The 542,087-nt window shown below is 38.6% G+C and overlaps 1 protein-coding gene across 1 annotated transcript; it reads right to left on the minus strand.

Annotated features, from left to right (window-relative positions):
* Positions 1-1,788: 1,788 nt before the first annotated feature.
* CPQ (carboxypeptidase Q) lies at positions 1,789-414,818 on the minus strand (the record flags this gene model as incomplete). Its single annotated transcript, XM_080693957.1, has 7 exons — positions 414,362-414,818; positions 369,252-369,459; positions 317,079-317,286; positions 229,205-229,316; positions 171,741-171,832; positions 128,429-128,630; positions 1,789-1,952 (listed from the first exon to the last, which is right to left on the minus strand). Exons 1-7 carry the CDS (start codon positions 414,792-414,794, stop codon positions 1,789-1,791), a joined length of 1,419 nt encoding a protein of 472 aa, XP_080550083.1. The 5' UTR covers positions 414,795-414,818.
* Between the last annotated feature and the right edge of the window lie 127,269 nt (positions 414,819-542,087).

Consider the following 542,087-nt stretch of genomic DNA (forward strand, 5'->3'; position numbering starts at 1 on the left):
CACATATGCTGGAGAAAAGACAGCCTTTTCAACAAGTGATGCTGGGAGAACTGGCTAACCATTTGTAAAAAGATGAATCTAAACCCCTATATCTAGCCAAACACAGGAATCAACTCAAGATGGATCAAAGACTTAGAAATTAGACCTGAGACTGTGAAGCTAGTAGAGGAAAGCATAGGTTCAACACTACAACATATTGGCACAGGCAGTAACTTTCTCAGCAAAACCTCCAAAGCTCAGGAAATTAAAGCAAGAATAAACAAGTGGGATAGCATCAAACTAAAAAGTTTCTTCTCATCAAAGGAAACTATCAATAACCTAAAGAGGAAGCCTACAGAATGGGAAAGAATCTTTACCATCCGCCATTCTGATAGGGGGCTAATATCCAGAATATACAAAGAGCTCAAAAGACTCTACACTAGCAAAACAAACAACCCAATCAAGAAATGGGCTAATGAACTAAATAGACACTTCACAAAAGAAGAGATACAAAGGGTCAATGGATACATGAAAAGATGTTCTTCATCACTGGCCATCAGGGAGATGCAAATCAAAACTACACTGAGATTCCATCTAACCCCAGTCAGAGTGGCAAGCTTAAAGAAATCAAACAACAACAAATGCTGGCAAGGATGTGGGGAAAGAGGAACTCTTTTACACTGTTGGTGGGAATGCAAACTAGTTCAACCACTATGGAGATCTGTGTGGAGATTCCTAAGAAAGGTGGGAATAGATCCACCATATGATCCAGCTATACCACTCCTAGGCATCTTTCCAAAGGGGTTGAATTCAGAGAAATACAGCAACATATGCATACCTATGTTCATAGCAGCACAATTTGTAATAGCAAAAATATGGAACCAGCCCAGATCACCATCAACAGATGAATGGATAGCAAAACTGTGGGAAATACAAACAATGGAATTCTATTCAGCCATAAAAAAGAACAAAATTATATCATTTGCAAGCAGATGGAAAGCCCTGGAGAACATTATGTTAAGTGAGATCAGCCAAGCACAGAAGGAGAAGATGCATATGTTTCCTCTAATATGCCCAAACTAGGAAACACAAAGGATACCAGTGGGACTCCAGATATTAGAGGGGAAATACTAGCTAAGTTTGAATGGAAAGATAGGAGAGGAGGAAGGCCGATCTTGATTAATGAGGGTCTACATCTGAACATGTGTAAAATTATGAATAAGACATGGTTAACCTGGACAACCATTGGTGGGAGGGGGGAAGGGAAAATGGGGACGGGGGGGGAGAGGGCACCAAATATAGTTTAAATGTATACTACTTATGTTCAATTAAAAAATTGTTAAAAAAATAAAAATAAATAAAAATAAAATAAAATAAAAATAATATAATTATAAAATGTACAAATTAAAACCAATTAAGCTGTTACTAAAATTGTATAGTATTTCTCTACTCTTTCAATAAACAACACGAGCCACAAATTGATCTCATGATATTTAGTTTAATGTCTATCAATGAATACATAAGAGATAGTGATCTTCAAAGATTTATTCAGTGTTTATTTTCAAAGTGGAAGTGATATTTTTAAAATGTGGTATAAAGAAATGCCCTTATTGTGACCCTCACCATATGTTGATTCTCTGTGATGGAGGGGAGTATTTCTTATTCTAAAAATGACGTGGAAAGTATCAAGAAAGAAGTGTTCTGAAGATGAATCAGCTGATGTTGTTCTACGTAGAGGGATGTCCCGAGGCTGCAGACCTGGGATTCCTGGGGAGAAAGGATGGAAGGGCCTTTTCTTGCTTGCTCTTCTTAGGACCTGGGCAGCATTTCTTCCATGTCTGCAATAACATAGGAGACCACAGCCCAGATGGCAGCGGCAACATTCATCTGCTTCGGTTCCATAATAGTCATGGTGTCTCCATGGGAGTGATGGAAGGAGAAGTATTTATATACGTCATCTAGTAGACTGGCTCCTGGGGAGAAAAGAGGAAAAATTCTGAGTGGGGCGTTTTAACAGACACTGCTGAATAATTGCTCAGAAGCCATTGCTACCCTTACTCCTTCCCTTCTGCCTGTTCTTATTATATATATCACCTGCAAAGGCAAAATGATTACTTTCCCAGCCTTTTCCTGTTGCAAGAAAGGGCCACATAATGACATTTTTGACTATGAATGGGGAGAGAGTTGCAGGCTATGGGAGAGTTCAGAAAAGCCTTTACTTTGCTTGCAAAGAAGTTGGGAAAGTAATGCCACAATAAAATTAGATGATAAATTCATATTTATAAAAAAAAAAGACAACATCTTCTTTGTGTCTGTAAGAATGCAAGTTATGTACCCTCCAGGATAGTAAAGAAAGTGAACACTCGTCTGCCCCAGGTTTCCTTCTTAAATCACTCATTTACTTCCAGCAGCCCTAGAATCCTCAGCAGCCTCCTAGGGCATCAGCAGGAGCCTCTGCCCCACTTAAAGGCTTTCTTCTCACTGCTCACTGTTTTAGCCTTGACTCAGAGCCTCAGGGAAAGTTTCTGTCTTACTCATTCTTGAAAACGTACTAGGTCCATCTCGTGGATTCTAGTAGCAGTTCTTTAGCCTCTGACAGCTTGAGTGATTGTTTTGTTGTGAAATACACCATACATCCAGAAGATTGCAGAGAACGTAAATGTCTATGACTAAGAGTAACAATATAAAAAGTACATGTATGTCCATCATTCGACACAAGAATGATGTTTCCAGTACTCTTAAAGGCCAAATTTTTTAGGTTTCTTTACTGCTTTTTAATTTTTTTAAAATTTTTTATTGGTGCATTTTAGTCATACATCTTAATGGAGTATAAGATGGTGGAGGCATACATGCACACATTACTCATTCAGCCCTTCCCCAATTCTCTCCCCATTGCCTCCCCCTCCCTCTTTATGTTTGTCTTAGTGATTGACTTTAATATGTTGGTTAATGTACATCATGAACATTAGGAAATTTCCCTCTTCCCCTCTCCCATCCCCTCAGGGCACCTTATTTGCTCATCTATAGTATCCCCTTTGTCTAGAGTTCCTCTATGGCCCATTTTCTCCCTAAGTTTCACATATTAGAAAGAGCATCTGATTTCTTATTTTTTGTGACTGACTAATCTCACTTAGCATAATGTTCTCCAGTTCCATCCTTTTCCCTGTAAATGACATAATTGTGTTTTTCTTTGTGGCTGAGTAAAATTCCATTGTGTACATATCCCACAGTTTTGTAATCCATTAATCTGTCCATCTGTTGATGGACATCTTGGCTGATTCCATAGTTTGGCAAATATGAATTGTACAGGTATGAACATAGATAAACAAGCATTAGTTTGCTGGTTTGGTTTCCTTTCTTTGGGTTAGATACCCAGAAGTGGTATTGCTGGATCATATGGTAGGTTCATTCCCATTCTTCTGAGGATCCTCCATACTGTTTTCCAAAGTGGTTGCACTAATTTGCAGTCCCACCAACAATGTTTTAGAGTTCTCACTTGTCTATATTCTTGCCAGCATTTGTTGTTGTTTGTGTTTTGAATGATTGCCATTCTAGTTGGAGTTAGGGGAAATCTCAGGGTAGTTTTGATTTACATCTCTCTGATTGCTAATGATGTTAAGCATTTTTTCATACAGTTATTGGCAATTTGAATTTCTTCTTTCATGAAGTGTCTAATTCTCTTGTCCATTTTTATTGGTTATTGGTTTTCTTAGTGCTGAGTTTCTTGAGTTCTCTGTATAATCTAGATATTAGTCCTCTGTTGTAGGAGTAGGTAGCAAAAATCTCCCATTCTGTTGGTTATAGGTTGAAGTTCTTGATAGTTTTCTTTGCTGTACAGAAGCTCTTCGGTTTCATGCAATCCCACATATTGATTCGCCTTTTAGTTTGTTGTGCCTTTGGGGTCTTGTTGAGAGAGGTTTTATCTGTGCCTGTGTATTGCAGTGTTGGACCTATACCCTCTTCAAGGAGCCTCAAGGTCTCTGGTATAATTTCCAAGTCTTTGATACATCTTGAATTAAGTCTTGTGCAGGGTGAGAAAGTGGGATTTTCTGCATATGGTTAGCCAGTTTTGCCATCATGATTTGTTGAACAGGCTATCTTTTTCCAGTGTATGTTTTTGGCCCTTTTGTCAAAAATCAATTGGCTGTAATTGTTTGGATTTGTTTCTGAGTCTTCTATTCAGCTCCATTGGTCTATGTATCTGTTTTTGTGCCAGTACCATGCTGTTTTTATTACTATGGCTTTGTAGTATAGTTTAAAGTCAGGTATTGTGATTCCTCCTGCATGGTTTTTGTTGCTGACAGCTATTTTGGCTATTCTGAGTTTTTTGTTGTTCCAAATGAATTTATGGACTAATTTTTCTACATATGTAAGGAATAACTTTGGTAATTTAATGAGTATTGTGTTGACTCTGTAGATCACTTTTGGAAGTATGGCCATTTTGATGATATTTATTCTGTTTATCCATGAACATGGAAGATCTTTACATCTTCTAAGGTCTTCTTCAATTTTTTTTCAATGTTTTATAATTTTTTTGTAGAGGTCTTTTACCTCCTTCACTAAGTTTATTCCTAAATATTTTATTTTATTTTATTTTTAATTTATTTTTTATTGGTGCAATGTATTCATACATCATAGTGGTATAAAGAAAATACTTTTGTAGACATACATGCACATCTCGCCCAGTTAGCCCCTACCACGATCCCCACCCCATTCCCTCCCCATCCCTCCTTCCCACGCTTGGCTTACTGGTTGACATCTAGTATTAGAGCAATTTATACAATATTAACATTGATAATCTCACATAACAGTTTCATTTGTCTGGTACCAAACTTTTGATGACTTAAAGATAACATTTCAATATTTCTTTTTGCTTTCTTTCTTACCAGAGAATATTTTTTTTCTTTTTTTTTTTTAGGTGAAACTATCATACATTTATTTATTTATTTTTCAGAAAAAATCTATCCTGATATGGAATATGGACTCTAGATACCCAAAACAGTCTCAAAGAAGAACAAAGCTAGAAGATGTATATTTTCTGATTTCAAACCATATAAAGCTACAATAATTGAAACAGTGTAGTACTGTTCTAAAGGCAGATATATAAACCATTGGAGCTAAATAAAAGCCTAGAGATAAATTCTTCCATACATTGTCAAGTTATTTTTGACAAGGTTTCCATGAACTTTTGGTGGAGGAAATACTAGTCTTTTAACTAAATATTGTTGAAAAATAATAATAAATGAAAAAGAATAAAATTGGACCCTTACCTAACACATATACAAATATTAACTCAAAATAGATAAAAGACCTAAATATAAATCTTAATACTATAAGCTTTTAGAAGAAAATCTGGGTCATAAAACCTCACAACATTGGAATTGGAAGTGATTTCTTGGATATGATTTCAATGGCACAGGCAACAAAAGAGTAAATAAACTCCCTAAAAAATAAAAAAATATTGTATATCCAAAGACAATGTAAACAGAGTTAAAAGTTACTGATCCTCTTCCAAGAGTTCCTCCTATGACCCATTTCTCCCTAACTCTCACATATTAGGGAAAGCATCTGATTTCTTATTTTTTGTGCCTGACTAATCTCACTTAGCATAATGTCCTCCAGTTCCATCCATTTCCCTGAAAATGATGTAATTGAGTTTTTTTTGATGGCTGAGTAAAATTCCATTGTGTACATATCCCATAGTTTTGTAATCCATTCATCTGTTGATGGACATCTTGGCTGGTTCCATAGTTTGGCTATGGTGAATTGTGCAGCTATGAACATAGATACACATGCATTAGTTTGGTAGTTTGGTTTCTTTTCTTTTGGGTAGATACCCAACAGTGGTATTGCTGAATCAAATGGAAGATTTGTTCCCATTCTTCTGAGGATTCTCCATACTGTTTTCCAAAGTGGTTGCACTAATTTGCAATCCCACCAACAATGTCTTAGAGTTCCCACTTCTCCACATCCTCGCCAGCATCTGTTGTTGTTTGTGTTTTGAATGATGGCCATTCTAGTTGGAGTTAGGTGAAATCTCAGGGTAGTTTTGATTTGCATCTCTCTGATTGCCAGTGATGTTGAGCATTTTTTCATGCATTTATTGGCCATTTGAATTTCTTCTTTTGTGAAGTGTCTATTTAGTTCATTTGCCCATTTTGTTATTGGATGCTTTGTTTTCTTAGTGTTGAGTTTCTTGAGTTCTCTGTATATTCTAGATATTAGTCCTCTATCAGTGGTGTAGGTGGCAAAAATCTTCTCCCATTCTGTTGGCTCTCGATTGAGGTTCTTGATAGTTTCCTTTGCTGAACAGAAGCTCTTCAGTTTCATGCAATCCCATGTATTGATTCTCCTTTTAATTTGTTGTGCCTTTGGGGTCTTGTTGAGGAAATGTTTGTCTGTGCCTATGTGTTGTAGTGTTGGACCTATGCCCTCTTCAAGGAGCTTCAAGGTCTCTGGTTTAATTTCCAAGTCTTTGATCCATCGTGAGTTGACTTTTGTACAGGGTGAAAAAGTGGGATTAACATCCAATTTTCTGCATATGGTTAACCAGTTTTGCCAGCACCATTTGTTGAAGAGGCTATCTTTTTTCCAGTGTATGTTTTTGGCCCCTTTGTCAAAAATCAATTGGCTGAAAGTGTTTGGACTTGTTTCTGGGTCTTCTATTCTGCTCCATTGGTCTATATATCTGTTCTTTTGCCAGTACCATGCTGTTTTTATTACAATGGCTTTGTAGTATAGTTTAAAGTCAGGTATTGTGATTCCTCCTGCGTGGTTTTTGTTGCTGAGAACTACCTTGGCTATTCTGGGATTTTTGTTATTCCAGATAAAATTAAGGACTGATTTTTCTATGTCTGTGAGGAATGATCTTGGTAGTTTAATGGGCATTGCATTAAATCTGTAGATCACTTTTGGGAGGATGGCCATTTTAATGATATTAATTCTGCCAATCCATGAACATGGAAGGTCTTTCCATCTTCTAAGATCTTCGATTTCTTTTTTCAGTGTTTTATAATTTTCTTTGTAGAGATCTTTTACTTCCTTGGTCAAGTTTATTCCTAGGTATTTTATTTTTTTGTGGGAGATCCTGAGTGGAAGTGTTTTCTGAATTTCTTTTTCAGTGGATTTATGGTTGGTGTACAGGAAAGGTTCTGATTTTTTAAGATTGATTTTGTATCCAGATACCTTGCTGAATTTGTTGATCAGTTCTATAAGCCTTTTGGTTGAGTTTGTTGGGTTTTCTAAATATAGTATCATGTCATCTGCAAATAGTGAAAGCTTAAGTTCTTCTTTTCCTATTTGTACTCCTTTGATTTCCTTTTCTTGCCTTATTGCTCTGGCTAGAGTCTCTAGTACTATATTGAAGAGAAGTGGTGATAGTGGACATCCTTGTCTCGTTCCAGTTTTTAGGGGAAATTCTTGAAGTTTTTCCCCATTTAATATGATGTTGGCAGTAGGCTTATTGTAGATTGCCTTAATAATGTTGAGATATGTTCCTTCTATTCCAATTCTCTGCAGTGTTTTTATCATAAATGGATGTTGAATTTTATCAAATGCTTTTTCAGCATCTATTGAGATGATCATGTGGTTTTTGTCTTTGATTCTGTTTATATGATGAATTACATGGATTGTTTTTCGTATATTGAACCAGCCTTGCATCCCTGGGATGAACCCTACCTGGTCATGGTGAATGATTTTCTTGATGTGGTTTTGAATGCGTGTTGCTAGTATTTTGTTTAATAGTTTTGCATCCAAGTTCATCAGAGATATGGGCCTGTAGTTTTCCTTCCTTGAACTGTCTTTATTCGGTTTTGGTATTAGTGTGATGTTGGCTTCATAGAATGTATTTGGGAGAGTCCCGGTTTTTTCTATTTCCCGAAATAGTTTGAGTAGTATTGGGATTAGTTCTCCTATAAAGGTTTTATAGAATTCACTTGGGAAACCATCTGGTCCTGGGCTTTTCTTTGATGGTAAGCTCTTTATTGCTATTTCAATCTCTTTGATTGTTATTGGTTGGTTTAAGTGTTCTATATCTTCTTGACTCAGTTTAGGAAGGTTGTATTTATCTAGGAAGTTGTCGATTTCCTCCAGATTTTCCATTTTGTTGGAGTATAGTTTTTCAAAGTAGTTTCTGATAATCCTCTGGATTTCTATGCTGTCAGTAGTAATGTCTCCTTTTTCATCCCTTATCTTCATAATTTGGGTTGATTCTCTCTTTTTTTTAGTTAGGTTGGCTAGTGGTTTATCAATCTTGTTAATTTTTTCAAGAAACCAGCTTTTGGTTTTGTTGATTTTCTGTATTGTTTTTTATTCTCTATTTCATTAATTTCTGCTCTAATTTTAATAATTTCCCGTCTTCTGCTGGCTTTGGGGTTCAATTGTTCCTGCTTTTCAAGGGCTTTGAGGTGTGTCATAAGGCTATTTATTTGAAGATTTTCTGTTTTTCTTATGTGAGCACTCAGTGCTATAAATTTTCCTCTTAATACTGCCTTCAAAGTGTCCCAGAGGTTTTGATATGTTGTTTCTTTATTTTCATTTGTTTCTAGAAATTTCTTGATTTCACCTCTTACATCTTCTATGACCCATTCTTCATTCAGAAGTGTGGTGTTCAGTCTCCACATGTTTATGTTGTTTCTCTGGGTCTTCTTATAGTTGATTTCTAGTTTCATTCCATTATGGTCTGAAATGACACAGGGAAGTATGTAACATTTTTTAAATTTGCTAGTGCTCATTTTGTGTCCCAGGATGTGATCTATTTTGGAGAAGGTTCCATGAGCTGCTGAGAAAAATGTAAACTCTGCTGTAGTTGGGTGAAATATTCTATATGTGTCCAAAAGGTCCATTTGGTTAATGGTGTTCTTTAGTTCTGAGACATCTTTACTGACCCTTTGTCTGGAAGATCGGTCTAGTATTGTGAGAGGTGTGTTGAAGTCTCCCAGTATTATTGTGTTGGGATTTATGTGTGGCTTCATGTCACAAAGAGTTTGATTTATGAAAGTAGCTGCCCCTATGTTTGGGGCATAGATGTTGATTATTGTTATTTCCTCTTGCTGGACTATTCCTTTTACCAGTAAAATGTGACCTTCTTTGTCTCTTCTAATAAGTTTGGGTTTGAAGTCTAACTTGTCTGATATCATAGTTGCTACTCGTGCTTGTCTTCGAGTACCATTAGCATGGATTACCTTGCTCCAGCCCTTTACCTTGAATTTGTTCCTATCTTTACTTGTGAGGTGTGTTTCTTGTAAGCAGCAGATGGATGGATTCTGGCTTTTAATCCATTTTGCCACTTTATGTCTTTTTATTGGGGAGTTGAGGCCGTTTACATTCAGTGTGATTATAGAGAGATAATTTTTAATTCCCAACATGTTAAGATCTTATTTCTGTTTGAGATACTGTTTATTCTTCTTTGCTTAGTTGTCTGCTGGATGGGAATTCTTGTTTCTTTGGTTCTGGCGTGAATTACCCATTTCCTCTTTGTAGTTAATCTCCTTGAGTATTTTCTCTAGCGCTGGTTTTGAAGACATAAATTCCTTCAGTTGCTGTTTGTCATGGAAGCTTCTTATTTCCCCATCTAATTTGATGGATAGTTTTTCTGGGTAGAAAATTTTTGGCTGGAAGTTGTTTTCTTTCAGAGTTTGGAATATGTTACTCCAAGCCCTTCTGGCTTTCATAACTTGGTTTGGGAAGTCTGGAGTGATTCTAATTGGTTTGCCTCTGTATGTCACATGGCCTTTTGTTTTTGTTGCCTTTAAGATTCTCTCCTTGGCTTCCACATTAGTCATTTTGACAATTATGTGGCATGGGGATCCTCTTCTCTGATCCTGTCTAAAGGGAGTTCTATAAGTTTCCTGGACCTGTGTATCGACCTCTTGCTCTATGTTTGGAAAATTTTCTGCTATTACTTCCTTGAAGAGATTGTTGATCCCTTTGGTTTCACCTTCTTTTCCCTCCTCTATTCCAATTATTCTTAGGTTAGCTCTCGAAATGGGCCCATATTTCTTCAATGTCAGATTCCTGCTGTCGGGTTTTTTTTTCTAAATTAGAAACTATGCATTCATTTTTAGAATGATCATCTTCAAGAAGCGAGATTCTATTCTCCATGTGGTCTAATCTGTTGTTTATACTTTGAATTGAGGCCTTTACTTCATTAATTGCATCCTTTATCTCTTTTTGACTCTCTCTAAATTCTTTTCGAAAGTCCTCTATTATTTCTAAAGTTATTTTCCTAATTTGATCTTCTAGAGATCTTTGGGTTTCTGTGTTATCAGATTCTGATGTTGTGGTGTTGTTGGCATTCACTGCTCCATTGTTATTTCTCTTTCCCATGATTTTGGAAGTTTGTGCCTTCTCTGGGTTCTTCCCTGAGTCACTACGAGTTCACTTAAGATGCTCCGGATCTCTAGTCTATGGTATCTCAGTCACCACTACTCCTTTACTGTGTTGTATCACAAAGTCTCAGACCCAGGGAGTCAATCAAGGCTGCTTAGGCCGTGGGGGGTGCCAAGTTGGGCGTTCTCCAGTGGGGAGTTGTGACTATGGTATGATATCTCTGCCACTGCCACTCCCCCACTGGGCTGCACTGCTAAAATCTCCGACCCAGGGAGACTATCTGCGCAAGTCCCTGGGAGTGCAGTACTGGGATTTCTCCCCTAGGGGCCGCAATTTGACTCATGGTTGTTGAGTGTGCTGATGGAGCTGTAGTGAACTCGGTGGATTCGCTGCTGCCGCCACTGGCAATATGGCACCACTGCCACGCCCTCGGCCGTGATGCGGCGTATTTCTTCTCTGGTTTTGAACTCTGCTCTGAGTCCTTGCCAGTTGTGCTGCGCCCAGCCCTTGGGAGCTTTAGATGTTCCCTGCACCAAAAAAACTGCTGACTGCCGCCCGGCTGTTCAGCACCTGCTTACCTCGGCTCGCTGTCCACCCCTCCTCTCAGGCGCCTGGTGGCTGGTTGAGTGGGTTGGTCTAGGGCCGTCCGGTGAACTCGCCGCTGCCGCCAGCAGTAAGACGCTGCTTCTGCATCCTAGGTCAAGAGGCCAGAGTACCTCCTCTCTGGATTTGAGCTCTTTTTTGAGTCTCCCTCCTCTCTGGAGACTGGTGTTGCTAGGGGAGATGTAGGCCGCGCCGCTCCGGCCGCTCTGCGCCGCGGCTCTGGCTGCTCCGCACCACAGTTCTGGCCGCTCTGGCTGCTCCGGCCGCTCTGCACCGCGGCTCTGGCTGCTCTGCACCGTGGGTCTGGCCACTCCGGCCGCTCCGGCCGTTCCGCGATGCGGCTCTGGCTGCTCCGGCTGTTCTGGCCGCTCCGCTCAGCTGTTCTGGCCACTCTGCTCCGGCTGCTCCGGCCGCTCCACTCCGCGGCTCCGGCCACTCCGCGCCGCTGCTCCAGCCAATCCGCGCTGCAGCTCTGACTGCTCCGGCTGTTCTGGCCGCTCCGCTCGGCTGCTCTGGCCGCTCTGCTCAGCTGCTCGGAACCGCGACTCCAGCTGCTCTGTACCGCGGGTCTGGCCACTCTGGCCGCTCTGGCCGTTCCGCGCCGCGGCTCTGGCTGCTCCGGCTGCTCAGGCCGCTCCACTCCGCGGCCAATATTTTATTTTTTTGTGGGATATACTAAGTGTAAGTGTTTTCTGGATTTCTTTCTTGGTGAATTTATGGTTGGTACACAGAAAAGCTTCCAATTTTTTAAGATTAATTTTGTATCCATACACCACACTGAATTTGTCGATCAGTTCTATAAGCCTAAAAGGCCAATTTTTGATAACAACTTTCCATTGTAGATTCTTTTTTTCTGCAGAAATATTCACAATATTCTGTCTTTCTTGTATGCTATTCACACATTGTTTTTTAAATAGCTTTAACACACACACACACAAACACACACACAAAAACACACACTTCAACTGTAACATTTTCAGTTCTTAAAACATATATTTCAGGTATATTTCTGCATCTTGCTTTCTTTACTCAATCATATATAAGATTTTTCTGTTATCATATATAGCTGTAGATTTTTCATTTTCTCTTTTGTTTTGTTTTGCTATCTATTTTTTGTTGTCTTTATTTATTTTATCTTGTTGTCTTTTTTATCTTATCTTTATTTTCCTAATGTTGGGCATTCAGTTTTACACTGTTATATGCTTTCAACATTATCAAGGGTCAAAATGTGGAAGCAGAATTCCTGGGCTGCAGACCATGAATGTGTTTGATTTACCAGGAAGTTCCAAAATATTTTCCTTTTTCATCTATATTTCTACTGTCAGTATATGAGTATTTCTCTTATTTCACATCCTCTCTAGTATTTGGTATTGTCAAAGTAACTTTTGCTCATCTGGTGAGTGTAATATGTTGCTTCGTTATTTATTTATTTATTTATTTATTTATTTATTTATTTATTTATTTGGTGGTACTGGGGTTCCTGGAAGCCCTTCTACCTCTTGTCTACATTCCCATACCTATTTTATACTTTTTATTTAGAAACAGGGTCTCTTAAGCTAGCGCGGCTGGCTTCGAACCTGTGCAATCCTCCTGTCTCCGCCTCCCAAGCATGGGGATTACAAGTGTGTGCCACCACACTCGGCTTCATTATTATTTTTAAATTATTAATGAAAATGAACATATGTTCTTATATAATTGTTTTGGTTATACTTTATTTTGTGAAATGCCTGTTCATACCATTTGCCTATATTTCATTTGATGTATCTGCTTCTTAATGATTTGTGGGATTTCTTGGTTTGTTCCAGTATAAATCTTCTTTTGGTATTGTTTTCAAGTTCATAGTTCATCTTCTTCCCCTATTTTCTCTGGTGTGTGTTTTGATGAATAAGTGTTCTTCTTTTCATTATAGTTGAACTTTTCTTTATGATCTGTACATGTCTTATTTAGGAAATGTTTCTACCTTTAATGTCATAAAGATATTCTACTTTATATTGAAAAATTTAGGTTTTAATTTCATTTTTAAGATATCCATCTACCTGGAAATAGAATAAATTCTTGTGTAGGATGGAGGTAGGCATCTATTTTTATTTTTCAGTTGTTAAGGAACATTTATCAACCAGTTTACTCTCTTTCCCCATTAATCTGCAATATCAATTTTTCCATATATAGAGTTTTCATATATGCGATTGCTTGTTTTGGGCTTTGCTTGTTGATCATGGTCACAACACAGCCCTATCTTAATAGCTGCTACTTTCTAATCCTGGACATTTGGCGAGGCAAATTCCTACAACTTCTTTTCCTTCAGGAATGTTTCAACTAATCTTAACCACTGTTCTTTCAGATAAATTTCAAAATCATCTTATAATTCTGTACATTTTGGGGGTAGGTTGACCAGAATTATATTAATCTTTATATCAATTAAAGGAGAATCTTATATATTCTTATTATATTATATTCTTATTCATAAAAGTGGTATGTCAATGTGCATTTCAATTTATTTAGGTTTTCCATTACAACTTTAAAATTTCAAAGTGCAACTTTGCCTACTTTTTGATAGTTTTTTTCTTTGATGGATTATACCTTTTGTTATTGCTATAAATTGTACACTTTTAGAAAACTGCCTTTTCTGTTTGTGGCTATCTGGTTTTGTTGTTTTGTTTTGTTTTGTTGGTGGTACTGGGGTTCCTGGAAGCCCTTCTACCTCCGGGCTACACTCCCAGACCTAGTTTATACTTTTTTTATTTTTTGGAAATAGAGTCTCTTAAGCCAGCGCTGCTGGCTTTAAACCTATGCAATCCCCCTGTCTCTGCCTCCCAAGTGCGGCGATTACAAGAGTATGTCACCACACCCAGCCGCTATCCAGTTTTAGTAGAAAGGATATATCTGATTTATAAAACGGAGTTACTTCTTTGACTACATTCTGAAATAGCTTGGGTAAGATTAGAGTTATTTATTTCCTGGTTATTTTATAGAAACTTTTACAAAACTATCCAAGTCTGATGCTTTTTTTTAATACAGTAACAACTTTAAGGAATTATTCAATTTACTTAATAGTTTTTAGGCTTCTTGAATTAATGTTGAAAATTACATTTTGGTAGGAATTCATGAGTTTTGCCCAAATATTCAAAATAATCATCAAAAGTTGTCAGTGATATCCTGTGTTTACTTTTGATAGTGTCTGCCGATCTGTAGGGATGTCCTATAGGGATGTCCTCTTCTTCATTCCTGACAAGGCTGATCGATACCTTTTATTTTTTTGGTCCTTCATTAATGTCAGCAGCTTGTCATTTTGTTGGTCTTTAAATTAAAAAAATGACAACTCGGAACTTTGGGGAATACTTTCTATTATAAGTAGTTTTTCTTTCATTAATCCCTGCTCTGAGATTTATTATTTCCCTTCTTTGGGTTTACTTTTCTTTTTCTACTTCTCAAGTTGGTGAGTGTGTGTGTGTGTGTGTGTGTGTGTGTGTGTGTGTGTGTGAAAGAGGAGAGAGAGAGAGAGAGAGAGAGAGAGAGAGAGAGAGAGAGAGAGAGAGAGAGAGAACACCGGGGATTGAACCCATATATGGGCCACACACAGCCCTTTAAATTTGTTTTGTTTTAAAATAGATTCTCATTAGGTGTCTTGATGGGGTGTGTCCATACAGCGCCTAAGGAGATGCAGCCTCCCTCGGCCTGAGCGGCCTGCGGGTTAAGGCAAAACTTTAAGTAAAGTGATTCAGCAGAAAAGGGGCTAAGATGGCAGCTGGAGGAAGCTAGGAAGGCTTGGTTTCCCCATTCACTATGGGTGGGGAGACTGAGCGGTTTTTCCCTTTCTACCTTTAAAGGAGGTTCCGCACACATGAATGGCTCATGTACTGGCCTGGGATTGGCCGTGAACTACGCGCTAGTAATCTTTATTCTGATAGGCTAGGCTGTTTCCCATGGGAATTCCCCTCATGGTTTTGTGCTATATATAGGACTGCTTGGAGAGAAATAAATGAGATCTTGCTTGACTTGACTCCTGGCTCGTGGATGTGTGTTCGAGTCGTCGGTACTCATCATCTCACCAAGCCCCGCTGCTGTTGGACTGGATTAACGACAGTGTCTGAGATTCTCATAGCATTGTTGAGGCTGTCCTCAAACCAGCAATCCTCTTGTCTCAGCCTCCTAAGCACTGGGATTTTTTTTCTTTGCAGACTTCCTTTGTCTCTAGCATAAGCAATAAGGCTATATTCTTCCTCTTATCATCACTTTAGCTTTCCCATCAGTTTTAATTGGTATTTTCATGATTTTTCATATATACTAATATACTTACATTCACATAAGTGTGTGTGAAAGTAAGTATATATACTTACTAATTTAGTTTGACTTTTTTGACTCGTGAGTTAGAATATGTGTTTTTTTTTTTCAAATAATTTTCAAAACCACAGTTTCCTCAGTTACTTTTCATTATCAACCTCTAATTTAACTGCTAGACAATGTGTGCTCTTTGAAACAGGCTCTTTGAATTTTGTTGAGCTTTGCTCCATGGCCTATTATATTACCTCTTCTCATAAACGCCCCAGGTGCACTACCTGAAGAGAACGGGCTTTCAGTGTTCTGTGTATGTCCATTAGACCAAGCTCATTAATTGTGTTCTTCAAACCTTTTAACCCCTTATTGGCTAATTGTTTATTCAATCTATCTATTTTAGGAGAGATGTGTGAAAATATCTCTCTGATTTTTTAATGTGTTTCCTTTTCTTGTAGTCCTAGCATTTTCCTTTTTACCATATGCCAAAGTTATGTTATTAGGGGCACATAAATTTAGAATCCTTTCTTCCTGGTAAATTGAAATTTTATGAATGTGCAGCCATCCTCTTCATATGTTGTGATGCTTTTCATACTGAAGTCTAGCTCTTCCTATTAGTCACTACTAATAGTCACTCCTGCCACACCTGCTTCACGTTTGTTGAGTGTTATCCTAGTGTGTCTTCTCCATTGTTTTACTTACAGTTTTTCTATATCCTGGTTTTTAGGTGGTTCTATTATAAATACTCTTATAAATCTCTTATAAATACTTTCAATGTCTAGTCTAAAACTCTTTGATTTTTTTAGCTGAAGAGTATAACCCATTTATACAGATTATTACTAAATTAAATTTATTTATGACATTTTAGTTTTCACTTTCTTTATCATGTTTTCTAGGTTTCATTTTTCTCTTTCTTTCTTGCCTCCTTGGGGTTAAATTTTCCTCCCTATTTTCATATGCTCCCCACCCCACCACATACTAGTTAGACATTCTATTTCAATTCTGTCAGTGGAGACTTTAAAAATTGTGGGCCACATATTTATTTTGATAAGCCTAAACTTATATAAAGACATCAGGGTTCCATGTTTTGCACCCATATTAGATGAACTCACTGCTCTTTTAAACCTATGCTCTAGGCAAACAAGGATTGGCAAAAAAACAAAACAAAAAAACCAAAACACCATGTTTCTGGGCCTTCTTACCTCTGTAGATTCTCACTTTATTATTTCTTGCTTCTGAGAAATTCCCTTACTCTGCTTTTTGATAAACCATGCCTTATAAAAGACAATCGTTGTTTTATCCAATAATTATTTAGGGAGGAGGAGAGATGTTTCCATGGACAGCTGGTAATCACACTGCCAGGGTTCTCTCTTTTCTTTTTGTCCTGGAGGTTGAACACTGTCATTATCACTGAGACCCCCACTGCCCAAGGATGCCCCCAAAGTTTCCTTACCTATTTCTCAAGGACCTGCTCTGGAGTAGAGTTTGATTTTCCTTTTTGTTCATTCATGTCCCACACTGAGTTTGGCCATACCACTCTTAAACACAACACAAGCCAGCAAGGCAAGAAAAGAAACACAAAAGAAAGCTTGACTATTCCCCTGAAAATTAATGGCTCCCATGCTTACTGGCAAACATCCTCTAAAAAGTGTGTTAAGCTGACAATGTCTTTCAAACCCTTGACCCATGCTTAGGAGGCTTCTTCCTGTGCAGTGATTTTTCTTTTTACGCTAATAAAGCATGCTTTCTGTCACTTCATAGCTCACAGAGTGGGATCTCATTATCATTCAGCCTGATGACACAAAGCCTTCAATGACCAAGCTGAAGCTGAAGTCCATAAATGTTCTGAAGGTTCAGTCCAGTTCTCCTGGACACTATTAGAATCCCTACGATATTCTAGGTGGTGAGCTAAGACCTGAGGCAGATATAAAGACAAATAGACACAATCTCTGTTCTCAAAAAGCTTCAATTCCTTTGATGTTATGTACCCATATAAAATTAAAATATCAATGCCAGTCTCAATATCATGTACAGGGAAGGGGAGAGAGTGGAGACGAAGCCAGGAGGAAGCTCACCAAGTGCTGTGTGCAGGTATATCCCTATCACTCTGAACTTCATTATGATTTATGACTACAATGCACCAAGAAAGGTATATTTAACAATAACAACAAACAAATAAAACGTATGCAACAGAAGCAGAGAAAATGCATACACAGTAACAAAACAGAATGCATAGTGCCACAACAAAAGGTCAAAGAAATGGTGGACAGCTCATGTTATTGCATGGCCTCCTTGACTCCTACATTGTGTCTCTGTGCTGTGTGCTGTCCACACTGTTCTTATCATAATTTTCACCATCATTTATTATAATTGTTTGTTTCATGTTTCACCCACTATCTTGTAAGCTACCCAAGGGCAGGGCTTCTGTTTTTATCCACATAATGTCACCAATGCCTATGACATAGTACTAAACAGAAAATGCAAAAGATGCAAGTCAATTTTCCAAAATAATGAATGAAATAAGTAGATTTTTATAAGCATATTGGGCCTGGAGAGTGCTGTATTTACCAGAGTCCTTGTAGGAAACAGATAGGACATTCCAAGAAGGTAATTTAGAGGTATTTTTTTTTTTTAGTGTAGTGTGTGTTTGTGTATGTGTGTGATACTGAGAATTGAACCCAGACCTTGCACATGCTAGGCAAGTGCCCTACCACTGAGCTACATCCCCAGCTCTTTTTAAATTTTATTTTGAGATGAGGGTCTGTCTTGCTAAATTGTCTAGTCTGGCCTGGAATTTGGGATTCTCCTGCCTCAGACTCCCATGTAGCTGGGATTAAAGGCTGTCACCACCATGCGTGGCATTAACTTGGAGAATTTAATGGAAGAATTCTCTACAAAGAATGGTCAGGAACAAATTAACCCATAATGGATACTGAATCACCCCAGAGATAACAACAATGAAAAGCCACTACCACCCACGGCTTAAAAAACACAGAGAAGGCCCAAGCAATTATCTGAACCCAGGGAGAACAGCTGTGGCTGCAGTTACAGAGGTACAGAGAGGAGCTGTGGTTGTTTATAGAAGTATTCAGGGACTCAGTCTCCTGATAGTGCCCCCCCCCCAGTAATCTACTGGGTCCCCCTTGGCCAAGCTCAGTATGAGGCAGAGGGAAAGGGTGACTCATTAATGAAGTTCATAAAAGTTCATCTCTGGAGCACAATATAGGGTGGAAGAAAATGAGGAATGCTATGGAGTGGCAAAAGAAAATATTGGCACAAATACTGAGAAAGCCAATAGACAGATATGGCTTCAGATAGTCCAGGTGAGTGGAATATGCTTGTATTCCAATTTGAGTGATGTGGTATAAACCTGGGCTAATTATTGGCAGATGAAGGTGAATTATTGGAGTCAAAAAGAGTCAAAAAGTTTCACGGACTGTAAGTCATTGAGGGCGGATGGAGTGTGGATTGGTATTGTGGAGATCAGGACACAGGAAGGAACATTTAATTCCAACAGAACAGGGCTGTTTTCCTTACATTCATAGCTTCTACAGACACCATATGGATATGGAAGGTTTTAAATGTAAAGCAGAAAATACACTGAATATCATTCATAAATGTGGAGTCACAGGCAGCCAAGTGTGGGAAGGTGGGGTGACTTATAATTGTACTGTAGAGAGATGCCCCAGAAACACATGGGGGAGGAATGGAGTGGAGCACCATGGAGGTGAGGAGACAGCTAGGGAAGAGGGACAGCCGGGGACAGGTGGCAAGGACCAGAGTCAGATGATAGTTTGTCCTCTGAAATTCTCAGGAAGGCAAATAGATAAGGATAACCACCCTTCCCCGTGGGGAGGCTAGACATTCATTTTAAATATGGAAACTTCTTCATGCCACGAGCTTAAAGCACACCCAGGACTGACAGATCTGTTTGCTTACTCTGGTAGTAGCTGGAAGCATTTTAACAGAAACTGTGGCATTTTACAATCAGTTGAAGCCGATGGGGAGCCCACACTCTCTAGACCCCAGAGAGCAGCCAGTGAATGTCGAATTTATGCACAAATTAAGGGCAGAGTCAAAAAGTTTCACGGAATGTAAGTCACTGAGAGCGGACGGAGTGTAGATTGGTATTGTGGACATCAGGACACAGGAAGGAACATTTAATTCCAGCAGAGTTTGGCTCACTCGGGGCTGTTTTCCTTACACTCATAGCGTCTTACAGACACTGCATGGTGGCCAACAGAAAAGGATTCCAAATTCCATATTGAAAAAATAGAGGCAAGAAATATTTGTGTATGTCCCCTTCGGGACACCAAAATTCTCCTTCTGTCTCTGACTGGCTGCCAGACGGGTGGGTGTTTGGCTGACTCCCTTTGAAACTCATGACTTAAAGGAAGGCATTTCCTCAGTGCTCCTCTAAGTTCCCATGGACATTCTACAAAACTAAAACAACTTCAGGATATCGGATCCCAGCATCCCACCCGTGGGGATGCTGATAAGCACCGAGGCTGTGAGGGTGGCCTGCTGATCGCCTGGCAGCTTTGTCTCTGCAATTCTGAGGAGCCATCTTATCAGTGACAGCTCCTGAGCTGAAGACCAGCACTGGGGGAGCTCCTGCATTTCAATTTCTAAGAGCACCTGACATGGCAGGGTTGGGGAATGTTAACTATCCCCAGGGATAAATTGTGTAGTATCTTTTGACAGGTATATGAGCTCTGAACAGGGAATCATGAAATACTTTTTCAGAAATAGAAAGCTGATAGGAGCCTGCTCTGAAGGCCAATATTCTTCCCTAGAAACAAAGTACATAGTTAGGAAATTGTTTCCAAGGGACATTGGGATATAGGGGTGAGAAGACATACCCTTCAGTATGCTGGCCAAGGAGAAGGGAGATATGGCTGAGAGATCATGGGTTTTAGAGATGGATAGGCCTGTGTTCAAATTTATACTCTTCTACTTAATGGGTGACTTTAAAAGACCACACAGGGCAATTTGACGTTAGTTTCCTCAATCATGAAAAATGACTAATGATACCCTGCTTCCAAGGTGCCTGTCAAGATCAGGTATCAAATTAATTCTTTATTGTAGCTGAGATACCTTCACAAGAATGACCCAAAATATACACAATAGCATCAGTAATTAAATACAACTTGAAAAACTGGGCTTGATGGTGTATGCCTGTAATTCCAGTACTTGGGAGGCTGAGACAGGAGGATGGCAGGTTCAAGGACAGCCTCGGCAAGTTGGTGCGACCCTGTTTCAAAGTAAAAATAAAAAGGGCTAGGGGTTTAGCTTGGAGATAGAATGCTCCTGGGTTTAATTCCTAGTACCATATAACTTGGAAGATTTAAAATTTTAATTTAAAAAATCCAAGTTTTGATGATTATTCTTAAAAAAAAGAACAGTTAGGCTGGGAGGTCTATTCTGTGTGACCCTGCCTTGACCCTGATTTGGATTATTTTCTCTCTTTCTCCTTCCCCTGCCCCTTCTTTCTCTCCCTCTATGAGTCTTTCTCGTAAACACTCATCTCATCTCCCAGAAAATATTTTCCAGCTCTATGACTGACTGGGTAATGACCAGCCAAAGAATAGTGTAAGAGCTACCCAAGCTGCCCCATACTGTTCAAAACCTTTACAGGGAGAGTACAACAATGACTGGGTCAGTGCAGGATATCCAGTAATTCCTGAAGGGAAGGGAGGGCAAATATACAATGAATCACATAGCTCCTTTCTGTATGCTGACTCTCACTCATCTATAATCAGTGGACTTTCATGAAGGAAAATTGTGTGCTATGAAAAATATCTTGAAAGATATTTGAAAGCTTTGAAAGTTGATATTAAAGTCTGCTAAATTTTTTTTTAGGTACTGAGGACTGAACCCAGGGTCATTCTATCTCCAAGCTTTATCCACAGCCCTATTTTTTTATTCTTTATTTTGAAACAGGATCTCATTAAGTTATGGAGTGTCTCACTAAGTAGCTAAGGCTGTCCGCGAACCTGTGATCCTCCTGTCTCAGCCTCCCAAGTACTGAAATTACAAGTGTGTGCCATCACACCAGCAGTAAGTCTGCTATTTTAGTGGGTACGCTGGCTGCTATGTTACATGGATGCGCTCACAGTGAGCAGCTGTGGAAAATCCTTTTCTCTTTATAAACAGATCTTGAGTGGTCTGGGGCATGTGGTTTAATTGTAATGGAATGTATTACAGATATTCCCCTGATCATAATAATTATGGAATGAGAAAAGAATGTTACATTCTTAACATATTCCCTGCAAGAAAATGTAGTCTCCCTAGAATCCATAAAATGCTAAAAATACATTTAGAACTTAATTAAAATTATTTTTTTCTAGCAACACGATCAAGTAATAAAAAACATTACCAAAACAATTAGCAAATCAATTCATGGAATTTACAGACATTTAATCTCTCTTTTCAAGGGGGCAGTTTAATCCCTGCTAAATTTTATTGAAAATTGAAAAAGTAGTAGTTAATTAATAGCTTCCTAACCCATAGCTCCCCAGGAGAGAAAACAATTCAAGGGAGGGAAGAAAAAAGATAGGAAAATAAAGGGCAGGACAGGAGAGTGTAGGAACAAAAAAGATCCCCAGTCAGAACTCCAATGAAAGCATTATAATTTTAGTTTTTAAACTCTCGACTTCCCCCAAACCTCCAAGCTTCTACCAAAAAGAAAAAAAGAAAAAGAAAAAACAACAAAAAAAGAAAGAACAAAATCAGAAAAAAATTAAAAAGAAACAAAAAAAGAAAGAATGAAATCAGAAATCGGATGTTCCACTAAGCCTATGTGACTTCCATGTCTTCAGAGTGCTTGGATCAGCTGCCAGGACCAATACACCCAGAGGTCAGAGGGCACCAGAACTGTGTGACGAGGAGTCTTCTTTCTATAAAGTTGAAGAGCTGCTTGGCAGCAGTAAGATTAGCAGGACCAGTACTAGTAAGAGTCGATCAGTACTACATGAAGGCAATGCGGTAGACTTTGTATATGGGAATAACAAGAATAATGTTTTCTTTTTGTTAAACAAGTGATTCGTGTATGCCTAGAGCTCTTTGGATATTGTTTTTTTAGTTCTCCCAATGACACTTTGAGGAAGTGATTATCATGTGTCATTGAGAGATGTGGCAAGTCAGTTTCTGTCGCTTGTGTAAAGCCTGTGTACAGCAGTCGGTAGTAAGGCCAGGATGCAAACTCAGGCAGTGCTGAGTTGTGGTGCTCCTTACCAAAAACATGTAAACATTCGTGTATATAGATAAACTGACATCCAAACACTCTACTCAGTATGTTCCCTATACCTTTCACTGTTAAGATAATTATACCTTGAATACAAAGCAAAAAGGTAGGAAGGTAGCACATTATTTCAATGTGATTCAGGGCCCAAGCCCACTCAAAGGGTTTTAGGAGAATTTATTTATTTTGACCTACTGCTTATTATTAAGAGTTTCAGACTTTGTAAAGTTGCATGTTAATTTATAAATGCCTAGAAAAAATTAAAATGATTTGTCCCACAAAATAAATAATCCTGAAGGTTACAATTCATTGGCCTCTATGACATCAATCAGTTTTTAATCATTTATTAAATTGTATAAGCTTAGATTTTCAAAGGCTCTTTCAACTGGCATTAACATCTTACTAATTTCTACATTAGTCAACGAACTGAATAAAATCTCTGGCGTGTGTTCAGTTTATATTTGCACTAAAGACATGATTTTACCTCTCAGAAAATGTTACTTTTCTACCACCCACTTATAAAGCTTAAAAGAACAAGCAAATTTATAATGTTTCTTTGCAAAAGTGAATCACAAAGTCCCCCTCTATGATTTTATCCTAATAAGTAAGAGCACTGAACAGAGTGGTCACCAAAATAATGACTTGTCTTTTACTTAGAAAGTTATGGCCTCCTTGTATATAGTGGATGGTCTCCCATGGATGAGGGGGATTGGGAGAAAATAAATAAGTACACAGAGATATATGTAGAAAGAGGAGAGAGAGGATAGACACAAATATATATATATATATATATATATATATATATATCACATATGTGCTTGTGTGTGTACAAAACTTCCCTCTTCTTCAATACTTGTCCACCCTCGAATACCCTTTTTTTTCTCCCTTAATCTGTCTTACACCATCCACATGACTCTAGGCTCCTTGTCTTTGAGCTTATAGTTTTCTGTGTGTCTGTACATCATGACACATTTAGTTATAGACTAAATTAGTTACTATTCTCTCTTTTGTTTTATAACTCAGTATTGGCACTTATTTTGATGGGGTGTTTTGAATTGTACTCATGTTTATGTATTAGTCCCAATTTACTGTTTTCTGTTTTGTCCAGACAGATTTGATTTCCACTCTTCCTTCCTGGCCTGATGTTAACACAGTTCTTCGCCTACCTGAGCCAGTGTGGCTCCTCAGAAAGGCCTTTCTGCAGTTCTCCCCATACCTGGGAAATGATGCCAGAGCACACTGTGTAAATACACAGTGTATATTCAGGTCTGAAAAGACTAGAGATTGTTTTGAGGATGACATTTATAAGGAAATCTTTATAATCATCATGTTTTTATATAACTATGTTCAGTGGAAAATTTTAAAAATATGGTTACAAATGCAAGGAGGTTACAAAGCCACTGTGTAGTGGAAGGCAGGTTTTAGCAGATGTGACATTTGAACTTGTCCTTCTTCCTCCATCTTTGTATCCCCACCTCTTGTTGGCAAATAGAAATAAGGGAAGTAGACATGTGGGAAGTGTAACATGGATAAGTTTTTGACCTGATTCTCATTTTGAATATGGGCAATTCAATGAGGTCATTTGGTAGTATTATAAAAGTACACAGGTGATATGGAGCTGGCATCTCAATTTTGTCAGTCACAGTGAAACAATTATGCTATTGGAGGCCAACTGGCTACTGGTCAGTAAAATAAGAATGGTCACAAAGGAGAATTTCTGAACCCCTGATTAGTGATCTTTACTTCCACATGGCAAACCTGATAGTGGATTGGAAAAGCCATGGTTTAGTATTAAGCATTTAGGCATATAATCTGTAGGGGGAAAGAGATCTTGGCCTTTATAAGATGAAGCCTGTGTTGACGATTCTCTACAATATTTAAAAGTAAAAATAAAGTTGTAGGTAAGGAGAAAAGGGTATTTTATCTATTCAAAGAAACTTTGAAAAAATATACTGATGATCTAAAAGGCTGCATTCCTGTGAGATTAAAGAGAATATCTTGCTCTGAATAGGGAACTAAGTGGATATAAGACAAAGAGTAAAAGCAACAGGTATTTCTCTATACTTGAGGAATGATAGTATTTGAAATTGGAATAAGTCTTGAGAACTTGTCAAGGCCCTCTACTTATAAAATGCAACGAATCTCCATTACCCTAACAAGAAGCAGGGCAAGCTAAAATTGTCTTCTTAAAGGGCTCCAGTATAAATTCACAGTGATTAAGTTATACTGAGTTACAAAGAGAAATGACATTATTTAGGAGAGGTGCCTAGCCATCCACAAAATGTCTCAGGGGCTATTTTCAGAGAAAGAGTTACGATTTGGATGGACAAAGCATCTTGAACTAAAATGGGATTTTTTTCATTTCTGAATACCACCATGTCAAGGTCACAAGAATCTGTACCATAGATAATAGAAGAAAAACAGAGGACAGCTTTACTCCTAAAAACTTCTTATCTTAATGGCTGCATGAAAATATAGTAAAACTTAAATACTAGTGAAAATAATATACATCATGTTCAGGAAAATGAGGATGGTGCCATAAAAATTGATTAGAGGCAGATCAAACCAGTGAAGAAAATTGATCTGGGTTGAGAACCTTTGGGTCCTGTCTAGTGTATATTTTTGCTTGTAGATAGATTCATCCAAAATAAGTATGTCTATGCCTTTGTGTAAGGCAGTTGGTTACAAAAAGCTGACAAACTACTTAGTTAATGTTTTTGAAGCACATGTGAGGTTTCCCTCACATCCACTTCAGAGGAAAGAATTACAAGGACAGAAACATGGTGAATAATCTTTTGTCTCAAACTGTAATTCTTAAAAATAGAACAAAGTTAGATGATGACAATGGTGAAAAATAAGGTAAGTGTTGTCTTGGTGATCCTAACACTCCTTCCATTTATTTATGCAAAGAGTCTTTTTCTTTCTTGGTCATCTGGCAGCTTCCCATTTGGTACCAAAATGCAGACCCTTTAACTAAATAATAAAGAAATGTATTTTTATGCCAAACCTTCTAGAATATAACCTTCTAAAAATCATTATGCAGCCCTGGAATAAATGAGCTAAACATGAAAAGCTTTGTGAATTCCAAAACAAAGGAGAACAAATGTGTGAGAAGGATCCTGGGAAATGAATATGCTTTTAATGCAAATACATTTCACTTAAAGCAAAATGTTGGTTCAAGGAATATCCATTAAACACCACTGCCCACGAAAAGATCCTGCCCATGGCGAAGTTCTTATAGAGAATCTACAAAGCTGAGATGCAAATTTAACATCTAAATGTAACTAAATTTCCAATGTTATTTATGGTTGACCCTCATTAATGCAGTTTTTCGGACAATCCTTGTAATGAAGAAACAGTGGTTATTCTCAGTAACCACCCAAAATATAATTATAATGCAGTTGATTAAATATTTCTGTGATGAGATAGAGTGCAGTTTACAATGTGTGTGTGTGTGTGTGTGTGTGTGTGTGTGTGTGTGTATGTGTGTGTGTTTTCCCCAAAGACTGATAATGATAAAGGAAGCTAATACTATTTTGTGGGGTAACAAGCTGATCTATCATTTATACTCACACTTCAGGATGATGGGGTAAACAGTGCTTAAGATTTGCTGCTGCAGACCCTGAAACTGTCTCCACTGCTACGTTTATAAATAACACCAGGAGTCCAAGTGTTTCACCTCCTGAGTCATTTTTCTCTACAGCCTTTAGAATTCTTGACAAAAGGTGGAAAGTGTACTGTCCTTCACTAACTAATTAAACCGGCAAGAAGACCTCATTATGGGAGACATGGAACATGAAGCATGAATTATTTCTTGTTTAATTCCATACAGCTGAGGAATAATCTCCCAGCTGCTAGGGGTAGGTTAAATGACGGTGCAGAATGATCACAGTATTAACCTTTCGCTCATTGTACGTAGGCAGGCGGTCGCCAGCAGATTTGTTCAAATATGACTTGCATAGATGGCTTGGGGAAAAGAGACAAGATTCACTTGACTGACATCTGTTGATCGCCTAATAAAGTGCCAAGTCCCTTCTAGGTCCTGGGGAAGCAATGGTGAGACAAACTTTTCAGGTGCCTGTCCTCATGGAAGGTGAAATCTAGTGGCATGCTTCTCTGTGGAAATGGGGCTGACAAGGAAATCAAAGAGCACATCTAGAAATGCCTGAGACTCAAAAGATGAAACAAAAAAAAAAAAAGAAGAGAAAAAAAAGAGCCTGCTTTCCCATGCTCCTGGTTTTAACACAGTAGCAGTTGCAGTAACTACTATGTGTGTAAGTGAAAATGGATGGCACAAGCTGTTTCACCGTGAGCCTAGTCCAGAAACAGGGTGCAGCAGGTCTCTACTTTTAGTCTCTGGAGTAAAAAAAATATGGGTTAGTGATGGAAAAGTGCCAAAATAATAATCATAATTATAGTTTATTATTATTTAAAAATTTGTATTGGTGCATGAGCTTTTAGAATTAGCTCATCATTTTTTACAATAAAGTTTTTTGGAATTTGAATTGATCTTAATTCAGTACAAGACGGTGGAGGCATGCATGCACACATCACCCAATTAGCCCTTACCAATTCCTGCCCAATTCCCTCCTCCTCCCTCCTTCTCATATAATTATAGCTAAGACTTACTAAGTACTTTCTATGAGCCATGGTTAGTACTAAACACTTAACATGCATTATCATATCACATATTCACAGTGATTCTATAATTATTATTATCCTCATTTTACAGATGAGTAAACTTTGGCCTAAAGGTAATAATGATGATTATAAGCAAAGGAGTTTGGCAAGAGGGTCTGTAGGCCTTTCTACCATGTGCTGAGTTTATATTCTTCTGGTTAAGGGCGAAAGCTGCAGGTGAGGGAAGTCTGGGCCTCCCAGAGAGACTAGCCCTGTTGAAGATCTTCTGCCCACATCATTATCCGTCTTTTGTTTCCAGGGAACTTCTGGAATAGATCTGGGATTTAAAATTTTATTATATAGATAGATTTCATAGATTTCATGTCTAATTTGTACACTTCCACAGTTACATACTGTCCTTGCTTATAATAGACATCGGATCAAGGCTGCTGGTTTAGGGTGAACCCCACTCTGCCTATGGTTCCTGGATGGTCATAACGAGTTCCTCTCCTCCTAGTTTTCAGGATTATTTCTCTGTCTAGAGAAATATCTCATATCTTTGGAAGTCTGCTTTTTGCACAAATCAGGGCTGATAGAACACTTCTTGGTCCAATCATCATCCAAGGTTTAAATCACTTCATTAAAATTAAACACAAAATATTTATGTGTTCTATTCGACATCCTCTACAATGAGGCCTTCTCACCAGTTTAACTAGTGACTTCCCTGGTAAATGGTGGTTAGCCTTCTCTTGAACACCTCCAATGATAGGAAACTCAGTACTTTCCACAGTAGCTCATCCCGGTTGCTCTCCAGGAATGCATTCATCCAACATCAATTACATCCTTAAAATGAGCTGGGGGGGGGGGGCTTAAGCAAGAGATTGTGACATTTATACCAAGCTCCTGCCCCAGAAGAGGATCTAATAGGAAAGCTAGGACGTGTACACCAAAAGATGGAATATGGCACAAAGTTCTGTAAGAACTCAGGAGACAGGTAAATTTCAACTGTGATGCTCAGTCAGATCCAGATAACCAATGTGTATTTCCTAATCCTCTGATTAAATAAAAGGATTCATAGCACTGCAAAACCTTGGGAAAGAACAAGATAATGATAAGTGCTAACATTACTTTCATTATTAATGACAAAATGACTACCTTTATTTTCTATGTAATTTTCATACAATAAAATATACTTGTTTAAAGTGTATCTTTGACAAGTTTGGACAAACATATACACCTGGGTAACTACCACAGTCAAGATTTCATCATTCCCATCATTCCTAAAAGTTCTTTCATGGCCTGTTTTAGTCTATTCCTTCCTTCCCCAACCTCAGAGAGCCATTGATCTGTTTATTATAACTGTTAATTTGATTTACCTCTCCTAGAATTTCACATGCATGAAATTAAACAATATGCAATCTCTTGTGTTTGGCTTCTCTTCTCAGCTTGATGATATGGGAATTCATCTGTATTGTTGCATAGATTGTTGCTATTTTAGTGAGTATATAGCAATGTCTCATCTTGGCTTTAATTTGAATTTCTATGATGACTAATGATGTCAGGCACCTTCTTGTATACTTAATTGGGCATGCATCTATCTTTGTGAAGTGGTTGTTAAAATAGTTTGCCCACTTTCATTGAGTTGTCTTAATTGTAAGAGTTATAAGTCTTTTGTCAGAGCAATATATTGGATTTTCTCACCTGTGCTTTTTCCTTTCATTTTCTTAATGATATTTTCCAAAGAATGAAAGCTTTTAATTTTGATGAAGTCCAATTAATCAAAACTTTTTCAGGTTAATACTTTTAGTTATGTGTCTTAGAAGTTTTTGCCTAACTTAAGGTCAAAAGATTGATCTTATATCTTCTAGAGTAGTCATAGTTTTTTACATTTAGATCATGATGTATTTTGAATTAGTTTTTGTGTGTGGTGTGAGGTAAGGGTTAAGGTTCATTTTATTCCATAAGGTTATCTGTTTTAGGATTATTTGTTGTAAAAGCTATTCTGTCCTCATTGAATAACTTTATACTTTTGTAAACACTTAAGTGATAATAAGTATATGACTCAATTCTATTCCATTGATCAATATATTTTTATGGCACACTACTGTGATTATTGTACATGGATAGAGTTTTCAAAATCTTATAAAATAAGGTAGAGTAAGTTGACAAATTTTCTTCTTTTTCAAGATTATTTTGGTTATTCTAAAGCCATAACATTTAGCTGGGTGTGGTTGTGCACGCTTATAATTCCAGCATTTGGGATGCTGAGCCTGGAGGATTGCAGCCCAAGGACAGCCTCAGCTACTTAGTGAGGCCCTCTGCAACTCAGTGAGACCCTGTTTCAAAATAAAGAATAAAACAATTGGCCAGGGGGTGTAGCTTGGAGGTCAAATGCCTCTGGGTTCCATCCCCAGACCCACAAAAATAAAATAAAATAAAATAAAATAAAACCATAACATTATCACATAGATTTCAGAATTAGCTCATCATTTTTGACAATAAAGTTTCTTGGAATTTGAATTGGAACTGCATGATATTATGGATCTACTTGGGAAGAATTAACACCTTAATAATATTGAACCTTCCTATCAATAATTAGCATAAATCTCTATATTTATTTAGGTCTCCTTTAAGTTCTCTTAAATATTTTATAATTTTTAGTACACAGATATTGTAAGAATTTTTTAAAATTTATTCTTGAATATTTTATGTTCTTTGATGCTCTTTTTAAGAATTTTATTTGCTAGTTGTTGTATATAGAATTCCACTGATTTTTATATATAGTGATCTTACTAAATTTACTTGTTAGTTCCACTAGCATATTTCTGTAGTCTTAAAGTTTTCTGTGTAAATATATAATCTCATTTATTTATAAAAAATAATTTTACTTTTTACTTTCCAATCTGTACCTTTTTATTTTTTTCTTGCTTAACTGCTCTAAGTAGAACCTGCAGTATAATGTTAAATTGAAGTCATAAGAATAGAAACCCTTGTCTTAGTTCTCATTTTGGTAGAAAATCATTTGAAATTTCATATTTAAGCTGTAGATTTTTCTTCTAAAGATTGAACCCAGGGACATTATAACTCTGAGCCAAACCCTAAGCCCCTTTAAAAAAAATTATATATATATATATATATACACACACACACACACGCGCGCGTGCACACACACACACACACACACACATACACACATTTTTTTTGTGTGTGTGTGGTACTGGGGTTCATGGAAGCCCTTCTAACTCTGGGCTACACTCCCAAACCTATTTTTACATTTTTTTAAATTTGGAAACAGGGTCTCCTAAGCCAGCGCACACGGCTGGCTTCGAACCTGTGTGATCCTCCTGTCTTCGCCTCCCAAGCATGGGGATTACAAGCGTGTGCCACCATGCCTGGCTAAACTATAGATTTTTTATAGCTACATTTTATCAGATTGAAGAAGCTCCCAGTATCCTTAACTTTCCAAGATGTTTTTTTTTATTATTATTAAGAGTTAAATTTATTAAATGTTTTCTGTGTATCTCCTGAATTTGTCATTTTTAAATTTTTTAGTGTAGTAAATTACATTGATTGATTTTAAAATATTTAACTAACCTTCTAAGTTCTAACCTTCTAGATTCTAGAACTAACCTTCTAAATTATAAGGTTAATGCCATATGGGTATAATGTTTTATCCTTTTTACATATTGATGAATTTGATTTGCTAATACTTTATTAAATATTTTTGTATCTATGTCCATGAAGGTCTGTAGTTTTCTTATACCTTTGTCTATTTTGGTATCAGTATAACATTTGCTTCATAAAATGCTTGGAGATTATTTACCTCATCCCCTGTTTTCTTCACACTGTTGTGTAATATTGTTATCATTTATCCCTTAAAAGTTTGATAGAATTAACTAGGAAACTACCTGAAACTGCAGTTTTCTTTGAGTGGAAGTTTTTAATTATGAATTCAATTACTTTAGTTTATAGGACTAGTTAGGTTTTTTATTTTTCTTTTGAATCAGTATTAGTAATTTGCAACTTTGCTCATGTCATTGGTCATTGTATTTATTGGTATATATGTGTTTCCTAATATCCTCTTAATGAAAAATATAGTAATGTGCCCCATTTAACACCTGATATTGGCAATTTGTAACTTTTCTTTTTCTTGATCAGTCTGATAGCTTATTAATTTATGAACTTTTTCCTCTGTGGATGATAGTTTTAATTAATTGATTTTTTCTAATGTTTATTGTTTTCTTTCTTTAATTTTTTTATTGGTGCATTGTATTTATACATCATAGTGGGATAAAAAACTTGTGTAGACATATAAGCACATGTTTATTGTTTTCTATTTCAATGATTTCCACTGCTTCTGACTGATTGCCTTCTACTTACTTTGAATTAATGTATTTTTTATCTTCTTAATATGGAAGCCAGATCATTGGTTTTAGACTTTTTTTTCTTTCTAATATATCCATTTAAAACTGTATCCTTCTGTCTTAACTCTGCTGTCTCTTTAGCCCACATATTCTGATATATTGTTGCTTTTTATATTTTATTTTATTTTTAGGTGAATAATATTGAAAATGGCATACATCCACCTTTCCCTTTCCCCCCCTTCTAACAATGAGTGTCCAGGTTGACCATGGTATATCCACACTTATAAACATATTCGAATGTAGCTCCTCCATTAACCTCAGCCTTCTTCCTCTCCACCTCTTCCTTTCTAGCTTTGCTGAGGTTTCTCTTCCATTATCTGAAGTCCCTCTGGTATCCCCAATACTCCCTAGTTTGTGCATATTAGAGAAAACATATGCCCCTTCTCTTTCTATGCTTGGCTGATCTCATTTAACATAATGTTCTCCAGGTCTTTCAATCTTGCAAATGACATGATTTTGTTCTTCTTTATTGCTAAGTAGAATTCCATTGTGTGTATTTCCCATAGTTTTGCAATCCATTTATCTGTTGATGAAGACATAGGTTGTTTTCACATTTTGGCTATTACGAATTGTGCTGCTATGAACATGGGCATGCATATGTTACTGTAGTTCTCTGATTTAAACCCTTTCAACAAATGGTGCTGGGAGAACTGGCTATTCATTTGTAGAAAGATGAAACTAAATATTTATCTCTTACCATGCACAAGAATCAACTCAAGATAAATCAAAGACTTTGAAATTAAACCAGAGACTGTGAAGTTATTAGAGGAGGGCATAGGCTCAACACTCCAACATATAGGCACAGCCAGTGACTTTCTCAACAAGACCTCAAAAGTGCAGGAAATTAAAGCAGGAATTAACAACCGGGATGGCATCAAACTAAAAAGCCTCTGCTCATCAAAGGAAACCATAAAGAACCTAAAGAGAAAGCCTACAAAATGGGAGAAGATCTTTACCAGCTACCACTTTGATAGACAGCTAATATTAAGAATATACAAAGAGCTCAAAAGTCTCTACATTAGCAAAACAAATAACCCAATCAAGAAATGGGCAGGACTTCCTGGAAGATGGTGACTGAGAAAAGCAGTGTATATGAGTCCTGCTAACAATCGATCTCCATTGCCACAAAATCAGCACTTTTCAATAGCCAGAAAACACCATCAGCAGAGAAATAAAAACTGTAAATACAAGGGACAGAGAAAAAGAAGGCTAGAAGAACAACCAGAGACCAGAAAAGAAACCAGCCCACATTGCGGCGGCGAAGCCACGCTGGCATCTTGCCTCGTAGCACCAAGCTCCAGAGAAGAAAGGGACTCAGAACGGAGCTTAACACCAGAAAAGAAATACACCAGCCTCACAGCCGAGGGCGTGGTAGCAGTGCCATATTGCCAGCAGCGGTGGCAAGTTCACTGTGCCCGTGACAGCTCCAGATCAATCAACAACCTACCAGGCTCCAGAGAAAAAAGGTAAACAAGAAGCTGAAGTGAGCAGCTGTGGATCATTCGGGAGTAATTCAGCAGTTTATTCAGTGCAAAGAATGTCTAAAACTCCCAGTAGCCAAGCTCAGCACACCCTCAAGGGACTCAGAAGGGAGTTCAAAACCAGAAAAGAAATATGCCAGCCTCACACAGGCAAGGGTGTGGCAGCAGCGCCATAATGCAGGAGGCTGCAGCGAGTTCACCATGCTCACAACAGTTCCAGATCAGTGCACTCAATAACTGTAAGTGAAATTGTGACTCTGAAAGGAGAAGTACCAGTAGTGCACCATCAGGGACTTGCATAGCTTTGATAATCTCTCTGGGTCTGAGATTTTGCAGTCCAACCCAGTAGTGGTGGCAGAGATACCATACCCTAGTCACAGCTCCCTGTGGGAAAACACCCAGCCTGGTACCACCATGGTCTCGCGCAGGCTCGATTAACTCGCTGGGTCTGAGACTTTGCGATACAACCCAGTAAAGGAGTAGTGGTGACTGAGATGACCACAGACTCGAGATCCAGAACATCCTAAGTGAAGTTGTTGTGACCCAGTGAACCCAGAGAAGGCATAAACTTCTGAAATCATGGGAAAGAGGAATAACAATGGAGCAATGAACACCCACAACCCCAAAACATTAAAACCTGATAACACAGAAATTCAGAGATCTCCAGAAGATCAAATCAGGAATATAACTGTACAAATAATACAGGACCTTCGAAAAGCATTGAGAGAGAGTTTAAAAGAATTAAAGGATGTAATCATTGAAGTAAAAGCCTCAATTCAAAGTATAAACAATAGATTAGACCACATGGAGAATAGAATCTTGTTCCTAGAAGATGATCACTCCAAAAACGAATGCATAGTTTATAATTTAGAAAAAAATATCTAACAGCAGGAATTTGACATTGAAAAAATATGGACCCATTTTAAGAGAGAGCTAACCTAAGAATAATTGGAATAGAGGATGGAAAAGAAGGTGAAACTAAAGGGATTAATAATCTCTTCAAGGAAGTAATTGCAGAAAAAATTTCAAACATAGAACAAGAGGTTGATACACAGGTCCAGAAAACTTATAGAACTCCCTTTAGACAGGATCAGAGAAGAGGTTCCCTATGCCACAATATTGTCAAAATGACCAATGTGGAAGCCAAGGAGAGAATCTTAAAGGCAACAAAAACAAAAGGTCAAGTGACATTCAGAGGCAAACCAATTCAAATCACTCCAGACTTCCCAAACCAAGTCATAAAAGCCAGAAGGGCTTGGAGTAACATATTCCAAACTCTGAAAGAAAACAACTTCCAGCCAAAACTTCCCTACCCAGAAAAACTATCTATCAAATTAGGTGGGGAAATAAGAAGCTTCCATGACAAACGGAAACTGAAGAAATTTATATCTTCAAAACCAGCGCTACAGAAAATACTCAAGGAGATTAACTACAAAGAAGAAAGAGGTAATACACACCAGAACCAAAGAAACAATATTTTCCATCCAGCAGACAACTAAACAAAGGAAATTAAACAGTATCTCAAACAGAAATAAAATCTTAACATGTTAGTTAGTATTAAAAATTATTTCCCTATAATCATACTGAATGTAAATGGTCTCAACTCCCCAATTTAAAAAACCATAAAGTGGCAAAATGGATTAAAAACCAGAATCTAGTCATCTGCTGCTGACAAGAAACACACCTTGCAAGTAAAGATAGGAACAAACCCAAGGTAAAGGGCTGGAGCAAAGTAATCCATGCTAACGGAACTCAAAGGCAAGCAGGAGTAGCAACTATAATATCAGATAAGTTAGACTTCAAACCCAAACTTATTAGAAGAGACAAAGAAGGTCATATTTTGCTGGTAAAAGAAATAATCCAGTGAGAGGAAATAACAATAATCATCATCTATGCCCCAAACATAGGTGCAGTTACTTTCATAAATCAAACTCTTTGTGACATGAAGTCACACATAAATCCCAATACAATAATAATGGGAGACTTCAACACACCTCTCACAACATTAGACCAATATTCCAGATAAAAGGTCAGTAAAGATGCCTCAGAACTAAAGAATACCATTAATCAAATGAACCTGTTGGACACATATAGAATATTTTACCAACAACAGCAGAGTTTACACTTTTCTCAGCTGCTCACGGAACCTTCTCCAAAATAGATCACATCCTGGGACACAAAATGAACACTAGCAAATTCAAAAACTGTTACATACTTCCCTGTGTCATTTCAGATCATAATGGAATGAAACTAGAAATCAACTACAAGAAGACCCAGAGAAACAACATAAACATGTGGAGGCTGAACACCACACTTCTGAATGAAGAATGGGTCAAAGAAGATGTAATAGGTGAAGTCAAGAAATTTCTAGAAACAAATGAAAATAAAAATACAACATATCAAAACCCCTGGGACACTTTGAAGGCAGTATTAAGAAGAAAATTTATAGCACTGAGTGCTCACATAAGAAAAACAGAAAAACTTCAAATAAATAACCTACTGACACACCTCAAAGCCCTTGAAAAGCAGGAACAATCTAACCCCAAAGCCAGTAAAAGACAGGAAATTATTAAAATTAGAGCAGAAATGAACAAAATAGAGAATTAAAAAAACAATACAGAAAATCAACAAAACCAAAAGCTGGTTTTTTGAAAAAAAATTTAACAAGATAGATAAAACACTAGCCAACCTAACTAAAAATAAAGAGAGAATCAACACAATTATGAAGAGATGAAAAAGGAGACATTACTACTGACAGTGTAGAAATCCAGAGGATTATCAGAAATTACTTTGAAAAACTATACTCCAACAAAATGGAAAATCTGGCAGAAATTGACAACTTCCTAGATAAATACAACTTTCCTAAACTGAATCAAGAAGATATAGAACACTTAAACCAACCAATAACAATCAAAGAGATTGAAACAGCAATAAAGAGCTTACCACCAAAGAAAAGCCCAGGACCAAATGGCTTTCCAAGTGAATTCTATAAAACCTTTATAGAAGAGCTAACCCCAATACTCCTCAACTATTTCACAAAATAGAAAAAAGTGGGACTCTCCCAAATACATTTTATGAAGCCAACATCACACTAATACCCAAACCGAATAAAGACAGTTCAAAGAAGGAAAACTACAGGCCTATATCTCTGATGAACTTGGATGCAAAACTATTAAACAAAATACTAGAAACACTCATTCAAAACCACATCAAGAAAATTATGCACCATGACCAGGTAGGGTTCATCCCAGGGATGCAAGGCTGGTTCAACATAAAAAAATCAATCCATGTAATTCATCATATAAACAGAATCAATGACAAAAATCACATGATCATTTCAATAGATGCTGAAAAAGCATTTGATAAAATTCAACATCCATTTATGATAAAAACACTGCAGAGAATTGGAATAGAAGGAACATATCTCAACATTATTAAGGCAACCTACAATAAACCCACTGCCAACATCTTATTAAATGGGGGAAAACTTCAAGAATTCCCCCTAAAAACAGGAATGAGACAAGGATGTCCATTATCACCACTTCTCTTCAATATAATACTAGAGACTCTAGCCAGAGCAATAAGGCAAGAAAAGGAAATCAAAGGAGTAGAAATAGGAAAAGAAGGGCTCAAACTTTCACTATTTACAGATGACATGATACTATATTTAGAAAACACAACAAACTCAACCAAAAGGCTTATAGAACTGATTAACAAAGTCAGCAAAGTATCTGGATATAAAATAAATCTTAAAAAATCAGAAGCTTTCCTATACACCAACCATGAATCCACTGAAAAAGAAATTCAGAAAACACTTATACTCAGGATCTCCCACAAAAAATAAAATAATTAGGAATAAATTTGACCAAGGAAGGAAAAGATCTCTACAAAGAAAATTATAAAATATTGAAAAAAGAAATTGAAGATCTTAGAAGATGGAAAAATCTTCCATGTTCATGGATTGGCATAATAAATATCATTAAAATGGCCAAACTTCCCAAAGTTATCTACATATTAAACGCAATGTCCATTAAATTACCAAGATCATTCCTCACATAGAAAAATCAGTCCTTAAATTAATTTGGAATAACAAAAAGCCCAGAATAGCCAAAGTATTTTTTAGCAACAAAAACCATGCAGGAGGAATCACAATACCTGACTTTAAACTATACTACAAAGCCATTGTAATAAAAACAGCATGGTACTGGCACAAAAACAGATACATAGACCAATGGAGCAGAGTAGAAGACTCAGAAAGAAGGACACACACTTTCAGCCAATTGATTTTTGACAAAGGGACCAAAAAATACCCTGGAAAAAAGATAGTCTCTTCAACAAATGGTGTTGGCAACACTGGTTAACCATATGCAGAATATTGGAAATTAATCCCACTTTCTCACCCTGTGCAAGAGTCAATTCAAGATGGATCAAAGACTTGGAAATCAAACCAGAGACCTTGAAGAGGGCATAGGTCCATCACTGCAACACATAGGCACAGACAAACACTTTCTCAACAAGACCCCAAAGGCACAACAAATTAAAAGGTGAATCAATACATGGGATTGCATGAAACTGAAGAGCTTCTGTGCAGCAAAGGAAACTATCAAGAACCTCAATAGAGAGCCAACAGAATGGAAGAAGATTTTTGCCACCTACCCCTCCAATACAGAACTAATATCTAGAATATACAGAGAACTCAAGAAACTCAACACTAAAAAAACAAACCATCCAATAACAAAATGGGCAAGCGAACTAAATAGACACTTCACAAAAGAAGAAAATCAAATGGCCAATAAATGCACGAAGAAATACTCAACATCATTAGCAATCAGAGAGATGCAAATCAAAACTACCCTGAGATTTCACCTAACTCCAACTACAATGGCAATCATTCAAAACACAAACAACAACAGATGCTGGTGAGGATGTGGAGAAGTGGGAACTCTAAAACATTGTTGGTGGGATTGCAAATTAGTGCCACCACTTTGGAAAACAGTATAGAGAATCCTCAGAAGAATGGGAAAAAATCTACCATTTGATGCAGCAATACCATTTTTGGTATCAACCCAAAAGAAAAGAAACCAAACTATCAAACTAATCCATGTGTATCTATATTCATAGCTGTACAATTCACCATAGCCAAACTATGGAACCAGCCAAGATGTCCATCAACAGATGAATGGATTACAAAACTAGGAGATATGTACACGATGGAATTTTACTCAGTCATTAAAAAAAACTCAATTACATCATTTTCAGGGAAATGGATGGAACTGGCGGACATTATACTAAGTGAGATTAGTCAGTCACAAAAAATAAGAAATCAGATGCTTTCCCTAATATGTGAAAGCTAAGGAGAAATGGGTCATAGGAGGAACTCTAGATGTAAAAGGAAATCCTATAGAGGAGCAAACCGGACAGAAATTCTCTAAAATACGCAACGTACTTAAACATATTGAAGTTAACCACTAAGGCAAGCAAGGGAAGGAGGGATGGGGAGGGAATGGGGTGGAAATTGGGTAGGGGTTAAAATGGTCATATGTACATGTATGTACACACAAGTTTTTTTTTATCTCAATATGATTTATGAATATAATGCACCAATAAAAATTTTAAAAAAAGAAATGGGCAACTGAATTGAATAGACACTTCACAAAAGAAGTGTGAATGGCCAATAGATATATGAAAAAATGTTCTACATCATTAGCCATAAGGGAGATGCAAATCAAAACTATGCTCAAATTCCATCTAACCCCAATCAGAGTGGCAAACATAAATAAATCAAATAAGAACAAATGCTGGTGAGAATGTGGGGAAAGAGGGACTCTTTTACACTGTTGGTGGGAGTGCAAATTGTTCAGCCACTATGGAAATCAGTGTGAAGATTCCTCAGAAAACTGGGAATGGTAAACTGGGCATGGTGGCACATGCTTGTAATCCCAGCATTCATTCTAGAGGCTGAAACTGGAGGATCGTGGTTCGCGGACAGCCTCAGCTACTTAGTGAGGCTCTCTGCAACTTAGTGAGACCCTGTTTCAAAATAAAGAATAAAAAATATGGCAGGGGGATGTAGCTTGGAGGTCGAATGCTTCTGGGTTCTATCCCCAGATCCGCAAAAAAAAAAAAAAAGAAAGAAAGAAAGAAAGAAAGAAAGAAAGAAAGAAAGAAAGAAAAGAGAAAAGAAAACTGGGAATGGATCCACCATATGATATGGCTATCCCATTTCTGGGCATATTGTTGCTTTTGTTTTAAAATGTTTCAGCTGCGTAAGGTGGTGTATGTTTGTAATCCTGAGTCAGGAGGATCACAGGTTCGCAGCCAGTCTCAACTACTTAGCCAATCTGCAACTTAGTGAGACCCTGTTTCTAAATAAAAATTAAAAATCAAACTGGGGATATAGCTCAGAAGTAGAATGTCTTTGGGTTCAATCACCAGTAACTACTCACCCCCATACACAAGTATCAGAATAACTTTACTTTTTCATGGTTTCTTCTTTGGCCAGAAGTGTGTCATTTAATTTCATATATTTGGGGGTTTTCTTTATATTTTAGTGATTTTACTTCTTATTTGTTTCCGTGGTGGTCAGTGAACATCAAATAATTTCAATCCCTTTAAATGTTTTGAGACTGCTTTTGTGACCCAGCATGTTGTTTATTGTGGAGAACGCTCTACATGCATTTAAGAAGACTGCTCATCCTGGGATTGTTGAATACAGTGTTTTATAAGATCAATTTTATCAAATTGGTTGAGAGTGTTTGAATCTTTTTGAGAAAACAATGTAAGAATCCTCAAGTAAAACTCCAAATTTTCTTATTCTTTCAGTTCTGTCAGGTTTTCTTCATGTTTTTTTGAAGCTCTGCAATTGGTTACATTCTTATTTAAGATTGCTGTGTCTATGATAAATAGGTTATTTTTATCAATATAAAATACTCATCCTTATCTCTAATACTATTCTTTATGTTGAAGCCTATTTTATGAGATAGTACAGTTGTGGTAACCTTTATATATATTCAAAATTTTATTATGTATCTTTTTCATCCATTTACTTCTAACCCAATGGTGTCTTTGCATATAAAATGTGAGTTTTTTTGGTAAATAGCATCTACTTGGATCGTACTTTTTAATTCAGTTTTATAATAATGTATATCTTAATTTAGGTGTTTAGTTCATTTATGTTAACATAATTATCAATATGATTTAATTTCAGCCTACCTCATTGATATAGTCTTTCTTCTTCTATTTCTTTCTTCCCTTTTTCTCTTTTAAAATATTTATTTAATAATTTAGGTCCCCTTCTCCTCCTCCTCCTCCTCCTCCTCCTCCTCCTCCTCCTCCTCCTCCTCCTCCTTCTTCTTCTTCTTCTTCTTCTTCTTCTTCTGGTGGTACTGGGGTTCCTGGAAACCCTTCTCCGGGCTATACCCAGACCTATTTTTTATATTTTTTTATTTGGAAACAGGCTTTCTTAAACCAGTGAGGGTCTTCGAACCTGTGATAGCCTACTGTCTCCACCTCCTAAGCACGGGGATTACAAGCGTGCACCACCACGCTGGGCTAGGAGGATTTTCTAAACTCCATTTCATTTTATTTTTGACTTATTAATTACACACTTATATTTTAGTGGTTTCTCTAGAATTTACAGTATTTGTTTTAACTTATGACAGACTTTATTAAATATTATCATTTCACATATTTAAGAATCTTCCATTTATTATCCCATGCTGTTACCATATATTTTATTTTCTCAGATTTATAAACTCCACATAGATCATTATTTTTTGTTTTAAACAGTCAGCCATTTTTAAAAGATATTTTAAAAAGATTTTTTATAGCCAAGCATGGCAGTGCACACTTGTAATCCCAGTACTTGGGAGGCTAAAATAGGAGGATCTCAGGTTCAAGAACAGCAAATAGTGAGACTCTCATCAACCTAGCAAGATCCTGTTTCCAAATAAGAAATAAAGTCAGGTTTGGGGTGTAGCTCAAAGGTAGAATGCCTCTGGGTTTAATTCCCAGTACCCATAAAGCCCTTTTATACTTACATATTTACAAATTCCCTCCTCCTCCTCCTCCTCCTCCTCCTCCTCCTCCTCCTCCTCCTCCTCCTTCTTCTTCTTCTTCTTCTTCTTCTTCTTCTCTCTCTCTCTCTCTCTCTCTCTCTCTCTCTCTTCTGATCTGAGTTTCTATTTGGCATTAACTTTCTTTGTTATTTCTTGAATTTTAGGTCTTTTAGTGAAGAATTTGTTCACCAAATTTTGTTTGTCCATAAAATTATAATTTTATCCTCACTTTTGAGGGATTTTTTGCTGTTTATTTTAGACTGTCAGGTTTTAATTCAAGCACTTTAAAGATGTCATTGGCTGTTTCTATAAGACATTACATTTTTCTTAAAAAAAAAAAAAAACCAAACCAAACAAAAACTAAACCACCACTACTACCAACACCAACAAAAATCCATTACCCCTCTTTCTCTCTCTTCATACTGGGAATTGAACCCATGGGCATTATATCCCCTAGATCCACCTCAGCCATTTTATATTTTTATTTTTTATTTGTCTTGAAACAGGGTTTTTTAGGAGCTGAAAGTCTCACTAAGCTGCTGCGAGTCTCTCTAAGGTGCTAAGACTGGTCTTGAACTTCTGATCCTCCTGGATCAGCCTTCCAAGTGCTGGGGTTACAGGCATGTGCCACCATGCCCAGCTATCTTTTTCTCTTTTATGTACTGTGTTTCTTCTCTTTGGATGCTATTAAGATATTTCTTCATTGCTGTTTTCAAGCCATTTAATTATAATGATTTTCTTGTTGGTTCTGCTTGGGTTTTATTAAACTTCTTGAATATGTGTACTTCTAGTTCTTACTACATTTGGAAAAACAGCCATTAATTACTCTTTTTCTGCCACCATTTTGCCATTTTCTGGGACTTCATTTACACATATGTTATACTACTTGAGGTTGTCCCACAGGTTACTGAGACAAAGTTTCTTTTAATTATGATTTTCTTTTTTCCCCCCTTGGTCTTCAATTTGAATTGCTTCTATTAATATGTGTTTAAGTTCACCAATCTTACTCAACTCCATCTGCTGAACCCAATGAATGAATTTTAAAATTTCATATATTGTATTCATATATTATATTCTTCATTTATAAAGTTCCATTTGATCTTTCATAGTTTCTATTTTTCTCATTATGTTTTTTTATTTCATTTAAAGTCTTAATGCATTAATATGCTAATATATAATTAATTATATGTAAAGGTGTAATAATGCATATATTATATTAGCTTTTTATATTCCTTGGATGCCAGTTTCGTTGTCTTTATCATTTCTGGGTCTGCTTCTTTTGACTATTTTGCTTCTGGGTCACATTTTCTTGCTTATTCACATGTCTAGTAATTTTTGGTTAGATGTTCAATATAAATTTTATATTGCTGGATGTCTAATTTTTTTTGTCTTAAGGAGTGTTGAATATTATTTTGGCAGTAATAGGTGTAGTTAATCTATTCAAAGCTTGCTTTTAAGTTTTTCGAGGGTGAGTCTAACACAGTGTTTATCAAGTTTAGCACTACTATTAAAGCGAGCCCCTCTGGAGTCTCTGTTGAAAGTACTGCACGTTCAACAAATTCCTTCTACTTTAGCTGATCAGAACTTAATTTTTTACCAGGCTTGTGGGCTCTGGGATTTGTTCAGACTCTGGATTCCTAATAGCTGTTCTTTGCTGAATCTTGTGGAATTTTGCCCGGAGCGTGCTCATTTTGGAATTCAGCTAAAGATCCAAGGGATCTGTATGCAGGTTTCAGAAGCTCTTTTTCTGTGCAACTCTGTCTGAACTCTGATATACAAAACATAACTATCTCAAATTCCCTTAATTCTCATTTCTGCCTCAGTAATTTAACAGGCCCACTATTCTCTGTTTGGGTTTCTACCCTCTGTTCCATGCACAAAATGTGATACCAGGAAGAAAACTGGGGGAATCATAGAATTCATCGTGTGCGTGCATGCGTGCGTGCGTGCGTGCGTGCGTGCGTGTTACTAGCGATTGAACTCAGGGGCATTCTACCTTCTAGTTAGACTCCAGCTCTATTTTATTTTTATTTTAAAACAAGGTCTTGCTAGGTTGGTGAGTCCCACTACCTGCTGAGGCTGTCCACAAATCTTCAATCTTCCTGTCTCAGCCTCCTACTAGTACTGGGATTACAGGCCTGTGCCACCATGCCCGGAACAGAAGTCACCTTTTGTCTCCTTTATCTGAAGGGTCATAGTCTTCACCTTCCTGCTGTCCAGTGTATAAAATTAGTTGTTAGTTGTTTGATGTGATTTGTCCAGTTTTTTTATTTATTTTATTTTAAAGACAAAGGACAAACTCAGTGCCTGGTCTTCTCTTATGGCCGGAGGCAGAAATTCTTATTAGCTTTTTAATAATAGAAAATATGTCATATATAGCTCTTGTTTCTGCATTTCAGTACCTGACAGTTGCTTTACTTGTCAACATGGTACTGTGGTTAACAGCACAAATTAGAAAGCCAGTTTTGCAGGACCCAAATCCTGATCTGAATATGCTTGTGACAGGGCTACAATATTTTACTTCTCTGAGCCTTAGTTTCCAATCTGTAATATAGGAATGATAAGTAATAGTACCTACCTTTTAGATTTGAGTATTAGCAAGCCAATGAATTAGAGTACTGCTTGGTATTTTACATGGTGGTATCGTTAATAAGGTTATTACTAATCATCCAAAGGCCAGTTAGCTTGTTCCCATATGAGTGATCTTTCAAATTTTTTTTGGGGGGGGGAGATAACCAGATAATCAGAGAAAGATAATTATGCATATAACCACAGCAAGTTAGTCAACAAAAATCATATAATACTGTTTCACATAGTATATTATCATATAATATTGACATTTTGAAGAATTCTGTACCCCATCTCTCCCAGACAATCATAAATACTGAGTAACATTAAGCTCCTAGACTGAGAACAAAAAACTTTTGATATGAGCCACATCTTAATATCTAAGAGGATTATAAGTGTGTCTTGTTCTTTATCTTTCCATCCAGTTTAGCAATGAAAAAGCATATGTGTATTGAATTTCTAACAATGAGATTTTATTGGAACTGCATTAGTGGCGATAGATCAGTAAAAAAAAAAAACATGGTAGTGAATTGGCTTGTAAAGTGAAGAATCCTTTTATAGAGCAGACGATTACCCACTAATTTATCTGTGCCATAAATCTAGAGTTGAGTATGCAGGGTCTATAAATGGATTGTTTGCAGGGAATGTTACTTCCAAAGACCAGGCTTAGCCTTTTTACATGACTGCTTTCAGCCACATAAAAAGCTGGTCCTTTAGGAATATTCTCCTGGAAGGCTTGAGGGGACCCATGGAAAAGAGGAGGCCCCATATTTACATATGTGAGGCACAGGTTTGCTAATTGTTTGTGTATGTGTTTAGCCAGCCAGGACAGTAGTCATGCATTCAAGAATCAAATATAAGTTAGAGCCAGGTATGGTGGCACATGTTTGTAATCCCAGTATTGGGAGGCTGAGACAAGAGGATTTCAGGTTCTCAGCCAGCCTCAGCTACTTAGTGAGGCCCCCATAACTTAGTGAGGCCCTGTTTCAAAATAAAAAGAAATAGGACCAGGGGTGTAGCTAAGAGGTAGAGTGTCCCTGCGTTCCATCCCCAGTGCCTCAACATTATATATATGTATATATATATATATGTATATATATATGTATATATACATATATATACATATATATATGTATATATATATATGAATTAAAGTTTTAACATAAAACGTATATTTGGCATTTGCTCTGCAAACCACCCATGTGCTGCCAACCAGCATGTGGTTCTTTTGTCTTGAAAGTAGTCTTCTTTCATGTGTCTAGAAGGTCCCTCTGTTTGCATCTAACTAAAATGGTCAGCTGCCAGGTGGCCTCAGCAGAGATATAGCCATGATGTGAAGTTCATGTCTTGTAAATGTTTAATGACAGTTTTGGAGGATAAAGGGATAAAGAAGCAATTAAAACTTGTACTCCTGACTGGATACTGTGATTAAATTAGATTATTATGCAGTAGTTTAGCTTTTGATGTAGTACCAGGGAGTGGGGGTCTGTATACTGGTGACTGATCTAAGTAATCTCCCACTGATGTACAAGAGAGAATTAGTATCAGAGAATAACACACCAGTCATCATTTCTGAGTCACCTAACACCATCCAACTTAGGCAGAATACTTTGAATTTAAGTAATATTACCTTCAGAAAGGGTCAATGTTTCTGTTTTCTTATCTGTTTTCATACTATTTCTGTGAGGAGAGAAGTGGCTGTCTTTGTATTCCCTTCTTTTTACAGTAAAAGAAAAATCAGAGAGAAAAATCATTTGCTTGAGATCAAGTAATGATATCTAACCTAAAAGAATCGTGGACCTTGGATTAACAATCTTGCAAATTTTCTGATAGATTAGGATCAGCGAAGTATTTTCATAAGAACCAGATGGGTTCTTATACAAGCTCTATTGCAAGGTAACAACTCTGTTGTTACAACATGAAAGCAATTGTGGGCAATATGTAAATGTGAATGAATAGGCATGTTTTGGTTATAAATATTCCTATTATATATAGTGTATGTGTGTATACTCTATAGTATATATCTATATAAGCATATATGTATGTGTATGTGTAATACATATACATGTATACTTTATTTTTTACAGGCAATGGGCCAGAAAGCCCATGGGCCATACTTTACCAATCCTTGTACTAAATTATAACTCCTGCTAAATGTTCCCCTAAGTTGTAACTCTCTTATATGACAGCAGAATGTGATCTTCCTACCTTATCACCTGATCTTCATGAGAAGCCTGCTAAGTAGGCCCTTAATGACTCTCCATTCTTGTGTGTGTCTGTGTGTGTGTGTGGGGGGGGTGCTGGGGATGGAACTCAGAGGTTTTCTACCTTTGGCCTACACTCCCAGACCTATTTTGTATTTTATTTGGAAACAGGGTCTCACTAAGTTGCTGAGAGCCTCACCAAGAAGCTGAGGCTGGCTTCGAACTTGTGCGATCCTCCTGTCTCAGCCTCCCAAGCATGGGATCCCCATTCTTTATATGAGGAGACTAAGAGGTTAATGCACCTGGTTAGGGCTACTTGGTTACAGAAGAGATGTGGACACTACAGCACTATTCTGACTTCTCATATTTCTCTTCTGCTAGATGTTCCATGGGAAATTCTTATCTATACTTCATTTTCACATGACAAAACCCCAGTAGTGTCTTATCTGGGATTAGTCAATATTATTATTATTATTATTATTATTATTATTATTATTATTATTATTTTGGCACTGTAGATTGAACCCAAGGCTCAATATGTATACTAAGCACATACTCTACCACTGAGCTATGCACCCACCCCTTTGAATATCTAAATTTCAAGTCTCAATTAAAATTATAAAATCTATATTGGCAGACTGCAGTACTTTTTGCTTAATTTCATTCTATAATTTAGTTCAAATCTAACATTTTCTACCATAGTACTTGTCTCCTCCAGTCCAGAGAACATGTGAATCACAAGGAAAACAAATTGACAGGACTTCTAGGTTTTAACTAGCACCTTAAAATGAGTAGGTACTAATCTTCCTAGTTTCTAGGGTCTCTTAGCTTTATCAGCAGGGCTACCCATCATCCTGGTTTGCCTGTGGCTGAGGGGATTCCTGGAATACAGAACACTGAGTGCTAAAACCAGAAAAGTTCCAGGCAAACTTAGATGACTTGATCTCCTCAATTGCTGGATAACTTTAGTTGAATGAATTGGCCACTGCCCCAAAGCTCTGCATCCTTAGAGGTGGTGAGGCTCATCTAAAATGGGAACTGGGAATGGGGAAAAAGACCCACAGGTTTGTCCAGTTTCCTAGCAACACTTGAGCATAAGAGGACCTCATAACTTTGCAGAAAACCAGAGCCAACTATATTAAAATATCACAATGTATTGATATCATCTATCTATCTACAACTATAAAGTAGTCTGAATAATCGGTGCTACATTTCCCACTCATGGTGAAAGTCCTTTTTATCTATCATCTGACCCATGAGGATATTCAGCTTCAACATAACAGTAGGCACCTGAAGAGGCTTAGCTAAAGTCAGTCCTTGACATGGAGAACTGTCCTCCAGTTCCCGGACTGAACAGACATCCCGCTGTGAGCACAGAATCCACAGCATGCTAGCAGGTACCAGGAGGGAGTGTCAGGTTTCCAGATTTTGTATCTAAGGTCAAAGGCCAAATGACACCTTTTTGAGATCTGTCTTCGGCCTCCTGTCATATCTACTTGCCTCTAATAAACTTGTTTTGCAAATCTGGGCTGGATAAAAAGACCTGTTCTGGATTTTCCAACTTTGGGAGAAGTTTATGCTGCTCCCATTAGAATCCATGTTCTTTAAAAGTTCCCTTTTTCCTCATAATGTTCCTGCCAAGGGATTTCATTTAGATCACAGGTCAATCACTATCCCTGCCCGGCGGAATGTCAAAAGAAAACACTAAAAAGGTTCACACAGTCCAGCAGTGGAACAGTTGCTTGTGTTTTAACTAGTTGAGCATTAAGAATCACAAATGACCAAAAATTTTGGAAAAAGCAATGTGAAGGGGTTTTCCTATAGAAACACTCACCACTGAAAGTCTTACTCTAATTTTCAGTTACAGCTGGTGACTGTTTATTCAAGACCTTAGTTGGAAGAATTCAGTTTAAATATGCATCAATGAATTCTGTTGCCATTACAGGCTGGCCAAAGTCAGTAATGAGCTTGGCTGGCTCTTATTACAGAGTCTGAATTAGCATCTGCAAGGAATGCTCTCCCTGGCTGACTGTCTGAAGGAATTCAGACATCTAACTTAATTAGGGATACATATAGGCCCTCTCCACTTCCTCCAAGGCCATGTATAACCTGTAATTCTTAAGACCTGACTTTTTCCACCCATAATTTTTGCTTTGGCCTTCATTTTTTCTATTTCCTTTTTTGATCCCATTACTCAAGTCAATATAATTTCTTTTTCTGTCTCATTTCTTCTCTTCTGTATTTTCCTTGACCCCTTCTCCCTTTCCAATTTATCTCCTGTCAACTGCACTCATTTTTCTTTGTTATTTCACTCTCTCCTTTTAAGTGTCCTTGTCTTTATTACCTATTTTTCCTTCCTTCTTTTGCAACCTGTGCTTTGTTTCCCATTTGGAATTTCTTTAAGCATTTCAAAAGCCAATTGTAACCATGTTGCTTTATTTTTAATAAACTCTATTTTTAAAGTAGAAACTCCATTTCCTTAGTGTGCTACAGCAGTGGTAAAGACATAAATTAACTAGAACTGGCTCAGATGGGGAACAGAAAGCCAATTTGCAGCTCTGTGCTGGAATGAATATGAAGCAGGTGGTGCAGGGTATGAATATGTACCTGCATCCAGCTTAGCACACACTGTCCCAACCAGTGACATACAGCCTGCCCATACTCAAAGAAAATCAGTTTATCCTCCCTTGAATGCCAAGTGAAGGCTATCTATGTAAGGTACTGATCAAATATTTGCAGAACAATTTGTAAAATGCCATAGAACCTTTTGAAATGGCCATCAAGTCCACTTTAAGCAACCTTAGTACCTGGGTCAGCTTAGGATATTCCTGCTGGGTGACTGATGTCTATTTGTGGGTGGAAGTGCTCCAGTGTATTCTCCAGATCCCCAAACATTATGCTAACATAAAATCTGAGTAACATGGGTCCATTGCTAGAGTGAAATTGCTTCTGGTTGATAAGCCTGCAATAGCTTCCCTGAGTTTTCAGCAGGCTCAGACTTGCACCTGCCAATATAGCTTTTGATTACAAAACACAACAGTTGGGCAGTGCAGGTAGCAATAATTATCTCAGTAATTAAAGCCTGTCATGCACTGTATACTAGAGGCCTTGAGCTCTGTGTAAACAGAAGAGGCACCCAGAGTACCTTTAGAGTACTTGGTCTCTTCTAGTGAGTAAGACACTAATCAGCTCTTCCTGAAACAATAAAAAGGCAGATTGCCTCTTCTTTCATACCTCCTTCCTCCCCTTTCTGGTTCAGCAAATTTCAGTTGTGTTGCAGAACAGAAAAGAAAAGGAGAAAGCTGTAACCAAGGACTGCAGATGGAAACTGTCCAGGAAGAAATCCAATTTCTGTATTGTGCTCTGTGCATTTCAAAATGGAAATGCAACACTCATTAAATTGCCCATTAAGCAAACAATACAGGGAAACAAGATGGGGCTTAGGAAGCTGGGAGGGAGGAGAAGAGGCAGGTCAGAGAGAGGAAATGAAATGAGGGCATTGTTTTTAAAGGAGACTACAAAATGTTCAACCAGAGAAAAGAAAATTCCTGCGTAGATTTCACTGAAGGATGAAGAAGTACATTTTGATATGGCTGACTGGCAATAACATCTCTATTGCAGCCACATACAACTCTGCTGGTGTCTGACGAGACAGGGGTGAGTCTAGGTAAAGAGATGACATCCATGCAGTAAGTTTAATGCATTAGGATGAGGGATGACTAGCTACTTGATATAGTGACTTGGTGTGGAGAAATATATTAGATCTGTGAGAGTAAACATGGTTACCTAGTAGTCAAAAAAACACATACAGAGAAGGAAGAAGTAAAACACTGAATACTTATTGTGTGTCCAGTACTTCCACATATTGTCTCATTTAATGCATGGAATGTACAAGTTCTGTGGGTATCATTCATAGGTGAGAAGAAAAGAAGAAAAGACTTCATTCAGAGATGAGCAAAAAAGGCCCAAGAAAATATAAAAATAGTGCAGGCTCACTGAGCTGCTCAACAATATAGCCACAATTTGAGGACAAATCTTACATGGCTCCCCTCTGCCATGCTGCAGAGGACACTGTCCACAAAGGAAGTTAGCACTTATTGATCACCAACATGTGCCAATTGCTTTGGAACACATGCTCATATTCTTCATATCTTATAATTTCAGCTCCACCAACAAGCAAATGATTTAACAAATAGTATGGGGACCCTTTCAAAGGACAACTCAAATTTCCACCACTGTAGTCACACAGATTTGGTGCCTGGATTGGGAGTATTATGTAATTACTAGAATTTGCACCTCTCCCAAAAAGGGAACTATCATTTGAAAACTAGAGGGCAAACTCTGGAAAAAAAAAAAAAAAGAGTAGGGATCTGAAAGAGACTTCTTGGCTGTGATTCATGGCATCACTTTTATGATGAAAACTCTGCTACCCATGCAGGGCTTATTATTTTATTATTTTATTTTTATTTTTTGTAGTACTAGGGATGGAACCAAGGGGAAGTTTACCTCCAAGCTGCACCCCTGGTCTTATTTTTTATTTATTTGGAAACAGGGTCTCACTGAGTTGCAAAGGGCCTCAATAAGTAGCTGAGGCTGTCCGTAAACTTCGAGCCTTCTGTCTCAGCCTCCCAAATGCTGTGATTACAAGCATGTGCCACCATGCCTGGCTTTCCAAGCAGGGTTTAGCAATACAAACACTAAGTGTTTCTACAGATGAAACAGACTAAGCCCTTATGACAAGTCACAACAGCACAAGACCATGGCCTTCAGTATTTTTTAGCAACTCAAATGTGGAGCCATCAAATAAATTCTTTTTCTTAATTTTAGGCTTTAAGAGATGATTAGGAATGACATGTATTGAGCACTGGTCTAAATGAGAGGTAAGTGTGATTATCTCCACTTGAGGTAGAAAGATTAGGTGACTTGTGCAAGGATGGAGGTTAGCTCTAGAACCTGTCCACTATGCAGCCTCTACCACTTGACACTAAACTATCTCTTTGAAAACTGAGGATTCAGCCCACTCTCATATAATTTTGTCATTATGAAGAGTTTACCTCACTAAACTTTGTACGTATGTTCTCATTATTTGTTATATATCCTACAGTTGCTTCTTGCTACAGATTTCATTTATTCATACTTTTGCTTCATTTCAAACTATATTAAAGTCCTTTTCATGTTGTTCTTGTCTTAAGAAAATGCATTTTTTCTACCTTAAACTCCTCTTTAGAAATTTTCTTTCTCCCTTTAGAGCCAAAACTCTTGTTTCTTTATTTGTTGAAATAAATTTTCTCCATTTTTTCATTTCTTTCCCACATTTCAACTTATTTTTACCTTCACTGTTCCCATGAAATTGTATTTACAACCTTACCTCTCTGGCTTCTAAATCTGCTGGGTATAAAAGCATCTCTCTGGACACTGGATTTGCTTGACCATCTGTCTTTCTTGAAAGATTCTCCCCTTTGCCCCACTCAGGGGAATAACATCTCCTGCCTGCTCCTTCCCAGTCTCCTCTACAGGCTTCTCATCAGCTGCCTGTTTCTAGTCTCTTTAGGTCCCTCACTTCTCTTCAGCTGTCTGACCTACTCCTGGGATAGCATTACTATCAAACTATGATTTAAGTCATGATTTATGACTCAACTAGTCCAAACCTCTCCTGAGGGGTGTGTGTGTGTGTGTGTGTGTGTGTGTGTGTGTGTGTGTGTATATATATATATATATATATATATATATATATATATATATATTAAACCGCCTAAAGTATGGCTGGTCCTGCTCTCAGACCTGAAGCTCTGGGTCTTCCCTACCTCTGTGAAAGCACTTCTTTTGTCCCAGAGGGCAGAGGCCAGAAGCTGTGACTCATCCTTTCCCCTCTCTTCTCCTGTGACAACCCATCTTCTCTATCTGTACTACTACTCCCTAGCTGAAGCTATCACCATTTCTTGCCCACTTTCCTGCCTGCTCCAAGCTAGTTGCTCAATCACTCTCAAGGCTAATGTCAATGGAACCTCTCAAAACACAAAGGGATCCTCTCATTCCCCTACTTAGGTTTCTCAATTGCTCACCTTGCTATAAGAAGTCCCTACTCAGAACTTTAATGAAAGACCCATTATGGCCGGGTGTGGTGGCATACGCTTGTAATCCCCACCCTTGATAGGTTGAGACAGGAGGATCATATAGGTTCAAAGCCAGCCTCAGCTTCTTAGTGAGGCTCTCAGCAACTTAGTGAGACCCTGTTTCCAAATAAAGTATAAAATAGGGCTGGGAGTATAGTCCAGAGGTAGAAAAAGCCCCTGGGTTCCACCTCCAGTACCATACACACACAACCCCCCCCCCAAAAAAAAAAGAGAAAGACCTGTTAGGGTAAAACTAATGTTCTTTGATTTATGATGAGGTTATGGCTTTTTAAAGCTATTTATTTTAATTTTTTAAAAATTTTTACTTGTACATTGTAGTCATACATCTTAAAGAGATAAAAGACTTATGGAGACATACATGCACACATCACCCAATTGACCCATACCCGATCCTCACCCCATTCCCTCCTCATCCCTCCTTCCCATGCTTGGCTTAGTGGTTGACTTTGATATGTTTGTTTAAGTACATCATGTGCTTTAGAGAGTTTCCCTTTCCCTACCTCCCATCCCCTCAGTTAGTTTACCTTATTTGCTCCTCTATAGGATCTCCTTCTTCATCTATAGTCCCTCCTGTTACCCATTTCTCCCTAGCTTTTGCATATTAGGGAAAGCATCTGATTTCTTCTTTTTTGTGACTGACTAATCTCACTTAGCATAATGTCCTCCAGTTCCATCCATTTCCCTGTAAATGATGTAATTGTGTTTTTCTTTATGGCTGAGTAAAATTCCATTGTGTACATATCCCACAGTTTTGTAATCCATTCATCTGTTGATGGACATCTTGGCTGGTTCCATAGTTTGTCAATGGTGAATCGTGCAGCTACGAACATAGATATGCATGCATTAGTTTGGTAGTTTGGTTTCCTTTCTTTTGGGTAGATACCCAGAAGTGGTATTGCTGGATCAAATGGTAAGTTTGTTCCCATTCTTCTGAGGATTCTCCATACTGTTTTCCAAAGTGGTTTTACAAATTTGTAATCCCACCAACAATGTTTTAGAGTTCCCACTTCTCCACATCCTCACCAGCATCTGTTGTTGTTTGTGTTTTGAATGATTGCCATTGTAGTTGGAGTTAGGTAAAATCTCAGGGTAGTTTTGATTTGCATCCCTCTTATTGCCAAAGATGTTGAGCATTTTTATGCATTTATTAGCCATTTGAATTTCTTCTTCAGTGAAGTTTATATTTAGTTCACTTGCCAATTTTTTGATTGGGTTATTTGTTTTCTTAGTGTTGAGTTTCTTGAGTTCTCTGTATATTCTAGATATTAGTCCTTTATCGGAGGGGTAGGTGGCAAAAATCTTCTCCCATTCTGTTGGCTCTCTGTTGAGGTTCTTGACAGTTTCCTTTGCTGCACAGAAGCTCTTCAGTTTCATGAAATCCCATGTATTGATTCGCCTTTTAGTTTGTTGTGCCTTTGGGGTCTTGTTGAGAAAGTTTTTATCTGTGCCTATGTATTGCAGTGTTGGACCTATGCCCTCTTCAAGGAGCTTCAAGGTCTCTGGGTTGATTTTCAAGTCTTTGATCCATCTTGAATTGACTCTTGTTCAGGGTGAGAAAGTAGGATTTATTTCCATTTTTCTGGCATATGGTCAACCAGTTTTGGCAACATGATTTGTTAAAGAGGCTATCTTTTTTCCAGTGTATGTTTTTGGCCCCTTTGTCAAAAATCAATTGGTTGTAGGTGTGTGGCTTTGTTTCTGAGTCTATTCTGCTCCACTGATCTATGTATCTGTTTTTGTCTTGAGAAAGTCATGGTAAATTGGGAATATCATTAGTGGGAAACACATTGAAAACATCTAACCTACTGAACACTGTAAAGCATGGGCTGTTTGATTATGTGATGGTGTGGCTGGTCATGTGATGCCATAACTGATTGGGAGCTGAAGCTTGCTGCTGGGGAGAGAGAGAGAGAGAGAGAGAGAGAGAGAGAGAGAGAGAGAGAGAGAGAGAGAGAATATGAGGATATCAGACTGCATATTGATAGCCTGGGAAGAGATCAAAAGTATTTGAAGGATGGTTTCTATTGAATGTGTATTATTTTAACACCATTATAAAGTAGAGAAATTGTTAAGTCAAGGACAGTCTATCTCCTTGCTTGTCTTTTCAGTTTTATCTTCATCTCTCTTTCTTGCATTCTGCTTTCCAAACACACCAAACTTCCTTCATGCCTTACTGTGCCATGTTCTTATGGTGTCTGGTCTTTTCACATATGTCCTCTGTTGAAGCATGTCTCTTCTCATGTCTCTCAATCGACCTCTAGGGAACTCCTACAAGAGTATAGGTCAGATCTTCTTTGAGGCCTTCAGACCTTCTGAGCCTGGACTGAGCATCCCCATATCCCGTGTGCTTGCACTAAGATGGTGGTCAGGACACTGTTCTGTAGTTGTTTGTTTGTGCACCTATATCTCCTAGTATAACATAAGTCCTAGAAACAGGCTTTGATTCTACTGTGGTAGGACTTCCAACTCCTACCAGTGTCTAGCAAAAAGAAAGTGTTGAATATTCTTTAATGAATAAACATATTTTTAGGGAACATGAAGTAGAGAGAGAGAGTAGAATAGCACAAACAGAAAAATAAGGAAGCAGGGGAAGGAGACATTCCTAGGTATTACAGTTCCAATTTTCCAAGTTAAAAATGAAGAATTTTCTTGAGATCAGTGTAGATAATAAGAGTTGAAAAAGAAGACTGTGTTTTCTGGGAGTCTTTTAGGAAGATGTTCGGGGTATCTATCTGGAACATTTGAGGGAATAGGTAAGACACGGGTTTGTTTTGAGAGTAAGAGAGAACAAGAAAATGGAAAACCTGGATGATGTGTAAACTCCTATCTCTCTAGTCTTGTTTGAGATATCTGCCAAATTTCAGCTGTATGTTCTTGTGTCTCCTCTGAGCAATGAGCAGCCTCTACTGCTGGCATGAGGTGGGGTCCTATTTCCCAATATCTTGCACACGGCTGAGAACCAAGTGCTCTAATATGTGCTTTTGAATGCAACCCACGCTTTCCACTGGCTGCTGAGTGATGAAACAGGATTTGAAGGAATTTATTGCTTCAAGATGATAATAGGAGGCAGACAGTGCTGGCTAGAAGTGGAGTGGCTCTTTTTGAGCAAAGGACATCAAAAGAGAATCTGCACAGCAGCTGGCCTTCTGAGTCAAGGCCATGAGCATCTGTGGCACCTCGTCATTTAGGGAACTCTCTTCTGCCCTGGAACACCCCTGATAATCTAGAAGCCCTGAAAACTGGGATGAGGGCTATTATCTCATCCTGGGAAGGTTATAATCATTCATCAGACAGAAAACAGTACTGAAAGGTGAAGTAGTTGGGAAACTTTCAGAGATATTGGCATTTGTGCCAGGCCTTGAAGATGTATTTACTGGGAGGATATAGGAAAGGTATTCCAAGAAAGAATCTCCCTATCCTTTGGGAAACAGCACAGAGGAGGATACAGACAAGATACATCCAAGGAATGATGATTAGTCCAGCATGGTTGGGGAGACAAGCTCCAGTCTCAGAATATTGGAAGTTAAGACAGGACAAAAATACCCTGCAGTGTTGCACAGGTAAGATCAATGGCTCATTTACCCTGCTTCAAAAGGCTGCAAATAGCTATTTTTTATGTTGGAAAAGAAATTCAATAATTTGTATCACTTGCTGCTATGAATCTGATAAAAAGCCTTTCCTGAAGACTGTAACAAATGGCCACAGGAGCCCTGCATTCAAGCTGCAATATTGTAATACACTGCCTGGTGAGGCAGATCATATTGATTTCCTTGGGCCACTGGGCTGTCTGTGTGGATTCCCCAGCCCCTGGTGCTTCCTGGAGCTCCAGTTCCCTCTGCTTTGTGCAGACTGAGCAGGCACTGGCTGTAAGGAAGGCTGGACTACAGGTGAGCAACCATGAAGGAGGCCCTGCTTCAGGAACTCATGTGGAGAGAGGGATGTCAAAGACAGGCGTGGGTCAGGACATACAAGTAGGAGATGGACATGGGGCAACTGGAGCCTGCTCATGCTGCTGGTAGGAATGAAAAGAATGAAAATAGGTAAAAGACACTTAAAAAAAACCAGCTTGATTTTTTAGAAAGTCAAACTTACATCTGTCCTCTCACTCAGCAATCCCACTCTGTTATGGTATGGATCTGGAATGCTGCTCCCCCTCCTCAAAAAAAAAAAAAAAAGCTCATATGTTGAAAACATGGTCCCCAATGCAATAAGGTTAAGAGGTGGGATTTTTTGGTAAAGATTGGATGGTGAGTTTGTAACCTCATCAGTGGGTTAATTAACATCAGTTGATTACCTCCCTCAGTAAGACCTCCAAAGCTCAGGAAATAGAAATGAGAATCAATTTGATGGATTAATGATCTGAATAATTTCTTAAAAATAAATGGTAACTATAGGTGAGTGGGGCATGGCTATAAAAGTTAGGTTACTAGCAACTCTCTCTCGCTCTGTCTCAAGCATGAGGTGAACAGCTTTTGTCTGTCATACCTTGTCACCATGATCTTCCTGCCTTGCAGCCAGATGACAAGGGCTGAACCTCTAAAACCATGAACCAAAATAAACCTTTTCTCCTCTGAGTTGTTCTTGTCAGGTCTTTTAGACACAGAAACACAAGGCTGATTAACACACACTTCTAGATATTTTCTCAAGAAATAAAGCACATGTCCACAAAACCTTGTATCAGAATATACATTGTAGCTTTATGCAAAAAATGCCAAAAAGAGTTAAATGTGTATTTAGCAGGAGAGTGAATAAACAAATTATTGTATGCATCTACAATGCAATAGTACTCAGCAATAAAAAACAAGCTACTGATAAATATAATAACATGAATGAATCTTAAAAACAGGGTGTAGAAATGAAGAAAAATGACATAATACCCTGGTATGATTCCACTGACAAGAAGTCCAAGCATGGGAAGAATTAATCCTGGCAATGAAAGTCAGAACAACGTTGTCTGTAGGTGAGGCTGGGGCTGACTGGAGAATAGAATGAGAAAGCTTTCTGGGGTGTTGGAAATGTTGTGTCTTGATCTGGGTAGTGGTCACACAGGTTTACTAAAATTTATCAAGCGGGGCGCACTTGATTATATGCTAATTGTATCTCAGTAAAAAATTAAAATAGGAGTTGTATAAAAGGACAGCATGGCTTCCTAGAAGTGCTACTTTGAGTAGAATTCATGGACAGCAATTATTTAAAAGTCCTTGAGGAAAGGCAACCAAAGGAATTAAACAGGGAGATAAGAGGCAGAGAACCAGGAAAGCTGTGGGGCTCAGTAAGAGGTATTCAGAGAATGGGGAGCTAGGCCAGAAAGGGAGGCAGGGGTCATAATAGTGGATGCAGAAGCCAAAGGCACTGATTACATATTTCATTGAATTTGCTAAAAGAAGGAAAATAGAATAATAATAATAATTTAGGGGGACTAAAAAAAAACCTATAAAAGTTTAAAAACAGCAACAAAAAAGAAGAAATTATTTTGATCATTTTCACCATAAACATATAAGAAATGTTTGAAGAAATAATAATGCTCTAATAATAAATAACAATGATTTGAATATTGCACAATATATAATTTTGTTGAAATATCACATGGCATCCCATAAATATGCACAATATTTATGTAGAAGATTATAAGTATACCCAAATTTCTCAACCTATATGAGTCAAATCAAGATGGACAAAAGACCAAAAATCAAACCAGAGACTCTGCAATTACTAGAGCAAGACATAGGACCACTCTCCAACATGTAGATATTGTTAGAAACTTCTTCAAAAAGATCCTCAAAGCTGAGGAAATAAAAGAGGGGATTGATCAATGGGATGACATGAAATTAAAGGGCAACAACAACAACAACAACAAAAAACAAGAGTCTAAAAAGAGAGCCTACAGATGGAGGAAAATCTTTGCCAGCTATTTCTCTGATAGAGGACTAATATCTATACAAAGCAAAGAACTTAAAAACTTAACAATAAAAATCAAATAAACCAATCAAAAATTGGCAGTTGAAACTTCCCAAAGAAGAAATAAGAATGGCCAATAAATATATAAATATGTTCAAAGTCACTAACAATTAAAGAAATGCAAATAAAAATACACTGAGATTACTTCTAACTCCAGTTAAAATGGCAATTATCATGAATATGCATAATAATAAATACTAGTGAGGATATGGGGAAATAGGAATGCTTGTACACTATTGGTGAGATTGAAAATTAGTACAGCCACTGTGAAAGTCAGTTGGGATGTTCCTTTGAAGACTGGGTATGGAACCTCCATATGACTCAGCTATACCACTCCTGGGTATTTACCAAAGGAATTGAAGTCAGAATATTACAGTGATACATGAATATCCATGTATATAGCAACACAATAACGCACAACAGCTGAAATATGGAACCAGCTTAGGTGGTCTGCAACAGATGAATGGGTTTTGAAAGTGTGGTATATACGCACAATGAAATTTCACACAGCCATAAAGAAGAACAAAATCAGTAATTTGCAAGGAAATGGGTGGAACTAGGTAATATTATGCTCAGAAAGCAAAGGGTCATGTTTTCACTCATATGTAGAAGTTAAAAAGAAACTGGGGAAAAAAAAAAAGAAGCTTCAGCTAATTGAGGAGAGATACCAGTAGAATACTGGAAAAAGATTTGGGGAGGGAGGAGGAGGAGAGGGAGGAGACCTGATGAATGAATCAGTTCAAAGAATCCTCCACATTCATGGAGCTATCAATATAAATTTCAATATTATGCATTGGGAAAGGAGGGAGTGGGTAGGAGATGAAGGGAAATGCACCAGATGCTATGCGCATGTATTTTTCTATCACATTAAGCCTCAATATGATATATGCTTAAAATACATCAATAAAAGTATAAAAGTAAAATAAAATGTTAACATTTTAAATGTAGGAAAAATGATATTTGTATGTTGCATGGGTAGCATTACTGAGGGTTCAGTGTGGAAAAGAGGAGGCCATTTGTAGAGCAAGGTTCTGGTAGACCCAGATGCTTTGTCATTAGAAAAAAGGAGGGAGACACTGATTCTCCTTTGTCAGGGAAGAAGAGGGAGGACTGAGTGAAGCTGTGAAGGATGGCAGAAAAGAAAATCAGGAGAGCTCATGGAGAAGATCATGATGGGTATTCTCCAATATCTCAGTATGGCAGGAGGGAAGACCTTTAGTGAAAGTGGAAAAAACCTGGGTTCTGAGAAGCATAAAGAGGATTAAGAGCACAATACTCTAGAGAATATGAGGGGGAGTTGCCTGAGATAGATGAAAGATTCTGCATGTCATGTGGTATAGATGGAAAGTGGAAGTGATGGCTAAGGTGGGGGACTAGAAAGCTTTGAGGAATGAAAGTCTACAGTGACTACTGAGAACACAGATGGAATGGGTCATGGTTGGAGGCAGGGTGAAGCAGAGCAGGGTCAGGGCTTCAGAAGTTAAGAAGAGGAGCAGGCTTGGAAGGCACAAGAAAGTTGGTAAGTATAAGGCAATGTTGATTGCCTAAGGGAAGTTTAAGGGCTCAAACCATCTGCAGGAGAACAGCTCTGAGTGATGAGGGGTTACAAGGCTTGCTGGTGGTAGGTTGAATAGTGGTGATCTTCAGCACTGGAAGCTGGCATCACCAAAGGAGATGGAAGAAGTTGCAAATGGAGGGCAACTGAGACAAATGCCAAGGTTCTTGAGAAAATGTGGCAAGGGATCCACACTTAGTAAGTTTCTTTTTCTTCTACATTATTGGCTCTATTTAACTGGATGCCCATTGCCCAGTGGTGAACATCTGCTCAGTAAGTGAACACCTGTTTAATGATAAACACCTTCTCTATGGGTGAGAACTTGCTCTATGGATGAGCATCTGTTCTATGGGGAGCACCTTCTCTATGAGAAGAAAACCTGCTCAATGGACGAGCACGTACACTACAAATGAACACCTGCCTAATGATAGGCACCTTCTCTATGGGTAAGTACCTGCTCTATGGATGAGCATCTGCTCCATGGGGACCATCTGCTTTATGGGTGAGCACCTACCCTGAATGAGCGCCAACCCAATAATAAGCACTTTCTCTATGGGAGTGAACACCTGCCCAATGATAAGCACCTTCTCTAAGAGTAAACACTTGCTCTGTGGGGAGCACCTGCTCTATGAGTGGGTATCTGTCCTATGGATGAGTATCTGCTGAGCCAAGGAGAAGTACTCACACAAAGATAATTCCCCATACTCTCTAGATTTTATCTGGGCACTCTTCCCCCTGAATACTCTACTCAGTTGGTCCCAGTCCTTTACAGGGATATGTAATAGTCCTCTTCTCTAGATCCATCTTCCCCAGGGTAGACCATGATGCTAAATTATACACTCATGGATTATGAAATATTCAAGGGATATCATTTGTGGGACTGTGGATAGAGCTTGAACATAGAGGCTAGAGAGTCTCCACAGAAGCACAAAAGTCCCCAACAGTATAAGACAGATCTGGCATTTGGAAGGGAAGGGTGCCATGCCACTGAGTTAAAGCACAGAATTCTAAAGTCCAAGAATTCTAATATGAATTTGTTTTTTCAAGGCCCTTATTAAGAGTTGTTTGTTGACATAATGGAAAGAACATATTTATGAAATAACATATTTAGTTTGCTAGCTTGAGGTATAACTTTTACATATTTATGAATATCATATGTAGGTCTTCATTTTCCCCCAGGTCCCACAAATGTTAGGGGTGCACCACCTATTAATCCTTTATAAAAAATTATTCTTTAAAGCAAAAATCCACCTAAGAATGGCTTATGGTAGGTAGCTCCACTCCCTCCCCTCCTGTTCTCTCTTAAAGCCTTTTGATCTTTGCCATCTATTAAAACTGCAGCTGTCAAGGCCACCAATAACTCACTTTGCTAAACCCAATGATTAGCTCTCAACCTCATTTCACTTGACCTTCCAGCAGCCCGCTACGCAGGAACCACTCTCTCTTCCCTCATATACATTCACTTAGCTTCTAGGATTCTACCATCCTTGGTTTTCTTCCTACCACACTAGCTTCTGTTTCTCAGCTCTCTGCTGATTTTCTTCTTAGTGATGGAATTTCCTGGATGCTCTCCTTGCACATACCCTTTTCTCTACACTCCTCACTCCCTTGTAATCCAGTTGGCCTGGGGATATGTAGCTCATGATTTTCAAATGATTTGTCCAGCCCACACCTCTTTCTTAGCCTCAAACTCTTTACTGACATCTCCACTGGGATGTCTCACAGGCATCTTAAACTTACACATGTCCCAAGCTGAACTCCCATTTTCCTTTCTGAGCCTGTTTCAGTCACAGCCATTCACATGTCAGTGTATGTCAACTCTGTCTTCCAATTGCTTAGCCATAGCCTTAGAACTCTTTTGGAGTCATATTTTACTTTTCAAATCTTTCAGGAAATCATATTGGCTCTACATTAAAAATATACCTGAAATGTGACCACTGCCATTGCTACCACACCGTGGTCCAAGTTCCAATTATCTTTTGACTATACCAATAGCTTTCCCATGGGTCTTTTACTGTATTATTGATACAGAAACAAACAGAATACCATTTCAATATGACTGGTCATGTCACTCTTAAAACCCTGAAATGATTCTCTATTTTACCCAGAATTTTATAAGCTATTACAATATTTGCATTCCTACATTCTCTAGACCCTGTCCCTCTCCCATCTCCTCTCTTACCATTCCCTCCCTTGCTCACTCAGCCCCAGTCACACTTGTCTCCTTTCAACAAATTCTTGCAGCATGTCTTAGCCTGTTTCTTTGACTGTTTAGTCTATCTGTCTTTCAGTTATCTAATCGTCTCCTTCAAGTCTCCAAATCTCATCTCAGGAAGGCTTATCCTGACCACCCTATTTAATATACAACCTGTCTCCACCCACCCCAGCACTTCTATACTTTTCTCATTTCCATAGCATTTATTATCTTCTAATATTCCATAGTTTATATATTTATTAGCTGTTTTTCCCATAGAACTTTAGCTGTTTTTCCCAACAGAACTTTCTGGGATGATGGTGATTTTTCATATTGCACTGTTTAATACAGTGACAATCAGCTACATGTGGCTACTGAGCACTTGAAGTTTGGCTGATACAGATAAAAATCTGAATTTTTAATTGTAGTCAATTTCAATTAACTTAAATTTATGTTTTAATTAGCCTTGGTGACACATGCCAGTAATCCCAGTATCGGAAAGGATCTGAAAGGCTGAGACAGGAGGATCACAGGCTTGCAGCCAGCCTCAGCTACTTAGTGAAACCTTCTGAAACTTAGTGAGACCCTGTTTCAAAATAGAGAATTAAAAAATAGGGCTGGGGATGTAGTTCAGGAGGTAGAATACCCTGGGTTTAATCCTCCCCCAAATTTACATTTTAATTGAAATAGCCACATGAGGCTTAGTGGCTGCCATATCAAGAACAGCTCCTGACTCAGTGGCATGAGAGAGAATAGAGAACTCTGATACATGCCCCAAGGTGTGGTAAGCATCTGGTAGAGTGTTTGATACATATTAGGTGTTCTAAAATGAGTTTATAAACGTATGCTCAAAGCCGGACGTGGTGGCACACGCTTGTAATCCCTGAGCTTGGGAGGCTGAGACAGAAGGATCACACGGGTGCAAAGCCAGCCTCAGCTACTTAGTGAGGCTTTCAGCAACTTAGTGAGACCCTGTTTCCAAATAAAATATAAAAAAGGTCTGGAAGTATAGCCCGGAGGTAGAAAGCCTCTGGGTTCCACTCCCAGTACCACCAAGAAAAAAAATGTATGCTCAAAATTCAAGGCCAATCTTCCCAAGGCCTTTCAGTCCATCACTGGAAAAAATAAGGTGAGAATATGTTAGGAACAGGTCCAGGAGTATGGGCAGAGTCTGTAAACATACCTGTAAGGAAGCACAGGGCCCCATCTTTGGTTTATAAACACATTTACCCACACATATAAATTAAAGAAATAAACTGTCTACACAGAACCCAAACCCTCCAATCTCTGCCAATATGTGACCCAGTAGGTTCATTTGTGGCCATCATCAGAATGCAGAGCAGGCACTTTCCACAGTTATGGCTTGATAGAGGGGGCTTATTGTTAATCTATAAAGTATTGTATCCTCCAGATGGTGAGGAAGATGAGGGCACGTTTCAGAATTCAGAGATGAAGAGGTGGAGGTTACAGAATACAATGTTTCATGCAACTGAATTCTAAAATCCATGAAGAACTGCCAAACAGCTATAGAGATTCAATTTTTACAGAAGACATCATGTAGAAAATTTAAAAACTAATAAAATGGTTGATATTTTTGATAGCTATTCAAGACAAAATATAAAATCAATCTTATAATAATAAATCAAAAGTTTCAAAGTATAATGATCCATAAGACCAATGTTTTCAGTTGCACTAAGATACAGAAGAATTTATAAGTGCTTTAATAAACTTTATAATACTAAGGATTATGGAATATTCTGCTCATATTATCCGTTTGATTCCTTATGTTTCTTGTGAAAGTACCTGATTGTTAAGTCTGTAATTTTCCTCAAAATAATTCAACATATATTTGCAAGCCAATGTTTATAGTGGCACTATTTACAATAGCCAAAAGGAGAAAACAAAGCAAATCCCCATTGACTGATAAATAAACAAAATGTAGCATATGCAGGCAATGAAATATTATTCACCCTTAAAAACAATGAAATTCTGACACATACTTTAACAAAGATGAGCCCTGAAGACATTGTGCAAAGTAAAATCAAGTAGTTACAACAAGACAAATACTAAATAGTTTCACCTACATGAACATATGTGGTAAGAGTAGTCAAATTCATAGAAACAGAAAGTAGAATGGTGGTTTCTAAAGGGTAAGTGAAAAAAGAAATTGAGAAGTGTGTGATTATTTAATGGGTACAGAATTTCAAATTTTGGGTTGGGAAGATGAAAAGTTCTGTAGATGGAAGGTGGTAATGAAAAATAATACCAATGTAGTTAGTTCCATAAAACAGTACTCTTAAAAATGATAAATTTTAGTAATGTATATTTTACCACAATTTCAATAAAACCCCAAGCTTTAGGATGTATGGTGTGATATGTGGTTACTACTAAGGTATAATCTGAAACTATCAGCATGTTAATCAAGAGACAATGCAAGGGTGATCTTTCCAATTACCTATCCTAGGCTTGTCTTATTTACATTAAACCTACAAACATTGCCTTGCTAATTAACATATTGAAAATCAGGAATGCATTTAAAAAAATTTTTATTGGTGCATTGTAGCCATACATATTAATGGGGTACAAGATGGTGTAGGCATACATGCACACAGCACCCAATTAGCCCTTACTCAGTTCCCACCCCATTCCATTCCCCTCCCTCCTTCTCATGTTTGGCTTAGAGATTGACATTGATATGTTTGTTCATGTGAATCATGTGCATTAGAGAATTTCCCTCTTCCCCCTCCCATCCTCTCAGGTCACCTTATTTGCTCATTCATAGTATTTCTTTTTTTGTATAGAGTTCCTCCTGTGACCCATTTTCTCCCTAGCTTTTGCATATTAGGGAGAACATCCAATTTATTATTTTCTTGTGACTAACTAATCTCACTTAGTATAATGTTCTCCAGTTTCCCTGTACATAATATAATTGTGTTTTTCTTTATGGCTGAGTAAAATTCCATTGTGTACATAGATCATAGTTTTGTAATCCATTCATCTGTTGATGGACATCTTGGCTGGTTCCATAGTTTGGCAATGGTGAATTGAAGTAGTTCTCAGAAACAAAAATCATGCAGGAGGAATCACAATACCCTACTTTAAACTATACTACAAAGCCATAGTAATAAAAACAACATGGTACAGGCACAAAAACAGGACATAGACCAAAGGAATAGAATAGAAGACTCAGAAAAAAATCTGCACACTTACAGCCAATTGATTTTTTGACAAAGTGGTCAAAAACATACACTGGAAAAAAGATAGCCTGTTCAACAAATGGTGTTGGCAAAACTGGTTAGCCATATGTAGAAAAATGGAAATAAACCCCACTTTCTCACCCTGCACAAGAGTCAATTCAAGATGGATCAAAGATTTGGAAATTAGACCAGAGACCTTGAGGTTCCTTGAAGAGGGCATAGGTCCAACACTGCAACCTATAGACAGAGGTAAAAACTTTCTCAACAAAAATGCATTTTGCCGATAAAACCAGTAGTTTGTTATTTAGCCTGGTAAATGTTAAAAGGGCTCTCATTATATGTGGGTGCTCAGAAATATTTTAGAGCCACTCCCCATACATGCTTCACAAAGACATGGAACTCATTCTTATAGTCTTTACTTTCAGAGCTAAAGGCCTTGGCTAAATCTTTAAAGGATCTTATGCACAACCAGGATCACTGGGGGATCTTAGATCCTTGATGTTATCATTGGTTAAGGTGGTTGAATTTTGTTCTGGGAATCTTTGCAATAGTGAATATTTTGTGTAAGTTGGGAGCCAGAGCACCACAAATTGTAGAGCTGGAACATGTTCAAGTTTATGAAACATGTCATAAACTCTCTATGTGTTAACTTGCTAATAAATGTTTATTCAATGGATGTTTCATATGTGACAGTATTTGTCTGAAATTTCTGTTCATTACCATCTCACAGTAAAGTTGTCAGTTGAGCAAGCAACCCCTGCCTCAATAATCCCTCAAAGAATGCCATGACTAGGTTATTTTTTTTAAAAGAATTTGAGTCATACACAACCAGATCAGATAAAGTTCAGTTTGTGATCACCAGCATAGAAGTCAGAGAGAGAAACCAAGAGAATCAGATTATGGGTCTCAGGATCCACACTAAGATGGTTTAGGTATCCTATTCCATCCTTGTAGAGATAAACATTGGGGTTCAGAGATGTTGAATGATCCTCTTAAGTACAAACTAAATTTATAAGCAGAAATGAAAAGGAAGCCTTTAATCTCATTTTTTAAAAGATACTAGTAATTGTGCAAGTAATACATACCAGGAATATATACCACTAGGTGCTTTAATGCATGATTGATAATTTTTACAAATATTCCTATGAGTTGAGTGCTATGGTCCTTACTATTTGGAAGAACCAAGTCAGAGAGGTCATCCAGCAGCTGCTGTGAGTGCCTCATGCACACTCTGTGGCACTCAGCATTCCTCACAAGATGTCCACTGTTCTAAGACAACACTTTTCTGGGGCTTTCTTGACCTACCCAAGAGTGGCTGGAAGTACTGGATATGGTGTCCCTGGACTCATTCCTCAGCCAAGGGTGAAAGCTCCCTCTTTGTAACTGAGACACATCTGATGTGTTTTCTACACTGTCTCCTAGATCCCAGAGGCCACTCAGGTACATCGGAGCAACCCGCTTCCTTCCATTCTCTCACTCATTCTGTCACTTCCTGTCAGTGCTTCCTGGGATCACCTTTCAGATAAACTACCTGCTTCAAATCCTTCTCTCAGGAATTTTTTTTTGGGGGGAATACATCAGGGCAATCATGGAATTCTCTCCAGGCAATTCAGCCAGCCAACAGGTTGCAGTGTAGAATGTGAACCCAGATGTATCTACTATTTTGCTGTATTCAATTACACTTTCCTTACTGGGAAAGTAGAGATAAAAAAGAGGGGGGAGGAGAGAATGGAGAACACAGAAACAATTTTTGCTTTTTCTAAATGATTTGTTTGATTGGCTTCTCAAGTCCTCCGATCCTCAGAATTTACATTCACCATTCTGTATTATAGCAATATGGAACATATTATCTTAGTAACATTAAAAATAAAACCTGAATCTTCAATGTAGTAAGTTGAATAATGGCCCCCAAAGATGTATACATTCCAGAGCCTACAAGTGTTACTCTATTCTTGTTTGGCAAAGAGGACTTTATAAGTGTTATTATATCACAGATTTTGAGTTGGGATTATCCCAAGTCATCTGGGTGATTCTAATGTAGTCACAAGTATCTGTATAATAGGGACCTAGAAGGAGTCAGGGAAGAACACAATGTAATGATGAAAGCAGAGACTGAACTGGTATACTTTGAAGATGGAGGAAGGGTCCACAGGCACAGAAGCTGGGGAAGGGAAGGAAGTATACTCTCTGTGTGGACTCTCCAGAAGGAACCATCCCAATATTTTAATGTTAACCCAGTGAAACAGATTTTTAAATTTTGAGCTCTAGAACCAACTATAAAAAAAAATAATCTGCATTGCTTTAAGCCATTACATTTGTGGCAATCAGTTGCAGGAAACAGTGGCAACAGAAAACTACCACAGTCAATTAAATATTAGCAGTGATAATGGACATATTTGTTCAGTCCTTACAATGTCTACACTTGGTGCTGCCTGTTCGTGTGGGCTATCTGGTTCAATCTTCCCAGCAACTATTTTAATCTCATTTTATAGATGAAAAAACTTGGATTTAGATATGCTAAGACCTAGCCTTAAATCATACAGTTAACATCTGAACTCAGGCCTTTGGTACCCCCAGCCATGTTTCTCATTAAAATACTAGAATACAAATCCTTGAAATTGTGAGTAAAAGGAGTTAAGTGGAAGAACACTTATTGCCAGCATTGCAAAATAGCCCGCCTTCAATTATGTGCTGAGTAGAGAGAAAAAGCAATGTATACAATGGACCTGTTGCACATACATCCCTATGGTCCTCTACCTCCCCACCACAGAGCCTCTTCCTTGTTCTCTGGAAAAGGTCAGCTCAGCCCTGGCTGGACAGAGATCATTTAGGAATTAGGTGTTCTAATTTCTAAGATCTTTTAGCTTCCAGCTCTGTAGGAATTAAGCTCACCAGCGATTCCCTCAGCAGCTATCTTAGAAATCAGAAATGGCTTTGCAAATGCAGAAAGAAGCACAGCCCTTTCACTTTTTTTCAGTTTGAGGTCATTTTCATTTTTAAAACTAAAAAAAAGCTCAACAGATTATACAGATTTTAAAGTGGAGCAGGATTTTTATCACTATACCACACTGAATGTTCTTCCAAGGAAGCAAATAGAATTTCTAAACCTGTTTTCCTCTGATTAGCACCAGACATAAGATGAGCAAGCAAGAGAGGAAGACAGAGAGACTCACTGAAAGACAAATTACAAAAAACCAAATGAACAAAGAAAGCAACATAGGAGAAGGATGGTTAAGACAATATTTTCATACACATCCTACATTTATGTATTATTAATCATTGGCACATGTATATAGGCCATTGGCAGTGATAAGAGGATTTTCTTTGAGTCTTACTTTATTCAGGCTAATAAATAGATTTCATTTTGCCTATATCAAACCTGATCTATTGGTATTAGGCACCTAGAGCTTTATATCTCAGAGACATAATGCTAAGATTAAGACTCAGTTGGGAAAAAATGTGATCCATTAGTGATGCTTGTTCTGGGCCCAGAAGAGGAGATTTGTAGGATTGCTGTGTATTTCCTGAAAATGCCCAGAAAACGCAATTAATTACCAGAGCATATTGCCCATATTTATTTTAAGACAATACAGTCATCTCCAAAACTATCTCTACTCTATGAATATGCAGTTTCTATCTTTGCTTCTTCTATAGTTTTATGTGACAGCCAGAAAATACTACTTTATGCTTTTAGAAATAACTCAGAAACATTGACTTCAGTTTGAGAATTTAATTTGAAGCTTAAATCAATGTTTGTCAAGTTCTCTGAAGATGAGGAATATTATATATGCCAAGAATCATTAAAAATAATAAAGCTTTGTCTAACATTCTTTAACAATACAAGTGTGATTAAGTATTATTCTAATAAAGTTCCTTAACTGACTCAGTGAATGAATAGATCTTTACTTCCCACATAATGACTTTATGAAATGAATGTATACAATTCATAATAATTTAAATTAATTGTACCAATTTTATTATGAACTCATTTGTAATGTTTATTCAATCTTTAAATAATTATTTCACTTGTCCTATTTTAAAATTACCTAATAAACAATAAATCACTATATTTTATTTTATTTCATTTTATTTGTGGCACTGGGGATTGAACCCAGGACAATCTACCTCTGAACCATACCCCAGGGTATCACTAAGTTGCAGAGTTTCTTGCTCAGTTTCTGCCACTTGCCACAAATCTGTGATCTTCCTGTCTTAGCCTCACAAGTACTGGGATTATAGACATGCAACACCGTGTCTGGCCTACATTTTATTTTTACCTATTTCTTCCCAGTTGCACATGCTGGGGCCCTTCCCACTTTAAGGAAACCACCAGAATCAAAAGGCCAATAAGAATATGATTTCCATCAACAATAACAATAATACCATCTTTAAAAATAGCTCTTCAAGCTCCTAACTTTTCACCTATAATATCTTCCTGATTTTATTTAATATATGCTCTATGTATTTTCCCAGATTATAGATATTTAATAAACCTAACAGAAGTTATTGATCTATTTATTGAATCAAGGACAGAGCTAGGACCAATTTAGATGACCCCCGTTCCCCACACCTGGCCTGCTGGTCTGTAGTCCACCATGTGGCTCCTTTGACCAGCATCAAGCCTTTTCAACTGCACCACGCTCATTCCATGCTCTATTCCTTCCCTCATCTTTCCTCCTGGCCTGGTTTGCCCTCTCCTCTTTCCTTTACAACTCTTTCTGGCTCTGATCAACTCTACCACTTTCACAAAGGCTTCATTATTCTTGCTGAACCTCTTCTAGTCTTATAATGTTAATGCTTGATAATATATTTCTCTGTACTGTTTGATCTCCATTCATTCAACAAGTAATTCTTGAGGATTCTGTCATCTGCCAGGTACTACTTCAGGCATTAGGGATTCAGCAGTGAATACAGGTGCTTTTCAAAGAACTTATATTCCAGTTGGGACTCCCACTTCTAGTGTTCCTGTCTAGATTTTAAGCTCCTTGACAACAGTAATCACACTTGTCTTTTCTCTATGAAGGAACAACATAATTTTGCTGTTGTACAGCTTATTGCTGAATCAATAAAGTAGTTGTCTTGGTGGTATAGGTCCACAGCTAGCTGCTATCAGGGGATTAGACAAGTAAACATACTTGAAATACCAGCTCACTCCATTCTTCCATAATATTTAAACACAAGGTAATCTATGTTGCTGTTTAGTAAGATACTTTAAGAATTCCCTAGGAGGTCAATGAATTATGAGGAGGAGCTACTTGGAGATTAGTTTCTTGTATGTGCTAAAGCAATACCCAAAATACCTATTTCTCAGAGATGTACCAGAGAGATCCTAACATATATGAAACAACATTGTAAGAGGTTTTGAATTATCATTCTCATTAAAATATTTTTTAATCTTTCTCCCCTTTAGGACAATTAGAGCTGTTTTTTCAGGTGTGGTGAGAATCCAATACTAGGAGAAAGAACTTACTCAGAAAAATAAATTTTCAGAATTTTTACTGTAACTGAAATGAACAAGAGTAGAGTTGAAACTACCAAAACAAAACACCTGTTTCCTCCAAGTCTGATAGAGAGTAGAGTTTTGGAACTTTTCCAGAAAATTCACCTTGGGAAATTTGGCATCTTGAAGAAATACATCTGGTTGCTTTGTTAAATTAAACATATTTACCATGTCCAAATTTGTTTATCCCGTAGAAATGCTTTTTATTTTTTATTTTTTTTTTGTTGTTTTGCATGAATTCACTTTATTTTTTTTTTGCATTTTTATGAAATATTTATTTAATTAATTTCTTTTTTTTTATATAACAATTTTTTTATTGAACATAAATAGTATACATTTACACTATATTTGGTGCCCTCCCCCCCCGCCCACATTTCCCTCCCCACACACACCAATGGTTGTCCAGGTTAACCATGTCTTATTCATAATTTTACACATGTTCAAGTGTAGACCCTTATTAATCGAGACCGGCCTTCCTCCTCTCCTATCTTACCATCCAAACTTAGCTAGTATTTCCCCTTCAATATCTGGAGTCCCTCTGGTATTCTTTGTGTTTCCTAGTTTGGGCATATTAGAGGAAACATATGTATCTTCTTCTTCTGTGCTTGGCTGATCTCACTTAACATAATGTTCTCCAGGGCTTTCCATCTTCTTTCAAATGATATAATTTTGTTCTTCTTTATGGCTGAATAGAATTCCATTGTGTGTATTTCCCATAGTTTTGCTATCCATTCATCTGTTGATGGTGATCTGGGTTGGTTCCATATTTTGGCTATTACAAATTGTGCTGCTATGAACATAGGTATGCATATGTTGCTGTAGTTCTCTGAATTCAACTCCTTTGGAAAGATACCCAGGAGTGGTATAGCTGGGTCATATGGTGGATCTATTCCCACCTTTCTTAGGAATCTCCACACAGATCTCCATAGTGGTTGAACTAGTTTACATTCCCACCAACAGTGTAAAAGAGTTCCTCTTTCCCCACATCCTCGCCAGCATTTGTTGTTATTTGATTTCTTTATGCTTGCTACTCTGACTGGGGTTAGATGGAATCTCAGTGTAGTTTTGATTTGCATCTCCCTGATGGCCAGTGATGAAGAACATCTTTTCATGTATCTATTAGCCCTTTGTGTCTCTTCTTTTGTGAAGTGTCTATTTAGTTCATTTGCCCATTTCTTGATTGGGTTGTTTGTTTTGCTAGTGTAGAGTCTTTTGAGCTCTTTGTATACTCTGGATATTAGCCCCCTATCAGAATGGTGGCTGGTAAAGATCCTTTCCCATTCTGTAGGCTTCCTCTTTAGGTTATTGATAGTTTCCTTTGATGAGAAGAAACTTTTTAGTTTGATGTTATCCCACTTGTTTATTCTTGCTTTAATTTCCTGAGCTTTGGAGGTTTTGTTGAGAAAGTTACTGCCTGTGCCAATATGTTGTAGTGTTGAACCTATGCTTTCCTCTACTAGCTTCACAGTCTCAGGTCTAATTTCTAAGTCTTTGATCCATCTTGAGTTGATTCCTGTGTTTGGTGAGATATAGGGGTTTAGATTCATCTTTTTACAAATGGTTAGCCAGTTCTCCCAGCACCACTTGTTGAAAAGCCTGTCTTTTCTCCAGCGTATGTGTTTGGCCCCTTTGTCAAAGATTAATTGACTAAAGATGTGTGGGTTTGTTTCTGTATCTTCTATTCTAATCCACTGGTCAGTATATCTGTTTTTGTGCCAGTACCATGCTGTTTTTACTACTATTGCTCTATAGTATAGTTTGAAGTCTGGGATTGTAATGCCTCCTGCGTGTTTCTTGTTATTGAGAATTGCTTTGGCTATTCTAGGTCTTTTCTTTCTCCATATGAAATTCATGATTGATTTTTCTAGGTCTCTGAAGAATGTCACTGGTATTTTAATGGGAATTGCATTGAACCTATAGATCAGTTTTGGCAGAATGGCCATTTTGATGATATTTATTCTGCCTATCCATGAGCACGGGAGATCTTTCCATCTTCCAAGGTCTTCTTCAATTTCTTTCTTTAATGTTTTATAGTTTTTGTTGTAGAGGTCTTTTACATCTTGGGTTAGGTTTATTCCTAGGTATTTTATTGGTTTTGAGGTTATAGTGAATGGAATTGTTGTTTTTATTTCTTTCATTGTGGATTCGTTGTTGGCATAAAGAAAAGCCACTGATTTCTTTAGGTTGATTTTGTAACCTGCGACTTTGCTGAATTTGTCAATCAGGTCCAGAAGTCTTTTGGTTGAGTTCTTTGGGTCTTCCAGATAAAGGATCATGTCATCTGCGAATAAGGATAATTTTAATTCCTCTCTTCCTATGTGAATTCCTTTGATTTCCTTCTCTTGTCTGATTGCTGCAGCAAGAGTCTCAAGGACTATATTGAAAAGGAGTGGTGATAGTGGGCATCCTTGTCTTGTTCCTGACTGTAGCGGAAATTCTTGCAGTTTTTCCCCATTCAATATAATGTTGGCTTTGGGTTTGCAGTATATTGCCTTAATGATGTTGAAGTACTTTCCTTCTATCCCAATTTTTTGCAGTGTTTTTAACATAAATGGGTGTTGGATTTTGTCGAATGCTTTTTCAGCATCTATTGCTATGATGATGTGGTTTTTGTTCTTGGTTCTATTTATGTGGTGAATAACATGTATTGATTTGCGTATGTTGAACCAGCCTTGTTTTTCTGGGATGAAACCGACTTGGTCATGATGTATTATTTTCTTGATATAGTTTTGAATGCGTATAGCTAGTATTTTGTTTAGAATTTTTGCGTCTATGTTCATTAAGGATATTGGTCTGTAGTTTTCCTTTCTTGAGGTATCTTTATTTGGTTTGGGGATTAATGTGATACTGGCCTCATAGAAGGAATTTGGAAGAGTTCCATCTCTTTCAATTTCCCGGAACATGTTATGCAGTATTGGTATTAGTTGTTCACTGAAGGTTTTGTAGAATTCAGCTGGGAACCCATCTGGGCCTGGGCTTTTCTTTGGTGGAAGAATTTTTATTGCCATTTCTATTTCTTTGGTTGTTATTGGTTGGTTTAGGCTTGCTATGTCCTCTTGGCTAAGTGTAGGAAGGTTAACTGTGCTTAGAAATCTATCAATTTCTTCCAGGTTTTCAAGTCTATTGGAGTATAAATTTTTAAAGTAGTTTCTAATAATATTTTGAATTTCTTCACTATCTGTGGTGATATCTTCTTTTTCATTTCTAATTTTGATAATTTGAGTTGATTCTCTTTTTCTTTTGGTTAGGTTGGCCAGGGGTTTATCAATTCTATTAATCTTTTCAAAGAACCAACTTTTTGTTTTATTGATTCTCTGAATTGTTTTTTTGTTCTCTATTTCATTTATTTCTGCTCTAATTTTGATGATTTCTTGCCTTCTGCTGGCTTTGGGAATAGACTGTTGCAGAATTTCTAGATCCTTGAGCTGTGTCATTAGGATCTTTACTTGGTGGTTCTCCGTCCTTTTTATGTGGGCACTCAATGCAATAAACTTTCCTCTTAGTACTGCCTTCATGGTGTCCCATAGGTTTTGGTAGGTTGTGTCTCTGTTTTCGTTTGTTTCCATAAATTTCTTTATTTCTTCCCTAATTTCTGCTCTTACCCATTCGTCATTCAATAGTGTATCATTCATTCTCCATGAATTTGAATACTTTCTTTCGAGTTTCCTGTTGTTGATTTCTACTTTTATTCCGTTGTGGTCTGAAAAGATGCAAGGAATTATATTACATTTTTTGAATTTGCTGGTATTTTCTTTGTGTCCCAGGATGTGATCAATTTTGGAGAAGGTTCCATGGGCTGCTGAGAAGAAAGTGTATTCTGTAGTTCCTGGTTGAAATACTCTGAAAATGTCTATTAGGTCCATTTGGTTTATGGTTTCCCTTAGTTCTAAAACGTCTTTACTCATCTTTTGCCTTGAAGATCGATCCAGTGGTGTGAGAGGCGTATTAAAGTCTCCCAGAATTATTGTATTTGGGTCTACTTGGGATCTTATGTCCAGAAGGGTTTGTTTTACAAATGTGGTTGCACCCATATTTGGGGCATAAATATTTACTATCATTATATCTTCTTGGTATAGTGTTCCTTTTAGTAAAAGGAGGTGCCCTGATTTGTCTCTTTTGATGTGTTTTAGTTTAAAGTCTGTTTTGTCGGATATTAGGGTTGCTACCCCTGCTCTTTTTTGGTCACTGGTGGCATGGTATATCTTTTTCCATCCTTTCACCTTCAGCCTGTGAATGTCTTTGGCTGTGAGGTGTGTTTCTTGCAGACAGCATATATTTGGATTATGTTTCCTAATCCACATTGCCAATCTATGTCTTTTGATTGGTGAGTTAAGTCCTTTGACATTAAGAGATATTATTGATATATGATTTTTGTTTTCTGCCATTTTGTGTTCTGTCTACTCTTGGGTGGTGTGATCATTCTTCTTTACTTAAGTGGCCCACTTATTAACTTCCTCTCTTCTCTGATTCTGAAGTCTGCTTCTTTTTTCTTCCTTATGGTTTATTTCTTTAAGAATTTTCTCTAGTGTTGGCTTTGAATTCATGAATTTTTTGAGATTCTGTTTATCGTGAAAGACTTTGGATTCACCATTGATCTTGAATAGTAGTTTTGCTGGGTAGATGAGCCTTGGTTGGAAGTTATTTTCTTCCAGGGTCTGAATCACATCATACCAGTCTCTCCTAGCATTCATGACCTGGGTTGTATAGTCTGGGGTGATTCTTATTGTTTTGCCTCTATATGTCACCCGTCCTTTTGTTCTCGCTGCTTTTAAGATTCCTTCCTTGGCCTCTATATTGGTCATTTTGGTTATTATGTGGCGTGGAGTGGTCTTTCTTTGGTCCTGTCTCAGTGGAGTTCTGTATGCCTCCTGGACTTGAAGATCGAAGTCTCTTTCCAAATTTGGAAAATTCTCTGAGATTATTTCCTTGAAGATATTACAGATGCCCTTGGTCTGTACCTCTATCCCTTCCTCAATGCCTATTATCCGTAGATTAGGGCGCTTCATATTATCCCATAATTGCTGGATGTTTAGGTTTTGTTGCTGTAAAGATTTCTGTATATCGCTGACTGTGTTTTCGGTTTGGGATGTACTGTCTTCTAATATTGATATTCTGTTTTCCATTTCATCTAATCTTCCAGAGTTTCTTTCAATTGCTGTCTTCATTTCACTTATTGCCTCTTTCATCTCATTCCAGACCTCTTTCTGATTCTTTTTTAGTGTTTCTAATTCACCTTTAACCTCCTCTATACTTGTTTTGAATCCTTTCATCATATTGAACAACAAGATTCTGAACTCCCCTTCTTGCATTTCTAGTAGGTCAGTATTCGTGATTTCTGCTGTCTCTTCGTAATTCCTGGTTCTCATATTTGTAGCGTTCTCTGTCCTATTTTTCTGGTTTCTACCCATCGTTCGTGAGTATTATGCTTAGTCAAATCTTAATATTAGGAGTTGGGGTATCGGCTAGTCAGCAGAGCCTTTCCAGTGTTGAGGGTGGGTGATGTGGGAGGAGCTGGGGTGATTAGTAAAGGAGTCAGATTAGGTAGAGGATATGTTTAGGTTGAGAAAGACTTTGAGTATCGTAAGGTGAAATCTTGCTAGGAATGAGAGAGAGTTAACTACTAGGACTCTTGTCGTTCGTGGAGTAATTATGAATGTAAGAGATACTTAGAGTATTAGACCAGGAGGTATATTATGTGGAAAAGTTTTGGGGGGGAAAAGTATGTAGGGTTAGTGTGGGAAGGTTTGTAAATAGGGGTGATGGAAGGAGCAGACAGACACAAAAAAAGAATAGAAAAAAAATCCACACAAGATACCAAGACTATTATGTAATCCTAGAAAAAGGGAGGAAGACCAATCAAAGGAGGAGAATGAAAATAAAGGAAGGAAAGAGGAAGAAAGAGGACAAAAGAACAAGAATAAAATAAAAGGAGCTAGCAGCTGTGTGAAATAAAAAAATAAGGCAAACTATCCAATATATATATATATAAAAAAACAACATGTGAAAGTAAGAGAAGTATGGGGTGAAAGAAAAAAAAATAACACAGCAATAACCATACCAAAACAAAAGCACTGTAAAAGCAATATAAAACAAAACATCCACATTAAAAGTAAAATAAACAGTCCTCCTTATTTACGCATATGGGGTCAGGCCTATATAATATGTGCGTATGTGATTGTTTTAGTAACTTTCAGAATACCATCCAATGTCTCTTAGTTTTCTTTGTACTCTATTTTTTTATCTTCTTAGGTCACTCTGGGTGTTTGAACACCTTCTCTCCTTTAGCTGCTTTAGGTTTATGTGTCCGGATGTCTGGTTTCACTGTTATTTGATTCTATACAATTCACAGGTTCTGCGAAATTCTAACCTGTGGTCAGTACCTCTGCACTCACCACCCTAGACTCCAGCCTGTGCTTCCCTACGACACGGGTGGAGCATGAACAAGGTATAATTAGAACCTCCCCCTGAGGTCCTGTGCAGATATTGTGGCCCGATGGATTTTCCTGTGTCTCTGGAAATTCCAGCTGGGTTAGCCGGTGTGGTCCCAAGATGTACCCTGGGCAAATGGGTGCTGGTTCCTGGGTGCCCACGCTTGCTGCCGGAGCTCTGCCTATTCCAAGGGTGCAGGCTGGGTGTGCTGCTTTTACTGGAACCAGGAGTGAGTGGATGCAGCTGTCTGTTGCTGCTGGTATGCTCTTCCAAGGTGTATTGAGCTGAGTTCTCGTTCTCGCTTAGAATTAAGCCTCTGGCTAGCAGGAGGGTGGGAACACCCAGCGGTGGGCCAGGAGTGCAGGATAGGTGCTCAAGGATCCAGTGCGTGGTGCCCAGTAAAGGCCTCTGCCTCCCGCGGGACGTAGAAACTGGGGGTGCCCCAAGGAGATTTCCAGTTTACACAGGGCTTTCGCAGCCTTGAAGGCAGTCTCTGGCAAGGTGGCGGGGGGGGGGGGGGAGCTAGACACCCAGGTAGGCTCCAATTTAGTGGAGAGAGTTGGACAGGCAATGACTGCTAGCAGGGAACCGGTGCACCGACAAGGTGCGCAGAGGGGAGTGCTCGGGTCTGAGGCTTGGGCGTGCTGGGGGGTTGGAGTGCAGCGCACGCTAGGGTCCGCACTTCCCGTTGCCCGCAGGTACCTGTCTTTCTTGGTCCAGGATTCGTGGGAGTCTCTATGCTGTTGTGATCCAGTCGCTGGTGGGCACACAAAATTCTGACGTGGGAGCTGCTCGCTGTTTTCAGTCCCGGATTATCTTGCTGCGGGACTATCGGGGCTATCAGGCAGGCAGCTCCACGGGCCCGCGAAAGCAGCCCGCAGCCGCCGATCAGCGTTTGCAGCTGGTCCAGTGTCCGGGTCTATGTTCTTCTTCTTCTTCAAGTTCAGAGTTCCCCCGAGGTACCAGGATTTGTTTTGGTTCCTGGTATGTATTTTTTTTTGTTGATTAAGACACAGCTTTCTAAGTATCTGAAGTTTTATTTGCTTCAGCTACTGAGGAGTACTGTGTCCCTCAGTCGCCATTTTGAAAAAGTAGAAATGCTTTTTAGATTTAAATTATTTTTATTTGTCTCTATCTTATCTATCTACACACACACACACACACACACACACACACACACACACACCTCTGATTTTTATAAAATTTAGTTTGTGTGTCCCCTTGGTAGAATCCTAGGATATCAATGGTTGTTTCTGGGATCCAATTTGCTTTGCATAAATCCTCTTTCCTGTATGGGAAGACATGTGAAGGGGAACTTGGGAATTTGCTCATTCTTCTAGTTACTGGATAACCTTCTTCCTCTAAAAGCATATGAATGGTAGTATGCACCACTGTGACCCGTAGGACAACCAGACCCACTCAGAGGTATAAGAGTTCACTTTGTGCAAGGCACATCAGTTAATTTGTGTCATGTTTTAGGATATAATCTAAAGAGAATTTTGGTAATATAAGCAGAAGTAAGATGCTGGGTTATGCTATTTAGACTTCTATCTCAAAATTATTTCTAAGGATTTTGGAAGGAGGCTTTTCCAAACAGAGTATCTTCTGGAGGAAACAGAAAGGCTTCTGAAGAAAGTTGCTGTCTAGAGCTATTCTGGAAAGAGGACTATGTTCTCTCTCTGAAGGGACCAGCAGAAGCTAGAGAGGGGGGGGGAGGGAGGGAGGGAGAGTGAGAGAGTGAGAGAGGGAGAGAGGGAGGGAGGGAGGGAGGGAGGGAGGGAGGGAGGAGAGAGAGAGAGAGAGAGAGAGAGAGAGAGAGAGAGAGAGAGAGAGAGAAGCAGAATGATGTTAGGCCATGCCATGGTAGGAGATTCACCCACTAGACTCATCATCTGAAGGGTAAAGATTGTCTTCATCATTATTGATTCCCTGACCTACATCAGTACTTAGCTCAAGGTAACACCTCAATTACTGTTTTTTAACTGAACTAAATGAGTAGCAGCTACAGAAACCCATGATCAAAGAAAAATGGAGAGCATAATTTGGAAATACCTCATCACTTCTATACCCCTAGTTCTCTATATCAAGGTATTATTAGGCCCTCTTTATCTGAAAGGAAGAAGACTACGAAGCTTTCAAAATAATCATAATAACTAGACTAATAACGAGTATGAAGGCTATGATAGAAACAACATATGCTCACAAAATAATTTTATTTTTCCCTTGGAAACACAGAAAAATGATATTGCCTGATTCCCTTGCTCGTAGATAAAACATAAAACTTGTTTTGGCCCATACAATATAGGCAGAGATCATGTTTCCTACTTCCAGGACTGGTTCTGAAAACCTTGGAAACATCTACTATTTCTCCCCCAGGCCCCTGCTTGTGTGGTTGAGTAGATAAAGAAGATCCAGTGGAGAACTTCAAGGTGCTGAGGCCTTAAGGCACAGTAGGGCCTGCAAATGGAAGAAGTCTGGGTGCCTGGACAAGTGTGTGGGAGACAGTATATCCTCCCAAGTAATCCCACAGACTGATACCCTGTGAAAAAACCAAGGGCTAAATGTTTTAAGCCACTGAGATGACTTAGTTGTAATGTAGTTGTCAATACTGCTTACACTATTTTACTTTTGTGTTCGTATAGGGGGACTTGAACCCTTTATTCCTGACAGAATATAGGATTAAAAAATAGGGGTTACAATCACATACGTCTTTTCATTTGTGAATCAGAAATATAATTTCTTAAGTATCTTCTGTATGTAAAGCATAAAAAAGATAAAGAAGGAAAGAAGAAAGGAAGCCAGACATTTAAAAATGATTCTTTGTGTACTCATAAACTAAAAAGAAGAGTGTAAGGTTGACTTATTCATCAAGAAGCCATGTCAGTTGCCATTACCAGTTGTAGGTTGTCTTTGATTATTAGCTATCTTCCTTAAGTAAATACATCCATCAAATATTTCTGTGCTTAAAAAAATAAGAGACTACCATAGACAAACTATGGAACTAGCCAAGATGTCCATCAACAGATGAATGGATAACAAAACTGTGGGATATGTACACAATGGAATTTTACTCAGCCATAAAGAAAAACACAATTACATCATTTACAGGGAAATGGATGGAACTGGAGGACATTATGCTAAGTGAGATTAGTCAATCACAAAAAATAAGAAATCAGATGCTTTCCCTAATATGCGAAAGCTAAGGAGAAATGGGTCATAGGAGGAACTCTAGATGAAAAAGGAAATCCTATAGAGGAGCAAACAAGACAACCTAACTGTGGGGATGGGAGGGAGAAAGAAGGAAACTCTCTAAATTACACAATGTATTTATTTATATCATAGTCAACCACTAAGCCAAGCATAGGAGGGAGGATCGTATAGGGAGAGAGTGGGGTGGGGACTGGGGATGGCTGGGTGATGTGTGCATGTATGTCTACACAAGTTTTTTTTTTTTTACCCCATTATGATGTATAAATAAAATGCACCCATAAAATTTTTTTAAAAAGAAAATAAAAGGATAAACTGATCAAAGAAAAGTATTTGCCATCTTCAGAGAAGGAAAAGAGTGAAATTCACTGAATCAGGAGTAGCACAAGCAGCAGGGCATGGTGGCTCACACTTGTAATCCCAGCATAGGGAGGCTGAGACCAGAGGATCATGGTTTGGGTACAGCCTCAGCTACTTAGTGAGGCTCTCGACAACTTTGTGAGACTTTGTTTCAAAATAAAGAATAAAAAATAGGGCAGGGGTGTAGCTTGGAGGTCGAATGCTCCTGGGCTCCATCCCCAGAACCTCAAAAAAAAAAAAAAAAAAAAGAAAGAAAGAAAAGAAAAGAAAAAGAAAAAGAAGAGAAGAGAAAAGAAAAAAAGAGACTTCTGGGAAGATGGCAACCAAGAAAAGCGGGGCTTAAGAGCCCCGCTAACAACCAATCTCTATTACCAGAAAATCAGCGCCTTTCATAGCCAGAAAACACCATTGCCAAAGAAACAAAAAAATGTAATTACAAGGGACAGAGAAAAAGAGGGCTGGAAAAACGGGACACCAGAAAGAAACCAGACTGCAGTGCTTCGGCCAGAGCCACGGCACGGAATGACAGGCGTCATCTTTCCTTGCAGCACCAGCCTCAGAGAGGAGGGGGAATCAGAACGGAGCTCAGAGCCACAGAGGAGATATGCCGGTCTCACGGCCAAGGATGCGGCAGCAGCGCCTTACTGCCGGCGGCAGCGGCGAGTTCACCAGACGGCTACGGCTACAGACCAATGCACTCAACAGCCCACCAGGCTCCAGATAGAAGTGGTGGACAGCGAGCCAAGGTGAGCTGCTGCAGAACAGCTGGGCGGGATTCGGCAGATTTTTCCACGCAGGGAGCATCTAAAGCTCCCAATGGCTGGGCTCAGCACACCCTTCAGGGACTCAGAGCGGAGCTCAAAACCAGAGAAGAAATACGCCAGCCTCATGGCCGAGGGCGTGGCACCGGCGCCATATTGCCACTGGCGGCAGCAGCAGCGAATTCACCAAGTCCACTACAGCTCCATCTGCGTATTCAACAACAGTGAGTCAAATTGCGGGCCCCAGAGGAGAAATCCCAGTACTGTACTCCCAGGGACTTGAACCAGTGGAGGAGTGGCAGTGGCAGAGATATCACACCATAGGAGAACGCCCAACCTGGCGCCTCCCCCCCCCCCCATAGTCTAAAGCAGCCTCTATTGACTCCCTGGGTCTGAGACTCGTTGATACAACACAGTAAAGGAGTAGTGGGGTCTGAGATACCACAGACTCAAGATCCAGAGCACCTTAAGTGAAGTCATAGTGACCCAAGGGAAGAACCCAGAGAAGGCACAAACTTCCGAAATCATGAGAAAGAGGAATAACACTGGAGCAATGAATGCCCACAACCCCACAACATCAGAACCCGATAAAATAGAAATTCAGAGATTTCTAGAAGATCAAATCAGGAAAATAACTGTAGAAATAATAGAAGTGTTTCAAAAAGAATTGAGAGAGAGCCAAAAAGAGATAAAGGATGCAATTAACGAAGTAAAAACCTCAATTCAAGTACAAACAACCGATTAGACCACTTGGAGAATAGAATCTTGCTCTTAGAAGATCAATCCAAAAATGAATGCATAGTTTCTAATCTAGAAAAAAATATCCGACAGCAGGAATCTGACATTGAAGAAATATGGGCACATTTTAAGAGAGCTAACCTAAGAATAATTGGAATAGAGGAGGGAAAAGAAGGTGATACCAAAGGGATCAACAATCTCTTCAAGGAAGTAATAGCAGAAAATTTTCCAAACATACAGCAAGAGGTCAATACACAGGTAAAGGAAACGTATAGAACTCCCTTTAGACAGGATCGGAGAAGAGGATCCCCAAGCCACATAATTGTCAAAATGACCAATTTGAAAGCCAAGCAGAGAATCTTAAAGGCAACAAAAACAAAGGGCCAAGTGACATTCAGAGGCAAAACAATTAGAATCACTCCAGACTTCCCAAACCAAGTTATGAGAGCCAGAAGGGCTTGGAGTAACATATTCCCAATTTTGAAAGAAAACAACTTCCAGCCAAAAATTTCCTACCCAGCAAAACTTTCTATCAAATTAGATGGGGAAATAAGAAGCTTCCATGACAAATAGAAACTGAAGGAATTTATGTCTTCAAAACCAGCGCTAGAGAAAATACTCAAAGAGATTAACTACAAAGAAGAAATAGGTAACACACACCAGAACCAGAGAAAGAAGATTTTCCATCCAACAGACAACTAAGATTGGTTATCTGTGGAGATTCATTATTTATGTTGGTCTTTGACCTATCTCTAAATTGTATTGTTTGCTTTTAGTGTTGCTAATTTTTAGGATTTCTAGTTGGAATATTAATATACCTTCAGATATCGCATTTGGAAATATTTTATCCCATTCTATCAGTAACTTTTAACTCTGTTTATATTTTCTTTAGATATACAATATTTTTTTATTTTTTAGGGAGTCTGTATACTCTTTTGTTGCCTGTGCCATTGAAATCATATCCAAGAAATCACTGCCAATTTCAATGTTGTGAGGTTTTATGACCCAGATTTTCTTCTAAAAGTTTATAGTCTTAAGATTTATATTTAGGTCTTTTATCTATTTTGAGTTAATATTTGTATATGGGATTATGTAAGGGTCCAATTTTATTCTTTTCCATGTAATTATTATTTTTCAACAATATTTAGTTAAAAGATTATTATTTCCTCCACCAAATGTTTGTGGAAACCATGTCAAAAATAACTTGACCATATATGGAAGAACTTATCTCTAGGCTTTTATTTAATTCCAATGGTTTATATATCTGCCTTTATAACAGTACTACACTGTTTTAATTATTGTAGCTTTATATGGTTTGAAATCAGAAAATATATATCTTCTAGCTTTGTTCTTTTTCAAGATCGTTTTGGGTATCTAGAGTCCATATTACATATTAGGATAGATTTTTTTCTGAAAAATAAATATATAAATATGATAGTTTCACCTAAAAAAAAAAGAAAAAATATTCTCTGGTAAGAAAGAAAGCAAAAAGAAATATTTAAATGTTTTCTTTAAGTTATCAAAAGCTTGGTATCAGATAAATGAAACTGTTATGTGAGATTATCATTTTTAATTTTGGATAAATTGCTATAATACTAGATGTCAACCACTAAGCCAAGCATGGGAAGGAGGGATGGGGAGGGAATGGGGTGGGGATCGGGTGGGGGCTGACTGGGCAATGTGTGCCTGTATGTCTACAAAAGTTTGTTTGTATCCCACTGTGATGTATGAATACAGTGCACAAATAAAAAAAAAGAGAAAAGAAAAAAGAAAAAGAAAAAAAATAAAAAAAGAATAGTGCAACTCTTACAGTTTTTTTTTCACTTAGAAATAACATTTCACTATTTCTTTTTGCTTTCTTTCTTACCAGAGGATTTTTTTTTCTTTTTTTTTAAGGTAAAACTATCGTACATTTTTTTTTTTAGAAAAACTATATCCTAACATGAAATATGAACTCTAAATACCCAAAACAATCTCCAAAAAGAACAAAGCTTGAAGATGTACATTTTCTGATTTCAAACCTTATAGAGCTACAATAATTAAAATAGTGTAGTACTGCCATAAAGGCAGATATATAAACCAGTGGAGTAAAATAAAAAGCCTAGAAATAAATTCTTCTATATATGGTTAAGTTATTTTGACAAAGTTTCCAAGAACATTTGGTGAAGGAAATGATAGTCTTTTCACTAAATATTGTTGAAAAATAATAATTACATAAAAAAGAATAAAATTGGAACCTTACCTAATACCATATACATATATTAACTCAAAATAGATAAAAGACCTAAATGTAAATCTTAAGACTATAAAATTTTAGGCGAAAACCTGGGTCATAACACTTCACAGCATTAAAATTGGCAGTGATTTCTTGGATATGATTTCAAAGGCACAGGCAACAAAAGAATAAACAAACTTCCTAATAAAGAAAAAAATATTGTACATCCAAAGACAATGTAAACAGAGTTAAAAGTTACTGATAGAATGGGATAAAATATTTCCAAATGCTATATCTGAAGGTATATTAATATTCCAAATAGAGATCCTAAAAATTAGCACAATAAAAGCAAACAATACAATTTAGAAATACAATTTAGAAATAGGTAAAAGACTAAAATAAATAATGAATCTCCAATGATTTTGACCTATAAACACGTGAATATATTCTTCTTTGCTTAGCTGTCTGCTGGATGAAAATTCTTGTTTCTTTGGTTCTGGAGTGTATTACCTATTTCTTCTTTGCAGTTAATCTCCTTGAGTATTTTCTCTAGCGCTGGTTTTGAAGACATAAATTCCTTCAGTTTCTGTTTGTCATGGAAGCTTCTTATTTCCCCATCTAATTTGATAGAAAGTTTTGCTGGGTAGGAAATTTTTGGCTGGAAGTTGTTTTCTTTCAGAGTTTGGAATATGTTACTCCAAGCCCTTCTGGCTCTCATGACTTGGTTTGGGAAGTCTGGAGTGATTCTAATTGTTTTGCCTCTGAATGTCACTTGGCCCTTTGTTTTTGTTGCCTTTAAGATTCTCTGCTTGGCTTTCAAATTGGTCATTTTGACAATTATGTGGCGTGGGGATCTTCTTCTCTGATCCTGTCTAAAGGGAGTTCTATAAGTTTCCTGGACCTGTGTATTGACCTCTTGCTCTATGTTTGGAAAATTTTCTGCTATTATTTCTTTGAAGAGATTATTAATCCCTTTGGTTTCACCTTCTTTTCCCTCCTCTATTCCAATTATTCTTAAGTTAGCTCTCTTAAAATGTGCCTATATTTCTTCAATGTCAGATTCCTGCTGTCTGATTTTTTTTTTCTAAGTTAGAAATTATTTAATCATTTTTGAAATGATCATCTTCTAGGAATGAGATTCTATTCTCCATGTGGTCTAATCTGTTGTTTATACTTTGAATTGAGGCCTTTACCTCAATGATTGCTTCCTTTATTTTTTTTTAGACTCTCTAAATTCTTTTAAAGTCCTGTATTATTTCTACAGTTACATTCCTGATTTGATCTTCTGGAGATCTCTGAATTTCTGTGTTATCAGGTTCTGAGAATATGGGGTTGTGGGCATTCATTGGTCTATTATTGTTCCTCTTTCCCATGATTTCAGAATTTTGTGCCTTCCCTGGGTCACTACAACTTCACTTAGTGTGCTCTGTATCTTGAGTCTGTTGTAATCTCAGCCGCCCCTACTTCTTTACTGGGTTGTATCACAAAGTCTCATACCCAGGAAGTTAATAGAGTCTGCACGAGACCATTGGGGTGTCGGGCTGGGTGGTTTCCCACAAGGAAATGTTAGCAATTATTGCTGCTGTGGTATCTCTGCCACTGCTATTCCTTCACTGGGTTGGACTGCAAAATATCTGACCCAAGGAGATTATCAAAGCTGTGCAAGTCCCTGGGAGTGCAGGACAGAGATTTCTCCTTTAGAGGCCACAATTTCACTCATGGTTATTGTGCGTGCAGATCTGGAACTGTGGCAGGGTGCGGTGAACTCGCTGTCACTGCTGGCAATATGGCGTCGCTGCCATGCCCTCAGCCTTGAGGCTGGCGTATTTCTTTTCTGGTTTTGAGCTCTGTTCTGAGTCCCTGGAAGGCATGATGAGCTTGGTCACTGGGAGTTTTAGACATTCTTTGTCCTGAAAGAACAGCTGAATTACACCCAAATGATCCGTAGCTGCTCACTTCAGCTCCTTGTTTACCTTTCCTCTGTGGAGCCTGGTGCTGTGAGGAAAGATGGCACCAGCACAGCTCTGCTGCCACATTGTGGGCTTGATTTCTGGTCTCTGGTTGTTCTCCTAGTCTTTTTCTTTCTCTGTCCCTTGTGTTTACATTTTTTATTTCTCTGCTGATGGTGTTTTCTGGCTATGAAATGCACTGGTTTTGTGGCACCAGAGATCAAGTTTTAGCAGGACTCGTAAATTCTGCTTTTCTTGGTTGCCATCTTCCCAGGAGTTCTCCCTTACAGTTTTTTAAAGAAGCATTGGCAACCTTTTCAAGATGAGAACCAAAACGTGTTCAAATACTAGGTCCCAGATTGGTGCTGCCCTACCTTGGTGTTTTAAGATACCATTCAAAAGGCTCAATCTATTGCCTTAGAAGTGGATGTGGATAGGAGGCACCAACTAAAATAGGAATGTACTTAATTTCTAGGAGGAAAGCATATATCAGAACTTCCCTAGGCCTCACTTTTTTGCTGCTACAGAGGTCTGCACAACAGCCACCAAGAAATCCCGAGTCTTGAGGGATGACACTCACTTCTTCCTTTCTCAGTAAGCAGAAAGATTCTACCAAAGACTCTTGCTTTGTTTTAATTATGCCATAAAGCAAGGTAATAAGAGGTCAGTGTTCTATTCCCTACAAATTCCCTACAAATACCTGTGATTCCACACACTCTTTGTTCCTCTGCCATCTTTATCCAGTAGAACAAAACTGCTCAGGCACCTATCAAATGCTACCTCCTCCAGAGAGACTGTAGAGCACTGGAAAGGGATTGTGGGAGGAGAGAGGTGTGGAGAGGAAAACAGACCAAGTACTGTGTGCATGTGTGAATGTATTACCATGAATCTCACTATGTTGTGTAATTACAATGCACCAACAAAAATTAATGTAAAAATGCTACCTTCTCCAAAATGACTTTCATGAGAGTTCCTCAACCAGTTTAAACTTTCTCTCTTGTCAATTTTCAAAGCACGTGTAAGTTTTAGCATTCAAAACATTTTGCCTAGTTATATATGCTCATATTCTATTTCCCTTTCTAGGAAGTGAACTTGAGGGAAGAACTGTGTTTTATTCAAGTGATAAATTTAATACAAAAAGTATATTTTAATGATATTTTTTAAAATGCCATCTTATGCTGTTGCTCTTAAAGTTAGTATTAGAACATGGATAATATTTTCTTATTTTTTGGTCTCTGGAGTACTATTTCATGTGTTGAAATCTTGGTTTCACCACTCATAAACTGTGTGAATTCATCAAGGTATATATCTCTCTCAGCTTTCATTTATTCACACATTAAATGATATTAGTAATAAGATTATAATGGAAGATATTTAGGAAGTCTCTAGCACATAGAATTCAATAAATGTAGTCATTGTCATCATGGCCATCGCTATCATCATCATCATCATCACCATTATTCCCAAACCACAATCATTTCACTAGAAAATTGTACAGGATTTTTGTTATTTTAAAAGGAAATAAAAAACCTCAAATGGCATTAGAGTCAAGAAAAGCAATGTGAGAAAAGCAATATTCAGAGCTTGGTAGCAAGAGAAGTTAGGAACCAATCACAACACAGTATGATTAATGCTATGTTTTAGATTTACTATGAAGACACAGACAGAAAACTATAGGAAGGTATAATCACAAAACAGCAGCAATAATTGCTAACATTTTCTAATGATCTAAATATATGTTAAGAAGCTATTGCATGAGCCTTGTAAGATAGTTAAAAATTAGTTAGGGGGATGAGGAAGAAAGACTATGAGAAACACAAGAGTCAGAATATAAAATGAAGAATTGTGAAATAATTTGGTGTCTATAAGAAACTTCCAAGAGGATGCTGTATGGCAATAGCAAAGTTCACACAGAAAACTGGTAAAAGATGAGGCTGGGAAATTTGGCAGGTATGGCATGCTTCTGGTTTTGCTTTGAAAGCATTGGGAAACTACATATTAGGAAGATAACTGCAGCAATAAAATCATGAGAATTGTGAGCGCTTTAACTAAAGAAACAGCACAATAGACAGAGGACAGAAGCTAAATTTGTGAGGGTACAATTGGCACATCTTGGGGATTGACTGAATGGAGATGGCTGAATGAGGAATAGAGGTCTAAATGAGTATCAAGCTTTTGGGTTTGAGTGATTCAGACAATAATTTGTGATTCTAAAAGTTAGAGTTGAAGTAAGGGTGTGATAAAAGTTGAACTTTGGGCATTCTGAGTTTAAGTACCTGTAGGACATCAAGTGCTAATATGTGCTATTAGGGTCATAATACTTGGAGATACAGATTCAGGAATCCATAGAGTCACACTCAGGAATGGTGTGCTGAATAAGAGTCCAAGGATGATTCCTTACCAACACTTAATGGTCAGGGGGTAAAGAGAGGATTAAAAAAAGGAATGAGAAGAAGAGAGATGCAAAATCTGGGAAAAGAAGTATACAGATGCTTCTTAACTTATGGTGGGGTTATGTTTCAATCAAGCCATTGTGAGTTGAAAATACCATAAGCCTGAAGTGCATTTAGCATATCTCACCTAGCAAACATCACAGCTTAGCAATCCAGTACACTGTAGTGTGTCCATTGTTTGCCCTCATGATCCTTGGCTGACTGAGAACTGCTGCTCCCTGACAATGCCCAGTATTGTGAGAGTATACTGGGACCACATAGGTCTAGTTCAGGAAAATGTCAAAACTCAAAATTAGAAGGGTAATTTCTACTTAATGTTTATCACTTGTGTACTATCACACAAAGTTAAAAAATTCTGTAATTCAAAAAGCTAGATGAATAATTACAAATCATTGTAAGTTGAGGACTATCTGTAAAGAGTTTCAAGGTATGGGTGGTGGTCAATTGTATGAGTGCTCAGAAAAATCAAGGAGGAAAATAACTAGAATGGGCCTATTTGCTTTGGTTACAAGGAGGACCTTTGAGACTGTAGAAGATCTTGGAGGGCCTAGAGTCTCAGCAGATGTTCCAGGTGGAATTTAGACTGTGGTGGGAGGAGGAATTGGTGAGAAGAGGAAAAACTTAGCTGCAAGAAGGAGAGTAAGCTAAAAGGTCACTCAGTCAAGTGAAGCAATTTGTATGCATTTTTTTAATGGAAAAGTCCTGAATATTTTATATTTTGAAGAAAGAACTATAGTGAAGGGAGAAACTTGATTATGTATGATAGAAATAAATGCCAGTTTAAAGTATTTGTGTGCATGGAAGAAACAGGATCCAAAACATAGACAAGAGAGACACAGCCTATTGTACCTGAAAGGGAGAGTAGGAATGGAATGGGGAGGGACTGATTCTTGCTGAGCAAGGGGGAAGTGGAGGGCAGGAGAACATTGACAGTGGTGATGGTTTGGGTGGGGAGTTGATTGAGAGGATATGCAGCAGAATTTCAAGGCCTCATTGAGGGCCAAGTTAAGACTGGAGGCCATGACTTTGCAGTGGCACCAAGGTAGTGTGTATGTGACTTTCCCAAGCAGTCCTTGGCTGGATGATGTGAGTGGGGCAGAAAAAACAGATGAGGGAATTGGTTCAAGATGTCTGGACCTCTGGGGGGAAAGCTCATGGCATGAAGTATTCAGTGATTTCTTCAGCCTGAGATTTCATTACGGGCTCAAACAATTTGCAAACCTGCAAATCATCTGAGATTTTTCCCAAAGCTGTGTTGAATACTAATTCATCTAGATAGACAGTGTAACCTGAAAGGGAATTGGAGCCTTTAAACTCAATTCTCTCTTGACACTTGAGAAATGAGTGGAGAATTATGTGTCCAATTCTTAGTCCTTTGAGAATGAAACACAAAAGTGTTTTATGAGTTATTGGAGAATCTTGTTCTCAAAATGGTCATGAAAGAAAGAAAGAAAAAGGAAGGAGTTTTCAGATGACAGGAGGATGGGTTCATCAAGGACATTCCCTGCCCTTGTGACACTGCAGACTGTATGGGACTCCTACAATGAGCACTAATTGGGTGGATTTAAGATACCACAAAACAGACTCTAATATCTTCATTCTGATCTCATTGGTGCCAGAGATTGGCTATTGGTTATGAAAGAATTTTAGGTTTAAAGTAGAAGTAAAAGAAATATCTGGAAGACTTCTAGGAAGATGGTATTTGAGGGAAGCAGCACATGCCAGTCCTGCTGACACCTGATCTCCATTGCCTTAAAAACATTATACAAAAGCCAGAATATGCCATACCCAGAAAAATGACACAATAAATACAAGGTGGCAGAAAAAAATGTTAGAAGACTGATCCAAGCAGAAAAGAAACACATCTGCCTTGCAGTTGCAGGAGCCACAGTGGCACCATCATGCCTCACAGCATCCGACTCCAGAGAGGAACAGGAAAACAACCAAGGACTGAAGAAAGTGGCTACAGATTATCAGAATTGTAAACCATCAGTTCCTCCTGCACAAACACAAGCTACAACTTTCAGTAGTGGCAGCTGAGCTCACCATGCCCTCCAGAGATCCAGAGAGGCACTCAACTATACCAGAAACCCATCTGCCTTGTGGCTGCAGGAGCTTTGACAATGCCATCTTGCCTCACTGTATCCAACTCCAAGGACAAACAGGAAAACAACCAAGGACCTGAAGTAAGCAGCTGAGATCATCAGAATTGTAAGCTATCAGTTCCTCCGGCGCAAACACTGGCTAAAACTTACAGCAGTGGCAGCCAAGCTCACCACACCTTCAGAGATACAGACTGGTGCTCAAGAACACCTTAAGTGAAGCATGTGGAAGAATGCCCAGCACAGCGACCCTAGGGACTTGCATAGCTGCGATAAACTCCCTGGGTCTGAGACTTTGCAGTTCAACAGGGAGAAGGTGGGGATGGAGTCTACTGTTGTACATAGCAGAGGCTCAGGCAGACATCAGTGGAAAGTGTGGGGAGAAACCTGTGCTTAACGCTAGATCCAACTAGTAGGATCTCCAGGGTGACCACAGACCACCCAATTATGGTGAACAGGGAGAAGTCAGAACAGCCCACCAATATCTGTGGAGGACAGAGACTCTAACACTGAGTTTGGTCTCAGAGGCATCTGCCACCTATGGAGGCAGAGAGAGACTGAGAGTCCACATCTGTGGAAAGTGTAGAGGGTGACCTGCGCTTAACACTAGACCCAGCCCTTTTGATGCTGGCCATCTGCATAGACTGAGAAAGATTCAGAGAACCAGGTTTGCAGCAGGAAAGGTGCTGGCAATCAGTGTCTGCACAGGGAGGGAGAACAGTGGTCCAATATGCTGAATATTCATATATTTTTAGAGTTGCATTAATTTGTTGTTGGTGTTGTTTTGTTTTGTTTTTGTTCTTATGTGTGTGTATGCATGTGTGTATATATGCTTGTTTGTTTACTCTCTTCCCAACCCCTCTCCCAAGCTTCTTTCCTTGTAATACCTCTCTCCTATCTCTACCCCCTTTCTTTTTTTAATTTTTTTCTCTTCTCTTTTCTCTTCCTTGTCTTGCATTAAATACACTTCATATCACTATATGAAAAACTCCACATTGGTTACTAGAATACTACTACACATTTACTGTCTCTAATCTCTACTATTTACTATCTTACCAAATTCATACGCTCATTCCATTTGATCCTATCTGAGGCTTTACCCTATTCTTACATTTATGACTTAAATTCCTTCCTCACTCAGCCTTCATTGTTGAATACAATATAACTTGCCCTTGGGTATACCAGCTGACACCTAGAGACTGAGAGAAATCTATCAGAAACAACAGATACAAACTTCTGAAATCATGAGGTGGAATAACAAGACAGCAATGAGTGTAGAAATCCAGAGGAGTATTAGAAACTACTTAAAAAAAAAACTATACTCCAACAAAATGGAAAATCTGGAAGAAACTGACAATGTTCTAGATAAATACAATCTTCCTAACCTGAGTCAAGAACATAGAAAATTTAAACCAACCAATAGCAATCAAATAGATTGAAACAGCAGTAAAGAACCTTGCATAAAAAAAAAAGCCCAGGACCAGATGGTTTCCCAAGTGAATTTTATAAAACCTTTATTGAAGAACTAATCCCAATATTCCTCAATCTATTTTGTGAAATAGAAAAATAATGAATTCTCCCAAACACATTCTATGAAACCAACATCACATTAATACCAAAACCAAATAAAGACAGCTCAAGGAAAGAAAACTACAGGTCTATATCTTTGATAAACAAAATACTAGCAACTTGAATTCAAACCCACACCAAGAAAATCATACACCATGATCAGATAGGCTTCATCCCAGGGATGCAAAGCTGGTGCAATATACTAAAAGCAATCCTGGTAATTTATCACATAAACAGAAACAAAGACAAAAATCATATGATCATTTCAATAGATGCCAAAAAAGCATTTGAAAAAAAATCCAACATCCATTTATGCTAAAAGTACTGCAGAGAATCAGAATAAAAGGAACATACCTCAACATCATAAAAGCAATCTACAATAAGCCCATAGCCAACCAACATCATATTAAATGGGGAAAAACTTGAGAATTTCCCCTAAAAACAGGAACAAGACAAGGATGTCCATTATCACCACTTCTCTTCAATATAGTACTTGAGACCATAGCCAGAGAAATAAGGCAAGAAAAGGAAATCAAAGGAATACAAATAGGAAAAGAACTCAAACTTTCACTATTTGCAGATGACATGATACTATACTTAGAAGACCCAATAAACTCAAACAAAAGGCTTATAGAAATGATCAACAAATTAGGCAAAGAATCTGGATAGAAAATCAATCTTAAAAAATCAGAAACTTTCCTTTATGCCAACCATAAATCCACTGAGAAAGAAATTCAATTAAGATTTCCCACAAAAAATAAAATACTAAGGAGGTAAAAGATCTCTACAAAGAAAATTATAAAACATTGAAAAAAGAAATTGAAGAACTTAGAAGATGGAAAGATCTTCCATATTCATGAATATGCAGAATAAATATAAAAATGACCATACTTTCAAAAGTGAAACAACATGATACTGGCACAGAAACAAATACATCAACCAATGGAGCAAAATAGAGGACTCAGAAACAAATCTACAAACAGCCAATTGATTTTTAATAAAGGGGCCAAAAACATACACTGGAGAAAAGATAGCCTCTGCAACAAATGATGTTGGCAAAACTGGTTAACCATATGCCAGAAAAATGGAAATAAATCCCACTTTCTTACCCCGCTCAAGAGTCAATTCATGATAGATCAAAGACTTAGAAATTAGATCAGAGACCTTAAGGTTCCTTGAAGAGGGCATAGATCCAACAGCACAACACATAGGCAGAGGTAAAATTTTTTTCAACAAGAGCCTAAAGGCACAAGAAACTAAAAGGCGATCAATATGTGGGGTTACATTAAAATGAAGAGCTTCTGTACAGCAAAGGGAGCTATCAAGAACCTCAACAGAAAGCCAACAGAATGGGAGATTTTTGCAACCTACTTCTCTGATAGAGGACTAATATCTAGAATATACAGAGAACTTAAGAAACTCAGCACTAAGAAAAGAAATAACCCAATTAAAAAAATCGGCAAGGGAACTAAATAAATACTTCATGAAAGAAGAAATTTAGAGGCAGGCTGGCAGCACATGCTTGTAATCCCCGGGCTTGGGAGGCGGAGACGGGAGGATCGCTCAGGTTCGAATCTAGTCGCACTGGCTTAAGAGACCCTGTTTCCAAATAAAAATATAAAATAGGTCTGGGAGTGTATCCTGGAAGTAGGACGGCTTCCAAGAACCCCAGTACCACCAGAAGAAGAAAGAAGAAGAAGAAGAAGAAGAAGAAGAAGAAGAAGAAGAAGAAGAAGGAGGAGGAGGAGGAGGAGGAGGAGGAGGAGGAGGAGGAGGAGGAGGGGGAAGAAATTTAGATGGCCAATAAATTTATGAAAAATGCTCAACATCATTAGCAATCAGGGAAATGAAAATCAAAACTACCCTGAGATTTCACCTAAATCCAACTAGAATGATAATCATTCAAAACACAAACAACAACAAATACTGGCAAGGATCTGGAGGAGTGGGAACTCTATTACATTGTTGGTTGGATTGAAAATTAGTGCAACCACTTTGGAAAACAATATGGAGGATCCTCAGAAGAATGGGAACAAACTTCCCATATGATCCAGCAATAACATTTCTAGGTATCTATCCAAAAGAATTGAAACCAAACTACCAAAATAATACATGCATATCTATGTTCATAGCTGCACAATTCACCATTGCTAAACTATGGCACCAGCCAAGATGTCCATCAACAGATTAATGGATTATGAAACTATGGGATATGTACACATTGGAATTCTACTCAGCCATAAAGAACACAATTATGTTATTTATGGGAATGTGGGTGGAACTAGAGGGCATTATGCTAAGTGAGACCAGCCAATCACAAAAAATAAGAGTTTGTATGCTCTCCCTAATATGTAAAAGCTAGGGAGAAAATAGGTCATAGGAGGAATTCTACATGAAGAGATACTAAAGATACTGTAGATGAGCAATTGAGGTAACCTAACTGAGGGGATTGGAGGGAGGAACAGAGCAATTCTCTAATGCACATGATATATTTTAACAAAAATATTAATGTCAATCACTAAGCCAAACATGAGAAGGAGGGAAGGGGAGGGAATGTGGCCGGAATTGTGTAAGGGTGAATTGGGTGATGTGTGCATGTATATCTCCACTATCTGTACTCCATTAAGATGTATGATTACAATGCACGAATTAAAAAAACTTTAAAAAGAAGTAGTTGGAAAATGATTTTTCTGGAAGAGTTGGGACTCTGGTAATTCAACCTTTGGGAGACCTTGTCCCTACAAAAAACACAGGAAGGAAGGGGGTCACGATCCTTCCTGTCTGGGTAATAAGCATGGGGCTTGAGTTCGATCTCCATAGCCACCTCTGACATTTGTGTCACCTCTGGGTCCTTTCCCATATTTCTAGAGGAAGCTTCTCTTTTTGTTGTGTGATTCTGTTGAAATCCCTTTTGAAAAACAAAGGTATCCCCTCAAGCCTCGACTCCATTCTATGTTTCTATGAAAACAGACATTTTATTGTTTCTAAACCTTATGATTGTGAGGATAACCACAGAGGACTGCATATTCTGACAGATTTCAAAGTTAGCAGGTGTTAAAACTAGATGCTGCACACAGTTTTCTACATCAAATTGCACATATTTCCCCTCGTTATGAAGTAAGGAAATCCTTTGGAAACACTAGCTGCTTTTTAATTTTAGCAGTCCATAATTTCAGTACTATGTATCAAAAAGGTATAATAGGTACATATGTAAGTACATATATACAAATATAAACAAAAGGATGGTAGAATTTTGTGCTTTGTAGGTTACTGGTTCTAGAAGTAATCAGGATTATAGTTTCTTCAAGGGTTATGAGAAACTCAGATGAACCTGTATGTTCTTTCTTTCAAATATTTCTGAATCTCTCTCTCTCTCTCTCTCTCTCTCTCTCTCTCTCTCTCTCTCTCTCTGATGTTGGCAACTATTTGATTCCTTTCTTTCTTCCTTATAATTTCTCTACTGACCCACAGCTTAATGAGATCATTCCCACTCTATGGTTCCTAAATTCTCAAAAGTTCCCAATGCATATGTTTCTAAATGCAGGTGACATGTATTTGGTGAGATCAATTAATCATAAATGAATAATGCCAAGATTAAACATTAATTTTTAAATAGCACCTAAACAAAAAGAATTTAAAACATTTACCAAGAAAAATCCCATTCTTCCCTAAAACTGATTTTATGCTACAAGGACATTTGATCTAAAAAGAGAAGAATGTAAGCCCCTGGTCTCGGGGACTGGCCTGACATTCACAGGTAGATGTAGGTATTGTTAGGAAAGCCCTGCAGGACACATCCCTAATCTCATGGAGCACCAGAATGAGATAAGGTCACTCTGTAGTTGTGACAGAGCAAATCAAAACAAGCCACTTCAGGCCAGGATCGGAGCCTGCTGCGAGGCAAGGCTGGTGCCGGGGCCTCCGAGGCTGGGATCAAAGCCTGCCGAGGGGTTAGGGCGACGCTGGGGCCAACAGCCGGTATCGGAGCCTGCCATGAGGCAAGGTCATTACTGGGGCCTCCGAGGCCGGAATTGGAGCCTGCCAAGGGGTTAGGCTGATGCCGGGGCCAGCGGCCAGCATCAGAGCCTGCCGTGAGGCAAGACTGGTGCTGGGGCCTCCGAGGCCAGGATTGGAGCCTGCTGAGGGGTTAGGCCTGTGCCAGGGCCAGCGGCCAGCATGGGAGCCTTCCATGAGGCAAGGCCACTACTGAGGCCTCCGAAGCTGGGATCGAAGCCTGCCGAGGGGTTAGGCCGGTGCTGGGGCCAGTGAGGCCAGTGAGGCCAGCATCGGAGCCTGCCGTGAGGCAAGGCCAGTGCTGGGGCCTCCGAGGCCGGGATCGGAGCCTGCCGAGGGTTTAGGTCAGTGCTGGGGCCAGCGAGACTGGGATCAGAACCTGCTGTGAGGCAAGGCCGGTGCTGGTGCCTCCGAGGCCGGGATCGGAGCCTGCCGAAGGGTTAGGCCGGTGCCGGGGCCAATGGCCGGCATCGGAGCCTGCCGTGAGGCAAGGCCGCTATTGGGGCCTCCAAGGATGGGGTTGAAGCCTGCCGAAGGGTTAGACCAGTGCCGGGGCCAGCAGCTGACATTGGAGCCTTCCATGAGGCAAGGCCACTACTGAGGTCTCTGAGGCCGGGATCGGAGCCTGCCTTTAGGCTAGGTCGGTGCTGGGGCCACCAAGCCTGGGATCGGAGCCAGCTGAGGGGTTAGGCTGGTGTCGGGGCCAGTGATACCAGAATTGGGGCCTCCCATGAGGCAAGGCCACTGCTTGAGCCAGCGAGGTCTGGATCAGTCCACCGGGGAGCCAGGCCACTACTGGGGCCGTAAAGAGTGGGATCGGTACTTGCAACATGGCATGCACAGAGAAATATCGCAGAAAATAAAAACCAGATGCTTCCCCTAATCAGCAAAAACTAGGAGGAAAGGGGCAACAGGAAGAGGTGGAGCTATAGAAAGGGCCCTATAGTGAAGCAACTAAGGTGACCAATCAGAGGGTATGGAATAGGGGAGGATGGAGCCTCTTTAAGATGCAGAAGGTACATAAACAAATGTATCAAAGTTAATCACCAAACAAGCATGGGATGGAGGGAGGGGAAGGGAATGGGATGGGGGCTGGATGAGGGCTAATTGGATGATGTGTGCTTGTTTATCCTCCCAAGTCTTGTATTCCAATGTGATATATGATTACAATGCACCAATAAAAAATAAATTAGACAAAGGGCTGAGTATAGCTCCAAGGTGAAATACCCCTGGGTTCAATCCCCAGTACAAAAACAAACAAATGAACAGGCAGTCATAAATATCCTAAAAATGGTAGAGTCTTAATAAATGTTTTGTAAAATTAAACACATTAATCAAATTCAAGATACACACACACACACACACACACACACACACACACACACATATATATATATATATATATATATATATATATATATATATATAACAAAACAAGCCACTTCATGATTTTATGTAAGCTCCAAAAACACTAAGTTACTGTGCAAACCACCCAAATACTAAACCTCCTTCCGGAGTCATATGAGTGACTGGCCCTTCCTTACCCCAGTGCAGCATTATCCTTCATCCAGTCTGCCCTTCTTACAGAGGCAGTTTACATAGACTCCCAGTCTTAGAATCATCTCTGGTTCCTGATAGCACCAATCTCAAACAAACTCCTGTTTCCTTGGACCCTTTCTCGAACCTCCTCTACTAAATCCCCAAAGTCCTTTCTTACAGCCTTTTACTGAGCTGCCTCAGGACTCCTGTGGTGTACATCCTCCCTCCCTGCACTGTGTGGCAAGTCCAACTTGTTCAACCACAGGCACATTCATTCTTGGTCTTAGACAAAGCAGAGATTAAAGGCACATGCTGTTCTGATGTGAAAGAGCACCATAGTGTTCTGGGAGGATGAGGGGGTACAATAATGAGCAACGAGGTTTCTCCAGGCTGAGAAAGGGTGCTTCCTGGCACAGATTCTAATTTCCAGGAGCCTCTTAAGAACTTTCCCTACTCAGCTCCTTCTGTGAGGTCTTGAACATAGGCTCCCACACACTGACTCATTACTGAGGAGGGAGGGTTTTGTGGTTGAACCTGATTTTTTATCCCACACACTATCTCAGGCTACCTCAGTAGCTAGTTGTTATTTTCAGTGAGTCAAGTATGATTGACTTCCTAGGTTCTGAGTATGGGAAATGTAAGATTCCAAGAAAATCCTAGACCTTTAGCCTGGCATCTCTATATCCTTATAGAAATGAATTAAGACAGGATAAAGGTAAAGAAAAAAGTTAAGAGGAAAGCTTCCAAGGAAGTGGGTTGACAAATTGTTATTTATTTATTTATTTATTTATTTATTTATTTATTTATTTGGTGGTACTGGGAGTGGAACCCAGAGGCTTTCTACCTCTGGACTATACTCCCAGATCTATTTTATAATTTATTTGGAAACAGGGTCTCACTAAGTTGCTGAGAGCCTCACTAAGTAGCTGAGGCTGGCTTCGAAACTGTGTGATCCTCCTGTCTCAGCCTCCCAAGCACAGGGATTACAAACGTGTACCACCACGCCTGGTGAGAAACTGTTATCCAAAACTGAGGAAAATTATTATAAAACAGAAAGAAAGAAAGAAAGAAAGAAAGAAAGAAAGAAAGAAAGAAAGAAAGAGGAAGAACAGAAAGAAAAAAGAAAGAAAGAAAGAAAGAAAGAAAGAAAGAAAGAAAGAAAGAAAGGAAGAAAGAAAGAAAGAAAGAAAGGAAAAAAGAAAGGATGGATGCTGGGCAGGGTAGTGCACCTGTGATCCCAGTACTTGGGAGGCAGAGACAGGAGGATTTCAAGTTCAGCAATTTAAGTGAGGTCCCTAGCAACTTAGCAAGATCCTGTTTTCAAATAATAAAATCGGGTTGGATATGTAGTGTGGAGGTAAAATGTCCCTGGGCTCAATCCCCAACAACGTGCACATGCACATGTGCACGTGCCAACACACACACACACATACACACACATACACACACACACACACACACACACACGCACGCACGTGCACACACACACACAAAGGAAAAGAAAGATACTGGGTTTTCTGTTGGTATCTGGCTTCTGAAAAAATCTGTTACTTATATAACTACACCTCCATGAGAAATCAGCTTATTTTTACAAGTTGTGCCTCAGCTTTTGTCAGAGCCTTGGCATTGTGTGGGTAGGATGATCATCTCCACTCACACACCGGAAAGTGAGTCGTGGTAATAAGTTGCACAACATTGCTAGATCATCAGCCAGAGGCCCTGGAACTCTCCCAGGTCTACCTACTCAAGAGCACTCTCAGCGTCTTCTGAATCGCTGTTCTCATGAGTAGCTTCATTGTTGGCCTTTGGTCCTGAACCTGATAACTTATATAAACCTGGAAAAACACTGCTTAGGTCATGTAATTCTTAGGTGGTTACAATAGGTCATTTCTGCTTAAGGAAATGAATAAGGATTTAGTGCCCATCTTACTCCTCAAAGATAGTTTACAGATGCCCTGCATCTTAATAATCAGGGAAATATAAAAAAATATTCCAACTCCCACTCAAGACTTATTACATGAGTATTTGGAAAATGGAGCTCAGAAATCTGCATTTGTAACAGGTTTTTGTAATGGGAGATTCTTAAGTAAATCATTTAAATGCTACTGGTCTAGGGGGAAGAATTTCCAAAAGGTTTCTTGAAATTAAAGAAAGGATAAACACTCCCATCCATTTGTCTTGAGTTCAGTACACATATGGGGTAGAAGTGGTGGCAAATGTTTAAATTAGGAGTAACCAATCAAAATTTCAAGGGAGTCTCTTAGTTTTCATTAACTACAAAATAAACTAATCTCAAGGATAAAGATGCCCCCAAATATTTTTTAGACTCTCTTGCAAAAAAGCTGCTTCTCTTATATCGATAAGAGAGAAAAACCTATGTGCTAATCGCCGATGAAAAGTAATCAGCAGATTATGCTGATGTTGGCAGAATCTGTGTCTTGATCTTGATTTAAAGGGCAGACTGCAGATGATACCTTCATCTTTAGAGTAGCTGCCAGGCCTGTGCTTTTTAAGAAAGATGTGAAGACACAGTAGGGGTAAATAGAGACTATGCAATTTTCTTAATAGCAATGGCTTCCCAAGCATTTTTGCAGTGGTAATAGTATAATTTTTTAATAGAGGGGCCACCTATAAAATTTATTTTAAGCATGGCTTGGACTTCCAATTTTATAGCTGAGCTACATGCACTCTTATTTCTCCTCCTCCTCCTGTATATGTACTAGTTTTAATTGAGCTGTTCTTTTAAGCTACCTATGGCTGAAATTAATCGAGTTTGTTAAAAAAAATATGCTATAAACAAGTCTATTACCCTAAAGTAGCATTTTTTTGCCACAGATTCCGAAAGCAAAAATCTCCCACAAACTGATAAAGGCCAATTAAGAGAAAGAGGTTCCCACCATAGCAGAGTATCTAAGAGAACCATTAGTCACCAGCCACTCTAGCATTTAAATCTCAATTATTCTCATTTTCACTGTTGAAATGGATAAGTTTCAGTTCTTCAACAATTGAATAACATTTGAAAACTCATAGTGAAATCACACATGCTGGTTTTTAAAAAGCCATTCTAGGTTATACAGTCTATAATAAGGTAAGCAATTTGTGTAAAATTTCTTTCTAAGAAAGCCTCATTTGAGACTTGAATGTAGTATACAGAACCAAACAGCATGTACTAAATGAAGCCAATGAACCTTTTTCCCAAATGGTCATCTTGAACACAGATGTTTAAAATCTGCCACAGATACATAAATAAAGGCCTACAGCTATTTATAAAATTAAAATTCCATTGATTGAAAATCATTTACATGTTTACTCCACGACCAACTTGACAACTAGTTTGATTAAATTAATTACCACTGCTTTCATCAAAATCATTTTTTCTTCACCATTAGTATTTTTAGGGCAAATACAAATTCTGAAATATGTCAAAAAGTACATTCTATTTTAAAAATATTACAAAGAAATATGGAGAAGAGTAACTCGTTCTCTTTTCTCTTTGCTTTTAACTTTGTTTTGAATGCAAAATGTCCAATAATGGGAAGTCAAATATTCCTTGATAACCAAAAATATTTCCAATATTATTATCTTTATAAACTGTTCTTGTATATTTCCAGAACAAAATAGGTAGAAATATTTCAATTTGATTAAGTACTCTAAATGTATAACTTCTTTTTAAAGCCAGATACTATAAATAGGCATTTTAAAACCAGGTACAGACTATGAATATAAAATATCTCATTTAGCAATAACCTTTTGTTTTTTGTGAGATCTTTTCAAATTAATCTTTCAACACTCTTATTGAGAAAGCCCAGTTCTTGTCAGTTCTCAGATTTAATGACAGCTTTTTGCATTTGTGATATTGAGAATTAGAACAAGGTAATGAATACACAAACTTGGCTAATTTCGCTTACCATCAGTCCGCAAAATGAATGCAACTGGGTTCCTAATGGAGAAGCTTTTTAAATTTAAAATTCCATTTTGGATTTCTTAATTTACTATTCAAGATGTAATGCTAATTACCATTATAACAAAAATTAAAATAAAGATCAGAGCTTACCACTCTTTGGGCTGGTGATGACTGGCTGAGGAGGAACTGCTTTGGGGGGATACTGTGACCCCAGAAGTCAAACCCAGAAAAGGTGTCTCAGATGAGGCATGAAGCAGCTGCCTGCTGAAACTACTAAAAAAGGAGCCACAGGTTGTCTTGATTCTCCTTTAGTTTTTCACAGTGCAAGGCCATTTCTTCTGTCCCATGTAATTTGCAGCCATTATCATAGATATTAGATCTGGAAAGACTTGGCAGGTCACCTAATTCCCCAGACCTTCACACAGAATGCCCCTGTTGAATATTTATGAGGAAGTCATTAACAGATGCCTGTGGAAGCCAGCCTATTAGCCATCTTGGTCACTTACGATGACCTGGGTGGTAAGGGGGTGTAAGCAACATCAAAGAGCCTTAAAATGTGACCATAAGTGGAAAAATAAATAACCAAGAGATGTGATATTCTAGACATTTGACCAACTGTCATGTAAGAAGGTTTATGGAAAGCTTTTCATAAAATTGCATTCTTTGTAGCTTGGGGATCAGTTGAAAGGACTCTTAAAGATACCTGGAGGTGGCTTTTCTTCATTTTATATAGGAATACAAGCTCTTACGTCAGATATGCATCACATTTCAAATGCCAAACTGAATAATTCTTGAGTTAAGTAGCATAAATATAACTAGTATGAGGCACTCAGTACAGTACATACTGGGCCAACATACGGCAACTTGCTTAGTACCCCTCCAGGACAAATGTGAGCTTTATGATGTGTTAAGGTGGCTACAAAGCAGAAAATAGAAGAGCCAGCATTATTTGATATATGGGATCATTTAGACACCAAGTCAGATATGCATGGATTTCTGTGGGTGAGGCTAGGTGTGTATCTTTAGTGAATCAGGCTACATTAATTGCAAGGCCTATATATCTAAAAAGCTATACTAGCCGGGTGTGGTGACACACACTTGTAATCCCCGTGCTTGGGAGGTAGAGACAGGAGGATCGGAAGCCAGCCTCGCTGCTTTAAGAGACCTGTTTCCAAATAAAAATATATATAAAAAAATAGGTGTCTGGGAGTGTAGCCCAGAGGTAGAAGGGTTTCCAGGAACCCCAGTACCATCAAAAATAAATAAACAAATAAGTAAATAAATAAATATAAAGCTATACTGTTTTCAACATAATCCCAGGGGCATAAAGACAACAGAAAAGAAAAACAGACTTTGCAATCAGTGGATTTCTGATTTGATCACCTCAAAGTACTTAGCTAACTGCCTCTAGCCAGTGTTGGCCTCAGTCTCCTCATCTAGGAAATAAAACCAGAAATTTCTACTCATATAAACGCTAAGAGAAGTAGGTAAAAAAATGTATAATAATGTATGTTGTACACTGCAAGTCTTTAATACATCTTAGCTTCCATTTCTCCTCTGAGCATTTTATAGTTCATTTAAATGTCCATTTTTAGAAGAAAAACTAGGTATATAGCAAAAATGTTATTGCAGGTAAATTTTATAGCCCTAAATACAGTCAAATTTTCAAAATATTTCCAACTCATTGAATAGTAGAGCAGGCTTTTAAAGTGTCAAGCAATTAAAATTGCTTCCTTCACATATCCTTGAGTTTTATAGCAAACCAGTGCAAAAATTAATGCTGGAGAAGAAGCACATTCAGGCCTCCATTTTTTCCTCCCCATTTGAAGGACATGGTAGCCTAGAATTCCATAGCCTCCTTGATTCTGTAGAAATCTCAAAAAAAAAAGATGCTCCTTTTCAATAAGCACTAAAGAATTTGTAGGTCACTTCCTTTTTTCTTCAGTATGGTGGTAATTCATTTAGATATTAAGGATAATTAAGCATTACAACACACTTGATATTTAAAAATTAAGAAACATCATTAACCATCATGGATGAAAACATTATTATCTTTAACCTCAGTCTCAACTTCTTTTTCTCCTAGTTATTCTCTCAGCCATTAAATAATTCCTTTGGGTAGCTCTTCTAGAATTCATTTAATTATTCAAAATATTAATAAGAGATCCTCATAATTTCCAAAAGCAGTACTTCTCTTGATTGAAAAAAATAATATTCTTATGGTCATGCACACCTAATATTAAGCATTTGGATAAAAATGAGGGAAATGTTCAATATTCTGAATATTGTCAAATATTCCAGGTGTTAGGATTAGAAAGAAAATTAGATGAAATACCTGGATCAATGACTTGTAGATTCAGCTCCACTCTTTGAGTTATTTGATATCCTGGATAATATGGCTAATGGAATAAAAAAATGCTATTGGCTTACTGGTCAGTAAAAGATCCAAAAGAAAAGGTATAGCTCCAGACAAATCTCCAATTACATAATTACATGCTATATTATATTTAGAAATCTGACCTGAAGCTTGACATGCAAATATGAAACCAGAACTAAGTGGTATTAAAAAAGAAAAAATATCTATGAGGAGCCAAGAAATATTCTACTAACAATGCTAACAAAAACAAAATATAATACATAAATAAAAACAGCAAGTAATAAAAAGGTTTCTGGAGAGTAGAAAAAATATTTTTGCTCTACCTGTGTTGTTCTTTGGTTACACACACACACAACCACACACACACACACACACACACACACACACACACAAACACACACTAAGGGAAAACAGAAGGAATGGCTAACTCCTTTACAAGGCACATAAACACATTCTCAGGCAATATTAAACTCTAGGGTTCCAGGATAGTTAAAAAGCACACACTTTGTAAATGACCCCAAGGGCCTGTGAACCAAGGCACAGGAGACAGATGCCATGATATGAACGGCATGTATGGACCTCTCTATAATCGTCACCAGATGTGGCATTCCAAAAGCCAGGAAACACAGCTCAAACTTAGTGTAGGCTTTCTGTTGACTTACAGGGCTAGAGTCTCAGAAAAATGAAGCTTTGATGAATAAGGCATCCTGCTTAATTGTGCTAAACTGTTTAGTTCAAATTTTCATAAATAGGTTCAATAGTTGAAAAATAGGAAACATTTTTCCTGATTCTTTTAAGAAAAAAAATTGAGACAGGAAAGGAGGAAAGAGAGAAGCAAAAAGATTTTGTTGCCATGGGATACCTAAACTGTATAAATCACACATTTGCGTGGCTATATTAGTAGAAATTGAAATAAAATTTGTTCTAAAACCAGAAGTTAAAAAAATTAAAAAAAGCATTCCTTTGTTTCAAAGATATTCTCACCAATTTCCTAGTTGCTCCCTATATTTGAGTGATGTCAATATACTGGTCTTTCAACAATTTAAAATATCTACATGACCTGTATTTCTGTTTATTTGATATAGGTAGTTTCATGCTATTTCCTTTTTAGCTCCTAAAAAATAGAGGTTCTTAAGTAGACTCATCCCATTACTCAAAATGCTCCTGTTTTTACATGGAAAGTAACTTTTACTTTTGGAGCAATATAGACCTTTTGATTATAGAGTTTTAACACTAAGAGAGGCTTATAAAGATAACTATTCCATTTCCAGGTCAGAGAAGATGTATACTATATGTTTCTTTTATATAAGTACCATCTTAATATCACTGTTTGGGATGAGGCTTTTTGCCACTAGACAATACTAATCAGTTTCTCATATATAACGTAGAACTTGTTGTCTGTGGGAGTCAGGCAGAGTGCTATTCCAGGTCTGTGGCCATATGCTCTTGTGTATTCACTCATACAATTCCCTACTGCCCTTATCAACTCATAATCAATTTACTTTAGCTGAATAGGAACTATAAAGAGACTCCAAAATCCTCTGGCATCCTCTGAAAGAGAAGAGCTAGTGATGTCAGTGGTAAATGGCTCTTCTTCTTTGCTTCCTTCTCTGAAGTGTTGCACCACATTGTGGTGAAGTGAGTCGGGTTGCTTCCCTAAGTGAGGCCAGAAAAATAGCAGGTGGTTTACAGTGAACACCAGCAGTTCCAGTACTCTGTTCTAACTACAGAGTAAGTGGACTCAAGGCCCAAAGGTCAGGGAATACTAATTCTTGTGCATTTTTTGAAATGCTTCATAGAATAATCAACTATATGCCCAGTCATGCTCTCTACTGGCTCTAAATGTGTAAGAGCATGCTCACAGCAAGGCCTCTTCAATAAATTTTTAAATATAAAATTACCCAACAAACCCTGAAAAACCACTTACTGAATGTCAACTGTGTAGAGTGTAATTGGCTTGCAAATACATTACCACGTATCAAGGAAATTCAGTTCTCACAATGGCCCTGTGAAATATTGCCCTCATCCATAGACCAGCAAACAGAAGCTTCAGGAAATTAAACAACTTATTCAAAGCACACTGCTAGATTTGCCCCATTAAACTACTCCAGTGCTAGAATTTGTGAAGCCAGATCCAATCCTAGCCTTAAATTCCTTTTTGAAAAATTATTTATTTATATGATTTATATATTTATTTATATGATGGAATTATACATCATATTGGGGTATAGAGTGATAGAAGCACACATGCACACAACTCTTGGAGCGTTTTCCTCCAAGTCCTGGCCCCTCTCTACCTCTCCCCTGCCCCATACACATATTGAGATTGGGATTGGGATATTTGTATACATATGTAGTATTCCTTCAACTGTTACACTCTTTATCTTTGTCCCCCCTCCCTTCCCTAAACCCCTCAATCACTACATTGGCCTGTCTGATCTTCTTCATGATGTTACCCTTATTTCTGAATGTCTTGCTAGCTTCCATGTGGAAGAGAAAACATACACCTATTTGTTTTGGGGGGACTGGCTAATCTTGCTCAGCATAATATTATAGAGTTCCATTCATTTTCCTGCACATGACATGATTTTGTTATTTTTTATGGTTGAGTAAAATTGCATTGTGTATATTATATACCATAGTTTTGTGATACAGGCATCTCTTGATGGACACCTAGGCTGGTTCCAATAATTTGGCTATTATAAATTGTACTGCTATGAACATGGATGTGCAAATATTGCCATAATATTCTGATTTCAATTCCTCTGGAAAGATGCTCAAGAGCACCATTGCTGAATCATATGGTAATTTCATTCCCAGTCTTTGGTGAAACTTCTACATTGATCTTCATACTGGATGTACTAGTTTGCAGTTCCACCAATAATGTCTTAGAATTCCTATTTCCTTGCATCCTCACCAGCATTTATTATTGCTTGCATTTTTGATGATTGCCATTCTAACTAGAGTTAGACAGACTCTCAGCATGATTTTGATTTGCATTTCCCTGATTGCTAACGATGTTGAAATTTTTTTCATTTGTATTTCTTCCTCTAGTTCAATTTCCTGCTTCTTATTGGGTTATTTTGTGTTTTTCTCATTTTTGCTTTAGGTCATCTGAGTTATCTGAGTTGTATGTATTTCTGTCACTCAGGACTAAAGAAATCTAGACTAACATGAGCATTTTATTTTAATAACTAAAATAATAACAGTGGCTTATTCAGTGTTAACTTTGTGCCAAAAATTTTACTTAGATTTTCCTTTACTAAAAATATAATCTCATGAAGTATTATTATCAGTATTTTTATTTTGAAAGAAATTGAGGTTCCAAGAGGTTAAATGACTTTAGTAAGTTTACAATAGCTAGAAAGTAGTAGAGTAAGACATTGAAACCACATCTGCATGGCTCCTTAGTTCAGGCTCTTAATGCCTAAGATATTCTACACTTCAGTAGTTCTCAATCCTGGCTGTGTTCAGAATCAGTTGGGTTGCTTCTGACACCAGGTATGTTCAGGCCCAATCTCTAATATCTTCACCAATGTGAAAAACATGGGGTGTTGTTCACATAGATGAAAGTGGAGTTCAGCTCCCTGAGGATGAAGTACTGGTGGGATGAATAGGTTTTCCGTAAATGGTGCTCCCTAGACTTGCACAAGTGCTGTGGCCCTGTAGACAGATCAATTAAATCTGAACCTTTGGGACTGGGGCCCTGGCACTGAGACATTTGTAAAAGTTCTCCAGGTGAGTTGAAACTACAGCAAAGGGTGTGAACCACAGTTATAATTCAAACACATATCACGAGTTTACAACAGCACAAAATTAAAATTTTAAGCTTACAGGAACCATTGAAGATATTATGCCAAGTAACTACAATCATAAAGTATCTCAAATATCATCTGTGAGGAAGGAAGTCTGGGCAATGGCTCTATTTTTTATACTGCATTTTGTGGTATAATTCTAAGATGTTAAAATGATATCTGTCTAGTAAATATGACACCAACAGCAATGAACTAGTTCTGCAAAAAATAATATGAATTAAAAAATATGCCCTAGCTGGGTATGGTGGTGTACACTTGTAATCCCAGTACTTGATGTGGTGAGACAGGTGGACTGTAGGCTCGAAGAAAGCCTTAGCAAGTTAGTGAGACTCTCATCAACCTAGTGAGACCCTATTTCCAAATTAAAAATAAAATAGGGCTGAGGGGGTAGAATTCTCCTGAGTTCAATCTCAAGTGCCACAAAAGAAAAAAAAAAGATGTATCAAGAAACATTTTTTAGACCTCAAAAACAGAATAATTTTGAATACTGATGAAGTCAATGCCATATTTCTATATTAGGTTCTGTTCTCTTGCCTGCCAAGAAGAAGTGAAAGAGAGAAGAGAAGAGAAGAGAAGAGAAGAGAAGAGAAGAGAAGAGAAGAGAAGAGAAGAGAAGAGAAGGGGGGAGGTAAGGGAAGAGAAAAAAGGGAGAAAAAACAGAAAGAAGGAAATACTAAGAATACTGAGGACACACTTTATATTTAGACTTATTATGGGCAACATATCACTCCTATTTCAAAAGATCCATAATCAATACATTTCATAGAGCTCAACTGTATTTGACTTATACATTATGAACTGGAAGTATAAATAAGACAGCAAATGTCAGAAGGAAAAGTCTAGTTATTAATAATTATATAATCTCACTTTATAAAAATGGGATAATAGTAAGATTTAATTGCTATGTTAGAAATTCCCATGAGGGGAATATCCAAGAATACCTGGCTAAGTGGTCATCTTTGAACTTTAATATTGAGCATAGGTATTATCTTAAAGTATCAAGATTGCCCCAAATAGTCTTTTGTATATAGTTGATATATAATTCATTTCTGTCCTAAAATGCCCTTACTCAATATGAACTTAATATTTACCAAAAATTTCTTTTATTGTGATGTTTTTCTATAATCCCATAATTATTAATTTTAGCAGAACACTTATAAGACTATGAAATGTCATAGTATGCTAAGACTTGTCATCTTAAAAGATTCCACAAACAGATTGTACCCAAGTATCAGATGTTATTAGCTGATATCTAAGAATTTCAGTACATCCTCTGCCAATCACAGTACAATGCTTTGTGGGACTACTCCATATATCTCAAATGGAAAGCTTAGTTTGGTAAAACTGCTAATAACAAAACATAAAAGAAAATGTGACTTTATTAACAAATTGCCAGAAGCATGCAGCCAAAAAGTGAGATATGTAGATCATGTAGCTGGCTCCTGAAATGAGTCCCTCAAGGGAAGAGGATCTGGAATAAGATAGAGCATTCCCAGTGGTTGGGATTGAGTCTCATCATATCTTTCTTTCATTCAAAACCTTCAAAAGTCTCTGACTGCTCTAAATTCTCAGATTGCCATTCAGACCCCAACTGGGATCTGAGTATATGTAACTATTTTAGTTTTATCTTTGACTACTTCTCTATATTAATATAAACTTTGGCCAAACCTACCATTTTCAAAATCCATTATATTTTCTTACCTATAGATTTCTGCATACCCACCTTTTTCAGCATGAAATATATTCTCTCTCCACCAAACAGAATCCTTTTATTTTCTTATAATCAGGTAGAACACCATCTCTTTTCTTCAGATTAATACCTCTCTTATCTTAACTATTGCACTTTGTTGTTCTGGTGTCTAAACTCAACATTAACTAATTAAAGATAGGAACTGTATCTTACATAAGATATTGGAGTAAAACAGATCTTATGTTAGTTATGACTTTCCTACTTTATGCCCTTGTGACTTTGAACAAAGGAAACTCCTTGAGCCCTAATGGCTGCATCTGAATATTGGTTACAGAATAATGTGGTATACTTCAAACTGTTCTTATAAAATTATATGAGATAATGTAAGTAAAACATCTATCATGATAGTTGGCACCCAGTGGATAACTTTCTCTCCCATAATGATTCCTATTTGTGATCTCTTTTTCAATTTATAAAAAATTCAAAAAAAGCATGGACATACTTTAGAAATCATCAGTTTCAGATATTAATAAAAAAGAAAAAAGATGGAAGTGCTATCACATCCAAAATAATAAACATCATAGGTTAACAGAAAAAGTATATCTTTAATACATATAAAACATACAGAACCAAATTATTTTCAATAGTTATACTGTTGATGACTTCATTGTATTATTTTTCTGTGACTAATTTAGGACAAAACAAAGAAGTGATTATGTTCTTCCTTTGTAAACCCTGATTTTTTGGCAAGGAAAAAGGAGATTAAGATGTAGTATCAGAACTTCTGGAATGATGGTGACTGAGGGAAGCAGCACATATCAGTCCTTCTGACATTCAATCTCTATCACCTTGACAAGAGAAAGAAACCAGCATAAAACTGAACAGAGCACCAAGAATTGAAAAGTGGCAGAAACAAAGCTAGAAGGCAGAACAGAGGGCAAAAAAATACCCTGCCTACCCTACCTACCTCTATTTGTGGCTGCAGTAGTGCCATATTGCCTCATTATTCTGGATTGCCTCCAGAGACTTCAGCAAAAAAAAAAAAAAAAAAAAAGCCAAAGACTTGAAACAAATTAAGCAGCTGCAGCTCATTTGAATTGTAAGTGGTCGGCTCTTCCTGTCATAGATCCCGGCTATGACCTACAGTAGTTGTGGCTGAGCTCACTGTGCCCTCCAGAGATCTAGAACCACACTCAACAGCACTGTTAGTGAACTAGCCATCCCCATCCCTGAAGGACACCACCCAATGTGACTGCAGGGACTCACACAGCAAGAGATAGGCTCTCAGAGTCTAAGACTTTTCAACTCATTCTGGTGAAGGTGAGGGTGGAGTCTGCTGCTGGACACAGCAGAGGTATGGATTAGCAGGCAGCCTCCAGGGCCAATCAAGCAAAAAGGCCTAAAGTCCCCAGGGCTTAAAGCCCTAGTAGAGACTCTAGAGATTGCCACAGACCACCCAATTGTGGTGGCCAGGGAGAAGTTAGACCAACTCAGCCCTTTCTGTGAAGAATGCTGACTCCTACGTATACACTGGGTCTGTTCCCAGTGGCACCCACTGCCTATGCAGGTGGGGAGAGATGCAGGCTCAGGGTGTGTGAAAAACATGGAGACCTGCACTTAACACTGGATCCAGCTCCAGTGATACCTGTTGCATATGTAGACTGAACAAGTCTCTAAGACAAGTCCTTTTTGAGAGTTTGGAGAGCCCTGCTTGTAGTGAGAAAGGTGCTGGTGGCACTTAGCACCTGCACAGAGAAAGACACCAGTCCAGGTTTTCACTCACCAAAAAGTGAGGTTATAAATTGCCATCATTACTATAAGTTACAGAGCATATCAGAGTACATGGAAAATGCTTGAGAACCTATTATAGACTGTGAATTTTAAATGGCTGAAAGAATCCACACAGACACAGGATGATGTCAGAGATTAAATTTGCCCAGTTTCATTTATTTGTAGGGTTATATTACTTTGTTTCTGTTTTAATTTGTATCTGTTTTACTTTGTGGGTTTTTTTTTTGGTATTTTTGTGTATGTATGGGCTTGTTTGTTTGCTCTCTTCCCCACCCATTTCACAAGCTTCTTCCCTCATTCATATCTACTCCCTTCTCTGTGTCCCTTTTATTATTTTCTTTCCTTTGTCTTATGTTAAATTCACTTTATATCACTATACTAAATATTCTACATTGGTAATTAGAATCCTATTACATATCCACTACCTCTAATCTCTACTATATATTATCTTAATAAACTCAAACTCTCATTCTGTTCGATCCTATCTGCTACTTTACGCCATTCTTGCATTTACTACTTCATTACCTCCTTTCTCACTCAACCTGTACCACTGAATAAAACACAACTTGCCCTTGTATATATTAGCTGACACCTACAGAATGAAAGAAAGCTATCAAAAGCAACAAAGATACAAACTAAAACTTAAGAAACCTGAAATCATGAAAAGGAGGAAGCCCAAGGAAGCAATGAGCTCCCATAACCCCACAATAACAGAACCCACCAAAACAGAATTGCAGAGATTGACAGGACAAACAGAAATTTAACAGTAGAAATGATACAGGATTTCTGAAAAGAATTTAGAGAGAGCGCCTAAAAGAAATAAAGAAAAAAAAATAAAAAAAGAATCTGACACCCTGAATAGAAATCAGAAAGAAGCTCTGAAGGAAGTGAAGAATGCAGTCATTGAAGTGAAGCATCAATACAAACTATAAAAAATAGACTAGATAACATGGAAAATATAATCTCATTCTTAGAAGATGACCACTCCATAAAGGAGCATATAGTACATAACTTAGAAAAATTTTTTGCATGATTTGGACACTGAAGAAATATAGGCTCATCTTTAAAAAGCTAACCTTGGAGGTAGAATGCCCCTGGATTTCATCCCTGTATTGAAAAAAAAAAAAAGGTAACCTAAGAATAGAAAAATAGGTATAGAAGATAGAATAATAGAAAAGGAGTTCAATACACAGATACAAGAAACTTAGAGTATCCCTTTAGACAAGATCAGAGAGAAGGTTCACCATGCTACATAATAGTCAAACTGAGTAATGTAGATGTCAAGGAGAGAATCTTAGAAGCAACAAAAGCAAAAGAACAGTGACATTCAGAGGCCAACCAATTAGAATCACTCCAGACTTCCAAATCAAGTCATGAAATATCACGACTATTATTATTATATATTTTATTATTATTATTATTATTATTATTAATTATTATTATTATTATTATTATATACTACTACTATTATTATTTCCTCTTGCTGGATTGTTCCTATTACCAGTAAAAAAAAATAACCTGCTTTGTCTCTTCAAATAAGCTGGGCTTGAAGTCTAACTCATATGATAATTGCTACTCCTTCTTGTCTTAGAGTTCTGTTGGCATGAATTACCCTGCTCCAGGCCTTTACCTTAAGTGTGTTACTATTTTTACTTGTAAGTTGTGTTTCTTGCAGGCAGCAAATAGATTGATTCTGGTTTTTAATACATTTTGCCACTTTATGTCTTTTTATTGGGGAGTTGAAGCTATTTATATTTAGTGTGATTATTGAGAGATGATTTTTAATTCCTAACATATAGAGATTTAACTTCTGTTTAAAATAGTGTTTGTTTTTCTTTGCTCAGTTGTTTGCTGAATGGAAATTCTTGTTTCTGGCCAGGCATAGTGGCACATGCTTATAATCCCAGCATTTGGGATGCAGAGACTGGAAGATCATGGTTTGTGGACAGCCCCAGGTATTTAGTGAAGCCCTTGGCAACTCAGTGAGACCCTGTTTCTCAAAATAAAAATACTAAAAAATAGGGCTGGTGGTTTAGCTTGGAGGTACAATGCAATGCCCCTGGGTTCCATCCTCAGTATCACACACACACACACACACACACACACACACACACACACACACACTTCTTGTTTCTCCAGTTCTGGCATGTATTACTTATTTCTTCTTTGCCTTTAATCTCTTTGAGTATTTTCTCTAGTACTAGTTTGGAGGACATAAATTCTTTTAGTTTCTGTTTGTCGTGAAAGATTTTTATTTCCTTATCTAATTTTAGTGATAGTTTTGCTGGGTAGAAAATTTGGGGCTGCAAGTTGTTTTCTTTTAGAGTTTGGAATATGCTATTCTAGGCCCTTCTAGTTTTCATGACTTGGTTTGGGAAATATGAGTGATTCTAATTGGTTTGCCTCTGAATGTCACTTGGTCTTTCATTTTTGTTGCCTTTAAGATTTTCTCCTTGGCTTCTACATTGGTCAGTTTGACTATTATATGGTATGATGAACCTTTTCTCTGATCTTGTCTAAAGGGGGTTCTATAAATTTCCTGTACCTATGTATTGTCTTCTTGCTCTATGTTTGAAAACTTTTTTGCTATTACGTTTTTGAAAAGATTTTTGAACCCTTTGGTTTCATGCTCTTCCCTCCTCTATGCCAATTATTCTTAGGTTAGCTCTTTTAAAATAGGCCCATATTTCTTCAATGTCCAATTCATGCTGTCAAACTGGTTTTTCTAGGTTATATAATATGCATTTGTTTTTGGAGTAATCATCTTCTAGGATCAAGATTCTAGTCTCCATGTGGTCTAATTGACCAGTACCTTGAAGCTCCTTGAAGAGGGCATAGGTCCAACACTTCAACACATAGGCAAAGGCAAAACTTTCTCAAAAAAGACCCCAAAGGCACAAGAAATTAAAAAGAGGATCAATACATGGGGTTGCATTCAACAGAACAACTTCTGTATAGTAAAGGAAACAATCAAGAATCTCAACAGAGAGCTTCTGAATGGGAGAAAATTTTTGCCAGGTATTCATCCAATAGAGGACTAATATCTAGAATATACAGAAAACTCAAGAAACCCAGCACTAAGAAAACAAATAACCCAATCAAAAAATGGGCAAGTGAACTAAATAGACACTTCACAAAAGAAGAAATTCAAATGGTCAATAAATGCATGAAAAAATGCTCAACATCATTAGCAACCAGAGAGGTCCAAATCAAAACTTACCCTGAGATTTCACCTAACTCCAACTAGAACATCAATCATTCAAAACACAACAGCAAATGCTGGCAAGAATGTGGAGAAGTGGAAACTCTAATACATTGTTGGTGGGATTGCAAATTAGTTCAACTACTTTGGAAAACAGTATGGAGAATCCTCAGAAGAATGGGAACAAACTTAACATATGATCCAGCAATACCACTTCTGGATATCTACCTAAAGGAATGGAAACCAAATTACCAAACTAATGAATGTATATCTATGTTCATAACTGCACAAATCACCATTGCCAAACTATGGTGCCAGCCAAGATGTCTACCAACAGGTGAGTGGATTATAAATCTATGGTTTATGTACACAGTGGAATTTTACTAAGCCATAAAAATGAACAAAATTATGTCATTTTCAGGGAAATGGATGGAACTGGAGAACATTATACTAAGTGAGATTAGTCAGTCACAAAAGTAAGAATCAGATGCTTTTCTAATATGCAGAAGCTAGGGAGAAAAAGGGTCATAGAAAGAACTTTAGGTGAGAAAGGGGAAACCAGAGATGAGCAAATAAGACGACCTAACTTAGAGGGACAGAGGGAGGAAGAAGGAAGTTCCCTAATTTATATGATATATATTCATAAGCATATCAAATTCAAAAACTAAGCCAAACATGAGAAGGAGGGGAAGGAATCGGTGGGAAGTGGGGAAGGGGTAATTGAGTGATGTGTGCATCTACCATTTTGTACTCCATTAAGATGTATGACTACAAGGATCCAATAAAATAAATAAATAAAGCAATAGACTCTTGAAAAAAAAAAGAAAGATGTTGTATCAGGGGTGTTAAGTTCAACCTTGTAGTTCTGTATTTGAAAGGAGGTATCATATAAAACTAACATGATTTCTCCTTAGAGAAAAATCTTCATATTTTCTATTTATGAAATGCAAAGAGAATTAGAAACAATGATCAGTTCAGTAGCAATAAATATACTTAGAGCTCAGACTATAGCCTCTAAATACCTAGATCTAGTAAAGGAAACTGGGCTCCTTCCAGAAACAGCCAAATCCATATTTGGGGCATGAAATGAACAAGGCGGCCTAGAACAATTTGTCATATCTTAAAACTAAGACTCTCTCAACAACTATGAAGGTTGTTTGAGCTTGGATCTGGAATATCACCAAAGACTCATGTGTTGAAGGCTTGGTCCCCAGTATCCAAGGTTCAGATGGGGCTGTTGGGAAATGATTGGCATGTGAGGGATGCAACCCTACCAATGGATTAATTCACTAACAGATTTGTAGTGGTGGTATTACTGGGAGGTGCTGTAAACTTTAGGGGGTAGGGCCTAGTTTCAGAAAGTAATTACTGGCGGTGTGCCCTGTAAAGCTATATCTCGTCCCCACCTTTCTCTCTGCTTTCTGGAAGTGAGCAGCTTTTGCTATGCCTTTCCACCATGATGTTTTTGCTTTGAAGCCAACTAAACTGTAAGCTAAATCCTTTGAAACTATGAGCTAAAATAAGTATTTCCTTCTTTAAGTTGATTTTTCTCAGGTACATTGTCACAGTGACAGAAAGCTGATTACCACAAAGGTCAAATGAAAAACATTCAGGAAATATGTTAAAGAGGCTTCCACTGCTGGGATAGATTGAGCATCGTTAAAAGTAATTACACAACAGAATGAGAAGCATCAAATGTTCTAAGCCTATCAGTTAACAATGATATAGAAAACCCAAATCAGTCATCTTTGGAGAATATTAGCGAACTGACTACTGAGTTTTAAAATAGTCAAACAAAGGGAAAAAATGAAACATTTATCCTACTTTTCTTATACAAAAGTATCTCAGGGAAACTAGATAGCTAATGAGGGAAAATTATTTTTATACAATTATTTCAACTAATATTTAACAAAGGAGTGAGAAAACTGAAATATATCATTTAGATTTTACTGCAATGATTTTATACAATTATTTCAACTAATAAAAAAGAATGAGAGAATTGAAATATATTATTTAGAATATACTGCAAAGAAATAATGGATCTAGGTATTAATCTTTTTAAATTGGGCAACAATCTTTAATGGCTGCTAATGTAAAAAAATAAAAGAGAAAAGGAAAGAGAGAGAAAAAAGGAGAGAGAGAAAAAATATACTAGATATTACTTCTTATGGGAATAAATGACAGCACTTAGAGAGTGTTCTTTCCTGCCCACCTTCAACCCACCATTCAGAATCAAACTTGAATCAAAACAAGTCACCAGACTAAACCACAAATTCACAGGAAATACAGGGATATAGGAACCTGAACAATAAAGCCATGGAAATGAAATGATTACAAATTACTTGGTTTCTCTAATAGGCAAGTGGTGGTGGTGGTGGGGAGAGGTCTCAGATTTTGAGACACTTAAGGGACTTATCAGCCAATTGAAAATATAGGCTTAAGCTGGGTGTTGGGAAGCTGAGACAGGAAGATCTCAGGTTCTCAGCCATCCTCAGCTACTTAGTGAGGCCCTCCTCAACTTAGTGAGACCGTGTTTCAAAATAAAGATTAAAAAATAAGATTGGGGGTGTAGCTTGGAGGTAGAATGCCCCTGGGTTCCATCCCCAGTACTGCAAATATATATACATATATATATATAGGTTTAAGCCAGAAAACTGTTGGTAGTTTTTAAGACTGTGAAGAATTTAAAGTGACTATTTATTAGATATGATATTAAGAAATTACTGTTTGGGAAAGAAAATTGATCAAATTATGTTATGTGCATATATGAATATTGTTACGGTTTGAGATGATATGGTTTTGGGGAAACTGTCCCCAAGGACCCCTGTTAGGGTTCCAGACACAATTTCCGAAAACACAAAAAAACTCCCAAACAGAAAAACTGCGGGTTCTTGTCCTGAGCTAAGGATAAATACACATTAGTCCAGACTTTTGCTAAAGATTTAAAGAAGTTTACTAAACTGATAGAAATACAGAAGACAGTTAAAGCCCCATTCAGAAGCGGCACAGGTGGGGGTGGGGGGGTTTGAGCAAATTCACTAAAGATACAACATGTGGAGCTTTCTTATAGGCAGCCCGACCAGACCAGATCTGGACAGGTCCTTTGATATGTAGGTGTGCTCTGAGGGGGGGGGCAGCTCTGTCTCTGGCACAGACCTCCACACCTTTTGATATACTCTAAAATGTGTTAAGGTGCTCCTCTGGAATCTGGGATTTCCTCACATCCTTGAGGAACTTTGCCTCCCTTTAGAATTATAAAAAGATCCTAGGCTTCTTCTATTCTTTTGCTAATTATCCATGGAGAAATCTGCAGGCCCTCTCCCCACAGCTCCTGGCTTTCTTCACTACCAAAGATATATTTTTAAAATTGGAAATCTTTCCCAATACTGGTACATTAATACATTTTGAAACCTCTTCCCAATACTGGTACAAATATCACAGTAAATCCCACTATCATGTATAATTATTATGCACCAACAAAAGAAAACTTTGTAAAGAATTTATTGTAAATGTTTTAGGTGGAATAATATAGAGTATTGTATTTAGAAATAAAGAACAAAATTATGCAATTTTTAGGAAAATGGATGGACATAAAAAACATCATGCTAAGTGATATTTATCAATCACAAAATGTGAAAAGTCATTTTTTTAACCCTCATATGTGGAAGCTAGGGAGAAATTGGGATACAGGAAGGACTCCAGCAAAGGAGGATAAATTCTATATGGAGTGATAGAGGGACCTAAGGGATGTATTCGGGTGATTGGAGGAAGAATTGATGAAGGAAACACCTCAGTGGATGTACATGTACACATGCAGCAATGCGAGTCTCAGTAGCAGGCAGGAGGGTAAGAGAGGGAGCGTGGCTGGGGAGAAGCTCACCTAGTGCTGTGTGCATGTGTATATCACTCCCAACTTCTTTATGCTATATGGGTACAATGCACCAATAATAATAAACAATATTCAAGCAAAAGTATGATTACAAATAAATAAATACATTTTTATAACAACTCAAAAAAAAGAAACGATGTGATGATGTTGGAGATTTGCTCAAAAATTATTGGAGTCTAGTAGGAGAGTAGTTGAGACGCAGATGAAGTATGATCACCCATGAGTGAAAAATTCCTTAAACTGGGTGACAGGTGCATGTAAGTTCATTATGCTATTCTTTCTACTGCTGTATGTGTTTGGGCTTTTCTGCAATAACATTTTTTAAAGAATAATATTCTTATAACAACCTGATAAAAATAAAAAAGATCAGGTTGAATTTTATATTCTCTAATCCCTTAATACAGGGATAGAAAACATTCACATGGCTGACTCCATTGGATTTCAAGTAATTTTAGATTTTTTTCTTTCGGCACCTCAGTGCAGCTTTATTAAATTTTCCATGGTAAAATCTTTCTTCTTATTTTCATGGTTATTAAGTGAACCAAATCAGTAAGTCCTCAACATGAGCTCCTGGAAAAAAGTGGACATACATATCTTATCCGTGTGTCCCCCATAATTTATATATGATAGAGCTACCTGTTGAATGAAGCATTTAGTTAAGGAGTCAATTACAGATGATCCCAGGCTTAGGATGCTTCAACTTATGACTTACACATTTTATGATGGTACAAGAGGGATACATGCACAGTAGGAACCATGCTTTTTCAATTTGGATCTTTTCCTGCTCCCCGCCAGCCACTGCGTCACAAGGGGAAACACCCATGCAGCACACACACTGTGCTGCATTTCTAAGCTAGGCTGTTCAATAGGCCAGGTGTATTATATGGCTGTGATTCACAATATTTCAACTTTCAGGACATAACCCCATTATAAATTGAGGAGCCTCTGTACAGTATTGAGCCAGTACTGGTGCCAACAGACAGTCAAATGAACAGGCAAAGTAAAGAAGTAAAACCTTGCTGGGCGTGGTGGCGCATGCTTGTAATCCCCGTGCTTGCTGGGCATGGTGGCGCATGCTTGTAATCCCCGTGCTTGGGAGGCAGAGACAGGAGGATCACACAGGTTCGAAGCCAGCCGCTTGCTCTGGCTTAAGAGACCCTGTTTCCAAATAAAAATATAAAAATAGGTCTGGGAGTATAGCCCGGAAGGAGAGGGGCTTCCAGGAACCCTAGTACCACCAAAAAAAAAAAAAAAAAAAAAAGTAAAACCTTTCCAGGTTACATTATTATTATTAGAAGGCATGGGGAATGGCAGCTGGAGAAACTTAAGTCATAGTGTTCATAAGTCATTGTAGTGCACCTGGCAGAGCAGTACTACGTAATACCTACAGCAGTTGTTTCTAAGCCTTGCTGCTTCCTTCAGCCCCATTCCACTATATACCTCTCACTTGCAGCCTCCCCTCCAGAGTGGGATCTGGGAATCCCTGGTGTGAGTGTCCAGGACTCCCATCCTAAACCATTGCATTCCTCAAGCCTCTCTTCTGCTGGAGCCTTTTGGCCACTTTGCCTCATCTTTATGTTTCAACCTGAAATTTATGGCTCTTCTCCATCTACTCACACTGTGCACTCACTGTTCAAGATAAACTGCCCAGTGTGGCCATTCCCCTAACTCTGAACTGTTTGTCACAGGGACACCTGTTTTGTGTCCACTATTCTTTTACCAGAAATGTCCTTCTCCACCCCTCGTCCATTCTGGTAGGACATGTCTTTCCACATTCATCTGGAGCTCTGTTCCTGCAGCTCTTCCCTGTCTTCTCTCCGAGAAGCTATTCTGCCTGTGTTATTGATTGAGATGCTGTACCCCAAACTTCCTTTTCCTGTTATTTAGCTTTTTCTTGTGTTCATCTTCAAATCAATACAGGTAATCAGTAAACTTTTATGTCTGGTAATAATGGGCATTGTGGGTAAATAAACAAAAATAAAATACTCTTGGTCTTTGATCTAGTTAAGAAGATAAAATACAAAGCACATTAACTTCAAAGTAAAAGTGTGTGTGTTAAATAACTGCTCAAAGCAACACTAGAGGAGACTTTGTAAAGTAGTGCACAACTAAAGGCCCAATGGTGTAAACAAAGCCTTCTTCATCCACTTTGTAATCATCCTAGAAGACTTGAGCCAGGTCTGCTCTGGGCAAGATACCCAGTGGCTTCTGTTCGATCTGAAGCAAACTCACGGCAAGGGAAAGGGCCTGAGGAGCTTGTCAGTTCTTTTGATGAGCAAGTCCTAGCATGTGGTTTGATGTGGGTGGTACACATAGCTATCTAGAATATAGCAGCCAAAGGATATCACGGCAGAGCTCTGACTTACCTGAGTTAGGGAGGTGAGAGCCACTCACTGTAATTCTGTGTATGTCCCTGATTAGTCTCCAATATTTCCCCCCATTTTTCATTTATTTCTTAATTACAAATCATTTTCTCCCACTATCTCTGTCCCCTTATCCCAGTGTAAACTTTACCAAAGTACAGATCTGGTAAGTCTTTTCCAGGCTTTATCCTGAGTGTCTAAACAATGCTTGATTTCTCACTGGTACTCAAGACATGCTTGCTGATTGAATGAAACTTCCCCAACTATTTAAATGAGGGCTTCAGCTGTGCATGGTGGAGCAAAACCTTAATCCTAGTATTTGAGAGGCTGAGCCAGGAGGATGGCAGGTTTGAAACCAGCCTCAGCAACTTAGTAGGCTTTCAGCAACCTGTAAGACCCTGTTTCCAAATAAAAAATAAAATAGGATGGGGGTGAAGCTCAGAGGTAAAATGGTTCAAGGTTTGATCCCTAACAACCCCCCTCCCCACCTCACAAAGAGAGGGCTTCATGGGCTTCAGGGCTACAATCACAAACTGGAGAGTGTTTTTTTCATGCTTTCAGTGGGGTGAGGCCTCCTTATCCTAGAGCATGAAGCCCTTCAAACACCACGCAGAGTATTCACCATCAGGGCGGCATCTTTTCATTAGGGACAGCAGGGGACAGAGAACTGCTGGGTTGCACTCTTCCATCTGGTGGTTGGAAAAGAACGCATCCCTAAGCTAAACTTTCCATTTACTTTACACTACCATGCCTTCTTGTGTCCTCATTGCCTTTTTTCCTGGAACATTTTAGAAGCAAAGCTTTTGGGAATGTCAGGATGGAAAGTTTTAATTTAGTTCAGCTTAATGCCATATGAAGCACTGGACCAAAAGAAGCAAGATGGAAAATATGTGAAATTCTGAATAATCTGCATATTTGCTACTTCAACATGGAGTCTGAACTATTATAGAAGAGATGAAATAAATCAAAATATGATGTTCCAAACCAATTCAATATGTAAGGAAAGAGGACAGCTCAGCAAAGCAGTGTTATTACTGAAGCAATCCTAACTTACGATCGGGTAGTACATCACAGTTAATAAACCTCTCCCATAGTATCTTACTCCTCCTATAAACCTAGACCTTACTCACTCAGCATTTGACTCACAGACATTTGTCAAGGGCCAGGCACTTTTTCTCAGGCATTGGGAATTCTCAGGGTTCATATTCTAAGAATGAGGTGAGTACTACAAGGAGAGGTGACCCAGGGCTCGAGAGGAGCTAAAGGGATACTTGCCTGGCTTGCAAAGGAGGAGACCAAAGAGCTGAACCATTGGAAAAGATGGACTAGGCAGGTCCAGTGCCTAGGAAGTGTGATAATATAAGGGTGTGCTAGGAACTTCAGTTAGACTTTAGTTATTGGGAGAGGTGTAAAAACAGGCGAAGAAACCACGTAAGAGAGGTGCACACACAGCCAGGGCCTGACACAGGAGAGGCCTTGCATTCCACACTCAGTAGACTCTGTAGTGATGCACAATGCTCTGGAGACAACAGGGAGACATGGAGGATTTCAAGTGAGAAGGGTAGATGATCAGATATTACAGCTACTTTTGTTCATTCAATGGAAACTCTTATCTTTTCTAGGGAAATTTCTCCTAAATCAGGAATTTATATATTTTAGTGAAGTTCTGGCCTTACTCCAGGTTGAGGAAGTAAAGCTTGATCAATATCAGCCAACCTTGGTAGTTCTACTCCATTTACACAACATGATATAGCCACAGATGTGTTTCACAGTTTGGGCCCATGAGGTTGAAGTAAATTCTGTCTTAGGGCTTCTGAATAAGAGTGCCTCCCTCTTAACAAAGGGTATCAATTATTGACATTCTCTCTTCCGCTATTGTACAAATGTGTTGCTTGTGCTGTGAAAGTATGTTGCTTGGAACAGCTATCACCATCTTGGGACCATGAAGAAACAAACCTAAGACAAAGGTCAACATGTCAAGGATGTTCAGATGAAAGGTGTAAAGAACCAGGGTCCTTTACGTGGTCAGATGGCCATCTTAAACTTTAACTCTGAAACCACTCAGACCACAGTTCTTTTATTTAAGATAATTTAAAAATCTCTTTATTGCCATTCTGACTTGGGGCTTCTGTTATATTTCACAGACAAAAGAATACCAATTGATGCATTGATATTCTATTTAGAAAGTTTACTCTGGAAGCAATGAGTCAATGAGGTAGAAGGGGACTGAACACAGGTCAGCATATTCAGGAGGAGGCCACTGTAGGAATCAGTGAGTTGTGATGAGACAAGGTCTATGGGCTGGAGAGGAAGGAGAGTGTTTAAGAAATAAGGGAGACTGAAAGTAAACAGAACTTGGAAACTGCCTGGTCGCATGTCTCAAATTATGTTGAGGTTTGTGGATTGTGGTACCAGTCAATGAGAGAGGAGATGGGGGAAGAGCAGATGAGGCTGCTTGGTGGAGACGATGATGTGCAGGTTACCGTACGCACTTTGCAGATGAGATAAAACCAAGTCTCACTCGCTAGACTGTGTCATTTGTATAGATGTGGATCTTGTCTCTGTGCTTTACTACTGACTCCTCAGGGCCATACAGTAGGTGACTAGTTAAGATGCTTAATAATAGAGGAAGGAGGCTTTCAAACAAAATATATCATTTGCTTGTGAAGCCAGAACATGCACTCAAGACCTCTTAATTATTTTCAGCATGCCATTTACCATAATCCAACAAATTAGAAAAAGGTTAAATCTCAGTTTCTGAAGCAGAGGAGGAAACTCTTATTGGCAGATGTGGAATGAGAGTGAGCTCATTCTCCTAGCTTACATTGAGAGGGTATCTAATTGTTTCGTGGAAGAGTTCCTAAAGAAAGATGTTCAAGAAGGATGAATTTAGGGTTGTCTGAAAACCATGTATTAATACCTCAGTACTGACATGTTAGGGATGCAACTTAATCAGACAAAAATTTAAGATTTAAAGTTTGTTCACTCTGGAGTGAATAGAGACTAACTTAAATTCCTCTGAGATCACTTTAAATCATTCTTGCACTGTATTTGAAAGAGTCAGGAAATAGCTACTTACCATTTTATGTAGAAGAATCATTAAAACACTAGAAAATATTTTCCTGTATCTTCTCCCAGTTTTTACTCTTTTAAGAGAAATAATCCTAATTGCTTTATACTTCAATACTATATATCATTCTGCCAATAATTTCAAAGTGTTTTTGGCTTTCTTTTCTCAGGATCTTTGTTTCCTCCACACTTTTAATGTTGAAATGATTATTTTCAATATTTTTGTTTTTTCTCTCAAGAAGAATTACAAGAATCTAAATAATACCCAAACTTAAACTAAAAGCTACGGAAGAGGCGATGAACTAGAAATCATTAATCTTACATTTGAAGAACTGATCACTAAATACAGGAGGCAGAATTCACTTAAATTCCTAGTGATCCAAGAGCAATGTTGTGGGGTGCAAGTGCCCAATTATGTAATAAGGACTAAAAGTGCTTTGGAAATTTAGAAAAGCAATAGAATATCATGGGCTAAGGAAGGATTCAGAGTGTGCTGTTATGGTTTGGGTCTGGAATGTTGCCCACACCAAATGCTACTGTGTCAGGCAATGCAGGAATGTTTAAAGGCAAAAAGACTGGATTATGGAGGCTTTGACCTCATTAGTGGATAAATCCATTTGTTGGGTTAGTAATTTGAATGGATTTACTGGGACGTGGTGAAAATGATAGGCAGGTGGAGCATAGCTAGAGGAAGTAGGTCACTGGGGACATGACCTTGAGAACTAGCTGTTCCTGGTCCCTCTCTCTTTGCTTCTTGCTGCTATTAGCTGAGCAACCTTCCTCTGTCATATCCTTCTACCATGGCTCCAGCCTTGGAGCCTGCTGAGCATGGATGAACCTCTGAAACTGTGAGCCCAAATCAACCCTTCCTCCTTTTTAAGTTGTTTTTATTGGGTATTTGGTTATGGCAACAAAAATATGCCTAACATAAGACCTTAAAAGGAATCTAGAGTTTGGTGGAAAGAGCAGGAGTATGGAAGGTGATGGAATGAGAGGAGGCTGGAGTATCAAGATCTAGAACAGACAGGTTATGCAAAAAGTATATCTAAGATATTTATTTTTTAAAATTAGCTTTTCCTCAAATCCTTATAGATAGCCCATTAAATTTCATTTAGATGGGTGAAGGACATTATCTCTCTTCTCCCAAAGAGAATCCTTTCACAAATTGATCTATTTGTTTTTTATATTAGAATCATATTGGACTTTAATTCTATTTATACTCATAACTATTTTTTTATATTCAGTATATATAGAACATTAAAAATACAGTATCTAGGAATCATACGATCACCCCAGATTATAGACACTTAATGGGCTTAGAACATGGTAGGGGGTCTATAGATGTTTATTGCATCAGTGGAAGAAGCAAAAGAAAAAGTGAACCAATAAAACTATATAAAATGTGGAACTATTATTCTTCATTAATATTTTGAAATCAAAGTACGCAATTATTTAAATCATAAATAGTATTTTGAATGTTACCCTTAATGTTTGAGTTGTCATCATTTGCCAGATCTTTAAGAATACAGAATATGTAACGATCATGATCTATTTTTATCTTCTTTTTCAGATCAATTACGATTCTTTTTTTCTAAAGGTTTTAAAATTTCCAATAAGTAACAAAGGTTATAATATGAGCACTTCCATTGTTTCTTCCAGAAAGAGCCCAAGTCTGAAGTATCAAAAGCCAGCTCAAAAGTAATCAAGGAAAGGCATCAATAATTTGGCTCATCTTTCTAATACTCATGGAATTAAGAAAAGAATTCCAGGAAACATTCATAGTAGTCTAAATGAGCTACTGGCTTTCACTAAACCTTTCTGGTCTAAAGAGATAGAAAGGGGAGTAGAACAGAGAATGTAAGACGAAATAAGTAGTTATTTACAATAACAAACTCCTCTCTCCAAGAGGTAAATTATTTTGGAGCAGGAATGAACTGAAATCCTTTGCATAAGCAAGATGTGAGTAACATAAACATTTTAGACACTGCCAGAGATTTAGAAGGCCAATTTAGCATTCCAGACTCCCTGCCCCGATGCATATTGTGGGAAAAGGGCCCCAGCCTTGACACGAAAATGGCCCATTCTGTGGGTGACTTTGGTCCTTAGAGCAGTGTAGCCTCATGCAAGTTACTTAACCCTTCTGAGTCCATTTCATCATCTGCAAAATAGGCCAAATCGCACCTTCTTCACAGGATGGCTATATGGATTTGAAGACAGTGTCAGCAAAAAGCCTAACCAAGTACCCCATAAATAGTAGGAACTCAATAAATTGTAAGTTCTTTCTCAAGCAACAATAATGGACTCAAATCCTCTACTCCACTTCTCTAGGTAAAAAAAAATAAAATAAAAACAAAAAACCGACCCCACCGTGGCCAAGAGGGAAAAGCCGTCCTTACTGCAGCTGAAGACAATCAGATCAACTTGTTCAGTCCACACAAAACCATTTTTAGGGGGGGACATAAATCTGAAGGGATAAAACTGGAGCCAATTCTCATGATCTAATCCAGAAAACAAGAAATACCGTGTGTGTGTGTGTGTGTGTGTGTGTGTGTGTGTGTGTGTGTGTGTGTATTGCGGGGGATGGGACAGTAACTTATTGTTGTTGATTTTTGTCTTCTTGGTCCCAATTCTGTCCTAGGTTTTGGTTCCTTCTCACTTCTGGTATGTTTTTTTTTTTCAGTATTGGGGTTGGATCCCAGGGGCATTCTACCTCTAAACTACACTCCCAGCCTATTTTTTATTCTTTATTGTGAAACTGGGTCTCACTGAGTTGCAAAGGGCCTCACCAAGTAGCTGAGGCTGTCCTCAAACCACTATCCTCCTGTCTCAACCTCCCAAATGCTGGGATTACAAGTGTGTGCCACCACGCCCGGCTTCACATTTGGTTATCACCCTTAGGGGGTCTTCACTCAGATTCACTATGATCTTTTTCTAGTCTTTTTTAACAGCTGCCACTTGGTTGCTTATTTTTAAGCATTTCCTTTGGAAAAATGTAAGTCTCAGGAAATAATTTGAACAAATGATTTTGTACAGCTTAAATAGCAAACTTTCTTTCCTAAACTTTGCTCATGTTTCTCAATGACATTATATATACATACATATATATGCATATATATATATATATATATATATATATATATTTCTGTCTGAGTATTATATACTATCGTAAATGGAAATGTTGATTTCAGAGAATTATAAAATATGATTAAAATATATACAGACCAAGCAGAGAGGAATTAGGTCCTTATATAAAAATAAGAAAAAAACTACTTATATTTTTAGTTAATAAAGTTTAGTATAAACCTTAAGATCTAAAATATACTTTTAAAACTTATAATATCTCAAGAATAAGTTTTTTTTCAGGTCTGGGAATGGAACCCAGGGGCATTTGACCTTTGATCTACATCCCCTGCACTATTTTTTATTCTTTATTTTGAAACCAGGTCTCACTGAGTTGCAAAGGGCCTCACTAAGTAGCGGCTGGCCATGAACCACAATCCTCTGGTTTCAGCCTTCCGAATGTTGGGATTACAAATGTGCGCGAACACACCCAGCTAAGAATAAGTTTTTTATCTTTTTTTATTTTTTTATTTTTGAACCGGGGATGGAACTCAGAGTGCCACACCTGAAAGCAGGCTCTTTGCCACTGAGCTGCATTCGGCCCCAAGAATACTTTTTTTTTTTTTTTTTTTAAACCTTAAATCTATGTACTGTATTGTAGGTGAATTCTATTTATAGGAAGAAAAGAAAAAAAGCTGGAGTGGGCTGGAGACATTTTTTTTTTTTGTATTTATGAAATGTTTTGTAGCTGCAGAAAGGGCTCTGGAAACAGTACTGTTAAACTGTTTAGGGGCTGAGTCTCCTATATGCATAATAAAAATACAGAACAATTTGCAGATGGATTCTTGAATAATTTTTTTATTATGTATATAATGGTATTGAGGGAACCATCTAGGGCCATAAACACTTAAAACTCCTTTTCTTAGAGGCAAATTTTTAAAGTTGTATAAGTTTGTTTTCCAGACTATTTCTGCTTCTAGCTCTGTAACCTCCTCAGTTACACTCTGTGTTCCTGATGTCATCCCTGTCCCCACAGGCTTAGGGTTTCTCTCCAGGATACTCAAATGATAAATCACTAACCAGGGCAAGTTAGTTTATGTCCAATCTAACAAAGGTCTTTGCATGAAGGAAAAACTAAATGACTATCAGAAAACACTCCTTACACAAAGAATAGATCTCTGATGGCAGAATTTCAGATATCACACTATTTGTATAGAAAATTATTTGAGCCAGCAAAGATTTCAGAAATAAATTTTTCTGAAGATCTCAAAAAGATCACTCTCTCAAATCTTGGTCATGAGAGCATTATGCTACAGTCACCAAAGATAACCTCTGTAACAAAACAAAACCCAATTGATTTCTAGGCCAGATCCTAGAAATATTAAATCAGAATTTCTGGGTCTGAGAGAAGCTTATAATTCAAAAAGAGAAGACAGATGGGTAAGCAAGTACAAAGTATTATTATCTCAATTTGGAGATCATCTAATTACACCAAAACTAAGGGTTTCCATGCATTACTTGGCCTATCAGTAAACATTGCACCATATGAAACAGAAATTTTATTTTAATCAGTGACCGTGTAAAAGGAACACTCATTTTATCTTTCAGTCTTACCAGGCACGCCAGCTTGGATCCAGAAGCTAATGTCCGTCCCTTCTCCATCACTAAGGAGCCGAGTGATATTGAGGGGCTGCAGCAGGCTCATCACCTCCTGCATGATGGCCCTGGCCTTGTCGCTGCCAGTGAACTGCAGCCCAGTGGGCAGGAAGGTCCCTGAGTCAGACTCCATCACCAGGCTATAGTTGGAAATATTGGCCTACACAAAAGAGAAAAATGTCCAGTTCATATCTGTTGCTTCTGTGCTTTCTCCTTGGAAACCATAAAACAGTAATAGCAACAATTACACACTTCGCCTCCTCACAAGTTGTTGCCAAAATACACATGGCCCTGCCCGGCTGAGGGTCTGGTCTGCACTTTACCTAATGGTTCTGACAGGTGCATAATGACTCATCCTGGAATTTCCCAATCTTGAGGCCTGACTTGAAAGGTTTCAAGAAATATAATGAGGGGAAACATATGAGAACTGCTCAATCAATTCTACCAGCAGTAATATTCTTTCAAGTCATTTTCTTAAGTGTCTACTGTATACGTGTACATGATCCCTCCCAGGGGCAGAGGGCTTGGAAAGTGATGGGTGTGCTCAGATAAATAAAGCCTGCTCTGTGGATTTCTTTCTGCACCTCTCGCCTGTGAAGAGACACGCTATCTTATTTTAATTGTGAGTTCTGCTGCAGCTAAAAGGCATCAAACTGACAAGTTTGTCTTGGGTTTCTGGTTTTGTTGTTGTTCCATCTGTTGAATCCCCAGGGAGGGCAGTAATAGAACCAGACATGAAACACTGTTCTCCCTGGTGTACAACCACAACACTCTCATCCCGGGCAACTCTGCCAGGCTGCCGGTTTGTAAAATAAAGTGCAAATAAAGTCTGGTGGGAAAGCGCACAGTGATATTGTCACTGTGAGAGCTTAGAATATAACAGGCTCTCGACAGGTTGCACAGCTAAATTGCTACCCAACCCTCACTTGCCAGTTTAAGGGCCCTGGAACTGGCCAGGCCCTGTTTCCTAGGAGCCACTCTCTTCTCCAAGGCTATTCAACGCCACATTGGCTGACTTATTCCTGAGCTATCCTTGGACAGCCCTGCTCCTCACTCCTCATTTCTCCTCTTGTGCAATCAATAGAACCACTCGTACAGTGCTCCCAGAAAGTTCTCACATTCACAGTCTCCTTTGGTCTTTGACAATCCATAAAATCAATAAAGCAGCTTTACTGTTGATGTGGTTTTATAGGGGAGGGATCTGCAGATCAGAAAGGTCAAGGGATTGCTCAGAGTCACACAGCTGGCAGATGGTTGTGCTGGCCTTGAAATCCTATGCTTTCTGAAATTGCACTTTGCATCTGCTGGCATGGGACTAGAGTCCCTTGTTCTGGGTTAAAAGGATTTTTCACTTACATAACAATTTTGGAGTTGCATAAGCATTTTTTTACTGAAGGACATTCTGTCTTATAGTCTTTTCCTAACATTAGCTATGGAAGTGAACTGAGGCCAGGCAAATACAGTGGTGGGTTCCAAGAGAAGATGATTCCGGTATTAATAGGACTGGACTTGAGGCCAGAGACACCAGGATTTCTGTTGTCATTGTTAATGATGAGAAGGCTAACAAAGCAGAAACCTGCTCACATTTCCACTCCTATTTCTAAGGAATTTCTCTCTTCCTGATGCTTTTCACCAGAAGACCCAAGGCATAATAAAAATAGGCTACCTCAGCTTTCAGCTGTGGCTACCGCATTATGGTAGCATCATTAGAATTAATAATATGCAAAATATTTGCATTCCTGTCCTATATTCAGGTTCATTTAACAATACATTGCTGCTAGGTCAGCAGGTGAACATGTCATTTGGCAGTTTTAGTTCTCTTCTCTTGACAGCCCTGCAATACTCCTCAACCTGAACTCTCTACCTTTTCTGCAAAAAGGAGAAAAAAAATACATTTTGCAAATGAAAACAGAATTGAGTATTCTTGTATGCACGGGATTCCCATATTGCAGGCAGATTCTGTTTCCAACAAGAGACTCAGGCAAAGTGCTTCTAATTATGTACTGTTTAGGTTAAAAGTGGAGCTAGTTAGCAGTTTAGCTGTCAGACCCAAACTAATGAGCAGCTTGGTGAGGTGGTCAGAGCTGCAGATCCACTCTGTTCTGTTCCCAACACAGCAACAGACACAGGGTTACAGGGGGAGGTGACTTGCCTCTTCCTGCTTCTTAAGTCAGGACACCTTAGCTCTTGGCTTCTCCATCTGAAGGTTCAGGGAAATGTTCTTCCTAAGCCTGAATAATGAACCTGTGCATATGAAACATCTAGCACCTTTAAAGAAAATGCTTTTGTAGACCAGAGTAAAAAAGAGTAAAAAATATGAACTGAACTTACATATTCATTAAGTGCTTCTTGGCCTTCTTTAACTGCAAAGGAACAGGTGTCTTAGGGATGGGAGACTTCACAGCTTGGGAAAGCCACTATGCAATGTCACAGGATAGGAGTACAGAGAATAAGGTAAGCAATGTCACTTTCAGAGGTGCTATGGGCTATATACGTGGCAGCCATTTTGTAGAGAGATGAAGATCATGAGCTTTGGAGTTATCTAGACTGAGTTGGATCTTCTAGTTAATTCATCATTAGCTGTGTGACTTTGGGTACACCATGTAACCTCTCAGCTTCTTCTTCCATGAAATGGAAGTGATCATGGTACCCTCAGCTCAAAGAGTTGTAAGAGACTCACTGTAGAGTGTAAGGCCTAATGAGCACCGATAAACAGCAATGTCATTGTTGGCTTTTCAGCTTGTCCATCCCATGTGCTATTAAAATGAACGCTGTCACATTCCTCATTCCACAGACAAGCCCCTGAGGTTATCCAGCTGTCCCAAGGTTACCTGGCTAGTAAGTGGTATAGTCAGGACTCAACCCCAGAGGTCTACCTCTCCCTCTGTGTGTTCTCAATTTACTGCCCTGTCTACTGAGGGCAGACTTCTAACTTTCCAGCCACAAGTCCTCACTTTTTTTTTTTTTTTTGGTGGTACTGGGGTTCCTGGAAGCCCTTCTACCTCTGGGCTACACTCTCAGAACTATTTTATATTTTTATTTGGAAACAGGGTCTCCTAAGCCAGCGTGCGTGGCTGGCTTTGAACCTGCACGATCCTCCTGTCTCCGCCTCCCAAGCGCGGGGATTACAAGCGTGCGCCACCAAGCCCGGCCAAGTCCTCACTTTTAAGTCAGAAATATAGAGACTATACTTAAACAAACGTATAAATAAAAAAAAATTTTGTGACTACAATACAGAGTCTACTTGGATATAATTTATCATCCCTACTAATAAAGCAATTTAATTAAGCAAAGAAAGAAGTAAAAACAAAAACTAAAGCCAAAAGGAAACTTTTCCAAACTAGGGAATAATATAGCCTTCTAAGTATAATTTTAAAAAGCCTGAAACAATAAAACATCTTTTACAGCCAAATAAGACAGGATGTGTAGTTATCAGTAAGCCAGACTTCTGGTGTAGGTAGAGATATGTTTGATTTCCATTCATGTACAGTTCTATTAGCTGCTGCTAACATAATGGCAGTATTCTATTGTTTTCTACTTATATATAAACATCTCCATATGTTTTCGATAAAGAACTAAGGAAACAAGCCACCCACCGTCCATGACACTGCCTGTTCTCCACATGGATGCAGTTGTTATCTAATTGTTAGCACATGGGGAGGGAGTTGGGTAAACAAAATGTCTCTGCACAAAGAAACTGTAATGAATGGCTATGTCCCTGGGCTTTTAGGGCTGCTGCTTCTCAGGAATGTGTTGTCACCAACACCCAGAGGTCTGGGTATGCCCTGCACTGTTGGGGACACATAGTGGAGGTGAAAAGCTGATTATTGCTGGTGACAGGGAGCAGAGCAGAACTTCTTTTACTGAACCCATTTTAAGACACATAGCAAGATATTCATCCTCTTGTTTACAGGGTGTAGGAAGAAACCTACTCCTAGACGCTGAATGCTTTATTGTTGAGATAAGCACCACTGATTGAGACAAGCTGGGGCATATAGATGAGGCTGAGCAGCTCAATGGTACACTCAGATAGCATCTGTAAACCCCCCACTTTGCTCTCTTAATAAAGGAAACATCTCTCTATTAGGAGCCATGAAAACTCTCGTTCATTACCAGGTGATGAACGCAATGCAATGTAGAGAAATGCCCTCGGGTAACCTCTTAGGTTGGGATCATGGGATTAGTTAATACAGGCTTAGAATGGAAGATTCGTAACTCTGTCATGTGCTCCCATCACATCCTATAACACTTTTCTCTCTCTCTTTTTAAGGGTCAGGCTACTCTGCCAAAAAACAATTTGGTAACCATTAGCATTTTTTGGGTGCAACGCAAGATTAAAAAGAGGAAAACTGTTTAAAATACATATTGCATGTTTTAAAATGCTTATTTCCTAATATAAACACAGGGATGATGTTTGTGTTCTTTGCTTTTATAAAATTCCAAGCGATTCTTCAGAAATATAGACCCAAGTTTAATAACATCTCATCTCTTCCTAAATTTGGCTTTTTGGTTTAAAAGCTTTTATTTTCTCATAACTTAGAGAAAACAACTGATGAGAAAACCATGAGGAAATAGGCATATTTTCTCATGTTTCTCAGTAAGTATTTGGTTTTGCTTTAAAGTGACATCGAAATTCCAAAATCAAATGAATAAAAAAGAAAACAGGCCTCCTAATTATTTGAACTAATCATATCGCCTCCTCAATTCAATCTTCAAAGAAATAAAGTCCACATGCCACAGGGCAATAAGTCACAGCTCCACTTTCTTGCCCACTAAATGTTAAGATTTTTATAGATTTTATAATGATGGTGGTGACACTGTCTGGTCAGGTAAAAGCCCGAGGATGAGTTTTCAGGAGCAGATGGCATCCTTCTCAGATGAGCCAGTGGCCCTAGAAGTCCCTATTTCTAGTGGTGGGCATGGTGATTCTTTGGGGAGGGGGAGGGTACTAGAGATTGAACCCACAGACATTCTACTGCTGAGCTACACCACTATTATTATTATTATTACTATTATTATTATTATTATTATTATTATTATTAATTGGTGGTGCTGAGGGTGGAACTCAGGGCCCTACTACTCCTGGCTATGCCCCCAACCCTATTTTTTTTACTGAAATAGGTTTTTCTAAGTTGCTGAAAGCCTACTAAATGACTGAGGTTGGCTTGAACTTGTGATCATACAGTCTCAGCCTCTCAAGTACTGGGATTATAGGTACAAATAGCATCTTGCTAAGTGGCTAACTCTGGCCTCAAATCTGTAATCTTCCTCTCCCAGCTGCCCACATGTTAGGTCTACAGGTGTGCACCACCATGCAACTGAGTTAATGATTTTTCACAGAGCTATAGCTCAAAACACTTTCATGATCAGAGAGTTAGGTGAAGAAGTTTCTTCTGCTCTGCAAAGTCAGAAATAGGCTTTACTTTCTGGTCAGCTCCTGCTTGAAGTTTATGTGTTTATTTCTAATAGTCTCCTCCAGCATTTGGTTTTGAACTGTCTTGGGTACCCAAGGGAGAGCTAGGAAAAGAAAGATGACAAAAGTGTAGGGTCATAAGTTATTTTCATTTGGCAGCTGAACTGGATGCACCTTGGGGAAATGGATGGACCTGGGTAACCACCTACTGTGGTTCAGCCACCATCCTGTCTGTAGAAAGGAAAGAATAAATAGCTTCCAGAGACCCTTTTCCAGTCCTATCATTCCATGCATGAAGTGAGACAAACCCATGTCTTTAGGCAATCTCATTTATACAATGTCATGTTATTCAAAGCACTGGAAATCTCACTGAATTTTTCTCTTATGTTAGTCAGGTTCCATGGATAGCCCTTAGACTTACCAAAATCATAGGCTCCCTCCCTAAATGTCACTATGTTGATACTAGTGAATCAGCAGGCCAAAATATGACTTGAATGTTGGTTGAAATGTGTATTTTAGTTACATAGGAAATAGAACTATATTTACCTTGTTTTTAGGCAAAAAGAAATGCAATATCCATGGTATTTGGTAGATAGACTTTTTTAAAAGCTTATAAGGCAAATGAATGCCCATAACAGTTTCTGTTTTTCCCCTTGATGTTGTAGCAGCACATAAAGGCAAGGGACAAGCCTGTGTGGATCACTGTTGCATCTCCAGCTTAAGTAACAGCACCTATAGTAGTTGCTCAATAACTGCTGAAGGAAAAAGAAATGTCACAACTGGGCAAAGTTTGATATGACCCCAGAAGCAAATTGAGGGTATAACTTAGTTCTAGCTTGTAACTGCCTGGTGCATTACCGGGTTCTAAATATCTAGGACAAGAAAGCTTACCACTAGTTTCTTGAAAAAAAAAGCAACATTTTCCAATATTTATTTCTAAGAGAAATTATTTTGTGGCACTTTATATGAAGAATATTGAACAAAATAATGGACAGTCTCCAATAATAGTTTTTATAGAAGATGAATAAATACTTATTTTTCCTAACACTATTTCCTACATATTGATCCTCAATTAAAAGCAAAATATTAAGTCATATTTCAGTAAATGTGTTTCTTCAGGGAGCTAAATGTATTTATTCAATGGTTACTAAGACAGAAATTAAGGAATAGGGTGGTCATCCATCCCTATTTACCCTATTTGCCAACTTTACATCCCTAGTCTTGGTAAGTTATTAACAGAGTCTCCTTTCTCTTGGGAAGGTTTCCTTGCTATAACAATAAATCATACTGTCAACACACCTATGAAAAGATTTGATATAGAGATGAAGATAAAATTGCTTTCCCCTAGGAGTTCAGAGTTTGCCATCAGAGACAATAATTGGTGGGTACATTAAATATTATAGGTTCTATGAATATGTACAAAGAGGAGAAAGGGGCTACTAGAAACATTAATAAAAACTTGATAGAAGAAGTGATGTTCAGCCTAAGAAAGTCCTGTAGCCTGGAAGTTCTCTGTGGGAACAAGGACCACATTAGTTCCTTAGTATATCTCCAGGATCTAGATACAAGGCATCCAGTATTTGAAAAATACTTATCAAATGAGTACATGAATGAGTGATGCTATTCTGTGCATCCAAATAATGTTGCTAGAAAGGCAGTTTTCCAAGAAAGGAGCTGAGCCCAGGCATAACTACAAGCATGTTCAAGAATGTACAAGAATAGCCCATTCTCAGATATCAAGTGTCCCTCCAAGAAGTTTTATAGGAGTTAGCAAGAAATTCAGGATTGAGCTCACTACTGAGAATTAAATTGCAGATATTGGATGGAGCTGCATGTGACACTGGCTTACTGGAAATACTTCCTTCCCTTGGCTTCTGGGACCTCATATGCTTGGCTCTCCCCAGGTCTTCCTTACTCCTCATTTTTCTTGGCTGTTTTTCTCATCTCCCTGAGTTCTAGATGTTGGGGTGGTCAGACACAGTCTAAGAGTCTCTTCTTTCTCTATCCACATCTCCTCTGTTGTAATTCTCAACCAGGCTTATGGTTTTAAGTAAATCTATTTGGCATTAAAGTCCCAATTCATGTTTCCATGAGTCTTTATGAGTTTCAGACTCATAGCTAACCGCTACTCAGCATCTCCACTTATACTTCTAATTCTGTATTAGGTTTCCATGTTGGTTTAACAAATTGCCACAAACTCAGTGACTTATACCAATGCAAATTTATTCTCTGAATGAAACAGACTTCCTCTGAAATTATAGACAGCTTTCTTATAATTTCTCCTCCTCCTTCTCCTTCTTCTTCTTTCTTCTTCTTCTTCTTCTTCCTCTCTCTCTCTCTCTCTCTCTCTCTCTCTCTCTCTCTTTCCACTGGGGATTGAACTCAGGGGCATTCTATTTCCAAACTACACCCCTCACCCTTTTATTTTGAAATAGGGTCTCACTACATTGCTGAAGCTGGCCTTGAACCTGTGATCCTCCTGGCTCAGCCTCCCCTCCCAAGTAGTGGGATTACAAGTATGCACCACTATATACTTCCTCTCTCTTATAAAAGTTTCCCTTGTCCTTGTATTCTCTGAAGATGCATATTTTTGTGTGTGTGTGTTTGTGGTACTGGGGTTTCTGGAAGCCCTTCTACCCCAGGGCTACACTCCCAGACCCATTTTATATTTTTATTTTATATTTTATTTTATAAAGATGCAGATTTGAAATGAGAAAGTTTCACCGGGCGTGGTGGCGCACGCTTCTATTCCTCGCGCTTGGGAGGCGGAGACAGGAGGATCGCGCATGTTCGAAGCCAGCCCCGCTGGCTTAGGAGACCCTGTTTCCAAATAAAAAAGTATAAAAAATAGGTCTGGGAGCGTGGCCTGGAGGTAGAAGGGCTTCCAGGAACCCCAGTACCACAAAAAAAAAAAAAAAAAAAAAGAAAGAAAAAGAAAAAAAGAAATGAGAAAGTTTCCTCTATCTTCTTTCAAAGCTGGCTTTCAATGAAACTCATTTTCCTGCCAATTTGACTTTTAAGTATTTGTGGAGCTTGAGCAGTGGCTGAGCCTAGCCTCTTGATCTGCCTGGTTATAGTTCTGCACTGTCACATTAAGAGTTATGGATGTTGTAAGTCTGAAATAAGTCTCATAGAGCTCAAATCTAAGAGTCAAGGTTGGTTCTTTCTGGGGGCTGCAGGGGAGAATCCCTTCCTTGCCAGGGCTGCCTTGTCCATTCACTCATGCTGCCCATTGCATGGCCTTTTCTCCTCCTTTCATTGCATTTTTCTCTCCCTCTTTTGGTATTTTTATTCTCCTCTTCCAAGAAGGATTCAACTTAGTAAATAATAAAAACATCCTTCCAGTTGCTGAGTCTAAAAAATGTTGACAGTCATTCTTTACTCCTGTCTTACCTTTATACCCCAGATAAGGCAACCTTGCAACAAATCCTATTGGCCCTAATGTCATAATAGACCTTCTTTCCAGAAACTTCTCCCCAGCCCCACCATCCCATGGGGTACTGTCATGGCTCCAGCCCTTACCATCCTTCAGCCTGTTCTCTTTGCAGAGTGATCCTGTTACAAAACCTGAGCCAGACAATCCTATTGCTCATCTCAAACCCTCTACAAGGTTTCCATCTCACCCAAAGTAAGAAGCAAAGCCTTGATGTTCATCCATGAGCCCTGGCTGTGGGGCTTGGCCTCCCCTCATTCCTCTGTCCTTACCTTCTCATTTCTGCCTCGATTTCACTACCAGCCACCTGGAATTCCTCAACAATCTGTCACTTGTACCTGCTACTCCCTCAGGCTTTTACACTCTTCCTCTGGGCAGCTTCCCTCAGGGCTCTGCTGGAATACCTTCTACTAAGAGAATTCTTCCTGACCACCTTATGTAAAATAATCCCCCTGCAATGTTTCTGATAGCAATTCCTAACCCCACCGCTTGGCTTTAATTTCCTTCTTCTTATCCTCAGTAAGGCCTCATTTTTATTAAGCTTCTTCCTCTACTTCCTCAAGAACATATAGTTCCTGATGAAAGAGACTTTCTTGTGTTTTCCACTTGTGACACATGGTTTAATAGCTATAAACTCTTCCCTTCTCTCTCTCTCTCTCTCTCTCTCTCTCTCTCTCTCTCTCTCTCTCTCTCTCTTTTTTGGTGGTATTGGGGATGGAACCCAGGGGCCTTCTTCCTCCAGATTACACTCCCAGACCTATTTTATATTTTATTTGGAAACAGGGTCTCTTAAACCAGCAGAGTCTGGCTTCGAACCTGTGCGATCCTCCTGTCTCAGTTTCCCAAGCGTGGGGATTACAAGTGTGCGCCACCACGCCCGGCTTTTACACTCTTCCCTTCTCTATACCAATGTCCTTTTGCAATGTGATCCTGCCATTCCTTTCACCAAGAGCTTCAGTCCCTTTACCTGCCACTAAATCTGGGTTGGCCTTCTGACTCTCTTACCAACAGACTCTGGCAGAGGTGACCATGTGTGACAAAGGGGCATGGGTCCCAAGAAGCCTCACAGCTTCCATCTCATCTTTTGCAACCCGAAGATGGATACGTAAGAAAACTTTGGGTCGATGTTCCACTGGGGAGAACAGCCCATCTGATGCCAGTTCCAGCTTCTCTACACAAGAATGAGACCATCTTTCACTGTCCAGACAAGCTGCTAGTTGATCACAGTTCCAGTGACCAAGGTTGGCACATAAAACTCAGGACATCCAGTTGAATTTGACTTTAAGTTAAACAATAAGCAATTTTTGTATAAATATGTCCTATGCAATATTTTGAAGCAGACACACTCCCTATGATAGGGATACTAGTGTAGTGATCAGTGTTCCATAGCTATTTGTTGAATAAGTATAAAGATTTTATATTACCACTTCAAAGCAGACTCGTGTATTTATGAATCACCTGGCTATGTGGGAAAGTTAGAATTTGGGCATTAAAAAAACTGATGAGTCAGATTTGTTATCTTGCCTGGTGCTCAGTCAGTTGAGGTAGGTTCAGAAGCACAAAAACCCTTCTCCAAATCTGCTGAAATGCCTAAGCACTTAGTTGAGTTCTCAGAATTCTTCATCAAAAGAAAGGAAGAAATGATCTTGGCCAGGAAGATTCTGGGGGCAAGAGTTACTAGGTATTTGGTATTGTGATTAAAAAAGCCTCAAGGTGTCTATGTGATATTGATGTGAGCCTCAAAGAAGACTGATTAAGTTAGCCACAAAAAGTCACCTGATACAACTGGGTCAGTGGTTTGTTGAATGGTGAGAGATAGGTAGGGCAGCTTATTGGCCATGATGGCCCTGGGAGGAGGAGAGGTGAAGACAGCAGGAATAGGAAAGAAACAGCTGAGAGAGAGAGAGAGAGAAGAGAGAGAGAGAGAGAGAGAGAGAGAGAGAGAGAGAGAGAGAGAGAGAGAGAGAGAGAGAGAGAGGCACCCCCAGTGAGGCTCATGAGGTCAGGGTGGTGGAGCAGGATACTGGGGAGCTCTGACCTTGGGGACCAGAAGCCTTAAAGATGAAGGGACAGGAATCTAACAGCACTGTGTTTCTCAGAGGGCAAAAACAACAGCCACAGTGTTGAAAGCATAGCACGTGAGCTCCCACTGGACAGGAGGGGGAGGTGTTGAGAGAGGGAAATATCATTGTCGATTAGGATGAAGCTTTTGCCTGGAGTAAACTACATGCCCGTGGCCAGTGAGCGAGCTCTTCCCTAATTTCCTCACTCTTGCCAGGCTTCCTACCTGACCTTCCCCGTGAACACCTGCTGCACCTAACTTACTGGGTCCTGAGGTGAGCTCCCGATCTCCACCTCACCTCTCTCCCCCTGACTCCTCCTCTTCCAGCTGCTCAGGTCCCACATGGTGGAGTCACGCCCGCTGGTGTTTCCCTTCTTGCCTCTGTGGCTGTCACACTGGTATAGCCACCACCTTCTCCTGCCTGGGCGACAGCCATGCTGCAGGTCTAGTCCCCTTCAGTGTCTTCTCACCCAGCAGCAGAATAATCATTTTAAATTGCTAGTTCAGATCATGATATTCCTCTGCTCAAGAGCCTCCGATAGTTCCAATGTCACTCAGAGAAAAATGGCTCAGGTCTGGCTCCATCTGGACTTCTTTATAGTAGCAATAACCTCATGTCCAACTACTTTCCTTTCTTGGTTCCACCTTGAGCTCTCTGGCTTCCTCCCAGTTCCCTGAAGGCAGAGCATAGTCTCCATCAGCACCCTTGCAGCAACAGCTCTTGGCTCTCCCTGGGAGGCTCTCTTCTAGATATCCAGGTGGCTCTCTCCTTTATCTTCCTCAGATATTTACACAAATATGAAGTCTTTCTTGTCCCCTTCCATCAGTCCTCTTCTCTCTTCTCTGTTTCCTGTTTTACTTTCCTCCTCAGCAGTCATCTTGATCTAACATGTTATTTTTACCTATTTATCTAGTTTCTTATCAATATTGATCTATGCCAATGGAAGCAAGATGAGAAGAAAACTTAAACAGTGACTGGCACTTAGGAGGCTGTCAGTAATACGTGCTGAGCCAAAGAATAAATACAGGCATGTGTTGAAACACATATACATATGTATATTTTTATTTGTAAACACATATACATATGTATATTTTTATTTGTAAACAACCCATACGAACATAGAACCAGGTCCCATTTGGTGATAATGCAACAGCAGGTTTTATTTTTTAATCTGTTGTTGCTATTGTTTAACTTTCTAAAGCAAGACTAGGGCTCAACAACTAAGGTAGTAAGCTCAATTTTAGTGTATATTCTTCTGAAGCCATATAAATACATGTTTTGAGGAGATCTGTTATAAAGACTAAAAATACATAGTTTCTACTCATAGAAGCTGTGAGTCCACCGTTTCCAGGAACAGACTGCAGAGGAAGGTAAGGGGACAGAGGGCTCTTCAGTGTGTGCTAAGTCATGGTGAGTCAGGGCAAGAAGCTCTGGTGTGCTGCTCCGCAGCAGAGTGACCGCAAATAACGATGATGTACTGTACATTTTGCAAAGCTAGAAGAAAGGATTTTGAGAGTTTTTACCTGAAAAGATGGTAAATGTTTGAGGAGATAGATACTTAACCTGACTTAAACAGTACAGAATGTATGTAATACAACATTACATGTTACCCATTAATAGGCACAATTTTAAACATTTTATGTATCAGTTATAAAGAAGTTTGGTCAAAAATGAAAAGAGGAATGTGGGAAGGAAGTGGATGAGGCTACAAAAGGTCGGCCTAAAGGATTCTGCTGGTGCTGAAAATGTCCTGTCCTATCTGCCTCAAGATCCCAGCTATAATGTTTCACTATGATTTTGCAAGATATGGCTATTGGAGAAAACTGGGTAAAAGGCACATGTGATCTCTCTGTTTTATTATTTATTTATTTATTATTTATTGCGGTACTGGGGATGGAACCCAGGGGCACTGTACCTATGAGCTACACTCCAGCCCTATTTTTTAGTCTTTTTATTTTTGAAACAGGGTCTCACTGAGTTGCAAAGGGCCTCACTAAGTAGCTGAGGCTTTCCATGAACCACAATCCTACAGTTTCAGCCTCCCAGATGCTGGGATTACAAGTGGCACCACCATACCCAGCTTTGTTATTTTTTATATAACTGCAAGAGATTATGTCCTTTTCATAGAATAAAAAATTAATAATTTCAAAATAGCACTAAATAAATACCTTATAGAACCTATAGAAAGTAAAAGTGATTTGGGAAGAAAGTGGCCACACATTATCAAAATACAAAAAAAAAATTTTAAGTTTATTTTCTTCAGAAATTAGAATAACCGGACGTGGTGGTACATACTTGTAATCCTAGCATTTGGGAGGCTGAGATAGGAGAATAGTGGTTTAAGGACAGCCTTAGCTACTATTTAGTGAGGTCCTTTGCAATCCAGTGAGCCCCTATTTCAAGATAAAGAATTTAAAAAACTATGGCTGAGGGTGTAGCTTTGAGGTAGAATGCTCCTGGGTTCTATTTCCAGTACCATATATTAAGTATATACATTTAAAACCTTAAGGATTGTTATCTAAAGTTAGTACACCATGAGGTTAATAATAAATGATAAAATCAGCAAGTCTCAATTATAGAAACCAATAAATGTATTCTGGGACTACTTTGACAAGCTTTAACAGTCACTTTACATACTGCCAAAGTTTTAAAGTGTTCAGGAAAAATGAAGGCAAATAATAAACAGATGAGGCAATTTAGTTTTGAGAAGAGTTAAGATAATTTAATAGGTTAGTTTCGATAAAAGGAGGCCAAGGAATTATAGCGATTACAGAATAAAAAAAATCCAAATAGGTATCTGTATTGAGCTCAGGAAGGCGAAGAAAAACAATTTCCCTCATCTGAGAATAGTAATAAACAGCAACAGTAATCACCTGCAGGTAGAAGAGGAAAATAGCTATGGTAGAAAATAGCGTCAAATATGTTGGAAATAATGATCATTCCCAGAAGCCACCTAAGGACCACGTAGGAACAGGGAACAGCAGCGATGCTCAAGGTAAGTCAATTCAAAGCAGCTGGCACACAGACTCTTCTTCCACGTCCTTTTTGGCTTTGCATGTTCTTTATCAGGAGTGTCACTGATAATGAAGGCCATGCAGGTGACCAGGGTGATAACCCTGAGGGGCTGTTAGCCCCGGAGCAGGGTGGATACAATTCCCATGTCCCCAGTGATAGCCACCTGGGGAAGGAAGAAGGTGATATGCAGATGCCAAGGCCATTGATGGACTTCTTGGCCAGTAGATAAAAAATAAGCAAATTACTCAATTATCCTGGGCCTCAGTTTATTCATTTGTAAAAAAAAAAAAAAGGACAGTAATAGGCAGGAACCATTATTTTGTGGGTTTATTCTAAGGTGGGAGTTCTTAATCTCAGATCCCTTGGGGATTTAAAGATTTGGAGCATGTCTGTGAACCTTAATATGAAAAAAATAACATCTTTATTTTCACTGACCTCTAAATAAAATTGAGAACTTTCTTTAATTATGACTATAAGCCACAAACCACAGTAGTATTGGCAGAACCTGTCACTTTCTCCCAAATAGAAATCAGATATTTTCATGTCACATTTGACTTGTGAAAGAAATCTTAAAATAATCTTTATGTCCATCACTACTTTGATAATTAAATGCTTCAAAATCTTATGTGATGTCCTAAACACATATAAAATTATAGCATACATTTAAATTTCAGATAAATAATTGTAATAAATTAATGCCTTTATATACTGTGCATTTTATTTTTTGCATTCAAAAATATTACTTGAGAAGAGGTACATAGGTTTCTCCAGATGGTCAGAGTGGTCCATACACAAGCAATGGCCAAGGACCTCTGGGGGCAAATGGGATCTTTGTTAGTAAGGTAATCGTGATAATTATTTCTGCTATTGTTATTATTATACTCAACGAGAATTTGTTTTCCCTAAACATGTGGTTTGAAGTCTTGGTTCTGTAACATAATAGTTAATTGACTTTGGCAATCAATAATCTCTCTGAGCATCATACCCTCTTTAACAAAGCAAAGACTTAAATTTAATAAGGTTGTTCTGAGAACTGCATGGATTTATTATATGTATGTAAAGGTATATCATATGCCAAGCTATTCTGTTCTCTTGAGACATATTATGAATGAGATTGACTAGTAAGTAGAATACTGACCTAAGTTACCATCCAAGCCTGGGCACCTCTGAGAGTGAAAGGGAATGTCCTCAGTAATTCTGCAGGACAAGACTGTCTCAAGCAAATCAGGAACCAAAGGGCCACAAAATGCTACATTTCTGATTTTTTGGTATCACCTGTTTCTGCCACTATAATATCCAATCAATAAACAACAGATTTCTTTTTGTCCAAGAGTCACATTTTCTACTTATTTTAACATTTTAGAATGTATCTTGTTGATGCATTCCATAACAAAATTGCCAAGCACTAGGCAAAGAAACAAACTGTGCCATAAATTAATTGGCAATTAATTGTGCAGAATCCATCAGGTAGAAAGGGCCTCAGGTAATGCATTTCACACCTCACTGAAGTTATTTGCACCGGTGTCGACACAGATCATTAAATGGAAAATTCGGGTCCCTAATTATTTATTATAATTCTTCATAAAATTTGCATGTATGCAGAATATTGATTTTGATATGAGAGGCAGAACAATTAAGAGTCTTAGCCAAGTGTTGTGATGCATGCCTATAATCCTAGTATTTGAGAGGCTGAGACAGAAAGATTGCAGGTTCTAGACTAGCCAGAGCAAGACTCTCAGAAACCTATTGAGACCCTATTTCAAAACAAAAATAAAAAAAGTTGACAGTGTAACTCAGAGGTAGTACACCCCTGGATTGAATCCCCAGTAACACACAAACACACATACATCAATAGAAATCACTGAGTCTTTACACTAGATCGTAGTATAAGATTTTTAAAAGGCTGGTATAGGAGGAGATTCAAAATGGCGACTGAGGGACACAGCACTTCTCGGTAGTTGAAAGAAATAAAGTTCAACTACCAAGAAAGCAGTGTCTTAACCAACAAAATAAATATATCTCAGAAACCAAAACTGATCCAGGAACCTCGGCGGAAGAAATCCAGGAACCCTGAACTGCGGGAAAAATAAAAGTCGAGTATCGGATCTGCTGCAGCCACAGCGGGGCCACCGGCACCAGCACGGGCTGTCCACCCAAACCATAGTCCCTGGACCTGACTTACACCAACCAATGTGGCAACAAAATCCAAAAGGAAAAGTCTTTCGGGGACCCAGGGTGTCAGCGAGCAAAGTCACCTCTGTGCCAGACGGCCCGCTGCTGGTAAGCCACCCTGCCCGAGGCTCGAGGCTCAGGCTCCGCTCCCCGCAGTGCCCCCTGGGCTGCTACCACCTCCGGCTCCAGCCCAGCCCCGGCCCAGCACCTTCTTGGCGGCTGCAGCCTCAGGCCCCAGCACCGACCCAGCCCAAGCCCAAACCCGCGCAGTCCCATCCGGAGGATCTGAGGCACAGCCACAAGAAGGCGCGGCCCAGCCCAATTTACCTCACAAAACAGACTCTGGGACTACTGCAGAAAAAATCCAGTAATTTTGACCTGTGTGAGTCTCTGCAACACCCACAAAAGGTGCCATATCGAGCCGCCGACCCAAAAAGGATTTTGGGGAATGGCAACACTGGCAGCCCTATGAACTGTCTAAGAGTCTGAAAGTGATCATAGAGCTCTAACATCCCAGACTTCGAGATTAGCTGAATCCATGAGCGGCACTGTTGGCGCACCAGAAGAGGCACCCACAGAGACACTGGGAGACCTGCAGGGTCCCTGACACAGACCCCGACACTCCCCCCCCCCCCTGCCCAGAACAAGATATGGAAGAACTTATGGAAGAACTGCCAGCCTGTCAGAGCTTCTGATTGGGCTGCCAGGTAACAGCGTGACTCAGATGAGCCATGGGAGTCAGTGGGCACGCACCGAGTGTCACTAGACACTGTGACAACTGAGGGTGCCAGTGTCCACACAGAGGAACATGTTCAACCCCACTGACACAACAAAGGCACTTAAGGCGTGACACTTGCACAGAGCCACACCGTATGTTAGTAAAATAGTGTACTGGTATTGGGAAGAGAGTTTAAAAAGTATTAATGTGTCAATACTGGGAAAGATGTCCAGTCTTGAAATATGTCTTCTTTACTAAGAAAGCCAGGGTTAGCTAACATGTCCTTGCATTCCTAAGAACAATTTAACACATTTTGGGGGAGAAGACGAAAGGTAAAAGCCTGTGTCTGGAGACAGAGATGCCTCCCCCTCCGGCCATAAATCTGGGCCTGTGTTTGGAGACAGAGATGTCTCCCTCTTTAGGCCATAAATTCGGCTGGAGAGATAACAGAAGCAGAGCCAGGGTTGGAGATAAGGGGTAACATGATCTCCAAAATCAGAGGGACCTGATGGACTTAGACAGGATAAAAATTCAGTAAACTGGAGTTCGTTGGCATTTTCATTCGAATTGCCCCCCTGGGCCTTGCTCCGGCACAGGGCTGTAACTATCTCTATATTTCTATCTTTTTAATAAACTTCTTTAAATCTGCAGCAGCTGTCCAAGCGATGAATACTTATTCTTAGCTTAGGACAAGAATCCACGGTTTTTCTGTTTGTCTCTGTGTGTCTGGTGGTGGTGGGGGGATTATTTCACACCACACACCTTTCCCCCCCAACCTATCCCCTCCAACAATAGGACTGTTTCCTTCTCTATTTTTTATTCTTTAAATTTTTATTTATTTTTTATCTTCTTTTTTGTTGCCAATTTTTGTTTTATTGTTTTGGTTATTTTTCTTCTTTTATCTTTTTTTGGTTTCTGGGTCTTATTTTTTTGGTTTCTCAGTTTTTTGGGGGTGGTTATTATTCCTTTTTTTCCTTTCTTCCTTTTTTACTTTTATTTGGGTTTCTTGTTTGGATCTTTCACTTCATATCACATGGTTGTTAGGTTGTTTTATTTTGCTTTATGTTTATCCTGTTTACTCTCTTAACCCTTCTTATTCTCTTCTGGCATTCCATTATTGTGTTGTTGATGCTGCTGTTTATATTTGATGTATAATAGTCTTTCTACCTTATTTTGTTACTTTATCCATCTGTATGTGAGCCTTCCCCCTACTCCCTCCACAAAAGTCTACAATTCAGACTATCAACTAGCTTCCTTCAAATCTTTCCCCTTGTCCTCTAACTGTAGCTCTTTCTTTAACACACAGTTTCTCACATCTCCATACTTAAATATTCTGATAAATACAAGAGTCCTACTATCTAACATTCTCCCATTCTCAACCTGATTCAACCCCATTATACTTAAATTCCTCCACAACCTAATTATATTCTCTACCTTACCCAACTCCTGCACCCATCACCCTAGCTACTCCACCATCACCCAATTCTCACCACTCAAAAAAGTACTGCTTACCTGTTGACTCTTCTAAATCCCTACCACTAAGACTGGTCTATACACAATATCCACAATCAATGGAAAGACAACAGAAGAACAGGCCTGAGAACCTCAAAAATATGAGAACCAGGAATAGTGGAGAAATGCCAGAAGTCACGAATACTGACCTACAAGAAATGCAAGAAGGGGAGTTTCGAATCTTGATTTACAATATGATGAAAGGATTTAAAAAGTCTAGATGAGATGAAAGATGAGTTAGAAACACTAAGACAGAATCAGAAAGAAGTCTGGAATGAAATGAAAGAGTCAATAAGTGAAATGAAGACAGCAATAGAAAGAAATTCTGGAAGATTAGATGAAATGGAAAACAGAATATCACTGTTAGAAGACAGTACATCCAAAACTGAAAACATGGTCAGCGATATACAGAAATCTTTACAGCAACAAAACCTAAACACCCAGCAAATATGGGATAATATGAAGCATCCTAACTTATGGATAATAGGCATTGAAGAAGGGATAGAGTTACAGACCAAGGGCATCCGTAATCTCTTCAAAGAAATAATTTCAGAGAATTATCCAAACATAGGAAAAGACTTGGATCTTCATGTCCAGGAGGCATACAGAACGCCATTGAGACAGGACCAAAGAAGGACCTCCCCACGCCACATAATAACCAAAATGACCAACATAGAGGCCAAGGAAGGAATCTTAAAAGCAGTAAGAACAAAAGGACAGGTGACATATAGAGACAAAACAATAAGAATCACCGTAGACTATACAACCTAGGTCATGAATGCTCGGAGAGACTGGTACAACGTGATTCAGACCCTGGAAGAAAAGAACTTCCAACCAAAACTACTTAATCCAGCAAAACTACTATTCAAAATCAATGGGGAAACAAAAGTGTTTCAGGATAAACAGAATTTTTAAAAAATTAATGAATTCAAAGCAAACACTAGAGAAAATTCTTAAAGAAATAAACCATAAAGAAGAAAAAAGAAGCAGACTTCAGAACCAGAGAAGAGAGGAAGTTAATAAGTGGGCAATTTAAGAAAAGAAGAAAGACCAAACCATCCAATAGTAGACAGAACACAAAATGGCAGAAAACAAAAATCATATTTCAATAATATCTCTTAACATCAAAGGACTTAACTCACCAATCAAAAGACATAGACTGGCAATGTGGATTAAAAAACATAATCCAAATATATGCTATCTGCAAGAAACTCACCTTACAGCCAAAGACATTCACAGACTGAACGTGAAAGGATGGAAAAAGATATACCATGCTATTGGAGATCAATAAAGAGCAGGGGTAGCAACCCTGATATCCAACAAAACAGACTTTAAACTAAAACACATCAGAAGAGACAAATCAGGGCACCTCCTTTTACTGAAAGGAACAATACACCAAGAAGATATAATGATAGTAAATATTTATGCCCCAAACATGGGTGCAACCACATTTGTAAAACATACCCTTCTGGACATCAGATCCCAAATAGACCCAAATACAATAATTCTGGGAAACTTTAATACGCCTCTCACACCACTGGATCGATCTTCAAGGCAAAAGATGAGTAAAGACTCTTTAGAACTAAAGAAAACCATAAACCAAATGGACCTAATAGACATTTACAGAATATTTCAGCCAGGAACTACAGAATACACATTCTTCTCAGCAGCCCATGGAACCTTCTCCAAAATAGACCACATACTGGGACACAAAGAAAGTGCCAGCAAATTTAAAAGATGTAATATAATTCCTTGCATCATTTCAGACCATAATGGAATAAGAGTAGAAATCAACAACAGGAAACCCAAAAGAAATTATTCAAATACATGGAGATTGAATGATACATTATTGAATGAGGAATGGGTAAGAGCAGAAATTAGGGAAGAAATAAAGAAATTTATGGAAACAAATGAAAACAGAGACACAACCTGCCAAAATCTATGGGACACCATGAAGGCAGTATTAAAAGGAAAGTTTATTGCATTGAGTGTCCACATAAGAAGGACAGAGAACCATCAAGTAAATAACCTAATGACACAACTCAAGGACCTAGAAAGTCTGCAACAGTCTATTTCCAAAGCCAGCAGAAGGCAAGAAATTATTAAAATTAGAGCAAAAATAAATGAAATAGAGAACAACAACAACAACAAAAAACAATTCAAAGAATCAATAAAACAAAAAGTTGGTTCTTTGAAAAGATTAATAGAATTGATAAACCCCTGGCCAACCTAAGCAAAAGAAAAAAAGAATCAACTCAAATTATCAAAATTAGAAATGAAAAAGGAGATATCACCACAGATAGTGAAGAAATTCAAGAGATTATCAGAAACTACTTTAAAAATTTATACTCCAATAGGCTTGAAAACATGGAAGAAATTGATAGATTTCTAAGCACAGTTAACCTACCTACACTCAGCCAAGAGGACATAGCAAGCCTAAACCAACCAATAACAACCAAAGAAATAGAAATGGCAATAAAAATTCTTCCACCAAAGAAAAGCCCAGGCCCAGATGGGTTTCCAGCTGAATTCTACAAAACCTTCAGTGAACAACTAATACCAATACTTCATAACTTGTTCTGGGAAATTGAAAGAGATGGAACTCTCCGAAATTCCTTCTATGAGGCCAGTATCACATTAATCCCCAAACCAAATAAAGATACCTCAAGAAAGGAAAACTACAGACAAATACCCTTAATGAACATAGATGCAAAAATTCTAAACAAAATACTAGCCATACGCATTCAAAACTATATCAAGAGAATAATACATCATGACCAAGTCGGCTTTGTCCCAGAAAAATAAGGCTGGTTCAACATACGCAAATCAATACATGTTATTCACCACATAAATAGAACCAAGAACAAAAACCACATCATCATAGCAATAGATGCTAAAAAAGCATTCAAAAAAATCCAACACCCGTTTATGTTAAAAACACTGCAAAAAAATGGGGATAGAAGGAAAGTACTTCAACATCATTAAGGCAATATACTGTAAACCCAAAGCCAACATTATATTGAATGGGGGAAAACTGCAAGAATTTCCGCTACAGTCAGGAACAAGACAAGAATGCCCACTATCACCACTCCTTTTCAGTATAGTCCTTGAGACTCTTGCCGCAGCAATAAGACAAGAGAAGGAAATCAAAGGAATTCACATAGGAAGAGAGGAAGTAAAACTATCCTTATTTGCAGATGACATGATCCTTTATCTGGAAGACCCAAAGAACTCAACCAAAAGACTTCTGGAGCTGATTGACAAATTCAGCAAAGTAGCAGGATACAAAATCAATTTAAAGAAATCAGTGGCTTTTCTTTATGCCAACAATGAATCCACAATGAAAGAAACAAAGAAAACAGTTCCATTCACTCTAACTTCAAAACTAATAAAATACCTAGGAATAAACCTAACCCAAAATGTAAACAACCTCTACAACAAAAACTATAAAACATTAAAGAAAGAAACTGAAGAAGATCTTGGAAGATGGAAAAATCTCCCATGCTCATGGATAGGCAGAATAAATATCATCAAAATGGCCATTCTGCCAAAACTGATCTATAGATTCAATGCAATTCCCATTAAAATACCAGCAACATTCTTCAGAGACCTAGAAAAATCAATCATGAACTTTATATGGAGAAAGAAAAAACCCAGAATAGCCAAAGCAATTCTCAGTAATAAGAAACATGCAGGATACTCGCACAATAACAGATATACTGACCAGTGGATTAGAATAAAAGATACAGAAATAAATTCACAAATCTTTAGTCAATTAATCTTTGGCAAAGGGGCCAAACTCATACACTGGAGAAAAGACAACCTTTTCAACAAATGGTGCTGGGAGAACTGGCTATCCATTTGTAGAAAGATGGATCTAAACCCCTATATCTCACAATGCACAGGAATAAACTCAAGATGGATCAAAGACTTAGAAATTAGACCTGAGACTGTGAAGTTAGTAGAGGAGAGCATAGGTTCAACACTACAACATATTGGCACAGGCAGTAACTTTCTCAACAAAACCTCCAAAGCTCAGGAAATTAAAGCAAGAATTAGTAAGTGGGATAGCATCAAACTAAAAAGTTTCTTCTCATCAGAGGAAACCATCAATAACCTAGAGAGGAAGCCTACAGAATGGGAAAAGATCTTCACCAGCCACCACTCTGATAAGGGGCTAATATCCAGAATATAAAAAGAGCTCAAAAGACTCTTCACTAGTAAAACAAACAACCCAATCAAGAAATGGTCAAATGAACTGAATAGACACTTCACAAAAGAAGAGATACAAAGGGCCAATAGATACATGAAAAGATGGTCTACATCACTGGCCATCAGGGAGATGCAAATCAAAACTACCCTGAGATTCCATCTAACCCCAGTCAGAGTGGCAAGCATAAAGAAATCAAATAACAACAAATGCTGGCAAGGATGTGGGGAAAGAGGAACTCTTTTACACTGTTGGTGGGAGTACACACTAGTTAAGCCACTATAAAGATCTGTGTGGCTTTCCAAGTACTGAGATTTCAACCATGTACCAGCATGCCTAGCCCTCTTTAATATATTTAATATGTTAAAGTTCTATTTCAAATTTTTATAAATTCCTTTGATCAATAGAACTTTTTGGCATTCTTTTCACATGGTATAGGTGTCAAAATAATGTCTTCATGGAGTGAAATTGAAAAACTTCCTATATTCTTCTATGCTTTGAAACAATCTAAATAATATAGGTATTATGATTTTCTAAAGTTGGTAGAAATTACTTATAACGTTGCTGAGATGTATGCATTTCTGCAGAATAGAAATCTGAGCAACTTTTAAATTTCATCTTTAATTTTTGTTCTTTTGAGCTTTCTGAGTTTTTTCAGTTGTTAGTAGTTTTTATTGTCTTAAAAATGGTCTCGTCTACATAAATTTTCAAATTATTTTGTATATTTCTGTATATATTTCTGTTATTTCAAGCATTTTTCTATATCTTTACCTATTTATTATTTCTCATTTTTATTGTGTTACTGGTTCAAATCTGCTCAACATTTGAAAGATAATACTCAGGAGATGAAAGTTGGTGGGGAAAAAATCAGGTTTACTCAAAAGGCAGCATGAGAAGATGGAGTTTTGGGGAAACTCAGGTGCATGGAAACTTAGATAGAGAGAGAAAAGAGGGACAGTGGAACAGTGGGCAGAAAGGCTACATGCTGACTGGGGTCTTTGAATCCAGGGTATGCCTCCTTTCTTTTTATTTCCTTTGAAAGAAAAATAAAAATACACCTTGACCTCTTAAAAAAAATAAAAATAAAAAGCTGGTATGTTCACACATGTATCATGGAGTCCCAATTAATTGATAATTAATCTACAGCTCCTCGAGACTTTGAGGAGAAGCTATGAGGCTTTTAGAAATTAAAAACAGCCGGGTGTGGTGGCACACGCTTGTAATCACCGTGCTTGGGAGGCTGAGACAGGAGGATCACGCAGGTTCGAAGTCAGCCTCAGCTGGCTTAAGAGACCCTGTTTCCAAATAAAATATAAAATAGGTCTGGGAGTGTAGCCCGGAAGTAGAAGGCCCCTGGGTTTCATCCCCAGTACCACCAAAAAAATAAAAGGAATTAAAAACAAAGTAAAAAAAAAAAACAACTTAGTCTAACTGAAGAAAAAGAGCAATGCTGTCTGTATTCAATACATCTCATTTTCAGACAATTTATGTCAAAGGTGCATCTTTAGCATCTGCCTAAACAATGAGCACAGGTTAGGCCTGCCACCCTGATGCTGAGACTTTACTGCTGCTGACCAAGTGGTATTCAGAGAAATCCTCACTCTGAGTTAAAGGTACTTTAGAAATAGATCAATTCTCAAGCTGGGAGTGTTAGGTATTGTCAGTACAAAAATTTATATTTAACATTATTTTTTATTAAAAATCTGTATTAACAGTAATTTCACCTGACAGTTGATTCTTAAAAGAAATGGAGAACAGGATACCTCCTAACCAATTTCTCTATATTGCTCTTCAGTGCCCTCTCTCCTTCCTCAGCTTCCGCTATTTTCTATTTTAAATTTGAGAATATAATATTTGACATTTTGTTACTCTTTTGCTTTCAAAGAAGTTTCTTTCACCACTATTTATAAGTCAACTGCCTGAATCATGCTTAAGGAGAGAGATAAAGACTGGACCATTGCAGTAGCCAGGAACCAGGTCCCTTGACATCCCTTGAGTTGCCCTGTCAGTAATAATTTACTCACATAAATATCATCATTCTATTTTAATGATTAAGTAACTTCTAAAAGAAGGTGCATTATACACATAAAAATAGAAGGCATTTTTTTCACCAGATCAGAGTAGTCAGGAGAAAATTGTACTTTATTCCACTTGGAAATTTGCAGGCTTTCACAAAGACGATGTTAATTTAATTTATTACTTCACAAATGTCACTTCCATATAATGAAATAATTAGCTGAGAAATTATATGTGCATTCTCAACATTTTTGCACAATAGGGATGTCAGTATAATTAGGCATTAAGTACAATTTTCAGCAACTAAAGGTAGCAGCTCTGTATACCGGTGAACATTTTTTCTTCCTCCCCACTTGCTCCATTCTTGTCCTGGTGATTCAGAAAAAAGAGGTGTTTAAATAGACCCTTTCATTGGAAGCCATCACTACAGTGTGTCATATTAAGATAATTACCCCAAAGATGAGAAGATAAAATACACATGGGTGGCCAAAACCTTTCTATCAAATTCTCTGAGAGCTAACAGATCAGTGCCTTAGGCACCAGTGCTTTGCTACACTCCTGCATCATGTCTTTCCTTCTCATTTTCTTTCCCACTCTGTTGTATTGGACCTTGGCAGGCTGAATTACCCAAGAGAGGCAGCTCTCCATCACAGCCACCTTGCTTAGAAGAGCAAGCACCGGGACAAGTGCAGAAAATTGTTTGCTAGAGGAAATACTAACAAACGGAGTTCTCGATGATGAAGGAAAAGCATGTTAAAGGTCATGCATTACTTTATCTCCTCACCAAGGGAAGAATAGAATCTACTGTCTCAAAAACAAAAACAAGAACAACAGTAAGGGAAAGACATGTGAAGTCACTTGTGCTTTGAGTTTTGTTTGCAAATTTTTAAGTTTCCAAGTTTCTCTTTTGCAATTCACAATTTATCATCCTCTTTCTTTCCCCATACCACCACAGTTCTCCAGTTCACTTAACCTTCCTTAGTACTTTCACACAGGAACTACTAAGGCAGGCAGGATTAAGGACCATTATCTTTTGGAGACCCACAACTACCTCCTCTTATAATCGCTCCTCCAGTCTTGCATGCTTAAATTAAGACATCACTAAGTGAACTTGGTCAGGGATATGCTAATTTTCTGATAATGTCTAAAAAATACTGGTACACTGCAATCTCTGTTCTTGAAAATCTTTAACAATAGCACAGACAAGAATCCATCCAGGTAGGTTCCTATTCTCGGTGTGTTCCAGGCACAGTTACCTTGAAATTAGAAACCTGAACTTGATTTGCAGAGGGTTTTGATATATTTTCCTAGGTGTTTAACCTCTATGACATGTATAAAAGATGGGATATATACTCCCATCTCTCATCTGCTCTCGTTTTCCTTTTCTTAAGATTAAGGTCATGGGAACCAGGCATGGTGGTGCATGCCTGTAATCTCAGTACTTGGGGAGGCCGAGAGAGGAGGATCACAGGTTCAAGACCAGCCTCAGTAACTTAGTGATACTCTCAGCAATCTACTAAGACTATGATTCAAAACAAAATAAAATAATTGAAAAAGGACTGGGGATCTAGCTCAGATATAAATGCCCCTGGGTTCAATTCCAGTACCTCAAAAAAAAAAAAAAAAAAAAAAGACTAAGGAAGTGGGGAATGTCCTGTGGTCATTTTTGATCAAAAGATAGTCTTTTAAATAGTGGATGGCTTTTAACAGTTACTACTGTAAAAAAAAAAAAAAAGAGTTTTATATTATAAAAAAATCTCTTTAGCTGATTTTTAAATTTTATTTATTGTTTAGCTATGACTTTATTTAGAAAATACCCCAAACTAAGGGAAAATTATACTGAAAATTAAAATGGCACTTTTAAAAAAATATAGAAGACTTTAGAGAGTTAATTTCATGAATAAACACATATATTTATTTTTATACTGTCCAGAGAAAACACAAAGCAATGAGAATTACTAGTGACAACCAATGTCTGCATGGTTACACAATAGCCCTTGGCCATTTACCCCAAAATTGTATAGAACTAATTCTGTGCTATTGGTGTTTCAAACTAAATATTTTGAAGTGACTTTTCTACTCATCCATTCATGTGCTACTGACTATCCAGCATCCCTGAATATACTGAGATGCATTTCTTTCCATCTATGACAAATTGGTAGCTACTTATATTTTAAGACAGGTGGCAAAGTATACCTGGTCATAAAAGTTATTGTGGATGAAGTCTGGAGACTAGACTCAAGTTCAGGCTCTGAACCTCATGAGCTGTGCTGTGCATCCTTGCGTTCTTTACCTCTCAGAGTCTCTGTATCTTCATATGCCAAGGAAACCAAAAACCTTATAGTACATATTCTGGATACATCAATGAGATAATGCCTATGAAAGTAATTTATAAATGGTCATATACAATGATATCTTGTAAATAATAAGATGTTGATTCATATTTGTTTTAGGGAATGGAATCTTTAAAAATTTTTTGATGGTTTCTATTCTCTGTATATGCCTATCCGCCCCAAAATTCTTGACTACTAGGTTTTTTAGGAATAATAAAAGGCATAAATTACTTTCCCTTACATGGAAAAAATGGACAATTTTCACAAAGTACTTTCTCTCTATCACATTCTCTTCCCTTTGACCTTTCCTAATTCAAATGACAAAACAACTTGATTGCCTCCCATCTGGCTCTGTGGGGGATAATAAAGCATCTTTCAGAGATTCAGAGGGGAAAAATACAATCTAGTTATGGCAGTGAGTGGGGACAGACGAGAGCCACGCATCCTCCAAGCCCTCGGTTAACACCTGGAGAGTCGCCTGTAACGGGAACATATTTACAGGTATCACCCACCTCACAGCCTTTGATTTGGGGGCGGTACTGCATCTGTTGGATAAGTTTTATTAAATGAAACTATAGGAATCCACAGAAGCAAATTACATTCCTGTTTTAACTAGTTACAGAAATTCTGTTTAATTGCAAAATAACTCAGGTTATGAAACCACTTTAAGCCTTTGTTAAAAGGCCTTGTTAAGCTCTCTAAATTTAAATTGTTATTTATGTATGTTTTGCTATGGAGGGTAGAAAAGCTCTTTAGAAATTGATTTTGAGAAACTCTAAGAGAATCCTGAAACCAATGCAGTTTAGACAAACTGCTGGTTGCTAGGAGCAACCTCAGTTTCTAGAATGAGTAATTGCAAATTCAGGACAAGCATTTGATAAAAGCTCGCAACAGGGAGGTCTTCTGAAAGCAAATAAGGAATAAAAGTCTTAGGCTTCAGGTTAGGAAAAATATAGCTTCATGTTTTTTTTTTTACACAAACAGATGAATCAGCAGGAATTATAGTGAACTGGGGGTGTGAATCAGTGGTAGGGCACTTGCTTAGCATGCCTGAGGCCCTGGCTTCTATCCCAGCACGGGGGAAGAGAGAAGAAAGAGAGAAAGAGAGGAAAGAGAGGGAGGGAGGTGGAGAGAAAGAGAGAGAGAGAGAGAGAGAGAGAGAGAGAGAGAGAGAGAGAGAGAGAAAGGAGAAATTATATATGTGGTCCAGACCAACTCTTCAGGAGACAAGTGACCTTTAGATACCATGAAACTTTTGGCGTTAATACCTCTTATAAATGATCATTAAAGAAAGTTCCAGAGGGAAAGACATAGGGCTGTAACAAGTTCTTAGGTTTCACTCACGACATGCCTCATGATTTCTGAGGTGCAGTTTCTGGTCAGATCTTCAGCCCTTACAGTGACCTAGTTTCAGCACTGCCTTTTCTGGTGCCTGGACATTGCTTGTCTGAGTACAAGGTGAACTCTCTGCCCAGTAGCTGCTTCCCAGCACTGACCTTGCAGGCAGGCCTCCCAGGAATATCCTGCCCTTCACTCTTCATGCCATCTAGGATGGGCCATTCTATGATATTTATTGATTTATTGTAGCAAAATCACAGGAGAAAAAACAAAAAAACCCTACAGTAGCCAGAAGTAGAGGATAAACTTCCAGAAGGGCTTTTGATTAAACAAAGATCTAAAGCTCTTCGGGGTCTCTGGAAAAGAGCCTCTCTGCCAGATAAAAATTCAGGTTTAAAACAGGAATACCATAGACAAACCCATGGATAAAACCAGGACATGGTTAAACTGTGATAATTGTTAAGGATTAGTAGAAACATGTGTTGGAATGTTCACTTCTTTAAAAGATGCTTCTTTATATATAAAATTGTAAACAATATACCCTATAATGTTTCTTTTCCGATGTTATTTAGCCAGCTTACTAGTCTGTTCTTGCTTTAAGAATTATGGGGGAGTGCATTGACCCATTGTGCCATCCACGTGGTGTGGCTTGCTGGGCCATAACTAAGGCAGTGCACTGACTTGGTGGCAGTGGTTCTGTGGGCCAACTACCTGAGAAAACATCTGTATCCTCTTGAGCTGTGACCTTACAAACAATGGTCACATGCTTAGCCTACCAGGACATAACCTTTAAATGTCAAAATTCCACTATGGGCTCTAATCCTCTTTCACCAAAAGCTGTTGAGTGTGAGATTGCAAAAGGCTTCAGAAGAAAGCTTTCTAAGTTTCTACCTAATACCGGCTAAAATAGGGGTCAGCAAAGTGTCTGACCTGCCCTCCACCCTTTTTTCATAAATAAGGTTTTATTGGAACACAGCTGTGCTTTCTTCTGTCTCTGATTGCACTACAATGGCAGAACTGAGTAGAATGACCACATGGCCTGCAGGCCTAACCTCTACCTAGGAAAAGTTTTCCAAACCCCAGTTTAGACGACAGAGTGTGGAAGACCGCTCCAGGCAAATTAAAATAGTACTGATGACTCAAAAGTGGTCTGCTGACTCTGTGACTTAGTGAGCCCCAAGAACATGTAATGGGATAATTTAGTCCCAAAGGCTCTGACCCATATAGGTCACTTGTGAGCCCAAGGCATGACACCTCAGTTCAGAACTGTGTTTCCTGGTGTGTCAACCTGATTTCCTTAGGAAGTTCACGCACCAGATAAGCTGTGGGTCCTTCCGGGTCAGATCGTGACCTGGTTAAACACAGGGAGGCACTGAGGCAGAAACTATTTGTGCCTTGTAGGCAACTTCTAGTAAGCTGGGACAACAGACTGGATACAAACCAAACCCCCTCTTCATGGTTTCAGGAGTTTCAGAAAAAGAGAGAGAAGATGCCAGCCACGAGAATTCATACTAACCTTTAGTGTTTTGGCCCAATGTTTCTAAAACCAACTTTAAAAGGCAATTACCAATCACCTTCCTTGGGTTACTAATGGTAGCAGAGAAGTCAGGATATTAATTTTTACATGTACACAGTCTAAACTAACATTTAAATAAACCTTCAGTATAATTTGAATCCAGTATTACATGATAAATATTGCCCTAGAATAGTAGTCAAGGTCTTGCCACCCCAAGAACATGAGAAAATTCCATTTTAGTGGTCACAGACTAACTCTTCACTTTCAACTACATTTTTCTCTTACATAGTTAAAAAAAACCATCCAAATTAAGAAGATCCCTGACCTGAGAGAGACAAATAAAAGAGGTGCATTGATAACTACTCATGTTCATTTGCAAGGTAACATATGATTCTCCTAATATCAAAGAGAATATTTTGATAGTTCTACCCAGACTGATATGCACCTATATATAATTACCATAGGTACATAAGATTTAAGTTCCATAGTCATAATGGAATTCTGCACAGAAGAAAGCAAACAAATGCAAAAGACAGTCTTTTTCCTTAAAAAAAAAAACCCACTAATTCTAATAAGACCTCAAAGAGCTCCCAGGTGTGCCATACAAATTATGTGAATGTTGGAACTACAAGAGCTCTAGACCAAGCACACACTGAGATAAATGAAATTTTAAACCAATTTTGTGATGTGCTTGACAGACTAATGCAAATATCTGGGCACTGAAAGAAAAACACAGGATGCATAAAAACCCAGCAGTCGTGATTGAGACCATAACCTCTGATTAGCACGGCTATAGTGCACGGAACATTAAAGATAGAAGGAAGGCTGTGCCGGAGACAAAGTCCAGATGCCATTACACTGAATGAGCACATCAGCTCTATTATTTTTATAACCAGAGCTGAACATGACTACCAAACTGTCTCACGTGAGCAGTGTCACCCTAGCTACAGTAGCAGAGTATGGATACAGCAGGGTTGCAAAATTAAAGCGCCCAAGAAACACATTTACCCAGATTGCCAAAGAAGTCACTGAAGCATGTCTAACATATCCTTTATTTTAGACTGAAACATGAAGACTACTGTGGGTGGGGAAGCTGGCAAGAACTTCACTACTAAATGTAGCAAACATTCTAAAAACATTTATGTAAGTAAAGAGGAAATTTTGTCCCTCAGCACTTGCAAACACAGGAAATGCTAGCAAAATATTACATATATTCATTTTAGCTTTTTCTGGTTTTGAGTTGACTAGGGCTTGAATAAACTGATGTGTTTAGAATGATCATACGTCTCATCCCTCATTTAATAAAGCCTATTTAAAATATTGCCCTTATTAATGACTACCAGAACGCAGCAGTGTTCATTATCCCTGTAATTCAATTGCCAAAAGTTGGTGCAATAAATCAGAAAAAGGTTAAAATATTTTCCATGCCAGGATAGAACGTATCAATCTATTTTATTTGATTACCTTGCATAATGAGGCTTTCTCCAGGCCAGATTACCTTCCTCATTAGAAATATGCCAGATCACATTTTTTCTTAAAGTAGAAAAGATTAAAAAATGCCAGAGATCCAGTTGAAACTAAGTTAGGGATTTTTCCCACCTCCTTCGTACATTTCAGGGCACGAGAAATGACATCTTGCTCTTCCAGGAGAAAAGAAGAGCCTTACATTGTCCCCACAGAAGCAGATTAGGCAAATGGCATCTACATGACTAACTCCCATTTTATTTGCTAATTTGAAAATTTGAATAAAATCATCAATAATAATATTTTTAACTCCAAAGTTAAATTCTACTCCTATGAGTAAACTTATTTATAATCATATGCTTCTCTATGTTTTTCTGAGTGAATGTAAGCTGAATTCTACCAATAAATGGGTTCATATTTTAAAAAAAGTAAAAATATTATCAACAAAAAATACCACAAAGATATTTTATGCAATCTTTCTTCCCTTGTCTAGATTAACTTTCTGTCTGGGCATAAAATAAATTAACCCCTAAATCCTTGTGGAAACCATCCTGTCTGTGGGCTCCAGCCATTTCTAACAGCCCCAGTCAGCATCCCAGGAAATCAGCTTTGTCTTCAACAGGACATCATTTCTGTGTCCTGCTCTTGTTAACGTGTTCATTCAAACTGATACAGGGTCACACCAATCAGTGACAGTTCACAAACCTCATAGGAACCTTAGCTCCCCTCCCTTAAATCACAAGCAGAACACCAGAGATGTCCTCAAGGTGAGGAATCAGGGGAGGTGAAAGAATGGTAATCTTTAGAGATGGTGGCAGAATTTTTCTTGTAACTCTTCAGAACTGCACACCTTGAAAAACACAAAGAAATGTCCCCCACCAAAAAATAAAACTGTCAGTAATGCCTTGTACTAGAAAGGCTGGAGAGCATCTAGGGCCCTTTGTATGTTGCTGGTGGGAATACAAAACCTCCTATGTTTGGGGCCATTTCTGTTAAAGTTAAACATCACCCATCATATGATCCAACGATTCCACTCACTAACCAAAGAAAATAAATGCATACGTTCACCCAAAGATCTGTACAGAAATGTTCATAGAAGGTTTATTTATAATAGTTAAGACTGGAAACAATCCAAATGTCCATAAACAGAACATCCATGCTCCGTTTGTCCACGAGAATAAAGAAATTGTGGTCTAGTCACACAACAAGGAGTTATTCAGCAAGAGAGAGAAACAAACTATTGTTAATGCAACAACATGTCTACGTCGCCAAAACACATTGCTTAGTGAAAGAAACTAGACTTGAGACTGTGTAATTACATTTATCAGAAACCCAAGAACAGACAAAACTGATCTGTGGAGATAAGAAGCGGAGCGTTAGTTGCCTTGGGTGGAGTTGGAGGTGGATCTGAAGGGAAGAGAAGGGAACACTGTAGGGTGATGGGAGCACTCTCCTTGATTTACATGATGGTTCCACAGGGGTACACATTTCCCCTAAATATGGGCTGTATACTTAAGACCTGTGCATCTACTGAATGGTAATTAAATCTGGATAAAACACCATTAGCAGGAAAAATGGTGTTATTTCTCAAAGAATCGATAAATACAAAGCAGAAACAACTGGGCTATAAATTCTCAAGTTCACATGCTAAAATAAGGAGAAGTGGAGAATCAATGGAAAGAACTTTAAAATCAGAAAAGAACATCTTAAAACCTATCAAAACATGTGAGCTAGCATTTTTGAATAAGAAAGAAAAAACACCTATACAAACCTTCTATGCCACTTTCTACTATAGACTATTCAGGGCAACCTGCATGGAATTTGGAATAATGCTAAAATATATGGAGACATTAAGTAGTTCTTATTTGAATTATTTTTCTTTGTAGCTATCACCAAATTGCTTATAGATCTTTTTAAGGCAAAGTTTGTTTCTTTGGAAAGAGTGTTTTAGACATTATAACAAAGGTGCTTTTGAGTTTCAGATTTTGTGCACAAATAGCTTCATATATTTCATAATAACTTAGAGAATTGTTTAGTAAATTAAACAAATTCTAACAGTTATTATAATAATTGAGTTAATATTCCCTAAGACAGCATAATTATGAACTAAAGGTAGCTATTAATCTGAATTAAAATTTGCAAATTAGCATGGCAATAAACTTAACATATAATTTAAACTTTTATTTATATTTTTCTATGTATATATTAATGAAAGTATATTGTAAACAAAGATACAGCTACTAAGGCAAGGATAATTGATAATAATGTCAACTTTATTCCCACAAAGTTTATCTAACTATCTTCATAAAACAGCTTTTGTAGAAATTTTACTGTTGAATAGATTTTGCATGGGAAAAGAACACATTCAGAACAATAAAAAGAAATAATAATAATTTTCTGTTTTTCTCCATGGTTGGTACAAGGTAAGCTCAGCCAACTTTAATATTAAACTCTACCAAATAACAAAAAAAACCCAAACCAAAACAAAACCTGGATCCAAGATGGGAGACATGAGGTAGACTGCAGAGCTCAACTCTTCCATAGTTTTGAATCAAAGAAGTGAGAGAACAGCTGATCAGAGAGGTGGGTGTTAGAGGAAAGGCACTGACTTACAGTACTGAAAGGTCAGACACTTAGAGAGACTCAGAAATTCTGGTTACTGGAACACAAAACAGGAAGGAATTTGTTAATCCAGAACCAGTGCCTGCACCATCCGGGCAGATCTGGGGAAGAGGTAACAAAGGGAGGAAAAGGGAGAGGCCAAGCCGACAAGCCTACTTCAGAAACACCAACAAAAGAGAAAGACTGAGGCACTTGTTGAGAGAGAAGTGCCCCACTTTTCTCCATGGGCTGGTGGAAAACTGTGTTGGTCAGCCATTTTGCAGAAACCACATCTAAGTTTAGAGCTTGTTAAGCAATTGCATTTCTACAGCTTCTGTAGAGATACTAGTTAATAACATCAACTAGTTATAATAACTAGAGATACTAGTTAATAACATCACAGGGAATACCTTTGTGGGCCAGTGGAGTAATCTGTGAAGTGGGACCTTTTCCAGCTGAAGGCTAATGACCCTGTCCTCCTCCACCAGCATCTACAACAGGAGCAGGTAGAGTAGAGCAGAGTGAAAGACAATTCCAGGGATGGAGGTGCCTAGGGAGCAGTGTGCTACCTTCCTGGGCTGCTGCTGAGCACCTGTGCCAGGAGGGCAGCACCTAAGAAACCAGGTGCACCCCTGCTCTTCCATGGGCCTCTACCAAGTGAGTTTGCCAAGGGGGTGATATCTAGGGGGCTGAAGCAGTGCCTCTGACCCTGGCAAGGAGGGAAGAATATAGGGAGAGGCCAGCACACCTGCCACTGGCAGCCATGGAACACCCAACAAGGAGTGGGAGCCTGGGGAGCAGCATGAACCTCTGCCATCAATGTCCCCCATTTCCCAGACAGAGTTCTGAGCCAGCCACAGTCCCTAGCTGCTGCCCCATGCCCCAGTCTCACTATCCCTATTTGATATAGTACTTGAAATTTTAGACATAGCAATTAGACAAAAGAAGAAAAAGAATGGATACAAATAGGAAAGGAGGAAGTGAAATAATCATTGTATGTATAGGATATGATTATATATTTAGAAGATCTGGAAAAATCTACCAGAAGATTTCTAGAGCTGATAAACAAATTCAGCAAAGTAGTGTGATACAAAGCCAGCATACAAAATTAATATCTTTTCTCTACACCAGTAAAAAAAGAAAATCAGAAAAGAAAATGAAATCAGAAAACATTTTATACACAATAGCTAAAAGAAGATAAAATAAAATAAAATAAAATAAAATACCTAGGAATAAATTTAACCAAGAAGGGGAAAACCCACCAGAATAAAAATTATATGGCACTGAAGAAAGAAATTTAACAAAACACTAGAACCCGGAAGACACTCTCCATGTTCTTGGATAGGCAGAATTAATATTGTAAAAATGGCCACATTACCAAAAGTGATGTACAGATTCAATGAAATCCTCATGATGTTCTTCACAAAACCAGCAAATAAGTTCTAAAATTCCTATGAAAGGATGAAAGATTCAGAATAGGCAAAGCAATTCTGAGCAAGAGGAGTAATGGTGGACGCATAACAATACCTAATTTCAAATTATACTTCAAAGTAACAAAAACTACAGAGTACTGGAATAAAAAGTAGACACACAGACCAATGGAATCGAATATAAGATACAAACTCACACACAGTCATCCGATCCTTGACTAAAATCATGTGTTGGAGGAAAGATAGCATTTTAACAATGGTGCCAGGAAAACTGTATATCCATAGGTAGAAGAGTGAAATGTGATCCCTACCTCTCACTCTGCATAAGCATTAACCCAAATGGATCAAAGAACTAGTAATACCAGACCTGAAACTACAATTGCTAGAAAAGAACATAGGGAAAACATTCCATCATATAGGCACAGGCAATGACTTCCTCAACAGGATTCTTATAGGTTAGGAAACAATATCAAGAATCAAAAATTGGGATGAAACTAAACCAAAAAGCTTCTGCACAGAAAATGAACAAGCATGAAGAGAGAACCTACTGAAGGCGAGGAAATCTTTGCCAGCTAGTCTTCTGACAGAAGATTAGTATCCAGAATCTATAAAAAATTTAAAACTCTAAACATCAAACAACCCCCCAATTAACCCAGTCAATAAATGGATATGTGAATTAAACAGACATTTATCAAAAGAAGATATACAAATGGTCAACAAACGCATAAGAAAATGCTGAATATCTTAAGCTGTCAGGGAAATGGAAATCAAAACTGCACTCACATTCCATCTCCAGTTAGAACAGCAATCATCAAGAACAAATATATTGAGCCGGGCGTGATGGCGCACGCTTGTAATCCCAGCATTCGGGAGGCTGAGACCGGAGGATCGCGGTTTGCAGACAGCCTCAGCTACTTAGTGAGGCCCTCTGCAACTCAGTGAGACCCGATTTCAAAATAAAGAATAAAAAATAGGGCAGGGGCTGTAGCTCGGAGGTAAAATGCCCCTGGGTTCCATCCCCAGACCCACAAAAAGAAAAAAAGAAAAAAAAAGAAAAAAAATATTTTCTTGCTATCGTTTTGAATGCGTGTTGCTAATATTTTGTTTAGAAGTTTTGCATCAAGTTCATCAGTGCTATTGATTTTAATTTTCTTTTCTTGAGCTTTATAACCCAGCTATACCACTCCTAGGTATGTACCCAGAAGAATTAAACCGAGCTACTATACTATGGTAACACATGTGTAACAGGACTATCAGTAACTGCCAAACTATGGAACCAGTCTAGGTGTATATCAACAAATGAATGGGTTCCAAAACTATGGGATATACAAACAATGGGATTCTACACAGCCATAAAGAACAAGATGATATAATTTTCAGGGAAATGGATGGAACTAAAGAATATTATTCTAAGTGAAATATCAGTCACAAAAAGTAAAAAGTTGGATGTTTATTCTCATATGTGGAAGCTAGGTAGAAACTGGGACACAGGAGGGGCTTCAGACAAAGGAGGAGAAAAACCTTAGTGGCGTGAGGGAAGGGGACCTGATGGGGGAAAGAAGGAGGGATAAGAGAGAACTGAAGAGGGAAACATTTCAATGAACATGATCTACATACACAAACTTATCAATGTCCGTCACAATGTTGTACACAGGAGAGGAAGAGAGGGAAGGAAGGGAGTTGGGGAGGGAGGGCTCACTGAGTGCTGTGCACATGTAGGCCTCTGTCACTCTGAACTTTATCAGAATGTCTAACTAAAAGGCACCAATAAAATAAAAAATCGCAAAAAAGAAAAGTGGAGATTATTTCTGTGACATAGCAGTTCCTATCCTTTGCATACTTCTCTATTGAATTATCTTCTTGTTAATGTGTAGGAGTTCTTTATGAAGCTGGATTTAATATTTTATCAGTCACATGGGAAATAAATGTTCTCTCTCAAAAAACAAAAGAATAGAAATAGCTGTGTGCAGTGGTACATGCTTATAATTCCTGTACTTGGGAAGCTGAGATAGGAGGATCACAGTTCTAGGCCAGAATGTGGTAACTTAGTGAGACCCTGTTTCAAAATAAAAATAGAATAGGGCTTGGGATATATCTCAGAGGTAGAACACCCCTGGGTTCAATGTCTAGTACCCCACCCCATCCGCATATGCAAATATTAAGTGCTGACAAGGAGTTAGGTGGAAGGGGAACATGTATACACTATTGGAGGGATTGTAATTTAGTACAACCATTATGGAAATAAGTATAGAGCTTCCTCAAAGACTAGGAACACAACCACCATATGACCCAGCTATATTACTTGTTAGTATTTATCAAAAAGATCTAAAGTCAGCATACTATAACAATACATGCAGCACAATTCACAATAGCCAAGTTATGGGACCAACCCAGCTGTCTGTTGACAGATAAATTGATAAATATCTGGTGTATATATACACAATAGAGTTTTACTCAGCCTTAAAGAAGCACAAAATTATGTTATTTGCAGGAAAATGGAACTGGAGAGCATCATGTTAAATGAAATAAGCCAAATTCAGAAAGTCAAGGGTCATATATTTTCTCTCATATATGAAAGAGAGAAAGAAAAGGAATCTCATGAAAATAGAAGGGAGACCAGTACAGCAGTGGAAAGGGGTATTGTAGAGAAAGAAAGGAAAGTACTGGAGAATTTGGTTGACTTAATTATGTTACATGCATGTACAAATATATCACAATGAATCCCATTATTATGTTCAACCATAATGCAACAAATAGTTTAATTTTTAATTTTTTTATTTAATTTTTTTGTGCTACTGGGGGTGGAGCCCAGGGGCTTTCTACCTTTGGACTATACTCCCAGACCTATTTTATATTTTATTTGGAAACAGGGTCTCACTAAGTTGCTGAGAGCCTCACTAAGTAGCTGAGGCTGGCTTCGAACCTGTGCAATCCTCCTGTCTTAGCCTCCCAAGCACGGAGATTACAAGCATGCGCCACCACGCCCAGCTAAATTTTTTAAAATAATGCACAAAGAGCCAGGCGTGATAGCACATGCTTGTAATCACAGCATTTGGGAGGCTTGAGACAGGAGGATCGTGGTTCATGGACAGCCTCAGCTACTTACTGAGGCCCTTTGCAACTCAGTGAGACCCTGTTTCAAAATAAATAATAAAAACTAGGGCTGAGATTGTAGCTTAGAGGTAGAATGCTCCTGGGTTCCATCCCCAGTACCTCAAAAAAAAAAAAAAAAAAAAGAACATAAAAAGCCCCTTGTGCATATACCTTCAAATTATTACAGTAATATCTTTTTTAAAAATACAGATATTGGGAAATACTTGGCTTCACATAAAATTTACAAAATTATCTTTTATGTCCCATGAAACCATTAAGCAATTAATGTATGGAAATAATGTGAAAATATTTTATGATTTTTAATTATATAGGCCGGGGGTCTATAAACTTCTGCGAAGAGCCTAAGAGTTAATATTTAAAGATTTTTTGAGGGGGCACATTCAGTTTATGTTGCATAACAAGTTAAAAACATAAGAAACCTTCTTAGTTTGGGGTTTGTATATAAGTAAGTGGAAGGCTGGATTTGGCCTGCGAGCCATAACTTGCTTATTCCTGATGTTGATCACTAATAACCATAACTACACCAGAAATATGCAAGCAGAATCACTTAAAAAGTTAGGACATTTTTTATGTTTACAATTACCAAAATAGATCTTCCCCAAAGGAAAAGTTCTCTTCTTGCTTAGTATCACCCGCAGTGATGTCAAAAACAAACCCCAGGACTCAGTTCTCATCAACAAAAAGGAGAGTACCTGACCCTTCTCTCCTGATCACTCATTCAGAACTGCTTACTCTGCAAGGTTGAGGCCTTGAATCTTTATTTCTCCCATTTCCAGTTCTTTTCATTTACTGGGTCAGGCCTTTATATCACTCAGCACTCACTAAACAATTGAACCCCATGCCATATCGTTTTCTATACCAAATTTCTGATGCGTGAGCTTAAAGTTATTGTTGAAGTTGAATACACAGTACTTATGGCCAAAGACAGGCTCTTCTTAACTTTTTGTTATGTGTTGATTGGCAAAGGCCTCCTGGTAATGGGGGTGATAAGTACTTTTTACTAAGTGCACATCTCACTTTGAGCACCATGGGAGGTGAGGACTTCAGGGAACTTGTTCTCTTGTGCAGCTACAATTGTTTTGGAATCCAGAACTAAGCAAGAGGAAAACCTCTGCGTAAGCTAACTTTGCACCAAAACTGTGTGTTCCCCTTCAAAAGTATTTGCAGAGTCATGGCGGGGAAGTGGCTGCCCGGCCAGTCTCTGTGTTTCCTAATCTCTCATGCAGTAGGACTACATGGCTAGTTCTTGCCAATGGGATGTGAGTAGAAATGATGTCTGTCACTTCCAGAACTGTACCACAAAACCCTCCTACTACGATCCCCTCACCTGCCATCTGGATGTCCCTGCTCAAGGCACATTGGCAACTGTGTTGTTGAAGAGTCTCTTGGCCTGGATATCTGAATAATTATATGGACCAGAGCTCTACCATATGCTGAATATGTAATATGAATAAGTCAGCAAGGAATATATTTCTATTAATGATAAGCCATTTAAATTTGAGGACGTATTTGTTTTAGCAGTTGTCATTACTTTATTTAGAACAAAGGATCACTGTTGCAACTAGCATGGCCAGGATGCTGTGGGACTATCTACAATGATGCTGTAGACAAGTCTGAAGACAATATGATTTATGTCCTACCTCCCAGTTTGTGTTCTGTTTATATATTTCCTTTTAGGATAAATTCAGCCACCGCAGAAATGATTATGCTCTTGGCAATGCTTCTATCAATGTGTTAATCGTAGGAATCCAAAATAAGTCCTTTGAAATTGACTGAATCATGTAGAACATGCAGAATGTAAAGGTAAGATAAAGAGATACTCTAAAACCAAAAGCCTATGTTTTGTCCTTCCAGAATTTTTTATTTTCTATTCCTGAAAATGCAATGCAGACTAACCACCAATATGTCCAAGCATTTGTATGAAGGTAACAGAGATAATGTCAAAACAAAACAATCTGTTGATATGATTACATGTTTGAGAGAGAGAGAGAGAGAGAGAGAGAGAGAGAGAGAGAGAGAGCGAGAGAGAGAGCACATGTGTGCCAGTACCAACCAGGTTGAAAATCAAATCATGTCTTATTCCATCCATGCATTTTATTAGGCTACAGTGAAACTCAAACCTTATAGAGAAATAATTTTTTCTAGATCCTAGAAATTTCAGTGGTGAGGAAATTTCATGCCAGATCCATTACAGTTTAAGTCCATTTTTTTTCCTTGGGGTAGAGTATTATAGAGAACAAAAGAGTTTTAAGAACAGCTCTTTCAGGTATTCTGTTTTTTATGAACTCCAAGATTCATAGAATTTTAAAGTTCCACCTTAAAAATAGTTGATGCTCTTCTTGCCTGAGGATAAAGTACAAGCTTCTAAATAGGACTTATGTGTTCTTCTAGTTCGGGCTGAGGTTTACCACCTATTCCGTGCTTCTCCCACCACGTGTCTTGTATTCTGGGCCATGTTGAACTCCTTTCCATTTCTCCGGGGTGCTGTCCTCTCCCTCCAGCCTTCGCACACTCAGTTCTCTTACCAAGCTCTGGTACTCCCCTCCTCCCTCCCACTGCTCTTCTTCACTTCTCCTCAGGCTTCATGTCTCAGCTTAGAAGTCATTTCTTCCACACAGCTTATGCTAACTGACCTAACTGCCAGTCTAGGTGAACTTCCTCTGTCTGTCATCAACACCTTATTCTTTGTCAGAAGATTTATTAACACTTTGAAGTTTAGTGGTCAGTGTACTTCTTTACATTACAGTCTCTGTAAGGTCAGGGCAAATCTTTTAAAATTATTTTATTAGTGCATTGTAGTCATACATCTTAATGGAGTACAAGATGGTGGAGGCATACATGCACACATCACTCATTTAGCCCTTCCCCAATCCCATGCGATTCCCTTCCCCCTTCCCTCCTTCTCATGTTTGGCTTAGTGATCGACTTTGATGTACATTAGGGAATTTCCCTCTTCCCGCTCCCATCCCCCTTAGTTAGGTTGTTCATCTGTAGTTTCTCCTTCTTTGTCTAGAGTTCCTTCTATGACCCATTTTCTCCCTAGCTTCCACACATTAGGGAGAGCATCCAATTTCTGGTGCCCACTGTAGTGCATAGAACATAGTCGGTGCTCGGGAAGTGTTGACTAAATGTCGTTGAATCTAGAATAACCCTTCTCTGATTTTGAGGTCTACCACAACATATAGAGATAATATTATTGATACACCAACCAAAAGACCCTTGTCTTGAATTTTTTATGCCCAGGATCATGAGAGGCCAAAAGAACTAAAGTGATAAAGAATTGTGTATAAATCCTAAGTTCTTGTATAGTGAATAATTATATTCAATGGCCAAATTCATGACCCTGAATTCATACTCTAACTAAAATGGAGTAATGGAAATTGCCTCTATTATACAATAACCAAAGCACTGCTTTTGGAACCATGGTTTATGGTGAAGACATGGCCAAGTCCAAGAACCATACCACACACAACCAGTCCTGGAAATGGCATAAAAATCCCAATCCCAAAGATCTGAATCTCTCAAGGGGGTAGACCACAAGTTCCTAAGAAATATGTGTTTTGCCTAGAAGCACAACAAGAAGGGCTTGAAGAAGATATAGACAATAAGGCCAAGGCCATGAGCACGCGTGCTGAGGCCATCCAGGCCCTCATAAAGCCCATGGAGTCTAAGCCCAAGATCCCAAAGGGTGCCACCCACAAGCTCAATCCACTTGTTCACACTGCCCATCCTAAGCTCAGCAAGGTATCCATGCCCACATTTCTAAGGCTCACCAGATCTGCCATCCAAAGGCCAAGGCTCAAACCAAGACCCAGGATAAAACCCAAATAGGACCCAGGCTAAGGCCCAGACCAAGATCCAAACCAAGGCACAGGCCACAGCTCCAGCTTTGGCTGCAGTTCCCAAGGGTGCACAGGTCCCCATGAAGGCCACATAGTAAAAGGCTTCTGTCTGCAAATGAGGACAGAAGGACTGGTGTGACCCCTGGGCTATTTGTACAAATAAACCTGAGGTGTTGGGGGAAATAAAGTAACCCAAAACAAGATAAATATAATTGGAAAATTCAGCCTCCTCTGATTTGGATAATTTGGCTTTTCTTTCTTTTAGTCTGGAGATTGAAGGAGAAGAATCCAACAGCACCAGCAGCTGCAGCAGATGAGGCCCTCTTCCCTGCCATACATGGCTGCTCAGCAGGGTGCCCATTGCTCTGGGACTTCCTCTCTGAACTAACATTTGACTTGATCCAGAGGATTTGTAGCTTTATATGTTTTACTCTATCAACATTTGTTCTCAACACTAATCTTCCTATCCCTATATTATTGTGGTTTATAGTTCTAATCGCATTCTCCCACAATCCTCTTCTCTTTTCAGGCTCCACTCTTGTCCAGTTATAGTCAGTGCCAAGGGGAGCTGTCCTTCACATTTCCAGATCTGAGACCCCTGGTGGCCACCTTCTCACCACATTATGGCAATGTTGTGGGCTGACTCAAGGCCTCAGGACTTGGCCCTCATATACCAGGGCTTCCAGGAGGAGTTAGTACACTGAGGTGTGGGGTAGGCTTAGCTAGAGAGGGTACTTTCTATTTCCCTAGCATCCACAGCTACAGCAGAGCTAGAGAGACTTTAAGAGAATGGTGGCATGTCACTGGGAGTTTTGTAAGGCTACAAACTATGATACAGGAATAGAAAAGCCCTGAGATCCATACCACAGCACCCTGAGTTCATCAGAGCAGTTTTATTTACAAGGCTGGGTGAAAAAGAATTATGCAAGGGGTATTTTGCCAGGGTCAACTGACAGCAGAGTATTGTTGAGAATCTTAACTGGGAAAATTAGAATTTCTAAAGCCAAGCATCAGTTAATGTTTTTGGTTTACAATGCTACTGTATGTGCAAATGCTCAGCAATCTGTGGCTAGTGTTTACCTTGTGTAATTGGTAGTACTGGGAGGCACCAATTCCACCTTGTTCCTCTGCAGTCCACAGCACCAGGCGCAGCGTCCTCTTTGGACGCAGCCCTGGAAAAAACAATACAAGAAGTGATGCTTTAATCATTTTGACCTTTTGGTTGTTTGTTTAATGATAGAGCCCCTCATCTGTATTGGGGAGACAGGAGGGAATCAGAGGCACCCCTCTCTGACCAGTGTGGTTGCTTGCATTAGGGTGTGGTTGACACAGCAAGAAAGCATCTTAGCAGCTGAAAGCATCTTTACATCTTTGCATCAGCAAGAAAGCATCTTTGCATCTTTCCTGAGCAGGCTCATGGTGAAAGGGTTTGTGACAAACGCTTTCCACAGGCCATAAAGTGCGTGCCTCTAATCACACCCTTGGGTGGATATCCTGCCCTGCAGGACCAACAGATTATCAAGTTCAATGAGATACTAGATCACATTCAGAAGATGCAGTTAGAAGGAGCCTCATAGATCTTGAGACCTTCCAGAAATCTTTAATTAGAACCAAATAATTTGGTTTTATTTCAGGATAAGATGCATAGAGAATTATTTCTCACTCAGGGTCCAGAAGTATTGCTAGCTTCTCATGCTATTCTTAATAATGCAATAACTGAGAAGTAGATACAACATTTATGTTTACCCATGGTCAATTTCTTCTACTTGGAAATATAAGGTCATTCACTTAAGGTCAATAAAAATTAATTGAATAAAGATGACATTTATTCATCTTATTGCATTACTAATAGGTTGGTGGCAATTTCATTGACTTGTGAAAAATAAATTTGTATAGATAGTCCCAGACTTATGATGGTTCAACCTACTGGTTTTTGACCTTATGATAATATGACAACAATACACATTCAGTAGAAAATCAACTTTGATTTTTGAGTTTAAATCTTGTCCCAGGCCAGTAGCACAGTGTAATCCTCTGTCGCAATGCTGTGCACCTAAAACAAGCCTTGACTCCCAGTCAGCCACATGATCTCCAGGAGAAATATCTAATGCAGTGTGCCAGATGGCTAAGCTGGGATGGTTTGCAGGATAGGTGTAGTAAGTATATTTTCAACCTATATTTCAACTTATGATGGAGCTGTCAGGATCTAATCCTATCGTAAGTCAAGGAGCTTTTGCATTCTGAAGTTATTAAAATTAGTGGCAGATCCACATGTCTAGAACCAGTTTGAATAGAGGAGAATCCCTAGTGGAATGAGGGATGTGGGTCATGTGGGGGGAGGAGAACAAATGAAGGAAACATTTCCACAGATATATATATGTGTGTGTGAGAATACCAGAGCCAATCTCAGTGTCTCCTATTAGGAAGAGAGGCAGGATGGGAGCTGGGGGAAAACTCACCAAGAGCTATGTGCCTGCATCTCACTGTCATCCTGAACTACATTATGTTGAGAGACTATAATGCACCAATCAAAGAATTAAAAAAAAATATATAACCAATGTGAGTGGCTGTCTGCTCCAGTAAAGGTTACAAGGAGAAAATTGTTTTCTGAACTTAAAAAAATGGTTTAAAAAATGCTCCAAGTGCCATGTTGTAACCCAGAATTAAAATCTGTCCTGATTTAGATTGGAGATATAACAAAGTCAGAAAACATGATGGACCTAAACCCTTCAAAGGGGATGTCTTCCTGTGTCTTTGCAGGGGAGCCATTGGGAAAGACTGAAATGCACTTGGAGTGGCTCCAAGAACACATTATGGAACTCAGAGACAGCCACATATGTGCTGCCACCTGGGGGGATAGGCTCTGCAAGGAGGAGGCAGCTGGTTAGCTGCACCCTGGATGCCAAATGCTCCTGGGACAGGAGCTCCATTCTGTCCTCTCCAGATGCCAGCCAGCGTCCTTGCATAAACCTAGTGCTTAGGAACCGAAAGGAATGAGCTACCTTTTCCACTGAATTATGCTGAATATACTTGTGAAGTCACTTCACACTCAAGCATATTAGCATTATTGAAAGAGCATAGGAGCAGAGCGTGGTGGCGCACACCTGTAATCCAGTACTTGGAAGGCTGACTGGAGGATCACAGGTTCAAGACCAGTATCAGAAATCAAGCAAGATCCTGTTTCAAAGTTTATAAAAGGACTAGGGTATGTAGCTCAGAGGTAGAATGCCTCTGTGTTTAATCCCCAGTTAACACACAGAGACACACACAGAGCATAGGTTGAGCATGTAGGTTGACCTGAGCTCCAGGTAAAGTTCAGCAAAACAACTTTTACATCTAATCCCCCAGCAAACCACACGGGCATTTCCATCTAAGTCCAGCTCCTCACCTAGCTCCTCACCTCTGCTATCCTCTGGCCCAAGCCTTACCTCTTGTTGCCTGGATCATTGCAGCTACCTTCTGACAGGTCTCCCTGCCATAGCCCAGCCTCTCCGCAGCAATGTTTCACACCATGGCCAGAAGGTCCTTTGTGAAACTTAAGCCAGATCATTTTCATTTCTCTCCTCAAAACCTCCAACAAGCAAAAAACGTAAGCTTCCGGGAGGCAGGGATTTACGCTATTTAATTTACTGCAATGCCCCTAGCTCCCAGATTGCTTGGCACACGTTATGAATTTATTAAGCAGTACCAAAGGAATGAATGAATGCAAAACTCAGTGCCTTGATTAGAATCAAACTCAAAGCCACTTTCCCAGCCTCATCTAAAACTCTTCTGATAGCTCATTCCCCGGTGAGGTTGTTATATTTGAAAAAGGTGGACAGATCTGGTGAATCCTGTTATCATTAGGTGCTAGCTGTGTAACCACTGGGAAATTGATTTGCCTGAACCTCAGCCTCCTTATCCGACAAGTAGAGATAATATTATATGCCTATGCCATGACGCTTCCTTGGAGTGGTTGTGAGGATTGAATAAGATGGGATGAAATATGTAAGACAACCCTGTGGCTGGCATGCAATCAACATTTGATAATGAACTATAAAACTACATGAAGGGTGGCCAAATGAAAAATCACACATTCTTGCCCCCACAGAAGAGATGGGACTGGTATATGCTCAGGGAAGGAATTCCTGCAAATTTGAGGAGTTTGCCTTTCAGCACTTGGGGAAGAAGGGTCCTAGAAAGAGCACTGCTTGCTTCATAGAGTCAAACCACCCACTCACATTCATGGCACAAACCTAAACTGATGTCAAGAAAGAAATTAAATCAATATAGCTAAACATCTCAAGTTTTTGTTTCTCTAAAAGAAATGTGATTAGCTGGGTGTGGCAGTACATGCCTATAATCCCAGTACTTGGGAAGCTGAGACAAGAGGTTCAAGGCCAGCCTCAGCATCTTACCTTGTTTCAAAATAAAAATAAGAAGGGCTGCTGAGGATGTGGCTTGAAGGTAGACTGCCCTGGTTTCAATCCTCAATAGCAGAAAAAAATGCTTAAAGATGACTTAAAATAAATGCCATTTTGCTGCAACATAGAAACAATTAAAAAAGATTAAGTAGCGGGGCATGGTTGCACACGCTTGTAATCTCCACACTTGGGAGGCTGAGACAGGAGGATCGCACGGGTTTGAAGCCAGCCTCAGCTACTTGGTGGCTCTCAGCAACTTAGTGACACCCTGTTTCCAAATAAAGTATAAAAGAGGTCTGGGAGTATAGCCCGGAGGTAGAAAGCCCCTGGGTTCCACCCCCAGTACCACACACAAAAAAAGATAAAGTAATATAAATATGCTGCAAATGAAAATTCTAAACATTTAAAAATCTTTAAGAAAAGAGATGTACTTTCTTTTACATCTCTCTGCATATCCCAGCAAAACAACACTGAATTATTAAAATGGCCATACCAGGTGGCACACACCTATAATCCCAATAGTTGAACAGCTGAGACAGGAGGATTGCAGGTTCAAGGTCAGCTTTGGCAACTTATTGAGACCCTGTCTCAAAAAAAAAAAAAAAAAAGTCTGGGGATGTAGCTCAGTGGTAGAGCAGCCCTTGGTTCAATTCTTAGTGCCACAAAAAATTTTAACATGATGAAATTATAAAAAAAATATAAACAGACAGCAGAAGCTATAGAAATTTCACTGTTTAGAAGAAAACTCCCTGACTGTTCCTGTGGATGTGGTATGCCATTTAATGTCATTATTGTGCAGGATCAGCCTCCTTAACATTTCAAATCAGCAGGTGACCAATGATACCACATTAAGATAATAAAGAAGTAACAAGTCTGAAGTAAGGAATGATAAGGCCTCAAAAAGACAGAAGCATATCTGACCCTAAAAAGATTCATAGATTTTCTTTTGAGATTTCACGTATTCTTGATATTAATCTTCTGTTGGAAGAACAGCTCCGGAGGATTTTCCCCATGTCTATAGCTTTCTCTCTGCACACTCCTGTCTCCTTAGTTGCACAGAAGGTTTTTAGCTTGATGTTCCACTTATTGACTGGCGTTACTTCTGGAGCTGCAGCAGTTGTCTTGAGGAGTTGGCCGCCTCTGCCTATGTGGTGAAGGGTCTTCCCAGCACCCTCCTCCTCAAGCCCTTCTGCATGCCAGCACCCATCCACTTGGACCATTAGGTCCTACTTCACAAACCGAAGGGCTGCACAGAAGAGGCGAGGAACCCAGGGGTTTAGCAAAGGCGTGAGTCCAAAGTCTCTATTCACTCTGACAATCTGATGAAATGCAGGGGAGTTCGTTCAGTCACTAGACCCTGAACCTAGTGGAGCATTTGGGTCCTCAGGTCACCTATGTCCATAGAGACTGTGTGGGGTACAGAAAGGAACTGGCTGTGTTTTATTCTACCTCTGCCACTTCTGGCTCTGCGAGATTAGGTTGATTACCTAACCTCTCTGAGCTTCTAATGTCTTCCTCTATATAATAAGGAAAATGGTAACTGGCTCATGGATTTGCTAAGAAAACTAAATGGGACATGGCAGGCACACATCAAGCAGTCTCTGGCAAACAGTAGGCTTCCAAGAAATGTTTAGTTGTGGCACAAGTTTATAATCCCAGTACTTGGGAGGCTGAGACAGGAGGATTGCAGGTTCAGAGCCAACCTACCTGCTTAGTGAGGTCCTCTGCAACTTAGTGAGACCCTGTTTTAAAATACAAAATACAAAATAGGGCTGGGGTGTAGCTCGGAGGTAGAATGCCCCTGGGTTCCATCCCCAGTACCGAAAAAAAAAAATATTCGTAGCTTTTCTCCATACCCCTCTGGATGACTTTTCGGTTGTTGCCAACAATCACCAGGCAGGGCATCGTGTGAGAACCCGACAGAGGCATGCTCTCCTTTGAGCCTCAGGACACTTTGTAAATCTAGAATCTAGATTTTTTGTGAATCTAGAGATTTATCATTTGGGGGGGGTGTTCACTATTTTTAAATTTTTATTGGCACATTGTTTTCATACATCTTAAAGAGGTACAATATGGCATAGGCATATATGCACACATCACTCATTTAGCCCTTCCCCGATTCCCAGTCCAGACCCTGCCCCCTCCTCATCTTTGGCTCATCTTTGGCTTAGTGAATGACTTACTTTGATATGTTTATGAATGTACATCAAGTACATTTTTTTCGGTACTGGGGATGGAAACCAGGGGCATTCTACCTCTGAGAGACACCCACATCCCTATTTTTTATTCTTTATTTTGAAACAGGGTCTCACTGAGTTGCAAAGGGCCTCACTAAGTAGCTGAGGCTGTCCGTGATCCAGATTCTCCTGACTCAGCCTCCCAAAGGCAGGGATTATAAGCATGTGCCACCACACCCAGCTCAAGTACATTATTTTTAAGAGATACAATTGATTGTGTGTTTCAAATCCAAGCTAGGTTTAAAAGCCATGAATTTGGAGCATATAAAACAATAGCAACAATAACAATCTCAGAAATGAAGCAATAGCAACAGTAGCAACATGGCTTCCAAGAAAATATTCTGTGGTACTGCACGGGTGTGAACCACTCAGTAGTCATCCCTGCGCCCAGTTCTAGCCCGGAGTCACTGGAATGCAGCTCCAGTCCAAAGCATGAACATGACAGAAAATTCTAGAACTGGAGCTGAGAGGGAGACCATGATGAGTTTCACCTGGTTAGGAGTTGGTTCCTTCTGAAGTTTCAGCAGAGGATAGGTGATTAGTTTTCCTTTAGATTTATAGTAACTCCTCAGAGATCCCTTGACCTCCTAGAATTTTGATTAAGACCTTCATGTAGTGCAACAAACAATTTATAGCATCATAGTTTTCACTAAAAGAACAAAACCTAGCTGGCTGTGGTAGTGCACGCTTGTAATCTCAGCACTTGGGAGGCTGAGACAGGAGGATGGAGGTTTATGGACAGCCTCAGCTACTTAGTGAGGGCCTTTGCAACTCAGTGATACCCTGTTTCAAAATAAAGAATAAAAAATAGGGCTGGGGGTGTAGCTTGGAGGTAGGATGCCCCTGGCTTCCATCCCCAGTACTGCAAAAATAAATAATAAATAAATAGATAAATACATAAATAAATAAGTAAACAAACACTATGGATAATGTGTCCAAGCTCTAGATTATGAAATATGATATACATATATTTCATTTTCATTTCATTGAAGAGAATAATAATGCTAAAAGGAAAATAGTATCTAGAGAAAAAATATAAAATGTGTTCAAATTGTTTTTAAATTGTTCTCAAATTTAAAGACAAGAAGGCTGAGAGATGACGATTAAGCTGATAAATTGAAAGGATCCATTTTACTATCTTATGTTTGCAACAAGAGAAGGGCAAAGCAAAAGAAATTTGACTTTAAGCAGAAGAACTCAGATTAATCCAGTCTTGTAAATAACTTCCCCAAATTAAAACTTCTAAGGAACACCATTAACAGTGTGCCTGGATCCTGACACCCATTTACTATTCAGTTTCAAGCTCTCTAGAACTACATCTAAGTGCCACCTTCTGCAAACTGACTTTGTAGAGAGAACACAACCTTCTCTTATAGAAATAGACTAGCTTGCAAGTATACTGGCTAATGAGCTCTTTGTTAGCAACAGGTTGGAAGAGAGTACTGGTGCTTAAAGAGATTTCTATTCCTGCTAGTCACTTGGCTAATGTGAGCACTGTATTTGATTTATAGAAATAAATACATGGCAGCACATAAGTTAACAAGAAGAGAGACTAAGGCATAGTAGCTAAATGCATGGGGCCTAAGACCTATTTCCACCCTGGGCAAGTTACATAATTTGTCATATAATATATGAGCACATTATCATTGATTTTTTTAAAAATAGGGGTCATGGTTAGACAAAGACTAATTGTTTTAGTGAAATAACTTGTAGCTACTCTTTAAAGGTAGGAACAGAAAATCACCTGGAAGATCTTTGTTCCTAGAAGAATAACTTGTGGGTTTTTTTTCCATATAAATGTAAAGCAATTAGACACCTTTGGGGTATTTGGGGAAGGGCAACAGGATATTTTTGTAGTACTAGAGATTGAAGTCAGGGTGGTCTGCCTCTGAGCTATAGATCCAGCCCTATTTTTTTTAAAAAAAATTTTGAAACAGGATCTAAGTTGCTGAGTCTCCCTACATTGCTGAGGCTGTCCTTGAACCTGTAATCCTTCAGTCTTGCTCTCTCAACTACTGGGATCACAGGCATGTACCACCTCACTAGCACAGGATGTTTTTAAAAGTAATTGTGCGTGCCTGTATCTCTTGTGCCATCTGGAAGACAACTGGGATACCAAGCAGAAGGGGAGCCAGTGTGACAAAGGAGGCCAAAGCCTTTAGGGAGGAAAGCCCAGAGTCCTCACCCATTTCCTCGAACTGAGGGTTAGTGATGAGACTTGTTGACTGAGGTTCTGGGAAGGGGGTCCTAGAAGCCACAGAAGTAAAGGGACTTAGATGAAGGGTTGATTCAGGGGGTTGACCAGGGTTCAACATGATGGCCTGAGGTTCTGGTGCAAGGGCTAATTCCAGCCTGGCATGGGGTCAACCCCAGAAGCACCCCCCACACACACATCCAGCCTCCCTGGCACATAGCTAAGGATGGAAATGTAAACAAAGGGAGTCATAGCCCCGTGTGAGCACCACTGTGATATGGTGTACAACCAAGCCAGGCACCAGCCAGAGCAAATGGCTGCCACAGGGAGCCAGCTGTAGGTTCCTGGAGTAGAACTGATCTACTGGTTCCAGTAAAAACCCAGAGTTCAGGGCCAGTGAAGAAGCAGTGAGCGGGACCCCAAGAGGACCCACAGCCTTCGCTGACAAGCCCCATAGAGGCTTAACTCCAAAGGACGTTGAAGCAATGTGATAATATTTTTTATCTGTTTGTGGAATGGGTCACAACACATATAATTTCCATAATTCAAAAAGAACAGTCCTACCTCATTACAATGATTAGGATTCAAAGAGCCAGGAAAACCACTATTAATCACTGGTAAAGCAGAAACCCTCTGGCTGTGAGTGTGTGAAGGCCACTTCTGGCCTGATGTAGTTTCCCACGCACCCTCGGCTTTGGCCTCCCCTCCCAAGCTCCCATCTTGCACCAGGCTTCTAACTAGTCCCAACACTCAACACGCCAGGCTAGCTCAGATGTTTGGCCCTGTGCACATGCTTTTCTTCCCATCTATAACTCTTCTTTACCTCTTCCACCTGGCAAACTACTATAGTCATTAAATGAAGCCCATATTTAATATTACTTCCTCTGGGAAGGCCTCCCTCACTCAAAGGCAAGGATAGCTATTTCTTTTCAGTGTTACTGTAGCAATATATTACATATTATTTTCATTTTCAGTCCTACTTAAATGTTGATATTCTCACAGGCCATTACTTTTCTGAGACGTATTTCTCCTTTTCAGAAACCAATGTTTCTTAATTGATTGACTGACTGAATAGATTTGTATAAGTAAATAAAAGGTACTGCCTTGTCATTTAAAAAGAAGGTTGGTACCTACTTGGTTCAGAAATCTGTTGCAATATGCTATTTTTGTGAGGCCAAAGCCCAAACAACAGGGGTGAAAACACTCCAGTAGCCAAGATAATTAAATATTCTTCAACATTTGCTAGAGTTGCTTTTACATTGCCTAATTTTGTAACATGCTGGGTCTAGCCAAAGGTTTCCAAATTGGTAGCTCTTGCTGGTCAATTCTGAAAATAAATATATGATGGTATAGAATTGTGGGTATTTTATTTTAAACTTTGACAGCTTTCTTAATTTTCTTTTTTTATATGAATAGAAAAACAATATACATCCTTTTTAAAATGTAATACTAAGAAAAATAAAAAATAAAACAATCTAAAATATGTTTATAGGTTGCTTTGTATATATACTTCTGCATAAGTTTTGTATATACATATGCAAAATTATATATATACAAATGTATATATATATATATAATCAGTAATTTTATAATTTTATACTACCTTTGGTTTTTTTATATACTTACACTACTTTTCCTACTTAAAATCATTGGAAATATGGTCTTTCCCTAGATAGTCCCTAATTATGGGGTACTAAAAGTTTTTATTCTTCAGACAAATAGAAATAGAAATATTGAGTCTAAATATTACAAACAGCTGGGCGTGGTGGCGCACGCTTATAATCCCTGTGCTTGGGAGGCAGAAACAGGAGGATCATGCAGGTTTGAAGCCAGCCTCGCTGGCCTGAGACTCTGTTTCCAAATAAAAATATAAAAATAGGTCTGGGAGTGTAGCTCGGAGGTAGAAGGGTTTCCAGGAACCCCAGTACCACCAATAAATAAATAAATAAATAAATAAATAAATATTACAAATATTTTCAAGATTCCTGATGCTCTAAAGTCAGGTTGCCGATTTATATTCTTACGGGAAATGTATGAGAATATTTACTTTTACCTAATGTAGAACTTTTAAAACTTTCACTTTTCTATGTTTCATATATCTTTTTTTATACTGCATTCTACTCATTTTCAGCCAAAATAATTATACATACACATGCACATAAACTATAGAGTCTATTTGAACTCAATTGAGACAAATTTTAACCTTGTATCTGATGCCTGACTAGAGTTAAAATATTTTTTTTGAGTTTGTTTTTCTTATTGAAATTGCCTGATAGTAGAACTCTTTCATCAATACAATTTTAAGATAATGTTAGTAGCATGTAGATATCACAAGTCTGATGGAGTTGGCATTTTAAAATATACTACTTCTTTTTCCCTATAATTACTTAGAGTATTTTTATCTGTAAGGAGAAATTGGGGAGCCTGGTTAATGATAGATTTGAACTCTGAATCACACTTCTGTGAACAGTTCTTGCAAAAACATCAGCTGGTGAGGTGCTAAACAAACAGTACAATTGTTAGGTAAATAGTGGTAAATGAAGTAGAATAGTAACCAAACTCCTTTTAGAAATTTATTTTCACCAATGTGGCTCTTTACATTTTATTTCCTGTTAAGATGGAGCTGTAGGAGGAAGAACGATAGTGTTGGTACTTGGATCAGACATTAAAAAACAGTAATGTGTCTGCAATGAGCCTTCGAGGTGAGAGCCATTCTGAGACCTCCTTCTCAACACTGAACAGCAGATATGAAGCATAAGTTGTTTTATGATGGAGAAGCTGTTACTAATCTGCTTCTGTTAACTGTTCTAACAGGCCTTTTTTTATGGTTACTGTGGAGAAGGTATTATTTATACTTTCAAAGGTTTTCTCTGTGTAATAACATTGGTTATGAAGTTATCAATACTTTGCATATAGTTATCTATACATTATTCAAGTATGAATCCTTTATCATTTTTGGCCTGTAATTAATCATAACTTTTTATTTTATTATTGGTTCCATTTAAGGTTAGGTTTCAGACCACAGCACAATTGGTATTACTAATCCATTTTTTAACCAGCTTTTAACAAAAACTCATCTTCCCAAGCATTGTACTGTTCCTGGGCCCCAGGGTGGTTGCTGAATACTCTTGCTATGGAGAAATCTCACTACGAAAAGAACAAGGGCACAGAAATGTGCCTGGACTGTTCCCTTCCCTTTTGTTCCTATGGTGGCTACTGCAGTTTTAGCCATCTGAATTTCTGCAACCACCAATGAACGTCTTCAGCCAGTCCTCCTTGCATCACTGTAGCCAAATTCATCTTTGTAAGCTATTGCATTGAACATGTCACAGACTATGAAAAATCTTTACTCACTCCTATTATCTGTAGCAATAGTCTGCCTTTAGCCTTTTATGAACATGCATCTTTGTCAATAAGTCTGTTTTGAGCATAAATTGCCATATGCATGTATTTATGTAAATGTCATCCAACATTATTGATACAAATAATTATTAGTAAACTGCATTTTTTTTTTGGTGGTATTAAGGTTCCTGGAAACCCTTCTACCTCTTGGCTACACTCCCAGACACCTATTTTTTATATTTTTATATAGAAACAGGGTCTCTTAAGTCAGCGAGGCTGGCTTCAAACCTGCGCGATCCTCCTGTCTCTGCCTCCCATGCGTGGGGATTACAAGCGTGCGCCACCACGCCCAGCACAATGCATTTATTTTTATATAAAAATAATTTTCCACTTATAAAGAATAAATATTTCCCTTTATGCAGATGGATTTTCCTATCCACTCTTTGGCTTTGGAGGCCACTAGTCTGTAGGACAAGCCATGCTCTTTGGTATGGTATGCAAGGCCCTATGCAGAGTTTCCTCCAACTATTCCTCTTTGCAGAGCCTCATTTCCATATAAAATGGCCTCTCATTTTCCTCTCCTTTCTGTGCTTTTCCTCACACTGTACCATCTGGTTTGTCCTTCCTTTTCCTCTCATCTGAACCATATCCCAACACTCTTTCTAGATCTTAGATCTGGTTCCATTTCCTCCTGTTCCATACTTTCCTTCCTCTGAACTTCAAAACTGTTATTTTCTGGTCCAGTAATTTGGCAGTTAATCATGATTAATATATTTTCTGTCTTTAGTTTGCATACACAACTACTGTTAAAACAAAGAGCCCCGTATTTGTTAGTTTATGGATTAGTGCAACTAATAGAAATTGTTTTAAGATGCAATGAGATATAGAGTGTATCTATAAAAAGAACTTTCAGACAGAGAATATCTTTAAACATTACATTCATTATCAGTTACATTTGCCTAAGAGAGAGTATGGCCTGAAGATCTGGCTGGCCTTGGACAGATGGGATAGGCATAAATAGCCTGGAATATTTGGATCCCTGTTAGATGTAGGATTCATGACTCTACAAGCACTAAACCCTACCACAGGGCCATGGAATTGGCATTTCTTCAGGAGAAGTATCTGGCCTCCCAGAAGAAGTGCTATTATCACAAACATTTTCATTCCTCAATTATGGAAACTGTGAGACACTTTTGTCTTCTCAAGATGAAAGAAAACTCAGAGCAAACTCAGGGGTGTTTTTAAATGAAATTACAATGCTTCAAATTTCACGAACCCTTCATCGCTGGGGTAATGAGTCGTCTGACCTTATGTAGTGTTTGCTTTTCAGTGTTATTTTGACCCATTATATATATAAAAGCTGGTAAAGTAAGAAAGAAATTTTACATTGTCTGTGAAAAGTATTTATAGGGACATGTAAAAATTTATTTAAAATCTCAAGGGATTGTTGTCTGAAAATGACTCCCCAAGTTTATCTGCTGCTTCCCGAGGTCAAGTTTAGAGGGTGTGTCAGTCTGTGAATGCTCCACTTTTGAAATGAAACCAAATGCATGTGGAATTATGTGCTCAGTGTGGGAAGGGAAGGAATGCCTGCATTCTCAGCACTTTTCCCAGGACCCCCGTCCTCAAACCTTAGTCAGCCAACTCAATTTTCTTTCTCTGTGTAGATATTAGCATATCAAGAACATTATTTCCTGCCTTGTTCTAATTTATTTATATCTAATTTCTACATTTAACACTTATTAAAACACATCATCACTGTCCATCTTGGACACATAGCATACATTTAAAAATTCAACTCCACAAAGGAAGAAGCTGAATTTCTTTAATAGAAGGGGACACATAAATCCTCATTTGGACTAACTGTGCAGAAGTCAAAAGGATTAAATGACAAAATTGATGCTACTCCAAATATCAGTCTTAATCACTGATCAACTATTCTTGGTCCAAGAACTAAGGGAAGATGACAGTCATGCCCATGGAAGTCATGGAACCCATGATCTGAAGGACAAAGAGAACAAGAAAATCCATCTTTCTTTCTTTGTTTCTTTCTTTGTTTCTTTCTTTGTTTCTTTCTTTCTTTCTTTCTTTCTTTCTTTCTTTCTTTCTTTTTCTTTCTTTCTTTGTGGTACTGGGGCTTGGAACCCAGGGGCATGCTACCTCTGAGCTACACCTCCAGCCGTATAATTTTTATTCTTTTTTTCTTTTCTCTCTCTCTCTTTCTTTCTTTCCTTGTTTTTTTTTTTTTTTTTTTTTTTTTTTTTTTTTTTTTTTTTTTTTTGGTGGTGGTACTGGGGTTCCTGGATGCCCTTCTACCTCTGGGCTACACTCCCAGACCTATTTTATACTTTTTTTTATTTTTGGAAACAGGGGCTCTTAAGCCAGTGCTGCTGGCTTCAAACCTGCGCGATCCTCCTGTCTCTGCCTCCCAAGCGCGGGGATTACAAGCATGCACCACCACGCCCGGCTTTATTCCTTATTTTGAAACAGGGTTTCACTAAGTTGCTGAGAGCCTCACTAAGTAGCTGAGGCCGCAAACATGCCATCCTCCTGTCTCAGCCTCCCAAGTGGGATTACTAGGGTGCACCACCATGCCCAGCCTAACACCTTATTCTTATCATTACAAGCCCCATGGTCGGTACTGTAGATGCTTTAAATTTACCCAGAGGAAACTGGTGTTTTAAAATTTTTTCATTGTTCTGGAAAGAGCAAAATTAAAACAAGAGAGGGGGGAAATGAATCTGGGAGTTATTTATACTGGGTTCAAGAAGGGAACCAAAGGGTGGAACACAAAGGTAATCAAGGATTGGAAGGAAACCAACGCAAGGCAGGGAGAGTAATTTACAGCATCACCCATATGACTTTGGATCTGGCCAACATTCAGGACAAGAAGGGAGAAAGGACCCACATGTACTGGACACTGAGTCCTGTGTCAAACATTGTACTGCTTCCAAACAACATCTCATACTGCTTTACAAATATGACCTCATTTATTTCTGCAAAGCCAGTTTCATTTACAAACAATGAAAATGAAGGCAGAGAACTTCAACCACCTGCCCTTCATCACACAGCCAAAGTGGCAGAGCTGGGACTCCGACCTGGAATTAATGCCAAACAGTGCTTCTAATTGCCTCGTTCTGTTGCCTTTCCCAACTATAAGTTGTATGGAAGTCCTGAGCAACCACCATCTCTTTAGTCTCTTTTCAGGTAAAATTCACACTTTATCTAATGTGATCTAGCCAAACTATTGCATCTGTCCCTGTTACTCCAAGCTCCGTGTGTTGGTGCCTTTGTGTTCCAGTGGAAACTGTGCAGTTTCAGAGATAAAGTGGCAAGAACTTGACCTGTAGACATTAGCTCAGGCAGATGTTTGGTTGGTGGAGGTGAAAGTGGGGGCCAATGCACAGAACATGTCCTAGGCTGATGGAGATAAGCAATCAGTCCCCATGACAGTCAGAAGCCCAGCAACACTGGAATGTCCAGAGTTGATGCAACAGAAATGACAAAATCCTGAACTGTGGGGTGCTAAAATCATGTCTGACTTTGGATAAGTCAGAGACAAAGAAGAATAACTTATCTTTCAGATGGATTACTCAAGATTCAATTGCATTTCGAAGGACTGAGCTCCCCCCCCAAATAAAAAAGGGAATCTGAAATATTATAAGCCTAGCATCTAGTTAAACAAGTCAACAAAATGCATTCTCTCCACAGAAAATTCATAGGGCTTTTCAAAAATCAAGAAAACAGTACAGTCAAGATTCTTGTGAAACAATTATATTAATATTTATTGTCAACAATAAATCTTGATTGAAGATGAAAAGTCACAATGACATTTTAGGTGCTTTAAGTTCTTCTAGAGAAAAATATTATTATTGTTCTTCTTCTTCTTCTTCTTCTTCTTCTTCTTCTTATTATTATTATTATTAGTAGTAGTAGTAGTAGTAGTAGTGGTAGTAGTAGAACTGAGGATTGAACCCAGGGCATTTTACCTCTGAGTTACACTCTCAGCCCTTTTTATTTTGTTATTTTGAAATGGGTCTTGCTAAGTTGCTGAGGATCTTGTTGAGTTGCTGAGTCTGGTCCTCCTGTCTCAGCCTCTCAGAAAAAATAATCTTTTAAGCATCAAGGTTTTACTGTTCTCTCTAAAGAGGGAGATTATACCCGAGGTAGAGTCATAATTGAGTCTAGGACTAGATCCAGAGGGAGAGTAGAGAGGTCATCAAAGAGTGGATTGGTGGAGAGCAATTGCACAGCTGTGAAGTTATTTACAGTTCCACTGATTTAATGGGCACTTAACACTATGCCAGACCTGTGCTAATTTCTTTCCAGACATTATCTCATTTAATTTTCACAAGAATCCTATAAACCCTGAGAATATCATGATATCTAATAGTATTATTCCCTAGTTACAGATGAGAAAACAAAGATTAAAAGAATGTAAGAGATTTGCACAGTATCACAAAGCTAGTCAATGCTAAAGGCCTGATATGAATCCAACTTTTTTTTTTAACTCCAGCATCCACACTTTTTCAACTAGACCACCCTGACTCAGGCTCCTTTACATTGAGAACATTCTCTGAACTATGGAAGCAAAAATAACATTGGACAAATACTAATGACACAGGTAGACCAGAGAGACTGGACTTCATTCACCATGTGGAAGAAGCTGAGCAGATTTCTTATGTCCTGAGTCACTGGCATTAATCACAGGAACCGCCATGGTAGAGACAGGTGCTGTTCTACCTCTCTCTGTCGGGATCTGCTTAACCCCACTTTTTGACCCCTTGAGTCTTCAGTACACTCCCAGGAAACAAAAATTGAGAAGGCAGAGTTTGCAAAAAGAACAAAGCTATAAGAAGGCAGATACAAAGCTCAACACAGCAAGCCAAATGCCAGCAGCCTTTGAGGATAGAAATCACAGACATTGCAGGAATCAATTGTGAGCTGAGGCCCTGGGGCACCCCCCCCCTCCTCCCACCACACCCTATGACAGGGTGAAGTCATCAGCTTCCAGTGGAGCACACCTGGCCCCACACCAGAACCACTGACTGGCTGGCTGGCTGACTGCATACATGACCACTGAGAAGTAAAAAAAATCTAGAAAGTGAAATGATGTGAGATGTGGATGACAGAGATATAGAGGATAATATATATATATATATATATATATATATATATATATATTATATTAATGGGATATATATATATATATATATCCCATTTCAAATGACCAAATCCAGATTGCAACCTGTGTGCCATTTCAAAGGACATACAGAATAAAGAACATCTTTTTGTCTACCGATGAATAACTTGTCAAATAAAAATTGGTGACTAGCTGGGCATGGTGGCGCATGCTTGTAATCCCAGCATTCTGGAGGCTGAGACTGCAGGATCACAGTTCGCGGACAGCCTCAGCTACTACTTAGTGAGGCCCTTTGCAACTTAGTGAGACCTTGTTTCAAAATAAAGGATAAAAGATAGGGCAGGGGGTGTAGCTCGGAGGTCGAATGTCCCTGGGTTCCATCCCCAGACCCCCACCCCCCAAAAAAATCGGTGACTATACACAGCATGTTCATAAACTTAAGAAAAAACGTGGTCATCCTACTCTGCCACTCCCTGCAGCTCCTGCTAACAGCACTCTGCTTGGGGGCAGCTGTCAGCAAAGCAGAGGCATTCTTTAGGCCCCACATCCATCTTCCATAGTAAGGGAAAATGAGAGGTACCTTGGAGGAGATGAGGTGCAAAGTGTTCAGGAATGAATAGAAAGAATCCTGGAAGCAGTGAAGCATATGGTGGGAGAACCCAGAGAGGAAGAAGTGAGTCTTGCCCAGCACTGGGAAGCATCTGTGGGGCACTGTAGTTGCCAAAGGCGAGCACAGAGGTGGTGCAGATGGAATCAAGTGCCCCACAGCTGGCAGTGCACAGGCTGCCAGTGCAGAATGATTGGGCAGATTCTGCCCTGGATAGTAAAAACAGCTCTGCTCCTGGCACTGTGCAGGGGACCGGATGGGATCCCAAGCCAGGGACACAGGAAGGATGGCACATGGCCAGATCCCCAGCCAACCAGATCAGCCAGGGGAGAAAGACTCATGTGAGCAGCAGACACGATTACAAACCAGACGGACTCCCATGGTGTCATGCTGACCTTGACGTGGGCAGGAGGACACTAAAGAAGAAAGATGTTCAGTAACGCAAACAGAGAGCTGGCGTTTGTGGGCTGCTATGTGGCTCGGGCGGGGGGCTGAGCTCTCTGTGCGCAGTAGCTCCTTTAATTGTTCTCAAGGGAACAGTGACACAAGCATGTTTAATTATGTTTCCTATTTTACAGTTAGCAAGCTGAGGATTAGGGAGGCGAAGCAACACACTCACAATCACAGGCAGGAAGAGAACTTGAACCCAGGCCCTTCTGTCCAAAATCTACGGCTCAAGGCTGTACTTGATGCGAGTCTCCTCAATTTTTATTTGCGTGTGCCCTGTGGACTAGGGTTGGGATCAGCCCTGTGGAAGCCTGGCGTGGATGAAGATGGTAACAAATTCTTTGGATACATAGGCAGGAGACGCTAATAAGAAAAAGTGCATTCTGGACCAGTCACACAATGAAAAACTGAGGAGAACAAAACAAAGGGAGAGCTGTTCTTTTGGCACTTGGGTTCATCCTGGTCACAAGCTGAAGGCACATTTGTTCACACTGGTATAAATACATGTCCTAAAATGTCCAATTGTAAGTTGACACATTATTACGGAGTCCAGAGCTATCAATGGCTAGCTCTTTGGCTTAAATCTATTGCTGTATACTGGTTGATCAATAGCACAGAACATCAAATTGTTCTGAGTAAATAATTTTGCCTTTAAATTTTTCAAAGCATAATTGACACTAAAGAGGGATTTATTTATTTATTTATTTATTTATTTGTTTATTTGGGGCACTGGGGATTGAATATAGGGACATCCCATCTCCAAACTACCCTCCCAGCCCTAATTTATTTTTATTTTGAAACAGGGTCTCACTAGATAGATGACAGTCTCACTACTTTCTGAGGTTGTCTTCAAACCTGTGATCTTCCTATCTCAGCCTCTCAGGTGCTGGGATTACAAACATGTGCCAACATCCCTAGCTTAAAGAGGTTTCTCAAAACTAAAGGTTTCAAGTTACTTTCTCAAGCCTGGGCCTTCAAGAGGGACCCTAGCCGGGTGTGGTGGTGCACACTTGTAATCCCCACGCTTGGGAGGCAGAGACAGGAGTATCACGCAGGTTTGAAGCCAGCCGTACTGGCTTAAGAGACCCTGTTTCAAAAAAAAAAAAAAATATATATATATATATATATATATATATATATATATATATATTAGGTCTGGGAGTATAGCCCGGAGGTAGAAGGGCTTCCAGGAACCCCAGTACCACCAAAAAAAAAGGGCCCCTAATGAGAGGAGACTGTCCACTAATCTGCCACCCGACCACATATATGCTCATGTCCTCTGCACAGTAAGAATGTGCATTTATTTAACATTTATTCATTTTTGAGCCTTGAATCTGGAATAGATTTCAGCCAACTCTCTAGTCTAATCTTGGCCAGACTCTTTTACTGATCCAGCATTAAATAATAGCACCGCAGTGAGCCTCTCCGTGCCTAAAAGGCCATGGGCATTAAATGTTAAACAAATAAGACTTATTCCAAGGTTTCACAACCCGCTTCTTTGTAGCATTAAAACTATTACTTCATCCTCCGACATTCTCCAAGTAAGAAAAACAGCCTGTTTTTTTTTTATTATAAACAATAACAATTTCTTCTCCTACCTAAAAATTCATGCCATTGCTCAGAATGAAGATTTATTTCAAGAATTAGATCACCCCATACGCTGAAGCAAACTGTGTTCTGGCTGCCTGGGTTTTTCAGCGAAATCACAATCCACTTTGAAAATTTACACACATCTGTCACTTTAGGAACGATTCTCTGCCTTGAGTAAGTAGAGGATTCTTCTAGGGACAGTGTCAAATAGCCCTGCGATTACTCCCATTTTGTTGTGCTAATCATCATCTTCCATTAGCAGGCTAGAGACACTGTCAGTTTTGAAAACAGCCACTTTAGGGAAGATAAAATATGAGTCAGGAGGCAACAAGTTCTCAGTGGCATTGCACATGCCATCTTCCTGCAGGCGGTACCTGTGGCATTTCTGCAGGGTGGGCCTGCTTTTATCGGCTCCCAGGAGTATTGTAGGAAGACACAAGTGATCAAAGGACTAACTGAAAAAGCCGCACAGCTTCTGCTAAAACAGTCAGATACCAAAAATTAAGCCCCACAGAGAACTGTTGTGTAAAACTCCAAATGAAACGGAAGACGTCATCTCTCTTAACAGAAACCTTTCTTATTTGAAACCAGCTGTTAAAGACATCCGTATATTGGGGACCAGTTGAGAGCTCTGGAGAAGAAACTCTTCAAACAAACTTTTGTAGGAGTGGGAAAAGGCAGGACTGGGAACAGTAGTGTGCATTTTAATGACTGAGGCCAAATCTGCTTTCCTCTGGTTTTCTTTTATGTTTTTTCATAAAGCATTTTTCATGCTTTCTTGTTATTTTGCAACAGATTTTTTTTCCCCTTCATATACTTGGGTTGCCAAACTAAAAAAGAATCTCTGCCCCCATGCACTCTATTGAGTTGAAAGACAATTTCAGCGATTCCACACAGGAGATTGAGCCAGCAATCTGCCACAAAAGTCAGGAAACAAAAGCCCCCTTCAGAACCTGCCCATTTCCAGGGTCTGCTGCTCTGTGACCAGGTAAGTAAGTCTGTTCCCAGTGCACCTGGGTCCTCCTGGGCTGCCAGCAAGGGTTGTCAGCACAACACGCCAGGAATCCAGCAGTTCTATTTACATTTTAATAAGTATTTTGTTTTTATTACTTTGCCATCTATGTTCCCAGGGGTTCTAAGAAAGGGAGAGATAGTAATAACTGACTCATCCAAGGTAGAATCAGCTACATTTGGCTGAACTGCAATTTAGACTAAGAAATCAGAGCCAGAGTTTTTCCAATAGGACAAATATTTAAAAGACCACCAATGTGCTTTGCATAGGTTTCTTTCCCTTACATTTCTTTGTAAACTGAACAATTATTTACCGACTATCAAAGATGTAGGAATAACAGACCCTTCTGAGAATGTTCCGGGATGTAAGCTCCTGACTTCTTTTTTCTGAGTCAGATTTGGGTAAATCTAAGGAACAGCAGGACATGTATACTGGAAGAGCCCTTCTAAATTTCAATTGAACCTTTGGACTCTTTCATCCCATTCCACCTTACTTCTATTCCTTATGCAAAGTTTAACAGTCTTATTGTTTTCAAAAACTATTTCAATTCTACTAAAATTCTAGGGCCTTGTGACAAACACAGATAATCCTTCAGAAAACCAACTGGTGCAAGGACCTCAAACTAGTTAGCATACATGGCTGACTGAGACCCGAAGACCTCTGTGAGCAGTAACATTTCAAGCTGCTAGACTTTGTTTCCCATATCATACATTTTTTGGGGGGGGAGGTGAAAGCATTCAGTTTTCTAAACTGAAGAGGGTACCTGAGGTATGGGGTGGTTACCATGAATGCCTTTTGTGGAGCATAGAAAATAGGCAATGGTATTTTTCATTTTACGTTCCCATTGTTCAGTGCAGCAATGTGTACATATTTAGGGGAAATTACACATTAGATTTCACCTCATTTAACTGATAACTTTGTAATGATGAGATAAGGTTGATTTTTAATTAGCACCATCTATGTGCAGTTAACACGTTAAAGTCCATCAAAGACGTACTTAGCATGGTATAGGACATAAGCTATGATAAAATAAACAAAGAAACAAAACTTTTCTGGCCATCTTTTTCACACTCTTAAATGTTCAATTTCAGAGTAGAGCGTGGTGCTGCTCCATGCTTGTAATTCCAGTCCTTGAAAGCCTGAGACAGGAGAACTGTGGGCTTAAGGGCATCCTGAGCAACACAGCAAGACTCTTAGCAACCTAGCAAGGTCCTGTTCCAAAACAAAAACAATAAAAAGGGCTTGGGGTAAAGTTCAGAGGTAGAATGCTCCTGGATCTTCAATAAGACATGCACACACACACACACACACACACACACACACACACACACACACACACACAGTTAGCTTAGAAAGTTGCCTTTGCTGGATATTCAAAACAGAATTTAAGCCAGTCCATATGACCTTATCATAAATACATAGTTGCTACAGAAAAAAGTCACAAGCTTTTCCAGCCAAGTCAAAGTTGTGAGAGTCCTTTTTCCACAACTTTTAAGCTAGGTATGAAGTTAGGCATGATTTCCTATGCGTGTAGTCCCAGCATTAAGGAGGCTGAGGTGGGAGGTCACTAGAGCCTACAAGTTTGAGACTAGCTTAAGCAATACAGTGTTTTTTGTTTGTTTGTTTGTTTTTTAATAAATTGTTTCTTCCTCTTAAAATTGAAAATATCTATTTCATCCTAAAAATTTGGAAAATACAGACAAGAGTCAAAACAAGAGATAATCTTTGTTCAATTTTTTGGTATTTACTTTCAATTTCTTTTCTTAACATCCTTTCACATTTCTTGAACTTGATTGATTACATATATATTTTCATTTTACATAATAATAATTTTACCTTTGTTATCTCCCTGAACTTCTATTTGTGTTGACTGAAAAAGATTCCACTATAAGGATGAAGCACAATTTAACTGTTCAAATGCTACAGCTTTCATTTATGTCCATTTCTTAGTGTTACAAACAACATCGTAATGACTAGTTTTGAACATGAAGATTTTAAAGATATTTGAATTTGGGGGGGGGAGCTAAAGAAGGGCTAAATGAGTGCTGTGTGTATGTATTCCTCTACCATCGTGTCCTCCATTAAGATGTATGACTATAATGCACCAAAAAAAAATTAAAGAAAGAATAGAGAATGAAAGTAAGCTTAGTCAAAGGATACTTTTATGGCTTTTGATATATATTGCTAGATTCCTTTTCAAGTAGTTGGTACCAAATTATTTTCCCACAGTGTATTAAATGCATTTTTGTTATACACATTTCTAATATTCAATTATATATTTTCAAATCACCAATTTAAAAATCTAAAGGTTCTTTTGAATTGCATATTTTAATTGCTACTGGGATTTAACTTTTAACATTTCTTGCAAATTACGTATTTTTTGGCCTTTGCTTATTTATTTATTGTACTCCTGGGAGTTCTTTCTTATTCATTTGTTTGAATATTTTATTTAAAGGATATCACTGGTTATAATTTTATTGGAATTCCTTTATGTACTTTAAATTAAATTCAGTGACTTTACTAAATTGTACTTCTTAATCCTGATAAAATTTCAAAAGACAGCCATAGATTGCAATATAATAAAGTTAGCCGGGTGTGGTGGCGCACACTTGTAATCCCTGCACTTGGGAAGCGGAGACAGGAGGATCACGCAGGTTCGAAGCCAGTGTGCTGGCTTAAGAGACCCTGTTTTCAAAAATAAAAAAGTATAAAATAGGTCTGGGAGTGTAGCCCGGAGGTAGAAGGGCTCCCAGGAACCCCAGTACCACCAAAAAAAAAAGTTAGGAGAATTAAAAGAAATCAGGGTAATTAAATCCAAAATGTAATCCACCTCTAAGGTTATAAATGAAATATCATTCAACACAACAAACATTTCTTCCTAAATCTAGTTAGTAAAAACAGATGCAAATGTCCTAGATAATAGTGATAATGAAAATCAACAAAAGAGCTTAAAATAGTACTGAGCAGAATGATGAGGTTCAAGGTAGATTCTCCATAAGTGACCTCCCAACCCAATGCAATGAGAATTATTTCCCCTACTTGGTTTGGAACAGCAAGGTAAAATGCAATTTACAAGTCTTCTTCCAAGAAAAAGGATATCAGTATGGACCCATGCTTTGATCCTTATGAAACACTCCAGTCATCAAATTCACTTGGCAATAAATGTACTTGACTACTGATTAATTTAGGTAGCACCAGGCTCGAGAGAAATGTAACATGGGCAACTCCACAGTGGGAATCCAGTGATAGGGCCTCGAAATGCATTAAAGTTGGTTATAGACGAACAAGGGGCCAAGATTCTTAGGCTTCAAGAGAAGTCTAAAGGGGCTTATAGTATTTAGTGTCCTGGGAACTAAAGTCAAAATAATCAAATTTCAACTTTATTCACCTAAGCTAAAACTTCAGGTTAATAACCACTCAGCTATACATGGTACATTGAGGAGCATGGAAGATCTCACACTCATTCCCCAAATTCAGTATGTATGATTATTTTCGTTTTATTTATGTGTAGCTAAGAGAATTTCTTTGAGATATCCAAAGTCAGAACTTTTACAGTGTTATATGGGGAATGTCAATCATATCTGTGAACTGCAAGACCAGTCAACTCTGGGACCTCATCCTGGCTCTCAGTCTTACTATACACCTTCTTCTCTGCCTGACCTTTTTGTTCTCAGTTTCTTTACAAATTCTGCTTTATATATGAAACATTGATTCACCCAGAGTTAAAGACTGCTTTCCCCCTAAATGCTCTGTGGGAATTTGGGAACAAATAGCTTCTTTGGTGGACCTGTTTCTTCATTTGTGTATGTGTATGGGGAAGGGATGCTGGGGATTGAACCCAGAGAGACATTCTGCTTCCAAGCTATACCACCAGCCAGCCATGTTTTTTGTTTGTTTGTTTGTTTTTATTGTTTTTTTTTAAGAAACAGAATATCACTAAGTTTCTGAGAGCCTTACTAAATTTCTGATTCTGGCCTGCGATCCTCCTGTCTCAGCATCTCAAATACTGGAATTACAGGTGTGCACCATCATGCCTCACTTGTTTCTTTATTCTGTCCCTCAGTAGGACCTCATTTGTCCTCTCATGACTTAGGGAAACCTGCCTGGAGGACCACACTGGGGTAGCTGCAACCACAGAATCTTGTCCACTCTTCGTAGGACTTGTCTGAAAATCAATAAATAAGACCCTCTGTGGATGTCTGTTCTATGACCTTTACAGAAAGTGCAACATGCCTGCCCGTCCCAACCACACACAATTTGAAAGTAGCACTAGTATTTGCTTTCAAGAGAAAGACATGAAGGTAAGAAGAAACGGCCCTCCGTTAGAATTGACTGGGCATCTTGTGAAGACCTTTCAACTCTGGCAAGAGAAAATTCCTAGGGTTCTAAAAAGGGCAGGTAAGTTCTTATGACTCAGGAAACAGAATGGTTTCTGTTTCCCCTCAAAATACATCATACTGTGTACTGCCTGAGAAAGTAATTATGATTATGAAACCTGGATGCACACATGTATAAAACAACCAGTCACCAGTCTATCGATCAAAATTCCATCAACTTCAGTGTTCCAGAACACAACCCCACAGGAGAAAGACTGCTGATAGAGACTAACCAATGGGCTATGTGAATGTATGTATTTCTCCCACTGAGCCTCATTCTGATGTATAATTACGATGCACTAATAGAATAATTTTTTAAATTATTTGGCTTTGTTCAAATCAAGGCTGTACCACTTTACATACTAGCTAAAGCTGCAGAGCAGGTGACTCAGCTTCTCCAATATTCCCATCTTAGATGGGAATATTGTAAGGATTAAGTGAGAAAAGCCTGGTAAGAGTAATCGTAAGTAATCTACAAATGTAAATTTCTGTATAAGGTAATATAATAAGCCTGCTTTAAAGCCAATTCTTTATTATAGAAGACTTTTCTTATTTATTATGTCTTTTAATTAAAAAAAATAGCTTTTTGGTTCATCCAATAAACACCAAAGAATGGCAGTAAACTTAAATGAGCTGTGGGCCAGTACAGTGACCACAAGAGAATTGACAGCAGGCAAATAACTAAGTTGACAATGAAGGAAGTTGTATCCCTACAAATAACAAGGACAGACCTTTAAAGTCCAGGAAGGCTTCAAAATGCAACCATCACCAGATAGTATTCAATGTCTTTCACTCAGAAAAAATAAAATAAAAAGCCTAAGATTTAAAACTAATCTCAATAACTCTGAGTTGAATGTATTAATGAACATATTTTTGCATACGTAATGTTCCTGAAGAGAGAGAGAGAGAGAGAGAGAGAGAGAGAGAGAGAGAGAGAGAGAGAGAGAGAGTGTTCCTATTCATTGAGAGGGATTTTTCTCTTAAGAATTTTCTTTTCAAGTGGGGGATGGTGGTACAGAGTTGTAATTCCTGTACTTGGGACACTGAGATAGGAGGATTTCAGGTTTGTAGCCAGCCTCAGCAACTTAAGCCCTGTTTCAATTTTCTTTTTTTGTGGTCCTGGGGATGGAACCCAGGGGCCTCTACCTCGGGGCTATGCCCCCGACCTATTTTATATTTTATTTTGAAGCAGGATTTCACTATGTTGCTGAGAGCCTCACTAAGTAGCTGAGGCTGGCTTTGAACCTGTGTGATAGTCCTGTCTCAGCCTCCCAAGTACTGGTGCTAAAAGCATGCGCCACCACGCCTGGCTCAAAATTTAAAAAATGAAATAGGGCTACAGGTGTAGCACACTATAGCTCAGGTAGAACACCCCAGGTTCATTCACCAGTACCACTAAAAAGAAACAAACTTGTCTTCTATTAAAAGTGTATCTTTCAACTAGTTATTTCAAAATAAAGAATGAAATGTCTTAATTATTAAAAAGGCTTTAAACAGAAACATGAAAACAAATGATAGCAACCATTTTAAAATTTCTAATTCAATGGGAACAACAGAGACCAATGTCTAGCTGAAATGGATAGGTTATTTCACACCATAAAGTCAGTAAAAATCTGAGCTTGGTCAAAACCAGAGGAAAATTAAATCACAAGACTTGAACTCTTTGGAGGAAAATAACCTTTTCCTAGCTCCCTAGGGTCTGTCTATATGAAAACTTTAACTCTTCTAGCTAAAGTGAGTTTTCTAATAAACCACTGAAACCAACTTTATGAGCTTTAATCTAGCCAGCTAAGGCGAACTTAACTGGCAGAAGAAAAAACTAAAAGGAGACCTATGAATGCTTTTGATCAAAACTGAGGTATCTCTGGGAGAAACTTTTCCCTGGAGGCTAAGAAAACATTTGAAGAGACTTTCCAAACAGAAGATTGTAGATGAAAGACTGCAGCGCGGGACGATGACGTGGTTATAAATTCTAGTGCTCGTATGCCCTCGCAGGACTGGAGGTGAGTGACGGGAGACCTGGGACTTGTCACAAACAAGAGGCTCCTCCTGCTAGAACATTTCCAGATGTGCACCCACCTTACTCTACTGGTAGCAAACTAACTTTGCTCTAGTCCATAAACCAACCGAGGCTCTGGGGGGAAATGTTAAAGCCTTTGAAATGAAGTATCATTCAGTAAACCATCTCCAATGTTCTGACCTAAGCACTTAATGATTATTCTTTAAGCTAGAAACAGGCACATATAAAAAATGGTCAAAAATACCAATTGCACATAAATATAAGCAACTACTTGAACAGGGGAACAATTACAAAGTAACTTGCAAAAGGATGGAATGTTTGTGAAATTAAAATTGAAGAACACTCTTCATTCATGTGTCATATATGGATATTCATTTTGACTCCTAAAATATATTTCCTTAAAGACCTGTCAGATCAAATTGAATTCCAACTTAAATTTAGGATAAGAAAGATTTTATGCCTAATCTACTGGTATCAACCTATGAATATATAAAAGCAGAATTTGGCTACTTATTAAGTAGAGAATCAAAGAATAATAAACACTTTGAAATGAAAAGGACTTTGAAAGTCATGTAATCCATATAACCTTTGCTGGCCTGCAAATCCTTTGTGCAATTCTGAGACCAAATGATCCCATAGGTTCTACTTTTAAAAAGCCTCTAGCCACCTGCTGACCCTTTCCTTCACAGTCAGATGGCCTAAGGAAAAGATGAATATTTCATGATTTCTGTGTCCTTGTTTCTCATTCTCAACTCTACCACTGGTGATCTGATTAAACTTCTCCACCTCTCCACTGAATCTATTCTTATTAAAATCGCCAACGTGAGCCAGGCGTGGTGGTGCACACCTATAGTCCCAGTACTCGGGAGGCTGAGACCGGAGGATCACAGGTTCACTGTCAGCCTCAGCAACTTTGAGAAATTTTCAGCAACTTAAGCAGACCATATTTCAAGATTTAAAAAAAAATTAAAAGGGCTGGAGGTATAGCTCAGAGGTAAAATGCCTCTGGGTTTGATCCCTACTGCTAAAATAAAATAATAAGCCACTAATATCCCTGTATTGCTGAATATATGGAACTCATTTCTTTTACCTTCGTGATTTGTGTTTGGCACTTAATATTGTCCATCCTATTCTTTCTCACGCCCCCCACCCTCAACTTGCCTTCACTGAAATCATTTGCATGGCTATTTTTCCAGCTATTCCTTTTTGTCTTTTTCATGGGCTTCTTTTTCTCTTCCCTTTAAATACTGGCTTATCCCCAGGTAACTGATAATGACCTTTGCATTTTTCACTCTGAATACTCTAATTGATTTCCTATGTTTTCTTGGCTTCCACAACCATCTAAGCCTTGACAACTCACTGATATATATATTTCAGCTCAGAATTCTATCTGTGCCCCAAATTTAGATACTCAGTTATGTACTAAGCAATGCCATTTAGATATCCCCACAGTCCATCAAATTCAATCTCCCCCACCTAAATTGGTTTTTGCTACATTTACTCTTTTAGTAATCCATCCAAATTATATCCATTCTTTGCCCCCTATAAATTAACTTCCCTGACATTTCTATGTTAATATAACTACCCATCAAGACACCCTATTCAGAAACCTGGGAGTTAGCGTCAATGGTTTTCTCATATTCAGTGAGTACTGAAGAAATAACTTTTCTTTATTTTCATTATTGTAATTATAACTAATATTTGTTGAGTTTTAATATATGTTAGACACTAATAAGTTTTTAAAAAATGATTATCGCATTTAATTTTCACAACCACTTATATTTATTATTCCAATTCCCCCCCCCTTTTTTTTTTTCGTGGTACCGGGGTTCCTGGAAACCCTTCTACCTCCAAGCTACACTCCCAGATCTATTTTATACTTTTTGTTTGGAAACAGGGTCTCTTAAGCCAGTATGGCTGGCTTGGAACCTGCGCAATCCTCCTGTCTCTGCCTCCCAAGTGTGGGGATTACAAGCATGGGCCATCACGCCAGGCATCCAAATCCCATTTTTAAAAGTAGTAAACTGAGGCAGAAATTAATTGTTAACTTCCTAAGTTAAGATAGTTAATAAGTGGTAGAGCTGGTATTGAAACCCAGATACTCTAACTTACGAGCCTAAGGATCTTACTATGCTAATCAGTTATCAAGACCTATGAAATTTAATTCTTCAATCTCTTTCAAATATTTCTCCTTTGCTCTTTCTATAGACAAATTTCCTGGTATAGACTCTTGTCATTCACTAAGCCTAGACTCTAAGTTCCACAAAGGCCAGGATCTATATGCCTTTGCTCTCCAATGTCCCTAGTACTTGTCCCCAGTAATGGCAGTATTAGTATATCCTTAATAAATGTTTTTGGAGAAAATGAATGAATAAGTATTTTTATCATGTTAATAATGGCTGGCTGGCATTATAATGGGAAGTTGTGAGATTGGAACAGAACACTGTCAGTAACACTCTGGGTCAACTGTCCCAAACAAATGGGACTTATCATCACCCTAAAAATTGGGCTAACTATATAAGCCAGATGTTTTGGCAACTCTACACCCTCTTCTCTTTCAGGTATTAAAGAGACTGAAAACATGGAAACTATATTTCCTAGAATCTCTGCCAGCAGGATTTGGGTATAGATTAAAATAATGAGAACCATTTATGTCAGATTTCAATGACAGAGGATAAAATAAAACCCATTATGATCCCTTTCAGGTCGGTAGTCACACTGGCTTGGTAACCCCCAGATGTGAGTTTTTACCAGCAACTTCCAAGTACCTTCCTACCAACCATTTACTTTGGTGCTGCAAGCAGCTGAGATCATTGGTGATTATTGTCTTTAATTCCTGTGCTTCATTATTTTCTGAGTATGAGTAATCACAGAGTGATTGCTCATGAGTAATTCTGAACTGAGGCTTTTTAATATTTTTATAAGGATTTGCAAGGTAATAAACCCTAACTGCCTCAGTTGGCAGAACTCTCAAATCACCATGGTTTATCCAAGCAGAAGTTGACTTTTTGCTCATACAAACCAATTCTTTTGGAGAGAGCAGCCCTCCCTCTGGTGACTCAGATGTCCAGGAATCTTCCATTTCAACATATGGCTTCCAAGGTTACTTCCAGGGACAGTGAAGGTCATAGGAGGGGCATTCTAGCTCTTAACCAGATTGTTTCTGTGAAATTAAACTTTAAACTACTCACTGTTCTCTAGCCAGGACCATCATAAGGTCTAAAACTAACAGCAAGAGAGGATGAGAGAATAATACAATGTTTTGCAAGCAGTAACTATTTCTGATACAGGCTCTACTTTACCAACTTAAATCCCTTCTTATTTGAAATAACTAGAATAATTTTTGTTCTCCTTATTGATATATTATTAAATAAAATGTAACTGTGAACCTAAATATGTTAGTTTTATAAAGAAGCATCAATCATTTTCACATTTAAATATGTAAATATTGGCTTTTACTTTGAATGATTTTAACCATATTATTTTATAGAAAATCTGACACATTTATTAAGTGCTAAAAATATTTGAGTTAAAAGATTTAGTAGTAAAGACTAGGTTTTTTTTTTGTGTGTGTGTGTGTGGTACTAGGGGTGGAACCCAGGGGCTTTTCTACCTCTGGGCTATACTCCCAGAACTATTTTATATTTTATTTGGAAACAGGGTCTCACTAAGTAGCTGAGAGCCTCACTAAGTAGCTGAGGCTGGCTTCGAACCTGTGCAATCCTCCTGTCTCAGCCTTCCAAGTGCTGGGATTACAAGTGTGGGCCACCAAGCCCAGCTTAGATTCGTTTTAATGTCTTTAACAAAGAGAGAAAAACAAAATATTGGTGGTGAAGAATCTATTAATTCACATACAAATAATTATTTTAAATCAAAATGACCTATATATGATTTAGTGAATGATGTTTTTTAACTTTTCAAGCTATAGCACTACCACTGCTTGGACCTCTGAAGATCACGATCCCCATCATTATTTTCATATTCATCATGCCTGATGATGCATAAGGCGGTACTAAAGTGAGCAAGAATGGATGTGAAACAGGACATTGACTTTTGAATTTGGAAATCATTATATTTTCATATAAAGCTATTAGCGTCTGTTCAGTTCTCATCCAAGAAACAAATAATACATATACAAACAAACCCATGCATACAGCAACACACTATCTTAAAATATTTTCCCAGTGACAGTGAAAATAATGCAAACATGAACATGATTATAGATGTGGATACATCACATATACCGTGCTAGACCTTCATCTCTCCCACTGAAGGTGATTTTCAATGGACAGGCACTTGTTTCCATTTTAATGACGATGGTGAAGATGGGTTAATTTCCTGGGATGATGTATGGTCAATGCAGGTGGCAGAGCCATCCTACCCCACAGGCAACATTCAATTCCTGCCTGAATTGCAACATTCATCACTGTGTTCTGCCTACTTGTGTCTCTGTCAACAAATGAAGGTCATGTTACTCCCTCCAATTTGTGTTAACAGAAGATGTGCGTATAAAAAGCAATCTGAAAGATGGATATGAATTGAGAGGATGTACTTTGGGTGAGCCGTTACAGGGCTAAAGGCCAATTCTGCCACTTTTCATCTCAGGTTAATTTGTGGAGAATGTAGGGAAAGAAAGGAGATAGAAACTCGCCTTTGTTGAATACTCACTGTGTCCAGATTCCATGGTCAATAATTCCACATGTGTTTTCTCACTGATTCACAATAACATCTCTTGAAGAAGGCACTATTATTATCCCTGTTATATAATAAGGAGGTCTTGCCTCTGAGACTCAATTTTCTCATCTGCAAAATGAGACTGGCACTTGTCCTGTGTCTAGACATTTTTCACACATTTAAATTTTTTTTTTTACATTTTACTTCCCTAATAGACCGGCAGCCAATCTTTCAAACGCAGACTTATCTTATGCCAAAGGCCCTGCTCTTTCCTCCATACCTCAGAGCCTACTATGAGAGGGGCAGTAAGAGTTACCTGGACAATCTAAATGTTGCAACTTTAGGAAGAATTCACACATAGGGCAGTACCATTAGAAGTGTATATTTGTCACTAAAAGTACTCACACATCAGAACCCAAGGGAGAAAATTACAGAAGAAAAGTGGTCAATGATGATAAGCAGAGAAGGTCACCTTGCTGTTGATGATTGCTGGCACACACTCAACAAGGGACATAGAACAGACCTGTATAAAGGGCAAACCCATCTACTTTGTGTGCTAGGTACTGAGACTAGGAAAGAAACTACAAAGAAATATCATGAACTTTCAGAGTTACTCACTTATGACCAAGGTCAATGCTTGGTCTCTGTTGATTCACTGTGGGGCTCCCCCTCCCCGCGACTGCCCTCAGTTCCTTCTCAGTGATGAAGAGTGGAAAATGTGCTAAACTAAAAACTAGCACACTCAAGGGAATCAGAGCAGCAGCAACAGAAAAGATAATAAAAATAATAATGGCAATTTATACTTGCTCTAAACTTCCCCTTCACTCGGTCAACAAACCAAGGAATATGTACATTCCCGGGCTAGGTTCTAGGGATACGGTGGTGAAGAAGACATGTACAAAATCTGCCTTCATGTAGCTCATAGTCTAGCAGTAAAGAAAAGGAAGAAGGATAGACTACATCTGATCAGGTATTATCTATCATTAACATTTTTCAGATGAGAAGACTGGAGCTGGGATTAGTATGAGGCATTTCAAACATTTTTGAGACAGTAAATAGCACAGTTGGTTTCAAACCTGGTCTTTATACTTCTTAGTCTAGCCTAGGACTCTTTGTTTTTTGGTGGAACTGGAGATGGAACCCCTCTACCTCCGGGCTACACTCCCTGACCTATTTTTTTATATTTTATTTGGAAACAGGGTCTCTTAAGCCAGCAAGGCTGGCTACGAACCTGCATGATCCTCCTGTCTCCACCTCTCAAGGGTGGATATTACAAGCATGTGCCACCATGCCCAGCCTAGGACTCTTTTTATATTGTGATATTACTCAGGTTGGATATGATCAATACAAACTAGGATGGGGAAAGAGTAACTGGTTTTCCAGGTGACTGTGAGACCTTCTGTTTCTTGGCTTTAACCAATGGGGTTAGTGCTTTAGGAGGAATCTTAAAAAGGAAAGCATATCTAAGGCTTACCCTGTGATTCAGACACTCCTTTGCTTAAGTGGGGTCCTTATTAGGACAATTGATTTGACTGGGAGTTACCAGTTAGTAGATGTCATGCTGAGCATCTAACAGAATACCCATCATGGGTTTCTATCCCAGATTCAGATAAAACTGACTTTCCAAAGTATAATATTGGCAAGACTTTGGGGAGACCTCTCCCAACAATGATAGGAACTATTTTTTTGCTGGAACTATATATGGGGAGAAGGAATAAAAGGAAGTAGCTGTACTTTCAGTAGCCTATGGAGGAGACAGTGAGTGGACCCATTGGTGAAGTAGATGTGTCTAGGGAGAAATGGGATTCAGGGGGCATGGTATACTATAGAGCTCCCTGGGCCACAAGTCAGAAAATCTGAGTACTGACACACTGTGGTCCTTATCTCTGCATATATCACAGTCTTTCTGGGCTTCAAAACACTCTGATTTGCTAGAGGAGACTGACTCTGAGAGGGATTCACATATCTGTACATTTGAGTTCTACTTGCCTGGGTTGCTCTCTCTTCCTCTACCTGTCCCAGAACTAAAGACAGAAGGCTGTTCAACATGGTCAGCTATAATTTGGGAGTCTGCTATGCACTCAGCCTGGCTGTAGATGCTAGGAGGACTGCAGTGGTGAAGACAAATACCCAGACATGGGAAACTGTGATCTAGTTGGGAAGTGGAGACTAAGCATGAAGGTAAAAATAAAAATGGGCCTAATGGGACCAGGGAAAAGAGAGGCCAATTTAGGTTGGAAGAGTGGCAAAGCCTTAACTTTATAAATGTGATGGGCTGAGTATTATGGGATGTGAGAGGCTGAGAAAAGAAGCTAGAGAATAAGTATGCACTGAGAAGGGCACGAAGCATCAGTAAAGGGCAGAGGTAGAAGTGAGGCCACTCATGGAGGGCAAGGTGAGAAGACCTATTTAGTGAAGCAGAAGATGGATCTGGAGAGAAATGAGATTCAGCCAGCATGGTGCACTGCAGAGCTCCTGGGCCACAAGTCAGAAAACATAGGTTCTGACATGCTGTGGTCCATGTCCCTGTACAGACCATATTCTCTCTAGGATTCCATTTATTCACGTGAACACTCAGATTGTTCCAGCAGAAGATTTTGTGATTCCCATTCCAGGTCTGGCAACTGACACACATTGATCCTCGAAGTTTTTACTGGAGAAGAAAGGGTATGTTCCTACTATTCCTACTGCTAGATAAAGGCCCAGGGGAAAGACAGAGAACCAATATCACAAAGAACAAATCGAAATATGTCCTATTCATGTTAGCACAGCCAAGATCCCCTGCAATGCCTTAAATTTAGAAGGAAGACATCTGGGTTGTTTGATGTTAGATATTGAGGCTCATTATTATTTTGATCCTAAGACTCATTGTTACAGACAGGTGAGTATTAGTTAGCTTTCCATCACACAAAACAGAAATAAGAAAGAAAGAATAGAAAAATATCCAAGATAATTGGCTTATGAAGAGAAAAGGGTTGATTTGGCTTGTGGTTTTAGAGGTCCCAGTCCATGACCCGATGAATCTATTACTTTGAGTCTCAGGTGGATGCTAAATGGCAAGGGCAAGAAATGCTTAGTGGAAAGAACTGTTTCCCTCAAGTCCAGAAATGGAAAAAGAAAGAGGAAGAGGTGAGGGTCTCACAAATCTCTTTAAGGGCACATCGCCAAGAAACTAAGGGCTAACCACTAGGATCCACCTCCTAAAAGTTCTACCACCTCCCTAAAACATCATCCTGGGGACCAACCTCTCGACACACAGGCCTTCGGGGGACACTGAAAACCCAAACTATAGCACTGAGGTTTGAAGAAATCCAGCTCACATGCCCGTATCTTTTCCCATCTGCTATGAATAGCAAGACTCGCAGAACCAGTTGTGTGACGTCACGCTCTATAAAACTAGTCTTGCATATTTCCTCATTTTTCTCTTGAAGATACTTCTTAACAATCAAGGTGTTTGAGGGCTGCTAAGGCTGCCTTCATTTAGTACGTCAGCACCAGGGACTGCAGAGAGCCTGTACTTTATGTACAGCCTCAGAATGCTAAGATTCACCTCTGCTTTCAGCAGATGAGTAGAATTGCTGTGCAGAAGGACGGCAGGAGCCTGTCTCTTGCAGATGTATTCACAGCAGATAACTCTGTCTGAGTTTCAACAAAGTCAGAGCAAACATGGCATTTTAAACAGGCTTGCCTGTGGAACCAGAATTGTGCCAAAAAAAAAAGTTTTGATCTAGATGTATTTCCCTCAAAGAGAATAAATGCACAAGAAAATTAGTCTTTGAAGACCACATAAAAATAGGCACACACACACACACGCTCATGAAGGGAAAGCTTCTGAGGCTTGATTTTATGACTACTACACAGAGTCCTCAGTTCATATTCCGGAGGAGACATTTCTGTTTGATCATTTTGATCTCCTCCCCCTCAGCAAGTATCTACTTTTTAAATTGCCAGCTGTTTTTAAGAAGAAGCAGAATGACCAAAATCTCCTTCTCCCAATGGTGTCCTAGGAGATTTTAACTGCTGATTATTACTTCTGCCACTGACTCACATGAGATAAATCTTCCTAAGTTTGTGGGGTCAACAACCGAAGTTTTGTCAAAGCTGGAAAATAGCATCTGTGCTTGGATGTTTCTCATGGTTTCAAGCAGTAAATCACATGAAGAGAGAGGGGAAAAGGAGGCATTTATCCAAATTAAATCATCTGCTTACAAATAGGACATTTTCCCTAGTCTGGAAGATATAAAAAGAAAACAAGAGCCTGGAATACATATGCAGCAGATAGAAAAAGATGCTGATCAATCTTAAGTCATACATATTAGAACTTTTAGAAATAAGACTATACAGTGAAAGGTATGTGATTTATTAAATATGGATGCAATAAGTTAATATCACTAACAGGAGATAAAAGATTTTTTTCTTCACCTATATACTTCATCAATTAAAGGATAAGAAAGAAAGGAATATAAACTATAGCATCTGAATATAAAATTTCAGAACAGATAAACATAAAACTATACCACAACTGAACCAGTGACCAGATATAAAAAAAACACACAAGAAAAAAAATGTTTGAATTCCTTGGATGTAGATCAACTAATCTTGCACATTTTTTAAAATCTAAAACAAACTCTACATAGTTGCTGACAGACAGTGTGGAAAGAAATATCACTTCAAAGATGATCACAGCAATTCACAGCGACAGGACAGCTCCATCATGGGAATTCACTTCATGCCATTACATTACTTTTTATAGCTCTTGGAGAATTATGAAAAATTTGCCACTGTGACCGCAACTAATCCCTCCACTTGAAAAAATTATTAAATGAAATCTGTCTTTCATGAGAGGAAGTAACCGTTGCTTTAAATATGAATCTATCAAAAGTGACTGAAAGAAGCTCACCTGAGACTGCCTATTTATATGTCCTCTGAGATAACACTCCTGTGATTCTAGGGTGGAGCCAAGGGGACTGGGGGTGGGGCTCAGTGGTAGCACACTTGGGGGGAGGGGACAGAGAGAGAGAGAGGGCAAGCGCACGAGCCAAGGAAGGACAAAATAAAAATGATTAAATAAAGCCTGAATGATTAACAATAGGCCAAAAAAATCAGAGATAGTATAATGATGGTGACCAGATGAAACAGACATCGACTGTGCCTCCCTCAGCCAGGCTCCGCCTCTACGTGGTTGTGTCTTTACCCTTATTCTCTCTTTCCTTTCCTCTCCCTTTGACCAGTCACTCCTCCTTACCATTTAATCGTATGTGTAAGAGACCAAGGGTCTCTGTGGACGTGGACTGACATTCTGCTCCCCAGATGAAACTTCCCTCTCTTGCTTTCCTGTTCTAAAACACTGAGTGTGGTCAAACCACAAAGTGACAAACACTATTGTTTTTCACCTTGTATTGGGTGTGGGCCTGCGAAGATTAAATTTATGAATGTGGAGCTCAAACCAACTAAGACAATGAGTACACAGAAAGTGTGGAGACCTGGTGGATAAGGAACAGTGAAACAGTGTGCAATATTTAAGTACATGCAATAGGTGTAGCATAAAATGTGCTTGTATGAAAGGATCAGGCAGCAGCCCCTGGAGAAGGGTAGAAAGGATACGCTTGTGCCCATTTCCCATATGACTTCTACCTGTGCCCACTCAGCAGCTACTCCAACCTCTTTCAGGCTCTTACCAACAATAGCCGACATCACTCTCTATTCTTTCTCTTTATCCATATCACCCAAATTTAAATGTAATGACACCAAGTACATTCTTTAACATGCCCCTCCTTAATGCCCTTTTTATTATGGAAAAATAGCACATAGGTGCATATAAATTAAGTTAGAAGGCTAAATGTGTTATTCAAAAGTCTAGAAAATAGCCGGTTGGTTGTCATGGCGCATGCTTGTAATCCCTGTGCTTAGAAGGCGGAGACAGGAGGATTGCACAGGTTTGAAGCCAGCTGTGCTGGTTTAAGAGACCCTGTTTCCAAATTAAAAGTATAAAATAGATCTGGGAGTGTAGCCCCGAGGTAGAAGGGTTTCCATAAAGCCCAGTACCACCAAAAAAATAAAAAATAAAAAGTCTGGATAATAGAACTGTATTGTTTATCCCTCTAGTTGATCTTTTCTAAAAATATGTTTTTCTAACTACATAAAATAATAAAAAGAAAATGACTTTACTTCCCATTGGTTTCCTGATTCACCTTCCCATGGGTTCCCCAGGCTCTCCAGTGACTCCTTTTCTATGCATTGTCCTTTGATGACAGATGACTTCAGAGTAAGACCAGCCATGAATGTCACAGATTTGCAACTAAGGATCTGCTTCTTCCTCAATGTTGGGCATTGGGGTTGGAAGATAGGGAATGGAGAGACTTGCCTATTAACTGTCTAGAAAAATTAGTGCAGACTTTTCTAAGGTGAGATTCTTGATTCTGCAAGAGTAAACAAACTCAGAGTGAACAATTTTCAAGTGAGAAGTGCTTACATAAGGTCCATTTACCAAAGCTGGGCAGAATCACTGATAAGCCATAAAAGAACACATTTACTTTGATGATCCAGGACTTTCTAATCTGATATGAAAATTGGGGTCATTTGTCAAAGTAGCAGTGAAATGATTGTGTGTAATATTCTGTGTTGTTCCAGATAGAGTCCTCTAAAAGCTAATCAACACCCAAAGGTAGACTGCTTAGGAACTGCATCTAATACCAATCTCTGTGGATGCTGCAACTTGGGTCAGGGAAGGAGAGAACAGAGTCTGCAGAGCAGTTGCTGGACAAGCCAGCAGTGGCTAAGAGCAAGGAGGTAGGCAAGAATGATTCTCCTCTTTCTCAGGGTATAATTAGCACCTTTAAGCCAGTGTTTCCAAACTTAGGATCATGAAAGGGACTCTATGAGCCAGTTTCAAATATTCTAAAAAATATCATAGAAAAATCATATCCTTGTCAGTAATATGGTTTTCTGAGTAAACTAAATTGTTAAATTTAATTTCTTTGCTCTTGGTTGGAAGAATATCAACTTGATGCATGAACACTGGTCATATGATGATGAGTTAAAGTGTGGTTGTTATAAATTGTTGTGATTAACAAAATCTGGAAATATATTCTTAGTTGAGCTTATATTTTGCTTTTCCTTTTTTTCTTTATAAAATCTTGCAAAGCACACACAAAGATAAAAATCTAAGGAAAACATGGTGGTAAATGATTGGGGATCATTGGCCTTTGACTTTTATGTGACTCTCACAGAGAGGCAACAGTCTGATTTACCAGTTCTCTTCTCCATATGCCATGCATTATGTTGAGTGAAAGGTGGTTTGCTTCCTTAGAAAAGAATTAGTAAGATTTCTGGCCAATGGGGCTGACGCAGAAGGAATCCCTTTGTCATAAAAACATGTGGAAATAATTAGAAAGTGTGCATTTTAAATGCTATTATTGCTTAATGAACAACATAACTCAGAAAAAAGGGTAAGAAAGGAAAGAAGGAGAGGAGGAAGAAAAAGGGAAAGAGGAGTAAAAGGAAGGACAAAGAGAGATCCCAAATACCAGAAACAATAAGGGAATTCAGGCTAGGACACAAAATACAAGCTGGTGCTGCAGCAATCCATTGGGTTTTGAAACTCCCAACCTCAGAAAAAGACTAGAAATTGGCCTCCTTGAAACCTGGAGATCAAGCCAAAGTAAGCATGGATTTTCTGTGCCTCAAAGGGGGAAATAATTCTACAGTGAGATAAAGCTAAAGGAAACCTACACACCAAGACCCTATGTAGCAATAGACCATGTATAGTTTAAATTACAATTCAAGGCCAGGCATGGTGGTGCACACCTGTAATTCCCGTACTTGAGAGGCTAAGAGAGGATCACAGTTTTGGTGCCAGCCTCAGCAACTTAGCAAGACCCTCAGCAACTTACTGAGGCCCTGCTTCAAAGCAAAGAAATAAATATATAAATTTAAAAAATAGGACTGGGAGTATAGCTCAGAGGTAGCATGTCCCTGAGTTCAATCTCCTAGTATTAACCCCCTCAACCCCAATGGAGACCACTCAGTGGTAGTTACAGAGGACAAGTAGAACAGAAATTTGGTGTTGAATGGGCACAAACTTTCAGTTTTGCAAGAAGGCAAAAGTTGTGGAGATGGATGGAGGAGATGGTACCACAACAGTGTGGATGTACTTAATGTTGCTAAACTGTAAACTATTTATTATAAAGAATTGACAGAAAGTGGGAAGAAGCAGTGAAGAAACCTGCTCAACCTCATTCCTCAGCCAGGTGATCTGGGTCAACACCTACAGTGATAAGACATGTTGCTAATGTACTATTGATAAGCTGTGATAAAAATGCAGCTTCCTCTCTGTGGTCTTCTTCCTCAACATCATAATCCAGTCTAACCCTAAGAAAACAAGGAAATCACAATCATGAGGCAGCTACAAAAGAGATGACATCCTCGAAACAAAAGCCAGAAAAAAATAAGGAGTCTAAAGACACAGGGCTACTAGATGTAACATGAAACTTGGATGGGATACTAGGACAGAAAAGGCATATTAGGTAAGAAACTAAGAAACTGTGCACAAGCTACGGGCCTTTAGTTAATAAAAATGTACAGATATTTGTGTATTAATTGTAATATTTGAGCACATCAGTTGTAAGATACTAACAAGGAAAGGTGGGCATGGAGTACAAAGGAGCTCTGAACTATCTTTGCAATTTTTCTGTAAATCTAAAACTTTCTAGAATTAAAAAAATATTTTAAAAACCTTAATAGAAAAGATAAATAGAATTAACAACACAGTTGAAGAGAAATACCATGAACTAAAAAAAAAAATGGATCTGAGGAAACCATCCAAAAAGCTGCAAAGAAAGATGAAAAGATGGAAAATCTGAAAAAGCAATTAAGGGGCATAAGAGACAGAATGAGATCCTCATCCTTCTCAAAGGATTGTAGAAGGAGAGAATAGAATGAAGGAGAGCAATACTTGTGGAGAGAAGAAAGAGCTTATGACATTATTAGATCTCCTCCCCCCCAAAAAAGAGTTTGTAGTTCTCAAAGAAGCTGAAAGAATCAGAGCAGGCAAAAAATATATTCCCAGACATATGGTGAAAATGCAGACCATTATGGAAAAATTTAGATTTTTAAGAACAGTTATAGAGACCAGAATAAAATAAAATACAATCTTCCTAATTCTGGGGGAAAAACTGTTATCTATCATTTCATACCCAATAAACATCATTCAAACATAAAAGAAGGACATTTTTAAATAAAACTGAAAGTTTGTTATTTACAGAACTGTATTAAAAGAACCACCATGGGTTTTACTTAAGGAAGAAGTTTACTGTATCAGAAGAAAGGGGTAATCATTAATAAAATGTCAGCAAACATGTTGACAATCTAATAATCCCTAAATAAATAATAATAGTAATAATTCAGATGAGTTTTGTGTCAAGAACTGAACTAGCTCATTTGATTATCAAAATAAACCTATAGTAAATATCAGTCTGCTATAATCCCCATTATACATATAATTTCCATTATACCTATGAGGAAACTGATGTCCAACACAACTACACAACTTACAAGGTAATATCCAGACAATGGCAAAGTAAAAAAGAAAAGCCATAATAATAACCAGGTAATAACCTGGGGTGAGATATTAATAAGGCCTAACTAAAATACTGGTCAACCACAACATATACGACAATAATATATGATGCAAAGTGACATATTAGAAAAATCTGTTGCTATGTTATTTCATCAAGACAAATATATACATGGTATTTTAATACTAACCACTAAAAGAAGAGAAGGAAAATGTGTAAATTTCTAAGTAGTGAAAGGAAAGAGGAGGGAGAGGACAAGAAGAAAAAAAACACCCAATTAATCCAACAGAAAGAAAAACAGAAATAAAAATGGAAAAAGTTAAAAAATTACAAAAATAATACAAGTAATCACGATAAATTCAAACAGAACAAACTTCCCTAGTAACTGATATTGTCAGATTGAATATTTAAAAATCTAACTATATGCTGCTTACAACAAAATTGACTAAAACACAATGATCTAGATAAGCTGAAAGTCATGGAATAAAAAAAGAAAGAATAATAGAAGAGTTGGTTCTGTGATATTAATATAAGATAAAATAGATTTGTGGGGAAAATCATTATTAAGGAGAAAGAAGGTTTTTATGCTTAACTATATAAAGCAACAGAGCCTCAAACTATATAAAGCTAAGCTGACAGAAACTTAAAAAGAAATTTATAAAATCACAATCCTAGTGGAAAACTTTAATATACTCCTCTCAAAATCTGATATATCAAGCAGATTTTTAGAAATTTAGCAATGATGCAATAGTTTGAATAATACATAGGACCTTATTTTAAGAGAAAGCTACATATTCTTTCCAAATCAATACAGTCAGTTTTGGAAAAGTGACCAGGTAATAAGCCAAAATTTACTCTCAACAAATTTCAAAGAACTGATATTCTATAGACCATGTTATAATCATTATGCAACAAAATTGGAACTCATTAACTCACTAATGACTCTGTATTTTTAGAAACTTAGAGAAAGCCGTAATAATTAAAATGTCAAAGAAATAAAAAAGAAAATTCCAACATACTCAGATTAAATGGCCATTCAATTTAAAACTTGGGAATCCAGCTAACCCACTGTCTATAGAGATACACACAGCCTTGGATGTATACATCAGAAAATAAGAGAGTGAAAATTAATGGAGCAAATATTTACCTCGAGAAGACCAAAACACAAAATAAAATTAAATAAACCTGAATATAGAAGAAAATAATACCATTTATGCACATTCAAAATCACAAAAACTATATGGTATTTTCTAGGTATGTACATACTTATAAAATAATGTTAAAACAATCTCAGATTCACTGGTTAGATATGCAGAGGAAGAAGGGAATAATACTGGAGAAGTACAAAACAGATTTCAAACCAGATTGCTGACAGAATGGGAGAAAAAATTTTCCAACTACTCTTCCAGTAGAGAACTAATACCTAGAATATACAGAGAACTCAAGAAACTCACAGCTGGGACTTCCGGGAAGATGGCGACCGAGAAAAGCGGGGCTTAAGAGCCCCGCTAACAACAAATCTCCATTACCACAAAATCAGCGCCTTTCATAGCCAGAAAACACCATCACCAGTGAAACAAAAAATCACCAGTCTCCAGAGAGAAAGCGGACTGAGAACAGAGCCACAGAGGAGATAACCGGCCTTGCGCCCGAGGACGCGGCAGACGCGGTAGCAGTGCCATACTGCCAGCGGCAGCGGCGAATTCACGGGACGGCTACAGCAAGCCGAGGTGAGCCACTGCGGAACAGCCAGGCGGGATTTCTCCGCGCAGAGAGTATCTAAAGCTCCCAGTGGCCGAGCTCAGCACACGCTGCAGGGATTCAGAGTAGAAATCAAAATCAAGAAGAAAAACGCCAGCCCCATAGCCGAGGGCGTAGCAGCGGCGCCATATTGCCACCGGCGGCAGCAGCAGCGAATTCAGAGAGGCCAGTACAGCTACATCTGCATACTCAAGAACAGTGAGTCAAATTGCGGGCCACAGAGGAGAAATCCCAGTACTGTACTCCCTGGGACTTGACCCAGTGGGGGAGGGGCGGTGGCAGAGATATCACACCATAGGAGAACGTGCAACCTGGCACCCCCCACAGTCTAAAGCAGCCTCTATCGACTCTCTGGGTCGGAGACTCTGTGATAAAACCCAGTAAAGGAGTAGTGGGGTCTGAGATACTACTGACTCGAGATCCAGAACACCTTAAGGGAAGTCATAGTGACCCAAGGGAAGAACCCAGAGAAGGCACAAACATCCGAAATCATGGGAAAGAGGAATAATACTGGAGCAATTAATGCCCACAACCCCACAACATCAGAACCCGATAAAACAGAAAATCAGAGATTTCTAGAAGATCAAATCAGGAAAATAACTGTAGAAATAATAGAGGTGCTTTGAAAAGAACTCAGAGAGAGCCAAAAAGAGATAAAGGATGCAATTAATGAAGTAAAGGCCTCAATTCAAAGCACAAACAACCGATTAGAACACATGGAGAACAGAATCTCGCTCTTAGAAGATGAGCAATCCAAAAATGAACGCATAGTTTCTAATCTAGAAAAAAATATCCGACAACAGGAATCTGATATTGAAGAAATATGGGCCCATTTTAAGAGAGCTAACCTAAGAATAATTGGAATAGAGGAGGGAAAAGAAAGTGAAACCAAAGGGATCAACAATCTCTTCAAAGAAGTAATAGCAGAAAATTTTCAAAAAATAGAGCAAGAGGTTGATACAAAGGTCCAGGAAACTTATAGAACTCCCTTTAGACAGGATCGAAGAAGAGGATCCCCACGCCACATAATTGTCAAAATGACCAATGTGGAAGCCAAGCAGAGAATCTTAAAGGCAACAAAAGCAAAGGGCCAAGTGACATTCAGAGGCAAACCAATTAGAATCACTCCAGACTTCCCAAACCAAGTCATGAGAGCCAGAAGGGCTTGGAGTAACATATTCCAAACTCTGAAAGAAAACAACTTCCAGCCAAAAATTTCCTACCCAGCAAAACTTTCTATCAAATTAGATGGAAAAATAAGAAGCTTCCATGACAAACAGAAACTGAAGGAATTTATGTCTTCAAAACCAGCACTAGAGAAAATACTCAAAGAGATTAACTACAAAGAAGAAATAGGTAACACACACCAGAACCAGAGAAACAAGAATTTCCATCCAACAGACAATTAAGATTGGTTATCTGTGGAGATTCATTATTTATGTTAGTCTTTTACCTATCTCTAAATGGTATTGTTTGCCTTTATTGTTGTTAATTTTTAGGATTTCTAGTTGGAATATTAATATACCTTCAGATATAGCAATTGGAAATATTTTATTCCATTCTCTTAGTAACTGTTAACTCTGTTTACATTGTCTTTGGATATACAATTTTTTTTATTTTTCATTTTTTAGGGAGTCTGTATACTCCTCTGTTGCCTGTGCCATTGAAATCATAACCAAGAAATCACTGCCAATTTCAATGTTGTGAGGTTTTATGACCCAGATTTTCTCCTAAAAGTTTATAGTCTTAAGAGTTATATTTAGGTCCATTATCTATTTTGAGTTAATATTTGTATATGGGATTAGGTAAGGGTCCAATTTTATTCTTTTCCATGTAATTATTATTTTTTAACAATATTTAGTTAAAAGATTATCATTTCCACCACCAAATGTTCGTGGAAACCTTGTCAAAAATAACTTGACAATATAGGGAAGAATTTAGCTCTAGGCTTTTATTTAACTCCAATGGTGTATATATCTGCCTTTAGAATAGTACTACACTGTTTCAATTATTGTAGCTTTATATGGTTTGAAATCAGAAAATATATATCTTCTAGCTTTGTTCTTTTTCAAGATCGTTGTGGGTACCTAGAGTCCATATTCCATATTAGGATAGATTTTTTTCTGAAAAATAAATATATAAATATATGATAGTTTCACCTAAAAAATAGAAAAAAATATTCTCTGGTAAGAAAGAAAGCAAAAAGAAATATTGAAATGTTATCTTTAAGTCATCAAAAGCTTGGTATCAGACAAATGAAACTGTTATGTGAGATTATCATTTTTAATTTTAGATAAATTGCCATAATACTAGATGTCAACTACTAAGCCAAGCACGGGAGGGAGGGATAGGGAGAGAATGGGGTGGGGATTGGGTGGGGGCTGACTGGGAAAAGTGTGCATGTATGTCTACAAAAGTATGTATCCCACTATGATGTATGAATACAGTGCACCAATAAAAAAAAAATCAAAAAAAAGGAAAAAAAAAAAAAGAAACTCACAGCTAAGAAAACAAATAACCCAATCCAAAAATTGGCAAGGGAGCTAAGTTAGACACTACACAAAAGAAGAAATTCAAGTGGCCAATAAATGTATGAAAAAATGTTCAATACCATTAGCAGTCAGAGAGATGCAGATCAAAACTACCCTGAGATTTCACCTAACTCCAATTAAAATGTCAATCATTCAAAACACAACAACAAGTGCTATTGAAAATGTGAAGTGGGAACTCTAATACATTGTTGGTTGGAATTGCAAATTAGTGTAACTGCTTTGGAAAATAGAAGGGAGGATCCTCAGAAGAATGGGGATGAACCCACCATATAAACCAGCATTACTACTCCGGATTTCTACCCAAAAGAATGGAAACCAAACTACAAAACTAATGCATGTGTATCTATGTTCATAGCCACACAATTCCCCATAGCCAAACTATGGAACCAGTCAAAATGCCCATCAACAGATGAATGGATTACAAAACTATGGGATATGTACACAATGGGATTTTACTCAGCCATAAAGAAGAACAAAATTACATCATTTTCAGGGAAATGGATGGAACTGGAGAACATTATTGTTAAGGGAGATTAGTCAGCCACAAAAAGTAAAAAAATTGGATGCTCTCCCTAATATTTGAAGCTAGGGAGAAAAAAAGGTCATAGGAGGAACTCTAGACAAGGAGAAATAAGGCGATCTAACTGAGAAGGATGGAAAAGGGGAAGAAGGAAATTCTGTAACGTACATGATGTACACTCAAAAACATATCAAAGTAAATCAGTAAGCTAAACAGGAAAAGGAGGGAAGTGGAGGGAATGGGGTGGGAGTTGGGGAAGGGCTAAATGAGTGATGTGTGCATGTATGTCTCTACCATCTAATACTCCATTTAGATGTATGACTACAATGCACCAATACAAATCAATAAGTTAATTAAAACAAATTTTCAATTGTTTCTATAATTTTTTATTTCTTTTAGACTAAGGATATGAAACAGATACCCCTACATTCTTAACACTTACTAAATCTGGGTGGATATGTCTATGTTTATTGTTCTATGTCATTTTTAAATACTTGAATATTTCTTAGTTAAAAACAGGGCAGAGTTTTGAAAAACATAATAAAGAATCTTATAGAAAAGAAATGAGATTTTCTCCCTTTGCAAGCCATAAGTTGTATCAGCCTAAGGCCTTTCTTTTTTTAAAGGAATAATCATAATTTCTTCCTTCTAGATTCAATGATAATCACACACACACACACACACACACACACACACACACACACACACACAGCACAGGGTTTGGTAAAATGTGTTCAAAAACACTAACTGCTGCCATGACTTTATCCTAAAACTGAAAACAGTGATTTTCATCATCACACCTATCTAAGAAGATCTAGATGCAAAAATTTTTTTACTCCACTCCATTTAAGTTTTGAAGCAAGGGTATTCAATCCTATCATAGATTCTTCAAAGAAAAGTCATGGAATGTTAAACATTTGAAATTAGGAAAGTGACACTACTGTTATAAAATGCCATGGGGCATTAATGAAGTTGTTCCTTATACTATGACCACCATGATATCTGCCTTTCCTTTTTTATATCCCAGACCACTGCTCCACCAAAGTGCTCTACTGAAATCCCAGCTGGTGTGACCATCACAGTGAGTGGCAGCATCACCACCGGAGTTTCTTCAGCATCCTGTGCCAACAACTTTATTTTCTGTCTGTGCAACTCTGGTAGATATGTGCCTTGCCTACATGACATTTGATACTTTACAAACTTATTGTCATCTACTTGACTGATAAAGGAACTGAGGTCCAGTGACCTGCCAGAGTTAATTTCATTCATTCATATATATATATAATTTTAGAGGGCTATTTTGAGGATTATAAAACATCATGGGAAGTAAGTGGAACATAAAAGATATTCAATAAATTGTTTCTTTTTCCTTTCTCCTGCATGTTGAATTAATTCTAGTTGAGTATAAAATTGAAAACTTAGGACATGGGGTTCTCTTGGAAAATAGTTTGCTTTTTATTGTATTTCATTTTTGTGGCAGTGGGGATTGAACCCAAGAGCATTCTTCCTCCAAGTTACGCTCCCAGCCCTATTATTTTTTATTTGGAAACTGCCTTTTGCTGAGGCTGGCTTTGAACCTGCAATCCTTCTATCTCACCCTCCCAAGTACTGGGATTACAGGCATATGCCTCCACACCCAGCTAATACTTGTTTGTTTGTTTTTGCAAGAACATACTGCAACATTACTTCCAAAGAGGTAGTCAGCTAAAATATTTCTCCACCCAAAATCTTTGTGACCAAAAGTAACATTTGAATGACTTCACTCTAAATTATTCAATAATAAATGAATTCATACCTCTGTCTTTTAGAAAAGAAGTAATTTCAGTATGCAACATTTCATAAAATCTTCCTTTGTGTTAATGTGTTGCTTGAACCTACTGAGTCTAGCATGGCTAGCTGAATCTCTATGGTGATAAGGACAGAAAGGCAGCCTTGGAATACCTCTGCATTATATTTTCCCACACACATTAATCAAAGCAATAACTCAGAATACTTTCTAAAGATGTCATTATTACAGAAAAAGGACAATCATGCAAGCCTGAGTGGCCATCGACCTTGGTTTTCTGTACATGAAGATCTTCTGAGAACGCCTGGAAATTGTGGGGTTTTAACTATATTTTAAAAAATGATTTCTTGAAAATTCAGTCACCAGGGCAAATTGTAAATAGTAAGCACTTGATGGATTCTTTGTTTTCTCTGCCTTCACCTCCCCAACATATTTCAAATAATTTACTTTATAGTAAATTACACTGCCCTAGACAGCTCTTTCCTGTTTTTACTATTCTTAGGAATATCATAAATCTTTCTATATACAGTGTTACTTTGGTTAAGGACATTAACAGAAGAACAAAGGAACTGGGAACAGATGAGGTTCTCCCCATACTCAGGTTCTAGGAGTGTATTTTAATTGTGTCCCATTTATGAAGCATGTACTAAGTGCCCTTCACTACAACAATGAAGAGAGAATCAGCCTCCTGTGTTAGCTTTATAGCCACAGGGGGTGGCTCTCTTGGGGTAATGGTCTGCTACCTTGGGGTGAAGGTTTGTGAGTTTAGCTTATCAGAACCATACTCTGTTCTTTTATTATAAGGGCTCCTTTGTTGGAGAAGGCCCTGAACAGGCTGATCTGGGTAATGGGGTACAGATACAAAAACTTGAAAGCTGAGTTGACCCAAAGATTATATCCTCTACTGGATCATACATATTGTTGGTTTGGCAAATAGTATCCAAAAATAATGGTTACGATTATTAATGTTTACTATTACTACTCTTACTAATATTACTATTACTAATGTAGGGGCCAGGCAAAGCCTAAATTACTTAAAATCATCCTATAAAATATTCAAGATAAATTATGTCTACTGAAAAGGAAACTGACATTTAAAGGTTGAATGAGAGCTGGGTGTGGTGGCACATGCTTGTAATCCTAGTACTTAGGAGGCTGAGATAGGAGGGTTGTGGTTCTCCAACAACTTCAGTTACTTAGTAACGCTTTCTACAACTTAGTGAGACCTTGCTTAAAAATAAAGAATAAAAGCCGGGCATGGTGGCGCACACTTGTAATCCCTGCACTTGGGAGGCGGAGACAGGAGGATCACGCAGGTTCGAAGCCAGCTGTGCTGGCTTAGGGGACCCTGTTTCCAAAAATAAAAAAATATAAAATAGGTCTGGGAGTGTAGCCTGGAGGTAGAAGGGCTTCCAGGAACCCCAGTACCACCAAAAAAAATAAAAAAGAATAAAAATATTCTTGGAGTTAGGGTATAGCTTGGAGATAGAATGCCCTTCCAAGGGGCATAATTTTTTGCATAAAAATTTATTTTATGCAAAATAAATAAATAAATAAATAAATAAACAAAATTTAAAAAATAAAAGTTGAATGACTTGTCCAGGATAATACAGCTGCTAAGTACCATTAAAGAATCTGAACCCAAGCTATTCTAAGATAGACCATATCCTTATTCTACTATCCATATGCCTCTCATTTATCCCCTGGTCTTGAGTTGTTTAAAAGAACAAGGATTTAAAGGATCAAAGAACTCTAGCTTACCTTACATAGTCTAGAGTTTCTGGCAGTAGGCAAGAACACAGGCTGAGCATAAACTCCTCAATGGTTATTATCTAACAGAAGAGCATTCTTACAATACCATAAATCAGTACTCATAATAGCCCAATCCTTTCATGACTTTCTTTAGCCTATCGTTTACACACACACACACACACACACACACACACACACACACACACACACACACACACCTTCCCCCCTGGTGAAACCCTCTGTTCTCAGTGCTTGCTTTTGAGGATGTTCACAGGAGAACAGGGACCTAATAATAGACTAAACTAAACCTGATATTCCAGGGTGATTTTAAAAATCTAGTTAATCATAAGGACCAGACCAGATGTTCATATGCTATTCTCTCATTTCTTTATAGGTCTCTGTTTTTAGGCAAGCTTACTGTAACAGGATTCACTGGGAGCTGGGAAAACCACAGCTTTTGCAAAATGCAGCACTGGCATGATACAGAGAAGTGTGTAGGCGAGGAACACGGCATCCCTGGGAACCCCATCGCTTCCTCTTTGGTATATTTAGCATACGGAGGCAAAATCTGGCTCATCCACCACATAACAAATAAAATTTGCTTAGAAACTCAAAAACTGTTCCTTTGCAGGCTCAGTCTAGCTAGGATCTCTCCACTTAGTTTTTTTTCTGGGTCTCCATTCTATTTATTACATCATTTTAGAAGTTAAAAGAAGAACCTGCCTTATATTTTTATTTCAGAAAGAGCTCTGGCCATGCTCATCCCGTGGTTAAAATCCTCCATGGTTCCTGATGCCTCTAGCATAACTCTAAACTTGAGCTTGCATCCAGCACCCTTCCTCACCGACCTTCACCTTTCATTTGGTTCCACTCATTTCCCACCACCCCTCACTCCCCTATTGCTCCCGACATACAAAAATCTCAAACTATGGGCTTTCATGGGCTCTAATGTTATTCTTTCTTCTTCCACCACCTATGTTCTCAAGACTTAGCTCAGATGTCTCTGTCCATGCAAAGCCATTGCTGCCAGACTATGAGCACTTGACAGGAAGAACTGTGCCTCGTACATCGAATTCCCTGAACATGAGTGGGTGCGCAACATTTACTAAAGTAGGAAATCTCCTTGTGATCCAAGTCACATGGTGCTGTGATGGCATTGCTTCAAAGAAGTAGCAAGGTTTTCAGAAAGCCCTGCCCTGGAATTGTATGTATCCCATTCTTGGGTGGGAGGAACTCTACTGGGAGACTAACGTTACTATTACTGAATCTTTCCATGGCCCTTCTTCTCCAAAATAAATAATACCAAATTCTTAAGCTTCCTCTTCCTTTATCACCCCATTTTTTTCACTTTCCAAGGCATACAGGCCAAACCAAAGCATATGTGGAAGAGGTGGCCCGGCATGCTATGGTAAAAGGAACACATGAGACTCTTCCTCGCCCAGTTTTCTTCTGCTCTTCCTCCAGATTCCCTTCCAGGCAGAAAGGAACTGGCCAACTGGGTCTTGACTGTATCAACTTTTACATGGGAATTGTATATTCTAACCAAATGATAAAATAATAGCAGCGATATCCATGCAGCCCAGGGCTCTAACATCACACATCAAAACTGAAAGGTAGACCACATTCTAAGAGATTCATTTTTAACAACTCTTACTTTATCCCACAGACATGCTTTACAGATCAATCTATACATAATTTGTCATTTTGCACGTGCCAGCAGAAATGTCTTTTATCTGAAAGAGATAGATACAAGGATGCCAAGTGTGTTCATGAAACTTATAAATGTATTTGAAACTCAGAAAAAATTGTAAGCAATTCTCCGTTGAAAAAAAATGCATCTTTTCATAGATCATATAGAAAAGCCAGACACTATATATCTTACCACTAGAGGAAATCACATATTTCAATAAAAAAATAAGATCATCCTCAAATGCACATGAGAATAAGTCACAAGCATTCCATGACTATAATCCTACTTTTAGAAGTAACAAAACAAGAGCAAATTCCAAAATATCTAATTCTTTAATTATACTAGGTGAGTGCCTAAGTATGGTTATAAAAAGTGAGTACAAAAATTGTTCAAAAATAGGTTATCTACAAATTAAATTAAATTCAAATGAATAAAATTAAATTGAATGTTGGATAAATTTATTTAAGACTTATGTTGAAAATTTTGTGGACAGCTTTATAAGCAAATAATATTATTATTTAAAAGTATTGAGGACCAGTGATTTTAATGATATCTTTCCAGGGCTATCAAGGCTCCCTTCCTGTGTATCCAGAATAATTGTGGAGAAAGAATACCCAAAATGGCAGTAGGGAGAGTTTGTGGAATGTTTTAAGATAAAAATTCCATCTAAGCATTTGGGAGACTGAGACAGGAGGATCCAGGTTTGCAGATAGCCTCAGCTACTTAGTGAGGCTCTTTGCAACTCAGTGAGACCCTGTTTCAAGATAAAGAATAAAAACTAGGGCTGTGGGAGGTAGAATGCTTCTAGGTTTCATCCCCAGTACTCCAAAATTTTTTTTCATCTAGAAAAGAAAAATTCTATCAAATCCAGATTTATGGAAACATGGAGTGGAAAGCCTTGGGATATTTCAGACATTTCCAATAGTATTACATTCATTTTAAATAAAATAGACTCAGATAGTATAAATAAGGAGTTAGTTGTTGGGTAGAGTGTGCACTGTGATGAATATAAATTCTCTTCAAGGAGAAACATAAGAATAATCTCTAACTTCTTGGGGAACCATCACATGGTTTTAGCTTGTTGACATTCTGGCTACTAAAATTTCTAAAGCCATTTGTACTCATTTCTATGAAGTGAATCTAAGTGAGTATTCTTTCTTCTTTAGTTTTACCATCCTGAAAAATGTTCTAGGGACTGTATCCATAGAACACTCTCCCAAACAAATGTTTGGGATGATTAAAAAAATTACCAGTAGGAGTTCCCCAAACTTATTTGGCCATAGGGTAAATTTTGTTCCTTTAGGCATCACATCTCTTGATATCCTGAGGATGAGTGTTCCTAGAAACAAAATGGACTGCTGTCCCCATAAAGCTCTTAATAACCCTAAGAGTAACGGGTGTGGAGTGAGACTGTTGGATGTACATTGGTAGCTATGTGACGTTAGACACGCTATTTAGTTTGTCTCTGCTCTGGTTTCCTCTTCTGTACAATAGAAATAATGAAGCTATCTACTGCTTGAGACTACCACCTGAAAGAAAAGAGAATATGTGTGCAGTGGAGTGCTACAACATAGTACTATGCAGTAACTGCTAGCTGTTTCTGCGTAAAGGTCTGGCTAAGCCTGGAGGTGGGGGGGGACACTTTTTTTTTTTTGCAGTATTGGGAATGGAACCCAGGACATTCTATCTCCAAGCTACACCCCCAGCCCTACTTTTTATTCTTTATTTTAAAACAAGGTCTCACTGAGTTGCAAAGGGCCTCATTAAGTAGCTGAGGCTGTCCGTGACCCACAATTCTCCTGTGTCAGACTCCAAATGCCGGGATTACAAGCCTGTGTCACCATGCTGGGCTTAGGGGAGCGCTTTCTAAGTGATATCAACTTTCTAGGTCTGGATTTGTCCTAAGTTGGTTTCAGAGCTTCAGCTGTTTCTACTGTTTAAGCCTCCGTTTTGATGGAAACTGTCCGTTTCCTTCTCTCAGTTACTCTGGACTGGATTTCTTGGGGCTTTTTCAAAACAAAATTGACCAGGGACTGAGAGGAAGAAATATTCTTCTCAGGTGGGTCCTCACTTGCAAGAGGGGATCACTGCATTGGAAATGGCTGCATAGAGCTAGCTCTAACTGCAGCGGAAGCGGTGCATGGAAGCCTTGGCGGGTATCTAGCTGTGTTCACAGTGTGCTCCCAGCCAGGGGGGCCTGGTGGCTCCCGTGTGACCCTTCCTCCTTCCTTCCTCTGCCCTGTTATTCCTGTTAACAGAGTAAGATATTAAAAATCTTTTTTTTTTTGAGAGAGGTCACTTTTTGAGGGCTTTTATTGGTGACTACTGAAGGCATGTTTATTACACAAAAATCTAACATTATACAAATATAACAGATTAAAAAAAAGAAGCAGCTCCTGCATTTCTGTTGCCCTTTCTCCTCTCACCCCCACTTTCATCTCAGGGCTACCACGGTCAATACTTAGCTCTTTGTTTCTTCAATGCCTGCAGAGCTGGAAGCTCTATACTCGGCTGGGACTTTCTCATTTTGCCCTTTCTGCTTCAGGAATTTCCATTTATCTTTATAAGAGAAAGCTTGAATCTCATCTTGGTGAAGTTGCCCTGACCCAGCTAAGCCATAATGGTTCCTTCTCTCATTGGTGTCCAGACTTATTTGTATATACGACAATGAGAAAACTTAAAGCAATTTTAAAAATAGGATGCCTCTCCCACTTCAAGGTCTTCAGGGGCCATTTTTTCTTCCTCTTTGGCACAAGGCATCTAGTACATGGATACACACTCAACATACATCAAGTCTCTGTTGAGAAAATGAGTTAAGGATCATGCTCATATAATTTTTTCTAAAATATAGACTTTCCAGCTCTGTAATAATCATAACCAGGATGCTCACGTTTACATTTCTCTAGGAAGGTTTTACTTATATATCCCACCTGTCAACAACCAGAAAAAAAATATTGTTCATTCTAATTTCTCTTCATTTCTTTAGGTCTTGAAAACTCAAAATTCTAATTTCACAGAAAATGATAAAGCTGGAAGAATTTTGGAATGGATGCTAGTTTATTTTTCAAGTGCCAAATGAACATTTGAAGTATAGTATTTTTGGCTGTGGGATTTTGTCCACGGACACCAGAACATTCCAGGAAATGACATTTCAAATAAACAGTTTCACATCCAGTAAACCACAAACACACACAAAAAGTATTCAACAGCACTTCACAGCAAATAGCCTTCTGTTGACAGTTACTTGGGAATGCCTGATTATATTTACAAAGCACAAATACCTCATTAAATTAATTGAATATCATTTAAGCTGATGGCCTGTGCAAAAGAGGAAATCTATAGGAGTTTTGAAAGAGGAAGAAAAAGGAGAAGATACCAGATGATACATTTTAGAAAAAGATTCCCAAGTATCAAAGAGCCCCACTGGACCAACACTTCAATTTAATAAGCCACTGAGGGACTCTGACACTCAGGCTGCATGGCATTGTATCCACAGAAAAGTACCCAAAAGGAGGGTCATTTTTCTTGGAAGAAGAAATTGCCACATAGCTTTCATATTTCACCAATTAAGCAGTTTGGGACTCAACGTCATTAAGTAATATAATTATAAACCCATTTCTTGGCCTTAAGCCCAAGGCCTTAAATCTTGTTCAAACATATCAGTAATTTTTATCCATAACTCTTGCATTACATGCTAGACACAGCTCTTTATATTAAAATACATAAGCAATCTACAAATCAAAATCCACTTAATACAAATAAAATCAAATTTAAACCCAAAGGGTAAGACACAATGGGCACAATCACAGGAAGCTATGTGCAGAGTAGATATTTAACATTCAACAGAAGTAGAATATGGATGTAGGATGTGACCAGGGTAAATTTAATATTTCAGAAAATTTAGTATGAAAATGGGAAAAAGTAGAGGGGCTGTTTGGTTTTCATCATACAAGAAATGGTAGCTTAAATAGTAAAGGGAAAAGAGATTTGGGGGGTATCATGGTAGCTGTCCCTAGAATTACATTAGTATAACTAATGTATTAAGAGAGAAAGTAATCTCTAATGAGAGTGGAGGAAAACTATCATCCTCTCTTATATTAAAAATAGAATTCAGAATTATTAAATTATAAAAGCTAACACATACTGAGAACTTGGGTTGGGTCAGGGTCTAAGCATATTATATTAAGCATATTAAGCAACTCTGAGAGATAGGTAGTGTTATTATCCTCATTTCATAGGTAGCCACACAATTAGGAAGTGGTTGGGTAAATCCACGAACCCAGGCAGTCTGGTACCAGAGTCTGGTTTTTTTTTTTTTTTTTTGAGTATTTTGTTTGTTTGTCTGTTTTTTTGTATTGGGGATTGAACCCAGAGGCAATCTACCTCCAATCTACACTCCCCAGCCTGATTTATTTTACATCTTGTTTGGAAACAAAGTCTCACTAGGTTGCAGAGAGCCTTGCTAAATTGCCAAGGCTAGCTTTGAACTTGTGATCCTTCTGTCTCAGCCTTCCAAGTACTAGGATTACAAGCATGCACCACCACATCTCTGTGTGTGTGTGTGTGTGTGTGTGTGTGTGTGTGTGTGTGTTTAAATTGTACCATGGTACTTCATAACACATACTCAAAAGAAACCCTACTCTTTATTTTAGAATTGTATTTGTATGTTTATATAAGTTTTCATAAATCTTTCTGAGATTTAGTTCTGAATTGAAAAGCTGATCACTAGCTTTCAAAAGCAACTGAAGTTAATGTACTTCCAGAGTTAAAATAAAATTTTTTATATGGTGTTTGACATTTATCCATGCAATTGAATTGAACTCAATTAATGGTAATTTAGGGCCCCATACAGTTATCAGAGCATGGGGATTCAAAGCCTGTAGAAGATACAATTTCTATTTCAATCTGGAGCAAATAAAATATTCTGGAAGCTTATAGTTGAGTAGAGATGAGGAAAACGGAGTCCAGAGAGTTCAAATGATTAGCCTGGGCCTCCCCCCAAAAAATGTAGTTTGTAGCTCACAGTGAACTAACCTCTAGCTTAGGTATGTCCGGTTTCTCTCTTCACTCTACCACTCTACTTCTAGTCAAGCTGGTTGAATGCAGTAAAATAACGTTAATTTCCAGAATAAAGATTTGTCCTCTATAACAAGGAAAAATGTTTTATTTCTACCTAGCTTACTTTAGAACCCAGTTTATTCTGGAAAGATGTGAGGGTAAAACAAGAGATAGCTAAATGAAGAGGTAGTTTAAGGGAGGAGAAGAGGAAAAATTCACATAGAGTTTCCAAGATCTTTTTTAAAAGAAATGTGTCTTTTGATTTTATTTTCTGGACAATTCCTCTTTTGAACCTCACCTGATTATAAAAGTAGACTTTGAAACTGTGTCTATATTAATAACTATGCCTATAGGTGTGTGTATGTAGGACTCCAGTTCTATTCTAAGAGTCTCAAGAACACAAGGATATGCTCTAAACTTCTCTGTGGGCTCAGATTTTACAGTCATAAAAATAATAGTAGTTGCTCAGTAATCTTTTTTGTTGTGTTTGACAATGATGAAAGTATGAGTATGTGCAATGTAAGGTTTCCAATTCATTTGCTTTACTTAAAACATAAAACTATATCCAGGTAACCTAGAGACTGTCTTAGTTAATTTTAGTGTTTCTCAAAGTGAGGCAATTGTCCTTTCTCCTCCTTGTCCTCAGGGTATTTGTCAGTGTCTAGAGATGTTTTGGTTGACAAAATTTGAGAAGGTAGGTGCTATTGGTATCTAGTGGGTAGAAGCCAGGGATGCTGTAAAGTACCCTACCTAGCAGGGGATGTACCCCACAACAAAAAATTATCTCATCCAAAATGTTGATAATACCAAGGTCGAGAAATACTGGCCTACTGAATGGTAAAAATGCAGGACCACCTTTAAACAAAAGCAAGATACAATCAAAATACTATACTAAGGATTTGCCTGAAACAAGACCATTTCAGCAATCCACTGTTAAGAAGTGAGGAATATTTAATGAGCCTATGTTCAAGATTAGAAGCATTCACAAAAAGCAGAAAACATGTGAATTTAGACATATGTTCTTAAATAAGCAGGAGACTGTTCAGATCTTCACTACATCTGCAACTGAGGTCATTTCACAGTTAAGGCATTGTGCTGATGAGGCACATTAAAACCACCAGAGTCTGATTCAGACACCAAACTCTTGCTTTAGACTATTTCATTATTTCTAACCACACTCAAAATCCAACATTTGGGCCAGCATATAAAGAGGAAATGTATGCATTTTGTATGCAAATATGGTCATCAAAATAAAATGCTTTCTCTACGAGCCATTCCTTTTTATGATTATCCATCGTACCCACATCTAGGTTTATGTGGAAGGTCCAGCTTCTCAGCCTGGATTCCTATTGTGGCCATAGGAATCTTGCTTTGACTTCTAAATCTCTCTGATTTCTACTATGGAAAACTAACTGGCTTTTTCCATTATCCTAACAGCCTGCTGATGTCGTAAGCTGAATAAGGAGAAAGAAGTAGGGAGGGCTGCTGATTTTTCTTTGCACGTGATCATGGTTTTCTTACATAGTCTCTCGCTGATATGGTTACATTTGCTTCAGTTTTCTTTGCTTGTTGTTCATTTTCCCCAGTGGCTAATAATAATATTTGATACTTTGGATGTCTATAGTAAACTTGAACAAAATGTCTGTCTTTAAGGGGATAAATGAGTTCTTTTCTGGGAGTAAGCTGAACAAAAGGAGGTACTTTGAAGATCACAGTAACTAATTTGTTAAGAATTTTGAGAACTGAATTGAACACATCAGTACTGAGATCCCCACACCTTAGTTAATGATTTTCTAAATACTTACCAAGATCTTTAATGAGTGAGAGTGCTTCCCATGATATAAAGGCTCCACCACCATCATCCATGGCACCCTGCCCAACATCCCAGCTGTCCAGATGTCCACTGACCAGCACAACCTAGAACAAATAATAAAAAGAGAAAAATGCTAAGCAAAATGACATCAAAGGGAAAGCTTTCATCGGTATCAAGATATAAAAATGAATCTTTTGTATTTTATTTTCCAGTTTTATGCCGTAGAAGATATGTGCAATTACTAGTGGAAAACTTGGTTATAGCAACATTACATATGGAATCAAACGTCATTCTAGTATAATAAAATCATCACCTTCTATTAATTTATTAATAAGACTACTAAGAAAATTTATTACTAAGAAATGTATTACTGACAGATGTTTGATAGCTTGTTACAGGACTTAAAACCAAAATGACATAAAAATGATGCTCAAAACTTCAGCCATATTCTCAATTGTCCCTAATTCTAGAAAATATATAATAAATGTATCAAATTGAAATAAAATTAAAAACTAGCTTTTTAATATTTTTTCGTGGTACTGGGGGTGGAACCCAGAGGCTCTCTACCTCTGGGCTATACTCCCAGACCTATTTTATGTTTTTATTTGGAAACAGGGTCTCACTAAGTTGCTGAGAGCCTCACTAAGTAGTTGAGCCTAGCTTCAAACCTGTGCAATCCTCCTCTCTCAGCCTCCCAAGCGCTGGGATTACAAGCGTGTGCCAGCACACTCAGTTTTTAAAACATTTTATTGGTACAGTGTAGTCATACATCTTAATGGGATACAAGATGGTAGAAGTATACATGCACACATCACTTAATTACCCCTTCTTCAATTATCACCCCATTCCCTTTCACTCCCTCCTTCTCGTGTTTGGCTTACTGATTGATATGTGTATGAATGTATATCATGTATATTAGGGAATTTCTACCTTCCCCTCTTCCCTCCCCCTCAGTTAGGTCACCTTATTTGCTCATCTATGGTTTCTTCTTCCTCATCTAGAGTTCTCCTGTAACCCTTTCTCTCCTTAGCTTCTGCATATTAGGGAGAGCAACCAATTTCTTACTTGTAGTGACTGATTAATCTCACTTAGAATAATGTTCTCCAGTTCCATCCATTTCCCTGAAAATGATGTAATTTTGTTCTTTATGGCTGAGTAAATTCTTTATGGCTGAGTAAATTCTTCTTTATGGCTGAGTAAATTTGGATTGAGTACATATCCCCTAGTTTTGTAATCCATTCATCTGTTGATGGATACCTTGACTGGTTCCATTGTTTGGCAATTTTAAATTGTGGGGCTATGAACACAGATATATGTGTATTAGTTTTATAGTTTGGTTTCCATTCTTTTGGGTAGATATGGAAGTGATATTGTTGGATCGTATGGTAGGTTCATTGCCATTCTTCTTAGGATCCTCCATACTGTTTTTCAAAATGGTACTAATTTGCAATTTTACCAACAATGTATTAGACTTCCTACTTTTCTACATCCTCACTGGCATTTGTTGTTCTTTGTGTTTTGAAAGATTTCCATTTTAATTAGAGTTAGGTGAAATCTCAGAGTAGTTTTGATTTTCATCTCTCTGATTGCTAATGGTGTTGAACTTTCTTTCATACATTCATTGGCCATTTGAATTTCTTCTTTCATAGAGTGTCTATTTAGTTCACTTGCCCATTTTGGGGGGGGTTATTTGTTTTATTAGCTGTGAGTTTCTTGAGTTCTCTGTATATTATAGATATTAGTCCTCTAGGAGGAGGAGTTGGCAAAAATTTTCTCCCATTCTGTCTGCTCTCTGTTGAGGTTCTTGGTAGTTTCCTTTGTTGTACAAAAGCTCTTCAGCTTCATGAAATTCCATGTATTGATCCTCCTTTTAATCTTGTGCCTTTGGGGTCTTGTTTAGAAATGTTTTACCTGCCTATGTGTTGAAATATAGAACCTATGCCCTCTTCAAGGAGCTGCATACAGCATGATACTGGCATAAAAACAGACACAGAGACCAGTGGAGGAGAATAGAAGTCTCAGAAACAAATCTGCACACTTATAGCTAGTTGATTTTTGACAAAAGAGCCAAAAACATATGCTGGAAAAAAGATAGCCTCTTCAACAAGTGGTGTTGGCAAAACTGGTTGACCATATGCAGAGAAATGAAAATAAATCTCACTTTCTCATCTTACAAAAGAGTCAATTCAAAATGGATAAAAGACTTGGAAATTACACAAGAATAGCTTTCTTTTAAAAAAATTGTGTTTTATACATAATAAATTACTTTAGTGTTAAATAAATGACCAGTTAGATTTAAAAACTAGATCTAATTGAACATATAAAGTTTTAATAGAGATTTTAATTTATATTAGTATTAAATAAACCTGGCGATTACATTATAAATTTTAAATCACCCTAAGTTTAAAATGTTTTTCACAAATCATAGTATTCCTCTCTGGGACAATATAAAAATATTTATTTAAAACCATATTTTATGAACACATTTCAGACAAGTTAAAACTAAGTAAAATGATGATATATAAAAATATATCTTGATACCTACATATCATAAATATACAAATATCAAGTTAGATTACAGAGCTAAATATTTAATTTTTTTACTTTATTAACATTTTAATTTTATTTTATATGCATTTATTGGTGAATTATCATCTTACATCATCATGTAAATCGTGTTGACAATGACACATGCACAGAGTACTTGGTGGGTCCCTCTTGACTCCCTCCCCATCCTCCCTTCCCTATACACTGCTAATCTTAAAGAACTACAAAGAACAGTTTCACCAACTTAAGAGTAGGCAAAGATTTCTTAAACTAGACACAAATATCATAAACCATAAAAGAAAGAAAATAATAAATTAGAAATTTTTAACATTAGGAAGATCTGTTTATCAAAAGACTCCCATTAAGAGACCAAAAAGACAACTCGTGGGACATATATTTGACATATACATATACAATAAGGAACTCATATTTGGGCTATATAAACAGTAACAAAAATAGTCAACTGATTAAAAAATAGGCAAAAGACATATGGATAATTCATACACAAAAGTTATATGAATTACCCATAATCATAAAAAAGATACTCCAGTTCATGAAGAAAATATCAATTTAACCACATTCAATATGTAGCCACTAATTGGCTAAAATGAAAGAGACACATTATACCAGATGTTGGTTGAGAGAACAACTGGAACTCCTGAACAATGCTGGTGTGAATAGAGGTACATATGACCCACCATTCTAGCTATATGGTACAAGCAGGAGTGTGTGTGTGTGTGTGTGTGTGTTTCAATTGAAAGAGATGTATTAGAATGTTCATAATAGAATATTCATAAGAGCCCCTCCCTCCTCCTAAAAAGAAACAATTCAAACACCTGTTAACAGTAGAAAGAATAAATTGTATTCACGAATGGAACATTGCACAGCAGTAGGAATGAGCAAACACAACACACAATAAATTTGGATAAATACCATAAACACAGTGAATAATGAAAGAAACCAGATCCAAAATAATTCACTGTGTATAATTCCATTTACATAAAATATAAACCCAAGCAGAAGGGAACAAAGTTCCTTAGGTGAGGCGGGTTAGTGATGGTAGGGGAAGGAGGAGAGCTTTCTGGAGGTTGCTCATGCTGTTTCCTGAGGTTGGTACTGGTCAAGCAGGTATGCTCTGCTTTTAAAAGTTCATCTTACACTGTACACTTAGCATATCTGCTCATTCTCTGAAAATATTACATTTCAAATTTTTTAAAAACTGTTCAACAGATTGATATCTATGCACAGCATATATTAAGCAAACCAAATTTGAACCTATCTCCTTGGCAGTTAAAATTAAAGTTCCCCACTAAGTTGGGAAAGCAGGGCCTTTGTCCTAAACTATCAGGGTGACCCTTTGTGTTGCCTGGCTCTTGAGCAGCTGCAGCGTGTCCTGTTGACTTATACGCAGACCCAGCCTAGTATGATTTCATTGCAGTCACAAACAAGGAAAATGCCCCAGACTATCAAGTGGCCTTGAAGCAAACCCAAATGGATGGTTTCTAAGGGGGAGAAAAAACACAAAACAAAGAATAAAAAATAAAAAACCATGTTGCAATCACAAGAACTTCTGACTTAGAAAGTGGTGTAATCCCAATTGAGACAAAGAGCACAAACAGCCAACATCTCCCTACTCTCCAAACCATTTTTCTCAGTAAGGCCACAGTGGGTTGAAAATATCAAAGTGTATTTTAATGGATTTTTTTTCTCAGTAACAAATACATGACTAATCAAGGTGGCTATTAATTCAGACTTCTTTGCAATATTTGAGGTTGTTTTATCATTATACTTCTTTTTTACTTTATTGGTACATTGCAATTATACACCATAGTGATTTCCATGTGTTAAACATATGCACACACACACACACACACACACACACACACACACACACGGCTCCTTGTGCGCTTCCTCCACATTTCACCCCACTCCCGCTTCTTCCTCACCCACAAGTCAGCAAGTTGATAATAACACCTTCACATATTCCAGTGGGTTATTTGAACTGCTTCCTTTCCCAGCCCTCATACTTCTTTGTGTTTTAAGTGTTTGTTTCCCATATCAGAATTATTACTTATACTAGTAGTTAAAAGATCTGAAAGATGGTTTTGAATGATAAGAAACCAAATTATATCCTATAGGATGAGGTCTTTGGCACAGTGCAATAAAAGAATAATTATATGTCATTGAGCTTATAAGAGATTTTTAAACGTTTTTTAAATTTGAAAAAATATTACAAGCTACAATGAGATAGTTGTAATTTTAGTATCTATTGATTTTAAACTAGGCAATGACAGAAAGGTACTTCTAAGTCAGCAGCATTTTGAATTAACTTTAATTTTTCCAGTTATAAGAACCTCTATATGCACTTTAGTTTTTTAGGTAATGTATTTTTTAATTTTCTAATGTAATTTTTAATTTTCAGTGGATTGTAGTCATACATGTTAATGGGAAAATGATGGTGGAGACATACATGCACACACTACACTTTAGAAAGTTGTGTTGCAAAAGATTTCATTTGAAATGTGTCTGGCTAGAATTTTTTAATATGGCCTCACAAAAAATAACCTAGAACAATATACAAACTCAAAAAACTACTGAAAATCTTCCTTCTGTCAGGATAAGACTCAGATGAGCATTAGGTCTAATAAAGTTGAATCTGATTTAAGCAAACAAAACAAAATTAAACTACCCAAAAGCTATAATAGAAATCAGTTTCATGAAAAATAATAACCTGGTAAAAGAAAGAAAACTACATGGTTCCTTCACTGCCTCTTTCCAGAATGGAGCTTCTAGAGTGAACATGTGGCCTAGAGCCAACAGAGACACTAGGCACCCACTTGTCTACCCTCCCCATGGGATGCTGCCCATGGCAGGCAGAGCCCTGACTAACTCTTCTCCTAACTTCCTTTCCATCACCACCTCTTTTAAATGAGTAAAAATTGTTGAAAACAACAGCAATCACAGACAAAATAAAAAATATAGGGAGGTTGAAAGGGAATCCTGGGCCCCTGAAATGTAGGGTTTGTTCTTTGTGAGACATACCTTATCCTGGACTACTGAAGACTCAGACTTCAGGAGTGAGGGAAGAACCCAGCACCATAAGGCAGAAATACGCTAGATGTAAGGAGGCCAGGGTGAAGGATTGGGCCAGCAGAGGCTCAGCCACCTGCAGGGCTGCTCTAGAGCTGCAAGAGGAGATGGATGCGATCAAAGGTGGGCAAGAGCAGCTCCTCACTTTGATAAGGTGACACGGAGTCCAAATGGATTCACCTGACTGAAAGATGAATAACAAGACCAAAATGTGGCTGCACGAGAAAGAGAGCACAGCCTCAGAGGAAGCACATCCCTGTGAACAGGAGCAAACGCAAAAGACCAGAGAAAACGTCAGTCATGACCTTTGGCATTCATTCATGATTTCCTGCAACGAGTTTACTGAGTTCTCTGTGCTTAGAGATACAGAAATTAGCAAAATGGGAAGATATTTTGCCTTAACAAAATTACATTCCAGTGGGGGAGATGTAATATAAATAAATAAACAAAATATAAGGATAGTTCCAATGCTATAAAGAAAACTAAGGCAGAGAAAGGCTCAACTGTTCTCTTACACATTCTGTCCAGCATCCAATAAAAATGATGAGATATAAAATAAGCATAAAAAATAAGATCCATCACCACAAAATACAGTATTCAGCAGAATCAGACTCAAATATCACCCAGATGTTTTAACCATCAGACAACATTTTAAAAAGAAACATGATGAATATTAGTGGATCTATTGAAAGATAGGAACTTTCATTAGATATATCAAAATCATAAAAATCTAAAGGCTAAAACTGAGAAATACAATACAATTACTTGTAGATTTAATATTTTACTATAAAAGTTAAAAACTAAAACTTTCATAAGAAAGTAAAACTATGTTTATACATTCTTCTAAGTGAGAAGTAAAAACTTTTTTAAACAAGATATAAAAAATGTAAAGCAGAGAGAGAAGATGCATATTTTCAATTGCAGTAAAATGAAGCTTTATGTTCATCAAGAGAAATCACTGAATAAGAGTAGATAGAAATTGGGAGATGATATTTATAATATGTAACCAAAATGATATTGTATTAAAAATAGGTAAGGATTTCTACTAATCAGCAAGAAAAAGATAAACAACCTGAAAGTAAAAAGGCAAAAGAGATAAATAAGGATTTCATGAAAAAGAAATTATGAAATATACATAAATATTTGAGAAGTGACTAATTGCATTATTGGACAGGGAAATATATTAAATCCTTAATAAGATACCACTTTTCACATAACTTTAAAAAGCTTAAAATATGATAATATGAGGCTTTAGTATGGATGCTGAGCTACAAGAATTTTTACCCACTCTTGGTAGGAACAAGGAATGGCTAATATCACTCAGGAAAACAACTGGATACATCCAGTTGACTTGTAAAGTTGACTATATGAGTACTGCACACTCAACAATTCCTGGTTAGTTGTATACATTAGAGGAATTCTGAGGTTTGGGCTCCATAAGACATATACCAAAACAGCCACACAGAAACAATCAGGAGATGTCAAATTAAAAACAACCCATATGTCCATCAACTGTAGAATGGATAAATAAATCATGTCATACTCACACAATGGAGTGTTATAAAATAGTGGAAATGACTTACAATTGCACATATGTATTTAAATGAGTCTCATGACCAAAAATCTAGAACAAAAAATCAAGAAAAGAAAAAAAAAGAAAAAAAGGAAATTGTAAAAAAAAAAAAAAAAAGAATATGACTCCATAACATAAATATCATCTGGACCGATAATGTAATCTTCAGTAATGCACACAAAAATAGTACGGCCATGAAGAAAAGAAAAGCATGTAAAAGTAAACCAAAAAGTAAACCAAATTAGGATAGTGTTTATGTGAGATAGGAGGTTGGGGTTGGGGCACAGAGGAGATGGTCAAGGAGGGGCACACAGTGAGCTTTTGAAGCACTGGTAGTGTTCTGTTTCTGAAATGGAGTGCGGAGGGCATGTAAGATCCTTCTTTTACCTTTTTTGGGGGGAAGAGGCTGAAATTCAATTCCCTAATGTACATGATGTACATTCATAAACATATCAAAGTCAATCACTAAGCCGGGTGTGGTGGCGCACGCTTGTAATCCCCGCACTTGGGAGGCAAAGACAGGAGGATCGCGCTGGTTTGGAACCAACCTCGCTGGCTTAAGAGACCCTGTTTCCACATAAAGTTAAAAAATCTAGGAGTGTAGCCCGTGGGAGTGTAGCCCGGAGGTAGAAGGGCTTCCAGGAATCCCAGTACCACTAAAAAAAAAAAAAAAAAAAAGCCAATCACTAAGCCAAACATGAGAAGGAGGGAGGAAGAGGGATTGAGGTGGGGGCTGGGGGAGGGCTAAATTAGTGATGTGTGCATGTATGCCTCTACCATCTTGTACCTCTTTAAGATGTATGATTACAATGCACCAATAAAAATAATTTAGAGAATATGAAGACTTTAGTATGTGTACTCCAATTAAACAATCTCAGGGATTGTCAAAGACCTACCTTTGAAAAGGCATAGGTTTCAAATAGCTTTATAAATGAGTTCACAAAACATTCAAGGTCAGATTTATTTCATCCTTTTGCAACTGTTCTAAAACAAAAGAAAATATGGAGAATGTCTATACTTATTTACAAAGCTATAATAACCATAAACTGAAAACCTGAAAGATATAGTGTTCCCCATAAAAATCAACCAAGGATCAAATACAATTGTACAAATATGAAATAACTGCACCTAGCAATATATTCAAAGATATTGGAAAAATGGCTCAACAGTCCCCAAATGCTGTCGGCAACCAAAAGCTGTGTATGTATCAGAAATAGTAACTGAAGTTCACTTTTGGATCATCGTATCTTCTTAGAATGTCTACCTTTTAACATTTCTAATTTAAAATGGTGTGAGCTGTGCAGGTATTTATTGAAACCTGACCACATTCTTTTGTTCATCAATAAACAGAATGCCCATCTAACAATGATTCACACTTCAGTTTACAAATTATTGCTCAATAAAAAACCAGAAAAACCAACTCAGTGGTTTTGTTGTTGTCGTTGTTGTTTTCTTTTGTGATTTTTTAAATATGCCAATGCTTCATTCTCCTAGCCTTAACTTTATTGGGTATATTTTAAATGCCAATAGGAACAGTCTCAGGGTTACAAAGTTTGAGGCATGTCTAGATGTAGGAAATCCCCAATCAAATTTTCAACAACAAAAATGATTAAATGGTTGAAAACTATGACCTACAACAGAGAACAATAAACAAACTTACAACTTGGTCTTAGAGAAGAGGCCAAGAAGTGACCTAATACTGGGTTTTGTCTGAGACTGGTCCCTCTGTGAAGGATATGAACAGCAGAGGAAAACACACAGGAATCCAGGTATAGGCTTTAACAGTGAGCCTTAGGGTCATGCAAGTGATCAAAAAAAAAATCTCTGATAAAGGCTTTTGTAGAAGTAAAAATATAAATGGCTAGCAAGGGAAAGGTTATAGAAAATTTTCTTCCTTAGAGGGTTTCTAAAATAGGCTACGTTTGCAGGTTTTAAGTGGAAAACTAAAAGAGAAAGAATAAATAAGACCTTTCAAGCTTCCTTTTAATACAATATTCCATGACACTTCTCAAGAATGTCTATTCTAACCACTTTGAAGAGGGATATCATTTGAAAAGTCTTCATAACCTCAATAGACTTTTCCCTGGCATCTCCTTTTTGTCTACCAAGCATCTTCTCGCACGTTATTGATTCTAAGCACAGGTGGGCAGGCTTCTCAAAAAATCGGTGTATTCCTGATCCCTGCTGGAGACAGAACCTTGTCTTTTAGGAGGCAGCTGCTGAATGTATTATGCTACTACCCAGCGCAGACAAAAAGTACTAGGTTTGAACAAATGTTTTTTTTTCCCTGACAATTCAGACTAGGTGGTCCACAGAATGAAGCTAGGCCCTGACACAACAGGGTGTGTTCAGAGAGAACACAGCAACATCTGAGATCCTCTTGAATCGATTCCTTATCTTTGAATTGTTTTTGGTGAAGCTGTTGGGTGTTAGCTTAAAAAATACAGACTCCTTTCACCAGCAAATGGGCCATGTGTTCAGATGTTTGTACATCACCACAGCTGCTCCTGGGAAGAGCTACTTCTATCCCCAGACTCTCCCCTCTTATTTGTGCAGGTCACTCAGGCTGATTGGATTCATTAAAGAAAGTTAATGCCTGTTCCTAGTTAAATTCTTTAAGCACACCACTGGACTAAAACCACCATCTGAGGTTAAGACAAGAAGGGTGTCATAAAAACCCTAGACATAAAATATGATTGTAGGATATTTGGAAGAAATAGCCAAAGTTGATTAAACATTGATTTGGGAATGAGGCACAGGAAATAATGTTTGTGGAAGGAAAATGTTTTGGTGAAACAAAAACAAAATAAAATGAAGGGAAAAGAACCATGCAAGAGACAAGAGGAATTAGGTGTGGCAGTGCGCGCCTGTAATCTCAGTACTTGGGAGGCTGAGACGGGGGGGGGGGGGTCACAGGTTTGAGGCCAGCCTCAGCAACTTAGTGAGAGCATGTTTCATAATAAAAAATAAAAATGGGTGGGGGTGTAGCTCAGCGGTAGATGCCCTGGGTTCTATCCCCAGTACCATTACCTCTCCATGCACACACACAGAGAAAAGGCATAAAAAAATCAATGAGGTAAAGAATGGATGGATACCTGACCTGCAGCAGTGAAATGCTGAGCTAGATGCTGAGCTAGATGACCTAAAAACACTGTAAATACTAAGATCCCTTAATTCTAAAGGCAAAGTGGGCTTATCTTGGCCATCAGTCAGTGAGAAGGAACCATTAATGATTTCCTATGATACTAGGATTGTTTTTCTTTTTTTCCTTTTTTTATTGGTGCACTGTAGTCATACATCTTAAAAGGGTACAAGATGGTAGAGACATACATTTGCACATCACTCATTTTAGGATTGTTTTTCTAATATAAGTGTTTTTCTTGGTGACTGTTTTCTGCTGGAACCAAATTTTAAAATGATTCTATATTCAAAGTGATACCTTCACATATGAACACATCACCTGGCGTGTTTCCCTCCACATCCCAATCTGCTGCTCACTCCTCTCTCCGCCTACCTGTTGGCGAGATTGGTACTGGTACTTTCATATATGAAGATAATATTATTTGAGTAATATTAATTATTAAAGAACATTGGCAACCTAAAAATATTTTTTTTGCAGTACTAAGGGTGGAATCCATGGGCCTTCTACCTCTGAGCTACACCCCCTGTCCTATTTTTTATTCTTTATTTTTTTGAACAGGGTCTCAGTAAGTTGCAGAGGGCCTTACTAAGTAGCTGAGGCTGTCTGCAAACCATGATCCTCCTGTCTCAGGCTCCTGAATGCAGGGATTACAGCGTGTGCCACCATGCCTGGCTCCTAAAAAGAACTTTTTTTTTTTTTTTTTTTTTTTTTTTTGGTAGTACTGGGGATGGAACCCTTCTACCTCCGGGCTACATTTCCAGACCTATTTTATATTTTTTATTTGGAAACAGGATCTCCTAAACCAGCAAGGCTGGCTTCGAACCTGCACAATCCTCCTGTCTCTGCCTCCCAAGTACGGGGATTATAAGCATGTGCCACCATGCCCAGTGAAAATGAACTTTTGATGATTCAAAATTTAAGTTTCTGAATCAGAGCCAACCTGCATCAACTTCCATGGAAATGAAGGGGACCCTGTGGAAGCAACAATAACTGTGATCACCAACACACCATACTTTATGGGGTCTTTTGATGATCTATGATGAAATGTCTTATCTGCATTTGCATAAATCTTCTCAATCTTGTTTTTGCTTTTCTCCATTCAAGTACTACAAAATGATCACTTACTATGTAAAACGGTACTTCCCTTTGTCTTCCCTAAAATTACCTTCTCAGGTGTGAAATACATAAAAATGATGATTTGTAGGCATTTCTAAAAATGAGGTTTTATTTTCCTTTTGCAGGCTGGAGATTGCTACACTATTTATAATGTCTCAGTGTGCCATTTTGAGGTTTCCCTCAGAGCTTTCTCAAATTTCACTCAATTTTGGAGATGTAGTGACAAAAATTGGGGTGGATAATATCATGCATTTTGGGGGTAGATTATACATTAACTGTAGCAATCTTCCTGATAGTTCTCAAAACTTACTTGTTTTCTTTAATTGCATAGACTTTCATAAATTAAGAAACTTACTTAATAAACCTATATTTCTTTTTTGTTGTTGTTTCTACATTCATACCCTATTAAAGCTAGAATGAACTTAGCATAGTATGGGCAACATACTACTTTTACACAGAAAAGTAAAGTGATTTGTCCAAGTGGTAAGGCCTGAAGATAGAACCCAGGTCTTCTGACCCAGAGCCAAGAGTTTTTCCAATCATCTTCTTCTGTATGTTTTACAAAAGATGGTTTAGAACCTACTTTTTATTGCTTTCCTTTAACGCATGACTTTTTACTACAACATTATACTTAATCTACAACATTAACTTAGATGCATAACTGTAATGAGTGCTTCCATTAATTTATCCCTACCAGCTTGACATGGACAGCTTACCAAACCTTATTTCACAATCTGTAAAGTGGGAGTAATAATACAAGCCTACTTTCAAAGTCTGTCATAAGAATTAAATGAGTTGACCTCTTTATTGCCATCATATTCCCTGGTACATAGCATTAACTCTTTAAATGATTCCCATGATTGGTTACAGTGTAATTATATTAAGATGACCTTAGACATTACAAACGATTCTCTCTAGGAACAATTTGCTTGGGAAATTGCAGAGAATATATAGGTTTCCTACAGTTCGCTCCAGCAGGCACTGGTTTAGGGTACAATATGCTGCCAGTTTGAATTAGAGGGAGTATCAATCACAAGCACATGTTATTTAGAAATGTGACAAGTATTCTGAAAATGTTGTTTGGTGCGCCTAATTTAAAGCAGCATGAACTTATTCCATTTTAAGATGCCATGAAATATCTGAGGTACATTTTCACTTCAGTGTTAGGCTGCAATTGATAAAAAAAAAGTTATAGTTCAAGTAATTGCATACAGACAGCCTTGTCTGAAGAACTCTAGAGTTACAAGGTACCTAGGTATCACTGGGTTTGAACTGAAGGTTCCCACACACCTTGGATTAGTTTTGTCTTGGTTTCAGCTAATCTTATGAATGAATCCATTGTTCATGTCCAACTACATGAACAGAGTCGACAAAATTGTCATCCATAGGATGGCTCTCCCCTTAGGAGGGCCTTGAATATAGCAAGAGGGTCCAAATTAGGAGATTAGAGAAATTATAAAAAGTCTGGAATAAGCCAGGCATAGTGGTGCCTACCTGTAACCCTAGTACTTGGGAAATGAAACAGGATGATTGCAAGTTTGAGACCAGCCTCAGCAATTTGGTGAGACTTAGAAAACTAGCAAGACCCTATTTCAAAATAAACAGTATCTGTAAGATAACCAACGGGTGGTTCCATTCCTAGTCCTTTAAGGAAGCTCCATACTGATCTGGATAGTGGCTGTACTAATTTGCAATCCCACCAATAGTGTATAAGAGTTCCTATTTTCCCATATCCTCACCAGCATTAATAATTATTTGTATTTTTGATGATTGCCATTCTAACTGGGGTTAGATGAAATCTCGGTTTCATTTTGATTTGCATTTCCTTGATTTATTGCTAATGATTAACATTTTTTCATGTATTTATCAGCATACATGCATTTCTGTATTATGGAAGCACAATTCATAAGAGTCAAATCATAGAACCAGACTAGTATCTTTTAACAGAAGAATGGATCACAAAATTATAGCATATACACATGGAACTCTCTTCAGCTATAAAAAAATAACACAATCATGTCATTTGAAAGAAAAGTGAATAGAACTGGAGAATATTATGCTAAGTGAGATTAGCCAGTCACAGAAAGTGAAGGGTCATATATTTTAACTTATATCTGGAAGCTAAAGAGAACCTGGGAAATTAAGAGGATTTCAGATAAATGGATCTAGTAGAATGGGAGAAGAGGATATAGGGAGGAAAAAGGGGAGAAAAAGAGGATACCTGAAAATGTATTCAAATAATCCCTTGTTCATACATGAAGTTTTCATATCATTCTAAATATTATGAGTCAGGGGAGGATAGCAGGGAGGAACCCAGAGGAAGACACAAGACAAATGCTATGTGTGTGTGTATATATCCATCACTCTGAATCTCACTATGATGTATACTTACAAGAATAGGGAATGGATGAGACAGAACAAGTCTCAATTTTTTAATGCAATTGTAGGCATATGTAAGCATGAAATTATCTAAATTAAAAAAAAACATAAATGGCCTGTTGAAGGGGCACCACTGCATTTGTTTTTAAAGTTGTGACTTTTGATCCTCATATGTTCCTTCAGAAAACTGTAAGAAGACAGGGCGTGTTTCAACTTTGTCTTTGTTCCTCTTACTGTAGATGATCAAAGACCATAGACTTTAGAGACAGACTAGCCAAGACTTGAAGTCTATCTCTGCCACTTTCTAGGAACTCTCAGCCTTTCCATCTCTGAACTCCCATTTATCTGTATCTACAGATGGATGATAATATCTGTCCACTGAGGTGTTGCCACAGCAATTGCAAGAAATAGTCGAATGCATGGCTTGGCACCCAGTGTATACTCAATCCAACTACTTTTCTAATCCACCATGGAACTTAATTATATGTTGTATTGTGATCATAATGCCTAAAGGATATGGTCTCTGTTGTTAGTAAAAGTGGCTCCCTCTGATGGTAATTCTCAAGCAGTTGGGAAGCAAGAAATAAATTCCCCTACTGGTGAGGAGCTGGGATTGGGATATAGTGTCCACAGTTTAAAAATAAAAATCTGTCTATCTCCTAATCAGAAAGACTTTGACAGGAGAGAGGGAAGAAGTTTGTCTCCCACCCTAATCTTTAGATAAGAAACACCAGACTTTCTATGGCAAAGACCTTTCCCTTTCCTTCACATGCATTATTGGAAGGCCTGCAATGTAGTAGAGTTGACTTGTTTCAGCTTAGCAATAAACTATGACTCAGGATAAAGCTTTAATTTGGTCACTTAAGAGAATATTATTACTTTTTTGCAATCAATACACAATTAAAACACATTTGCCACTGATTACTTTGACCTTTACCAAATTTAGTGGCATGAAGGCATTAAAGAAGTTTACTTTCAACTACTGTGTAATGCAACTCACTTTCTCTCAGTGATGGGTATAAACAATGAGCACATTTTAAAAAGATTAACCTTTATTGTGTTTTCCAAATGTCAAAGCCACACAAAGCTATGGGCAAGAAATTAGGACTAGAAATAAAAACAATATTTAAAAGTTAATGATAGGAATTCTGATCAACACGGTTCAGCAAATTTACACTATTATGACTTCTCTGCTCTGAACATGTGGCAATTAGAGATGAAATATAAGAAGTGAACACCAAGAGGTTATAGTTTGGCTGCAAGAAGCAGATAAGCATCTCTGTGGCCTTGAAATGGATTAGAATCATGCTCAGTGAATAGATGTAAAGCCAGGATTTCTTCAGGGCTCCAGCTCCATTGACCACTGGAGATTTTCTTACAGGAGAAAATCTAAAGTTGCCTTACTGGGAATAAGGGGACCTAAGCCAGGCTAACTGTGTGAAGCCAAGCAACAAGATCAGACTGATGAAAGGACAAAACAAACAAGAAAACATGGCAAGAGACTCAGATTTATAAAATATTTGAGACTGTTGAGGAGTAATAGCTGAAGACATGGTTCAAACTCAGACACTCAATCATGTCACCTGCTGGATAGAAACAGGATGTGATAGTCCCAATATCACTATTACCAAGGGTGGCTGATTTAAAATCTGGAGTCTGAATGTATGCCATTTTCAATATGATCCACACAAAAATAAAACAAAAACAAAAAAATAAAACATCTGAAACCATGAGCAATAAATAAATAAATAAATAAATAAATAAATAAATAAATACCTGGCTAGACAATAAGTGTTGCAGCCCAGGTGAAAGTTGTCAAGCTTCTAGAGAAAATTAGACCAAAGGCAGAAAAAATACAAGAAAAGCTGAATTTAAAACATCCTACACAGGATAAGTCGGCAAACTAAAATTCCAAAACACATGAAGAAGTATAATGCTTAAAATGTCAATTAGAAACAAAGCATGTCAATATAAAAAGTCAACAAAATACAAAGGAAAACAGCACAAAATTAATAAAATCAGAAAAAGGCTTATAAGACTAATAGAAAAAGTAGTTAAATATAAATAGTAAATCTTCCCCTAATCAATAATTGCATTAAGTAGATGTGATAGATAAAATTCTCTAATAAAAAAACAGAGAGGCTAAATGAGTAAAAAATATGAAACTCTACCATAAAAAACTCACTTTAGAATTAAGGACATACACAGACTGAAATTAAAGAGATGGAAGAAAGAGATTTCAAATAGTAGAAAAGAACATGAGTAACTATACTTATATTAGAAAAAATATACTTGAATCCAAAGATGATTAGAAGATACAAAGAAGGACATCTAATAATAAAAGGCCAATTCTCCAGGAAGATATAATAATAATAAGTATATGTCTTTACCCATCATCAGAGCATCTAAATAAAGCACACACTGACAGAGCTGAGGGGACAAATAGTTAGCATTATAATAATTGCAGAAGACTTTAATACCCTTCTTTCAATAATGGATAGCACAGCCAGATAGAAGATCATTAAGGAAAGAGAGAAGTTGCTTAAAACTATAGACTGAAGGACCTAAGAGTCATATACAGATATTCTGCCCAAAAGCAACAAAATATACATTCTTCTTAAGTGCACACAGATATGTTCCGGGGTAGATCACATGCTAAGTCACAAAACAAGTCTTGACAAATTTAAGATTGAATCATATCAAATGGGATTACCTCAAACTAAAAAGTTTCTGCACAACAAATGAATAATCAGCAAAGTTAAAAGGCAACCTGTAAAATAGGAGAAAATATTTGCAAACCATATATCTGATATCAGCTTAACCTGAAAAATGCATATGAAAATCTAATAATTCAGTATTAGAAAAATCTAATACCCAATTTAAAAAATGGGCTAAGGACTCAAGTAGACATTTTTCCAAAGAAGACATTCAAATGTCTAACAGACATATAAAAATAAAGTTCAAGGCCACTATTATCAGGGAAATGCAAACCAAAACACTATGAGATATCTCATATCTCTTAAGATGGTTATTGTAAACAAGCAAACAAACAAAAAGAACAAATATTGTTAAGGATATGCAGAAACTGGAATATCTGTGCATCTGTTGAAATTCAGAATGGTGCAGCTGCTGGGAAAAATTAATATGGAGGCTCCTCAAAATATTAAAATAGAACTATGATCAGCAATTCTACTTCTGGGTACTTATTCAAAAGAATTAAAATGAGAACCTGGAGGAGATATGAGCAACCCCCTGCTCATTGTGGCACATACACAATAACCAAATTGTGGGAACAACCTAAATGTCCACGAACAGATGAATGGATAAAGAAAATGTAGTGTATACATACAATAAAATATTACTAGGTCTTTAAAAAGAAGGAATTCTACCATATATGACAATAAAATGGACTTTTTGAGGACATTGTACTAAGTGATGTAAGCCAGTCACAGAAAAAGAAATACATCATGATTCCACTTATATGAGAAATCTAAAACTGTCAAAGTCATAGAATCAAAGAGTGCAATAGTGATTGACAGGGGCTGGAGGGAGGGGAAAAGGGGGTTACCAAGCAATAGTCATAAAGTTTTATTAAGGTAATACAAATAAGCTCTAGTGCTATTATAAACACTGTGTCTATGGGTCAACAATTATGTATTATACACTTAAAATTTTTCTAAGAGGACAGGTCTCATGTTAAATGTTCTATATAAGGTACCATCCAAAGATGAATTCATTTTTTGAAAAAAAAAAACCTTTTTGCTCCAAAATATGAAATATAAGAATATGTTAGTGGTTCTCTATAAAAAATTAAAACTCTTAATGATTTTGATTATACAAATGAAGAGCTTTGTAAATTGTGTATTTATGTATTAAATATGTCTGACATTTAAGATGATCAACCCAAGCTTGTTGTTGAAAGTTTAAAGAATTGTGTTGAGCAGAAAATGAGCACACTCAATCTATTTACTCCTTCTGCTTCACTACTCAAATCTATAAAGCCTAATAGCACCGTACACTAGCACCACTATTTATTTTCCTTGAATATGTACACTATTGTACTAATAGAGAAATATTCGACAATCTAAAATACCCAAACAACAACAAACCATAAATATAGGCTCATATTCTATTTTTGCTTCCTGTACCAGGTAAGAGCACGAAGCCGGGGTAAGTGCCTACTCTGCCCACAGGCTGCTCATTAGGAAACAGGCTTAGGAATTTTTTTTTGCATAGAGTTGTTAGGGTTGTAACATGTGTGTCAAGGGAACCACCTTTGCTATCCAGTTAGAAATACTTAAACCAAGAGCAGATTCCAAGCCAAAGTAAGACAATCAGACATGGAAGAGAAGTCCATCTTTGACCTGATGTGGCTCCAAAACCTCTTCTACAGTGGTGACTCACACTGGAGGGTGGTAAACCAGGGACACACATGAAGGATGATGTGTGGGGTTGCTCTGCAATTTCTGAAGATACTCTTGGTTCTCCTCTAAGTCTGACCTGTAGTGCAATCTTAAAAGTATAGGGACCATTAATTAATATGAGTCTAAAAAGGCAAATTATGTTCTTGATACTCATATGTCTTTATAGGCTTGCAGTAAATTGCTAATGACCTTATATCCCATATCCCATTCTTTCCATGCTCCCCCAACTGTGTGTGTGTGTGTGTGTGTGTGTGCGCGCGCGTGCTTAGTCAAGCACATGTAGAAACTTCAATTCAGTATAGCTTAGAGAAACGTATTTAATTTTATTTTGCCCAGCCTTTCTCAAATGTTGTATCTGTGCATTCAGTAAATATTTATCAAACCACTACACACCAGTCATGAGACTGTGTGCTGGGGACTTAACAGTGAAGTCAATAGAAAGGCCTTTCCTTTTCTGAACCTACATTTCAAGAAAAGAGGCAATGTACAAGTGAACAAAACTAACTCTAGACCATGGTACATGCTACACAATCAAGTGATGTGACAGGCGGTGGCAGAAGATTCATTGGCCAACATAATAAAGTTTTTTGTCTTATTGTGTTTTTGTTGTTGTTGTTTGAGTAGTAGTGAGGATCTAACTCTGTCCCACACTCCCTATTTTCTGTTTTATTTTGGAACAGGTTCTTACCTGAAACAGGTTGCTGAAGGCCCTGATCATTTGCTGAGGCTTGCCTTGAACCTGTGATTCTCCTGTCTCAGCCTCCCAAGTACTCGGATTCCAGGTGTGCACCACTTCACCCAGCTGTGAAGTTTGATTTGAGACTTGGGATGATAAGAGTTATCCTGGGGAAGATGTGGGAAAGAAAACTGCCGTAAAAGGCAGCAGCTGAAACAGAGGCCCGAGGTCAGGAATTAGTTTGAATATGGAAGACTTTCCCCACAACAACTTGTTAGCATTAAGCAGAGTAGTGAGCCAGGGAGCTCCACTTAGGAAATACTTGAGGTGCCAGAAATACTGGTTTAATTTAATTTGAGAATTATAGATGGGCATGCTAATTTAGGAAATTAAAGAAATGACTAAACACAAGCAGATCCATCTGGAAATGCTGATAATAATTTCCGTTTTAGTCATGAAATGCAACAAATTAGATCTAGAAAAGTAATGCAAGAAAGATTCAATATAGCAAACTAAAACATAATTTTCTATAATTATTTTTCTAATCATAGGCAGTTATCGGATAATTTTGTTTTGGAAATGAAAGTAATAGGTGTATCTAATGGTTATAGAAGTCCTGCAAAGAGAATAAAAAAAGAACAATTGCTTTTAGGGAAAAAAATCCATCTACTAGGAAAAATTAGGCAGAGGAGTGTTGACTATAAGATCAAATGGAAGGGGAGTTGGATAGCAGGGAATATCATTGGAGAAATGTCTCTCCGCATAGTTGATTAGAAGGCCAACATCACAGAAAGCAGTCCTGATAAGAGAAGCCTGTGATAGTTGGCAGTGCCGACCGGTCACCATGACCCAGAGATGCTGTAGAGCATGGAATGAGCAGCTGCCACTCGGGCAAGTCACCTGGAAGGCACCTGGGCTGACTACAGTTCGGTGTCACCAAAGTTGGGCAGAGAGAAAACTCAGGGGAATTTGAAAGCAAGCTAAGTGTGTGGGGACCTTCCTCAAGCAAGAACATGAATTAGGAGCAAGTGGAAATCAGTTAACAGAGAATTCACACCAGGCAGATATGACTAAAGGGGAAGACATGTAAACAAGTTACCAAGGAGAGTCGTGTTTTAGTAAGGAAGGGAATTATCATACCATTACAACAGATTATCTTAGACAAATGTAAGCACTTCTGATTTCAAATCTAACTTGAAAGAGGTGCTAAATTGGATATAAGTGCAAAAAAAAAAAATCCCAACATGCTGCTGGGTGTTCTTTCATCTCGAGGAAAAAACATGCAATCAAATCCTTAGTGGAATGGAGTGTTTTGATTAAACCAATTTCCTCATCAGATAGATTAGATTTTTATAATATACTTGTCAATCTTTCTTAAAGATATCAACTAAGATCGAAGTAGAAGAGATAGTCCTGAAGCTTATCTTTGTATGTGTGCAAAAAATAATTAAGTGTATTACAAAAGATGCATCACAACCCCAATATACTATGTGCATTATGAAGCACGCACAAAAGTAGAAATCTAAAATGAGATAAACAAGTTTTCTACTCCCCCCCCAATGTTCTCATGCACTTGCCTACATCTATTTTGGAGCCCAATATGCCTCTGTCCACAGTAACTTGCTGAACTGTAATGGTCACTTCCAGGAGGCAGGATGAATGTCAGTGCTTAACATTCAAATGTTAGTGTCCCTTCATCAGCCCTCTTCTTCCTGGGATACTGACACTGGATATAGGAGATGTGAGTTCTCCATCAGCTGGAAGCCATCTAATTCTATAACCTCTGGGAACACTGAAGAGAACTCCACCCAGCAACAAGTTGATAAGCACCAGGGTATACAGTTAGTCCTATAGCCCAAGGAAGCTGCTAAAAGTGAAGGGGATATATATATATATATATATCCTCTGGAAAATGCATGAAAAGAAGAATTTGAGGTATTTCCCCACTACCCATGACACTTGAAGAATTTTTAAAGTTGAAAAGAGTAAATATATGAACGCTGTAACCTTTTGGAAGCACAACTGTTTAAAAAGAATACACTGGCGAGCTGCTCAGATATTCTAAAACAATGAGCAGCTTGACATTTTTCAAACAAATATTTTAAAACGCAGGTCCACATGTGTGCTGGAAATTAATGCCATTTGTTCAACAATAATAGACTTGATTCATATCCACTCTCATACAGTGGATTATATTTGCTGATTTCATTAAAGCCTCAAAAGGTTACAGCTGGTTGACATATGAAAAACTCCACATCTCCAAAAGAGGGAATTTTGCACTCGTCCTTTTTTTGTTGTTTTAAAGGAAATTACTACTCAGTAAAAAATAGTAATGCATAGAACTCTGCTCTTTCCTATCACAGACTATATATTTGAACTTTTATTACATCAGAATACAGCAGTAAGGTGGCCAAGAGTGACTTGGGACTGAGTCCAAGAAAGTTGTGCCTTGGAACTTGGAGAAGTACTTGGAGACGACTTCATAGGGGGCCTGGAGTCCTGCACCTCTACACCTTAAGGTCACAGCATCTATAATGGGACCACTTCTCCACTCTTGCTGGTGGGCCAGGAGACACTTTAATCAAGACGGGACTCTGTTTAGGTACTAAACAATATCAATTGTCTTTCTTTTTCCTTACAGACCACAGAAAAGAAACAAGCAAAAATCTCCAAAAGGGAATCTACTAAGACTAACAGAGTGATATGAACTCCAGCAACACTGAAGCCAAACTTTAAATATGGTTTATAAAGCTGGTTGAGTCAGAAATAAAAAGTTTTGTCAGGCCAAAAGCATATTATGATCAATGTGGGTTAAATTAGGACTTCCATAATCATGACAGTAATTTCCTCAATAAGATCTTTAACAGCTACTAATGTACAAAACCTTCCAGTCTCAAAGGCTTAGTGATATAAATAACTATTATATTGTCAAGTCCTGAGTGACAATAAAAGTCCCAGAATTAACCCCAATATGTATCAGAGGCTAAAACTACCATGTCTGTGTACATTTCCGGAAAAATTTAAAAAGCTGCACTTTTCACAAGTGCTTGTGTTGGGTCCCTCTGATCCCCCCTCTTTTTTTTCCTTTCTCTTTTGAGAATGGGCACTTCTTCCAAGTCCCAGTTTCCTCAAGGATTCCATTTTAACTTGTATAAACCAAGAGGACCTGGCTGACATTTTCTTGCTATGATAATAATCATAAAATGATTATTATCATAATAATCATTATGATAATAATGATTAAAGGATGATAATAATAATTCTGGAAATATTGGTAATTATGAGGATTAGCTCAGTATAAGCTATATATGTGTATATGTTTATATTTTTTATATATTTAAAAAGATCAAGGTCTGACAGATGGTAGTCAATTATAAATGATTTGTATTTTTTATTTCAGTGGTATCTATAGATTATATGAACTTAGATTCCGTTTTGATATATAAAGAAAGCTTTCAAATTTTTGATAATTTACTTTGAGGTCATTCATCTTTCCTAATTAACATTCCAGTCTAGAAATCTCAATTATTTAACACTGGCAGTATGGTAGAGTGTTTTCCATAGGGAGAGGATCTGTGTAGATTTGGAAGGCTAGGCAATGACTCCAGCTTTCTATCACTCAAACCACTGGACTGGTGGGAACTTTATAGAAAGCCAGGCTCCCAGTAAATAGTATACCTAATAACCCTCAGACAGAGTTCAAGCAGGTTAGATAAAAGTACTTAAAAGAAATTCCTGATCGAGGCATGGCAGCACATGATTATAGTTTCACTACCTGGAAGGCTAAGACAGGAAGATTCTGGGTTTGAGGTCAGTCTTAGCAACTTAGCAAGACCCTGAGGTTTCAAAATAAAATACATAAATAAATAAAATAAATAGGGCTGGTTGTATAGCTTTGGAGGTAGAAAGTTTTAGTACTGGGTTCAATACTTAATAATAAAAAAATTAAAAGTAAAAATAAAAAAAATTCCTGGGTTCAGCTCCAAATGGTGACACTGAGTCATATTCAAAATCACTTCATGAAACAGAGACAAAGTGCCAAAGGGAAGAGGTGACAAGAAGCACTCAACTGGTATTTCTCCAAGTGTAGTCCTCCCAGCCCAGCACGGGACTCTCCTGTGCCTCCTACACAAGTGCACATTGCTGCATCCCATCCATACCTACTGCACGGGGATCTGAGTGCACATCGCAGGAACCTATATTTTAAAGATGTATCCAGGTATCTCTATGCTGCTAAATTCAACTCAGGTCAAAATACTGAGTCACAAGCCTATACCATTGCCGATGGACCTTTTGCAATAGCTCATAGAGCTATAGGCTACTCTATCTCTGGTTCACCTCTTTTATACCCCAATGGGCTTTTTTTTTCATTTTCTTGGCCCCTGTATCCCCAACCAGCCTCAAACAGAGAACCCAATTCTACAAATCACACAGGAACTGAAGGAGGCAATTGGGCAGAGCTGGCCACCCTGAGAACTTAGCTCCAAGAACACTGCCTCTGTGAGATCCCTTCCTCAATGTGACATTTGGCAAGATTGTTAAAAACAATCATGGGCTTTAGGTCAACAAAGTAAGGTTTTTAAAAAGCCAACTCATCTTCTTCCTTATAAGTATGAAAGAAAAGAATGTAATATGACAAAAAAAATCAAATAATTTCTTTCTGCGGCTTACTTGTGAAATCAAATTAAGCAGTTTTGGGAAGGATAATGCTCTTTTAGGTTCAATGAGAGAGATTAACCAGACTCTTTCTCTATAAATTAGTATGTACCCATCTCAGTTATTTAGACTTTGAAAAATAAGCTAATATTCTCTCAAGAAAAGGAATAGGTCAACAATAAACTTTCTAACATATATATCACTATTAAAGAAATTGAATATTTCAGTAGTAAATTGAATAGCTATAATAACTTCCTCTTTCAATGTTAACTGCCTCATTTTCTCCATCAGTTCAGTTTTCTTGAATTTCTATATTTAAAAAAGAAAAATAACCACGTTTGATTCATAGGTGTGGGAAGAGGACCTAATGATGCATAGTGGATGTACAGGTATGAACATGGTGCCACACCATTACTGTGCAGGACACAGAATAATATAAACTTTTTCTTCAATAGTTTTAGAATCATGGTTCTCAATTATGTTCATGAAATCTCTAGTAGAGAAAGGGAACATCACCTCTGGTAGGAGTGGAATAGGGACCTGAAGAAGCTTGGCAAGCTCTTGAAGGTGCCACAGAGTTATCTGGGACATCCTCAGTTCTGAACTCTCTCACTCACTCCATCTACTTCATTTTCTTACCGAAGCTCAGTAACAACTCATTATTACTAATAGCAACCATATTGTGCATGTTAAGCTATGTCACCATGCTTTGAACAGGAGCCTACAAAGAAAGAACTCTTTACAGAGTGCGAACTGGGACAATATATGGGCAGCTGAAAGTCTGAAGTTGATTTACATGCAAGCCAGCCAAGATGAAAGATTAAAGAAACCAGGGACCCAAGCAAATTCAGCCGGGCTCTGGCATGCAAATAAAGTTTACGAATGAAAAAAAAACATCAAGGTTATAATAGTAGAGTGTAAGGCCAGAGCAAGTTCAGCCAATCCAGCAGCTTGTTAAAAGCAGTTCTCCCCCACACCACTGATCTGCTTCCTGATCTCAAAGCTGCATAACCCTATCTGCAGTAGTAGTAGTAGCAGCAGCAGCAGCAGCAGCAGTACCATGGCACTCCATCTATTACTCACATTCCATCCAGCTAATTACCAAGTGCCAGACATGCTTCCATGGGAGAGGCTGAAAGCAATTTTGTAAGTCCCTGTGTTTTCATTAACGTGGATTTCTCAGTTTTTCTAGGTCAGAGAAAGACTGGATGATTACAAGCTCTTGCTTGTATGGAAGGGGAAAAGCATGCTAGCTCATTTGAAGGAGTTGATGCCAGTTCCCAATATTTAGGAAAAGGAGATGAAGTGCTCACATAAATGCACAAGCTATTAAAAAAGGTAAAATAAATTAATAGAATTTTTATATCTCCTGAAGATATGATCAAGAGATCATATAAGGTACTGTGACTATTGAATTACCAAAGAGATTAACACCAGGAATAAAAGATTGACCAGTTTCTAGAATTCAACTCTTTGCAGCTCTTTCTAAACTTAAAAAAAAAAAAAAGAACTGGATACTTTTAATAGTACTGATTCACTCATTTGGCAAATACTCAGTAGAGTGTACCCCATCCCAGAACTGAGGTGGACTCAGAAATCACAAATAACTTTTCTTCTCCAACTCCAGAAGCCACTGGTTCATTCTTTATCATCCCATTTCCAGACTACTCAGTTATAATTCAATTATTTTCTCTACTAGATCTTTAGCTAGTCAGTGAGTGAATATATATAAAAAAGATAAAATGGAGGTAGAGAAGAATGAAAAGAAGGAAGAGTAGGATAGAGGAAGACATAATTCCTTTCAAGTATCATACCATCCAGTTTGCTGTAAAAGTCAAGGTGGTCCAGAGTTTGGTAAAAAGGAGTCATGGAGAATGGTCAATTTGCTCCTTTTTCTTTGTGACCTAACTTCTATACATGGGTTGATATTATCTTTGAGTTTTATGGACCATCATTTGCATATGGGGTCCTATAAGAATTATATTTATTTTAGATTTGGAAAGAATTGCAAGACTCATTTGGATGATTTGTTTTCAATGTATTAACTACCTTTTAAGCTCATTTAGAATGTGTCACAGTTTGTAGATTATATAAACTTCAGGGAACAATGAGGCAAACAAAATAGGGCAGGAAAGGGAAAAGCATTTTTACAGAGAAAAGTAGAGCTCATTTTTTAGGATAGCCAGGTTAAAAACATTTATTAAGATAACAGAGTCAGACTCTTATTAAGCTTTCATTTGGCATCCCTGGAAAGGATACTAGTGATAAAAATTAAGATGTCTGAAAATACCAAGCATTGCGGAGGACAGGAACAACCAGAACGCTTACATACTCCTGGTAGGAATGTAAACTGGCACAATCCCATTGAAAGCAATTTTTTATTACCTAGCAAAGCCAAATATGTGTATACCTCATGACCCGGAAATTCCTTTCCTAGGTATATGGCCTATAGCAAATTGTTATGTATGTGCTAGGAGACATGGGCCAAAATGTTCATAAACAGTACTGGTTGACACAGAAAAAACTGGAAATACCCCAAAAGTCCATCAACAGTTAAATGGGAAGGTAAATTGTTATGTATCACACAGGCAGCATTTTAGGGTACAAATATAAGTGAGGTCCAGCCACACATAGCAAAATGGATGACTTGTGTGAAAGAAAGCCAACTGTAGAAGACCATAGGATCCAGCTATACTACTCCTGGGTATCTTTTCAAAGGAACTGAAATCAGAATACTATAGTGATACATGCATATCCATGTTTATAGGAACACAACTCACAATAGCCAAACCATGGAACCAACCTAAGTGTCCGTCAACAGATGAATGGATTATAAAATTATAGGATATACACACATGGAATTCTACTTAGCAATACAGAGGAACAAAATTATGTCATTTGCAGGAAAATGGATGGACCTGGAGAATATTAAGTGAGATTAGCCAATCACAGAAAGTGAAGGATCATATATTCTCTCTCTTATGTGGAACCTAAGGAGTAAATGGGATACAAGAAGGACTTTAGATAAAGGAGGAAAAATCACAGTGGAGCAAAGATGGAGGTTAAGGGAAGTGTATCAGTGGGAAGGGAGGGAGAATGAATGAAGGAAACACATTGACATTATATACATATATGAAGTTATCAATGCCAATCTGAGTATCATGTATGGTGAAGGGGAGGGAGTAGGAAGAGAGCTGGGGGGAGCTCACCAGGTGCTGTGCGCATGTATGTCTGTCTGACCTGAACTTCATTATGATATGAGACTACAATTCACAAATAAAAGTATGCACAAATAAATAAAATAAATGAAAATTTAAAGTAGCAAGTTTTATTGCTTCTGAAAATAAAGCTATGTAATGTTTAGAAAAAATTAATTCAAGTATGGAAAATTAGTTGGTTTTTTTTTTTTGGTGGTGGTACTGGGGTTCCTGGAAGCCCTTCTACCTCCGGGCTACACTCCCAGACCTATTTTTACATTTTCATTTTGGAAACAGGGCCTCCTAAGCCAGCGCGCGCGGCTGGCTTCGAACCTGCGCGATCCTCCTGTCTCTGCCTCCCAAGCGGGGATTACAAGCGTGCGCCACCACGCCCGGCCTGAAAAATTAGTTTTAAAAAACAAAAGGAGATTGAGAGAGAGAGAGAGAGAGAGAGAGAGAGAGAGAGAGAGAGAGAGAGAGAGAAGAAGGGAGAAGAAGGGAGAAGGGAGAAGGGAGAAGGGAGAAGAGGAGAGAGAGACTGACTTACATTTGTAGGGCAAGAGCCAAAGGACGCAGGAAAGCTATTGGAGAGGAGGCCAAGTTTGGGTCGATGAAATAAGTTACCTTAGTCTGAGATGTGAGTTTATAGGTGATCATTGTATTGTTAGGCTTCATAACTTACATGAGTGACCCATATTATATTATATATAGCAATTATTGTATGTACAAAAATGTTTTAAACTTCTTACATATTGTATGATGAAATACTATACAGCTAATGAGTGAAATAGATAAATTAGGCCCATATGTATTGATACGAAAAGATTTGATGATAAACTGTTTAGGTTAACAACAACAAAATATCCTCATAGAATTATTCCCATGGCATAATCTTTCTGCAACAAGAAAACAGAGAAAGTAAACTCATAAGACCAGCTGATAAGTGTAGATTTGCACTGAAGACCATCTGTTTGCCCCTTCAACCAGCTCTCCAGCCTTCCTTCTCCACTGTATTCTCAGACCCAGGAGGCTGGCTTGTATAGACTGCATCAGGAGATTTTCTTGCTACCTGGCTTCCCTCCAAGTTTGGTCCAATGGGGAACTTGAGCAGGAGAGGGGAAGGAATGTGCTATTCCCAGCTATATACCTGTGATCTTTAAAACCACCTGCATCCCTCCACCAGAGGTCCTAGCCCACATTGGGAAATCTTCTCTGCAGCATCTTGTGTCTAACCCATGACCACAGCCCTCTCTGTGCCCCTTCAGTTCTAGACATAGAAAATGTGATCCCCTGTCCCTAAACATCCCCATACCTGGTAAATATTTCTTGAATTAAACTCACCGTAACTGATCCTAATCTGAATGTACCATCTGTTTCCTACTGAGACCCAAAATGATACAATTATATGTAGATAGGCAAACATAGAAAATGGACTAGAATGATACAGAAGAAAAGTAATGAGTGCTGGCAAAAAATAGTAGAATTTGGGGAAGAAGAAAAAATACTAGTATTTTGGCCTATGTATTTCTGTATTGTATAACTTATTTCTAAGAGAAAAGTAGTCATGCATTATTTGAGCAAAGTAAAATTTTAAGAATATTAAAAATAATATTTTAAAATGCAGAAACTAATAGCTTAACTAAAAGAACACAGCAAGCCAGGCAAAGTGATGCATGCCTGTAATTCCAGTGCTTGGGAGACTAAGACAGGAGGAATGCAGGTTCAAAGCCAACCTCAGTAACTAAGGAGATCCTGTAGGTTCAGCTTTAGGTTGAAATTCTCTGAGGTCAATCCCAAGTACCTTCCAAAAGAATAATAAAAAAAAATACTAGGTCCTTCCATTCCGCCAGCCCTCGTGCCCAGTACAGCACCTGACTAGCATAGACTCACAGGGTCAGATAGGAATGCAGACACTGTAACTCCGTTAGATCTGAAGGACTCCTAAAAAGCAAGGCTAGCTTCTGTGGGACGAGTAATAATAGGGAAAAGAGAAAACCCTCCTAGATCAGTTCAAAAGAGGATTCCTAGAAAATAGAGCAAAGGTGGTCCTCATGAACACAGGTGTAGGCAACCACGAGCTATTAGCCTGCTTTCTGGACCATGTGATATACACATGTCTAAGTCCCCATGCCCTCTCTGGGCTGAAACGTGCCATAGTTTCTGGTCATTAGACTGCACCATGCTCATACAAATGTCTTTCCTAAGGACAGACATCCAGAACTTTTATCTCCTCTCTTGCTACACAGGTCCAGGAGGTGTCTCTGGACTACAAACTCATGGCTGAATCCTTTGACTGCCAGGCTATGACTACTGGACTGGACTCTGTCTGAACACCTGAAGCTAGAGGTGGTGAGCAACACTTGTTTTGCCCAACCTCCTCCCTGCTGACCCACCCAGCCACAGAAAACTAGGTCTAGTAACTTGACTTGACCTTCAAAACTCAGATTAGATGATGGCATTTCTTCTGAGCATCCTCTCCTGATTACCTGAGTGTAATTTAAGTGTTGTCCTCTTAAATGGCCCATAGGAACTATGTAGTTCTTCTATCATGGTATCTATTATACTATATTGAAATTGTCCATTTATTTTCATGTATGCTTTTATTAAACTGTAAGCTTTTTGAGTGCAGAGAATATGTTTTATTCACCTTTGTATCATAAGGGGAATTGGCACAGAGTAGGGTCTCATTAAATATTGAAAAGAAAAAGAAAGAAGGAAGGAAGTTAGAAAAGAAGGAAGGAAAGGAGAGAGGAAGGGAGGGAGAGAGGAAGGAAGAAAGGAAGAGAGGAAGGAAATTGTCTACTGCTAGATTCATAGATATGACAACGTAAAAAAGATTACCTTGTTTTACTTGCTCCAATGATCTTCAAAACTATGGATATCAAGAATCATTGTAAAGATGAAGTCTTGGATTTCCCGACATACTTACTGAAAGCCTTCTCGACACCAATCACTATGCTAAGGGCCAGTGATACAATAGAAGAAAGGAAAAGCAGACCATAGCCCCAACCCCACCTCCATTCTTGTATGTAGAACACTGTCTTTAAAACTTCTGATGTTTCTAAATGGTTTGAAATGTTTTCCAAGGACCTTCACAATACTTTTTAAGTATTTAGATATTTCTGTGTGTTTCTACTAATTGTCAGGCAGGAGATTTCATGAGCTTAATTAGCTCTAGGTACAGCTCTCAGAAACCCACACTGGTTCCTCTGTGCCAAATTACCTCAAAGTAACAAAAATGAATGTTTAATGTTGGCCTCTTCTGTGTCTCTTATGGCTTTACAGAATTCCATGGTATTTGAAAAGCATCAGGAAAAGTAAACAACAAAGGTTTGGTCCTCCTTTTTAAAATACAAATAAAACCATTAAGCAAATGAGTCAGAAATCATGTAAGGGGACATTAGAAAGTAAAACAGACTGGAAAATGATTTCTAAAAAGACCTTAGACATAAATTCCATTAAGTTCAGTCCAGAAAAACTGAAGTAGTCCCCACACATTAAACTCTGTTATCTTTAACTGCTCTTTAACGCCCTTCTCCACTACTGTGTGCCCACTGTATCCCATTGCCACACTGCATCTGGGTGAGAGAAATCAGACTTCATTCTTAGTAGATTAGCCTAGAGTTTTCTCCAAGCACATGAGCTCTCAACAAGATGATCATGAAAAGGAGATGAAGAATACATAACATACAAAGTTAAAATTCCCTATCAGATGTTCACTATTTGCCTTGTGTTTCTAAGACATTGGGGAAGTAAGCAATATATAGTAGGAAAACAGGTAGCTCAAATGAGATGCTCAGTCAGGATAACAATTAAGTAGCATTAGTTTTCAACTGTCTATATATGGTTGACCAGTGGAAACTTTTCATCAGGACAATTTCCCTGAATGCCATCAGGATAGGATATGTAAGTAGACAGAGTAGAAAGATACTTTGTCCTGTGTTTGGGAGAAGCCTGGAAAACCTGAAATCCCAAATTTCCACCTCTCTGACCCCCTCAATGGTTTTACCAAAGTATACAAAATTCTCCTCTTTAACCTACTCAAACATTGAAAATCCTTCCCAAAAGGAAAATGCTACCAGACCTGCAGTACCTTAAACTGTTACAGACTGTGGTGGGTTTGGCAAGGGTGATGTATAACACACTATTCAACATCCATTTCTTTCTTTTGAGAACAAAAATCTGGTTACTTCTTGAGATCTACTTCTTCTCCACTCTTAGTCCACAATTTGGGAGAGACTGACCATGGTACCCAATACTAGTAGTCGACACTTAACCTAATTCCATACAAACACAGCTCCACAGTTCCTCACTATAAGGAAAGTGGTACATGACTCAAGGCTAACTAATGAAAGCCTTGAGTTTTTCTAGAAAAATGTCCTTGTTTGTCTTGGGATGTTAGGATGGTAGTATTCTGAAGTCTGGTGCTACTGAAGCCTTTTGGACACCAGTTGTAGGCAGCTTTCTTGTCTGGGAATGGGCTCATAACAAGAAAGTGTGAGGGCTTACCTCCTGGAGCCCTCAACACAGCTCTACAAGAACTCTTCAATTACATACACCAAGACATTTTCTTCTTATTAAATCTGTTTCTGTAAGTTTCTGCCACTTAAAATGGCAGTTATGATTAATATCTGGGCATTAATGCTCTACCTAGAATTAATTAAACAAAATACATAACAGAGAGAAATTCAGACTTCAGAGTGGGATAAAGAGAACACAACATTGATCTGGCTCTGTCCTTTTTCTGTCCCCAGCCTTAGGTATGTCCCTTTATAATAAAATGAGGGCCCTGCCATAATAAACTCCAAGCCCTCTTTAAGCTTTGATATGCAGTGACTCTACGTGTGCCTTTGAGGATGGGAAGAACAGTCACAAAAGGCTGTCAAAAGGGCACATCTTGCAACAAGGCAGGTGGGAATGGGAGCTGGTTTGTCACGCTGGCAGGAATGCACAGGCGAAGGAATGTGGGCTCCTCACAGGAAGAGGGGCAGTGGATCACACTATCCTCCATGACTTGACAGTCTTCCCTGAACCAGAGCTATCAGAGAAACAAACTTCTGAGCCAAAGTCAAGACCTTTGTACTTTTTATTCTCCTCCACGAGCAATGCTGCCCCAGAGGTGAGGAGATGATGAAAGAAGGTGCCAACACACTGGATGTGTGATGTGGCCCTTTTTGTTCAATCATGCCCCTGCCCGGCATGTCCTCTTTGTTTAACTCTTCCTGTCTAAATTCTACCTGACCTTCAACACCCAGCCCAAGGCCATTCTCCACAAAGCCTTCCTGTGTCATAGCATCACACAGTGAGCTCTCCACTATCTTTAGTCCTTTAATCCAAGTTCCCTTTGTGGATTCTTCTCATTTGAAAACTTCCTGATTTGTGGGTGGGCTTCTTTGCACTTAAGGCGGACACCAAGGAATACCGGGGATGTCACAACCAAGGGTACCCAGCTCAATGGCAGAGTCAGAGGAGAACTTAGGTCCCTGGACTGCACATCAAGTTCTCTTCCTTCTATATCCACAAATGACTCCTACCACCATGCCCCTTCATGTTCCTGCTGCCTTTTGTTGAATGATCATTTCAACTCCCCCCACCCAACTTCTCACTGAATTTCCATATGCCAGACACTGTTTTAGGTTCTTCATGAAAATTTCTGCAACTGTCACAGTCCCTTGAAGGTGCCAGTCACCATTTCCATTTAATGGATGAGGTAGAGAGAGGCTGAGTGACTTGTTCAAGATTGCAGAGCTAGAAATACGCCAGGATTTGAAACTAAGACTATATATATTGTGAATTATATTTCCCTGAATTATCATCTTCACCACTACTGCCTTAGCATTCTTACTGCTCTAATCCAAAGGCTGACCACAAAACCTAGAGGAAGAAAAATTATTTGCTCACAGTTTCCTTGGAAGTTTTGAGTGAGGCCAGGGACTAAGGATCTCAGGGCATGGTAGGAGAGAGAGAGGAGAGGAGAGGAGAGGAGAGGAGAGAAGAGGAGAGGAGAGGAGAGGAGAGAGAGTCTTTGTTCCTTACATTATGGAGGCCAGAAGGAAGAGAGAGAGAGTGTGAGGGAAGGAAGGACCATATATACTCCCCAAGACTGAAAGGCTGCATCCCCAGGGACCCACCTTCTCTAGGCACACTCTTCCAGTCCAGGCTGTTATCCAGATTTATCAGATGCTGAGATTATATATCTTGTGAATTAATTGTATAAGTTCTGAATATTGATAAATGATCTCTTTCAGGGATATTCTATAACAACCACTAATATCATATTGTCATCACTGATATTTAAATATATTCCTTTAACTTCTCTCCACTTTGCAAAATGGGCATTAGTTCCATTTGACACATGAGGCTATTTTCCTCAGATAGTCTTTGCTGACCACCACAGCTTTTACAATAGGTCGTTGTCTCTCTAAGGGCTTTTGTACCATCCTGAGCTTCCTCTGCCTGCTTTAGCACTTATCTAATGCCTTGAAAATACCACACTTTGTTACCTCCACTAGATCAGAAGCAATGGGGGTCATGGTAATATCTTGCCAATAGCTTGCTCAGTAAATAATTACTGAATAAATAAGGCCAACTTAAGCCCATGGGAAACCTTTGCTAATGGCACAACACCACTTCTCATTTCACCCTGGCCCTTCCAGCTATTGGTTACAGGAAGCTATACCTACTTCTAAGCAGAGCAAACTGGCCCTGGGCTGCAGAGAACTGCCGTGAAAGAGGAAAACTATCTCCCATTGACTAGAACAACACGCTTGGCATTTTTTCACCCAATCTGACATTCATGACCTTGCTGGAGCCTAGTCAAAGCCAAATCAAAGCTACTTCTAAGAGACAGATGGCAACAGAGCATCACATCTGCCAGCCTTTCAGATCACCAACTCCCCATGTCAAGAGCTTTTGGTGGCTCTTTACGAACTTCCAGTGGTCCTGGCTGAGCCACGCACAGTCTATAAACTGAAAGAACTAGAGAACATCATCTCTTTAATCCATTGCAACAATTATTACAGAATAAACTAGTAAGGAACTAATGGTTGCTCGAGGGTGGTGTATTTTAGAAAACACCTTAATAGTCGTTGACATGCATTTGACATCACAGTAGTAAGCCCTTATTCCACAGCCATCTACTTACACAGACTGGTATCCATCCAATAAATGTTTACTGAATTCCTATTAAGAATCAAGCACTCTTCTGGATGCTAGAAAGATAATGGTGAACAATCAAAATTCTCTCAAATGAACTATCTTACCTGGAGACTCTGGAGGCACTTTTAAATCACTGAGGTCAAAGCACAGACAATTATTAACTTATCAGATAAACTAATGTTTCTTCTGAAAAACAGGACCAAGGGTCCAAGAATGTGTAATTCATGTGGATTGAAACATTACAATCAAAACCACTGGATGTTTATAAAGAGCCACCAAAAGCTCTTGACGTGGGGAATTGGTAATCTGAAAGGCTGGCAGATGTGATGCTCTATTGCCATATTGAAACAGCCTGGGGCCAGGCTGCAAAATGCAGGGGAAGAACACAATCAGCTTTGTGCAATAAAGTAGTTTTTAGAGCAATGACAATGTTTAGTAAGCTCTGGTTGGTTCATAGAGTTAAAATGGATGAATGAACGCTAGACAGATAAATATGGACAGGTTTTTAAAAGTACAATAATAAAATTTATGTTGAAAAACAACCAAATTTCAAAAGGATACATACTTTATGACACTGCTTGTTTAAAACTATAATACTAAAATTCAATAGTCTATGTTGTTTATAAAAACAGGCATGTGCAATAAAAAATAATCAAAATATACATAGGAATGAGTTATACAAACTTCAAGTAAATTCTGTGAAGGAAAAAAAGAAGAGACCAAGGAAATCTAGGTAGAACTTTAACTATAAGTCTATTTTCTTTTATTTGCTTTCTTTTCTTCCTTTCTTGTTTCTTTCCTTAAGGAGGAACCTGAAGCAGATATATCAAGGTGTTAACAGCTATTCAATCTGGACAATGAGTATGTACATTCTTATCTTTTTCTAATTATCTCAGATTTTTTTAGTACTTTTGAAACACTTTAGTTAAAATCCAAAATAATAAATAGAGAAACACTGGGGCAATTTAGATTCAAAAATTCAGAATAAAAGAGCTCCAGTTTATCTCTAGGGAAATTACTGATTGGATGAAGGGAAATGGTCCAGGGAGACAGGTCAGTGTCATTTAAAGCAATACGATTGAGCCAGCACCAGTAACATGATGTAATCTTGTGTCTCTTCTCTTCCCAGACCTACCAAATGAAGCATCTTCTATTTGGAGTTTTTTTTTTTTTTTCTGCTATGACTCCTTTTGAAATGAGCATGTGGGGCTGGAGGGTGTGTGGGGTTGGGAGAAAAATAATAGCCTCAAAATTTATAATCTTCAGAATGCTACAGTTTAGATCTTAAATGTCCCCAAAAACTTGTGTGTTAAAGTCTTAGTCCCCAGGGGAGCACCACTGGAAGTCGATGGAACCTTAAGAGGTGGGATCTGGGGAGGCCTTTAGATCACTGAAGATATGATTTTTTCTTGGCCATGAGGTGAACAGTCTGGCTCTGCCACATGCTCCCACCATGATGGACGACCTCACCACAGGCCCAGTGTGATATGGCCCACTGATCATGGACTGGAACCTCTAAAACACTGAGCCGAAATAAATATTTTCTATTTATAAGTTGATTATCTAGAGTATTTTATTAGATATAGACCATGGCCTTGTTAGTCCCCGGGCTTAACTATGCCAAACCACAGGATGGTTGAGGTTCCTAGGGAAGGAGCGTTAGGTAAAGAGAGGTAGACCATTCTAAGCAAGATAAGCCTATAATCTCATGTGCCTCCTCTCCTGTGTCCACTCCCTCTGAAATGGAAGCTTGCCCAGCATAGGCAATCATAGGAGCTGGACAGGGCCCAGGAGATTTAGCATTCCATGTTGGTAAATCAAATAGGAGCAGAAGAGTGGGGCTATAATAAAAACAAGCAAATTGGCAATGATGTTGTGGAAACAGTAAGGCAATTTCTCCAGGGCTACCATAAAACTACAACTACAAGACCAAAACGTCACTTTTGCCAAAATTGTTTTAGGTAATCAAGAAAAAGACTAGTTCTTTATGGCACAACAGGAAGTTTAAAAGCATAAAAAGAAAGAAAGCTAGAAACAAAACCATTTTACCTAGTTTTTGCTTGAATCTAGTGTGGTTCTATGGGGAAAAGGTCAACTGTGAGTCCAGGGATGCGCCATAAGTAGAAGCCTGCTACCTACTATCCAATAACATGATCTTTGCTTCAACAATTCCTTTATGAGGATGAAAAAGGGAGTGGTCAGGGACCACTTGTGTGTTTGATGAAAGGTCAATATGGCCTTTGGTGTGTCAAGAGATATCTTTTGGGACCACCTGCCAAAGTTGTAGAAACAAAGGCAATTTATAAAACTTACACATTAATATCCATCTTTGCCAAGTGAATGTTCCTGTGTGGAACAAACTTTTCCCTCCTCCTGACAGAGCTGACAGACCAAAGTCCAAGGAGACATAAATCTGTCTGACATTCCAATCTCCCATCAAAATTTTTTCCTTATGGAGTCCATCAGATACAACTACCTTCATTCCTCCCCCTTTCCCAGAAACCCAAATGACATGTCTGTGCTTTTTGTCCCCTGCATTCTGCAAATGGGAAAAATCACTGCAAGGAGAAATAAGAGGGTAATGAAGGCCTTCATGTAAGTTCTGAGAAATGGGCACATGCAAATTATACCTCCAGTAAAATATGTGCTTCAAAACAAAGTGTTCAAAGAATGCCTTTCTCACCACTAAAGATTGAACTTCTACTCATCTTGTTTAACTTATTCTTCAGAAATAGCTAACCAGAGAATGGTGCTTCTGAAAGAGCAACTCTGTAGACTTTGATTCCATGGGGGTGCTGTTAATGAAATAAATTCTCTATTCCAAACGAGCCGGCACAAATGAACAGGATTGACATTTCAACCCCGCCAGAAGAATTGCTCTTGAAAAAAAGAAATGCAACAGTTCTCTTCATTCTTACTCCAGTGAAGAACTTCTAAAGGGTTCTAGTTGCTAGCCATCTGCTGGGCTAAAAAGAACACGTGTCTCTCTCTCTGCTCTGTGACTTTCTATATATTTGGTCTCTTGATCTTGGTATCATGTGAAGCTAAGGGATCTTAAGAAGACAAGATGACTGTATTTTTTATTTTCATTTCTGTTGCCATAGAAACCCCTATAGTATCTGAATATGTCTCAGGAAACCTGTACGTCCCCTTTGGTCTCCTTCCAGGCTAAGAATCTCGCCACTTGGTCTGACTGCTCCAGCTGGGGTGTTTCTTGATATACCCAAGCTTTGACCTGAATATAGCTTCCCCTTGAATTCTCAGCACAGAGGAAATATTGCTCCCAAGGCATAGTAATTACTGTAAAGCCACTTTACCCAGATACTCTGGCACAGAAAGATACTGAAGTCACCATCCACAAGTTTCAGTCAATGCTTTCAGTTAGAAAGCATGGGTAATTGTATCTCAGATCATAACTCACCTGCGTATTCATATATACACTCCTACATATAAGGGGCTATAGTAGAAATACATTCCCAACCCAAACTCTACAGTGTAAGAACAAATAGAGAGAAAAGTAAGCATGATTCAGAGAAATGGTCAGAATTGATGAGAAGCCATGCTTTTAACTTCACTGAAAAAAACTGTGGGGGCATAAGAACCAGATTTCTGAAATCAAGTCAAAAGGTAACAAGAGAGGAAACTGCATACTGGTATCAAAGGACATATACAGAAAAGTCTAGAAAGCCAGGCACCTTTGTTGAATCTTATGAAGTAGGTCAAAAGAATCATAATAATCAATTCTTTATGCTATAATATTACTAAAAAATGCAAGAAGAGTAATGCATCTTACCTTCCAGTATTCCTTCTAACGAATGCAATGGGTGATATATGCTCACCAGGACTTAAATAAAGCCTTCCATATGCTTACAAAATGGAATGTTATATACTTTAGTCCTGTGTCTTTGAAAGGTTCTCTCTAGGCAGCTTTAGCCTCCCCATGTCCTGACCCAGGAAACAGAAAGAAAACACTTGGGGTTTTAAACTATCATTCATACCAGAAGAATCTTTCAACCTTTGAGAGCCTGAGTAAGCTCTTAAGATAAATGCTTGTTAATTGCTCCTTAGAAAGTCATGGGAAAAAAATGAAATTGAAAGAGGAAAACTCATAAGTTATAATAAAAAACACAGGTTTTAAATAATTTACAATTCCTTAAAAACAACCTGGTTTTAGGAATTTGGGCATTTTTTCTTGTCTTTTGTTTATTTATTTGTTTGTTTTCAGACTCAACAGAAAGCTTTCAGGCCTCAGATTCCTGAAATTAAAACCAGATCCAAGTCTAAACAAAATTGTTGCTTCTGATGTGCCACCCTCGAACTTGGAGTCCAATTTTTCTTCATCAGCATCTGAACTTTGGAAGCCTATTCTACAAGCATCTTTCACTCTCTGAGCAAAGTGATTTATGTTTTTTCCTGGAAGAGACAGTGATGTAGAGAATCCAGCAGCTCTACAGAGCCGGACAGCCGAAATACACTGAGCTATTTGCTTGTAGCTCTGGAAATGTTGAGCACAGAGGTAAACTGCTTAACTGTGTTTGCCTGTTCAGACCACCATAGGCAACAGGACTGACTGAGAGGCAAAGAGGCAAGCATCCGATAAACACTCATCATCCACAAATCCCAAGGAGGCTTATTTGTTGCCAGATACAAGGTCAGCCTGCCTCCCTCCCTCCCTCTCTCTCTCTCTCTCTCTCTCTCTCTCTCTCTCTCTCTCTCTCTCTCTCTCTCTCTCTCTCTCTCTCCACCCGCCCCCCCCCCGCTCATGTGAAAAATAATTTATACCAGGTCATTTCTAGATTATCCTTAATTCAGAGTAGTCAGATATTAGTCAGTTAGTTCATAAGAAAAAAATTTTAACCCCTTAATACTGAATTTCCTGACATGATTTATGCTACCATGCCAATGTTAACTCCATTTAATTTAATTGCTTTGGTTTACATTCTTTTGAAAAGCATAAAGGAGGAAGGTTATTAGTGCATCAAAGCCCCAGGGTTTGGAACTGAAAGAGCACTTTTCCCTCACTCCCTGTCCTATGATATTAGAAAATGCTTCCTGAGTAAAAGATGGGCACAGTCAGCCCATAAAATGAATTGAGTAATTGGTTGGTTGTAAAACACCATGATGAACTTGAGTCGTATGGGGCTTGCTGGTCTACCCCAGCATATTTCCAGGGCTTGTTGTCTGCTTTAACAATTGGAGGAGGACACAGCTACATCATAGAATAATGCTTGCTGCAGAATAAAGCAAGGCAGCTGGAGGAATAAACCAGAAATCAATCGCCAGAGTGGAAATTCTACACTCTGTGATCAAAAGGAATTGAGATCAAATTAGGGCTGGGTGTACTTAAAGGAAGGAAGGAGGATCTGGGATATAAGCAGGTAAGATAGTATGGTGGATATCTTGGCTCCTGGAATATAAAATGCCTCTTGGGTGCATTTCTAGGTTAAGGTAAATGGATCCATGTTCTCATCCCCAAGGTGTCATGAGACCTTGTACATTTACTCCAGCACATTCTTTCACAAGGTATTAGCTCCAGTGTGCCCTGGGCCTAGGGCCTAGGGCCACCTCATTACCTTCCTACAGGGGGCACCAGTTTCCCTCCCTAGAGAGAATGATGGCATGAATGGAGTCCCCAGAACTCAAACTTCCCTGGCCTTGAAAAGCTATGAGTCCAGGTGGCCCAGATTCACATTGAATTTCCCAGCAAAACTTTCAGCTTCAGGGAACTGGCACAACAAAGCACTGCTGGATCAAGAGTCTCCCCAGAGACCTCACTGGGCTGCTTTCATGGTGGGGAACAACAGGAGAGGAAGCAACCCTGTTCCTCTTTCCCCCAAAGACATCATCAGGAAGTGAGGCAAATATCTGAATCATTCGCTCTGGCTTCCCCCAGGGCCTCCTTATTTAGAGTCTCAGAATGACTCAAAAGGAACTCTGAAAAGTATTATGAAACACTGCCCTCTGCCATGAAGGCAGAATATAAATAGAATCACGTGAAAGTATATATATAAAGTCTCAAGGAAAGATGCCACAATCTTACCCAGAAAGTGTCTCCTAAAGCTTAAAAATCATGAGTCTGTGACCTAAGTTCCTCATGTTGTAGCTTAAGCCTGTGTGCTCTTACAGTATTCCAGCCTGGAATAATCTTTTATGTAGGAAATGCAGTAGAATAATAATAATAATAATAATAATAATAATAATAATAATAATAATAATAACACTAACAATAATAAACAGAACTTACTTATAGAAATGGTATTGACTGCCAAATTCTCCTTGGAACCTGTACTTTCATTTTTAATGAGTTATCCCAGTACCTAATAAGCAGTATTTATTGAATGAATGAGTTGTTCAAGCATTTGAGAAAAAAAGTGTGTTAGGAAAAGCCCCTATGCACACTCAAAACTGGTAGAAGAACAACTTGAATCTATAAAGAGATAGGATTGTATCTGAACTGGTCATACTTTCCCAAAGGTGGACAAGGCTGCATCTGGGAGAAGTTCCCTGTGACTATGGGTGTCCAGGCTGGACATCTGGACAGCTAGAGGCTGACAAAGGTATCCAAGAACTGGAAGGGTTCTTGAGCTAGCTGATCATCAAAGTACCTTGAACCAGAATACAAAGCCAATTACAATTATCTTCAAGAGGTGTGATATAGGTTTTCTGGGTCTTCAGAGAAGAGAGCAATCACTTCCAGGTAAGGTGACAGTTTCCAATATTGGCTGCACATCATAATCACCTGAGCTTTTAAAAATGCAGCCACCTGAGTTCTACCCACCAAGCCTCTGATTCAAATGATCTGGGATATAGCTGGGAAAAAAAGGGCTTTTGCTGAAGGCCTTATTAAGTTGCTGAGGTGAGCCTCAAACATGTGATCTTTCTGTATTAGCCTCCCAAATACTGGGGTTACAGGCCTATGCCACCATGCCTAGTCTATATTTAAGTTTTCATAGGTGTTCCACATCTGGTATGAGACAAAATGGGGTAAAGAAGAAAACATTATGTTTGGGCTTGAAGGTTGAACAACATTTGACTATAGTAAAAGAGAGGCATTCCTGACAAAACCTGGTATATGTCTGACAAAATATACATAGAACATTTATGAAAAAATACAAAAAGCAGGCTAGCTTACTACATTTTTGTTACAATTCATCTGTATCTGTTCTTGCATATAAATCCCAAGTGAATTTCTTTCATTTGTTTAATAAATATTAGTTGCTCACAATTATTTTTGTTACCAGCCCAGTAGTGTCTAGAGTATAAGTGGTTATAAGTGGGTGGCTGTGTTAGAAAGAAAAAATAAGCTGGGCACAGTGGCACACCCCTGTAATCCCAGTACTTAGGAAACAAAGACAGGAGGATTGCAAATTCTAGGCCAGTCTGGCAATGTAGAGACACCCTCAGTAACTTAGCAAGTTCCTATTTCAAAATAAAAAATAAAAAGAGCTTAAAAGTATAATTCTCTTAAATTTAATCACTACTACTACTACTACATCATTTACAAGGAAATGGATGGAATTGGAGGACATTTTACTAAGTGTTAATAGTCACAAAAAAGAAGAAATAGGATGCTTTCCCTAATATATAAAAGCTAGGGAGAAATGGGTAACAGGAAGAACACTAGATGAAGGAGATCATATAGAGGAGCAAATAAGGCGACCTAACTGAGGGGATAGGAGGGGGAATAGGGAAACTCTCTAAAGTACATGATGTACTTAAACATATAAAAGTCAATCACTAAGCTAAGGATGAGAAGGAGGGATGGGAAGAGAATGAGGTGGGGCTCGGGTAAGGGCTGATTGGGTGATGTGTGCATGTATATCTCCACAAGTCTTTTATCCCATTAAGATGTATGACTACAATGCACCAATAAAAATTTTTTTAAATAATAAACAAGACCAATTCAATTAAAAAGTATTAGTGAAATCCTTTTAAAAAGATGGCATTATAACTTTGACAATTAAAGATATCACTATGTATAAAACTGTTTTTTTAAATATTTTAATTAGTTCAATAGTACCTGGTAGATTAAGCCCATCAGGCCAAGCACTCAATAAGTTATAGGAGCTAGTCTGATTTTGTTTCATCTCTCCTTCTCTGAAAGATGGGCTGAATCAAATATGTCTCTCCCAACTTTCCATGCATAATGTCTGCTTGCTAATATGCCATAATTAGGAAGCAAGTAGGTAATAAAGCTAAATGCATTAGCCATAAAAATAGTTATGCTACAAGAATGTAATCACACTTGGTGAAAAGAAAAAGAAAGAACCCATTGCACACGAGTTGCAAAATATTATTTTCAAATGATAGATAATAAATCAAATAGGCATGATTAATGTCAGCACAGTGAAATTTGCAATGGTGCTTTGGGCTGTAATATTTTCCTTGTCTGCATAAATCTGCTGAAAAGAGGTTGTAGAGAAAGGGATGCTATCAACATTCTGAAAATGAGTAAGTCCAGTTATACGCGTAGTTTTTTGCTTCTGCACACGAAATAGAGTATATGTCCACTCTAGCATTTTTTACTAAAAAATGGAAAACTGTTATGCACCTCATTTTGGGATGGTCACAGAGTTTGAAGCATAAGATATGAATGCTCCAACCCACAGCATCTGGGCCCACCTCTGAGCTTACCTGCAGCCCATGAGAACAGACTGGTGCATGCCTCTATTATCTGCTGAGAGCTTTCTCTAGCATCACCACTTGCCAAGCCTGCAATGGTATCCTGAAAATGCCAGGGACATAATGCCCCCAGGGAAACTCTCAACCAATGAGGGTAGGAGTCACTGAAGAAAAAGCTCAGCCTTCCCATCCTTCAGTGACAATTCTCAGGCATGTTGCACACGTTTTTCAAAACATCCCCAGCAGTACAGAGCCCAGTTTCTCATTCCTCCTCCTCCTCCTCCTCCTCCTCCTCCTCCTCCTCTTCCTCCTCCTCCTCCTCCTCCTCCTCCTTCTTCTTCTTCTTCATCTTCCTCCTCCTCCTCTTCTTCTTCTTCTTCTTCTTCTTCTTCTTCTTCTTCTTCTTCTTCTTCTTCTTCTTCTTGATGTTGAACATTTGTTCATGTATTTATTGGCCATTTGTATTCTTTTTTTAACTTTTTCTTGGTGCATTGTAGTCATACAACTTAATGGAGTACAAGATGATGGAGGCATACATTTACACATCAGTCAATTAGCCCTTGCCCAGTTTTCACTTCTTAATGAATTTTTATTGTTTCTTTTATCCCCCTTCTTTCTCCGTTTGCTTCACTTTCACTTATGGAATCAGATCAAATAATCTACTTGCAACAAATAACTTACTATCAGGTATGCTTTGTAGAATCCAAACCTCACATCTAATCTTTCATTATATTCCTAGTTTTGAAAATAGGCTTTGCATTTGCATAGTGAAGACCCAATAATGATTGATTGGATGGACTGGACAGGTAGATGAATGGTGGATGGATGAATAACTGAACAAAGAATAGTGTTACTGGGAATAATGGTAAAAATAATGTGATTAATAGGGAGCCATGCAAACAATGACATCTGAGAGGAAGAAAGAGAAAAAGGAGTTGAAGAAGGAGACTGAATTATTCTCATTGGCTGGCTTCAGGGTCTAGTTGAGTGATTCTGGTGGAAGAGAGATACCAGTGTAGGAATGGAAAGAAGGCATTTCATGGGCCAGTAGGGGTTAAGTATATTTCAGAAGGTACTCTCTTTGACTACTCAGACCATGTGTTTTTCTGTCTATCCATTGATGAGTCAACTTCATTTTTATACTGCTTCTTTAAACTTCTAAGCATCATAATTTTAGCAACTTCAGGTTAATGCATTACTTTTGACCTCCAGGTTAAAATTCGAATCTGCTGAGAGATGATATTTTGAAAAATCAAGCAAGGATAGTTTAAAAGCCCAGGGAAGAGAAAATATAAAAAAGTCAAACTGGTTAAGTGTGCTTGATACCCCTACACAGCATGGTGTGACCTTGACTGAGGAGTTCTCATCCCTTCAATTGGTCCCAGCTTAGCTGACGAAGTCATCCAGAGGCAAGGGCTCTGAGAGACATGGTGACTGTTGGCAGCCTACTACTTTCTATGTACTACTGGCCTAAGCAAAGACCAGCTGTTCTAGTGGAAGCAACTCTTACAACTCCTCTATGCCTATAAGAAATAAAATTCCAATGAAAATAGGAACGGGACCACCAAACTGAGAGTGAAAGGAGGAAGGAGGTCAATTTTAAAGAGCTGTCTCAACTGTGTAGTCCTGCCACAATCTCTATTTTGAAAGTGAGTTCATCTCCTGGGATATGCCACCCGATCAGGCATCAGAGAACTATCCTGACACTGCCTTTGGATACAGTGAGCCCTGTGCATACCCAATTGTATCTACATTCATCCCGAAGAAACTGGCTCTTCAAGTATATCATGACTTGTGTTATTTATTCACCAGAAAGGAGGTTCTGCACTGGAGATGGAGAGAACCAGAAGAAATTTGGTTAAATTTGCTGCCAATTAGTAGCTTCATCCCATTCTATCAGAAAAAGATATTTTAAAGATTTTCAGGGTGATGGAGATGTCGATTTAGGAATTGCAATCTATTTTTACTTATTTTAAGCAAAACAAAACCTAACTACATAAGATCACAAAGAACAGAAAACAATGAATGATCCAGGCCTAGTATTTCAGCCACTAGTCAATCAAATAGTTTCCAATCACATTTGGAAGCTCAGGCTAAATGCATGGAATTCACAGCAGTCTATCCCCTTCCAAAAGAAAAAGAGAGAAACAAATTAGGGGGTTAATCCTGTCTGATGAACTCCCACTGTCCGGATCACATGCTGCTGACCAAACAGCTTTATAGGCTCTGCTTGCAAAAAACATTTGATAGCCATCCAAAGTTTTTTTTTTTCTTTTTCTCTCTCTCTTTTTTTTCCAACCCCTCTATTTATGTCATCTTGTAAAACAGACAGTTGGGAAAGTATTAGAAGTTGAGCATGGTTAGGAAGAATGGGTTGTCGTAGTTACTGTTTATAAATATGGGCTCTGGACCAATTCCAATGCTGGTCATACATTGGAAACATCTTTTTTAATTAGATGGCCAAAAACTTAAGGTTACATGCTCTGTTGTCACACAAGAATAACAAAAATCTTTGAAATTAAATTTCTTCAATTAAATTTTAAAAGACAATTTTTAAAGTTTTTGCTCTTCTTAGGGAGAAAAAAAAGCACTCTGTGCCCCTTCAAGTAAATTGTTGGCAAAAAATGTAACACACACAAACTTATTTAAATTGTGGGCAAAGAATAGTAGGGAGAAAATCTCAAATTGAATTTGTTATTTAAATATCTTTTCCCTGTCTATTCACTTTATTCCCAAGATACTTAAATGTGAGCACAGTTATAATTTTAATTATGAATTATTGTGACAATCAACTAAAATCATATAAAACAAGAATATCATATTGGTTGCTATATCATTTTGAGGCAAACATCTTTACATTTCTACAAAAAAATCTCTTGAGAATGAAGGAGAACACTGAAAGTTTAATGAGGGGTGGGTAAAGGTATATTTTCAATACAACAAAGAATCTGTAGTGTAATCTCATGGAAAGGCCCTCCCTGGCTCAGAAGCAACAGTTTTCTATTCAACCTCATCTCTTCATGCTGACCAACTCCTTCCTCAAAAACTGACATCAAAACTCATGCTCAAAACAGGTACTCGAAATATATTTGTGGAATGAATGAACGCCTAAACGTTTATCTAAGCATGTGGAATTGCTTAAAAGCAGGGAATAAAAACCAATAAATATATCAACATCCCATTCTTCATTTTCAGTGGAACAATGACAGAAAATTAAAAGGCCTTAGATTCTGAAAGCTGAGTTATAAATAAAAATGCTCTCTCTTCAGATTTGGCAAATTTGCTGTTTTCTCCTTCCCAACATGAGGCAGCCATTCATAGTCCCTGGTGGTAACCTATCACTGGCACAAGGGCATGGGCTACACTGGAAAGAAACAGGTCATGGTGCACTCTCATGGCAAGGGGAGAGAGAATTGAGAATCACAGCGTTAAATGTTTAGATCAAGTAACTTTGGCTCCAATTTCTACCTGTCTCCTGAGCAGTTATGAGTCTGTCTAGTCTCTCTAAACTCAGTTGCTTTCTCTTTAAGTTGGGAGTTAATAACACTTAATGGGGCTGGGTAAAGACCAAATTATGTTTGTGATAAGATCAGAATTCCAGTCGAAATTTTGCTCCTCAATGACAACATTTTGATTCTGCTAGGGCTACCATGACAAAACACCATTGAGTGGGTGGCTTAAACAGCAGACATTTCCTTATAGTTCTAGAGGCAGACAGCTGAAGCTCAAGGTGTTGGCAGATTTAGTCTCTTTTAAGGTCTCTTTCCTTGATTTGCAAATGTTCCCTTCTCTAAGACTCTTCACAGGGTTGTGTCTGTGTATGACTCTTGTGTCCAAATTCCTTCTTCTTATGAGGATGCATTCGTTTGGATTAGGGCTCACCTTAATAGCCTCATTTTAACTTAATCACCTCTTTCTAGGCCATATCTCTACAAACATTCACATTTGGAGGAACTAAGGATTAGAGTACATATGAGTTTTGGGAGGACAGAATTTAGTTTATAACATCAACTAAATGTGAACTTTAATGTAAAATGTGCTGAGAAGAGGGGCTGTTGAGACAATGCTGAAGGCTTATCTGCCGACTAATTAGTGCAATGCCAGAATTAAATTATAGCAGTTGGAGAGAACAATATATTATAATTGTTAAGAAAACAAGTTCATTACCCAAAAACACATTTATTTACACCGATGGCCTCACAACATTAACAGCTAAATGGAGTAGATAATGGACTTTAGATCATAAGAAATGATTCGTATAGCTTCTTCTTTTTCTGAGCTGCTGAAAGACAATCTTTCAATTTAATAGGGCTCAATGAAGAAAATACCACTACTTCCTAAGATTGCTAAATTTTCTATGCTTAATCCTCAGCACCCAATTTTTTTCACTTAACTTTTTCAGGTTATTTCTAGCAATCATCAATTATTTTCTGGATATTATATTGACTGCCATGGCAGATAAATATAGGTAGTGTTTACTGAGAGCTTGCTACATGCCAGCCACTATGCTAAGTGTTTCATAAACATTTTCTTGTTTAATCCTCACACAACTCAATAATATATATATTAACATATAGAAAGGGAGGCTCGCAGCTATTTGGTGAGTGAAGAAGATAATGTTCAAAGTCAGATTTAACTTCAGAATACATATTCTTAATCGTTACCTCATGTGACCTAATTATCTTAATCACAAGTGTATTTCTAAGTTAATTCCCCTGTTAAAGTGATTATTTCCAATGATTAGACTGTACCAGAAATAAAATTAAAGTGTGAAAGATAACTCTATATAATTTAAAAAATCAAGTTATTGGGAGAACTTCCTAAGTTATATATTCTCAGCTTTGTCCAATTCTTTTCTAGGTCACCCAAGAATGTTTCCAAGAGGCAGAATAGTTGCAGGGCATAAAGCTGGGTTAAGACTTCGAAAATGGGAGATTCTGGTTAAGCCCAGCTTTGTCGTTTAATTTCTCTGACAGTGCCTAAGCAACTGTATTGTATCTCCAAGGTTTCAGTGCCTGTTCAGAGTTAATGGGGCAAACTCAGTGCTGTTGATTCATTCTTAGACTCACTAAGCATGTACTGAGTACACCCAGCAGAGCTGAGCCAGTACAGGGCTATGGTGCATATACATTAGTTGGATGTGGTCCCTGCCTTGGATGAGGTCATAGCAGGTAGGGGAAATGAACAGATATATTATAATCTGTGCATGTGCCCTGACAGAGGGATGGACTGAATGTGGTAGAAACCAATCACAGGATAACTTATTTTGCTTAGAACATTCAAGAGTACCTCTTCCAAAGAGGAAACATGAGCTGAGTTGAGTGTGGGTCACAGAAAATGTAGACCAGGCATATGACTTCAGATTTAAGTTGGGACAGCCTTTTCCCTTAAAAATAACCCCCTACATACACACATACACAAACATACATCTACTAACAATAATCGATAGCACTGGAAACACGAACACAAACTTCATCTTTGATTAAATTTAAAGACATCTATAACACTGAAACACACTAAGTAGAGCTGAAAAGATGACATAAGATTTCTTGCTGAATCAGTAAAACAAAGCAAGAGTAACATGTAAGTCTTTAGAGGGTCTACATAAGAGCAAAAAGCTGCACTATTGCAGAGAACCCAAGAAAGGTGCAGGAATTACAGGTATCAGGTACTACAAACTTGGAAATAGGGTTGGAAGCAGGACATATTGATTTAAGAAAAAATTATAAAATATGTTGTGAAGAAACAGGTCAGAGAAGGAGGGGTAATAAAGCTAAATCTTCATCTACAATTATAGAAAAATCAATGAATAATGTTTAAAAATGATGTCTCAAGAGATTGCTATTAGGCACATTGTTTATATTTTAGATGAATGAATGGGAACAGCTATAAGAATTGGAAGTGTTGTTCCTGGGAAAGAGGTCAGGAAGAAGCAGGAGGCAGATGATGGGAAAAAAGGTAGTTTTAATTATAAGACTCTCAGTCTCTCAGTCTTATTTGTCGTAGTTAGCTAGATAAATATAAAGTGTAAGTTTTAAAAGATGATAGTATGAAACAACCTCACTGCAGAGGTTGGGGGAATAAGATACTAATCTAAATAACCTTGGAAATGAGGGAGTTGTGCTATATGCACTATATTCTAGCTGATAAGGTTTCCCACAGGTATATGAGCTAATGATTCTGAAATAGCAATACACATATACTGGAACTGAAAAACTAAACAAATGGATGATGGATGATAAGATGTTTCACATTGTGGGCTAGGAGGCTAAAGAATAGCAAGAAGACAAAGCTAACATATAACATAAAATTAGAGCTGGAGACATCAGTAATAACTCATGTTTAGCTTGAAGTACATATATAGATATATGTAGATAATTAAATGCAAAATATTTGTAGATATGTATATACAAATGGATTAGTACTGCCGGGCGTGGTGGCGCACACTTGTAATCCCCACGCTTGGGAGGCAGGAACAGGAGGATCACACAGGTTTGAAGCCAGCCGCACTGGCTTAAAAGACCCTGTTTGCAAAATATATATATAGGTCTGGGAGTGTAACCTGGAGATAGAAGGGTTTCCAGGAACCCCAGTACCACCAAAAAAAACCCCAAAACAAAACAAAAAAACAAATGTGTTAGTACACGCATTAATATTTCTTTGATTTTGATAGCCAAAAGGACCTAGAAGCAATAGTAACAAGCCTACCTGGCACCAGATATTTGTTTCTAATGCTGGAAAAATGTCAGATAAGCTAAGAATATCTAGTGTCAGAAAATAAGTAAGTAGAAGGAGGAAGAAGAGAAAGAGGAAGAGGAGGAGGAGGAGAAAGAGAGGAAGAGGAGCAGTAGCAGCAGTAGCAATAATGGAACTATGTCAAAGGGGACCAACTAAAAGAGCTCCCAAAGCTGGAAAAATTTGAGCAACATAATAAACAAACTGGTATTTGGTAATTTTGGTAATAACACAAAGTATAGGAGAAATATCCATGTATTTGCACTAATACAAACAAATGATTGAATAACAAAAGAGAGAAAAGAAAGAAAGAAAGAAAGAAAGAAAGAAAAGAAAGAAAGAAAGAAAGAAAGAAAGAAAGAAAGAAAGAAAGAAAGAAAGAAAGGAGAGAAAGAAAGAAAGACAAACCTGTTGTGCAGAAGAATGACAAATAACTTATGTTACTACTACACCTTTAAGGAGATGGAGTATAACTATCCAGCTCTTTAATTATGGGTTACACACAGTGACTTCTTTCTAGAGAAAACAGTTCATGAAGTGAGGGGAAAAAAGGAGAAGAATAATTTTACAGTGGAGAACCATGACAAACATTACCTCAGCCAACCAATCAAGGTTAATATCAACAGTGATACTGTATACCCTTGATACAGTATTATGAAAATAGCAATTTACCTTTGAGGTCATCTTTCCCAAACACACTGCCCTAGTCTCAGTATAAGAAAATTACTAGATAAATCGAAATTGAGGACATTCTTTTTTTTTGTTTTTTTGTTTTACTTTTTATTGGTGCACTGTATTCATACATCATAGTGGGATACAAACTTTTGTAGACATACATGCACACATCGCCCAGTCAGCCCCCACCCAATCCCCACCCCATTCTCTCCCCATCCCTCCCTCCCATGCTTGGCTTAGTGGTTGACATCTAGTATTATAGCAATTTATCCAAACTTAAAAATGATAATCTCACATAACAGTTTCATTTGTCTGATACCAAGCTTTTGATGACTTAAAGATAACATTTCAATATTTCTTTTTACTTTCTTTCTTACCAGAGAATATTTTTTTCTATTTTATTTTGGTGAAACTATCATATATTTATATATTTATTTTTCAGAAAAAAAATCTATCCTAATATGGAATATGGACTCTAGATACCCACAACGATCTTGAAATTTGATAGAAAGTTTTGCTGGGTAGGAAATTTTTGGCTGAAAGTTGTTTTCTTTCAGAGTTTGGAATATGTTACTCCAAGCTCTTCTGGCTCTCATGACTTGGTTTGGGAAGTCTGGAGTGATTCTAATTGGTTTGCCTCTGAATGTCACTTGGCCCTTTGTTTTTGTTGCCTTTAAGATTCTCTGCTTGGCTTCCACATTGGTCATTGTGACAATTATGTGGCATGGGGAATCATCTTCTCCAATCCAGTCTAAAGGGAGTTCTATAAGTTTCCTGGACCTGTGTATCAACCTCTTGCTCTATGTTTGGAAAATTTTCTGCTTTTACTTCCTTGAAGAGATTGTTGATCCCTTTGGTTTCACTTTCTTTTCCCTCCTCTATTCCAATTATTCTTAGGTTAGCTCTCTTAAAATGGGCCCATATTTCTTCAATATCAGATTCCTGCTGTCGGATATTTTTTTCTAGATTAGAAACTATGCGTTCATTTTTGGAATGATCATCTTCTAAGAGCGAGATTCTGTTCTCCATGTGTTCTAATCGGTTGTTTGTGCTTTGAATTGAGGCCTTTACTTCATTAATTGCATCCTTTATCTCTTTTTGGCTCTCTCTGAGTTCTTTTCAAAGCACCTCTATTATTTCTACAGTTATTTTCCTGATTTGATCTTCTAGAAATCTCTGATTTTCTGTTTTATCGGGTTCTGATGTTGTGGGGTTGTGGGCATTTATATCTCCATTGTTATTCCTCTTTCCCATGATTTCGGAAGTTTGTGCCTTCTCTGGGTTCTTCCCTTGGGTCACTATGACTTCACTTAAGGTGTTCTGGATCTCGAGTCGGTAGTATCTCAGACCCCACTACTCCTTTACTGGGTTGTATCACAGAGTCTCCGACCCAGAGAGTAGATAGAGGCTGCTTTAGACTGTGGGGGGTGCCAGGTTACACGTTCTCCTATGGTGTGATATCTCTGCCACCGCCACTCCCCCACTGGGTCAAGTCCCAGGGAGTACAGTACTGGGATTTCTCCTCTGTGGCCCGCAATTTGACTCACTGTTCTTGAGTACGCAGATGTAGCCGTACTGGACTCGGTGAATTCGCTGCTGCTGCCGGTGGCAATATGGCGCTGCTGCCACGCCCTCGGCCGTGAGGCTGGCGTATTTATTCTTGGTTTTGATTTCCACTCTGAATCCCTGAAGCGTGTGCTGAGCTCAGCCAGTGGGAGCTTTAGATGTTCCTTCGCTGAGAAATCCCGCCTGGCTGTTCCGCAGCGGCTCACCTCGGCTTGCTGTAGCCGTCCGGTGAAATCACCGCTGCCACCGGCAGTATGGCGCTGCTGCCGCGTCCTCAGGCGTGAGGCCGGTGTATCTCCTCTGTGGCTCTGAGCTTTGTTCTCAGTCTGCTTTCTCTCTGGAGCCTGGTGATTTTTTTGTTTCTCTGGTGATGGTGTTTTCTGGCTATGAAAGGCGCTGATTTTGTGGAAATCGACATTCTTTTTGTGTGTGTGTGTGTGTTGTACTGGGATCCTGGAACCCCTTCTACCTCTGGGCTCCACTCCCAGTACCTATTTTTATACTTTTTTTTACTTGGAAACAGGGTCTCTTAAGGCAGCAAGGCTGGCTTCGAACCTGCGCCGCAATCCTCCTGTCTCCGCCTCCCAAGTGCGGGGATTACAAGCATGTGCCACTATGCCCAGCCAAATTGAGGACATTCTATAAAATATATCTGTCAAATTGTAAAAGCCACCCCAAAGTAGAAAGCTTGAAAAACTATCATACCAGAGATGTGACTTTCTAATGTAATAAGAAAGATGTGACTTCATTATTTTTTCTGAATACGATTCTGTAAAAGAAAAAGGACATTAGGGAAATCTGAGGAATCTGAATGAAGCCTGAATGTTAATTAAAAATAATGCATCAATGTTGGCTCATTAACTAACAAGTGTACCATACTGATGTAAGATGTTAATAAAGGAAACTGGGGATGGTATATCTGAGAACTCTGCGCTATTTTCATAATTCTTTGAATTTAAAACTGTTATACAATTTTTAAAGTATAATTTTTAAAAATTTACTGATCATAAATTTCCAGTCAATCTCTGCTCTAATTTTCCATTTTAAATTCACACATTTCTAAAACTCTGGGGGAAAAAATGAAGTGGCAAAATGGATACTATTATTTTTTAATTCGTATCTAGGATCTCTTTGAATGCTAGAAGTTTTTGAACCTTATAAAACAAACTACACTGTTCTTTCAAAGGTTGCTGACATTGCACCACAATAGGGAGATGAAGATGGAGGCTCTAACAAGATACTCGGTCAGCAAAGAACAATCAATTTTGGCCAACTGAGATAAAAAAAAAAGGGGGGTTTATTGGGAAGTTTTTGGAGAGCTCAAATTCAAAGGTAGAGCCTCATAAAGGATGGAGTGTAGGCAGGTGAAAGGCAAGCAGCAGGATATCCTGCCTTGTCTTCAGAGAACCTTCTAGAGAACAGTCAGCTCCAGCTCTTTGCCATTCCTAGAGGGATACTGATCAAAGCTCAAAGTTTTTAGGACGGAGGCAAAGAGTCTAGATTAGAACCATATGATTAGAACCATATGGCCACCTCCAGGCAGAGGCGAGTAGAACATCTTAGCTGGGATGCCACTGAGCCTGCATGCAAAGAGGGAGACTGAGTTCCCTCAAGTAACGGAAGTACTGCTTTCAGACAAAGAGGAAGCAGATGCTGGGTAGACCAAAACATCAGTTGTTTTCTCTAATATGCCCAAACTAGGGAGTATTAGGGATACCAAAGGGACTCCAGATAATGGAGGGGAAACCTCAGCACAGCTAGAATGGAAGAACAGGAGAGGAAGAAGGCTGAGTTTGATTAATGGAGGCGCAATATTTGAATATGTATAAAAGTATGACTGTGGCATAGTCAACCTGGACACTCATTGTTGGGAGTGGGGGGATGTATGTCATTTTCAATATGATCCACATTAAAAAAAATCAGGTGTCCAAGTTCCTACAATCCACAAGGAAGGAAATGACAAGGAGGGTATTTAGACCCAAGCATCTTGAAATAATAGACAGAGGAGGAAATAACAAAGTAGGGAGGCATGACTCTCCACAGGGGAATCTTCAAGATTGTTCCTCCGTACTGTGATGGGGAACAGAGTCAGACAACTGCAAGTTCTACCAGAAAGAGAATTCAATGAGGAGTAAGGACAGGCTCAATAACTAGACAAAACTTGTCAAGGGCGAGAATTTCCCATGTGGTCTACATGGGTGGGTGATACATTTTTCTTTTAATTCCTATTCTGCAGATATTATTTTTAGAGTATTTTTAACAAGTCTATGCACAAGTTCATGAATGAAAAAGAAAACTGTGTGCACAGCCTTGGGCATGTTCCTAGTGATCAGCTTATTTATTTGGTGTTCAACCTGCTGCAGGCGTCTAGGTAACAATATATATGCTCCCACAATATGAAGTCCTGACTCAAAACATGGGCTACTGATGTGACAGGACAGGAAAGGAATTTACAGGCATCATTAGCCACCGGACAGGTCAACGCCAAGGACCACCCGATAGTTCCATAGTTTTTGTTCCTCCCCTAAAGAGAAGGATTTCATGTCATGTGAGGCAGGCAAAGCATATTACCAGGAAAGCAGCAGCCTGTGTCACAATCCTTTCCTGATAACTTAGAAGATTTCCCTCTGACTATTCAGTCAGTGGTTTCAATGCCAATGAGTCAGCTGTGCTAATTTTTCCCATTTTTGACTGTACAATGGACCATCGTTGGCAGGAATGGAATCCCACAAGGCAGTCTCTAATCTACAATTTCAGCTTACATCAACAAATTCTTCCAAATTGCCAAGTGTTATTCCATCTGAGCAATTGCCTTCTTTCTGGCATCCTAGTATACCATTTCCTATTTTATATGCTAGAGGTAGTGGGCCATTGATGGCTAGTTGGGGTCAGCAAACTCTGCTTGAAATTAGCCTGGTGGGATTTTGACCCCAAATCCTTTACCACAATTTCAAAATAAATCATCCCCAAGTGAACAAACAGAAATAAGGCTTTATTCCCCTCCCTGAAACCAAAGATATTTAATCAAGGGAAAATGACAATTGCAAAAAAACCCCAAAAAAAACCAAAACAAAAAAAAAATAACTATTTCAAATTTCTAAGCTGGAGTCAATCATAGTTCTCAAACCTGCTCAAAAGAAAAATAAAATGCCAGCCAACTTCACAGTGTTTATTAATTTTCTGCCACCAATACTTGCTGAAAGCTTCACTCACAAGAGCGTCCCTGTGGCTCTGTAAAGCTCCGTGCTTTTCTTTTTACAGTCTCACCACCATTGTTATAAACCGCTCTGCGATGGAAGCATTCAAGAAATGAATCAAAGCTAGTTTTTTTCCTCATATCCACTTGGCAGTGACCACCCTTGCCTTTTTATAGTTATAAAGTCCTTGAGGTGCTGCCTCTTTTCACAAATCTCATCAAGGCAAAGAAGTAAACAAGAACCTCGTCTATTCCCAAAGAGAGGCAAAGTTTTCTTATGACTCACTAAAGGTACTCAATAAATGTTCTTCAATTTAAGTGAGAAACAGAACTATCTACACCACTAATATACTTTTTTGAAAAGCAACTAGGTTTATTTTGGCTATGGACCTTTACTTACCACCACAATTTCCCAGCACGCATGTGACACAATTAGGTAGAGAAGCTTGAACACAATGAAAGAAATCTGAATTGTTTTCTTTAAAAACCATTTATAATAACTTTGTAAACTCCCTATGTGTTTAGAAAGCATTATTTTGCAATTTCTTTTTGAGTGGTGTTCAAGGTAATCTTGTAGGGGTATAAAGCAAAGTAAGGGCTGCAAAATAATATCTTTTTTTTCCTTCTTGTAAACTCTTCAACAATGAGCAAGACTTTAGACTACTACTAATAATTGTTTGTAAATAGCTAGAAAACCAAAACACTTTTTGTCAAAGTTGACTCTGAAAGCTTTAGCTGATGAGGAATTCTTTTGAGAGCTGGGAGGCTGGGTGTTTACAAAACTCAAAACAATTTACTTTCCATCCTATAATCATGAACCCTTGGAGCCTTGGCCATCATGGAGATAGGAAAGCATCATCCCTTAAAGCTGGAAAGCTTATAATGGATGAGCAGAACACTAAAAAGAAAGAAAAAAGTCCAGTCCACTTAATTTCTTCTTCCTTCTCTTAACACTTGCCTCTTCTTTCAAGGGTAGAGTGATGGCAAAACTTGCTTCCCTCACTTTCATTTAAGAACTAACATGTCCCACCACCTCACGCTAGGGAAACATAAACAGTTCACAACTTGAGAATAGATGTTTGCTGTCCTGGAAGTATCAAAATGATAATATGGCTAGATCAGTAAGACTTTGGAAACCAGAACACAAAAGCCAGGTACCAAATATAGTTTGCCCATTTGTTACAATGCTGCCAGCCCTTGCAACGGTGTGGATAATGGTCAGGTATATGGCACAGCCGGAGCTACCAGTGCTCACCTGATTGCCTTAGGTCTACTAGCTATGCCTTTCTGCATAGCTAGTAGAATTAGATGATTTAGTCCATTCCTTTTCTTATCACAGAGGAATGATCCTTTATCCCCAAGAATATCATATTTTGAGGCCTCTTGTTTCTCAAAAAGAGGAGAAAGTGCGCACACATGTGAGTCCACAGGAGTGTGTATACAAATGTGTTGTAGAAAGGGAGGAGCAGGAGAAGTCAAAGCAATAACGGCCTCCAGAGAAAGGCAGATGCCATCATCAAATGAGATGACTGTGTTGTACATCTCGAATGCTCTCCTCAAAGGGTACTTCCGTGCCACTCTGCTCCTCAAACGAGGCTCCACACAGCCCCCTTTAGAGATGAAGAGGGGAACCCTCAGAGGGGACCATATGGAATCATGCTGAGTATTTGAGGGAGATTTGGTCCTTGCGACTATTTAAAGATTCTAAGCCTTCAGCGCTATAACTGGGTTGTTTCTCTTAATACTTCTTAGAGGTGGGCCAGACTCTATCATTTCCTTTAAAGAACTGGCAAATAAATCCACATTCCTTTATTTTAGCGTTATTTCCATTAAACTCTAAAAAGAAACTACATAAAGTCATGCACTTGGCTAGTGCATGCTTGATTTAATACAATTATGAAAAATAATAACCTGTTTATATGCCCCTAAGTCCTTAAAATAGATTTATCTTTTAGCATACTTCTTAATAAGCATTTTTGGCTATTATAATTATACTGAAACTTTTGAAATTTTTCAACATTTCAAGGCTAATCTAAAACAAACAATATGTTCACAAAGATATGCTTGGCACATAAAGGATACTTTCAAATGCAAGGTAGAAAAAATGCCTTTCTTACTACCTTGCTCACAGGGAACAGAGAAGAAATAAAAGTAACCTAAAGTGAAAACCTACTTCTGCTGTTAAGACTTGACTTCTAAAGCAAGGGACAAAACTTGAAAAATATCATTTCTTACCTTTTTTGGTAAAATGAATACATTTTATATAGTAAAAGGACCCGGGATGACTTTTGTCTAGCTAAAGCTTTCTAGTGAGGGGAAAACATTACAGATGAATCATTCACCTGGTTCTGGGCAGTGAGATCAGGCAAAGTGCTGCTCCTTCACAGAGCCCTTTGCAGGCAATAGTGCATTTGGTCTTCCGGCACCAGCCAGCCAGTGGGCACCACGGCTATCACTTTACAGAAGGGGAAAACTGAGACTCAGAGAACTATGAATTCAAACGCACAAGCTGCAAAGTCAGGCCTAGAACCAAGGTCTGGCTGACTCTCCAACCTGTGTTCCTTTCATCAGAATAATGCTGTTTCCAGGCTGTTTCAAAAACGAGATTCAATGACATGCCCATAGACGTAGTGGAAAGAATGGGCAAATCAAACTAAATCAGGTTACATGGGAAAACCTCAGAATGTCAATATTTACATATTTTTAATTTGCATGGTTTTTTACACACAGTCTCTAGCAGGGTTTCTGAGATTAAAAGATTTATTTTTATTGTGGAAAAGACTCTTTACAGGAAGCCTGCTTCTTATATATGTCATAGAGCCTGGAGGACTCCATGACAACAGGGCAGGAGGAACACAGCCATCATACGAAAGAGGCAAGATGCAAGCCAAACTCACTGGGGTGTTGTTATCACGAACAGTCATTACACCACCCTGGAGGGGAAACATGAGACAGGACCTAGAAGCTGGGAAAGTGCAAAGGGGACCATGTGCTCGTTAGGATGAGGTGTGCATTGGTGTGAAGACACAAGCCCGAGGCCCACAGATCCTCTCTCGCTCACTGCTCAGCTCTCAGATGCTGATGTAAGATCATGCAGCAGCTTGACCCTTACTGGCTTGAACCTGAACTTGAGCTGTACCAAACAACTCTAATGGTCCCTTCATTTATGAGCTACATTTTTGATGTAGTAAACTACTCATTCGTGTTGGAACAAGGGCCCTTTGTAGTTGTTGTCTGGTACATTTTGTCTTGTTTTGTTTTGTTTTTTAACCACTCCCAATGCAAACCTGCTGTCTGTATTTGTTCTACTGCTTTACTTAGCCAGGGGAAGCTTCTGGTAGCTAAAAGCACATGATCGTTAAATATTAATATAACTCAATGTCTCAGTCTCATAGCATCCTCATTAAAAAAAAAAACAACTATAGCTGCTCTCTAGCTAGAGATGACCACTGATGCCTTCTTGTTTCACCTCTCAGTCATCTCCTACTTGCATTGGCCTAAGAGTATTAGTCCTCTTAAGATAGCATGAAGCCACCAGGATTGGTGGTGCACACAGGTAATCCCAGCACTTGGGAAACTGAGACAGGAGAATCACAGGTTCTATCAGCAACTTAGTGAGGTTCATCAGCAACTTAGTGAGACCCTGTTTCAAAACAAAATAGGGATGGGGGTATCCTTCAGAGGTAGAATGTCTGTGGGTTTAACTTTGAGCACACACACACACACACACACACACACACACACACACACACACTTAGCATGAAGCCCATACACTTGGAATCTCACAGACCTGGGTTCAAGTTTTGACTCAACCTTCACTGTGACCTCAGAAAGAGACCTGGCCTTATAGATTTCTAGCTTCCCTATAAATTAGGAGTAAGGCTAGGATGTTAAATGGGAATACACAATTTAAAAAGTATTTTACTAATTTAAAAAATTATACAATTGATAAGTATGGTTATTAATTATGCAAAAATACAATAAGCAAAAAGAATAGATAAAGGCAGCATAGGTTCTAGATACAACACTGGCGTCTTAGAATAAGGTCACGGAAAACATACTTCTAGTTCTAGGCTCACCACTAACTATATGTATGACCTGGGGCAAAGCACCAAACTGATGCCGATCCTCATTCCATTTCTCATAAATGACTGGAACAAAGAAAAGACACAATGATTAGATTGACCTGTCTCTCCCAGTTAGTCCAAACAATGGGCTTCCCAAGAAATATTAAGCTGTCCTTTGCCACAAATGAAGAAGACCAAAACACTGAAAACTGAGCAAGTCAAAACCAAGACACTGAAAACTGAGAAGTCAAAACACACAGCAAAGTCTCCATCCAAACCCTGTTCTGCTGACTCCAGATCCCACACTCAACCTGGTAAAAGGAAGGAATGGTGACCATGGCTTTGATCAAGTTAATTCTTAAGGATTTCTCTTTACTCTAGAATTCTATGCACTTATAATTGGATTAGTTTTTCCACTTAATAGCAATGAACAAAAATCTCCCAAGTAATCTGAAGTAATTCTATATTCAGTTTCTAGATGACCTCTTTCCACAAATGTTCCTTTGTTTTTCACTAACAGGCAGCCTGGCTACTAAAGTTCCTTAGATGTCCACTCCCTACTCTTCTCTGGGGGATGGCTGTGACTCATGTCATTAGGCTATTACAACCAACTCATCTCTCTTTTCACAAAAACACATGCCAATAACAGCAGGACAATCACCAACTGGCTCCCAGTACTGTGAGAAAGAGCTGCCCACACATCCGCAGATCCATGGGCAGAAAATAAATATGGCTGTCTCTCCCTCTCACTGAAAGAAATTGCTGAATTTATAGCATGCTACCCTCATGGTAAATATATTGAAAATCAGGCAAAAGGAATCTCTGAGAATATCTCCTCTCTGACCAAAGCCTGCAACAGAAGAAAAGTATTAGAGGAAGGCTGACTTGCGTTAAGTACAGGCCTCCAGCTCCGTTCTGTTTCCACCATTACTGATGTAATTGTGAATTTCTGCTGCATTTATAATTAAGAAAGAAACAGATGGTAATGTTTAGTATTAAGCAATAAGGAGTGGCCATTAAAACAATCTAGAATGCCAGCAGTTTATATGATATCAGAGGGTTAGTTTACCATAACAAAGTTTTATATCCATGGGAAAAGAGAAGAAACATTAAGACCTTCCTTCCTCCCCCTCACCACCCCAAAAAAACCCTATATTCATATCACAGCTGTCCCCGCATAGAAGGAACCAGGCAAACTCCAACTTTTTTCATTGCTGGACATAAAAAAGGTCATATATTGGTTTTAATATAAATTGTTATCACAAGTGGCAAAACACAAAATCCAAGCTGGAACATTCACTAAGCTATAGAAATGCAGTCGGTGAGGCACCAGAGATAATAACATCACACTTGGGTGATGGAGCAGGTTTGGGAAAGAGGGAAAGTTTCAGAATCCTGTAAGAACAAAGCTGGCATCCCAGATCCCTAGAGAATATAAAGGGTATTGAATCATGATGCAAAGTAAAATACAGCACTTTTCCTCAAAATATGTTTGTGTGTGTATGTAAGTATAACTTAAAAAAGAAATGGATATATAATTTTTCCAAGAATGTAAACATTAATGACCATGTCAACTAGCTGTTAGAAGAAATGACTATTTCCTATTCCCCCACTTATACACATAGTTATTTTTATCTTTGGTAATCTGAGCTCTCTAAACAATCCCCCAGCCCTCAAAACTGCCTGCAAATGTTTCTTTGAGGTAAGTTCATCTTACTGGATTCATGCTTTAGTCTCACAGGGATCCAGTTCCCAGGGTGGAGGGAATGCTCTCTAAATGCACCAATCCAGGCATCAGCTCTCACTCACGTCAATCGGCTTTGGTCCTCCACAACAGATTCTGGCACCTGCTAACCTCCAGTCCACATCACTAATCTTGCAAGATGTGTGGAAGCAGAATGTCTCACCTCTAGAACATCCCAAGGCAGCTAATTATCAGACCTTTCTCTTTTAAATAGCGCTATACATCACAGAATAATGAGGAATGAGCTTTAAGAGTCATAAAATATATTATCATGGAAGAAAATTCTTTTCCCAACTTTCCTTTCACTGCCAACAATTCCCCCCCCCCCTCGCTCTCTCACACACACACATACAAGGCAAGATAGGAAATACAGAGATAGCTAGACTTTAGGAACCATCAGAAAAATGCTGAAAATCTGTGAACTCTTTTTCTGCCTAGATGATCCTTAAGAAAATGTTCCTAATGCTCAAAAACCCTGATTATGTGACAACAGTCACACTTGAGATTCATTATGATATAACTATCTATCAGAAAAGCAAATGGAAGACAATTCATTCTGGTGCTTTTGTCAGCATTTTCCAACCAACATTATATTTATTAACTGTAGGATGGGATTCAACATGTCTCTTCTTAGCACCTGCACAGGATACAGGAGGAGAACACTGAGAGATGGGAATACCAGCTACCATACTATGCAGAATAATTTACAATCTTAGTTAAATACTAAGAGTAAGTCTTTAGAAAGGCTGGAAACAGAACATCAAAGGAAACACTGATGCTGCACCGCACAGTGGTAGCTCTGGGCAATTAATGAAGCCATAAAAAGTAGTGATCAACCCTGTTTTTAAAGTCCTATATGCCTTTCCTGTGGCCAAGTTTGCTAATTAGTCACCAACTCTGTTGTCCTCTTCTTCCACAGTATTAATAATAGAGTTATAGTTAGATATAAGGCTATTCAACTAAGACTGCATTTCCCAACGTCCTTAGGCATGGCAATGTTTTGTGCCAATGGAGGTGATTTATGCAGCTTCCAGGCAGGTCTAAGCTTCAAAATGCTCCATGTTCTCTCTCCTTCTTTTAGGTGATAAGCCAGCTTCTATCATACATATGATCATAGTATCCTTAGTGATAGCTGAGCAACAGGATGAAAGAAACTTTTCCCCAAATGACCAAGAGATTGAGGCTACTCCCCAGGCACTAACTACTTGTACTAGAACCATACATTAGCAATAAATTAGTTTCTTTGTTATTTGAACCACTTTATTATTGGATCTTCTTTGTTACAACAACCTAGACTTTACCCTAATATATTTTCCAAATAAGAACTATATTACAAATACAAAATAGTTATAATTAATTGGTCTACGTTTGTCTTCCTTATCTACTAGACTTCCTCCATCAATCCACCTTGACAAGCCCTCCTATATTAATTTAGCGAGTTTCCTAATTTATACTAATTAATAGCAGTTCTGTTATTTTTGATGGCCTAGAAGTATGTCTAAGGCTCTGCTATGGTCTGAATTTTGTATCCTCCAAAAATTCATATGTTAAAATCAAATCAGTAATGTAATGATATTAAGAGTCAGAACTGCTGAGAGGTGATCAGGTCATGAAGGCAGAGCTCTCATGAATAGAATTAGTGTTCATAGAACAGAGCTCCTGGAAGGATCACACAGGTTTGAAGCTACCCTTAGCTACTTAGTGAGGCTCTCAGAAACTTAGTGGGACCCTGTTTCCAAATAAAAATATAAAATAGGTTGGGAATGTAGCCTAGAGGTAAAGGCCCCTGGGTTCTATCTTCAGGACCACAAAACCTAAAAATAAATAAATAAAAAGAAAAGAGCTCCTGGAGAACTTTTTGATGCTTCCACCATGCAAGAAGGTGCCATCACCAGACACCAAATCAGATGGCCCTTGATCTCAGGGCTTCCTGGCCTCCAGAACCATGGGGAATATATTTTTGCTGTTTAAAAGCTACCTAGTGGATGGCATTTTGTTATAGTAACCCAAATGGACTAAGATAGTCTCTTAAGCAATCTCAATCATATATATAATCATAATTACATATATATGATTGTATATAAGCATATATAAATATATTAAAATACATAAATATATAATATAATCTTAATGTATGATTTATATATAAATATATATAAATAAATGTATTATATATAAAACTTCCTATGGGCATATTCCTGTGTGAAGGGTTAGGGTTGATTAATGTGATCTAAAGAAAACCATGACATAGTTACATAGTTCTTTATTCATGTAGACTCTGTGTGTGTGTGTGTGTGTGTGTGTGTGTGTGTGTGTGTGTGTTACTGGGGATGGGACCCAGGGGCTTTCTGCCTCCAGGCTATATTCCCAGACCTATTTTATATTTTATTTGGAAACAGAGTCTCACTAATTAGCTGAGGTTGGCTTTGAAGCAATCCTCCTGTCTCAGCATCCCAAATACTGGGATTACAAGTATGCATCACCACGCCCAGATTTGTATACTTGGATTCTAACTAACTAGCATCACCTCTTAACCACAGAGTTTATTTTGAAATATACTCCAGAGACCTGTGGTTTTGGCGAGGCAAGGTATCACTATCCATAGTACGGGAAGAGAAACTAAGGCTCGGAAGAGTTAACATGATTCCCAAGGAACACAAGGCACTGTTATGGGACACAGTTCCCCATCTTCCCTTTTATCATCTAGGACACATTCCCAAAGCATGGTACCAGGATACTCAGAAAATCCAGGTGCCCCATCCCTCCATTCCTACTGCATCATAATTGAACAGGGGCATGGAGGAATATGCATTACGAGTACCTCAATTGATTCTCATGCAAATTAAGCAAAGTATGATTTTAGACAATGTTCATACCTTACATCAGTTCAACAACATCTAACTAGCTTGTGAGGGGAAAAAAGTCACTCATAACACTTAGTCTAATGAAAACTGCATGCTGACCCTTTTCCCAGATTTTTAACCTTTCATAGGCCTGAATGCTCTCTGAGTCTAAGTTTTTTACCTACATAACCTGTCTTCTGGCAGCTTCTATAACACCTCTGTACAGGCTTGGGCCTGAACAAATCTTTTCAGTTTTCTTTGATTTGGGTAACATATGCCTGGATTTTTTTTTCAAAATAAACTTCATAATGTATAAAAGGAGAAAACAGTTAAAAGATTCTCAAAGTAGAGAAATTAGTTGACAACTACAAGCTTGTACAGGCTAGGAGAAAGCCTGGCTTCTCTTCCTCAATTCAACCCTATTTGAGGACCCCTCACCCAAGGACACATCTGGGGCCAAGCCTTTCAATGTATGGCTCTCTTCACAGATCCATTTCTCTTCTTGAGCCATAATGAATATGTTGGAGACAATCTTATAGCCAAGTTCCTGAGGGACAGTGTTCATTAACTGCTTTTACACAGCCTTCTACATTTCTATCTTGTGGTCATGATTACTGTGTCTTCATCTTTAACTATATGCTCTGGCCCACTGTCCACCTAGTGCCTCTATCTACTCTAGTGTCATTAAATCAGATAATATCCATGCTATGCTTGGAGGTAATCATGTACAAAAAACAGCTCACTCAAGGCTATTGGAATGCATGACTCTGAGAGGTACAGTGCACATTCTGTTCCATGGGAAGTCACGCCCCGTAGTCTATACAGTGCAAGTGATACGCCTGGACTTGTGCAACTGGTTACTACATAAAGTTACTCCTAACCTATCTGTCAAAATGACTTAGAGAGCTTCTTGCAATTATGGATTCTGAACCCCTCCACCACCCAACCTGCTTTTCTCCTCTCTCTACCCAGAGTGGTTCAGAGGTCTGAGATGGACCCTTTGTAAAAGCATTGGTGGTGATTCTGATGATAAACATGGTTATAATAAATAATCTCACCAACTCTCTCATTTTGCAGCCAACTGATCTGAGTTCCCAAAGGACTCGGTGACAAATCAAGGACACACCAGCTGGAAAAGCTGCATTCAGATGCCAGATCTCATAACTCCCAACGAGAGCCTTTGCACCATCATTTAAAAACCAACAAAATGCAAAAAAAAAGAGCTAAATTAACAGCAAGAGCAACAATAGTTAAGAGGATAAAAAGTGATATGAGAAGCCAGGCTCAGTGGTGCACACCTGTAATCTCAGCATCTGGGAGGCTGAGACAGCAGGATTGCAAGTTTGAGGTCAGCACACAGTAACTTAGCAAGACCCTGTTTCAAATTTAAAAAATAGAAAGGGTTGGGGTTGTAGCTTAGTGGGAGAATGCCCCTGGATTTATTCCCCAGTACCACACACAGGTAAAAATATGTAGTATGAGTCATCTTAAAGTCATATATAAGATGTTATATGTACTCTCCATTGCAGCACAGCTTACCTGGACCATAGTTTCTTTCCATTCCAAGTGTGTGTGTGTGTGTGTGTGTGTGTGTGTGTGTGTGTGCGCGCGCGCACATGCATGTGTGTGTGTATGTGCGTGTGTGTGTGTATCAAGAACATGAGGCATACCCAGGAGGGAAAATTGGGAGATAAGAGCTTTAGATTCAAAGAAGTCATTTTAAAGGAAATTTGGCTTCCCTAAAGACATCTATCAAAGAAGTTATCAGGAAGAAAGCCTGCTGGCTAGCGTGGACTGGGTGGTACCTGTAAGGTAGCTGCGTTGAGAGATGAGTTCCAGCAGGCAGATTTAGAGAACTGACTCATGTCAAGCCAACACACCAAAATTTTATCAAGGAGCAGGGCACTTTAATAGAAAGTATTCTTGGCTTGAGAACTATCAAGTCTGCTTAGAGGGCTGGGCACTTCCTCCTAGGAGTAGAGGGTCCTCCAAACCTCAGATGCTGGCTCCGTCACAAGTTGTTTGGGGAGCAAATTAGAGCAAAGGCCACATGATTCTCTCTGCCATATTTTCTTTCTATTTGGCTTTTCTCTGTTCCAGATAACCTCCTTTGATGAGAAACTTTGCAGAAGATAGCAAAACGTATTGGTTTCAAATATAAATTTTCGATAGGCAGGGCTAGGTTGGAAATCTAGCTCTAGCCCTCATGAGCTGTTTGCACTCACTTCTTTGAGTCTCAGTTTTCTACCTTGAAGGACTAAATGATAAAATATACATAAAGCAATTTAGCATGGTGTCAGCACATATAAGTGTTTAGGAAATGGTGGCTATTTTTGCTGTTGGTTGCGTGAAGAGAAAGAGGACATGGGTGGTAAGCAAATCTAACTCATAGCCTGATTAGGAGTTTCTCATTTTAAAAAAAACCTCCTCCTACTTCTTTATAAATGCTTACATTATGGTAACTTATTAAATAGCAAAATTTAGTTTGTAGCCATAATATCAACTTCCATCTTATTCTTTTTTTTTTTTTTTTGGTGGTACTGGGGTTCCTGGAAGCCCTTCTACCTCCGGGATACACTCCCAGACCTATTTTTTTATACTTTTTAATTTGGAAATAGGGTCTCTTAAGCCAGCGCGGCTGGATCCGAACCAGCGTAATCCTCCGGTCTCCGCCACCCAAGCGTGGGGATTACAAGCGTGTGCCACCACGCCCGGCAACTTCCATCTTATTCTAAATTCACTATTCATGGAGTCTATGTCTGTTGGTGTCTCTAAACAGTGAAGTGGTGTTAAGAACTATGTCCATATGGGAGTGCCTATTAAAAAAAGAACTATGTACATGATTCCTTTTGTGGCCATTTTTTGGTGCAGACTCGCTTTCTCAATTTGGATTTTAATGCTTTTGGGGGAAAGATAATATCCTGGGAAACAAGGGTTAAAAAGAAAGAACAGAGCCAGGCATAGTGGTGCACACTTGTAATCCCAGCATTCAGGAGGCTGAGACTGGAGTATTGTGATTCAGGGACAGCCTCAGCTACTTATCAGGGCCCTTACAACTCAGTGAGATTCTGTTTCAAAACTAAAAAAAGGGACAAAGAACAATAAGCAAGCAATGGAAGGGAAGCATCCCTGTGCCCCCTATCGCTTCCTTCACAGGTGCTTCCACTTGACACAAGGGAGGGAGGAACAGAAAGAAAACTCATGCACCAGAGCACTTAATGGGGTGGAGGAAGAGGATGAGACTTATTTGGCTGCTTCCCTCCTGCCCTGTTTTTATGTAGTCAGATCTCACTCCACATTCTCCTACATCTCCGGGTTGTATCATAACTTTTGATGCTCATAGGTTCATGTTCAATGCGTTATGGCTTAATATCTCATCAGAGTCCTGAAGTCACTGGAAGAGCCAGAAACACCAAGCAGGAGACTGAATGGCCAAGCTGCACCAGGAAAGACAAGGGTCCAGTCCTCCCAGAGGCAGTGACAGGGCACACCACTGACCAGATAGATCTGAGGAGGCACAGATGCCTGTGTCTGTCACCATTTCCCCCACACACATTCTGAGCCTGTTTTCCCTTTAGCAAGAAAACTTCTCTGCCTTAGAAGCAGGTCCATAACCCCTAAGCAATCTTATGAGGAGAATGGATTTTGGGGAAACCTTACCTGGCTTTACAGTCAGGTTCAACTACTTAGCTAAAGGAATATTTTGACCTCTTAGTGCCGTGACAACCGCATCTGCTACATAGGTTTGATGGTAATAAGCACCAAATTCATAAGCTTCCTGTGGGAATTAAATTACTTATACAAAGTGAGTGATCAGAACAGCATCTGACTTGTAGTGACATATAATAAGTATTTGTTCTGCAGTTTGATTGATTTATTGGATTCTTCAGCTTGGTGTTGGGGGGGGTGGTATCTCTTTCTCTCTTTCTTTCTTTCTTTCTTTCTTCCTTTTTTTTTAACTCTCCTAACTAGATTCTTGTTTCTGAGGTGTGCTTTCCAAACTGAACCCAGCCAATCCCTCTTTGCCTTAACTGACCTTCCTCCTCCCATGTTTCAGATGTCTCATTGTGTCAACATATAACCCTCACCAGTCCCCTCCTGGCCACAGGCCTCTCAGTCCTGGTCTGCTCAGATATTGCAGACCAAATTCCTGGAGTGACAACTTGAAACTTTTTGATTTTTTGTTAGACAGGGAAAGTGCTACCAGGACAATCTCGTGCCAGTCTTGGGACTCAAAAATCTCCCAAAGTAAATAAAAATGCTAATCGACTGTCTGACCACATCATTCAAATCTCTTCAAGGCAGCCAGGAGCCCTACCACTTGGCAGCCCAAGGATGGGCTCGTGGAAGCTGAAACACTGACTGTAAAATGAGAGAGAATACTGTGACTGGTCATTTCAATGGCTAATTCACAAAGGACATTCATTTCTATATAGGCTAATGCTAGAACACAGTCTTAGTCTAGGCAGTGAAAGGTAGTCTTTCATTTTGATTCTAATCCATCTCCCAGACCCTTCACTTTTCACCTCAATTTAACAATAAATCACCACATGGTTTAACACCATCACAGTCAAACCTCTGTGACATTTAATATGCAGTGGAAATAGAGCAGCTAAATCAAATACGTCCAAGAACTCAGAGGCAAGTCATTGTCAAAACACTTGGTAATAAATGTCCACAATTGGTAGAAAATCATGTCGAGCATGTGGGTCTTTCTAGAGTGCTTTCTGTGATTTCCCTTTGTGATATTTTACTGTCCATAAGCCTAGCTAGCCAAGATAAGTAACTCACGAGTGAGTGAGCACACTGCTTCCCTACATCCAATTCATCAGAAAGCCTCTCTGTCCCTTGTGATCAGAGAAAAGGAGCCTGGTAATAGTTCAGTGGATAGCATGGAATCTAGTTCAGTGAACTTTGCCCTGCACAAAGAGAGTGCTAAAACGTGATGCTACTCATCATGGCTATCCCCTTGTATCAGCTCCTTCGCACGCCCTGCCTCACCTCCTCTCAGTCCAACATTTTATGCCTTTCATTGCTGCCACAGCCACCTGTACACAGGAGGAACTTGGCATGTCCTCGCCTCAGCTGCACTGGTATCTCTCACTTTCTGCCCAAGGCTCTCTGCATTTACCTCCTTGGAAACTGACAGGTACTCTCAGCTGTTCTGAGTCCTGCACAAATCTGGAAGTACAAAGAAATTTACAGCTCAGGGGGCAACACTTGGCTAGCTGGGATCGGGATCTGATGGATAAATATGCTTTATTCATCCTCTGACAAACAATCCGACTTGGCTTTTCAGAAAAACCAGAGTGGGCCAGGTGTGGTGTGGTGGCAACACACTTGTTATCCTGGTACTTGGGAGGCTGAGAAAGGAGGATCACAAAGGTTTGAAGCCAGTCTCAGCTACTTAGCGAGACCTTGTTTCCAAATAAAATATACCATTAGTCTGGTAATGTAGCCCAGAAGTAGAAAGCCCCTGGGTTCCATATTCCATATCAGGTACCTTAAAAGAGAGAGAGAGAGAGAGAGAGAGAGAGAGAGAGAGAGAGAGAGAGAGAGAGAGAGAGAGAGAGAGAGAAGAAAAAGAGAGAAAAAAAAGAAAGAAAGAAAATCCAGAGTGGGAGTGCACCTCAGTTGCCTATAGCAGTGAGCAACTCAATAACAACATTACCCTGGTTCTTGGAATCATAGAACATCCTAGTTGAATTGAAAGTTAATTTTGTTTCTTGGATTTAGTCTGTATTCTGTCCTTTGAATTTAGTCTGCTTTGCCACTTTGGAGTGACTGACCTTCTCTGGATATTCTCAGCCTCCTACTTCTGTCCCCTGAGATAATTTCCCCCAAATAAACTGTCCACATGTAAGTCATTGTCTTCCAGGCTCTGCTTTGAAAGGGGAACCTAAGCTGAGACACCCACTAAAATTTTCTTCTACTGTATGAGCTTCACACAGTAGATGTATCACAATAAAATTTAATTTAAATATTCTTCAAATCAAAATGCATTATGCTTATATAGGAGATTATTCACAGGTACCCACTCACTAAAGCATCTAAGTCCATAAACAAATAGGAATCATTTCATGCAAAGATTTGATGCCACATGTTATAGGCTGGGTTCCCCAGGAAACAGATTCTATGCCAGAGTTCAGCATGCATAATGATCATGCTCTTGGGATGAACACCTGAGAAAGGGAGGGACATGAGATGGGACAGAAGGTGCAGTCTAGTTGCAGTGCAGCCCAACAGATGCCTCTGCTGGTCTTGTGAGCAGCTCTGATGCTAAAATGGCTAATCAGAGTTATCAGTCATTGGACTGAAATAAATAGATGATCAGAACCCGTCAGCAGATGTAGACCACACCATGGAAGGGGATGGCCTTGGAGAAAAGGCTTTCTGCCAGTGAGACAATGCCTTATGGGGATGACACTGGAGCCATCTGCTAAGTGCCTCATTCTTACCACCTGGTAAGATATCCCCCAAATAACTGCTGAAGAGACAGAGAAGAAATTAAGCCAAATAGAAAATCAGGAGAAAACATGGGGGTTTTCTCCAAAAGAGCAATGAGCCCTTATGTAGAGATGTTAGGATTTTTCTTTTATGTGTAGAACTAGAAACAACTGGTGAATGTCTGCCCACAAGGAGGATTTAACCTCAAAAGAAGACCTTTTATCTGGATGAGGCTATCTGAAGGGCTGGATGTGTCAGTCCTGATTTCATGAAGGCACGAAACAAAGCCTGAAGAGAGAAACAAACAGAACAAACCCAAGAGAGAAAATTAATCTCCAACCTGGATACTCCGTGATTCCAAGAGCCAGGCTAATGCTCACCATACAAAACTGTCACTTTTTCACAGGCAGCACCATCACCCCTTAAGCACAAAACATAAATATGAAAGTTCCACTTGTCATGACTACATGAGGAAATATAGATGCTAGGCAACTGGGACACTGACTCATGAGTGCAGGCATTTTCCAGCTTCTAAACACCCACCTCACCCACACCATCTGCCTGTCTCTGTTATCTATTTATCTGTGATCTCTATTAATCTACCTATCCATCTACCACTAATTCTACAGCAAATGAAACACTCCAAGTTCACCCCTCTCCTCCACTGGGTAACAAACCAAGATTTCCCTTGTGACTAGAGAGCAGAACACAGCTATGCCAAGACAGTTCCAAGGCAGTGCCAAGCCAGTGCTATCTAAAACCAAGCTCATACTCCTTTGTTTATACCTACACTGACCCCCACCCATATCCCTTAATCTTGCTAATGGTGGCACTATTAACTCAGGCATTTCAAGCCTGAAGTATTGAATCTCATGGGTTTTAGAGCCAGACATACTGACTTTTGCCAGTTACTGCATAGATGTAGATTAGCTAGTTTCAGAAATCTCTCCACGCATTATTTTCCTCAACTATAACAGGTTAACACCTATTTCATTAGATTGTTTTGTAATGAGAGTTTTGTTAGGAAGGAAAGGTTATCAGAAATTGGAAGGAAAGGATGGAAAAGAGGGGCCATCAGGGACAATATTCTCCTCCTCCATCACCTCTTCCTCTTTCTTCTCTTTTTCTTTTTCTTTGACAACAGTTGATACTGTAGTCCCTAAGTGATCAAAGAAAGTCTCTTCCTCCATCACCCTGTGATCTTACTGACTTCTGCTCACTCTCATTCTTTGTCCTAGCATACTGAGAGCTAGAATTATTTAAATAGTTATCTTCATCTCCCTGTCTAAGTGGGAATGCATGCATTCCAAGCAGCCTACTCTCTGTACAACTTTGAGTAAATGGTAATTGTTTATACTCGAAATAATAAAATTAAACATCATATTTTAAGTAGGTTTGTGGCTGCACCTCTAGCTTCTAATACTTGTTTCAAGTCCCTCTACTACAGATCAAAGACACATGCTTGATCAAAACTCCCCAGTCACTTCATAACAATGTTTTTCCAGCATGCAGGCTCCTTTCTTTTTCTACCACAGCACCCTAATTTTAACCGCAACCTTTCACTGGCTCGAATATACAAAGTCTTGATCCTAGCTTTCCTTAACACAGATGCCTCCTGGATATCTCATTTATAATTCTCTATATTCTGATTGTCAAATCCAATAAGCACTGTTTCGCTTTTGAAAGTCTTACTGTCTGTAGTGGGACATTTATTAATATGCTTGAGCCTCGCCATAACTCTATTCATTAAAAGAGAGATTTAAAACCAAGCATAGAAGCTGGGCGTGGTGGCGCACGCTTGTAATCCCCGCGCTTGGGAGGCTGAGACGGGAGGATCACCCAGGTTCGAAGCCAGCCTCAGCTACTTAGTGAGACTCTCAGCAACTTAGTGAGACCCTGTTTCCAAATAAAATATAAAAAAGGTCTGGGAGTATATCCTGGAGGTAGAAAGCCTCTGGGTTCCACCTCCAGTATCACCAGAAAAGTAAATGAATAAATAAAAATAAATAAATAAATAAATAAAAATAAAACCAAGCATAGTACAACACACCTGTAATCCCAGTACTTGAGAAGCTGAGACAAAAGGATTGCTGCTTTGAGGCTAGCCTCAAAATTATTAAAAAAAAAAAAAAACAGGGCTGAGATATAGCTCTGGAGTAGAATGCCCCTGGGTTCAATCCCTAGTCATAGTACAAAAAAAAAAAAAAAAAAAAGAAAAAAAGAGGGACTTGACCATAGATAGCCAGACCTCTGATTCCTTTATAGACCATCAGCCTTTTTGTTCTCTTCACATTTCCTACAAACTCTACCACTTAAGAGGCTTGAGTTTCTTTAGTACCACTAATTTTTAAAGAATTGAGTGCAATGTGTTTATTATGCTCTTGTTGGTACATTATAGTCTCACATAATAATGTAGATCACATGGACAATGGCACTTACACATGCACACAGCACTGACCCCCTCTCCCTCCCGATTTCCCTCCCTCCCAATACAGAGTACCCAGAGTACCCAGACTGACAGTGGTATATGTTCACATGTATATGCATAATCAATGATAGTATTACCATTAATGGACCTCAGTCTTCCTCCTCCCTTACCCTTCCTCCCTGGCTCCACTGAGGTTTCTCCTCCATTGTCTGGTGTCCTAACTACTCCCTAGTTTATGCAGAGTAGAGAAAATATATAACCCTTCACTTTCTGTGATTGGCTAATATCACTTAACATAATGTTCTCCAAGTCCTTCCGTCTTCTTGCAAATTATGTAATTTTGTTCTTCTTTATTGCTGAGTAGAATTCCTCTGTGTGTATTTCCCATAATTTTGTAATTCATTCATCTGTGTATGGACATCTAGGTTGGTTCCATAATTTGGCTATTGTGAATTGTGCTGCTATTTACCTGGATATGCATATATTACTATAGTTTTCTGGTTTTAACCCCCTGAAAAAGATACCTAGTAGTGGTATAGTCAGATCATATGGTGGTTCCAGTCCCAGATTTCTAAGGACTCTCCACATTTATTTCCATAGTAGCTGAATGGGTTTTTAAAAACAGTATTATAATAAAGCAGCAACACATTGGTCCATAGTTTATAATCTGATTATCTATTGCTAATTTATCATTTGAATGGTTGAATATTATTTTCAAGAACCTTCAGTGATTCTGAATTTCTGCCTCCTCAGTAGAAAGTTCAGTTTTTATTTCACTTTTTTTAACTGACCACATAATGTATGATTATATTCATATGAAAATGCAGAACAAGAAAATCATAAGACAAAATGTAAATTAGTGATTGCATAGGGCTTGAGGGAGGGTTTAGGGATTGGAGACAGTAACCAAAGAGTATAGAGTTTTTTTTTTCAGGGTGATAAAAATGTCCTAAAATTGACTGTGCAAATGGGTGCACATATCTATACACATACTAAAAGTCACTGAATGATGTATTTTAAATATAGACTGGCTTTAGAATTGTCCCCAAAACTCCTAATCTTAAGGAATGGTGATTAACAGGCACTGTATAACAACTTTATTCCAACATTTTCACAGGCATCATCTCATTAAATTCTCAAACAACCCAATGAAGCAAATGACCTTATTTTGCAGTGAGAAAAACCGAGGCTCAGAGATCCTAAATTTCCAGGGCACCATTATGGAGTACTTATACTCAACTTCCTCTGCTCCTGCTTATCTCTGCTCAAGAGCAGTCCACTAGAAGCATAAAGATTGAGAAAGGGGACATTTCTAAAGGAAAGGATACTGGGAAGACAACAATATCTTTCTTAAAATTTCCCCAATTCATTCATCAGAGGTCCCTACATTTCCTTACTTCTTTGTCCAGAAGTCTAATTTAAAAATGAAATTCAAACTCGTTCCAGATATTGATGAAATGATTGTCTCTAGAAGAAGCATGCCTTTTCTTTTTCTAAATGAATAGTGTGCAGAATAAAGAAAATTACTCAGACTTTTTGAGACGTCTTTTACTTTTTCTGTGACTTCAACAATTTTCTTGCAAAAAAAATGTACAAAATGCAAACAAAACATTCTATCCAAATCTTATTCTTCTTTCATAGAGCTAATGCATAAACAACTATGCAAATAAAAATCAGTTGAGGTGTCATTGTCAAAGGCTCACACATATTATAATGTTAGGAATAAGGAGGAGCACAGAGGTTGAGCTCATGGGCTTTGGGCTTTGGAGACTGAATTAAAGCTTAATCTTCACACCTCCATATTTACAAGTCCTGTGGGGATGGGCAAGTTGCCTCATCTCTTCAAGATTCCAGTTCCCTATCTCTAAGATAAGGACAACAAAATCATATGATTCATGGAGTTGTTTGGGGGATTAAATGAGAAGTTGAGCAATAAATTGAAATTGAGACCCGGCAAATACCAAATGATTGTTTTGATTATTGTTTCAGTGGCTCACTTTTATCAGGAACTAATCAAGGTCACTAGCTTTACTTATTGCTGAAAGAGATTATGGCTCTTTCAAAGAAAATTTCCCCATATTCAATGATATCCTTAAAATTTAGTGTCTTATAATGAAAAGCAATGACAAGACACAATACTGCCTTTGAGTGTTATTTTTAGATGAAGTAGAAACTGCTAGCGTGGCGGGAAAGGAACAATGATCTGGGACTCAGAGGATGGGAATCCCATACTCTTTTCTGATAGGATGATTTAACATGGAAACCAGATAGTATTTCACAGACTAGAAACCCATAACAATCTTAAAGTTCCATTCCAATTTAACCATTTCATTTTATTATTAGCTTCTGCTGGCATCGAAGTCATAATTTTTATGTATTTATTAGTTTATTCACCTACTCATTTAATTTTTTCTTTATTTTCTTTATTTTAGAAAGCATTTCTGGCCAGGCATTGTGAGGTATGCCTGTGATCCTAGTACTTGGGAGGCTGAGACAGGAGAATCATAGGTTCAAGGTCAGTCTTAACAAATTAGTGAAACTCTCTCTCAAAAAAAAAAAATACAACAGGCCTGAGGGTATATAATGGATATAGAATGCCTCTGGGTTTAATCCCCAGTACAAAAAAATTTCTGAATGTATACTATATTCACAGAAATGAGGTTGGTAAATTTTTTAGAAGAATATAAAAAGACCTATAGAAGTTCTAAAGAGAGAAATACTGCATATGGCTGAATGGTTAAGAAAGGCTTCTTGAGGGAGGAGGCATTTGAGTGGACCCTTAGACAGTGTCTGACACACATTCAGGTCCATTAAATACTTAAGTAAATGAATATCATTGGGAAATCTATGAATACATGAACACAGAAATAGTAGGTAAGATTTCAATATGAAAATATGGAAAAGGGGATCAGTATAAGAAAAGCACAGAGACAAAGAAAACATCTGACATACTGCAGTCTTCTGGGCTTCTAGAACATACTTGTGGGTAAAGGTATGACCACTATAACATCTTCTAAATAAAAGGTTTCAAATGCCAGATTTAAGGGATATTGACTATTATCTTATAGAAAATGTGAATCCACTGATGACTTATAATTCTACATAGGGGTATATTTAAGGAATATTGGTTGGATGGTAGAATCCAAGAAAGAAAGGGAGAAGACTCAAACAGAGATGTATGATAGTATCTCTATTGTCCACACACTACCCCCCAAAGAATAAAGAAAATATTGGGTTCAGTCACCTGATTTGCACTGATCCTATTGCCCTCATAACCAGGCCAGCTTCTTGAAGATTTATTGTGAAAAAACACAAAGAGGTATTTACAGCACAAAGTTTAAAGTCTTCTGATAGAAACACTAAGAGAAGAAAGTGCTTCTTACCAATCTGCTCAGAATGAATTTGCAATAAAATATTGTACTTTTGCAAAGAGATGAGGCATGACTAAGGAAGAACATGCATTAACTGCCCATAATTGCTGCTAAAAATTCACATGACATTAAATTAAGTTAGCTTAACCTTAAATTAAGAATCAAGAATATGTACAGAATAATAATGTTCTTCATCCAACAATTTATGCTTAATTTAACAAACAGTATAACTATGACGGCACATTCGGCACATGACCATGATGGTGATCTTGGAATTTTACAAAAGCAGCTCTCTTCGCAAGGGGAGAAACCATGCTAACCTCTTTCCATACTTCCTATTGATAATTCTTTAAAATTACCCACTTATCACAAAGTCAATAAACAATTCAAAAGACAAATTCAAAATCCCCTTGCTACATACGTACTTAGATATGACATCATTTCTACTAAAATATTCATGTATAATCAGGACACTTAAAAACGTGTTAAGTAAATTATAGAATATTCATAGTGTAGATATATTAAGAATTCTGTTCCAAGGGTTATTTTGCCTGATGCTAAATTAAAATAGAATTTGATAATGTCTATAAAATATAACTATCCAATAATATTTATAGAGGAAAATATAATGAAGGAAGTACAGTGAGATGCTAAGAGCAACTCCTGGAGTTAGTGTATTTCCAAGTAAAAATTCTTTTCATTTTTCTCTATTTTTCAAAAGAGTGGGTAGTATTATATTAAAAACCCTGCTTAAACAATATATATAGTCATTTTGCCAGGAACTGTCATTAACTCTAAAAAACAGTAAAGCTGAAACTGGGATGCCAAGAGACTTTTGCAACCATAAAGGTTTGGTTTATGGGCCTATCACAGTGGGTAACACATGGATAGCACTCAATAAACAGTCAGTCAATGAATGAGGTATGGAATAGAATAACAAGTCAGTTTGGGCGATTCTCTTAGTAAAAAATTCAGTTGGGTAGCATGATGCCAAGCAAAATATTTAATTGGTTATAAAATGTTAATTTCTACCTGATTGTTGTAGCAGAACCGGTGCAGTGAAATCCTGGGGAAACTCCAACTGTTCCTCATTAGTTACCTCTTGGCTCTACATTTAAGCTTAAGTTTTCTAAACACAGAACCAGACAGTGTAGTGAGGTAGCAATAGCGGGGTGACTGCGCTGGGTAACCCAGACTCCACTTTGTGAATTTACATGGTACTTTTTCAGTTTTACATAGTTATAGTGATATTTTAATTGCTTTCCCATCATCTTACATAGTCCACATAGAACTTCGTTCCTGAAAAACTCAAAGTCGTTTTATGGTTGTCACATTAAGATATAGTAAGTTCTTAGTGAGATTCTTGTGCTCAAATGTTGTGTTGTCTTGTCCTATGTTTTGCAGTTTCACTCAAGTCCCTTGCTGTGGAATACTGCCGTTCTTGTACACACTCTTCTCTTTGCCCAGTAGACCTTGCAATAAATTCCTTGTCCACTTATTAAATCTACTTGTATTCTAATTTCAGTGCTCAGCTTCTATGGCAACTCAGACATGATTATTTCTTCCTCTGTGCTTTGCATTTCTTTGTTGCTGCATTATTTTTCCCCAAAACTTAGTGGCTAAAGTAAATTTATTCTCTCACAATTTTTGTGCATTAAGGATCTTGGAGTGGTTTAGCTGGGTGGTTCTGGCTCGGGGTCTCTGGAAAGGTATGGACAATATATTGATCAGAGTTTCAATCATCTGAAGGCCAGACTGGAACTGTTGGATTTGCTTTTTGACAGAAGGCCTGGGTTCCTTTCCACATGGACCTCACCATTGGGCTGCTTGAGTGGCCTCACAACATGGCAGCTGGATTCTTCCAGAGCAAGTGATCCAAGAGGGAGAGCAAGGAGAAAGCTGCATGGCTGTGTAAGCCACAGTGCTTTGCAGATTCTAATCTTGATTGCTGCATACTTCTGCCACAGATTAAGCACTCAGTAAATACCACATGTAGGGGAAGGAAATTGAGCTCCATCTTTACGAAGGAGATCAAAATATTAATGGACATATTTTAAAACCACTACAGTTGTTCTTATTGTATTGTTATATTATAATTGTTTAAATATTTTCATTTGCCTTAAAGCTTTTATCTGATGCTATATAAAGTTGTAGTGATGATAGCCAAGTTAGAATCACATTTTTTAATTTTTAATCTCCCACTTAACTACGTATATGTTTGACTTTAATCAAGTTATTGAAACCTGAATCCCAGATTCCTCATCTTCAAAGTTGGAACTGTAATAATTAGCCTTGTTTCTGGAATGAGGAGGCATAATATAAATGAGAGTTCACCACAAATTAGAAAGTACCATATACATTTGTGAGTACTGGACCAGCCACCATACAATGCTGTGAGCCCTGTATTAGCACTAGAGAGTCTGAGTTCTAGAAATTCCTGCCAGAAGGCAAGAATCTTTTTATCTTTTCTCTTCTCTGCTTCAGAAGATTCCCCACATTTACATGTCCTTCAGATAGTAGGTGTTCAACAAGCATTTGCTACTATTGATGCTACTGAAATATTTGTTTCTGGTAGTTGTCCTGATTTTTTTTTCATTTAGGGTAAAGCAGGGGAAATTCTTTAGGTATAAATACTTCACAAACTAGAAAAGAAAGGCACTAAGAGGTGCAGAATGGTGCATTTTTAAGAACACTGGTTCTATGCTAAGGTGGTTTTGAGTTTAAAGCCCAGTCCTGCCACACAGGTGCTTTGTGAACTTCATGACTCTTCTAAGCCTTGATTTTCTTCATCTGTTACATGAGGATAAAGCACTACCTATTGGACAGGAGTGTAGCAGAGATTAAACGAGATAATGTAAGAGAAGCACCAAGAATATGCTTGCCACATAGTAAGTGCTTTATAAATGTATATTATCCTTCATCCTGTGATTATGATTATTATCAAATGGTACCATTATTAAGAAGGGCAAGGTGTTCAAACCAATGAAAGACCACATCCTCATGTTTGCAAGTCTCATTTTGGCACACTAAGATGACTTGAGCCTAGAAAAGAGTATTCTCCAAGATTTGCCTTGTCTACCTGGGTGGCTATCTATCTAAAACAGTCCGTCTGACTCAAACCCTTTCCATTTAGTGTCTTTATGAGCTCAGAGGCATGCAGAGCTATGAGCACATTTCAGATATTTGAAAAATAAACAATGAAATGTCTCATGCTTGCCACACATGTATTTTCCTTCCATGATTTAGGTTGGCTGGTTCTAAGCCATAAAAAAGTTTATAATAAGAAAGAAAAAAAAAAAAAGAATACATTTGCCAGCTAAACTCTGACCCCACCCCTCAAAACTTTCCAATTCAAGGTTAAGATGTGAACAAATGTTCCAACCAATATATTCATGAAAGATTTAATAATTACATTGCTTATGAAAGTTTAAACAGCTGCTTAAGTTAGTAAAATCAAACAAAAAATAAAAGGCTCCCACCCAGACAGAATAACCTGCTGTACTCTCTAAGAAGGTTTTTTACAAATCATCAGACTACGTATTCAGATGAAAAGCGAAACTGCGTTAGCTGTATAGCCTCTAACTATTCAATTATGTATGAAATGAGTTTGTCCACCCGGTCAATCAGGTTTTGTTTATTCCTTCGACAAGGGTCTTGACAGCATCAGCGTTAAGGCAGTTTCCAAGGGGATTGCCGAGCTTTTCAATAATTTATTTTAAAAAAACACATGCACATGAAATAGGCCAGGCCTTTTTCTCTAGGTTGTTTCACAGTATAACTCCACGAAAACAAGGTTCATTATCAAATGGATTCAGAAACTATAGGAACTCACATCACATTCTTTTAAAAAAGAATAACACCACACTTTGGGCTTCTATTGTTTGCTTGGAATAGACCCCATTCTGACTCTAGTCTTATAACCATTAGCATGATTAACTTTTACTCATGTGGTAGGGAAAAATGGAATCTCTCCAGAAAACTTTCTTGGGCTTCCTGGGCATACAGGGATCATGATGTGATTCCTTCCAGATCCCAGCCCAATGCCTCAAACTCCCTGTATTTGATGGTAAGATTGGCAGTCATACTTTTGTTTATGGCCATAGCATTATTTGAACGGTTTTCTTCATCAAGTCTTTTTATTCCTTTCCTCCTCCCTCCCTCACTTCCCCCCTTCCACTATTCTTTTTTTTTTTTTTTTTTTTTGGTGGTACTGGGGTTCCTGGAAGCCCTTCTACCTCCGGGCTATACTCCCAGACCTATTTTTATAGTTTTATTTAGAAACAGGGTCTCTTAAGCCAGTACAGCTGGCTTCGAACCTGTGTGATTCTCCTGTCTCCACTTCCCAAGCGCGGGGATTACAAGCGTGCGCCACCACGCCCGGCACCCCTTCCACTATTCTAATGGTATCTTCTCATTTATCTAAAGTCTCTTTTGTTTCCTATTTTCTCTCTAGCTTCCAGGATAAAAAAACATATGATGCTCTACTTTCTGAGACTGGCTAATCTCACTAAGCATAATATTTTCTAGCCCCATCCATTTTCCTGATAATGACACAATTTTGTTCATCTTTATGGCTGACTTAAATTCCATTGTGTTTATATACCATATCTTTACCATTTATCTGTTGATACACCTTGGTTGGTTCCATAATTTGGCTTTTGTAGATTATTGTGCTATAAACATAGATGTGCATCTATCACTATAGTATTCTGATTTTAATTCTTTTGTAAAAAATACCAAAGAGTGGTATAGCTAGGTCATATGATGGTTCTATTCCTAGTCTTTTAAGGAACCTTCTCACTGATCTCCATAGCAGCTATACTAATTGCAGTCCCACCAACAGTGTTTAAGAGTTCCTATTCCCACACCCTCACCAGCATTTATTATTGTTTGTATTCTTGATGATGACCATTCTAACTGACATAGATAAAATCTCAGTGTGGTTTTGAATAGGAGAGTTCCTATCTGTACTTGAGTACAAAATTAAAATAATGAAAACCCAGTAACACCCCTACTCTGTGAAAATATGCTCTGCTCTAACACCTTTTTCTGTTACTATCTAACAGTAAACAGTGAACCATCCATTGATAATAAAGTTTATCTTCAAGTATTTTTTCTAACTAATGGCCATGAGCCCAGAAGATAGAGGGTGGGGATAAGGTGGAGAGTAATACTAGTGGGAAAGGGCCAAGGTTACCACTAAACATCCAACAATGCACAGGCCAGCTCCCACAACAAGAGACTACTGGATGCCAAGAATCAACCGTAAAGATTCTGAGAAACTCTGCCCCACACTATAAAAGAGAAAAAAGTGAAGTGTTCAGTTAATGTATTAGAGCTTTCATTCTGATGGCTCACACTAGTCTTCATAATGCAACATTATATTTGGAATAATACTGGCATACAAAACTGAAAATTTTCTTTGAATCTAGAAAAATAACTGTTATAGGAAAGAGATATGTATAAAAAACCAATTTCCCTTTTCTAGGGCTTTATCAGAACAGGCTTGAATACTGTCAAGCCCTCCCGCCCCCCCATCCAAAACACTTTTTTTTTTCATAAAATTCCCTCAGAAGGTTTCTTGAATATATTAACATTTTAAAAATATTGCATTTCCTAAGCAAATCCCAGAATAAGACCTAGGAAATCACTGAGGATCAAAAGAAATGGGCCAGCCCCAAGAGTCAACAGTAGAGAATTCTTGTGAGGGAGAGTATCTCCGACAGGTGCAGTAAAACCTGAGTTTCGAATCAGTTTGCCCTCTGGTCAGGTCAATTGGAGGACAACTTTCCTTCTTGTGTTATTTGTTTGTTAAAGTGGAAAATAACGAAAGCATCCTAAAATAACCCTGAAAAAGGACTGAGAGCTCATATCCAAGCAGAGTTCATCCTGCACTGGGCTCTATACAAAGGATGCCCACGAGGCACCCTCTGTAGTATGAGAAAACAGATCCCTTAGTATCTTTCTACCAGTTTCTTCAACAGATTAATGTACTATAGTTATCTAAGATGTTATCACTGGCCATGGTAACCTGGTTAAAGAATACATTTTTCCTTTTTGCACAGTTTTTGTAAGTTAGATTTGTTAGTCTCACATTATTTCAAAACAAAACATTTCTTTTAATATGAGATAAATTGATTCTGGCTTTGTCTGTGGTCCTCCAATAAACAGATGCATCTAATTACCTGTTTAGTGAGAGCAAAGGGCATGAATGGAGGAGGCAACGGGAAAGAGGGCATCATAAAGATTCATTAACACTGCAGAGGTGACACTCATCAGATCCTCTTCTAAAGTGATAGGGAGTCAAAAGAGGAATGTTCCAAAGAGAATTTGGTTGAGGGAGGGAGAGGAGAAGAAATAGATAAATTTCCCAGATGAAGTCCCTCTATGGACATTCTAAGAAGACAACAAGAACCAGTGCGTACAAGAGTCTTTATGCCTGGGAAAGAGAAGAAAATTTTCAGAAGAAAAATGCCTAAGAGAAAGGTACACTATATCCTGTGGGATGACTCTTCAAGGGTGACACTGTTTATATTCTGAATTGATTCTGCATTCTCCAGATTTACACATCATTCAAGCCAGGTGCGGTGGCCCCCACCTGTAATCCCAGTACTTGGGAGGCCAATACAAGAGAACCTCAGGTTAGAGGACAGCTTCAGCAATATAGCAACACTCTCAACAACCTAGCAAGACCCTGCTTCAAAAATAAAAAATAAAAATATAAAATAAATCAGAGGTAGAATGACCTTGGATTCAATCCCCAGTACTACAAATAAGAAAAAAATTAAATATCATTCAGCTATAGTACCCAGGAATAATCAAATTTTTTAGGAATAGGAAGAAATGAGAAGTTAAAAAACCTAAAGTTCTATTTCATATGTGTTCCTATCATACATCTATTGTGTTTCTTCAGGCAAGTAACTTTTGGGTTCAGCTTCCTTACCTTAAAGCCATAAAGTTAGTACTCGGATCCCTATTCTAAGGATAATCTCTACAGATTTTATAAAATACAAAAAAAAACCCTATTCTTGGATGGCAACAGTTTTCCCATGAATTTCCATATACAAAACAGTTCATTAATGAATGAAAGTTGACATGCTATTGTTATCTTAGAGTCATGGAATACTGGCTAAGAAATAAAAAGCTCACATTCTCATTCCCTGACTCATTCCTCACCATATATGAACCTTGAGGAGACCATGGTGCTATAGTTTTGGTCTTCAGGAACCCCCCAAAGGTCATGTGTCAAAAGCTTGGTCTCGGGGTGGCACTATTAGGAGATGGCAGAACTCTTAGTGGGGAGCTTCTTAAGTGATAGGGGGCTGCCCTTAAGTGAGATCCTGTCTTCTTCCTTTTTCTTTTTCTTTTTTTTTTTTTTTTTTTTTTTGCTTCTGGCCACCAGGTGAGCAGTTTGTTCTACCATTTCCATCAGCACACACACCAGACACCCCAAGCAATGGATCTGCTCAAGCTGAAACCTCCAAAATAATTTTTTTCTTTTTATTACTATTTTAGGTATTTTGCCACAGTGATGGAAAGCTGTCTCACACACAAGATTTCTCAGGGATAAAGTTATTTGAAAAAAAAGTTCAGAGGTTAATGTCAGAGCTTCCAGAGAACTGCTTTCCCCAGTGAAACTCATTTCTTCAAAGTGTCCAGAATCTGCTGAATCCTGCAACATGCCCAAATCACAGAGAAGCCAGCTTCTGATGGAGTCAGAGTGGAGAGAGAATTCTGGACGTGGAGCAGCCAAAATGTGCCACTATGGATTCTTTATAAAGAGTAGGAATATATGTGCCTACTGTACATAATACCCCTATTCTACTATTTCCATATATTGAATCTGAATTTTAAAAAATATATTTGTATGATTGGCATTTTGAAAAATCCCATGGTAATTTATCCCAGGCTTATGGCTAGATTATGCAGTAGGGTTTTGAAATGGGCAAACGCAAATCATCCATCATATATACACTTTTCCTAAGCCAAAATTCTCTACACCTTGTCCATGGTTTGGGGGCTAAAACAGAAGGTTCTTTATATGCAAACTGCATACTTTTATTAAGGTTCTGTGCATACACAATGAGACACAAGAGACTTTTCTGAGTGTTATCACTGAAAAGTTTTTCTCAGCCACTGTCTGGTGTTAGCCCACCTCCCTCCCCTCTACCAACTCTCAAGTCACCCATGTGCCCAAAATCTGTGGGCAAAATAATGGTAATTTAAACATATCCTCTTTTTATTTAGAGATAATTTCCACTGAAACTAATTTACTCAGTTACTTAGCACCATCATTCTCTGTGTGCTGTGGACCAAAGTAGGAAAGTTATATCAGGGAAAAGTTAGTCAACCTAAACTATCAAAATGAACATTCATGTCACTGTCAACATTGCTGATAATTAAAAATAAAGTTGAATGATTTTAGTGAAGTTTGCCAGAGTTTTGGAGAGCTGAGTTCCCTCCCTGGCCCAGAAAACAACAGTTAATAGTTGGCCTTGAATCTCCACTCATACACTCCTCTTCTGCCTTTCTTTACCTCCAGCTTCTAATCATTTACAAATGGTAACATATAGCTCCCTTCTAACCCTCCCAAACCCTACCCTCTGTCTCTCTTCCTCCATCTTCTGCTCACCTCTGGTCACTCGCCCTAGCATTTATCTTCATTGTGACCTTTATCTTATAGGGAACAGGATGGAGGCCCAAAGGCAAGAAAATGACATGCTGAGATCAGTGTTATAAAAGATAACTTTGAGTTTCACTGCAAAGAACAGAAAGAGCAAGAAAGAGATCAGAAGGAAAAAAATCAGGAGGAAAATTAGGCCTGAATAAAGGCAATAACAGCCATAAAAGCAAGGTGGTAACGGGCTTCTTTTCAATAATACACTATAAGTAGATGGAATAGGATGTGATGATGCCTGACTGTGAGGCAGTGATAAGGAAGGGGGATTGAAAAGTAGCTTGAAGCTTTGTGGCTGTGCTGATAGGTAGTTACGGTTCATTTAACAGACACAAGAAACTAAGGTAAGGGACAAGGTCTGAGGGAGTTGGTGTGTTCAGGTGTGGACATACTGAGCTACATTCAGGGGCGATATCCAATATGTCAATGAACAATCATGTTGTAAAAAGACAAGAAAAGTTCTAGATTTAAAGAGGATCAAGATTCAGAAAATCCTCCAGCCATTTCCTTCTTTGTTTATTTTCTTCATTTTAATAAAACAAAATTATCTCTGTGTTGAGAACTGACTGCATGCCAAGTCCTGGAAACTGGGATTCCAGAAGGGAATCGAAAAGAAATAAAGTTAACTTGGTGCCAGCTCTCAGGGCATTTGACAGTTTTTGTGGGAAATGGCTCCTTAAAGGTGGCTACAGGTGATGGGAGAAGGGGAGAGTTAGCAGAGGGGGCTTCCTAGAAGAGGTGGCACTCATCAGGGATACAATGGCCTGTGCTTATTTAGGTTCATTAAGCAATCAACACCTGGATGGAGGACTACCTGCTTTTCAGCCGCCTTCACAGTATATTTCCCTTGTGGTCCCAGGTCAGCTTTAGAGCAGATTCCCTGCAAAGTACACAGCCTGAATTTCACTATCCTCATTTATATTCCTTCTGTGGAAGTGATGCTGAATCTTGTTTTGTGGGAGAACTTTTGATAATCTTCTACTTTTACATCTTGGTGACAAGGTATTTATGGTCAACTTTGGGGATGCTAGGCCACAGTAATGCAGAGGTGAAATTTTAATCCTGAATCCTGAGATCTCTCTGAAATCATCCATCGACCTACCTGAAAAAGGTACTACTCCTAGGGACTACAGAGAGTGGAGCATCTAGTTAGAGAAGCCAAGGTGCTTAAAAATTCAGACCAACCCAGCAATTCCTCTCCTAGAAGTTTACCCAAGAGAAACAAAATCATGTATCTACAGAAAGACTTACTCAAATACTTAAAAAAGAAAACAGGAACCACCACATGTCCACTAATTGCTGAATGGATAAACACATTGTGGTATATCCATATAATGAAGTAGTACTCAGCAATATAAAGAAACAACTAATAGAATACTACGGGTAAATTTCAAAAGCATTATACTAAGTGAAATGAGCCAAACATAAAAGGTAGATTCCATTTACATATAACTTTTTAGAAGAGACAAAAACTATAGCTGTAGATAGATTAGTGAGTACCAGTAGGAAGGAGAGGGAGTATAGAAAGGGATGAGTTGCAGAGGCCCCAGGAAATCTTTGGGAAACAGACCCTATTATGATTGTAGCAGTGGTTACATTTTTTATTACATACATTTTAAAAACCCATTGAATTACACACTTAAATGATATTGATTTACACACTTAAATTTCGTAAATTTACCTTATGAAATTTTATCTCAATAAAGATGATTAAAAGAAAAATAATAAATCAGGTTGGGCTGAGAAACAGACTCGTGCTGTCCAAGCTGAAAGACACTAGTGGCCTTCTGGAAGCTGTCAGAGCCAGCACCACGCCAGCCTCTGGCGTTCAGGAACTCTTCTATCTGAATGCTTTGGCCTCAACGCCTTCCCCACCCCCTGAATGCTCCGGTCGAAGGATCCCAATAACCCTTGCTCAGCTTGCCCCCCCATCCTTGGGGACAGAATTATCCTACTTAGCCAGACAACTCAAAATATGCAAATCCAATCCCCTAGTATTTGAGACTAGTAACCTGAAGATGACAAAACTATCCTGAAATTAATGGGACAGGGCAGGGGAGAACATGGTAAGAATTAAATGTTAAGGGGTCTGAGTGGTTAGAACCTGGAATACAGACTTCTAAGTCTTCTGCTGTTATCTGTTTTCCAAAGGGCAAGGAGCTGGGCCTGTTTTTTCTAACATTTGCAGTCATAGTTTCTCTCAGCTATTTTACTCCCTGTCATCTAGTGAGATCCTGCCTTTCCATTATCCCTGTGGCCACAGACCCATGGTTGATGATGCCTAAGTTCTTGGAAAGGGAGATAAGGTCCTGAATTTAAAACAGATCGGTACTTCATCCCAGGAGAAGTGCTGAATAGAGACCTGTGCAAAAGGCTGGTTTCTCTATCACAAACACATCAGTGTTCCTGTTTTTCTTCACCCCACTGATGCCATCAAACAAAATACAAGACTGAAATTTGCAAATAATGTTAATTATGAATTCTATTTTCAGAATTTCAATTACTACTAGTAAAGAAGATTTGAACCAGAAAACTCATGAGAACCAGTTTTTATACATTTGCCATCATATGAAATAAATTTAAATTCAAGGAGTGCCTCTGATGTGCTAGGTCATTTGATAGGGACTATCTAATCTAGTCCCCATAATAATTCTGCTACTTAGATAATGCCTTCCTTATTTTTGTAGGTGAATTCTCTACAACTCAGAGAATAAGTGATTTTCCCAAGTTTTATTTAATATTCAACTAGTATAGAGACTGGATCTACCTCTAAGACTTTTTAAAAATTCAAAGAGTGGAAACTGCAGATAAATTATAGGTTAAAGTTTGGTTTAATCCATAAAGTCCTGGATTTGAGTCTCTTCTCAGCCACTTACTAGTTGAATGAATCTGGGCAAATTAAGTTTTTTCTGGGTCAGTTTCCTTGCCTAAAAAATAAAAAAAAATATACCCAACTCTGCTGAGCTTTGGAAGGATTAAATAAGATAATTCACTCAATAGACATAATAAGCATTAGATTATTAGTATGCTCTTAAATGCCAGACTGTCTCCAAGTGAAAAAATATAACACATACGTATAAATTCCATTCTTGACTCTTCAAAGGTTGGATTCCATGGATCCCACTCTGTCCTTTAATTAATCCTGCTCTTCTTCACTATAACTTTTAATGGAAAAATAGAACCTTTCATAGAAATATATATATACCCTTAGCCTTTAATGAGTCTATAAGGACCATCTCTGCAGACTTATGTTTTCTCTTTACCAAACTAACTCTAAAAATGCAAACATGCCAGGTGTGGTGGTGCACACTTGTAATCACCGCACTTGGGAGGCGGAGACAGGAGGATGGCCCAAGTTCAAAGCCAGCCACGCTGGCTTAAGAGACCCTGTTTCCAAATATTAAAAAGTATAAAATAAGTCTGGGAGTGTAGCCTGGAGGTAGAAGGGCTTCCAGGAACCCCAGTACCACCAAAATATAAAATGCAAATGACCAAAATACCCTATTCCCAAAAAACCTATCACCCTCCTTCACCCACCTGTTCCGGATACTTGCTCCCAGTGATCTCTGCTACAGTGTTGAAGGAATTGGTATCTGGGTAGGTCTTTGCTCCCATCTTCAGTTGAATGATAATTCTGTTCCCACGAGAAGCCATTCTTGACATCATTTCTGCATCTTCCACTGCAATGCAGGCTGTTGGTATCTTAGGCACACCATCCTGGTATTCCTGAAAACCTGTGTGAGGACTTGGGAAAAGAAACCACCAGGTTACCTTGAAAGTAAAAATGAACCAAAAGTTCCTGTGTGTTAACATTTGAATTTTCATTGATCTATACACACAGAGAGTAGAAAAAGTGAGTGGTTTTGTTTTGATTTTAATGTATTTGTAATTTTTGCTTTTGATAAAAATAATACAAACCTCAATTTAATAATCATCTCAATGAAAACATTACATGAACTTTTTTGATAAGCTGGATAAGCCTTTAGAGCTGCAAATTGCCACAGACTCTGAAGGACAGAACAGTGCTTTTATGATCAACAGATGAGCATACACAAGAAGACAAGAGAACTTTGAAGTTCTTTAATGGACTTTGGAGACCAGAAGATCTAAACACCTAAAAGAAAACTGGTCCAGATAGTCTCATCCCTGTAGTCACTGACAACTGGAACTGAGCCTACTCTCCTCCCATCTAAACACAGAGGCCCGAATAAACAATTTAATGTTGGTGATAGAACACTGCACAGGAAAACTAGAACAATATCTGGGGAATATATTTGTGTTCCTAATGAAAAAAATGTTAAATAAGCCCAGATCCCTGATGGTACAAGAAATACTTACTATTGAAGTTTGTATTAATTTACTATTGGCTCAACCTCTATATATGCCAATGAAGTTTATCAAAATCATTGTGTAAAATGGATTGTTCAAACTGTCCCTTTGTTCCCCTCTGGTACAGCTCCATGACATCTTGGAACCAACTACTCCCAGACTTCAACCACACAGTTCCAGCTTCTCAGTGCTTGGCATAATCTATCAGTCTACTCCTGCCTTCTGTTCAAACAGAGGTTTGATGCTTCTCTCTTATAGAAGTGACTCTAATTTCCACATATAAAAAAAATAATGATCCAGTTTTAGCAAGAACTGCCTTCTTGGTGTGACTATTTTGTTTGAACCATATCTCAGGAAAAAAATTACTTAGAGAGACTGCATAGCAAAATGGTGTAGAACAGAAGCTCTGGAATTAGATGACCTGGATTAAAATCTGATCTATATAATATTACTAGGTGACCTTGGGAAAGTTATCCACATCTTTATTTCATATATCCTTGCAGATACTGTCTAATCTCAAGTCATTATTACCATATGAGTATACCTTTTATAGACATTTCCTAAATGTTTACTGAAAATTTTACTGTTCATCAAAAAAAAAAAAACAACTTATTAGCCCAGAACATAGAATACAGAGACCCTGAATCTGAATCCCTACTTTGGAGTGTGCATAACCCACTCTAGCTCTTAGTTCGGGCTCTGGAGTCACATAATCTAGGTTATATCTTGGTTCCAACATTCTATACCTACCTGACATTCAAGAAATTTAGATTATATCTCTGTTAATCTCATAACATTACTCTGAGGAACAAAAGAGGCAGCTCATACAAAGGATTCTAGACAGTGTTTGGAACATACTGAGTACTTAGTAAATAATAGTAGTTTAGTAGTTATCATTTCTTTAGTGCTAATTTTCCCACTGAGTTGGTAGATAATAATGAATTTGAAAATTACCTTGCAACACGTAGGAAGACAATCTAAATATTAATTACTTACATTATGTTATGTAATGTCTGGGATTTAACAAAGTCTCTTTGTTCTCAGACTCTCTTACTCAAGAGAAGGTCACCATAGCACTTCTTAAAAGTCTCTTTTAAATACCGTTTCTACACAGGTGTGAACTAATAAGTTACAGGTAAGAGTTCATAAAGTACAGACAGTGAAAGAGGCCTGTACTTATGGATATCTAGGGGAAGTGACACTGAGAGGCATCTTTTAACTTTGATTCTGAATTAAAAATATACAGGCCTTTGGTTTTGCAAGTAAGCATGTTTTCCACTGGTTTGTCCATCATTTTCAATAAAAGAATACAAAATAAAAACTCAATACATTTTTAAAATTCTGAACTTTCACTATAGTAAAATTGTCATGGAGTTGCCAATTAGAATAAACAACACCTTCCTGCCTCCATTTATAAGCCCCATCTACAGCTTAACACTAGCAAAGGATAAACTACAAAGAAAGTAAAAAAAAAACCAAAAAGGTAAAAATCACATGATCATGCCAATAGATGCAGAAAAAGTCTTTAACAAAATTCAACATCCTTTCATGATAAAAGTCCTGAAGAAAATGTGTATAGAAGGCTTTTACCTCAACATAAAGGCTATAAATGAATAAACATTATACTAAAAGTAAAAAACTAAAGTATTCCCTCTTAAATCAGGAATAAACAAGGATATCCACTCTTAATACTCCTATTAAATATAGTACTTGAATTTTAGCCAGAGAAATTAGACAATAGGAAAAAATAGAAGGAATATAGACAGGAATGGAAGAAGACAAATTATTTCTACTTGATATGATATCATCCTATACTTAGAAGATACTAAAAACTCAACTTTTAGATCTTATTTAAGAACTGAACAAAGTAGCAGAATATAAAATCAACATACAAAAATCAATAGATTGTTCTATGCCTTCAAATGCTGAGAAAGAAATCGGGAAAAAATTCTATTCACAACAGTTAAAAAAGAGGAGGTAAAACTATCTCTGTTCATAGATGATATGATTTTATATTTAAAAATCCTAAGGAACACACACACACATACACACACACACACACACACACACACACACACACACACTTGAACTAAATAGAAATTTCAGCAAGGTTGCAGGATATAAGATCAACATACAAAATCTAGTTGTGTGGGTTGTATGATGATGTATTAGTCGTCACTGATATTATAAAATTCCTTTATAAATAGAAAACATTATTTAGGTTACTATTTTGGAGTTTCAAGAGCATGGTTCCTGCACTAGTCCAGTTTTGGTTAGGACTTCATTGTAAGTGGCAGATGGTAGAGGATGTGGGGGAATGAACAAGTGATTACATCTTGAAACAGTAGCAGAGAGGAGGAGATGGGCCAGGTTTGTTCCTTACAAAATAGCTCTTTTAGAAGAACTCTAAAATGGCCACATAAGAAATACCTACCCCCAAAATGATATAAGGACCTCCCACTAGACCCCACCCCTCAAAGTTTCCACCACTTCTCAGTAGTTCAACTCTGGGGACCATGTTCCCTACATGTGAACCTTTTGGGGGACATAAACCATATGCAAACTATATCACAGAGCAATGAAAAAAGTGCAGTAACATTATAGTGGAAAGGGATATCTGAAAATTAAGTAACGAATCCCATGTACATTAGTAACAAAAATAATAAAATGCTACAAATAAATTTAACAGAGGAAGTATGAGGCTTAAACATTTGGAACTAAAAATATTGTTAAAATAAATTAAGCACCAAAACGAATGAAAAAACGTCCAATGGCTATGGATTGGAAGACTCATTGTTAAGATGATAAGACTATCCAAATTTATTCACAGGTTTAAAGCAATCTCCTAAAAAAATTCTTAAGAAAATTGATTAGCATTCGGGAGGCAGAGACCAGAGAATTGTGGTTCACAGACAGCTTCAGCTACTTGGTGAGGCCCTTAGCAACTCAGTGAGACCCTGCTTAAAAAAAAAAAAAAAAAAAAAGACTAAAATCATAGGGCTGGGAGTGCAGCTCAGAGGTAGAATGTCCCTGGGTTTCATCCCCAGTACCTCAAAAAAAAATTGACAAGAAGATTCTATAATTCATATTAAAAATCAAAGGACTCAAAATAACTGATAGAAATCTAAAAACTAAAACAAAAATAAAGTTGGAGAACTCACATTTCTAAATTTTAAAACTTACTACAAATCTATAGTAATGTAGACAGCGTGGCATTGGTATAAGGATAGATCTATAAATCAATAGAAGAGAGTTGAGAGCCCAGAAATAAATTCAATTTCTTTTAAAGAAGGACACCAAGATAATTCAATAGGGATAGAAAAGTATTTTCAAAAAATGGTGCTGGGCCAACCAGCTATACACATGTAAAAGAATGAAGTTGCAACCTTATATCCTAACATGTACAAAAGTTTATTTAAAATAAATAATGTGCCCAAATGGAATATCTAAAACTATAAAACTTCATGACCTTGAGTAAGGAAGTTGTTTCTTAGATACAATATCAAAAATCATAGCAACAAAAAAATAGATGAATTGAACAATCAGAATGTTAAACTTTCATGCTTCAAAGGACACCATCAAAGGCTAAAAAGTCAATACATAGAATGGGAGAAATTTTTTGAAAATCATATGTCTGATATGGCAGATTAATTACCAAGTTTGGCAAGGTTGTAGGACACAAGATCAATATATAAAAATCAATTGTACAGAATCTAAAAAATATATAAAAGGCTCTCAACAACTCAATAATAAAAAGACAACCCAATTTAAAAATGAGCAAAGAATCTGAATAGATTATTTCTCCAAAGATAGTAGAGGAATGAGTGATAAGCACATGAAAGTATTGTGCACATCATTAGCCATAAAGGAAATGCAAATCAAAACACAAGATGCTACTTCACACTCACTAGAGTGGCTACGATGAAAGGGACAGAGAAAAAGGACTGGAGAGGATGCAGAGAGGCTTGAACGCTGGTACATCACTTTGGGGAATTTAAAGTGGTGTAGCTACTTTAGCAAACAATATGATATTACCTCAAAAAGTTAAAAATGTACTTACTATAGACCCAGAAATTTTATAACTTATTATATATTCAAGACAATCCAAAATACATGTTCACACAAAAATCTGCATGTAAACATTCATAGCAGCATTATTTATAATAGTCAAAAGGTAGAAATAAAGCTGGGTGTAGTGGCACATGCTTGTAATCCCAGCATTTGGGAGGCTGAGACAGGAGGATTGCAGTCACAGACAGCCTCAGCTACTACTTAGTGAGGCCCTCTGCAACTCAGTAAGACTCTGTTTGAAAATAAAAAATAAAAAAATAGGGCTGGGAGTGTATCTTGGAGGTAGAATGCCTCTGGATCCTATCCCCAGTATCACAAAAGGTAGAAATAGCTCTAATATTATCAATTGATAAATTGGTAAACAAAAGGCAGTACATCCATTCTATGGAATATTATTTATCAATTAAAAAATCTTTTGGTACATGGTACAATATGGACAGACTTTGAAAAACATTCTCTAAATGAAAGAAGCTAGATACAGAAGACTACATTTTTTTTTTTTTTTTTTTTTTTTTGGTGGTACTGGGGTTCCTGGAAGCCCTTCTACATCCGGGCTATACTCCCAGACCTATTTTTACATTTTTATTTGGAAACAGGGTCTCCTAAGCCAGCACACATGGCTGGCTTCGAACCTGTGCAATCCTCCTGTCTCTGCCTCCCAAGCGCAGGGATTACAAGCATGCGCCACCACGCCTGGATAGATTACACTTTGTAAAATTGTATTTATATGAAATGTCCAGAACAGACAAATCTACAGAGATAGAAAGTAAATTTTAGTTCATCTGGGTCTGGTGGAGAAGAGAAGAATGGTAGATTATTAATGAGAATGAGGTTTCTTTGAAGGATGATAAAAATGTTGGAAAAATTAGATAGCAAGGATGACTGCACAACTCTGTGAATATATAAAAAAACACAGAATTATGCAAATTAAAGAGGTAAATTTTATGACGCGTGGGTAAATCCTAAATGAAATTTCTATTATAAAAATAATGAGTCTTAAGTTTCCAAAATTTTTAAAAAAATGTTTATTGGGGCATTGTAATCATACATCTTAATGGGGTAAAAGACTTGGAGAGACAGATATGCACACATCACCCAATTGACACATACCCAGTCCCCACCCCATTCCCTCCCCATCCCTCCTCCCCATGCTTGGCTTAGTGATTGACTTTAATATGTTTGTTTAAGTACATCATGTGTTTTAGAGAGTTTCCCTCTTCCCCCTCCCATCACCTCAGTTAAGTCACTTTATTTGCTCCTCTATAGGATCTCCTTCTTCATCTAGAGTTCCTCCTGTAACCCTTTGCTCCCTAGCTTTCGCATATTAGGGAAAGCATCTGATTTCTTCTTCTTTTGTGACTGACTAATCTCACTTAGCATAATGTTCTCCAGTTCCACCCATTTCCCTGTAAATGATGTAATTGTTTTTTTTTTTTTTAATGGCTGAGTAAAATTCCATTGTGCACATATCCCAGTTTTGTGATCCATTCATCTATTGATGAATATCTTTGCTGGTTCCATAGTTTGGCAATGGTGAATTGTATAGCTATAAAACAGATATGCATGCATTAGTTTGGTAGTTTGGTTTCCTTTGCTTTTGCGCAGATACCGAGAAGTGGTAATGGCTGGATTAAATGGTAAGTTTGTTCCCATTCTTCTGAGGACCCGCCATACTGTTTTCCAAAGTGGTTTCACTAATTTGCAATCGCACCAACAATGTTTCAGAGTTCCCACTTCTCCATATTCTCCCCAGCATTTGTTTTTGCTTGTGTTTTGAATGACTGTCATTCTAGTTGGAGTTAGGTGGAATCTCAGGGTAGTTTTGATTTGCCTTTCTCTGATTGCCAATGATGTTGAGCATTTTTTCATGCATTTATTGGGCATTTGAATTTTTTCTTTTGTGAAGTTTCTATTTAACTCACTTGCACATTTTGTATTGGGTTGTTTGTTTTCTTAGTGATGAGTTTCTTGAGTTATCTCTATAATCTAGATATTAGTTCGCTGTCAGAGGAGTAGATGGCAAAAATCTTCTTCCATTCTGGTGGCTCTCAGCTGAGGTTCTTGAAAGTTTCCTTTGCTGTACAGAAGCTCTCATTTCAATAGACACTGAAAAAGCATTTGATAAAATCCAACATGCATTTATGATAAAAGCACTTCAGAGAATCAGAATAGAAGGAACATGCCTCAACATCATAAAGATAATCTACAATAATCCCACAGCCAACATCATATTAAATGGGGAAAAAACTTCAAGAATTTATCCTAAAAATAGGAACAAGACAAGGATGTCTATTATCACCACTTCTCTTCAATACAGTACTTGAGACTCTAGCCAGAGCAATAAGGCAAGAAAAGGAAATCAAAGGAGTAAAAATAGGAAAAGAAGAACTCAATTTTTCACTATTTTCTGATGACATGATACTATACTTAGAAAATCCAACAAACTCAATCAAAAGGCTTATAGAACTGATCAACAAATTCAACAAAGTGTCTGGATACACAATCAATATTAAAAAATCAGAAGCTTTTCTTTACACCAAGCATAAATTCACTGTAAAAGAAATTCAGAAAACACTTCCACTCGAGATTTTCCACAAAAAAATAAAATACTTAGGAATAAACTTAACCAAAAAGGTAAAAGATCTCTATAAAGAAAATTATAAAACATTGAAAAAATTAAATCAAGAAGATTTAGAAGATGGAAAGGTCTTCCATGTTCATGGATAGGCAGAATAAATGTCATCAAAATGGCCATAATTCAAAAAGTGATCTACAGATTCAATGCAATGCCCATTAAATAACCAAGATCATTCCTCAGACATAGAAAAATCAGTCCTTAAGTTCATTTGGAACAACAAAAACCCAGAATAGCCAAAGTAGTTCTCAGCAACAAAAACCATATAGGAGGAAGCCAGCTGAATGTTTCCCTATAATCTATATTAAGTACAATGTTTAAGCAAATAAATTTGAAATTTCTCTCCTGATTACCACACATCAACCAAATTCCTTTAACATTACTCACTTCAGACTGGCTCTTTATAAAAGATATCAGGCACATTATGTTGCTGAGTATTTCAAAATTTGAAAAGTTCAAATCATTCCTTAAAAATGGGTGTCAGATTTTAGGTAAATATCCAACAATAAAACAATTATGTATCTCTCTTTATGAATAACATGTCTATTTTGCAGAAGTATATAATACATTTACTAAAATAAAAATTACCCATCACATGTTGAAGCTTAGGTATGTTTTTGAAAAAGTGTCTAGAGGTGGGAATGGCTGTGAGAACCATATTCTTTTGAAGGTACACTCTTGTTTCTGTGCAAAAAAAAAAATTTAACTTCTCTGTCAGAAACTTTAAGGAAACTGTGTTTATTTAGAAAAGCTTGCTTGAGTTAAAAATCGGTATGAAAGAAACTCCCTTGGAAAAATCTAGTTGATTTTATTAATATTTTAGAGCTTGCACCATAAAAGTAAATTAAGCTCAGGCTTTTAAATTGTCATTAACAACAATCAGAGTAAATTCATCTTAGGCTTTTATACTGTCAACAACACAAACGCAAAAAGGTTCACTTTCCAAGTACTTTCACAAAGGGGAAACATTAAAATATTACCAGTTCCCACAAATAAATGAAAAGAGGAAAGAAAAAAGAACTACTCAAGACAGATGAGGTACATTTCTGCAATTCCACAATTCATTCCCAACTTCTACAGTTCAGTTGAAACAGCAGAAGAAAGGCAGGAAACATTAAATTTGTAAATTTTATTCCACGTGGATGACAGACTCTACATGAACACACCTGGACCAACACACTTAATATCTTCTGTTCTGAAGATCTCAGTAAGGAGACTATTAGAAACACGGTCTGAGGTAATGTAGCTTCCTCTAAAATAGAGGAACAAAGCCATCTCCATATGTGAGAAAGACAGAAGATGGTCAAAACACTCTAGGGATTAAGACTTTAATTTTTAACATCCGTAACATATAGGATAGATTTGGGCTTTTTCCCCCTCAAACACAAAAGTATAAAAATGATATAAGGACATAACTCCCTGTGAAATAAGTATAAGAGAAAATAAAATCCAGGCACGGTGACCTAAGCCTTTAATCTCATTACTTGGGAGGTGAAGACAGAAAGATCACAGATTTGAAGCCAGGCTCAGCAATTGAGTAAGACCCTCAGAAACTTAGTGAGGCCCTGTTTCAAAATAAAGTATAAAATAGGACTAGGGTTGGAGATTACAGGTAGAATGCCCCTGGGTTTAATCCCTAGTTCCAAAATAAAAATAGTTAAATTTTTACACTTTTTACACTTTTATCAGCTAAAAATACTGTGTAAATACTATCTTTTGCTATTATATTTTGTAACCCAACTCAACATCATAAAATATGTCAGTTTCCCTGTTTCTTTCTGATTTTGTTCATATGTTACAATTTCTCCTTATACTGGTTTCATCTTAATTTGTTTTTCCCCTTATTTTCTCCTCCAATCTTTACCACTTTAAAAAAAAAGATACATTTATGTTTACCATAACTAAGCAAAATGAAGACTTAACTAATGGAATATAAAAAATAGTATATTTGTTTAATAAATATGATGATAATGATAAGCTATGGAGGAACATATAAATCATTTGGTCTGTGTAGACTGAAACCTTACCAAAGAAAATCTCTGTCTGTATTATTAAGAAACTATTGTTCTTAGTTTCACCTCCAGTGGAAAACCACAGTAAATGATTAATATGACTGGAAGATACTTAAAGATTAGCTAACCCAGATCACTGTCTTCTCCTTCAGAAACATCCTAAATTTTCACTGCAAAAAAGAGAAAGAATAGCTACATAATAAATATTGATGTAACTGCATGTCTTTTTTTTTGTGGTACTGGGGGTGGAACCCAGAGGCTTTCTACCTCTGGGCTATACTCCCAGACCCATTTATATTTTATTTTGGAAACAGGGTCTCACTAAGTTGCTGAGAGCCTCAGTAAGTAGCTGAGACTGGCTTCGAACCTGTGCGATCCTCCTGTCTCAGCCTCCCAAGCCCTGGGATTACAAACGTGCGCCACCACGTCCAGCCCTCCATGTCTTTTTTAAATGTAAAATATACACAAAGACAGAATGAGTATAAGATAAATTGAATTTAACATTTTTCCAAAGTAAAATGTGATTTTTTTGGGCGGTGGGTACTGGGGATGGAACCTAGGGGTATTCTACCTACAAAGTACACCCCCAGCCCTATTTCTTTTTCTTTATTTTGAAGCAGAGTCTCATTGAGTTGCAAAGGTCCTCACTAAGTAGTAGCTGAGGCTGTCTGCAAACCATGATCCTCCTGTCTCAGCCTCCCAAATGCTGGGATTACAAATGTGCACCACCACGCCCAGAAGTAAAATGTGACTTTAAGACAAACCAGAATTATGTAACACAATTATATAGCTATTCAAAATATTTTGAGCTGGGCATGGTGGCACATGATTGTAATCCCCATGCTTGGGAGGCTGAGACAGGAGGATCATACAGGTTCGAAGCCAGCCTCAGTTACTTAGAGAGGCTCTCAGCAACTTAGTGAGACCCTATTTTCAAATAAAATATAAAATAGGTCTGAGAGTATAGCCCAGTGGTAGAAAAGCCCCTGGGTTCCACCCCCAGTACCACACACACACACACACACACACACACACACACACACTTTGAAAAGAATTGACCAAAACTATATCCAGATTTGACTTGGTTAGAGCCTGTGACAAATAGCTCCAGTTTGGTTCATTCGACACCATCCCAAACACTCTCTTCTTCACCATCCTCTATGGAAATGCTAAATAGCTAGATGTCCATTCTCCTGGCTTCCCTCACCAGTAGAAGCTGGACATATTATGGGATTCTGACCATGAGAGAGAAGCAGAAGTGTACAGGAAGCACATTCCTTCCCGGATATAAAGGGAAAGGTTCAGTGAAGAGTTCTTCCATCTTTTTGTCCTTCCATTTCTTCTCTGCTTAGAACAAGAATAAAGCATGAAGATCCAGCCACCACCCAATGGCCATAATTCAGCAAGCATGAGGAGGAAGGTGCAGTGAAGATGCAGACAGACAGAAGAGGCCGAGACTCATAGTATCACCGACAGGTGCCCCATGAGTTATGGCCAAAGGTAAATAAGCCCACATTTCTCTGAGCTACTGCGATACTGGATTTTATGCATCAACTTGACTGGGCCACAAAACACCCAGACATTTGGCAAAACATTATGTTGGGTGTGTCTGTGAGGCTGTTTTTGGATGAAAGGAACATTTGCATTGGTATACTAAGTAAAGCAGACTGCCTCATCAATTAAGTGAACCTACAGATAGAACAGAAAGGCTGAGTAGGAGGATACTCCTCCTGCCTGACTGACTAAGTTAGAACCACAGTCTTCTGCTTTCAGGCTGGAACTTACAACACTGGTTTTGAGGCCTTCAGATTCCGAATGGAATCGTGCCATCAGTTTGACTGAGTCTCCATCCTGCCAACTGCAGATTTTGAGACTAGCCTTCTCAATTGCAGGTTCTGTCTCTTACTCTCTGACTCTGTACACACACACACACACACACACACACACACACACACACACAGTATTAGTTCTGTTTCTCTGGAGAATATTAATATAGCTGCCATTAATTGAATTGTGCTTTCTTCACAGATAAATATATAACCAATTTTTATAATCACCAAAGTAGATATATCAGTGCATTGTATATTTTAATTATACATATTAAATCTTTTTTATACATGTGTCATACCAAATAAGTAAATCCAAATTAAAATTACTCTAAGAAGTCATTGCATTTTCTTAAAGTAAAATACAATATTGTATAAACTGGGAGAAATTATACATACATACTATGCTAGTGGTCCTGTAAATTAGTTTGATCATTTTAGAGCAAGTTCTCCCAATATATAGCAAAATCTCAAATATTCTAACTTTGTTCTTGTTATTTGGCTTTGGAGAAGAAACTCCTTGATGATGTTATAGAAAAGGAAAACGTACTAAGATATTAGTTGTGTCGCTGTATAAATATGGATATCTAGGAAGAAAACCAAACAAATGAACTTCAGGAAAAGTAGCAGCAAAATGGATGACTTCTGTAATCTCTGTAAATGGCCAAAGCAAGACATGACACCATGTCAATGAAATAATGTTAGGTTAAAATAAAGAAACAAGCCAGGCGTGGTGGCGCACGTTTGTAATCCCCGCTTTTAGGAGGTGGAGACAGGAGGATCACGCTGGTTTGGAGCCAGCCTCGCTGGCTTAAGAGACCCTGTTTCCAAATAAAAAATATAAAAATAGGTCTGGGAGTGTAGCCCGGAGGTAGAAGGGCTTCCAGGAACCCTGGTACCACCAATAAAATAAATAAATAAATAAATAAACAAACAAACAAACAAAAAACTGTGAACATGATAAAGATTAAACATGAATTTGCAGTAGTAATGAAAACGGAGCCAATATTCACTGCGTTCTTTAGAGAACTACAGTCATCCTGCTAAATTGTAATCAAGCAAACAGCAGCCTTACTAAGATGCATAATTAAAATCTTAAAAGTATGTGCCAAAACCAGTAAAAAACCTAGAAGCAAAGCCTGAAGCTATCTCAGGAGCAATCCAAATCCTTGACATTCTAACTCACAGGCATTTGAACACCTGTGTCAAATTAATAGAAACATATTTGTTGAAAAATTTTTTCCTCCCCCATCAGTTCCATGGTATACTTGCAGCTGAATCCTTTTGTAGCGACAGCCCAGCAATGTGCCGTTTAGGGAGAAGTACAAAGTTAATAATATTCTCTTGATGCCAATCACATCTGTGTTTAAGGACTCTTCTTATACATCTGGTAGTATTTGAGCTGTTTATTCACATTTGTGTACATCTTCTCAGTCTCTGATGCAATAATTACATAATTTAGTCTTCTTATCTTTATAAAAGTCACATATGAGATCTCTGTCCCATACAGTGATATAGAGAGGCTCATGATTAATTATAAAAAGACTGCTGGCACAGATTAGAAAAAATCTGCAAAGTACTTAGTTACTTCAAAAAAGGAGAACAATGTCTACAGACAGCAAGCATCAGTGTGATCAGTCAACATTAACGGCATGTTTACTTAAGTGATACATTTCCATGAAATAAAAGTGGAGGAACTCTTTCTTTGAAATTTCTTGCCTGTGGCATTTTGGTTTTGAGATGTGGTCTCAGTATGTCTTCCAGGCTGGTTTCAAACTCCTGGGCTCAAGAGATCCTCCTGTCTCAAGCTCCCAAGCAGCTGGGACTATAGGTGGGGCCCCTGTGCCCTGCTCCCTTGGCATTTTTAAAATCTTAATTTGGTATTTCTTTCTCTCATCATTATTCTTAGATATCATGGAGAGGATTTTGTAGTGGATTCTGTACCCTGAAGATTTAAAAAAGGGTGATATTGTTCTTCCATGGACACCCCCCCAAAACATAAACCATCCTATCAAAATCAGAAATGTTAAGCTGTCTGACAGGGCAGTGGACAGGGAAGTCCACAGAACATCCTAAATCAATTTGTGTCAATAATAGCTAACACTTACTGAGTGTTTGCTATGTGTCTCCCTCTGTCCTGTGTTTCACTTGCATTAATTCACCAGAACTACAACAATGTAGAGTAAGGACTTTTATTATCTCGATTTCATTTTTTTCATATTTTATTTTATTTATGAGTGTCCAGGTTAAGCATGTTATATTTATACTATTACACATATTCAGATGTAGTTCCTCCATTGAACAACCTCAGCTTTCTTCCTCTCCTATCCTTCCATTCTAGCTTTGCTGAGATTTCCCCTCCATCATCTGGAATCCCTCTGGTATTACCACTACTCCCAAGCTTGGGCATATTAGAGAAAACATCTGTCCCTTCTCTTTCTGTGCTTGACTAATCTCACTTAACATAATGTTCTAAAGTTCCTTCTATTTTCTTGCAAATGCTATTATTTTATTCTTCTTTATAGCTGAATAGAATTCCATTGTGTGTATTTCCCATAATTTTGCAATTCTTTCATCTGTTGATGGATATCTAGTTTGGTTCCATATTTTGGCTATTACAAACTGTGCTTCTATGAACATGGGTATGCATATGTTAATGGAGTTCTCTGATTTCAACCACTTTGGAAATATAACCAGGAGTAGTATAGACAGATCAAATGGTGGATCTATTCCCAGTTTTCTAAGGAATCTCCATACTGATCTCCATCGTGACTGAACTACTTTGCACTCCCACCAACAGTGTAAAAGAGTTCCTCTTTCCCCACATCCTCTCCGGCAACTGTTGTTTGATTTGTTTATGCTTGCCACTCTGATTGGGGTTAGATGGAATCTCAGCATAGTTTTGATTTGCATCTCCCTGATGGTTAATGATGTTGAATATCTTTTCATATATCTATTGACCATTTGTATCTCTTCTTTTGTGAAGTGTCTATTCAGTTCAGTTGCCCATTTCTTGATTGGGTTGTTTGTTTTGCTAGTGTAGAGTCCTTTGAGCTCTTTGTCTATTCTGGATATTATCCCCCTATCAGAGTGGTGGCTGGTAAAGATCTCCCATTCTATAGGCTTCCTCTTTGGGTTCTTGATGGTTTCCTTTGATGAGAAGAAACTTTTTAGTTTGATGAGATCCCACTTATTAATTCTTGTTTTAATTTCCTGCACATTGGAAGTCTTATTGAGAAAGTTACTTCCTGTGCTTATATGTTGGAATGTTGATCCTATGCCTTCTCTAGTAACTTCACAATCTCTGGTCTAATTTCTAAGTCTTTGATCCATTTTGAGTTGATTCCTGTGGATGGCTCAGCTGGGCACAGGAGGGTAGCACTAGGTCCCAGGGTGGGGGGCAGGTATACACAGCCAGTGCTGGACCTAGTGAATGGGCTGGAAGCCCAAGGATAGCTCCCAGTCTCCAGGTGTGGGTGGGGCGCACACAGCTATCGTCACCCGGGAAACATCTGGCAGCCTTCCAAATGGTCTACATGTAGGCAAATTTTGGTTCCTTAAAATTAGAATTGATTTTTAGAAACAGTCAAAATATGATGAATGAAGGATTTGGAGTCTAAACCAAGATATGTTATAAAATAATGAGACTGGTTTTTGGTTTATGGCTCATCAATGGGTTCTAAAGACAATTTCAAAAGAGAAGTTTTAGATCTCCTCCCATTCTGTTGGCTCTCGGTTGAGGTGCTTGATAGTTCCCTTTGCTGTACAGAAGCTCTTCAGTTTCATGAAATCTTACATATTGATTCACCTTTTAGTTTCTTGTGTTTTTGGAATCTTTTTGTGAAAGTTTTTACTTGTGCCTATGTTGCAGTGTTGGACCTATGCACTGTTCAAGGAGCCTCAAGGCCTCTGGTCTAATTTCCAAGTCTTCGATCCATTTTGAATTGACTCTTGTGCAGAATAAGAAAGTGGAGTTTATTTCAATTTTCTGCATATAGTTAGCCAGTTTTGCCAACACCATTTGTTGAAGAGGCTATCTTTTTTCAGTGTATGTTTTTGACCTCTTTGTCAAAAATCAATTGGCTTTAAGTATGCGGTGTGGCTTTGTTTCTGAATCTTCTAATCTGTTCAGTTGGTCTATGTATCTGTTTTTGTCCCAGAACCATGCTGTTTTTATTACAATGGCTTTGTAGTATAGTTTAAAGTCAGGTATTGTGGTTCCTCCTGCATAGTTTTTGTTGCTGAGAACTACTTTGGCTATTCTAGGATTTTTGTCATTCCAAATGAATTTAAGAACTGATTTTTCTATGTGTGTAAGGAATGACCTTGATAATTTAATGGGTATTGCATTGAATCTGTAGATCACAAGATGTCCATCAAAAGATGAATGGATTACAAAACTATAGGATATGTACACAATGGAATTCTACTCAGCCATAAAGAAAAACACAATTACATCACTTACAGGGAAATGGATGGAACTAAAGAACATTATGCTAAGTGAAATTAGTCAATCACAAAAAATAAGAAATCAGATGCTTTCCCTAATATGCAGAAGCTAGGGAGAAAATGGGTCTTAGGAGGAACTCTAGATATAAGGAGATACTATAGATAAGCAAATAAGGCGACCTAACTGAGGGGATGGAGGGGTGAAGAGGGAAATTCTCTACTGTGCATGACCTATATTCATAAACATATCAAAGTCAATCACTAAGCCAAACATGAGAAGGAGAGAGGGGGAGGGAATGGGGTGGGAATTGGGCAAGAGCTAATTGGGTGATGTGTACATGTATTCCTTTACCATCATCTACTCCATTAAGATGTACGACACAATGCACCAATAAAAAGTTTTTAAAATAAAGAATGAATAAGATAGAGGAAAAAAAGAAAAGTTTTAGAAATGTTTACATCATTGACACTTATGTTTATATGAGTCTAGACTTAGAAGTTATTTATATTTGCTCATGACTTAACTAAGAGGAATGGGAGGGGGAAGAGGGAAATTCCAGAATATATACAATGTACATTAACAAGCAAACATATCACTAAGCCAAACATGAGAAGGAGGGAGTGGGAAGGAATGGGGTGGGAATTGTGTAAAGGCTAATTAGGTGAAATGTACCTCTACCATCTTGTACTCCATTTACTGGCAATATTGGTTAAATGTATATATTCTAGTGTGTTTGTTTAAAAATACTTATTAAATTATTCCAAAAATATTTTTAAAAAACAGAAACACACTAAAATTCAGTAATATGGGTATTCTGGTATATATTATGATATTCAATTTCAATAATTATTTTTCATCCAGTAAAATATTGTCAAGCCTAGAAAATTACATGAATTATTTAATATAGAGAAAATGCCAAGCTTCATGTAAACTGTGATAAACACTATAAATTTTATGCACAAAGAATAGGAGGAAATATAGGGTGGTAGAAATACATTTGGATGGCAGAGAAAATGACAGAAGTTTTTCTTTTGAGCTTGGCAAGAAAAACCAAATAAAGGATGATAAAGTCATAATAACTCTGAACCATCAAAAGTTATATTTTGAAGAATATTCAGTGCCACAAGAAAATGGTTAAATGTTTCACATTTTTGCATAAACTCATACCCCAATTTTATATTTGTAAATTTATATAGTAAATCATAACTTTAAAAATAGAAGAAAAGGTAAAAGTGGTTTTCTCTGGGTGATTTATGAATTATTTTCATGTTCTTTTCCCCTACATTTTCTAAACTTATAAAAGTAAATATAACATTCATGATAAAATATAAATAATTCTTAGCCTAAAGTAACCTGTATGAATACTCTCAAAGAAAGGAACAAGAAACATTGCCATGAATGCAATATTCACATGAAATTCCACAAAACAGATTGAACTCTTGTCATGTGTCATGGAGAAAAAAGGCAATGAGAGAGGATCAGTCCTGTTAGGGTGGAAAGGTGGGGTGAAGGGCTGTCGGGCAGCTCAAATGTAATACTTAGTTCATGTATAATTCTTTCATCCGGCACTTTGAAGTAAGCCAATGTAATTTTGTTTTTTACCACAAAGCCAAAGCATAAACAGGACATTAGTAAAATGGCATTTTATAAACATCTGGATAATGTGTTCCTAAGGCCCAAGCCTAAAGATTCAGGAATCAGCTGGCAATAATTCCAAATCCATCACTGATTAAAACGCTTTTCAAACATAAAGCCTCCAGTACTTGCTGTGGTTTCAGATTACACTGGAACATTCTGTAAGACTTAATCCATCTTGTGAGCACTGTGGTAATGTATATGCTTAAATTCAGATTTTGAATTTTAAAAGAGAAGGGCAAAAATCACTCAAAAGCAGATGGAAGTTGACTCTAAAACATTAGTAATCAAAATAGACTATTATTTCTATATTTAGAAGTATAATTTAACTTTTGTGAGTAATCAACATGTATAAATCTTTTTGAATCATATAAAATGCCATCAAATAGCTAATCAGTTCTCAATAATCTGCTCATTTTTCAGGTAATTTCTGCCTTTAAATAACAAGATAGATATAATTTTAGAAGTTATTATTCTTGTTGCCTTGCAAGAATATTATATAATCTAATAGGTTTTATTTGCTGAGAAATTTTCTCAAGCTACCTGGTATAATGGCTTAAAACTGCCAACAATTTGCTGAGCTTGTCATAGGCCTTCTGCTTTTATTAAAAATAAATCATTCATCAAATCTGTGACTAAGCACATCCACCAATTACCAGAATTTAACCATTTGGATACTGGGTTGACTTTGAAAACCAAAAATACATAGCTCACTAAAAAAAAAAAAAAAAGGGTCACAAATTAACACATTCTGGCCACTTGATCATGCAGTTAGAAATGTTAAGTCAATTCAAAATAATCCCCATTGGAGTTTAAATGAACTAGGTTCTTTGATAGGCAATGAGGATATAGGCTACATTCATGAACAAAATAAATCCAAGTTCTATCTTCTAAGAAAACAAAATCCCACATTTTTTTTTTTTTTGCAAAAGCTTGAGATTTATTATCCCAGACCTATGGTCACTCTTGGGTCTCTAACCCACTCTCTAGGACAGGCATGGTTTATATATGAATGTCTACAGACCTAGCACTTAGTATTCACCCTGGTATGTACATACGAGGCTCTTAAACAATTATTGAATTAATTAATTAATTAAATCAGAAAGGTATTTTCCTTATTATGTCCACTACTTGGGGATGATGAATTCAGCACAACTTGAGTTTATGAAAAAGTTAACCACTCCTTTTCACCTGTGCTCCAGAAGTTCTTAAGCCCTGAGGGCCTATTTAAAATCAATATCATCTGAATTTCTAATGAAGTCTGACAAAGAATCAGTCACACAGCAACTCTAAGTCTAAGAATTAAAGGCGTGTTGCAAACCATCCAAAGTCAAATGAATTGAAGCTGAGTGAAATAGGAATTCAATAAATGGCCAGTCTGCACACAGTAGTGGTAGCTTATTGACCACAGACACCAAAAAAGATCTTGCTGGGCTCCTGTCAAGTTCTTTTGTGAAAATACTGAGATACTAAGGTACACATCACCTGTGTGCTGCTCAGTGCTATGAGACTGTTGGGCAGAGCTTCCTCCTCTGTTCTTACCCCCAGGACAGAGACAGCCATGGGAGTTCAATCTCAACATCCGTGTCTCTACTTCAGACAGACTCACCGGGTCTAAGTGAGAGAGCTAGTCTTCCCAAGTGCTCAAACTGAATAGAGCTTGGATGTCATTCAGGGGAATGTTGATTCTACTTTGCATCTACAGGTGCAGGGTCACCATATAAACAAGAAAGATCAAGGTTAAGTACAGTTTTGACAGTAAGAGTAAGACCCAGGTTAACTTTCATAACCAGGGTAGGCCTCAAATTCCTTATCTGTAAAATGAAGACGATATCTGGCTTACAGAGTTTCTTGAGGCTTTAGAATACCTTATATACAAAATGCCCGGCACACTGTTTGGAAATGGCAGTTGCCACTGTTTTTCTACATTTTTTAGCCAATTTCTATCTTTAGGTTTCTAAAGCTAAATTTCTATCTTTAGGTTTCTGCCTTCCTACACATCAGAGGCTCAGAACTATACATTATAATTTCTCCCACAGACCATACTTGCTGGCAATATTTCAATTTTTATTATTTTATTACATCAATAATAATACCCAACATTTTAGTTGTCACTTAGAATTTGCTAAGCATGTTACTTTTTGCAATAGCATAAAGTAGTTATTGTTACCCTGTAAAGCAATGGAGATACTCTGGCTCAAACTTATGGAACTTGCCCAATATCACAAAACAAGTAATGAAAGAAACTGGAATTTGAACTAGATTTTGACAGAACTTGGGATAAATGTTTTATGGGGAGACAGGCTGTCTCTCACTCCTCTCCTCACACTGTCTTTATTCTCCACCCCCATCCCTCTGATTAGCTTCAGTGTTAATTTTTTTTTTATGTTTGAGTATCATAAAGCTATAGATGCCAGGTAGACTTAGGATGAGGTTTTCAATATTCCTGATAATTTCTTGAAATTCATTTAACAAATTTGTATTGAGGCAATGTTCGAAGTTTGGAAGATATGGAAGTAGATGTGCTATTTCGTTATTATGACTTATGTTTCTTTTAGGTTTCTTAGGATTCTGCACTCTTCATTGCTTTAATTTAAAAATATAGAACATGTAGCCATGTCGAAGACTGCTGTGTCAGTCAATACCCGGGAAGCGTTGGAGGTGCCTATAATCTTTCAGAACACAAATCTTCCTTTTTAGACTCCTGGTGAGCTCAGCAGGTCTGTTCTGAAGTTTCTGTGGACTTCAGTCTCCCTATCTTTTATTGGGAAGAAGGAAAGGCTTTGGGTGGGTCATGTAAAAAGTCTAGAAAAATTTTTAGAAATTAGAGCACCCTAGATGGCAAAATCTTCTACCTTCTCTAACCTCAGTTTGTGGATATAGCTGGCCAGAGGATATGGCAGGCCAATCCGCTGATCCTGGAGAGTAGGAATTGAAGTAGGGTAGGCACACTAAGTGTCTGAGATATTTTGACCAGGCAAGGCACTCCAACCCTCTGGCTGCAGAATAAGTTGGTTGGGAAGTGGAAAGGGGGCAGTGTCCACCTCCTTCCAACTCTTCCTCTTGACATGAACCGTCCTTCCCCTCACATTTCTCAATATCATTCTTCTCATAGCTATCTCTATAAATATCTGGTATTAAAGTAATACTGGCCATTTTCAGTAAAGGCAATGACCGACTATATGGCCTGTAAGCATGAAGACCAACATGAACTATGCATGCTAGTAAAATATGTCAAATCTGACTTGCTAGTGACTTTACTTGAAGCCAACACCAAAACCGTTCATGAGTTCAGTCTTCACAGTCTGTCGTGTATGCAGCATGGTCATCTGCTCACAACTTTAAAGGCAATTAAGTGACTTCCAACCAAGACCATCCATCCTCCATGGAGTTTCCTTGACAATTGTCACTGGCACACTTCAGCGTGCAACTGCTCGCCTGCTGTAACTAAGCATTAAGAGTGGAAAACAACTCTCTGGGCTGGAATCAAAGCTTTCTAACACCAAAAAAAAAAAATCAGTAGTTCTATATTCATGAATGAGGCAGACATGTATAATCATTACTGATTGGAAGAAAACTTAGAATGCCTTTTTCTTTCCCATGTTTTCCACCATGTGCCAAACACACACACTCCACCAGTTCAGCCTCAACTCCTCTTCCTTTAACCCCTTACCTCTGCTATGCATCTCCTCCTGCCCAGACTCACTGTGGAGGTTGCCTCCTCCTCTCTTGTCTAAACAGACACTTAACTCAAAGGAAGCCTCCATTTTTTTTGCATTCTTTTTATATTTATATCCATTGGGAATTTCTTCCCTCACCAGATATTCAACTATCAGAGCTATTTAAAGGCCTGCTGCCTAATCCCCTAACCCAGACCTTTCTTCTAAGCTCCTAATATTTGTTTCTATTCCCCTGACATCCCCACCTAGGTAGAACACCAAACCCAAACCATCACCCTTCCTTACTCCAAACATATTTTCATTATATTCCTAGAAGTTCTACTGGTTCAAAATCTTAGAAACTAAGTTCCTAATCATTGATTTCCTTTGTTTCTGAATTTCATGGGATTAGATCCCAGTGTAAGCAACAGAATCTTAAAATTCCAAATTCCAATGATTTCAACAAGGTAATTTATTCCCCTCTCATGTAGAATTCTGGTGAAATTTTCTCTAGTAACAGTGTGAAAATTTGCTATGTGAAGTTTTCTTGGACTTGGGCTCCTTCCACCTCATCACTCCAATATTCCTAGAGGCCAAAATAAAAGCTGGATATGGACCAAGATGGCAGACAATTTAAGTAGTAGCTTGATCATCTGCTTACAACTTTAAAAGATGTGTTAGTCATCTTTTACACTGAATTGTTAGAAAAAAAAACTGCATACTTCTGGATAGAACAGAATAATATAGCAACATATAGCCACAAGGAAAATAGTAAAACATGGTCTTTAGTTTAGATAGTCATGTCACCAGTTAAAAATTAGGGTTCTTATTACAGTGAAATGGGAAAAAGTAGATAGTCAGGTGACCAACACCAGGCTTATCTTATGGCCCTAATCCTTTATGTTTTATCTCTACAGTAAAAGTGGTGGTAGCACCACTATCAGAGCCTGCCAAGGAGTTAGGCCAGTGTCGGGGCCAGTGAGGCAGGGATCGGAGCCTGCCATGAGGAAAGGCCGGTGCTGGGGCCTCTGAGGCCAGGATTGAAGCCTGCCGAGGGGTGAGGATGGTGCCAGGGCCAGCGAGGCCAGGATTGGGGCCTGCCATGAGGCAAGGCCAGTGCTAGAGCCAGTGAGGCTGGGATCAGAGTCTGCCAGGTGGCTAGGCCAGTGCTAGGCCATCAAGAGTGGGATCAGAACTTGCAATGCAGCATACACAGAGAAATATCACAGAAAATAAAAAGCCAGATGATTTTCCCAATATGCAAAAACTAGGAAAAAATAGGTAATAGTAGGAGATCTAGTTGAAGAAAGGGCCCTATAGAGGAGCAATTAAGGTGAACAATCAGAGAGGATGAGATGGAAGAGGATGGAATCTCTAAAACTCATGATGTACATAAATAAATGTATCAAAGTTAATCACCAATCAAGCATGGGATCAAGGGAGGGGGAGGGAATGGGATGGGGGTTGGATAAAGGCTAATTGGATGATGTGTGCTTGTTTATTCTCACAAGTCTTGTATTCCATTGTGATGTATGACTACAGTGCAACAATAAATACATATATATTTTTAAAAAAAGAATAAAATTTCAATTCTAAACCTTAATCATATCACACCCTAGCCAAAATGTCTCAATGGCTTTTCAATACTTGTTAAACTAAATTCACATTCCTTAACTAGCTCTTAAGAACCACCCAAAATTTGATCATAAGTTACTCCTCTGATCTAACACATTGTCCAAAATTAAGACAGCCTAATTACTTACCATTATAATTGCTATCATTTATTGAGCTCCAGAGATTTACAGAGATTATTACCAGTCTTCCTTCTCACATGTGCAACACACACACACACACACACACACACACACACACACACACGCAAAATCAATACTATTATCCTCACTTTAAAGATGAGTAATCTGAGATTCAGAAAGGTTATGTCACCTGGGCATAGGCCTGTATTCACAAGTGGAAGGGCTGAGATTTGAACGCCCTCACAGAGCAGAGAGCATTGTTTTTCTGCATCCTCCACCCAGCCCTGTAACACACTGCTAGTCACCAAATAAACTGTCCTTCATGGTGCTTCTCATACTATTACCTCATCCATGATGCCCGTGTCCTTCATCCCTGTTGAGATAGCATCACTTGTTGACATTCAAACCATCTCCTGTGATTGGGCAAAAATATATTTCCCTTCATGGAAGTCCCTTTGTTTGTCCTCTCTCCCTCTTATCCCACTCCCAATAACTAAAAGCACTTTTCCAAACACTGAATGCTTATAACATCTTATTGGTTTTTCCATTAAAGTCTTAATCACACTCTATGTGCTATTATGGTTGGCTTTCTCTCAGGCTGCCCTTTCTGTAGGTTTCTCATTCCTAAGTCCAAACCTGTGTGCTGGTCATGTGTGTGTCTATTCTGAGTAGCACTGATTGCCAAATATTATCAGTAATCATCTAACTTTTGTTTAATAAAAAATCTGAATTTAAACATATCACTTTTGTTTAGGAATAGGGTCATCTATTTTAGATGTCTCTCCATACACTCTTGAGGATGTTCTCTGCAAACAACTTCTGATGCCAGAATTAGCAAAGGGAAGTGAGACTGAAGAATTTGTCACACCCCAGCGATATCTTCGTCATGTACTTACGTCTTCAAAGTCACAATGTACTAATTGAGAAACAGAAGATCTTGAAAGTTTAGTGACCTAAACAACCTTCCTCAATTCTTGTTCCTCTTTCCCCTCCATTCAACTTTTGTCCTTATAATTCTGACCTAATTCCATTAACTCTTTCCCCCTTTCACTATTCTTCCCAATTTTCTACTTTGTCTTAGTCATAAGATTCCAAATTACTGGGAAAAAGCAAAGCACTGGACATACAATTTTACTCCTAAGCAGAGTAATTTTTCTTGGTTTCTATTTTGTGTATCCTGAAATCCTCATCTGGCTAAGAGTTTCAATCTAGATAATATATATGATGTAGCACCAACAAAACCATCACGGTTTTACTCGTATTTCTAGCACCAATGCAAAGCCTAATGTCAAATAAACAGTAGGAATTTAGCAACTCCTTAGCAAAGAGTGAATGAATGAATGAGTCCACGCTGGGCATGGTGGCGCACACTTGTAATCCCAGCATTCAGGAGGCTGAGACAGGAGGATCTCAGTTCACAGATGGCTTCAACTACTTAGTGAGGTCCTTTGCAACTTAGTGAGACCCTGGTTCAAAGTAAAGAATAAAAAATAAGGCTAGGGGTGTAGCTTGGAGGTAGCATGCCCCTGGGCTCCATGTCCCTGGGTACTGAAAAAAATAAGAATGAGTCTAGAAGAAAAGCTACTTTGTTTCTGACTCATCTTTAATTAAATTTTAAAGAATTAAACTAGAGACACAAAAAACCAAAAATTCAAAGTTTTAAGCCAGTATTTAATACCAGGATGCTCAAATTAAAAAATTCATTTACTAGGATTGAAAATAAATGCCCCAGCCCCTTATTCCAGTGCAACAGAGAGTAGAGTAATGCTGCCTAAAGCTAAGCTACTGAAAAGGAAGAAAGGAATAAGGAATTTTCCTTTAGAATTTTAGGTTGAGTGTCCAGAGGCCTAAGACTTATCTACATCCTACCTATTCAGCCAAAAGCTTAATTCCCCCTTGGAGTGAAGGGAGACCCAAGACAACTACCTCAGCAGATAGACCCAAGAAGAGGAGCTCCAGCAGGAAGAACACATTTGCACACCCCATGCTAACAGGCTCCAACCTTCCCATTGCTCAATATCAACAAATGACTGCCTAAAAAGGGCACCTTGCTTATTCTCTTAACCCTGGCAATGAAAAGGGCTGCTACTGAGCCAAGAAGCTTCAGGGGATAGGGAGAGGCATGCACGTATGCCGAGCGAGACTTCCAAAGGAGTGATGTTAAAGTGAGCACGTGGGAAAACCACTGATAGGAATAAAAAGCAGGCCCCACAGCTTTGAAGCTATGGGTAGTCTTCTCTCAGTGCAATCATAGCTAAGCTTTTCAACCAGGAAATTGCTTGTATTGAAAACGTGCTATTCTTAGTGATTCTTTTTTTTTTCCACTCAATGTCTCCTCAGCGCCTACATCACTCCCCTTGTGTCTTAGGGAATGTGTTGAACTCTTGTAATCCATTGCTTGATCACTGAGTGCAGGGTAAGAGTATTAAGTGTGCCACTGGAGGGAGAGGAGCAGGAGCAGCAGGGAAGGTGAGGCTGCAGGGTGCTCAGGGCCTCTTGGGATTGGAGCCCTGGTGTTCCAGGCACTCTGCTTAGTACCAGGTTCAAGCTACTCAATCAGACACAGATTCAAAAAGTATTGATTTACCTCAAGGAAAGCCTCAACCCTTGAGGTTAAAATTTAAGCCTTTTTGGAGAATGACTTAGCAGCTTCTATTAAAATTTAAAAATCCATATATTTCAATACAGAAATTTCAGATATTAATGATGGCCATAAATATGCACACAAGATGCATGTGTTTGAATTTTAGTTGCACGATCATAACAGTGAAAAGTTAGAAACATTCAGCATGTTCATAAATAGGGAAATGCTAACTAAACCACAGTGATAACGTATTATGTAATGATGTAATCTGCATATGTTAAAATAATGAGGAAGAAGTTCTACTTCTGAGTAAACTAGAATTGTTCATGGCAAGCCAATATTCCCAGTAAAAACAACTTAAAAAGTCAAATAAATTGCAAAATTAACATACTTAAAAAATATAAGTGGAGAATTAGTGGAGCAAATAAGAAAGAAAAAAGAAAAGAAAAGATTTCAGAGGTGAGCTGAGTACAGAGTCACCCTGGAGGGCACTGCCCACTCCTGAGCCAGCTCTCACTAGAGGATGGAGCCCAGATATCCCAGGCAGAGATAGGCTGCTGGGACAGAAAAACCAGCAGATGCTCTGATATTTAGGCCATCAGTGCCAAAACTGGAGCTTTGAGGGGCCTTGAATGCAGAGCTAGTTTCCCCATCAAGTGTTTGTCTGGTTCTAAAACCACACAGAACAGAAGACTAAATAACTAAGCCAGACTCTCAGAAGCAGACCAGAAGTTCTGTAATCTCAGTGCTAAAGAGACAAAGACAAGCAAAGCTCTCAACCAAATGCCCTGTAGAGGGTAGCTCAGTGGTACAGTGCTTGCCTAGCAAGTACAAGGCCCTGGGTTTAAGCCCCAGCATCACAATAAGTAAGTAAGTAAGTAAATAAATAAATAAATAAATGCCCTACAGAAACATGCTCCCAGAACAGAAAGAATCAGAGGTATTCTGAATCTGTAAGGAAATTGCAAACTATCCTGATGCAACTTAGTCTTTGTTGAAATGATTGATCCCTCAACCTGTTTTGTGTAGCAGAGAAAAGGTAAGCCTATGAAGCCAGTATAGTTTTTTAAAATAATGCCTGGCATTCACATAAAAATTATTAGATATAGAAAATTCTGAAATACATAAGTGATAGAGGAAAAACAGGGAATTAAAAAAATAGTGTTATGTAATGATACAAAAAGATTTCTAAGATTTGTTGGTAGAAAAAAACAAAACTACACACACACACACACACACACACACACACACACACACCAGTCCACAGGGGAAATGTCGGGAAAATATATGTCAATATTAAATTCACATCATTTTTTATTAGGGATTGAACCCAGAGGCTTTCTACTTCGGAGCTATACCTCCAGCCCTTTATTTTTATTTTCATTTTTATTTTGAAACAGGATCTCACTAGGTTGATGGGAGTCTCACTACTTGCTAGAGCTGTCTTCGAACCTATGCTCCTTCTCTCTCAGCTTCCCAAATACTGGAATTACACGCATCTGCCTCCACACCCAGCTCACATCATGGGTTTTAGTTAAGGACACTGACTGCAATAGGGTGGTAGAGAGTAACCAAGAGAAATATTTATCTGTTAACTAATTCTCAAGTCCATTTAAATGACTCAGTCACCTTGGAAGTAGGGAGCTCTGCAGAGCTTTCTGAATCACAAGAAAAGAGACACTGACTGCAACAGCTGGGAAATTAGTGAACCAGCAACCCATTTGCCTTGATAGGACGAAGGAGAGAGGCTTGTGGGAGCAGAGTGAGTGGGCAAGTGGGCGGCATCTGCTTATTAACTACCCAGCAGTGGTGATTTTAGTCATATTCATTTCATTAACATAATTTTTCAGTTGGAGAGGAGAGAAAAGGGGGTAATAGGGTAATACTCAGAATATTTGACACTGCTATACAAAGAATTCAGAAGTTAAGATATAAACTAGAAGCAAAGGGTAAACTCGGAGAACATAGAAGATTATCTGATAAAAATAAATACAGACATTTGTTTTTTCATTCATCCATGCATGCATGCATTCATTTATTGGCACTAAAAGATTAAACCCAGAGGCATTCTACCTGTGAGCTATATCTCCTGCCCTATTTTATTTATTTTGATACAGGGTCTTGCTAAGTTACTGAGGCTGTCCTCAAACCCACAATCATTCTGTCTCAGTCTCCCAAATACTGGGGTTTCAGGCATGCACCACCACAGCTAGCTATAGACCATTATTGATGAGGCCTGATAAAGGAACTGAAAATTAGGCTCTGGGGAAAGTGTACAGAGAATGCTTATTAAGGCCTGGAAACCCACACAAATATTACTATCTCCTTCCTCTTGCTCCCCAGAGGACTTCTTGTTTCTTTTATGAATCTTAGTCTATTCTTCGTTGAGGTACTGTCTTCATGCACACATCTTCTCTGCCCTCACTTAGCACTAAGTGCCCAGAGGACTGGGTGTACCTCAGCATCCTGCCTCCCTCCAACAGTGTCCACATGTGGCAGAGCCTCTACACACATCTGTGCTCTAAGGCCAACTGGAGAATCCTCTGAGCATGGCATTTATTAGCAAGAAAACAATGACATTCACACTGCAGGCCATCGCTCACTGAAACAATCAATTTTGAATGATGAATTCAGCGTCTCCTGCCTGCTGAACATTATGCTAACCTCAGTTTTCTACATCATAAGAACTGCTGCAACTCATCTCTTCCCACTCTGCTCTCTAATCAACCCTGCTTTTTTGAACCTCCTAAATGGGTCACCAGTGTTGAGTTATGAAAAACAAAGGGACAAGAACAGCAACAAGGAAGCAACCCTTAAGGAATCATTCCCAGGGGAAGACCAGAATACAGAAAGCATGCAATAAATATTTAGTGACAACCTGACAACCAGAAAGCCTTTTCTGGCTAAAGCACATCCAGGAGTAGTAAAAGGGTGGCTGAACACTGCCAGGCTACCAGATCATTCCACGCTTGCTCTGGTTAGGGAAGACTGTTCAGTTTTTTCATTTTGATATCTGACCCACAACCCAGTAAAATTTCTTGATTATTCATCTCATCCAAGGATAAGACTGCTTAAGGGCAAACAAAGCTCTTTTAAAAAATCTTCTGTTCAAAGAAGATTCTGTAGAAGAAATGACTTCATATGAGGAGGTCTAAATGTGTTCCTTCAGTGGGAGAGGGGGAGGAGGTGTGGGCTTTGGGGTTGTTATTGTTTTTTTAATAAATATGCAGATGTTCCTCAGATCCCTCTGGGCACTGCTTTCTGGCACTCCCATCAGAATGACCTTAGTTTATTCCCCTTATAGACTTAATTCTTCCCTAGTGACCTTGAGGCCCTGTCTGCTGTGAAATTTCCAGCAAGGCTGTGTATAGTTGTGCAAACCAAAGGTGGACTGCCAGTGCCTCCTAACAACCAGAACAGCTAAATTACAGGCCTGTTTGGGCCGAGGCCCATGGGTCTCAGCACTGCTGATCCACACAGGAGAGGAGGGACTTGGCCAATTCTTCCAACAAGTCATGTCACACAGGTAGACTAGGGACAGATGAGCCTGAAACCAAGCACAGCTTTCAGGCATGAAAGAGTCTTGCTAAGACTCTTTGAAAATAGAGTTAATAAACAGAGTCTTTGTCTTTTTTCAACATGGCTCTTATCAAAATCTGAAACAATTTGGTTACATTCATTTATCTCCTCCACCAGAACGCAGACTCCACAACCATGGAGGTCAATTCTGTCATGTTCTCATTTATATCCCTTAGTACAGGCCCTGTCCATACCAAGTATTCAATAAATACACATCTTTGTATTCAAGGCACCTGGCACTGTTTTAGATACTGAGTGTAAGGCAAGGAACACGATTAACTAAGCTTCCTTCTCTCCCTGTATCTACATCCTGATGGGAGGAGACAGATAGTAGTAAATGAGTGCACACATAAAATAACTTCAAATAAAAACAAGTGCCATTAAAAATATAACCGAGAAGTCACTCTTGAAGTCTTTATTTCTTTCACACCCTTATATATCTAATCCATCAGGAAGTCCTGGAGGTTCTGCCACAAACCAGCCCAGTCCAACCACTGTCGATCGTCCACTGCCACAACCCTAATCCACCTAGCATAATTTCTCATCTGGACTCTGGCGATAGCTTCCATAATGTATGTTCTTACTGCTATTCCTGCAAACTACAATCCATGCCCCACACATGTGGGATATAGTGATCCTGCTAAAGTGCCAGTGATCTTGCTAGAGCACAAATTAGATCCTGCCACACCTCTGCTTAGAATCCATTTCCATGAGGATATAAATGAAACTCTGAATCAGGGTCTCTACGACCTTTCATGAAGATCTGGCCAGGACAACCTCTCTGCCGACTTCTACTACCTCTTTCTCCTTGCTCACTCTGCTCCAGTCACACTGGATTTTTAGGGGGGGTATACCCGAGATCAAACTCAAGGGTATTCTACCTCTGAACTACACCCCCAGCCCTATTTCATTTTTTTATTTTGAAACAGGGTCTCACTGCATTGCTGAGGCTGGCTGCAAACCTCCGATTACAGGTGTGCACTACCATGCTAGGCTGACTCAATCTCTAGGACAGACCAATGGTTCTCCCCACTGAGCCACTACACCAGGTGTTCTTTGCCTGGAAGGTTCTTCACCCAACTCTCTGAATGACCATCTCCTTCTCATCACTCAAATCCAAGGCGAATGTGGTCTTCTAGGAACATCTTCCCCAACTGGCCTAACAAGTGTAACTGTCCCCTCTCTCCAAGTCAACACGCTGTGCTATTACCCTATTTTATATTTTATAGCACTTATCACTGTCAAAAATTACAGTCTTTATTTACTTATTTGTCTTCTGTTTATCCCTCATATATGTAAAATGTATAAGGGAAGGGACCTTGTTTGTTATTCACAGATACTGTTGAATTCCCAGGGCCTTTCACAGGGTGGGCCCTCAACAAATTTGTATAAATAAACAAATCAGAGCAGCTTTGGATGACATCTAGGGAAGACCCCCTGAAAAAGTGACATTTGAGTTGTGATCTCAATGGAAAAAAAAAGAATATGTAAATAAATGAATGACTTTTTTTTCTATAGCTTAGATGCTAACCCAACCATTACCAAGAACCAGGCATTCTCCTAACAGGGTTGAATTTACTGTCTTTGCCCTGTACCCTTGAGTCTGTGACATGACCCCACCAATCTCCTGGTCTTGGCCTTTCTCAGTTGCCTGCTGAGATAGTAAAATGCCTTTCTGTGACTAACTGGAAAGATGGCTCTGATAGTTAATTTCATGTGTCAACTTGAATGAGACATAGGGTACAAAATTTTTTGCCAAACATAATTCTGCAGTTTTCCATGAAGGTGCCTTTAGATAAAATTAGCAGCTAAAGCGACAGACTGAACAGAGGATATTCCTGATATGGCCGGTCACCATCCAGACAGTTGAAGATCAGAATACAAGAAAAAAGCCTGACTCTCCAAATAAGAAAAATTCCCTCCACCTGGCCTTCTTCCAATGGAAATATCCACTTTCTCCTGCCTTTGTACTTTAACTGGAACATAAACTCTTCCTGGGTCTCTAGCCTGTCGGTCCTCAGAACTAGCCCATGAGCACTGCTGGCTCCCAGACCTTCTGACTCAGACAGAAACTAAACCAGTGGGTCTTCAGCTCATGACTCACCCTGAAGATCTTGAAACTTGTTAGCTTCTTCAAAGGAAGACACAATACAACTTTTTTGGATGACTTGATGTTATCCTTATGAATTTCCAACACTGTAGAGTACAGTCATCCAGACAATACTCTAGTTTGCCTGTTTCCCCACATGTCAGAATGTCACTTATTGTTCCTATATCTGCTAATCTTGTATATTCTCAAACACCAGAAATCTAAAAATGTTAAAAATAATCTGCTAAGGTCCAAAAAACCCTTGGTGAGAAGAACAAAGGAGCAATATTGCACCTTGTTGTGTGAGAGTTCTGGCATTCTAAAGATGTCTCAGAGGCCTTCTTCTTTGATTTCCACTTTAAATTGTTAATGTATCTTCAATCTCCAGATTAGCATGGTATTGTCATAATCTGCTTTGCCCTAACTCTGAGATTCCTAATACCAAACACATGTGTAATTTAGTAGAAAATTAAATAACAAAGGAAAGTATATGTAACCTATTCTATTTATTACTTCATTTCTTCACTCACAATAAATTTTTTCCATGGTTAAGTGTTATCATTGAATGATCAACATCAAACCTTACAAAACATGTACATTCAGAGCCAAAGTATACAGGCTGGAAAAAATAAAGCTTCTCATGTGAACCAAATATTGACCAAAAAACATAAAACTCACTGCCCGGCATTATAAACAGCTGCCTTGTTTGTGTACCTAAAACATCAACTTGACTTGCTCTTTCAGAAGGTCTGTTATGTGACCAGTAACAGCACAAGGTTGAAGGGAAAAATTTCGCTGCAAACATAAGCAAACAGCAAATGTCACGTGAATTACCAGTGTTCAGAGGGAAAATTCTGTCTGCATCTGGAAAAGGTTGATCTCTCTCTTCCTGTTCTCAGGGTACGTTAAGAATATAATGATTCATAGATTAGACCCCACCATAGTGTCCTGGCCTTGAATTTTAGAATGGTTTACATAGACCAGAAAGACCTTCCCATGACATTTATGGCCATCACTTCATTTTCCAGCAAGTGAGGGCCAATAAAATCACTCAGACTGGGTAGCAAATGGGGAACAATTTTAAGAACACTTCTGTTCATATCTTGGCAAGAACTGCCAAGAGCTAGCTGAGATTGAGAACTGTCCAAAATACCAAAATTTTTAAGCTTAGGTAATATACCTGCTTATGAAACAGCTAGTAGGGTTCATACTGAGGCTTCTTCAAATGTATGCCCAATGGGTCAGGGATCATTTGCAATAATAAGTGCAAATGATAATGAGTGGGTACTGGCTATTCTTCAGAGGGGATGCTGTCAACTCTTTCTTGACAGCTTCTAGGAACATCATTTGTATTTCAAGGTTCACATTTGGGTCAACCATGAACAAATAAAAATAGGAGACAGACAGAGACAGAGAGGCCACCTGGAACGTGATCTGGGAGCCTGAAAAGAATTCCTCCAGTCGTGCCATCTGGTATGTCCTGGCACTTCTCATCCAAATGCTCTCTCTTCCCTTGAACAAATTTAGTTTCCCCCAGACAGTTCGGCTTAAATGAGCTCATATTGTCTATCTGACACCTGTCAAAGAATAGTGATAGATTTCTCTAAGCTCTGAATTGTAGGAGAGAAGAAGAAGAAGAGAGAGATGGGGGACAAGAAAGAGAACAAGAAGATGGTGTGTGCATAGAACAGAAATAGCTCTTTCCTGGAAGGTTGTTTTTATCTTCACCTATAAATCTAATGTCAAAATGTGGGGAAGGAGAGAAAAGTATCATTTCAAATCATGTTTTCTAGAGAAATATGATTGAACATATCAAATACAAAAATGGTACAAACTAGCCTACACACACACACACACACACACACACACACACACATGTACACCCTTATGTGTGTGTCTATTTCTTGTGTGTGGTGCTTTGGTTTTGTTGTTGTTGTTGTTAAGAAGGGAGGAAATAGCAGTAGAGAAATCCAATCTGCTTTTGACAGCATGACCAATGCTCTTTTTCCATCCCAGCTGGAGCAGCAGTCCGTAACAGGCAAGGGCAAGTGGAGGAGTGATTTCATTAACCAAGTCTTGATTTTGAGGTTTGCAGATCTGAAGATCTGCTTTTCCTCCCTAGGCCTTGGGCATTGGCCAATGTGAGCAAAGGAAGTGATGATAATGGATTGGAGCTGCCATAGGACAGACCTCTGGAAAGAGAAATGTAAATAATTACCTGGAGGGTACTGCCTGTGCCTTAGCCTTTCAGGTTGGAAAGCACTGGAGAGTCTACTTTAGTAGCTGCTGCTGACCATAGGAAAGTATTGAATGAAGAGAGGAGAAAGGAAAGAAGAGAAAAGCTTGTGCAACAAATGGGCCCCAGAGAAATACAACCAAAGATATCTTCCAAACCCCAACACCAAAGCAAAGGACTCGGGATCTGAAGCCTCTTCAGAGTCATTCCAGGGCTTCAGTGCAGGGACTGCAGCTCAAGCACTGGTTGGCAGCTTCCTTCCCTTCATTTTCATGATGATAGGGTTTGGCCCTGTCCCCTTCAAAGTTCCAGTGTTGGAACTTAGCCAATATAAAGGTGTTAAGAGGTGTGGCCTTGAAGAGGTGACTAGGTGATGGGTGATGAGGGCTCCTCTCAGTGTGAATGAGATTAAAGCCATTGGGCTTGTTCAATCTTCCATCTTCCACCACGTGAGGACACAGTGGGCCTCCTCTCTGATGGACAAAGCAACAAGGCTTCACCTTGGAAGTCCAGAGCAGTTCTCACTAAACCACTGAGTTTGGTGGCAGCTCTTACCAGACCACCAAATTTTCTGGCCCCTTGATCTTGGACATCACAGGCTCTGGAACTCTGAGAAGCAAATTTGTGTTCTTTATAAATTACCTAGTTTGTAGTAGTATTCTGTTATAGCAATGAAATGGACTAAGACATTCTACTTGATCTTCTGAATTGGAATGCATTATGTGATCTTTCTTGCGACCTTTACTAAAATGATCCCACAAAAACTTTTATCAATGTGACTTTTTTCTTTTCATTTCTAGTTTATCCATATTAAGACTCTTAAGTGTGAAAACAGCTCATCAAAGAAACTGTTTTTCAAAATGTCTTGGGATACAATTTTGATCGAGTTAAATACAAAATGTATCTATAGCTCACTGCCTCCCAAAGCTCTTGTAAGGGCTCAATTGAGATGACATTTATAAAGCACCCCATACTTAAAAGCTTGAATAAATGTTAGCTATTTTCTCTTCCCCTCTGTGAATTAAAAGATTTCTAGAACTTACAACAGAAAGAAAAAATCCAGATCAGTAATGGGCAATATTTAGGCATGCATCCATAGACTTAAGTTTCTAAAAGGAATAAATCTAATTAAAGATAAAAATTAGTGTAACACCATAATACCTCTTTAGGTTATTTATGAGCATCAGACTCCCTTTCAAAAAGTATTCCAGTGAGCAGAATTTTAAATACACCATGGTGTTATGGATACAGCCGGCGCTAAGCAACTTGAGGATAAGCAATGAAGATCTATTTCACAGCTTCTCCCCTGAGCAGGCACAGTTGACATTTTGTCAGCCTTGCCTCCCTGGAGACTAAACAACAAGCCCCAGAGGAAGGCCAGGCAGCTCAGGTGTACCTTTCCACTGAGGAAAGGAAAACACTAAGCCCTGGAAAGCTCACCTTTTCAAAGGTAAATTTCCATTTCCTATGAGTGTTCAGGACATGGTTCACTTTACTAAAAGTCCTATAAAATGAGCAAAATAGCATGATTGTGGAGCATTTTAAAAGCATGTTGGGTGTCCTAACTCTTCTACATATTACTTCTTGGGGGACCACAAAGATTAAATTAATGCTGCCTGAATCAATTCACATTAAAACTTAGGAGAGTGAGTGTAGTCTCACTGAGATGTACTCATGAAACGTGAGAAAGAAAAAATGCCATCAAGAGCTGAGTGACATGTGTCCCTGTCCTGCCATGTGAGGGTTACTATCTGAGTAACCCTCAGCCCCAAGATCTTAGACTCTAGAATGAAGGGACAGGGTAGATGTTCTCCAAGGGCTCATCCAGGTTAAGCATTTGGAAATCTAAGTTGTAAAAGTGAAAGGAGTTAGAAATAGGAAGAAGTTGCTCATAAAGAACAAAGCCTCCAAGACTTGGAGAAGGTCTCTAAAGAATGTATAGAAACACTGATCAGAAGGTTGAGGATGATATCACCTAACACCTGTAGATGCTGCACTTGGAGGGCAGCACCAGCCCATGAACTTTGCAGGTGTCAGCTCTGTCAATCTACTCTGGTTTTCTTTTTGTCAAACTCTCCATCATCTTGGACAGCACTGGACAGACTGCAGGAGTTGATCTGGTGATGTACTAGTTTGAGTTTACAGGGTTGTGTGTATGTAGTTCACAGTCATTCCTATTCTTATGTCACAATGCAAAGGAGCAGGGCCTTAGGTCAAACTGTGATCGATAGAATGCATGCTGCAGCAGCTGGCCATGAGTGGAGATGGTGGTGAGGACTCAGAGCTCGTCACTGGAACAACTACTCTGAGTCCAAGCCATCAGTTCCTATTGGTGTCTGTTTACAAGGGAAACTCTCTCTTCTGATCAGGAACAGACTCAGTTATTCAAAGTATAATATTATAAACACCTCCTCCAATTGTATACTTCATTTTTCTTTGTTTAGAACATCATGCAAAATGGAATTTATCAGAATTCTTGTGCTTGCAAGGCACATGCCTGTAGTGATTCTATAAACAGTGCATCCATGTAGGAAGTCACATGTTTTATTTATCTCAACACCCTGGATTCAAAGGTGATATATATAACATATCTTGTTATGACCAAGTCTAGCAACCCAGTCATACAAACTCCAATTTATTTAAAAAGAGACTACTGACCCTGTGGTCCAGGCCTCTGGCTCCGACCCTGGGCGGGTGGGCAGGTGCTGGCGGAGCACCCCTAGGCGACCCCCTCCCCACCCGAAAGGACCCTGTGGTCCGGGCCTCTGGCTCCGACCCTGGGCAGGTGGGCAGGCACTCGTGGGGCACCCCTAGGCGACCATCTTTCCATCTGGAAGGACCCTGTAAAAAAGGAAAAGAAAAAGAAAAAAGGAAAATAACAGAGAGGGGTCAAGGAGGCTGTGGTGGATGCCAGGATACTGGAGATGCACACAAAACTTATCCAAATGAACTGGAATTATTGGAAAAATTCCCCGCTAAAGAGGACTGCTTCTTCTCTACATTGTTAATAATCTTGGACATCACCTGTAAGGAGAGAGACTTTAGCGGTGACCAAGGAGAAAGGCGGTGCTGAAAGCGGTCTCTGCATTGGCGGTGGAGACTTGTATCCAAGAGAAGCAGAAATCGGAGCCTACCAACATTATTTTTTTTTTTTTTTGAGAAATTACACCAAAGGTCAAATGCTACCGTCGCGCATGCTTAGAAACACTGGACAACATTCAGAGTGGAAAAAGAGCTTGGGAAAGATTTGAAATGGTGGAGACAGTGGCAATGACAGTGGCCAGTACTCAGGGGAGGCAGAGATCTGATGGATCCAGATATCACCTGGAACCTTTGAAGTAATGGCACCAGAGGCAGAATGCTACCACCACGCACCCTCGAGAATGTGGGACAAATGGTTGGGTGAAGAGGGTGCTCGGATTAGAGCCTGCTGAGGGATGAGGCCAGCGACGGACATAGCAAAGCTGGGATTGGAACCTGTTGTGAGGCAAGTCCGGTGCTGGGGCCAGGGAAGCCGGGATCAGATCATGCCATGAGGCAAGGCCAGTGATGGGGCCTTCGAGGCCGGGATCGGAGCCTGCTGAGGGGTTAGGCCAGTGCGGGAGCCTGGCAAGGGGTTAGGCCGGTGCTGGGGCCAGCAAGGCCGGGATCGGAGCCTGCTGTGAGGCAAAGCCGGTGCTGGGGCCAGTGAGGCCGGGATTGGCGCCTGCCGTGAGGCAAGGCCGGTGCTGGGGCCTCCGAGGCTGGGATCAGAGCCTGCTGAGGGGTTAGGCCGGTGCCGGGGCCAGCGGCGGGCATCGGAGCCTTCCGTGAGTCAAGGCCACTATTGAGGCCTCCGAGGCTGGGAGCGGAGCCTGCCAAGAGGTTAGGCCAGTGCTGGGGCCAGCGAGGCTGGGACTGAAGCCTGCTGTGAGGCAAGGCCGGTGCTGGGGCCTCCAAGGCCGGGATCGGATCCTGCTGAGGGGTTAGGCTGGTGCCGGGACCAGTGGCCTGCATTGGAGTCTGCCATGAGGCAAGGCCGGTGCTGGGGCCTCCGAGGCCGGGATTGGAATCTGCCAAGGGGTTAGTCCTGTGCCGGGACCAGTGGACAGCATCGGAGCCTTCTGTGAGGCAAGGCCGTTATTGAGGCGTCTGAGGCCAGGATCAAAGCCTGCCCAGGGGTTATGCCAGTGCTGGGGCCAGTGGCTGGCATCGGAGCCTTCCGTGAGGCAAGGCCGCTATTTAGGCCTCCGAGGCCGGGATCAGAGCCTGCTGAGGGGTTAGGCCGGTGCTGGGGCCAATGAGGCTGGGATTGGAGCCTGCCGCGAGGCAAGGCCGATGCCGGGGTCTCAGAGGCCGGGATCGGAGCCTGCCGAGGGGTTAGGCCAGTGCCGAGGCCATCGGCTAGCATCGGAGCCTGCCGTGAGGAAGGCCGGTGCTGGGGCCTCTGAGGCCGGGATTGGAGCCAGCTGAGGGGTTAGGCCAGTGTCGGGGCCAGCGAGACTAGAATCGGGGCCTCCCATGAGGCAAGGCCGCTGCTTGAGCCAGCGAGGTCTGGATCAGTCCACCGGGTAGCCAGGCTACAACTGGGGCCATCAAGAGTGGGATCGGTATTTGCAACGCATCATGCACAGAGAAATATCGCAGAAAATTAAAACCAGATGCTTCCCCTAATCAGCAATAACTAGGAGGAAAGGGGCAACAGGCAGTGGTCAAGCTATAGAAAGGGCCCTATAGTGAAGCAATTAAGGTGACCAATCAGAGGGTATGGAATAGGGGAGGATGGAGCCTTTTTAAAAAGCAGGAGGTACATAAACAAATGTATCAAAGTTAATCACCAAACAAGCATGGGATTGAGGGAGGGGGAGGGAGTGGGATGGGGACTGGATGAGGGCTAATTGGATGATGTGTGCATGTATATCCTCTCAAGTCTTGTATTCCAATGTGATGTATGATTACAATGCACCAATAAAAATAAATTTTAAAAAATAAAAATAAAAAAATAAAAATCCTGTTAAGGCAGAATGCTAAAATGAAAAAAATAAAAAATAAAAAATAATAAAAAAGAGACGTACTTTGAGTATTCAAAATGAGTTGCTTCTTAAATTATTTAATAATTAAAATAATAAAAAATTGCTTTGGTAAATATTAAAATTTCTTGTCAATTTGACACAATATTGACAAATAAAAAGAAAATAGGTCTGGGAGTGTAGCCTGGAGAAGGGCTTTCAGGAACCCCAGTACCACCAAAAAAAAAAAAAAAGCTATAAAGCTGAAATAAACTTTTCTAGTCTATCAATAATTAAAACTGAATTTTTATCAACATAGTACCCTAAATTACACTTTATTCTCTTTTTAAATAACACAACAAAAACACTATCATACAAAGAATAAAGAATATGTAAGCAAAATATAAAAAATGCATCTTGACAGCAGTTATTTAATAAAAACAAAATATTTCTCTGAAATTTGTAATGTTTATGGGTTTTGACAGCTTTCTTAAATTTGTTATGATTTCCTTCCCCATTAAAAATAAATATTGATTTTACATCTGAATTTATATTTGCAACTTTGTATTCTTTTCCTTTTAGAGGCCTCTGAATTGTATAAACACCTTCTCCTATAAAACTTAGACCCTTTCCTGGCCTGGGATATAGAAGATGCTTAATAAATGTTTGTTGAATCAATGAATGAATGAAACAAGCTGGAAAATGTTAATCATTCATCTCTTTTCCTGGAAGTCAGATATTTACTTTATTGAAGATTAACCAGTGCACCAGGAAACCTTCCCTGTGCTGTGAAGCTGACTGTTGACTCCTGTGTAGAGGCTGGCCACCCCTTCACAACCACTGCTGACGTGGGACAGGTAGGAACGGGTGCGTAACCTGCAGGATTCTGTACTCTACCACAGCTACAAGGTCCTCATCCTAGAAAAACATTCTGGTAGCATCTGCAAACTCACACTGAGGCCCTGCTTTCTCTTGTAAAGAAAGGACTCTTGAAAACATATTCCTCAATATCCACACTGCATTGTCAGAAAGAAAGATATCTGGAGAAATGCAAAAGCAGTTGCCAGATTTGAGATTTTTCCTTGCTTATTTTAACAATTAACAGCAATTATGTATTAGGTGAAAGATCTTCATTTGCGTGTGGTGCACATTGGTAATAGTCAACTAAAAATAACTTTAGGGGTTATTATCCAAAGCTCATGCTGCTAATGAAAAAGTTCAGAGGAAATGGTATTGATTACATCTTGCTAATTAGCTGACTTATGTGGGGTGGTTTGGGTAACTTTAAATTAAAAAAAAGTGAATTATTTTCAATGCTTCATATATTCAAGCTTACCATATAATACTAACTTTGATATTTATTAAGGACTTTGAGTTTTTGTTGTTTTGCCCAAAAGAATGATGGCAGTAATTAATTTTATCACATATACTTTAGAAAGTCCATGAATTGATGCTCAGAAATTAAAAAAAAAAGGAAAAGAGGGTGGAAAGTCTTTCTAAAATTATGTCATTCATAAGAAAATGGAAAGACCTGGAGAGTATCATGTTAAGTGAGATTAGTCAAACACAGAAAAAGAAGGAACATATATATCTCTAATATGCTCAAGCTAGAGACTATTTGGGATACCAGAGGGACTCCAGAAAATGTAGGAGATCCTCAGTGGAGACAGGGAGGAAGGGTAGGGAAGGAAGAAGGCTGAGGTTCATTCATGGACATGCTACCTGCAGCTATGTGTATACATGTGCATATAACATTGTTAACCTGGACATTTGGTATTGGGAGGGAAGGAAATGGGGATATGGGGGTGAGCACCAAGTACTGTGTGGATGTATGCCATTGTCAACATGATCTACATTATGATGTGAGCCCATAATGCACCTACTAAAAGCAAAGCATGCCCACTAATAAATGTAATAGAAATAACTGAATTAGAAAAACATTTGCAACTACCAATGTAATGGTTGATTTAGGTAAGGATCATCAATGGCTGCTGAAATTTCACTGGTGAAGTTTTTGGGGGTGAATTTAAGATCCATAATGGGTCAACGCGTCTCATCATAAATTACAATGTATTTTCCCTGCAAAGAGGAAAAGCTATCTTTCGATGAGATCATCCAAAAGTAATACCTTGGGACAGCAATCAAACTTAATCTTGTCAATAAGAAAATGTGACATTATTTGTTTCCTTATATGATGCAAGAGGATCACAATAGTATTCATACCGAATTCTTGCCAAAAGTATTTAATTTAAATCTCATAATGAGAAAATGATAAAGATTAAACTGAAGGACATTATACAAAACAGCAACCCTGATTGCTTAAAAATTTCAGTGTAATATAACACTAAAAAGACTAAGGGACAATTCTAGATTAAATGAGATTAAAGTCCCTTGCTTGTAACAGGTAAGTAGGGAAATATTCCCAAGTCTTCGCTAAGTCTTACAAGAAAGGGTTTTTTTTTTTCAATAAGTTGTTTTCTGAACAAAAAAGGATATATTTCTTAATCACAGCTGTTTTCCAAGAGCCTAAAGCTTAGGCAAAATTCAACATTGTCATTAAACAACTTTTTCACTTGTTCAGATCTATATATCTATAAGGAATGTGTTCATGATAATTATGTGTCTGTAATAATTATGCCTCAGTAAACCTGAAATTTAAAAGGAAAATTAATGAGTGAATAAATAAATAAGACTAAAGCTACACTAAAACTAAATATAACAGCCTTTCTTGTTTTATGGAATAAAAGAAGAAAGAGGTAGAGAAATTATTGGAGATGAAAAGAAACAATCATAGATTTCTGAATATAGATGAACTTTATCATATAACATTTATGTAACAATGCTAAATTTTAGGTATAAGGTCATACTTCTGTTGTAAGAGATCTTTGTATAAAATATGCACTAATATATTTTGGTTGAATTCTCTTCATGATTATTCCGTGTGTGTGTGTGTGTGTGTGTGTGTGTGTGTGTGTGTGTGTGTGTGTTACTAGAGATGGAACCCAGGGGCATTCTATCCCTTAGCTACACCCCAGCCCTAATTTATTCTTTTATTTTGAAGCAGAGTCTCACTAAGTTGCTGAGGCTTGCTGCCAAGTGCTGGGATTACAAGCGTGCACCATCACACCCTACTTCAATCTTACTTTTAAATGATCCAGAAAATGAGAAAAAGATGGGAGGGGGTGACAGACAGAAAGCAAATATGGCAAGATGGGGGGGAGAGAGACAACGTAAGTATATGTGAGTAGACACAAAAAGCGACTAAAGAATTAATAAATCGGACTTTACAAAAATTTAAAATTTCTACTCATTAAAGATACTATTAAGCAAAATACTATTATGCAAAACAATAGAAAAGATACCAGATAATGGAAAATATTTACAAAGCCTATATCTGACTATGAATCTGCATTTATAATACATAAAGAACTCTTACTAGCCAATAAAAAAATTATAAAATGTGCCAAAGACTTAAATAGATTCTTCACAACAAAGATTCAGAAACTACGGAAATACAAATCAAAACTTCAGTGAGATATCAATCACTCCCACCAGAAATACTAAAATTGAACAGATTGCTGATACCACGTCTTGGCATGCATGTGGAGCAGCCCAGGCTCTCACACGATGGCTGGTGGGAGTGTAAATTGGTACCACCTCTCTGGAAAAAGTTAGGCAATTTTTTATTAAAAAAAAGTACATGAGCCAGGCATGGTGGTAAGATAATCCTAGTACTTAGGAGGCTTAGACATCAGATTGAAGGTTCAAGGACAGCCTTAGCTACGTGGCAAGACTATTAACAATCTAGTGAGACCCTGTTTCTAAAAAAATATTAAAAAAGATGAGAGTGTAGCTTGGAGGTGGAATGTCCCTGGATTAAATCGCTGGTACCACAAAAAAGAGAAAGAAGAAAGAAAGGAAGGAAGAAAGAAAGCAAGCAAGCAAAAAAAGGAAGGAGAGCGTATATGAGCCCTTTGCTATTTTCTCAACCTTAAACTTTACCATAGATTGACATTTTTCCACCAAAAAAAAAAAAAGAACAGAACAGAAAAACCCTGATGGGGCTGAGGTCATCGTGCACTGATACTGCACATACCTAGAATGCAGGAGGCTGTGGGTCACATCATCAGAATCGCCAAGGGGAGTGAGAATCTGTGGTGCTTCAGAATATAGCCTCAGAAAATAGCCATGAGACAATGTGTGTCTATTTGTGGTCAGTTCTCGGTTCTCTTTTATATTACATGCTTTTTAAAATAGCTGTTGATTCAACCCTTTACTCTTGAGTACCTGCCCTGTGCAAGGCAATCTCCCAGGTACTAAGGATTTAATAGTATACAAGAAAGACAGTTCCGGTCCTCATGCAATTTATATTCTTATAAGGAGTAATGCTCCCCAAGTGGACAGGTAGGTATGTAGGTAGGTCAATAGAGTTACCAAGTGATGTTAAGACTCTGGGCACACAGAGGAGTGCCATGGAAGGCTGTTTGAGAGCACTACTTGGGAGAGTTGGGAAAGGCCTTGCAGGAAAGAAATTTTCAGTTGAGATTTAAAAGTTGAAAAAGACAACCATATCAAAACTGGATAGGCAGAATTGCAGACAGAGAAGACAATGAGTGCAAAGGCCCTGGGAGTGGGATCACTTGGCTATTGTTTAAGATGGAACAACTGCTGTGTTATGATGGGCTGGCCACTGGTCACTGGCTTAAGCATCTTTGCTAATGATAATAATCACCATGATCGAGATGGAATTGTCAGTTACAATTCACTGAGTCAGGTGCTTCAAATTCTGAGTCAGGTGCTTGATTTTCCTTAATTTTCTCAACAATTCTATAAGATAAGCAATCATCTCCCTATGATACAGGTGAGCAAAAGAGGTTCAGAGTAGCTGAGTAATGTGTATAAGTTCACAGAGTAACTAAATGGCAGAGCCGGCACTGGAATCCAATCCACCTGGTTCCAAATCCCGCTCTGTGTTTGTCACCTTGGCCAGTCTCCAAGTCTCCCTGGTAGTGCCATTTGGCTGGTACTTGCTCCAGGGCACTAAAGAAGCCAAAAGGTACTAGTATGGATGCCAGAGAACTTTAAGTGTTTGTTTGTTTGTTTATTTCAATACTTGGGACTGAACCCAATCCAGGGGCATTCTACTTCTGAATGACCCTTTTTATTTTTTTATTTTGAAACAGGATCTCACTAAATATCTGAGGCTGGCCTTTAACCTATAATCTTCTTGTCTTAGATTTCCAAGTACTGAGATTACAGACATGTGCCATCATACTCAGCCAAGAGTCATCTTTAACTTGGTGGGGGGGGGTGAGAGAGAGACAGAGACAGAGACAGAGACAGAGACAGAGACAGAGACAGACAGAGAGAGTGCATATGTAGTATTAAAAACTGGCTTGATGTGCAGAATCCTTTTGGTTCATATGCTACACTAGACATTTGTCAAAGGGCATTGCATAAGCAAATAACATTCTCATAATCCTGAAACATGAATTCGAAATGCATTAATTTCTTTTTACCACTAGAGATTCAGAAGAAAAAAAAAACATGCCACGATGATGTGATTCTTAAGCTGGCACTTTTGATAATCAGAAATCTGAAAAATAGAAGGTGAGCATTTATATATATTTTTAAATTATGAATGCAAAATAACAGCCAAGAATAAGCAGATAAAAATGACAGCCTATACTAGACATGCAAACAGACCATTAATTATAGCAACCTCACAAAGCACCACAGTAATGTGTGGTTTGCAATACTTTGCTGAAATTTACATAACTATACAGTGTGCTCTCAGATCTCAGAGATTCTATTTTTGATAAGTAGCAATTCAAAAGGTTAGTCACCTCATCTATATTATTATTCAACATCCGTGAATATGAAATGATGACACCTTGGATTTACATGTTAGCAAACCAGATGGGCTGCTTCTGATCTCCATCCATTTATTTCAGAGCTGCTGCATGCCAGGAGTTGTGCAGAGCCCTGGGAACACCTAACGGAACAAGACACACAGTGTGTCTCCAGGAGAACTGCCAATCCAGACAAGGAGACAGAAAAGCAAACATGTCGCCTCAAGAGAGTTTAGAAAGGTGTGGAGATAGAGATTCAAATGTCAAGATGATGTTATGGCCTTGTCTCCCAAGCAGACAGCCACCATTATAACCCACCAATTACAAAAGCAACAAAACTAAGCTCTGCTTCCTTCTCTTTTTCTTCTTCTTCTTCCCTTTTTATCTTCTTTGTTTCCCTCCCTTCTTCACTCTGTGCCTGCCTCCCTTTCTTCCACTTTCATTCAATAACCATATCCACTCATTAGTTAGCAAAACTATAAAATGATACTACTTTTCATGTATTTAAAACTTACTATGTGTCAGACAATAACATGATTTAATTTGATCCCCACAAAACTCCAGAAAAAAAATGTTTGATCATTTCCCCTCATTTTACAGATGAAATTGAGGCACAGAGGGGTTATACAATTTGCCAAGGCCACACATCTGAGAGATGACTGGACAAAGACCCCATGCATTGCCCAGCTCTCGCCATTATGAAGTAGTACACTTAACATACCACCTGAAACAAGAGTACCGAGGCACTGATTAAAGGACATTTCTGGATTTCTAACTAAGGCCTTCCAAACAGAGAATATACCTTTTAAATATCAGAGAGGACCAAGGGGAAAAAGGATGATGAGTGGGGGGGAAAAAACACAACCTCCAATATGGGTCTTCTCTGGTTTCCCCCTTGAGAATGCGGTGGCCCTCCACCTGCATGAATAATGAGAACTGGCATTCTGCTTGATTACTGTGCATCTGTTATGAACCCCAGAGTGAATTAAACAAAAACAAAATAAAGGTGGAAAAGCTCCTACTGATGGAGGCTGGCCCCACTGTCCTGTTTTGAGTCAGAGTGGTATTTTCCTTGCTTTCCACCAGCAGGCACATATGCCCCCTCCCCACTGCAGCAATATTTCAAAAGAATTTAAATCAAGCTTGATAGCTAATTATCCTAAGGTCATGCTGAAGAACCAAACTACCAGGACATCAAAAACCCAAGATTGTCTAAATGTGAAGTATGTAGCATTAATTTTTCCCATTAAAAAACAAAGGGGATGAGGAGAGCTTTTTTTTTCCTCCCTGAGAATGAATGTTGGCATTCAAAATTCATCCAAAAGAGACCTCCTAAGACATTTCACCTCTGCTTGGAGTGCTTTAAGCCGGCCCTCTGATTACAAAACGTTCATGTGAAAGCTCATCAAGATGCTTTCTTAAGATGAAGAATGTTTTATAAATTGTAATGGCTTTAATCAGAACCCTCTTTGAAGCTATTTAACTTGGCGATGTAGCCCAACCAGGGCTTTAATTATGTTATGTATCGACTCTGTATTAATTAAGTATCATTATAGAGATTGATTTATATACTTTTGCGTATCTCTGTCTCTCTCTCTCCAGCAGATGGTATGGTTCTCTCTCTGACACTCCATAAACATCACCTGGATTCACTCATCTCTCTCCCCAGCTGAATGTTTCATCAGCTTTTTGTCATCTCCAAAATGATTGCTCTTCTTCCTCCTCCTCTTCACCACACTCCATCAATACAGGACACAAAGGCCACGGTTCTGTAAAACACGAGCCTGCAGTACTTGCCAAGCCAAATTCTCTCAACAACTCCTTCCCACCTCAGTGAATTCTTACCCAGTGTGGGGATACAATTCTCACAGTAAAGTGCAGAGAGAAACTTTTGCTTCCTTAGCTGATTAAAACTTATAGTCTGTTCAATTATCTGGGGCAATGGAGAAAATAACTAGAAAAAAAATATATATATACATATATTTGGCAATGGGAGTACAACAGACAGTGTGGTCTCAGTAGAATTACCTTTCCAATTCTATTTTACTTGGCTAATATAAAAATTACTTTGCATTCTTGAGTTCGTGTGCTAAGAAAACATAAGGCAGAAGTCCCAAGGTATACCACACTGCAAAGAAAGCCAGCCTAGAATGTTAAATTGCCTTGGGTGGTCAAAACATGGATAACAGAGAAGTGAAAATGTGCACTGCTTTTCTAAAAAATATAAATATCAGACTAATGGGACAACTGACAGTCACCTCAAACTCAAAATGTCTAAAAATCCTTGTGTTTCCCTCTAAATCATCCCCCCCCCATCCTGTATTTCTTATCATTCCCCAGTCTCCAAGCTGGGATCCTTAGATCAGAAATCATGAACTCAAATGCCTCTAGCACCCAACCAGGTAAGATAAGTGAGTAAAATACAATAAAAAAAGAGGGTAAGGGAAACTGGGCCAAATCAGAGCAGGTATATTCCATGAATGACAAAGATCTGGTGGCTATTCTGAGTGGCTACAGTTTGCCTTATAGAATATACCAGATATGTCACCTGATCTGGATTTCCTCTAAAACCCGCAACCTGGTCCCTTTCTCTCACCCCAAGGCTAAGTTTTTCAGGTTCCCTAGAAAACCTGATTCCAGCCAAATTGTTCTACTTGTATGTTACCCAGATACATCATGTATTCCCACTTTTTTGCTGTGAAATCCATGACTTCCACACATTGAGGCAGGGTGGGAGGTATCAAGGATTTCAGAAATGGACCAAGCAGGGTTTTAGCCAGTATCTCCAATATGAAAGCAAAAGTTTAAAGATCTGACACCTAGGTTGCTGATGCTTGGATCATACAGGATAAGAAATACTCAAATACAGTAAAAAAAAAATATTGGATACTGGTTTGATGCTCTTTGAAGAGTGTCTGAGCATTTTTCAAACATCTAGATTTCAAAATAAGAATTTCAGTGTATTTATAGAAGCTAGGAGGAATTGCTGAGAATGGTCTTTCTGGGTTCAAGTCCCAGCTCTACCTTCTACACTGACTTATGTGACTCTATCTCCTCACCCCTAAAATGAAGGCAATGATAATGCCTGCCTTGGAGAATTAGGATTAAGCAACTGAATATTTACAAAACTCTTTGAACAGTGGCTTAGGGCTGGGGCAAAGCTTGGAGGTAGAATGTCCCTGGTTCCATCCCTGGTACCACAAAAGAAAAAAATAAATAAAACTGAGCCGGGTATGGTGGTAACTTTGACTAACTGTGTAACTTGAGAAGCCAGTTCACCATTCTGAACCTATAGAAGAGAGATACCAACATCCACTTCTATTGAGTTCCATAAAGAATTAATTAAAACAAACATTTTAAGCCTCTAGAGAAGCATAGTACAAAGTAGGTACTTAATAAATGGACATTTATTTCCTTCATTCTTTCCCCTACTCATACATTTAAAATTACATACACAATACATTATATACTTATCACTTATATTTTAAAGTTACCTCCTTCTTTTCACCTATATAGAAAATTTCTGAAGAAAAAGAGACATGCCTAAATCATTTTAGTAACCCTGGTACCTACAAATTTCTAGGTGGTTTGGCAGAAATATTTTTTTCAGGCAAACTTGGCATCTGGATATTTTTTCCAAACACACAGAAAATTGCCCTATAAGATCGAATTATTTTAAGCTTACTGGACAGAAGACACGTGGTTTGGTCAGAAAGCACCAGGAATTGGGGTCACTGGTTTGTCATCAGAGCCCTACTGTGATTAACTAGACAACCTCAGACAAGTCCAGTCCTTCGATGGACATTTCTGTGTATTAAACACTATAGAAGAGGATAGAGAAAGAGAAGTAAGATATTATAACTCGTAGCCTGGTATGTAGTCAGGCAATCGGGGCAGAAGGGTCACTTTTTCACCAAACTCATTTCCCTTCCCTATCTGCAATTACTTTTGCATAGTTTTCAATCTCAGGCCAGGCTACAACACTAAGATGGCATTTCTTTTACCCATGCTCCTCAAATATTTTATCCTTAATGTGTGACGCTACTTTGGGCATAAAGATAAACCAAATTTCCTAGCCCCCACATAATGGCATTCTGGTCAGGAGAATGGAAGCTGAAGTGAGTATTTTATACTCAGGCTTGGATAGGAACAGTCATGAAAAAAATCTCCTTGTTGGTTGCTGATTTTCTCTTTCTTTTCCAGATGAATGCAGAGGACTCGGAGAAGTGGAATCATGAGTGAGAAGGAAAGCATGCTCACCTGCTGAACTCTCCTTGGAACTGTTATGTGAGCAAGAAAAAGAACTTGATTGTGCTCAGTGACCGAGATGTTGTCTGTTACAACTGTTTGGTAGGTTCTGCCCTGCCAAAGCATGAGCCAAGAGCATCTCCCCAACACTGTGATGCAGAGGGTACGCAGGATACTACAGGAATACCAAAAAGAGGTGGCTCACCTGGGCCAATAATGGATATCAGAAAATGCTCCCAAAGAAGAGATGCTGAGATGAATCGTAAAGGATAGTGTATGCTGTGCAAAAGAGAATGGAGGAGCCGGGCGTGGTGGCGCATGCTTGTAATCTCCGTGCTTGGGAGGTGGAGACAGGAGGATCGCTCTGGTTCGCAGCCAGCCTCACTGGCTTAACAGACTCTGTTTCCAAATAAAAAAAAAAAAAGATAAAATAGGTCTGGGAGTGTAGCCCGGAGATAGAAGGGCTTCCAGGAACCCTAGTACCGCCAAAAAAAAAGAAGAATGGAGGAGCGGAGAAGAGAACTCATGAGCAACGTAGTGAAATCTGAGGAAATGTAGTACATGGAAAAATGTTTATGGCCCCTGATGACTGAAGTGTAGAGTCTTGCTGGGAATGGAGCTGCTCAATATGTATTTCCTGAAATGACTGCTTTAGAGCGTAACGTAAGAGACTCCTAGCTACTGGAAATGAGGGACAAGGGAAGAGTAAAGGCATAATCAAGGACCACCTGAATTAGAAGACAAATGTTATTTTTGCTGGGAGAGAAAATGCAGGAGGAAGAGGTGAAAGGATGAGTTTGATTTTGAAAAATTAGCACCAAGATTTCACTGAGACATAAAAAAATAAAAACAGTAGGCAGTTGGAAATACGGGCCTAGAGCTCAGGGTAGTGACATGAGTGGCAGAGCTGGGCTTGAAAAGGGTCACAGTAGATGGAGTTGAAGCCACAAACATGATGGGAATGCTCAGGCAGAACACTCAGAGCCAGGAGCCAGAAAAATAGAAAGGAAGAGTGAGAGAAAATGAATATTCAAAAGAAGTCATTGGAGCCAAAGGCTAGAAATATTGAAACAGCAGTCAATAGTGACAGGTGCTTCAGAAAGGTACAATAAGACAATGGTCTGAGAGGTCCGTTACATCTGACAAGTAGGCAGTTGTTTGTGACCTTAACAAGTTCCATTTCAGTACTAGAATACACCACATTAAAAGTCTGCAGAGAGAGCCAGGCATGGCGGTGCCCACTTGTAATCCCAGAAACTGGGAGGCTGAGACAGGAGGATCGCAGTTCACGGACAGCCTCAGTTACTTAGTGAGGCCCTTTGCAACTCATTGAGACCCTGTTTCAATATAAAGAATTTAAAAAAAATAGGGCTGGGTGTGTAGCTCGGAGGTAGAATGCCCCTAGGTTCTATCCCTAGTACTACAAAAATAAATAAATACATACATAAATAAAACAGTCTGCAGAGTGAATGAGAAATTTGAAATAGGAATAGAGTACTCTTTAGGAAAACTTGACTCTAAATATAATAAGCTAGAAGTGGACCATGAAGCATGGATTTCATTTTGGTTTTTATTTCTCAAGAGGTAAAACTTAAATATGTTAATATGTCTAATTCTCTGGACTTTTATTTTCCTACCTATAAAATAGTGCTCTTCCTGTATGACCCTTCAGGTTGTTGTCACAATAAATAATATGATGTATGTGGAAAATTCTAAGATATTACATAAAGGCCAATGTTATCACATGTTTATAAATGTTGAAAGAATGGAGTTATATAATTAAACTAAATGAAATACAGGTCACTATAAAATCCGTGAAAAATTATTATCAGTCTAGATCTAGAAATATAAAGAAAATGTTCCTTTTAATACACACTACAAATTGCTGACCCCAAACCTCAGAGTCTAACATTCTGAAGTCCTGTTATGGACCATTCCTACTCTTAAACTATCATCTGTGTTTCCAGATGTCTTCATTATTCCAGAAAAAAAAAAGCCAGTGGCCTCTGACAGATCACTGAGCATTAAGTCATCTTGGGATTTATTAGTCTTATGAACAGTAGCTCATAAATATAGATCTCTGGCCATCTCCCAGTTTCACGAAGCAATAGATGAGCTCCCTAATTTCAGTTCCATGACCAGTGAAATCATGGTGAATGGCCACAGCTTGCTAAGCATGTTATTCCAAAGGATGACGGAGGTGTTCTGGGAAGTAAGCTAGCCATCTTAGGCCTTCCCTCCTGGTAATTAGCCAAAAAAAAAAAAGGTCTAATCACTATTCCACTAGTCATAAAACCATTAAAAGTCTTTAACAAAAATATATTTTTTAGCACTGTAACATCAACATAGCTAAGTTTTCTCTCATAAAACTCCTAACAAGTGGTTTTAACATGTCCCATTTTCCTCCCCTGGGAAGACATCTCATCCCTATAAAGAAAAATGTCTCTTTTTCTCTATACATCTCATCCCTATAAAGAAAAATGTCTCTTTTTCTCTATACTTGTACAACTGCTCTCTGACTGGGTTTCCTAGATGCTGACGTCTACTCCACAGTTATTTTATTTTCAAAGTTGCAGGGTGCTAATTAATTAAGGTCAAGCAGCTGTGTCTTTAGCTCCAAACAGCAGTTTTGCAGAATAAAGTTTTCCTTACAATCAATAGACACTAAAAATCCAGACCTGAGATACAAATTAACCCTATCTGCAATTATTTGTGCATAATTTTAAATCTCAGACCAGGCTATAACACTCAGATGGCACTTCTTTTATCTATGCTTCTCAAATATTTTATTTTAAATGTGTGACTCTTACCGTGTACAGCTATTGAACTACGCCAAGTGTCTTCAAGTCAATTTTTTAGAACTTCAGGTCAATTTTAGAACTATCAAAACACTGAATTTCATCCTAGGACTGATAATTAATAAATCTCATTGGCTCAGCACAGTGTCCCAGCTATTCAGCAGCAGAATCATTTGAGCTCAAGTGTTCAAGGTCAGCCTGGGCAACATAGCAAGACCTCATCTTTAAAAGGTTGCTGTGGGAGGGTGAGAAGATGTGAGCCTTTTAAAAACAATCAAATAACGATAAAATAAGGAAAGCGCTTTGGAAGTGCCTCATCTAAGATTAAAAACAAGAAACCAGTCTTGTACTCTCTTCGAATAATACCAGCAAACATTTTTACAGGCCTTTTACAGATAATCAACTGTTTTCCATAAGTTTACTTGATTTAATCTTAAGATAGGTTTGTACATTTCTTGTTGGAGAGAATTATGAGGCCCAAAGAAGTTAGAAGAACCCTTAAGTTGTTCACACAGTTTTTCAGGATGAGTGGTAGGTCTAAATCCAAGCTCCCCTAGATCTCTAACTCTTTCCACCCCACCATAAATGAACCCCATCATGATGCCCGCTCTATTTTTATTTCACTTCTCCAACAACATGGGAAACAGCCTGCTTCCTCTGGAGTCATTAGGAATCTTTGATGAAACACAGACGTGAACTCAACTCCCCATCCAATGAAAATACACAGCACATTAGTTATATAAGGAATGCTAAGGGATCACTGTGAATGTGGAAAGCTTTTTAAAGGAATGCATAAATGACGCTTGGAATCCTGAAGAGTCCAAAGAAGATATTGCAAACAAATGACCACATGTAGAGGGGGGGAATTTCATGAACCATCAGTGTTTGCATTTGAATGGTTTGTTTTTATTTCATAAGGGAAACCTGGGTTTTTTAAAAGATTTCAAACAAACATCATAACTAACCTGTAGATGGAGAACGAAGCCACTGAGCGAATGAGGGATGCCAAAGCCCCCACCTTGGCAGCTTCCACAGCCCCCCGGACTCGGTACTGCACGGTCGTGGAGTAGCTGATGTAAGGCTGGTTATAAACAACAATCTTCCCTTTTGCTTCTGGGGCCCTTCTCTTCAGTTCATCGAAAGAGGTCACTATCAGAACTTCTGCTGTAATACCTAGAAATAAAAGTCAAACAAGGCTTAACTTATGGTTTCCCATTAGCCAGGTGGAACTGACACACAAAAAGGTTACACATGCATCGTCCACTACATCTGGCAAACCGATTTGAGAAGATCAAAGTTTTAGAGCCATTTACCATGGGAGAAAAACTACGGAGTCAGCTAGCTGACTCCCAAGTGGGAGAAAAAGGCATTCAAAATAATGTAACATACAACTCAAGGTTTTTCAACTCACTTGACCAGCTGGTATTAAATCACAGATTGCTTGAAAGGATAGCTCTTTTTTTTTCTTCTTTCCCACCCTAAGAAGTCAAGCATTTCACAAAATAACACTATTTATCTTTTAAAAATGCACTTCAGAACGCTACTCTTGGGATTAATGAAACACATATTTATCTTTTCATAAAACTATTTTGATACGTTGCTAACCAACCTTCAGCGACATCATGCAAAGGATGGTAGTTTGTGGGGAATGTTCTCAGAAGCCAGTGTCCTTCATAAATCCAACTTTTAAAAAACAGTTAATAGAATGCCTCCCAAGAGCCACAGAGAGTCAGCTTTTCTTTCCTCCTTTGTCTATAAACACTCTTAAAGGATGTGGAAACTTCTCATGCTTCTCAATTTACAGTTCTTGTTCATTACTATTCTTCAAATAAAAAACCTGAACATGTTGTGTAATTGTCTCACAGTCCTGTTGTCTTGGTTAGATGTGCCTGCTTTATACCTCAAGACTTGCCCAAAGTTTCCTGATTAGGTAAGTGGGTCTCATATCTTTCAAATGCCAGACCACCAAAAATTCTATTTGATAGAGTAGTTAGAGTGACAAAGAAAAAATATTTAGCCACAAAGGCCAGATGCAGTGGCTAAATATAACCATCTAAAAGAATGTGGTAGACGCCTACCATTTTGTGGCTTTAACCATGCAGTTATGAAATATGTCAGAAAAACCTGAAGTATCAATATACATTTATCATATTTCCTTAATATTACAAACTAAAGAAGTGAGATTTTTTTTGAAAGCTTAACAGATGTTATTAAAATGTTAACTGTTACTTGGAAAATTCTTTTAAAATTCATTGCAGGCACTAGAGAATTCTTGTCTTCAATATAAGCCCCAGCATAATGGACCCTTTGGGCTAGCACCTCTCCTCTTTCTGGTTCCACCCTCCTGCCTGATTTTGTACTTTTACTCTAAAATGATCAGCCACAAATCTATCAGCATGTCTCCACCAGCATGCAGAATTTAATTTATAATCTGAAATGATCAGTGTACAATTATGGAAAGTACACATAGATTTTTCACATGATAAATATGCATAAAAATGCCAACAAAGATTCCATTAAGACAGATTTTGAAAGTAATAACTTTCTGAAACCTGAAGTTACCTTGAAATTTGACTGGCGTTATTGTTGGCATAGTACAGGAATTTTGCTGATGGTTTTCAGCTGCTACTAATGAATAACAGGTTCACGGGTCCGCCCAAGGGATGTCCCAGCAATGGGGTAATTTTGGTGTGTGAATTAGAACCACTAGAAATGAAGCCAAACTTCCATAAAATTTCAAAATTAAAGTCATACAATGGGGGAAACTTCACTATGGTCTCTACTTCAAATTCCTTTAACAAACGAGAGCCAAAAGCCAACCCAGACAGGACAGTTGCCAATTCAAATCACTAGTAGCAACTATAGGTCAAAGCCTATCACTCTGAACTCCCTTTCCCTAATCAGGAAGCTTTGGGCAAGTCTTGAGGTATGAAGAAAGCAGGTATATCTAACCTAGACAGCACATTTGCCAATGCCAATCTCTAGGAGCAACTACAGAGCAGAAACTTAAAAAAGAATTTTAATTAATCTTTATTTCTAAAAGCTGAGAATCATCTTTTAGATGATTTCCAAACACAAATAATTTTATCCTCTCCAATCAATATTGATTGAATCCATGTCCTCTGGTCTATTCCATTATACTGTCTCATATCAGGCCATCATTAAATCCCTTTTGGATTCTTATAAGTCCCTCTTTCCCAATATTCTCATGACTGTGGGTATTACAACTTCCATCTCAGATCCCCCAAATGTAACCTCCACAGAGTCACCCACATGGACTACTGAGCAGTCATATCTGCCAACAGCAACAGCACCCTATACCTTTTCTACCTCTGCCAGGAAACTTCTCTCAACCTACCACTCAAAAGTCTCAACCTACCACTCAAAAGTCTCAATCTACCTCTAAAGTCTCACCCTACCATTCAAAAGTCTCAGGCTCCCATTTAACTTAAACCATATCAACACTAAACCTAAAAGTTCCCACTCTCCTTCCACGCTCCTACTTCTTGGTGTCTTTGCTCATGCTGTGCTCCATCATGTCTTATTGACCAGATTATCGCCACTTCATCATGTGACTAACACCTATTTAATCCTCCAGAGTCCCATTCAAGAATCATTTCAGGGAGCACTTCCTGGCCTCCGGCCTCCTTTTCATCCCCTCACTCACACTGCAGGAAAGCTGGGTCATAGACCACCTTCCTACAGACTTTCAGAGAATCTTGGGCATAACTAGACATTAGGCAAATGAAACTTTATTTGTGGTTCTCTCCTGCACAAGATTTGATTCTCTCTGTGTTTGGGGTTTTTGTTCATTTTTATTTGTATCTCCAGAGACAAGCATAGTACTTGGCATATGCTTACGCAGTCAGTCATTAAACTTGAATGGCACTGCTCCACATAAGGGATCACTGACTGGGATCTAAAGCACTTCCATGAATGCATAATTTTATCTTTCAAGGTTGATAGCCCTTCTCCCATAGTAACTCAGCAGGTAGATTCTCTAACTACCCAGAGTACAGCTATAAAACAATAAGCAATCCAAAAAAGCACTGGAACAATTAAAATATAATATAAATTCCAAGTACAAAAAAATCACGTACCTGAACAGAAGATAGCTCTTTTGATTTCTCTTTGAGTCTAGTTACCCTCAACTCAAAATCCTACAGCTGGAATTGAATATGGTGGTACACAACTGTAATTCCAGTACTTGGGAGGCTGAGACAGGAGGTCAGACTCAACCACATAGCAAGGCCTTCAGCAACTTAGTGAGAACTTGTTTCAAAATAAAAAATTAGCCGGGCGTGGTGGCATACACTTGTAATCCCCGCGCTTGGGAGGTGGAGACAGGAGGACTGCGCTGGTTCGAAGCCAGCCAGCGCGCTGGCTTAAGAGACCCTGTTTCCAAATAAAAATATAAAAATAGGTCTAGGAATGTAGCCCGGAGGTAGAAGGGTTTCCAGGAACCCCAGTACCACCAAATAAATAAATAAATAAATAAAATAAAAATAAATTTAAAAAATTAAGTAAAGTAAGGGGTATAACTCAGAGGTAAAATGCCCCTGGATTCAATCCTTAGTACCAAAATATTTATTTTTAAATTTGATATTTAAACCTATAAAACATGAGAAACAACACATAAAAAGAGAAATTAGGCAACAGTAACACACACACACACACACACACACACACACACACACACACGTCCGAGATAGAAACATGCAAAATAACAAATACTAACAAAACTTTCTACAGCAACAGAGGTGTTCTACATTAATGCTGTCTAACATAGTAGCCACATGTAGCTATTGAGCACTGGAAATTTGTGACCAATGTGACTAAAACCTGACTTAATAACATTTAACTTTAATTCATATTTACATTTAAGTAGCCACATGTGGATAGCACTCACAGTCACTGCAGGCTCCAGCCACTGCACAGGCACACAGTGGAGAGCCTCTCTGATGGCCCCGAGGGACTTACTTCATGACAGTTCAGTAACAGACATACATCATGCTGATGAACTCCGGCGGTCATCGACCAGGTAGACTATTCAGTAGCCATCACTGGGGAAGGCTTGGTGTGTACAAAACATCATTAGAAGATGTTTGCGCAGACAGAATAAAATAAAATTGGGCCATCTGGAAAACCTCTGTCTTCTATAGGATTTTGTGTTTTGACACGATATACCAAAGGATATACTCATGCTCTCCTACAAGTCAACAGGCTTTTGCTCTTTTCTATAGTCATATCTTCCTTCTTCCTACTCTCTCATCCTAAGTGGTAGTTTATGAAAACCTCTAAGAATACAAAACCAGTGTTGTGTTCACAGGAGGGCCTACCCTGGAGTTCCCATCCATTATCGCAGCCTACATTTGTCCAACCTCCTTTCTCTCATAGTTTCCTCAATGTGTTTATAGAGTCCAGTTATATTCACTACAATTGTGTCTGTTACATGGAGGGTAGAAGGTTTTTCTGTAATCACTAAGGTTACCAAAGTGCATGAAATGAAGTCTGACACATATTTGTGAATACAAATACACACACACACACACACACACATACACACACACACACACACACACACACACACACACAGAATGAATAGAAACCAAAAAGTATATGATGCCCCATCTCTTTTCACCCTCAAAAATGCATATTTCCAAAGAACTTGCATATTTCTATAAAGGAATATTGATATCAGTAGCTATGCTTGAGTGGATATTGTTTATACTAATGTTCACAGCAACTCTGCAAAGCAGTATTAAAGAGGATGCTAAGGTGCCAAGAATTAAGTTTATATAAATACTAGGTGTTGAGGCTGAGATTTGAATTATTGGCTGTCTAAATCCAAAGGCCATGCTCTTCCTACTAACTGCATTGCTACTCTCTCATAAATGTAAGCTATATCAAAAGAAAAGCTCAGTGCTTTCATTTTAGGAGAAATAAAAAGGAAAAATAAAGAGCAATATAAAAGTCTGTATGTAAGTTGTCAGTTATCAGTTCTTCCAGGACCCTACTCATAAACTGGAATGCTGTTATCCTACTATGTCCAAGCCTGTTTAACAAAGGAGCTGGGAGAGGTTCTTTGCTCTAGGATAAGAGATCACATTGGAGTGATGAGACAGATTATAGTGGTTAATCTCTGAAAGAAGAACCTAAATTAAAAATACCCATAAAGTGACTCTCTTGGCTATAGTCTATTATGTCCCAAAGGGTACATAAATCCTTAAGTTCCTTTTTATCTTCCACATCTAATTTTCAAAACTGATCAATTCATTGTTAAGCCACTTACCCTGTGTGTGACCACTGCTACGGTTTCCCTAAAGAAACACCAGATGCTAAACACTGTGGCATTAGCTCCGGTCATCTAGTCTATGGGGGATTTGATAGAGACCTACTCTCCTCTTCTGACTTGATTGGTTCCAAGAATAGTTAAAGAAAGAAAGAAAAAGAAAGAAAGAAAGAAAGAAAGAAAGAAAGAAAGAAAGAAAGAAAGAAAGATAGGTGGGAACAATGGCACATGCCTCTAATCCCAGATACTTGAGAGAATATCATAGGCTGAGGCAGAATATCATAAATTTAAGGCCAGCCTGGGCACTTGGTGAGATTTTGATTCCAAAATGAAAAAGAAAAACAGTGAAGAGATAATTTTTATAATTTTTTCTACCACTTAAAAGTAAAAGAATTTCAGGCTTGGTGGCATAACACCTATAATCTCAATACTTGGGAGGCTGAAACAGGAGAACTTTGCAGGTTCAAGGACAGCCTCAGAAACCTAGCAAGTCTCCCAACAACCTAGAGAGACCTTGTTTCAAGACAAAAAATAAAAACAGGGGTGTGATCGGAGGTAGAACGCTCCTTGGTTTAAGGTTTAATTCCCAGTATAAACACACACACACACACACACACACACACACACACACACACACACACACAGAGGCAAAAGACTAAAGACAGAAAAACATGTCTCTCTGGGGCTCAATTCAAAGTGGCATGTTTTAGGAAATTCATTCTGATTTCAAGAAGAAGACAACCCCAGACAGGAAATAGTCTAGTCCTATTCAGACAGAATCCTAGCTTCTTACTCTTATCACGTAATATGCCTCTGGGTGTACTCCGAAAGATAAGTAGGTCCCTGGAATGGCTGGCCTTTCCTGAACTCAGAGTTTTGGAGAAGGAAAAGTAGTTGTTCTTGGAAACTCAATGTTTTGGCTCAAGTGGTGAGGAAATTGCAAATTCATGGCAAGGCAGATAAAAGAACATCATAACAGTCCTCTCTGAGGGTCCGTTTGTTTATGGAGAATATTATGGTTGTGCAATGTACTTTTATGGAAGAATGAGCTTTAAAGATTCAAATTAATTTGACAAGTTTATAGCCTTCTACTAGGCCAAGACATCATGCTAGACATTGGAAACAATAAGAAGATAGGTAAATTCCAGTTCTATCCTTAAGAATAATGTAATCCAGGAGAGGAAAATAGGTAAATAATAACTTTTAAAAGAACACAGAATGTCACAAGTACTAGATGAAGAAACAAAAGTGAAAATTCATGAAATAATAACATAAATCAGTATCAATTCTAAATGGGAGAAGCTAGAAAAGCTAGAAATTTTTCTATAAGAAGAAATGTTGGGCTTTAGAAGATTTTGGTAACTTAAAAATTAGAGAAAAGACATTCCCAGGTATAGCAGAGAGAGAGAGAGAGAGAGAGAGAGAGAGAGAGAGAGAGAGAGAGAGAGAGAGAGAGAACAAAAATACACAAGACGAGCCGGACATGGTGGCACACGCTTGTAATCCCCGCACTTGGGAGGCTGAGACAGGAGGATCACACAGGTTCGAAGCCAGCCTCAGCTACTTAGTGAGGCTCTCAGCAACTTAGTGAGAACCTGTTTCCAAAGAAAATATAAAATGGGTCTGGGAGTATAGCCCGGAGATAGAAAGCCTCTGGGTTCCACCCCCAGTACCACCAAAAAAATAAATAAATAAAAATACACGAGACATCTATTCATTTACACTGAATAGGAAGCTTCCATCCAGGCCCCAAACACTCTATAACCTTCCAATTTTTAACCAAGGTAGTTATGAACCCCTATTCTTATTTTGTGAGTTCTAGGAGGGAAAGGAGAACAGTCTCTTTGAGAAATTAAAATAATAATAACAATAACACAGAACTCAGATATTATTTTGAGTGAACACTGGAAATGCAAGAGGCAGAGCTCCACACCAAATACTAGCTGCGAGCTGGTGATCCATCCTCTCCAGGGTGTCTGCTGAGTTCTGTCTCAAATCAAACCCCGTCTGTCAGCCTTGCAAGGGAGTCTAGACCCTAGTGCATCAGAACCACAGGCACAGTAAATTGCCATTTTCTCTAGAGAGGTAGCCATCTGCCTGCTGATGTGCTAAGATCCAGCCAGCCACACTGATACCTGAAGACAAGCTGCAAGCAAAATGGCTTGTCTATTTAGACCTCTAAAATGTAGAATTTATATAGTTGTGTTGTTTGTGGATAGCACCAACCATAGGACCCTTATGTTCAAGCTAGCATTAATGTAGAACACAAATTTTACAGGGACCCCTCTCAGTGACAGGCACCATTTATAAACATTGAGTATAGGCAAGTTTTCAGAAACTTGATAACATTAAAATCCAAACTCCTCCCATTGGCACTGCAGCAGCAATGAAGAGGCAATTGGTCTTTGGAGAGCCTTGATTACTTTAGCAATAATCACTATGAATGCTTATACTCTAAAATATGAAGAATACTATTTTCCATCACAACTTGGTTAGCTTTGAAATGCAGTTGACACAGTCACTTTCTCCCCAGCCATTGTGTGTCTCCTCTTAAGGATGACTGGTGCAGGTAAGTAAGGGCTTGCAAAAACCATTGTCATCTAACACATCTGCTAATGTGAGCAGCAACCACAGTAGCTTTGAATGCTATTGAAAGAGTACAGTCCACAAGTCTTGTGATGGCTAGACACAAACTCTAGGTGGACTAGAATAAGGCCAGTTATCACAGCCTGGGGGCCTGGCAGCTTTCCTGGGAAGGTGGAATCTGTTAAATGCGTCCTAATTGACTAGGAGATATTGGCAGAGAGGGAAGGAATCAGCAAAGAGGATGGAGATGGAGGTGGGTAGAGTGTGGCAGGGAGACTGGCATGGAAGAGGCTTGCAGAGTTGGGGTGGCATCATGTGGGAGGCCTGTGGCTGTATTAAGGAATTTGGGTAGGTATGGAGAAGTCAGAAAATTCAGAGTCACATTCGGAAAGTCTTCCTAGTCTTGATGTAAGAAAAAGCTTACAGGAAAGAAAGAAAGGTATGAAAGGTAGTATAAGGTTCTGCTGCCATTTTCTGGGTGAGAGATGATAGTGGCTTAAACCATGGTAGGATAGTGGGGATACAGCCTAGAGGACCACTTTGAGTAACAGTACGGATGGCATGCCATTTTCTGCAGTGAGGCAACTTAGATTCCTGGGGGTTTGCATTCCACTGACCATACTGCCCAGTCTATACAATCATAATTTTTCTTAGTAATCAGATATTAAAAACAAACACTTTTCAAAAATTTAAGGTGTTTTTTTAGTAAAGTGAGTGATTGTATTACTCTATAATTTTAAGAAATAAGATATGTATTACATTACATTTTGCATTCCTCAAGATATGCTTGAAACCGGATATTTCTTTATCAGGAACAAGAAGTACCCATGATTTCATATCCTGGCTTGAATACTGGCTATAAATCTCATTAGCCTTTTAATGATAAATAAGTTGTTTAAATTTTCCTTGCCTAAAAAATGGGAATCACCATAATATTGGTATCACTAAGCTTCTTGTGAGAGTCCTATGGGTTGAGGTTGGTAAAATTACTGTCTGTTATAAAGCACTTTTAGACAATATGGGGAAGAATTCAAGGCCTGTGGATATATGTTTATTACTAATAAGCAGCAACTCTCTGATTTGCTTACAATTTCACTTCAAGAAAATAAATTTCAAAAAGGATGAATATGACTGCAATAAACATCAAGCCTACCTGGCTTAGAGCAGAGTTACTTCCTACCATGTCAGGTAGTTCTAATTTTTATTAAAGCAATGATTTAGGGACTATATCATAAAGGCTGCAAAAATAATCTGCTAAACAGATTCCATGGGTCTACCTACTTAGCAGCAAGGGATACAGAGGCAGTGATGGAGGTGTGGATGAGAGAAGCCAGGAATGGGTTTTTTGGAGAAGCAGCAGCAGCAGAACAGATAATAGAAGCAAAAAATGTAGTGGCCATATCCAAAATAGATCTATGAAACATTCCATTAGTTCCTCTCCCCTTCCTTATAAGAGGATAACAACATATTGACTTGTAAACTGCAGTATCTGTGTCCAAGACACTGACCCTGGATTTGACCAAGCAATTTGCTTCGGCCAATGCAATGTGAAAAAGACCTTTAAGAACCACTGCAAAGTTCAGCTTTGTTTCTTAAGACTTTATTGCCCTCAGCTACAGAATGGCACATCTCTGATGGGAGCTGCTCCTTCAGGCTGGATGCTCAAGTAAAGAAGACCCCTGAAGCAGGAACAAATGCACTCTCAACTGGAACAAGGAGTAGGTCTAGGTGGTTCTGAGCTACTGAGGATTTGGAAGGTGGTACTTCCCCTAGCATTACCAAGTGAGAACTACTGATTTCAGAGGCCTTGACTTTAAAGTTTCTTTCAAAAGTTCTTCACAATCTATGAATAACTGATAAGACACAGAATTAATATATTTGATACCTTGGGAAAGACTGTTGAGTGAAAATTAGACAATTACCTTCCTCTCCTATTGCACATCAGAATGACCAAATCATCAACAACACCAAACAGTAAAAAACAAACATACCCAAAGAAGAATTTAGCAAGCCTCAGTGACCTCAAACATGTACACTTACATGACAAAGAATTTAAAATAGCAGAAAAACTCCGGAAAGCATTAAAATAGTTTTGGCAGCTTCCATTAGCTAACCATCCAACGTCCTTTCTAAAGGAAACAAGTAGCCTTGTCACATTGTTAAATAATTCTATGCACTTCCAGCAGATTTCACTATTTCATCTCTACATGCACTTTTTCCCTCAGAATTCCATCTTCCAAATGCACGGGCAAAAACGACAGAAGCTAGTATGCTTGTATCTTATTAGGTAAAAAATAATAATGTTATTACAGTATTATATCAGAGAGATAAAATAACTCCCTGACAACTTGGTATTTCAAAATGGGCTTTATTATTTAGCTATATTTTGAAATGTGATATGTTCCATGCTCTTCTTAGAGAAGTAAAACTTGGGTAAAAAATACTGTAATGAAACAGAGTTGCTGCCTGAAATATTGGTAAACCTACCCCAGTATCATGATTTAGTTTGATATAGTTTGCTCCTTGAAGGAGGTTCTAGAGACAGGACTAAAATATTAGAACCACATAACTTGCAGGAAAATTTCCTGGAAGGTTATTTTTTGAAAGCTCTTTGCCTAGAAGGACACAAATCTATGTACTGATGTTAATCCTGCTATAATTAAAAGCCAGTACCATATTTGTAATAAAGCCATTAGTCACATTTTGTAAATGAGAAAGTAATTCACAGGATTAAGTCAATAGAAGGGAGTAAGTCATGGGCCCCATTCTACGGAGGCTGAAGAAGGTGCATCTATCTCTTCAAACTAGAAAGTGGTGATAGATCTCGATGGTGCTAAGCTACTGAGATTTTGGAGGGTGAGACTTACCCCAGCACTGCTGTGAGAACTCACTAGTGCAGGGCCCTTGAGTTTGTCAGATTGGACTCCAAGGCCATTTCAATAAATACTAGGCACTGGCCAGTCTTGTTTTCACTATAATCTTAATCTATGGGTCAAGTTTATTTTATATATAAATAACTATTTTTTAAAAAATATAAAGGTTTTTTTATACTTTTATTGGTATATCATAGATAAGAATTAAAAATAATAGTAATAGTTGTAGCTACCATAAATCTCTTTCTAACTACTAAGGTCAAAGAATATGTAGACTCTCATACTTGCAAATAATGGAAAACTCTTCTTCAGTTGGCCTGAAATATCAGCTCCTGTGACCAGTAATAGGGCTGCCTTCACATGGTTCCTGGCTCTGGGTAATGCCCTTCATGGTGTCAGCTTCAACTTCCGTGTCTATGTAGTTATTTTAGTCAGATTTTTCATCACTGTGACCAACATACCTGATGAGCACCGCTTAGAGGAAGAAAATTTTATTTGGGACCCATGGTTTCGAGGTCAGTCTATGATCAGATAGCTCCAAGGCCAGAATCACAGTGGCAGCATTTTAGGGCATGATGGTGAAGGAAAAGCCACTCTTTCCTCATGGTGACCAGGGACAGATACAATCTCCAAGGTCATGCCCCAGTGATCTGCCCTCTAGCCACACCCAGCTCTGAACTTGGCTGCATGCTCTAACACATAAGCTCTTCCTTAAAGACACTTTAAATCCAAACCATAACAGTGGTCTCCTACAACACAGCCCTAGATTCCCCCACACCTTACATCCTCATTGTATTGCTTAAGGAGAGTATGTCTTCTAATAGTTTGTATAGCAAAGACAGAAGAAATTTCACTTTTGCAGGGACCCCAAAAAACAAGTCTGTACACTCATAGTTGCCGGGTTATATCCCCACTCCTTAATTCAGTATCATGGCTTGGGCTCTACGGTATGATAACTTCCTTAAGCTAAGCAAGGCTCATCTATCCTTAGACCTGGGTAAGAGGTCAATTCTACCCAAGCCAAATGGTTGTGAGCAGGGCAAAGCTTTAGTTCCCAGAAAGAAGGGAAATATGTCCTGGGTAACAAACAACAGATGGCCACCACAGAAGATGTCTCTTGATATTGCCACAATATGTAGCACAACGACTTTCCCATATTCTGAATTCAATGTGTGTTTGCCGAATTGAATTAAATTGACCATATTGTTCATGATCCACTTTGGCAGGGCAAAAAGCCTCTTGGGCCATTTATCCCCAATGACTCAACAGAATGAATGGGAAATTTTTGATGAGCTACTAATTAATGGAAACCAGGCAATTATTGAGCAACTTTAGTAATTTATTAATCTACACCAGAAACTTAAATACAAATGCTATGGTAATAGAAATATTAATGCTAGGGGATCACAGCTTGAATAATTCTAAAGAATCCATGTGGCCCATTTGTGATTCTTACACCACATTTAAAAACCACTCTTCTGTATAGCCTCATGATTCAAAAGCAAAAACTGAAGCATTTGTAGAGTTTCCATCAGTTTACAAAGTAGTATTTTCAAATATTTAAAGGAGAAAAGACCAGGTCTGTATGTACTCAATATAAAACCAGGAGGTAAAAGGTAATACCTATTCAGCATGAAACTAATGATAATAGGAATAACTATTACATGCATACTCTGACCAGGCACTATGCAAAGCTTTTTACATGCATTATTATTTTACATGCATTACCTTATGTTCCAATGTTGTAGGTATTATTACTGCTCCATGAGTAAGAACACTGATATAAAAGTGAGACTTGACCTAGGTCACAGAGTTGGTTAGTTGCAGATATAGGACTTAGAGCCAGACCTATCTGATCAAGACCTCTGTTTTTATGAGAAAGGGAAGAAGAAGAATGCAAAAGCTTTTCTGGTGACTGAATCTGCATCTAGTTAGTCATCCACATATTTTATCAACTAGATTTCTAAATATCTAACATATCAAACATCTCAGAGGCCATGTGAATAAGATTGTTGTCATATTATCTTACACAGAATAATGTATTTACTAGATGTTACATTGATTATAATATGAGGACATAAAATAATTGTTGTTTAAAGCTGGGCATGGTGGCGCACGCTTGTAATCTCAGCATTTAGGAGGCTGAAACAGGAGGATCGCAGGTAGCAGACAACCTCAGGTACTTAGTGAGGCTCTTTGCAACTCAGTGAGACGGTGTTTCAAAATAAAGAATAAAAATAGGGTTTGGGGTGTAGCTCGAAGGTAGAATGCCCCTGAAAAAAAAAACTGTTGTTGAGTGGCCCTAAATTCTACATATTAGTCTACTTCTCCTTCATGTAACTGAGTATGGATGTGTTATTAAGACTGTCTCTTTAAGCAGGCTTTATTTGACAGTCACTTCAGTAAAGATTTAATTAAAATAATAATAAGGAACTAACATTTATACAGGTCTTATAGTATACCAGACATTATTCTAAATGTTTTACTTATATTAACTCATTTGATTCTCTCAAACCAACATTTACATAGGTCTTAGAATATGTCAGACACTGTTCTAAATGTTTTACTTATATGAACTCATCTGAGTCTTTCAACAGCCCCCAGGACATAGGCACTTCTATTATCTTCATTAAGTAGAGGATATTTTATTTACTTATACTTGTATTTTTTTTTCTTTTTGGTGGTGGTGGTACTAGGGTTCCTGGAAACCCTTCTACCTCCAGGCTACACTCCCAGACCTATTTTTTATATTTTTATTTGGAAACAGGGTCTCTTAAACCATCGCAGCTGGCTTTGAACCTGCACCATCCTCCTGTCTCCACCTCCCAAGTGTGGGGATTACAAGCGTGCGCCACCACGCCTGGCTTATACTTGTATTTTAAATACATATTTTCTGGCCTATTGGCAATAGAATTTGAGAAGACTCCCCAAAATACATTGAGAACACAAAAATAAAGGAAGAAATAAGGTAAATAAAACAAGTATAGCAAAATAAAATGCTGCCATGGTTAATATTATGGAAAAACTGTATGTCATAATATTTGTGCAGTTGTTACAGAGGACTACAAAGTCAACTACAAACTGCCTAATAAGCAAAGAGCAGTACACAGTCAGGCATAAAATTCACAGGATCCATAAGAGGAAAACAAGCTAGTCACTCAGGAGAAGCACATTGTACCTATAAGAAAGTTATTTTTGTGGATCATAATAAAGAAAATACCATGTGATATAATAATGAACAAGAGTCCATTGTTACAATGAGCATAAGATACGGGGACATTATTCTTCCGCCCCATATGTTTTTTTTTTTTTTCTCAGCAATAAAACCTTTTAGTATGGCTGGGAATGTGGCCACATAGAATAAAGGGGAAGGAATCTAATTTTCCCACTTCTCTCTAGCTAGATGTTATCAAGTTACGTAATAGGACAGGCATGTTTTACCCTTTCCTTGTCACTCAAATGGAAGCGAAAGATGCTGTCTTAGACCAGGAGGTAGATTGGACAGAACTCCTGGATAGGAATCTGGGCTCATAACACCCTAGAGAAGAATTATCTAGAATTTTACAAGCCACAGAAAGAAAATTCTGCTTCTCTAAGCAAGTTGCTATTTATTTTGAGTTTTTTAGCTAACTGAAGAATGAGGAAAATAGAAGCATCCTTTGGATTAGGTGATGGGGGAGGACTTCTCTGAGGAAACATTAAAGTGGAGGAGTGAAGCTACGGACAATGAAGAAGAATGAGGAGCAGCACATTCCTTGAAGAGGTCATCGCACGGGAAGGCTGCAAGGCAGGAAAACTTTCCCAAGGGATTGAAGATAACTGTGGCTCAAGTGTAGTAAGAAAGGGTGAACAGGAACATGAGACTTTAAAGAAAAGCAGGGACCATATGATGTGGGGCCTTGTAGGCAATAGTAAACAAATTGTGTGTTAATAGGGATGAAAAAAGCCGGGCGTGGTGGCGCACGCTTGTAATCCCAGCATTCGGGAGGCTGAGACCTGAGGATCACTCACCTACTTAGTGAGGCCCTCTGCAACTCAGTGAGACCCAGTTTCAGAATAAAGACTAAAAAATAGGACAGGGGGTGTAGCTCGGAGGTCGAATGCCCCTGGGTTCCATCCCCAGACACCCCCCCCCCAAAAAAAAGGATGAAAAAAAGAAACCCTTATACACTATAGAGAGTAAATGGAGAATAATGTAAATTAGCATAGCTATTATTGAAAACAGTTTGGGGATTCTTAAAAATCAAATATAAGTACCGTATATGATCCAGAAATCTCACCTCTGGGTATATAGTCAAAGGATATGAAATTAATATGTCAAAGAGACAGCTGCACTCATGTTTATTGTAGCACTGTTCACAATAGCCAAGACAGGGAATCAACCTGAGTGTCTACCAGCCAAAGAATGGATAAATTAAATATGGTATGTACACACAAGAGAATACTATTTAGCCTTTAAAAATGGAAATTCTGTCATTTGTGACCACATGGAGGACACTGCACTGAGTGAAATAAGTCAGTGACAGAAAAACAAACATCACATGATATCACTGATTCATGGCATTTAACAAACTCACAGAATAATAGGACAGGATTGTTTTACCCTTTCCTGACCACTCAAATGGGAGTGAAAGAATAAACTGATGGCTGCCAGATCCTGGAAGGTGGGGGATCTTGAAGATGTTGCCCAAAGGACATACATTTTCAGTTATAAAGGAAGAGTAAGTTGAGGAGATCTACAGCACATCACAATGGCTGTAGTTACTAGCAATATATTGTATACTTAAAAATTGCTAACAGAGATTTGAAGCATTCTTATTTTTATTGGTGCATTATATTCATATGTCATATTGGGGTAAAGAACTTGTGTGTACATACCTGAATTAAAAAGATAGGTTTGTGAGGTGCTATGGTTTGGTATATAATGTCCCTTAAAGAGATCATTATTAATGTTTAGAGGTAAAATAATTGAATTATGAGGGTTTTAATCTATCTGTGGATGAATCCACTTTTGTGAATTTACTAGATGGTAATCTAGGCAGGTGAGATATGGTGGGTCACTGGGGTGTGGCCTTAGGGACTCTGCATGTGTCCATGAGCCCCCTTCATAAGTTCTATCTCTTGCTTCCAGTCTCTGTGATATGGGAGCAGTGCCCTCATGCACTCTCTCTTTGCTCCAAATGCCATGTCCTGAGCATAGACTTTATCTGGCCTAATATGGACTGAACCCCTGAAATATCCAGAACTGTGAGCAAATAAATCTCTCTTTCACTAAGTTGTTGTCATCAGGGTTTTTTGTGTTGGATCACTGAGAATGCTGACTGAAACACTGAGGTAAGGCAAATATTAAAGCGAGACTTAGTCATTCCACAGTGCACACCTCTATCAAAACATCAAGTATAGCTGGGCATGGTGGCGCACACTTTTAATCCCCGTGCTTGGGAGGCGGAGACAGAAGGATCACGTAGGTTCGAAGCCAGCCATGCTGGTTTAAGAGACCCTGTTTCCAAATACAAAAAAATATATATAATAGGTCTGGGAGTGTAGCCCGGAGGTAGAAGGGCTTCCAGGAACCCCAGTACCACCAAAAAAAGAAAAAGAAAAAAAACCCATCAAGTACAATTAAAATATGCCAATTATATAAATTAATTATTACTTTTTAAGTCTGTAAAGTCCAAGAACTAGAGCCAGAGAGTGAGAGAAAGATTGTTCTATGGGGTGGGAAGAACAATGCTGGGCAAATAAACTTCCGTTGGTCCTTAAACTTTGCTAAATGCGTTTTCAAGTTGCATTTTTAACAATGATTGTGTGATGACAATTTCTCTAGGCAGGAAAAACTGCAGGGAGCCATGTAATATAGTTTTCGTAGAAAAAATATAGTTTTCACAGTTGTAGTGTAAAGGAGAGGTAGGCTTAAAGGTGGTGAGACCAGTTGGAAAGACATGAATGAGGATGATGGTGGCCAGGCCCATCTAGTAAGAGAAGTGTCTGAATTTTCAATATATTTAATCAATAGAATCAAAAGTTTTCACTGAATGGTTGGATGCGGGGACAGGAAGACAGGTACAATGAAGGGAAATAAAGAACTTGATGATAATTGAATAATTAAGAGTTAAAGGACTGACTTTTTGTCAACACTTGAAGAAACTGTGTATTCCAAATCAGTAACTCAGGGCAGGGTAATATATAGTGACATGATAGTGGAGATTCCCTTAGAAATTAAAGACAACTGTCAAGGCTCTATGTTTGTGGGCCCTGTACTTCTACTGATACTGTTGCTAATGAGCTCAGATTTTCTCCAGAATACAATTACCCAAAACAGGTAAATGAATCACAAAGATACATAGAAGCATTCTAATGATACATAAATTGCCCTATTCTGAAGGAATTTAAAATATTAAGACTTGTCTAGCTTTATATATTAGCTTACAAGAAAATAAAAAGCAAACAGTGTTAAACATGTACAATAGTTTACGAAAGCTTCTGGGATCAGAGAATTCAAAATGTCTTTATCTCGTCTTTCTTTTGTCTAATCTCAGTTGACATAAGTCCCTCTCTTTTTACTTTTTTATTTTTTCTGAGTCAACCCTTCAACCCTGCTCTGAAGTGTGAGCTTAATTAGTCATTTGGTTTCTTAAGTGGTATGTTTTTTGGCAAGTCACTTAAATTCACTAAGCTTCCGTTTCTTTATGTAATAACAAAATCAAAGCAGTGTTGTGGAGATGAAATGAGAGTGTGTACTTGAAAGTGTTGTGTAAATCAGATAACCAATATAGAAATAAGACATGTTCCTTTACTGCCTTCCCCATTCTCTACTTTCCCTAGGTGGCTAATTTTTTAAAAGATCTATGTACTCTTTTATTTTTCCTTTTTTTAAAAAAATTGCTTTATTGAAATTAAACTCATATATCACACAATTCACTGATTTAAAGTATACCATTAAAAAGTTTTTTATCTGTATTCATGGAGTTGTGCAGCCATCACTACAATCAACTTTGCAACGTTTTAATCACCCCCAGAACAAACACTATGCTAATAATAATCAAACCCTATCTGTACCTAAACCCCTGACAACCCACTTTCCATTTCTATGAATTTTTCTATCTCAACATGATAGATAAATGGAATCATATTTAATGTGGGTTTTTTTAATTAGCTCTTTTCATTTATCCTAATTTTGAAGTTCATTATATTTTAGCATGCAGTAGTACTTTATTCATTTTTATTGCCAAGTAATATTCTATTATACAAATACACCACTTTTTTTTTCTTTTTGTTGGTACTGGGGATGGAACCCAGGGGCTTTCTACCTCCAAGCCATACTCCCAGACCTATTTTATATTTTATTTGGAAACAGGGTCTCACTAAGTTGCTGAGAGCCTCACTAGGTAGCTGAGGCTGGCTTTGAAACTGTGCAATCTTGCTGTTTCAGCCTCCTAAGAGCGGGGACTACAAGCGTGTGCCACCATACCCAGCAACACCACTTTTTAAATATCCATGCATAGCCGGGCGTGGTGGCGCACGCTTGTAATCCCCGCGCTTGGGAGGCAGAGACAGGAGGATCGCGCAGGTTCGAAGCCAGCTGCGCGAGCTGGCTTAGGAGACCCTGTTTCTAAATAAAAATATAAAATAGGTCTGGGAGTGTAGCCCAGAGGTAGAAGGGCTTCCAGAAACCCCAGTACCACCAAAAAAAAAAAATAAAAAAAAAAAATAAATAAATAAATAAATATCCATGCATTAGTTGCTCAAAGACTTGTGTTTGTAATCCACAGTGCATCAAATGACATCCAAGAGGACTGAGCCCCTGATGTCAGCAACTACAGCACCTGTACCAAACTGGCATATAGCAGTTGGCCAATAAAAGTCTACTGAATGAATATAAAAATGATAGTTCAAAAATCATTGATTAAAGTAGTACACACATAAGGACATGGTTTAGGGGAAATAAAGACATCTGGGTTCAGATTAGTGTATCTCATTCACTACCTCTTAACATTAATAACAAAGACAAATCAATTGATTCCCATAATGTAGCCTATTTCTTAACTCAGAAAGAAGCTCTCTCCTGAAACATCCATTCATCCAAAGTTCCCGCTCAGTTTTGTTCCAACAGCCTTTGGCTTTCCTGCTTCTGATGCTTCTAGTGAAAAATGTGTTGTTTCTATGAAAAAAGGAAACATGCTTACTTGCCTTCACAGCATTCACAACCCTCAAACTAAGTGATAAAGAGTTCTGTAGACTTGCATTCCACTGAAAGAATGGGAAAAAGGATTTAAGTGATCCATTAAAAAAATTAAAACCCAAGTTATCTGAAATAAGATTGTTTGATATCGCCCTTTCTTTAGGCAAGTAGATAGAACAATGTCCAAAAATGTTGTTTTTTACTCAATAAATGCTTAATAAAAGCCAGGCATGGTGGTGCACACTTGTAATCTCAGCATTTGGGAGGCTGAGACAGGAGGATCATGGTTTTCAGACAGCCTCAGCTACTTAGTGAGGCCTTCTGCATTTCAGTGAGACCCTGTTTCAAAATAAATAATAAAAAATGGGGCTGGGGCTATAGCTTGGAGGTAAAATGCCCCTGGGTTCCATTCCTAGTACTGCAAAAATAAGTGCATAATATTTTGGTGAGCCAAAAAAATTTTTTTAAATCAACAGAAGTCATTCATTGACCTAAAGTAACACAAATTAATTGGGAGAAGAAATGATTCATCATATATACTATAAAAATCCAGAGAAGGCAGATGTCACTCCCTGAAAGAACTTGTCCTGTCCACCTAGAGGCTTTGCTGTTCCCAGGGCCCATGCAGCATATCAGAGAAATCTCTGGAATAGTATGATGTGTTTTCTGGTGTTTAATATGCCAGGGGTTATTAGAGGTCCAGCATCAGTAACAGATTTCTTCTTCCTACCTACCCCAACCCCTAATTCTTCCTTTTTGAGACCAGTCTGACTGCATACCCCTCTGCCCCTGGTTCTCATGGTAATATTCTCATGAACTCAAGTCCAACCCTGAACACCAAGACTGACAGTAGACCAGTCATGAGTTCTTAATTCCTACCTGTATTTTGGGACTGGTTTTTCCCTTTCAAACTCTAATATAGCCACTCACAGAATATGACCTGACTATAAGTAAAATGATAGTCTGGCATCAAGAAATATGTTATCTGAACACAGTCACCTGGGCAAGCACTGTTCTCTCAACTTGGAAAATTACCTTGAAAAGATTGTCAGTATGCTGGTCATGGTGGTGCATGCTGGTAATCCTAGTACTTGGTAGGATGAGACAAGAGAATCCCAAGTTCGAAGCCAGACTCAGCAATTTCATAAGGTCCTCAGAAACTTAGCAAGACCCTATTTCATAAAATAGGGCCAGGTGTGGCGGTACATGCTTTTAATCCCAGCATTTGGGAGGCGGAAGATCAGAAGATTGTGGTTCACAGGCAGTTTCAGCTACTTAGCAAGGCCCTTCGCAACTCAGTGAGACCCTGTTTCAAAAATTAAAAAATACTAAAAAATAGGGCTGGGGGTGTAGTTTGGATCTACAGTGCCCCTGGGTTCCATCGCCAGTACCACAAAAAAATAAAATAAGGCTGGAAGTGTAGCTTGGAGGTACAATGTCTCTGTGATCCATCCCCAGTATCACACACACAAAAAAATATTATCAGCATGAACCTGAACTCAGTGATGTTCTGTTCAAGAATCCCAAATCTTACCCCTTCCATCCTTAGCTTATTCTGTGTAACCCACCAGAAATACCTAGAATAACTCCAGACTACATAAAAGGGTAGCAGAGCTAGAATTGAGGCTCAATTCTGACAGTGATACCAAGTCATGCTTAGATTTAAGCCAAACTCTAGAAGATTGTTTTGTTGTTGTTGTTGTTTTTTTTACAATCACTGTAGATAAGGGGAACACTAGAAGTTTCCAAGAGGTAAATAGGCAATATGAAATCACAATGTATTTTATAACTACCTTCTGACTAAATTCCACAGGACCAACATCACAAAAATAAGTCTCTTATTCTGAACAAGTCCAAACCACTCTCAAACCTAATGACAAACATTTGGACTTTCTTTAATACAAGAACATTATTTCTTGCAAAGAAAAATAAATAGCATATGCTCAGCAAACCAGACACCAGCTCAACTTGAGGAACCTGGCATGTCTGCTGTGAGCTTTTCGATGTCTCCTGGCACTTCAACGTAGAGATATCATTCTGTCCTCCTATCGTGATGGTGTGGCACCAGACACTGGAGTGATTTTACACAGGAGCAGGAAGGCCCCACCCCTATATTCAAGAACTATTTCTCTCAGGATCTCTTCTAACCACTCTATCATTCCCCAACATCAACTATCTTTATCCAGGTTAACTCTGTACCTGAGCCACTCAAACAATCTAAGAGCCCACACCTTACTTCTGAATCACACTAACAATCCTTCTACAATATTTTTTATTTTGAAGACTTTCAGAAAGAGAAGGTCATTATTATGTATTGAGGCAAGAACTATAGAAAAATAGTACTTTTTCAATAAACAGCTGTATGAATTGATACATGATGTTTAGTAAATATATGTTGTTTTTGAAGGTGCTTTGGATCCTTTTAAAAATTGCTGTAAATATAAATGTAATTAAAGATGAATGGCTGGGAAACACTTTTGTAGTGTCATGCAACCCACTATGGGTGCTGAGCATCTTGAAAGGGGACAGAGATCCTTTCAAGTTGGGTGGTAGGAAGTGGAGATGAATGGGAAAACAACTGTAGGGTGCAGAAATCTATACCGAAATAAAGTAGTTTTCTAAAATGCAAATTTTCTAGATTAAAATATTGAAAAGAACTCATTTAGTAAAAATGTATTATTTCTCGTTGGGTACACTAAAGAGAATTGCCTCGTAAGAACATATAATCGTATATATAAATAATAATGCACAAAGAGGAGGAATTATTGGGTTAATATCCCAACTATCATAGTCACTAATGTGGATTTCAAAATGAAGCCCATAAACAAACATTTGGTTTATATTCAAGTTCCGCTTTCTTTCCACTTCCTCCAATTTTTACAGTAACTCATGGGAAGCTCCAATTTATGTAAAGTAAATAATCATAAGTATTGGCTTTATTTCTCACATATTTTCACATCCTAACCAAAAACACATTTGATAAATATCTATACATGCTTCAAAAAATTAGTGGCCCTTGGCATATTATTTAAAGTTTAAGTCAACAAGTTACCAAATTATTTTAAATTGCTTATCAAGATTAGAATATAGATTTAAATTACCTTGAAATAGAACTTCATTAGTAAAACTTACTATAATGCAGAGATATTTTTGCTGCCTAATACAATTCTATCTCATAAATGTAAATATGTGTAGAATATACTCTACCAGCAAAATATGTCAGCATCGCTCACATTTGTCAATTCTTATTTAGTCCCATGTCTGAAAATAGTCATATTATCCACAATATTACTTTGATGAATGCTTAATATACTTCAAAATTTATACAACTAATTAAATTTTCTTCCATCTTGTTCCAAATGACATCAGTAAGTTTAGTAGGAACTAAAAATAATGATGAATAGAGGAATCAGAGTGGGTCAAGGGCCTGCTGCTCCATCGACCATCTAAAATAAGACATTGTCCCCATTCTTTCTAAAATTAAGGTAAAATAATATTTTTTAAGAAGAAAATATCTGTGAAATTCTAGAAATAAGAGCATACAGATAACCTTATATAGTTCAAATTTTAGGATTTGTGAGAAATTGATATTAGATGCAATGAAATTATTTAGTCTTAAAAAGTTCCAAGGGAAGATATCAATAGACTTCTGCAGTCCCAGAGCATTTTTATTAGCTTAAAATTGAAAGGTTTCTGTGGACACTCAAAATTACTTTAACAGACTATAAAACTGAAATATAATTATTTTGATATTTAGCCCTGTTAAAGAAACTGGATAACATTTCTTAGGACATTCTAAGTTAAGCCGCCAAACTTGGTGTGCCATTTAAACACTTTTGGGTGCAATGTAAATTCTATTCAGTACTGTAGAGGACCCAGAAATAAATCAAAGATCCATGTTTTCAAAACTTTCACAGAATAGTTGGCATTTCCATGATAGCGCAGAGTAAATTGATTTCACAAGACTATAGATGTCCCTCTCAAGCAAAAGCTCTAATTGTCTGATGTCAAGTAGACATGTCAACATAATATGGAGGCTATGCTTAAAAGGTTGAAGGTTAACACACTTTATTTGGTTTGGTTTGCATTGGTATATCCTAGAGCTAAAAAATTCTACCTCTCCAAATAATAATGATGTATGTGTGCAAATTGTGTTACTGTGCACAGAGTACTTTCACATACACCTCTTATCTATGTCTCACAGCATTCTACCCAACAGTAGGACTCATTTTCTAACTGAGAAAACTGAGGCTGGCTCATTAACAAATTGATCTAAAGTCACTCTAATCATGAAATGAGGGGCTGGGATTCAACTACAGCTTCCTTCTCTTCCGTGCTTTCCACAATTTCACATGCCCTCTCCAATCCCTTTGGCATTCCCGTTTATGAATTTTATAAACATTTTTTGACCATCACAACATCCTGGACACTAAAGATTTTAAGACAATAGTCTTTTAGGGAAGACAATCTCATAAAGAGTTAATTATAGTTCTGGTGCTTCCTGTCACTAAAGTTATATAGACTTTTATAGAAGTGGAATCATGTGATATGTAATGTTTTGTGTGTGACTTAGCATGATGATTTTGATTTTCTCCATATTGTTGAATCTATCAATCATTGGTTCCTTTTTATTACTGAGGCAGTATGCCACTGTATAGATGAACAGTGGCATGTTTATTCATTCACCATGGGAAATTGCTAATGTATACCTATTGTGAATAAACTATAATGAATATCCACATATAAGCCTCTGTATAGACTTATGTTTTCATTTCTCATGGGTAAATATCTAGGAGTGTAAACGCTGAGTTGTATCATTAGCACATGTTGAAATAAGTTGACAATAAGTTCAACATGTTGGGGCAATAATTCTTTATTCTCATTAAAGAATATTTTAGTTAAACAGCTCAAAGAACTTCTCAAATGTTCTGCCTATTGCATGTACTTTGCATTAATAGTATAAATTGGCATATCCCCTTGCAGTTTGCAGAGCACAGTCCCATGCATGATCTAAAGTTACCCTCATGATAACCAAAGAGTAGTCCTGGTTGGCATGCACCTGATAAGCACCAGACAAACTTTACAGGATATGTTTGCCACCTGTCTGATCATAGCCAGGCCACGTTCTCATTTTCATATTTTAATTATTGCTTCTAGAAATAGAGAATATTGACTTCATTTAAAGAAGTCAAAATTTTTGACCACCATGAGACCCTGGAGAAACATAAAGACAAAGGACTTTTACCTAAAACTTCTAGAGCCTCTGGCCTTTGCAAGGGTACCAAAAAGAAGTAAATAAACAGGTATAGGGCATATTTGAATTATAAGTAGATTAATCAAGAGGATATCTTTCTTCCTTTATATGTTACATGAGTTCTATCTCCTGATGCTTCCAATTTTTCAGGAGTTCTATCATTCCCAAATTCAACTCTAGGAAAAAAACAAACATTTCTCTTTCACCTTCCTTCTTCCTCCTTCCTCTTTCCTCTTTCCTCCTTCCTCCTTCCTCCTTCCTCCTTCCTCCTTCCTCCTCTCTCTCTCTTTCTTTCTCTCTCTCTCTCTCTCTCTCTCTCTCTCTCTCTCTCTCTCTCATACACACACACACACACACACACACACACACACACACACACACACACTATTGGAAATACCAAAAGCAAGCCAAACTCTGTGAGGACTGGTCTTTCCATGCTCTGTGTATACAAACACATTACACTCCCACGATCATCCCACAACAATCCTTCCCAAGAGCCAGACCAGACACCTGGCAGCCATAACTCAATTTTCAAGCTCATTTCACTATTTTTTGCATTTTATTGTTTTTTAGCTCAAAAAAAGTTTAGGTATTTTAAAGGTAGCTCTTCCTCCATTTTTCAAACAAATAAATCTTTGTCAACAATCTTACCAACCTTCCTAAAACCACCAGTTAATAAACATTTACTTGGTAAACCTGAATAGAATACAAATAAGGACAAAATTAACACTACCTGGATTCCACAGCAACCCTAAGATGCAGTTCTGGTCTCACAGAGTGACTGGGAATAGTAGCAACACCACCAAATCCCAGCTTTTCTCAGGCTACAATTAGTGACAATAAGCAGGCTTCCTTTCAGGGATGTGAATCCCTCACTTGTCTTCACTCTCACACTGTCTCTAATACCACAGTGGATATGGCCAATGGTTTGACAAACTGAAATGGGAAAAATGACCTTAAAATATGAATGTAGAACTGGGCGTGGAGGGGCACACTTGTAATCCCCGCGCTTGGGAGGCAGAGACAGGAGGCTTAAGAGACCCTGTTTCCAAATAAAAATATAAAATAGGTCTGGGAATGTAGCCTGGAGGTAGAAGGGTTCCATCCCCAGTACCACCAGATATATATATTAGATACTTCATATTCAAGGTGGGTCTGGGTCTGAGCACTACCTAAAATGGATCCTATATATTCTAGGACAGTGATTTCAAGATTTTTAAACAAACTATGGATGTACTTACTATCTTTATGAAGCAAGGGTTTCTTGAGAAGACAGTGTCAGAAATTAGAAGATGAATGACCTTTGAAACATAGATAATTCAGTGAAAAGAACAAAGAGCATTAATTGTGTAGGTATAAAATGAGTCTGCTATATGCTTCTGTATTGTGAGCTGTCACAGGAAGGTTCATGGGCAACTGTGAAGAGAGGTTTCTCCCTGGCCACAGGAACAAGGATCAAGAGCAGTAAAGACTTCCTCTGCTATATTTTCTCTTTATTGTGGCCACATATTAACTTCCTCTATCCCCATTTTATAAAATCATGAAATACATTAGCCATATAAGAAAGGAAGAAAATATAGAAAGTACTTCAACTCCCTTAAATTTTAATATTTTACCAGCTTTGCTTCAGTTCTTTTCTTAAATATCCATAGAACATAAGTCTGGATGTTTCATTACACGCTCATTCTCTTCTCCAGTCATAAGGCTTGTTATTAAATGTGGTATTCAAAATATGGGTGCATGCATGCCTCCACCATCTTATACCCCATTAAGATGTATGCTCCAATAGAAATTTTTGAAAAATGTGTGTTTAGATTTTTGCCACATATAAATGTGCAGACAAATTAATATTTGTGTGTTTTTAACATCATGTAAATTGTTTAACATTACCTATAATTCCTCATCTCAATTTTTTAATTTAATATTCTTTAGCTTGGCTGATATATGTAACTCTAACGTCCATTTTAACTGCTTCCTAGTATTTCATTGTGTAAACCCGATCTAATTTACGACTCCACTGCAATAATCCCTTTATATCACTACAAACAACACTGTAAAACATACTCTTGGACAGGTCTCTTCAGTACTGTATGCAAGGTTTTTTAGAACATGTGCCTGGATGAGTATACACTCCTTTGCACTGAACAGCTATTAGAAGTAGCTTTAGTAGTGCTTTTCTGGTCCTCCAAAAAATTTTTTCAGGATCAAATTTTAAAATGTATTGTTAAACTTAAATGTTATAATCAATTTTGCCATCTTTTAATTAATAAATAAATTTCAGAGGAGAGTAATGTGAGGCTCTAAGATATCACCAAGACACAAGAAGACACTCTGCTGAACCAGTATCACCAACTAACACATCAGCAAATGAAATGTGTGCTAGCTGTTTCCCTTCATCCAGCCTACCTACCACATGCTGATAGCTAACTCCCCACTCTACATTCCGACTTGGTCCCATCCCCAGACTTCTCTACTTAAAAGTCCTCAAAGACCACTTATATGGAACTCTACTTGACTTCAACAGTGACATACAGATCCAGACCCTAGACCCACCCAGAAGGTCACACACCTCTTTATTATCAGCTCCAATCAGCTAGTTTTCATTCTTAAGTTCTCATTGTAAATGGCATGTGAGAGAGTGTCATTGCTACAGAAAGAGACCCCCAAACTATCAAGTGATAGTTTTGTGTATTTTTGTTTTATCAAGTGAGTGGCCAAATACACATGGGCGGGCGGGGGGGGACACAAAAGTCCCAAGTTTCAGAAATCAAGGGAAAATCTTTCACTTAGGACAAGAGTCTGACTCCGTAGTTCTTATTGTAATGACAGCTCAGCAAATGTGGCATACAGGAAAAAAATAATCAGAAATAATTTCTATGTCCAATAATGAAGTTCTCATAAAATAAAAAACGCTATGAGCCAAGCTCTGAGCACTTATAATGCATTATCTCATTTTGCCTGATTCCAAACCAAGGAAGCAGACATGATTATTTCCATTCTGCAAGGGGAGGGGGGAGTAGAGCTTTTGTAAAATTAAACAAGTTGGTAAAGGTCACATTATCAATTAGTGATTGGATCAGTTTTAACCTCAGTCCAAGTACTGAACAATTATACTATACTCTCATTCAGAGGAGGGGAAGTGATCATGGTATATTATAAAAGAATGTAAACATTCAAATGTATAGGAAAGTAAAGTATGCATATAGAACAAAATGTTTAGCATCCTACCTTTGGACACTAAGGTTTTGTGATGTTGTTTTTTGTTTGTTTGTTTGCTTTCCTATTTGTGCTTTTATTTTTCAAATTTCTGCATTTGAAAAAAATGCATGGCTTTTGTAATCAGGAAAATATTATTTTAAAAGATTATATGGAATTTATACTTTCTGTTTGCATATCATCAGCACTTTTGTTCAAACTAGGTAGATATTCAAGTAAGTGTTCTTCAGGATAAAACAAAGCAAAAATGTAGTTTTAGGATGAATGTCCTGTTCCATGAACCAAAGGAGCTAGCCAAGAGCATTCTCAGAAAATAAAGCACTGGATGTTTTATGGCAATTTTCCCCAAATTAGGTACAGAAAATGCACTTGAAAGATAAGGTTTGGGAGCAGTACAATATGGGAGCCTAAATTTTTGTTTTAAAATATATTTCAAAACAAAATTTTAGCCGAGTATAGTGGTGCACGCTTGTAATCCCAGCATTCGGGAGGCTGAACCTGGAGGATCGCGGTTCGCAGACAGCCTCAGCTACTTAGTGAGGCCCTCTGCAACTCAGTGAGACCCGGTTTCAAAATAAAGAATAAAAAATAGGGCCAGGGGTATAGCTCGGAGGTCAAAAGCCCCTGGGTTCCATCTCCAGACCCGCAAAAAAAAAAAATTGTAAATTATTAGTTCTGTCACTAAAATTCCCATAATCTTTAAAGTCATTTGGATTGTAGACTGACATAGATAGTTTACATAAGGGTGGGGTAAAGGGGGAGAGGAACATAGCAGGTGATGAGGTTAGCAGTTCCTTGTGAAAGTAAGACCAGAAATTATTTCATCTATGCCCATATGATCAATAGAGTATGAACTATTGTTTGGTTTATACAGTTTTTAAAAATCAAAAATTAGATACCTTGCCCAAAACGAAAACTCTCAAAAGTCTAGTATCAAATACAAATTTTTCTAAAAAACAAATAACATAGAAACTGACCCCACATATCTTTATTTGTCCTGGTCACATTATTTAGTAGCAAATATTAAAACTTAAAACAAGTCTTCATTCCTAGTTTTCTATGTTTTTACTAAAAATATCAAATTAAATTGGTGTCTCTCCCCTTCTTTTCTCACCCTAGAGAAAATTTCTGTCCTAAAAATATGTGAGAGGGCCTTAGGTTTTCTATAGCCTACCTTTGCGCATTCCAGTCCTATCACCACCTACTTAGCTTTCCTCAACACAAACCTACTCCTCCAGTCTTTGGTCAAATACTTTCCTTTTTTGGTACAGGGGACTGAACTCAGGAGCCTTCTATCGCCAAGCTACATCCCCAGCCCTTTTTATTTTAAAACAGGTTCTCTCTGATTGCTAAGGCTGGCCTCAAATCTATGATTCTCCTGTCTCGGCTTTCCAAGTAATGAAAATACAAGCACATACTACCTCACATAGCAGGTAAACACATCTTATATTCCCACATCCCCATATCTTTGTCTCCTTGTTTTCTATCCTAAAATTATCCCTTCTCCCTTCTCAGCCACAGTGAATCCTTCACCCTTCAACATCATGTCCCTTTGAAACTTTTTTTACTCCCAGACAGGATTAGTCCCCCTCTTCTGCTTGCCTCCACTTTACTTACACCAAAGTTTTCTCCTTGTTAGAGTCATCTGTGTTGCATCATCACCCAAATACAACAATGTAATACCCAACTACTGGGCACCAACCATGTGACAGGTGCTACCTTAGGGGCTGGAGCAACAGAAATTATTGGTAGCCCCTTTTATAATCAAGCTCACAGTGCACTGATCTGATGGCCAACTAGACAAGAATGACTACTGTGGTCCTGTGGTCATATCAGTAGAGGATGTTGATGAGTTTGTAGAACTTAACTCAAGAAAATAAATACTATATTACTTGGGGAAGATAGGTGACTATCCTGGCCCATTGTTATCACTTTGTAACATCTAGAGACACTGTATAAAAGGACATGATTGCTTTTTATAGAATCAACCTCAAAAGGTCAGGGTATTTAAAACTAAACTCATTATCCAATGTCTCTTGCCAGCTTCCTCCCAACTTCCTTCTTTCTTTCTGTAATATCACTATGATTTTCTAATAACCTCTCTGGAATATCATTATGGTTTTTCTACTAACCCAAACTTAAAATAATTATAATCTTTGATTCCTCCCATTCTTTCATCTCTTATTAAAAGGCATTAGTTATTCCTTGGTATTATTTACTCCTTCATATCTGAAGACACTAATCTAAACAATTATTCTGTCAAATCTGGACTCTCTCTAGTCTTTCTCTTTTCCCATCCATTTGTTAAACTCAAGAGAATGATTTCAGAAAAAATGTTTCTCTGCAAATTATCCCTGTTTATAACTGTGCAGCAGTTTCTCTGACTACAAATCCAATCTGTCTTGGGTTTTCACCACTATTCAGACATCAGTTTCCTTCTACCCATCATCGGTGTTATCTCTAATGTCTTAAAAAACTCCCTTCACATTACTTTGCCATGTATATGGGAATTGGGATGGTTAATTTTGTGTAACAACTTGACTGGACCACAGGATGTCCAGAGAGCTGGTTAAACTTTACTTTGGGGTATATTAGGGAGTTTCCAGAAGAGATTAGCATTGGAATTAGGAGACTGAATAAAGGAAATGAACCTTGCTATGTGGATTGGCATCATGGAACCACTGAAGGCCTGAATAGAACAGGAAGTCAGAGATATGTTGGGTTAACCCTACCTGACTAAGCTGAAACTTTAGTCATTTCCAAGCCTCCCAGCTCCTGGTTCTCAGACCTTCAGACCTAAACTGGAATCTATACCACTGGCTCTCTGGCTCTAAGCCCTTCAAACAAAACCACTTGCTCTCCTGAGTCTCCAGCTTGCAGAGGGAAGATCATGGGATGTCTCAACCTTTACTATCGCATGAGCCAAAAACTTTTAATAAATTCCTTCCAAAAATATATATAGAGAGAAATTATATTATACATACATATTATCATATATATAACTGCTTCCATTTCTATGACCAACCCTAATACAGAGATGAAATCAAGAAGTAATACTCACCAATAAAATTCAATTCTCAAGGTCATCTTAGAACAATCCTATAGAAGACGGCCCCAAGGAAAATCTGATAGTTCTTGGTCTCAGTGCTAACTTAAAAGGGATATTCTAATATAATGAAGTGTTAACAATGTCACTCTCTAGTTTTATCAAAAATACTAGGTTAATATAATCTGAAATCAATGGTTTATTTATCTACTTTGTCAATCTGGCCTTGACTATCCACTGCATTTATCAATAGCTGTTCTCAAACCTCTATGCTACCTATTTCTAAAGAAGATCAATTTATTTAACATTTTTCTTAGAAAACAATGTTTCAATGTGATAATATAAATTTCTGAAACTTCTTGGAAATTTGATGTTCAGTTTTTCAAGACAAATAAAATCATGAATGTAAGGAGTCCCATAATAAGGCTGAAGCCTACTCAACTCCCCTGGAGAAATCAAAGTGCCTTCAGCTAATTGATATTATTGATAAATTTTCTAGGTGCTATTAAAATGGCACTGTCTTTCAGGAAAGTGCTTTTAATGAAATTTTTTCTATATTGCTATAGAGTACAAAATATGTACTCACCAGCTTGCTTTAAGAGACTAATTTTAAGACCATCGGCCTACATCATTTCATCAAAAAATCTCTAGAAGATTGTTTTTTAAAAATCTCTTTTTAAAAGATTTTTCATAAAATTAAACTCTGGGATTATCATTAACATGTGTAAAGGTCCAAGTGACTATGCTAAAGTCTGTACCAAGGCAAATAAAAAGAGATATCAACCTGTCTCGAAAATTTTAGAAACTAAGAAGACAAAATCGACAAAGAAATACAGAACCTGAAAACTAAAAGCATGTAAAAAATAAGCAAAGAATTTACATTTTAATTACATTGTTTAAGCAAAAATCTAAGTGAATATCAAGATAGATGAGGGTAAAGAAAGAACTGGTGAATATATAAAGAGTAAAAAAGAAGTGGTCTTTTTTTCTTCTTGGAGAAAATGACAAACTGCCCAAATATCTAGGTTAACACATGACTCACTGGTAGGCATATGCATTTTTGTTTTTAATATCATATTCTAAGTATTGGGTTAATTGTGCTACTTAATTTAGTGTACAAAATCATTATTGGCCTATTCAAAGCAAATCTCTATTTTTATTTGCTTGTTTTTAAAATTTATTTTTCATCTTTTATTTTCATTCCTCTCTCCCCCTCCATGCCCTACCATTCTAAGATGTTTTTTTGGCTTATATTACTTTTTGTAAAATGTTAAGTATTTTTCTGTGTGTATTTAAAATTATATTTATAAGTATGAAATTATATTGTGTATATCATCCTACTTTTTACTTTATCTTACCTGGCTTTATGTTTATAAGGTCCATCCATGCTACTGTAGATGTATTAGTCAACTGATTTCACCTACTTATTAATATGCCCAGGGTGGGGGGCATCCACCACATTTTACTCATCCACTCTCCCCATGGGGGACTCCCAGATGGATCCTGCCTCACAAATATAGCTACAATAATAATCCTTGTATATGTACCCTCAGGGACCTATGTGACATTTTCTTTGTGAAATATACCACAGAAGTGAATCACTGAGTCATAGAGTATGAGAATCTATTTAAGTCTTCTTTATATATATTTAAGATTGTCCTCCAGAATGTCAGCACCATACTTCATGCCCACCCATCAGTGCTGGAATTTGCCTAGGTCTTCACAGTTCTGCCAGCACATATTACATCCTTGCCATGAATTGGTTTCATTATTTTTAAAAGTCACATTGTTCTGATTAGTAATGAGTCAAACACCTCTTCATCACTTACTAACTTCTATCTTTCCTCTTCTTTAAACTGCCATTTCAGAGCCTATTCCTGAATTAGGGTTACTGCCTTTTTCTTATTTCTTTTCCAGCCTACATAGTAATCCCTCAGCAATTTTGGACAGGGCTAATATCTTCTCCCTTTTTGCTAACAGCTTTCTCCATAGTACTCTTTGCTGAATAGAAATCCTTAATTATGATGCAACCCAATTCAGTAGTACTCTTATGGCTCTCATTTTGTGAGCTGTGTTTGTGTGTGCATGTGCATAGAAGATAGATACAGTCATCCCATTCTTACAGAAATAACCAAAAGGAGAATGGAAATACTTGAAAGATGTGGGCACAAAGATCCATCATGAGGTTAAGTGAAAAGGGAAGGTTCTTAACAGGGCATGACCTTGGGGCAAGACTCTGCTACGTATTAGCTGTGTGCCCTCAGGCAAGAACTGCCATCTGTAAAATGGAACAATTCCTACCCCCAAAGACAATTCAAGTAAAAGTACCTGTACAATGGCCAGTATATCATAGGCAGGCACTCAATAGATATGAATTCCAATGCCCCTTTTTCATTATACACCTCACATGTTACAGAGAGAAAGAATTTGCAAACTCTTGACAGTTTGCAATCAAATCCATCAGCTGGTCTCATACCTTCAAATTCAAACGCAAAGTACCTGTGGATACAGGCTCTCCAGAGCACTTGTGTCCAGACTGTGACTAGATATCAAACAAAGATCACACCCTAAAAAAAGAAAAAAACTGTGAACATGCTATTTCCCTGATGATACCAAAGGAGGAGAAGAGAACAGGTGTAAAAAACTATCTGATGGTGGGATCTTAAGGGTAAATTACTTATCACCTTGCTAACAAATGCATTAAAAGTATTGGATGTAGAATGTCTCCCTGTGATGAATGTATGAGGAGTGGGCAGAAATGCTATTTTATTCATCCTATGAAATGAATAAAAAGAGGGTGCAGAATAAACTTAAGATGTAGCCTTTTAGACTTTCTGATCCATGCTGCTTAAGTTTCCAAAAAGAATAGATTGTTGTGAATATCCTAATCATGATTTGATTGATGTTCATTTATCCTCCTCTTTCCTGTCTGCTTTCACTCAAATGTAACCCAAAACTTTTTATTGTTTGGATATAATGGGGACATAAATGTACTCTAAAAATCATACAGCTCTAAGGAAAGCATAAGCACGAATGGATTTTCAAATATCTTTTTAAATTTGCAACCCTTCTCAAAATCCACTCATTACTTGATCAGTAGTTATTTAATATGCATCTATTACATACCAGGCACTGGCCATAAGAATTTAAACTATATTCTGAACAATGAAAATAAATTAAGCAGAGGGTTGACATGAGATCCATATTTCACAAAGATAATTAAGGCAGTAGTATGGAAAAAAGATTAAAATGAAACTGGAATCAGAAATATCAGTTAAGAGAAAATTATATCACTGTAGGCAGACATGAGTTTCTGAACTCTGGTGAGACAGTGAAGATGTGGAAAAATATAAGTCACATGTGACATTTAAAGCTTGGTGAACCACTGACTATTGGAGTGAGATAAATGGAAAGGCTTACTCATTCAATAAATATTTCTCCCTATTTTGTGTGTGAGATACCTTGATGGAAACTAGAAGAGAGTTTCTCAACTTTGGCATTATTGATATTTCATAATGGGAAATTATTTGTTGAGAGGGATGAAAAGGCCTTTCCTGTGCATTGTGGGATGTTTAGCAGCACTCCTGGTCTCTGTTGACGGAAGACAAGTAACACCACCCCCTGTCACAGCAGTTGAAAATGTCTCCAGACATTACCAAATTTCTCCTGGAAAGCAAAATTGCCTCTGGCTGAAAACCAATGAAATTAAGGCCTTTTGCTTTAAAAATCTTATATTGCTCTGATATAAGCATGTTCAGGGTACGGGAAAAGCAGAAAGGAGGAAGTTATCCATAAATCTTTGGGGATGAGCAGGCATAGAAAGAGTCTCCATAGAGAAGGAGACATGGGAGCTGAATCTTTAATCATGAGTATTCCAGGCAGAGGACAAAAACATGAAAGCAAATTACTATATCGGATATTAGGAGAATTCAAGGCTCCTTGCTCGGTACCTGGATGGAGGTCATTAATAAAGGTGAGAAATACCAGAGAAAGAGAATGCTGAGTTTATGGAGCTGGCAAGATATCAGTAGTTCTTGGAAATGCAGGTAGAAGTCAAGGACGCACACACACTCAGAAGCTATACGTAAATATGAGGAACTTAAAGCCACGGACTGCATCATATCATTTAAGGAAAATGCTTATAAATTCACAAATGGAAGATAAAACCCTTTGAATACACAAGGATGAGGTCTTTACAATGAAATCTAGTAAAGACAACCATGCAAAACAGACAAGGGAAAAAAGGTAAAAAGAGTGAAGGAGAATTAATAACCCATTATAACTTATATATCAAACTTCACAGCCAGGCGTGGTGGCACACGCTTGTAATCCCCGCGCTTGGGAGGCGGATACAGGAGGATTGCGCAGGTTCAAAGCCAGCCACGCTGGCTTACGAAACCCTGTTTCCTAAAATAAAAAAGTATAAAATAGGTCTGGGAGTGTAGTCCGGAAATAGAAGGGCTTCCAGGAACCCCAGTACCACCAAAAAAAACCCTTCACAAATGGCCTACGGCACTCTCTCTTCAGTCCAACAGCATATCCAAGGAGAATGAGCCACCTGCACTTCATTATCATATACATCTATATTCCTTTTGATCCTATAAAGTCCATTCTAATCCAGTAGCTACAGAGGACCAAAATGCTATTGACGAATTACTTACTCTACATAACCAATCGCTATCTTTCTTACTTCTTTATTTATGCAAAAATGTTTATATCATATTTTTATTAAGGAGCATAATGAAGCAAACTTTGTTTTGGAAAGAGCACTTGGCATTCAACATCCATTCCAAACAATTTCAAATGCGCCTTTCTGTCCGGCAAGGATTAGAAACTTAAAAGCTACTTCTCTGGGACTTCCAATGGCTCTAAATACAATTGAAGCATTGCCCATTTTATCCACTTGATCCAGACCTGGAAAGCAGGAATCAGAGGCTATTTTCTGCTGTTTCTACTGTTCCAGAGACAATTATCACTGTGGAAAGGTCTGGATTATCCAAAACAACTTTCTGAAAAAGGCCATTGCTTAATTTAAGAAAGGCAATAGTAATTTTGGTGGCCTGGCACTACAGAATGATTCTCAAATTCATTTCTTGAAAAGCTCAATTTAAGGTCTGCATCATGCACCTTTCCAATTATTCTGTAAACCATTTAAAATCATCATGTAAGATACCCATGTCTGCATAAATCAGTTGGAGTCTAATCTCAAGAGCTGAGCATTAGTAACCACCCAATCACCTCTACACATGAAACCCAATCTACTGCTATCTTTACCTGTTCTTTCCCCCACTTCTAAAACATTCCCATAAAAGAAAGTAATGAGGCAAACATATAACTTGACATGAGCCAGCAGAAGTATTAATTAGTATATGCAGCTCAAAATCCAAGTCTAGCTAGCCCGGAATCTTAAGTTTATAAGCACAATCTTAAGAGCATCTTGCCCCACAAATCTCCAAAGTATGAGGCTGAAGTTCCAATGTCTATGTTAACTGAGCTAAATAACTCAGTTTCTTAGACAGAAGGGAGCATAAATTAATCAACTTTGCTATTCACAGCCTCTTACCTATTCTCCAGTCATTCTCAAATAAGGGAAGAAATGAATAAGAGCCAAATGGATCAATGCAAACCATAGCAATAGCTTTAAAAAACACTCAATTTGATTCTAACATGATAATCATAAATTAAAATCCTTACTATATAATGAGTTCTTATACATCATTTAGAAAAATCATTGCCGGGCATGGTGGCACATGCTTGTAATCCCCGAGCTTGGGAGGTGGAGACAGGAGGATCACACAGGTTCAAAGCCACCCGCGCTGGCTTAAGAGAACCTGTTTCTAAAAAATAAATAAAAATGTATGAAATAGGTCTGGGAGTTTAGCCCGGAAGTAGAAGGGCTTCCAGGAACCCCGGTACACACACACACACACACACACACACACACACACACACACACAATTAATGCACAAAAAATGGGCAAGGAATATGCACAAATAATTTAAAGAAAAAAGAAAGTGGCCAATAAACAGATGAAAATCTCAACAATAAGCAAAGGAATGCAAAGTAAAATAATAGTGAAATGGCACCTTTGGCCCATCAAATTGACAAATATTAGATTAGTAAAAATTCCCATGCAGGTAAAGGTACAAGGATTAGAAGGTACATCACTGATATGAGAGTAGATATGTATAACCTTTCTGGAAAACAATTTAAGGATTAGAAGATACATCACTGATATGAGAGTAGATGTGTATAACCTTTCTGGAAAACAATTTAAGGAAATGTATTAAAGCCTAAATGTATCAACATTTACATTGATAATCATTTTAAATACTTAAAACATATTTACATTGTATTATAATTTATATATGTAATATATTTTATTGCATTGACATATATTAAAAGTTAAAACTACTAAGAGAGAAAATGGCTTCTAATGGCCGGGCGTGGTGGCACACGCTTGTAATCCCAGCGCTTGGGAGGCGGAGACAGGAGAATCACTTAGGTTCGAAGCCAGCCACGCGCGCTGGCTTAGGAGAACCTGTTTCCAAATAAAAATGTAAAAAATAGGTCTGGGAGTGTAGCCCAGAGGTAGAAGGGCTTCCAGGAACCCCAGTACCACCAAAAAAAAAAAAAAGAAAAGAAAAGAAAATGGCTTCTAATAATTATACAATTATACTGGAGTTTCTTAAATTTATAAGAACAATTTCAAAATTGTTTATAGCTACACTTTCACAACTTCCTAGAATAGCCTGATCATTCTTTTTCTGTTATTTACAAAAATATAGTCTAACCATCTGTTTGTATTTTATATAAATAAGGATTGTTATAGCCATGCTAGTTAAGAGAAAGATGGAAATAATCTAGATACTAATTACAAGCCTTTGGTTGTATTAATTATTATACATTTGAACTTTATAACCACTAAAACTTATTTCAAATGATATTTTTGTATGTTGTGATTGTTCATGATATATGATGAAAAGGATACAAAATTTATGCAGTTATATGAACTCAAATTTGTAAAATAAAATATATGCATCTGGAAATATTGAGAAAAATAGAACTGACAGCAATGGTCACTCTGGAGTGAGTAAAAAAATCAAACATAATTTTTATCATTTTCATATTTATGTACATATTTCCTATAATGCAGAGATGTTAATTTTAGAATTAGAAAAATTCCAAGTGAATGATGATAGTTTAGCAGCAGCACAGTCAGTATGTAAAAGAAAGCACTTTAATATAAGTGAATTTTATCCCAAATAAAGAACTACCTAAAAGATGCTCTGTTGCCCAAACATTGAATGAATAACTTCTATTTACTGAGTGGTTTTAGGGCCTGAGGATATCAGTGGTCCAGCTTTACTGACCCTTGTGGATGCTCAGAAATAAATAAGATTCACTTCAGGCCTTCAAGAGCTCTCAAGCTAATGTATAACATACAACTTATAATGTATAATATTGGGGGAAAGACCTGTACCTCTGTAGAGATATCAGTCACCCTAGAAGATTAAAAGCACTTGATTTGCTGAATGGGCAGGGAAAACATAGACCAAGAAGACCCAGGTTAAGTGTATGGGGAAGAGCCACATATTCTACCCCAAGTTTCTCTTTTTGCTCAAATGTCATACTGTCCAGGATTTGACTCTTAATTCTCATCGTTTTACGTGGTCCATTCAAATCTGATGTCCACTATGTTGCTTTTTTTCAGGATCAATTCAAGATTAATCTTTCTCCTACCTTACTTCTAAGACTTCTAGGTTTTGTTCCAACCTATCTTCCTACTTTGTCTGCTTGCCTATCCTTCTGCAAATTCACAGCTACCCCTCAGTGCCCTCATCTTGTCACATGGAAAAACTAGTACATATTGTAAGACTCTGTAATTGGAACGTTAAAAAATCACCTCTGGCTTTACGTGGAATTGTCCCTATCATACACTCCTGTAAGAACACAGCTCTTTCACTGATCCCTTGTGGATGCTCATAAAAAAAAAATCACATTTCTCAATCTTAAAGGGAACTTACATATTCCTATTCCAACTATCTCTTATTTTTCAGGTCACAATATTAAGCCCTGCAGTAATTAAATGACTCAACCAACATCAGCGAATTGGTTAGTAGCTAAACCAAAGCGAGAACATGAGGGTATGAGATGGCTCTGTGTCACTCTACCTGTGTCCAGAGAGCCTTTTATTCAGACTTTGCTCCACTTCCCGTGGGAATCATCCACACCTGATGCAGCCTAACTCTCCAGTCTCTGCAGAGCCTACAATAGTCCAGTTGCCAGACAACTGTTTATCTGTTCAGAACCCCATGGAATGAGGAGTGGGATGAACGTGTGTCCTGGAACACCAGAATAGATTCCAGTGAGTAAACCTCACTTCCCCTGGGTCTTGAAGGTCCCAGGAACAATCAGTAACTTGGCGTAGTTTTAATACTAGACAGCCAGGGAAACAACAGCTCTACTACAGAATGAAAAACAAGGATAAAAAACAAACAAGAATAGAAAAACATGTCCCAAAAGAAATGCAGAAACCAATATACTCTGCTATCACAGGATGGGCATTGCTAGCATTTGAACCAGATCTGCTTCAGCTACATGGCTATAAATAAAAATCTTATAAATGAAAATTACATTAAAATATTTGTGTGTGAGGCAATGTAATGACTAAAAACACAAATTCCAGAGCTTGACAGTTGCTCATGCCTGAACATAGTCTCTTACTAGTTGTGTAACTCTAGGTAAATTATATAACTTCTTAGTGTTTGCTTTTCTTATAGGAAGGTAGGAAAAAGGAAGGCAGGCAGGCAGGCAGGCAGGCAGGCAGGAAGGAAGGAAGGAAGGAAGGAAGGAAGAAGAAAGGAGGGAAGGAAAAATTTGGCCCTTTTGAGATGTTAGGAGAGTTTAAAAAGGAGGGCATATTTGCTGCTTAACAGAAGGCAATGAAACAAAATTCTGTCTGACTTCCTATTAGCTTAGGAAGAAATAAAAGAGAGAAATGAAGCATAAAACAGATAGAAACTGACCATTCTAGCAATATTTCCAGAATGGTGGATGGGAAACTCAGCAGACCTCCAACAAAATATTTAGTGGGAGCCCGACATGGTGGCACATACTTGTAATCCCAGTACTTGGGAGGCTAAGACAGGAAGATCTGGGTTTGCAGCCAGGCTCAGCTACTTGGTGTGGCCCTCTGAAATTTAGTGAGACCCTGTTTCAAAATAAAGAATAAAAAATTGGGCTGGGGGTGTAGCTCAGAGGCAGAATCCCCCTGGGTTCAATCCCCAGCACCACAAATACATACACACACACACACACACACACACACACACACACACACACATATATATATACATACATGTATATATATGCATATTTAGTAGGGAAAATTTTTAATGCCATTCAAAGTCTCCTAAGGGCACATAACAAATAGATAAACTTTCATTCAAAAAATCTCCTACAGCCAGGTGTGGTGGCGCACGCTTGTAATCCCCGCGCTTGGGAGGCAGAGACGGGAGGATCATGCAGGTTCGAAGCCAGTCACACTGGCTTAAGAGACCTTGTTTCCAAATAAAATATTTTTTTAAAAATAGGTCTGGGAGTGTATCCCAGAGGTAGAAGGGTTCCATCCCCAATACCATGCAAAAAAAAAAAGAAAGAAAGAAAAAAGAAAAAAAAAAGAAATATCCTACAGTGAGGCAATGAGAGTCTGTGGCACTTGGGCCATGACCTGCTTCCCTCTCTCATCCCCTGCTTCATGTTATGAAGATTCTATTATATGTGCTCTATTCTAAGCTAGCACAGCCAAGAAGATGGGGCTCTTTTCCTCCTACCACCCTCCTATCCCCTCAGGTCTTAGCTTAAGGCCATAGTTTTCCCCTGGGAAGCGCAAGCTACTATGTTTCTCATCCGTTCAACCCCTTTTCCATGTTGCAGAAATCCTGTTCCAGGCAAGCATGACCAAGAAGACCAATGCTCCATTCCTCTACCCACTTCTCATAGGGAGGAGCTGCCTACAAGGATAGGCAGTACAAATACTGGGGCCCTGACTGTCTCATTTCAGTTCTTTCTTAGATAGTTATCCTGCACTGGGCGCTGCAAGCTATCGCCGTCCCTTGCTAGTACCTGGGGGAAATGAGTCATTGCCACTGAACCTAGTTCCTGTGAGGATGAAGAGCTGTCATGAGGATGAAGAGCTGCATAACTGTTACTAACATTAGTGACTTTATTTATTTTACATACCTAAAGGTGTTGTTGAAAATGATGCCGAGCTTGAGCCGGGCGTGGTGGCGCACGCTTGTAATCCCCGCGCTTGGGAGGCAGAGACAGGAGGATCGCGCAGGTTCGAAGCCAGCCGTGCTGGCGTTAGAGACCCTGTTTCAAAAATATAAAATAGGTGTGGGAGTGTAGCCCGGCGTTAGAAGGGCTTCCAGGAACCCCAGTACCACTAAAAAAAAAAAATAAATAAATTAAAAAAAAAGAAAGAAAATGATGCCGAGCTTGGAGGAAAACAATTGGGGTATTGATATCTTTGTGATGCTGCTAGCTACAAGCAAAATGGCAGAGCAACCAAAATGATAACAGAAAGAAGCTGGGAAAGAAACCACAATAAGTGTCCTCATGGGATTCCAGAAACCCCTTGGGAGTTGGGAAGGCTATCCACAGGTCCTAGGCTGTGTCTACTCAGGAGCAATCAAAACAAGAAATGGATCCGACTTGAAAACATTTCCCAAGCTGCACACAGATCCATCAACCAAGGGCAGAGGCTTCACTGGCTCAAGGGGCTTAAGTATAACCTCTAACCAAACACTGGCTGAAAAACAAGCTATTCTAATGAGAAAATACTATTAATCCAAGCTTAAAAATAAAGTCACATGTTCCCTAGCAGTCTGGAAGACTGTGTGCATCCTCTCAGCAGTGATTAGAAAGGAAAATTTCAGTGCACCCAGCGCAGGCTGAAGTTGGAGCAGAAACATAAACTCACTCAGTTGTAATAACAGACTTTAAGTCACATAAACATCAGACAGAAATAGTAAAAATAAAACAGGCTAGGGGGAGCTATGCACAACCTTTGACCAATAGATGGCTTATACAGACCCAAGGTGACTCCTTGGGAACATGTTAAAAGAAAAAAATGAGGGAAAATAAAAACAATCTGAAAAAGGACATAAACTGTGCACTAAGGGAAAAATAGACTTCATAAAGTCAGTACAGTAAATCATTAAACAAATGAACAACTAAGCTAAAAACAAAACAGTATCATCCTCCAATGACTCTGTGTGCAAAAGTACCACTGTACAGTTCCTACAACATATTAATTAAAATATTTATTTACCAAATTTATATGCCACAAAAAGAAAGAAGAAAGTATGACCCATACACTGGGGAAAAGGTAAATACTATAAAGTTGCTTTTGAGGGGGGCCAGAAAGAGGGCATAACAGACAAAGACTTCAAACAGATCTTATAAATATGTTTCAGGAAGTAAATGTAATACTAAAAGTCATACTTAAGGAATTAAAGGAAATCATAACTGTGTCACATCAAATAGAGACTATGAATAAAGAAAAAAAGTAAGTTGGGTGGCATTAAATTTAAAAGTTTCTGTTCAGCAAAGTAAAGAGACTAAAAAGAGAACCTACAGAATAGGAGAAAATCTTTGCCAGTTACTGCTTTGGCAGGGGACTAATATCTAGAATAAGCAAAGATCTTTTAAGTTTAATCCTAAAAAAGCAAATATCCTGTTAGATATAGAGTATCCCCTTGAAAAGCTGATAAATTGGTGATTGGAGTAGATGGAATTGAACAATGAGGTTTATAATCCTAGCAGGGGATAGATCCATTGTCCGGTGGTAGCCTAGCTTGGTAGCACGTGGTGGTAAAGGTGGGTCCCTGGTGCTGTGGTCTCAAGGATTATATGTGGTTCCTCCTCCCCTTGTTTTCCTTCTTCCTCTGGCCTCATGATGCAAGGAACACAGCCATATGCTCTCCCCACCCCTGTTCCTGCTGTCATGCCCTGAGATCTAGACATGTGCCTCATATGAGCTGAACCCCCAAAATATGAACAAATAAACTTTCCATGCTCTAAGTTATGTAGTCTAGTCTTTTATATTATAGCTGACAAATACATAACCCAATAAAAAGGCAACTAAACTGAATATATACTTCTCAAAAAAAAGAAATGTCAATAACTGATAAGTAAAATGTTCAATATCATTAGCAATCAGGAAAACATAAATCATAACTACACTGAGATTTCATCTAACTCTGATTAGAATGACAACCATCAAGAATATAAACAATAACAAATGCTGGTGAGGGTGTGGGGAAATAGGAACCCTTATACACTGTTGGTGGGATTGCAAATTAGTACACACATGGAGATCAGGCAGCATGCTGCTCACAAGACTGAGTAAAGAATCAACCATATAGACCATACCACTCATGAGGATATTTACAAAGAAACAAGTCAGAATATTAAGCCGGACGTGGTGGTGCATGCTTGTAATTCCCGCGCTTGGAAGGCTGAGATAGGAGGATTGCACGGTTTGAAGCCAGCCTCAGCTACTTAGTGAGGCTCTCAGCAACCTAGTGAGACCCTGTTTCCAAATAAAATATAAAAATAAAGTCTGGGAGTATAGCTCGGAGGTAGAAAGCCTCTGGGTTCCACCCCTAGTACCACAAAAAAAGAATATTATACTCATACAGGCATAACCATGTTTATGTTTATAGCAGCATAATTCACAATAGTCAAACTATGATCAAGCCTAGGTGTCCATCAATAGATGAAGTGACTATGAACAATGGTTTATATACACAATGGAAGTTTACTCCACCATAGAGAAGAACAAAATTATGTAATTTGCAGGAGAATGGATGGAGCTAGAGTGGACATACAAATGGCCAATAAGAACATGAAATGATGCTCAATAGTATTTTTTCATTAAGTAAATGCAAATCAAAACCACAATGTAATACCACTTTATACCCAGCAGGATAGCTGTAACCAAAAAGGCAGATTAAAACAAGTGTTGGCAGTTATATGGGAAGTGACAATATACTGTTAATGAGAACATAAAATGATGTTGCCTTTTCAGAAAACAGTTTGACAGCACCTCAAAAAGTTAAATATAGCCCCACCAAATTACCTAGCAATTCTACTCCTTGGTATATATACAAGAAAAAAAAAAGCAATGCCCACACAAAATCTGGTACATAAATGTTCATAGCAGCATTATTCATAATAACAAAAAAATAAAACAACCTAAATGTCTATCAGCTAAATACAATGTGGTACACGGGCAAAATGATATAATATTCAACAATAAAAAGGAATGAAACACTGGCATATGCCACACAAAGACAAACCTAAAAAACAGCATGCTACATGAAAAAGGCTAATCATGAAAGGCCACAGAATAGATTATCACATCCATATGATGTCCATAATTGGCAAATCCATAAAAACAGAAAGCAGATTAGTGATTGTTTAGAGCATAAGAACCCTAGACAGGGAGGGATAAAAAGGAGCTCCTAGTGGGAATAGGGCTTTTTTAGGGGGGGAGGGGATGATGAAAATGTTTTAACATTAGATCTTGTTCTACATTCTAAATATTGGACAAGTAAATTGAACAACTCTGTGAATACACTGAGAACTACCTAAATGAATGAATATTATATTACATGGATTATATCTCAATAAAAGTTTTTTTGTGTGTGGTACTGGGGTTCCTGGAAACCCTTCTACTTCCGGGCTACACTCCCAGACCCATTTTTATACTTTTTTTATTGGGAAACAGGGTCTCTTAAGCCAGCACAGCTGGCTTCGAACCTGCGCGATGCTCCTGTCTCCTCCTCCCAAGCGCGGGGATTACAAGCATGTGTCACCATGCCCAGCTCAATAAATGTTTTTAAAAACTGACATCTACTTCTCTATTTCTCTTGACATCAATTAAAATTTAAAAACCCCAAACTAATTCATTTGTCACAGGAAATTAGTCCCTGAACACATTCAAGACTAGACCGAAAACTCAGTACTGACTGGTTATATATTCCTCATCCAGGAATTTATTATTGTCTGATAAAGCTGAGCCCAGGTGCAGCTAAATAAAGGCTAAACTTGACCCTTGAGAATTCCTTGTATTAGTGGCCTCAGGTGCTATAAAAATAATAAACTCAAATCAATTTAGTATATAAGCTTCTGTTCCTTATTTCAATAATTCTAAGAAATTCTGTACATAATGGCCATTTGGAAGATGCATCTTATTTATATATATCTTAATATATTAATTCTTAATATCTTAATTTTCTACAGAATGTTACTAAATTTTACTAGATCATTATTAATTAATAGCAATGATGAGTATCATGGGCCAGTAGCTATAGATTCTCCATTTGAAAAGTGAAGCTACACAATCTGCTTTTTTTTTTTTCAAAAAAGAAATGAAAGTGAGGAAGAAGAGAAAGAATGTAAGAGTAGAGAACACATTACGCCAGTAAAATTGAAAATGACATTTTCCTTTCTATCATCCAAATTATAATATGAATCATGCATATTATACTCAATTATGCCAAGTGACATTAGTTGTATAAAGTACACAGCAAATTGAAAAGACAAATGATACCTTCTGGGGGAGTCCCAATGCTGCTGCCAAGACCCAAAATAGCCATCTTGTGAATTCTTGGTGCCAGCATCACTGCAGATTCTTCTCCCCTTTCCCAGTGGGGTATTTTGACAGGTTCCAGGTGGACATTATCCAGGCCATTTTGCTGCAGGTTTTGGTACATTATTTGGATGGCTTTTTCTAGGTTCTTAGAGCCACTCAATCTGGGTCCAACCGTATCAACCAGAAGTGCCAGCCGTTCATAAGACCGGTTTTGGGCTTTACCATAAACAGCAAGGTCTATGATTGCTTTAGCAACACTTTCATAGCTGGCTATTTCTTCTTTGATGTCTTCAAACGTTCTCTGACAGAGGCCATTCTTGTATATAGCTTTCCCAGAGCCCAGGGATAATAGGTGAAGAACACCAACAAATATTAAGATAAGGAACTTCATTTCTTTCCCCGTTGGTTTTCTTTCTAAGATGACCTATGTAAATAAGAGACATTGTGTTTGAGGGGAAAAGAATCTCATAGCCAATATCCCATAGCCCGGGGACCACTCTTGAAGGCAGCATGGTCTTTCCCTCCTCCCCTCCCCAAGCACTGCCCATCCTCCACCATCATGCTCAGGCGCCACAACCCCAGGAATGGATAAGAAAAGAGGAAGTGACTAGCCTTATTAGTAGAGCAGCAGTTATCAAAACATAGAATCACTTGTTCCCTAGTCTACAAGGCCATTAAAGTGAGAATAGAACTAGGAATAGAGGGGAGAAGCAGAGGTGGCAGCAGTGAGGCTCACAGAATCATGTGCTGCTTCTCCCTCTTAGTAGAGTAGGATCCAAACAGGCGTCACGGCTTCCCTGACGGGTGTGCTCCATACACTCTGCCCACAATATGTGCCCCTTGAGACCCTCTCAGATATCTTTTCTCCATGCTTTCCTTCATTTCTTTTTTACTAAAAATAATTTTCTTAATTGCCTTTTCATATACACTCCAAAAGTACTGTATGCTTATGTTCAAAAGATATTTGCCGAATGCCAACTTTATACAAGAATTTAGAAGGAAGAAGTCCAAACTATTACCCAAAGCATACAACTAGAGTTAGAGATATAGCTCAGTGCTAGAACACATGCCTATCATTCACGGGGCCCTGGGTTCAATCCCCAGCACTCCAAAAATATAATGTATAAAAGAAAGCAGAGAATTAATAAAAATACTGGGCTCTGTTACCACTAGCTGTGTGATACCAGCATCTACGTAATGATAATGATAATGATAATAATAATGCATTTATTACTACATATCAAAAAGTGTTCTAAATATATTGTATTAATTAACGCTTAATCCTCATTTAGGTTGCCTTATATGTTCATCTATGGTTTCTCCTTCCTCGTCTAGAGTTCCTCCTATGACCATTTTCTCCCTAGGTTCCACATATTAGCGAGAGTGTCCGATTTTTTACATTTTGTGATTGACTAATCTGAGAGGGAAGGGAATGGGGAGGAGGGACATTCCCTAATGTACATGATGTACTTTCACAAACATATCAATGTCAATCACTAAGCCAAACATGAGTAGGAGGGAGGGGAAGGGAATGGGGTGGGAACTGGGAAAGGGCTAAATGAGCGATGTGTGCGTGTATGCCTCTACCATCTTGGACCCCATTAAGATGTATTACTACAATGAAGCAATAAAAAATTTAAAAACTTTAATCCTTATAAAAACCCAGCTGTAGTTTCCTATTATTTACCTTTATTTTACAAAGGAAGAACCAGGGTACCAACATCAAGACACTAAGTGACTTGCTGACACACAAAGTCATCCTAACTGTGGGATACTTTCTCTAAACACTGCTACTCAAAGTATAGTTTCCAGACTGAGGCAGCACACAAACTTGTTTTACTAGTCCACAATGGGTAAATAAAATGTTAAGAGTAAACGTATCTGTTCATGCTCAATACAGTAGCCAATAGTCTAATTTGATTAGTTTAATTTAAATTAATTAAAATATAAATTTAAAATTTAGTTCTTCAGTCACAATAGCCACATTTCAAGTACTCAGTAGGCACACGTGGTTTATGGTTACTGTACCGCACAAAACAGAACATTTCTATTATTCCATAAAGTTCTACTGCTTAACACTTATTTAAACACTTTTGTACACTGTACATTTGCCATGGTTTGAATGTTTGTCTCCCCATAAAAACACAGGTTGAAATGTCGTTGCCATTGTGACAATATTGAGAAGTGAGGCTTTTGGGGGCTTTTTAGGTCTCCAGGGCTTCTCCCTTATGAAAGAGCTAATGCTGTTTTCATAGGAGTGAACTCATTATCTCGAGAGTAGACTCCCTCCTCTTGCTTTCTCTTGCCCTCTGACATCGGATGCCTTCCATCATGTTCAGACACAACAAGAAGCCCCAACCATTGTGGCCCCTCGATCTTGGACTTTCCAGCCTCCAAAACAATGAGCAAATAAACTTCTGTTCATTTTTAATTACCCAGGCTCTGGTATTCTGCTATGAAGTGCAAACATCTATAAAATCTAACAATTAAGAAACGGTCCTTCTCTTTGTATGTCTTTTTATTTTATTTTTCTAATTCACTGTTACCATATTTTATAAAAGTATTAGTCTGTAACAAACTAAAAATGAAAAAACTGGTCTTATACCAAAAATAATTTCAGAAACACAGTCACAAATTAGTACATTATAAGGATAAATTTCAAATTCAGCTGGCATACAAGCAAGGCCTTCCAAAACATGCCAACAACTACTTCAGTCTCATCTTTCCTCCTCCCCTTCTAGGACAAACTCATGTTTTCTTTCTCTCTCTCTCTCTCTCTCTCTCTCTCTCTCTCTCTCTCTCTGTTTCTAGGTATTAAGCACTTGAAATGTTGCTAGTTAGTGAAAACAGTTTTATTTTTCTAAATGTAAAATATATACCTAATTTTATTTTAAAGACTTACCATGAAAACAATCCAAATATTTCAGATATATTGGGTTAAGTGAAATATATTATTATTAATTTTACCTATTTTACTTTATCCTAATATAGCTACTAAGGTGTTTTAAGTTATATATTTATATTGGACAATAATGTTCCAGCTACATTGAATTTCACTGCTCTTCAAATTCCCAAGCCCTTTCACAACTCAAGGTCTCTACATATGTTCATTTTCCTCATTGAAAGGCACTTCTCTTCAACCTACTTTCATTCTCCTCAAAAATGCCTACATTAATTCTTTAATGAATATGCTTTTAAAATCACCTATTCTGTTGAGTCCTATTAAATAACATCCCAGAGTCATCTGCACTATTTTCTGTGCTTCTACCAAAACTAATATATCAACTATATATTTGTTTACAAATCTGCCTCCCATACCCTTGAAGTAAAGTAGGACAAATTATTTTCCATCATACCTTCAATTGCTAGACTCAAATATAAGCACATTGATACATTTAACATTTATTATTTAAGGACTAAATGACCATTTAATCTCTCCAGGTCTTTGCTTCAACAGGCTATTAGAATACTGCTCTTCTTCTGCCAGGCGTGGTGGCGCACGCTTGTAATCCCTGCGCTTGGGAGGCGGAGACAGGAGGATCACGCAGGTTCGAAGCCAGCCTTGATGGCCTAAGAGACCCTGTTTCCAAATAAAAATGTAAAAAATAGGTGTCTGCGAGTGTAGCCCGGAGGTAGAAGGGTTTCCAGGAACCCCAGTACCACCAAAAAAAAAAAAAAAAAAAAAAGAATACTTCTCTTTCACAAAATAAGAATAAAAACTTACCATTGCCCTTAAAATAGTTTGAAAAATAATGCAAACTATACATGACTGATGGTTTCCTTTTTATTACAACTATTTACATGCATAGGTTCTTGGTTTCTATAATCATCATACTGATGCTTGTTTATGCAAACTAAATTTTGTTGAGCAATCAAAAAATTTTACCAGACTACAATAATTTATACTCAAACATTTTTCCAATCTGCTGTTGGTGCAAGAGAGAGAGAGAGAGAGAGAGAGAGAGAGAGAGAGAGAGAGAGAGAGAGAGAAGAAAAATCCATAAGCCATCTTATGAACCATGAACACTAACCACAAGTATCTACTTCTTATTTAAAATTCTCTAAGCATTCTACAAACATTAATTAACAATTTCACAATATATTTTTAGTGGTAGATTAGAATAACGACAACATTGTGGAGTTAAAGGAGAGCTTAGGGATTCCTAGACTATACCCTTGTTTTATAGATAATTAATTGAGGCCTCTATTGTGCTTCCCAGGCAGCAGATAAACCAGCAACTACAATCAACCAGGTAGCTGAGCTGACTGACACAGACATCCTGGAGGATTACAAACTGTTTTTTGTAAGAAACTGTATGCATTTACATATAACAGAAACTCAGTGAAGGAAAGGCAAATGCAGTCTGAGCAGCAAGTACTATAATAAAACAAGTGTGCTTAAACAGATGCCTACACAGAGTACCATGAGAACACAGAGAAGACCAAAGGGCTTCCTGAGGGGCTTTAGACACAACTTGACATCTGAAGAAGCATCCTCAAGAAATGGGGACTCAGTGGGCAGAGAAGAGGGAATGGAATCCCTCCCACTGGGACCGCCATGGGAACATCATCCTTACATCACAGTCTAAATTGAAAGATAGCCCAGAACACAATAGTGCCTAAGTTTATGGTTTTTACTTCTTTTGTATCTGTACTAATAACATGCCGTTTTGTTAATAATCCTTAATGCTTCCTAACATTAATTTTAAGTAATTTTGACACTAAAAATTGATACATTCATCCAGGCCTAGTGGCACACACCTGTAATCCCAGTATTTGGGAGACTGAGTCAGGAGGATTTGGGTTCACGGACAGCCTAAACTACTACTTAGTGAGGCCCTCTGCAAGCCAGTGAGACTGTATTTCCAAATAAAGACTAAAAAATAGGGCTGGGGTTATAGCTCAGAGGAAGAATGCTTTTGGGTTCTATCCCCATTACCAAAATAAATAAATAAATAAATATGCCTTAAGTAATCTAAATCTTCAAATACTAAAAATGTAAAAATGCTCATTTTTCAAAGTAAGCTAATTTGAAAGATAAAGGTTTATTATGTTTTAAGGGATCAGGTTTTTTTTTTTAAATATAACATAGCACTTAAAAACCAACTAAGATTGACTATGCAAAGCAATGAGCCCAGCTAAGATATTTTTATCAATAAGTATTAAAAATAGTAATTATTTCTAAATTTCCTTAGTTGGAGACTTAGCAAAATTTGGAACAGGATACTGATATATCATATTCCACCTTAAAAAATGAGATAAAAATATAACATGCAATTTAAAACATTAGAGCTACAATCTAATATGTAACTTTTACATTCTTAGAGATTTATCATAAAAATTAAAATAATGAAGTTTATAAACAGAATAGGTTGAGTAAAGACCAACAATCAAGGGCAATTGGAGGAAATTCTCTTCTAAGATACAGATTTAGGGTCACCATACATCAGAAAATGCATCCGAGACCTGGAGTCAATCAAAAGAGAAGGAAAGCCATAGGCATCCATTTGTTGGCATGAAATGACTGAAAACACTGGCCCTTCTTCTTGTGAAAACACTAGGCCATCAGAAGAAATATTTTAGTATATAAAGCTAAGAAGGGTTTGGATTAGATGAATACAGATTACTCACCAAACCTGCTAATATTAGAACTGTATCAGAGGACAGCCCTACTAGACACAGTGCTATTTTTAGGAACATTTTAAAAAGTGCACAATACACAGTGAATTATATATGTAATATACATGTAATTTGTTTACCAAAAAAAGAGAGGATTGGATAAAATCATGAATGGCACAGTAATTAGCAGCCCTTTAAATGTACCATGTAGCATTGGCACCATACTGACCCAACTAAAGTCCACTATGGGGTCACCAGAAGGGCTTGCTGATCTGAAATACTGTTGGTCTGCCCTATCTCAGAAATGCAATGTCCCTATACAGTGATATCAGTTGAATAAAATTAAGCAAATTGCAGTGGTATTTCTCTAGAGTCTACAAAGGGAGAAAGTCATCCTAGGGTGATCAAAAAATAAAAAGTCTACAAAGGGAGAAAGTCATCCTAGGGTGATCAAAAAATAAAAAAGTAGTAGTCCTCCTTTGAAACATTTTTCTATTTATTCAGCTGTAAAAAGTATTCTGTTTTGTTTTATGTCACAACACCATCTCTCCATTCTATAAGCACTGAAGACATAAACACATAGAATAATATCCACAGCCTCCAAAAACTGCCAAGCAGGATAAGGAGACCAATGTGGAAGGCTCTCTAATTGAGGTAGTTACAAGGCTCTGTGAAACTAAGGAGAAGAGGGGATTAGGAGGGCGTGATGCAGTTGGGACTGGCACTGGAGGAAACATAATAGGAAACAACTCGTGCAAAGAGATAGGTGCTTTAGAAAACTTAGCTCAAAAAAATGGGGAAAATGATAATTGAGTGGATGGGAAATGATGGGAAATGAAAGAAGATGACAGCAATAGCAAGGAAGTAGTCCCCAATACATAGGAAGTAAAATGCCCTGGAGTGCTGGGACAGGAGCATAATGAAGGCTCCCCCACCACACTACCATGCAACTAAGGGGAGGAAGGAAGGAAGGAAGAAAAAGAGGGCAGAGGGGAGGAAGGGAAGGAGGGAGGGAGAAAGGGAGGGAGGGAGGGAGGGAGGGAGGAAGGAAGGAAGGAAGGAAGGAAGGAAGGAAGGAAGGAAATTTCTTCTCTGTTCTTCTGAACCCTTTATCTCCTTAGGACAAAGAATTTACCCAATACCACATCAGGACAAGGTCAGCAGATCTTTGTTCTGAACTGAGCCCTGTGACCCAGTCCTGTCAAAAAAGCCCTTACTTATTATCTATCTGATTCTTCTTTAAAATTTTCCAGAGAGATAAAAATAACACCGCAAAAGTAATATATGCCTACAAAAGATGCATTAGTCAAGCAATTCATTTACAAAGACACTCCGGATTTTCTTCCATTTAAAAATCTCTTAACTACTAATAACCTAATTGGAAAAAAAAGGGTCTAGCATTCTTTCAAGCAATTACAGAACTATTTTAAATGTCTAAACTTAGACTGCGCCTTTAAAAAACGTTTTTTATTCTTATACACAAAAGGTTGAAGTCATTGTTCTTTTACTTGAATTCAAACTACAGAAATATTATATGGTATATTCTTCAAAATGTTAAACAACTATATTTAAAACCCATGCTGTATCATGCTTTTGAATTCAGAAACTTTGAATATATACATTTAAAGGTAGCTCTTGGAGCACTGTTTGAAAAAGATTTGCTTTTCATTTATTGTCTTCACAATCCATAGTTATAGATTACCTTTTTTATAAAAAGAAGTAAAATTCTTTATGTCATTTTCTTTCCTACTTAAATCTGCAAGAAAACTGAAGCTAAACCAACATCTCTCATGCTGTGAATTATATTCTAATAATAGGTTTATATTTTGAGGAAACAAAACCCTTTGCTTCATTTCTAAATATTTTTTCCTGAAAATTATTGTTTGAAAATGTCTCAGGCTATGATAAAAATGCCAGAATGAATAGACTAACAGAACTGGGAAAGTGCACAGAGAAGAGAATATGCTGGAAGACAGGAGTAAGATTTAGGGCCTGAGAATTTTATTGATTTTTTTTTATTGCATCAACTACTTTTTCTTCTAAAGACTGAATATACAATTTACGTGAAAACTTAAATATCTCTCCTAAATCTTTTATTGCTGAGCAGGATTGATGGATAGAAAGTTAACCCTTATCCTTCAGTCTAGAGCATGGGGCCGACACAAACACCAGAAATGCTCAGTCCTAGCACTGACACTGGCACATCGAAGTTCACTTCCCAACTCTCAGTGGCTTTCTTGGATTTATGATCGTCAGCCTTTTAACCATCTGCAGGAAGATTTCTGCCTGCATTAAATTTAAAGCTCACATAATATTGGGCTTCCATTTCCCATAGCCCACTCTCCACTTAGTCAGTCATTCAAGAAATCACGTTGACTGAAAAGACACTTCACAAAAATGAGAAATCAGATGCTTTCCCTAATATGAGAAAGCTAAGGAGAAATGGGCAACAGGAGGAAGAAGAAGATTCTATAGAGGAGCAAATAAGGCGACCTAACTGAGGGGATGAGGGGCGAGGGGAGAGGGAAACTCTCTAAAGCACATGATGTACTTAAACATATCAAAGTCAATCACTAAGACAAGCATGGGAAGGAGGGACGAGGAGGGAATGGGATGGGGCTCGGGTAAGGGCTAATTGGGTGATATGTGCATGTGTCTCCACAAGTCTTTTATCCCAATAAGATGTATGACTACAATGCACCAATAAAAAATAAATAAAAAATAAAAAAACAAAAGAAGAAGTACAAATGCCCAATAAATCTATGAATAAAAAAAGGTTCAATATCATTAGCAATCAGGGAAAAGCAAATCAAAACTACACTGAGATTCCATCTAACTCCAGTTAGAATAGCAATCATCAACAACACAAAGAAAAATAAATGCTGGTGGGGATGTAGGGAAATAGGGACTCTTATACACTGTTGGTGGGACTGCAAATTTAGTACAGCCACTATAGAGGTTTCTTAAACTTCTCGTGTGGTTTCTCAGGAGATTGGGAATGGAACCACCATATGACCCAGCTATACCATTCCTGGGCAACTTTCCAAAGGAACCGAAGTCAGAATATTAGAGTGACACACGCACATCTGTATTTCTAGCAGCACAATTCACAACATCCAACCTATGGAACCGGTCTGTGTGTCCATCAACAGATGAAGGGATTACAAAATGATGTATGTACTCACACTGGAATTTTACTTAGCCATAAAGAAGAACAAAATTGTGTGACTTGCAGGAGAATGAGTGGAACCTGAGAATATTATGCTGAGATTAGCCAGTTTCTGAAAATAAATAGATGTATGTTTTCTTGCATATGGGGAAGCTGGATGGAAATTGGAAAATACAATGAGACCTCAGACAGAGGGGCAGGGGCTCCAATGGAGCCATTAACAAGGTCTATGGGAGGGAGAAGGAAGGGAGAGAGAGATATAAAGAAGATAAAAGTTTAAATAATGGTGTGTACAAATACGTAATTACCAATGCCAGTCTCAATGACATGTACAGAGAAGGGGGTGGTGGAGTGTCTGCAGAAGTAGATGCACCGGGTGTTTTGTGCATGCATATCCCTATCACTGTATACCTCAGTATGATATATAATTACAGTGAACTGATAAAAGTATAAAAAGGACTTAAAAATAAAAAGGAAACCACATTGAGAATGTACTATATGCCAGACACTGTGCAAGAATTTGGGGGAAGATACAAAATCAGCATGACTCAGTTCCTACTATCAGCAAACACGGTTAATTGCATATTTACTATCCATTCCCCCATTTCCTTACTAACTAAACCTCAAATATGTTTGGAGTACAAAGTGTCCAGATCCATTAAACTAATCGTCTAGTCCATCTCAGTATCGATGGTATTACCCTGAGGAGGCATTTTGAATATACATGTGTAGGAATATTTGGAGTGGTCACAAAGGTGCAGGGGTCTTATTGATAATTATCAAGGCCCAGGGATACTAGACATACTGCTACATGGGTGATGGTCTATTCCACATAGCTTTTCTAAATATGAAAAGCCTATCACCTGAGCCTTGAACTTAACTCTATCATACATACGAATACAAAATAGTCTTTCTACAGTTTTAAAGAAAGTTGATCTTTTCAAGAAGCAACTAGCATGAACTTACCACGTGCTTGTAAGACACCAATGCCTATGCTGCCTGTGAAGTACGAATTATCACTACGATAACCGGTACTTTCTGCATTTGCTGCAGTCACATTCACCATGCAAGAATCTGACTACTTCATTGTGTCTTTTGGTGCAACCATGCTTCATAATTTATATTTCAAAATATTTTATTATGGCCAGGCATGGTGGTGCACACTTGTAATCCCAGTACTTGAGAGGCTGAGACAGAAGGTTCGAAGACAGAAGTTTGAGACAGAAGTTTGAAGCCAGCCTCAACTATTTAGTGAGGCTCTCAGCAAATTAGTAAGATCCCATTTCCAAATAAAATATAAAATATGTCTGGGAGTGTAGCTTAGAAGTAGAAGGCCCCTGGGTTCCATCCCCAGTACCACAAAAAAAATATTATAAACTACTTTCCTCTAATTGCTTTTTTATATTACAGCTAGGATATCATACTGATCACTTGAAAATATACATAGTCAAATTACTTATGATGTTTATTTCAAGATAATAAAGGAAACATGCTTTAAAAAAAAGCCATAATATCTCCTGGAATGGGGTACCCAATGATTTAAGAGAATTCAACAACTGTCTTCTTACAGCTGACCTTCCAGGCAGAGGAGGCCCTGTGGCCCAGCCTTGTCTGAAGAGACCCAAACAGAAGCACCCAACAAGAAAGTGGCCTTGATGCTAAAGCTACATCTTTAGAACTATTAGGGCAAGCCGGGGATGGTGGCACACGTTTGTAATCCCCACGCCTGGGAGGTGGAGACAGGAGGAATGTGCAGTTTCTAAGCCAGACTCGCTGGCTTAAGAGACCCTGTTTCCAAATAAAAAAGTATAAAATAGGTCTGGGAGTGTATCCCGGAGGTAGAAGGGTTTCCAGGAACTCCAGTACCACAAAAAAAAAAATGAACTAATAGGGCAAGTCATGAGAATTGGTCCTCCATCACAACTGACTCAGTACCAGCACCAGCAACATTCATTCTAGCTACTCTTTATTAGATTTCCTGTTCCTTTCATCTGTGAATACAATTCCATCTGATATCAGATATACAATTTTAGGTGGTTCTTGGGAATCCATAATTAAATATATTTTTATACTTTTAAACACCATCCACAAGTCTTAGAATCTCATGTATGGTCGACGTGAATGTCCCAGTGCTGCTAAAAGTTTCAATATCTAACACCAAACACAGAATCCATTCCAAACCACTCTTCCTTTATTCCCTACCCTATCAGTAGGTTGAAAACAGCTATGTTTTATTGAATTCTTCTTTGTCCTTCAATGAGAACAAGTGAACAGTTGGCAAAACCTACCTGTAGCCTTACTTTCAAATTCTTCTCTTCCCTTATTGTCCCTTTCCTGCCCAGGACCTCAGTAGCCCTCATTGGAAATACTTTCTCATACATCTCCCTTTCTTAAACTCAGGTACGTTTCCAATTGTCTCCTCAATTGCCACAAGATTTTTCTTAAGCCTAAATCAAAGGACTCCTGGGTTTAAAACATCCATTTTTCTACTCTTCACAGTTTGGTGGTATGGTCACGGCTTTTTTCTTTGCTTTTTTGTGTGAGGGCTCCCCCTCCAAAACTCATGTTGGAACTTAATTCCCAGTGCAACAGTATCAAGAGGTGTGGTTTTTGAGAGATGACTAAGTCCTGGGGGCTCTTTTATCACGAATGGGGTTAGCACCCTTATAATAGGGCTCCATGGCGAGGGCACATTCTCTTCTTCTGTCCTTTCGATCATGTGAAAACACAGCTTTTTTCCACTCTGGAGGATGCAGGAAAAAGATACTACCTTGGAAGTAGAGAGCAGCTCTATCAGACACCAAATGTTGGCATGTTGATATTGGACTTTTGGCCTCCAGAATGGGAGAAAATAAGTTTCTGTTCTTTATAAATTACCCATCTGAGGTATTTTGTTATGTTAACAGAAATCAACTTATACAGTATACAAGTCTTCATAATCATTATTTCCTTACCCTTACACTGCAGCCCCACCAGGCTGTCCTTGATGTTAGAGACATTCCTCAAACCTTTCTGATTTTGCTCATATGGTTTCCTCTGCCCAAAATGCTCTTTTATCCTTCCTCCATTTGGAGAAATCACAGTCAGGATGTGGGACCCAGTTTATCAGTCTTTAGCTCCTACACAGAATGACTTGCTGCCTTTTCAACAGCATGCTATATGCCACTGTTTTTATGTCTGTCACCCTGCTAGACTATACATTCCTTAATGGTGATAATATTTTACTTTCACAAAATTTACCGGGCATGTTCTCCTCGAGGAATGTGTTTTGTTATTTGTCTTTGTATACAAACCAAATAGCACAATACCTGCCAGTAAATATTTATAGAATAAATGAATAAATTCATCATGCAAGTAGTTGTATTTCACAGTAGAAGTATATAGCCTTGATTTATCATTTTAATGATTACTTTCTTTGCATCAGATATTAGTTTGCTCCTCTAGACCACAGCATATTCACAAGTTTCTTGAAGTCAAAAGAGACCTACAACTTAGTCCCCTCTGTCCCTTCCTAGATGCATGACCTTGAACAACTTATTTGAAATCTCTCTTTATATGTAAAATAGGGGATGTATTTCAGCTTAGACATCTTATTATAGATTTTCTTAAATATTTAGTATCAATCACACTTCTCTTTACACTCCCTGTTAGCACTTAACTAAATCATCTTATAACAAACTCTTAATTGGTCCATGTTTAAAAGTTATGACTCAACCCACTGCTCTGTTGTCTCTTTCCACTGCCCTTTGTAATTGAACCTACAGTGATCAATAAAGACAACCTTTTTCCTAAGTCCTATGAGAACATCTCCATTTCTGCCATTCATGACGTCTGAGATACGTGGATGGCAGACAACATGGCAGACAGCTTCTCCTTTCCCACACGCTCTTCTTTCTGTTTCTATTCAGAAACAGGGTCCTTTTCCCCCTTAACTGTACTTTAAATTTTGTGGATTCCAGGAGCTCTCTCCTGACCCCTTGTCCTACTACACGCTTTAACTGGAGGGGCCACTCACTTTTACTATTACTGTCTATTACTTGAGCTCACATGTGGGTTAATGAGTTCTTTCGGTGTGGACACCCCAGAAGCATCTCAAACTCACCTATCCACATGCCTCCCATGACTCTCTCTCCAGAGTTTGCTCTTCTCCCTAAACCCCCACTCTTGGTGCATGGCATTTTAGCCACCCCTATGCCTAGGACCACTCTGGGTGTCTCACCCTCGCTTAAATGCTACAACCAGTGAACTAATAAATGCTGTCAAATTTAACTTGTAAAAAAGCATTCACATCCATCCCTTCTCCTCTAGGCTTTCCTCATCACCTTGGTACCTGGGCATCGACTTCAACTCCTACAGCAATCTCCAGCTTCCTCTCTCTTTGCTTTGGCAGTTATCTTTCTTCAAAAGAAATTCAATCATTTTGCTCCTCTATTCAAATCCTTCAGGGGCTCCCCATTGCCTCAAAATAAAATGTTCAGCTTGGTCTGCAAGGTCCCTGCCTCCTTCACCTGGTTAGTCCCTTGTCTCTCTGCCTCCGATATCCTACAGTCCTACAAAGATAACTACCCGAAGTTCCCCCAAATGTGCCACTATTTCTCATGCCTCCGGACTTTAAGAAGTACAAATTTCATTGCCTGAACATTATTCTTTTGCTGGTCATTTGTCTTAGAATCCTGTTTACCCTTTGAAACTTCAGACACCCTCACCTGAACTCTCCTGTTCTCTGGAAGTCTCTGTCTGACTCCTTTAGTCTGCCTTGGTTGTGCCTCATTCATTCATGCTCTTATGCCCTACTTACACTCTAAATTCACCTCTTATTACACTTCCTCTGACCTCCCCCTAAAATACCTATCTCTCCCACTAAGTTGTAGACTCACTGTGGGTGAGTAATATGTAAAATCCATCTTTGAACACATAGGTTCTAGCACTCATCTTGAGTTTAGTTGGAACTCATGCCTACTCTATGCAGTTGTGGATGAGCAGAGGCAGGCAATACAGGAGGTCACGGCAGAGTGAGTACAGGCTGCCAGGTCCTAACAGAGCTGCCAGGCATACGACGTGGGCAGGAGAAATGGAGATACATTCTAGACTGAAGAGTAGTTCTTCTCTCTTTATAACCCAAAGAACCATGCTGAAGGCATCTTATGAACCTCATCAACATGTACTGTGTTGAGCTGAACATCTTTGTGTACACATATGCTTCTCAGATACAAAACAACTTTTCTTCTTAGAGCTATCCATGTGCTCCTTGACAGCTGACCATACTACCTTACAAAGTAAGCATTCAAAACTATACTGGTTGACATCAGAGTTTAGGAAATTTCCTTAGGAAATTCCATAGTAAAACCTGAATAAGTCTACCAGTTGTACCAGTGACAATTTCCCCTGGTTTAGGCATCATTCTCTGCTACAGAGATGTTCCACTGGGAGAATCTGGGCAAAGGGCACAACAGGCTCTCTCTGCACTATTTTTTCAATTTCTTGTGATTCTATCATCATTCCAAAAAATATATCTATAGGAAGTCCTACCTATCTAACTTTAATATTAAAAAGTTCAAACTATTTTTTAAAATATGATTAACACGTACTTTTACTTCGGAAAAATAATCACATAGGAGTGAACCAGAATTGTGTCTACATGTTAGAATCAGGCTCTAGCAAGCGAGAGGACTACTGCAGATTCACCTCGCCTACCATCTTGGACTGGGATTCGCTTGAATCCAAGGGAACCGCAATTATTTTTCCTAAGTGTCATGATCAGAAATCTTTATTTCAAATGTCTTGTCCACTGAACACAACATTCTGAATAAAGTGCTGTCATTGTGCAAACAAGGAGGAAGGTGACTGGAAAAGGAGGAGTGAATCTAAAGGCTGGGCAAGGGGCAATGTGTGACCTCCCTTTCTGCTTCCCGGGTTCTGGGAGCGGACAAGTGGTATCCTGATGCCTTGCTAGAGGAATCCCAGGTGGTATGGGGGTGAGGACCTGCTGGGACTTGCACTGCCCCCTCCCAGCCCACTCCCTGCAGACGCAGTCTCCCTGTGCCATTCCTCGTCCATCAGCATGAGCCAGTGAGCCCACTCATTTTGTGTCTCTGTCATTTTACCCTTCCACAATGAGCATTTTGAGTTTTCCATCTTAAAAAAACTAATTTGGCTCATTTATTAATACTATTACATTTTCTCTAGACTTTTTTTTTCTTTTTGCCCTTGAATTTCCTGAAACAACAAGCCTAAAATTTCCTACTGTTAAAACAGAGGCATGTTTGTTTGTCACGTATATCCCAACAAGACTGAGATATGTAAGGATGAAGCCTCCTGTGTGCTGCCTGAGTTAAACAGTATGATTAAAATTCCAGAAAACAAAATCCACTATGAACCTCAGGACAAACTTTGTATACTTGCCCCATCAAATCTGTTCTGAAATTCAGCAATGAAAGGAGATAGCTCATGGAGTCTTTGGGAACTAAAGATGTGGAGATGGCCACAAGGGTAGCTGCCCCTGAGAACCGCAGCCTGTGATCTGTGTTTCCGGTCACTGTGCATCCATCCACAGTCAGCAGCCAAAACCAAGGACATGTGTCCAATCAAAGCACAGGAATGCCAGGTATGCTGGTGCAGGCCTGTGATCCCCATATTTGGGAGGCTGAGACGGGAGGATTACAGGTTGAATTCAGCATCAGCAACTTAGCAAGACTCTGTTCAAAATTTAAAAATAAATAAATAAATAAATAAATAAATAAGTAAGTAAATAAATAAATAAGGCTGGGAGAACTCAGAGGTAGAATGTCCCAGGGTTCAATCTCCAGTGCCAGAAAATGCATGCGTGCACACACAAGCGTGTGCATGCACAAGCGCGCGCACACACACACACACACACAGTTAAATTGTAAAAAAATAAAATTCATACCCTCAGGAGCCAAATATAAAATAGGCACCAACCTCTCTGAGGTCCTCCAATCTGAGAGAACTAAGACAAGAGAAGGAGGGACTTGAGATTCCAGCTTCATAAACTGCTACTTCCCAAACACGTGGACCACCCCAACATAAGAGCAGGAGGAAGTGCTTTATTTCTACCAGTAAAATCAGTGAAGCATTTGTCTTTGGTCTGGCAAAGTAAAAAAGCAATTCCATGCCAGGCGTGGTGGTGCACGCTTGTAATCCCTGCGCTTGGGAGGCGGAGACAGGAGGATCGCGCAGGTTTGAAGCCAGGAGACCCTGTTTCCAAAAATAAAAATGTATAAAATAGATCTGGGAGTGTAGCTCGGAGGCAGAAGGGCTTCCAAGAACCCCAGAACCACCAAAAAAAAAAAAAAAAAAAGTGATTCCACGGCATGGCAGCCTCTTCCAGAGGCAGAGGGGAGAATCACAAAGTACAGAAGTCTTCCAGAGACTCAGCTGCAGAAAACTCTCATGCTAGAGATATATAGATTTAATTACCACTCACCAGCACAGGGTTTTGGGAGCTGACTGTGCTCTTGTGTTTTTATTGCTAAGCGGCATGTTTTTCCCATGTTATCATCCCCTGAACTGGTTAATAACAAGTTCCAAAGAGCACTTGGGTTGAATATTAGTAATTTCCTTTGGAACATGGCTTTCGGTTTCCTTCGCTTTAGACTGGCCTCCCCATCCCGTAAACACACAAACCAGAAAGACTCTCAATCTATCTTGCTGCTGCAAACCCCGTTCTTGTTACAGCCCAAGCCAGAGAGGCCTGTTCGGCAAGTCACTTACTGCAAGGTTTGCTATTAAACCTGTCAAACAGACATATATGAAAATACCGCTTCACTAAACAGCCGTTAAGTTTCATGAGCTTAAAAAGAAAATACCATCTAGCCAGACACTGTTAACTCAACAGAAATTCACCGTTCGATTTTAAAACCCGATATGCCGCATGCCTTTCCCCAAATCCTAACATTTGCTCTGTGCGATGAAATGGCTGCCACCCAGCCCCATTAGCAAACACTGGTGAGGGCACAGAGACTTGTTTCAACAGTGCGCGCTTCCTCCTCCTGCAACTGAGCGCAGAGCATCTGTCGCTCCGGGCTCTTGCACAGGGGAAAGAGCACTTCACAGCAGTGTCGAGGGGAAATTAATGCGCTGATCCCTCTCTTTCCCAATGGTCAGACATTAATCAAAGGTTACGAAAGAAAAGTGTGAAGCCAGAGAGATTCACAGTAATGGAGCTAAAACAATTATTCAAAATGCTTAATCAGTCAATGTAAAGTAAAACCACTGTAGCACTCCATCAGTGCACAGCCAGCAAAATTACACTGAAGAGGAAGAGCATTCATAAAGCCGGTTTTCTAGGAATCAGAGGACCCAAGGTGATGCAGCAGATGTTTGACAGCAGGAAATTAAAAAGGCAATGTAAAAAAAAATATAAAGGAATTAGGGAGACACTTGGAGAGAGATGAGTGTAGAAGGTGGAACAAAGACTACAGTGGAAAAGAAAATACATCCCAGCCCAGAGGAGAGAAGGGAGGCGAAAGGGGATTGTAAAGAAGCCTGGGAAAACAGCTGAAAGGGATTTCTCTTCACCGGCAATTTCTAAGTCCAAAAAAAAAAAAAAAAAAAAAGTAATTTTTAAAAAGAAAAGCACATTTATCATGAGACCAGGTGTAAAGTTTAAAGGATTATGAAGACAGCCTTGAAGAAGAAAGATTCTTGTTTCCCAGGTAGTGACTATAGAAGAAGGAAAAAGAAAACTGCCTCTGGGGAGAGTTAAAAAAAAAATGGGTTGGGAGGAGGACAGAAGGAAATGGAAGGTGGCATCGCTCATCTCCATCGCTGTGATTTATTTCCCAGTGTCTCACTCGAAAGATGAAAAGCCCATAGTCAGGTCACCCCGGTCATCGCTATGGTAAATGAGGTGGGGAAACACTAAGTTCAGAATAATCGCCCCATCATTGCCTGGAGGTCTAGTAAATCTGCGAAGGGTCGTCCTATTTCCTAAACGTAGCGTGTTTGATTTCCCTCCAGAGAATGCAGGAAATCGTACCCTTTGAAACAGATGAGAAGTTTTGGATAACATCAGATTCCCTTGGAAGGCCCCTGGGGATGGACGCGGCAACTCGCAGCCGATGGTGTCTGATAGTTTAGTAGCGGATGAGGGGAAGTTTGTTGTGACAGCTGTGCAGAAGAAAAGTCTGCAAGTTAGGTGGATTTGCAACTTGAGAAGGTGATTGGGGTTGGAAAAAGCCAAGTCTTCTTAGGAAGGGAGAATGCAGAGAAGAAAAAAACTCAGAAGGAAATACAGAGCAGCAAAGCGTGCCCTGCATGTTGTGGAGTTTCCTGTGTCGCTTTGCCACACAGGGAATGCCTGCTGGCCGGGCGTGATGCCCCAAACCCAGTTGCACCATTTGCTTCTATAGCAGCTAAGTTCTGGCAAAAGCAGGAATAAGGTGTCAATTGTAGGATACTACAAGTAACTCTTGCAGATAGACTGAGTTACTCTTGCAGATAATTTTCCTCTTTATTTGTCCCTTGCGGGCATGTATTTGGCCCTCTCTTCTCTCTGCCCAGTTGTTAAGGCATTCTTTTCTCCCAGCTCCGCACACACGGGGCAGGACAGACGTGATCGCCACGTGAGTGTTCTGTTGGAAGTAGCCCTGAGGATGCTGCCTTTGCTCCTGTCTTCCCTCTGCCTCCAGCACTTGCTCAAGAGAGCCAGTGCTTCACCTAATGAAGTGTCATGGGCGGGCGGTGCTCGGTACTCCATGACAGGAGCATGGCCCCACCCACATCAAAGGAAGGGACCCCAGTGAGTTGGAAGTAGAAAGATAAACACCAATTAACAGAGACTGCAACCAAAAACCCTCCCAGCGTTTCCTCTGTGCAGGCCGTTATGCAAGCTGCATTTCTCACTTGATGGAGGCCCAGAGGGGAAGAGAAGTAGCAGAAAACCGATGTTGACTGTTCCCCTGCAAGCAATGGGCTAGGTGTGCTAACACATGTCACTGGCTTAATCCTCACAAGTACCCAATGTGGGAAATCTTTAAGTCTGAAACAGAGACTCAGAGAACTTGAGTGTTTGACTTGTTGTCATGAAGGTGGAAAGAGGCAGATGCCTTTGTCCCCTTCTTCAAAAAGAGTAGCTCTCAGAGAAGCCCCGCCACACCTCCTGGCTTGGGTTGGGTGGTCTTCCTATAGGTCCCAAGACTACATTGTACTAGGTACTTTTCCTTTTCCTTTTCCTTTCTTTTTTCTTTTTCTCAGTACTGGGATTGAACCCAGGGGCATTCTACCTCCAAGCTACATCCCCAGCCCTATTATTATTATTATTATTATTATTATTATTATTATTATTAATTTATTTATTTTGAAAAAGGATCTCATTAAGTTGTGGAGGGCCTCACTAAGTAGCTGGGGCTGGCTGTGAACCTGCAATCCTATCTCAGCCTCTCAAATACTGAGATTACAAGCATGTGTCACCACACCTAGCTACGAGGTACTTTCTCCACAGTCTGTATCATTTCAATTGAGTCAAGTGCTCAGCAAAGTGAAAGCGTGGTTATGAAGACTACCCACATCCCAACTTCAGGAACCTACTGTAAGTCTCCATGGCCCTTATCCTACTATGTGGAACGTGATTATGGACTTGTAAAATAGGACATTTAAATGCAAGGGACTATATAGCAGCGAGTATATAGTACTTTCTATTCCCTGGTTGAAAATGAATGTTTGGTGGAAATGTTGATGCCTGTCTACAGCTTTTCTGTCGAGTGTTGAGAAGCACTGGTAAGCTTCAAATTCATCCTCAACCTCATAGACACCAATTGTTTTCCATTCAGTGTCACCACTTCAGAAATGCTTAAGAGGCTCTAAACTTTAGATGCTTTTTTTTTTCTTTTAGAGATGGGAATTAAACAAGGACCAAATTACCTGAGCTGTGTTTGGGGAAGTCATTATGGGTTTCTGCATCATAGAACCCCACAATCCTGTTCCAACAATTCTGTTCTGATGTCTATTTCTAAACTAGGAAAAACATGACTTGACCACCAGGAATGTTTGTACTCAGTCCAAGTCCAGGGCAGGGGGGCTCTGCCAGGCTAGCACCCCTGACGCCCCATCAATTAACAAAGTCTAATCAACCCAGAAAACCAAGAGAAAGAGGTCAGCAAAACAACTACGTCCAGACTGCAATAAATCTGCTTCTAGTTACTTTTCTCTCTTGTTCCAAACTCATTTAGGTACAGATTTTCACCAACACAGGTGCAAAGGCTGGTTTTACTAAATTCCATACCCAATGCCAATCATGGACTTGAAAAAAGTGGCCTCTGGCAAAGGGAACCAAAGCTGAGCATGCATTTAATTCAAAGGGACTGAACTCTATGGAAAAGGGTTAAACTAGCCAGGCGTGGTGGTGCACACTGGTGATCCCAGTACTTAGGAGACTGAGACAAGAGGATCCTGGGTTCACGGCCAGCCTCAACTACTTAGGGAGACACTCTTCAACGTAATGAGGCCCTGTCTCAAAATAGAGAATAAAAAATAGGGCTGTAGGTATAGCTCAGAGGTAGAATGCCCTTGGATTCCGTACCCAGTACCAAAAGGAGAGGTTAAACTTTCTCAAATTGTCTTAAAATTTGTGGGGTTCATGCTATATTTTAGGGCTACCAACATTGTAGCCTGAATTGAATACTTCATAAAGTATATTCTTTTGTGTGTGTGTGGTACTAGGGGTGGAACCCAGGGGCTTTTCTACCTCCAGGCTGTACTCCCAGACCTAGTTTATACTTTAGTTGGAAACAGGGTCTCACTAACTTGCTGAGAACCTCACTAAGTAACTGAGGCTGGCTTCGAACTTATGTGATCCTCCTGTCTCAGCCTCCTAAGCATGGGGATTACAAGCATGTGCCACCATGCCTGGCTCATAAAGTATATTCTAAAAAATAGTTTTTCAAATGCCACTAGGGTATGGAAACTCTAATAGGTCTGAAAGCTGATTGCTAATATTTCTATATACTTTATTCTTTGTACCATTGGTCCACATATTTCAATCAGCACCTTTATTAAGATAACTGTCATACAATAAAACACATATATTTAAAATACACAATTTCATAAGGTTGAAATATCTTTACATTCATGAGATCACGATCAGAATGAAGATAGTGAATATATGTTCATTGACTTACGGAATATATGTTCAATAATGAACACTGCTCAGAAGTTTTTTGTGCTCCTAGTAACCCCTTCTTCCTGTGTACCCCTGGGGATGGAACATAGAGGCATTCTACCTCTCAGCTACATCCCCGGCCCTATTTTTTCATTTATTTTGAAACAGGGTCTCACTGAGTTGCAAAGGGCCTAAGTAGCTGAGGCTGTCTACAAACCATGACCCTCCTGTCTCAGCCTCCAGAATGCTGGGATTATAAGCATGTGCCAAAATGCCCAGTTACATGTACCCTTCTTCACCTGGCACAAGAAACCATTGATCTGCATTGCTTACCATTTGCTAGTTTACTTCCTACAGTTTTATAAATGGAATGAATCATATAGTATATACTCTTCTTACATCTGGCTTCTGTCACTGTTATAATTATTTTGAAATTCATGCAGGTTGTAATATGTCAATAGTTCATTCATTTTTATTGCTGAGTAGTATTCCATTTTATGGATATACCACATTGATTCATCCATTTACCTGTTGATGGATATTTGGGTTATTTCCAGTTTAAAGAAATAACAAATGAAACTAATAATTGCTCACATATATGGACATATATGGACATAGGCCTTCATTTCTAGTTAAGAATAATAATAGAATAAATAGATCATGTGACTGTAGTTTGCTTTTTCTAAAAGCTGAAAAATTGTTTTCTAAAGTATTTGTACCATTTTACATTCCAATAAACAGTTTATAAGAGTTGTGATTCCTTTATATTGCCACCAGTAAAGGATTTATCTGTCTTTTTATTGACCTAATAGGTCAATAAAAATATCTAATTGTGGTTTTAATATTTCTCTGATATCTAATAATGTTGAGTCTACTTCCAGGTGCTTATTTACTATTCACATATCTTCTTTGAACAGGAGAATCTGTACAAATATTTTGCCCATTTTAATTGAGTTATTTTCTTATTATTTATATCTCAAGTTCTTTATTCTGAATATAAGTCCTGTATTAAAATTATGATTTCCAAAGTGTATGTGTATGTGTGTGATTTTCTCACCTTTTGCTTGTATTTTTGTTCTCTTAGTAGTATCTTTTAAGTAGAAAAATTAATTTTGAAAAATTCCATTTTATCAGTTATATATAAAACCATATAACAGATAAATGTTATATGAACAAAGACAGATATATCAATTAGTATAACAGAGAGTCCAGTATTCAGCCCATATTCCTATGGATAGCTGCTTTTCTGACAAAGATACAAAGACAATTCAATGAGAAAGGAGATACTTTTCAGCAAACGTTATTAGAACAATTTAATATTCATATTGGGAAAAAACATTTTAATCCACTATTACTAGTGCTTATAAGCCCAACCCCTAAAATTCATATGTTGACATTCTAATACCTACTTTCTCAGAATGTGACTGTATTTAGAGACAGTCCTTAAAAAGGAAATTAAGCCAAAATGTGGTCACTAGGATGGGCTCTAATCTAATAAGATGGATGTCGGAGGAAATTGAGATAAATACAGGTACCTTGAAACACATATAGGAGAAGACAGGAGGAGAAACGACCATCTATAAGCCAAGGACAGAGGTGTCGGAAGACCTCAGCCTCGTGAGGACCTTGATCTCCTGCTTTGAGATTCCCTATATGTGGAGTCATGAATGTTTACTGTTAAAACCACTTAGTCTACAGTGCTGTTACAACAGTCTTAGAAAATGACTCTATCATATGTGTCACCATATAAAAAAATCAACTCAATCTGGATCTTATTCCTAAATTTAAAGCCTAAAACTACAAAAGCTTAGAGAGGAAAACTCTTATATCCCTGGGTTATAAAAATATTCCTTAGATATAGCACTAAAAGTATGATTCATAAAGGGAAAACTTGATAAATTAAGCCTAAAGCTCTTATTCAGCATGTTTTCTCTTAAAAGAGTGCTAGACCACCCATATATAAGACATATATATCACCAGAGCTTCTTTGGAAGGGCAAGGGTGCTGGGAACTGATTCCTGAATCTCTGCATCTCATTCCTTTGCAGACTCTAAAATGACTCTACAGAATGTGAGATCCCAAAATATAAACTGTATAAGTTTGGGGATTTTACTAGTGTGATACTTGGATCAGCCCAAAACAATGACCACTATTTTTTATTGAGATGTTATATAATGTGATAGGTATGTTTTTATGTGATTTTTCTCTTTTAGTCCAGTGCAATGTCTGTTATTTATATCCACATGAGGAAATGAGGATTCTGACAGCTGGTACCTATCATGCCCGGAATCTGGATCCAGCTTCTTCCTCCAAGCCCTTGCTTTTTAAAGTTGCCATGTTTACGACCACCTCACACGGTGACTTGAAACCACTAAAAATAAAAGCAAGAACTTTCTGTGGATCCAAGCCACTTAAAGAAAACAACAGTCCATTTTTGAAAATTTTATTTCTCTAGGAAATTGTATTTCCCTAGTAAAATAAACCCCTGCTAAAATAACACAACTGTTCATCCAAGTTGTGCTTCCTATGAAGTCACAGAAGCACATGGTCGTGTGATCACTGGAGAACAAATATTTTTGGTAAGACAGTCACACTCTATCCCTACTAAAGCAAGTGGAACACAGGGGTCTATGGCTAATGAATCCTTCTAGTGAAGCACCTAAGCTATATAAACTGGAAGGGCACTAGTAAAACATTCGGAATGTAGTAAGATCACACACATACCCAAGAGACTGAGCCCCGAATAGATTCAAGTATTGGTGCTATTCGTGGGGGTAACTGTTGTAATAACATCGAAACTTGATCAAGTCAAAAAAAAACTTCATTTTTCACTACCTCATCTAATTACCTCAACAACCCTGTGAGCCAGGTATCATTAATAGACTGTTAACAGATTAAAAAAGAAGCTTCGAGAGGACAAAGGAGGTGGTCAAGGTCACACAGTAAACAAGAGACAGGGCCCCAATTTGCACAGATGTGACTGTGGGGTAAACTACCATTATATCTGTCCTCTCTCAAACAGAGAAAGAACAACAAAAACAGGAAAACTCTAGAACCTCCCCACTCCCATTCCCTGGGGCCAGGCAGTCATTCCATCCATCATCCTGGAGACCCTATGGTGGGGCTTCCTCTTGGAGGAGCCAATCTGGGACTAAGGGAGGACACTTTGGGGGCTCGGTCACTGGCTCCCGAAGGCAGCAAAGTCACATGTGCAAGGCAGCTTCTCTGCCTGGCAGCTCATCTGCATCTTCTGAATCTGATGTGTGGCTTTCCTCCCATGAGGCAAAAGCCAGTCAGCACAGCCTTGCCAGCTCAAAGCCACAATGGAGTAGGAAGGCCTCAGAAGGAACATGCTTGTCATCCGTCACTCCTGTACTTTGGCAATAGGGCACTGAAGATTTGGAAGGGAAATGTGTACCCAAAAGTCATCAATAGCAGTGTATTCCCTATGAAATGTCAGGGGAAACGCTCAGCCACACAACAGTTTAAGCAACACACATCCTAACAGAGACTTTTACAGCTTCAGTTTTTCTCATTAGAAGAGTTTGCCTCTCTCTGACATAATTACACGTTCCATATTTTTGCCCTAAGGCTAAAATGTAAATCATTTTCTGGTATACCACAACTTCCCAGCACTGACTATAAAAGGCAAGGCTGCATAACATTTAAAATTAAAAACATCATTTTCCTAAATGTGTGCATCATTATGATGGTTACCAATGTGTTTTTGCTGGTTAAGTCCCAGTTCCTATGTGTTTCCGTCAAAGGCCTGCTGGCATCGTAATATACACTAAGCAATGTAGCCTACAACTTGCCCCAGCTTTTCTTCTCTTTGGGTTCTCTTGTGAGTTCCTTCAGAACATACTTCATGGGACTCCAGAGTACTGCTTATAATGCCCTATAACCAGCAGCAGCTAAATTCATCTCTGTTAGTTAAGTGCTCCTTAGACCCCTGGGAAATATTGTTCCTTCTCATTAGTATGAGAACATTGCCACTGAGCCCAGTCCTGATAAGGCACAAAGGAGAAAACTTGGGCTTTAAGGTGAAACAGACCTGAGTAAAAAACTTCACTCCTCCACTGACAAGCCTGCATGCATTTCTTCACTTCTCTGGCCTGTGTTTTCTCCTAAGATACAAATGATAGTACCAGACAGAGGTTCTTGTGATATAGGTGTCTAACATTCACTGGGAATATAGCAAGTGTTCATTAAATGAGAGTTGCCTTCACTTTTTTTTCCCCCATCCACAGTGCTCCCAATTCTACCCATGACAATAAGTCCCAGACCAGTCATGGAGTCATGGAGGAGAATATAATTTGTAATCACAGCTCAGAAAATCAAGAGAAGCAGAAGAGCCTTTTAAAACATCTTCATTAGCTCAGTCCAATAAAGCTAGAAGGAGTCCATGTGGCTAGAAGCTGGGGTTCTCAACTCAGAGACCTGTGACCCCACTCAGCTATACCAGGACCAGCTATGGGACCTTAATGAAGTTACCTAACCTCTCTAAATAATTTGTGTGCGATTAGGGGAATAATGGTAGCATCTGCTTTCCAAAGTTATGAAGAGTATTAAATAAGCAAATGTATAAAGAGGACCTAACACAGTAGCCAGCATGTTGTAAATACTTAGTGACCATTTGCTGTAACTAAAAGCAATAAGAAGCTTACCATTGCCATGCTAGCCAACACAGGGCTCTGGTCAACCTTTGCCACCTTACTCATTCATTGCATGACACTGGGCGAGTAACTCATACATTCTGAATCTCGGTCTCCTCCTCTAGAGACTAGGAATGATAATGGATTCTCAACCTTCTTCACAGCATTGTTGGAAGGATCAAGTAAAACAACCCAATGTAAAAGCACTGTCATTAAAGATATGGTGTAGAAATTGTAGAAGGTATTATTATTACAATACAAAATCTTATAGAAATGCTAATGGTTGCTAATCATAAGGTCCTTAAGTTCATCTAAAAAAGTAAGTTGGTCTGAATAGAGCTTAACGGAGTGAAAAAAAAAAAAAAAGTCAGCCCAGAAGCATCCATTAGCCAGGAAATCACACTTCAAAGAAGGGTTTTAATGCTTCATACATATTTATGTGGTCTATTTCTGATTTTGAAATTCAACAGCCCATTTTCCTAATACTAAAATCTCTTCTCTCACTGGAGGTTTGGGAGGAAGGGAAGAAAGGAGACAAGAAGATAAATGAGTTTCCTGAAAGCCGATGAAAGTTAAGACAGGGGGTGGGGGGAGCCAAGTGAACAGGTGAGTGAGGCCATCCTGCAGAGCCCAGAGCAAGGGGTAGGCCTCCAAGGAGGGGTAAGTACTCCACAGGACAGGTAAGGCCTCCACAGGAAGGGGTAAGGCCTCCACAGAAGGGGTAAGGCCTCTACAGGAGGGGTAAGGCCTCTACAGAAGGGAGTAAAGCCTCCACAGGAAGGGGTAAGGCCTCCACAGAAGGGGTAAGGCCTCTACAGGAGGGGTAAAGCCTCCACAGGAGGGGTAAGGCCTCTATAGGAGGGAATAAGGCCTCCACAGGAGGGGTAAGGCCTCTACAGGAGGGAATAAGGCCTCCACAGGAGAGGTAAGGCCTCCATGGGAGGGGGTAAGGCCTCCACAGGAGGGGTAAGGCCTCTACAGGAGGGGTAAAGCCTTCACAGGAAGAGTAATAACTCCACAGGAGGGGTAAAGCCTCCACAGGAGGAGTAAGGCTTCCACAGGAAGGGGTAAGGCCTCCACAAGAGGGGTAAGGCCCCCACAGGAGGGGTTAAGGCCTCCACAGGAAGGGCAAGGCCTCTACAGGAGGGGGTAAAGCCTCCACAGGAGGGGCAAGGCCTTCACAGGAGGGGTAAGGCCTCTACAGGAGGGGGTAAGGCCTCCACAGGAGGAGTAATGCCTCTACAGGAGGGGTAAGGCCTTCACAGGAGGGGTAAGGCTTCCACAGGAGGGGGTAAGGTCTCCACAGGAGGGGTAAGACCTCCACAAGAGGGGTAAGGCCTCCACAGGAGGGGTAAGGCCTCCACAGGAGGAGTAAGGCCTCTACAGGAGGGTATAAAGCCTCCACAGTAGGGGTAAGGCCTTCACAGGAGGGGTAAGGCCTCCACAGGAGGGTTAAGACCTCCACTGGAGGGGGTAAAGCCACCACAGGAGGGGTAAGACCTCTACAGGAGGGGATAAGGCCTCCATAGGAGGGGGTAAGGCCTCTACAGGAGGGGTAAGGCCTCCACAGGAGGGGGTAAGGCCTCCACAGGAGAGGTAAGGCCTCCACGGGAGGGGGTAAGACCTCCACAGAAGGGGTAAGGCCTCTACAGGAGGGGGTAAGGCCTCCACAGGAGGGGTAAGGCCTCTACAGGAGGGGGTAAGGCCTTCACAGGAGGAGGTAAGGCTTCCACAGGAGGGGGTAAGGCCTCCACAGGAGGGGTAAGGCCTCCACAGGAAGGGGTAAGGCCTCCACAGGAGGGGTAAGGCCTCTACAGGAGGGGGTAAGACCTCCACAGGAAGGGTAATGCCTCTACAGGAGGGTTAAGGCCTTCACAGGAGGGGTAAGGCTTCCACAGGAGGAGGTAAGGCCTCCACAGGAGGGGTAAGACCTCCACAAGAGGGGTAAGGCCTCCACAGGAGGGGTAAGGCCTCTACAGGAGGGGGTAAGACCTCCACAGGAAGGGTAATGCCTCTACAGGAGGGTTAAGGCCTTCACAGGAGGGGTAAGGCTTCCACAAGAGGGGGTAAGGCCTCCACAGGAGGGGTAAGACCTCCACAAGAGGGGTAAGGCCTCCACAGGAGGGGTAAGGCCTCTACAGGAGGGGGTAAGACCTCCACAGGAAGGGTAATGCCTCTACAGGAGGGTTAAGGCCTTCACAGGAGGGGTAAGGCTTCCACAAGAGGGGGTAAGGCCTCCACAGGAGGGGTAAGACCTCCACAAGAGGGGTAAGGCCTCCACAGGAGGGGTAAGGCCTCTACAGGAGGGGGTAAGGCCTCCACAGGAGGGGATAAAGCCTCCACAGGAGGGGTAAGGCCTTCACAGGAGGGGTAAGGCCTCCACAGGAGGGGATAAAGCCTCCACAGGAGGGGTAAGGCCTTCATAGGAGGGGTAAGGCCTTCACAGGAGGGGTAAAGCCTCCACAGGAGGGGATAAGGCCTCCACTGGAGGAGGTAAAGCTGCCACAGGAGGGGTAAAGCCTCCACAGGAGGGGTAAGACCTCTACAGGAGGGGATAAGGCCTCCACAGGAGGGGGTAAGGCCTCCACAGGAGGGGTAAGGCCTCCACAGGAGGGATAAAACTTCCCCAAGAGGGGGTAAGGCTTCCACAGGAGGGGCAAGGCCTTCACAGGAGGGGTAAGGCTTCCACAGTAGGGGATAAGGCCTCCACAGGAACAGGTAAGGCTTCCACAGGAGCGGATAAGGCTTCCACAGGAGAGGGTAAGTCCTTCATAGGATGGGGTAAGGTGTCAATAGGAGGCATCTGGCTTCTAAGATCTTCATTAAAATAGCACTTGAGTCTTGTCCATTCCAGGGTTTATTTTACCTGGTTATAAGAAAGAGGGCCAAGAGCTCACTTTCATTCTCTTCCTGAAGCTGACCAGTTTTTTAGTAGTCAAGTCACTCATATGTTCTGCATTTTATGAACTCAAATCATGTGGAGTAAGATTTGACTCCACCACTAAGAAATTGGTTCACAATTTACTTCGTGGTACAGAACCTAAATAATTATCATTTTCAACATAAGAGATAAGCCAGGACATGAAGACAAGAAGAATGCTCATAAAGTACTTCTGCGGTAAAAAAAAAAAAAAAAAAATTAAGACAGAGGCGAGGCGTGGAGGCTCACGCTTGTAATCCTAGCATTAGGGAGGTGGATATCAGAGTATCACAGTTCATGGACAGCCTCAGCTACTTATTGAGGCTCTTTGCAACTCAGTGAGACCCTATTTCAAAGAATAAAAAGACTAAAATATAGGATGGGGGGTGTAGCTCAGAGTAGAATGCCCCTGGGTTCCATCCCCAGTACTGAAAAAAAAAAAAAAAAAGCCAAAGATGAGTTAACTGAGAGAGAATTTGGCCCCTTAGATGGAGTAAAATCACAAAAAGAATCTCAAAGCATGAAAAGCAAAATGATAATAACTAAAGAGGAACCAAAGTGCCCTCCTGAGATGCCCAATTGATCAAAATTCACTAACAGGCTAATGGTCGGACTTGGACTTTTAAACATGGCAGCAAGTAACAGGTTAGATGTGCGTAGTAGGGCTTCTTTAACTTCCCCTTTTAAACAATTCATGTACACACATAGCCATACACACATCACCATTACCACCATCATGACAACAAATGGCCAAGTTCTGAAAGCTAGAGATCTAAAAAAAGAGATATTCACCATGAATGTAAAAATTCCAGTCAAAAAAAGCATGAGTGAGAATGGTGGGGTAGTTCTCTTAGACCATACATCACATAATTTATCCTTAGAACCAGACAGAATGGGTGGTCTCATAGAATATAGGAAAGGATCTTCATTACCCTTAGAGTGTCCAATAAGTTTCATAACACAGAGGCTGCAGTGTCAATAATATGGTGAGGAGCATCGGGTTGGAAACTATCTCCTGCTGTGCTGAACTCCTATATAAGCTATTGTTCCTATCCCATGAATTCTATTTACCTTAGTCTCCTAACTTGGCAAGATAAGTACTGGTGGAAACACATATTTTGGGAAGTTGCTTTATAAATAGTAACAAAGTGTTCATATTCTGGGAGGGCATATGAAAGAGTAATGTTTTATACTATTTATTTATTTATTTATTTATTTATTTATTTGGTGGTACTGGGGTTCCTGGAAGCCCTTCTACCTCTGGGCTACACTCCCAGACCTATTTTTACATTTTTATTTGGAAACAGGGTCTCCTAAACCAGCGCGCTCGGCTGGCTTCGAACCTGTGCAATCCTCCTGTCTCTGCCTCCCAAGCGCAGGGATTACAAGCATGCACCACCACGCCCGGGCAATGTTTTATACTATTTAAATAATTTCAAATTGCATATAACTTTATAATTTAAAACATGCAAGAGTTGTATTAACAGGTTATTAACTATAATCTACCTAAATATGGGATAGGTAAATGTTTGCCAGACATTAAGAAAAAAATACCAAATTAAAGGTTTGGTTTAAATTTGAGCAGAACAGCTGAAAATAGATATTAAAGGAAAAGTTCTGTGCCAAAAGAATATGGCACCCATATAAGTTATTGCATATGTTCCAAATGTTTTTATGAGATATGAATATGCTCAGAATATATCACAATACACATCCATACTTCCAGATAATACTACTTAAGGACATTCTGCCTATAAAGTCTAATCAAAATTAAGAACTAATAAATAGAAAGTCACGGTATGAAATAATGACTGTTGAGTGCTAAAACCAATTCAATGCTGCTTATAAATGACAAATCTAAAGAAACATGAGTTATATAAATTGGTAGGTTAAACTAGTAGGTTGAATAAAGCTATAGCAGGCAAAAGTGGACAAAAATAAGGAAAAGTATTGTGGATACAGAACAAAAAAGAATTGAAGTAAAAAAATACTCAATAAAAAAATGAATCACCAAATATTGGAAAAACTTGCCAAGTGTGGTGGTGCACGCTTGTAATCCCAGCATTTGGGAGGCTGAGACAGGAGGACAGCCTCAGCTACTACTTAGAGAGGCCCTTTGCAACTTAGTGAGACCCTGTTTCAAAATAAAGAATATAAAACAGGGCTGGGGGTATAACTTGGAGGTAGAAGGCCCCTGGGTTCCAACCCCAGTACTGGAAAAAAAAAAAAAAACTTACAAGTAGTTTTCTGATTCATGAATCAGACTATTTCTATATAACTCTTATTCTTACTAAAAATCCACTGAAATGACAATTTTTTACTATAAAAGAAAATAGAAGCAGAAAATAATTGAGGATATAATACAATAAAAATTTCAAATTTGAAGACAACAGTGTTTAGGTCAAAACAATCTAGGAATGTTGACCAGGATGAATAGAAAACAGTAATTCCTAAATACATGTAGCAAAATTTTAGCATGCTAGAGTTAAAAAGAAATTTTTAACAAGAACCTACTACTACTACCAGAATCTCTAGTAGGAAAATTTTATATTGCCTAGAAAGTAAGGAGAATCAGATTGAGAATCAGGATTTTTATCAGGCATGGTAGGAGCTAAAAGACAGAGGAAGATTGCTGTCAAATGGCTATGAGGAAATTATTTTAAATCTAGAATTCTATACCTAGCAAAACTATCAGTGAAATAAAACTCTCATTATTAATCAAGAATGTGTGTTAGGTGAGTTAGGTGTTAGTTACTAAGAAACTAAAATAGAAAAAAAATGACTCAGGAAAGCAGGATGAATAAAATTAAAGAGAAAACTAACACATTTTTAAGCCATAAAATAGGTGGATGGATATGTAGATAAGAAATAAGTAGAAGAGACAACTATATGGGGGGAAAGTTTATAGATTGACAAACTTTCCACAAGTCTAAATTAAAAAATAAGAAGAAAAGTAGAAAAAAAGAGTTCATCATTTATTAAATGCCATGCTCTGTGTTTTAAGCATTTGGCACATATAACTCATTTTATTTACTAACAAATAAGTCATATTTCAAGAATTATTCCTACAGTTATATGTTTACAAATATATAAATATCAATAAAATAAATATTTTTCTAGAAATACACATTAAAATTTATTTCAGGGACCAGGAAAGCTAACTACTCATGGAAGACATAGCAAGCAGATGTTATTTAGAGCTAATCTGCAAAATTTATTCTAGGCCCAGACAATGCTATGGGCAAAGCCTTTTGTTTTTTCGAGAAACTGCTAAAATTTGTATTCTCTAATCTGTTCTGTAGTATATAAAACTGTTAAAAAAAAAAAAACTCTTCCAACTTACTACACTGATACCAAAATATGATGACTAGTATTTTCTAAACAAGGCTCTGTAAAAATTAGTGGAAGGAGAAAAACACTGTCATAGATTTAATAGCAAAAAGTCTCTCCCAGATATTATAGCATATGTTAGTATATTAAGGTTTCTACAAGGTCTAAAGCAAAAATAAATAAAATAAAATCTTTAATTTACCTTTCTCAAACATATTTAACTATGGAACATTATTTTACATCATTATATTCCTTGTTAGTAATATAATCACCAATCAAGGAAGGGTTACCCCTTATTATGATGTCTAAAAAGTAGAGGCCAGAGGGGGAAAAAAAGAAAATCTCACTAATTCAATAGCCCTTATTCTATAGAAACAAATCCAGTGGAAGGAGATAAATTGATAAAATTCAAAAAATTAATAAATATTACCAAAACTCACAAAATTTGAAGAAGAGCTATTTGTCTACTCACTGTCGTTTAAATTGCTAATGCTTATACGGTTCCAAGTGCTGTATATTCAACGTGAAGAATACTGATCTGAAGAAATTATCCTCTCCATAGGTAATAATTTTGAATAAATATTACTTCTTTATAAATCAAGTATATATGTTCTCTGTAGAAGAATTATAACATCAAAATAAATCAAAAGAAAAAATCTTTCAGCCATAACTTCCATAAATGATGCATATGACATAAAGATAGATGTTTTATAAATATCAATCATTATATATGATTTAATAGATGGATTTCTTAAACTTTGACAATATATCATATATCTCTTTCCTTTTCTGTGAACATGGCTAAGCATCATTACTTGAATGCCTTTATAAAATTCTCTTGTATAGATAAATTCAATTGAACAGTTCTCTAGTTTTGAATTTTTCAGTTGGTTCTAAATAAATTTTCTTTAAAATATATTAGTACACTTGTCAGATTATTTCATTAAGGAAGTTTTATAGGTATGTAATTGCTGGGAGAAGAAAGTATAAACACCTTTAAGATTTTTAACACACATTACCAAAACGGCACTGCAGAAAGATTGTACCAATGTACACTTCTGTCCTCCTCCTCCACAGTGCAAAATGCCTGTTTCTTCATACCTGAGCCAACACCCAGCACTATAATAATAATTTCTTGGCTACTCTGCCTTTGCATTTCCTTTCTTCTCAGGTTCTTTATTAGACTGAACTAAGATTCCCACCGAGCCCAGTCCCAAGCTAAGAGTGTGGCCTTCTAAGCTCTAGGCGTCTTCTTTCACTCACATCTATCCCTCGAAGGTCTTTGTTCTCGACTGACAAATCATTTTGGCAATTTTCAGAACAGAATGAAAGACTGCAAATTGCTGACTTCTGATCTTTACTGACTGGGATATGAAAGCATTGGCTTTTATCCAGACTTGAGACGGACACAAATCTATTAATCTAAGGAAGGAGTTCCAAGCTGTTCAAGTGGCCCTCACATCACTCTCAATGTAAGAACTTTTCTTGACATCTCCTTGACAGAACTGAACTCTTTCCCAGAGCAAGGAGAGAATCTGGATCACTTGGCCAGACTGTCATTACTAAATGGGTACATACACGGTTTTGTGTTCTCAGAACAACAGAATGAGGTAAGAGAAGTATGTTTCTTGGGGAACAAGACTTTCATGAAGTATCAATTATTGAAAACCAGCTTCAGGCCACACCCATGAAGGCACAGAGACATACAAATACGTGAGGTATAACATAGCAGAAGGCGTATAAAAAGATAATAATATTTATTAATAATGATTACCATTAGTTCAGTATGAATTACAGTGCTGAGATGCTGATCAATAGTAGAGTACTTGCCTTGCATATGTGAAGCCCTGAGTTCAATCCTCATCACATACATATACTTACACATATATATGTATGCATATATATAAATGCATATTATGTATATATGTAATATATACATATATTATATGTGTGTATATATACACATAATATATATACATAATATATATACATATATGTATACATATACATATATAAGATCAATTATCCCTTGATCATATATATATGATCATATATATGATATATGATCATATATATGACATATATATATATATATATATATATATATATGAGGTGTAGACAACTATTCCAAGTCACATGGAAAACACAGAGAAGGAAAAGCTGGTTATTTTGGGGGGGAGAAAAGGCTTCACAGTGAACTTAACGAATCTGTTGGGTCTTAAAAACAGAGTAGGAGTCTTTCAAGAGGAGAAACTTTAGAGAGGGATCTTCTACAAAGGGAATCACTTAACACACATTACTGTTTTGGTAATGTGCTAAAAATCTTAAAGGTATTTATATTTTCTTTTCCCACCAATTACATATCTACTGCTACCCTGGCAGTGATCACAGAAAACATTGGTGCTCCATCAACAGAATCAAGGTATTCTACTGTTTAAATCATATAATGGCAAGCTATTGCAGTCTGTTTCAAAGTATATTTTAAGTAACATATTTAAGTTATTTTTGCACAAATATTTATTTGGTTTTGTGTTCACTTTTCTAACAGCAAGAGATAGCAGATACATGAACCGAAAAAGATACTGAAAATGTTAGATAATAAACTCAGAAAGAGCCAAACTAAACACAGAGCTTTTGTTTATTAATAAATGCTTATGGTCTAAAGTTTTATTATACTGTTGTGTTTTTCATGAATAAAATTATCCCTTGATCATACAATGAAGTAAAATATAAAGCTATGTAACATTTAAGATAAAACAGCAATAAACGGGAAGCTGACGACTCTAGGTAATGAGCTCCCTAAACTCACTTGAGAAGTAAAGCATTCCTGGGTGGATGAGGGTGGATGAGAAGGTATGATGTAATGTTCAGAAAGGTCTAATAAGCCAGAATGTTAAACTGAAGGGATTTTTAATACAAACAACTAACGTATAAATTTTGTGAGGGAACTTTGTGCCCTTTTTATAAATAAAACCTCCAGTGGTGGGATAAAAGATGGAGCTGAATGAGAAGAGATTGAAGATTACTGTGTAGTCATGCATGAAAGGAACCTAACCAAACAGATAATAAGCAGTGAGAGGCAGACGTAAGTAATGAAGACAGTGCATTGCCATTACATTCTGAATGGTTGATTTGGGGCAAATTTAAGGGTAGATCCCAGGAATCTGGACGTGTTACAAGCTCTCTTGGTGATTCTGGTTCCTGTGATCTAAAGACCATATTCTGAGAATCACTGGTTCGGTGAAAGCTCTTTAACTGTCACGTGAGAAAACCTGAAGCCAAAAAGTTAACATGATGGACCAAATCTTAACAAGTCCCAGAATTAGAACTCTGGGTTCCTAATCCCCAACCATCTTTTCACTATGCCTCTTTTTCTGCCTAAAATAATCCACCGTCAACTTGGGGGCAAATGGATGGAAGCAGAATGCTCCATCAATAGAAGCACATGGCTAAATTCTGAGAGCAAGGATTTTTCTTTTCTTTTTGGCTCTACATTCATGTTATTTCACACTCGTCTCAGTGGTAGGACTTCCAAAGTGTGTTCACATTCTAGTAAGAATTTAGTACCCATTCTTCTCTCTATGCATTGGTTAGCAGTTGCTTGCCTCATTCAAATAAAAAGCCAACCCAAATGCAAAAACACCTAATCCACATAATCCACTATGTCAAATAACTTAAAAATCCAAGCGTCAGAAACCCATATGAAATAGTTTGGGCCATAACACGTGACCAGTAAGTCTGTGGAACTGAAAGATTCTAAAACTCCATTACTAAGTACTTAGGAACTCACAACCTCCTTATACATCAATTTATTCATGTGCCTAAAGTCTGAACAGTATTCCCTGCTAGACAAAGTTTCCATTATCTAAAGTCAACCATTGTTCAAAAATCTTAAGTGAAAACTTCATAAATAAATAATTCATAATTTTTAAGTTGCACACCATTCTGACTACTATGATAAAATATATCATAATTTCCTTCCATATAAATTTGAACTTTATCAAGTGTGTCCTGTACATTTATTCACCTATTCAAGGTGCAAAGTATACACCTTTCAAGTGTGTACTATTTCAAGTGTATACTATTCAAGGTGTAAACTTTATACCAATTCAAGGTGTAAAGTACTTCCTTTAAGTGAAAAGTTAAAGCACGATATTCAAGAGAGAATTGGAGACCATATTCTCATGTTATGAGATATTATGATAATTGTTCTATTTTATTGTTCATAAAAGAGATCTTTGGTGGACTAGGGATGTAGCTCAGTGGTAGAGCACTTGCCTAGCGTGCCTAACACCCTAGATTCAATCTGTAGCACACAGCACCAAAATAGAAAGATTATCTTCAATCTCTCTGTTCCTAATTAATAAATTAAATGTTATCATATGTATGTGTATGTGTAGATATAGGAAACATCACTATATATAGTACTTTGTATTATGTAGTTTCAGACTGGAAATCTTAGAATATATCACCCCCAGATAAAGGGAGGATGAGACACCACAGAGATGATACAGGAAAGAGTTGTGAGATGGCTTTTACATGATTTAAAATGACTACTCAAAATAAATGTAAAAAATGTCTGCCAGGCGTGGTGGTGCACACTTGTAATCCTCACGCTTGGGAGGCTGAAATAGGAGGATCGCACAGGTTCGAAGCCAGCCTCAGCTACTTAGTGAGGCTCTCAGCAACTTAGTGAGACCCAGTTTCTAAATAAAATATATAATAGGTCTTGGAGTATAGCCTGGAGGTAGAAAGCCCCTGGTTTCCACCCCCAGTACCACACACACACACACACACACACACACACACACACAGTACAAAATCCTTATTTATATACTTCTAGAGTAGAGATTTCTGGTACTGGGAGAGCCACAGGTCATGGAGGCTTCTGAAAGAAATATGTTTGTGGCTGGGTTTTAAAGGAAGGGGGATGGTTATTGCTGGAATACAGCAAGGATAATGAATCAATGGACAAAAGCAGAGTCTATAAAGGAGCCAGCTTGATGACACTGCTGCTGACAGAAATTAGGTTTTTGTTTTTTATTTTTTTATTCTTATGGGCTCTTGGCCTTCAGAAGGTAGTACATGTCAACAAACAAGATACAAAGAACAGATTTTCCCCTCTCAGTGAATTGTGGCTACTTACTGAAAGCTATCTATAAAATTATGTTACATTTTAAAAATATTATTTGTATTTAAAATAGTTATAAATTTACCATACAGGTTGTTAATATGATAGTAATATACTACTAAGAATCTCAGTGTTTGCGTTTCTTGGCTCCCGCATGCCCACTTAATGAGTCTTATGTTAAGCTCATGTTTTCACTCTATTAAACAGACAGGACTTGACTCCTATCTAAATGAGCCAAATAGACTTTCATCAACTTATCATAAAATAGCAGTGTATTAAGCCCCACCTGGACACATCACCCAACACCACAGTGAGTTAAAGAGGCTGAGTGGGGAAAAAAACAAGTCCACACAGCAGCCTGTTTCAGGAAGTAGAGAGAGCTTTGAACAGCTCTGGCAGCTTCAGTAAGCTGCTGGAAATGGAAACAGACCATGACGATCATCGAATCCATGCTTCTGTTCTAAAGGAAACTTCCCACTCCAAGTAAGACTTCCATTAGCCTAGTCCTAACACCTGACCACATCATCTCTCTTACAAATGTCCAGTGATGAGAGGCTCACCATCTCCCATGGTAGCTCATTAGATTTTTAACGAATTTTAATCGTAAGAGAATTCCTCTGTTATGTAGTATTTATGAGATCACCTCCCTGTGACATACATAATTCAGGGATAATAACAGCATTTTAGAGCCGTATAGAATTAAGCATGATTCCCAGCTGGGCGTGGTGGCGCACGCTTGTAATCCCAGCATTCGGGAGACTGAGACCGAAGGATCGTGGTTCGCGGACAGCCTCAGCTACTTAGTGAGGCCCTCCGCAACTCAGTGAGACCCAGTTTCAAAATAAAGAATAAAAAATAGGGCAGGGGGTGTAGCTCGGAGGTCAAATGCCCCTGGGCCCCATCCCCAGACCTGCAAAAAAAAAAAAAAAAAAAGAATTAAGCATGATTCCCAATTCTGCCACTTATTAGTCTGATTTTGAGTATCATCTTTAATCTTTCTGAGACCCACTTAGAAGAAGAATAATGAATACCTTCTCTCATTGGTTTGCTGTATTGATGAAGTTATATGTGGAAAGCACTTGAAGTACTTAGCAGTTTTCCAAGCTAGTATGGTTGCTCAGTGAATAAAAGTCTTGTTTCAGTTATGTGCTCTAGCTCTGTTACTTGCTGCTCATGTTTTAATCCCTCCTTTATAGACAAATGCTAGTACTGTAAAGATAGAATTATGGTGGACTTGTCCCTTCCTGAAACCTCTCCTTGCTCTGCTGTCTATATCCACTTTCTGCATCCGTTTATGATGCAATCTGACCCCAAGTCTCATTCATGTTTTGGGAGGCATAGGGATAACCCAACAAAACAGGCTGTGGATGAGTGATACCGTGTTTCAGTGGTTGGAACATTTTTCAAACAAGAGATTCGGAATAATCCAGAAGGACACCTCAGTCTAAGCCATTATAAGATCATAAGTCCAAATATAACATTAATGACAATAAATCTAAGTAGACCTGATTACCTGGCATATCTCTGGTTAAAAGACAAAAGTCATCGGACTGGGTTAAAAATAAAATATAACTTGAGGTCATGTGTAAGGGACATATCCAAAGCTTAACACACAAAAATTTAATGTAAAATTTATGAAAAGATATATTAAGTAAACACTAAAGAAGAACTTGTAAAAATGTATCAATACTATACAAAATTAGACTTAAAGGCAAAAGAATTAGAGATTAAAAATGAGCATTACTGCCAGGCGTGGTGGCGCACGCTTGTAATTCCAGCATTCAGGAGGCTGAGATGGGAGGATCGCGGTTCATGGCCAGCCTCAGCTACTTAGTGAGGCCCTCTGCAACACAGTGAGACCCTGTTTCAAAATAAAGAATAAAAAAAAAAAATAGGGCAGGGGATGTAGCTCGGAGGTCAAATGCCTCTGGGTTCCATCCCCAGACCCACAAAAAAAAAAAAAAAAAAAAAAAAAAAAAAAAAGAGCGTTACTATGTAAAAGGATTCAGTTCACCAAGAAGATATAATGATTTTACATGTATATAAACTTTAGCAACTTATGAAAACTATATAAAGTAAAAAGGTCTGAAGTAAAGATAAATGGACACAGCTACAAAATAATGGAAGATTTTAACATACCTCCTCAGTAACTTATATCTCAGCCACCAACAACAAATCAATTATGATGTAAAAAATTTGAATGCAACAAGCTTGATCTAAAGTGTATCTGTGAAACACTGTATCTAACAACATGGTTTAAAAATTTACTACATTTTAGGCCATAAACAAATTTTTATAAACAATTTTTTCAGAAAATCTATATCTCATGCAATGCATTATCTGACAAAGGATAGTTAATTCAGTAAACAGCAAAAAACTATCAAAATTATATATTTGAAAATTCAAAAACACATCTCTAAATTTCTCGTGAATTATAGAAAAAATTAGAAAATATATAGAAAAAATACTGACAAAACCATAAGATGTAGCTACATTAACATTTGTAGCCTTTGACAACTCAAATATATGTAACAAAGAACAATAGTAATAAAAATGTATTATAGCTTTAAATATTTATAGCCTTATAATACTTAAAACAAAAAATAATAAAATTTGAAAAATTAATGAACTAAGTACCCAACTCAAGAAATTAGGAAAAGAACAAGCAGGAGAAGCATAAAAATTGAAACAGAACACAACAATAAGAAATAAATTAATAAAACAGAAAGCAAAGATAGGATTGAAGGATATAACAAATCCAAATATTGGTTCTTTGTAAAAACTAATAAAATTGGCACACCTCTGGCAAAAGTAAGAGAGAAAAATAGAAAGATGAAACAAATAATATTTAGAATAAAAAAAGGAACACAATTACAGCTGTATCAGATATTACAAAGCTATAATATAGTTCCCAATAAAATATATGAAATCTTTCAGGTGAAATGGGCATAGTCCTAGAAAAGCATATACTACTAAAATGGACTCAGTGATATTTAGGGAATTTCTGATATCCATTAATTATTAAAGAAACTAAGTCTATAACATTCTATAACCAAGTATCCACAGTTGTAGTTGTTGGGCCACATACGATGCCTTGGCTGGAATAGATGAACACACTTGGCATATGTTATACAGCCGTTTAGCTGGCAAATGTGCTCTTCTCAACGTATAACAAGGAAGATAAAAAGCAGTACCCATTTATATGTATTAGGCAACAATATACATTTTCCAGCTAAGAGCAGACCCCCAAATAGCAAAGTGTTCTTTGCTATTTACTGGTAGACCTTTGTTTTTTTTTTTTTTTTTTTTTACGGCATGAAAAGATACCATATGAAATTTATAAAAATAAAAAAATAGAAGAACCACAATGTAATCAGTCCCTAGGCCATGAAATACGGTCATTTCATCTTCAGCAAAGAACTACATGCTACTCAAGAAGCAGCTCCTGGGTTACTGAGCATCTACCAGGGTATCGTTTACCCTATGAGAGATTGCCAGCATGAGCTGAGTTCAGCCCAGCTCACCACGTCATAAGGCCTGGCAGTATTCCAAAAGAGAAAGGACTGAGCCAAAAAAAAGCCAGAGGACACAAGCAAGTTGCATGACCCTGAAGCTCATGTCTTCTACTTCCCTTTAGATGATACTTGTGACCACATGGAGAAACTCGAATGACTGAGAGAAGAAAAAAGAGTTCACAAATGAGTCATGTAGTCTATCACTGTGACTCCTAACTGAACTGCCATTGTCCAACAACCTCACTCGAGATGATCTCAAAAGACAGCAGAGGAGAACCTTCTTAATGGACAAAACTCCCAACATTGTACCTAGGCATCTTCTTCATGTGATAAAAAAAAAAAAGTAGCCTGCTGTTAGAGGGCATAAGGATTGACAGACAGTGAAAATTGCCTTGGATCCTAAGAAGAAAGACTGAAAGATCCAGGATGAGAAGGTTGGAGCAGGAGTCTGCTTACAGATGGACCCATAGAAGCCCATCACTGTGTGGGAAGATATTTATGAGACATGTTAGGACTCAACAGAGGGAATGAACACCTCACCAAGAAAGCACTCCAGGACCAAGGAGAAAGAATGATGCAGCCTCTGTCTCTGGGCACAACACCACCAGCACAATAGGTGCTTGACTGGAATATGGTGAAGTGAGGCAAGAACAGAGACAGCAACAGGAGGTCCCACACACAAGGCTGACCTAGCTGCTGCCACCATTGAGTGTCCAGCCTCCCAGCCAGAGACGACAATACAGTAAACCTGGGAAAATCATCAGGCTTGGAGACGGTCATCACAATGTCACCAAGTAGCCTTGTGAAAGTGCCACTAATCTCCCTTACCCCTCATTCCAGCTTCTGTGTTTACAGAATTACTAGGTCATTGGGATGTGCATGTTCAGATCTACCATCTAAAATGTATACCAATGGATTAATGTATACATTCCTATAATATATATCAATTATTTAACTCTAAACTGCTTCTTCCTAAGATGCATTCCAATTTGCACTTTTGCCAATACCATAAGAATTGTTTTATTCCATATGCTCTTTCATAGTTATTAATAGGCTTTTTTCCCATGCTATGGTATTCCTCTTAAAGGATATCCTCTAAAATATGCAAAATGAAACAAAAGCAGTAACACTCAGTTGTATCAGCAAGAATTGACTAAATGCTTAGTGCATTCCAGGCTCTGGACTAACACTACAGATATTAAGGAGACAAACAGAAAGATGTGCTTCTCTTTTCTCAAAACGCTTAAATTGGTGGATACAGGTAATATATTAAAATTACACAAATAATCCTAGAGATAAAATTGTTATAAGTGGTAGGAAGAAAACATATTAGATACTATAAGAACATAAAAGGTGGGGTATAAGAGTCTAGACATTCCTGAGAAAGTCATATTTAAACAGAATGGGGAAAAGACAAAGGCCAGACAGAAAGGCCACAAGCACCCCAGGGGAAAGTAAGTGGGTATGGAAATCTCCCAGGAAGAGAGAGAAGCACAGGAAAATAAAGAAGTGGGGAAGAACACAAAGCCCTTGTAGACCACCACAAGATTTTGATCTCTCACCTGAAAGCCTGGGAGGCTGTTAGAGGATACAAGTCGAAGTGTTTCATTCCCAGCTTTGCCTTTGACAACGTAGGTTGCAGCGCAGAGGATGGGCTGGAGAGATTGAGTGGGTGTGAGAGCCAGTTAGAGGCTATGGTAGCAGTCCCAGAGTGGTATGCTTAAGAGATGGTAGAAGAGGTTGAGAGCTACGGCCTCATTCTAGATCTACTTTGGAAGTAGAACTCACAGAATGTAGTGGAAGAAAAATTTGAAGGATAGGGTGCAGGGATGAGGGGGATGAGCTGTTGGAACAAGTTCCTTTCTGACATGGATGACTAGGTGGTATTTTTGAGACAGTTCTGGCTGGGTAAGGTAGTGCACACCTGTAATCTCAGGAGTTGGGAGGCTGAAACAGGAGGATCACAGGTTCAAGGACAGCCTCAGCAATATAGGGAGATTCTAAGCAACCTAGTGAGATCCTATTTCAAAATTTAAAAATAAATAAAAAGGGCTAGAGTTGTAGCTCAGAAGTAGAATGCCCTTGTGTTCAATCTATAGCACCACAAAAACTAACCAAATAAATAAATAAATAAATAGCATCTCTTAGGGGTATATTGTCCTATCCATAAAACTATATATGGCAAACCTGTCAGACAATTACTAAATTTGAGAACATTAGCAGAGAAGCCAATTAAGGAGAAAAATCATTGCTAAATTGTCACAACTATTTTAGATTTAAATATTTTTCATAAAGAAGATAGTCCAGTTGAAACTAAGTACAAACTCACAGTTCTATACTCATCACCCTCAGAAATTTTCTAATGCTCTGAATATGGTAGTTACTAACCACATTTAGCTAAATGTGACTAATCTGGTTTGAGATGTGCTGTAATTGTAAAAGACAGCCTTGATTCCATAGACTAAGTGCAGAAAAGAAAAAGAATATGAGCTATCTCATTATTTATATTAAGTATAGAAATGATAATATGTTTGACATATTGAATTAAATAAAATATATTATTAAAAATTTATCTCACCTGTTTCTTTTTTAAGTTTGGCTGCCAGAAAATTTAAAATTATATGTGTGCTTACATTAAATATCTATTGGACAAAGATAGTCTGGGAAATAACTGAACCATGTATTCACTATTAATCACATCTTTATTAAGTAATGATGGATTGAAAACATTCATTGTTAACACTGAAGAAAGGGAAATAAAGATGTGCCTCAAGCTGAAAAGTCAGGGCCATAATAAATGAAGTCATTTATTAGTTGAATGCAAAGTGAGGAGTGAAATTCTTAGTCCTCACTTTCCACCTCTTTGTCAGTATCAAGAATAGTGAGAGGTAGGCAAGAGATGAGATATCATCAAAGTCTTTTCTTTGGTGGGAACAGAAAGGGCTTTCAAATATGCTAGCAATGTGGAGGTATAAGAGAAACAATATGGTGATGTTAAGATAAAATTCATATAGTTTCTGTCTTTCAAATAAGTTTGAAATAGAAATCATGTGTTGAGATTGGAGAGAGTCTGTATGAAAGACTATATACCGTCAAATCTATCTTCACAATCCTTAAAAGGCCTTCGTTTATAGGTTAGCTGGGGATTATGGGAGGCTCTTTTTGACACTCATACATAGAATACTACTATTTTGGTTACTGTCTCATATACACATTGACCTGAACTACTGTATGTTTCTATCAAATCTTTCCTCAGAAGACCCAGTAACAGGGGCCTCCAAGGCTGGGATTGGAGCCTGCCAAGGGGTTAGGCCGATGCCGGGGCCAGCGGTCAGCATCAGAGCCTGCCGTGAGGCAAGGCCAGTGCTGGGGCCTCTGAGGCTGGGACAAGAGCCTGCCGAGGGGTTAGGCTGGTTCCGGGGCCAATGGCTGGCATTGGAGCCTGCCGTGAGGCAAGGCCTGTGCTGGGGCCTCCAAGGCCAGATAGGAGCCTGCCGAGGGGTTAGACCAGGGCTGGGGCCAGCAAGGCTGTCATCAGAGCCTGCCATGAGGCAAGGCTGGTGCTGGGGCCTCCGAGGCCGGGATCGGAGACTGCCGAGGGGTTAGGCTGGTGCCGGGGCCAGCAAGGCCGGGATCAGAGCTCACCGTGAGGGAAGGCCGGTGCTGGGACCTCCGAGGCCGGGATCGGAGCCTACTGAGGGGTTAGGCCGATGCTGGGGCCAGCGAGGCTGGCATCGGAGTCTGCCGTGAGGCAAGGCCGGTGCTGGGGCCTCCGAGGCCAGGATAAGAGCCTGCCGAGGGGTTAGGCCGGTGCCAGGGCCAATGGCCGGCATCAAAGCCTGCTGTGAGGCAAGGCCGCTACTGGGGCCTCCGAGGCTGGGATCAGAGCCTGCCGAGGGGTTAGGCCAGTGCCAGGGCCAGCGTGGCCGGGATCGGAGCCTTCCGTGAGGCAAGGCCGCTACTAGAGTCTCCGAGGCCAGGATCAGAGCCAGCTGAGGGGTTAGGCTGGTGTTGGGGCCAGCAAGACCAGAAATGGGGCCTCCCATGAGGCAAGGCCGCTGCTTGAGTCAGCGAGATCTGGATCAGTCCACCGGGTAGCCAGGCCACTACTGGGGCTGTCAAGAGTGGGATCGGTACTTGCAATGCGGCATGCACAGAGAAATATCGCAGAAAATAAAAACCAGATGCTTCCCCTAATCAGCAATAACTAGGAGGAAAGGGGCAACAGGAAGAGGTCGAGCTATAGAAAGGGCCCTATAGTGAAGCAACTAAGGTGACCAATAAGAGGGTATGGGATAGGGGAGGATGGAGCCTCTTTAAAATGCAGGAGATACATAAACAAATGTATCAAAGTTAATCACCAAATAAGCATGGGATCGAGGGAGGGGGAAGGAATGAGATGGGGGCTGGATGAGAGCTAATTGGATGATGTGTGCTTGTATATCCTCTCAAGTCTTGTACTCCAATGTGATTGATATATGACTACAATGTACCAATTTTTTAAAAAATTTAAAAAAAGAAGACCCAGTAACATTAAAGCAAAGAAAAAAAGAGTTTTTTTTCAATGTGGGAAATGCTAAAGGGCATAGGCTTCTCAGGGGTTTTCAATGAGATACTGGAGACAAATGATCTCTGAGCACCCAGGACCATCTGAACGTGTGTTGAGGGCTGTCAGATAGCAGGAAAACAGTATAAGGAAGGAGTAATATAAACATCATCCCATTATGACCAGAAATTGTGTTGATTTCAACAGCAAATTGCAAAATGCAAAAGGAGATTTTATTATCCCTAATAAATATTTTTTATGGTACTGGGATTCCTGGAAACCCTTCTATCTCCGGGCTACACTCTCAGAAGCTATTTTTTATATTTTTATTTGGAAACAGGGTCTCTTAAGCCAGCGAGGCTGGCTTTGAACCTGCGCGATCCTCCTGTCTCTGCCTCCCAAGCGCAGGGATTACAAGCATGCACCACCACGCCCAACTCCTAATAAACATTTTTTAACTTATTACTTCTTGGGTGATTTTTTCTTCTCCCCCATCTGTCTATTAATAAGTAAACCTTTTATAAGACTATCAAAATTTAAAATATAGCAACTATGTTAAAGTGGGGTAGTAATGAAACCCAGAGTCATGGCATTTGGGATAATAATATATGAATAAATTAATCCCCAAATAAAATTTTAACACTAAGGATTATACACACTGAACCCACCAAACATCTTCACTGGTCCCAACATCTATCTCTGGGTACCATTCCTCCACTTATCCAGATGCCAGGAAGAACAGAAAGCTTCTCTGGAAGGTCTTTTACTTGCTTGCTTGCTTTGCTTGCTTGCTTCTTTCATTTTTTGGAAGGTTGTTCATTTGGAATGTTAAGAAAACTAAAGAGCAGTTTTCATCCTGCGCAGGTCAGGGATATGGCAGAGAATATGATGTGGAAATTGTTGCCAGCTTTGTGAAAGATAAACAGGAAATACCACCTCTGGCCGTGTTTGGACTTGAAACACTAGTTCAGTGTCAATGAGATGGGCCAGACCTAAATGAGTTTCTCTTCTAACAGACCTTAGACCATTTTTAATTTGTATATTCTGTTCAGTATTATTCAATTACCTCTCATCTAACTTTGTAAGTTCTGAGCCTCTGACTTCTACTTCTCCTTAAACATCTTGAACTATTTCACTATTTACTACTGACTGGGTGGAAAGAGGAGGAAAGAAAGAGCTAAATTCTTATGAACCAATTTCACTTCTTAACAATATTGGTCAAATATTCATAAAGAGAAAAGAGAGGTTTCTACATTGTCTGGGAGTTTAGTTTAACCATATTGGAACACTAAAATGAGAAAGAATATGCCCATGCTCATGCCTGCTTAAAATTCACTATTCTTAAAAGTATAGATATCCAAAAATCAGAAACCCCTCTCTTGGTGGTGAACCTGCTCCTCTGGTCCACCAAGAAGTTGTTCCCAGCCCTGGCCCAGCCCCTCCTACCACTGCTGTTTGAAACTTCATATATCTTTCATACAGTCATTCTCATGAAAATGGAATTTTGCCTGGTTCCCTCTGCACTAGTCAGTTTACATGAGTTATACAGCATTTACTGAGCCATCATGGAAGATCCTGGCTTTTCCCTCGGCACTCAACACTGAGCAATCTCCAAACCCCACCCCACCACATCTGCCCCTGCAATGCTGCAAGTGAATCAGAAATGTTAGAGCCGTCACAAGTAAAGAGAATCTGTATGCCCCTTATAATATGACACAATACCAGGTTAATTTAAGGTTCCTATACTAAACCAAAACATCAATCCCATCCCACAACAAACCTGAAAGCTTATAGTGGGCCCAAGAAAAGTCTGACGACCAAAGAGTCTAACTAACCTCTGTTCAGAGTACACTGGCATATATACAACTTTAGTCTTCATTACAACCTGTAAGTTAAGTATTCTCTCTAATTAAGATATAAGGTACTGAGGCCCAGAGAGTAAACATAAACCTGTCCAAAGTCACTCAGCTCATATATTAAGTGATGGATCCAGGTTTAGATGGTTAAAATCCACTGAATTCTAGACCAGTCACTTTTCAAATGGTCTTCATCGTCATAGCCTACTTCTATGAAGATGCTGCTATAGGGAGGAAATGAGAAGGAAGAGGAAATGGAAGGGGTAGTAAATGTTGTCCACTGAGCATGGTTTCAAGACTGCCTTAACTAAAGTCTATTTTTTATCTTGTCTAAGCACTGGACTTCCATAAGAATTAATTGGTGTATAGAGAAAGAAATAGTTTGAATAAGTCTTTTTTAAAAAGGCATGTGGGGTGTGTTAAATATAATTTACACACATGCCATATATACAGAGGTTAAATATATATTTATACACACACCATATATATGTGTATATATGTATAGATAGGTACAGCTGTATAGATATATCTATACACATATACATACACAGATACACATAGTTGATTAAGCTAGGTCAGTGGTTCTCAAATTTAGATGCTTTTTAGAATTACCCAGGAATTCTTTTAAACTCCCTATTGCCCTGGTCATACCTCAGACAAATTACATCAGAATTTTGGAGAGGACCCCAGCATCAGTACTTTTTAAGTTCCCAGGTGGTCCATTCAAGTTTCAGAAACTCCACTTCAGGTTAAGAAAACTAAGAATTGAGTTGGTCTTCCCAAAATGATTTAGCATATTTATAGCAGCAAGATTCACAGTGGCCAAATTATGAAACCAACCTAGGTATCCATCATCAGATGAATGGATAAAGAAAATATGGCATATAACCCACAGTGGACATTTACTCTGCCATAAAGAAGAATAAAAATATGTCATTTTCAGGAAAATGGATTGAACTAGAGAGTATTATGCTAAGTGAGATCAGCCAGTCTCTGAAAGTTAAGAATCCTGTATTTTCTCTCATGTGTAAAAGCTAGAGAGAAAATAGAAAACAGGAGGGATTTCAGATAAAGAAGGAGAGAAACCAATAGAACAGTGGAAAGATGTTGGGAAACGGATAGAGGTAGGGGAAAAAAGGAGGTTTGATTAAAAATCAGTTTAGCCGGGCATGGTGGCGCACACTTGTAATCCCTGCGCTTGGGAGGCGGACACAGGAGGATCACACAGGTTTGAAGCCAGCCTTGCTGGCTTTGGAGACCCTGTTTCCAAATAAAAATATAAAAAAATTAGGTTTGGGAGTGTAGCCCGGAGGTAGAAGGGTTTCCAGTAACCCCAGTACCACCAAAAATAAAATCAGTTTAGATAATGCTATGTCCATATATGAAAGAATGACTTCCAGTCTTACTAACATGTACTGGAGGGGGGAAATGTAGGAGCAGTGTCTGGAAAAAAATCATACCAAGTACTGTATTCATATATTTTTGTATCACTTTTAACTTAGCCATGATATATAATTACAGTGCATCGATATAAGTATATTAAAAAAAGATCTGAGTACCGGACATGGTGGTGCACACTGTAATCCCAGCATTCAGGAGGCTGAGACCAGAGAATCACAGTTTGCGAACAGCCTCAGCTACTCAGGGAGGCCCTCTGTAACTTAATGAGACCCTGTTTCAAAATAAAGAATAAAAAATAGGGCAGAGGGTGTAGCTTGGAGGTCGAATGTCCCAGGTTCCATCCTAAGACCCGCAAAAAAAAAAAAAAAAAAAGATCTGAAAAGACTTTACAGACCCACTAACAACCACCTGTCCTGGGAAAGGAGATGTTGAATGAGTTGGAACCTCCTCCTCCTGTTGTGCATCCCCGTTTCCTCCTCTGACTGTCTTCTTCCCAGACCTAATCACCTAATGCCTGTCTGTTATCAGCTACTCCCAAGACATTCGGTCCTCTGCATTCTGCATTTCAAATCTAGGTTCTCGCTATTCCCAAGAGAAATGAGTGCACTTTGAGAAAGGAGGACAAATTCAAGATTCCAGACCACTGGAATTCTCTGTGACCTCCTGATAGCTTTAGATCCCTTTCATCTTTCTGCCTCATAGTTTTATCTTGTTTTATTCAGGGTACACTCTTCAAAATACGCATCTACTTGGATTGTTGTAAATGTAATCTTTGTGTTATGGCATAAAAAAAAAAAAAGAAAAAGATCACCTGATTCTTTTGGGGGCAAAAAAAGTATAGCTCTGTAGATTCACGGTGCTTTGTCAGCCTGGTAAGGAGAAGGACACAGAAATATGGAACATTCTTACTGCTTTTGTTTACTCCTTAACCTCATTATCGGAGGCCCCCTGTGGGTAGGGTCTCCTATGCCAATCTCCAGAAATAAGCCCATTTTCACCAATAAATGCAAAACATGAAACTCATTCTGGAAAAAAAACGGACAAATCCAAAAGATGAGACATGGTACAGACCAACTGGTTTATCTCTTCAAAACGTTTGTGTCTCATGTTCACACACACACACAGACACACAGACACACATACATACACACACACATACACACACACATACACACACACACACACACACACACACACATCAGGAATACGAATAAAGAGGTTTAAGAAATATCATCAAATGAAATGCACTGTGATTTAGTGGATCCTGAACTAAACAAACTGGTTGCAAAAGACAGTTTGGGGACAATTGGGAAATCTGAATTTGGGCCAAGCATGAGATGAAGCTAAGGAATTAAAGTTCATTTTAATAGGATTGATAATAGTATTATGGCTATTCAATACATTGTCATTGTTTAAAAAATATGTAAGGATAACACTAGAAAAAATAAGAAAGCAAATATAAAAAAATGTTGACAATTGTTAAGTCCAAAAGGGTATGTATATTGATATTCATTATTCTATTCTCATTACTTGATTTGAAGTTTTTCGTGGTAAATAATAAATTTTAAATGCCTCATCCCTAGAAAACTGGTACAGCTAGAAAACATTATTCTTCTTTTAATGAAGATTTCCCTAGGAAAACACTCAGGAAATATATGTCCAGGGTATACAAATATACAGGGTATATAAAGTAGCCATAGGAAAATGTCCACAATCCTCCACCCACAGACAATCGTCTTTGTGCCCATCTTCCATGAGAAAAGAGCATTGTCTTAGGATGCATTGCATGATTTCATATTTAACAAGGAATTGCACAAAAGCTCTTAGCATAGTCTAACAGAGCCCAACTTGGTCATGAGGGCTCCACCCCAGCCCCATCATCTATAAGACTCCTCTCCTGCCATATTTCATTGGTTATGTAATCACATACGCCCTGTATCACCTATGCTGGGAAATTTCATGGGATGCAAATGTTCTCCCTGCATGTAGGTGGTATAGGTGCCAACTTAGATACTGACTCCACCACAGAAGACATCACCTACTACCAACAGGTATGTGCTTCGAGTTCTTTTCTTCCCTTGGTTATAAAGGATTTGCTCACTCTCTAATCTAATCCTCCTTAGGCCTGAGACTATATATTTGCCAGATGGAGTGAGCTAGGAGTCCTTTTGGGAGGGCTAACAATCACATGTAGGGATCAAAACCATGATCCTGTTCTCATAAGTGCCTTGAAAACTACACTGGCTCAATCTCAGAGACTTTATCCTTAACCTCACACCTGTCAGACCAGCAGGACCAGCTAAAAAATACCTGTCTGATACTGACTCAGGAAAAAAGAAAACTATGTGATTTATGAAGTGCTTTCTTGGTTCTCCAGGTTGTTACTAACCACATCCACCCTTAGAAAGTGCCAAATAATTCCAAAGAAAGCAAAGGGTTTCTGTTTCAAGAAGGTTATGCATAAATAGTCTAGAATCCACAAATCACAGGTGGTGAACATTTCACACATGGAAGGAGGTCTCAGCCCTTCTTGATCTAAGTAAAAACACTGCTGCTTTAGATCACTATTCTATTAGGATAAGAGGAGAAGAAAAACCCAGCATCTACTAAAGTCAGGGCTACCTGATTAATATTAGAACAAGATCAAGTAGAGAAGTGCTCAAGTGCAAACAGGCTTGAGAGGTACTGAATAATAAAACTCTGCCCTCTTGTAACACCTACCTTTTCAATGGCTTAAAAATCCTCCTATATAACACATATTTTATTCTTTTCTAAAATGATCAAAACAAGTTAGGCCTCCCAAACACCAGCAGTTTATAGACACACTTAGGCAAGCAGGAAAGGCTAAGTACTCAGATGTTGTCTTACCCGTAACTCTCCACATCAGACCACTTGGAAGTCAAGGTTAACCTGACAGACATAATAATGAAATATCTCCCCAGACAGTGGGTGACACCCTGGCAGAAGAATCCAGATACGGCAATAGCAAAGCAAAAGGCAGACGAGTCAAAGTTCAAGGCAAAGTTCACACATGCGTGAACTGTGGGCCCAGTCAAGGTCAGATATATTTTGGTTGTCCTGCACACTGTTTTTGCTAATACCAAATAAGCTGTTGACAGTAAAAGTCAAGTTCACATAATATCCAGGCTTCTTTTTTCTTTTTGAAAATCAGAAGATTTGGGAGCAGCTCATACCTAAGAAGAGGCTACCCATCATCAGGCTTCTCCACTATCAATATCCCCAATAGTGTTTACATTAATCCTAGGATTTCGGGCAACTCAGTAGTGTTGCCATTCTGGCCTATATAACCATCCAAATGTTCTGACTTCTGGTTTAAGAATCTCTCAGCTTCCCGCAGTGTAAAAGGACCAGGGTTCTGGAAGTCCACGAGCTCTAGGGGTTACCTCTCCTAAACAATAAGCAGAAAGCCAGGGATCTCGAAGCCAGGAAGGAAGGTGAGATGTTAAAGAACTTTCAGGACTCCAGCAGCTGGTAAAAGCAAAATGGCAGCACCACAGAACTGGGCAGTGAGATGAGTCTAAAGCTAAAGTATCTCCCAGAGTGTTTTCATGGCTCCTGTCAGGAGCAAGACTGGCAGCCAGAGCGAGGAGGAGCTCAGGCGAAAGCAGGGGATTGATCCCACCTATTTTCAAAGTTAGCCAACCCCAGTAATACAGAATTCAGCACAGAAAAGGGAATGGAGATGGCAGGGAGAGGTCTAAGGAGATGCTACTACATAAGAGAAGGAGTAAAGACGTGGGTCTTCTATCAGATATTGACTAAACGGATAGAAAACAGGTTACAACAAGTTGCGAAACATGCACACTCACATAACCAAATAATTTGGCTCTTAGGTAGGTACCCCAAACAAACTCTTGCACAAACTCTCTGTATGTACAAAAAGAAACAAATACAAGAACATTCATAGCGATTACTATAATCTCATTGGTGAGATCCTATAATCAACCTAGTTTTTCATGAATAGGGAGTAGATAAATAAATTGTTGTATCGACACAAAGGATTATTACAGAGAAGTCAAAACAAATGACTCCAACAAGCAACAATATGAATGATTCTGAGAAATATAATAATAATTTAAAAAACCAAATCCCCAAATATTACAAACAGACTGATACTCTTTCTCTTAAAATAGCACAGAAACAGAAAAAAAAGTGGGAAAAAGAAGATGCAATGAAACTATTAAAAAGGGGGGGGGCAGCATTCAGGAGGCAGAGGCAGAGGATGGCGGTTTGCGGATGGCCTCAGCTACTTAGCAAGGCCCTTCGCAACTCAGTAAGACCCTGTTTCAAAAAATAAAAAGACTAAAAAAATAAGGCTAGTAGCTCAGAGGTACAATGCCCCTGGGTTCCATCCTCAGTACTGAAAAAAAAAAAAGAAAAGAAAAGCAAGCATGAACATAGTATTCTGAATGATGATTAATTTAAGTAAAAGTAAAGCAGGAATATGGGTTGGTGAGGAATAAAGATAGATTACTGTCAAGATATCAGATCTTGTTTGGGGTACTTGGTTTTTATTGTTTTGTTTGTTTATTTTGTTATTATTGTTGTTGTTGTTGTTGTTGTGTTGTGTTTTGGTACTGGCATTTGAACCCAAGGGTGTTCTACTTCTGAGCTATACCCTCAGAACTTTTTATTTTTTGTTTTGAAACAGGGTCTTGCTAGGTTCTTGAGTTTTGCTGAATTGCTGTGGCTGGCCTTGAACCTGTGATCCTCCTGTCTTAGCCTCCCAAGTACTGGGATTACAGGCATGCTTGGGTGGTTGGTTCTTAAATGCTTATTATGCTATAAAAATTAAGTTAAATTGAAAAATGCAGATTCTGAAAATGTCCTTTGGAATATATGTTGATATAAACAAGTGTTCTTTTCCCAATATAAGAAATCTCTTGGAGATAGATGTCATGTTCAGTGCTTTCAAGTTTGTTTGTTTGTTTGTTTGTTTTGTTTGTTGAGATCTTTTACTATTTTAGCAGATCTGCTAAATAGGCTGGTTGTTGGTTGGTTGTTGGCACATGGGTTGGTTGTTGCCCTATATTTCCCAATGCTATTGGCCAACAACTACTAAATTATAATGGAACTAGAATTGGTGGTTCCCAGATTCTCTTTGCATCCTAAAGTCTGTGCTTCTACAATTAAAATTCTGTTTTGAAGATAACTGAAAGCAGTGGTTTTCACTCCTCAAGGACCTACAAAGGTGGCCATTTAGGCAGAGAGAAATGGAAGTAAGAAAAGAGTGAATGAGTAGACAGGAGTCCACAGCCAGGCCCCTTCAACCACAGTAGCTTCCTTTCCTGTATTTTTTGGGGTGAGCTTCCTCCTAGGATTTAATTTGTTGGAAGAGTTTCAATGCTCAAAACAGACAAAAGTGAAGGAAAAGGATTTAAAAATCATCACTTTAAATAATAACACATTAAGAGGTTGAGTTTTTAATATACCTGTAAGGGTTCATAAAAAGATCCTCTTATATCAGGGAAATCCTTCAGGCCATTGGAAACACTGCTGTTTTTCAGTTCATTTGCATGATTGATATGTTCTGGGAGAATTGTGTCAATTGAATATTGAAAAGTGAAATCAATTTTTAAAAAGCATTACACCTTAGTTTTAAAATAAAGTGGTCCGGAATTCTCTTATTTTAAAAATCTTTCTCTTATTCGCTTTTAATGATATATTAATATTTTGGATATGGTACCTATAAAAAAAAGCATAATTATATTGCAGTGAATTAAAAAGTGCATTTGCAAGATAAATTATGTTGAAAATGCTAAGTTAGCAGAAAGGCATTTTAATCCTTTTCAGGTAATCTTTCTGTGACAGATACACACTGTTCATCACATATTATTCCTCTTTTCCCAACTCCCTATCCCTAGGCGGGGCCATATTACTACTCTGACCAATGGCTATGAGAGGAAGTGATAGGTGTAACTTTGAGGCCCAAGAACTGCAGGTCATCCAGATCTCACTCCCTTGGCCATAGCAATCAAGAAGATAGGTGCTTTCATGGAACATAAGATGGAAGCTGTCTGGATCTCTGAATCACTGGATGGAGATCGGTGCCAAGGAAAGGTGCCCAAGCAGTGCAGAAATTTGCATGAGGAAGAAATAAATCTTTGTTGGGTTAAACCCATGAAATTTTAGGTTAATTTATTACCTCAAATTGGTCTCATATGCGATATCTACTCCAACATGGTTTCCCATGCTTCTCCTTTTAATGAGTAGATGATGCTATAGAGTATGTCAACAAACTTTTACTATAAAGGCCTAGAAAGTAAGTATTTTAAACTGCATGGGTCATATGTCTCTGTCACAGAGACTCAACACTGCCATAGTAGAAAGAAAGTGGCCATAGTTTGGTAATATGTAAAGAAATGGGCATGATTGTGTTTCAGTAAAACTTTATTTAAAGCTGACAGTAAGCTGGGCATAGTGGAAAATGCCTGTAGTCCCAGTACTTGGGAGGCTGAGACAGGATGACTGTAGGTTAAAAGCCAGCCTCAGAAACTTAGCAAGAGTCTGTTTTCAAATAAAAATAAAATAGGAATGGAGGGTAGAGCTCAGAGTTAGAATGCCTCTGGGTTCAATCACTAGTACCAAAAATAAATAAATAAAAGCCAACAGCAAACCAGGTCTGGCCCAAAGCCATAGTGGGATTTTCCAACTCTCACTATAAATATTTAATCTCTTCCATTATGATATCTCTGTATATGTAGTCAGGAGAAGTAAAGATTAAGGAACCCATAACAGTTATCCTGTATATCTGAAGAACAGTCTTATAAAAAAAGGGAATAAGTTTATTCTCTATGTATTTTTATTTAATAAATAAATATCAATAAGCTATCTAGTTTTACATTAGATACTGTACTAAGCCTGTAGATATAGCACTGAAAATATAGATAAAATTTCTGCCTTTATAGAGCTTATCTCCAGAGGGAGGAAGAAGAAGAAATAGGAGAACTGTCAAGCAGTTACACTAGAGTGGTGCTTGAATCATAAAGTAAGGGTTCTGTCCTAATATTGGCCTCCTAAAAAAAGGTAAGACTGTGCTACAACCTAAAAGGTGAGCAAGAATCAGCCAAGGAAAGTAAGAAATCAGGGTGGGGATTGCAGAGAGGGGAAAATAAATATGCAAAGGCAAGGAGGCAAGTAACAAAACCCTTGTACATTCGACAAACTGGAAAAGATCATGCATAGAATGTGTAAGGATTCAAGATAGAAGAGCAAAAGCCAAAGTTGGAAGGAGTTAAGAGACAGATCACAAAGAAAGTACTGTGAGCTACTTTAAAGAGTTTGAACTTTATACTAAGGGTGCAAGCATGTTTAATAAGGGTTCCAAATAAGGGAATGATAAGAAATGTATGTTTTTGAAAGTTCATTCTAGAGGTTGAATGCAGGCTGAAAGTAAGATCAGTTAAAAGATTTTTGTTCACTACCTTAAGTAAAATTACCAAGTAAAAGCCAAAGAATATGGGTATTTGGGGGGATTTTAAAAATTGTATTGGTGTAATATAGCTATGCATCATAATAAGATTCAAAGATCTTATTATGTTGTGTGATGTTCGCACACAACATCTCGTGGTGTTGTTCCCTTCAAACCCCATCTATGGCTATACCACTAAATAAGTCAAATATCATCTTAATATGGGTATTTTTAACATTTATCTTACCTGTTTACAAATGTTTCCAAAAAATTATAAATATTTATACTGTGATGCATTGTGAGAATGTCTAATTCATTTTCTTTCCATTATTGTCATCACTTTTGGCAATAATAATAATAATATCTTTCAGATTAGTATTGTCAATAAAAAAGGCTGTTGCTTAATTCTGATTGGGTAATTATCACCTATTCCAGGTATAAATGAGAACTGAAGGAAGTAAAAGAAAGGACTTCTGCTTCCAGTAGAAATTAGAGAGACTGGGGTTACTGGTACAGTACTAAGCCTCCCACCACAAATGACATAAAACCAAGCAACTATTTGCAGGCATAGGGAAGGAAGCACTACAAGATGTGATCTTTGAGAGAATAAAACTCATAACCTGAACCCGACTGCCCAGCTCTGTATCTATAAGGAAGTGGGCTAGAGCCCAAATGGAACACAACAGTCACACCAAACTGAAATGAAAGAAATCTAAGTTTGAAGTATTGGAATATGCAGGGTAAGACACCATAGAATGAGAAGCTCTGCAACATGGGAGTCCAAAAGTCCACATAGTAGTCCACTGTAAGTCTAATTCTGAAGACTGTGTTATACATGTGCAGGGTAAATTACTGAAAGCCTATAGAGAATAGATGCTATTGAGCTAAAAAAAAAATAGAAACACTAGAATTTAAACATTGGTGGAAGATACTGTCATTCTGGCACAGTTAAGAAGGAAAAAAAATCTCATTAACACCTCATTAATACAGTCAGAATCCAGCAGAGACACTGAAGAATCTTTGCCCAAAAAATAAAGACCACTTACTAAAGCATATATTCTCAACAGAGGTGACAGTATCCCCAGAGGAGTGAAAATTACTTCTTAGTGGAAAGGGAGATAAGCAAAAAGAATCTTAGATATTATAATATTTTATAACTCTCCAAAGTACATTCACATACATATACAAACAGATAGATCATACTACATACATACATACACACATTTGGCTCAAATTGTACAGGGGAAGGCAATCAAAATCGGGGGGAAATATCTTCTTGGGGGACAACCATGGAAAAAAAGACTGAGAATCTCTGCCCCAAAGGACTAACTAGTCTAGACCTTTCCAAGAAAAACTGAAATTTAAATCTTGATAAAATTTTTCAAAAAAAAAAAAAAAAAACACAGATTGTAAATTAAGTCCCAGTAAACTAGAGTGGCTTAGCATTACCCAGAGCTTTCCATGGAACCATATTAGCAAATACATAAAAACAAACTTATTTAAGTTCAAGGAGACATGTCAGTCATTGAACTGCCTTTAAAACATGAACTCAAAACTCTTCAGCAATAAATAACAGATTTCAAGATATCTATAATGCATTATCTATGATGTTTGGCATACAATAAAATTTCCTAGATATGCAAAGAAAATGAAAAATATTATCTATAGTTTTTTTTTAAGCAATCAATAGAAACTTCTCCCAAGATGGCCCATGTGTTACATTTGCCAAATAACTTTAAGATAGTTACTATAAATATGTTTGGGAAATAATTAAGAGGAAGTATTTTCAAAAATTAAAGGAAACTATGATCTTAATAAACAAATAAAAATCTTGGCATAGAAATGGAAACTATAAGAAAGAATTAAGTTTTTTCAGAGAACGAAAAGTATAATAGCTTATAATAGCGAAAACAAAAGAGTGAGCAGATCTGAGGGCTATTTTAGGAGATACATATAAAGGATATTCAATAGAAGTGAAAGGATATAGGGATTAAAGTAAAGAAAAATCTCAAAAGGTTTGCTCAGAAAATTGTGTGGGTGGAAATGCCATTTATTGAGGTAGTCAACTCTACAAGAAAAACGGGTCAACATTGTTCCAAAAGTCAAAATCAGAAGGCCACGTTAACCATATTCAGAAAACTGAAAATAAACCTCACTTTCTCATTCTGCACAAGAGTCAATTCAAGATGGATCTTGGAAATCAGATCAGAGACCTTGAGGCTCCTTGAAGAGGGCATAGGTCCAACACTTCAACACATAGGCACAAATAAAAACTTTTTCAACAAGATCCCAAAGGCACAAGAAACTAAAAGGCGAATCAATACGTGGGATTTCATGAAAATGAAGAGTTTCTGTACAGCAAAGGAAACTATCAAGAACGTCAACTGAGAGCCAACAGAAGAAGATTTTTTTCCAACTACTCCTCCAATAGAGGACTAATATCTAGAATATACAGAGAACTCAAGAAACTCAACAAATAGTCCAATCAAAAAATGGGCAAGTGAACTAAATAGACACTGTATGAAGAAATTTAAATGGCAAAAAAGCATGAAAAAATGCTCAACATCATTAACAATCAAAGAGATGCAAATCAAAACTACTGAGATTCCACCTAACTCCAACTTGAATGACAATCATTCAAAACACAAAAAACAACAAATGCTGAGGAAGATGTGGAGAAGTGGGAACTCTAAAACATTGTTGGTGGGATTGCAAATTAGTGCAACCACTTTGGAAAACAGTATGGATAATTCTCAGAAGAATGGGAACAAATTTACCATTTGACCCAGCAATACCACTTCTGGGTATCTACCCAAAAGAAAGGAAACCAAAATACCAAGCTAATGCATGCATTTCTATGTTCATAGCTGCACAATTCACCATAGCCAAACTATGAAACCAACCAAGATGTCCATCAACAGATGAATGGATTACAAAACTGTGGGATATGTACACAATGGAATTTTACTCAGCCATGAAGAAAAACATGCATAATTTACAGGGAAACAGATGTAAGTGGAGGACATTATGCTAAGTGAGATTAGTCAGTCTAAAAAAATAAGAAATCGGATGCTTTCCCTAATATGTGAAAGCTGGGGAGAAATGGGTCATAGGAGGAACTCTAGATGAAGAAGGTCTCCTCTGTAGATGAGCAGATAAGGCCTCCTAACTGAGAGGATGGGAGGGGCGAGTAGGGAAATTCTCTAATGTTCATGATGTATGTTAGCAAACATATCAAAGTCAATCACTGACCCAAACATGAGAAGGAGGGAGGGGGAGGGAATGAGGCAGAAATTAGGTAAGGGGTAATGGTGTGATGTGTGCATGTATGTCTCCACCAACTTGTATCCCATTAATATGTATGAATACTTTGCACCAATAAAAAATTTTAAATGGCCACTATTTAGAGGTTATAAAGAGTCAAATAATAGGATGACCTAGAACAAGTAGAGTTGTTCAAGACAATGATTTTGTTGCTAAGCACAAATATCCTTCACAGAAAACTAAAGATAAAAATTAAATGAACCACAGTCTCTGTATAAAAGGATAATACTAGCTGGGCATGATGGCACATGTCTGTAACCTTTGTACTTAGGAGACTGAGACAGGAGGATCACAGGTTGGAGGTCAGATTTAGAAACTTAGCGAGACTCTCAGAAATTAGTGAGACCCTGTTTCAAAATAAAAAATAAAATAGACCTGGGAGTATAGCTCAAAAGTATGATATCCCGCCGGTGCCGGGGCCAGTGGCCGGCATTGGAGCCTTCCATGAGGCAAGGCCACTACTGAGGCCTCCCAGGCCGGGATCGGAGACTGCTGAGGGGTCAGGCTGGTGCTGGGGCCAGCGAGGCTGGGATCGGAGCCTGCCATAAGGCAAGGCCAGTGCTGGGGCCTCTGAGGCCAGGATCAGAGCCTGCCGAGGGGTTAGGCCAGTGCCGGGGCCAATGGCCAGCATCAGAGCCCACTGTAAGGCAAGGCCGCTACTGGGGCCTCCGAGGCCAGGATCGGAGCCAGCTGAGGGGTTAGGCTAGTCTGGGGGCCAGCGAGGCCAGAATCAGGGCCTCCCATGAGGCAAGGCCACTGCTTGAGCCAACAAGGTCTGGATCAGTCCACTGGGTAGCCAGGCCACTACAAGGGGCCATCAAGAGTGGGATCGGTACTTGCAACGCGGCATGCACAGAGAAATATTGAAGAAAATAAAAACCAGATGCTTCCCCTAATCAGCAATAACTAGGAGGAAAGGGGCAAAAGGAAGAGGTCGAGCTATAGAAAGGGCCCTATAGTGAAGCAATTAAGGGGCCAATCAGAGGGTATGGAATAGGGGAGGATGGAGCCTCTTTAAAACGCAAGAGGTACAAAACAAATGTATCAAAGTTAATCACCAAAGAAGCATGGGATCGAGGGAGGGGGAGGGAATGAGATGGGGGCTGGATGAGAGCTAATTGGATGATGTGTGCTTGTATATCCTCTCAAGTCTTGTATTCCAGTGTAATTATTGATTACAATGCACCAATAAAAATAAATTTAAAAAATTAAAAATAAAAATAAAAAAGTATAATATCCCTGGATTCGATCCCCAGTACCGACCGTACTCAAACACACAAAGAGAAGTGAGAGAAAATATACATCATTTTTAGTTAAGTTTATATTGTCCTTGAATCATTATAAAAATCCCATACTGTGCCTAATACAAGTGTAGGCACTACAAATACTGTATGTATGTATATATTAACACACATACACACACACACACACACACACACACACACACACAAACACACTATAACATACATATACATATGGCTTCACCTGCCCTTTCACTAAATGGCTCCAGGTTTAGCCAGAGATATCTAAGTCTTAATTACTGGACCCTGTAAATATGTTATATTACAACAAGGGGAAATGGGTTGCTAGTCAGTTGACTTTAAAAGAGGGAAATTTTCCTGTATTATCCAGGGCCCTTAAAAGTAGAAGAAGGAAGCAAAAGAAGGCAGTAAGGGAGATAGATGGCTATGGAAGAAAGGGATAGTGCATCAATTCAACATTGATTGCTCTGAAGATGGAGTAAGAGGGCCATTAAGCCAAGAAATTCGCGCAGCCATTAAAAGCTAGAAAGGGCAAGGAAATGGACTTTCCCCTAAGGCCTCCAGAAAAGAAAGCAGCTCCCTGAGTTTTTGTACCAGACCTCCAACCTATAGAGTTACAAGATAATAAAACTGGGTTAAGATACTAAGTTTATGATAATTTTTAAAACAGCAATAGAAGGCTAATATAATGACCTGCTGCTATTTAATACAGCCATTGCTATCCACAGTGATTAAGTTAATTAAAATGAAATAAAAATTAAATTCAGTTTCTCCATTGCAATAGCCATTCCTCCAAAATTCTCTAGCTACCTGTGGTTAGTGGTGCCTGTATTGAACAATGCAACACTTCCACCATCACAGAAATTTCTGTTGAATAGCTGTGATCATTTCAGGACCTTCCTCCATTACACTGTTGTGCCTATTAGTGCATGGCTATTTCTATAGACATAAACCTGCCTCCTTTTCTTACCTAAATCAAAAGTAAAAACTACACTTTGCCAGAAAAAAGTAGATAAAACTCCATGGATATACTAAATCAAGTAAGTCCAGGGCCTATCATAAGAAAGGAGACACCATTCTGGTTTTACTCTCAAGCAGTAGATTTTGCAGAAAGCATTTGACAGAACTCAAAGCCTTCATATTTCATCAGGTGTGGTGGTGCACACCTATAATCCCAGTACCTGGGAGGCTGAGACAGTTTGACATCAGCCTCAGCAACTTAACAAGACTTTCAGCAACCTAGCAAGACCCATTTCAAAAGAAAAAAATAAAAAGGGATGGGTGTGTAGCTCAAAAGTAGAATCTTATTCTACTTCTGAAGCTCAGAAGTAGATGTTCGGTCCCCAGTAACACACACACACACACACACACACACAGCCTTCTTACTGCAGCTTATTCCTACTTTTGTGGCTATCCCAGAAGGTTAAGTTTATAAAAAATAGAAACGTTGTATAGCAAGATCATTACTGCAATTTAAAATTTGCAAAAAAGTAAAAAGATATAAAATTTAACTAATATGCAATGTAAATAATGACTATTGAATAAAAAAACTCAAAGCCATTTCCTCCTTTGTAACTTCTCTGGGCTTTATGCACAGTATTAATATAATGAAACCTTAAAATGTGAGGCAGTTAGTGTCAATGAATGAGGTCATGTTCTTCAAAATTATACTACTGCTTATGAATCACAACTTCCCATTTTAACATTAAGCTGTCATTTTAAATGTATGCCTTCAAATGTTTTAAAAATGAGACTTCACTCATGTTGATAGAATCTTGAATCCAATTTGATTTAAAAATCTGTGAAATTCTTTTGTTGAAAGTCTCTTTCCCACTCAGCCTACCTCACCTGGAATTTTCCTTTTGATAACCTCCAGATGCTCATACCCAACCCTCAAGAGCCTCTTCTCTAACTACACACAGATCATGCTGTTCCTCCCTAAAGCTAACAAAATGACAACAGCCAAGTCACTTGGAGATTCTGGCAGCACAAGAGATAACAGATACAGGCTCAAAAATATCTACCTGGCTTCAAATAACAGAGCCACTGGTTCAAAACCAGAGACTTAAGAAAAATCCCACAGGTCAAGTGAGCATAAAATTCCATAGGTCAAGAACAAACAGTAAGTCTAGAAGAAAGAAAACACAGCCAGCAAAGATCATGAATTAAAGCAGAGTCCAGGCAACAAGGACTGGATCACTGGCTGTCAAAAAGCTTTAACATTAGCCTCAGCCCAAATAAAGAATCTATCCCAAAATATGGGTATGGCAGGCTAAGATAGCAGAGGCACCCGGCCAGAAAAAGGAATTAGAGGGAGATGAGGTCCTACTGACCTCTATTTGTCACATTATCTCAGATCCATTATCAAAGAAAATGCCAAAATGTCATTACCAAAGGCATAAATTATGAGATGGAAAATGTATCTCCAGATGAAAAATAGAAAAAACATACTAACTGCACAAAATATTATTAAATCCTGAGTAAAATAATGGCTATAATTATGAAATATGCTCCTGAGATTCTTTGGGCAAAGGAAAGAAGGAATCAGGAGCTAAGAGAGGTCAGTGGGAGACAGTACAGAGAAAGAGACAGAAGAAAAAATGGGCCTACTGGTAGACCTGGACAGGTCAAGCTCCAAACTGAGGAGGTGATGCCAGGCTCTCAGGCTCAACAGCTTCTGGGAATAATTTCTATCAGCCACAATTCTAGGAGTAGGAGCAAATCCATGCCAAGAAACCACAGACAGAATGTAGACCATTGCACAGAGACAGAAGACATAAAATAAAATGCCTCTGAGCTCCCACACAGAAGGACCATGTGAAGAAAAACGTCTGCTTTCTGTTCTTGCTCATTTTCCTAAGAAGGATCTTTAATCTCACTTAATCACAGACATGTTCTTTGCCTACTAAGCAGGCAGGGTGATAGGTGCTAGGGTTTCAAGTAGTGTGTGTGTGTGTGTGTGTGATGTGTTGGTGATTGAACCCAGGGGCATTCTTCCTTCAGGCTATGTCTCAGCCCTATTTTATTTTTTATTTGGAAAAAGTATCTCACTAAGTTGTTGAGAGCCTCTTAAAGTTGCTGAGACTAGCTTTGAACCTACAGTCCTCCTGACTAAGCCTCCCAAATACTGGGATTACAAACATAAACCACCACACCTAGCTCAAGTATACTTTAAAAAAATAGAAGAAATTAAGTAAAAAAATGATTATTAAAATATAGTCAATTATTTAGAGTTCTTTTAAAGAGAAGTATGTTTGAGCAGTTGACAAAAAAATGTAGAGAGGTCATAAATGGGTTACCCTCCTCTGATTTCAAAATTCTCATCTGTTTAAGAAGGATTTGTTTGTTTTTAACAAGTGATGTCCTCTAGGCCTGGTATGAACAAAGCCTCTTGTATTTATTACTCTACCTTCTTCCCCTAGACAACTCCATAAATGTCTTTGACTTCAAACACCATCCACATGCTGTAACTCAGATAAGTATATTCATTTCAAATCCTTTCTTTGAACCCCAAAATAGGTACTTCAAATTTTCTACCCATTATTTTCAACTGTATGTTTCACAGATACTTGGAATTCAAGATTTCCAAAACTGAATGACTAACCTTCAAGACTCCAAATGGTAATATGGCCTATTCAGTTTTTTTCTATTCAATCTTTAGAGCAACAGACTGATTTCCTATTTATGGGTTTTCGTTAGCTTCCCACTGCTCTTAGGATGAAACTCCAAATCCCTACATAGCCTCGTAGTTCCTGAATGTCCTGCCTTTCACTACCTCTCTAGCCTCATCTCATATACTTTCCTACTCTTAAACTCCAGATACGGTGATTTTATCTTGCAATAACAATGTGCTGCATTGTTCTACTTATAGTGTATCCTCCTTGCCCCTATTGTTAATTCTTACTTCTTCATAGTTTAACTCAATCAATATTAACAGTCAGTATTCCTGATTTCCCATACTAATTTCAAATTTTCAGGAATATATTTGATGGCATTACCAGAATTATCACTAAGAACAAACATTTATTAAGTACCTACTATTGGACCAAACACTATACTAGATGATGAAGATTCAGCAACACAGCAACAGAAAGAAAAACAAGGTCTCTGCTCTTTTGAGTTTTTTTGTTTTTGTTTTTTGTATGGTGCTGGGGATTGAACCCAGGGTCATTTTACCTCCCAACTACTCCCCAGTCCTTTTTTATTTTTTATTTAATCTCAAGTATGGGATTACAGGGATGCACCACCATGTCTGGTTGGCCTCTACCCCTTTGAAGCTACATAATTGCCTTAAGGGAGACACGCCATAAGCAAATAAACACAAAGAAGATAATATCAAGCGGGTAAGGTAGCACACACCTGTAATCTCAATAATTGGGGAAAAGACAGAAGGATCACTGGTTCAAGGAGAGCCTCAACAATTTAACAAGACTTGCATCAACCTAGCAAGATGCTGTTCCAAAAAATATAAAAATAAAAAGATCTGGAGTGTAGCTCAGAGATAGAATACCCCTGGTTTCAATTTTCAGTATGAAGAGAAGGAGGAAGAGGAAAAAAAGAAGGAGGAAGAGGAGGAGGAGGATTTTTCCAATATGCCAAAGGATAATCAGTGAAACTGTATTTTGATATTCCTAATTACATCACCAGTACATCTTCAAAATATGTGTTGAAAGGATGAATAAATGAAACACAAATTCCACTTCCATAGGTCCCCAGGCAAATATAAGGTCTTTCCTGGGTCAGAATCCCCTTGCATAATTTATCTGCCTAAGTTCTTGTCCTAAGTCATCACCTTTTAGCCCTACTAAAGTCTAACAAATTGTACGTTATCAATGCAAGGAGCTGATAACCTCTATGTTTCCCAGAGTGCTGTTGGTAAGTAAAACAGTTCAGTCAACAATTTTATACAAGACGGATGAGCCTTAATCTTACTAAATAGCATTAAAGGAAGTAAACAAAGCTGGGCATAATGCCATACACTTGTATCCCAGTACTAGGGAGGCTGAGATAAGAGGATCGCAGGTTCCCAACCAGCCTCAGCTACTTAGTGAGGCCCTCTGCACCCTGTTTCAAAACAAAGAATAAAAATAGGGCTGGGGATGTAGCTCAGAGCTAGAATGCCCCTGGGTTCAATCCTCAGGATCGCAAAAAGAGGAAGTGAACAATTTATACAAAAATATTAAAATTTCATTACAAAAATCCTAATAGCTAGTGCTCAACAAATAGTATGTAATCAACTAGTGAGCAACTTGCTTGCCTCAAAAGCTCTCCCTCATATGCGAAAGCTAGAGAGAAATGGGTTATAGGAGGAACTCTAGACAAAGAAGGAGATTCTACAGATGAGCAAATATGGCAATCTAACTGAGGGGATGAGAGAGGGGAAGAGGGAAATTCTCTAATGCACATGACGTACTTTAACAAACATATCAAAGTCAATCACTAAGCCAAACATGAAAGGGAATGAGGTGGGAACTGGATAAGGGCTAATGGGTGACGTGTGCATGTGTCCCCACTATGTTGTATCTCATTAAGATGTATGACTACAATGCACACAAAATTTTTTTTTTTAAGTTTTACTGCTATTTAAAAAGAAAAAAATAGCCAGGCGTGGTAGCGCACACTTGTAATCCCCGCATTTAGGAGGTGGAGACAGGAGGATTGCGCAGCTGTGCTGGCTTAAGAGACCCTTTTCCAGTTGGACGTGGTGGCGCAGGCTTGTAATCCCTGCACTTGGGAGGCTGAGACAGGAGGATCGTGCAGGTTCTAAGTCAGCCTCACTGGTTTAAGAGACCCTGTTTCCAAATAAATAAAAAATATAAAATAGGTGTGGGAGTGTAGCCTGGAGGTAGAAGGGCTTCCAGGAACCCCAGTACCACCAAAAATAAAAATAAAAAATAAACCGATTCCCTGGTCCATACATATTTTTTTCCTTCTGTGGTACTGGGGATTGAAACCAGAGCATTCTGCCACTGAGAAATATCCTCAGCCCTTTTTTATAAAACAGAGTCTTACTAAGTTGTTGCTCAGGGTCTCATTTAATTGATGAGGCTGACCTTAAACCTACAATCTTCCTGTCTCAGCTTCCCAAGTACTAGAATTATAAACATGTGACACAACATCCAGCTCATATATTTTATAAAATGCAAATGGCTAGACTTAGTCACCTTGTAGGTCTTCAGTATAAATTTTTCCATTTATGTAATCATTCATTCACTCAATAAGCATTGACTGGGTACCAGGGATTTGTCAGACACTGTGTACAGTATTACATATAGCATTTTATGAACTACAGAAACAAATCTATGTAATGGCAGTGCTTGGCACATGGCCACACCACTTAGAAAGATGACAATATATCTAAAGAAACTTAGATGGTACAGATATTTATTATCATTGTTGCCAGAAAAAAGACAGATTAATTGTGTCTCATTATTCATGGTTGCAATGTTTAATAAGGTTGCCATAAATGCTGAATTGAGAATATTGGATCATGGCTCCAAGGGAAATACCTAGGAGTTAGGTTATGTGTGCCTCTGGTCACAGCATTTTATTAACTTATCCCGATGTAACCTTATTTTATCTATGGTTCTTTTAAAAAGCACCATATGTATTAATATCTATCAATTCATTAACATTACACTCACAGCCAACAGCACTGTATATCTGGGTTAAACACGATCATTTTTGTAAAGTACTTAGCAGGGTGTCTGAAATATGGCAAGAAGGGACAGATTAGGATCAGTAACTATAGTCTATCTGCCTTTAAAACTAAAGTGTGATAGAAGCTTTTCTAACACACACACACTTCCTCCTCTAGCACATCACAAGCCTTTTGCACTTAGGAACACTAGTCAGTACTTCAGCACTACACTGGGGCCTATCTTAAATGGCAAACCCTCACAAAACACAAAATACAAAAAGACTCTTAAAAACAAAAACATTAGACAGCAAAAAACAGACAGCAAAAAAGACAATTATTCATAGCTTGAGAGAAGAGGGAGGCGAGGGGAGGGAGGCAAGGGAAAAAGGAGGAAGAAAATATATTGTCTGTATTTGAAAACCCACCCAGCTTCTCTGGGTTGTTTTTATCTTCTTTGTGTGGAATTCCTTTCAGTATCTTCTGTGATTATGGCTTAGTAGTCATGAATACTTTTAGTTTACACTTACCTTGAAAAGTTTTTATTTCTGACACAACTCTACAGGATAGTTTTGCTAGATATAGCAATTTTGAATAGCTGTTATTTTCTTTCAGGGCTTAAAATACATCATTCTAAGCACCTAAAGTAAAAACCTTAAAGTTTTTACTAAGACCTCTGATATTATTATGACTGTTTTTCCTCTAAATGAGACCTGGGATCTCTCCCTTGTAACTTTTATACTTCTTCCTTTGATCTGTATTTTTGGCATTTTAATTATAATGGGTCATAGAAAGGCTCTTCTCTGGCCTTGTCTATTTGGAGTTCTAAATGTCTCCAGTACCTACCTGTCTATGTGGTTCTCGAGGCTTGGAAATGTTTCTGGTATCATTTCACTGAGTAAGTTACCAATAATTAGCCTGTATCTCTGCTCCTTTCTCAATGCTTATGAGCCTTAAGTTTGGTCTTTTAATATTTTCCCAGAGTTCTTATATATTCTGGTCATAATTTCTTTAATACTTTTTTATTTAAATGCTTTTTCATATCCTATATTTTCCCTTAGTTCATTTATTTAGATCTCCTTTTAACTAACTGATCATTTCCCCAATCTACGTTTTAAATTCTTTGTCCAGGATTTCAACCACTTTGACATCTGTTGCATCTGTTAGCGGGAGGTTACGAACTTTTAGAGGCATCCTGTTAGCTGATCGCAGCTACCTGACTCACTTCTACGTTTTTTAGCCTTTTTTCCTTATCACAGAGTTCAGACCACCATTGCCAATGAAAGCACCCTTGGCTCTGGCCATCACTCGGCCCCCAGTATTTCTCGGAGCTTTCCCAAAGTCCAGGTCACCGTCTCATTCCAATGCACAGACTGACTCATAGTGGGTGCCCGCAGATCCAGCAGAGAGTAAAGCGTAAGTTACAATTGGGTCTTGAGCACACAAAAAGAAAGCAAATCAAGAACAATACAAAAGAGAGTGAGAAAAGAACTTCGGGGATTTCTAATCTCCAATTTAGAAAGTCCGAAGAGTCTTCTTAAACTGGCTCCATTTCTCCAATTTCACTAATCCCACTGGGATGTCCTGAATCTCTCTCCTGTGCTGACTTTGTAGATTTTTTCCTGTTCAGATTGAGAATTTGCTGGAAAATCGAGCCTGTTTTTTTTTTTTTTCCTTTTATTTTAATTTGCAGTACTGGGGTGGAACTCGGGTGCACTGTATCTCCTAGCTACACCCTCAGCCCTATTTTTTAGTCTTTTTAATTTTTAAAACAGGGTTTCATTGAGTTGCAATGGGTCTCGCTAAGTAGCTGAGGCTGTCCACGAACCACGACCCTCCTGTCTCAACCTCCCAAATGCTGGGAGCCTGCTTTTCTTAAACTTCCTTGGAAAGTCTTGGATCACTGGAAAGAAATCTCTCCTTCCCCACTGAGCCACCTCACGCTCAGCCTTGCACAGCCTATTCCTTTCATTTCTTTCTCTCTGTATTTTAAAAGCTGATCTTTCTTTTCTCCCACCTGGTTGCTAGCCCCTGGCTGCCTTCTGGTGCTTTTCCTCAGCCTTTCCACATTATGGTGTCATTGCAGACCTGTAGTTCCAATTCGGTCTCAAGAAATGGCAACTCTGTGGCTAGTTCCTCTAGTTTGTCCTTTTCTAGATCAGTACCTCAAGTGTTAAAAGACTTAATTTGTATGAAGTGTTGGTTTCAGTGCCTGGTACATACTGAACACTATTTAAGTGTTAAGCTGTCGAAGTAAACAACTATAACACAATGTGACTTTATCTTAAACTTGCAATAAAAAGATGTGACAGGTTCAGAATAGGTATACAGTGACTGTAGCTTTCATTCACCTTTCTCACCCTTCTCTTTCTTTCTCCACCCTTTTTTTTTCTCATTTTCATTGCTTCCTTCTTGCCTGTGTCTCAGATCTCACCCAGAATGCTGGAAGGTCCTCTTCTTTCAAGGAGTTTGTTGACCTAAAGGTCGAGTTTGCTGGAGAGGAAACTTGCCCTCAGATAGTACTTCCTTCAAGTAAAGACTTGACGACTTCTGGAATGAACTCTCCCTGCTGTACTCCCATGGCTGCTGAACATCTGCATGCAGTAGGAGCTTTCCTATTAACCCTGAAGCCCTGCACAACTGCCCATTCCAAACCAGCAGGGGAATAGGCAACTCTGTCATGCCAGTGCATCTTCAGTTTTTTGTAGGTCAACAAAAAGGGTAGGCTCAGAACAAAGTAAGAGAGAGATTGATTGGGAAACAGAAGAGACACTGGCAAAGCCAAAGCTTGGGTCTTCTCAAAGCAAGCCTCCCACATGCATATCTGAGCTGGAGAATATGGAGAGGAAGTTAGGGCCACAGCCAGTGTATAGAAGGGAAAAGATACAGTAGCTATTGTGCAAACAAAGGTTTCTTCAGGAGATAGGGCAAGGATCAGGGGCAGACCCATTACGGCCATCCCAGAGTGGCAGGGGTTTAGCCGGAAAGATGAAAATCCCCTTCTGCCAAACTCTGCAAGGCTCAGGTTGCCAAGGAGCATACTCACATGGCCCAGAGCACGCTATTCAGAGCTTCTTCCCAGTGAAATGCGGGTGGCACATTTGGAGGTTGGCAGAAGTCTGGCCTCAGATCTCTTTGGAGCTTCCTCATCTTTCTGATCCAGACAATAAACCTTTTCTCGTGGTTTTTACAGTACAACGCTTCCAGTTAGTTAACTTTCAAATTAAGTAGAAAAAAAAAGCTTTGATGATATATTGACTTCATTGAAAAAGACAGCTAGTGACACAGAAGGCATCAAATACTTCTCATATTTGACGCATCTAACTACTGCAAAGAATATGATAGCTACATCTTACCTTGATTTACCTTATCTGTCTCCAATTGCAACAGTAATCACTGCCCCTTTCAAGGATGTAAACTCCTTGCATTACACCTGATACTTCCTGTACCAGTATTGGGGAGAGGCTTCAAAATGTATTAATGTACCAGTATTGGAAAGATTTTCAATTTTTCCAATATATCTCTGTTAGTAAAGAAGCCAGGAGCTTCAGAAAAAGGGGCTGCAGGATTCCAGGCACAAAGGGAGATTAGCAAGACAACAGAGGTAGTTTCAGGGCCTTTTCCATTATAAAGATAAGATTTCCCAAGGAAGTGGTAGGATGACATGAATCTTCAGGAGATCCCAGACTGATAATCATGAGAGGATGCCATAAGCAATTATCAATTAACACATTTTGGGGCTTAGGAATCCCCACATCAAAAGACTGGCCCTAGAGGGGGGGGGTGGTCTTTGTGGGTTAGGAGACTGGTCATAAGAATACTCTGGGTCCAGAAATCTTCAGTGAACTCATTTAAACCACCCCCCCATGCTACTCCTGAATGGCGTGGGGCTGTGACTGTCTTCTGTATTTTTATCTTTTTAATAAACTCCTTTAAATCTTCAGCAAGAGTCCGGGCTATTGCATGTCTATCCTTAGCTCAGGACAAGAACCTGTGGTTTTATGGAAATAGTCTTGGGGAGACTAACAAAGGTCCCCAGGGACAGTTTCCCAAACCATGACAGTCCAAAACCATAACACTTCTTGGAATTTATTTCATTTAATCTTTCCCCAAATCCCTAGAGGGTGAGTTACCATCCCCCATTCTATAGTTAAGGAAACTGTGGGAAATAATTTGCAAAAACTTAATGAAAAGTAAGTCACTGAGCAAGACTTCAAAACAAGTCAGTCAGGCTTTAACATCAATAGTCTTTTCATTATATTGCATATAGCCAGGTTATTGTACAGCCTGCGCTCAATGGAATACCAACACAAATGCCTTGATTTTTCCACTATCTCTACTGCCAGCTGTGCTGCCTTGAATCACATTTTATCATGCCTTGCTAACATCTGGGCACATTCCACAGCTTTCCAATTACTTTCCATAATTAGGAGACTCATTCCAGTATTTAAAAGTTAAACCTATTGTAAATTCCAATTTTATATCCAGTTTAAAATTCTTCTTCCCTTTCCTGGGGGCCAGCCAGGCATCAGTTCGGGACTGCTCTTCTCTGGGTGTTCAGGCTCTCCTGAGTTGCAGAAGATAGGAAAGGCTGACAAAACGTTTTCTGAGCATGGAAGAAGCCAGAGAACTTTGCCCCTTTCTCCTCTTTGCCAAAAGAACGCTAGTGTATACTCAAGAAGTGCATAAAAAAAAACCAAGGGACTAATTTGGCCATGCATTGCTTAACATACATGTGTCATAAGATGATTTTGTCATTGTATGAACATCATAGAGTGTACTTACACAAATCTAGGTGATATAGCCTACTACAAACCTCAGTCGTGTGTGTGTGTGTGTGTTACTATATACATTATATATATATATATATATATATATATATATATATATATATATATATATCCTATTATTCCTTGGGCCATGATGAACAAGACCATAAAATTTAATCAAACATTTGATAAAATGGTGTAATCAAGGGACACAGTAAACAAAACATATTCTAAGCCACTGCCGGTATAACATGGCATACTATTTTATGGTAATCTTTCTTATTTTAATAAGTAGAATAAATATGCCCTAAAATAATTACAAAAAGTATAATATAATAAACACATATAACAGTACCATGGTTATTATCATTGTGAAGTATAATGTATTATATTTTTATTTATTTATTTTTGGTACTGGGTGGGGCAAAAATAAAAAAACCCAGGGGCATTCTACCTCCAAGCTACACTTCTATTTTTTTTTTTTTGAAAATTTGTGTTTGTTTGTTTCGAAATAGGGTCTTGGTAGGTTACTGAAGGTCTCACAAAGTTGCTGAGGCTAGCCTAGAACCTGTGGTGTTCCTGTCTCATACTCTCAGGATTGCAAGTATTGAGATTGCAAGTTTGCACAATCATGCCTGGCTTGTGCTACACCTGGCAGTCAATTTGTTGACACCAGAATTAATTCAAACACATGAGCAATTTAGTGCACTATGATATAACGACAGCTACAATATTGATGGTCAATGAAACTTTTCACCCCTCTTATAATGTTATGGGACTACTTTCATATCTGCAGTCCATCATTGACCAAAATATCAGTATTCAGCACTTGACTGAAATTACACTGAATTCACTATAAGATCAAAACAAATATACTACTATAATTAAAGAATATGATGAATATGTCAGAATACATAGAATATATTCTATAGAATATCTATAGTAATGTTTAACTAACAAAGGTGAGAAGAAGGGGGTAAGAAAGTTGGTAGTGGTATACTTATGCTGATTTCCTCACCTCCTGGAGGCAGGGGAACAGACACCACTGGGGACCTACACAAACCCAGCCTTCCTGCTTCTTTATTGGCAGACCTAGGAAGAGGTCCTTCCTAGCTCTGGAAAATGATCTGTGATTGGTATCTGCAAGTCTTGGCAAACCTATAACCCTTGATATTAATACCTTTGGGCATGATTCAATTTTGATAAATGAGACATGAAGGGACATTTGTCTCTCTGATCTGAAAAAGAAATGTGAGAAAAGAAACAGCATTCTCCTCTGCGTTTTGCTACAGCTACATGGTTAAGTTCATGCCCGTAAATGCTACTGAAAAGTGACAACCATGAAGATAAGAACCTATATTCTAAGGATGGCAAAGTGGAAAAAATGGAAATTTTTAAAGCCTTTTTATACAGTCTCTTTTATCTGACTCATGCATCTTCTTAAAATCTCAATAAATGTGCACTTAGTACCTATTCTTCCAAAGAGGATGTCCCATTTGTGAGTATTCTTGCTTTGTTTCAGGGACAGGAAGGCTATGTTTAGCCCTTAAGGGTATCAATATTTCAATTTTCAGCGGGATTCTGATCTATAGGAGAAAAAGTAGACAATACTGGCTCTTTTTAAAAAAAGCCTTTTAAATCATTTTTGTTCTTAAACAAGTCTGTTCCCAAACATCAAAAGGTTTTTCTCTTCCTTTACATCCAAAGATAAACTGTTTTTCAAAGGCACTTCTTATTTTACCAAAAACAAAATGAAAATAAGATTCTCAAAGTTTTGTAGGGTGTAGCTATATCAGGGTACAAAAGGAATGTCTCCTTCAAACAAAAGGTTCTGTTCATGTTTGTTTGAGTTTCTCTCCTCTTTAGAGCCACTGTGCCAAGTGGCAACCTGTACACATGCATCTGGAATAGATGTGTTGACAGACCTGTATCTGGAGGATGGGTATGTCATGTAATCATTCTTATCCAGGTGTGCTGGATGTTTTTCATTAAAGTCTCCACAAGCATTTCTTAAGGAAATGTATGCTTGCAGTAACAGTAGTTCAGGATAGGTCATAAGTCTTACATATTAGAGACGACCATATCTGATCTGTCATGTAAACCTGATGTCGAGACATAAGTGGGTGTATTTATTAAATAATCTCAATAAACCCACAAAACTATTTTAAGTTATTACAAAAAGATCAATACATGCATCTCAGTTGTTTCTACTTATCAGACTCCCTTCCTCTTCAGAATCTTTCTGCTTTCAGCTAGTTTTCTAATGGGAGAAATCCAAGCTGTAATACCAAGCATTAGGTATTTTGCAAGTGTTGAAAATTTTAATAGACCACAATGATTGATGTGTTGCATTATCTGCTAAAATGGATCCCCTATGATCAATTTCACTGTTTCTAGTGGAACAATTACTTTCTAGAAATAAGACTTAAGTTTTTAGTACGAGACAATATCCACCACTCTTCTGCCTTCATTATCTTAGAAGCAATAGAAAAGTCTTGTCAGGGGTCTTTGTTTCTATTAATTCTCTCTTTTAACTACCTTCTTTTCCAGTTGCAGCCCTAATTTTATTGGGATTGTTTCAATAGAGTATTTACGCCATTTCCTAACTAGCCCAGCAACATAGAACTCATACCAGTTATCTGGCCAGATCATGTGGCTCTGTGGTTCAGAGCCCTCAAAATAGTCTCATCTTACTCAGAGTTAGAGCCTTGAGATGGCTCAAAGGCCCCTCATCTCTAGCACTCCCTCCATCTGCTTCAGCAAACCTGGCTGGAATATTGCTGAGGACAATATTCCTGTCTTCCTCCTTTTATGCTAGCTATTCCCTCTGCTCAGAACACTCTTACCCAGAGGGAGCATAGTACCTTCCAGTCTGTTCAAAATTCGCTTTTCACAGAATTCTTCTTCAGCCAACCTATTTAAAAATTACGAGGACTCTCTCAACTTCAAAAGTCCTTCTCCTCCTCCCTTTCTTTATTTTTCTACATAGAACATGTCACTTGTAAACAGACTACTGAGGTTGGGCATATCTCATCTGAATATCTGAAATTAAAAATGCTCTAAGTAGCCGGGCATGGTGGCGCACGCTTGTAATCCCTAGGCTTGGGAGACAGTTACAGGAGGATCGCGCAGGTTCGAAGACAGCCTCGCTGGCTTAAGAAACCCTGTTTCCAAATTTAAAAAATATATAAAATATGTCTGGGCTGGAGGTAGAAGGGTTTCCAGGAACCCCAGTACCACTAAAAAAAAAAAAAAAAATGCTCCAAGTATGAAACTTTCTGAGCACCAACACAATGAAAAATCCTGTACTATAAAACCTTGTCTCAAGCGCAAAATTATTTAAAATTAAAATTTTGTATAAAATTACTTATATGCTATATGCCTATGGTGTCTATGAAATATAAATGAGGTATTGTGTGTGTGTGTGTGTGTGTGTGTGTGTGTGTGTGTGTGTGTGTTTAGAATTGGGTCTCATCCCCCCAAATGGCTCAATATATGTGTTCAAATATTCCAAGATCTAAAAAAAAATGTGAAATCCAAAACATTTCTGCTCCCACATATTTCAGATATTCGACCTTTGTCCCTCATGAGGGGATTTTTTTTTCTTTCATATGTTTTGTTCATTGCTATATCCTGAGTACCTATCACAGGGTCAAGCACATGGTAGCTGTCAGGGCTGCAGCACAGAGTCAGACCAACTATGTTACACAACCGCAGAGAACCCCATTCATGTAGCCTTATAGTGGTACCACGGTGCCACCCTGTCAAGGTACAAAGAATGCGTTAACTTCCTGTTGTGTGCTCTGTAATAGAAACAGCTTACGACATCCATGAAGCTTTATTTCTGACTTCTTTTTGCTTTTAATTTTTATTACACAATAAGCTGGTATTGGAAATTGCACAGAAAGACAATCATCTTGTTCTATAAAAGCAGAAATCCTCATCTATTTCACCTAAATCTATAAAAATCTTCTAAGCCATCAGATCTGATAGGATTTATATTTCTGTCAGCCCCTCAAAAACCATATTAGTAAAACTTCATTCAAGCTAAACACTTTTCTTAGTTATTCCAGATTCTCATTTTTTTATCCAAACCAAATAAGCATGAAAATAATCTTTAAAGAGATTCTACAGTGCTGGGCATGGTGGTGGATGCTTATAATCCCAGTACTTGGGAGGCTGAGGCAGGAGGATCATGGTTTTCGGCCAGCCTCCGCGATTTAGTGAGGTCCTCTGCAACTTAGTGAGACCCTGTTTTAAAATAAAGAATAAAAAATCGGGCTGGGGGTGTAGATGAGACAGAGAGAGGGAGGGAGGGAGGGAGGGAGGGAGGGAGAGAGAGAGAGAGAGAGAGAGAGAGAGAGAGAGAGAGAGAGAGAGAGATGCTACAGGCAAATTAACTGATAACCAGGAAAGAATCTAAAATTCTAAACTTTTCCTAACTTTGTAAGTACAAACTAAGGAAAAGTTGGCAAGAATTGTCTTTTCTTCCCTCCACCTCAATCTTTTGAAGATGAATTGCAGAATCTTCATATGATTCTTCATTCATTCCAAGCATTAGAATAACTTGTAAGAATATTCTATTAAATGTAATGCATTACAGCAAACCTCAGCTTGATAAGTTTCTTGTTGCAGCTGCCAAACCTTAGCTGGGCCATTTGTTTTTCTTTTGTTTTGGTTAATTCTCATGGATTTGACAATACAATGGTTGGTACTGTGGTACAGCTACATATCCTGAGAAGGGATAGTCTTCTTGGCAAGTTAAGAGCTGACTAGGATTACAAATACCACTTTAAACCATAGCTCTTACAATTTACAGCGGAACATTAGAACTACTGAAAGAAGAGAGTTATGTCCGCTTAGACATGCTTGAATATACTTCACATGCATGCACACACATGAGCATGCACACACACAAACACCATCACAATCACTTTATTTTATAATTGTCTTGTTAATAGTTACAGCCATCATAATGCTGAGTGCAAAGCAGATATTCAGAGCAAATATTTACAGATGAACGTACCACTGATTAACTAAAAAATTTAAGATAAACAACCACAGGAAAAGAAACCACACTAAAGCACCCTGATTATTTTTATGATAGGTTTATAAGGTCTTTGTTTTTGTTTGGCAATGCTGAGAGTTGAACCCAGGACCTCACAGACCTCATTCTAGGTAAGCACTGTACCACTGAGATACACCACAGCTTCATTACATTTTCAGATCACTGCAAATTCACATGCAGTTGTAAAAATACAGAGATCCCATGAATCCTTTCCCCAGTTTTCCCTAATATAACATTTCACAGAAATATAGAACAATATCAGGACCAGACTACTGCCATTGAGGCAGGCAAAATGCAGAACATTCCATCACAAGGAGCTCCTTTACAGCTATGCTTACCCTTCCCTACCTCCTGCCCACCCATTCCTTAACCCCTGGCAATCACAGTTCTATCCTTTATTTCTATTTCACGACATGTCATCTAATAGAATCAATCATACAGTATATAACCTTTTAGGATTGGTTTGCAGAGAAGTACTGGGGATTACAACTACACTCCCAGCCTTCTTTTTTATTTTTTATTTTTAATAGCATCTTACTAGATTGCTGAGTCTCAACTATGTTGTTGAGGGTGTCTTTGAACCTGCAGTCCTCCTCTCAGACACTCAAGTACTGGGATTACTGGCATATGCCACCATGCCCAGGTAGGATTGGCTTTTTTGACTCAGGAGAATTTCATGAAAATCCATCAATATTATAGCATATATCAGTAATCTACCATTTTATTTTATTTTATTTTATTTGTGGATCTGGGGATGGGACCCAGAGGAATTCGACTGCCGAGCTACACTCTCTGCCCTATTTTTTATTGTTTATTTTGAAAAAGGGTCTCACTAAGTTGCAGAGGGCCTCACTAAGTAGCTGAGGCTGTCTGTGAACCATGATCCTCCAGTCTCAGCCTCCTGAATGCTGGAATTACAAGTGTGCATCCCCACGCCTGGTTCAGTAATTTACCATTTTAATTGATGAATAATATTCCACGGGATGGATATGCAACAGTTTTTTTTTTTAATTATTCACCCACTGAAAGACATCTGTGTTGGTTCCAATGTCAGGCTATTAAAAACAAAGCTCCTGTGAACAGTACTTCACTTTCTAGGATAAATGCCCAAGAATACAAATAGTGGGTTGAACAGTAGATACATATTTAGTTTCTGTAAGAAATGACCAGACTCTTCCCAGAGTGGCTGTGTGATTTTACATTCCCATCAGCAAAGTATGAGAGGCTCAAATTCCCCACACACTTGCCAGCATCTAGGGATGTCATCATTTTTTATCATAGCGGTTGCAACAGGTGTGCAGTGATATCTTGTCTTTCCAGGTGTCTTTCACTTCCCATCTGTATATGTTCTTCAGAAAAGTGTCTCTTGCCCAAGTCCTGACTGGATTATATGATTCTGTTAAGTTTTCAAAGTTTGTATATTCTATATTCTTAGTCCTTTGTCAAATAAGTAGTCCTCAAATACTTTATCTGTCTCTTGGTTTTTGTCTTCATAGCAAGATCTTTCATAGAGCAAAAGTTTTTTATTTTAATTACTCCATTTTTTATCTTTATCTCTTAACTTTTTACATCTAAGAAGTCATTGTATAGCACCAGATCCTGAATGTTTTCTCTGATGGTTTTGCCTACACGTTTTATAGTTTTGTGTTTTGTATTTAAGCTCATGGTCTATTTTGAGTTAATTTTCATATAGGTGTGAGACCTAGGTCAAGGTTAGTATTTTGCTGACAGTGTCCAAGGCTCTAATACCATTTTTGAAAAGGCTATCTCTCCTTCATTGTATTGATTTTGAATCTCTTTGAGAAAGCATTAGGGCATGGTTATGTAGGTGTATGCCTGAGTTCTCTGTTCATCTGCATTGATCTATATATCTATCCCTCAACCAATACCACCCGATCTTGATTACCGTACCTCTATAATAAGGCTTGAAAACAAGCTAACTAAATTCCTCCTACTTAATTCTAATCTCAGGGGAAAACATTGAGCTCTTTACTACCAAGTAAAACTTTAACAATTTGTTTCTTGTAAACACTCCTTAATCAAATTGAAAAAGATTCCCTTATTCCTGTCTTTCTGGGAAATGTAATCATAAATGGGTGGTAAATTTTGTGAAATGCCTGCTGTGTATCTGCTGTTAAGTCATGTGATTTTTTTCTTTTATCTTTTAATATGATGGATTACATTTACAGATTTTCAGATATTAAACCAGCCTGGCACCTCAGACCTCAGGAATGCACTTTTTTTTGGTCATGGCATACAGTTCTTTTCCTCTATCACTGAATTCTATTTGCTAATATCCCATTAATAACTTTTCTTTTTTGGTGGTACTGGGGTTCCTGGAAGCCCTTCTACCTCCGGGCTACACTCCCAGACCTATTTTATATTTTTGAAACAGGGTCTCTTATGCCAGCGCGGCTGGTTTCGAACCTGTGCGATCCTCCTGTCTCCGCCTCCCAAGCGCAGGGATTACAAGCGTGCGCCACCACGCCCGGCCCCATTAATAACTTTTATGTCTATATCCATGAGGGAAATTGATCTGTAGGTTTTTTATTATTGTTTTGCCATTTGATATCCTGATAATATTACTTTCATAAAGTGAATTGGGAAATATTTCTCCTTCTGTTTTCTGGATTAAAGTATATAGAATTGGTATTAATTATTTAAACATTGGTAGAATTCTCCAGTGAAACCATATGGGGCTGGAGAGCTTTTTCTTGGGAGTTTTTACATTATAAATTAAATTTCTTTAATAGTATAGGGCCATGAAAATTATTATTTCATATTGAGTGAATTGTGATAGTTTGGGTTTTTCAGGGACTTGTTCCATTTCACATAGGTTGTCAAAGTCATATACAGAGAGATGTAACATTTCCAACATTAGAGGTCTGCAAGATGAGTGATCTCCTTCTTTGATCCATAGATTATTTACAAATGTGTACATTTTCCTAGTAGGACTTTTACATTAATTCCACTGTGGTCAGAAAACATACCCTGTATGAATTCCATGCTTTTACATTTATTGAGGCTTGTTTTATGGTCCAGGGTATGGTCCTTCTTGGTCTAGTGTTCCATGCACACTTGAAAAGAATGTGCATTCTGCTGTTGCTGGATTGAGTGCTCTATAAATGTTGTCGTATCCTTTGGGTTGTTGATGGTGTTGAGTTCTACTATATCCTTCCTGATATTTTGCTTAGTGTTTCAAGCAATTGGAGAGGGAGAGAGAGAGATACTAAAGACTCCAGGCATGACTTTAGATTTGTCTTTTTATTCTTTTCCTTCCATTGGTTTTTCTTTGCACATTTTATAGCTGCTTTTTTTTTTTCAGCATCAGGGATGGAACCCAGGGGCGTTCTACCTCTGAGCTACACCCCAGCCCAACTTTTTAGTCATTTATTATTTTTGAAATAGGGTCTCACTGCATTGCAAAGGGCCTCACTAAGTAGCTGAGGCTGTCCGCAAACCATGATTCTCTGGTCTTTGCCTCCCAAATGCTGAGATTACAAGCATGCACTACCACGCCCAGTTTACAGCTGTTTTTGATACCCACGCATGTAGGATTGTTATGTCCTCTTCGTGGATTAACTGTTATCGTTATATGTCTCTCTCCATCTCTGGTATTTTCTTTGATCTGAAGTCTATCTTATCTGATATTAATATAGCCATTTCTGCTTTCCTTTGATTAAACTTTGCATAAATAGTTGATCCTATTATGTGTTAATTTTATATTTGCTAATTCACTACTGGTACAATTTTTATTTGTAATACCAAAATCTATACACAGAATGCTTTGGAAGTGATTTGTTGACATGAAGAATAACAAAACACTTGAGTCACCCCATATGCACATTCCTAGCCAAAGTCAAGAAGGCAATACTCTGCCTTCTTATTTTAGTTCTCATGTCTTAAACAAATGTCTTTTTATAGTCTATATTGTGCCACATTTTTAATATTTGTGCTTTAAACTGATTATTTCAGTTTTTAATAGAGTGGTGAAGTGCTAACATTGTTCATAAGCACAGGAAGACTACAATACAGCTTCCAGAGGAATAAAACACATGTTTTGTTCAGACATGAGACACAGTGCTACTGGCCATGAGTTCAAAGTTAATGAATTGACAATATATATCCAATAAGACATGTTTAAGCACAAACATACACAAAACATATTATCTATTGACCAGGTGACAGAAATGTGACTAGAGGTTCTTAACTCTGGAACATCTAGAAACCTAAAAGTTGCTCATCTCCGCTATGAGCAACTGATCAGTATTTTCTAATTCAGCATTTATATCATCTTTATATAACATAGTTACCACAAACAATGAGTTCACTCTATATCTTTTTCATCATTTTATTTAATCTGCAGATGAAATGATGAAATGAATTTCTGACAGAATAGAGCTTGAACATGATTTTTAATTCATTCTGCTAGTCTTTGTTTTTCTTTTCTTTTTTTTTTTTCAATACCAGGGATGGAATTCAGGGGCATTCTACCTCTGAGATATACCCCTAGCCCTAGTTTTTAGTCTTTTTTTTTTTTTTGCAGGTCTGGGGATGGAAACCAGAAGCATTTGACCTCCAAGCTACACCCCTGCACAATTTTTTATTCTTTATTTTGAAACAGGGCCTCACTGAGTTGCAAAGGGCCTCGCTAAGTAGCTGAGGCTGTCAATGAACCATGATCCTCCAGTCTCCGCCTCCCAAATGCTGGGATTACAAGCATGTGCCACCATGCCCGGCTAGTCTTTTTCAATTGGTATATTTTACACCATTAGTATGTAATGTAATTATTGATACATTAGAGTTTAAGTCTGCCTATTTGCTGTTGTTATTGTTTTTCCTCTCTACTTTCTGTTTATCTGTTTCCTTTGGGTCACATAAACTTTTTTAGATTCATAGCTTTGCATAGATTTTTCAGTGGCTTCTGTAACACATAACATCATAGCGCAGGTTCCCCCACTTTTCCACTGACCCTGGAGGAGGAAGAAGTCCCCTCATAAATTCAGAATGAAGTAGTCTTTAGTGACACTGATGGGATGGCCTCATTATTTCCAGGCAATAGTGAAAGTCATGACTCTTCACTAGAACTTCTCTGCCGCCGTCCCAGGAGCTAAGGGAAGAGTGCATTGCTGCCACTTAAACCGTAAGCTCAAGCTCCCCATGTGGTTCCTGCTCACACCGTAGTTAGGGCTGTGGTGCAAAGGGGAGGCTAATTACTAAGATGAGGATAAAAGTCCTGGTTTTCTCCCTGATCTTCTCTGATACCACCATGATGGTGAGAGAGCTCACACGACCCTGTCAGGAGAGATAGGGTACCTACTCCATCTTTGTTAGCAGTGCTGAGAATGGAAGCATGATTTTTTTTGTTTGGCTACAATTTAGTAGTTATCTTCTAAAAGTGTTCTGTCTTTGTGGAGTATCTCTTTCCTGATTCCCTTTTTTTTTGAGAGTATACTTTCATTAAGATTTTTCTTTCCCTCCTTCCCTCCTTCTCTCTGAACCTACCAGCATTTCCGAGTTGCCAGCTTCCTCAGTTCCAACCCTGAGACATACAAGGTGGAAAGAACACCCAGAGAACTGACATGTCATTCTTGCTGTCCTCGTGTTCAGCCTTATTCTTTTCACTCCTCAGAATCTTCTTATATTGGTCTTGTATATATATAATGACAGGTTTTTAATTGAACTTAGTGGAATTAAATTTTTTAAAAAATTACATATACTCCCATCTTAATTAAAATGGAAAGATTCCAACCAGCTAATTTGTGATAATACCCTGTGGAAACTGCATTTCACAAAGCAAATATGAGTGTCAACGCTTTCTCCAGCATGCTTCATTTTCCCCAAATGTTATCTTCTCTGAGAATCCTTTTTTGAAATACCTGAGAAGGAATCCCCTCTCTCTTCATCTGCCTACAAGCGTGCTCTTACTTTTCTGTAACGCTTTGTAATTCTGTTCATCTGCCTTTCACCACTGTGACAAAAATGCCTGATGTCAACAACTTAAGGGAGAAAGTCTTTATTTCTGCTCCTGCTTTCAGAGGTTTTGGTCCACAGTCAGCTGACTCCATTGCTTTGGCCTCATGTGAGACTTCTGCCAAAAGGTGTGGTAGAGGAAAGCAGCTCAGCTTGTGGAAGCTGAGAAGCAGAGGGGAGGGGGCAGAAGAGACTGTAAACAAGGAATACCCTAGTACTGCTCCAGTTGACCTCCAACCATGCCCTACCACCTACAGGTTCCACCACCTCCCGGTAGAACATTCAGCTATCAATTAATTAATCCATTAATGAGGTCAGAGCCCTCATGATCCAGTCACTTCTCAAAGTTCCCACCTCTGAACACTGGTGCACCGAGTATGAAGCATTTAACACACAAGCCTTTGGGGACACTTCCTATCCAAACCATAACCATCACCAGCGGTATCATTGCTGATTTATAAGTAAAGGCAATTGAAGATGAGGACCATGTCAGATTCATGTTTGGACTTTGAGTCTCTAAATATCTAATAGGAAACATTTATTATAGGACCTTACACAGTACAGGACTAACAATGGATGCCACTACATATCTATTGACAGTAAGTGAAGAAATGAGCATTTATTCAGTACTTAGCCATATGTTCTGGAACTTAATAGGGATTTGCTTAATTGAACTGAATTGTCTGAGCATCTGTCCAATCATTCCGAATCATTTCTTCAAATAGAGAAAAAAAGATCACCTTATCTATCTAATGTAGATAGATGGATTAGGTAGAACATACAACTTAGTCTCCAACTATATATTTAAAACAATATCTCATAAACTGTCCATGGTACAAAAACATTGAGAGTAACAATCCCTGCCTTCAGAAATATAAAACGCTGCAGAAACTCAAGGATGTACAATAATTAAAGAGCAAATAGTAGGGAAATTGAAGTGTAAGAGAAAATAAAATAGTATATGGATAGACCTTCCTCTTTCTGTGGTTGAATCTATAAGTATCCTGATATCATTCAGGTTCAAAAATGCAAAATCACCTCTTCATTTCCCCATATATATTCAGTCACGACATCTCACCATTCTGTTCTCCTGACATCTCTTTTCTTCTGTCCCTACCAATATAAATTCTGCCACTTCAATCCAGGTCCTCCTGATTTCCCCTCACTTAGCAATAGTCTCATAGGTGACTATCTCAATTCTACCTTCTCTATGAGAGTCTCTTTCTGCCCTGACCCAGCCAATCCCCTTGCTCTGCTCCCATTCTTTTTCCTCTCCTTTCCTACCAGTCTTCACTCTCGCTTTCCTACAGACACCTTGGTTCAGCCCAGGCAAGATATTTTCCAGGATGCTTCCCCTGATCTACTCTCACTTCTCACAAGTGGGGCTGGATGTCCTTTTCTACAATTTCCTAGAGCTCGCTGCTAATGTGTTTCAAAGTGCCTCACGATCTGAATCTGAATCACCCAAACGATGTTGTGAGGCTAAACTTTTCAAGAGACACATTGCTGTCATATGGATGGTCTGCTCAGTTTCTGAGCTTCCAAAGCAAGCTGCTTCCTCCACATTTGTCCCTCCATCATCAGCACAGATGTGGCACAGAGCAGAAGATCCGCGTTGCCTCAGTGGAAATCTCTGGAAATCTCTCTGCCTCCAGCCTGCCTGCACATTCGTCCACCCAAGTCTCATTTCAGATTAATCTTAGCTCACAAACTAACTTGGTAATTAATGATTCCAATAATGTTTTCACTAGCATCTTAGAAAGCCTTTGCCTTTCCTCGAGACCTCCTTTTCTATTCCTCAAAACTTATTTTGGATTTTCACTGCTTGGTCTCTAGCATCAACATTCAAGTAACCATGCTGGATATCTCTGCTATAAATGAAGACTGTCTGACCTCAGCTGTGTCCTCTACATTGCTAGGCAACCCTTATATTTCTCTTCAGTTGACCCCTATCAAATTCCTGATGGCAGCTGTTACAAAATTTTTCCATTCTCCTTAAGCCCCAAATTCCACCCCCTCTTCCCCTTATGTTCAGCAAAGGCTCTCTCCTTCTACATAACTCAGGGGACAATGTTATGACTATAAGATGCTTTGTATTTCTTCATCCTTACTTTAAAACTTTTCTGTCCCGTCATCTATATGTTACCTCTTAGCTCCTGCCCCAGTGAAAGAACTGCCAGCCATCCTGTCCAGAACCAAATCCTCTATCCACACTGCATCTAATTTCTCTACCTGCTCTTTGCTCCTGTCCTTCACTTACAGGAATGTTTAAACTTTTTTTGTCCAAAACACTATTAATTTTTTATTATTAACTAACATTTGTTGAGCATTTACAATGTGGTAAGTGACATAAAATGCAGTTTACATAATTTTATTTAATACTGACAATAATTTAATGTTGTATTACCTCCATTATAGATTAGGAAACTGAGGCCAGTGGAACTGAAAAATTTGCTCAAGGACACAGAGTTTTCTCTTTTTATACAACTTTTCCAAAGAATAATACAAACTTAAGCCAGGTGTGGTGGTACACACTTGTAATCCTAGTATGTGGGAGGCAGAGACAGGTGAAGTGCAGGTTCACAGCCAGCCTAGGCTACTTAGCCTCTCTGCAACTTAATGAGACCTTGTTTCAAAATAAAGAATTAAAAAATAGGGCCGCGGGTATAGCTTGGAAGTAGAATGCCCCTGGGCTCAATCCCCAGTACTGGGGGGGAAAAAGAAAAGTGCAAACTTCTTTGATTTTTTTTTCTTCCTCATTTTCTTTCTTTATTCCTCTGGTTTCTATAGAATATGTTCAAATCCTTCATTGATGTTCCCATCAAAGAGAATTACAACTGAGCATTTCTCTCACAAAGATATGGATACACATATGCCACAAACACATAAACAACACCTCTATTTACATTTGTTCGATAAATGGTTTTTGAAAAAACTGAATTTGGTCCTTAGGAAAAGTATATTTAAAATAATAGCACTACCCTTCTCTTTTCTTGGACCATAAGCACTGTCTAAAAATTTTCAAGCACAGGTTAGAACTATGCAAAAGAAACTAAATCACTGATATTTTCTTGGGCTTGAAAAGTGCTCACATTCTGGATATTTTTCTTTAGTTTCCTAAACGAAATCCCATGGTCCACAGCTTGGCAGAGTTTCCAGAGCTTTCAAGAGGAATTTTGTCTGAACAAGAAGGAGATGATGAAGCCCAGAAAGGAAGAGCGTACAACAGTATCAGTGAAATTGCTTCCACATCAGAAAGGCCAAGGCTGACACCCAGTCCCCTGAGGAAGAAAACATTTCTTCCATTGACAAGTGTTTAATTGGAAATTTTGAAAATCTAATGTCATGTATGCAGATGCAAATGTTTGAAAAGTTGTTTACAATTTAGTTGGTGCCAGACAGGCTTCAGTGCCAAGCCAGCACACAGCCTCCCATTATACTGCTGGACTCAGCTTCTAAAGATGTTCCTGGGCTCTCTGAGCCTTGTAAATTTCCACATCCAAAAGCTCATCTGTGTTTTCAAAGCAGGGTCCTTTTCCTCTCATGAGTAGATAACAGTCTTTCCCCTGCCAGTCTTTACTACTGCCTGTCACAATTCAGAAGAGGCTTTGGAGACATTACTGGAGAGGTGATTATCCCATCCCTAGAAAGTTTAGAGTTGAAGTTTTAGTGGCTTTTGGAAAATCAACAAAACATATCAAATCCAAGCTTTGTGCTCAGAAACAGCGTCTTAGCTGATTTCATTATACTTAGAATTATTTCTGTTATTCATTGGCCTAGGAAAATACAGCTTTCAGTGGCTCAGCTAAGAGACAAGTCCACCTTAACATGCAAGCTATAAAGCAGTTCTTGACTAGCAAATAAATAAGTATAGACTACCCAATCACATTGAGGAATCCATTCATCATTGAGAACTGGGGCAATAATTCTTGCCTTTAAAAATGCAATGCAAAGCCAGGCGTGGTGGTGCACGCTTGTAATCCCCACGCTTGGGAGGTGGAGACAGGAGGATGGTGCAGGTTCGAAGCCAGCCGCACTGGCTTAAGAGACCCTGTTTCCAAATAAAAAAATAAAAATAGGTCTGGGAGTGTAACCTGAAACTAGAAGAGTTTCCAGGAACTCCAGTACCACCAAAAAAAATGAAATGCAAAATTATGCAGTTATCAAAAATTATTATTATACTTCTGCTGTGTCCTATAGAAGATGTCCTATATCTTCTTCAAGAGAAATTTTTAAATGTTGAAAGTCTCAAATTGGACATACACATTAAAACACTGATCATGTATCATGTTAAAATTATTTAATTCAAGAAAGAAATAATGAAGACAAATTTTGTTCCTCTTGAAAACTGATAAGATTGAGCCGGGCGTGGTGGCGCACGCTTGTAATCCCAGCATTTGCGAGGCTGAGACAGGAGGATTGTGGTTCACCTACATCCTCAGCTACTATTTAGTGAGACCCTTTGCAATGCAGTGAGACCCTGTTTCAAAATAAAGAATAAAAAATAAAGCTGGGGGTGTAGCTTGGAGGAAGAATGCCTCTGGGTTCCATCCCTAGTGCCACAAAAAAGGAAAGAAAGAAAGAAAGAAAGAAAGAAAGAAAGAAAGAAAGAAAGAAAGAAAGAAAGAAGGAGAGAGAAAGAGGAAAAGAAAGAGAAAAAGAAAAGAAAACTGATAAGGTGAAAACCAAAGAACAAAAATCAGAAAGAAGTCAAATGTAGAGATGAAGACCTCATGAAGGCAGAAAAGACCCCTAAGCCATGGAATAAAAGCAGAGCCGGGCGTGGTGGCGCACGCTTGTAATCCCTGCGCTTGGGAGGCAGAGACAGGAGGATCGCGCAGGTTCGAAGCCAGACACACGCTGGCTTAAGAGACCCTGTTTCCAAATTTTAAAAAAATGTAAAAATAGATCTGGGAGTGTAGCCCAGAGGTAGAAGGGCTTCCAGGAACCCCAGTACCACCAAAAAAAAAAAAAAAGCAGCATTGCCTGCACTTCTGATTTCATATCAAATGTGTGAAAAGATTAAAAGATTGCAAGTTGTCACTCCTGTCCTTACAATGACAGATAAAAATTAAACAAACTGAAAACCAACAACTCTCCTTGAATCCATCAGAGAATGGAAGTTGTAGGGTAAACCACTACCCTAAAATTGGGGACACTGGCAAATCCAAGATCTTTTTATCTGGACCAGAAGCCACCTGAGATATAAACTGGTAGGAACACTGAAATAGTAATTTGACAAATTGCTGGAGGCTGAGTCTAGACTAGTGTAAGAATGAAAAGCTTCTTAGACCATAGTCTCCATGGGGAAGGTACTCGCTATTTGGGGTAATCACAAGATAATTACTACAAAGGGATGAGAATAAAAGGGACACTAAAGTACCAATAAGCACTAATAGTGGCAATGTTGATTAGCATGGACCTTTCAGCATCAGGCCTGTCCTAAATGTTTACACTGCTTAATTCTTACAACAACCCTGTAGGACAATGTACTGCTTTCTATTGCTGCTGTTACAAATCACCACCAACTAGGTGTTTCACACAACACAATTGTCTTATCTTATAGTTCCAGAGGTCTGGTGTCCAACACTGGATACACCAGATAAAAGCAAGGTGTTGACAGAGTGGATAGCTTCAAATCCCATGTTCTTAACCATTATATTACGGGGAATAGAGGGTACTAATGAGTGACTAGTTTAAGTGGGACACCTAAAATTTGGACTGAGTTGAGTAGGCAGTAAAATGAAGCGACATAGTGATGATTTCCACGATTCACCATGTGTTTCTCAAAGAACTTAACTGATGTTTGTGTTATCTACATTTATTTTTTAGCCTTCCTATTTTCCCCTGATTTTCCTTAAGTTTTAGCTCAGAAAAAGAAAAAATTCTGTGAAAGAACTACCAGATGTTGTAGATAATAAAATTTAGGATATAATACATATGGCATTAATGATCCAGAATAGATCCATAATACTCAATCAGATGTAACAAATACAGTATCAAATTAAAATTAGTTATAACAGAAATCTAACACATGTTTATAATAAACTTAAAATGATCATTTGGGCATAAAAGGGACATATGTATATGAAGGTGAAAGCCAGTTTTCTTATGTAGGTAGAATGCCCCTGGGTTCCATCCCTGGTATCACCAAAAAAAAAAAAAAAAATCAAAGACAAAGAAAAAAATACAATTTGAGACTTTCAACATTTAAAAATTTCTCTTGAAGAAGATGTAGGACATCTTCTATAGGACACAGCAGAAGTATTATAATAATTATATGAAAAATTATATGAGCAGCTTGAGAGTATTATGAAAAGAGAGAGATATGTTTACTTTTTGTTTTATCATTTTAACCTATTGCAAAGCTGGCTAAAAACATGGGCTAAACCAAGAATTCTATAATTCACAGCAGTCTTCATTTTACTTTTACTTTTTTTTAAATAACCTCTCATAAATATTCCATGGAAAAGGTGAATTTTGTTTTGTTTTGGTGGTACTGGGGTTTCTGGAAGCCCTTCTAACTCCGGGCTACACTCCCAGAACTATTTTTACATTTTTATTTGGAAACAGGGTCTCCTAAGCCAGCGCATGCGGCTGACTTCGATCCTCCTGTCTCTGCCTTCCCAAGTGCGGGGATTACAAGCATGCGCCACCACGCCCGGCTCAAAAAGGTGAGTTTTTTGCAAATATATAAAATTGATGTCAACAAGATGGGAAAATAGGGAGTCTCAGAAAGTTTGTTTCCTTCCACAGAAAGTTCTATTAAAAACTATTAACAGACAATAACACCTTTGTGAAAATGCAAAAACTTGGGAAGGAGACGCTAAATGAACCACAGAACCAAATAAAAACCACACGAGAGGGCAGGCAAAAGGAACAGTCTTATTTTGACTACATCAACACTACACTCCCCCACACACACACATCATCATAGCAATGCACAGACAGGATCTCCATGGGCTTATGGTTTCTACAGTGAGAAAACTGGAGGTGGATTCCAGCTCTCCTAGCATTCTGAGACGCTTCCAAGAAGCCTACTTGTGTCGCATCTCATGAGGAATGCTGAGGGTAGGGCAGGGCTATGCCTCCTATGCCTCCTTGAGTCCAGTAGATTTTTAAAAAAAAGAACAAGAAGAAGATAGAGAGCTCACAGCAACTAGCATATGGATCTTGGTGCTAGTTTGGTTTTCCTGCCAGTAGAGGTATCCAATCAGAGATAACCAGGCAATGTCACAGTACAACCATAAAGCCATGTTGGCTGACTCTAAGAAGTACAGTGGTAAGTTCAACCTGGCTCAAGTCTCTAGAAAGCCATTCTCCAAATCTAGCCTCAAAGTCCACCCCATAGCCCTGCACAAGCAAGCAAATATGACCTCTGGGTACATCAGTAGAACCCAAGAGCTAGAACCGGCCAATTCAAAAGTTAAAACAGGGGCTTGGATTTGCCGCAGAGTATTTCTATGGAGAAATGGGGTTGGAACTGCCCAGCTTAAGACTTAAAACAAGAGCTTAGTCCAGATTCAGAGCTCCTTCCAGGACCCCTCCTAAGAAAATAAGACTCAATTTTGCATTTTGATGGAGCACAGCCCATGGACCCATTCATTCTGAGCACCATTTCCACCTAACCCCAAAACATATTCTGCAGCCCTGTCCAACTTCAGAACCCAACTAGTGGAACTGCAGCCAGAGAACATACACAGCAACCCTGCCCAATGACAGATGATTGTAGAGCCAAGCCAGTGGTCTCACCAGTCACTGGAGACTAGACAGTAGCCCCATTCAACCTCAGAAGAGAAGCAGCAGCCCAGCCATCTAGAGAACCCACAAGCACTGCTAACCTGAGTCATTACCAGCAGGACCAACCATAATCATAGGTTAGACTAAGTACAGAAGATCTATCCCTCCAAAAGAATATCTGCAAAGGCCAGAAGAGGTGACTGTCTCCTCAAATACACAGACACCAATGCAAGAATATGAAGATTATGAAGAATTAAAGAATCATGATACTACCAAAAATAATTAATAAAGGTTCAACAACAGGCCCTTAAAAAATGGGATCTGTAAAATAACAGATACAGAATAGTCCTTATAATGACCATCATTAGATATGGATATGAAACTAAATGAACTTTGGGGAAAAATGCACAAACAAAACAAGAAGATAGAAAAAGATACAGAAATAATAATGAAAGGACAGAAACTCTAAAGATGAAGAATACAGTGACTGAACTGGAAAATCCAATAGAAATTTTCACTGACACATTTAGTCAAGTTCAGTTAACTCAAAGAACACTTGAAATTATCCAGATAGAGGAAGAAAAAAGAAAGATAAAGAAAGCCTACAGGAATTAAGGGATGCCATCAAGAAAACTAATTTCACATAATAGAAATTTTAGATGGAAAAGATACAGAAAAAAAGGCCAGAAAACATGTTTAAAGAAATAACTGCTGTAAATTTTCCAAATCTGATGAAAAATGGCAATACCCATATACAAGAAATATAGAGATCTCCAATTAAATCAACTCCATACGCACAAATCACCAATATGTGTAATAGTCAAACTATTAATAATCAAAGTCAGCCGGGCGTGGTGGCGCACACTTGTAATCCAGCATTCGGGAGGTGGAGACCAGAGGATCACAGTTCACGGACAGCCTCCATTACTCAGTGAGGCCCTTTGCAACTTAGTGAGACCCTTTTTCAAAAATAAAAAGACAAAAAAAAAGAGGGCTGGGGGTGTATCTCGAAGGTAGAATGCCCCTGGGTTCCATCCCTGTACCGCCCCCCAACAAAAAAAAAAAAAATCAAAGACATAGAAAAAGAAAAAACTTAAAAACCTCAAGAGGTAAGCAACGTATCACAAAAGTAAGTTTCAATATACCTGTCAGTGTATTTCCTGGCAGAAATCTTACAGACCAAGAGAGAATAGGATGATATATTAAAAGTGCTGAAGGTAAGCGGAAGGCAGAACCTACCAACCAAAATTCTTTACCTGACCAAAGCAATCTTTCAGAATTGAGGAATCAATAAAAATTTCCCCTAGAAAACAAAAGCTAAAGGAGTTAATGACCACTAGGCCTGCCATAAATTGTTAGAGCTGGAAGGTCATATTATTAAAACATTCCACATCCCTATTTACTCATTAAGTTATAGCCTTCAACCTCATTACTTATCTTCTATTTGATTTTGTCTACTTGATTTGTTATATACAACAGCAGATCTAAAATCTCCTACAAATTGTTTTGCTAGTTTTTCATACTTCTTTTTTTAAATTTTTTTATTGGTGCTTTGTAGTCATATATCTTAATGAGATAAAAAGATGGTGGAGGCATACATTACCAAATTAGCCCTTACCCAATTCCCGCACCATTCCCTCCCCCTCCCTCTCTTGGCTTAGTGATTGACTTTAATATGTCTAAGTACATCATGTGCATTAGAGAATTTCTCTCTTTTCCCTTCCCATCCTCTTAGGTCACTTTATTTACTCATCTATAGAATCTCCTTCACTAGAGTTCCTTCTGCTACCCATTTCTCCCTAGCTTTAGCATATTAGGGAAGGCATCCAATTTCTTATTTTTTGTGACTGACTAATCTCACTTAGCATAATGTCCTCCAGTTCTGTCCATTCCCTATAAATCATATAATTGTGTTTGCTTTATGGGTTAGTAAAATTCCATTGTGTACATATCCCACAGTTTTGTAATCCATTCATCTGTTGATGGGCATCTTGATTGGTTCCATACTTTTATTTTTTAATTTATTTTTAATTTATTTTGAAAATTTATTTTGAAAATATGCATTTTAAAAATACCTATAAAGAGTGACAACTACCCCCTTTGTCATAGCTTTTATCTTTTACCAATATAAAATAACCTGGATCTAGTTTAATATCTTTTGTTTTGAATTATACATGTTTTCAGTTTAGTACTAACATGGAACTCAAGGGCCAGACCATAACAGTTTCTGATTTCCCTACCCTGGCCTATTACACAGGTTCATTTATTTATATTTGTGACTGACTCAAGTGGGTCCTACAATTAGATCAAGGGCAGCACCAGTGATAGGCTTGTCCTTCATCCTATCCAATGCCCTGCATTGGTAAGGTGCTTAGTAAGAAGTAGAGGTAGCTAGATTAATTTAACTGAAAATCACTGCATTTGGTATGTTTTTAAATAGTATCTAATAATTTGGGGATACAGCTCAAGATCGGCACCTTGATATTTGATACCCAAGTCAAGAAAGTCCTAGCCAGGTGTGATAAACATGCCTGTAATCTCAGTACTGGCACATGCTTGTAATCCCAATACTTTGAAGGCTAAGACAGGAGGATGCCAGGCTCACACGTTCACGGCCAGCATCTACAACTTAGTGAGACCCTATCCCAAAGTAAAAGAATAAAATGGGGCTGTAGATGTAGAATCAGAGGTAGAATGTTCCTGGGTTCTATCCTCAGTACCACATAACACACAAAAAAATTTTCACATAGCCAGACGTGGTGGCACACGCTTGTAATCCCCACACCTGGGAGGTGAAGACAGGAGGATCGTGTAGGTTCGAAGCTAGTCGTGCTGGCTTAAGAGACCCTGTTTCCAAATAAAAATATAAAAATAGGTCTGGGAGTGTAACCCAGAGGTAGAAGGGTTTCCAGGAACCCCAGTACCACCAAAAAATAAATAAAAATCTTCACATACAAAGAGATGTTTTTTATGTATCTTGTATTAAGGAAACTACATTTGAAAGTTTGGGTTTATTCAGGCATTATATCAAAGAGTGACGAAGCCGGGAGTGGTGGCACGCTTGTAATCCCAGCATTTGGGAGGCTGAGACTGAAGGATCGTGGTTCGCAGACAGCCTCAGCTACTTAGTGAGGCCCTCTGCAACTCAGTGAGACCCTGTTTCAAAATAAAGAATAAAAAATAGGGCAGGGAATGTAGCTCGGAGGTCAAATGCCCCTGGGTTCCATCCCCAAACCCGCAAAAAAAAAAAAAAAAAAAAAAAAAAGTTGACTGATAGTTTATAGATAGTTATTAGCCTCTTAGAAGATTTATTCATAAAATTGTTTTATCCTATACACTTATTGCATTGAAAGTATCATTTAATTTTCACGGATATTCTCTAAGTACAACCCTTCATGAACATCCCTATTATATATAGCAGAAATGGCTCTAAGAATCCTTTCCATCCCTGCCTTTCTCCCTGGAGATCTTGACTCTTCTGGCCTTCAAATAATAATTTCCTTTTACTTTTATTTGATGTGACTTGGTGGAGGTCCAGGGGACATGTTGCAAAAGGCCAAGGTTCCAAGGCAAAGCAAGGCTCTGATACACCAGACCGAGCAGTGTATGAAAAGTTACAAGGATATGAGTTATCACCAGCCATGAGACTTGAGGCAAACTGTGGGTACCCTAACGCTAAATGTTCAGTTTATAAAAGAAAGAGAATACTACCTTGTTGCACCTACTTCTGAACATTCTTATAACAATCAAATGTACATCTGTTTTTAAAATATAAGTTACTACCGGGCATGGTGGCACATGCTTGTAATCCCTGCTCTTGGGAGGCAGAGACAGGAGGATCGCGCAGGTTCGAAGCCAGCCGCGCGCTGGCTTAGGAGACCCTGTTTCCAAATAAAAATGTAAAAATAGGTCTGGGAGTATAGCCTGGAGATAGAAGGGCTTCCAGGAACCCTGGTACCACCAAAAAAATAAAAATAAATAAAAAACAAATAAATAAAATATAAGTTACTGTGTTAATATATTTTCCCTAGCTGGGTACAGTGGTGTATGGCTGAATTCAAAGTAGTTGGGAGACTGAGATAGGAGGATCTCAGGTTGATGGCCAGCCTCAGCAACTTAGTGAGGATCTCTGAAACTTAGCAAGAGACCCATTTCAGAATAAAAAGTAAAATAGGGATACACACACATATATTGCATATATATACATAGAAATATGTATACTGCTTTTCATACCACTGTACAAACATATACTGCATCAATCTTTTTAATTAATGACGCTCATAGAATTTGCTAAACGTTCTAAAAATTTCTCCTAATCATTATCCTCTTTTTATCTTACTCTCCCTCTGTTATTCTTCATTTAGTTCAAAGTCTCCCAACACTTTCTCTGCAAAATAAGATCCAGCTCTCTGCCCAGCACACACACACCTCTGAACAGTCATCTGTTTGTCTCTTCCTGACAAATTGAAAGAGATGAGAAATCGAGGCCTGCCGTAGTGTCGCCATCAGAGAAGTGCAGCTATCTGGAAGAGCCAGCTCACTGTTGTTCAATGTGTCCTAAATCTGCCTATACGTGTGTCTTCAGCAATCACTGCTCTCCACCACAGGAGTCCTCTCCTTATCTTTGTGAGCTACGCCTGCCTGTCTGTTGACTTCAGTTTCTCTTGATGGCTTATAGTAAACCCTCTTTATTTGGGTCTGTAACCTTTGTACCTTCACTGGAACTTACATAAGGATCTGAGTTCCAAGAACTCACTTGTAATATAACATAATCAGCCAAGTCTAATGTGCTGGTTTTTTTTTTTTTTTAAGTGACATATTACATTGATCTGTCGTTTTTAGAGTGAGAACCTGCTGTAATGTTTGGCAATCACAGCACAGCCAGGGTCAGGGCTGTATCCCGGGCATCTCCACCGGGATGTTACACAGTTGCCTCAATTCACTCTTTCTGCCGAAAACTTCTCCATCTCGTAATGATGATGACATCTGTTTGCCCAGTTAAGCAATTTCAAAACCTCAAAACTATTTTCAATCTTATTTCCCATATTCATGCATATCCTACTTCATTCAGACTATAGTGATGACGTCCTCATTTTCCTATGGCCTCCCAGCTCTTCCCTCTCCAGTGTCTCCAAAACATTACTGCTGGAGCTATTTTCTAAAGAAAACTCAATCATAGTATTCCTTTGCTTAAAATCGAGGTTAAACACACACACACACACACACACACACACACACACACACACACACACACAATGTAGGCTGTGATAAAGTCTAAATAGCTTGACATTCAAAAACTTTTGCTCTTTGAACCAGACTCAACAAGACCTTTTCTAGGGCCATACTGGACCTTCACCTCTTCCAGGGAATGTCATGATGCTCATAGGCATATTCTTTCTTTGCCCTTGCAGATCTCCCTGCTTTAAATGTCTTCCTCTCTCCTCTTTGCCTTACAGGCCCCAAAACAGTTCAAAAATTGCCTGTTCTGGGAGGCCTTCCTAAGCGCCAACCATAACTTCTTCCTTGTCCACATCTCTCAGATCACCCTGGGGTCTAAGTTTTGGTGGGTCTCTCTCCTACTCAAACTCAGTACACTGTTCAGTATGCAGCACATAGTCTATACTCAATAAATGGTTATTGAAACTAATAATTTCTGAATAAAACATTTTCTAAAGGAAAATCCCAGAGACCTAGAAATACACAAATTCTGCTACTTTGCTGCATTAAACAAACTTACGAATAAAGAGAAAGGACCAATAACCTGGCTGTAGCTAACACATGAATGGGTTGTTTGTTTTTAAAAGCTAAGTGGTTTAGGGAGGGTAGGGGGAGAAGAAAGTACATTTTAAAGCTTGAGCTCCAGGGCAAGTAATAAAAATTGTTGCTTTAATGTTTGTTTGGTTTTCTTTTTTCCTGTTCATAATATTGCGAGCAGTGGGAAGGTCTATTCCATCACTCCAGCCTTCGGGGCAGGCGTTTCAGCCTCCTGAGCTAAATCAAACTGGCATCAGCTCTCCGTTTTTTAGGCATCCTCAATTGGTCTCTGCCTTGCATAAGGCTAAACCTGGCTGACAAGAAGGAACAAAATAATTTTCCACTTATTTTATTGGCCTTTCTTTACTTCTATTGTTTTTGTCAATTAATTATAAGGGTCCTAGAAACCCATTGTGCATGCTTGTCCCTGGATTCCAGGAATGTAGGCATTGAAGTGGACTAGGAGTTATCCTTCTTATAAAGGAGGTGGGCAGGCATTGTCCTACCAAGTACACAAAGCTAGCCCAGTGAACAACAGTGCTTGGTCCTCACCATTCGAAGCCCTTAAGTGCCATTTACAGATGACAGCTCTCAATGTCACCCATTTTATACTATAAATTGGTTAAGATTGAACACATTTTAAATTACTATTGCATGAACACCTAGGTCAGAGTATCACAGCCTACTAAAATCCCAACAGATGTCAACAATTTCCAAAATGATAATATTACCAACTCCTTTATAATTCAATCTTAATAATTCTACTCCTGAGCTCCCATTCTAAATCCACTTACCCTCAGTGCCCCCAGAATTTGTATGTATCCTGGAACACACAGAGACTACATTCTCCAACAGCACTCAGCCTTTCCTAGCAGCGACTCCCTATGTTTCTGGGAGAAATCTTGCCTCCATATGCTTGTGTTTTAAGTCCTGACTTTTCCATTTTCCAAGCACTGTTTCTATTTAGGAAGGTCAAATGGGAATTACAATAGCACCTAGCTCTTAGGTTTATAGTTAGCGGTTAAGTGGGGCAATATAAGTAAAAAAGAATAACTATAACAACGCCCAATATATGGTCAGTGCTCCATAAATAACAACTTAGTTGCATTCCATGCCTGAATAGCACATGAGATCATAACTGGCTCTTTGGGGAAAGAGTCTGAGAAAGTCAGTCATTTTCATCAAGCAAAACGTTTGTTCCACTTCTCCCAGTAGACTTCAAATAAATGAAGAAGGTAACGTTAATTTATTTTTGGACTTTGTGTTTGTTAAATGGAGCATGCAAAAAAATATTTTAATATGTATGTAAAACAACTTTTTAAGTGCCTTTAAAAATCTCCAAGGCCCTTTCGACTCCAAAATGTTGTGATCCATGGTAACTAATCTCAAATGCACACTAATGAATAGTGACATGATTCCCTAGATATACTGGAAATACATACATGGCATTGTCTGCCTGGGTTGTACTAGAAAAAAGTTAGACCCAGGGTAGGAAGCCTGCAACAATGTAAAAGAAAGTCTTGCCTTCCTTTCTCCCCCACCAGTCCAGGGTCCAGGTCCTTTTGTTGCAGAGGGGGGAAAAAGCAAAGAAGCTAAAAAACCTGCAGAGAAGAAAGTAGTGACAAGATTCTATGGAATTCCAAGCACAAGTAAGCAAAACTCCATAAAGCCATCTGCAATTTTACCTTCTAGCCCTGCTAAGCGAGAATCCCCAAAATTTCAGTCAGGAAGAGGCCCCCAGCTAAACACCCTCATCTTGAAGATTAAGAAATTAAAACCTAGACTAGGAGCAGAGTATGGAGGTTCAAGCTTGGAATCCTAGTACAGGTTCACCACCAACCTCAGCAACTCAGTGAGACTTTCTGCAACTTAAGTGAGACCCTGTTTAAGAATAAAAAATAAAATAGGGCTGGAGGTGTATCTTGGAGGTAAAATGCCCCTGGATACCATCCCTAGTACTATAAGAAAGAAAGAAAAAAAGAAAGAAAGAAAGAAAGAAAGAAAGAAAGAAAGAAAGAAAGAGAGAGAGAGAGAGAGAGAGAAAGAAAGAAAGAAAGAAAGAAAGAAAGAAAGAAAGAAAGAAAGGCCCGACATGGTAGCCCATGCTTGTTATCCCAGCATTTGGAAGGCTGAGACAGGAGGATCGCGGTTCATGGACAGCCTCAGCTACTTAGTGAGGCCCTTTGCAACTCAGTGAGACCCTGTTTCAAGAAATAAAAAGACTAAAAATTAAAGCTGGTGATGTAGCTCAGAGGTATAATGCCCCTGGGTTTCATCCCCAGTACTGCAAAAATAAATAAATAAATAAATAAATAAATAAATAAATAAATAAATATTACAATAGAATAAAAAATAGGGATAGGAGTATAGCTCGGAGGCAAAATACCCCTGGGTTCCATCCCCAGTACTGCAAAAATAAATAAATAAATAAATAATAGAATAAGTAATAGAATAAAAAATAGGGATGGGGTGTAACTCAGAGGCAGAATGCCCCTGGGTTCCAGCCCCAGTACCACAAAAAAACAAACAACAACAACAAATAAAGAACAGACATGGTGACACCTGTAATCCCAGTATTTAAGACACTGTAATCCCACTAGTTGGGGGGATGAGACAGGAGGGTTGCAGGTTCAAAGTCAGTCTCAGCAATTTATCCAGACCTTGTTTCAAAATAAAAAATAATTTTAAAAGGGCGCTGGAGAAGTAAAATGGCCCCAGGTTCAATCCCCAGTTTAAATACCCAGTTTAAAAAAAAAAATTCCAAGTTAAAAAAAATTAAAACCTAAAGTTTGAGATTAAATGACAAGTCCAAGATCAAAGTTAGCCTTCAATAACCCACATATCAAGTAGCACTTGTTTTAGGGAAACAGACAAGATAGTTCACAATCCTGAATTCAAGAGAAATGCCCAGTTCTACAAATAAGAGTCACGTGGTTCTACCTTTAGATTCAGTCATCTTTCAGAAATACATTAATTTTATGGTGACAATAATTCTTCAAAAGTCCCAAGTAGATGAGTAGCAAACTCAAACAAGAAAAAGGAAAAAAAAAAAAAAAAAAAAAGCCTAGGCAAATTTCGTTTTAAGGAAACACATTCCCAAATCCACCTACAGCGGAGGGTGGACCAGGGGGAGCTTCTGGTGATTGTTTACTTAACAACAGCATAGAACTCCTTTTTAAGTAATCACAATCGGAATGACTCCATTCCCCAAAGTACAACACTCACACAGCTCTTTGGGGAAACGTCAGAAAATCAGAGCTGCGCGCCCGCGCCTGCAGGTCCAAGGCGGCCCTGGATCTACACCCACACCCCTGCGCCTGTTTATTTCAGCCCAATTTCCTATCTGCTCACGCAGTCTGCTTCGTAGACAATTAGTGACCTTGCAGCATCGAGGACCAAGCTGAACACGGACTTGGCCCTCCTGTCTCGGGGTAGCCTAGACCAGCACACCCAAAGCGAAAGTACAGGGTGGGAATCAAGGAACCTCCCGGGCGCCCACACAGCCCGCGGGCGGCTCGGGAGCTGGGCGTCTTCCAGCTGGGGCCGGGGAGCTGCCTGGCGGCTTGGGGCAGGGTCTGGGGGCGGGAGGCCACCTTGGGGAGGGCTGCCAGCCGGGCCCAGCTCGCCGCGCTCGCAGCCTCCCCCTCCATCCCCCCTCCCGGCCTGGGTGTCACTGCGGGGCCGGCCGGGCCCCTCCCTGCGGCTCTCCAGTCTGATCCTTCAGCCCTTCAATCCGGACTACGAGTGAGCGGGCTGGGAGGCGCTGGGTTTAGCGGGAGCACGCACCTGGTCCGGAGCTCCGGCTGCTGCGGAGGCGCCGGGAAGCGCGGCTTGGGGCGCCCTTGACGTGGCGGCGGCCACACCCCCGGGGAGGCCTGAGCCCTCAGGCCTGGCCAGGAATGGGGCGCTGAGCCACTCCAGAACGCCTGGGGGTCTCACCCTGACTCCCATAACCTAGGCCCTCGAGTTCCTCACCTTCTGGGTCCTGGCTCCTGTTTAGGAAATTGGTGTCACACCTACGGTCTCTGGCCCCTTGGCCTCTTCATATAGGGGCGACAGAGAGGCGGGCGTGGCCTTCAGACCCCCTGGATCCCCTTGGCCTGGGCTCTGGGTCTCAGGTTGAAGGCTTGGCTTCAGGTCAGGCCTATTGCAGGGGCACGGGAAGGTGCAGGGCTTGGCACACACAGGTGTGTGTGCTTTAATGAGAGCGAGAGGGCTCTCCATCGGAAGTAAACCGTGAACAGCTTTTGTTCTTTTCTGAGCCTGGCTTCTGCAAACCATGCTTTGTGTGCTGTCAAGCATCTCCCATGGAGATGGGGTTGCGGGTTAGGGAACTGTGATGCCTGAAGGGAGAGGAGATGACCAGAAACAGGAGATCAGAAAGGCCTCTCTCTTCTTTATGCATTGGTTATGTGAGAATACCCAAGAAGAAAAGTGACTCATCTAATTCTCGGGTGCAGCTTGCTTATCTCAACAAGTCACACGCATTTCTGGTCACAAAGTATGTGCTTACTTTATTTCCGACGTTTAATGTTTTGATAAGTCGAAACTCCTTTGCTTAACCACACTCTTCTCAAATATAAACAGTTATCTTAGTGAAATATGGTGCAATTCCAGTCTTTTAACACACATGCACACACACGCACACGCACACGCACACACACACACACATACACACACTTGAGATTGATTAAAGGTGAATTTTTTCTGCTCCATGAGCTAGGTTTTTATTATTATTATTATTATTATTATTATTAACACTATATACTATGAGGAGACTGATTAGAGAGATCAAGTCACACAACTAGTGAGAGATGCAAGGTGAGCATTGTAACCTGAGCTGGCCTGATTCCTGGTTCTAATAATCAACCATGTGCTGGGTCCCCTTCTTCAAGAAGCCTCCTCATTGGCACGTTGACATAAATCACCTCTTACTTGTACCTCTACGAAAACATTGTCCCACCATTGCTTTTCACTTCATTCATTCATATCTGTTTTTGTTGTTTTTGTTGTTGTTGTTTGCAGGTCTGAGAATGGAACCCAGGGGCATTCGACCTCCAAGCTACACCCCTGCCCTATTTTTATTCTTTATTTTGAAACAGGGTCTCACTAAGTTGCAGAGGGCCTCACTAAGTAGCTGAGGCTGTCGGTGAACCACGATCCTCCGGTCTCAGCCTCCCGAATGCTGGGATTACAAGCGTGCGCCACCACGCCTGGCTTGTTCATAACTGTTTTAGAACTATTAAGCTCCTACTAGAATGACAACTGTGTATCTCCACAGCTCCTAGTGATGCTCTAACTAGGATATCTTTTAAGTCCTGTACTCTGCTCACACTAACTGCTAGAAGAGGAGTTACCAATCTCTTCTGTGTTAACTTCACATCAATGTTATAATTATTTGTTTACATCTGCATGATTTGCTACACCACAAGCCACTTGCTACATTAAGAGCTATCTCTCTCTTTTGTGTGTGTGTGTGTGTGTGTGTGTGTGTGTGTACTGGGGATTGATCTCAGAGTCATTCTACCTCTTAGGTACGTCTCCAGCCCTATTTTATTTTACATTTTGAAACAGAATCTCACTGAGTTGTAGAGGGCATCACTAAGTTGCTGAGGCTGGCCTTGAATCTGCCATCCTCCTGTCTCAGCATCCCTAATACTGTGATTACAGGCATGCACTACCATGTCCAGCTCATTCAGAGCTATTTTAACAACGATGTCGTTATTTATTGAATTGAATAAACTTTTAATAGTACTTAAGATGTTCCAGGTAATGTTCTAAGAACTTTATAACCCTATAAATAGCCCCACAGTGCAGGTAATAGATAATAAGAAAAGACCTTTTAAGGTAAAAAACAGATCATGCCATTCCTCTTCAAACCCCTTCACTGGATTCCTGTTTTACCTAAAGAGCCAAAATGTGTATAGTAGCCTACAAGATGCTGCATGGTCCAGCTCCCATCCCTGCTCCCTTCCCCAGGTCAGCTATGCCCCGGCCACATTACATTCATTCTTTCTTGCTACTCTTTACAGGCTCCTGACTTAGGGACTTCACACTGGCTGTTTTTCCCTAGACTTCTACTTGGCCAACTCTCCTTCCAGTTTTTGCTCAAATCCCATCTTCTCCCTGAGGCTGACCCTGAACCCAGCACTTAGCCCAACCCCAGCACTGCCAATGACCTTCCTTTGCCCCACTTGCTATTTTTTCCATAACACTCATCATTTTCCAACATACTATGTGATAATACTTACATGTATTATATACTGTTTGCAAGTTTCTCAAGAAGATGGTTTTAGACACTTTTTCTATTTTATCTAAGGTATCCCCAGTACCTAAAACAGTGTCTAACACATTAAGTAGGTACTCAGTACAGAGGTGCATTGTAAGGTGAAGTTGGCTTACGAAGCCATGGGAGAACAGACAGGTGAACGTAAGTCTAGGGAAATGTGTTCTACTTCCAGAATCCTACTCGCCACCTACTGATTCCTCCACCACCAGCAGAGAATACAGCACGAGGGTTGTGATTATGTTTAGAATAAAGAAACCCAAGATGATAACATATATCACCCAAGTGAAAGCCAATGTATGAGTATACTGCTTCTAATTATATTGAGTTGTAGCCAAATGATGCTACCCAAGACAAAATAAATATAAAATATTCCAGGTGGTAGCCCTGTTTTCCAACATCAGAATTTCAAAGGAATTGTTTGATGTCTACTATGAATGTGCTATTCTATAGTTATCTGATTAACAACTTAGTTTTCCCATAATTTCAGGACCAAATTCAGGTTTCCTTTTCTTTGTCTCATTTGTTATGAAATGTTGCTACACCTTTAAAATTTAGTGATAGTTTGGAATCCTTTAAATATTAGCCAAAATAATTAAATCTGGATTTTTCAGGTCAGTAGAGTATTAACTTCAAATTATATAAAAACATGCACATGTATCACAGAAAGAAAGATATATTTGAAAAATTACAAGTATATTCAAAATTATATACAGTTTTCATACTTAAAAAATACCATGAAAATCAAATGAGTAATAAACAGAAAAATATTCAACTTCAACTAGAAATCAAATTCAATTAAAATTCTGAAAGGCAAATTTAATAATGATAAACCTTTTCATGTAAAGTGGCAATTATATATATTATTTATTTGTTTGTTTGTTTGTTTGTTTTGGTGGTACTGGGGTTCCTGGAAACCCTTTTACCTCCGGGCTACACTCCCAGACCTATTTTATACTTTTTTTATTTGAAAATAGGGTCTCTTAAGCCAGTATGGCTGGCTTCGAACCTGCGCGATCCTCCTGTCTCCACCTCCCAAGCGCAGGGATTACAAGTATGGGCCACCACGCCCGGCGCAATTATATTTTTAATAACAATGGTGTGGGCTTTTTCATACATTGCAAATGGGAGTATACACTAGCATAAACTTTCTAGAAAGCAGTTTTAAAATGGATACAAAAAATAAAAAAATAGGCAGGGCATGGTGGCACATGCCTGTAATCCCAGTACTTGGGAGACTGAGACAGAAGAATCACAGGTTCAAAGCCAGCTTCAGCTACTTAGCAAGACCCTCAGACACTTAGTGAGAACTTGTTTCAAAATAAAAAAAATAAAATACAAATGGGGGTATCACTCAAAGGTAGACCACCCTTGGCTCAATTCCCAGTACTGAAAAAAAAAATATATATATATACATACATATATAAACACACACAGAGTAGCTTAAAATGCATAAATGTTATTTAGATAATACTAGCTACTTAAACTATAACTCAAAAATGCATAATAGTTCAAATAAAATATGTTTACTTCTTGTATATATGATTTTTCTGAACTGTTTCAGGTCTTGTGTGTGTGTGTGTGTGTGTGTGTGTGTGTGTTGAGAAAGGTAGAAAGAGTTAATCTATACAATTATTCAAGAACGTGGAAACTAATAGTGCCCTGGCTAGATTCATTGTACCAGTCCAGTGTCATTCTAGGCATGTTCATTGAGTCAGCAAACGAAAAGAATACAAGGAGTTTGCATGCAGTGTTTGTGAGCAGGCCTGGCAGTAGCTCACATCCTCTGGCTAGAACTCAGTCACCTGTGCACACTTTACTGCAAAGGATTCTGGGAAATGTAGTCTAGTTGTGTGCCCAGGGAGAAAGGCCAATGTGTTTGCTAAGCAGCTAACAGTCTTTGCCATACTCTTTGACCCAATAATGCTCTTCTATAAATCTCTTCTAAGAAAAAGATAATAAATACAGCAGGTTAATATAGTATAGCAAAACACTGATAATGCATCAGATGAGTAGTAATACCAGAACAGTTCATAATAGTTTTTATGCATTCACATAGTGAAATATCATGCAGCAAATAAGAATTAGACTTACAGAAAAATTTTCATGACGTGAAAAACATCAACATATAATTTAAAATTTAGAATCTTAATACACACGCCGGGCGTGGTGGCGCACGCTTGTAATCCCCGCGCTTGGGAGGCGGAGACAGGAGGATTGCGCAGGTTCGAAGCCAGCCGCGCTGGCTTAAGAGACCCTGTTTCCAAAAATAAAAAAAAAATAGGTCTGGGAGTGTAGACCAGATATAGAAGGGCTTCCAGGAACCCCTGTACCACCAAAAAAATCTTAATACACAACTGTACTGATAGTGTTTTAATTTTTAAAATATATGTATTTGTAGTGTATATCATACACAGATGGATGTGATGGTTTGACTTAACAGTCTTAAACTTTACAATCTGTGAAAGCAATTCTAACTCAGTAAAAGCTGTACTTTGAATTTTAAAATTTGACCTTTTCCCAGGCTAGCATATGTGGTCCAATATTCTTTCCCAATGTTTAACAGTGACAGCAAACTATGGCTCCCAGTCAGCCACATCATCACCAGGGTAAAAACTGGTCCTCTACAGTGTATAACATTTACACAACAACATCTAAGCTGAAGCCAGCATCTTTTGGATACATATATTTAATGAATTTCATGAGATTTCAACATTTTATTATAAAACAGGCTTTTATTGCAGTACTTAGGATGGAACCCAGTTGCCTTCTACTTCCAAGCTACACCCCCAGCCCTATTTTTTATTCTTTATTTTTGAGACAGGGTTTCACTAAGTTATGAAGTGCCTCACTAAGTAGCTGAGGCTGACTGCAAACCTACGACCCTCCTGTCTCAGCCTCTTAAGTACTGGGATTACAAGCATGTGCCACCATGCCTAGCTAAAATAGTATTTTTAGTAGATGATTTTTCCAAAGTACAGGCTAATGAAAGTGCCAGAGCATGTTTAAGGTAGGCTAGGCTAAGCTATGATGTTCTGTAGTCTAGGTGCTTTAAATGTATTTTTGACTTATGATATTTTCAACTTATGAAAAGTTTTCTGGGACATAACCCCATCATAAGTCAGGAGCATTTTTTTCTATCTGCAAACAAAGATATGATTAAGTAAATTATATGCTCATTGCTGGATGGTATCCCAATTGATATGTTCACCACACAGATTAAAACAGTGGGGAAATGCTACAGTTATAATATCTAAGTCTAAGATAGGAAAAAATTCTCTATATGATTATAACTATATAAGAAATAATTGTGAAAAACACAATAATGAATATACCAAAATGGTGACAGTGGTTGTCTTTGTGCATTGGGATGAGTGTGTTTACTTCTTCTTTCTCCTTGTGCAATAGTTTTAATTTTCCTAGAAATAGCTTTTTATTACTTTTACATTGAAAATAAAAAGTAACTCCTAAAAACAGACCAATAAATTGAAGCAAACTCTTAAAGTAGATTGTGCTGTTTCAAGATGGCTGAGAGTCCTAGGAATGGTCTAGCTTCCTCATGTATTTTGCCTCTCAGGAAAAGATGATGAAGAAATCAATCACTAAGCACTGGGCCATTTCTGTCTCCCTAAAGGGTTGGCTAGAATAGGAACCCTGGAACACGGGGTATAGGAGAAGAAAGGAAGCACTATTGACTGTTACAGAAACACCCTCAAATTATTGGAATAAGGCCAGGGGGCCCTCCATAAACCAAAGAAATTGTGATGTTATCACAATAGAGGAACTTTCTCATGAGAAGCCCAGAAGTAGTGTAGTGGCCCTCTGGAGCCCAGGGATAATGGTAGAAAAGTGCTCTTAAGTCACTGAGTTCCATAACAGGACTTATCTAACCCCAAGATGTTAGCAGTGATTAAATGTCGAAAGAATAGTGAGTACATCTATTACAAGGTAGAATCATAGAATAAGTCGGAGTGACACTTTAAGATGTATAGAATGCAAGGCTGGTAGGCCCCACCGTATTTCCATATAACTTAACAGTCTTGTTGCCTCAAAAATCAAATATAGTTAGAACACAACAGAACGCTATTGTAAACTCAACCATATAGTAGCCCCAATTGAAGATGCTGTTCCATGTTGTACCTTCACTAGGAACCCAGGCCATGATATGCTACCACTGAGATGATAAGTACATTCTCTTCCATCCCCATTATAAAGGAAGACCAGAACCAAGGCACATCCACTTAGAATGGGCAGGCTCGAATGAGGGCTAGTTTAGTTTTATCATCTTCTGTTGCCTACTTAACTTACTTATTAATTTTAGTGGAACTGGGGATTGAACCCTGGGGCATTTTACTTCCAAGCTATACCCCAACCCTACTTTATACTTTATTTTGAAACAGAGTCTCACTAAGTTTCAGAGGGCTTCACTAAATTGCTGAGGCTGACTTCAAACCTGTGATCCTCCTATCTCAGCATCCCAAATACTGGGATTATAAGAGAGTGCCACCACACCCAGCCTACCATCCTCTATTATAATGAGACCTGGCCAGATGGACATCCCACAAAACATCATATTGGTCCACTCTATCTGTTTCATAATGCTAATTGAAGTGGACAAGCACCAAAAAAAGTTCATAGAGACAGCAATACCTTAAGACATATGAATTCCACAGGGTAAGGTATAAGCCCAACTAAGATAGGACTTACTCCATCAATAAATTATTTAGCTATCAGTTATCTGTGGCATGCTGGGACAACCTTCCCTAGTGAAAAGCAAATTATTGCATCATGTAGCTACCACTGCAAAGAACAAAGGACAGTATTTATTAGAACTCTTTGACTCCTCAAGGCCAAATATTTCCACACTTGGGGATTCTCTAATTCATATGCTAAGAAATAAAACCTGCCACCAGGTTTAAGTGGGGCCCAGAGCAGGAAGAGTCCCTTCAGTAGATCCAGACTCTGAATGTGGCTCAGAAGTTCAGCTACACAACCCAGTAGACTATATGGTGTTAGAGGTATCAGTGGTCATAAAATATACCATAGAAAATTTACAGCAAGCCCTAGTTGAACACAGTTGCCCCTTCTAAGACCACACCCAATGGAAGGACAAGTTGGAAGAGCCATCATAGCTTCAGAGCCTCCCATGTGGTTACCTTCTATCTAATCCTGTGTACTTCTCTGCCCTATCTTTCCACTGGTGTTGATTCCCTCTAGCACTTCCTTATCATATTTGTGGATGGTAATTTCCATCTTACAGTTTGATTCCTGAGAAACCCAACTGGTGACAAATGTTTTGTAGGTTTATTTATAGTGAGGTATTTCATTGTAACTTTAGCAAATGATTCCAGTTAGGTTCTGGTTGAACAAACAAATGCTTCTTTTCAACACTCTTCTTTCTTTGAAAAAATATGTTAATAATACACCATAAATACAAATAAGACCCCCATTTAAAACATTCTAGCACATATCTCACACCCATTAGGATGGCTATTATCAAAAAAGGAAGAAATAAAGAAAGGAAGAGAGAGAAGGAGAGAGAAGATAAGTGTTGAGAAGATAACAAGTGTTGGTGTCGTGGGTGGTATCCAGAACTGTTGTGCATTGTTGGTGAAAATGTAAAATAAGACAGCCACTATGGAAAATAGTATAGTAGTTCTTCAAGAAGTTTTAAACAGCTGGCACAGGGGTGCATACTTATAGTCCAAGTTACATGGGAGGTTGAGGTGGAGGATCACTTGAGCCCAGGAGTTCAAGACCAGCCTGGACAACATAGTAAAACTCAGACTCAAACTTTTAATTAATTTAAATGGAATAACCAAGCCAGATTATCAACAGAAAGACCCATAAACAAAATGTGGCATAAATGTTCAATGAAATATTATTATTTAGCCTTAATGTGCTACATGGATGAATTTTGAGGAACTTTATGCAAAGTAGAATAAGTCAGTCATAAAAGATCAAGTGCTATATGATTCTATTTATATAAGATCCCTAGATTAGTCATTCAGAGAGACAAAGTAGAGCAATGGTTGTAGGGGCTGAGCAGGGAGAAAAATGGGGAATTATTGTATAATGGATGTGGAATTTTAGTTTTGCAAGATGAAAAATGTTTTGTGGACAGATAGTGATGATGCTAGCACAATGAGAATATATTTTATGTCACTGAACTGTACACATAAAAAGGGTTAATTTAGTAAATTTCATGGTATGTGTATTTATCACAATTAAAATGTAAAAACAAAAACAGTGGTATTCCTTAAGTAGACAGCAGGCAAAGATAATGGGTGTGAGGGACCATGGAAAATTAAAATAATTCTCCTGGTGAGGGAAAAGAGACTCTTTTTGGAGTACAAATGAATTTCTTCAATTTGGGAAGACACTGAGAAGCATCCAAATCCTGTGAGTAGCATTACGCCAGACTCCAAGAATCGAGGATTTAAAAAAAAGTGTCTTTGGTTTCTAGGAGACTAAAGGCAGGTAGAAGAGATATATGTGTAAGTAAAAAGACAGTTTTAGCAGGGCATGGTGGCCCACTCCTATAACATTCTGTACTTGGGAGACTCAGACAGGTTTGACTGAGATCAGCCTCACCAACTTACCAAGACTAAGAAATTTACTAAGTCTCTCAATAATCTAGTGAGATCCATCGGAAAACAAAAAAATTAAAAGGGATGAGGGTGTAGCTTGGAGGCCAACCCTTAGTTTCAGCACACACACACACACACACACACACACACACACACACACACACACACAAACACACAGTTTTAACAAGGTGTGATAAGAGCTTGACTAAACAAAGCATATCCAAAGGGGCATGTAAGTCACCCTAGAGGGTTAAGAAAGCTTCCTGGAAGAGGTGACGTTTTAGCATCTTGAATGATTAGAATTAATTAGAGAAGGTGACAAAGCACTCTCTGAAGAGGAAACTCAGTACACAAAGCTGTGGGGGTGTGGGACAGCACGAACTGTGTGCAAACCCAAAATAACTGGTGTGCAGAGGAAGAGATGACACGGGTGGTTACACCAGGGTCAGAACAAGACACTTTAGATTCATTAGAGTGCTGCCTTTTCTTAAAAGCTACAGGAAACTACTAAAAAACAATAAGCAGAATGGTAGTGTTTCTCAATGACATTTCCATACTGGCTAAAACATATTCAAGGAGATAATCTCAGCCTGCTGTTATATTGGTATATAACAAACCACCCTAAATTTCGGTATTTCGAAACAGTATTCATTGATTCCTGCTCCCATTTATACATGTGATTGGGACTTCTCTAGACTGGACACAACTAGGTTGCTCTACTTCAAAAATCCGCAGAGGTATCTGGGCTCAGTTCCTTGTGGTAGGCTGAGCTCAGGTCTGCTCCATGTGTGTCCATTCTAGGGCTTAGGCTAAAGGACTCAGCTACCTCAAGGATTTTTTTTTCATTCTTCTTGTGCAAATAACCATCCAGGATGTGATCTTCTCCTGGTGATGGTGGAAGACAAGAGGACAGACAGAAATTATGATGTCCCTTTCAGGTTCAGGCTCATGGTGACTCCCCACATTCTACTGACCGAAGCAAGTCACGTGGCTCAGTCCAGAGTCAGAGAAGTACATTATGCCTTCAGGGGGAGAAGTCTTAAATTCAATTGTAAGCAGCAGGGATACTAGGACAGTGACTTTAAAATGTAAAGAGTAGATGGCAAAGGATGAGTGAAGAAGATGACGTTGTTCTATTTGCAAACGCATTTCCAAGCCCCAGAAAAGTCATACATAGTTAAAAAAAAAATGTAGCCAACTCAAGAAATAAATCTGAGCAGATTATAAATTGAAAGTTCTGATACCATCTGAACCCCATGATCTCTCCGTACCTGAAGCTAGATTTGCTCCTCTGCAGCCTCATGCACAAATAACTTCCCCTTTTAAATTTAGGCTTGAGTTAGCATTCCTGTCGTTTGCTTCCAAAAGAGTCTTGATTTATAGAGTGCCTGAATTGGTTTGGTTACCTGAAGAACTCCATCGCCCATGGCTAACGCTGCTGAGGCCCTGTAAATAGCACTGGCAGTTATGTCCCAGTGGGTCAGAAAATTGCTCCAGGTTTCACTTGTAGGGTCCATGCTAAACCCTCTTGCTCTGTTTCCTTATCTTTACTGCTATCCTGTGGCCTGATACCTTTGGATTGACACTTGATGGTACATTGAACCTGGCTTTCAATTTCACCCGGAATGTAGTCCCTTCAAAAAGAACCTAGGCTACAATCTTTTCATCCCATTGAGCAGTGTCTTTGACTTCTGCTTCTACCCCATGACCCCCGAGTCGTACATCACTTCACAGCAAGAACCACCGTGTCACCATGTCACTATGTCTCAAATGGGTTCTGTAGTGGATCTGCCAGGTGCCCTTAATAGATGCTCTTTTTCTTTTGATGTTGTTTTTGTTGGCTTTAGTTTATGTAATTCAGGAAACCCAAAGGTCAAAACCTTCTCTATAACCTGCCAAACAGTTCAATATTTTTCCCCAGGTTTAGTAAAAAAGAACTTTTTTCTAGAAAAGGCTGAGAGAATATTATTTTATAAGAAGACTAGTCATCCAAATAAGGAAGTTATAAAAATCTATAATTGCATTAGGCACTCTCAACACACAAAGAAAAATAGAAGACCTTTTGTCCTCCAGGAATATGTCCCTTTTATGGGCTGTGTTCCCTCCTTTCCTCCCTCCAAAAATATGTTTAAATCCCAACCTACATTTTCTCAGAATGTGACTGTATTTGGAGATCGTTTTCAAATAGGTAATTAAGTTAAAATGGGGCCACGAGGGTGGACCCTAATCTGACTGGTGTCTCTATTGATAGAGGAGACTAGGATAGACACATACAGAGGAAAGACCATGTGAAGACACAGGAAGAAGTGGAAATCCATAAGGCAAGAGAGGCCTCCAGAGACAGCAGTGGTGGAGAGTGGGCTACATCCCGCTCTGACTTACCCTCTGACGTATGGAAGAGCAGTTTTCAGGCTGTGCCTAGCTCTGGGATACTTCATTTTATAAAATAGTAAGTTTGCCATGATTTGAGTACAAGTCCTGAGGTAGAATGACTCTGTGCTTGTTTGTCCAAGCAAATGACCACCATCTGCCCAGCATAGTCATGAGGCATAAACTAATGAATAAACCTCCTGTGCTAATAAGGACCACCTGTGAATTTATCAAATTAAATCAGTAGCACATGGGTACATGGGTGTATCAGCCCCATATTAGAAAAACCAGGCCCGTGAGCTCATCATACCAGACAACCAAATGAAGCAACCTCCTCACCTGAGACCCATAAAAGAAAGAGCGTCCCAAGACTGGTTGGGGTGGCACGCACCGGCCATCGTCAGGCCATCCAGTGACTGCTTTACAAAGTGTATAGGAGATGAATCTCTGACTATCCGCCCCTGGGATTCAGCTCAGCTTAACTGATCTCCTTGATGTAGCCCACTTTACAACTGCCTGCTGCCCAAACCCTGTCCTAGAAGAAGTTCTGTGTTCTCATAGCTTTCTACCCTAGGAAAGTTCTAAGGTTAATTAATTAATTAATTTTTTTTTTGCGGGTCTGAGGGTGGAACCCAGGGGCATTCGACCTCTGAGCTACACCTCCTGCCCTATTTTTTATTCTTTTATTTTGAAACCGGGTCTCACTGAGTTGCAGAGGGCCTCACAAAGTAGCTGAGGCTGTCCGCGAACCGCGATCCTCTGGTCTCAGCCTCCCGAATGCTGGGATTACAAGCGTGCACCACCACGCCCGGCTCCTAAGGTTAATTTATAATGGCATCTGATCATCTTCAGTGACCCTTGCATTTGTACCTGCTCTCTGCCTTTGCTTATGAAACGCCTCCTGAGCCACTGTGACCATGTAACCCTTTGTTAGCCTCCCTGTGGTCTTTACATATATTATTGTATTACATGTGATATAGGAATTGGGAATTATAGGTATTAATAATAAGGATCAGAATAAAATAACGTTGCTTGCCTGTCGGGTGACCCATGAGTATTTGGTGAATTGTTACTGATAAAAGTGGTGTTCTCTTGTGAATTTATTGCTATTCAATAAATTCCGATGTTATAGAAAGACACAAACATGTTAGGCCTATGTTAATGGCATAGTTCACACAAGATATCAATCCTGCCAAACTTTGGTTTTAGAGTACTAGCTGCCAGAACTGTGAGAAAATAAATTTCTGGTTTTTTTTTTTCTTTTTTATTTCTCATGGTACTAAAGATTGAGCCCAGAGGCTCTAACCCCAAGATACACACCTAACCCCTTTTATTTTTTAAAACAGTTTGGCTAGATTGCTGAGAGTCTCGTTAAGTTGCCGAGGCTGACCGTAAACTTTGTGACCCTCCTTTCTCAGCCTCCCAAGTATTAGGATTACAGGAGAGCACCACCATGCCTGGCTTAAATTTCTGTTTTTAAGCCACCCATCACTTTGTTATGGCATCTCTAGCAAAATAATACTATCTCTCACTAATTATCATAACTGGCAGCTTTCCTTTGAGAACAGGAATCTCTTGTTGGCTCCCTCTCCACCCCCACCCCAAATATCCACAGGAAAAACTCATGGTAATTGTAAAATAATCACTACACACTTTTTCATTCATCTGATAACTTAGGAATAAATCTGAGGCCTCAGACATTAGTGGGAGAAGAAGCCAGTGGTAAGGTATTAATGTACTCTCATCTTCAAGAGTTAAAAATGGCTCTTCCTCCTCTTCCCCCTTTTCCTTTTCCTTCCCCCTTCCTCAGCAGTTTGTGCAATAGTCATAATAGTCATTAGATGGCGCTGAGCAAGCAAGGCGTGTGTGTGTGTGTGTGTGTGTGTGTGTGTGTGTGTTGGGTGGTGGCGGTAAGTTGTGGTGAGTCTGAGAGGGTTTTAGTAATCAAACGAGACAAAGAGGTGTCCACAGCCAGGGTGTCGTTGCATGAGGTGACCTAGCCCCAAAAGGGGACGAGGGTATTTATGTAGAAAGCTTGGGAGGCTGCATAAACTGTGGCTCGTCTCTATGTGGGAAAAGAGTCCCCACAAAGCCAGAGCAGGGTGAGGAGGGTGTCTCTTACCACCAGGGAGCAGGCCCATGTGGGCTGCTGAATCTTGAGCAGAACGGGGAAGACATTCATGTGGCAGGCAGTTCAGCATGGTGTTAGGGGTCAAGAGGAGTGGGGGAGGCGTTCATGTTGGAGGGGGGGGCAGCCGTGGGAGTAGGGGTTGTCGTGGGGTGTTGATGAAGATGTCTATGCAACAGGAATGCCTGGTGTAAGATTGTAGGGCATGAGGGAAGCAGATGAAGCATCCACACCGGTAGGTTGGTCCCGTGTGGGGTATTGGAGCCCGAGTGATAGAAGGACAGCAGGGGGGAGATTGGTTACAAACAGGAGGATTGACGAAGTGAGCAACTATAGTAAGTACAATGAGAGCTAGGTATCTCAACGTTGGAGGAGTTAATCAAGGGAAAAGGGAAAAGTAAAAGGAAGGAACCCTGTTGTGTTGGATTACACTTGATGATAATGATGTAAATGCATGGCTTTCAAAGGAGAGGTAGATGATGGATAGACAATAGAGGAATAGATAAAAATAAGTGCAGAAGTCTGCACTCAGATACATACCCAGATTCCCTCGCTCCATGTACTGAGGTCTGGAGACAGTGATGCCTTAATAACAACGAGCATGCTAAGTGACTAGATTTTGATTTCTGGGCACCATTCTTCACTAAAGACACCAAGGATTCTAGGATAAATGTTTGATTCTAAACTTGAAACCTATTTTTGTAAATAAAAATAAATGCTAAAGAATTAAGCAACAAAGTCACATCAAAGGTGTCCAGAAACCAGCTTGAAGGGACACCCACTGGCCAAATGTAAGCATCAAAATATATTCTTAGTAACAGATCATGACCCCTTAAATGAAATAGAAATTAGGGATTTCATACTGATGTAAATAAAGAGTAAATCAAAAGCATGTTAAGAAACAGACTTGAAGTACCTCCCCAAAAGATACTAACTAAAGATAAAGGACAAGATATCTGACAAATGCCACCTTACTCAGAAATCAATGTCAGCATCATCAGTAATGAAACAAATCTAAATCTTATTCCACCTAATGGGATGCACAGAACATATTACAACGTCAGATCTGTGATATTTCTACTAAAATGCATAGCTTGAGTCTAATCATAAAGACATATCAGATATATCTAAATTGAAAGACATTCTATAAAATAACTGGCTCTTAATCTCCTCAAGCCTCAAGGTCATGAAAGTCAAGAAAGGATTGGAGGATGTTCCAAATTGAAGGAGACTAAACAGATATGACAACAAAACTAAACATAGTATTCCAGACTGGATCCTTTTCCTAAAGCACATTTTTGGTACAGTTGGAAAGACTGAGGATTCGAGGTAGCTGCAAATCCAATGTAATATAGTTACACTGACTTGGTTCCTGTAGTCTTCCCATATCATGATTTGGCTCCTGACATGGTTCAGGTGGTTATACAGGAGAATGTGGTGGTGTTTGTTTGTTTGTTTGTTTGTTTGTTTGTTTGTTTGTTTTTGCAGACATGTACTGGGGATTGGACCCAGCAGCATTCTACCTCTGACCCAGACCCCTAGCCTGTTTCATTTTTAATTTTGAAACAGAGCCCTCACTAACTTGCTGAGCCTGGCCTCAAATCTGTGAACCTCTTGTCTCAACTTCCCAAGTACTGGGATTATAGGTATGCACTATCACACCCAGCTACACCTTTTTATAGAAAATGCCTGTAAATATCTGGGAATGATGGGATATCACAGAGGCACCTTTCATGCACAAGCTTTTTGGAAAAAAAAAAACCCACTGATTTGTTCTAAAACTTTCCTACAAAAATAAAAAATAGGGGACTTCCGGGAAGATGGCGACTGAGAAAAGCGGGGCTTAAGAGCCCTGCTAACAACCAATCTCCATTACCACAAAACCAGCGCCTTTCATAGCCAGAAAACACCATCACCAGAAAAACAAAAAAACCACCAGGCTCCAGAGAGAAAGCGGACTGAGAACAGAGCTCAGGGCCACAGAGGAGACACACGCGCCCGAGGACGCGGCAGCAGCGCCATACTGCCGGCGGCAGCGGCGAACTCATAGGACGGCTACAGCAAGCCAAGGTGAGCCGCTGCGGAACAGCCAGGCAGGATCTTTCAGCGCAGAGAGGATTTAAAGCTCCCAGTGGCTGAGCTCAGCACACGCTGCAGGGATTCAGAGTGGAAATCAAAACCAGAGAAGAAAAAATACGCCTGCCTCATGGCCGAGGGCGTGGCTGCGGCGCCATATTGCCACCGGCGGCGGCAGCAGCAATGAATTCGCCGAATCCAGTATAGCTACATCTGCGTACTCAAGAACAGTGAGTCAAATTGCGGGCCACAGAGGAGAAATCCCAGTACTGTACCTCACTGTACCCAGTGAGGGAGTGGTGGTGGCAGAGATATCACACCATAGGAGAACGTGCAACCTGGCACCCCCCATAGTTTAAAGCAGCCTCTATCGACTCCCTGGGTCGGAGACTCTGTGATAAAACCCAGTAAAGGAGTAGTGGGGTCTGAGATACTACTGACTCGAGATCCAGAACACCTTAAGTGAAGTCATAGTGACCCAAGGGAAGAACCCAGAGAAGGCACAAACCTCCGAAATCATGGGAAAGAGGAATAATACTAGAGCAATGAATGCCCACAACCCCACAACATCAGAACCCGATAAAACAGAAAATCAGAGATTTCTAGAAGATCAAATCAGGAAAATAACTGTAGAAATAATAGAGGTGCTTCAAAAAGAACTCAGAGAGAGCCAAAAAGAGATAAAGGATGCAATTAATGAAGTAAAGGCCTCAATTCAAAGCACAAACAACCGATTAGAACACATGGAGAACAGAATCTCACTCTTAGAAGATGAGCAATCCAAAAATGAACGCATAGTTTCTAATCTAGAAAAAAATATCCGACAGCAGGAATCTGACATTGAAGAAATATGGGCCCATCTTAAGAGAGCTAACCTAAGAATAATTGGAATAGAGGAGGGAAAAGAAAGTGAAACCAAAGGGATCAACAATCTCTTCAAGGAAGTAATAGCAGAAAATTTTCCAAACATAGAGCAAGAGGTTGATACACAGGTCCAGGAAACTTATAGAACTCCCTTTAGACAGGATCGGAGAAGAGGATCCCCACGCCACATAATTGTCAAAATGACCAATGTGGAAGCCAAGCAGAGAATCTTAAAGGCAACAAAAACAAAGGGCCAAGTGACATTCAGAGGCAAACCAATTAGAATCACTCCAGACTTCCCAAACCAAGTCATGAGAGCCAGAAGGGCTTGGAGTAACATATTCCAAACTCTGAAAGAAAACAACTTCCAGCCAAAAATTTCCTATCCAGCAAAACTTTCTATCAAATTAGATGGAGAAATAAGAAGCTTCCATGACAAACAGAAACTGAAGGAATTTATGTCTTCAAAACCAGCGCTAGAGAAAATACTCAAAGAGATTAACTACAAAGAAGAAATAGGTAACACTCACCAGAACCAGAGAAACAAGATTTTCCATCCAACAGACAACTAAGATTGGTTATCTGTGGAGATTCATTATTTATGTTAGTCTTTTACCTATCTCTAAATTGTATTGTTTGCCTTTATTGTTGTTAATTTTTAGGATTTCTAGTTGGGATATTAATATACCTTCAGATATAGCATTTGGAAATATTTTATCCCATTCTATTAGTAACTTTTAACTCTGTTTACATTGTCTTTGGATATACAATATTTTTTTTTATTTTTTAGGGAGTTTGTATATTCTTCTGTTGCCTGTGCCATTGAAATCATATCCAAGAAATCACTGCCAATTTCAATGTTGTGAGGTTTTATGACCCGGATTTTCTCCTAAAAGTTTATAGTCTTAAGATTTATATTTAGGTCTTTTATCTATTTTGAGTTAATACTTGTATGTGGGATTAGGTAAGGGTCCAATTTTATTCTTTTCCATGTAATTATTATTTTTCAACAATATTTAGTTAAAAGAATATTATTTCCACCACCAAATGTTCGTGGAAACCTTGTCAAAAATAACTTGACAATATAGGGAAGAATTTAGCTCTAGGCTTGTATTTAACTCCAATGGTTTATATATCTGCCTTTAGAACAGTACTACACTGTTTCAATTATTGTAGCTTTATATGGTTTGAAATCAGAAAATATATATCTGCTAGCTTTGTTCTTCTTCAAGATCGTTTTGGGTATCTAGAATTCATATTCCATATTAGGATAGATTTTTTTCTGAAAAATAAATATATAAATATATGATAGTTTCACAAAAAAAAACAGAAAAAAATATGCTCTGGCAAGAAAGAAAGCAAAAAGAAATATTGAAATGTTATCTTTAAATCATCAAAAGCTTGGCATCAGACAAATGAAACTGTTATGTGAGATTATCATTTTTAATTTTGGATATTGCTATAATACTAGATGTCAACCACTAAGCCAAGCATGGGAGGGAGGGATGGGGAGAGAATGGGGTGGGGATCGGGTGGGGACTGACTGGGCAATGTGTGCATGTATGTCTACAAAAGTTTGTATCCCACTATGATGTATGAATACAGTGCACCAATAAAATAAAATTTAAAAAAATAAATAAAAATAAAAAATAAAAAAAACTTTCCTACAAACTCGGGACTGTTTCCAAATTTAAGAGAAAGAAGGAAATAAAGGTAGAAAGGAAGAGGGGGGCAGGCAGGAAGGGAGGGAGGAGATATGCAGGACAACTGGGCCAGCCTCTTCAACAAAGCTGTGTCATGAAAACAGGGATAGATTCAAAGAAGCTATGGGACATAATAAGTAGATGCAAATGTGGTCCTGGATGGAATTCAAGTGATGAAGTGTATTTAAAGCAGTGACAAAGTGTATTTTGGAGCTGATTTGGAAATAAGTCTGTGGTCTCTTATTAGATGAGCTGAAAAATGTTGAAATGGAAAACTAGAGATCATTAACAAAAAAATAGTAAGTAATAGAAATATGTATCATGTGACTTCATTTTGTAGACAACAAAGAGAAATACGAATAAGGTTCTAGGAGGATAAATAGTAACCTTAGCACTATTTATATCCTCTTGCTTTTATTATTTCATTTCCTAGTAAATGTGCCTGCTTTGTTTCTTTATTACTAAAAGATCATTTTTAAAGTAAAATTTACTTATTTACTATGGTACTAGGGATTGAACCCAGGGGCATTCTACCTCTGAGCTACACCCCTAACCCTATTTTATTTTATTTATTATTATATTTTTTGCAGTACCGGGGATGGAACCCAGGGACATTCTACCTCCAAGCTACACCCCCAGCCCTATTTTTTAGTCTATTTATTTATTTGTTTATTTATTTGCGGGTCTAGGGATTGAACCCAGAGGCATTTGACCTCCGAGCTACACCCCCTGCCCAATATTTTATTCTTTATTTTGAAACAGGGTCTCAATGAGTTGCAGAGGGCTTCACTAAATAGTTGAGGCTGTCCACGAACCCCGATCCTCTGGCCTCAGCTTCCTGAATGCTAGGATTACAAGTGTGCGCCACCATGCCCGGCTGGAGTCTTTTTATTTTTGAGAAAGGGGCTCACTGAGTTGCAAAGGGATTCACTAAGTAGCTGAGGCTATTCTGGAACTTCGATCCTCTGGTCTCCGCCTCCCGAATCCTGGGATTATAAACGTGCGCCACCACACCCAGCCTCCTAACCCTATTTTAAATAACAGAAATCAATGAGGTCAGGATTCTCAATGCCAGTGACTCTCATTCTTGTCTGCTGGGACATGTCAATGTTACTGAAGACCTCTGGGCACAGTCTTTGCAGTATCTTCTTGCCTCTGGCATAGGTTTATGGGCTCTGTTACATGTGTCTGAGAAGTGTCTAAAGGTTCGTATCACTGAATCAGTAAATGTTAATACCACGTACAAATACCTCAGTTACAAATACCTCGGTTAACTCACCTGGGGAAAGGGGGCTAATACTCCTCCTCAGAAAGTTACTGGGATGATTAAGTGAGTTAATATATCTATATCTATAAAGTGTTGAATAAATGAGAAATAACAATATCACATCCCTTATACAGATACAAGATATATTATCATCCCTGTTCTTTTGTTTCGGTAAAATGAGGAGACAGATATGGCCTCCCAGTTCCAGTTAGAATTTGCTATTTCTTTAAATCCTTGGATCCTTACACTGTACTTTGTGTGTGCCAGGCACTATTCTAAGTGCCTTACATATAATAAAAATTTAATCATCATAATAATCCTATGAGGAAAGTAATACGATGACCCTTCCCATTTTATAGAGGCCGGATGTAAACTACAGAGAGGTTAATTAACTCACCTGAGTCAGTCACATGGCCAGTAAAAGGTAGGGCCAAGATTAGAACCAGGCATTCATACTGACCCACGCTGCCCTTCCTACACTATATAACTAAGCACAGGCAGACTCCAATTATGTGCCAATGGCTTTCCAAAACCCTCCTTGTAAGTTAATGTTTCAAGTTTAAATGCATTTCTCCCCCAAAACAGTATTGTAAATTAGGTTGGGATCCTGAGGCTAACCTATCTAAATAGACCAAACCTATTTAACTCACAGTATGGACGATTCACGACAACCATGCCTCAAGACTAGGGTCTCTCCAGCCCAAGGCTAGTGAATAGGCTTCATCTTCCAACACAATTCCAACCAATTACTTGTGGTTGTGTCAAAGCCTTCCTGGAGAATTCTGAGGTTGGCCTTAGCAGGAGAGAATAGAAAAATCAATTAGTGATGTCTACCAAAAATGGAGATGTGGAGAGACCAAAAACCAGATATCTGCCATCTCTACTCCAGACCCTGTTTAATCCTTGAAACTAAGCGGTAAGGTAAGGCTTTGAGATCTTCTCTGTGTACTTCTGCATCCTGAGCCCTGAGGAGTGCAGGGGGTAGAGGGACAGGGAAGAGAGGGGAAGCTTTGGTGACAGAATGGGAGTGCCCAACGAAATCAATGGCTAGGGCAGTCTGACAATAAATGTTCAGAAGTATGAGTAATATTTCAGAAGTCAGTTACACCTATATCAGCGATGCCACCATGCTCTTCCTCATACAGTGCAAATAGCACCCCAATGACCCACTCACTAGCAACATCTTAAGTCTTTTTTCTGTTGCTGTAACTGAGTGCCACAGACTAAAGAGGTTTTTTAGTTCACAGTTGTGGAGGCTGGAAAGTCCAAAAGCTCCTGGAAAGAGCCTTCTGGTTACTTTATAACAGGACAGAGGGCATCGTGTGGCAAGACAGAAGTACATACTAGCTTGAGGGTCTCTTCCTTTTCTTAAAAAAACCACGAATGTCCTTATAGGGGACCCATCCTTGTAATCATCTAATCCTAATTACTTCCCAAAGGCTTTGCCTTCAAATTACACTGACATATGAATTCAGCTTCTGACACATCAACTTTTGGGGGACAGACACACAGCAAGCAAGGACTAGGGGCGTTAAGTATTGACGTCTTCTATTCCATTGGCATTTCAAAGTATTGGGCTCAGAACAGTTAACTGACTCATTTCAGGTCACTCAGGGAGGCCCAGAGCATCAGTCATGAGTTATATATAAAAGCGATGTCAGAGCAGAATGAAAATGAGCACACACAGCCCGGCAGGACGAGCCCACAAACCACCAGCTTACGTGCTGGATGGTTCAACTACAGTTTGGGATGGGTGGACCCTTGCTCACACTGCTGAGGTTTTCAGAGGGAACATTACGATGACAAATAGATTTTGCCTGTGGTTTGCTATGGACTTGTTTCTCAACATAAACTAGGGGGGAAAAAAAAGATTATTCGAAACTCAAAGGGAGTCCCAAGGTGGGTCACATTTGAGAGAGTACTGGGGCCCAGCAGGCCTCTAAAATGTCATGTCAGCTTTCGAAGGCATTCACAGTTGTTGCAACAGCACTGCTGGAACCAAGCCAAGCAGCTTTAGAAGAAACCCGGTCCCTTAGACATAGATGACACTGCCAAGAGCAAAATAAAAAAGGGCCATTGCCTGGCTTGGCATCTGGGTCCTGCAGCTGCCAAATCATATCCACTAACCATGCCAAAGGAATCCGTGGAGAAAGTCCCAATGAGAGGCCCAGCCGCCCAGCAAGCTAAAATACTGCTCATGATCTAGGCAAGAAGTGGGTCCTAGTTCAACAGTGTCTGCAGAGATGGCCAGGAAACTCCAAGCAAGTTAACAGAAAGATTTCAGTTCGTGCCTCTTGCTCATAAAGTGTGTGTGTGTGTGTGTGTGTGTGTGTGTGTGTGTGTGTGTGTGTGTGTAAGAGCAAGAGACAGACAGTAGGGCACTAGGGGTGTAAGGAAAAAAAGTTCTCTAATTTCTTCTTCTCCTAGTATTACTTAAGAGACAGGGATTGAAATTGAAATCTCACACTCAAAGAAGTCCTGCTTACCCTTCTAAGAAAGGGAAAGGAAAAAAAACAACCAAAATGAATAATAATAATAATAATAATAATAATAATAAAGCAAAGTAAAAATTCACCAAAGTTGGCCCAGCTAAGGAGGTCCTCTTCTCTCACCTGCACATCTGCCTTGGGCGTTTCTTCTTTTCAGATTGTTGGGAGAAAACAGATGGCTGCAGAAACCTGAATTTTAAATTTATGAATGGAAATTTGAACAGATGTTAGCAATCAGGATGGCATATAAGAATTTTTTCATACCACGTTTACAGCCCAGCTTCCTTCACATAAATGGGAGAGGGGGTCATAAAAAGGGTAGTTTTTGATCTCAGGGACGGCCTGGATCCAGCCTGGTGATTATGCCGCACACTAGCGGAAATATTGAAAGAACAAAGGAAGAAAACACTAATCAGCTCCCTGTATAAATGCTAAATATTTATCTGCAAAATGCTAAACTGTATCTGCAAGGGAACCATCAACTCTGTTTTAACTAGGTGAAATTGAAGCCTGGAGTTTTAACAAATATCTGCGGATACCTACTTGCTTGACTTTTGTTTAGATTTGATGTGATATAGATTGTTTGTTTTGTTTTGCTTGGCTTCAGGTCCCAGACATAAGAGATCCTACCAAATTTCACAGAGGAATGAAGTAAGAGGCCAGTAACAAAGACCTGATGAAGCCGCCAGTGCTGGGAACCCGCCTAGGTTCTTAGGGTTGGGGTGGCAGTGGGGGCCAGGGTGGGGGCAGAATGAAGCAAATCTGACTGAGGTCTTTAATACAAGAGCTTCTCCTTTTCCGTGGTGGGGGTGATACATTCCAGGACCCCCAATGAATGCCTGAAATCATGCATATTACCAGATCCTATATATACTATATTTCTTTTTCCTAGATGCACATACCTATGATGAAGTTTAATTTATATATCTGACACACCAAGAGATTAGTAATAATAGTAATGACAATAGACTGTAAAAAAGTGTTTTTCAAAATTATGAATGATTTTGTTCTGAATTTTTTTATTTAATATTTTCAATCCACAGTTGCCCATGAGTAAGTGATTACTACAGAAAGCAAGACCACAGATTGAGGGGGACATTCTATATGCTTAGCACTGACGGCAAAAAAGCAAGCACAAAAAACCACACATAACACAAGGCCGGGGTGGGACATATGTGGAAGGTTGCAGGAATGAAGAGGAAGGAGTGAGGCTGATTGATCGGTGGATTGATTGACAGGATTGGTGGAGGAGATGATTCTGGAATTTGTGGCCCTCTGGAAAAAGAATGTCAACTAGGATTGGTCAGAAAATCCTGTTGGCTATACCTTCAAAAAAAAAAAAAAAAGGGGACCGGATATAGTGTGAAAGTATTATGTTTTTAGGTAGGATAGTGTTGACAAATCCATTTCCCTGGGTTTTCAGACTTGGAGGCTCCCTGGCTCTGCAGAATCTGACCACTCCATCTGCCATGGTTGTCTGGTTCCTTGGGTTCTAGAGGAGCATCATTAGTTACACTGCTTTGTTTTTGTCCACATCTACCCACCCACCCCCAATCCTTCTGCTTTCAAGACTGTAATTAAAGCCAACCCCATGAAGTGGTGGGTCTCAAAGTGGAGTTTCTGGACCAGACCCAGCAGCTGTACCTGAGGAACTGTTTAAAAATGCAAATTCTCAGGTTCTAGCAACCTGTGGTATCAGAACCTCCAAGAAAATGGCCCCCATGTCTGTTTTAACAAATTTTCTTGGTGCTTCTCATGCCTGCTAAGGTACAAGGACCAATTTTAAGCCCAAGTCAGATCACACCACTCCTTGGCTCCTAATCCTGCAAGGGCTCTCGGGAGTCAGTGCGATGGCTACCGGGCCATACATACATGATCTGGCCCATGGATACTTCACTGACTACCCACCACTCTGCTCCCTGAAGCTCTGGCCCTTCGACGCCTTGGTTCTCACTTTTCTTTCTGTATACAGTGTTCTCAGATCCCTACATCTCCAGGTTCCTCTCCCCCACTCACCAGGCACCATCCCCTACCACCTTAAACTCTGTTCAAGTTTCACTTTCTCACCAGAATACATTACCTACTTCTTTGTTCCCTGTTTCTTCCCAAAATCTAAAACCATCCATGGCAAACAGTGAGTGACCAGAAAGCATTTGGTAGAGGAACAAATAGACCATCTTTTATTGAGGATTTACCAGCTGCCAGATACCACGCTCAGTGGCCACCTCCCTTGCCTTAGTGAATTCCCACAGGCCAACATGGTGGATATTTATTTTACACATATGAAAATGAGGTAAGTGTAAAAAATAAAAAAGTGACAGATGCTAAAAACATAAATGGCTAACATGTGGGGTTATCAGAAAATAAATCTTTTTACGATTCCCCAAGTTCTGGGTCTGACACAGAGCCAAATTCTCTATTTTTTCCATCTTTACTGTTTTTCTCTGCATCTGGTCTCACAGAGGAAATAGAAGCTTACTTTGGTATTTACCTAACCAGAATGTAATTAAGGAGGGGAAAAAATCTTGCTTTTAGTGACCCCAGGACAAAGCTACAAGTGGGAACTGCCTTGTTTGCAGGTATGTTCCCATTGTACACAGAGATAATAGAGACATTTCCTAACTACACAACTCTTATTTCTCTACCCAATTACTTTGTTCTCTTATAAAACCAGTTTAAAGGTAGGGCATGGTGGTGCACACTTACAATCCCAGCATTTGAGAGGCTGAGACTGGAGGATCATGGTTTGTAGACAGCCTCAGCTACTTATTGAGGCCCTTTACAACTCAGTGAGACCCTGTTTCAAAATAAAAAATAGGGCTGGGGGTGTAGCTCAGTGGTAGAATGCTCCTGGGTTCCAGCCCCAGTACCACAAAAGAATAAATAAATAAATAAATAAATAAATAAATAAATAAATAAATACAGTTTAAATTTTGTCATTATTTCAAGCAAGTAAAAATAGCTGTCCTTACAGACTTAATTTTCTCAAAGTGTGCTCTCTTTTATGGCACATTATAGAGATTTTTTCCCCTTGCAATTAAAGATTGTTCTTAATCTTTAATTAAGATCTGCTATCTGCTCCAATGGGAAACCAATGCTAAAGAGAGAATCTAGGAATGGATTGCTTAAAAAGACAGACTTTGCTCGAAGGCAGACCTAGAGCCATCCTTTTCTATTTGACCTCTCCGAATAATCTCATCTAGTACCATGGCTTTTAATACCATGTACAGGCTGTTCACTCCTGTGTTATCAGCTGGGGGTCCAGGAAGGAAAGCAGAACTCATGCTGGGTAATGCAATAGAGAATTTAATACTACAGTCAGTTTCAAAGATGTTGGAAAAGCTGTAAGGGCAAACTGGGGAGTGTGAGATTACCAGAGAATAAGAATACAGAAACTTGCTACCTTCCCTTAGGGCTAGAGAAACTGGGAAAGTGGGGTTATGAGAGTTTAGGAATAATGGGAGCTGGGACCATGAAGGCAGCCCTGGGAATTCAAACTGCAGAGAAGGCACATTAGTGCTCGTGATGCTGCACACAGCAGAGAAAGCCTGAGAGGAAAGTACCCTGGCTTTAAGCCCCCTCTTCCTGGCTGTGGTCTTCTGCCGGTGCCTTCCACTGGTCAAAGTTTCCTAGAGATCAGTTGGCAAAAAAGCTTGGGAAACGTAGTTTGAATGGGTCAACCTGAGCACTCCATTCTCCCTGCTCCTTCCTCCCCTTCTCCAATCCTATACAGCAAAGCAAGGAAGAGCTGAAACAAATGAAATTCCAACAGGCAGACGATAGACATTACTCCTAAATTAGTATCTCCAGCTTAGACCTCTTCTCTGTGCTCCAAATCCTTTTTATTGGTTTACCTGGCACCTCCACTTGGCACCTCCACTTGAGTGTTGTCGTCCTCTCTAACTCAACACGGCCCAAGAGGAATTCTTAGAATCTCACCAGCTAACTCTTTGGTATCAACCTTCTCTGAGGACTAAAGTTTCACCTGCTGCTCAGCCCAAAATGTGGATGTCATATTTGATTCCTCTTTCCTGACTCCTTATTCTTTCCAACCTTTCAGAAAGATCTGTTGGTTCTACCTCTCCAAATAGTTCCTCTCCATCTCCAAGTTGATCATCTTATGTCAGGCCACAATGGTTTCTTCCCTAGGTAACCACAGGGACCTCCTAACTGGGTGCGGGAGCAGTTCCTGTAGACCTCGAGGAAATGCAAGCAGCAAGACCTTTAAACTAAGTGTAGGAGCCACTGAAGGGAGGAGCATAAGATAATGTAGATCTTAATGAGATCTGTCTAGCTTCCTGGTCGGGAATAAAATATAAACAAAAGTAGAAAAGGGAAGACCAGTGAAGAGATGATTCTACTTCTCAATCTCCTCTTTCAACCTCTTCCGTCACTTCCCTCCTAGCCACTGGTCCTCTCTCTTCCTCTAGCATACTATGCCAGGACTGTTCTCTCTTTAGGGCCTTCCCATAGCCTGGAAGACTTGTCCTGATTTCTGCACAACTGGCTCCACATCCCAACCTTCCTGACCAGACAATAGTAGTCATGGTGGTTGTTCCCATCTCTCTACTTTAGTACACAAAGTATTAATTCTACTTCTCTGGGCCCTGGACATTGGGCATGGTCCTATGACTTGCTTTGGCTATATAAACCGAGGGGCAGTGACAACATGTTGCAACTGTGTGAATGCTTTAATAGTGATTATGTGTGCCAGTCTTTTGCCTTCTATTTCAGTCACTGGTTGTGTTCCAGATAACAACTACCCCAAAGGCCTGAGCCTGGAGTGAGGACAACTCAGAGCACAACTCTCCACTCACCCATGGACACAGAGCTAGAGCAAGGAAATCCTTGCTATTCAAAGTTGTGGAGACTGTGAGGTTGTTACCGCAGTACACCTAGCCCATCCAGACTGCTAATCCTCCAGTCCCTTACGGCAGCCTGTATGGCGTCCATTGTGGAAATTTCCACTTAGCTCATTTTCTCGCCCAGTTGACAATGTCTGCTTGTTAGTATTGTTTATTATTTCCACTATCCATCTCCCTAAAATCCATCAAAGCTCCACGTGAGCGGGGTCTGTCTAGAGTTCGTCACCACACCCCTGGCTTCCTCATGTGTCCTGTGCAGAGTCAGCAGGCAAATATTTGTTGACTGAACTTGCACATACAGACATTTCTTGCGTGAACCCTATTTTGCCAATGAAACTGGAACGACAGTATCTTGTGCTCAGCATACCCAAAGCACCAAAGTCTAAAGCTTCACTCTGCAATTTGTGGGCTGGACTCGCAGCTTGGGTTGCCCACACCCTTCCAGCTAACTCACAGGAAACCACGTTGCTGCCAGTGTTTCTTGGTCAGAAAAGGCCCTGCTAAAGACCATATATAGCAGATAAAAGAAATGAAACCTTATAATCCTGAGTGGAGTTACACAGGGTTAGGAGACAGTGGGACAAAATTCATTTTCACACAGATTTTTTTTTTTTTAACCACTAAAAGGCAGACAGATGTTGTTCTACCCTTTTAAAAATTTTCTATGCTGGCTGAATCTGATTTCCCAGAAATAGGCAAGTCTCAAATTTCACTATTGTCATAAAAATTAATATGGAAAAGAGCCTTAGTGATCACTCTAGGTGGACCACTCCATTTATCATCTGGCTTGACTCATTCTTAACTGGGAACTTCTTGGGGTTTCAGTG

Source organism: Muscardinus avellanarius (assembly GCF_963383645.1).
Source record: "Muscardinus avellanarius genome assembly, chromosome: 4".
Taxonomy (NCBI): Eukaryota; Metazoa; Chordata; class Mammalia; order Rodentia; family Gliridae; genus Muscardinus; species Muscardinus avellanarius.